Source organism: Phascolarctos cinereus, unplaced genomic scaffold, assembly GCF_003287225.1.
Source record: "Phascolarctos cinereus isolate Bilbo 61053 unplaced genomic scaffold, phaCin_HiC Scaffold_5;HRSCAF=322, whole genome shotgun sequence".
NCBI classification, from domain to species: Eukaryota; Metazoa; Chordata; class Mammalia; order Diprotodontia; family Phascolarctidae; genus Phascolarctos; species Phascolarctos cinereus.
Window position 1 is genome coordinate 176,614,920 of NW_027555958.1, and position 576,716 is coordinate 177,191,635.

The 576,716-nt window shown below is 36.7% G+C and overlaps 1 protein-coding gene, 2 long non-coding RNA genes and 1 pseudogene across 3 annotated transcripts; 1 reads left to right on the forward strand and 3 right to left on the reverse strand.

Annotated features, from left to right (window-relative positions):
* Positions 1–56,079: 56,079 nt before the first annotated feature.
* On the reverse strand, positions 56,080–59,177 carry LOC144457916 (uncharacterized). Its single transcript, XR_013487519.1, has 2 exons — positions 56,768–59,177; positions 56,080–56,326 (listed from the first exon to the last, which is right to left on the reverse strand). It is a non-coding gene; the product is annotated as an uncharacterized LOC144457916 (long non-coding RNA).
* Positions 59,178–60,153: 976 nt separating this feature from the next.
* Positions 60,154–62,890, reverse strand: LOC110192036 (uncharacterized). The gene is made up of 2 exons (XR_002320064.1): positions 62,826–62,890; positions 60,154–61,577 (listed from the first exon to the last, which is right to left on the reverse strand). It is a non-coding gene; the product is annotated as an uncharacterized LOC110192036 (long non-coding RNA).
* On the forward strand, positions 62,683–410,895 carry RNGTT (RNA guanylyltransferase and 5'-phosphatase). The gene is made up of 16 exons (XM_020963066.2): positions 62,683–63,311; positions 66,532–66,641; positions 68,597–68,700; positions 68,805–68,893; positions 82,415–82,490; positions 85,686–85,926; positions 95,159–95,268; positions 96,444–96,545; positions 142,978–143,113; positions 159,401–159,472; positions 172,723–172,887; positions 209,514–209,582; positions 253,969–254,069; positions 346,577–346,643; positions 403,483–403,606; positions 408,225–410,895. The coding sequence occupies exons 1-16, from the start codon at positions 63,248–63,250 to the stop codon at positions 408,386–408,388; spliced, it is 1,794 nt and encodes a 597-aa protein (XP_020818725.1). The 5' UTR covers positions 62,683–63,247; the 3' UTR covers positions 408,389–410,895.
* On the reverse strand, positions 304,661–305,027 carry LOC144457917 (E3 ubiquitin-protein ligase RNF166 pseudogene; annotated as a pseudogene).
* Positions 410,896–576,716: the final 165,821 nt, after the last annotated feature.

Below are 576,716 nucleotides of genomic sequence, written 5' to 3' on the forward strand. Positions count from 1 at the left end.
GAGAGGCTGAAGGAAAATAGATACAGTAATGCACTGTCGGGGAAGGGCCAGCCACTCTGGAAAGCAATTTGGAACTATGCCTCAAAAGTTACTAAACAGTGTACACCCTTTGACTTATGGACAGTGCTACTAGGTCTACACCCCAAAGAGATCCAAGAAAGAGGAAAAAGACCCATATATACAAAAATACTATAGCAACTTTTTTTTTGTGGTGGCAAAGAACTGGAAATCAAAGGGGTTATCCATGATTTGGGGAATGGATGAACCAGTTGTAATATATGAATGTAATGGAATGGTGTTATGCTGTCAGAAATGACAAAAGGGATGGTTTAAAAAAAAAACCTGAGAAGAATTGCATGAATCAATGAAGAGTAAAATGAACAAAACTAGGAGAAAAATATGTACAATAATAATATTTTAAAGACAAACAGCTTTGAGACTCTTAAAAACTTTGATCGGTGCAATGATTAAGCAAGATTCCAGGGGATTGGTAATGCTACCTACTCAGAAGCATGCTACCTACTTTCTGACAGAGAAATGATAGACTCAGAGTGAAAAAGGAGATGTATATTTTTGGACATGACTACTGTGGGAATTTGTTTTGCTTGATTATGCGTTGTCAAATGGTTTTTTTTCTTTTCTTCTTTCAATGGGGAGATGTCATGGGAGTGAGAGAATTTACTTTAAAAATTGAATTTAAAAAATATAGTGGATGTGTAAATATGAACCATTTAGGCTTATATGCTGGTCACTTTCTACTCGTTGTTTTCCATGAGAATTTAACATTGTTCAGAGGGGAAACAGAGCTTGCTGTATTTCCCCTTTTACTCATTTTTTGACTGCTTTATTGCTCTTTATGTTTTTGAATCTAATTATATTTGCTTCCTTTCTGACTATAAGGTAGCCACATAAAAATGTTCAGATAATAGCTATTTGACTGATGAATATGTGATCCCACTGATATGGCTGATTCCTTCAGTGATACAGATCAAACCATCAGTGCCCTCTTTTCCTTATCTTTCCATAAATTCTCTGCTCAGAAAAACTTTGATAAAAATAAGTGACTGTATGATGCTACAGTTAACTGTCAAGATACTTACTTAGATGCTAGAGTTCTGTTAAGAAATCCTAGTGTTCTGGGAACACTCAACATATTGGATTGTTGGTAAACTGTCCCATGCAAAGTAGTTGAAAAATTAGACATCTTGCTAGTCTACAAAGAGACCTTGGGCAAGTTGCTTAACCTCTCTTCTTTTCTTCTCTTGTCGCTAATTTTGTGTGTTTGCTTTAGCCTTAGTCTAGAGAGGGAGTTTCCTCATTTGGGTATTCCCTCTGTACCAATGAAATCCCAGGTCCAGTGTGAGCCCTTATCCTTTACTCTAATAGGAATATAAATATTACACATGATGGCAGTGGTTACAAAAGGCTCACATATAGTGTTCTGACATTTAGCAGCTTTGAGTAATGACTGCTTAAATCAACTTTTGGACTCGTCTATAGATGCCATTCATCAACATAAAAACACTTAACATGCCTTTTGTTTGACGTTTCCTTTTGAAAAACATTTTTTAAAAGGTTGTCACAGACTTAAAATTTTTAGAGCAGACCATGTTCAGTAACATAATTCTTGATTTTTAAACATGTTTTCCCATGGTGATGACTTGTGTTGAAATTTTAAAGTCACTCTTATCCTTCAAAAGAGGACTTGGTGTCTTTTCTTAAAATGAACCATTTTACAGAGCACAGCTTGAACTAGAAACAAATCCACTGGAAAAGAAGTAGGTCACTGCCTGTATATTTCCGGTATGAGTTAACACACCCCAGAATCGAAACTGCACAGCTTGCCCAAGATTCCTGAAATTTGCACAACACTCCAGAAATCCCTAACTTGCAACACTTCTTTTGGAGAGACTACATTTTGGGGTTACCTGTTGAAATACAGCACACGCTTAGTCTGTGCTACTCTTTCTCATTTTATTTCTCTTTGCTAGTGAATTTCTTGGCTCGGTTCAAAAGTAGAGAAGGAAGGAGCACTTTTAATCAGGAAATAGTGAGAGGCTACTTAGTTTTGCTGACTTGGGAGGCTGAGTAAGAACTTGGCTATAAATCAGCCTGCTCTTGTGTTCACAAATGGATTGGCACATCCTGCACTGTGACGTCAGCCCTCATTTAAATGCTTCAGTGTCCTGGCTTCTGTGGACTTTGGAAAGTCCTAAAACTAGACATGACAATATTAGAATCAGTAAGGCGTGTATTCTCACTGAGTTAAGACCTTTTGCTGCATTGTTTTGCAATTGTCCTTTATTGAAAGGAGTAGTCATTGCTCATAACTAGAGAGTATTTTGTTTTAGTTAATCTTTTCTTAACAGGAACGCTTCTGTAAATTCTTTGTTTTTTGAAAGCAACATCATTGAGGGCTTTTACCATAGTCCCTGCCATATCTTGGGAGACAGCATGGTGTAAGAGCCCTGGAATTTTGGAAGAACTGAGGTTGGAGGCAGCTCTAATGCCAGCACTTTCTTAGGTCAGGTTCTACTTGGGGGCAAAACCTAGTTTGCAGATAGGTTTGAATAGTTTGCAGAAAGGTTACTTCATGGGGCAGCTAGGTGGCACAGTGGTTAGAGCACCAGCTCTGGATTCAGGAGGACCTGAGTTCAAATTCGGCCTCAGACACATAACACTTACTAGCTATGTGACCCTGGGCAAGTCATTTAACTCCATTGCCTAGCCGCCCCCCCCAAAAAAAAAGGTTACTTCACTCTAACATTGAATAGTTTGCATAAAGGTTACTTTGCCTTAACACAGCAAGGATCAGCAGCAAGGGTACAATGGCACTTAGTATCAGCTTCAGTTGACATGCCTCCTTGGTCTCACAGAAACACATCTAATCATCAGGTTATTAGGGTATGGCAATTCTTACGGTCTCAGGTACTCATGAAATTTGAGAAGCTTAGTATGATAGGGACTTTTAAATGCCCTTTGATGCTTGGGAAGCTACATTACTTATTCCATTTTTTTTTTTTTAGGGAAAACCAGTCCCCAAAGATGCAAGGGGGAAGGGTCTAGGCTGCCTCACATTGTGTTTGGGAGAGGGAAGGGGAAGAGCTACATTAAGGAAACTGGTCCTATCACACTCGGCTTCCAATTCTGCCTTGGATTCTTACTAGTTGTATGTCCCCAAGACCTCTCTGTATCTCAGATTCCTTATTTATTAGTAACAATAATAATAACTAGCATTTTGTGCCAGGTACTCTGTTGAGTGCTTTAAAAATATTATCTTATTTGATCCTCACAATAATCCTGGGAGGTAGGTGCTGTGTTATCCCCATTTTACAGCTGAGGAATCTGAGACTTGTAGAGGTCATATAACTTGCCCAGGGCCCATAGGTAGGAATTGTCTGAGGCCAAATTTGAATTCAGGTCTCTCTGATGCCAGGCCCAGAACTCTATCCACTGCACTACCTCACTGTTAATAGCACCTATCTCACAGTCGTGAGGATAAAATGAAGTAAAGCATTGTGTTAATGTCAAGTCTTAATATGATCTCATTCTTCTCATCTTTTTCAATGGAACTCTATGGCAAGTTGCTAAACTGCTGCTATTCTTTTATATTTAATGTTCTGTAGGAGGTGGATAAAAATGATTGCTTTTTGTGATTTGTAATGTAAGTTCATCTTCAGTAGGTTCACTGAAAGTATATTTGGGATATCTCCAGTAGAAGTAAAGATCTGGATGATAAGAATGATATGTATTTTATCCTCTTCCCCTATGATTTTGACTTCTTTCTCTACATCTGTATTTTGAAAGCTTTTCACTCTATATAGTTTGGAGGTTATGAGTACGGTAACATCTAGTAAAAATGTCCTTAAATTTTTATGAATCAATGTTATCCATGAAATTGTGAACAACAGTTATGTTTATGATAATGATCCAGGTACAATATTGTTTATTTGTTGAATGGATTCTCAAGGATATTTTAGGATCTATGATTATAAATATGGGGATTTGTCAATAGTTTATTTGTGAAAGAGTATAATTGTCTTTTCTAGGTAAGCAGTAGGTGCTAATTTTTTGCAACCTGCAGTGATATATTACACAGTTTCTACCATTTCATTTCATAATATGCATTGATCAATAAGTCTGAGCTCCTTAAAAATGATCTTGTAGCAATAATGCAGTTCTATATCACTATCATAAAACTATTTCTGTAAACAAATCAGTATGATTCAATAATTTGTTTTTGTCAACATGTTTTTGGTTGAGTTCATGTAGATGTCATCCAGGGAAAGTTTCCTGATTCCACTCTGAGATCTTAGCATTTCATAGGCTTGCTTTGGAGGGAGAGGGGGAGAGGGGAGAGGGAGGGGGAGGGAGAGAGACTGCATAAGTTTTTGGAGGGACTGACAGACAGAGGAGGTAAAACCACCTCTGGTTACATTTGATACATCCAGTGGTGTATATCCATAATTAGCCCTTACTATTTGCTGTGAGACCTGTTGTCTCTTTATTCCAGAAGTATTTATGTAAGTTTTAAACCTGTTTACCATGTGCTCTGAGAACATCAATCACCTTCTGCCTTTTTGATGAGCAAGTGTTAATCTTTCTATCACAGCTTTGGAATGATGGGCTCTTTAGTTTCTTATCAGATCAGTCTATGATGATTATGGTGGTGGTGGTGATCTTGATCACTTGGGAATGGTCTGGAAAAGGTTATCAATTGAGATAAGGGTGGGTAGGAACCTGTGTTTGGGAGTGGGGGGAGAATACAGAGTAAGAGCTCTTGAATCAGCAAGGTGACGCAAAAGCATAAGTGGAATAGAACGTCAAATTTCAGGACCAAATAGTCTGTGAGTCAAGAGAAGTAAGGGCACTTCCTTATTTGTTGGTTGCACACCTATACATATATTATATCTCAGAAAAGAGGTCACAGACTAATCAGTGATTAATAGCGCCATAACTAGCATGGGAGGTAGCAGGACTTTGCTCCAGAGTTTTAAACTCCTGAGGAGAAATCATTACCTGAGCACTGGATTCCCCATGTCTTGACTCATATCTTCCATGAAATATACCTCAACTCCTGCATGTACCCCAGATTCTCATTGCTGTGATTCCCCACTTTGGGATCATCTATCCTTTCCTCTCAAGGTGAATGTATCCATTTTTAGATTGTCCCTATTGCCTATCTCCTCAACTCAATCTTTATCCTCTGCCCCCTGACTGGGCTTCTTGGCTCTGGGCCAGATTCTTTTTAATACCATCCTCACTGATTGAATGATCAACCACAATTCCAGAGGACTCATGATGAGACATGCTAACCACTTCTTGATAGAGAGGTGATAGATTCAGGGTGCTGATTGAGACATTGTTTTGGGTTGTTGTTTTTTTTTCAATATGGTTAATGTGGAAATTTATTTTGCCTATGTATATTTGTTACAAGGGTTTTGTTTTTGTTTCTTTTTTTTTTTGATAGAGAGGGAGGTGGGAGGAAGAGAAAAATATTTTTGCTAGTTAAAAAAATAAAATTAAATTGAAAAAAATGTTGAATTTCCATTAAAAGTACTCTGATGCCTCATCAAAGTGTGGTGTTTTGTTGTTTTTTTAAGATTTTTTTTTGGGCTAGGCAATGGGGTTAAGTGACTTCCCCAGGGTCACACAGCTAGTAAGCGTTATGTGTCTGAGGCCAGATTTGAACTCAGGATCTCTTGAATCCAGGGCCAGTGCTCTATCCACTGCACCACCTACCTGCCCCAAAGTATGGAGTTTAATCACAGTCTCAAAGTTGGAAAAGACTTCAGAGGTCATTTCATTCAACCCAGTTTGAACCAGAACCCCCAACATCCTCCAGTCTTTGCTTGAAGACGTTCAATGAAGAGGAACCCACTGTCTGCCAAGATAGCCCATTTCACTTTGAGACAGTTTTTACTATCATGGAGTTTTCCCTTAACTCAAGCCTAAATCCATGACTCTCACCTATTGTTCTTAGTTTTCTGCCTTACTGGGGCAAGTAGAACTAGACTAAGGCATCTATAATCCTGCCTCTGTCACATAGTAGCTGAGTGACCCTGGGTAAATTACTTCAACACCCTAAGCCACAATTTCCATACCCACAAAATAAAGCAAAGTGGTACAATTGAGAGACCACTGGATTTGCAGTCAGAGAACTGGAGATTAGCTGTGTGACCTTGGGCAAGTCACTCATTCCCTGTTCCAAAATATTCCCAGTGATAGCACTGGGTGGGAGATGGAGAGGGTCTAGTCTCCTTCTCCCAATCTGGTCAAGGTCAGCTCTTTATTGATTCACAGGAAGACACTAAGTCTACATGTAATAACTCTGGGAAAAGCAAGGTGAGTCCTAGCCCCTGGGACCTGAAACTGAGAGGCTCAGTTTCTTCAGGGATATTTTACACTCGTGGATAAGGAAACCTGTCTCTCAGTAAGGTGGGTGGTGAAGTTCCTGAGTCTTCCACTCATTTGAAACTTTCTATGGTAGAGCCCATCATATTTCCCTCAGCAATTAAATTCACCAAGAGAACTGGATGAGGGTCACATCAGATTATCAGCCGAGTAGTTGTATGAATTGCTACTGGCTAGGGCTTTGTGACTCTGCCTTCCCTTCCCCTCTTCCCTCCTTTCCTTGGCTACCTTCCAGCTCAGTGCTTGACAACCACCTTTCTGTGTACTCTTTGCCTGATAGTTCACAGACATGAGTCATATGATTCAACTTGAAGAGACTTCAGATATTATCTCTCTAGCTCAAGGGTTCTTAACCTTTTTTTGTGTGTGTGTTATGGCCTGCTCTGGTAGTCTGGTGAAGTGTATGGACTCTTTCTTAGAATAATGTATTTAAATACATAAATTATAGCACATGGGATTACAAAGGAAACCAATCACATTCAAATGCATTTATCAAAATATTTTTTAAAAAGCCAAGCTTATGAACCTCCATTAAAACCCCTGATCTAGTCCAACCTGTTTATTTTCTTTTCTTTTAAAAGTTTTCATTCTATTTTTATTTAAATTTTTTGCTGATTTTTATTTTTATACCACTCTCACTCCCCAATAACTACCTCCTCTCATAGAAATCTCTCTTGAAACAAAGAAAAACACTTAAGTCAAACAAATCATTACAGCAGCCAAACCTGACATCTACAACATTCTGCACCTGCAGTCAACCACCTCTCTACCAAGAAGGGAGTATGTTTCTTCATTGGTCTCCTGGAATGAACATTGGTGATCATTAATTTTTGCTAGTTTGTAAGCTCCATGAAAAGACTGGATTTGATAGGGCCAGTAAATTAAGAGATTACTGGCATGAATGAACTGGGATTGCCAAACTTTCAGTACTATACGTTATATTCCATTACATCCCTCTTATCAGGGCTCTATTTCTTTTTTTTGAAGGGGAGGAATTTTCTCACGGGAATACATGATTAGAAAGGGGTAAAATAAAAGACACTGCCAAGTTCAGCTCATCTCCCACAGAAGTCAGGATTCCATCAACATATAAGTTCTGCTTCCTGAAAGCAAAGTGGTCATGGGTCATTTTAACTGAGCATAAATGTAGCCCCAAACCATACATGGGATACCAAACAGGTGAAGAAAAATCCTTCTATATCTAATGCTTCATACTTATCGTGTCTTTGTAGGTTTTTAGAGCAAGAAAGGGACTTAGAAGTCATCTGGTCAAACCTTATCATTTTAGAGATGAAGATGGTCAGAAAGCTGTTTGCCTAGGGGAGGGTGATCATTAACATTAGGCAGATCAGGAAAGGCCTTACAAGAGGTGGAACCTGAGATGAATTTTATCCTAAGAGGTGGAGGAGTCAATCTCCCTGGAACTCGGTTTCTCCTGCGTAAAATGAGGGTGTTGGACTAAATGATCTTTGGGCTCCCTTCCAATTTTAGATCTATGATCTTATATTGTAATCTATGCTCCAGGCATAGGGGATAGACAGCCTGTGCAAGGGCTAATCTGTGCAATATAGGAGATGGAATGCTGTGTCAAGGGAAGAGCAAAGTGGGCTAGGTTAGTGGGAGGTAAAGTGCAGAAGAATAATGTGCTTGCACTAGGCAGGAAAATAGACTATAAAAGACTTTAAATGTCAGAAGAAATTTTGATGTGAGAAAATATTCTTTTACAATGGATATCAGTTAGAAAGCCTGAAAATACTCTTTTACAGTGGATATCAGTTAGCAAGCCCATTACAACAGGCATTTAATAAATGCTTGTTGAATTGAATTTCCTTGTAGCAGATCTGTGGATTCTTCTCCCTTCTGATCCTTAAAGAGACAGTGCTGTTAGCAAGCAGACTCTTCACTGTCTCCCATAAAACATTTGTTGGTGCCAACTATAGAGATAATATGTTAGGGTAAGAAGAATATTGATCTAATCCAATTATAAATATAGTACTTCTCAATGTTATTATATAGAAGTAAATATGAAAGTATTAAGAGAGAGATGCATAGAGAAAATCAAGAAGAGATGCCTGAACAGTCTGACTGAATAGCAAACTTTCTAAAGAAGACAGAAAATTTTCATGACTGGAGATTTTCTCACTGTAGAGAAACAGAACAATGTTCAGAGAAGTGATTTGGCAATTAACAACTCCCCACTGCAACTCAATATTTCAAATTGACTTAAAATTTGGTAGTATTTAGGATTTTCCTCTCCAGCAAAAACAATAAAAACTAATGAACAAGTAATTCCTTTTGGTATAAAGAAAAATAATGAATGAAATCAGTGATGTTAGGACTAGAGCAAAGAGTTGGTCTAATAAAATCCACGTCTCAATGGAACAGGGTTCCATAGCCCTTTCAGTGAAAGGAACTAATCTTCCAGCCTTGAAAATTCTATCTTTATTTCTCTGACCCTTAAAAGTCCCTTTATTTTCTTCCTTTTTTAAAAGAAACCAGTTTGGCATTTGTCCAAATTTATATGTTACTTAGAGGTCATCACTATCAACTAAAGGTAATACTCTTTTCTATTTAATTTCCAGCAAATTTATCTGGTAAATTTTGGTGCCAATTTTTTTTCATTAATTTTTAATGTTTTTTCCATGTAATCACAGAGCTCTTCAAACATTGAATCAATCTCTCTCTCTCTCTCTCTCTCTCTCTCTCTCTCTCTCTCTCTCTCTCTCTTTCTCCCTCTTTCTCTCCCTTTTCCCCCCTCTCTCTGGATGATCTTTTAGGTTTAGATATGATTCTGCAATTTAAAAAAAACGTTTGCTTATGAAATGACCTTTTCATCAACCCTTTGAAAATACCCTTCCATCTGAGGAAAATCTGTGAGCTGTCTTTCCATTTAGCTGGAAACTCTTTAAGTTTTTTGGTTTTATTTATGATGAAAATGTCAATATGGATGTGGTTCATTAATTCTAATGGTGTGCCAACTTGTTGGTCTTAGACAAAAATCTCACATAATTAAATTACTTATAGCCAACAGTTAAATTATTGTATGTATATAGACTAAGAACTCTGATTCTGAGTGCTTTTCCCCCTTTTTTACTTCTACACTGTTAAAGCAGAAGGGGGCCATGTAGGACTAAGAGTCATTTAATATATAATGAGATAAGTACTTCTGCGCTGGTCATAACGATAAACAACAATCTATGCATTTTGTTGCTGGCAGTTATGCATAACAAATTTATGACTGTAATGCTACAGCTAAAATATAGCCCTTTCAGCTTCACCTAGCCCTTTTCCCTCTTGCTCTTAAATTTATTTACATAACAACCAAGAGAATTATGGGAGGGATGGAATTGGGAGAAACCCCTCACTTCAGTTCTGTACAGCTTTGGGGTTTTTTTTTTTGGTGAGGCAATCAGGGTTAAGTGACTTGCCCAGGGTCAGACAGCTAGTAAGTGTCAAGTGTCTGAGGTTGGATTTTAACCCAGATTCTCCTAACTCCAAGGCTGGAGCTCTACCCACCCAGCTGCCCAACTTTGTGGTTTTGTTGAATGGAGTTTCTAAAATGTTTTGAGGAGATGAATTTTGATAATAAGGATTTGACAATTCAACAGAATTTTGTAGCCCCAGGTAAAATAGTTGGTCCCAGGTACTTATAGTTAATTCAGGAAGAAAACAAGTAAAAGATAAAAGAATAAATGTAATCTTAGCTTGAGTATTCTGCTGGCTGAGTTTCATAACTCATCATCCTAGGTTATGCACTAAAAGAACTTTTAGTCCTCTCTTGCCTGAGAGAACTTTAGTAGCCGCGTTATCCCAGCAGATGGTAGCATAGAGCAGCAGACAGCCCAGAAGAGGCTGAGTAGCTGAAAAGCAACAGAGTACAACAGAGATGACCTCATTAAGGGACACTGGTGTCCCTGTAGCATTGGCTTTGTCTTTATAGGGCCAATAAAGGCACAGTCCTTAGAGCGTACATAATATGCTCGGCCTGGTACCAACCCATGTGGATGTTTCTAAGCATGCATATTGGAGGAACAGCTCTGATTCAGAGCATGCACAGGTATTCTGTGATTCTTTCCTTTTGGTTTAAGTGTGTGGCTAAAAGAAGAAATTCTCTCCTGCAGCTTTCAAGTAAGGAGGAAGAAATATTGTGTTACTCCAGATGGAGAGGAAGCTAGTCTTAACAGAAACATCAGGCACTGCTGCAGCTTCTTTATTTCCCCACTGGATCACTATATGACTATGAATGCATGGTGTCTATATTTCTTCTATCTTTGTTTTGTCTATTGTTTTCTGATCTTAGGTTAATGATAACTGGAGAGGGATGGAAACAGTTATGACCTTATGAGCTTCAAAAGGTCATAATAGCAACCAGAGGTCCAGCAACTGGAATAAATAGCAGTCTTCCAGTAGCCATAGTAGCCAGTAGCCCAATGAGGAACCAGCTCTGAGGTCCAGCCCAGCAATAGAGCAATCTGGAAGCCAACATACCCTGTACTGAAAGCAAGGCAGTGACTTGTCCACGGGCTATACCACAATCAGAAGTGAACATGGTGGGAGAAGTGTTGGTAATCATTACTTTGAGTGTGGCATAGTGGGTAGAGGGCTGGTCCCGGAGTCAGAAAGACATCTTCACAAGTTCAAATCTGGCCTCAGATACTTTCTAGCAATGTGGCCCTGGACAAGTCACTTAACCCTGTTTGCCTTAATTCCTCATCTGTAAAATGAGGTGGAGAAGGAAATGGCAAGCTTTTTCAATATCTTTGCCAAGAAAAATCCCAAATGGGGTGGTGAAGAGTTGGACATGACTGAGCAATAACTATTCTTCTTAGAAACTGAAGGGGTAGAGGAGAGTGGGCTCCTAGTTTGGGAGGTTTTTGTGCTTCCTAGTCTTACTATATCTTCTTAGTAAGTATCTCTTTGTAAAAGTTAATTGATATTAATTGATTAATTGACATTTGGAAAATGTTAACCAGCCAATTAATTACTTGATATAGGGGATATATAAAATGATTAATTGATATTGGGGACAAAATACTGGAAAGGGGCTTATGAGTGATTATATTAGAGGAAGATACTCCCATATTTCTCAGGGTTATCTGAGGATAGAGCCAGCCTTGCTCTGGGGACACAACTTGTTAGAGTATGAGTTAGGAGAGAGATCTAGAGGAAAGCATACTTTGCTTTTTACTCAGGTTATGGAAATAATATTTTTTTTGAAAATTAAAAAAACTAAAAAATCTAAGTAAATACAAAAAATAACAAATGAAATAAATATCCCACTAGAACCATAAAGCCCAAACTATTTATATTTTCAGAAGGATAAGGCCTAAACCTTTGATTTCACTGCCATTGAGAACACCTGGATAAAGAGACTCCCTTTACTAATGCAGATCAGCACCTTCTCTGCAACTTGCAGTCTTAGATAACTGCTTGAAACATTGAGAGGTCAAATGACTTGACCAGAGTCACACAACCAGACTTGAACCCAAGTCTTCCAGGTTCTGAGACAGGCTCTCTTTCCACTGTTCTCTGCTATCTCTAATAGCTGTGGACGCCTAACTTTAAAAATAGACTTAAGGAACATCTTCTCTCATCTTCAACCTTCCCTAGCCCTTTATTGGCTACAAAGAATATTCCTTCATAAACCTGATCAGGATAGTTCTAGGCATATGACCTTGTTTCTTTTTATCCCTCGGTATAATGGTTATTTCACTAAGAAATTGTACTAAATGTAAGAAGTAACATGAATGAGAGAACCTAATAATTATTTTCCTTTGTTTTCTTTTTTACCTTTTCCATTAATTTTTGCAAACCCCCAAAAGTAATGCTGACTCATTTATTAAAAAAAGAAATAAGACTTTAAAACAGTGCTATGTACATATTTTTCTTTGTCATCTGTCTCAGGGGTTTCTATCCTCTCCTCCCCATTTGTTATCTGATGACCATCTCCAAGGCTGGCCCTTGGGCAGCACACACAGACTGTTGTTGCCAGGGTAGTACTTGGAAGACTTTCCAGGCTCATGGAAGCTACTAGAGTTTGCTCTCCCTGGCACAGCCTTTGAGAAAGAGCCCAGGGTCACCTCCATATCATGACGCAGTACTGAATTAGTGCTTCGGTAGAAGTCCCTTTCCTATGGGTTGCTGAGAATGTTAGCAACCAAATTTTGACAAGGCTATTTTAAGGAAATGCTCATTTTAATGAATAGGACTTATTAATACTTATGAACTATTGGAGAGAGCACAAACTGGATTTTAAAAGGCTTAATTATAACATTTAGGTGTACATAACAAGTTCTTTTAAATTATTCTTTGGGGAATAACTCATTGACCAACTTTGGCACTCTATCAGGACTGTGCCTTCCAATTCTGAAGGATTTTGCTGGTGAGTCATTAAGTAGGAAATCCATATCTGTAATAAATCTTAGTAGGACCCAATGTTCCCTTTAAAATGGATTGTTTCTAGGTGGCTACATCAGGGAACATTATCAAAACAATAGATTTTGTTGTGGGCTAAGGCTGGTGGTTTTGGAGGGAGAAAAATGTTCCCAGTCATGCTGAAAATAAAAAAAAATTGATATTGAGAATGTTGGCAGATTTGCTCTGAAGGATACTTCCATTTTACCAGACCTATTTGGTAATTTCTTCTGTGTTATTCTTGTTTAATATTTATGTAGTACACACATGGTACCACACCAACAATGCTAGCCCTTATATACCTATAGCCTGAGCTCTATAGTTTAGAACTCAACCTTCTTTCTTTGTGGTTCTAATGTTCAAGGTCTGGTTTGAGTAGAAGAACAACTGTGGGTCCCCTAGGACTGTAGTATATGCAAAATGGGAAGAATATCACCAGAGTAGGTCATCAGAGGGCAGAGGGCAGCAAAACTGGAGACAAGCAGATGTCAGAGTCAGTGACCAGAAGGTGAAAAAAAATTGGGAGAACAGAGACAATATGTACTAGAAAGTAAAGCAGATGTGCTTTTTCTTTAAGTACATAGTAATGAAAAGGTCAGAAACTAAATGCTTATGGGAATATTTTATGAAAGTTGTTAATTTAATGAGTAGTCATTCAAGTTTGAGACCTCAGAGGCAGAGGCTATCTGAATGTTTATTTTTTTTTCTCCTTCATCTGCCATTACCAATTAGTTGCCAAGTGTGGGCGATTCTACCTCCCCCTCTCTCATATGCAACCCCTCTTGTAGGCGCTCTTCACTTTTTTACCTGGACTATTATAATAGCATGGTAATTTGTCTCCCCACCTTTAGTGTCTCCCTTTTCTTTCTATTCCTTTCTTCGTACAGGCAGCAAAATAATCTTAAAGTATAGGTTCAATCTTATAATTTTCCTGCTCCAAAGCCTTTAGTGGTTTCCTATTACCTCTGATAAAATGCAAACTCTTTTAACCTGGTATTCAGGGCTCTCCACAGTCTTGTCCAACCTCTGCATTTGGATAGGGTATCCATTAAATGTAGGATGTACTTCCTCCTTGTCTTTGCCTGTTAGAATACTTAGTTCCCTTAAAGGGTCTGTGAAGTCATTACCTTCTCTCTAGAGTCTCTGATCCTTTCAGCTTAAAATTTCCTATTTTGCTGGATCTCTTCTTTACTCTCAGCACTTCCTTCCCTGTATTATATTCATCTATGCACATGCTGTATTTTCACCCTCCTGGTAGATATATGCTTCTTGAGGGCAGGGAGAGAAATGATTTTTTTCCTCTACCCACAGAATTTTCCATGTTACTTTGTATAATATCTCGCATATACTGGATGTTTCATTGAATTGAATTAAATCATTGGTTATGTTTATTGAACCGGATTGAGTTAATGTGGTAGATATGTTTGAGAAGTAAGTTAGTCATTTCGGAGAGGTAAATTGTTTTGCAAACTTTAAAACACTATATAAATGTTAACAGTGGCTATCCATTCAGGGGAGTATGCTTAGACCTAGGCCCTTTTCTGGTAGTTTCCTTCACAAAAGGCATGCTCAGGTGGGTCAGTGTCCCAAATGAGTACTGGCCACTAAGCAGAAAGAGCTACCCATTCAACAGAGTTTAAAGGGAGAAAAGAACATCCTTTGCTCTTTTCTTCCTGTTTTCTAAATGTGGCCTGGGATTTGGACAGCTCGTCACTGCTAGGGGATAAGATCAGAACATGCCCTGGTTTGCCAGAAGGTATATAACTTAAAGGTACAATACCAGTCCAGTGGTTCCACTGGATGTTTCATACTTTGATATTTTAAGTATCAGTATCCTAGGAGAGAATAGTAAGAGTCATAGGTTGCTATTTTGTCTTTTAATCTTTGTCAATGCATGCTTGAGTCTTTTGTGTCTTAAGTATTTCTTTTATAGTGGAGGAAATAAATGACTTCCTTATTACCTGATCTACATTATATATCTGCTACCTTTCTAAAAGGTACTCTGACAATCCCTTTTGGGAATATATAAGCCGTATATAAGCTTTAAGTGATTTCCTCCAGAGTTCTGGGATAGGAGGTATAATGGGGCTGAGCAACAAGGAACAAAAGCCCAGACTCTCTCTTTAGAAGCCAGGCTCTGACAAGACTGATTCAGGTCTTTGTGAGTTCAGAACTAGGGTCCCTTAGCAAAAAGAGTATCCTTTAGCCACTCCCCACACCAAGCCGATCTTTACATAAATGTCAGGGACAAAAAGGGGGAATTTAGCAAGGTCATACCCATTCATAGTAACTAGCCTGGTTCCAAATCAAATTCCAAATCAAACTCAGGTCCTCCACTCCAAATCCTGTCTCTTTGTGGAAAGAAGAAGCAAGATCTTAGAAAGAGGAATGAAATAGCCACGTTGCCATTGGTTGTTCACTTATCTAAATTCAAATGCTAAATATACCTACCAGATTTTTCCTTTGGTCTTAGTTCTTTGCTCATGAATTTTCTTAAAGGAGGGAACAAAAGTTCAGCCAAGTATCCTGCAGTCTGCTAAATTCAACAAATATGTTTTCAACAGCCACTATGTGCAAGACTTCGTGCTAGTCGGTATTCAAGGAAAAGAAAGAGAAGTGGCCCTATACTAAGTGAAAGGGGAATTACACTGCTTCTGCTTGGTCTTGGGAAAGGGTGTGAGGAGAAATGAGGAGAAAAAGGTTGACGTGGCAGAGAGTACCTTTGGGTTGTGTTGTGAAGGAAAAATTTCCCAAGAGTTAGAATGATGCCAAAGCAGAATGCTGAGTTTTCCTAGAGATCTTTAAGTAGAAGCTAAATGTATATTTGAGGATACCCTAAGGGAGATTCCTGTTTAGGTGCTAGTTGAACTAGGTCACCTCTGAAATCCCTTCTAGCTCCGGATTCTATGATTCGAAGTTTCCCATTGGTAGAGGTTAGGAGGAGTTATAAGCAATATCAGGTTGACTGGGTTCCAAATTGTAATTATAATGTCTGTGGATTAATGCTTGTGAATAATGAGTGTGTGGTGATTATTATTAGAATTACCAAATTAGAATGCTGTTTTTTGGGGTGGAGGGAGGTAGTAGCAAGAGGAAGTCCTGGGTCTTGGGAGACATTAAACTGCTCAGCATTCAGAAAACTGAACAAATAATTTATAGTTCCTGTGAGATTTCAGGGGTCCTGGATAAATTTTAAGGCCATTTTCCATACCAACTACCTTTCCATCCCAAAGGAGGTATGGCTTCTAGTTTTATGATATGAAATACCCAGTTCATGTTAGAGTGCGTAACATAAAAATATGAACAAAATATGGATTTCAGTATTAAAGTGTGGATTGGCTCATATTGAGATTTGCTAAGAAAAGAAAAAAAGATGATATCCCTGGTGAGCAAAAATGACCTTTGCTTCATATTTTTAATTAGCTTATTCTAATTTTATATTTCAGAACAATGAAGACTACAATAGACCTGCAGGCTTTTATTTAGAAAGCAATTATCAGAACATTTTATTTCATTTCTCAGGTTCATTAAGATATATTGATTGGATACTTATTCTTTTGCTATGTGGAAAACTGTACCAGCATAGGATGAGATATATAAAAAAAACAGAGCAGTTCCTGTCTGTGTAGAGCTTATAATCTAGTTAGAGAAACCAAATACATAACATATGAAATATCATCAGAATAATCACAAAGCAAACATAATCACAAGATAATACAGTACACAATGAATTGATAGATGCCGAGTGAACACAGTGTCCTTGCTACTCTGGGGATACAGGCCACAGGTGAAGGTCACAACATGCGTAATTCGTGATGATGCTGGTTTTGGTTTGCAAGGAAACAGTGACAGGTGCTAGAAGAGCTGATACCCAGAAAGCAGCTGATTGGTCAGAGGGTTGTTTCTAGGCAGCCTATAGCAAGGAGATTGCCTTGCTTGCCTTGGTTACAGCAGTCTACCAAAGTGAGCATTTAATCACAGGGCTTACAGGCTTGACCAGAATTGCAATTTCCCCCCCTCCATTAAAAAAGCTTCCTGAAGAAAGTACCAGTATTTTAATAACAAATAATAGACATGTTAAAACGTTCAGTTGAGCCATCCATTCTCATGAAAATCTCCCTATTATTACTGTGCGACTTTTTCTACAAAATGCTATTGTTTATCCTGTTGATGATTTTTCAGATTTTATCATCTTATTTCAATACTTCAGTAAATCTATGGTATTATCAATGTGCAACCCTCTTCCCATGGTGCAGATTCCCCCCACCCCCAACACACATTTTTGCTTCATTGATTTTTCAAATTTTTACTGAGAACCTAACAGACTTAAACAAACACAAATGTTTCAAAACACAGAGGAAAGCTGATTAGACAAGAAACTGTGTACTCATGTATAGTTTTTTAAAAGAGAAATTACATATGGATTGCTTCACGATGTTAAACAAATCGCTCCATCTATGTCTCTTTCTATGCCTTTTTTTTCTTCTGTGCATTTAAAAAAGCTTTTATCGATGTTCTTTTTTTCATATCTATTATGATACCTACCACAACACTGTTCTTCCCCTAAATGGGGGAATTCCTATTAAATGGTAGAAGCCCTCCCCTATAACAAATGTGTGTGTGTGTAAATATATGTAGTCAAACAAAATAAATGAACACTTTTCTTGTGTCTGAGAATATAGGTCTCATTCTACACTTCTTGTCTATCACTTCTCTGCCAAGAAAAGGGAGCTATGTGGCATCATTGGTCTTCTGAAATCACAGTTGATAGCTACTTTGTTTAGAGTTCTGAGATTTTTCCAAGTTCTTTCCCTGTTATTGTGGGCAACATTAATATAGTTCTCCTGGTTCTGTTCATTTTGCTCTATATCAGTTCAGAAAAGTTTTTCCATATTTTTTCTGTATCTGTCATATTCATAATTTCTTACAGTACAATACAATTCCATTATTTTCAAAATATCACAATTTGTTCACCTATTTCCCCAACTGATGAACATCTATTTTCTTTACTTTTTTTTTTTGCTACCACAGAAAATGCTGTTATAAATATTTTGTACATATGGGTCCTTTCCTTCTGTGTCTGACTTATTTGGCATTCATAGCCAATAGAAATATTGCTGGGTGAAAGAATATTTACAGTTCAGTAACTTTTTTGGGTATAGTTCTAATTGTTTTTCAGAAGTATTAGATGACTTCACAGCTCAACCAAAAGTGCATTAGTGTGCCTATTTTCCCACAATCCTTCCAATGATTGTTTTTTCCCCTCTTTTACCATCTTTGCCAAATGAGAGGCATGCTGTAGTATCTCAGGGTTATTTTAGTTTGCATTCCTCTTATGGTTAGTGACATAACATTTTTCTTATTGTGTTATTTCATTTCTTCATTTAATGACTGCTTGGTCATATCCTTTTACCACTTATCTGTTGGAAAATTACTCTTATTCACATATGTTTGCGTCAGTTCTCTATATATCTTGGATAATAGGCCTTTATTGGATAGCCTAGCTGTGAAGATTTTTTTCCCAATTATTTCCCTTCTGATTCTAACTGGATTGGTTTTGTTTGTGCAGAAACTTTTCAATTTCATATAATCAAAATTGTACATTGGATTTTTTAACAATCATCTGTTAAGAACATTTCCCTTATCCATAGTTGTTGTAAAAGGTATCTCCTTTCTTTGTCCTATATTTAAGAAAATAATATTATCTTTTATATTTAAGCCATGTATCTGGAGTTTATTGTGATATGTGGTGCAAAATGTTTGAATATATCTAATTTCCTTCAGATTGATTTCCAGTTTGTCCAACAGTTTTTGCCAAATAGGGTCCTATGGTGCAGTTCTCAATTCATCCACATGTTCTCATTTATTGTGATTCTTATCCAGGTCCTTCTGTACTCAATGAGCTGAACGCCATCTAGGAATCTAGGTTCTTTATAATTTTTTAGGTACCAGTATAGCATGCAGATAGACCTTACCTTGTCCTAACTGTATGACTGCTCCACCTTTTCTGATCCTACATTTCATAGATATCTCTTATGTTACTTGTCTCTAAGTTATGATTGGTAATATACTATAGCTTATTTAGGCCTACTATGCATGGACATCTTTCTATTGTCCTTGGGTAACCCACAAGTTTGATTCTTTAGATATTATGGTGTTCCATGACTTACATCTACATAGCATCACTAGAAAAAATTCTAATATTAAAAAAAAATCAATGTTTGTGTCTGAAAGGAGCTTGGGATAACTCAAAACTTTATTCAGTTTCTGAAATGTAATCCAGCACATTCTCTTCCTGCTATTCACTTCTGGGCCTAACTCACTATTCATCTGTAACATCTGTCCAAGATAGGTGTATTGATGGACTAACCCATCCAGCTGTATGTTACAAATGAGTTTTAATGAGATTTGTTGTTTTTGTTTCCATTATAGATTGTTAGGATTAATCTCTTTTCAGTGGTAATACATATCACTGAGAAAGTACTGTGTAATGTCCATAAGAGGATCTAGAGTCCCTTACCATTTCTAGAGAATCCTCTTCCATTTGGATTAAAAATATAAATGTTTATTTTAATTTAATTAAATATTTCCCAATTACATTAAAATTTTTCTTAACATTCATTTTTTAAAATTTGAGTTTCAAATATCCCTTGAGAAGGAAAGCAATATGATATCAATTATACATGTGAAGTCATGTAAAACATATTTCCATATTAGCCATGTTGCAGAAGAAAATATAAAAAAGAGTAAGAAAAACAAAGTGAAAACAAGAATACTTCAATCTGTCCTCAGAGTTCATCATTCTCTCTCTGGAGGTGGACAGGATTTTTCATCATAGGTCCTTGGAATTGTCTTGGATCATTGTCTTGATCAGAGTAGCTAAGTCTTTCACAGTTTATCATTATAATATTGCTGTTACTGTATACAATGTTCTCCTGGTTCTTCTCATTTTACTTTGTAGCAGGTCATATAAGACTTTCCAGGATTTTCTGAACCCATCCTGCTTGTCATTTCTTATAGCACAATGGTATTTCATCACAATCACACAAATTGTTCAGCCATCCCCAATTGATGGCTAGAGAATTTCCAATTCTCTGCCATCACAAAAACAGCTGCTATAAATATCTTTGTACAAATAGGTCCTTTTCCCCTTTCTTTGCACTATGTGGGAATGTACACCTAGTAGTTATTTGGACTCTTCACAGGGCATCAATGAAAAGTGTAAACATGATTGGCAAATATACAACTCCCTGTTTTATGTAGTATATATGTATGTATATGTATATATATATAAACAAACACACATATATTTAATTTTTACAAGAAGATTTACTTCAAAGAGACAGCAAGAAAAACGTACAAATATTTTCCCTAGTACACAAAGGGCATACTCTACTAATGACAGACTTATAATCACTGGGAGAGAAGACTCAAAACTTAGCTCAAAATTATTATCCCTAAGCAGAGGTCTGATCATGTCATTCTCTTGCTCAAAATTTCAATTACTCCTTGCTGCCTTGTAGGATAAAATGCATACTTCTTTGTTTGCTATTAAAGTTCTGTACAACCTATCTTTCCAGACTTATTTAACATCACGCCCCTGTATGTACTCTATATTCCAATGGAACTTGCCAAATATATGTTCCCCAAACCTGGCATTTCATCTTCCATAGAAGTCCCTTTGCACACATGGTTACCCCTGTCTGAATTGCCCTCCCTTCTCACTTCTATCTCTTGTAATACTTAGCTTCCTTTAATGCTCAAATCGTGTACTGCCTCCTCCAAGAAATCCTTTTTTGAGCCCCAGTGGTTCAGGTACTCTCCTTATTAATTGCTTTCAAGGGAGGTATTGGTAGCTGCCCAGACTGTATTATTACTATCCCTATGCACATGTACTCTCTGTTTTGCTTCCTGTAATTTTATCTCTGCTGAATGGAATAGCAGTTGCTTTGTGTTTACTTATCTATTTGCTTATTGTATCCCCTTTTCCTTTAGGTAAGGGATTTCATGTTTTTTAAAGTCTTTGCATCCCTCGGCTCTTAGTACAGAGCCTTCCACAAAGAAGGAGCTTTATAGTAGCTAACATTCATGTAGTACTTCAAGATCTGCAAACCACTTTACATATATCATCTCATTTGACTCTCACAGCAACTCTACACTTAATACTTATTTATCACTTCTGGTGCCAAGATGGCAGAGTGAGGACAGAACCCTCCGAAACCCTCCCAAATTCCCCTCCAAACAACTAGAAAACTGCCTCAGAACTGGTCTAGGAGCAGGGAAGCAGCTTACCAGCCTGGCAGGAAAGGTCTCTCACTGGGGTAAGAGGGGAGCGAGGTTCAATAGCAGCAGTAGCAACCAACCTCACAGCAGGGGAACTGCAGCAAGGGCTCCAAGCCTGGGACAATCCACCAGTGAGGCCCCACCCTCTTGCATACCAGCAGACCCCTAGGCAAGTAAGCAGTCTGTGAAACAAAGTAAGGTCCCACCTCAGTCACCCACCCCTAGCACAAGCCACCAGCAAGTTCTTTACCCCACTGCCGACCAGTAGTGAAGCCCTGCCCTGGCCAACAGCAAGACCCCACCCCTGGGGCTTACCAGCTGAGAGACCTTGTTTCCAGAGCAACCCAGTGGCAGGCCCCATCCTTGCGGCAGACCAGCAAAAGATCTTTCCTCCACGGCCAGCCACTAGAAAGACTCTGTTACCATAGCAATCCAGCAGCAAGGCCCCACCCCTAGAGCAGGCCAACAGCTAAACTCTGCACCCAGGGGAGGCCAATGGGGAGGCCCCATCCCCCAGTACCAGCTAGAAGAGAAAGCAAGCAGCTAAGCCCTGAAAGCCTAGTGAAAGCTAGCAGTAAGACCCAGAGTCCCAGCAAAAAAAAGTTGGGACAGTGCAGCACTTCATATAAAAAAAAACACACAAAACCCATCACAAAAAAGGAAGAAAAAAATTAGCAAAAAACAACAACAACAACAACAAAAGAGCTTGACTATAGAAAGTTACTATGGTGATAGGGAGGATCAAGGCATAAACTTAGAAGAGGATGATAGTGTAAAAATGTCTCATGTGAACCTCAAAGAAAAATGTAATTTGGCCTCAGGCCCCAAAAGAATTCCTGGAAGAGCTTGAAAAGGATTTTTAAAAGCAAATTAGAGGAGAAAAATTGGGAAAAGAAATGAGAGTAATGCAAGAGAATCATGAAAAAAGAGTCAATAGCATGGATATACAAAACCTTGGATGTAGAAAAGACATACAAAAATTTACTGAGGAAAAAAACTCCCTAAAAAAAAGAACTGGCCAAATGGAAAGGGAAGTCCAAAAGACCACTCAAGAAAATAATTCCTTGGGGCAGCTAGGTGGCACAGTGGATAGAGCACCAGCCCTGAAGTCAGGAGTACCTGAGTTCAAATCTGGCCTCAGACTAAACACTTGACACTTACTAGCTGTGTGACCCTGGGCAAGTCACTTAACCCCAATTACTTTAAAAAAATTCCTTAAAAATTAGAAATGAACAAGTGGAAATTAATGACTCTGTGAGACATCAAGATATGATAAAAGTAAAACAAAAATAGAAAAAAATATGAAATTTCTCATTAGAAAAACAACTGATCTTGAAAATAGGTCCAGGAGAGATAATGTAAGAATTATTGGACTACCTGAAAGACATAATTGAAAAAAAAAAGCCTGGACAACATTTTTCAAGAAATTATCAAAGAAAACTCCCCTGATATATTGGAACCACAAGGCAAAATAGAAATTGAAAGAATCTACCCATCACTGCCTAAAGGAAATTCCAAAATGAAAATTTCCAGGAGCATCATAGCCAAATTCCAGAGCTCACAGATCAAAGAAAAAGTATTATAAGCAGCCAAAAAGAAACAATTCAAATATTGTGGAGTTACAGTCAGGATTACACAGGATTTGTCAGCTTCCACATTAAAGAACCAAAGGGCTTGGAGTATGATATACCAGAAGGCAAAGGAGTTAGGATTACAACCAAGAATCACCTGCCCAGCAAAACTGAGTATAATCTTTCAGGGGAAAAATGGATATTTGCTGAAATAGAAGACTTTCAAGTATTTCTAATTAAAAGACCAGAGCTGAATAAAAAAATCTGACCTCCAAATACAAGACTTAAGGAAAACAATAAAAAGTAAAAAAGAAACAAGAAAGAGAAAACATAAGAAATTCAATAAGGTTAAACTATTTATATTTCTATCTTCAAGATAATATTTGTAACTCTTAACAACTTTATTTCTACAAGAGCAATTAGAAGAAGTATATGTAGACAGAGGGTGTGGATATAAGGTACCTTTGATGGGATGATATCCCCAAAACAAAATAAAGGGTAAGAAAGAAAATTACACTGGAAGAAGGAGGAGGGGGGAGATTGAATGGAGTATATTATCCCACATAAAAGAGGCGTGACAAAACTATTACAAAGGAGGGGAAGATTGGGCGGTAGTGGCAGCAGGCAAAACTTAAACCTTACTCCCATCAAAATTGGCTCAAAGAAGGAATAACATACACACTCAGTTGGATATAGAAACTTATCTTACCCTGTAAAGAAATAAAAAGGGATAGAGATAATAAAAGGGAGAGGGAGGACTGATAAAAGGGAGGGTAGTTGGGGGAAGGCAGTAATTTGAAGTAAAACCCTTGTGAGGAGGGAACTGGTGGGTGGTGAGAGAGAGAGAGAGAGGGGGGTGGGGATAAACAAGCAAAATATAGCATGGAGGGAAATACACAATTAGTTACCATACCTATAAATGTGAATGGGATGAAGTCACCCATAAAATGAAGGTGGATAGCAGAATGTATTAAAAATCCAAATCCTACAAAATATTGTTTACAAGAAACACATTTGAGGCAGAGAGATACACACAGGGTAAAGGTAAGGAGCTGGAACAGAATCTATCATGCTTTAGCTGAAGCCAAGAAAACCAGGGTAGTGATCATGATCTTAGACAAAGCAAAAGCAAATGCAGACATAATTAAAAGAGATAAGGAAGGAAACTACATCTTGCTGAAAAGGTACCATAGACAATGAAGTCATTTCAATACTAAACACATATGCACCAAATGATATAGCGTCTAAATTTTTCAAGGAGAAGTTGAATGAATTGCAGGACAAAATAGATAATAAAACTATACTAGTGGGGGACCTCGACTTTTCCCTCTCAGAACTAGATAAATCTAACCAAAAAATAAACCAGAAAGAAGTTAAAGAAGTAAATAAAATTCTGGAAAAGTTAGATATGATACATATCTGGAGAAAAATGAATGAGAATAGAAAGGAAAATACCTTTTTTTCCTCAGCAGTACATGGCACCTACACAAAAATTGACCATGTATTAGGACATAAAAATCTCACAATTAAATGCAGAAAAGCAGAAATTGTAAACACATCCTTTTCAGATCATAATGCAATAAATGTTATGCTTAATAATGGACAATGGAAAGAGAGATAAAAATTAATTTTAGAAATTAAATAATTTAATCCTAAAAACAAGTGGGTCACAAAATAAATCATAAAATAATAGATAATTTCATTAAAGAAAATGACAACAATGAGACAACATACCAAAATTTAGGAGATACAGCCAAAGTGATACTTATGGGGAAAATTATATCTCTAATTGCTTACATCAGTAAAATACAGAAAAAAGCAGATCAATGAATTGAGCATGCAACTAAAAAAACTAGAAAAAGAGCAAATTAAAAATCCCCAATTAAATACCAAATTAGAAATCTTGAAAATCAAAGGAGATATTAATAAAATGAAAGTAAGAAAACCATTGAACTAATAAATAAAACTGGAAGCTGATTTTATGACAAAACCCCCCCAATAAAATACATAAAACATTGCTTAATTTGATTAAAAAAGTAAAGAAGAAAACCAAATTAATAATATCAGAAATGAAAGGGATGAATACACCATCAATGGAGAGGAAATTAAGACAATTGTAGGAGCTATTTTGCCCCATTATATGCCAATAAATTTGACAATTCAAATGAAATGAATGAGTATCTACAAAAACATTTACCCAGATTAACAGATGAAGAAATAAAATACTTAAACAACCCAATCTTACAAAAAGAAATTGGACAAGCCATCAGTGAAGTTCCTAAGAAGAAATCCCCAGGACCAGATGGATTCACAAGCAAATTATACCACAAATTTGAAGAATGATTAATTCCAATACTATATAAACTATTTGGAAAAATAGGTGGAGTCCTACCAAATTCCTTTTATGACACAAATGTGGTGCTGATACCCAAACCAGAAGAGCTAAAATAAAGAAAGAAAATGATAGACCAATTTCCCCAATGAAAATCGATGCAAAAATTTTAAATACAATATTAGCAAAGAGATTACAGCAATAAATCACAAGGGTCATACACTGTGACCTGGTGGGATTTATACTAGGAATTCAAGGCTGGTTCAATATTAGGAAAATCATTAGCATAATTGACCATATCAATAACAAAACCAATAGAAATCATATGATTATCTCAATAGATGCAGAAAAAGCCTTTGACAAAATACAGTACCCATTCCTATTAAAAACACTAGAGAGCATAGGAAAAAATGGAGCTTACCTTAAAATGATAAGTAATATTTATCTAAAACCATCAGCAAGCATTATCTATAATGGGGACAAGCTAGAAGCCTTCCCAATACAACCAGGGGAGGAAGAAGGATGCCTATTATCACTTCTATCATTTAATATTATACTACAAATGTTAGTTATAGCAATAAGAGAAGAAAAAGAAATTAAATGAATTAGAATAGGCAATGAAGAAACAAAACTATCACTCTTTTCAGATGATATAATGTTATATTTAGAAAATCCTAGAGAATCAACTAAAAAAACTACTTGAAATTATTAACAACTTTAGCAAAGTTTCAGGAAACAAAATAAACCCACATAAATCATCAGCATTTCTATATTTTACCAACAAAGTCCAGAAGCATTTCATTTAAAATAACTGGAGACAATATAAAATATATGTGAGTCTACCTGCCAAGACAAACCCAGGAACTATATGAACACAACTATAGAACACTTTTTCACACTAAATATAGTCAGATCTAAACAACTGGAAAAATAGTAATTGTTCAAGGCTGAGCCAATATAATAAAAATGACAATTCTATCTAAATTAATCTATTTTATTCAGTGCCATACCAATCAAACTATCAAAAAATTATTTTATAGTGCTAGAAAAAATAAAAATAAAATTCACTTGGAAGAACAAAACTCATGGATATCAAGGGAATTGATGAAAAAAAAAGTGAAAGAAGGTAATCTAGCTGTACCAGATCTTAAACTGTAGTATAAAGTGGTAATTATCAAAACAATCTGGTACTGGTTAAGAAATGGAGTGGTAGGTCACTGGAATAGATTAGGTACACAATGCATTATAATAAATGACTATAGTAATACAATATATGATAAATCCAAAGATCCAAGCTTTTGGAACAAAAACTCTGGGAAAACTGGAAAACAGTATGGCAGAAACGGGGTATAGTTCGACATCTTATACCATATAACAAGATAAGGTCAAAATGGGTACATGATTTACACATAAAGGGTGATACCATAAGCAAATTAAGAGAGCATAGAATAGTTTATCTGTTAAATTTATGGATATGAGAAGAATTTCAGACCAAAGAAGGTATAGAGAGCATTACAAAATGTAAAATAGATAACTTTGATTATATAAAATTTAAAAAGCTTTTGCACAAACAAAACCAGTGCCACCAAAATGATAAGGAAAACAACAAATATCTCTGAAAAAGGCCTCAATTTCTCAAATATATAGAGAACTGAGTCAAAATTATAAAAATACAAATCATTCCCCAGTTGATAAATGGTCAAAGGATATGAACAAGCAGTTTTCAGACAAACAAATCAAAGCTATATAGTCATGTGAAAAAATGCTCTAAATCACTATTGATCAGAGAAATGCAAATTAAAACAATTCTAAGGTACCACCTCATACCTATCAGAGTGGCTAATATGATAAAAAAGGAAAATGTTGATCATTGGAGTTGTGGGAAAACTGAGACAATAATGCATTGTTGGTGAAGTCATGAACTGATCCAACCATTCTGGAAGAGCAATTTGGAAGTATGCCCAAAGGGTATAAAACTGTGCATACACCTTGATCTAGCTATGCCACTGCTAGGTCTCTATCCCAAAGAGATTTTGAAAAAGGGAAAAGGACCAACTTGTACAAATATGTCTATAGCAGCTCTTTTTGTGGTGGCTAAGACTTGGAAATCAAAGAGATGCCCATCAATTGGGGAATGGCTAAACAAGCTGTGGTATATGATTGTAATGGAATATTATTGTAAGAAATATTATGGCAAGAAATTATAAGCAGGGTGATTTCAGAAAAACCTGGAAAGACTTACATGAACTGATGCATACTGAAGTGAACAGAACCAGAAGGTTGTACACAGTAACATCAATATTGTATGATGAGCAACTGTGAATGATTTAGCTATTCTCAGCAATACAAGGATTCAAGACATTCCCAAAGGACTAATGGTGAAACATACTATCTGCCTCCAGAGAAAGAACTGACATTTATTAAATATAGACTGAATCATGCTATTTTTCTTTTACTTTTTTCTTTTATTCAGGTCTTCTTGTACAAAATTACTAATATGAAAATGTTTTACATAATTTTACATGTGTAATCCATATCTGATTGCTTACTGTCTATGGGAAGGGGAAGGGAAGGGCAGGGAGAGAATTTGGAACTCGAAACTTTAAATAAAAATGTGAAAAAATAAAAAAAATATTTGTTGAACTCAATTGAGTTTATGGTTTAGGCTGCTTTTGTCTTTGGTTTCTATTGACCTCTGCTTGGCAAAGAAATGAACTATTTGCTTGGAGAGACTATTTCTGGCCTCTTTTAGTGATAATTAGGGTAAATATCTTTTCCTTTACCTATTTTCCATTATTAGTGTGAATAGCTTATTTGAATGGTCAGATTGAAAGTTATAATTGTACACAGCATCTTTTTCTCATTTTTCTTCTATTTTAGTTTTGATTTTGACCTTTGCTCTAACGATTCAATGACTTGAGTGCAGAGATGACTGACTCCAAAATAACTCCCATATTGTTCAAATTAGTCATTTATTGTTCATCAGGACATAGTCAATTTCAGTTAGTTTAAAAAATGTTGTTTGGTGCTTGCCATCTCTGGTACCTTCCTATTCTCTTTTGGAAGAAAGTATATATATTATATGAACAGCATGATTCTATATACACCAGAAGCCTTTGACCTCATTTATTTCTTAACCTTAAACCATATTTCTCAAAATAGTTTTCACCTGCTGCTATGTGACCAACTTGCTAAATACAGGGAAGTTCAATACCACTAGTGTGAATAATAAGTAATGGATTATTTGGCCGTAGCAACCCATCAAATAAAGAGAACTACAAAATAATTCTGGTTTTTTTTGCCTCCTGCTTCTGTAGTAACAGTCATGGTAGAGTGAACAAATTGGGGGTAGAGAGTGACAAGAAATGCAAACAATCCTACTGCTGTTACTTGATATATGAGATTCTTTTCCAAAAACTGTTGATCTGACAGACTACTGGGGGAAATAAACCATAACAGTATTGGCATTCTTGTTACAAATGAAATATAACAGTTGCAGCTTACTGGTTCTTTAAGTGGCAAATGAAAAAGTTGGCGGAGTTACTTTCATTATGCAACCAAAGATTACAAGAAACATCTTCTCAAGGGATACTTGGTGACCTTGCCTTCAATGCTAACAATGAATATTAACCAAAACCCTATTAGGAAGATAAGTGAAGCTCATGTACACACACATACACACACACACACACACACCCACCCCACTCTGTGTGTATGTATACTTCAGAGGATGAAGAGGCAAAGAAAATTCTATGAAAAGATTCTATGGAAAGATGGATTGACATATACTTTAATACCCAGTGACCACAATGCAAAGGTGAGAACAATGAAATATATATAGGAAAATAAAAATTTTGGGGGAAATCAATATAGTAGAGTGAAAGGAAATATTTTTGTCTAGCTCTCCCAACAGATCTCCTCTACAACAACCTAGAAAAAATACTAGACTGAACCCTTATTGAGAAAACCAAGAAAAAGTCACAATGAGCCATTTTTTTTCCAGCCCAGAGCAGTTTAAGAAGACAAAGAGGTCTGTGGATATTGGTGTGGGGACTGGCCAGGACTGCAACCCAGTGGTAGTGAAAGAGCATGTTGGATCAGGAGCATTCCAGCACCCAAGAACAGAAAGGGAACCAAGATAAAGCACCAGGTAGAAATCACAGATGTGGAGATCCCAGAGTACCAAACTAGTGTTGGGAGTAGGAATGGGTGCCATTTGACATCTCTGTCACCCATTACTCAATTCTAGGTCACAGATACAGGGTGGAAAGGAGCAGCCATAACGCCAGTTGTGGGGTCTAGCTGAATACTGAGTATAAAACAAATTCCAAAAACTTAGCATTGTGGCTCTGAATCCAGGAGCAGGGGTTCCTGACTTAGTTCGAACCTTTAGCCCAGCACATAAGCCTTCAGTGGAAAAATCAGTCCAGGAGACCAAGACCAAAAGGGAACCAGCAGTTCAGTCACCCTGAACCTGCAGAATTTTCCAGTGACTGAGTCCAGTAACAATCGACTGAAACTCAATTACATGTAAAGAATAGACCCAAACCTGGGTCAGGAACTTGCAGAGTCCAGAACAAGAAGACAGTAACAGACCTCTCCTCAGATTATGTCACTTTGGAAACAGTGGAAACTTGAAGGTCTTCATACTGACCTGTGAAAGGAGCAGAAGTTCAGGCTAGACGTCCTTCCCCTCCCCCCTCTGTGAAGTTTTCAGAGCCTAACACTAATATACAGTCCAAAGTCAAGAAGTAGGCTGGAAGGATGAGCAAACAACAAAAAGAACCCAACTATAAAGAATACTATGGTGAGAGAGAAGCACAAGATACAAACATAGATGACAATGACTTGAAAATACCAACAAGCAAAGCCTTAAAGAAAAATGCAGATTAGACTCAAGGACAACAAGAATTCCTAGAAAAGTTAAAGAAAGGGTGAAAAAAAAAGATTAAGAAAACCAAATTAGAGCAGTGGAGGAAAAAATGGGAAATAAAATAAGCTGTCTAAGAAAGTTATAAAAAGAGAACAAACACTTGGTAAAGGAGGAGCAAAACTTTAATGAATAACTCCTTAAAATTTAGAATTGGGCAAATTAAAGCTAATGAGTCCACGAGACATTAATAAATAATACAATAGGGGCAGCTAGGTGGTGCAGTAGATAGAACACCAGCCCTGGAGTCAGGAGGAACTGAGTTCAAATGCAGTCTCAGACCAGACACTTGACATGCTAGCTGTGTGACCCTGGGCAAGTCACTTAACTCCAACTACCTCACCAAAAAAAAAAAGATAAATAATTTAGCAAAGTCAAAAGGCTGAAAAAATAGAAGGAAATGTGAAATGTTTCATAGAAAAAAACCAACTAGGTAAATATATTGGGAGAGATAATTTAAGAATCATTGGTTTACCTGAAGGCCATGAACAAAAAAAGGGCCTAGACATATTTCAAGAAATTATAAAGGAAATCTTCTCAGATATCTTAGAACCAGAGAGCAAAGTAGAGAGTGAAAAAGTACACTGGTCATTACCTAAAAGAAGCCTCCAAATGAAAACTCCCAGGATTATTGTAGCCAAAATCCAGAACTCCCAGGTCAAGAAGAAAATACTGCAAGCAGCCAGAAAGAAAGAATTCAGGTACTATGGAATCATAGTCAGGCCCACACAAGATTTAGCAGCCACCACTGTAAAGAAATGGAGGACTTGGAATATGATATCCTAGAAAGTAAAGCATCTAGGATTATAACCATAAATAACCTACTGAGCAAAACTTAGTGTAATCTTATGAGGAAAAAAATGAACATTTAATGAGATGAAGACTTTCAAGCACTCCTTGAAAAGGCCAGAACTGTATAGAAAATTTAACATTCAAAAATAGGACTCAAGAGAAGTATAAATAGGTAAATATGAGTAAGAAATCATAAGGGACTAAAAATGTTTAAATTCTTTACATTATTATATGGGGAGATAAACATGTAATCCCTCAGAACTTTATCATAACCATAGATTATGATAGATTATAGGGGCCCTTTCTGGGTAAAGAAGAGAGTGCAGACCAGAAAAGCAGTGATCACACCTCTCCATTGAAAACTTGTAGACTCCCAGAGCTAGCTCTGAAAATAGCAGCATGAAAAAACATGAAACTGGGGATAGTCCCTTCCCACCTCCAGGTGAGTAGATCCTAACTTTACCATAAAGTTCAAAGTGAAGAAATAGGCTGTGAAAATTAGCAAACAATAACAACAAAAAAAGAAACTTGACCATAAAAAGTTACTATAGTGGTAGGGAAAACCAAGAAGACATAAACTTAGAAGAAGATAACAATGTGAAACAACTACAAGCAAAACCTCAAAGAAAAATGCTAATTGGACCCAAGGCCAGCAACAATTCCTGGAAGAGTTAAAGAGATGAGTGATAGAAGAAAAATTGGGAAAAAAGTGATAATGATGCAAGAAAATTGTGAAAAGAGAATTAACAGTGTGATAAAAATGGCACAAAAAATACTGAAGAAAATAACATTTTAAAAAACAGAATTGATCCAATGATTAAAAAAAGGCACAAAAATTTGCTGAAGAACAGAACTCCTTTAAAAGCAGAATAGGCCAAATGGAAAAAAGAGGTACAAAAGCTCACTGAAGAAAATAATTCTTTAAAGATTAGAATTGGGCAAATAGAAACTAATGACTCTGAGATTTCAAGAAACAGTAAAACAAAGTCAAAAGAATTAAAAAAAGAAGAAAATGTGAAATGTTTCATTGGAAAAATAGCTGACTGTGGAAACAGATTGAGGAGAGATAATTTAAGAATTATTGGACTACTTGAAAGCCATGCTAAAAAAAGAGTCTAGATACAATATGTCAAGAAATTATGAAGGAAAACTGCCCTGATACCTTAGATCCAGAGGGTAAAATAGAAATTGAAACAGACTTTTGAGGAGGGACAAGATTAAAAGAAAGAAAAGGATGGAGAGAAATAGTTAGTAATCATAATTGTGAATGTGAATGGGATGACCTAACCCACAAAATGGATGTGGACAGCAGAATTGATTAGAAACCAAAATCCAACAGTATGTTTCTCTTCAAAGAGAAAGACACATACAGAATTAAAATAAAAAAGTAGAGCAGAATCTATTATGCTTCAGCTGAAGTAAAACAGGCAGGGGTAGAAATCATGATCTCAGACCAAGTAAAAGCAAAACCAGAACTAATTAAAATAAATAAGCACAATTTTATAGCCCTTTGGGTATAGTTTCAGATTGTTCTCCAGAATGGTTGGACCAGTTCACTACACCAACAATTTGTTAATGTGCCTATATTCCCTCATCCCCTCCAGCATTTGTCATTTCTGATAGGTGTGAGATGATACCTCAGAAATGTTTTAATTTGCCTTAGTCTAATCAATAGTGATTTAGATAATATTTTTTCTTGTGACTATAGATAGCTTTGATTTGTTCTGAAAACTGCCTGTTCATATTCTTTGGCCATTTATCAATTGAGGAATAGTTCTAATTTTATAAATTTGACTCAGTTTCCTATATATTTGAGAAATGAGGCCTTTATCAGAGAAACTTGCTGTGGACTGGTTATATGTTTATAGCTCAAAGGGCTATAAAACTGTGCATACCCTTTGATCCAGCAATACCACTAGTAGAGGATCAAAGAAAAAGGAAAAGAAACTATATAAAAATATTCATAGCAGTTCTTTTTATGGTAGCAAAAAATTAGAAATTGAGGGGATGCTCATCCATTGGGGAATCACTGAACAAGTTGTGGCATATGATTGCAATAATACTATTGTATTCTAAGAAATGATGAGGGGAATGGTTTCAGAAAAAAAAATAGTAAGATCTATATGAACTGATGCAAAGTGAAGTGAGAAGAACTGGGAGATCATTGTGTACAGCAACGGAATATGCTCTCCACCTCCAGAAAGAGAATGAATGAACTCTGAGTGCAAATGGAAATACAATTTTCTCACTTTTTTTTTGCTTTTTTGTGATATGGCTAATATGGAAATATGTTTTGCATGATTTCACATGTATAATTGATATATGGTTTGCTTTCACAGTGAGTGAAGGGGAGATGGAAGGGAGGGAGAGAATATGGAAGTCAAAATTTAAAAAGAAAAGAATGTTAAAAATAAATAATAATGAAAAAAGATAATCAACTTTGAAAAACTAAATAACTCTGATCAACATAATAACCAACCACAATTCCGAAGAACTCAGTGTGAAACATGCTAGACACATCTAGAAAGAGAATCGATGGATTCAGAGTGCAGATTGAAGCATATTTTCTTCTATTTCTTTTTTTTTCTTGTTTTTTTTTTCGGGGTCCAGAGGGAGGTTATTGCTGATGTGGAAATTTGTTTTACATGTCTCTACATATTTGTAATGGGTTTTTTCTTTCCTTCTCAATGAGTGGGGGAAGAGAGGGGGAGGAAAAGAATTTGAATAAAATAAAATTGAATTAAAAAATAAAAGCAATGCAAACAAAAAAAGCATAATTTGGGATTAATATATTAAGAACTCAAAAGTCTTTTCAATCCTTGAATAGTTTCTTTTTTAAAAATGAAAATATGAAGTATGAATTATCAACACCACAGAAATCTATTGAATACTTTTAATGTGCATGGTATTTTTTTAGGTATTTGAATTGACACTACTCTGATAAAATAAATATTCCCTGACTACCAGGAGATTACATTCTAAAAAAATGCATTGATTTAGATACTCTCAAGGGCTTCCATTCTATTCAACAGGAACATAGCCTCAGGCAACAAAAGTATCTGTCAACAAAGAAATTGATAGAGATTGCAAATACACAGTAGTAGTAGTAGTAATAATAATATAGGCTGTGCATTTGGGGTCATTTTCATTTACCACTGCCTCCCTCAAAACCAATTAATGAACAGTGTATAAAACTAGGGGCAGAGACTTCTCAGACCCTAGTGATCTGTTGATCTCAGCAACTTTTTTTGGCATACCTGGACAAAGTTCTCAGAGCACAATTTTAAGTACAAATTGTAGGCTGAATACCTAATAAAAGGAGCAACTTCTATGGAGTAGGGGCCTGCCATCTTAGTTACCACCATCACCAATTCTGACCAATATAGCCACTTATGAGCAGGTAAACCCAAGAGTTGGGAACAGCACCCTGCCCTTCCTTGTTCCACCATCTCTGCTTCTAGCCCACCACCTGAAGTGATCTTCCAGGGCAGCAATTCTTGTGACGATTAAACTTGTCAATTGTCTCTGCTGGTGCTGTAGGCCCAGCAGCTACTACACCTACTAAAGAAACAAGAAACAATAGTTCTCACTAACACAGTCCTTGGCACCATCAAATAGTTCAATGGATATGGTTTTATCAATGGAAATGATACTTAGATATTACTAAATTCCTTGCTACTGCTCTTTAAAGACCACTGGACTGGTCCATCTGACTTACTGTCTGTGTTGTCTTGCTATATGTGTTGTTTCCTTATTTTAGAATGTGAGCTCTTTGAGAGCAGAGACTGGCTTACTTTTTTTGTAAAATAGTATTTCTGATGTTTAGCACAGTGCTTTGCTCATAGAAAGAACTTAAATGCTTTTTCAGTCATTTGCTAAACAGGGTCATGCTTTCTTCTCCCATAAATGGTTTCCAGGATTCTAGAATAATAGTTAACATTTATGCAGTACTTCAGTGTTTGCATATTGCTTGTCTTGATTTATTTCACGTAAGCCTCACGGTTCCTTATTCAATTTTATTTTACTTTCAGTTCCAAATTCTCTTCTTTCTTCCTAACCCCTTTGCCACCCTTTGAAAATGGCAAGAAAAACAAAATCTATTTTAAATACACATAAGCCTGCAAAAGAAATTCTCATATTATCCATGTTTAAAAAAAAAAAGGAGGAAGAAAGAAAAGGAATTATGCCTCACTCTGTACTTTGAGTTTGTCGGCTATCTGGGGGTGGATTGAATGTTTTTTCAAGGGTGGTAGGTGCTATTATTGTCCTTATTTTGCACATGAAAGAACTGAGGCCCAATGATATTAAATAATTTGATTAGGGTCATACAACTAATAACAGCATAACATTATCTCTTCTCATACAACTGTGTGAGTTTGTGTATCTCTGTGATATTCTTGCTGCTGGGTGGGGCCCCAGAGAGGATTGTTATGCTCTTTCCTGGAAGAACAGAGACCCCTGATTCAGTAGTCTTGCTTGTCTGTGTTTGTCTTTTGGGAAGGAACAAAGAACCATCTTAGGCTGGTCAGATCACAAAAGGTAGACAACTCGTGATGAAATCAGACTCTTTTATAATAGTCTAGACTGATAACATGTATGTGAAGCTCCCCCTGTCTCCATTCTCAAGAAAAACATGGGGGAAGAAAGAAAGGAACAATTCTCTTACAGATACTACATAAGGCAGGAGAGGATGAGGTAGATGTCTTGCATACCCCATCTCCCTGACTATTTCTTTCTCAAAACAGAACTAGGAGGACTCAGAAAACCTCACATTACAGATATTCTATAAGAAACATCCTGATTTTCCAGCTTTTCATCACAGCTCATTCCTTGTTGGTATACTGATTCATGTGGCAGGGAGGGAAAAGACTAAGACCTAGCCATTGAGCACATTCATCCACAAACCAGAAACTTTTTTGACTAGGCAATACATACCTAGGGCTCTACCTTTGAACTTACCCCAGCAATGGACTATTTACTTCACTTATTCTCCAGAGTACAATACACTGAAGCAATCTCATTACAGACTCATTCATTCATCTAGTATCTAATCTTATTCAACAGATGGCCAGCATATTCTTTTACCACAAACACTAGTTCTCTTTCTCTGCTCCCAAGTCTCTCCTCTCAGCCTGGTCTCTAACCTCTTCCAATATTATCAGCAGTGAGGTTGCCTTTCTTACCCACCCTACTTCCCTACCTCCTAGCATTCACAGCTCCTGATGATTGCTTTCCTTTATTATCAACAGGACCTGAAACCATTCCCCTAGTGGGCACATAACAGGCAAGTAGTCAAAAGATATGAACAAAAAGTTTTCAGAAGAAATGAAAATGTAGGCAGTCTATAATAGGTGCCTCAACTTTCTCTCTTTTTACTCTCTTCTTAACCCTTGACAATCTGACTTCCAACCTTATCATTTCATTGAAGCTACTCTTTACAATGTTATCAATGCTTTTTTTGTTGTCAAATCCAATGGCCTTTCCTCAATCTTCATTCTCCTTGACCTCTCTGCAGCCTTTGACACTGTTGATCACTCACTCTTCCTTGATGCTGTCTTCTTTGTAGGTTTTCAGGACACTACTCTCTCCTGTTCTCCTACCTGTCTGACTGCTCCTTCTCTGTCTCCTTTGCTGGATATCCTTCCAGATCATACCCTATAGCCACAGATATCTGTTAAAATTCTGTCTAGGTGCCTCTTCTCCCTTTATGCTATCAATCTATACATAGATCTTCATTTGGTGATCTTATCAGCTCCTGTGGATTTACTTACAATCTATATGCAGATGATGCTCATATTTGCTCTCTTACCCCAAACATTCTGCCAATCTCTAATCTTGGAAATCCCACTGCCTTTCATTCATCTGGAACCAGATGTCTACTAGAAATTTTAAACTTAACATGCCCAAAACTGAATTCATTATCTTTGTTCCTAAATCTTCACCCTTAACTCACCTTCTATATTACTGTAGAGGGCAACACTATCCTTCCAGTCCTTCAGGCTCACAACCTAGGAATCATCCTGGATTCCTCACTATCTCTTACTCCCCGTATCCAATTCTTTGTCAACTCTCTGCTTTCTTAATAACTAACTATAAGTTCTTGGAGGACTATTACAAGAACCCTCAAGCTTTAATTTATTTATTTACAAAATCAAAGTTGAACAAGGTTCTCTCCATGTTCTCTTTCAAATCTAAAATTTAATTTCTTCCCATGTAATTTCAGGCATAAAATCAACATGCAGAAGATATCATAGATTTAGAACTGGAAAGGATCTTAAAGGTTATCTACTCCAAGACTTTCATAAAGGTTCAGAAAAAGAAACTGAGCACAGAGCATTTAGGTGAATCTCCCAAGGTCACGCAGTAAGTAAATGGCAGGGCTGGGATGCAAATTCAGGCCATCTGACTCCAAATATAGCAACTTTCCACTGTAAATCAGTCAGTTAACAAGTAGTTATTAACAAGTTAACAGTTAACAAGTACCTACTATATGATGGGCACTGGGGATACAAAGAAAGGCAAAAAACAGTCTGCTTTCAGGGAGCTCACAGTCTAATGTGGGAGACAACATGTAAACTACTACATACAAACAAAAAATATACAGGACAAATTGGGGATAATCAATAGGCTCTGGCATAAAGCAGAATCAGAAAGGTGTCTTGGAAAAGATGGAATTTTAGCTCAGAGTTGAAGGAAGCCAGGAAATCCAGGAGGGAAAGACTTTCAGATGCAGGGATAGCCACTGAAAATGCATGGAGTTAGGAGATGATGTGTCTTGTCTGAGGAACAGTAAGCAGACTAGTGTTATTGGAGAGCACTGTCTGTGAGGGTGAGCAAAGTGTAAGAAGCCTGGAAAGGAAGGAGGAGACCAGTTTGTGAAGGGCTTTGAATGCCAAAAAGGATTTTATAGTTGATCTTCGAGATAATAGGCTGCCACTGGAGTTTATTGAATGGAGGTGGGTTGGGTTGACATGGTCAGATCTCTGACTTGGGAAGATCAGTTGGGCAGCTGAGTGGAGGATGGCCTGGGGTGGGGAGAGAATAGAAACAGGGAATGATAGCCTGTAACAGCCTGTGTTGGATATTCTAATCTTTCGGATTTTGGACTGAGTATACTTTATGACAGCCAGGAAGTAGACATTCATGGAGCAGTTTAATTTGTAACTGTGGATGAACCATCCCATTATGTTAGGTTGAGCCATTCCTTGGACTTAAGAGAATCAGAAGTCACAGGCTCTAAAAAGAGAGATTAGTACCTAGTTGAAATGGTCTCCCTAAACAATCCAGGACTTTCTGATGTAAAGACATTGTCTAATCAGTTTTGGAAGTACTATGTTGAAATAGGGTAACTTAATAGGGAAATTGGAGGAAGAGTCTCTTGTATCTAATAAAGAACTACCCAAATCGGTCAACACGAGTTCAAGTAAGGACAGGCTTATTCTTATAACATCTAGCTCTGTTTCTGCATACATTCACCAAGTAGCAAAATACAAAGATGGTGTCATCATTTCTTTCTTTCTCATAGTAGAGATGTCTATAGAAATCTTTTTTTTTGTTATTGCTTATCTCTTTCTAGTTTGGTCTGCTTGGCCTTGAAAACAGTTGTTATTTCTCTGTGCATAACAACTTACAGAAAGCACTCCAGTATCTTCTTCAAGGACCATTCTAATTTACTTTGAAACTTAGTGGGGAGAGAGGAACACCTGCAGGGACATTCTGCAGACTTTGTGCTGCCAAGTTTTGATCTAGGAATTACACACTGACCTTGCATAGTTTTTCTGGGCCTGGTTTCTTTTAACACTGTTACAATCTTGGGAAAAATTTGGTTCTAGAATGGTCAGTTCATGCAGTGGTTCTTTATGCTACCCAAGGGGCATAATATTCATTCCTGTGGTCAGCTAAAGGAGAGGAGATATCCCTTTCATAGGAGGAAAACAATGGGGTCTTCACAAAAGTCTAGCTGCCTGATACTCTAGCATGTTCCATTGCTCCCATGTGTTGAGCTGGGACAAATTCAGATGTGGTGAACTGAGCCAAAGCAATGCTTCATTATGTCTTTTAAGAACACTACAAGAAGCACCCTGCTAACAATTGTCATCACTGGACAGTTCTTTCAGTGATATAAACTGGAATCAAACCCTAGAGCTGCACAATGGCAGACATACAAATGCAATTAATATCTATTCAGTCCTGCAGTATGCAGGGTACTGTTAGCTGTTAGCTACGGAGATTAGATAATAATGATAATAGGACTTGCTATTCAATAAAACCTGCTGGGAAATATGGAAAGTATTAGTTTTAGAAAAACATTTCATACCACATATCACAATAAGTTCAAGATGGATATAATAGCTGTAAAGATGATACCTAGGTATAAAAAGGTAATATTACAAATTAGAGGAGCAGGGAAAGTGATACCTTTCAAAATCATAGGAAGGGGAAGAGTTCTTGACTAAACAAGAGTTCTTAACCAAACAAGGTGTTGAATAGCTAGTCCTGTTCAAGGATCCCAGGAGACAAAATAGATGATTCTGATAACATAAAACTGAAAAAGTCTTGTTCAAACAAAATAAAATGCAGGTAGTATTAGAAAAAGATGACTACATCAGAAACTGTTAAGCTCCATTGATATAGTTTTTTAAATTGTTGTTGAATAATTCAAATTTAATAATTTAGAAACATCATTTCCCAATGTACTTGATTTTAATTTTATTGTCTTTTAGCGTTGTCTTCCATTACGTTGTAATTGTAATGGAGGACTGGCCCATGAGCTTGGTCTTTATGAATATACATACTGTTCTCTGCTGGTGTAATCCCCACAAGCTATCATTCCCTGTCTCTATTCTCTCCCCACCCCATCATTATATAACTTATTTTGGTCCACTAACTATTTGGGAAACAGATGGACTTCTGATTGGCTGCTTAGCTGGAACTAGGGACTTCCAAAAGGCACTAAACAACCAAGGAGAACCTCTTTTCCTTTCCTGCCTGTCTAGGGTTTTGAGCAAATAAGATCTCTGAGAGAAGAGCTTCTAGCTCACTCAGAGCTAGTATGAGGCTGAGAACATATGGTTTTGCTATTTCTGAAAGTCCTGGAGATGTAATCAACTAGGTTGTGACATTAGGAGTTTCAATAGGTCAGGAGAATGAACTGCCAGAGGTCTGGAAACCAGAGTCTAGGCCACAATTTGTGGTCTATAAGCATAGTCCTAAGATCCTATAGCCAAGATGCTGGGTCCTACCGTAAGTGAATGTCTTTGTCCATTAGCTTTTTCAAATTTGGAAATGAACTTGTTAGAGTAAGTACTTTGTAGAAACTACTTTAAATTTGAGCTCACTTTCTACAGGGACTGAGATAGTATAAGGGATAATACATCCCTAGGGACCTGGGGGGAGGATAATATTTTTTACTTCTGTTTTTCCTATATATATATAGTAAATATTTATTTGTAAAAGGTAATTGATGTTAATTGTTTAAATGAAAATGGAATATTAATCACTTGTGATTGATATTATGGAGAACATGCTGGAATGGGGCATGTATGAGAACAGTATGAGAAAAGATACCCCATTCCCTCAGGGGTACCCTTAGTTGGAGATAGAGCCTTGCTTCAGTCAACCCATTTCATCAGTATGAGTATGTAAGTTGGGATAAGGATGTCTCAGAACTTACAAAGACAATGTAATCATTCCTTATATTGTTTCTTTAGTGATGGATATATAATTTCATTTCAGCTTTACGCTATGACAAATTGTGCTGGTAGGAATATTTATATATATATATGAGACCTTACTGTCATTGATCTCCTTTGGGTATAAAATTTAGTAGTGAATGCTGAATTAAAGGATATGAAAAATGAAACATATCATTTCAAATGAGCATTTCTATTTTTTAAAAAAAATTATTAGCCATAAGGGAAGGCAAATCATAGAGGAAGATAAACAATTCTATTCACCACACCCACTTCACTGCCAAAAGTTGTGATACCTACCTTCAGAACCTCTCCTCTCTTCTCACTCAATTACCATTCTCCTACAGGCCTTCGTCCCCTCTTGCCCAGACTATTTCCATAGCCTTTTAATTGGTCTTCCTGCCTCTTTCCAGCAAAACACAAAATAATTTGTTATCCCTTTTCAAAAGTCTTCTATTTCACTCTTCTCTACTTCACAATCCAGCTACACCAGACACTTGTTCCTCACACATCACACTGTTACACGCCTCACTCTTACACTAGCATATCCTTAGTTCAGGCTTGATTTGAGGGTGAAAGGAACAATGAGGACAATGGGGAGATGAACCAATAGGGATTCATTGAACAAAGGAGGTTTACTTTGCTCGAACAGAGCAGGTATGTACAGCAAGACACAGTGGAACTCAGCTTCAATTTGGGCAAACTAGGCTTCTCTCATCTCCTCACCTACATGCATCTGATCAGCACGTATATAGGACATGCGACTTGAGGGGTCTTAGGCAATCACCAAGTCTGAAAGGCTCTGACTGCACATGGCTAGGACCTTTTATCCCTCACTAGGATTTTATTCCCCCGTGGGGAAGGGGGGTGGGTTGCAGCCAATAAAGTTTCATGGGAGGAAGTGGCATCAGGGAAGTTAGGGAAGCAGAAAAATGCTTGTCTTATCACACACACCATTTCCAAATTCCATGCCTTTGCATTGGTCATCCCCTCATTCCATATCTTTCCCTCCTTCCCCCCTGCTATCCCTTCTCACCTCACTTCCACCTCCACAATTCCCTGAATTCTATTAAGATTCAGGTAAAATTCTGGGGCAGCTAGGTGGCGCAGTGGATAGAGCACTGGCCCTGGATTCAGGAGGACCTGAGTTCAAATCCAGCCTGAGACACATAACACTTACTAGCTGTGTGACCCTGGGCAAGTCACTTAACCCCATTGCCTACCCCCCCAAAAAAAAAACCAAAAACAAAACAAAAGATTCAGGTAAAATTCCATCTTCTTCAGGAGGCCTTTACTGGTCTGCCTCTTTTCCCCTCCTCCCATTTCCTCTGATATTGCTTTTCATTTACTGTGTGTATGTGTATGTGTGTGTGTGTGTGTGTGTGTGTGTGTGTGTAGTTGATAACAGGTAACATTTTTGGGTGGTAGGTGTTATCATATATATGCATATATATTATATATATATGTATATATATGTATATATATATATATATTTTTTTTTTTGCTAGGCAATGGGGTTAAGTGAGGTCACAGAGCTAGTAAGTGTTATGTGTCTGAGGCTGTATTGGAACTCAGGTCTTCCTGAATTCAGGGCTGGTGCACTATCTACTGTGCCACCTAGCTGCCCCTATTGTATTTTTATTATGCTCATTTCACAGGTGAGGAAACTGAGGCAGACAGATGTTAAGTGACTTGCTCAGGGGCACACTCTGGGTCCAATGCTGTATCCACTATCTCACTTAGCTGCTCTATTTCCCCCATTAGAATGTCAGCTTCTTGAAGTTGGAGATTGTTTTTGCCTTTCTTTGTTTCCCTAGCAAGGTGTTAGGCCCGTACTAAACAATTAATAAAAGTTGGTGACTAATTGACTTTCTATCAACAAACAGATTTGGCTGGCCTTTGTGAGTCTGAACAGAAATTCTACATTTTGGTAAAGGCTCTGGGATCCTTCTTCTCTTATCCTAGCCACTTCGAATAAGTAAAGAATGAATGATGTCTGCTTCAGGGAATAGGTACCTGAAGACACTTGAGGAGAGGTTTTTCTTCAACCCCTCTCCAAACACACCCATTATTTAGATTGGATTTGTAATTAGCAGGATTTTTGATGCCTTGGGTGATTTGAATAATCTCACCCCAGTTAGTTGGCCAATTATAGGTCCTAACACAAAACTCACTTGGTCATTGTTTGGGTTTTGATGATTCAGAGTGAGTATAAATAGCAATTGTTTCTGAACTGGCTAGAAACCCGAGACTCTTCCCCTCCCAGATCGGATTTTTTTTTTTTTTAGTAGGCAACTAGGTCATCCTTTGCCTCATTTCTTACCTAACCTTAAATCACTGAATGAGTGTTGCCTCAGACAAATGAGACCTGGGAAAGATGTTAGCTTAAAAAGGCTAAGGTCTCCATTGCATCTGGGGCCAGTTGTCCTGACCTATGTCTTGCCATCAGACACAGATGACTCTAGAGGAAAAAGTGAGGCTGAGGACATTGAACAGCCCTGCTTCACTTCAATCCAATTCACTTGCAAGTCAAGACATCACCTCCTGATGTCATTGGTTCTCTTCAAGAGTGAAAGATAAACAATACCCCAGTGGTTTAAGAGAACTAATCAAAGAGCAATCAGAGTTTTTGTGGCCATCAAGGAACAAATGGGGGAATATTCCCTGGAATGGGTGAAACAAAGAATTGTAAAAGAAACAGAAAGTGTTTAATAAATTATTGCTAAATAGAAAAAACTCTATTGGAGTCACTCCTGAGAGCAAAACATAGGTGCATCTTTCGGGGAAAATGTAAAGCTACATAGGCAAGAGCATCCTGTGACTGGTCTAGTAGAGAGAGGGCAACAAACATGCAGTAAGAAAGTCGGTAAGAGCAGCATGCCAAACCATCTGTGGGCCTCCATATCAAGAGAGGAATCTGTGTTTGTGGGATTGTAAGTGCTTGGATTGAATTGTTAGGAAAAGATTGCTCATTTGGAGGGATTATTTAAGAAAAAGTATATATGTATGCATATATATATATATGTACATACACATACACAATCACACACATATATATGTACATGTACACATTCCTTTTTTTTTAACAGACATTTATTACTTCTTCTTAGCCCCCTCTCTTTGGAAAATTAAGGCAAATGTGTATAGTTCAGCAAAAAAAAAATTCACATTAGTCATGTCCAAAAATATATGTCTCATTCTAATTTTTAGCCCATCACTCTTCTAGAATGAGGTCATTGGTATGTTTCCTATTTCATCCTCTGTACTTTTGGTTTATCAATGCATTGACCAGAGTTCTAAAGTCTTGCAAAGCTGTCATTCTTTATAATGTTGGTGTCCCTGTATAAATTGTTCTCCTAGTTCTGTTCAGTTCATTGTGCCTCAGTTCATAAAGGTCTTCCAGTTAATCAATAAGCATTTCTTAAACTCTTATTATGTACCAGGCACTGCGGTAATACAAAGAAAGGTGGAAGTTAGTTTCTGTTCTCAAGGTGCTCATAGTCTGGTAGAGGAGACAACAAGCAAACAATCATGACAAAATATATGCAGAATAAATTGGAGGTAATCAATAGAGGGAAAGCACTAGCATTAAGGGGGATCTGGAAAGGTTCCTTGCAGAAGGTAGAATTTTAGTTGGAACTTGAAGGAAGCCAGGGGAGCCAGGATGTGGAGATGAGGAGAGTATTCTAGGAATGGGGGATAGCCAGTGAAAATGCATGGATTTGGGTGATAGAGTGTGGCGTTCAAGGAAGAGCAAGGAGACCAGGGTTACTGGATCCCAGAGAATGTGGTAATGGTGGGTGGGAGTAAGGCTTAAGAAGACTGGAAAGGTAGGTGGAGGCCAGGTTTGTGAATGACAAACAGGATTTTATATTTGATCTTAGATATGATAGGGAGACACCACCAGAACTGACTGAATGAGGGGATGTGTGACTTAGTCAGAAGGAGAATGGACTGAAATGAAGAGAGACTTGAGGCAGGGATCATTTTGTCATGGAGGATTTATTTTTAAAATTTGTTGATTTTTTTTCGTATGTCATTCTTAAAAATCATTGCTATCTTTTGTCTTCACATGTCTATATTTTCCAATATATTCTCCTGCCCCCATCTTCCAGAGGGCTATCTATGTAACAAAGAATTTAAAAGCAGAAAACAGTTAAGCAAAACTAATCAACACATCAACCAAACAACTTTATATGTAGGTACTTTTCTCAGCTTTTCTTGAGGACTTATTGGTTGGCTTTGATTCGTTTCCAAAGGCTTATATTTTGGATTTCGTTTTGTAGTGTCCTATAGTCACAATCTTCCAGCTCTGCAAAGAAGGAAGAGAAGTGAATTCTTCTATTTCTTCTTCTTCTTTTTGTTTCTTTTTTTTGGCTAGGCAATGGGGTTAAGTGACTTGTCCAGGGTTACTCAGCTAGCAAGCGTCAAGTGTCTAAGGCCAGATTTGAATTCACGTCCTCCTGACTTCAGGGCTGGTACTCTATCCACTGCGCCACCTAGCTGCCCCCCCTTTAAAATTTTTTAAATTTTTTTATTTTTTTTCTCTTGCAGTATGTAATTTTAATTTTTTTAATTTTTTTTCCATATGCTTTTGAGTTGAAAATTTTTTCTCCCTTTTTTCTCCCCCCCCACCCTCCCCAAGACGGCGCACAATCTGACATAGGCTTTGCATTTACATACCCATTAAACATATTTTCATGTTAGTGAAGTTGTAAGTAAAAATTAAAACCAATAGGAGGAAGCATCAGAAAGATGAAACAAAACTCAACAGAAGGTAAAAATAAGTGAGAGCGATTCGACTTCCATAGTTCTTTCTTTGGATATGGACAGCATTTTCCATCCTGAGGCCTCTGGAGATGTCTTAGATCCTTGTAATGCTGAGAAGGGTTCAGTTTAACATTCTTAGTCATTGCATAACGTGGCTGTTATTGTGTACAAAGTCCTCTTGGTTCTGCTCACTTCACTCAGCATCAGACCATATAAGTCTTTCCAGGTTTTTCTGAAGTCAGCCTGTTCATCATTTCTTATATCACAATAGTATTCCATTACATTCATATACCACAACTTGCTCAGTCATTCCCCAACTGATGGGCATCCTCTTAATTTCCAATTCTTTGCCACCACAAAAAGAGCTGCTATGAATATTTTTGTACATGTGGGTCCTTTTCCCATTTGTTTGATCTCTTTGGGATATAGCCCTAGAAGTGCTATTGCTGGATCACAGGGTATGCACATTTTTGTAGCCCTTTGCTGTCCCCTCTTCTTTGGGGCTAAGTTTGGTCATCACAATTTCACAGGTTGCAGTTTCAATTGTTTTGTTGTTCTTTCCATTTCCATTGTTGTAGTCAATGTGTATATTGTTTTTGTCCTTCTGTTTGCTTCACTTTGGATCAGTTTATCTAAATCTTCCTATGCTTCTTGGAGTTCTTCTTATTCATCTTTGCCAATAGTGCAGTCATATCATATTCTATTACATTTATGTACCACAATTTGTTTAGCCATTCCTCAATCTACAGGCATCCCCTTTGTTTCCAGGTCTTTGCTACTACAAAAGGTGTTACTATAAATATTTTGGTGCATATGATGCCTTTGTTTTTATCATTGACCTCATTGGGAGATAAATCTGATGGCTAGATCTCTAGGTCAAAGGATTTAGACCAAATCTATATCCCTTTTCTCACTTTCTTAGTATAATTCCAAATTATTTTTCCAGATGGTTAGAGTAATCCACAGTTTTACCAGCTGTGCCTAATTTTTCTACAACACCATCAACATTGACTCTGACCATCTTCAAGCCATGCTGTTTCATTTCATTTTCTTAGCCCCTTTACCTTATCTTTTGTCTCTCAGACTGGGGCCCTGTACTTCTAGTTGGTGAGAGTAGGCCACATGTAGATTTATTCCAGGACTCAGCACAGTGTATTCCTGACTTCTTCATGCAATGCCTGTGAGAGGATATCTTATTGCCCCCTCCTGCTTTCTATTTCTTGTTCTGGAAATGGTAACCAAATCAACATGACCGTTTTATTTTTTTTACACTTAATTTTTCTTTTCTTTTTTTCTCAGTTACATGAAAACAAAAATTAATTAATTCATTTTCACATTAAAATAATTTATGTATTTTGAGTTTTCAACATTCACTTCCATAAGATTGTGAATTTTAAATTTTCTCCCCCTTTCTCTCCTCTCCCCTCTCCAAGATGGCATGTAATCTGATATAGACTCTGCTTATACATTCATATTAAACATATTTTCACATTAGTCATGATGTATGGAAGAATTCGAACTAACGGGAGGAACCAAGAGAAAGAAGAAATAAAACAACAAAAGAAAAGGAGAGCAAATAGCATGCTTCCATCTGCATTGAGACTCCATGATTCTTTTTCTGGATGTGGATAGCATTTTCCCTCACTAGTCTTTTGGAGTTGTCTTAGATACTTGCTTTGCTGAGAAGAGCCAAGTCTATCCAAGTTAGTCATTGCACAATGTGGCTGTTACTGTGTACCATATTCTCCTGGTTCTGCTCATTTCACTCAGCATCAGTTTATATAAGTCTTTCCAGGTTTTTCTGAAGTCTTCCTGCTCATCATTTCTTATAGCACAATAATATTCCATTACATTCACATACCACAACTTGTTCAGCCATTCCCCAATTGATGGGCATCCTCTCAATTTCCAATTCTTTGCTACCACAAAAAGAGCTGCTATAAATATTTTTGTACATATGGGTCTTTTTCCTATTTTCATGATCTCTTTGAGATACAGACCTAGAAGTGGTATTGCTGGGTCAAAAGGTATGAATAATTTTATAGCCCTTTGGGCATAGTTCCAAATTGCTTTCCAGAATGGCTGAATTAGTTCACAACTCCACCAACAATGCATTAGTGTTCCAATTTTCCCACATCTTCTCCAACATTTATCATTTTCATGTTAGTCAATTGATAGGTGTGATGTGGTACCTCGGAGTCGTTTTGATCTGCATGTCTCTAATCAATAGTGATTTAGTGCATTTTTTCATGTGACTATAGATAGCTTTAATTTCTTCTGAAAACTGCCTATTCAAATCCTTTGACCATTTATCAATTGGGGAATGACTTGTATTCTTATAAATTTGACTCAATTCTCTATACAATATTTTAGAAATGAGGCCTTTATCAGAGACAGTGGCTGTAAAAATTGTTTCCCAGCTTTCTGCTTCCCTCTTAATCTTGGTTGCACTGGCTTTGTTTGTGTAAAACCTTTTTAATTTAATGTAATCAAAATTATCCATTTTGCATTACATAATGTTCTGTGTCTCTTGTTTGGTCATAAATTATCCCCTTCATAGATCTGACAGGTAAACTATTCCTTGCTCTCCTAGTTTGCTTATAGTATCAGCCTTTATATCTAAATTGTGTGCCCATTTTGGCTTTATTTTGGTATATGGTATAAGATGTTGCTCTATGTCTAGTTTCTGCCATATTATTTTCCAGCTTTTCCCAGCAATTTTTGTCAAATAGTGAGTTCTTATTCCAGAAGCTGGGGTCTTTGGGTTTATCAAACAGTAGATCACTATAGTCATTGACTATTATGTCTTGTGTACCTAAACTATTCTACCACTTTATTTCTTAGCCAGTACCAAGTAGTTTGATGATTGCTGCTTTATAATACAGACAAAATCTGGAATGGCTAGGCCACCTTCCCTAGAATTTCTTTTCATTAGTTCCCTTGATATTCTGGATCTTTTGTTCTTCCAGATGAACCTTATTATTATTTTTTCTAACTCTATAAAATAATTTTTTGACAGTTTGATTGGTATGGCACTGAATAAGTAAATTAATTTAGATAGAATTGTCATTTTTGTTATATTATCTTGGCCCACCCATGAGCAACTGATATTTTTCCAGTTACTTAGATCTGATTTTATTTGTGTGAATAACATTTTATAATTGTGTTCACATAATTCTTGAGTTTGTTTTGGCAGGTAGACTCTCAAATATTTTATAATGTTTATAGTAACTTTAAATGGAATTTCTCTTTCTATCTCTTGCTGTTGGACTTTATTTGTAATATACAGAAATGCCGATGATTTATGTGGGTTTATTTTATATCCTTCAACTTTGCTAAATGTTTATTATTTCAAGTAATTTTTTATTTTATTCTCCAGGATTCTCTAAGTATATCATCATATCATCTGCAAAGAGTGATCCTTTGCTTCTTCTTTGCCTATTCTATTCATTCAGTTTCTTTTTCTTCTTTTATTGCTAGAGCTAATGTTTCTAGTACAACATTGAATAACAGGGGTCTTAATGGACATCCTTGTTTCTCTCCTGTTTTTATGGGAAATGCTTCTAGCTTATCCCCATACACATAATGCTTGCTGATGGTTTCAGATAGATGCTACCTATTATTTTAAGGAAGACCCTATTTATTCCTATGCTCTCTAGTGTTTTTAATGGGAATGGGTGTCATATTTTGTCACACGATTTCTGTTACTCTTGTTGTTGATATAGTAAATTATGCTGATAGTTTTCCTGACATTGAACCAGCCCTGCATTCCTGGTATAATTCTACCTGGTCATAGCGTATTATTCTCAAGATTAGTTGCCTCTTCATGCTATCTTCATGCAATACCTGTGGGAGGGTATCTTATTGCTCCTCTCTTGCTTTCTATCTCTTGTTCTGGAAATAGTAACCAAATTAACATTACCATTCTGGTTTTTTTTACATTCAATTTTTCTTTTATTTTTTCTTAATTACATGGAAACAAAATTTTTACCGTTTAAAAATTTTTTTGAGTTCCATATTCTTTCTCTCCCACATTACTATTCTTGGAAAGGATGTGACAATCAAATGACTATTCATTATTCCTGTGACTTCTCAGATGAAAACACCCTTCCCTGGCTATCATTCTCTTTTATGTGTGGTATCTGCCTTTTTGAATGTAAAATTCTTGAAGGTAGGGACTATTGTATTTTTTTGAATTTGTATCCTCAGTGCATTGTCACAGTGTCTGGCACATAGTAAATGCTTTTTCATTCATTCCTTCATTTATTGCACATACTTCATTGTGCACATTCATTGAATAAACATTCATTTATTTCCATCTTTTGTCAACTTTGCCAGTTTTACTGAGTGTGAGGTGAAACCTGACTCTTTCTGATCTGCATTTATTTTTAGGGATTTGGATCAATTTTTCATATGGTTGTTTATAGTTTGCGAATTTTTCTTTGAAGAACTGTTCATATCCTTTGACCACTTATCTACTGAGAATTGGCCTTTAGTCTTATATATTTGTTAGTTCACCAATTACCTTAGATATCAGGCCCTTATTACAGGTATTTAAAGCAAAGATTTGTTTTTCAATCAATAGATTTTCAAAAGAAATTGAATCAATTAGTTATAGATAGCAAAATAGCAGGGTACAAAATAAACTTACAAAAATCAATAGCATGTTTATATAGTAATAATGAAATCCAGGAGGAAATAGTAGGCAAGTCTTATTCAAAATATCTACAAAATGTATAAATATCTGTAAGTCAATCTACCAACGCACACTCAAGATCTGAACAGAAATAAAGAACAACTTACGTAATTAGAGGGATAGTCAGTGCTGAACACTGGGCCATAACAATATAATGAAAAAGATAATACTACCTAAATTAACGTACAGATTGAGTGCTACTCCAGTTAAATTACCAGAGCTAACAACAAAAATCATCTTGAAAAAAAAAGACTTCAAATATTAAAAGAAAAAGGTAGGAATGAAGAGGAAATAAGAGTTCACTATAAAGCAGTAATCATTAAAACTATATCACTTCCGGGGCAGCTAGGTGGCTCAGTGGATAGAGCACCGGCCCTGGATTCAGGAGGACCTGAGTTCAAATCCAGCCTCAGACACATAAAACTAGCTGTGTGACCCTAGGCAAGTCACTTAACCCCACTGCCTAGCAAAAAAACCAAAAAAACAAAAAAACTATATCACTTTCATTTCCAAATATATCTTTCTCCTCCCATACCTAGCCAGCTACTCCTTGTAATAAAGAATTTTAAAAAAGAGAGGGGAAAAAAAAGCAGTTCAGCAAAATCAACTGAGTGTGATAGTGTGTACAATAACCTACATCCACAGATCCCTAGTGTAATGGCAGGAGAGTGATACATTTTCTCACTTCTTTTTGAGGGCTCATTGAAGGATTTAAATTTATTTTTAAATGGTTTTGTTTTGGATATTATTTTTCCAAGGATTAATTTTTCCTCATAAAATTTACTTTCTTTAATATTGTGAACTCTGTGTTAGCAGGGGGAATTGGTGCTGTTATATGAGCTGGTTTTTCTCTTTGGAGTCTAAGAAGATTTTCCAGATATAAGCTGTAAGATAAAGAAGCAAAAAAAAACAAACCCCAAAGTATATGTGATCCTTCTTTTTTGAATGGTGCTGACATGAGAGCTACCTTCCTAGGCATGTTTGTACATGTAAATACTTAATTTGACCAGTTTTCTTAAATCGCAGCTGTAGACTGAGCCAGGATAATCCTGATTCTCTACCACCATCTAGTGGCCAATAGTATACTTTTCAACAGCTGAGAAAAAAGAATTTTGATTTTACATTTTTATTGTAAATATTCCAATTTCCTACTTAATTAAAGGGAAATGATTTGGTTTGTGGATTGTTATCTTATCTTTGTATATATTTTTTTAGCTTTCAGATCTTTAGGGGAAGAAGATTAGGGAAGTTGCTGATCAAATTGTCGAGTTTACTCAATCAACCTGATGAAATTATAAGGCTTGGGCCATTTTTTAGTCCCTGATCAAACTACAGTCTCCAGATTTATGGGATCCAGGGAACTCCTAGTGACTGGCTGATTGAAAAATCAATTCCTCCTCCTTATGACCTATGAAAGTAAGCTTATCTTACTCTGGTGCTGTCAGCTACTGAGGACTTACTTTGTGCCATTTTCCTGGCATTATCTCCTCAAATTCAGGGGAAGATGAAGGGAAGAATTTCTCTCTCTCAACTTTCCCCTACAACCCCTCACCAAGAAAAGCAATGACAATTTAAAGCAGAAGACATGACAATGCGAGACATGTTCTTGTAAGCCACCTGAGAAGGGGGTTCAAGGACATCAAACTATACATACTTCTGTTTATTAGTTCTTTCTCTGGAGATGGATGGCATCTTCCCTCATTGGTCTTTTATAGTTGATTTGAGTATTTACAATACTCAAAATGGCTTAATTGTTCAAAGTTGTTCTTAGAACAATATTGCTGTTACTGTGTATAATGTCCTCTTCATTTTACTTTTCATTAGTTCACGCAAGCCTTTCCATGTTTTTCTAAAATCATCCAGCACATATCTTATAGCACAGTAGTACTCTGTCACAATCACATACCAGAACTTGTTCAGCCACTGCCCAATTGATGAGCATCTCCTCAATTTCTAGTTCTTTGTCACCATAAAGAGAGCTGCTATAAGTATTTTATAACATATAAGTTCTCTTCCTTTTTCCCTAATCATCTTGGGAAACAGACCTATTAGTGGTATTTTTGGATCAGAGTATACCCAGTTTTATAATTCTTTGGCACAATTCCAGAATACTTTCCAAAATGTTTGGATCAGTTTACAGTTATACCAACAATGAATTAGTATCAAAATTTTTCCACATCCCCTCCAACATTTGTCATTTTGCCCTTCTATCATCTTAGCCAATCTGATGGTAACTCAAAGTTGTTTTAATTTGTATTTCTCTAATCAATAATGACAGAGCATTTTTTCATGTAACTATGTATAGCTTTGATTTCTTCATTGAAAAATTGCTCTTGAGGGGCGGAGCCAAGATGGCGAGTGAAAGCAGTGACTTGCTTGAGCTGTCCCCCAAATCCCTTCAAATACTCATAAAAAATGGCTCTAAACAAATTCTGAAGCAGCAGAACCCACAAAAAGACGGAGTGAAACAAATTTCCAGCCCAAGACAACCTGGATGATTGATCAGAAAGGTGTATCACGCCAGGCTGGGAGCACAGCGCATCGCGGCACCGGGGGGCAGGCCGCAGTGAACCTGGAGCAGGCCTTAGAGGACTGAATCTTGGGCAGCTGTGGCAGTTTCCAGACTCCTCAATCCACGAATGCCAAAGACAACTTAGAAGGTGAGTGGGAAAAGTCTGTTTCTGTCGGTGGTTGGAGAGGAAGGCGGCGTTTCAGCTCCATTCCCCAAGAGTGGGGCCCTGGGGGGTGCAGCTGCTTCCCGAGCTTCCGGCCCACCGACTGAGGGGGAATCCCGTGGCTGATCAGAGAGGGATTGCAGGGATCTCTTTGCCAGTGCTGAGGCAGGAATCTCTTGCTTTGCCCGTATGTGGATCTGGGTCACAGTTCTGGGTGGAGGTGCCGGGGTGAGGAAGAGCGCTGGCTGTGGAGGAGCTTGGAGTGGCTGTGGAGAGAAACCCCTCCTCACAGTTACAGGACAGAAAGGAGTACTTGTGGTCACAGGCCAGGAAAGGAGTAAACACCTCACCCTTTATCATACCACCTTGGAAAAACTGAAAATTTACAGGTCCCTACAAGTATCTCTGAAAACAGCTACACAAACCCCTGAAGCTTGGGACAGTACACTCTCCACATTGGAAGCAGACTCTTACCTTAACAAAGAGTTTAAAACTCAAGTAATTGGCTGGGATCATGAGCAAGCAGTGCAAAAAGAGTCAGACTATATTGTCTTACTTTGGTGAAAAAGAAGATCAAAATATACAACCAGAAGAAGACAACAAAATCAAAGCTCCTACATCCAAAGCCTCCAAGAAAAATATGAATCAGTCCCAGGCCTTGGAAGAGCTCAAAAGGGATATTCAGAAGCAAGTAAGGGAAGTAGAGGAAAAACTGGGAAGAGAAATGAGAGTGATGCAAGAAAATCATGAAAAACAAGTCAACAGCTTGCTAACGGAGACCCCAAAAAATACTGAAGAAAATAACACCTTAAAAAACAGCCTAACCCAAATGGCAAAAGAGGTCCAAAAAGCTAATGAAGAGAAAAATGCCCTAAAAAAAAATTGGCCAAATGGAAAAGGAAGTCCAAAAGATTACTGAAGAAAATACTTCCTTAAAAATTAGAATAGAGCAATTGGAAGACAGTGACTTTATGAGAAATGAAGACACTGTAAAACAAATCCAAAAGAATGAAAAATTAGAAAACAATGTGAAATATCTCATTGGAAAAACAACTGACCTGGAAAATAGATCCAGGAGAGAGAATTTAAAAAATATTGGACTATCTGAAAGCCATATCAAAAAAAGAGCCTAGACATCATCTTTCAAGAAATTATCAAGGAAAACTGCCCTGATATTTGAACCAGAGGGCAAAATAGAAATTGAAAGAATCCACAATCTCCTCCTGAAAGAGATCCCCAAAGGAAAACTCCTAGGAATATTGTAGCCAAATTCCAGAGTTCCCAGGTCAAGGAGAAAATATTACAAGCTGCCAGAAGGAAACAATTCAAGTACTGTGGAAACACAATCAGGATAACACAAGATTTAGCAGCTTCTACATTAAAGGACTGCAGGGCATGGAATATAATATTCCAGAGGGCAAAGGAGATAGGATTACAACCAAGAATCACCTACCCAGCAAAACTGAGTATAATCCTTCAGGGGAAAAAATGGTCATTCAGTGAAATAGAGGACTTTCAAGCATTCCTGATGAAAAGACCAGAGCTAAACAGAAAATTTGACTTTCAAATACAGGACTCCAGTGGAACATGAAGAGGTAAACAGGAAAGAGAAATCATAAGAGACTTATTAAGATTGAACTGTTTACATTCCTGCATGGAAAGATGATATTTGTAACTCATGAGAACTTTGTCAGTATTAGGGTAGTTGGAGGAAAAAAATTGTATGTATGTATGTATATATAGATAGATAGATAGAGGGCACAGGGTGAGTTGAAGATTAAGGGGTCATATCTGGAGAATAAAATTAAGGGATGAGAGAGGATGATACTTGGAGAAGAAAGGGAGAGGTAGAATGGGGTAAATTATCTCACAAAAAAAACAGAAAAGAGTCTCTCACGTGGAGGGGAAACAGGGGAAGGTGAGAGGGAATGAGGGAATCTTATTCTCATAGGATTTGGCTTAAGGAGAGAATAACATACACATTCAATTGGGTATGGAAATCTGTGTTACCCTACAGGAAAATAGGGGGAGAAGGGGACAAGAGAGCAGGGGGGTAATAGAGAGGAGGGCAGATTGGGAAAGGGGTAATCAGAAGCAAATACTTCTGAGGAGGGACAGGGTCAAAAGAAAGAATAGAATAAATGGGAGGGCAGGATAGGATTAAGGGAAATAGAGTTAGTTTTTCACAACATGACTACTATGGAAGTGTTTTGCATAACTACACATGTATAACCTATATTGAGTTGCTTGCCTTTTCAATGAGGGTGGGTGGGGAGGGAGGAAGGGAGAAAATTTGAACTCAAAGTTTTAAAAAACAGTTTTAAAAAAATGTTTTCACATGCAACTGGGAAATAAGAAATACAGGAAATGGGGTACAGAAGTCTATCCTGCTCTACAGGAAAATAGAAGGGGTAGGGGATAAGAGAAGGGAGAGGGGAGAGATAGAAGAGAAGGCAGACCAGGGGAAGGGGTATTCAGAATGCATGCCATCTTGGGGTGGAGGGAGGGGTGAGAAATTTGGAACTCAAAAACTTGTGGAAGTGAATATTGAAAACTAAAAATAAATAAATTTATATTAAAAAAATAGAAAAAAAAGAAAAAAAAAGAAAAATTGCTCTTATCCTTTGACCAGTTATCTCAATTGAGGAGATAATTTTATTCTCAAGATTTTCTGAGTTCCAGAGTTCCCTGCACTGGGCCAAATATATAGAGATTTCCTGATGAGTTCCTCCCCTTGGAGAAGGAAGAAGAAAGTTGATGTGGTTCTGGAGTAGGGTCTAACTTGTGGAACAAAGCCAATGAGTGTCTTAGATGGCACAAGGATGAGGAGAAGGGGTTTGCTTATTCAGCAAACTCCAAAGGATGTTTATATTTTGGGGAACAGACTAATCACAGGGGAAATTTTGGGGAGGCAGGTAGGGCTCTGAGAGGAAAAGGGATTCATCAGAATAACAGAGGAGTTGCCCTAATAGTAACTCCAAGTTCATTTCTCTTGTTGGGAGGTAGGTAGCAGAGCTGATAGGTTATTTGGGGGCTTTGTGCTTCAATGTTTATTTGGGTGCTTTTGTAAGTCCTTTTGTAAGTATGTTACATATTTTCAGTGAGGTGAAACAAAGGCTATTCCCTATCATAACTATATTGTATGTTGACTGCCTGTGCATGATTTGGACCCTAAACATGATTATGCCTAAGATTTCTCTTAGTGATTTATCTAGATTAATCTAGGTGGGGGAGGAGGGAGAATGAGCAAAAGGAAGAGAGATTGACCCTTTGTGGTCAAGTTGCCTGGATGTGATCTGGTCTATGTGAGCCCATAGTCACTGGGGAGCTCTGGGCCATAAGTTACTGATGCATTACTGATTGTTAGTACTTACAGAATAAGAATGGGAGATTATGGTCAAGAAAAGGAATTCTCTAGTACAGTGCTTTGGGTATCATGAGAGAAGTATCAGACATATCATGTTTTCTTGGAGAGGTGCAAAAAATGTGACAATTGAGAAACTGAGGCAATAAAGTTTTGAGCATGTTCCATTTATTAGCAAGGCTAGCAATTGCCAATAAGTGAGGTCCAAGGTTCCTTAGTAACCAAGGACCCTGTGGAGAGTTTACAGAGCTTTCTTATAGTCAACAAAGAACTGAGGCAAATTATGAAAATCTCAAGTAATATGATGTTATCGATTCCTGGTTGGTTGGTGCAGAGGGTGCTTATCACAAGTTGTATCAGTTTGCCACAAGGCAGGCTAACATCCTGGGGTATCTTCAACAAGGACAAGAATAGGGAAATTATTGTTGGAAATAGGTTAGAAACAGAGAACCTATTTTTGGGGAATGGGGAAATGGAAAATTGTACAATCTCTTAGTAGTAAACATTCCTTTTCTCTAATTGGGTAGGTATTACAAAAGCTTATTGATTAATTGCCTATTGATAACATCAATATCTTAGTTTAACATCATGCAGAAGATTTGTAATTTTCTATGAGTCCAAATGAAGAACTGACTAATAAAAATAGGGAAGTTTGACTCACAAGGAAAAGAGGAAATCTTACAAAACAAAGACTTAGGCTCACAAGAGTGGGGAAGTTAAACTTTAACAAACTACTAATACAAGCTAGTCAAGTTTAATGATTCATAGCAGGCCTCAGCTAAAAATCAAGTCTGAACACGATTCCCAATTGATTGAATACAATTCCCAACTCACATTTCACACAAAAGAGGTGCCATGTCTTCTTGGAGGAGTCAAGAGAGCTACCATGTCTTCTTGGAGAAGCTAGGTTTCCTTGAGTGCAAGATGGGAAGAATGTAACATGAAAGTTTAAAAGGAATTTGTCAACAGTGGGTGGGTGGGGGGTGCGCTGTATATGTTCCAGAGGGCCCACTGGAATGGGAAGGCAGAAGAGAATACCGAGTATAAAAGTGTAAGGCTAAGGTGTTCAGGGATGAGAGGAAGGGGAGAGATAGAAATCAGACAGGATTTTCAACTCATTAGATGTTGACTTTGAATCACAGAGACATAGGAGAACTTGATCAGGGAATTTGCTTGGGGAGTTGATAGAGGTTCCCATCTTGTGGGTATCTGAAATGAATTAGTTCAGAGTCACTGCAGGTACATATTGCTTCTGATACCTACAGGTCTAGGATTTCTTACAGTTTTTAAATATTAAGGGCAGAAGAAGACTAAGGTAATGATTAAATCCTTAGGATTAAATTCATCATCCATATCTATCCATTGCATCCTTGCAGTATGTGAGTGTGTGTGTATATACATCTGTGTAAATAAAAAAGGAATGGGAGAAAAAAGAGGGACACCTATGAGACAGCTTGCTTCACAAAGTGACCTTCAGAAGCAAATACTCCTGGTACCTCTGGTGTCTTGAGGCTTAGGATCTGTGATAGCTTCTGTTCCTCTTTTGAGGTTTAAAAAGCAGTGTAGTATACTGGAAAGTGGAGTCAGAGGATCTGAGTTTGAATCTCAGCTTTGCCACTTATTATCCATATGACTTGTTACAAGTTATTTATCATCTTTGGAACTCAAGTTTTCTGGTCTGTAGGACTGGCCATATAGGCCAGTCATCACACATGTGAATGGTTTGTGAGCCTGAATAAGAGCATGCTCTCTCTTCTACTACCTTAGTGCCTGGGTAGAATGGGCTCAATTAAAAGTTGTTGTTTGTTATTATTCAGTTGTTCCTGACTCTTCATTGATCCCATTTGGGGTTTTCTGGGCAAAGATGCTGGAGTGGTTTGCCTTTTCCTTCTCCAGCTCATTTTATAAATGAAGAAACTAAGGCAAATAGCCTTAAGTAACTTGCTGACGGTCACATAGCTGGTAAGATTTGAACTCTGGAAGATGAGTCTTCCTGATTCGAGGCCCAGCACTTTCTCCCCTGCAGCACTAGACATTCATGTCACCAGCTTCTCTTCTGGATGCCTATGCTGAGATGAGGCTGCTAGCTAGATTGAATGTATAGCTAGATTGAATCTCACTTTGACATTCAGGGCTATGCTCTTTCACAGGGCTCAGCCCACAAACTGGTATGGATTGCTCTCAAACTTGTCTCTCACACTTATTCATGTAAGAGAAGGAAAGCATGAAACATCACAGAAACAGAAAACCAACAGCACCATAGCAGCCTAAGTGGGGAATAAAAGACCTTATCTCTCTCTCTCCCCACTTAGAGATTTACAATATTTTTCACACATGATTCAGCCTGTTATATCTTTAGCAAATTAAAAGGCTTTTCTTCACTGTGTAGTACCTGGACAGGAAACCATCACAGAATGACAGCATGTACTCTGAATCAGGACAGGGCCCTCCATTATATGTCATTGTTCACTTCCAGAAGCAGGCTCACAAACTCCCCATAGGTGACAGCTGTGCTTGCTTTGGGGAGCAGACTGCTAGTGCGTGTAGAAGTCAGGAGAGTAGGCCCAAATCTCTGCATATAAAATGAGGGGGTTAGATGTGATGGTTTCCAGGGTCCCTTCCAGCTCAAAGTCTGTGATCCTATGATTAAGCTGACGATATTGGACTTTGGGGGAGAGGGGGGTTAGTGGGAGGGGATTTTTTTCCTCTCATCATCTCCTGCTGCAATAGAGGCTTACAGCACAAATGGGTCTTCAGGAGATGTGCTTGATTAAGCTGTCCCTTGGCTACCTTTTGCCTTTGTCTACCTGTTGTCTTACTTAAACGTCAGTGATTATTGATTCTGAGAATGGACATTTTTAGCCTTGATATCTACCTCATGAATACAAGAATTCTTGAATTGGGTGCTGGCAAGTCAAATAAGGTGACTGTGAAATATCTGTTCAGCAGTCCCACAAAGAATCTCTATCTTTTGTGGGGGTATACAATGTAAATAATGAGCCATTTGGGATGTTTTCTGTATTCTTGTACCCTTGAGTCTTTTGCATCTTAGGCATTTTCTGTAGTGAAGGAAATAAAGAGCTGCTCTGGACTTTATTGTACATTGAATACCTTTTCTAGAAAGAGCTCTGTCATCACATTTTGTGGAGACCTAGACAGAAACCACACCTAAACTTTGTTTCAAAGAGTTTCATTGGGTATGGTCAGAGCCAGAGAAAGAAACTTCAACTCTCTCATATTTTCTTTCCCACCTCCTCTAGCACATGAATCCAGGTTCATGGGAGTCCAGAGGTCCTCTCCTTGCTGAGAAAACCTGAACTGTGGATGATATCTGTATTTCCTTGACTACCTTTGGCCTTTGTCTACCTGTTGTCTTCCCTGGGCACAGGTCAGTGATTAGTGATCCTGAGAACGGACATTTTTTTAGCCTTGATTACCAATGATTTCTTAATTGCTAAGATCAGTATTCTTTTCTCAGTTTTCATCTTTCCTGACTTTTCTTTAGCTCTTCCCCTATATTTCCCCAGGGCATATTTTCTCTTCCCTTGGCTTTCTTGATCCTATTCTCTCTCTTTTTTTCCCCCTACCTGTCTGAATACTTCTCAGTTTCCTTTTTGATGTCCTCTCCTTCAGCCCACTGATTGTAAGTGTCCCCCACCCCCCCAAGGGTCTATTCTGGGCCCTCATATCTTCTCTTTTATATCCTCTTCCCCTAGTGATCTCATTAGCTTCCATGACTCTAATTATTATCTCCAGGTAGATGGCTCCCAAATCTACATCTTTACCTCTTATCTCTCCACCGAGCTCAATCTGGATCTTCACCTGGGTGTCTCAGCATTTCAAAATCAACATGTCAAAAACAATTCATTATATTTTCCCCTTTTACCCACCTCCTCCAAACTCTCCCCTTTCTCATGACAGCATTTTCATGTTCCTAGTCACCTAGATTCACACTTCAGAGTCATAAGCTACTTTTCCTGTTCCCTTACCTACCACATCCAATTAGTTGCCAAATCTTATAAATTCTATCTCTTGGCATCCACTCTCTTCTTTCCACTCATTCCACAACCAACCTGGTGCAGAGCCTCCTCGCCTCTTTCCAGTACTATTGTCATTGCCTCCTAATTAATTTTTATCTCAAGTCTCTTCTCTCTCCAATCCATCTTTTACACAACTGCCAAAATGACATTCCTAAAGCACAGATCCAACTACATTACTACTCGATTTCAAAGGTTTATTGGCTCCATATTACCTCCAGTATCAAAGACAAGTTCTTCAGTTTCTCCAGGAAAAAGGGATCCCTTGATTGGCAGCAGCTTAGCAAAGTGAGTGGGGAATTCAGAGGTCTGCATCCTTACACTCAACTTGTTTCAGAGTGGAAGGACTAAAGGGAAAAAAAAATCATTATTATGACATTGTGAGAGGCAGGGTTGAAAGATGGGCTTCTCCATGCTTATTTCGTTCCAGGGAGTGGAGGTACAGCCTTTGGTATCTCTCTAGATCAGGCCTTCACAACCTACTGCCTGCAGGTCGCCAAAGGATGTCAGAAAGCCTTCAGAAAAATGCACCAGAAATCCTTTGGAGTGCAGCAAGTGACCTGGGATCGTAAGCTGTCGCAGGTTGTGTAGGTCTGCTCCAGACAGACCCTGTTAGGACTCAGAGTTAATTGCTGCAGCTGTAGTTGTTCCATTTGCAGCTTCTCTCTTTTAAAGACAATATGAAGAACCAGGATCGTGAAGGAGTTGGTTATAATCTGCTAGCCTGCTCTTGAGAATATATGCATTTTCTGTGCCACAGAGAGAGACAAGTCAAAGGTGGCTTCACCTGCAGATTGCATACTTTCTTTCTTTCTTTTTTTTTTTTTTTGCTAGGCAATAGGGTCACACAGCTAGTAAGTGTTATTGGCCAGTGCTCTATCCACTGTGCCACTTAGCTGCCCTGATTGGACACTTTCAGCGAATATTTGTGTCAGGCTCCACAATATCTCTTCCAGGGCCTCATCTAGCTTGACATTTAAGTCCTTCTTCAGCTCCTGTTTGGTCTTCCAGATCTGCCCCCTGTGAGCAGCTCATCCACAGCTACCAAGTCTCACCCAGAGGCAGATTCCTGGTCCTGAAGAGTTCTTTTTTCACAGATGAAAAACTAGGTGAAGTGACTTGCTCAAGGTTGAACACATAAAGTCAAGGTTTATACTCAAAGACTTTTGCCTCAAAACCAAACCAAACCCAAAACAAGTAACAGTCCTCCCCTCCACCCCCTACCCCATTTAGTACTCTAGTTCAGGCATCAACTCTCACCTAGACTACTACAACAGTTTTGTAACTCTACAGGTCTTCCAGCACCCTGATTCAATTGCCTCCTCTTCATCATCCATGTTTTGCCAAATGACATTCCTAAAGCATGGATCTTCTTAAAAACCTTCAATGGATTATTGACTTCAAGATACAATGCACATTTCTCTTAGGCAGAGCCCTTCACATTCTGGCTCTAATCCACCCTTGATAGGCTTATTGCATATTACTTCCCCTCAGATAACTCAAATTCCAACTAAATTAGTCTGCTCGATGTTTTCCCAACACAACACTCCATTTTAGCATGGGCTGTCCTCATTCTTCTCTTCCTTCCATCCCAACTATAGTAATCCCTAGGAAATAAGAAAGGAAGGGAGAAAAGGAAGGAAACACAAACACATATTTATTAAACTCCAACTATGTACATTGGACAAAGATTACTTGTTCCTCACAACAACCCTCTGGAGAAGGTGCTAACTTCAAGGCTAAATTCAAGTCCTGACATCTCCTACAAGGACTTTCCGGACTCCTCAAAGTGTTAAGAGTCCCAGCATGTGTACTGATGGTACTGCCACCACTCTAATGCAGGCCCTCAACATCCCATGACTTGATTATTACAACAGCCTGCTGGTGGGTCTGCCTGCCTCTAGTCTCTCCCCACTCCAATCCATTCTCATTCAGCCGCCAAAATGATTTCCCTAAAAAACACAGGTCTGATCATGTCACACCTCCCCCCCCAAACACCAGTAGCTTCCTATTGCCAACATAAGCAAATAAAAATGCTGTTTAGCATTCAAAGCCTTCAAAACCTAACTCCCTCCTACCCTTTTCTGTCTTCTTACTTCTACTCCCCAACACATACTCTTTGATCCTGGCTGTTTCAGAAACAAGACATCTCTAGGCACTGGCTGTTTTCCAAGCCTGGAATGATCTCCTTCCTCCACTCTGACTGCTGACCTCCCTAAAATACCAATTGAAGGGCTTTCCTTCTTATTTTTTCCCTATTTATCCGAGATATAGTTTGCTTCGTATATATCTGTTTGTATAGCGTCTTCCCTATTAGACTGTAAGCTCCTCGAGGGCAAAGACTCTTTGGCCCCTTTCTGTAGTCCCAGCACTTAGCTAGAGTAACCAATTAAAAGTGGATCCACTGATTCGCTCGTGTACTTTATCCCCTAAGAATATTCCAAAGCTTCGCGAAGGCGGGGTCTGTCATTGTATCCCCAGTGCACAGACAGGGTCTGGCCCATAGGAGGCGCTTGACAAGTGCTTGCTGAATGAGCCCAGCGCCCAGGGCTTCTCTTTCGGTTCTATTTGAGTCAGCCCTGAATCACGTGGCGGGCCAGCTTACTGAGTTGGGCAAAGAGGGAGGGGCGAGGAGGAGGAGGGATGAGGGAAGGGGGAAGACGGAAGGGGTAGGGAGTAGGGCAAGCGGGGGGAGAGATGAGGGAGGAGGAGGAACGAGGATGGAAGGAGGTCCAATTGGAGCAGGGGTTAGAACATTAAGAAACGAAGCTCAGATTCTGTCGCCGCCCCCCTCCCCGTCCCGAGGACCTCCAGGCCGGTCCCCTACACTCCCTCCTCCCCGCCCCCGTGCCCACCCCGTCTCTCTCTTTAACTCTTCCTTCCCCACAGCAATCCGTCTTTCTTCTCTGACCTCGGAAAGGAAAGCCTGCTGGCCGGAAGGGGACTAAGGAGAGGGGGCGGGGCGGAGGGTCGGCGGAAGTTGCGGTGCATTGTGGTTGCGCCGGCTGTTGTGGAGAGCTGTCTGAATGAAAGTGGCGCCGGGAAGCGGCTGGACGTTGGGCTGAGGGAGCAGCGCGTTGGCGGCGGCAGCCGTCGGAGCAGCAGCCCTCTCGGCAGCAGCGGCGGCGGCGGGCACAGTTGGGGACCTGCCCCCCTCCTCTCTTGCTGGCGGAGCGGAGAGGCTGTTCAGGGCGGAGGGGCCGGCGGGGGAAAGGCTCCGGGCCCGGGGGGGGGGGTGTGCAGCGGCCCCGGCCGTCCCGCCGCCGCGTCCGGGGCCATGGCGCACAACAAGATCCCACCGCGGTGGCTGCACTGCCCGCGGCGAGGCCAGCCCGTGGCAGGTAACGAACGTGCCGCACCCGGCGGGGGGCGCGGGCGGCCGGGGACGGTCCTCGTTCGGGCTGGGAGCCGGCATCGGCTGCCGGGGCCGAAGCCACGGCTTCTTGAGGCCCCTTGGCCCGGGGAGGTTTCCGAGTGGTGTCAACGAGGGGAGCAGGTGCGCTTCTGTCTCTGAGCGCCTTGGCTGGGTGATGGGGGTGGTTTGTACTTGTACTGGGTTTTATTTTTTGAACCAGATAGATTCTTGCTATTTGGCTTCCCACCCCGGCGCTCTCCTGAAGCCGTTTAAGGGGGTTTCACGTACTAAACGGGACGTCCTTAAGTCCCTTGGAGCTTGCGACAGTCTGTCGCACGCACCCTTCCCCCTTCCCCCAAGTGTGTGCTGTCTTCTTTCTGGGTTTTCGTAGCACTGCTGTTTCTCGGAGAGTCACTTATCTAGTGCCAGAGATGAGATTTGAACCCTGGTCTTTCTGAGTCTGTAGCCCAGCACTTTATCCATAACATCATTGTCATTTCCTCTCCCGCCCCCATTCCTCCTTTCTCGTCTCCTTAGAATCGTCTCTTTACAAAGTCTGGCAGAACGCATCATTGCTTCAGTTATGTAGAAAATGTAAGCCTCGTTCTGTACCTAGTTTGCCACCTCAGTGCTGAGATATAGGAGGCATTCTGCATCATCATCATCAGCCCTCTGAAGTCATCCTTGATCTCTGTATTAGAGACTCTTTTGTGTTGTTTTACATTATATTATTGTGCTCATAGGGTAATTTATTCTACCGATTCAGACTAATTTGCTCCAAATGAGTCCATACAAACAAGTCTTAATAATTTCTTAAAGCACAGTAAATATTCCATTTGGTTCCTCTACCATACTTGTTCAAGTATAACCATGAACACCTGTTTTATTTCCCATTCTTTGCTTCTAAAAAAAAATACTGCTATAAAAATTTGTGTGTGTATGAGATCTTTCCTTGCCTTTGACCTTCTTAGGGGTTAGGGGTAGTGTCACTGGATTAAAGGATATATTCAGTTTACTGATTTTTTTTTAAAGTATAATTTTTAAAAGTTTTCCAGAATGGTTGGACCATTTCACCCTCACTGTACACCTTTCATCACAACCTCTCTGAAATTTGGCATTTTCCTCTTTTATCTTTGACTATCTGAAGGGTGAAACAACAGTTATTTTAATTTGGCACTTCTCTTGTTATTTGGAACATTCTTACATTGCTTGTAGCTTTCTTTTCAAAACTGCCTATTTATATCCTTTGACCACTTATCTGTTGAGGAATGGCTCTTGATTTTTGTATGTTTATCAATTCCACATATACACATGTATATATGTAACATTTCTTTCTTCAATTACTTACTCTATTTCTCCCTGAACTCATCCATTCTTCAAACTAACTTATGGCTGTAGTCACTCAGGCTCACAATCTTGGAGTAATACTTACTGTCTCTGTCCTTCAAACTTTCTCAAACAAGTTGCCAAATCTTATCTACCTCTAAAGCGTCTCACATTTATTCTCTTTTTTCTACTATGTTGCTTCTATAACTGTTGAGGCTCTCATCACCTCTCACTTGAACTAGTACAGTAACTGTTCTCTCTGCCTCTAGTCTCTTACTTATCCTATCCATCTTCCACACGACTGTCAAATTGACATTTCTAAAAGACAGATTTTACTGTGTCACTCAGAAAATATTATGGCCCCCTGTTTCCTCCAAGATGAAATATAAAAGCCACAGCTTGACACTGGCTTCTAACTACCTTTTCACTATTATTTTCTTTACTATTTTTCATTCTGTTTCATTCAAACAGGCCTACTAACTAGCCATTCTCTGTATGCAAGATTACATCTTTTGCCTGTTTGTGGGATCATAAATCTATTGTTTGGAATGTACTCCCTCCTCATCTTAGAATACCTGGCTGCCTTCATAGCTCAGCCCAGGTGTGCTTCATTGCGCTTTTTTTGATCCCCTGCCTCATTAGTACTCTCTTCTCGTAATTTCTTTGTATTAGTTTATATAAACATTGTATTTATTTCCTTTCATATCTATATCTATATCTATTATCCGTTAGTAGTACAAACTCTGATATATACTATGTATTTACCTACTTATATACATATTGTATCTTCCTAATAGAATGTAATTAGAGTGTGAAAGGGTAGATACTGTTTCACTTACTTTCTTTGCATCCCTAGGGCTTAGCATAATGCCTTGCAGTAGAGGGTACCTAATGAGAAAGTTTGTTGATTGAATAGAATCTAAAAGTTGGAGAGAGGCAGTGTTGCATTCTTAATATTTGAGCATTGAGAAGTCAAATGAAGGAGCGTTTATTAAGTATCTTCTATGTGCCAGGTACTGTGTGAAGCCCTGGAAGAGAATAAAAATTTATATAGTTCTTACTATGTTCCAGGCACTGTGCTAAGTGCTTTACAAATGCTAGCTTATTTCAATGCTAATTTATGGACTATCTAAACATTCTAAGATAGCATCTTTTATTTCACTTAGCTACTTTTAAAAACCCCTTTTTATGGATTTCTTTTGATTTTGTATCGGATTTACCTCTGAATGTATCCTTACCTTCTCCCCTATGAGTGAACCATTCTCTGTAACAATGACTTTCTCATAAGAGGGGAGGTTGGGAAAGTAAGGCAGCTGAAATAAAGCAGTTCAGCGAAACTAGTACATCAGTCTGACAGCACGTGCAATATTTCATGCCCATAGTTTCCCTCTTCTGTGATGGAGAGAAGTTCATTTTCTCAACTTTTCTCTGGGACCAAGTTTGATCATTGTAATGATACAGAATTTAGTTTTGTTTTTATTATTATTTATTATTTGTATTCTTAAAGAGGCATTATTGAAAGTGCTTCATGAAAAGTTTTGTTAAAATGCCTTTTCCCTTATGGGTTTTAGAACAGTGACCTCAAACTCAAATACAAATGGAGTCACTAAACAGAAAATAAAGATTCCTGTAGGACATATATTGACTTAGAAAACCACATATTAACATTATTAATGTTCTATTGTATTTTTATTTTAATTATTTTCCAATTACATTTTAATCTGGTTCAGCTGCCCTTGAGAGTGTTATGGACCACATTTGGCAGTGTTTGACACCTCTGTTTTAGAAGATATTTGGAGACTACAAGGCTAATTTGGGATCTTTTAACATTCAATTAATAAGCATTTATTAAGCAATGTCACCTATTTTACTTTGTTTAGGGAAGTTCTTACCTCTGAAGACTATGTTAGGACCAAGATATGATAGTCAAGTTGCTGAAGAGAATCGATTCCACCCTAGTATGCTCTCCAACTATCTGAAGAGCCTAAAGGTAAAAGAAAATTTCTGATATAAATACAGGTAACAGTTTGTAACACTTCTCTGTTCTTTATATTAGTTTTAAGAATGGAATGAAGCTTTATTAGATACAATTTTTTAGGTACACTGATTTTGAAATAACTTTAGTATCCTTTCATTAGGGTAGGAGCTGAACCTAAGGTTTTATTTGTATAGGGAACTGCTGGGTGAGGAAACTCCCTTTACTAATGTAGGTCAAGGCTTTCTCTGCAACTTATAGTCTTATTTGCTTGGGCAATTGAGAGGCTAAGTGACTTACCTTGTTTCATATGACCTAGCCAGCATGTGTCAGAAGCAGGATTAGAACCCAGTTCATCTTTAAGGCCAGCTTTCTTGCCCCTATTCCACACTGCCTATTTTCTTTAAATGACTAGATTTAATTTATACTTAAGGTATTTTAAAATTGTGTGTCTCACTAGCTTGTGTAATGTGGAATTACCTACGTGAGTAGCCTGCAGCTCTTATTTTGCTGTACTTGGGTCCTTTGTGTTGTTTTTTGTGCCCAATTTATGAGACAGCTACGTGGAATAGTACAGAAAGTGTTAGACTGGGATTCAGAAAGACCTGAGTTTGAATCCTGCCTTAGACTAGCTGTTTGACCCTAAGCAAGTCACTTAACCTCTCTATCCTCAGTTTCTTCATCTGTAAAATGGGAATAATAATAATAGCACTTACCTCATAGAGTTGTGGTAAAGTGAGATCACATATAAAACATTTTCCCAACCTTAACGAACTGTATACGTTGTAATTATTATATCACTTCTACTATTATAATTACTCCTGTTGATCATTATATGAAAGAGGTAACCTGTCTCAATTTTTACTCTACAAATATTAATTAAATGTATTATTTATTATTGTTAAATGCATTTATTTGTTAAATGCATTTTATATGCTAAGTGATTTCAAAATGAGGAGAGAAGTGGAATATTTTTATCCAGGTTACATGAGATATTTTAGCTAAGAATGGAGCCTGACATTGTATGTTTGTGAGTATATTGTGAAAAATTATTAGAATACGTTGTGGCCAAAAAGTATGATAGAGAAAGAATTTTTTTTCCATGTTAACGTCCAGCTTTGTCATATCTAGCACCATAATAGTAGTTTTTTTTATTTGTTACTCGTTTCTATTAAACATTTTTATAATTGTTCCTGTTTTCTAAGAATATTAACTGTAGGATTTTGTGAGGGTTTATTATATTTCCAGAAAGTGCAGAGTAATTATAAGTAGGCAAATTTACTGAAGAAGGAAAGTACTCATGTTTTTCCTGTGTTGGTGACAGACTGGACTGCTCTTAACAGCCAGATGGTGGTGGTATTAACCCCTTATTAATTCCACCCTCGTAGGCTTGTTTAAATGTCAAGATGAGTGATAAATACATAAAGAATGATAATGTTATTCTATTTTGATCCTAAATATAATCAGTCAGCTAATCAGCTAGTTGCTTATGACACTATGTCTGTCTATCCATGCTTTCTGCTTCTGTCCTTAACCTTTCACTCCTCAGATACTTGTGAATAATTTTTTTTCCTAATAGTGCAGTAACATGGTGAGTCTAGGATTTTTTCCAGGTGTAAGATGAGTCAAAGGTTGTGTTTTCATTTAAAGGCATAGTTGGTCAGTTGTGTCTGACTCCATAGCATGCCAATTCTGTCCATGGGCTTTTCTTGTTAAAGATCCTGAAGTGGTTTGCCATTTCCTTCTCCAATGGATTAGGACAAACGGGATTAAATGACTTCTCTAGGGTTATACAGCTCAGATACAACAAGTATCTGAGGCTGGATTTGAATTCCTGACTCAAAGCTCAGCGCTGTAATCCACTGAGCCACCTAGCTGCCTCTTATAGGCATATAGTATGCTGCAAATCTTGGAACAAATGAAAAACAACTGTTTAATGACTTGTCACAATATGGTTTTTCCTTTTTTAGGTTAAAATGGGACTTTTGGTGGATTTGACGAATACTACAAGATTTTATGACAGAAATGACATTGAAAAAGAAGGGATCAAGTATATAAAGCTTCAGTGTAAAGGGTAGGTTAATGTTAATGTATCCATTTTTTTCCAAGTTGAAAAGGTTGTAATGAATTTTTTAATCTTTTCTTTTTTTTCAAACTTTTTTTCTTTTGTGTTACTAGTCATGGGGAATGCCCTACAGCTGAGAACACAGATACATTCATTCGTCTATGTGAACGTTTTAATGAGAAGAATCCTCCTGAACTTATAGGTATGATTGAAAAACTTGTTTATTCTTCTCTGTTCTATAATTTTGCATTATATGATAATGTTTCTTTCTTCATCTGTCTTTTTCTACAAGGGAGTTTGTTGACTTGCCTGTGTGATTTGGGTGGAGGGGCACCTTACAGAGTAATAACTGTATGAAATCTGCCTTTTAAAAAAATCTACCTAGATCACTTTAGGAATATGTTATGTAAGAGCATTTATTTGTCACTTTTAAGCTTTCTTCATATATGATTATAAGTTAGTGTTTTAAGTTTGGTGTTTCTATTTTAGCTACTCTTACTGTGATTAAGAGTTTTACTGAGGTTTTACCAGTGTAGCTCTTTAACCTCACGTCAGAAACGATTAACATTTGAAGAAAAATTAGTTTCTCTTAGCTGAGAATTGCCCAGTCTCCATATACATGACCATTTGAGTAAGAATTCAAATGTTTGGTGAAAATAACAAGCTAAATAACAAGTTGGATAAATATTGGCATTTATAGGACTTAGTACTGTATTACAATCATATTCAGTAAATGAAATCCATTTTATATTTGTACAACATAACCAACAAATGATGATGCATCCTTTGCTTGATGGTCTGGGGTGAGGTAGAACCCACTGTTAGTTTTACCCTTTGGGAAAAGGCAGAACAAATCTAATCTCTTTTCCATATGATAGCCCTTCAGATATTTCAGGACAATTGTCATTTTCCCTTAAGTCTGCTCCAGAATAAATAACCCCAATTCCTTTAAGTGATCATTACATCTCATGAAGCTGAGTCTTTCAAACCCTTTTCTTAAGGTCAAACTTACCAATATCTTTCCTAGAATATGATGCTCAGAACTGAACACAGTATTCTAGATGAGGGCTAACCAGTGGTACTATCACTTTCTTAGTCCTAGACAGCTGTATCACACTGACACATGCTGAGCTTGCAAAACCACTAAAACCTCCATCCAAGCTGCTATGTAGCTACACCTCTCCCATATTATCATTAGGAAGTTGATTTTTTGAACTCACATGCAAGACTTTACACTTATCTGTAATAAATTTCACCTTATTCAGTTTTGCCTTACATGCTAGCCTAACAGTGCCTTTTTGAGTGCAGGATTCTGTCGTGTACTGGGTCAGCTATTTCTCTGTGCTTTGTGTCTTTAGCAAGTTAGGTAAGCAGTCTGTCTCTGTGCCTGATAGGTTGAAAGGTTAAGCAAGGACCCACGAGGGACAGACTGGAGGGAACCATGTGCTAGATGAACCACCACCTTAGCCACCACTTCCCCTGACATTCTGATTGAGACAGTATAGGACCTTGAACCTAAGAACCTTGGGAATAGAAGTACCTCTCATACTCTAAATCCATTTTCCAGCCAGGGTCCTGTAGCCAAGTAATCACTGGGGAAAAAGGGCCCACCTCCCTTATCACATCCAACACCAATTATGACCAATTGCCACAAATTGGCATGTAAGCCTAAGAGCTCTAGGAATGACAGTACTCCTTAAACCACCAGTCCTACTTCAAGTTCAGCTCCTGCCACCAGTATCCTTGAAAGGAGCCTCTGTGGAAATGTGACCTGGCAAGTATTTCTTCAGGTGCTAGAACATCACTTTCTCAGAAGCCACAGTTTTTGAAAAGCTGGAAAAGAAAGTTCTTATTACCATAGGCCTTGACTTTTGAATGCTTTTCATTACTTGACCTTGCTTCTCTCTGCTGTAATTTTCTTTTGTTTTTGTTGGACCTGTGATTTTTTTCTGTAAAGGGAGCTTCTGGTGAGGAAACTCCCTCTCTCCTACTACTGTCAAATAGTTCAACATCAGAAAGAGATATGATTTTATCAGTGTGAATAACATTAAAGAATATGCACTATCATCTGCCTTGCCATTGCACCCTAAGGATTTATTATCTGACTTGATTCTGAAATCACATATAAATCTCTTCCATTAGAAAGTGAGTTCATTGTGGGCAGGGGCTATCTCTGCTTTTCTGTTTGTACTCCTAGGACTTATTGCTATGTTTTGCACATAACAAATACTTAATCAATGCTCATTCATTCACTTATCTATCTAATCATTGATAAAAATCTTAAGTAGCATAGGGCAAACAAAGGCTCCCTAGAGCATTCTTCTGGATATTTCCTTCCAAGTTTACATGGAATTATTATTGACTACTCTTTGGGTTTATCCACCCAACCAGTTTCAAATCTATCTAATTTTCTGTTTTATAACTCCATTTCTCCCTCACACTTTATCAGATGTTTTGCTAAAATCTAGATAGCTTGATGATCTTAGAAAAACATGAATAGACTTGCACAAAATAATGAAAACAAAATGAATAGAACCAAGAGAGTGTTCTATATAGTAACAGCAATATTAAAGACTAAGTCATTTTGACAGTTATACGTGCCCAAATTAACTACAAAGGACATGTGAAGGAAGATACTATTTGCATACAGAGAAAGAACTGATAAATATTTAGAAGTATGTATAGAATGATTTTACATACATATATATATTTGTGCCTAATGGTAGTCATCTCTAGAACAGGGAGGACAGTAGGGAAGAAAAAAAAAGGGAAAAGAAATTTACATGATAATTATTATGTATTTAAAAGGAATAGCAAGTTATACATAATAGATTTGTAGTTTCATGTGCAACTATCTTTTTAAAAATTATAGTATGTTATGAAAATGCTCACATTATTCCATAAATTAAAACAAATAAAAATTTAAAAATTTAGGCAGAATACATTTAGGGAGAACATGATAACATTTCCCTCATCTGCCAGTTTTGTAACTATCAAAAAAGGAACTCAGGTTAATCTGAGACAACTTGTTCCTGATGAAGCCAGGCTGACTCCTTGTGATCATCATTTCCTTATCTAAGTGTTCACAAAGCATAATATTCTCTAGAATTTTGTTAGAAATTGAAGTTAAGCTCACTGATATATTACTGTTTATGGATTCTGTTCCTTTTCCTTTTTTGAAAATTGACAAAATTTGTCCTTCTTTGGTCATTGGGCATTTTTTTTCCATTTCCCACATCTTTCAAATATTACTGATAATGCATTTTATTCATATCTGCTGCTTCAGGAGTTCTTAACCTGGAGTCTGTGTTTTTTTTTTTTAAAGAATGTTTTGTCAACTGTATTTCAACATAATTGGTTTTCTTTGTAATCCTCTCCATTTTATGTGCCAAAGAAATCCATGACACCAAAAAAGTTAAAAATCTTTACCTGATGTCTTTGAGTAACCAAGGATATAATTCATCTAGGGCAGGTGGCTTGAACTCATCCAGGATAGCTAGGTGTTCTCTTACTTTCTTCACTTATCTTGGGTATCAAGTCCCTATATAAGTCATTTTTGTTTTCCAGTCCACAGATCATTGTCCTAGACAGAAAGAAAAGGAAACAGTACTTGAGTAACTTTTTCTCCTCTCTGTTTTCATTTGTCATCCTTTCCTTCTGGAGCAGTGATCCTATCCCTCATCCTTTTTTCTTTAGTATAGCCAAAATAAACTCTTTTTATTATCCTTAACTTTCCTTAATTGCTTCAGCTTATTCTGAGCTTTAACATTCCAACACCATTCTAACAGAACCATATGTGGTTTTTGTATACACTGTTAACTACTCCATCTTGTTTCACCTACTGTATTTTTTTTGGGGAGGGGTGGTAATAGGAGGAGGAGGATGGATCTATGATTTTTTTATGCATAGGTAGCTCCTGTTTAGGAAAACTCCTGTCATTGCAGATTTGAAAATTCTACAACCAAGAAACAGAGAATTATTTGTGTCACTGAGATGGTAAGGGACTTGTCTAGGATCACATAATTAGTATGTGTCAGGTAGTAGATGAATCCAGTTTGTTTTGATCCAAAGGCCTGTCAATATGTCATGCTGTTTTTCCTATTAAATATGTCTTTTAAAAATCCATTAGTTGGGGCACCTAGGTGGCGCAGTGGATAGAGCACTGGCCCTGAAGTCAGGAGGACCTGAGTTCAAATTCGGACTCAGACCAAACACTTGACACTTACTAGCTGTGTGACCCTGGGCAAGTCACTTAACCCATTTGCCTTAAAAAAAAAATCCATTAGTAGTTAGACACCTAACCCTTTTCTTCCTCCTTACAGTAGATACCTTTTTTCCCCTTCAGAGATTTCTTTTTGTGTCCCCAGAATTTCATATTTGAAGGTTTCTTATTTATTTTGGGCTAATTTTCCTTTTGGAAATTTAGTCTTTGGGATCCTACCTAATTTTTTTCTGGACTTTGAAATCCACGCTCCTCAAATCTGTGGTGTATGTTAATCTGTGCTTGGTTTTCTTCTTCTTCTTGGTCATAAATTGTAAGCTGAATTTCTTATAATTTACACCCTAGCAATAAGTTCCTCCTTGTTGAGAATCAGATCTGTAATAGACCGTGTTGTTTCCTTTCTTTTAAAGAATGAAATTATTATTATTATTTTTTTCATGAGTCGGCATTTATTACTTAAGTTGAAGAACAGGTTTTGAAGGGAATGGGGGACATATTCATAACAGAGTCCAAGGTGGAGCTCTAGGGGAGAAGGGAAGAAGGGAGGAGACAGGGAGCCGAGAGCCTCTCATCTGTATCTGCTCCAGATGGGGTTGATTCTGATTTCTGAGCCTTGGTCCAGGGCACACAATGAAGCACACGATAAGATGAGGTTCCAGGGGCTACATGTTTAGGGAACCTCAAGGGGTGGCCAAAGTTACACCTCCAACCAGAGATGAGGGCTGGGATTTTCCTTGGATCAGCAGCACTGCTTCCTTTTGGGAACTGAAGCATAGTGATAAGCTCTATCCCATTTATTTCAGCTCTTATAAAACATTCTTGTAGTTAAAGTCTTTGTGCCAATAAATTCTTTTATCTTGTACTTTGCTTCTAGTTTCTTTGAATATGCATCCAACTTGTAAGCTGCCTGCTCAAGAGCTGCTACTTGCTCCTCTGTTAACGTGATCTGACCCAGATAAGGCTGAATTCTGTATATTTCTGGTTTAAGTCCTTTAGGTTTCTACTTACGTTTACGGCAGTATCTTTCATTTCTAGATTCTTTAAGCTAGTCAGTTTGTTCATATTTTCCAGAAGTTTATAGTCTTCACTGGTGGCTGTCAGCTTGCCTGTTAGGTATGTGGCCATTTTGGAGAACATGTCCTGGCACAGCCCTATGATGTCCGCCTTGGCAGGCTCTGTGGCCTCCTGGCCGTGTTCACCATGGCATTGTCTCCTCCCAGACACCCCCTCCCCCCATGGACTGCAGGGATGCCCTCGGCCATGGCTGCCATGCCTGAGCCTTCAGGATGAAATTATTATTAAGATAAATCAATAAATTATCGGTTCTACTTTTTGATGGAAAGGACTATATAGATGTCCAGATAATTGAAGTACCCTATTACTAAATGCTGTGATGTGCCTCTCTGTTTGAATTTTAAGCTCTTTCCTAAACTGCTAATCTCTCTCTTTTGTTTTTCAGGTGGTACATAGTTTTTTGATGATAAGATGGCAGTTTTGCTTTTATTTCTGCTTTTGTTAATCTTCAGCCAAATGCTTTCCATCACTTTTTTTCTCTGGTACCTGGGTTTCTTCACATGAGTATGTCATCTTAACACCAATCTCTTCTCTCCCTCCCTGTCATTTTAATCCTCTCCTATTTCTTTGGAATATGGTATGTCCATCCAGAGCAGTATTTCAGTAATCAGTCTCATCCTGCTTTGTCTCAATCATACTTATGAAGTTAAATTGCTTCCCTGAGTTATCTTGTTTGTTACCCATTCTTTTTATATTTGTTTATAAATACTTGAGGCCTTGGGTTTTGTTTCTAACTTCCTTCTTGTTTTTTTTTCTTTCCCCTATTATGAACTTCTGGGTGTCTGTACTACTGTTCATTGTATGTTGTAGCTTTATTTGTGTTATTGCAGTTGGTATTCATTCTCCTATCCTTTTTAGTTTAGAGCTCTTTTGATTAGATTTACAGGGCTCTAATGATCCCTTGTTAAGTATAATCCATCTCTAGATAGGAGCCTGTCATTCCTATACTTTTGGCTGAGCTCTAGTTAGTAAGCATTTATTAAATACCCACTTTCTGCCAAATGCTATGCTAAACTGTGGGGATGCAAAAAGAGGCAAAGGGCAGGCTCTGTCTTCAGTGAGCTCACTCTAATTGGAGAGACAGCAAACAAAATAAACTGTAAATAAACTATTTATAGGATAAATAGGAAATAATTAAGAGAGAGAAGGCACTAGGATTAAGAGGGTTTAAGATGCAACTTTGAGACTTGAAGGAATCTGGAGAAGTTAGGAGGTAGAGATGAGGAGGGAAAGGATTCCAGGCATGGGGACAACCAGAGAAAACCTAGAATAAGCAGAATGAAGTGTCTTGTTCATGGAACAGCAACAAGGTCAGTGTCACTAGATCAAAGAGTATGTGGTAGGGAGCAAGGGATAAGAATACTGGAAAAGAGGAGGTGGCGTGGGGAAACTGGGTTAGGAAAGGCTTTGAATGCCAGACAGAGGTTTTTATATTTGATTCTGGAAAGATAGAGGAACCACTGGAGTTTATTGAGTAGGTGAATGACATTCCTCTTTTTATATGTAAGTGGTATTTTATTTTTTCCAATTACATGTAAAGATAATTTTCAACATTCATTTTTTAATGAGATTTTGAGTTTGAGATTTTTCTCCCTCCTCCCTAAGATGGCTAGCAATCTGATATAGATTATACATGTGCAGTCATGTAAAACATATTTCCATGTTAGGGAATGACATTCCTAAAAAGCTTGGATATCTCTCATTCTAGGAATAATTGGAACAACAATGATTACAAATTAGACAAGGTTATTTTTTTCCCCCAAGGGTAACATTATTTCAGAAACTTCTGAATTGTTTCAGTACTAGCTCACAAAAGTCATAGTACTTTACCAATATCTCTTATCTATAATGGATGATGAATTCTACTGACAAATTCAGTCTGTGTAAGCCTGTGTCCCTGTAAAAATAATTTTGATTTATCAAAGTTGTGAACTAGAGTCATTTTGGCAATTGTATATTGTAAAAAATGCATTGAAGTTACAAATATAATTTTTTTTTTGTGGAGCTGACTGATTATAGTGTTTTCAGTGAATATTCATTCACTCTTCACTATATGAAGTGTTAAATTCATTCAATGTGAAGTGTTCTACGATTCATATACATTTTAGCACTTGGAACAATATCTTGTCCATATTTTATTGAATTGAATGACATAAAATCTAAATAAGGTTGAAACTTTAATGTGTTGTGTTTTGTAACAGGTTTCAGTTGTTTTCCATCAACTGAGATGAGTTTGTGCTTTTTTTACCTTTCTCTCAACTTCATTCACCAGTTGTCATTTGGTTGAACAAGTGATCCAAGTTGGGATAGCAAAATCCACAGTCTTAAGGAAGTGATCTGTGACTTTTTTTTCTCTTCCTTAAATAATATTTTTCTACTTGCCCACATAAGATCCCTCAATTTTGACATAGTGCCATACTTTACCGAAATGAGATAAAATAAATGTTGAACTAATAAATAAACAAGTGATCCAACAGATGGGTTAGAAACCTATAATTTTTGAAGCATTAAGCTACAAGCCTGAGATAAAAGTAAAGCATTTGTTTTGCATCCTCTTCTTAGAAGAAAAGCATCTGTTTCGTATCTGTAGACTTTTTGGGGTTGGAGGTGGGGAGAAGTGTGGTGTAGCATGTGAGGAGGTATAGATAATAAGTGCTCTTTTGCTTTTAGGAGTTTTATGGGTTGAATTAAATTGCTAATCTAGTTAGGGTTAAAAAATGTATCATAAACAATATAGGTTTACCCATAAAGGGAAGGAGGAGTTAGTAGGAATTTAGCATTACTGATGCCTCTTAGTATTTTTAGAGATTATTATGTGTTGAATATATTATATGATGGATTTAGGAAATTAGTACAAATATGATATGGCCTTCTGATTTGAATGGGAAATACATTTTTTCTTAGATTAGCTAAAGTTTTTCCCCTCAGGACAAATTTATGTAAATAGTAAAGTAGCCAGAAAATTCTTTCTGAATTTTCCTTCCTCCCTCCCTCCCTTCCTCCCTCCCTCCATTTCTTTCTTCCTTCCTCCCTCCCTCCCTGTCTCTGATAGGGGTTCTTACAGGTTAGCTAGGCAAAGGACATCACATATGTCCAGGCAAGGCTTTCCTACCTAGATTTTCTGCCTCACTGAGGGGAAGCAAAACTTTTAATGTTGGTAAGCCATGGTTGGACAAGGCTGGCCACTGGGGAAGTTGTCTGCTATTGGTCGTTTCCTTTTCTTCTTTCTGTCCTTCCCAGTGCACTTTCATTTTTTAAATTTGATTTTTTAGCTAACAAGTATTTTTTTCTTCTTTCCACCCCCTCTCATGAAAAAAAAAAAGAAAAACAAAACTGTTGTAATAAATATGCATAGTCAAGCACAGTTGCTACATTTACCATGTTCCAAAAATATTTATTGCATTGATTCCATCCCCTATGTTGAGAGGTGGGTAGTATACATGTTCAGTGATCCTCTGGAAACATGGCTGATCATTGTATTGATATCAGAGTTGTTAACTCTCTCAAAGTTCTTTATATTTACAGTGTTGTTATCTCGTATAAATTGTTCTGCTTTTCCTCACTTTTGTCTATATTAGTTCATACGAATTTTGCAAAGTTTTTTGAACCTTCATTTTTTATTTTTTCTTTCTTTGTTTCTTATAGCACAGTAGTATTCCATTATATCTATGTGCCATAATTTGTTCAGCTATTCCCCAGCTAATAGATACTTCCTTAATTTCCAGTTCTTTGTCACTGCCAAAAGAGCTGCTGTAAATATTTTTATTTCTTTTTTGCGCATAATTTCCAATTGCTTTCTAGATAATTGCACCAATTCACAGCTCCACCAGTGATACATAAGTGTGCCAGTTTTCCTGCAGCCTCTCCATTTGCCATTTTCCTTGTGTGTGTGTGTGTATGTGTATATGTGTGTTCCTTGCTAACTTGATGTATGGATGCTCCTCAGAGTTCCTTTATGTTGCTTTTTTCTGATTAGTGATTTGGAAATTTTTCCTGTGCTTGTTGATAGATTGGATTTCTTCCTTTGAAAACTGCCTCTTGATGTACTTTGACCATTTGTTAATTGCAGAATATCTCTTATAAATTTGTATCAGTGCCTTATATATCTTGGAAATGAGGCCTTTATGAGAGAAATTTACTGCAGTGGTATTTTTCTCTCTCCCAGTTATCTGCTTCCTTTATGATTTTAGCTGTGTTGATTCTGTTTATGCAAACTTCTTTTAATTTTATGTAATTAAAATTGTCTGTTTTATTTTCTGTGATAATTTCTGTTCCTTCTTTGATCATGACCTTTTCCTCTATCCATAGACCTCTGAGGTAATTTTTTTCTTTGTTCCTCTAATTTGTTTATGAAGTGACCTTTTATATCTAAACAATGAATACATTTGGAGTTTATCTTGGATTGTGGTGTAAGGTGTTGGTCTAAACTCCATTTTTTGGAGACTGCTTCTCAGTTTTCATAAAATTTTTTTTTGTCAGATTTTTTGAATCGTTACCTTGATAGGTAGATAATTTTTTCCCAGCTTGTTTTGTTTTTGAATTGTCTTTTAAAAAACTTTTGCAGCCATATGCTTATCCCATCAGTGTGTGGTGGGTTTGCATTATCAGTTGCTATGATCCTTGCATGTTTTGTGTTTAAATATTATGTGTAGACTTGTTTCTTTACAAGTAAAGTCAATCCTGGCATAAGAAGTTTCTAAAATGTGAATTTGTTCCAATGTCATCAATACTTTAGGGAGTATTTTGAGCATAACTTGAATTCTGAGGCTGCTTCAGCATGATTTCTTCCATGCGAAATTGTGATTGAACTAAAAAAAAACTGCACCACCTCACAATTATTCACAAGCTGCAACCCTTCTGAAGCTCAGTTCCATAAGCAAACTTCAAGGTAATGTGCCATATTGTGTATCTTCTGGTGCAGTGGAAACAGGAGGGTTGGTCCTTATCCCACCTCCTTCTGCCCTGGCCTCCAACCCCAAGCCAGAGGCCCTGGAAATCCCTGATTATTGAAGTAGTCATATATTTCTAGAATTGTGCTACCATTTTTATTAGTTCTTATCTTTTTAAAAAATGTGTCACTGATGAAGTTTTTGAGTCTTGTGCCTCTAATCCTGCAATTTTCCATAATATGTGTTTTTTGGGATCCCATGTAGGATCTCAGCACAACTGTCTGTATATAATATACATTGTAATGTCACCTTTATTTACAACCAGAGTAGATGTGATAATATTTAGCTCCATATTTTTCCTATGAGATTATTTCTAATAGGGGAGGTGAAAGCAGATTGCATACTATATTTCACAAAGATTATGGGAGAGACCATGGGACTGTAGTCAGTGGTGGCCACCAGTGGCACAGAGATAGCTATAGCTGAGTTTGAGGGAACTGCTTGTGTGAGCTGGAATCATTGTTTTTTTTTATATTATATTTAATTTAACCCTGGCAAACGAAGACAAAATTTTAATGAATTTGAACTCCTGCATTTGAAATATTTGCAAAAATAGGGTGATTGTTAGTTTTGATTCACGATTTATTGATCTCTAGATGAAGTTCTTGTAGTTAAAGGGAAAATTTAGATTAAAAAAAACTGGAGAAAGAATTGAACTATACTTTAAATGTGGGAAAAAATGAACTTTTTTTGTGGACAGTGATTTGATTTCATCCTTAAAAAAACCCCTCCTTAACCCTGCCATCTTCTCAAGATCTTGTACTGTATCTTTTTTCCTTCAGTCTCTCCAACATTTGTCATTTTCCTTTTTGTCATCTTTGCAAATCTGATGAATATCAGGTAGATTCTCAGTGTTGCTTTATGTTGCATGTCTCTAATTATTAGTGATTTGGAAATTTTTCCAAAAAAAATTCCCTCTCAGCTCCAAATTCTTAGAATTGTGTATGCTTGCTGATTTCACTTTATCACCACCCATTCTACTTCTTAGTACCTTCCAGTTTGCTTTGTGGCCCAGTACCTCACCAAATTTGCTTTCTCCAAGATTAGCAATTATTTCTTAATTGCCAAATCTAATGGGCTTCTTAATGCTCATAGTTTTGAACATTTCTCTGTAGCTTTAAACTCTGCTGGCCATCCCTTCACCTTGATCCTCTTTCTTCCTTTGTCTCCTATGACTTGCAAATCTATATATCTATCCCTAATTTCTGTCCTGAGCTTATCACACTTAATAGTGTGAAGCCTGTTATATAACTCCTCTAGAATTTTCCACTGGTATCTCAGGTTCAACATTTCGAAATGAACTTATTGTAGTGTATTGCTGCTTTAAACTTGCTCCATTTCAGTGAAGGGCCCTTCCCTTCTCCCCATCACCCAGATTCATAATCTTGGGAGTCATCCTTGCCTTTTTTCTATCTTCTGTATTCAGTAGGTTGCCCAGCCTTGTAGACTTTAACTCCACATCTCTTTATACTTTTTACCTTTTTCTAACTGACATAACCTCTACCATGGCTCAGGCCCTCATAACCTCTTGCCTAGAGTACTGTAGTAATCTTCCTGTTTTTTCTTCCTACTTCTATTCCATTTCCTCTCTAATGTTCTTTATTGCCACCTGAAATAGTTTTAGTAAGGTACAAGTCTGACCATGTCACTCCTTTGCTCAAAAACTCTCACTGGTTCCTTGTTGCCTCCCACATTAAATTCAAATGCCTCAGCTTATATTTAAGGTTTTCTACACTCTGTCTCCTGTCTGCCTTTCCAAGCTGCTTTCATGTTATTCCCTTTCATGAATTCCTTATTCAACCAAGTGGTACTACTGTCTGTTTACCACATTTATTGCTCTCTCTTGGTCTGTGCTCCCACAGCACACATTGCTCCCTGCAGTTTGTTATACTGTCCTGGAATTTACAGTATCTTCATCTTTGCCTTTCAGAATTCTTGTGTTCTGTCCAAGGTCAACTCTTATGTCTTCTTTGAAATCTACCTTAAGCCTCTTCTCTTTGTTGTTCATTTTATTTGCCTTCATTTTTCTTTTACTCTCCTTTTTTTGTGTGTATGTATGGTATGCTTGGGCTGAGTTTAAGTTTCTTGGGAAGAGACATTCTTTTATTTTTGTCTCTTATCCCCTAAGTCTAGCATTCTCATTGCCTTGATTTTAATAAATATTTGTTTAATTTACTAACACTGATTAAAGCCTCTAGAATTGTAGGAGAAACTATATTCACCCCACTTACTATTTATTATTCAGTCGTTTCATGTTTCAGTGAGTCATGTTTAACTCTTCATGACCCTATTTGGGGTTTTCTTGGCAAATAAAATGGAATGGTTTGCCATTTCATTCTTCAGGTCATTTTACAGATGAGGAAACTGAGGCAAACAGGGTTAAGTGCCCAGGGTCACACATTAAGTGCCTGAGGTCAGATCTGAATTCTGGAAGTCTTCCTAACTCTAGGCACAGCACTGTATCCACTTAGCCACCTAGCTGCCCTTACCATTTATTTGTTTATTTTTGTAATTGTAAAAACCAGTCAAGAGGCGAGTGTTATGGTAGAAAAAGTACTAAGAGAGACTTGGGTCTGCATTCTCTTATCTACACTACATACCAGCTGAATGACAATGGGCAAATCACCTAACTTCTCTGAACCTTCATTTAAGTGACTAACTTAAAAGGCAGTGAGATATGGTATGTAAGATACTTTGCAGACCTTCCCTTCCTCCCTCACCTCCCACCCCAAGATTTAATTTGTATTGAGAACTCTTGGTGAGGAAATTCCCTTTACCAATGCAGATCAGCACCTGCCCTACACAGTGTGAAAAATAGAGAATAATACATCAGTTAATTGGAAACAAACTAAATAGAACTCAAAATTTACATGAAAACATTTTTTTTTGCTGTAATACTTTTAGAAGAAGCAAGTAAGTTTTTAGAAGAAACATTTGGCTTCAGATTATAGCCTTATGTCTATCTTATAAAAGTATGCTGTTGGTCTTTAGGAGGAGTAGGAGAGGCTGTGAATGGTTATATGAATTGTTTGACCCCTACCTGAAAAAGTAAGTCAGAGCTCTTACTCTACTGACAGTGCACCTTTCCTAAGGATAGATCATTTGCTATAGATAATTTGTCTTTATTCATAGTACTTAGAGATCCTTCAGTAATATGAGTTTTTATATGATGGCCAAAGAGTAACACATGAACTGATATTAAAAATAAGTCTTATAAAATTGCAGGGTACATGCTTATGCTTAATAAATATTTCATTTGAATTATTCTTGCCGATGACATAAATTATGATTCTAAGGTATATTGAAAAATGACAAATCATTAATAGTTATGAGAATGGATCAGGTATCATATATTTTATTTTTTTTGTCTGAAATTATTGAACTTACATTTATTATGGGCTGAGATTTTTAACTGGAAAATTTGCAATCTAAATCAACTTGCTAATTTTTTAAAACCAGAGCTGTTTTTGTTTTCTAGGTGTTCACTGCACTCATGGTTTCAATAGAACTGGTTTCCTCATCTGTGCCTTCTTGGTTGAGAAGATGGATTGGAGGTAATTTTTCACATTCTAAAAGGGAAAGAGATGTTTAGTAATAGAGATACAAAATTTTTAATGATGTATTTTTATATTTATTTTGCCAAGGTCTTCAATTCTTGGTAAAATATGAATGAAACTGTTTTAGTTTCAGTTTTTAGGATATGTGATGTGGTATATTAATTAAAAATTTAGTTGAATGCTAATGTTTCTGATATGCTATGTGTTTCACTTGCTTTTAATACTTCAAAATATCTTTGATTTCATTAGTTTGGGCAGTGCAGAGGATAACCTGTCTATACTTGAATCATCTTTATGAATTGCTGTGACTGAAAAAATTAATCACCTTGTACTCATTCTTCTTGTGATTAACATCTCTGAACTTAATTAGGCTTGTCCTTAAAGGATAGACACTGTTGCCAGGCCTGTAAGTTAAAACCTAATTTGGTAGGAATTACCAGAATTTGAACTTCTCTCTAAAGTTCATCTTGAATTTGTGTATCTTTGAAGAACGTACATCATTAGCATTCTACTTTGAGGCATCAGAATACTTCATTGGAGATTTATTACCTAAACTTTTTTTAACTTCTCATAAAAATAGTGGAGGCAGATTCTTTTAGTATATTTTATAAATTTAAATTGATCTTGAAAGATTATAATCACTTCTTCATAACAATTGGATGTCATTTAATATAAGAATAATAATGATTGCTCACATTTGTATAGTATTTTATATTTATAAATTGTTTCCCCCACAACCATCCTGTTAGCTAGGTTGTACAAGTATTATTATGCCCATTTTATAGAAGAAGCTGAGTTTCAAAACTTGACACTGTCACACAGCTGTGAGTGGTAGATCTGCAATTTGCATGCAGGCATCTGACTGGCTCAGTGATCTTTCCATAATACCATGTTGCCTCTTTGTTGAAGCATTTAGAACTGAATGGAGGGGAGAATGCTAGGCCAGGAGTTATTTAACAAAAATTTATAGAATACCTACTGTGCTAGAGCTTGGCATAGTAAAATCTCAGTTAATTGTAATTCTTGGATAATTTGGTATCATCATAAATGAATTTTTCTGTTAAACTGAGAATTCACCTACTTCTTAAGCCTTTAGTTGCAGTACAGATACCTTTGATATATGACTGTTCAACTTACAAATGATCAGTGTACTCAGTCATTTGGACACGGGTTTTGAGTGGGTTAAGGAGGAAGTGAGAGAGTTTGGGTCCTTCACTTTAGAGATTAAGATATAATATTGATAATAAACAACACATGAAGATATGTTTTCCTATGCCATTATGCTCCCTTATTACTGGATTACTAGCCATCATTGTAGACCTAGGTGTAGCATTTGTGTATTACTCTTTGCTTTGCACGTATATATTTTCATAACATGTCAGTCACCTCTGCAAACAACTGCTTGTATATGGGGTTGATTCTAAGCAGAATTCAAGTAGGCAAAGGCTTTGTTGTCCACAGGTGCCTTCTGTTGCTTTCTCCCCTTTCCACATTTCCACTTCTCCTTAGAGGTGGAAATAAACTTACGGTTCTTTCTGCACTTGGTCCTTGATAGTGGATCAGTAGAGTTGGGGAGGATTGCATAAAGGAGAATTCCAGAGAGGAATGATAAGGCATAAGCAGATGTTTAGAAGGGGCATAATGGTAGAGGAGAAGAGAGTACATGTGTATGTATGTATAAATTTATAGAGAGAGGGTCAGAAAATATCTTATTTATTCAGGGTATATCCTTCTGCACATTGAAAGAGTGGTAAGACTTAAAGGATACTGTGGTCAAGGATGCCTTCAACTGTTTTCTGAGCTGTAGGAGAACATGTGGAACTTCAAGGTGTAGGAGGTAACATTGGCCAGTTCATATGAGCCTTAGAGAAAGTAAGGCATTGAATTCAGTGAATAGAAGAGCAGGATGTTTAGAATAAAAAAATCGATAATGATAGCTCTTATTTCCACAGTGCTTTATAGTTTATGGCATGATATTTTTCATAGTAATCCTGTGAAGTAGGCACTATTAAATTTTATTCATTGTTATTATAACATGGTATTATGGAAAGATCACTGAGCCAGTCTGGTGGCTTGCATGCAAGTTGTAGACCTCCCACTCATAGCTGTGTGACGGTGGCAAGTTTTGAAATAATGAATCATTATTCATTATTGTTATTATTTATTCATTATTGTTCATTTTAATCATTATTATAGCTCAATAGTCACTCAGGGGCACATAGCTAGTAACTGGGACCTGAACCTAAGCTTTTTGATTCCAAGTTGTTTTCAGAACTACTAACCTGATGGAAAACCTTTAATGTATTATTCATTGGAGTGCTTCATACTTGAGATCCTAGACAAGCTTAGTCATAGAATGAGAAATCTTTTTATGATCCCTGTCAGCTTTTGAGAAACCTAGAGAAAATTTCCTGTCTTCAGCATCTGCTTCCTGAAAAGACTCAAATTCAAGGAATCAGGGCACTGTGTAAACCACAGTGGAATGGGCTTTGATGTGAATATACCATTTAAGATACTTTGCTTGCATCCCTGGGCTCTGCTCTGCTCAGGTAGATGGGGTTCTTTTCTTTCCTCTTTCTACAGAATCAGTGGCTGAGTTGATATTATTTATTTATCACTTAGTTTAATTAGTTCAGACTTATGCTGGACAGGATTGCTAAAGTACTATTCCTAGAAACTGCTGGGGTAAGGGTCTCTGCTTCTGTACTTGCTGTAAGAGTAAGAGGAGTTAGCTAATTGCCACAAATGTGCTGATAGTGAGACTATATCAAGGAGTTTTAAACATTTTAAAAATGCCTTACCTACCAGGTTAAAATGATCTCCATACCCTTAAATTTGTTATGGAACTTTTTCCAGGATCTCTCTTTTTCACTTATCTTACCTCTTGTTGAAATTATTTTTGTTTATACATTTATTCTTCTTCCTCATTAGAGCAGTGCCTGTGTCATATCTTTGTATACCTAGAATTCTGAACAATGCCTTGTACTTAGATACGTAATAAAAGTATGTTATTGATAATACTAAATTATTGTTGCTAGAGAGAGATCATTTAGGAACAATTTGTAATTCAGTGAAGGGTTATTTTGAAGAAATAATTGATCTTGCCTTTTTTTCCCCCTTCTACTTCCTAAGTTTATTGAAATTTTAGGGAATCATTTCCCAGAAACAATTTGGTTTCATATTTTCTTTTAGTATTGAAGCAGCAGTTGCTACCTTTGCCCAAGCCAGACCACCAGGAATCTATAAGGGTGATTATTTGAAAGAACTTTTTCGACGTTATGGGGATGTAGAAGAAGCACCTCCCCCTCCTTTATTGCCAGAGTGGTGTTTTGAGGAAGAAGAAGAGGAAGATGAGGAAGAGGATGGAAAAAAAGAATCTGAGCCTGGATCAAGTACTTCCTTTGTCAAAAGGAGAAAAGAACGTTTAAAATTGGTAATGTTTTCTAGAAATATTTTGGTTACTTTTTGCTTTTTATTCCCTACAACTTTCTTAGGAGTTGAGAAAATGGTAAATTGATAGGTTTCTTTAAAACTAATGGTAAGTTCATAGAGAATCATTAGGCAGGTTGTAATTTCGCTTGTCTAGTCCTTGTTCTTTCTGCCTCATAGAATTTTGGAGAATATTGCTAGATAAACGAGTTTCCTAATTGAAAGCGGCCTTTACTGGAAGTAGGTAGCTTTGAAAGGGACTTTAGAAATCATCCAACCTCTTACCTTATTCAGAAATCTTTTGCAATGGGAGTGAATTTTAGTAGTGTTAATTCATTTTGACTTTTAATTCTTTGATTTAAAAAAAATCGATTCTTAGATATCTGGTGTAAAGTAATGTAATGTAATTTCATTAATCCTTTTCTGCATAGCCATAGTTAAATTTTTGTACTGGACTTGTGATTTTCTCAGTATAGAGAACTCCTAGAGAAGAAAGTCTCTCTCCACCAATGCATATTGATACCTGCTGTATAACTTAGTCATAGAGGGTTGTCTGGACCACTGAGAGGTTAAATGACCCAGGTCTTCTTGATTCCAAGGCCAGCTCTCTAATCTGTTGTATCTCTCTATCTCTCATAGACTAGGGAAAAATTTTGAGTTCTAAGGCAACACTTCCTTCAAGATTTTATTAATTAGATCCATGGAGAAAAGTGAACAATGATTTCTGTATATTCTCATTTTCTGTAGATGGTCTTTCTTCACTCCCTCTTGTAGTTTCTCCCTAATAACCTACAAATCTTCAGCATTAGCAGGAACTACCACCTAAGGAGAATCACATTAAGAAAGCAGTAATGAGACTGAAGGCAGCTAGATGGTTCAGTGGATAAGTGCTTCCCATTAAAAAGCACCCCAAAAAAGTAAGAAGTGCTACATTTCAGTGCTGTTGAGATGGGAAAATTGCTGATTATATTATTTATATATGTATATATTGTGTGTATATATATCTATATCTATATATACATGTTTTCTTGTTTATATTGATATAGTCAGGGTGGATTTTTAGAAATGTTAAAATGATAATGAAATTAATTAGTCGGGATGATAAAAGTGGGGGATCAGTTAGTGATAACTTGCTTACTAATGTAATAAGAATAGTTTTTATAGCCATACCAAATTGCTTTTTTGATTCTTTCCTGTTGTCTTTTTAGAAACATTATTCTAAGATCATTAACTTTAAATTTAGTTATAACTGGAAGCCTACTGAGAATTTAAAATGGTTTTGAGTTATAGTGATTTTATTAGTATAGGAGAATCCCATTTTAATATGGTTGTCTTTCCTTGGAATTACACATATGATTGACCGTCATATTTTCCCTAAAATAGGAATTGTAGTGTATACCTTAAAAGCATGACAAAAATGAGTAGTCTAAATTCCATGTTGTCCATATCCCTTGACAACAATATTGTAAAAGAGCTCCAGCGTGGTAAATATAAAAATAATTTTAGCAATGAAGATGTTTTTTTAAAAAAAAGTTATTACTGGTATTTTTTATGGGAATAAATGACTTTCTTTACTCTTTTACCTTTTGAAAAGGAATTTCTAAATCCTCTGCCAACCAGAATGCCTTTAATATATTAAGATGTCTACTAAAGTCTGTAATTCCATTATCCTAAGTTTATTTATACTTTAAAAAAAAATGATCTCTAATGGCAATATCCTAAAAATCCACGAGATGGAGATAGTGCCCAAGGAAAATATTATTAGCTTCCACTAATGTCTTAAAGAAATCTTTCATCATCCAGAGTAGTGTTAAGTTTTCTTTTTCATTGTTAAAAATGAGGAAAAGGTATCATTTTGAGAATGTGCTTAAAATCAAAAGATGATGCTTGTTCTTATCATTATGTACTTGGTAACAAATTATGACAATATTTGCTCATTTTTATGATGTAGTGGATTCTGTTCTTGATTTGCTGCGTTTGCATCATTTCAAACAAATCTATATTCTCCCAATTCCTTATTCTCTCAATGCAATAATATTCCATTGTATTAATATACCAGAGCTTGCTAATTTATTCTCCAGTTGATAGATGAGTACCTGTTGTGCTTTCAGTTTTTTGCTCCCGTAAAAGGTGCTTCTGTGTACATTTTTTATATTTGTGGAGCTCTTCTTTGTATTTGACCTTCTTGGGTATAGGATAGAGGAATTACTAGGTCAAAAGAAATGAATAGCGACTTTTCTCAAAGAATTCTGTTTTTTTTTTCTAGAATGGTTAGACAATTTGCTGTCAATATTTGATTTAATCTCAGTTAATGAGATTGTTTTTGCATGGCTCCTTTGACATTAACTGTTTCTGTCTTGTATTGTCATTATCAGCTTCCAGGATTTGAGGTGAAATATCAGAGTTTTAAAAATTTGCTTTTCTTTTATTATGAATAGCTTGGTTAGATTTTGATAATTTACAGTTTTCTTTTTTTGGAAAACTTCACATCCTTTGGATCAATTCTCTTTTTCTATCTTGAAAATCAGAGATATTTGATGCAAAGATTTTTTTCTCCTTACTCAGCAATTTATCATATTATGTACCTTCAATGATTTTGTTTGTACAAGGCTTTTAAATTATATATAATAGAAACATCTTATCCTTTATAAGTTCTCTTATTCCATGCTTCCTTAGGAAATTTCCTAGCCATAGTTGTGAAAGGTATTTCTTACTGTTCTCCATTCCGTAATTTAAAAAAAAAGAAAATGACCTTTTAGTTTTAGGTCGTGTATTCATTTAGAACTTATTGTTGTATGTAGTATAAGATGTTGGTCCAAGCCTAAATTCTGCAAAATACCTTCAATTTTCCTTGTAATTCTTGCAGAATTGGGAGGAAGTTCCTGTTTCTGGGTTTATAGAACTTATTAGAGTATTATGTTAAATTGTTGTAGGGTCTTGCTTATCTAATCTGTTTCTCTGACTAGGTATTATTATCCACCCTTTTTCCTATTAAGAGTATAAAGACCTGGTTTCAAATTCTGGTTTTGCTACTTACTATTAGTATGGCTGTAAACAAGTTGTTTGACTTCTCTAGGACTTAGTTCCTCAACCATAAAATGAAGGGATTGGTAGATGGCTTCTTAGATCCCTTCCAACTCTAAATCTATGATCCTGTGATCTTAAAATAAGGAAATTGGGGCTTTGTGAGGTTAAATAAGCAACCCAAGGTTACTCTCTGATTGTTTGAGGTAGAATTTGACCTCTGGTCTCATGATTACAAGATCTAATACTTCTACTGTGCCACACTTCCTCTCAAATATAATATAAAGTTCTATTATAATTTGGGTCCTACTCTTATTTTAGTGATATTTAGAATAGACACAAAAAGAGTGTTTCTAAAAAAATTAGATATTTCATTTTCAGATGGATTATTTATCCAGAAATTAAGTGTTGCATTTGGAGAGAACCAGTAATGTAAACATGTTTGTTCATTTTCCCAGCCTATTACTTGAGTTTTTAACTCTTTGTTAAGGTAGGTAGGGCTCTGCTTCCAGGGTGGAGGGTGCACTGTCCTAAGTTTCAGGGTGTTGTGTAGTTATTTTCAGAGATGCTTCTAGAAACCTGTAAGTTTTCAGTTCTTCCAAGCTGGTATGATCTAAGTTTACTACTCTCATGGTCTGTGAGTGACCACAAGCATTTTTTTCTGCCCTGGAACTGTGCGGAGTGTTCCCTCCACTGCTGCCACAAGCTTTGTTATGCTAGTGCTCCTCCTTGCCCCAGGACTGCCACCTAGGACTGGGACCCAGATACAAGTATGGGCAAAGCAACAGAGTCCTGCCTCAGTGCTAGCAAAGAGACCCCTGTAATTTCCTTTTGACCAGTTGTTCGATCCCCTTACTGTCTGTGGGCTGAGAGCTCCAGAAGCTGCTGCTGCTGATTCAGTTACTTCCAAGGCCTTCTCCTGGTTTTTTGGGGCTTTTCTGGCATGGCCTGTGCTGAACTGTGTTCCTATCTCACCCACGTCTGACAGACCTTTCTTGCTGACCTTTTAAGTTGTGTTTGGCATCTGTGGGCTGAGAAGTCTGCAAACTGCCGGTGCTGCCAGTGATTCGGTCCCCTGAGGCCTGCTCTGGGTTTGCTGGGGCCTGGTTTGCACTGGCTTGGCCTGCACTACACTGTGATCCTCTGTTAGCCAGGTGCAACAGACCTTTCCTGTTCCTCTTCCAGATTGTCTTAGGCTGGAAATTTGTTTCATTCTGTCTTTTTGTGGGTTTTGCTGCTCTAGAATTTGTTCAGAGTCATTTTATAAAGGTATTTGGAGGGGTTTGGGGGAAAGCTAGGGTGAGTCCCTGCGTTGACTCCCCTCGCCCCCTTGCCCCACCCCTCCAGGGTGTTAAGTCTTTCAAAGTTGTTTATCTTTATAGTATTGCTGTATAAATTGTTCTGGGTTGAGTTCACTTTGCTCTGAATCAGCTCATACAAGCCTTTTCAGGTTTCTCTGACTCCATCTATTAGTATTTCATTATATTCATATACTATAATTTCTTCAACCATTCTGCCAGTTGATGGAGTTTTTTACCTTAGTTTTTTGTTTTTTTGTCACCACAAAAATTGCTGATACAAATTTTTGTACATATGGCTCCTTTTCCTCTTTCTGGCACAGTTTGGTAACTTTTGGGGACTAGTTCCAAACTGCTTTCCTGAGTGGCTGTGCTAATTTAGAACTCTACCAACATTGCATCAATATATATTCTTTCTTGCAGTCCCTGCAACATCTGTCATTTTCCTTTTTTTCGTCTTTTCTGTTCTGTTGGTTGTGAGGTAGAGCCTCAGAGTTGTATTAATTTGCATTTCTTTATTAGTGCTTAGTACGATTTTTTCTTACAGTTGTTAATAGCTTGGATTTCTTTCTTGGCGAATTGCTTGTTCATATCTTTTGACATTTATTATTTGGGGAATAAAGGCCATTGCATCCTAACTCCTTTTTTTTGAACTTATCTTGTTTAAGTTTAGTGCATTATACTGTGTATAATCTTCGCTTCCTTATCAGATATACATTAAGAAGGCATGGCTATAGCCCAGCAAGATTCTTGTCAATTTTGCTTTAAGAGCTAGTTCTTTGTTATTGATTAGAATCAAGTCCCGAATAGCTGTGCCCCGTGTACGTTGATCCTCTGCAATATCAAAGTCAGTAGTATTCCCTGTTCTCTTTCTTTTCTTTCCTCTTTTTTTTTAAGTAGAGACTTATAGCAGCTGTTCAGAGAGTTGATGCCTCTTTCAGAACTATATCTTCTTTGCCAGATTTGTGTATTGTATTGGTAACTCAGATTTTTTTTACCTGGCTTGGTGGCTTGTAGCATATTTTTAACACTATATTCTATTTCTCCCTCCTTTGATCCCAGTCTAAATGCCCATCATCATATCTTTTCCCTTAGGTTTGTGGATTTTCAGATAGGTTAGTTTCTTGATGTATGTTACCTCTACCTCTTCTATTCCTTTGAGTTAGCTATGCCTTCCATTTCTTTATTTCAGTCATGATATTTATCATTTCACATTAAAATCTCTAGTTCAGTTAAGGATTTAAGCCTTTCTAGACACTTTATATAGTTCACTGGTTATTACCCATAATCTATGTGTTGTTGTAGATATATATGAACACATTGAATCATTTCTATCTCTTTTATTGCTCCTTGTGGATTACTGAGTATTTCTACTCCTGTTTTTCTTCTTTTATCATAGTTCTGATATATAGTTTAGTATTTGTGTCTGGACATTTTTTTCTTCATATTCCTTTTCTTTTTTTAGTTTAAAATACCCTCTTGATTAGATCAGTCAGTCCCCAAACAAATGTAATTTTTCTAGCCTTTGTTAGCTATACATAATCCTTGACCAAAAGCCCTTAATTTCTTTTCTCTTAGACTATAGTTCAAAAAGTCAAATTCTGGTGTTCAACACCATCTTTTTAGCCAGCTGTTCACTTCCAATGTCCTTCCCTTTAATTGGCATCAGTGAAGAGAATACCATCTGTGTTCCTAAATCCTACAGTTTCCTTCCCAGAACTTCATAGTTCTTTAGTGGTTCTTGCCAGATTTCTACTCATTTGTTCTTTCAAGAATCACCAGTAGTAGCTAGAAGTAGTCATCATGTTTGAAAAGTCTTGACTTTCTGTTATACCCTGCAAATAGACCTTCGAAACATAACAGGGAAAACTAAAAGGTAATTTCAATAGTGGCTCAAGAAAAGAAGCTAGATATGATACAAAACACATGAAATTTGATATTAAAAAATTAGGTAAATGAGGGAGGACCTGGTATCAACAAAGAAAGCCCTATCAGGAAAAATGCTACAAAATTAATTGGTAACAAAAGTCAACATTGACAGTTTGAAGGAAGGTTTGAATTAAGAAATGGAATAAGTTGGCAACATTCTGAAGCTGAAAGTCTGATCAGTAGAAGAAGCCAAAAAAAAAAAGTATCAAGGGGAAATTCATTTGAAAAATGCCTTGAAAAGTTCATAAGCAAAGACTAGAAGAAATAAATTAACAGACACTTATTAAGCACCTAACATGTGCCAAGCTGCTATGCTTAAGTGCTAGAGATACAAACACAAAAACAAGCTATTCTCTGCCCTCAAAGAGTTTACATTCTAATGGGTAAAACAACATACACATATATAGATACGTACAAGAAACACACGGAGTAGAAACCAGATAAACTTAGAGAGGGGAAAGTTGTAACAGTTGTTAGAGGTAGGGGAGGGTAGGTGGACCAGGAATGGCTTCATCTGGAAGACATAGGAGAGGTAATCTAATGATCTTTGAATTCCCTAAAAAATGAAAAGATCATTTCTAATCATTTTTCAGGAAATCACTTAAAATTTCTTGGAATTAGTAATATCAAAGGACTGTCTATAGATTGATAAAATTCACTGGGCACTCTTAGAGTTCAGCACACCCAGGTTCAATGTACCCAAAAGATTGTTATTAAATTTCAAAACTTCATTGATAATGAGATCTTAGAAGTGCCTAAGAAGAAAAAACATCACTTATCAAATGATAACTGATGTCCAATTTGGAATGCCCTGATTATTCACTGGTCAGGAGAAAATAGAGAAATAAACTAGGTATTTTTAAAGTTGGGGAAAGTATAGAAAAGTAGTGTAATGAAATACTAATTGTGCTACATAAGAAATGATGAAATTTAAAGAATTCAAAAAACTACATGAAGACACATGAAATAATAAAGAATGAAGAAAAGCAGAACCAAAAGAACAATATACACATTGACTACAACTAAGTGGTTAAAACGCATCAGTAACAGTAAAAAAAAACATTATATGAATACTAGAGGAACAAAAAAAGTTTAATGAAATCAAGAAAGATGTGAGTAAAAACTTATATACACATCTTTTGAGATAGTCTAAAAAATCAATAAATGTCAGAAGTTTATAAACCTAGTGTAATCATTTAAATTTTCTTTTTTTGGTTTTGTTTTATCTTTTATGTATATTTATTTTCTTAATTGTGTTTTTGTTTCAATATTTGAATATACATCAGTAACAATAAAAAAAATAGACATTATGAATACTAGAGAAACAAAAAAAGGATAATGAACTCAAGAAAGATGTGAGTTAAAACTTATATACACATCTTTTGAGATAGTCTAAAGAATCAGTAAATGTCAGAAGTTTATAAACCCCAGTGTAATCATTTAAAGTTTCTTTTTTTGGTTTTATTTTATCTTTCATGTGTATTTTCTTAATTGTGTTTTTAAATATTTAAATCTATATCAATAACAGTAAAAAATACACATTATATGAATACTGGAGGAACAAAAAAAAGGATAATGAAATACAGGAAAATGAATTAAGCCTTATATATACATCTTTTGAGATAATCTAAAGAATCAGTAAACACCAGAAGTTTATAAACTTCAGTGTAATCATTTAAAATTTCTTTTTTTGGTTTTATCTTTCATGTGTATTTATTTTCTTACTTTAAATATTTGAATATCTGTACATGTATAAGGAAATTATAATAAAATATATGTTAAAAAAAGTTGCAACTTCATCTTATTTGTCTAAGATACCAACATCAGTATGAAGGTATAAGGGAGAGGGCTTTTTTTTTTTTTTGCTATGGTACTCTTTTGATCTTTTCTCTCATGAACTCTCTGAAGTACACTTATTTTATTTTAGGCAAAGGAGTTGAGAAGGTCTAGTTTGTATAAACAGTGATTGAGAATTAGGGAGTGATGGCCAAAGCATGCAGAGAGGACTCCCTCTGTTAGCCTTTGGCGGGGAGGAATGTAGATAGTATTTATGAGTATATTTTCATCTCAGTTTCTTAATTTGCCAAAGCATTGATAATGATGTCAACATTGCAGAGAGGTTGATTATTGCTCTTATGAACTTCCATTTTTATTTAGATTACGTTTAAAGCTAGTTTTGTTTCATAGATTTTTTTTATTTTTACTAATGCCAGCTTGCTTATTGGATTACGGTAGCTTAACTGCAGCATAAACGTGGACTTTCCTTTCAATTTCTAGATTCCAGGAACATTCAGTATTTGTATGATATTAGAGGATTCTCTGTCTACTTTATTGTCATGACATGTCCAAGATACTCTTGGTATGGAATATATTAACATTTTATTCACATCTTAGTTGATAAACTGCTTTAAAATGTTCAGAGGACCAAAAGTCTAGTTCTGATTTCTCTGCTATTACATCAAGTGACCTTGGCTTTAACTGCTTAATGTGCCATTCATTGGCCCTGTTCCACTCTACAGATATGTATTATAGTGCTCCAAGAGTACTTTGAATACATCCAGGTCCTGATTATGGCCAAATAATCCACAGAAGTGACCACATTGTTTGAATTCAAATTAAATTATTTGATTTCAAACTACATATTTTCATTGGGCTGGAACCAGTTACTATATTTTACATAATCATAACTTTGAATAGTACAAAATCAAATACAAGTAGCCATTTCAAGGGGATTCATTCTTTCTACTAATTACCTAGCTGTACTTATAGAAAGGTACAAGACAAAAATAAGAATACACATCTTCTTTATAGTTCACATGTAAGAGTTAAAGGATATGAAAGTACAATTCTAAAGAAAAAAGTAGAACAATCCAGATCAGGTCCAGGGGAGTGGTCAAAATTTGGACAAAATTACCTATCAGTCTTTTTTTGTCTTATGAATCTATGTTTTAAATTTTAATAATTTTTTTTCTCTTTTAATTAAAGGGTGCCATTTTCTTGGAAGGTGTGACAGTTAAAGGTGTAACCCAAGTAACAACTCAACCAAAGTTAGGAGAGATACAGCAAAAGTGTCATCATTTCTGTGGCTGGGAAGGGTAATGGACATTTTAAAGTATTTTACCCCTCTTATTTCTGCAGTACTTATTAGTGGAAGTATTGGAATAATTTTTTTTTTACAATTGAAGTTTACATTTTTATTTAGAGCAATTAAAAATAAATTAAATGAGAATGTTATCATATTATTTGATATCCAAAGTTTGTCTCTAAGGCAAAATGAAAAGGATAACCTGACACCTAAAGCAAAATTTCATCACCCACAGGGCAAAATCAAAGACGTTAATTGTAGCTCAGTGCTTAGTACTAATAGTTTATTTCCTTTTCCAACCCTATTGTGTTGGTCAAGTGGAAGAGCCAGATTCATCAATTTCTTACATGGGAAGAGGGGAATTAATGGACATACATCCTTCTATATAGTCAGACATCTGTGATAGTCATCTTCAAGTATGTTCCAGCCACCCACCTTTAAAATTATTGTAGGTTTAAATTGATTACATCTGAAAAGGGAATCATTACCCGTTTTTGTATTTCACTGCTATCAGTGACATATGATTGTAGTAGTAATTGTTAATGGTGAAGTGGATTTGCTCTTTGTTAAAACTTAAGCACATGGTTCCTGAGTTTATTTTAAGAACTCTTGTCATTGCCTTGTAGAAGTCAAATAGATTAACTAAAAATACTTGTAACTAAAAAATGAAAATGGTAACAATAAATAGCATTGGTTCTCTTACTGTGTACAGTCTTGCTAGTGTGTACAGTCTTGCTAGTACTACCTTTATCTTCACTTTCAGTATTCCTGTTGCACTACTTCTGGGTATCTTTTGAATAGAGACTTTCAAAACCCGTTGATTTTGTCAGATTGTCTAAATGTGATTTAAACATATGGGGTCTGAATAAAATTCATTATTATTTCTAATGTAAGCCAGTATTTGAGTTTTTTTTAAGGTAGAAGACTCATAAACAAACCTGTTTTAATATTTAGTCCTCAAATATTAGTTGTTTATAATTACTCCTTTAATTTTGGAAACACCAGTTTGGAACTCTTGATAATTTGTACTCTAAAGTCCTAAATATGATAAATTCTTGTCATGTTATTCTTGTAGCATAGTTAAGACATTGAGAAGAAAAGGACTCATGCAAGGTTGATCTAAGAAATCCATTGTTTTGTACAGATAACCTGCCATGAAATAATAATAGTTTTCTCTTCTTGTAGATCTGGATTTCCTGGAGCACAGCCTGTTTCCATGGACAAGCAAAATATTAAATTGCTTGAGCAGAATCCATATAAAGTAAGCTGGAAAGCAGATGGTACTCGGTAAGTTTGCCTTCTAAAATAGTTTATACAAATCACCCTAATGCTCAAAGAAAATTATGTTGTTGTTTGGGAAAGTTTTCACTCTTGAGAGTGTGAATTTTTGCCTTTGTATACCAGAAACATATTTCAGGTCTCTTAAAAATATTTAATTTCTGTTGTGATAGTTTATTCTGGCATTATGCGATCATGCCTTCAAAATTTTTTGTTTGTAGTATTCATCAGTTTAGTATAATCCTACATGTTATGTTAATTTTGTTAATCTTCTGTATTTACTACACTTTTAATGTGTTTAAGACTTTCCATTTAATTTTAGATAATTTTTCACCATACCTAAAAGTTAAATAATTTCCTGTTAAGGTTAAGTTAACTTCAGTAGGTAATTACTGAGTATGAGTAAAGGTTAAGTCATGTGTTGTCAGTTTTATTATCCAAAAAATAATCACCTTTCTTGAATGGTGGCTCTTTTTTTCTTCCTTTTTACCTTTGCATACTGTACTTTTAATCCTTTGCAAGGTTGTATCTCCTCATATAAATATTCTCTGAGGAGTGTTATTTTGTCCTCACTGCTAAAAATTGGCTCCAATGGAACTTAATGCCTCTTCTTCTACTATTCTTTACACATTTTGCATTTTTTATATTGTTAATTTTTAGTCCATTTTTCTATGTGAATTAGAATTATTCTAATGATAGAGGGTGAAAAGATTTTCATTTTTAGGTATTGCATAACTTTTTCTCCTTGCTTCTCCTCTCCCCCTTCCCCCTCCCCCCAAATAAGAGAAAAGTTACCTTTAAAAATGTGGAGGGTATATTTTTTTTGTCTCCATGAGTGCTTATTTTGAATGATTGCATGGAGTGTTGCTATTTGATTCCTTATTTTGTTGCCATTTTATTTCTTTAAAATATTTTGAGTGTTTTAGTAGGTGATAAGTAAACACATCACTTATTATATAGTCTAGTTAACTTATGATAACTTTAGATGGTAGGTATGGAAAAATAGAGTGGGAGGATGTGGATTTTTCAGTTTGGCATCATAAAGATAAACATTTTATTTAAGTGTACCTTTCTGTCTCCTTTTAAGTGAGCTTTATTTTTGATCATGATAGATGATTTTTTTTATTCTAGGGCTTAATTAATTGAGCTCCTTTGGGGAAATGTTAAGTATAACTCTTTTCTTGCTACTCTTTTAGAATGGGTTTGTAAATTGTAAAAAGAAGCCACTTGCTTTTGCCCCCAGGTCCTTGACACATAGGTAGAAATAGGTAGTATCTGGAGTTAGGGATAGGATGGAAACATTCTGTTTCATTATTGTGAATTAATATAACCCCTCTGTGGGGCAAAATTGAAGAAGATGAGGGGGAGGAGAGGAAGCAAAATGCACTTATGAGTAAAATAGATGTTTGTGTGAAAGATTTGGTGGTTTTAGGCTGTTACTCTGTGTGTATCCCTTTGCTTGAAATGTATTTCTTGTAAGCAACATATTGTAGGATTATGGTTCTTAATCCACTCTGCTATCCCTTTCTGTTTTATGGGAGAGTTCATCCCATTCACATTCACAGTTATGATTTCTATCTGTGTTTTTCTCTCTGTCGTATCTCCCCCACCATTTATGCTTTTCTCTCTCTTTTCTCCCTTTCCTTCCTCGGTAGAGTTTTGCTTTTGACCACTGCCTTCCCTCAATCTGCACTCCCTTCTATTAGCCCCCTCCCTTTTCTTCCTCTTTACCCTTTCTACTTCTTCCCTCCCTTCAATTCACCCTCTTCCCTTTCTTTTCCTCTTCACCTCCTACTTTCTATAGGGTAAGTTAGATTTCTATACCTAACTGATTATGTTGTTCCCTCTTTGAACCAAATCTGATGAGAGTAAGGTTCAGACAATGTTCATCTATCTCCCTTCTTTCCCTCTACTGTATTAGATGTTTGTGCCTTTTCATGTGATGTAATTTATCCTTGTCTGCCTTCCTTTCCTCTTCTCTCGGTACAGTCCCTTTTCATCACTTAGATTTTTTACCATCACATCAAAGTCAACTTAAACCCATGCCCTCTAAGTATACCTCCTTTTTTTTTTTTAAATATGAGGCAGTTGGGGTAAGTGACTTGCCCAGTCACACAGCTAGTTAGTGTTATGTGTCTGAGGCTGGATTTGAACTCAGGTCTTCCTGACTCCGGGATTGGCACTTTATCTACTGCACCACCTGGCTGCTGCAAGTATACCTCCTTTTAAATGTCGTAATATCATTACAGTTCTTAAGAGTTACGAGTGTCATCTTCCCTTGTAGGGATGTAAACAGTTTGCCCTTATTAATAATGTTTTTTTTCCTTTCTGTTTACCTTTTTATGCCTCTCTTGAGTCTTGTATTTGAAGGTCAAATTTTCTGTTGAGCTCTGGTCTTTTCATCAGGAAGGTTTGGAAGTCCCCTATTTTGTTGAATTTCCATCTCCTCCTGTGAAAGATTATGCTTAGTTTCACTGGGTAGTTGATCCTTGGTTGTAATCCAAGCTCCTTTGCCTTACGGGATATGGTATTCCATACCCTCCAATCGATCTTTTAATATAGAAGCTGTAAGATCCTGTGTAATCCTGACTGTGGTTCCATGATATTTAAAATGTTTCCTTCTGGCTGTTTGTAGTATTTTCTTTTTGATATGGTAATTTTAGAATTTGGCTACAATATTCCTTGACATTTTCAATTTGGGACCTCTTTCAGGAAGTGATCAATGGATTTTTTTGATGGCTAGAACCCTCTGGTTCTAGGACCTCAGGGGAGTTTTCTTTGATGATTTCCTGAAGGATGTTGTCTAGGTTCTTTTTTTCATCATGGTTTTCAAGTAGACCAGTAATTTTTAAATTGTCTCTCCTGGATATGTTTTCCATGTCAGTTGTATTACCAATGAGGTATTTTACATTTTCTTCTATTTTTTTATTCTTTTGTTTCTGTTTGACTGATTCTTGTTCTCTCATAGAGTCATTAGCTTCCACTTGTCCCATCTAATTTTTAATGAGTTGTTTTCTTCTATTAGATTTTGTACCTCCTTTTCTGTTTGGCCCATTTTACTTTTTAAGGAGTTCTCTTCAGTGAGTTTTTGTGCCTCCTTTTCTATTTGGCCAATTCTACTTTTTAAGGATTTGTTTTTTACAGTTAATTTTTTTCCTTCCTTTTCCAAGCTATTGACCCTCTCGAATACCTTTCATTTCTTTTCCCAGTTTTTCTTCTACCTCTCTTATTTGACTTTTAAAATCCTTCTTGCGCTCTTCCAAGAAGGCTTTTTGGGCTTGAGACCAGTTCATATTCCCCTTTGAGGTTTCTGTTGTGGGTATATTGACAATATTGGCCTCTTCTGAATTTGTGCCTTGATTTTCCCTTTCCCCAAAATAAGAATCTATAGTCATTTTCTGTTTTTGCTTTTTGTTCATGGTGTTCATCTATTTCCTGACTTTAAAAAAAAATGTTGAGTTCTCCTGCTAGAGCAAAGGGGACACTTGCCCAAGCTTCTTTTCCTGTTTTCCGGGGCCTTGCACTTGAATGTTTGGCTCCTGTTCGTCCAGGCCTTGCACAAGGATGTTTCGATGCTGGTAGATGTCTGTCTCAGCCTGGAGCTTTGCTTTCTGGAGTTATGCTGAAGGTACAGGGTGATTTTGCTGTTGGAGAGCGCCATAGCCCCTGGTGGTTTTCTGAGCTGGTGTCTACTGGTTCCCCTGCCTATATTGAGGCTCTCAGGGGGTCCTGGTGTTGGCATTTGCCTATCAGCTTGGGTCGTAGGATTTCCCCCTGGTATGCTGAAGTAGGACTTGCCATTGGTTTGCTGAGATGCCTCCAGTCCTGTACTGCTTCCCCTCCCCCAGAGCTAGAGGGGGCTTTCCTGTTAATCCCCCAAGCTTCCTGGGCTACAAGACTGCAGCTCTGTTATTTTGCTGGCTTAAGGTTTTTCCTGGGTTTTCAGAGGTCAATAAGGGAGGATGAGAGCAACTTACTTCTTACTCCACCACTTGGCTCCTGGAAGCAGAATGGCCTTGGCCTTTTTAAGCTAAGGTCTATCTCAGGTCTCATTGACCGAAGCAAAACCCATTCAGTGATTAAGGGTAGGTCTATACAGGGTAATTGGAGGCAATCAACAGAGCTAAGGCACTAGAATTCAGGGAGCTTAGGAATGGCTTTCTGTAGAAGGTAACATTTTAGCTGGAACATAAAGGAAGTTAGGGAAGCAAGGAGGAAGAAAGGAGGAGAAGACAATTCCAGGATGGAAAACAGCCAGTGAAAATGCCTAGAGTTGGGAGATGGAGTATTTGTAGAATAATAAGGATGCTCAGTGTCAGTGAATTGGAAGATTATGTGATGGGAGGTGTGTGAAGAAGACTGAAAAGGTAGGAGAGCTTTGTATATTAAACAGGATTTTATATTTGATCTTTCAGATAATAGGGAAGCAGTGGAGTTTATTGAATGGGAGAGGGTCTTATGGTCAGATCTGCACTTTAGGATGATCAGCTGAGCAGAAGATGGCCTGGAATGGGGAGCGACTTGTGGCAGGGAAACCAATTAGAAGACTGTTAACAGTATTCCATGTGAGGGGTGGTCAGGATGGTGACTATATGAATGTAGAGAAGAGGACATAGAAGAGATATTGTGAAGGTAGAAATGATGAGATTTGACTGCTGATTGGTGTGTGTAGTGAGACATCTTGGGGAGTCTAGAATGTCATGAGCTTGGGGGACTGGGCATATGGTGATACTCTTGACAGTAATAGGAAAGTTAGGAGGAGGGGAGGATTTAGGCAGAAAGAGGATGAGTTCAATTTTGGACATGTTGAATTCCAAATTTCTACAGGATGTGAAGTTCAAGATGTTTAATAGGCAGTTGGAGATAGAAGAATGGAAGTCAGCAGAGAGCTTAGGGATGGATAAGTAGATTTGAGAATCGTCAAGTATAGAGATGGTCCATGGGAGCTGGTGACATTACCAATTAAAATAGTATAGAGGGAAAAGAGAAGAGGACCCAGGACAGAGCCCTGGGGACACTCAAAGTGGGTGTAGCCTGGATGAAGATCTGGCAAAGGAGGCTGTGAAGGAGCAAGTCAGATAGGTAGGAGAACTAGGAGAGACTAGTGTCAGGGAGACCTAGAGGGAAGAGAATATCAAGGAAAAGAGGGTGATCAACAATGTCAAAGGCTAAAGAGAGATCAAGAAGGATGATCATTGAGAAAAAACCCCATAGATTTGGCCATTAAGAGATTATTAGTAACTTTGGAGAGAGTAGTTTTGACTGAATTGAAGTAGGAAGCTAGACTGTAGAGAGTTAACAGCGTGAGAGGAAAGGTAGTGGAGGTGTCTATTGCAGATGGCCTTCTCAAAGAGTTTAGTCATAAATGAAAAGAGACTTGGGACAAAGCTAGTGAAAATAGTTTAAGCGAAGGTTTTTTGGAGGATGACAAATGTGAGCTAGGGAAGCAGCCATTAGATGGAGAAATCGAAGATAAGTGAAAGAGTAGGGATGATAGGAGGGGGTGATCTACTGAGAAGAAGGGATGGAATGGGATTGGTTGTTGATGTAGGGATTTATTTATCTTGGCAAGGGGAAGGGCTGCCTTGTTACATAAGAAACGGTAAAGATGGAGTTAGTGATAGAAGGCATCGGGGAGATGTAAGTTGAGGAGGAGGGGAGAAGAAGAAGATCTTGTTGACGGACCATAATTTTTTCAGTGAAACATGAGGCAAGGTTCTTAGCTGAGAGGGTGGGGGAAGGAGAAATATAGGAAGTTTTGAGGAGATATGAAAAAGTTTGGAAAATCTGCTGTGGTGAATGGGATAGCGAGGCAGTTATGGAGTTGTAAAAAGATTGCTTTGCTGCAAAGAGGGTCAAATTGAGATTATGTAACATAAGTTTGTAGTGGATCTAATCAGTGTTTTTGTGATTTGCTCTTGCTTCACTCAGCAGCACATGAGTAGAAATAATGGCAACAGATACTGGGAGTAATCTAGGGCTGAGGCAGAGAATGATTAGTAATAGGGTAAGAGGAGAGATTTCAAGAGTTGAACTGGGTCACTAAGGAGTCAAGATGGGGTTGGCCTGGGAAGTAACTGAGAGGTTAAGGTATTTGGATGTCACAGTGAGAAGGAAGAATAGGGTTTGTATTTTACAAGGCATAAATGTGGTGGAATGGTAACAGATTGTGATCAAATAAGGGAATTTCAGTTTATAAACATGGGAATGGAGCATTTGTGGGTGATAACAAGATCAAGAGTGTAATGATCTCTGTATAGTTGAGATGAGTTGGGGAGTAGGTCATGGAAAATGACCAATTTGTGAAATTGGGAGGTAAGGGTGTTTGGAGGAGTATTAATATGTGTTTTAGTCCACTGAATTTAGGGGCAGGAATTGAGGAAGAAAGACTGTGAGTTGGGCACTGAACTCATTAAGGAAAGAAGATGAGTGTCTTGGAGTTCAGTAGAGAACAGCTACTAGAATTTTGACTGGGTGATAGATAGAGATTGAATGAACGTCAAAGAGGAAGTTATTGAATGATGGAGATAAAGGGAGGGTCTGGCAGTGGCAACTTCCCCAACTCCACAATAGAGTGTGCAGTTCCTTGATTATTTGTTTCTTTCTGGATATATATGATTTTTATAGTAGATATCTGGAATCCCTTAAGAAAAGTTAAAGTTTGAAGTTTAAAAAAAGCCCCCTAATTTGTAATTAATTATCTTCATATTTTTCTTGGACTTTGTAGTGTGTATGTGTGTGCGTGCGTGCAAAGAAGAGAGAGAAAAAGAGAGATCACAGAATGACAGAATTTTAGAGTTGGAAGGGATCCCAGCCCCTATGTAGTCCAAACCATAATCCAAAAAGAATTCAGTTCCTATTACATGAAACCTGGAAAGTGTCATCTAACCTGTGCTTGAAGACTTCCAAAGTGAGAGAACCTACTCCGTCCTGAGGCAGCCCATTCCATTATGGATAGCTTGAATTGTTAGGAAGTTTTTAATAACATCAAGGCTAAATTTGCTACTGTTTTAGGTCTGTTCTTCTGTTTCTTTTGTGAAGGCTGAAGACTTCTAGAGATAAGAAAGGTTTCATTTATGAAGGCTTTGGTAGAATTCTATATTTCCCTGGCAGGTAGATATCGTGGTATAGTAGAAAGCATGTTGCATTTGGAGTTAGAGCTGGGTTCAAATTTCAGTTCTTCCACTTACTACCTTGGTCAAGTGAGTTTACTTCCAAGCCTCAGTCTCTTTATTTGTAAGATCATAAGATTTGTTAGATGACCCCTATGCTCTAAATCAGTATTTCTTAACCTTTTTTTGTGTCATAGACCCCTTTGTCAGTCTAGTGAAACTTTTGGGACCCCTTTTCAGAATAATGTTTTTCAGTACATAAAATACATAGGATTAGAAAGGAGACCAAATATTATATGATAGAGTTATTAAAATATTTTTTAAAAGTTAAAAGTTCATGGACCACTAAGTCTAGTTTCTATGAGCCCTGTTTATCTTTTCTACTTCTCAGAGGATTTTAACACAGTACTCAACTCTGCTCCATCTTTATAAGTTCCCAGATGAGACTGGTCATTGCCAGTATTAAGCAAATAATTACTATTTGCATCAATACAACACACACACACACACACACACACACACACACACACACACACAGAGTGTGTATGTTGTGTGTATATATATATATATGTATATATACACACACATATGTATACACACACATATATATAAAACATCTGTATACATAATAACTATTCAAGTATAACTATGTATTTTTCAAATAATTCAGAGAGCTGGGATTTCATTGGTGTTTGTACTCCCTCTAATGGAATAGATCACAATTTCCCAAGTGATAGTTATACAGAATTGTTGTGGCTGAAAAATTTATCATCTTGTGGCTAAGCTCATGATGAGCCTCTCTGAACAGAACCAGACTGATTCTTGGACAACAGATGTGAAGCTCATTGAACAGTTTTATATTTAAAGCCTTTGCACCTTGGTGTAGGACCTACTGAAGCTTATACCACATACTAGTATAGCCTTGAAGAGCTCATGATGAGACATTGAAGTATTGTACTGGAAGAGAAGAATGTATGTAATATGATACACTATTTTATATGATATATATGTGAACATATACATATATGAGTATAGCACATATGGATTATATTGCAAAATAATAAACAAAAATGATGAATAAATTTTAGTTCCAATTAATAAGGTCTTGTGCTATTTTTCATAGATTCTTTTACAGGTTTAGTTGAAACATACAAATCTTTAAACTTAGTTTATGTTATGATATTTTTGCATTTTCATAATTCTGAAAAGATAAGCTTGACTGTGGAATATTTGTTATTTTCATATTAAGTTTATAAAATGTAAGCCGGTCTGCACAAATTTTCCTTAGCATACAAAACAATCAGAAGATTATAGGGTCATGGGATCTTATGCCACCAGCTTTCTTTCCTGGTAGATATTAACTTTATCTCTTTTAACAAATTAAAATGTCCTAGATTGAATCAAGCAGAAGGCATAATAGCCTAACCATTTATATAAAAGTGAATACTGAATGGAATTGTACCACCAGAGTAGTAGATGATGTAAATTTTAGTTGGTAAATCAATAATAAAGAAAATATCTCAGACCATTTTATGTTTTTTTTGGTAGCCTATGGCATTCAAATCAATATTTTAATGAAATAATAAAAACAGTATTCTGAAGAATTGAGAAAAGGGAGACTAAGTATATCAAGAAAGGAAGAATTAAGAAACTGAAATTTGGTTATCAAAGAAGTAGATTTTTAGAAGTCTAGTATTAAATGAAGAAAATAAAATTAGTATCTTGAATGCTACCTAGTATGTGTGCTGTTAGATTCCAAAAAGTTAGATGAATTCTCAGGCTGTTAATGGGCCCAGTTAGATCTGGTAGAATGTTTAACTGGTGGAGTTTAAAATTGTTAAAAATATATATATTTTTTTGCTTCACATTTACAGCACGGAATAAACTTTTTTTGGGGTGTAATAGACAAATAGGAACGTCTTATTAAAAGTGAGGGCTACAATAGTCAGCACAAATAAATAATTCAATAAGTGGATATTATTGTACAGTTACTGTGGGAAATTTTTTGCTTAGTTTGTTACTATTTTATGCCCTAAAGATTGATTTCATCCTATTCTAGACAGAAAATGGACAAGTATCAGAGCTGTATTAATCAAAATAATGGCAGTTGTTTGGATTTCTAAACTACTCTCATTCCTCCTAAAAGGTTTCTTGATACATTTACAAAATGAGAAAACATTCTGTTTTTTAAAAGTTTTTTTTGTGTGTAGAGTTCTTTTCATCTCAGAGTTGAAGAAGATTTTTTCCTCAATAACTTTGCCCTATATAAAGTAAGGGTGGAAATTAAAGGTAGAAAGTCTTCCTAGAAAGTGTCTGGCAATCTAGTACTTCAAGGACTTTGACAAGTGACCTTATTTTGATTTTTCATCATGTAAGTATAGATATGACACAGAGTTCTAAGATACCAAAGAAAGACTACAGTGCCTGTTATTCTAACTTTAATGTTTATTGTTTTTGCAAAAATTAAAGTAGAAGCAGTAGACATACAGGGATTGTCTACTGACATCTGCTTTTAATAAGTTTTATACCAAAATTGATTAAAGTGATAAAATACTTATTTAAAAATGTATTTACTGTTAGAAAAAGGAACAAATGATACAGTGGGATGCCTACCACACCTATATCCTTCATAAAAAGAATACTAATGAATTCAGTATATTTGGTATCTTTCATTTCCAGTTTTAATATTCTGTAATTTACAGAAGGTTTTGGGTTGAACATTGACCACTTTCATATCCAGTGAGTATAATTAAATACATTTGATTTAAAGAATGACAACTGGAGTTGGGAAATTAAAATCAAGGGTGACTAATTTTCTAAGGAAAAAACCTGAAGGTTCAGTATAAATGCTCAGTTGGGATTACAAAGGCTCCCATAACTTGGGAGCTTCACTGACTCTTTATTAGTCTGAGTATCAGTAATATTTTTGTACTGAAGCTTCTTTCTATACCAGGATTCCTTTCCTTTTTATCCTTATTTTATTGATTAGGAAGGGAAGAAAAGCTGTATTGTTAGAGAAAGGAGCCTCACTCCCTTGCCCTTAATTGGAACTCTTGTTTTTGTGCTTACTGCATTCCTTAAAAATGCACTCACCCCCTGCAAAAAAAAAAAAACTTTTGGAGACTAGATTATTCAACAATTTTCATTCAGAATTCTAGATAGCCTACTGTACTGGATTCAGGAAAAACAGCGAATTTAAAAGTTACAGATATATATTGTGTGTGTTGAAGTTAAGAGTGAGGCAGAATTAATGGTAGGGAAGTGTCATTGTTGGCTAGATGAGTTTGATGAGGTTGGACTTTATGTTCATAAATATCTTAATGGGGAAGGAAGTAACAAGAAGAATATGAACAATTAATGAATAGAAACTATGTCACTATAGTTGATAGTGTGTGAGAGATGATTTGTAAAGTATGAATATGTACATATATTTTGGAATTTTTAGGACTTAATGATATATGTACATTTTAAATGTGCATATAAATGTAACCAATGCATTATAAATTTTAAATGCAGATAAGCAGATTTGAACATTGTGTATCTAAACCTTGAGAAATGTAGCTAACAAATTGAATAATTAGGAAGTTCAGTGACATAATAAAAATTATAAAGTATAACTTAAAAGATTGCAGTTCTGTAGATTATTACCTAATAGAGTGGACTTTAAAATATTTAATAGGATGGTCAGTAGTAATTAAAGTTAGTAAATTAGACTATCATAAATATGTTAATAGTGAGGGGAGGGATATTTTAAACATGTTAGGGTCTTGTAGTCTTTCACTTAATTGTATCAGTGATAAAGATGGGGAATATTGCGTGCTAAAACCTGCATGTTCCCTTCTAATACCCTTATCAAAGATGATACATTCAATGTATGTGTAACTTATTTTCGTAAAAATCTTGTGTAGTTGCGAAAGTTGGCCTATAGGTCAATAATTGTTGTTCTTTCATTTACCTCTTTGGGGTTGTAATAATAATAATAATACCTGTATTTGTTTTTTCAATGCCTTTAATATCTTACTTTCTTTCAGATACTTGCCTAACAATTGTGTTACCTCTAGCATGAACCTCCTCTTTTTACATTGGGTCTAGTCCAGCCATATTTCCCATATTATTTCCCTTTGGTGCCATTTTTACCTCCTCTACAAGTATATCCAGTTCTTTTACATTTCTTTAACAATATTATGTATTGCCAAATGTGTATATCACTGTCAGGAGATGTAGCTCTTGAGTCCAAATGAAAAAGGTAAGCATATCTGTCATATGATCCAATTTGCAGGTGAAACCACATGCAAAGTACTATTCTAAGTGCTGGGGATACAAACAGAAAAGTCAGACAGTACCTGTTATGAGAGGGCTCACATTTTAATTGGAGGAGACAGATATAGGAGAATTCAGCTTTAGATGGCTGGATAGAAGGGCCTGGTGGCTGTTACAGGGTAGTGGCTGGGCAAAAGGCCGTGGCTGGGCAAAAGGCCATGTCTGGGGGAGTCTAGGAGCACAGCAACAGAGTGGATAACAAGGCCTGGTAGCAAGACCTGGTAATGTTCCATTTTACTGGAAGAAATGTAATTGGTGACTGACTCTGTGTTCATCTAAGCAATATGAGTGTATATGTTTGCCTCCCAGGCAGGAACCTCAGAGGGCTTTGAGGGGCTTGGGCCAGTTATCTTTGAGAAAGGAAGATCCTGCTGGGATCTGAACAAGATGCAGGTTGGGTCTTTGGAGAAGCACCTCTATAGCAGCCTTGTTCTGTTCTCTGCTACCTGGACCCAGGCAGATGGAGGACAGGCTGGGGCCATAGTAAGGAAGGGGTCCTGTGCTAGACTGATTGATTCTGCCCACTAGTGTTTGGTGGTGGGATCTGGGTGGGTGAGGGTTGGACTGGGGCAGTTGGGGGAGAGGGACCCAGGTCTGGTTGGTTCTACCCTCCAGGACCCAGTGGTGGAATATGGGGTATTCAACTCAAAACCTATTTCTTTCTGTTTCTTTCTATCTTTATAGCTTTCTGTTTGTGTCTGTCTCTTTTTCTTTCTCTAGGGTTTTCCAAAAGGCTTAGTGTAGTTTAAGCTTAAACTGTGGGTAACACAGTTGCTTAAGGTTAAACTGTACTAGAATTTTGTGATACTCTCTGCATTATTTATACACACACACACACACTCTCTCTCTCTCACTCATCTACTCATCGATCCCTTGGAGTAACAGTACAAATGTAAAATGAGTTGGACCCAGAATTGAGAAAGTAGATGAGAATGGACTGGATTCTTTGGAAAATTTCACAGTACTTTCAGTGATTTGAAACTCTTTCCCAAAACAAGTTAAGTGGCAGATTATTTATTAAGTACTTATTATATGTTGATATTGTGCTTAGTGCTGGGAATTCAAATGCAAGCAAAAAGAAAGACATCCCTTGTCCTTAAGGATCTTACATTCTAGGGAGTGGAAGATAACACATAAAAAGGAAGCTATAAAGGGATGGGCAAGGGGAGAGATGAAAGTACTCATGCTCAGGTTCAAAGGCCTTTCTTTTTTATGTCAATATACTATACTTGTGGTTACGTAGTGGCTGTGAGTCATGGAACAGTGCAATCTCTGAAGAATTAAAAATGAGTATCACTCAGAGGTCAGTGGAGAGGTTCACAATGATTGTGAGTAATCTACACCTCCTCATGAACAAGGAAATATGAGGATGATTTATGAAGTAAGGATGTCAACAAAGAAATGTATGAGCAAAAATAGAAGATGGTTTGGTCACATAGATAAAAGTGAGGGATACTGGATAGACATCTTATGTGTTTCAGGCTCATGATGTTGAGAGAACAAGACCCCATTATACTGAGTGAACCCTATGGTGAGTTTAGGGATTGCATGGATAGGAATTGTACTGGATAGGCAGGAATGGACCAATTGCCATCAGTATCAATAGAAAAAATACATCAGTAACACTATGGATCTGTTTGAATATTTGAGAACTGAAAAGAAATGAAGTGATAGTAGTCTAGGTCAAGGGTTCTTAACCTGGTCCTTGCAATTATCGGGGGGAAAATATCTTTATTTTCACTAAACCCTAATGGAAATTTACCATTTCTTTCACTTAAAAACATAGGCAACAAACATTTTTCTGAGAAAGGGTCCGTTGGGTTCACCAGACAGCCAACAGACCTGGTTCATGATGCAAACATGGTTAAGAAACTGGTGATTTTAGATAATGTTTGGAAGTACAGACAGTGTGGCAAAATGAATAGAATTCTGGGTTTGGTTTCTGGATGGATGACCTTACTCATACTTAATAGCTATGAGACTCATAGCAAGTCATCATTTCTGATCTGCCCCTTTTGTATGAGAATACTCCAGGGCTCTGTCCTGGGCCATCTTCTCTCCTTTTCCTGAGAAGAACCCAATTCCCATGGGTTCAATATGCATAGAATGCAGATGACTCCCAAATCCACATTTTCCAACCCTATTTCCTAAGCCCAGTCCTTCCTCACCAGCTGCCTGTTGGACATCTCCTCCTGGATTTCCCAGTTATCTCACTTTCAGTGTATCTAAGTGGAACTTACTATTCCTATTTCTCTTCCAGACTTCATATTTCTGTTGAGGATACTATCATCTTTTCTGAATCATCTTTAATTCCTCACTTGCCCTCAATATATCCAGTCAGTTCTCAAGTATTGTTGTTTCTGCCTCCACAACATCTCTCTGATATAGGATGATCCCTTCTCCACTTAGGCCTACCACCCTAGTTTATGCCTTCATCATCTCTTTTCTGAACTATTACAATAGTCTGCTAATTAGTCTCCCTGTCTCATTGTCTCTCCTTTACAATCTATCTTCCACATGGCTGTCAAATTGATTTTCATTGAGGAAGGCTGAACATATTGATATATTTTCTTGCTTGAGAGCTTCAGTGACTACTTATTGCTACCAGAATAAAACTCCATTACTTGCCATTTGAAGCTTTTCACAATCTGTCTCTTATCTTTTTATATTGATTTCATTCTATGCTTTCTCATGTATTCTACATTCCGGTAAAGTAGTTTGCTTGATGTTTTTCCTATGCAACATTTCCAGGTGTCATTTCTTTTCATCTCATTACTTTGTACAGGCTGTTCCCCCTACCTGGAATGCTTTCCCTCTACGCCTTTGCCTCTTGGAAGTCATAGTTTCCTACAAGAGTTAGCTCTAGTACCTCTTTCTATATCTTTGCTAATCTGGTTTTTAGTGTACTGCTCCCCCATATCCAAATTATCTTGACTTTATTCTGTATATATTTTGTATTTACTTATGTATATATTGTTTTCCATTAGTGGAATATAAGTTCCTTGAGAGCAGGAACTGTTTTATTTTTGTCTTTGTATCTCTGACTTTACATAGTACCTAGCACAGAAGAAGGAACTGTGTAGTTTTTAGAGATGAAATTCTATTTTACTGTTAATATTTTTTCTAGAATTTTATGCAAGATTCTTTGGTATTCTGTTGGCCTGTGTTTATGCTTTATTCTTGTTTCTTCAAATTGCATATTGAAAATTTCTAAGAACATTAGAAGTAGAAACAAACATTTCTATTATGTTCTTATTAAATTCTTTTACGAATTGCTCATATAGTACTTTTCTTGGAAGTTACTTGAGTGTGGAAGTTTTTTGTACATTTGACCTACCAGGCCCATGTTAGAGCATACTCAGATCCTTCAGATAGGCCAAATATCTAGGAATAGAAAAATGATGTATGTAAGCCAAATTATTGGGTACCCTTCTTGTTGGAGAAATACAAGGAGTATGGCACCCCTCTGTCATCAGTCCTAGGACCAATTTTACTTGATGTCTTTATGAGTGACCCAGAGGAGGAAGATATTTGTATTTTATTAATCTGTTTTGTATGTGAATGAAAACAGATGAAAAAGCATTAAGTGCTTACTGTGTCCTATTCTGTGCCAGGCACTGTGCTAAGTATTCAGGATATGAACACAAAAAGCTAGACAGTTTGCTCTTTAGAAACTCATATTCTAATAGAAAAAGCACATGAAGAGGAGCTGGAAAACCAAGGAGGGTTTTCATCAGCTGTTGGACACTTGTTTGCATTTTCTGGTGTCTGGTGATTATCCCCTAGCAAGTATCCCAAGAAAGAATTTCTCATTAAGCTTAATGATGATTTCCTTGTTCTAACACTTTTCTGATAATACATGTTGATGCTTATTATCTTGATCCTGTGTCTGCTGGCATATTATTTTTTGTGTATTATTTTATCAGAAAGCTTTTGAAATTTATTTTATTATATCTTAGGGCCAACATTTTCCCCATGGAAAAATTTTTATTTTTTATAGTGGGACTTCAGGTAGAGAAAAATAGGACTTAATAGGTAGATTATTACATTTATAATTCTTCAAGAGTATGTTTAGTAAATAAGTTGAGGAAGGTTCCAATATAGTCTGGAGAAAGAAATAAGAAATCTCCTTACCCAGCTATACCACTTTTAGGGCTGAATCCTAAAGAGATCAGAAAAATGAGAAAAAGACTCACATGTACAGAAACATTTATAGCAGCTCTTTTTTTGTGGTGGCCTAGAATTGGAAATTGAGGGGATGCCCATCAATTGGGGAATGTCTGAACAAGTTGTGGTATATCAATGTAGTGGAATAATATTGTGCTATAAGAAATAATGAGCAGGTGGACTTCAGAAAAACCTGGAAGGTTATATATGAACTGATGCTGAGTGAAGTGAGAAGAACCAGGAGAACTTTGTACATAGTAACAGCCACGTTGTGTGATGGCTGGCTTTGATAGATTTAGTTCTTGTCAGCAATACAAGGATCTAAGACAACTCCAAAAGGCTCAAAATGGAAAATGCTATCCACATCCAGAGAAAGAACTATGGAGTATGAATGCAGATCCAAGCATACTCTTTTTTTGTTTTGTTTCTTCTTTCTCATGGTTCCTCCCATTCATTCTAATAGCTCAAGTTGGGCTAATTACTAACTGTAACTTAGATAGAAAGAATTTAGCCAACTTTCTAATTGCCTAAGTAAGATATTCTGATACTAAGCCAAGCTTTTGTAGTAATATAATATATACATGTATGCATATATATGTATATATGTATGTATAAATTTGATTAATGAAGAGGTATGCCTAGCATCCCCCAATTAGATAAATGGTCAAAGGATATGAACAAGCAGTTCTTAAAGGAAATTTCTTGCCCACAGCAAAAAATACTCCTATGAGCCCTAGTTAGCTTCTCTGCTGCACATACTCCAAATCACTAATAAGTTGTGAAATGAAAATTAAAACAATTTTGAGGAAAAAGACAAATTTTAGAGGAGCTACAGGAAATCAGGGACACTTATGCACTGTTAATGTTGGGAGAGCTATGATTTAGTCTGCTATCCGCTATACAAAACATTTGGGGATTGTGCTCTGCAAGTTACTAAACCACGCATGCTACACTAGGTCTATATCCCCAAAAGAGGAAATGGACCCATATGTACAAAAACATGGTACTCTTTTTGTCGTGGCAAAGAGTTGAAAGCTAAGGAGCTGCTCATTAATTAGGGATTAGCTGAATAAATTATGGTATATTATTATGCTGTAAGAAATGCTGAAAAGTACACATGAAATGATGCAGAGTAAAGAGAACCGGAACAATTTATACAATAAAAAAATTGGAAAGACAAACAACTTTAAAAGACTTAAGAATTCTGATCCATGAAATGAATAGCATGATTCCTGAGGATTGAAAATGAAGCATGCTTCCCAGCTCCTGAACTTTGTAATGAATTCAAGATATAGAATGAGACATATGTTCTTTGTTTTTGTTCTGGACCTGTGATTTCATAAATTAGCTACAGGTCAGTAATTAAGCACTGAGAGTTTAAGTAACTTGCCCAGGGTCATACTTCTGTGTAGTATTTGAGGTAAGATTTGAATCTAGATTTTCTAACTCATACTTCCTCTCATCCTTACACACACACACACACACACACACACACACACACACACACACACGCATATGCATACACATTTAAAACTCTGTTCTTTGTTTTGGGCATTAGAGATTTTTGTGTTGGTAGTCCCTACCAACCAACTGAAAATCACTTGGTAATGAAGATTAAGGGACTTTAAAATTATTACATTAATAGGCAAATAAGATTTAAAAAAATTTTTAAACAGATTGGATATTTGTTAAGTACTCAGTATGTTACGTAAGATGAAGCACACACGTGTGGTGTATTTTCTCTCTTTAACTGTATGCATTGCATCCTAGGAACACAGCAAGGAAGAACTGAAGTTTTTTTCAGTTTAGCCACCAGGCAACCTGCAATTACTCTTTTTAACCAGTAGATGTCATTCCTGTGTTAGTTTAAGAAAGTGATTCTTGAGCCGTTCTTAGGTTTGACTACTAAGTGATATTAGAAGTTCCTATTTAAAATACTCTGCTTAGTTTTTTGAAACATTTTTCTTTATGTAGAAGTTGTGACAATGAAGTAAAGAAGTTGATTTTAAACAAGGTGCTAGAATTTATATATCCAATTGAGTTACCCTTCAGTAATCATTTTGGGAAGCTACTCTTACTTTTCTGAAGACATTGCACCTCTTAATTTAGGATTGTTTCAAAAGTTTATAAATAATACAAGAGGGTTTATAAAAAGTCATATTGGAGAAAAGAGGATAAAAGTAAGGATAGAAATGCTACTCAATGTGAATGGAATGAAAACTGATAACGGAGAAAAGGCTCTCTATTTGTATTTTGCTTCTATTTTCTCTAGCAAGGAGAATACTCTGTGTAATGGAAAGGACAAAACAAAAATGGCTAAAAATCAGTAACATTAAGTGCCTATTATATGCTATACTGTGCTAAGTGCTGAGGAAGTTGAGAACCAATATACATAAAGAGAGGAAGAAATTACCTAGCTGACATTTTTGGATACTGAAATACTAATTTTCTCCTTAGCTCTTCTCTCTCTCTCTCTCCCCACTTCTCCCCCTCCCTCCCTCTGTCCCTTCTTCCCTCCCTTCCTTTCCTTTCCTCGATAGTATTCTTTCAGTACTGTGTCATGCTTTTGAATTCATCCTCTTTTATCTTCCTGTGCTTCCATATTCTTTCTATATCCTTTCTTGGATTTTGTTTCCTGTGAACTTACAAGTTCTCAACTGTTAGTCATCTTACATTGCAACAACTTTCTATGGTTTGGTGGATTTAGTTGGACACTTTTTTCTCTTCCTTGTCCTTTTTTTTTTTAGCTTATAGACTTCTGTTAGATTTTCAGGACATGAGGCAATGCATTCTCATTGATCGTTGTTAGATGTACTCTATCCTTGCTGAGGGGCCTGATGTTCTATTTTATTTAATCCATTGTCCAGAAATTCAAATACTATTCTTTCATGTCATCTTAGCTAGCTATTCACTTCCCAAATCTGCCTTTTTCTTCTGCTTCTCTTGCCTTCAGTGGGAAACAGTAGCAAACAGCTTATCACCTGGATCCATTTCTAACTTTCTCCTAAAAGTATTGTTGTGTTCACCTGGATCGTTACAACTGGACAGTCTTGGGAATTTTTTTGTTATGTCATCCATGTTATATCATGGATATACTATAAGCCCTGTGAAGACAACATACCTCTCTGTTGTTGTTATTCTATGGATTGCTACCTTAGTACCATTAAAACTTCTCAGTAGCCTCCTAATTGGTCTGACTAGTCTCTTCCCTCAATCCATCCTACCTCAAAATTGTGTTTTAGCCCCAAATGTATGGTGGTTCTTAGGATTACAGAATTATGGATTTAGAGCAGGAAGGGACCTGAGAGCCTATCTAGTTCAACTCCCTTATTCAACTGATGAGGAAACTGAGACTCAGAAGGCAAATGACTTGTAAATGTCAAAGGCAAAATTTGAACCTAGATACTCTGACTCCAGAACTACTACTCTTTCCACTGTCCCAAAAATTCTTGGTCTTCTCTTCTTCTTTGTAATATTCTTTTAATATTCCATCACCTAGAGATTTATTCTCTGCCCACTGTTAAAAAAATGAAATTCCATTTCTTTTTAAAGAATAACACTTTATTATCTCAGATAACTTGGAGTATGAGGAGGAATTCCTTAAGTTTCTTCTCCTTTTCTAGAAGGCACACAAAATTCTACTGGCTCTGGTAGAAAAACAAACCTGCAAATTTCATTCAGGTGACTGCAAAATTTCTCTACTGTATGCAATTGAGACACTCTGCTTCCCCTTTGTGTATTTACTACTCACCTCCTAAGTACCTTTTTAATAGCTTTTTCACCGTCTCATCATTTCTTTATTCCTTTACCTTTTTAGTCCTATCCTCAGATAACTTGATAGCCACTTCCAATTTCCCATTCCTTCAATTACTAACTTCTTAGTTTGTTATACCAATCATATTACTGATTTTTTTTTCCTTACCTTGCTTAACAAGCTACCTTTTTACTTTCTTTGTGGTCATCTCTTCAGATCCTTTCTTAATACTTTTTCTTCCTTCAGATTGAGTCATCTTCTTAAACTTTTCCTTATATTCTTCCAGGTTTTCCACCCTGATTTCAGTTTCTGGTCTTCTCCCTGGATTCAGTCTCTGATCTTCTTCCCCAGATTTTTATTTTTTAGTTAAAATCAGATTCACACTAAAAGAATGGGTAAACATTAAGGATTTTCTACAGAATGTGTTGTAGTCTCTAAAAGTAGTTCCCCCTATTAGACCATGAGGTCCCTGAGAGCAGGAACTATTTGTTTTTTGCCTTTCATTGTATACCCAATGCTTAGCATAGTGCCTGGAGCATTGTAGGCCTTTAATAAATTCTAGTTGACTTACTAACAAAGACATTTCATGTGAAGACAACATTTTGGAAGCAAATTATTTAGTATGTTCTTACATTCCAGGAATTATCTTATTTATAGAAGGTAGAATAACCATATCATGCTGTTTATATGCCTATTGATTATGAGGAGATCCTGGACAGAAAATTTTGTTACAGGGAATATGACAATTTGAGTATAGAAGTAAACTGTTAGAAACTTTGAAATTCAAATCAAATCATGACTTTTGGACACTTTTTCATATAGGGAAAATGCATGTATTGAAAGTTGTCTGCAGGTAATTTAGGATTTTCATTATGTTTCAGTTGAACTGATTAAACCTAGTAAAAGATATGTTGTTTTCATAATTAACTCAATTTCAGTTTATTTATCACTAGATTGGAAAAACTGTTTTTCCCTTAAAGCAAATTAATTTTATATTGTAAAATGTAAATGAAAAATCAATGTGTAAAATTTTATTTTCACACAAAAAATGTTAACTTTTTACTGAATTTTTTTATTTTTATTTTTTTTAGCTAGGCAGTTGGGTTAAGGGACTTGCCCAGGGTCACACAGCTAGTAAGTGTTATGTGTCTGAGGTTGGATTTGAACTCAGGTCCTCCTGAATCCAAGGCCGGTGCTCTATCCATTGTGCCACCTAGCTACCTGTGATGTTAACTATTTTTTTTTAAAGGCAATTGGGGTTAAGTGACTTGCCTAGGGTCACACAGCTAGTAAGTGTCAAGTGTTTGGTCTGAGGCTGAATTTGAACTCAGGTCCTCCTGACCTCAGGGCTGGTGCTCTATCCACTGTGCCACCTAGCTGCCCTGATGTTAACTTTTTAAACAAAGTAACTAGATACTAGTTTCATTTTATAGTAAAATTACTGATAGAGTCTGAATCCGGGTACATTAGAGAAATCAGTATTGTACTTTGGTTTTGTTTCATGTATGTATATATAAAATATATATATCTGTGTACTTATATGCATATTATATATGTATCTTTTTAATAATCTCATAAATGGAAACCTATATTTATAAAGCAGATAAATGAAGATATGAGAGATGGTAGCTATCTTCAAATATTTGAAGAACTGTCACATTAAAGAGGGATTAGTCCTTTTCTGCCTGGTCCCAGATTGGATACCCAGGAGCAGTTAAGTTGCAAAAGGGTAAATTTAGGCTTAGTATAAAGAAAAAAAGAGCTTTTTTTAACGAAACATATTCCAAGGTAGAATTAAGTGGTTTGTAAAGGCAGTAGGGTCTCTCTCTCTGGAGGTCTTCAGAAAAAAGATGAATGACTACTTGTTGGGTATATTGTATAGGGGGTTGTTTTTTCAGCTGTAAGTTCGTTTAGATAGTTACTGTGTTCTCTTATAATTCTGAAATTGTTATTCTGTCATTCTGAATAGCTGGTTGAGTCTATAGACCAAAAAAAATTTTTTTTTAAACTTAAAGTCAGTATACTACTGTTCTACTTGACAGGGATTCATGTGAAAGTCCTACTGAGAGTATGGAAATCAGAGAGCAGAACCCTTCATGTACTCATTAAATGGGAATAGTAAAACTTTGACTTCTTTGAATAATGCGGTCTAGCCTACATTTTCTTTTAAAGGGCTATTAATTGTTATCCTTAAGGAGATTACATGAGACATGAGGGCTTTTTAGGATCTCTGAAAAGAATGTAGGAGATCTTATGTCTAATTTCAAATGCCTTCCTACACAAAGCCTAAGGCATGGAATGGTTAAAAGGATTTTACTAGGATCACACTTGCTCATATGTGTCAGAATATAAATTATCTTGTTCAATACTTAAATGCCATGTCCAGAGTCTTTTGCTATAATTTGAGGTAACATTTGCTTTGCAAGATGTATTTTTGCTCATTAAAACGAAATGGCGATTTGTATTTGGTTTCATCCCTTCATGTAGAACTGGAAAAAAAAATACCCACCTGAACAGATCCTACTGAAAGTAGTATAATACACACTTGTCTTAATTGCTCACAAATTTGAGTTACTTGTTGTGTTCCTAGTTTCTAGTGTACCTAATTTGCTTTTTGTTTGTACTTGACTGAAAATTATTTTGGAGACATCTAAAACCTATTTAATATTCCTCTCAGTAGGTGAACTTTTTCTAGTCTGGTGTCTCGTTACCTTAGCCACACTATTCCTGTCTGAACATTCAGCTCCACTCATTAGAATAAACATCTGCTACAAATGTTATTAATGAGATACATATCGAGGGATCCAGGCAAACCACTAACCACCTGGGTTGATTGCACTGCTCAGTACCAAAACCAAAGAACAGCAAATATAGAAGCTCCTTGAACATATTATAATAATTATTTTATTCATATGGCAACTGCATTCCTACAGCATAACCTTTCACAAGTCACTGAGTGCATTTGTTAAAGTATATATATCTTTTTTCTGTTACTTTGAACATACATTGCTTGCTCTTTTATAACAAAGCCATAGGGCATAATTTTTCATAATGGGAAAATTTTCAATTTGCCTTTCAGATTTGTACTACACATCTACCATTATTTGCATAAAAACGCTTCCAAAGTACCAGGGGCTTGGCAACAACTGTTAAAATTAAATGCAAAAAACCCATGGATTTTATAGTTCAGAACTGTTGAACTTTTAAGACTCACTCAAGCAGTTAAAACAACAAACTATATAAATGAGAATTGCCTGTTTGAGGTAAATAAGCAATATGTTTTTCTCAGTTTGAAAATAAGAACTTATAGTTTAAACAACCTTACAAAGCCTAGGAAAATACTTGAGGAGTGTTTTAAAGGCATAGACCATGTCTTATATTTTGTATGCCCCACAGTAGCTTACATGTAGTGTGTTGAATAAATGCTCAACAACAACAACAACAACAACAACAACATGGTTAGCACTTATATAGCATTTAAAGGTTTGTGCGTGCTTTTCAAATATTATCTTGTTTTATCCTCACAACCCTGGGAGGTAGATGCTATTATTACCACCCTCCTTTTACAGAATGAAGCAGACAGAAGTGACTTGGCCAGTCACACATCTAAAAAGTATCTGAAGTAGGATTTGAGTATTCCCGACTCCAGGTCCAGCAATCTGTGCCACCTACCTACCTAATTGGGCCAACATGTGCCCATTTACTACACTCCACCCCTGGAAAATCACTTGATGAAACAGATGTGTACCTAAAAACTTGTCCCTAACCAACTTTCAGTAAGCAGACTATTTTTTAATGATGATTTCTAGTGCCTGGTACTGGAACTGCCACAAAACAGGTACATAATAAATGCTGATCAATTACTTGATTGCCAGGTTGCCATCAGGGTGATGAGTTTTTCAGCTATAGCAACTCTACAGGACCATCTACTATGTCAGAGTATATTCAAATCCAATATTAAAACAACAGTGCTAATTTAAATACATTAGTGGAATTTAAGAGAGGTCATATAGTTAGTAGTGCTCATGGAGTTAGGAGACCTGGCTTCTAATCTTGTGTCAGAAGCTTACGAGCTGTGCAGCCATGGCCAAAGCAATTAACTCAGTCTAAGTTTTCTCCTCTGTAAAATGAGAATACTAGTACTACCTATTCCGCAGGATTGTTGTAAGTATCCAATGAGATAAATGTTTGTAAACTCTTTTTAAGCCTTTAAGTACTAAACATCTACAGTAATTATTATTCTTATTTTAAAAGCAGTATGAGAATTTAGTTAAAATGACTGTGTAGGATGTTCTTTTATAAAGAGGACAAACATTTGTAATGCTAACGATCACATCCTTATTTAGCTCCCTTATAAGTTGAGGTTGACTTTACTCCTCCCTCTTCAACTTACTCAGATATTCCACCATAACTTAATAAATGATCTTTGACAATTGGTGTAACCATAAAATTCATCAACCATCAGTCAACTTAGTGATAAGTCTCTCTGTAAACCTTAGACAATGTCATATGTCATATGATCTGTCACAAGACCTATATTAGAATTTTTTCAAACTTGGTAGGATATACAGAGTTTGTGCTTCCTTGATGTAGTGGGACAACTGAAAGTTTCTCATATGAAATGGAAGCTATGCCCCAAAATTTAGTTAAGGCTTTAGCATTAGCCGGACCTAAGTTTCGTTTTCCTGTAAATCATGTGATCAGGTCATAAACCTGTTGCCCACCCCCTCCCTTGTTTTGTAACCACCACCCCAGCCTTATCTTTGCCAAATTAGGCAATCTTCTAGCTTCCAAGCTTGTTTTTGGTAAAATGTATCTCTTAGTTTCTGGGTAGAATGTAAGGTCTCTTACCTCAACCAAAAGGTGGGGAGGATGGGGTTTTCTTAGAATTGTTTGTCTAGGGGTATATAACTGCTTGCTTGCTGCTTGTATCCTGCCTCCGTACTCCAGTCCACCTTGGGTAGGTGATACCCAATTCTCAAGAGAGACTTCTAGAATAAAACTTCTGTTTCTACTGAGAGAAACCACTGAATTTTATTTTGGGTAGATGGTCTCTATCCCACACAGTATGATGTTGGCCTCAGAGGAGAACTTAATTGTATGTGTGGAGGAGGGCCAGGGTTTGAAATGGGGATCATTTGGAAGTTAACACGTATACGCTTGACCTTCGAATTAGCCTACAAGGTCCAGAACTTCTACAGACTGTGTATCTTCTATATTGTAGGCATATATTTCATTTCATAAGCTCTACTCTTATGCTTAGATTTCTGTTTCTTAGAAACTTGTCCTCTCTAATGAAGAAAGGGAGGCTGTACGATTGTCCTTAGCTCCTACCTTTTTACTTTCTCTTTAGAAGGTCTTCTTTAGGAGCACTAAATCACATAATCAGATTGGGATAGATTTTTTGGTCATTCATGCCTGGTTTTAAATTGCTCAGTATACTCCTGTTTAAGATGATGAATGATGGGATATTCATTGCTTCTGTTTCTTACTAGAGCTTACATGCTGTTAATTAGTAGTGGCAAAATTTGTTGATTTACGTGCCCATCTGGCTGCCCAGAACAAATGGGGGAAGGAGACTAGATCTCATCATCATCATAGGGATTGTTGCATGTGCTGGACATTAGCCTAATGCCAGGCACTGCCCTTGTGGATACTGCTTGCCCCAGTGAGACTCTAAGTGCACTGGGTAACAACGGGAAGCAGGTTGAATCCCTGGAGAGTAGTATACTGCATGTCACTGTATGCTGTTCTCAGCAGAATATGCTGCAGACCTCAGAATACAGGAGGCTGAGCCCTGGGTACAACTTTGCTGAACAGGGCTGCTGTTATCAGTGATAGTGGGGCCATACTTGGGAACTTCTAATTCTATCTGATCCTGTGTAGTAATGGATAATATGTCTAATCTTGCAATGAAATAGTTTCATGCACCTCATAATTCAAACCTGAGTACTATTGCTTGGTCTGTCAGGTAAACAGAGAACAAGTAAAATATGTTGCTTATTATCTCAAATTCATCAGCAGGTGGTTTTATTAAAGATAGGCAAAACATTTACTGTAATATAATGAGGCATGGATAAAGAATCCCAATATAGACCTTATGGTAGAAATGTCTATTACAGTTGTAGTTATCATTTGAAACATCATGAAGTTTGAAATTTACTTTCTTTCCCATTATGATTTTCTACCAGTGTTTTCTTTGTTGCTGAAATGGTGAATGTTCAAGTTAGAGACTGAAGTGGCATTTTTTTTAATGATTCTTGCACTGTTTTTTCATACCTTGTATGTATGTATCCTGACCATGGTTTAAAACAGGGGTACCAGGGCTATTTCTTATTCATGGGAAAAGGGAGGAAGGAAGAATTCAAAAAGAAGAAATTGTCAAATTCAGCATTTCTGATGAATCTTGGTAAAAACAGATTTGAAATTATAGTATTGTTTAAGGTTTTCATAATCTATATGGATATTACTCAGTTCAAAATTAATTCAGTGAAATTATCTGTAAAGTTATATCTAAAGTTTTTTTGAAATTTAATACTTTGAATAAGTGGTGTGTTTCTTACTGTGATACCTAATATTGAATCTGTTCTATACTGTGAGTTGAGGAACTTCTGGCTAAGGGCCAATATATTATTAGTTGAAATAAAATAAATAAGGCCATCAAAATATTCTTGTTAAAGATCTCTTGTGAACTTTTTTTTTGTGATACACACCTGTCCTTGTACCCTATTCAAATTCCAAAATTGCTAAAAATTGTAAAAAGAACAGTTCTACTTTTTGCATATTGTGTTAATGATTATCCTAAAGAATAATCATGGCTGCTTCTATAGAATGTGGTGTTACATCTGGTTTTACATAGATTAATATAAAATTATACATAAAATAATTTACTATGTCAAAGAAAAGTATAAAATAAAATAAATCTCTATAGTATTTCCCTAGATATGGAATGCTTTCTTCTCATAGACTGAATTTCTTTAAAGTTTAGAATTTTCTGCTAATTTTTTTGGTTTGTGTCATTAATACAAACCATCTTAATGGCTACCATATTTCATTCTAGACAGAGATGAATATAAGTAGGGAAGGAAATAATTTTCTGTATAACACTGGCATTACTGTTTGGAAGCCCTTTTATGAATGTAGATTATACAAATTTTATAATTTTAATATATGTGCTTGTATACTTAAAGAAATCTGATAATCTGTTGCATTCATGTCATTTGTGTAAATGAGTGTATGCTACCGTATTATGCTTGGAGGGTTGATGAAGGCAGAAGATAATCCTATTATGAGGATAACCAATTAAAATAACATAACATTCTTCTTATGTGTAGAACTAGTTAATTTATATGGTTGTTTATAAGCATTAAAAAACTGATTATCTAGTTTGTGCTGTGAATAATAACCAAGTTTTTAGGTATTCTGAAAGCTTTTAATTGAACAAATTAGATTAAGTTAAGTGATATGCTTTACATGTGTATCTATATCTCACTTTTGGAGCATGTCCTGTTTACTTTTACTAGTAGTTATAATTGTTTTTTCTTATATTTAAATATGCTATATAAAAATTAATATTCTTGTAATATGAGCATTTAGTGTTATAATGATGTGAAAGTATGAACGATCACATCATCACTTTTCATTTTAAGATGAAAAATGGCAGTTTGTCAGCTTTTTTTAATATATGCTGAAGACCTGAGCAAAAGAAAATTTGTTTCAAAAAAATTTCATAAGGAAATCATATAGTATTCTGCTAATTTTTCTGTATGAGATCTTTCATGTGGTAACTTTTTAAATCCTCTTTCCTACCACAGTGCTTGCACATGGGTGCTTAACAAATATTTGTTGAATGTGAATTGAATTACGTAATTCATTAAATGGGTGAACTGAATATTCATTGAAGAAAATAATGTTCATTGAGAGTCAACCGAAATACTAATTGTACGTGTCTGATATTATTACAGAAGTTCACTAGGTGGTAGCAGAGTGCCATTTCTAATTCAGGTTACTTTTGTTAAGAGTAATAAAAGTCTTAGCAGTGCCCCACCCATCATACATCTAAAATTCCAGACAAGTATTTATTATTGCATGTATTGGTAAATAACTTGGTAAGGATTAAAAGGGAGGTATACAACAATAATAAAATATTGAAACCCATGGCAGATTTGATAATGACGTTGAATATCGTGGGTGAATTAATGAAATGTCTTTTTAAAAGCATTCTTCTCTCCTAAAGACCCTGACATTGAAGTGTTTGTTTTGTTTGCTTGAGGAAATTGAGATTTTCCTATATTGTATCCCAGACAGCTAAAATATCTACTGCAGAGTAATGAGAGTCTCTTTTGTGGAGCCTGAGGATTTTTTTATTGCCTATTTTTCAGTATTGAGAAGCAAAGAATCCTAATAGAAATACTTGATTCAGAATTAGACCTTTCCTTTTTTGGTATATGTGTATGTAGAAGAGAGAAGTTATATTTTTTGTGCTCTAAAATTTTCACATAGTTGCCTATGTATTAATATTTTTGACAGAACTCAGGAAAATAAAATCAATGACTGATATTCCATTACATTCATTTACCTCAATTTGTGTAACTCCTTAGTGAAGGACATCACTTTGTTTCTAGATCTTTTCTGCTGTAAAAAATGCTGCTGTAAATTCTTTGGTACATGTGAGACTTTCATTTTGTCTTTGATTTCCTTGGGATATATGCCTAGCAGTGGAATCCCTGGATCAAAGGATATGGGTATCAAACACTTCCTTCACATAATTTCAGATTATTTTCTAGAGTGGTTGGACCAATTCGCAGCTCCACCATCAATGCATTAGTGTTCCTGTCTTTCTACCAAAGTAATTACAGTGTATATACAGTTTAAGCTTTGCCTTACTTCATTTGCCAGAGAGTCTTTCTGTATTTCCCTTTATGATTCATATTTATCATTGTATATTGCTATAATATTACCGAGGAAAACTTGTGTAGGAGAAGCAGTATAAAGGATATCTTCAGAGAGGTGTTGTGACAGTTTTGTTGGTAAAGTTGGGAAAGGGATAGAAAATGGACAGCCTGCCTATCCCATTGTTGTTTACCCAGAGCTGTAGGAAGGCTCCTAGGATGTAGGGTGAACTGATATAGAGGATTTTTAGGAAGACATGAAAAAGAATTGCTCAGGTCTTGCTTGGTAAGTTTAGTCCAGATACAGAAACCTAATAAACTGAGTCTCAGTCACATCTCCAGTATTTGACAGTCTTTTTCACTAGCTGAAAATGTTTTATGTGTGACATTACATTCTTTTGTTGCATGCTACAAAAAACTAGGAAATTACAGGATTGATTTTTCAGATCTGTCAACTTTCAGTGATTATGAGAGTGATTGAAGTAGTGTTTTAATAGTATATTTGACACTTAGGTGTTTTTTTTTATCATTCTGTAATTTTTTAAAGCCTAACAACAATCTAATTCTGATTATTTTTGGAAGGGTCAGGGAGTCTTCCTGCATTTGATAATAGTTTTATGACATGGTGCTGGGAAGAGAATAACAATATAGTTTCTGTATTATATACATATAGATGTGTTGTGTATTCATATTTTCCCTTATTGTTGCCAAATCTCATAAAGCTGTTTCAGAACATGGAAATATTTTAGGCCATGGATTGTTTTTAGTGTTCTTGTGTTTAGAAAACAAGTTCCTAGACAGATTGAGAGATACACCTGTTTTAATTTCTTCGATTTTGATTTTGAATTATTGTTCACCCTTCTAATTTTTGCTACTTCTGAATCTTACCAAAGTTATTTAGGTAATTAAATAGCTATCTAGTCTCTGTTGTCATTAATGATTGGTGTCAAGTGTGTGTATAAGCTTGAGACAAATGAGTAAAGATTGTATAACCTATGTACAAGAATGACCAAAGAAACTTTGAACTAAGTTCATAGGATTGATAACTGAAAGAGACCTTTGAGGCCTTTGAGTTCAACTCCCTTATTTTACAGATGAAGAAACTGAGGCACAAGGAGGTTAATTGACTTGCTCAAGGATACACATGCAGATATCTGAGGCAGGATTAAAATTCAAGTCTTCCTGACTTCAAGTTCAGTGCTCCATCCACTATGCCACCTTTCCATTTCCTCTTTTGCTTTAAACATGGAAAGCATTGCTTTTTTTTTAAAAAACAGATTTATTGATTATCTTATAAAGGACACCTGCTTAACAGAAAACGGGGAAGATTGCCTTTGGAAATTAAATGTATTTGTGTATGTGTTTGTATATGTTGTATCTTTTTTTGTGAACTCTACATCAACAAATATGAACATTTCCATATATAAAGAAGAACAGAAAAAGAGGATTGTATATAACAATAATTACAATAGTAATAATAGCTAGAATTTATGTAGTACTTACAATATTACAGGCACTGTGCTGAGCACTTTACAAATATCTCCTTTGTTCCTCACAATAACCCTGGGAGGTAGTTAGGTGCTATTATTATCCCCATTTTACAGTTAGTGACTTGCTTGGGGTCACACAGACAGTAAGTGTCTGAGGCAGTATTTGAATTCAGATCTTCATTACTCTGGATCACAACCTGGATTAAACCTACTTTGCCAACTTATTGTACATTATTCCCTTCTGTGCACCTTACATTCTAGCCAGTTGGCTTTCTTCTTGTTCCTCACACACGATATTCTGTCTCCAATCTCCCTTCTTCCTTTGCTCTGTCTGTCTTTCATACCTGGAATGCATTCTCCCTCCTCACCTGCATGTATCTATAGCGATTAAAATGGAAAAGTGAAGAAGGGTCCTTCTAAAGGACACACCTTTGCCCAAGTCATCTGCCTTAACTCTTCCTCTATAGTCAGTAATAACTTCTTCCTATCCCCTAGTCCCTAGCAGAATGCTTAGGGCATAGTAGAACTAAATAAATGGTTATTAAATTGATTATAGCTGTTTGTGTATATTTTAACACTTTACTTACCACCATTCCCCCCTTCCCCCACTAGAATGTCAGTTTCTTAAGGACAGAGTTCATGTTTTATAATTATTTTTATAAATTGTTATCAGTGTTAGTTACATAGTAGATTCTTAAATACTGATTTATGTTTTTGCGTGTCAATGGATATTGCTAATAAAAACATGCAGTACCTTTTTGTTATAGCAGTTAGTCAAGTCCTTCACTTAAAAATACTTTGGTAGACTTTAATTACCAAATACTCAGTATTTGAATGGATCTCATTTTGTTAATTCAGAAATTTTCTTCAGTGATACAGATCTAAACTTATCCATGCCTACCTGTCCTGTGTAATTCTTGTCTGTATCCTCGCAAAAGGTTACTATGGGAGTCTAATCGGAGTACTAGGGACATTTTTTTGCTTTCCCCTGATATCATAGGGTACTAGTTTGCCACCTGTATCATCCTCAGATTTTGCTGTTATGTATAGCCCATCTTTTCTTCATATCATACAATTCCGTGATCACTTTCTTGACTTCTCATTTTTGGGGTTCTGCATTGGTTTTATGTTGTAGCCTGCTTACATTCTCCTGTGCGTGACATGGGAGACACTGGCACAGGACTGCCCAGCATGGTGTGCCCTCATTAGAGAAGGTGCTGTATGCGATGAGCAAAGGAGAACTGAAGTAGCTCAAAAGAAAGAGTGTGCAAATTTAGAGAATACGCCCCAAATGTTCACATGGACTATTTGTGCCTGACCTGTGGTAGAGCATTCCAAGCTTGTATTGGTCTGATCAGCCAGTCGGATGCATTGTAACTTGATTCTAACATACTGATGTCATTTTGGTCCTCTTCAAGAACGAAGGACAACAACCAACTAACATTCTCATGTGTTTTTCCATTGTCATTTGTGTGATCATTTTTTATTTTTTTGGAAGCAATAATATCATCATGTAGAAATGTTGGCATAATTTTAGTATTGAAAAGATGGGCCTTTGTTTCATGGGAAGCTTGGGGGTTAGTAAAAGAGCTTTGTAATCTCCTGAAAGCATTCTGTCCCATTCTCCTTCTCCCATTCAACTTTGGGCTCAACTCATCTATCCTTACTGTTTTTCCTAGATATACATAATATTGGACAAGCTCTGTAGAGTATTTAGATATAATGCTTCTTGAAATCTGGGCAGTAGACATTCTGTATCCACTTGGATTTTTTTGTGTTAGAACAAAGGAGTTTGTACTGACCAAATTCCTTTGAGAGCTTACAGATCTCTTCCAGAAGACTATAATATTTTGAAGCTTGATGCAATATGAATAAACATGAACATTTGGAGGAACTTGCCATCCACAGGAAATTTCTCTTTAATCTAATCTATTCTCTGGGTCTCCTCTATCACAGTGGCTAAAAGCTTTGGGGAACATGCATCTTATAGTTATACTTTCCTTGCTTAATTATTATCAGAGGGTCTTTGAACAGGGTTTTTTTCTGTTATATCTTCCAAGGAATTTTGAATAATCTTGCAGTATGCGTGGAGGAAGAGCCTTGTTGAAGAAGAGTCTTTAAGGTGCTGTTTTGTTCTATGAATTTAAATGCTTTTTAAAAAATTAACAAACAGTAAGCATACTAGGAAATTATATTCTTTGCATCTTTTAGTTGTGAAATGGCAAAGATGTTGTCAGCTGTTGCATGTTGCTTGTGAAAGCCTGTTTGTTCTGTATTATTCCCCTCATTGAGAATGACTGTGGTTCATGTATAGATGATTTATAAAGATTTTGTATAAATGGGAGAATAGCTTGATAGTGATGTTTTCTTGGTTACCTTATTTTTTCTTGATATTTTTTCTTGATATTTTTTCTCAATTTTTCTAAACATTTCAAGGGTACTAGTGGAACACTTTGATTGTCCAACTGTTATCACTCGACCCTGTTATGTAGCCAATCACATCTTGTCTTTTGATCTTATATTTCCCTGATATTTTTAATTTTTTTTTTCATGGGTTGCCATGACCATGATTCATCACCAGGTGGCCAACTTAGTGGTAATGTGTCTCTACTTAAGTTAGCTACATTGGTACTCAGAAAATAGACATAGTCTGTTGCCAGGACTGCATTTGAAGTTTTTCCAGTATGATAGTTTCTGCCACATCTTACCTTTATTAGAGTACCCAAGGTTACTTCTATGCCATGATGAACCATTTCTTTTTTTTTTTAATTTTATTAATTTATTTTGATTTATCAGCAATCACTTCCATATGCTTTTGAGTTTAAAATTTTTTTCTGTCTTCCTACCCACCACCCTCCCCAAGATGGCACACAATCTGATATAGGCTATACATTTACATTCCTATTAAACATATTTTCACATTAGTGAAGTCGTAAGCAAAAATTAAAACCAATAGGAGGAACCATCAGAAAGAGGAAACAAAACTCAACAGAAGAGAAAAAAAAAGATAGTGATTCAACTTTCACAGTTATGAGTACTATCTGTGTCTTTTTCTCTCTCCTTCCCCCCCCCCCGTTTATGCTTTTCTTTCTCCTTTCCCACCTCACTAGTGTTTTGCTTTTGACCATGGCCTCCTTCAGTCTCTCCTCCCTTCTATTATCCCTTTCCGTTTTCTTCCCCTTTGCCCTTACTGTTTTTTCCCTCCCTTCTATTCCCTCTCTCCTTTCTTTCCCCTTTTCCCTCCTACTGCCTATAAGGCAAGTTAGATTTCTGTACCTAACTGATTATATTATTCCCTTCTTGAGCCAAATCTCATGAGAGTAAGGTTCAAACAATGCTCACCCCCTTCCTTCTTTCCGTCTGCTGTAATAGGATTTTTGGTCTTTTCCTGTAATGTGATTTGCCCTTGTCTACCTCCTCCTTTCTCAGTACATTTTCCATTTAACCCACTTTATTAGATTTTTTAAATCATTACATCAAAGTCAACTAATATCCACCCCCTTTATGTATACTCCTTTAACATGGTGTAATAACAATTCAGTTCTCAAGAGTTGCAAGTGTCATCTTCCCTTGTAGGGATGTAAACAGTCCACCCTTATTAACAACATTTTGTATCTTTCTGTCCCATTTACCTTTTTATGTCTTTCTTGAATCTTGTACTTGAAGACAAATTTTTTTGTTGAGCTCTGAGGGTCTTTTTATCAGGAAGATTTGGAAGTCCCCTATTTCGTTGAATATCCATCTCCTCCCTTGAAAAATCATGCTCATTTTTGCAGGGTAGTTGATCCTTGGCTGCAATCCAAGCTCCTTTGCCTTATGGAATATCATGTTCCATGCCCTGCGGTCTTTTAATGTAGAAGCTGCAAGGTCCTGTGTAATGTTGACTGTGGTTCCATGATATGTAAATTGTTTCTTTCTGGCTGCTTGCAGCACCTTCTCTTTCATCTGGTAATTTTGGAATTTTGCTATTATATTCCTTGGTGTTGTCAAAAGGGATCTCTTTTAGGTGGTGAGCAGTGTATTCTTTCTATCGTTACTTTACCTTCTTGTTCTAGGACTTCTGGGCAGTTTTCCTTTATGATTTCCTGAAAGATACTGTCCAGGCTCTTTTTTTCATCATGATTTTCAGGTAGTCCAATGATTTTTAAATTGTCTCTCCTGGATCGATTTTCCAGGTCGGTTGTTTTCCCATGAGTTATTTTATGTTTTCATCTATTTTTTCATTTTTTTGTTTCTGTTTGACTGATTCTTGCTCTCTCATAGAGTCATTAGTTTCCATTTGTCCATTTCTAGTTTTTAACAGATTGTTTTCTTCTGTTTTTGTACTTCCTTCTTCAATTGGCCAATTGTATTTTTAAGGGATTTGTTTTCTTCGTTGTACTTTTTTTCCAGTTTACCAATTATGTTTTTTAGGGACTTGTTTTCTTCAGTGTACTTTTTTTCCAATTGCCAATTGTATTTTTTAAGGACTTTTCTGCCTCTCTCATTAGACTTTTAAAATCCTTCTTGAGCTCTCCTAAGAAGGCTATTTTGGGCTTCAGACCAGTTCACATTCCCTTTTGATGCTGCAGAATTTCTGTCTTGATCTTCACTCTTCTCATAATATGAATCTATGGTACGTTTCTTTTTCCTCATGGTTTCTTTATTCCCTGGCCTTTAAAGAGATTGAGCTCCCCTACTGGGGAACAGAGGGCACTGACCCAAGCTTCTTGTGTTGGGTCTTGGTCACTGGCTTTGTGTGCTGGGGCCTCTTATGTTGGCAATTGGAGGCTGTAGGGTTTTGGCCACTTACCTCATGTTGGGCTGGGATCAGCAAGGCTGGAACTTTCAGGCAATTCTTGGTTGCCTGCTTTTCCTTTCCTTTAGCTTTTTTCAGCTCCTTTTAGATGGGTGCTGCAGGGTAAATATCTGTCTGGGGCCCATTGCAATGCTGCCTCCCTTGTTTCTGCTAATGCACTGGGAGATTCCTTTGCAGTAGAGTGCCGAGGCCCTGGTGGTTTTCTGAGCTGGTTTCCACTGGTTCCCCTACCCTCACTGAGGCACAGGTGTTGGTGTTTGCCTGCTCTACCACCTGGGCTTCAGGATCTCCTCCTGGTTGACAGTTGGAGGCTGTAGGGTTCTGACAGCTTACCTGGTGTTTGGTTGGAATCAGCAAGGCTGGGACTTTAGGAAGACTCTATGTTGCTTTCTTCAGCTCCTTTCAGATGAATGCTGCAGGGTGCTTATCCACCTGGGGCCCTTTGTAGTGCTGTTTCCCTTATTTTTGCTGGAGCACTGGGAAACCTGTTTGCTGGGCTGCTGCACAGCTGTTCCCCATCTTTCTTTTCGTTCAGCTATTCCAGGGTTTTTTTTTTCCTGGGGTGATATTTTCTGGGTTTTCAGAGTTTGATAGAGGAGGGTGAGAGTGACTACCTTTTTACTCCACCATCTTGGTTCCTGGAAGCGGAAGTTCTGAACCATTTCTTCTTTCTTTTATTTTTTAAAAAATTTATTTTTATTCCCTTCTACCCCTCCTTTCAAGTTTTTTTCAGGCAACCCTCTCGTTTATCAGTTTTTTCTTAGACTTATTTGGCTGGTTCCAATCACTCAGCAATTGATTCATGTTTATTAAGCCCCTCCTGTATGCAGAGTTCTGGCACAGGTCCTAAGTGAGTTATAAAGTGAGCTAAGTCATGGTCCTTGCCCCCATGGAGCATAGTCTTCTGGAAGAAAAGACACAAACTTAACTGTTGCTAAATGTGTCTTTATATATACATATATATGTATTTATTTATATATATACATTTTGTTGTTTATGTTTGTTTGCAATTTTTGGTCTCCTGGGTCTTTTGTTGGACGGCAGGCTCCTTTTGAACATCTCTCTGGGGCACTTTGTGCAGTTCTACACATAGCAGGTGTCCTGTAAAATGTGTTGGCTGACTGACAGACTGACCGTAGTATTTCCCTGCTGGGAATGTGGAGAACTCTTCCAACAGGATGATGGAATTTTAGGATTGGCAAGAATGTATCCCTGACAGATGGCCACCCAGCCTCTACTTAAATACCGACAATAGGACCCTTGCCCACAGCTCCATAGACCAAAATGAAACCATTTGAAGGGTTAGTTACATTTCATCACTTTTCTACTGCATTGTCCAAAAAGCAGTCTTTAAACACACCTTTTTTATCCTATTACCAAAGATGGCTGTCATATTTAGCCCACGGTATGCTGAATCTTTGTGATGCTGCTATCATCCAGCATAGAACCTTAGGGCACAGGGTTATTAACTTTTTGTTGAATTGAATACTTGAAGTGGGATGGAAATAGGATGCCATTCCAAGTCTTTTAAGGGGGAGCATCTCATTTCCTTTATTCTGTCTGGGCTCCAATACTGCCTCTCCTAATTGCTTTCTTCTCCCTACTCCAAGCTGCTAGTGCCTTCCCCTCTACATTTGCCTTCCATCTAGTCAGTATATAACATGTACTCACTGAGTTACTTGTATACTGTCTCTTCTATTAGAATGTGGGCTCTTTGAGGGCAGGGACTATTGGTATTCCTAGCTTTTAGGATGATTCTATAATGAGTTTCAAATCCTGCTGCCGCCATGTTAGTTCAAGACATTACTAATTCGGTTCTATTTAACTGAACTGGCTTTGAAATTAGCCTCCCTCTTTTTCCTCTCCACTCTGCCCATGAATACCAAACTGATCTTCCTTTAATACCGTTTTCATCATGAACCTCCCCTACTCATAAATTTCCAGGCTTCTTCTTTCCTATATCAAGTGTAACCTCTACTGCTTGACTCTCTGGACCTTCTTCTTCTTCTTTTTTTTTAATTTACATGATAACTTTATTATATATTTAAAAGAAATCACAAGATATACATAACAGATTTTAAAAATTTTCTTTAATATAAATTTATGTATTTTTTAGTTTTCAACATTTACTTCCACAAGATTTTGAGTTATAAATTTTCCACCCCATCTCACCTCTCCCCCCACCCTAAGATGGCATGCATTCTGAATACCCCTTCCCCTAGTCTGCCCTCTCTTCTCTCCCCTTCTGTTTTCTTGTAGGGCAGGATAGACTTCTGTACCCCATTTCCTGTATTTCTCATGCATGTGCACTGAAACAGTATTTTTGACTTATTTGAGGAAAATTGAATTGAATTAGTAAATTTAACTTATGTCAGAGTTCAAATTTCTTTTGTCTATTAGTAGTGTTGTGTCATTGTTGATAAATTATTGTGTCATGTTTATTAATGTGTCAGTGAAAATATACTATTGCAGAAATGATGCTGTCATCAGGGTTAGTTCATGGAGTCTACTAGGTGGAATAAAACACAAGTACAACACTTTACTGTGCTCCAAACTTTGTTATAATTAATGAGTACTTTTGTTACTTTTGTGAAACTTCCTTTGGTAGGGTCCAAGAGTAATCCACTTTATATTGAATTCTTTTAAGTAGCAAATTCTGTAGTGAGGCTCCTAGCATAATTTATTTCAAGTATTTCTGTCATTGTGCTTATTTGGTAATTTTCACTGATGATATTGATACTTGCTTTAAGAATGATTAGAATTAACGAAATTTGTAAGCATAAGCCAAATTATGATTTTATTGGTCTTCATTTTGTAAGGATTTTGTCTTTTAGTCTGTATAATTAGAAATTTTTGGACGAAAAAGCATTAATTTATATTTTGTGTATGTTCAAGAAACTTTCTGATTTTATATTTCATTTAGACTATATACCTGTTCTCAGGTATCAAATTGCATGATGAGTTTTATCAGGGTTAATTTAATGCTGTATCATGGTTTTGTTACTTCTGTGAAAGACCAGGTTTTGAAGCAGGTTTAAATTATCTGAAGGCTTAATATTTTAATTAAAGTTTAATTTTAATGTTGTACCTTACTGTCAGTAAATTAGATCTTTTATATTTGGTAGAAGTATAAAATCATAAAAAGATAAAAACCAATTTGCAGAACCAAAATTTAATTTGATAGTATATGTAAGCCTCATGAAAGTGAGGGACTTGAGTATAGCTACAGTGAAATCATGTGCCATTTGTGTTTTCTCCATGTTGTGCTGCTAAATATCATAGAAATTAAGAGTGAGGGATGGAGTCAAGATGGCAAAGTGAAAGTAGTGACTTGCTTGAGCTCTCCCCCAAACCCCTCCAAATGCCTGTAAAAATGGCTTTAAACAAATTCTAGAGCAGCAGAACCCAGAAAAAGACAGAGTGAAACAAATTTCCAGCCCAAGACAACCTGGACGGTTGATTGCAAAGGTCTATCATGTTGGGCTGGGAGGGGAATGTAGTTCAGCATTGGCACACAGGCAAAGACCAGGACTCAGCGAACTTGGAACAGGCCTCAAGGCACTGAATCATGAGTAATTATGGTGGTTTCCAGACTTCTGAGCCCAAAAATGCCAAAGACAACTTGGAAGGTCAGTAGGAAAAGTCTGTGACTGTGGTGAGAGAGAAGTTAGGTCCTAGTCTCAGATGGTGTTGCTTCCAGAGCTTGCGGCCGATGGACTTGGGGGGAATCTAGTGATTGTTCAGAGGGGGTTTGCATGGATTTCTTTGTTGGTGCTGAGGCAGGGGTCTCTTGCTTTGCCCATGCTTGGATATGGGTTACAGCTCTGGGTGGCAATCCTGGGATGAGGAGGAGGCTGTCGTGATAGAGCTTATAGTGGCAGGGTAGAGAAAACCCTCCTCACAGTTCCAAGGCAGAAAACAGTACTTGTGGTCACTCGTAGACCAGAGCACATTCCAGGAAAGGAGTAAACACCTCGCCCTTGATCATACCACCTTGGAAGAACTGAAAATTTATAGGTCCCTAGAACAATCTCTGAAAACAGCTGCACAGCACCCTTAAAACTTGGGACAGTACATTTTTCCACACTGGAAGCACATCCCTACCTTAAGAAAGAGTTTAAAACTCAAGTAGTTGGCTGGGAACGTGAGCAAACTGTGCAGAACAAGTCAGACCATTAGAAACTTTCTTTGGTGACAAAGAAGATCAAAACATACAACCAGAAGAAGACAGCAAAGTCAAAGCTGCGACATCCAAAGCCTCCAAGAAATATATGAATCAGTCCCAGGCCATGGAAGAGTTCAAAAAGAATTTTGAGAAGCAAGTAAAAGAAGTAGAGGAACAACTAACTGGGAAGAGAGATGAGAGTGATGCAAGAAAATCACAAAAAACAAGTCAGCATCTTGGTAAAGGAGACCAAAAAAAATACTGAAAAAAGTAACACCTTAAAAAATAGCCTATCTCAAGTAGCAAAACAGGTCCAAAAAAGTCAATGAGGAGAAGAATGCCTTAAAAAGCAGAATAGTCCAAATAGAAAAGGAAGTCCAAAAGCTCACTGAAGAAAATACTTCCTTAAAAATTAGAATGGAGAAAATGGAAGCTAGTGACTTTATGAGAAATCAAGACATTGTAAAACAAAACCAAAAGAATGAAAAACTAGAAGAGAATGTGAAATATCTCATTGGAAAATACATCCAGGAGAGAGAATTTAAAAATTATTGGACTGTCTGAAAGCCATGATCAAAAAAAGAGCCTAAACATCATCTTTCAAGAAATTATCAAGGAAAATGGCTCTGATATTCTGGAACCTGAGGACAAAGTAGAAATGGAAAGAATCCACTGATCACCTCCTGAAAGAGATCCTCAAAGGAAAACTCCTAGGAATATTGTAACCAAATTCCAGAATTCCCAGGTCTAGGAGAAAATATTGCAAGCATCCAGAAAGAAATAATTCAAGTATTGTGGAAACACAATCAGGATAACACAAGATTTAGCAGTTTCTACATTAAGGGACCAGAGGACTTGGAATATGATATTCTGGAGGTCAAAGGAGATAGGATTATAGCCAAGAATCCCCTACCCAGCAAAACTGAGTATGATCCTCAAGGGGAAAAATGGATATTTAGTGAAATAGAGGACTTCCAGTAATTTTTGATGAAAACACCACAGGTGAATAGAAGATTCAACTTTCAAATACAAGACTCAAGAGAAGCATGGAGAGGTAAACAGGAAAGAGAAATAATAAGGGACTTATTAAGGTTGGACTGTTTCCATTCCTGCACGGAAAGATGATATTTGTAACTTGTGAGACCTTTTTTCAGTATTAGGGTAGTTGGAGGGAGAAAAATTATATGTATAGCTAGCTAGCTAGCTAGAGGGCACAGGGTAAGTTGAAGATGAAGGGGTCATATCTGGAGAATAAAATTGAGGTATGAGAGAGGATTATACTGGGAGGAGAAAGGGAAAGGTAGAAAGGGGTAAATTATCTCACATAAAACAACAAAAAAAGACTTTTAGAGTGGAGGGGAAGTAGGGGAAGGTGAGAGGGAATGAGTGAATCTTATTCTCATCGGATTTGGCTTAAGGCAGTAACATACACATTTAATTGGGAATGGAAATCTATCTTACCCTACAGGAAAATAGGGGGAGAAGGGGATGAGAGAACAGGGGAATGATAGAGAGGAGGGAAGATTGGGGGAGGGTGTAATCAGAGGCAAACACTTCTCAGGAGGGCCAGAGTCAAAATAGAGAATAGAATAAATGATAGGGTGGGATAGGATGAAGGAAAATATACATATTTTTCTACAGCATGACTGCTATGGAAGTGTTTTGCCTGACTACACAAATATAACCTGTATTGAATTGCTTGCCTTCTCAATGAGGGTGAGTGGGGAGGAAGGAAGGGAGAAAATTTGGAAGCCAAAGTTTTGAGAACAAATGTTAAAAATTGTTTTTACATGTAACTGGGAAATAAGATATATAGGCAGGGGGGTATAGAAATCTATCCTGCCCTATAGAAAAATGGAAGAGGAAAAATAGAAGAAGGAGAAAATAGAAGAGGGGGGAGATAGAATGGAGAGCAGATTAGGGGAAGAGATGTTCAGAATGCATGCTGTCTTAGGGTAGGGAGAGGGATGAGATGGAGAGAAAAATTTGGAAATTCAAAATCTTGTGAATGTTGAAAACTAAAAATAAATAAATCAATGAATCTTAAAAAATAATTAAGAATGACAAAATTTTTGACACTTAGAGTGATGTACCGTGGCTGTATTCTTGTGCTGATAGGGCAACAGATAGGTAAACGTTAACATAATTAATGTCTTCAGGAGGCACAGTTGTTCAGTTGTTCACAGTCTCAGTTGTCTCATGAACTGCTTTAATTATGATTTTGCAACCCTTGCTATACTAATAATTGTGACCTAAATTTCTATCATAACAAAAATAGAGGAACAGTACAATGAGCAGTGAATTAGATTTTGAGCAGACATCACACATTTACCAATTTTTGTTATTTAGTTGTTGTTGATACCTGATTTTTGACCCCTAAAAGTCAGTGTTGGAAAAGAGATGCTGTTAAGTAGGTAAAGTTAAGAAGTAAACCAATTTGGGACAGTGTAGTGTTTCCAAGTTGAAAGGCCAAAGGGTTGTCATGGTCCAAAACAAATTTTTAACCAGTCTGCTAAATATTTTATTACCAAAGGACCTTACTTCTTAAAAACCCTATAAACAAACTCAGAACCCCCCCCCCATAGTGATTTGTCTTTCTCTTCCCTTCTTCTTTTGTCTTCCTGTGTTGACCCCTGGGCTAAGGATGTTGAGTCTGTGGAGAAAGGTGTAGACCAAGGTAGAGATTTTAGTATAGTTTGGGTAGGGAAACACTGCTGTGGAATGAACATTTGATAGAGAATGATTTCATTTAACACATACATTTTTTCAGTGAAGTTCACTGAATACAGTTCATGGCACTGTGCAAGCATAATGTGTAGACAGGACACAGTCTTTGTTCTTGCTCTCATGGAATTCATGTAGTGTACTAGGTGGAATAAAACACAAGCACAGCTATCTGTAATATACAGCACTGCAAACCAATGTGCTGTTTGAGGGCTGTGGGATAAGGTCCCTTCCATCATGGAAGATCAGATGAGAGTGAGAATATTGCATTTAATTTGGACTTTAAAGGATGGATGGGAATTTTTTTCTTATTTCTTTGTTTTTTCTCCAGTCAAGCAATAGCTTTATTAATGTTATTGTATTCTTTATATAATTTAAAATGGGCACAGAATGATTCTATAAGTTTTCAGTGGAATAACTTGAGACAGTTTGGAATAATACTGTATAGCATTTATACTGGAGTAATATAAATAAGCTTTGGTATATACATTTTCAGAATATACTATAGCTTACAAATACTTAACAGGATACCAGTTTTTAATGTAATAGGACTTTTTGGCCAAGTGAGTTCCTTCTGAGCGAACAAACAAATTCCTTCTCAGCTGCGTCTTCTTGGGTTGCTGAGGCTCAAGGTATTAGGTCACTTCTCATTTTCTTCTAAGAATATGTCAACACAGGAGACTGGAATAGTCAGTAGTCAGTAAACATTTAATGATCTACTCTCTGCCAGTTGCTGGGCTAAGTGGTGAGGATACAAATCCTAAACCCCCTCCTGCCCCCCCCAAAAAAAAAAGAAAAGAAAAGAAAGGCACTCTCTTTCCTCAAGAGGCTTACAAGACAACACAGGCAAGGGTGGGGAAGTTGAGGTATCAGATAGACAGAAACATGGTGGAGAAAGAAGTAGAGGTGTCCAGAGTAGTGTAACCAGGTGAGAAGTAATGAGAATCTGAGCTGGGATCCTTACTTAAATGGAGGTTTTGGTGTTCATGGCTCTACCCTTAATCAGAAGGACAAAAGATAGTTATGAGTTAAAGTACTGAGACTAAAGATGAGGTTTTCCCAATAAAGAGCTTCTTGTAACATGGTAGAATAGTCAGAGATGTCCCAGAGTACTGCAGTCAGGTGAGAAATCAGAAGTTCTCAGCTGGGCTCACTCCTTAAATGGAGATTTTGGAGGACTGGGCTCTAGCCTTCCATGAGAACAGAAGGTTCCTCTCTTTTCAATTCTCTTTCTTCACTCTTTAGTCTCTGCACTTTGGTTGCAGTAAAAGACAGCAAAGGGGAAATGTGATGTTTTAAAATGTCAGGGTGCCTTTTGTTTCAAGGAAATTTCTGACAGTTTTTACTAATGACAGTTCTTAAATACTGTGTCCTCCTTGGCTGTTATGTTTTTTAAATCGACTCTGTCACCTCATCTAACAGAAGGATTGATTCTGTACATGAGTATTAAAATTAGCACAATTTAATGCCTTCCAAGGTTGTAGTTGATAATTCTTTGTCCATGTGTATCTAAGCTTTTATGTCTTTAAAAAAAAATTTGTTAATTGCTAAATAACATTATTTTGTGTTTAGGAGTATTAGTATTACTCTTCAGCAATAACTTTTAGCTATGATATAAAACAAGTTATTGTCATCAATTTAACATGCCATAGAAGGACTTTGATGTTAAGGGATATAACAAAAATTCCAGAACTCATTAAAAAAAAATCCTTTCTAGGCAATGTTAAGGAAAGATTGTGTTTGACAGTTACATTATGTTACTGAAAAACACTGTCTTTCCCATGTTTTCGATAGAGAGGATATCATTTGTAGGTTTACAATTTTATATATTACTTTAACCTGCCCATGTTAAAAATTCAGTCTTGTTAAATCTGGTGGTTTAACCTAAGCAACTTTTATTTTCAAAATTTATTGTTATTATTAATTATTATAAATTTGACAAATGTCAACAATTGCAAGTATTTTGTTTATGAAGAACAGAAAAAGGATTATTTCTCAGCCACCAAAGTTATTATGTACAACTTGTTTTTCAAAAACACATATTAAGTTTAATGGACACTTCCACTAATGAACCATTCAGTGTTTCCTTCTGAACTTCCTTCTGCTTTCTTCTGTGTTTTTGATGTTCTTTTCCCTCTTTTTTAGAAAAAATATTTATTTAAAAAAGCATTTCTCCAGTTACTTGTAAAAATAAATTTTAACATTCATTTTTAAAACTTTGAGGATCTCTTTCACGAGGTGATAAGTGGACTCTTTCCATTTCTCTTTTGCCCTCTGGTTCTAGAATATCAGGGCAATTTTCCTTGATAATTTCTTGAAAGATGATGTCTAGGCTCCTTTTTTGATCGTGGCTTTCAGATCAACAATTTTAAAATTGTCTCTCCTGGATCTGTTTTCCAGGTTAGTTGTTTTTCCAGTGAGATATTTCATGGCGTTTTCTAGTTTTTCATTCTTTAGTTTTATTTTACAATGTCTTGATTTCCATTTCCTCCATTCTACTTTTTAAGGAAATATTTTCTTCAGTGAGCTTTTGGACTTCCTTTACCATTTGGCCAGTTCTGCCTTTTAAGGCATTCTTTTCCTCATTGGCTTTTTGGACCTCTTTTGCATTTGGGTTAGGCTATTTTTAAGGTGTTATTTTTTTCAGTATTTTTTTTTTTGGTCTCCTTTAGCAAGCTGTTGACTAGTTTTTCATGATTTTTTTGCATCACTCTCATCTCTCTTTCCAGTTTTTCCTCTACTTCTCCTATTTGATTTTCAAAATCCTTTTTGAGCTTTTCTGTGGCCTGAGACCAATTCATATATTTCTTGGAGGCTTTGGAAGTAGGAGCTTTGACTTTGTTTTCTTCTTCTGAATGTATGTTTTGACCTTCCTTGTCACCATAGTACCTTTCTGTAGTCAGTTTTTTTCCCCATTGTTTGCTCAATTCCCAGCCTATTGCTTGACTTTTAAGTCTTTGTTGAAGTAGGGCTCTGTTTCCAGGTGGAGGGCCCACTGTACCAAGCTTCAGGGTGTTGTGCAGCTGTTTTCAGAGATACTTTTAGAGACCTGTAAGTTTTCAGTTTTTCCAAGGTGGTATGACTTAAGGAGAGGTGTTTAACTACTCTTCTGGCTTGTACTCTGGTCTATGAGTGACCATAAGCACTCTTTTCTGCCCTGGAGTTGTGAAAGGAGTCCTCCCTTCCACTGTGGCTGTAAGCTTTGGTGTGCTGGTGCTCCTCCTCGCCCTGGGACTGCCACCCAGGACTGTGACCTGGATCTGAGTATAGGCAAAGGAGCAGAGTATTGCCTCAACATTAGCAAAAAGACCTCTGTAATCTTCTGACCAGTTGTTCGACCCCCTTACTGTCTGTGGGCTAAGAGCTCCAGAAGCAGCTGCTTTTTCTGTTGATATGGTCACTCCAAAGGCCTGTTCCTGGTTTCCTGGAGCCAGTTTGCAGTGACCCAGCCTGTGCTGGACTGCACTTTTTTCTCACCCTGATGCAACAGACCTTTCCTGCCAATCTTCCAAATTGTCTTGGGCGGGGAATTTGTTTCACCCCATATTTTTGTGGGTTCTGCTGTTTTTTAAGGTTTTTGGAGGGTTTGGGGTGAGAGCTCAGGCAAGGCCCTGCCCTTACTTTGCCATCTTGGCTCTGCCTCTCTCTTTTCCCTCTTTTTAAAAATTATTCTCCTCATAAATCTCATTCTCAAACAAAAAATTAAAGCTATTGCTTATAACCTGAGTAAGCAATTACAAATCCACCTATTAGCTGGCAGGACCAAGATGCTTCTGAAAATGCATGTCTCATTCAGCACCTCTAGTTGATCACACTCTGCCAAGAGGTGCCAAGCATGATTCATGGTCAGTTTTCTGGGGTTGTGGTTCGGTCTTGCATAGATTAGAGTTCTCAAGTCTTTCAAACTTACTTTCCTTTACAGTGTTACTGTTGTCTCTTAAATTGTTCTTTGTCCTCGTTCTGCTCATTTCACTCTGTATTAGTTGATATAAGTTCTCAGATTTCTCTGAATCTGTCTCTTTTATAATTTTTTTTGGTAATGCAATGATATTCCGTTTATATTCATGTACCATAATTTGTTCAGTTCTTCCCAAATTATTAGGTGCCCACTTATTTTCAGTTCTTTGCACTGAAAATGTTGCTATAAATATTATATACTTATGGGGCCTTTCCCATTGCATTTGATCTCTTTGGAAGCATATGCTTAGTAGTGGTATTACTGGGTCAAAGAATATACACATCTTAAAGACTTTTTGGGTACACTTTGAAAACTTTTTTTTCAGAATGATTGCATTAATTTGCAGCTCCACAACATTGTATTAATCTCTTTGTCCTTCCTCAATCTCTTTAACAGTTATCATTTTCTTTTTATTTTTTGATCTTTTTATTTTTTTTTCTGAGGCGATCAGGGTTAAGTGACTTGCCCAAAGTCACACAACTAGAAAGTGTTAAGTGTCTGAGTCTGGATTTGAACTCAGGTTCTCCTGACTCCAAGGCCAGAGCTCTATTCACTGCGCCACCTAGCTGCTCCTATTTTTTGATTTTCTTTAAGAGTGAGTGAGAGAGAGAGAGAGAGAGAGAGAGAGAGAGAGAGAGAGAGAGAGTGTGTGTGTGTGTGTGTGTGTGTCTGTGTGTGTGTGTGTGTGTGTGTGTGTGTCTGTGTGCCATGTCTGTCTATCTGTCTATATCTATCTGTCGAACTCCTCTGACCAGTTGTCTATTGAGGAATGGCCCTTGTCCTTCTATATTTATACAAATTCCCTAAAAATACTGGATAATAGATCGTTATCAGGGGAATTTGTTGTAAAGAGTTTTTAAATCTGTTTATTTCCTTTTAATTCTAATTATATTCATTACTAAACATCTGTTTGAGAACTAAGCCAACAAAGAACATCTTTGCAATCTTGGTTGTCGTGAGTCCAGATATAATAGATTGTCATTAATAGTAATAACATCTTGTAGAGTGTTTTTTTAGGGTGTTATAACACTCCTCAAATAATTTGTACTACTTCATTTTCAGGTATATGATGTTGATTGATGGCACAAATGAAGTTTTTATGATAGATAGAGACAATTCAGTCTTTCATGTGTCAAATTTGGAATTCCCGTTCCGTAAAGATCTTCGTATTCATTTGTCAAACACACTTTTGGATGGGGTAAGTCATACTTAACATTTCTTTTGCAATACTGCTATTTTTCTTAATTTTTGTTTTAATAGCCAATGGTATTCATGATAATGTGTAATAATTAAAAAGATGATTTTCAGAGAAACTCAAGGTTTACTAAAACCATTTGTAGGGTACACATACCTTGAGCATTAGTGATGGTTGTTTAAGAGGGAACTATTGACTTAATATTTGAAAATATAGGTATTGAATTAGGGTTTGGTACCTGAGCTATGTAAACAATATACATACAGAGACTTACATTAGCCATTCCCCAGTAGATAAGTGGTCAAGTGATAGGAACAAACAGTTCCCAAAAGAATTGCAAATTCCTAACCATATGAAAGAAGGCTGAAGGCTCCAAAATCACCAACAAGGGAAATGCTAATTAAGGCAGTCTTGAAGTTTCACCTTATACTCAGCAAACTGCCAAAGATGATTAAGATGGGAATAATCAGTGTTGGAGAGTTTGTGGGGAAATAGGGTCACTAGTGTGGTGGTGTTAAATTCAAATAGAAGTGGATCCCTGAAGCCTCGACATTGATGCAGAAAACTACAAATTAACATTATATATGTTGTATTTTCATTCCTTTTGTTAAATATTTCCCAATTACCTCTAGTTCAGACTGTACTCTTGCTTAGTGCATTGTTGTTGGAACAGTGAATTAGAAAGTTAGATATAACATTGTCATAAAATGTTTTCTTAGTTTCCTAATACTACTAAGATATGATAGTTAACTGTGACTTAAAACTCTGTAATTTTGAAATTAAGCTTAATCTTGCCTGCTTGGGGAAATAAATTTAAACAGCTAAGCCTACTGATTGAAAAAAAATTTATTCATAGAATAGAAAATTAGCTCCCCCCCTTTAACTGTAAAGAGAAAATTGTGCATTGTAAAATTAATGTTTGAACTATATTACAGTAAGGTGAAAGTAAAGCTATTCTGGATTATGAATTCTTTTTCATAATTTAAAAGTAGTACAAAGAATTCAAAGTATGTCCAGTTAAAAGTAATGTGAGGTCATGGAATTATTCTGCTTCTTCAGTAAATTCTTTTCTTTGTGTATGAGAATGAAAAATTCAGATTTAAAATAGTTCATAATTATGGTGCAAGTCTCTTTACCGATATGTCTGGATGAACATTTCCCTAATATTTTCCATTATCTGGAATATACAACTAGTTAGCTTTCCTTTACACATGGAATAAAAGTTACTATTACCTAATTTTTAATATATTGCTAATTATTACTGAAGAAGGGTTTTGGAAATTTGATGAATAGTTGCTAAACTAATTTTATTTAGTAGATTTATTGTCAACAATTGTGATGGATAACAAAGACAAATGTGTGCTAGAAATATGGTTTTAAATGAATAATATAAGTTATATAGCTCAATAAATGAATGGAAATTGAATTGTTGGACATATGAAGTAGTTCTGGTATAAATTAGTTTGAATTTAAGATTACCCAACCATCCTATTTTGAAATAAATGCTGCAAGTTGATTATCTGCTTTAGAGTTGTGGAAATAGGGGTAATTGACTTCTATTGATAATTAAAGATTAAATTTAGTCATTAATTTCAAACTGTTCCTCCAACTTCCCTCCCAAATATGAACAAATCATCTTTTTATCAGAGTTGCTAAGAGATATTGGGCAATTAAGAAATATTTTTCTGAGCTAGACCTGTGCTAGGCATTGGGGATTCAAAGACTGAATTGACCAATGTGAGTTGCATATTCAAATGCAATCCTTGCATGTTTTTTCTTGGAAACACTAGAACTCAGGGGGTCTACCTAAATATTAGTGAGGATTTGGAAATGAAGTACAGAAGTGTTTTTAACAGGATTACCAGGTATAAAGAAATAGGATGCCAGTCACAGTGGTTTGGGGGTAGACCTGGGGCAAATGATGTTTGAAGGAAGCATTGATGCCAAACCCCAGTTTTCTCAATGGAATCTTTGTGGTGTTGTTCATCCTTCGTTTTCAGAGGACCAGTGACATCATGGGTGATATCTTGACTTGCCCATGAATTGGATTTAGGTGAGACAGAATTTCTCAAAGTCATCAGTCTCACTTTCTCTCCCTAAGTCATTGAAATCCAGTATACTACCTTTCTGCTCTCCTAAGTGATGTGATTTTTCAGTAGATTACTATGGAAATTTATGCACAGAGAGTCTGTGTGGTGGGAGAGAAGAACCCTTCAGTTGGACTGTTAACCAAAATATTATTTCCTTGTTTGGTTGTCCTTTAGGTTCCAGTCCTTGCACTCTATGAGTACCTGTTCTTCAGATTCCTCTATCCTTTTCTTTTAATAAGAAGGGCACATTCAGGGGAAAAGAGGAAGGAGGACCTACCAAAATAACTGGTAGTCATTCAAATGCCAAATTTTATGAGGGAGGGAATCATCTTCATTTTAAATGGGTTTATGAATTTTCTGGGTTATGGGCAGCAGGCAGTTTACAAGGAACATCATTTGGTACTTGGAGAGTGGGGACAAAAGAAGATGGAAAATGGATGCAAAAAGGGAGGTGGAGGTGCTTAGTTATTGTAACTTTACTGTCCTACTCCCTTCCTAAAAACCAGAGAGGAAATGGCTTCTTTGAAAAATGGAGTGTGTGGCCCTTGCCAGAGCAAAGGAATGAGGTCAGAAATATTCAGGAGGCAGGGGAACTTTCTATAACATGATCTTCTCACTAGAAATCCATTTAAAATTGTCATTCTTATTTTAAAATGCAAATGTATCAGTTAACTTTATTGATCACCCATATTTTTCTCTGAATTAATTTCAGTAGACTGGCCCAAGTCTGAGATTTGTGGCAATAGGAATTTTGATTTAAGATGTATGATAGATGTGAGAGAGAACTAATTTTGAAATGTGGGATGCTTCTGGAGAGGCTAGAGCTGTGGTAGTATGCTAAAGTGTTGCAAGGCTTTGGGCAGTTTACAGGCACTGGATAATAACTGAGAAGAAGGGAGCCAGGATGTATAAGGGTTAAGAAAAGGAGATAAAATAGTAAAGGGGCATCAAAGACACAGTTCTCCTGCTTTGAAATTTTACATCAGGTGCTAATAGTAGTCTCAAATGTACTACTGAAAATCAACTTTTGTTACCCAAATTGTAGGTTGTCAAATGGTTAACATACTGTGTAAGGGTATAGCTTGTGAGTTGAAACATTGGTTACATTCCACAAATCCAGTAGATTTTAATCACTTGTAACTAGCAGCAGTATAAAGGTCATTTTATATGTGTGTGTATGTGTATGTATGTATGTGTATATATGTATGTATGTATTACATCTGTGTATATACACATATGTAGACACAGATGTACACATGTGTGTGTATATATACATATAACCATATATGTGTGTGTGTGTGTATATAATATATATAAAATGTATAAAAATACACCTGTCTGGCAGTAAGCATTATTGTGGAAAGACACCAATTGTTTCTTGGTGGTATAGACTGATTTGAGAGAATGTCATAAGTATCTAGCATTTCCCATGTAAAGCTTTAGATGCTGGTGTTGTCTTATAACAGATGTCACTGAAATAAAAAATAAAGTAAAAAAAACTCCTACACACTCAAATTTTAGGGATTTAGAGAAAAAACATCAGCAGATGTCAATTATATATTTTTGATTTATTACTCATGCAATAAGTATTCACATTGACAAGTAGGAGAAAGACAGTAAGGTGTAAAGGATAGAGAGCTGGTTTTTGGGGTTTCAAGTCTTGCCTCTAACATATATTTTCTCTGTGATGGGGCAAATCATTTAATGCATCAATGCTCTTGGCCAGAGTTTTGTGAAAACCAGATTAGAATATAATTGGGAAATACTTAACAAAATGAATAAAAATACAATAGAACACAGATAATGTTAACTGTGATCTCCTAAGTCAGTTTGTTGGGTGCAAGGGAATACGATTTGATGGTAGGGGGTGCTCCTTCTTTTTGAGTTTGATACCAATGCTCTAGGCAATTCTTTAAGAACATAAGTTTTGGAGAAGGGGATGAACCTTCACTGGTAGAGAAAGTTCCTTCTCTTCCATATACTAACAGAATCATAGGAAACATCAGATTTTCCCCCAGTCACTCTTCCCATTTTGTTCTTTCACCCTTTTCTTCTTTTGTTTCTTAATGATCTAACTTGCTTTGGCTTCAGTGATTTATTTTGTGTGGTTTGGTATAGCTGTGAAAGTTTACCATAGAACTCCCATTGTTCCCAGCTTAGCTTACTGTTTCTGCTGTTCTGGTGGGTGGCTATAGCTGAGGACTCATTTAATTGTCCTTTTGAGAATAACACAGCTAACTTTTCATAATTTGAAAGGGACTTATTTATTGTTGACCATGAGGGAATGCATTTTTTTCAGTAAGTGAATCCAAGGTCCATTTTTACATTTTTAATTTTTGCTGCCTTATATTAGCCAGCACTTATTAGCATATCTGCTAATATATGCTATATTTGCTAACAAAAGAAGAGATTGGTTCTTTATGTATTTTAGAAATGAAGCCCTTATCAGAGATACTGGTTGTAAAAATTCTTTCCCAGTTTTCTACTTCCTTCCTAATCTTGGTTGCGTTGGCTTTGTTTGTGCAAAAACTTTTCAATGGAATGTAATAAAAATTATCCATTTTGTATTTCATAATGTTCTCTATCTCTTGTTAGTTATAAATTCTTCCCTTCTCCATAGATCTGAAAGGTAAACTATTCCTTGCTCTCCCAGTTTGCTTATAGTATCAGCCTTTATTATATCTAAATTGTGTACTTATTTTGACTTTATTTTGGTATAGGGTGTAAGATTTTGGTCTATACCTAGTTTCTGCCAAACTTTTCCAGTTTTCCTACCTGTTTTTGTCAAATAGTGAGTTCTTATCCCAGAAGCTGGGGTGTTTGGATTTATCACACAGTAGATTACTATAGTCATTGACTACTGTGTCTTGTGTACCCAACCTATTCCACTGATCCACCACTTTCTTTCTTAAGCCCGTACCAAGTAGTTTTGATGATTGCTGCTTTATAAAACAATTTAAGATCTGGTATGGCTAGACCACCTTCCCTAGCATTTCTTTTTATTAGTTCCCTTGATGTTCTGGACAGAAGAGATTGGGATTCAAATGGGTAAATAGTCCTACAAAGATTCCATAAATAGAAATTGTATTCTTGAATCATCTTTAGATTTAGTCTAAAGCACTGGGTATACAAAGAAAGGCAAAAGACTGTGTCTTTGCAATCGGGATTAAGTGAGTTGCCTAGTAAGCTAATAAGTGTCTGAAGCAGGATTTGAACTTAGGTCCTTCTGACTCCAGGGCCAGTGCTCTATCTACTGCACCGTCTAGCTGCCCCTGTCTGTGTTTTTAAGAAGCTCACAGTCTAATTGGAGAAGACACACACATAAAAAAGCTGAAAAGTGGAGGGTAGAGGGAAGGAGGATGCTTAGGTGGGGGTATGATTAAGTCCTACATGGGCTGTCTCCTTTAATAAAGGATCTAGGAGGAGCTCTCCAAATGTTCACCCTTTACAATTAGAAGGGAAGGAGGGTTCCCAGGGGCAAGGGATACTGAGGAGGTATAAGTTTCAGAATTAATATGATCTTATAGAAAGATGAGTTTCTTGAGACAGTGATGAAGTCGAGGAGAGCAGCCAGGTGGGAAATAATGAGATTACTGCCCTCAGCACCTCCTCCCCTTCAAGGAGGATCTGGAAAGAGTATCCATGCTTCCCTCTTCTCTTCCTTCCCACTCATACCACCCTCTCTTCTCAAGTCAGGGGGAGGGAGGGCTGTAGGGGCAAGGGACTAAGGAGATGTGAGTTTTAGAATTGTTGTGATCTTATAAGAAGATTAGTTTCTGGAAACAGTAATAAGTCTAGGAGAACAGCCAGGTTGGAATGATACTGGGACATTTCTCTGTTCTAAACCATGGGTAAATTGAGAGTTGTCTGGTTTCATGAGGGAATTAGTCAATAAATAAGTACTTATTAAAGACCTACGGTGTGCCAGCCACTGTGCTAGTTGTTAGGGTTACAAAGACAAAAATGAAGCAATTCTTGCCTAAAGGAGCTTGTTCTGTTGTGAGAGAATAGATGTGTATGTACCATACCTGTACAAAATATATATAAGGTAATGTTTTTCAGGGAAGGTACTAGCACGCAGCCTTCCACATATACATTGTGACCCCCTTTTATCCTGTCTTTTCTAGCAGATTGACCATACTATTATTCCCACTCTCTCACTAGTCTCTCACTGTCTCCTGGCGGAATCCCTACTACATACAAACATACCTATGTCCTTCTCAGCCCTCACTAGATCTGTCCACCTCCTCTGCTATCCAATATCTCTTTTGCTTTTTCTCTTCCTTTCCTTTGTATCCATGCTTTCAAAATAATCTATGATTTCCATTTACTTTTCCACTACTCTCTTCTTAACACTTTGCAGTCTGGCTTCTGACCTTATCATTCAACTAAAATTTCTCTCTCCAAAGGTACCAGTGATCTCCTAATTGCCAAATCTAAAGGCCCTTTCTCAATCTTCATTCTTCTTGACCTCTCTTTAAACACCGCTGGTTACTTTCTTCTTGATACTCTTCTCTTTAGGATTTTGGAAATTACTCTTTCCTGATTCTTCCTCTGCCTATCTGATCACTTTTCAGTCTCTTTTGTTGGATCTTAATCTAGGATATTATCTGGAAAACCACAGCTGTTCCCTAAGGCTTTGGGGAAGGTTCTCTTTTCTTTTCTCTCTCTCCTATTAACTTCCTGGTTTCATTAGCAACCATGGATTCATTTCAACTGACATTACTATGCATATGATTCCTAGATATCTTTAACTCTAACTTTTCCCTTTCTACCTAGTTTCCTTTTTCCAACTACCTCTTGGACATATCCAATTGGATGTTGAGTTGACATCTTACACTCAAGCTGTCCAGTGTAGAACTCATTGTCTTTTCCCTCAGTTTTTTCTTTCTTCTCAAGTTTTCCTATTTCTTTTGAGAATACTGTCACTTCCCCAGACAGCCAGGCTCACGAAGGAGGTACCATCCTTGACTCCTCTACTCTTACCCTCATATTACCCTGTCTATTGCCAAGTGCTGTCAGTTCTACCTTTGCAATACCTCTCATATATTTCCTCTTCTCTCCTCTGACGTTGCCACCACTCTGGTCTAGCCTTCATCACCTCATTCCTGAACTATTACAATAGCCTGGTTGTTTTCCCTGCCTCATATATCTCCCACCTTTACTTCATCCTCAATTCAGCTTTCAAAAAGTTCTTTGTAAATTAGAGGCCTGACCTTGTCACTCCCCTATTCAGTAAACTCCAGTGGTTTCCTATTCAGTTTAACTTTTAAAGCCCTTCATATCCTGGCCCCCTTCCTACCTTTCGAGTCTTTTTACAATTTACTCCCCTCCACGTATTCTACAATTCAGTGGCACTGGCTTTTTTGCTGCTTCTTGTATAGTACTCTATTGATGACTCCCTGCATTTTTACTGGCTCTCCCCTATACTTGGAATTTTTTCCTCCTTCTTCTTTCAAGGAGATTTCTTTAAGGTTTCTTCAAATCCCAGTTGAAATTCTAACTTCTTCCAGAATCCTTTCCTGATCCCCCTTAATTCTAGTGCATTCCCTGTGACATTACTTGTAGTTTATTCTGTATGCTCTTAATAGCCCTACTTAACTGAGGTAGTATAAAGTTAGATCTTCATGACTCCAAATTCCACATTTTCCTTCCCTGCACATGATTTGTCCACTATGACATCCTGCTTTCTTATAAATACTTCCCTTCCAATTCCCTTTAAAAATGGTCCTATCTTATCTCAATAGTTTCTTTAAGTTTTATTTATTTCTTGGAGCCTATTCATTTGATGCTCACTTTTCTGTAGTCACACGATGTCCTGTCTCCCCTGTCCATCATTCTTTCCATTTCATGACTAAACAATTTTACTTATGCTTATAAAGCTGTAATAAAAGTAGAAAAACTAATCAAGGAAAACAGTATGTGCTTTAGCATAAGTGTTTGTGATTTCTAGACCAAACTGCTAAGTCAAGTGTGTGATATTCACATCTGTACAACATTGATAGTGTCCAACCTTAAAGAGTATTGTGAGACTTGAGCTTACCATAAATCTTACATTGGAATTTTTGAGCATTTTCTTCAACATTGTATAAGAAGTGTAATTAAAAGATAGAACCACATCATTAAAAATTAGATTTAAAAAAGCTATAAAGCCCATTAGTATTGAATGCTGTTTGTGTTACCTTAACTGAGTATGTCTCACAGTGGGGCAGCTAGGTGTTGCAGTGGATAGAGTGCTGGTCCTGGGATTAGGAAAAATCATCTTTGAGAGCTCAAATCTGGCCTCTCTGTGTGACCCTAGGCAAGTCATTTAACCCTGTTTGCCCTCATCTGTAAAATGAGCTAGAGAAGGAAATAACAAACCACTCCAATATCTTTGCCAAGAAAACTCCAAATGGGGTCATGAAGAGTCAGATATGAGTGAAAGCAAGTAAATAGCAACAACAACAGTCTCCTAGCAGCATCCCAGTCACTCTATTTTTTAAAATTAAAAAAAATGCTATCTATCTATTTATTTGTTTGTTTGTTTATTTATTTATTTGTTGTTTTTAGCATATGTTTTTAAAACTTTGGGATACGAATTTTCTCCCTTCCTCTCTCCCCACCCATTCTCATTGAAAAGGCAAGCATCTCGATATAGATTATAGATGTGTAGTCATGCAAAACACTTCCATAGTAGTCCTGTTGTGAAAAACTAAGTATATTTCTCTTCATTCTATCTTACCCCCCATTTATTCTATTCTCTCTTTTGACCCTGTTCCTCCTCAGAAGTGTTTGCTTTTGATTATCCCCTCCCCCAGTCTGCCCTCCCCTCTATCAATCCCCTGCTCTCTTGTCTCCTTCCCCCCATATTTTCCTGTAGGGTAAGATAGATTTCCATACCCCATTGTGTATGTTATTCCTCTTTAAGCCAAATCCTATGAGAATAAGATTCACTCATTCCCTCTCACCATCCCCCATTTTCCCTCCACTGTAAAAGCCTTTTCTTGTCTGTTTCATGTGAGATAATTTACCCCATTCTACTTCTCCCTTTCTCCTTCTCCCAGTATAATTCTCTCTCACCCCTTAATTTTATTTTCCTGATATCACCCCTTCATCTTCAACACCCTGTGCCCTCTACCTGTGTATACATATGTATAATTTTTTTCCCTCCCACTACCCTAATACTAACAAAGGACTCATGAGTTACAAATATCATCTTTCGCTGCAGGAATGTAAACAGTTCAACCTTAATAAGTCTCTTATGATATCTCTTTCCTGTTTACCTCTTCCATGTTTCACTTGAGTCTTGTATTTGAAAGTCAGATTTTATATTCAACTCTGGTCTTTTCTTCAGGAATGCTTGAAAGTCCTCTGTTTCATTGAGTGACCATTTTTTTACCCTGAAAGTTTTGCTGAGTAGGTGATTCTTGGTTGTAGTCCTATCTCCTTTGCCCTCTGGAATATCATACTCCATGCCCTCGGACCCTTAATGTAGAAGCTGCTAAATCTTGTGTTATCCTGATTGTGTTTCCACAATACTTGAATTGTTTCTTTCTGGCTGCTTACAATATTTTCTCCTTGACCTGGGAATTCTGGAATTTGGTTACAATATTCCTAGGAGTTTTCCTTTGAGGATCTCGTTCAGGAGGTGATCAGTGGATTCTTTCGATTTCTACTTTGTCCTCAGGTTCTAGAATATCAGGGCCATTTTCCTTGATAATTTCTTGAAAGGTGATGTCTGGGCTCTTTTTTTGATCATGGCTTTTGGATAGTCCAATACTTTTTAAGTTCTCTCTCCTGGATGTATTTTCCAGGTCAGTTGTTTTTCCAGTGAGATATTTCTCATTCTCTTCTATTTTTTCATTCTTTTGGATTAGTGTTACGGTGCCTTTATTTCTCAAATTGCCACTCGCTTCCAATTTCTCCATTCTAATTTTTATGGAAGTGTTTTCTTCAGTAAGCTTTTGGACTTCCTTTTCCATTTGGCCAATTTTTCTTTTTAGGGCATTCTTCTCCTCATTGGCTTTTTGGACCTCTTTTGCCATTTGGGTTAGGTTATTTTTTAAGGTGTTATTTTCTTCAGTATTTTTTTGGGTCCCCTATAGCATCACTCTCAGTTTTTCCTCTACTTCTCTTACTTGCTTCTCAAAATCCCTTTTGAGCTCTTCCATAGCCTGGGACCAGTTCATATTTTTCTTGGAGGCTTTTTGGATGTAGGAGCTTTGGCTTAGTTGTCTTCTTCTGGTTGTGCATTTTGATCTTCTTTGTCACCAAAGTAAGGTAATATAGTCTGACTCTTTTTGCGCTGCTTGCTCATGATCCCAGCCAATTACTTGAGTTATAAACTCTTTGTTAAGGTAGGAGTCTCTTTCCAGTGTGGAGAATGTACTTTCCCAAGCTCCAGGGTTTTGTGCAGCTCTTTTCAGAGATACTTGTAGGGACCTGTAAATTTTCAGTTCTTCCAAGGTGCTATGATCAAGGGCAAGGTGTTTACTCCTTTCCTGGCCTGTGCTGTGATCTGAGTGACCTCAGGCACTCTTTTCTGTCTTGGAATTGTGAGAAGGATTTCCTGTCACAGCCACAAAGCTCCACCAGGCCAATGCACCTCCTCACCCCAGGACCTCCACCCCGAACTGTGACCCAGATCTAAGCACTGGCAAAGCAAGAGAATCCTGTACCAGCAGGGAGATCCCTGCAATCCCCCTCTGATCAGCCACTAGATTCCCCCTCAGTCTGTGGGCCGGAAGCTCATTAGGCAGCTGCCGCCTGGGGCTGAGCTTGGGATCTGGAGCTGAGACCCGGAGTTCCTCTCTCACCGCAGCAGAAACAGAGTTTTCCCACTGACCTTCTAAGTTGTCTTTGGTGTTAGTGGATTGAAAAGTCCATCCCAGCCACACTGGAAACTGACATATGAAACCATGAGTGACCTGAATTTTCAAGAAAATGAACTTAACAGGAGGCTCATGCTATGCAAAAAAGGTCTCTGGTTCCTAGTGGGCACAAGCCTTTGTCTGAAGGGTTCAAGAATTAGGGCAATGAAGATTCTCTTTGGTACTCAGCTAAAAACAGACTTATTATCTGAAATGGAAGATGGTAAAGGTCAAGAAAAAGTACAGGTGCAAGTTCCTGGGTGCGGTTACTGTTGTTTAAGAGCCAAAGATCTGTTTGAGTGTGTTCTCAGATGCCATTCACCAAAAGCCCATCAAGATATATATATGCACCAGGTAAAGCAATGAACAGTATGTCTTCTTGGAAAAGAAAGAAATGAAAAGCAACTTCAGTGAATTTTTATTTAAATAAATTATTTTTCTTAACTAAAAACAAAAAGAAAACTGGGTATGTGTGGGGAATGTTATACACCAAAACCTGAAGGAGAAAATAGCATATTCTCCTAGAAATCGCTGAAAAAACTGTTGGTTCTGCATCTTTCTCACATCCTTTTCTTTCTATGAACATCATCACTACTATAGTTCCCACCCTCATCACCTCGTCTGGACTATTGCAGTAGCCTTCTACTTTGTTTTCCTGCCTGAAGGCTCCAATCCATCCTTCACATAATTGCCAAAGTAATTTGCTAAAGTGGTCAGACCATACCATTTCCCTATTAAATAAACTTCTGTGGCTACCTAATGCTTCTGAAATCACATATAAACTCTTTAGTTTGGCATTTAAAACCCATCACAACCTGCTTCTACCTACTTTTCCAACTTTATTGTATATTATTCCCTTTCCCACACTCTACAGTCCTTTAAAATAAGTCTTCTTCCCTTTCCTCACACATAGCATTCTGTCTTTTGTCTTTATCTCTTATCTTCATGACATTGTACAGTCTCCCTTGACTGAACTGTATTTCTTTCTCACCTTTGTCTCTTAGAATCCCTTGTTTCCTTCAAAGCAAAGCTTAAGTTCCATCTTCAGTAGGAAGCCTTTCCTGACACCCTGCCTCTCCTCTGTTGTTTAGACTCCCCCACTCCCCATTACTTTGTATTTGTTTTCTGTATACTTATATAAGTACACCTCTGTCCCCTGATAGGATATAAGGCTTTTGATTTGGCATGGATAGTTTCATTTTTGTCTTTGTATTCTTGGCTCTTAAGCAACTTGAAACATAGTAGGTATTTAATAAATGCATGTTGATTAGCTGTCCCCTGTATATGTAGATAGCTGTGGCTGTCTAGAATGTTACACTGTAAATATAAGTATTTATATTTACACGTACACAAAAGGGTGTATGTGTGGATTTGGAATCCAGAGACTTGGTTTTAAATCATGGCCTTGCTGTTTGCTAGCCTTATGGCGATGAGTAAGACACCGCTGTATACCTAATATCTGTTTGCCGACTTGCGGCACAATACCCAGGAGGAAGTAAAAGCTTATGGAATATTAGTTAATAAACATGAACTTTTAAAGTGATGGTACATGTCAAACACTGGTTTGTGTGTTTTTAGGTATTTGTGTTTGCTTGTTTCTACGATTGGATTATATGTTTCCTGAAGGCAAAGAAAATGTCTTCTCTTTGGTCTTAGTTGCATTTTTGTTTGTGGGTGAAAATGCTTAATATTCTTTTCAAGTCTGTCAACTTTATTTGAATAAAAGATAAATAAGCTCCATGTGCTAATGTTTTCAAAACTTAATAACTTCAAGCAAATAAGCCTTGAAGACGTATGATGTTTAAATGAGAAAATGTAGGTAAAGCACTTTGCAGACTTTAAATTTCTCTGTAAATATGAGCTGTTACCTTTATTGAAAGCAATGTATTTCAGGCAGTTGACACTTGGGACATTGTCTCAGTTCATTAATTTATTCTGATATTGGAAAAATAAAGGGACATCACTTCCCAAGAGTATCTATTTAAGGAACTTGGAAAGGTATCTATCCTTATGTCTCACTAACTTAATTATACAAGTCTGTACAGACTCACAGTTTATATCTTTATATCACATATTTTATATCACTTGGTTTGTGTTGGAAGGCTATTAGTACGACAGTGATACACATGTAAAGGAAAAAGAATGTAATGATTGCTGATTAATAATTTGCTGCTTCCAATTTTACCTCTTTTGTGAATCTTGGCCTCTTAAAAGCTATTTTATTTGACTCTTTAATAACAGTTCACTTCTGGCTTCTCCACTTGAAGTTTAGTGCAAAGTCACCATTTTATCCTGTGATGTTGGGCCCATACTTTTACTTAGGCAGCTGGGTAGCATGATGATTAGAGAACTGGGTCTGGAGTCAGGAAGACCTGAATTTGAATTTGGGCATAGGCACTTACTAACTGTGTGATTCTGGGCAAATCATTTAACATCTGCTTGCCTCAGTTTCCTCAGTTGTAAAACAGAGATAATAATACCTTCCTCAGAGTTGTAATGAGATAAGATAATATTTGTAAAATACAACAACTTAACACATAGTAAGTGCTATACAAACACCCTTCCTTTCCTACTTCCTTAGTGCTAAAATGGGATCTCTGATAAGAAGATATAGGGTATCGAATTTCATGGTCCTTTCTTCCACTCAAGTTATCCTGTCCTGCTTTTTCCTTTTCATAACTAAACTCCCAGAAAAGGTCATCTATACTTCTTGCTTTCATAAAAAAAAAGGCTCCTTCAAGGCAAGGGCTGTTTCACTTTTGTATTTTGTACATAGCACTTGGTTGTTCCTGCCATTAGTTTGAGGCGGAGTAATGTAAAGCCAAATCATCCCCTTCATGATAGAAGAGACCCCATATAGTTAGTCTGCTACAAAGTAGCAAACTGGCCCTACTCAGTCCTGGAATGGCCCTTAAATAGAGAGAATCTGTCCGCTTTCCTTTTTAATATCTCTATCAGCATATGCAGAATATGAACTCCCCCCCCTTGCCTTAGTCTGCTTTTGTCATGCTTCTAATAATGCTTTCATATTTGCCTTTAATCCTCATCTCCTAACATGGTCTTACTTGTACTTCCTTGTTAGTTAGCTTAGAACAGTGAGCAGTAGCCAGTCCACTCCACAATCTGGTCTTTTACTTGAGTATTTCAGTGATGGCCTTATTGCTTTAATGAGTCTTAATTGCCTTACTGTTGTTTTTTCCATTTATATTTTTCGAATGAGTGGGAGAAACCCTGTGTGTTCAGAGTAACACATGCATATTTAGTTCTCTTTTAGGCATGTTAAGTTTAAAAAATTGGTAGGATAGCCATATGGAGATGACCAGTAGGCAGCTGGCACACACACATATGGATGGATAGATAGATTTGGGTTTATTTAAATAGAGATGATAATTGACTTGATAGGAATTGATGAGTAGACAGAGAAGAGAAGGTCCAGAACAAAGCCTTGTTGGATGTCTACTCATACTGGGAAAATTGATGATCCTGCAAAGGAGACTTGGAAGTTTTTAGATAGACAGAAAACTGAGAGAGAATATTGTCATAGAAACCAAGAGAGGAGAAAGCATCCTGCAGGAAGTGTGTGGTTAACAGTACTAGAAAGTGTGGAGAGGTGAAATTGAATGAAGACTTTAATAGAGGTCTTTGGATTTAGTAGGCAAGAGATTGTCTGTCACCTTGCGGAAAGCAGTTTTTGTGGAGTGGTGATAGTAGGAAGCTATATTTACAAGAGTCACCCCTTTGTAAAAAGCTAGTTGGAGCTGAGAAAATGGTGGCAACAAATGAAACACACCCTTTTGGGGAGTTGAGTTGTGGAAAAGGAGCAATATAGGATAACTTGAGGAGTTGAAAGGGTCAAGACTTGGGCAAGTTTGTAGGTAGGAGTAATCTAGGTGATAAGGAGGATTTAAGATGAGAAAAAGAGGGGTTATTTAAAGGGGCAGACTTGTAGAGAGATGGGAAGGGATGAGATCACAGCAGAAATTGGTGGTTTGTTTTGGCAAGGAAAAGGGCCACTTCTTTCTTAGGACCTAGAAAAAAGGAGAGAATGGATGAAGATTTTAATATATGGAGTAGCTTAGGAAATGTATTTCTCATTAAACTAGAAGAGAAGAAAGAAGTGGCATAGGAGATAGAAACAATAGAGAGGCTTGGAAAGAATTGAGGTTACAATGAGAACAAAGAATAGTTTTATGAGGAGGTAGTCTTAGATAAGTTAGGTAATAGAAAGGAAAGATAGAAAGGAATTTCAGGTTTCTGGATCACTAAGGCATCACAGTTATCATTGATGATGGGATTAGGGATATGATCTTTCCTATGTGTGGCTGAGATAAAGTGAAAATTTTGGTCGTGGGAACTGAGAAGACTGATGAACTAGCCTGCCTCTGTATTCAGGATGAGATATGCATATTAAAATTACAAATATGAGAGCAGGGGTTTGGATAGAGAGGGAAGATCATGAGTAAGATAATGAACACCTTGACAAAAGAAGGAAAATGACTAGGAAGCTGTTTGAACATAGCAATGAAAATTTGAATATGGTCGGTGTGAACTTCAAAAGAGAAGTTCCTGAATGATGGTGATAAAGGAAAAGTGGTAGTCTAGAGGAAGAAGTATACCTTATGCTTCCTTCTTGCCCTGTGTGTTTGAGATGAGGACATGAGAGAAGGCTCAACCATTACTGAAGAGAGTGGACATTGGTGTGTTATCTTCTGGAGAGAGTGAGGTTTTTGATAACAAAGGAAGTTGGAAAAAAATTGAAGTGAAGATATCAAAGATAAAGGGGAGTTAACAGTAGATTGGAAGATTCTAGCGGCACATGAAACTGGGAGATGGCAGAAGGGGCTATGGGCTATGGAGGTGTGAACAAGGATGACAATTTGGGGAGAATTAGGATGAGGAAAAAAAAGATTTTCATTTAGAGCATGTGAACTGAATCACTAGTATAAAGGCAAGCAGAACTGGGAATTTACCTGCTATTGAATGGATTAAGAAATGTTTGATCAGGGTCCTGTGATGTCTGCTGAGTCAGGGCTTTGAAAAAGAATAATATAAAATTTGACAAGTCAGGTATTGAACCTTTGATCAAGATCTCATTAGGACTGCTCTTTAACCATTTGACCTTATTCATGGATTTAAGACCTAACTAATTATATCTATAACAAAAAAAGTTATGATAGAGTTAAATTTCTTAGAAATGTTTTTTTGAAATTCAAATGTTTTTTCTTTTATCTAATGATAATAGAAGTTTAGTGAACTTAATATGTGATGAGAAACTGTTATCATTCTAATACACTAAAAAATAGACATGAAATTATTTTTATAAAAAGTTTTTTTTTTCTTCTTTAAAGGAAATGATTGTTGACAAAGTAAATGGACAGGTCGTTCCTCGGTACTTGATATACGACATAATTAAATTTAATGTAAGTACCTCTAAAAACTTATGTACTGTTTTTGTTTTAAAAGTTAAGATGTTCTAAAATAATCAGTATTTAAGTTGGAAAATATTTCTTGCAGATAATTGAGCTGAGAAAGCTGTTAGCATTTCTGAGAAGTTGTATTAGATGAAACTTCAAGTCTTGAGTTCTTCTTTTTAAAACAGTGTTCTTGAACAAATGCAGAGGTCTTATATTTTTCCAATAGTTTAAAATAATCTTCTTTTCTAGTAAATGTATGACTTTCACGGGAATTTAATGTTCTGGGTTTCATATTAGATAAAATCAGAATGCAGGAATGAAAATGCTTAATTTCTATATGCCTTTCCAGGATATTGCACCCCTGTAAGATTGTAACTTAAATGTTAAATATGTTATTATTTTGAGTAGACCTTTGATTTCAATACTACATGGAAGTTCCAATGAGGAAACACCTTCTGCCAATAAACATTGGCAGCTGTTCTGCAGCATAAAGTCTTAAAAAGTATTCTGGGGCATTGAGAGGTTAAGTGACTTTTTTTATAGTCTCATAGGCAGTATGAGTCAGATACTGATCTTGAGGCCAGCTCTTCCTGATTAAAATGCTGGCTCTCCATTATCACATTGTTTCTCAATCCTAGGAAAAGTAAGGAGCTGACTTAAAGAATTCTCCCAAATTTCATTTTTTATAATTTATAAATAGAAACATAACTAGTTAATAGAAGTAATTAATACACAAGTGTCTTTGCTACAAGAGGGGAAAAAAACAACACAAGAATTGGTCTGCTTTTGATTATTATTCGTTATCTGAATTTCTTTTTTCTTGCATGTGATTTAATTTTTTGAGATATTAGCACCTTTATCATCACATTTAATAGGTGAGAAAATTATGAAATTCAAACCAGAATATGCTGTTTAGCAGCACCAGTAGTAAAGCTTTGATTAAATGAGTAAATGCAACCAAAAGTTAAATAAAAGCTTTTGAATTAATCAAATGTGATTCAATTCAATGAAAAAAATTATTGGGTGCCTATACTAGTCAAGGCCATGTCCTAGTTATTGAATGGCCTTTGGTGAGCTTAGTGCTATGTGCTTGATACTTGTACAATAAGTATTTTCATTTAGATTGAGTAAGAAACAGGCTACAGCACCCACCATGAGCTTACTTAAAAAAAATGAAGCATTTTTTACTTTTAGTTCCAAATTCTATCCTTCCCCTAAACCCTGTACCCACTATACATATGAAATCATGCAAAACCTATTTCTTAATTAGCTATGTTGACAAAAAAGGCAATTTTAAAAAGTGGAAAAATATGCTTCATTTTTCACTCATAGAGTTCATCAGTTTTCTCTCTGGAGGTGAATAGCATTTTTCATTATAAGCTCTTTGGAATTGTTGTGGATCACTGTATTGATCAGAGTAGCCAAGTCTTTCACAGTTGATTATTGTATAGTAATTCTGTTACTGTGTATAATGTTCTCCTAGTTCTGCTTATTTAATTTTGAATCGGCTTATATAAATCTTCCCAGGTTTTTCTAAAACCATGCCCTTTATCATTTCTTATAGCATAACTGTATTCCATCGCAGTTATGTTCCCCAACTTGTTTAAACATTCCCCAGTTTCCAGTTTTTTTGTCACAACAAAAAGAACTGCTATAAATATTTTTGGACATACAGGTCCTTTTCCTTTTTCTTTGATCTCCTTAGGATATAAATCTAGTAGTGGTATTGCTGGGTCAAAGAGTATGCACAGTTTTATTGCCCTTTGGGCATTGTAACAAATTGCTCTCCAGAATGGTTGAACTAGTTCACAGCTCTATGAATAGTACTTTTACACATCCTCTCCCACATTTGTAATTTTCCTTTTTTGTCATCTTAGCCAACCTGTTGGGTGTGAAGTGGTACCTTAGAGTTATTATTTTTATATCTAATTATTAGTGATTTAGAACATTTTTTCTTATGAGTTATTGATAGCTTTGATTTCTTCCTCTGAAAACTGCCTTTCGTATCCTTTGACCATTTACAAAATGTGGAATGGGTCTTATTTTGTAAGTTTGGCTCATTTCTTTTTACGTATACACACACACACACACACACACACACACACACACACACACACAAATTTGAAAATTGAGACTTTTATCAGAGATACTTGCTGTAAATTCACTTCCCTCTCCCCTTTTCGCTTTTCTTCTAATTGTGGCTGTATTGATTTTGCTTGTGTGAAGAGTTTAATAAGTAATCAAAATTATCTATTTTGCATACCATGAACATATCTATCTCTTGTTTGGTCATTAACTCTTCCCCATCCATCAATCTAACAGGTAACTTTTTCCATGCTCCCTGAATTTCCTTATGATATCACTCTTTATCTCTAAATCATATACCAATTTTGAGCTTATCTTGGTATACACTCTGAGATGTTGGTCTGTGCCTACTTTCTATCAGATTACTTTCCAGTTTTCCTAGTAGCTTTTGTCAGATCATGAGTTCATGCCGCAATAGCAAGGATCTTTGGATACATCAAACATTAAGCAGTTGTGCTCATTTGCTCTGTATATTGTATACCTACTCTATTCCAATTGATCAACCAGTTTCTTATGCAGTATCAAATTATTTTGATGATTGCTACTTTGTAATATAGTTTGAGATCTGGTACTGCCAAGCCCCCTTACTTAAAATTTTTTTCCCCTTTGATTCCTTTGATAGTCAACCTTTTTTTCTTCCTGATGAATTTTATTATTTTCCTTAGCTCTATAAAGTAATTCTTTAGTAGAATGATTGTTATGGCACTGAATAAGTAAATTACTTTAGATAGTGTTATCATTTTTATTATTTTGGCTCCACCTAACCATATGCAATTAATATTTCTCTAGTTATTTAGCTCTGTCTTTATTTGTGAGAGGAGTGTTTTGTAATTGTGTTCATATAATTCCAGTATGTCTCTTGACAAGTAAACTCTCAAATATTTTATATTGTCAGTAGCTATTTTAAGCAGAATTTTTCCTTATATCTCATTCTACTGTGTTTTGTTGGAAATTTCTAGAAATGCAGAGGATTTGTATGGGTTTTCTAATTGATTCTCTAGGATTCCATAAGTAAGCTATATTATCTGCAGAAAGCAATATTTTTATTTCCTTTTTGCCTATTATTCTTTTGATTTCTTTTTCTTGTCTTTTTGCTGTCACCATCGTTTCTAGTACATTATTGAATAAAAGTGGTGATAATGGTTCCTTGCTTTACCTCTGATCTTATTTGGAAGACTCCTAGTTTATCCCCATTACAGATAATGCTTGCTCTTGGCTTTAGATAGCTACTTTTATCATTTTAAGAAAAGCTCAATTTACTCCTCTGCTTTCTAGTGCTTTTAATAGGAATGAATGATGTATTTGTCAACAGCCTTTTCTGCATCTATTGAGATAATCATATAATTTTTCTTGTTTTTGTTATTGACATGTTCAGTTAGGCTGACAGTTTTTCTAATATTAAACCAGCTCTGCCTTCCTGGTATAAATCCCACCTGGTCATAATGTATGATCTTTGTGATATATTTCTGCAATCTCCTTGTAAGTATTTTATTTAAAATTTTGGATCGGTATTCATTAGGGATATTGGTCTCTATTTTTCTTTGTATGTGCTCTTCCTGGTTTAGGTTATCAGTGCCATCTTTGCGTCATGAAAGGAATTTGTTAGGACTACTTTGCTTATTTTCCCAAAGAGTTTATATAGTATCAGAATTGATTGTTCTTTAAATATTTGGTAGAATTCACTATTGGATCCATCTGCTCCTGGGTTTCTTAGGGAGCTCATTTATGGCTTGTTCAATTTCTTTTACTAGGATAGGATTATTTAAGTATTCTGTATCATCTTCTGTTATTCTGTGTAATTTATGTTTTTTTAAACATTTCATTTAAATTGTCAGTTTAATTAGCATAGAGTTCTTAATAATTGCTTTAATTTCATCTTTGATTGTGTATTCACCCATTTCATTTATAATACTGATAATTTGTTTTTTTCTTCCTTTAAAAAATAAAATTAGCCACTGATTTATTATTTTATCACCTCTGGAAAGAGATCCCAAAGTGAAAAGTCCCAGGAATTTTGTAGCCAAATTCCAGAGCCCACAGGTAAAAAGAAAATACTTCAGGTAGCCAGAAAGAAATCATTCAGATACCGTGGAGCCACAGTCAGGATCACACAAAATTTAGCAGTTACCACATTAAAGGATCAGAGGAGGGCTTGGAATATGATATTTCAGGCTGCAAAAGATCTGGGATTACAAGCAAGAATAACCTACCATGCAAAAGTGAGTGTAATTTTCCCCCATTCAAGGGTAAAAAAAAAATCAATATTTAACAAAATAGAGGATTGTAAAGCATTCCTGAAGAAAAGCCAGAACTGAATAGGAAATTTAACTTTCAGTTACAAGACTCAAGACAAGCATCAAAAGGTAAATATGAAAAAGTAATTGTAATGGACTTAATAAGGTTAAACTATTTACATTTCTATTTGGGAAAGTGATACATGTAACTTCTATCATTATTAGGGCAGTTAGAAAGATTCTACATAGAAAGAGGGCATGAGAGTGAGTTGATTATGTTCAGGTGATGTTTTAAAAAAAATGTGTAGGTGAGAAAGAGGAATGCCCTTGGAAAAGGGAAAGAAAGAGGCAGAATGGGAAAAATAATCTCACGCAAAAATAGCATGGAAGGAAGAGCTTTTACAGTGGAAGGGAAAATAATGTGTTTGTGTGTAGGGGAGGGGGCAGGCAATGCTTGAATCTCAACCATCTAAATTGGTTCAAAGATGGAAAACACATAGGTATGTACACATACACACTCACACACTCTCTCTCTCTCTCTCAGTTGGGTGAGGAAATCTGTTTTATCCCATAGGGAAGTAGGAGGCAAGGGGGATTAGGTTAAGGAGGGGGTGATAAAAGGGAGAGTCAGTAAAAGAAGGCAATGGTCAGAAGCAGATTTTAGTGAAGGAGAGGAGGAGGGAGGGGGAGAGAGAGAGAGAGAGAGAGAAGAGAGAGAGAGAGAGAGAGAGAGAGAGAGAGAGAGAGAGAGAGAATAAGAATAAATAGAAGAAAATAGGTTGAAGGGAAATGCAGTTAGTAATCAAAGCTGCAGCATAAATGGGATGAACTCACATATGCAGTGGAAACAGATAGCACTTAATAGATTAGAAACCAGAATCCAACAATATGTTGTTTACAAGAAATACACTTCAACCAAAGAGACACACACAGAATAAAAATAAGTGGCTGGAGCAGAATCTGTCATGCTGCATCTAATGTGAAAAAGGCAGGGGTAGAAATCATAATCTCATACAAATCAAAAGCAAAAATAAGCCCAGTTGAAAGAGATAAGCAGAGAAATAACATTGTGCTAAAAAGCAGCATAGACAACAAAGTAATATCAATAGTAAGTATATATGCACCAAATGGCATAGCATCTCAGTTCTTCAAGGAAAAGTTAAATGAATTTCAGGAAGAAAAAGAAAGTAAAATGTACCAGTTGATGACCTCAGCTTTCCCCCCTCAGCTAGATAAATCTAACCACGAAATAAGAAAGAACTTAAAGAGTCAAATAAAATGTGGGAAATATTAGATATGATAGGCTTCTGGAGAAAATTGAATGAGAATAGATAGGAATATATTCTTTTCTCAACTGTACATAATACCTTCACAAAAAATGACCATATGTTACAACTAAGTGCAGAAAAGCAGAAATATTAAATGCATCCTCTTTAGACCATAATACATTTAAAATTGCATTCAATCAAGGGTCATGGAAGCATAAATGAAATAATTGGAATTGGAAAGAATGAGTGGGTACAATAACAAATCATAGGAACAATCAGTTATTTCATTAAAGGGAATAACAACCATGAGATAACATACTAAAATTTATGGAATGTAGCCAAAGCAGTAATTGGGGAAAACTTATATCTCTAAAAACATACATCAATAAAAGTGAAAGAGTAGATCAATGAATTGGGCATATAAAAAACAAAACAAAGCTACAAAAAGAACAAATTACAAATCCTTAATTAAGCACCAAGTTGGAAATACTAAAAATCTAAGGAGAGACTAATAAAATTGAAAGTAAGAAAACCATTGAACTAATAAATAAAACTAAGAGCTGGTTTTATGAAAAACCAATAAAATAGATAAACCTTTGGTTAATTTAATTAAAAAAGAAAGACAAAAACCAAATTACCAGTATCAAAAATGAAAAGGGTAAATCCACCACCAAGGAAGAGGAAATTAAAACAATAATTAGGAATTATGTTGCCCAACTGTATGCCAATAAATTTGGCAGTCTTAGTGAAATGGGTGAATATTTACAAAAATATAAATGGCTGAGATTAACAGAAGAAGAAGTAAAATACTTTAATCCCATTTCAGAAAAAGGAATTGGACAAGCTATTGATGAACTCCCTAGGAAAAAATCTTGGGCCAGATAGATTTACGAAAGAATTCTATCAAGCGTTTAAAGAACAATTAATTCCAATACTACATAGACTATTTGGGAAAATAGCCGAAGAAGGAGTTTTACCAAATTTTTTCTGTGATACAAATATAGTGCTGATACCTAAACTGGGAAGAGTCAAAACAGAAAAAGAAAGTTGTAGACCAATTTCCCTAATGAATTTAAATGCAAAAATTTTAAATAAAATATTAGCAAATAGATTACAACAGTTTATCACAAGAATAATACACTATGACCAGGTAGGATTTATACCAGGAATGCAGGACTGGTTCAATATTAGGAAAACTATTAGCATGATTGATCATATCAACAACAAAACTAATAGAAACCACCTAATTATCTTCAATAGATGCAGAAAAAGCTTTTTACAAAATACAACATCCATTTCTATGAAAAATACTAGAGAGCATAGGAATAAATAGAGTCTTCCTTCACTAATGTGAAAATATGTTTAATGGAGGCACATATGTATAGCCTATATCAGATTGTGTGCCATCTTGGGGAGGGAGGTGGAGAGGAAGAGGGAGAAAAATTTAAAATTCAAAATCTTATGGAAGTGATTGTTGATAAATAAAAATAAATTAATAAAAAATAAATCAGAAAAAAATAAAATTAGAAACTGGTTTTATGGGGGAAAATCCAATAAAATAGATTGATTAATTCGATTTTAAAAAAAAGAAAAAAACGAATTTCTAGTATCAAAAATGAAAAAAGATGAATGCACCACCAAAGAAGATGAAATTTAAGCAATTATTAGGAGTTATTTAACCCAATTATATGCCAGTGAAACTCACAATCTAAGTAAAATGAATGAATTTTTACAAAAGCATAAACTGCCCAGATTAACAGAAGTAAAAATAGAAAACTTTAACCTTATCTTAGAAAAGCCATCAGTGAGCTCCCTAAGAAAAAATTCCCAGGACCAGATGGATTTACAACTTAATTCTATCAAACATGTAAGGAACAATTGTCTCATTATTATATAAGCTATTTGAAAAAGTAGATTAAGAAGGAGTCCTACCTGCCAATATGTAAACCAGGAAGAACAAAAACAGAAAGAAAACTATATGCCAATTTCCTTAATGAATATTGATGCAAAAATTTTTAAATGAAATACCTAAAAGGAGATGACAGCAATATATCACAAAGATTATATACTATGACTAGGGGTTTATATCAGGAATGTAGGTCTGATTCATTATTAGGAAAAATATCAGCATAATTGACCATGTCAGTAACAAAAACAACAAAAATCATGTGATTATCTCAATAGATGCAGAGAAAGTCTTTGACAAAATATAAAGCCTATTTCTGTTAAAAACATGGGAAAGCATAGGAACAAATGGAACTTTTCCTAAAATGATAAGTAGTATCTGTCTAAAACTAGGAGCAATTATTATTTGTAATGGGGATAAACTTGAAGGCTTCATAGTAAGATCAGCGGAGAAGCAAGGATGACCATTATCACCGTTATTATTCACTGTTGTACCAAAAATGGTAGCTATTACAATAAGCCAAGAAAGAGAAATTGAAAGAATAAAAATAGGCAATAAGGAAACAAAACTGTCATTTTTTTTTTTTTGCAGATAACATGATGGTATATTTAGGGAATCCTACAGAATTCAGTAAAAAACTAATTTAAAGAATGAACACTTTTGGAAAATGTGCAGGATATAAAATAAACCCACATAAATCATCAGTATTTCTATATATTACCAACAGATCCTAACAGGAAGAGATAAAAAGAGAAATTCTATTTAAAATAATGGAAGACAACATACAATAACTTGGGAGTCTAACTGCCAAAACAAACCCAGGGACTATATGAACACAATTATAAAACATTTTCATACAAATAAAGACAGATCTAAATAATTGGAGAAATATTAATTGTTTATACATAGGCCAAGCCAATATGATAAAAATGACTTTTCTGCTTAGGTTAATTTACTTATTTAATGCCATACCAGTCAAACTACCAACAAATTTTGTAGAGCTCGAAAAAAATCATAACAAAATTCATCTGGAAGAACAAAAGGTCAAGAATATCAAGGGAATCCGTGAAAAAAAAATGTGAAGGTAGATGGCCTAGCAGTACTAGGTTTCAAAGTATGTTGCAAAACATTAAATATGAAAACAATCTGGTACTGGTTAAAAAATGCAGTGGTAGGTCAGTGGAATGGATTAGGTACACAATACAAAATAGCAAATCACCATAGTAAAATAGTGTTTGTTAAATCCTGCAGTCTAGACCAGGGGTGGGGAACCTGTGGCCTCAGGTTTAGCCCTTTGACTAAATGCAAACTTCACAGAAGAAATTCTCTTAATAAAAAGATTTGTTCTGTAAAACTTGGACTCAGTCAAAAAAACCACATCCATAGAACTAGAAGACCATGTACGACCTCGAGGCCATAGGTTCCCCACTCCTGGTATAGACTTTTGGGATAAGTACTCAAATATATGACAAAACTAGAAAGCAGTTTGGCAGAAAGTAGGTATAGACCAACATCTACCATATCAAGATAAGGGCAAAATAAAGGGAAGTAATTTAAATATAAAGGATGATATCATAAGTAAGTTACTGGAGTATGGAAAAAGGTACCTTACAGATCTGTGAATAAGAGGAGAGTTTTTGACTAAACAAGATATAGAGAGGATCACAGGAAGTAAAATGGATGATTTTGATTACATGAAATTAAAAAAAAAAACTTTTGTATAAAAAAAACAAATTCAGGCAAAATTATGAAAAAAATTTACTGCAAGTTTCTATGATAAAGACCTAATTTCTCAAATATATATGGAACTGAACCAGATTTATAAAAATAAGAGCCATTCTCCGGTTGATAAATGGTCCGAGGATGTGAACAAGGAGCTTTCAGAAAAAGAAATCGAAGCTGTCAATAGTCATATGAAAAAAAATGCTGTAAATCACTACTGATTAGAAAATGCAAATTAAAACAACTTTGAGATACCACCTCACACCTATCAGATTGACTAACATGACAGGAAAGGAAAATGATAAGAGTGAATTTATTGTGGAAAAATAGGGACACTAATGCACTATTGGTGGAGTTGTGAACTAGTTCAGCCATTCCGAGGAATAATTTGGAACTGTGCCCAAAGAATATAAAACTATGTATATCCTTTGACCCAGCAATACCATCACTTGGTTTGTATCCCAAAGAAATGGGAGCAAGACCTATTTGTACAGTAATATTTATAGCAGCCCTTCTTGTATTGGCAAGATACTGGAAATTGAGGGGATGCTCATCATTTGGGGAATGGCTAAACAAGCTACGGTATCTAATTTTTATAGAATACTCTTGTGCTAAAAGAAGTGATGAACAGGATAGTTTCAGAAAAACGTGGAAAGACTTATGTGAACTCATGCAAAATGAAGTGAGCAAAACCAGGAGAACATTGTACAAAGTAACAACAGCATTGTAAGACTGATCAATTGTGAAAGACTTAGATACTCTGATGAAAACAATGATCCAAGACAACTCCAAAGGATGCATGATGAAAAATACTGTCCACTTCTAGAGAAAGAACTGATGAACTCTGGATGCAGATCAAAACATATTTTTTAAACTTTCTTTTTCATTTTTGTCTGTGTTTCCTTTTACAACATGGCTAATATGAAAATATATTTTGCATTTCACACGTGTATTTCATTTCAAATTGCTTGCCTTCTCAAGTTGGTAAGAAGGATGAGAAATGGAAAAAAATCTGGAACTCAAAATTAAAAAAAAAAGAATGTTAAAAAATTTGTATATAATTTGGAAATATTTAATAAAATAAAATGTATTAAAAGAAAAACCATTTTAACTGTTTTTGAAAACAATCTTGCTCGAAATTCTAGAAATTCTGCATTTTTCCTTGCGGCTTTGCTTGTACCTGTTTTTGAGTCAATCTTTTCATCTATGTTTGGGTATTGAGCTTCCCTGTTGCTGTAATAAGTTTTTATAGCGGGAGTCTTTTTGTTTGTTTGTTTGCTTGCTCATTCTTGTAGACTAACTCTTGACTTCAGAAGTTATGTTGGTGTTAGGCTTTGCACACTTTTAGAGAGGATCTCTGGCCTGAGCTTCTGTTTTTTCATGTCCTGCTGCTGCTGCTTTTATTGCTCAGTCTGGGGGAGTCTCCAAGTTTTCAGTGCTCCCAGTGTGGTATGATCCAGGAATAAGTCTGTTCATTGCCCTCCTGGTCTTGGTTTTGCAAGTACCAGACCCAGATTGAGGTCTGTTAGCTTGTCTTTACTTGGGAGTTTTAGTAAACTGCTGTTGGACTTAGTGCCTGTTAAGCTTCATAGGTGCAGAATGACTAAACTGCTTACTTTGCTTTGGTCTCGGACTTCTGTCTTGATTATCCCACTGCAGGCTTAGATGTTGGCCTGAAGACTCAATGAGATTTCCCTCTTTGGTCTTGGTATCTGGGCAGCACATTTTTGTATCTGGAACTTATTTTTGCTCAATACCCAGCTAGGATCACTACTCTCCATCCTGGATCTGTCACCTGGAAACGAGTAGTGGGTGACAGAGCTGTCAGATGGCACCTGTTCCTACAGGCAAGTTCAGGGATTCCTTGATATCTCTTTCTTCCCTCTTGCTTGGCCTAAGCCTTCTTTTAGTCACGAAGGACTGGAATGTTCCCTGCCAAAAATGCTCTGGCCAGACTCTGACCCCAGTGCCCTTAGACTTCTCTGTCGGTTTAAGCTTCCCCAGGCTACAAAAATGACTCACTGTGACTTTTTCTTGGCTTTCCTGATCACTATCCATTCTGGTGCCTTTTTTGGATTATTGTGTAGAGAAGGGATAGGGAGGAGCCAAGCTTTGCTTCTTCTCTCTTGGCAATATTAACTTCTTCCCTCATGCATCTCATTTTATAGATAAGGAACTTGAGGTCCAGAGAGATAAAATTACTTGCTGTCAGAATTCATTCTAGATCTCCTGACATGAAATCAGGATGATTTGAGTTCAAATCCTGCCGCAGACATTAACTAGATGTTTGACATTGACAATGTTTCTTAATTGCTCTATGCCTCACTTTCCTTGTCTGTAAAATAGTGCTATAATGTGACCTACCTCACAGATTTATTGTGAAGGTCAAATGGGATAACATACATAAAACACTTAACAAAACTTAAAGTCCCATATAAATAGTAGCTATTATTATGAGGCAGTGAGGTGGCAAAGTTGAGAGAGCCATAGGACCTGGAATTAGTAATACTTGAGTTCAAATCCAGCCTCAAACACTTACTAGCTGTGTGATCCTGGGCAAGTCATTTAGCTTTTCTATTCCTCCGTATCCTCATCTGTAAAATGGTGATAATAATAGCATCTGCCTCCCAAGTTTATTGTGAAGATCAAAGGAGCTATTTTTTGTAGAACACTTTAAACCCTAAAGTGCTATTTAAATGTTGTTGTTGTTATGCATTATGCTTATATGTTACAATTTATTTAACCATTCCCTAAATCAGGCTTCTTTGTTTCCAGTTCTTTGCTACTACAAAATAGTGTTGCTTTAAATATTAGGGTTTATAAGGAACTTTTCTTTCTTGATGATGATGCATTTGTGATTTTAGTACAGCAGACAGGGAAAAGCAGAACCATGCATCATCAGTGCATATAAAGCAACTCTTTTTAATAAAATGCTTACTCTTTATCTATCTCTGAACCACATGGAGCCTTAGCATAGGACTGCATTTTTTTAGTCTGGATCTAAGATTTCATTGATATAGAGATCTTCCTATAAGTAAGTTCCTTCTTCTAATGCTAGCTGTCAGTTGTTCTGTAATTTATAGTCTTGGGCAATTGCTTGTGGTCATTGAGATGTTAGCTTGTTTAGGATCACACAAACAACTGTAGATCACAGAGCCAATGTATTTCACAGGGCCACTTGACTTAAGTTAAGGCTCAACCCAGTATGCTGGATGTGAATGGAGTTATTTTAACTTGCATTTCCTTTTTAGTGATTTGGAACATTCGTTCTCATTGTTGCTAATAGTTTATAATTCTTTTGTTAATGGTTTGTCCATATCCTTTGGCCGCTTATCTGTTAGGGAATGCTGTTTGGTCTTATATATTTCTGTTAGCTCCTTACATGTTGGTTATCAGGGTCTTATTATTTGATATGTGGATTCCTCTCCTCTTCTCTCCCTCCCCTGTTAACCTAGCAGTGTTAATTTTGTTCATTAAGATGTTTTAAAATTGCATGTAATCAAACTTATCTATTTTATCATTTTTAATCTTCTCTATCCCTAGTGTAAGAGCTTACTCTTTAGTCGTTGCTGTGAAATGTACTTTATCTTCTAATTTTTATGGCATATCTGTGACCATTTAAGCCTGTGACTTCTAACATTCAAGTGACATGATCATTTTCTGTGTGATAGCACTATCTCTTTTTTTATTCCAAAACATTTTCGAGCTTTCTTAAAAATTAATTTCTCAGTCATTTACAATTATTGCCTGTAATGTGGATTTCTTCTGTGTATATATTTTTTTGTTTAATTATTCTAAGTATATTTCACTTGTTAATATTGTACTTGGGCACTGATGTGATGGTTTCACTATTATCCATTAAAAGACTAGACCAGTGTAGCATCCCTGGTGAATGTTTCATTATTTGTGTGTTTGCTTTCTTTTCAATTTCATATATTTGGTTTTTTGATAATTTTAGAAATCATTTTTGATAATTATTGTGGTAACATATTTGGAAACATTGAAATTTAAGTCATTGTTTCATTTGATTCTCTTTGTCAGGCACAGCCAGTTGGAAATTGTGATTTCAACACTCGATTGCAGTGTATTGAAAAAGAAATAATAAATCCTCGGCATGAAAAAATGAAGAATGGACTCATTGACAAAACACAAGAACCATTTAGTGTTAGGCACAAGCCATTTTTTGACATCTCTATTTCAAGAAAGGTAAATGTGATTGTGAAAAATCTTTTGTTTTATTGAGTAGCATATGAGACAGGGTTTTCTTTCTATTTATTATGTTGATTAATCAATTTGAAAGGAGCTAGAATTGACCTGAAAAGGCAAGTATATCTTTTTTTTTTTTAATGTACTTCTTAGTCTTTCTGGACAGCTGCTTTCTTCATTTCAGAGCCCTTTCCTCTGGCTTTTCTCACATTATGATAAGAGAGCATTTGTGCTAGAAAGAACTGATAGTATGAATTTTCTTTTATTAGGTCATTCTCCTGCTCAAGAACCTAGAGTTTTTGCATATTCTATCATTCTGAACCTATTGTTTAGGAATCTATTTCAATTATCTTCTTGTTTGTTATACTATTTAACATTACTTTAGGACTTTTTGTTGAAGTCAAAGTAATCAGTTTGCTGTATTTTTCAAATGGCTTTGTTTTTCCTTCGTGTGTTGATCAACAATATTTACTATAGCTATAATATCCTTTTCTCCATTCATTCCACTAACCCATTTCCCTTCTAGACACCACCTAAAAACTAACTTCTCTAGGAAGCAGTTTATGATTGACTTTCCCTGACATTTCTTTCTTAACTTGACTTCTTATGCACTTTTGTCACAAACTCATTTAGAACTACGGTCAAATTTTTACTTTTCAACAAATCTGTAATCTCATTTTATGAATACTTCTTGCTGTGGTCTAAATTGTAGCATATTTACTATTCATCCTGGGTTACTCAAAACCATATTATTTCATAAATTCTTCAGGGCAGGGTCTACCCACCCTTTATGCTGTACCATTTCCAACTATGCAGGGTTGTAAAGGCCATCATTTGTGAAGTCTTCTTTCTCTCCTCATGTTTTCATCAATAATGTCCTTGATAAATATGTAGATCCTTCTCATAATGGTTGGGCAGGAGAAGGAAAGAGACACATGGGTTGATTATTCTCTATCACCTGTTCTGAGTAGAAATAAAGTCCTTGATTTTTTCCCCTTATCTTTCGTTATCTTTCCCTTTTTCAGATATCCTTTTGTGAGCTTTAATGACTCCGTATTCGTAGAATCAGCACATCACCACTTCAGGATTCATGTGATCATAGCTTGCCTCTGGTTCACAGGCTATAGCTTCCATACAGTATAGCACTAAACTCCTGGCTTGACATTTTTCTGACTGGATCCCTTGTGTGGTGCTCACAGACTTCTGCATGTCTCTTTGTGTGGAGTTGTGGTATCTGAAAGTCCTTACTCCAGGTTCTCGTTAGATTGTTGCTCAATCTGAGGCTTTTTTTGAATCCTTGCTGGCCTGCTTGCTTATAGCTGCTACTGTGTACTCCACCATCTTGGCCAAAACCAAATCTGCTACTGTCTGTGGGTATTTAGTGGGTGGATATATATACGAAGTCTTCTTCTTCCCTCACCTTTTAAAATTTAAGGCCCTTTTGATTAAATTTGCCAGCCAACTGACAATTATAGTCTTAGCAACTTCTTAAGGCATATTCCATGCCTGGGCAGGAACCTATCATCTTTGTATGCTGCCTAATAGTCAAGAAATCCAAATCCCTTGGTCAGATTTCACTATCTCCAACTGTTCACTTGCCCAGTCACTTTTTCTGTTTTGCATCTCTTGCCTTCCGTGGATGGTAGTGAGGAAAACAGCCTGTGCATCAATGAGCCTATAATCTTTGGCAGTACAGTTTAGGTTTCTTCTGGAAATATTGCTGGTGCTCACACAAATCACCACACTGAGGGGAAAAAAAATCCCAAAGGATTAGATCCAAAGAGCTTGCCAAGAGGCAGTTCAATACACTTGAGTAGGTCAAATGTTCCATCTTATGTAGTGCAGTTGAGTTACATGTATGTATCTTGAAAATACAGAATTTAATGTCAGAAAGGCTAGTCCCTATACATTTTGTTTTTTAGGCAATTGGGGTTTTTTAGGCAATTGGGGTTAAGTGACAGCTAGTAAGTGTCAAGTGTTTTGGTCTAAGGCCGGATTTGAACTCAAGTCCTCCTGACTTCAAGGCTGGTGCTCTATCCACTGTGCCACCTAGCTGCCCCCCTATACATTTTTTTGAAAGAATTCTACTTCACTATGTCTTTCCTCTTAGCAGTAAATTTGAATATTGTATATTGGTTTCAAAAATCACACAGACACAATGGATAAAGCACCGGCCTTGGAATCAGGAGGACCTGCGTTCAAATCTGGCCTCAGACGCATAAAACTTATTAGCTATGTGACCCTGGGCAAATCACTGCCTAGCCAAAAAACAAACAACCCCCCCCCCCCCCCCCTCCCCGCCCTCCCAAATCACAAGGAGTGATTATGTATGCATATGCATATATACCATTGTTTTTATTTGGTTATGTTGTGTACTGTACAAAACTTAAAAAGCATGTTGTAACCACTAGGCTCTTTGCTCTTAAAATTCTATCAGTTTTTATATGTCTTTTTGAATATAAAAAACATTTAAGTTACTTTCCAGTTGCCCGCTTCATTTTCATTGTGATTGCAGTGATATGTAAAGGAGTTAACCTTATTGAGACATATATTTTCCCCTAATGAGGAGAAACACAATAGTGATTATTTGAATTATGGCATTGGGCATTCCATTGAACATTGGGGGGGGGCGGGAGTTTGTTGTATAATGGTAGATGGCCCCTTGGGTGGCATTAAATTCTGTACCTTTTTTTTTTAATTTTAAGTTTCTTCCCAATCCCTCCCTGTGCTTTTGTAACAAATTGATGCAGTGGTGGGATGTGGAAGCATATGACTAATTCTATACCTATAGTCTACCACCTTTAAGCATAGAGGAATTCCATTCCTCCATTTTGGGCCAGAATTAAGGAAGTGTATATCACTTATGAAATAATAGACCACATTGTTAGGGAAACATGATAAGTATCAGAAAACAAATATCAATCACATAGGAGCCTATCTTTTGTTAATCATATCTCATGTTAAGTATTGACAAATTACAAAGCTATTTTTTTTTAATAAAAAGCGAGGCTATATTCATACTTTCACAGAGAACTCTGAATTGTGAGTCAGATCTACAAGGAGGTAATGTGTATAGTTTTATGGAGAGAATGGGAGTAGCACTAGACTACTGAGTGGAAAGTATCTTTAAAAAGGGAGGGACATGAAATGTGAAACTGAGATGAAAACGATTTGAATGTGGGGAGCAATAAGAAGACTTTTAATTGACAAAGAGTTCTTGTGTTCGGGAGCAGTGAGCTAAAAACATTTTGAAAAAATCTTTTTCTCTTATTGGTACAAAACTCCTCTCAGGACTGTCATATGAATATCATTTAGATGTCATTCTCTGTAATTTTATAGTTTAGCAGTAATAAATCATTGGGAGGCTCCTCTGAATCAGCCGCTTCAGATTCTTTGTAGCATGGTCCTTAAATATACTGTTTGTGGTTTTATTGACCTTTTGCTTCTGTTACCTTTTCCACCAAATTTTAAAGCCTTTGGGAATTTGATTTACTATTGTAGTGTATTCACATAAGTTAACTGCCACCACTATGCATGTGTGTGTACATATATTATGTGCTATGAATTATATACGTGTGGTGTGTGTGTGTATATATGTGTGTGTGTATATAATATATACATGTAATATATATACACAAACATATGAGATTAGACATTAACAGTGTGAATACAAAGAGATAAAAATTTTCTTATTTGTTTATTTAGTATGGTTTAATGTAACTACTGGCAGGTAAAATTTGTATAAAATAATAGACATGTTGAGATTACCATAACGTATCTTACAACCTAATTGAACAGATACTTATGAAAGGGAAATAATAATATAGAAGTGTCAGTACAATACCAGAGGTATTATATTAGGTATAAGGTAGTGTGGTGCAGCTAGGTGGTGCAGTGGATAAGAGTGCTGGGCTTGGAGTCAGGAAGGGCTGTGTGACCCTGGGCAAGTCACTTAATCCTGTTTTCCTCAGTTCTCTCATCTGTAAAATGAGCTGGAGAAGGAGACGTCAAACCACTCTAGTATCTTTGCCAAGAAAAGCCCAAATGGGGTCACGAAGAGTCAGACACGACTGAAATGACTAAACAACAACAAATTTGTATATTCCATTTACTCCCTCTTGAATAACCTGGGATGCAGTACAACTGCTTTGTATGTGGTTAATTAAGAATTATTAACCTTTGGATTAATGTAATGGTATTTTAAAATTTTAGCCTGACTTCTCTATCCAACATAATACTAGTTAACACTTCACTCCATTCTAAATAGTGTGGACTCAAACATTTCACAGATTTTCATTTTAGTCCAGGAAGTGTGAGATACAAATTTGTTGAAGATGTTCATGTTAAACGGTCTAATGCCGTGTGGAGACACTTTTCTTGTTTTATACAGATGATCATTTGCCAAGAACATTTACATTATGACTTTTCTCCAAGAATTTAAACCACTTTCACACTATTTTTGTTGTCTATCATTGTCAGTGTAGACTTAGGAAGGTAATGAATAAACATTTGGTGTGAGAAGGCAAAAGATAACAACTTTATTAAGAGGCGATACCTAGAATATGAAGAGACAGGGAAGATGGACTCAGGACAGTCTACTGGGGTGCTAGATGGAGTTAGTTGCCACACTTCAACCTTAGAAGGAATGGAGCACCCTTTGCCTAGACCAGCGAGGTCGATTAGATTTTTATAGGGTTCTTTTCTGGATCTATCAGGACCAAATGTGAGGGAGAGGGATAGAGGAGCCTAGACTCAGGGATTGGTGATATTTCATTCTAGTGGAGGGAGGAAAGACTCCTGGGGAATTGGTAGTGAGTTGATATTTCAGAAGGCCAAGAGGGTGCTTTGGCCTTTTACAGCTGCGTTTACTCTCCCTCAGGGGTTTTTGATTCTCCCTTCTCCCTTCTTTTTTCATTTAACAGGATAGGGAGGCTACTTGTACCATTACATTTAAACATTTGAGAAAACAGAAGCAGTTCTTCAGAACTGTGGAATAAAAGAAATTGGACATGTCATAAATGAGCTCCCTCAGAAAAAAAAAATTCCCAGGACCAGATGGATTCACAAGTGAATTCTACCAAATATTTAAAGAACAATGAATTTCAATACTATATAAACTCTTTGGAAAAATAGGCAAAGAAGGAGTCCTAACAAATTCCTTTCATGAGGCAGATATGGTGCTGATACCTAAACCAGGAAGAACACAAATAGAGAAAGAAAACTAAAGAGCAATTTCCCTAATGAATACTGATGCAAAAATTTTAAATAAAATACTTAGAAGGAGAAATATATAGAAATATATCACAAAGATTATACTTTATGACCAGGTGGGATTAATACCAGGAATGTAGAGGTGGTTCAGTATTAGAAAAACTGTCAGCATAATTGACCAACCAAAAGAAAATTATATTATTATCTCAACGGATGTAGAAAAAGCTTTTGACAAAATACAATACTTGTTCCTATTAAAAACACTAGAAAATATAGGAGTAAATTGAGCTTTTCTTAAAGTGATAAACATGAGCTATCCAAAGTCAAGAGCAGGTATTATCTGTAATGGAGATAAAACTAGTAGCCTTTCAAATAAGATCAGAAGTGAAGCAGTGAGTATCACCCCTATTATTCAGTGTTGTACTAGAAATTCTAATTATAGCAATAGGAGAAAAAAAAAGAAACTAGTAAGAACTTTAGCAAAGTTTCAGGGTATAAAATAAACTCACATAAATCATCAGCATTTCTATATACTACCAACAAATCCTAACACCAAGAGATAGAAAGAGAAATTCCATTTAAAATAACTACATACCATCAACTGGTATCCAGTGGCCGAACAAGTTGTGGTATCTGAATGTAATGGCGCACTGTTGTGCTATAAGAAATAATGAGCAGGCAAGATTTCAGAAAAGCCTGGAAAAACTTACATGAACTGATGCTGAGTGAAGTGAGCAGAATCAGAACACTGTACACAGTAACAGTGTTTATCATTTTCCTTTTCTGTCTCATTAGCCAATTTGATAGTGTAAGGTGGTGCCTCAGAATTGTTTTAATTTGCATTTGAAGGCATTTTTCATATGACTATAGATAGCTTTACTTTCCTCATCTGAAAACTGCCTAATTGGAGGGTGGAGAGGGAGAGCTCCTCCCAGAATTTCCATTTAGCGAGGGCCCTGGTCAGCTTCTCAATTTCTCAGCCAGTGATATGTACTCCTTTGGGCTTCTCCATCATGCTACCCATGGAGCTACCTTCCCATCCTGCTTTTGAAATTCCTTTTGAGTGTTGTCTTTCCCCATTAGATTATAAGCTGTTGGAGGGCAGCAACTGTCTCTCTTTTTCATATTTGTATCCCCAGGATATAGCACAATGCCTATCACATAGTAGGTACTTAACACATTTTTTAATGACTCACTGAAAACAAAATATATTGCTAAAAATAATTTTCAAAGGTGCTATAGCTGGGACCAGAAAAGAGCAGTAGCTCACAGAAGCTACAAATATAGACTTAACAAATTTGAAAACTGGAAGAATATTTAAATTTCAAAAATATATAAGGAAAAGATTTTTAACAGATTTCTCCAATAGTCAGAAGGACTACTTTGGGGATTTTGTTCCTTATCGCTGGAAGTCCTCAAGCTAAGAATAAATAGCCACAAGGAAATATTATAGAAAAGATTCTTTGTCGGATATGGGTTGGACTAATTCTCTCAGGTTGCTTTCAATTCTGAGATTTATGATTCTGTAATATATAAATATAATTGCTCTTTGAGTCTGTATTTTAAAGGTCAAATTGTTATGATATAAAGAGAGTGTTAAAAGTTATGTTATTAAGTCTTAAAATCCAGGCACATTTTTAAGCATTTATATGTAATGAGAAAAAGCAATACTTTGAAACAAATCCACACAAAAATTTGCAAGACTGCAGATTTTTGCAGTTCCTTTTATTTAATGCTCAACGCACACAAAAATGATATCCCTCATGGAAATGATTTGTACTGCTGTGAGAAACTGATTTATAATTTTATTACCTCTTACAAATATCACTATTTTACTAGACCCAGTGGCAAAGATAAGAATCATAACCATCCCCTCAGCAATACCCTGTCAACTAGACAGAGTTACTGGCCTATAATAATACATAATATTAAGATGTCACTCTCTGTTTTGCAAAATGGATTTTTCTGTATGTAATCTAATGAAAGGTATAGGGAAAAGAAATACCTAACGAAAAGGAACAGGGAAAGAATGAAAATCTAAAATTACACATAGCAGTGTGATCGCTACATAAAAGGGTATGGACATTTTAGTCACTTTTTTAGCTTGATCCCAAATTGCTTTCCAGTTTGGTCAGACTATTTCATGGTTTCACTAACAGCGTATTAATGTATTTTTCTTTTAATTTTCTTTTCAATTTTCCTTTATTTATATTTTTGTTACATTTTAAGTAATGGACTGTCTCCCTCCCTCCCCATCCCATGCTAGAGAGGGCCACCGTTTGACATAGATCTATCTGTGTGTCTATCGTTTTATCTATGTATAATTGTGCTGTGCATACTTCTATTAATCAGTTCTTTTGTCGAAGTGAATAGCATCTTCATAGGTCCTTTGTAATTGATTTGATTATCATTTTTATTATATTGTCTCAGCCCACCCATGAATAATAAATATTTCTCCAATTATTTAAATTTGACTTCATTTGTATAAGAAATATTTTATAATTATGTTCATGTAGTTCCTGGGTTTGTCTTGGCAGATATGCTCACAGTTATTTTATGGTGTCTTTGGTTATTTTAAATGGAATATTTCTTATTGTCTCTTGGAATGTTTTGTTAGTCATATGTAGAAATGCTGATGATTTTTGTGGGTTTTTTTTAATATCCTGATACTTTGTTAAAATTACTAATTGTTTTAACTAACCTTTTAGTTGAATCTCTGGAATTTTCCAAGTATATATGTCTGTTATATCGTCTGCAGAAAGGGATAGTTTTATTATCTCATCACCCATTCCGATTCCTTCAATTTCTTTATCTTCTTTTATATTATATAAATGCTATTGCTAGCATTTATAATACAATATTGAAAAATATTGGTAATAATGGGCATCCTTGTTTCATTCCTGATCTAATTGGGAAGGCTCCCAGCTTGTCTCTGTTACAAATAATGCTTGCTGATGCTTCTTATCATTTTATAGGAAAATCCATTTATTCCTGTCCTCTCAAGTGTGTTTTTTTAGGTTAACTAATTAATTTATTTTTAGTTTTCAATGTTTGCTTCCACAAGATTTTGAGTTCCATATTTTCTCCCCATCTTGTCCCTCTCCCAACCCTAAGACAGCATACATTCTGAATACTCTTTCCCCTAATCTGCCCTCCTTTCTATCCCCCCCCACCCCTTTTCTTATCCTCTTCCTCTTCTATTTTCCTGGAGGCCAGGATAGATTTCTGTACCCCATTGCCTATTCAAGTGTTTTTTTTTTTCAATAGGAATGAGTGTTCTATGTTGCCAAAAGCTTTTTTTGCAGCTATTGATATGCCCATGTGATTTTTGTTACTTTTGTTATTGATATAATTGTGTTGATAGTTTTCCTTATGTTAAATCATCCCTAATTCCTGTATAAATCCCATTTGGTCACAATGTATAATCTTTATGATATATTGTTGTAGTCTCCCGGCTAGTATTTTACTTGGGATTTTTGCATCCATATCCAATAGTGAAATTGGTCTATAATTTTCTTTCTCTGTTTTTTCAATTAGTAGTTTAGGTGTCAGCACCATATTTGTTTCATAAAAAAGAGTTTCGTAGGACCCCTTGTTTGCTTTTTATTCCAAATAATTTATTTAATCTTGGAATTATTTTATCTTTAAACATTTGACAGGATTCACTTGTAAATCCATCTAGTTTTGATGCTTTTTTCTTAGGAAGCTCATTTGTGATCTGTCATCTTCATTAGTGCTATATTTTACCCTTTTCATTTTTGATACTAGTGATTCGGTTTTCTCTCTTTTTAAAAATCATATTAGCCATTGGTTTTTCTATTTTTTTTTTATGAAACCACTGCTAGTTTTGCTATCTATTTCTACCGGTAATTCGTGTAGCTTTTCCTTTAAAATTTTGGATGCTATAGCATTTGGTGAATATAGGTTTAGTACTGGTATTACTTCATTATCTATGGTACCTTTTAGCATAGTGTAGTATCCCTGTATATCTCTTTTAATTATATGTGTGTGTGTGTGTGTGTGTGTGTGTATGTATATTTTAGTTTTAACTTTGTCTGAGATCATGATTGCTACCTCTGCCTTTTTGTGTCAGCTGAATTATACAGAATTCTATTCTAGCCCTTTGTTTTTACTCTGTGTATGTTTCATTTTTAAATGTTTTTGGTAAATATCATATTGTTGGATTCTGGTTTTTAATTCATTCTTCCATCCATTTCTGTTTTATGAGTGAGTTCATCCTATTCACATTCAAAGTTATAATTACTAGTTGTATATTTCCCTCCATCCTATTTTCCTTCACTTTTTATCCTCTCCCTCTCTTTTCAACTTATCACTCCTCATGTATCTAATTTATTTCTGATTACTTCATCCCTAATCTCCACCCCTTCTAAGATCCCCTCCCTTATCCTCACCATTTTTCCTCTTATTCCTAATTTACCAGCCCTTCCAAGAATCCCTCCCTTATCACCTTGCCCTTTTATTTCTCTTCTTTTTCTTTCTTTCCTCTTCTTCTTCTTCTTCTTCTTCTTCTTCTTCTTCTTCTTCTTCTTCTTCTTCTTCTCTTCTTCTTCTTCTTCTTCTTCTTCTTCTTTTTTTGCTAGGCAGTTGGGATTAAGTGACTTGTCTAGTAAGTATCAAGTATCTGAGGCCAGATCTGAACTCAGGTCCTCCTGACTCCAGGACCGGTGCTTTATTCACTGTGTCACCTAGCTGCCCTCTCTTATTTCTTAATCTGTATTAATGTCCTTTTCCTTCCACATTTCCTTCAATATTGACTATTCCTATCTTTTCCAATTTCCTGGGTGGTTTTGAGTGATCTGCCTTATAATTAACAGTTTGTAATTCTTTTGAGAATTCTTTGTTCATATCTTTTGATCACTTATCCATTGGGATATGAAGCTAGAGGTGGGGTAGAGTGGAGAGACAAGTTTGCATTCACTCAGTACACTCATGTACAAATATATAACAACATATCCCATTCAATCTTTCATTCTGGCCATCTAGCCATAATCAGTCACAGACTGTGCTATGCTTTACATCCTATCCAACCTTCCATTCTGACCAAATAGTTATCTAACCTTCCAGTATATATGATTCATACATTCATCTAGTTATCCATCCATCCTTCTCTTCATTTATACATGTATTATTTTCCTACATATCTTTGATGTCAGACCCATATCAGAGATATTTGATGCAAACATTTTTCCCCCAAATTTCTAGCTTCCCTTTTTCTAATTGGATACTTTTTGGGTATAATATACATACATACATATATACATATAAATGAAACTACATTTGTACACTACAAGATGGATAAAAATGAAATTCAGAAAGTGGTACATAACTATATACTCACATTTCTGATGGTCATATCATATCCCATTGTTGTTACCTATTGTTGTCTTACTGAAAATTGAGCTATTTCTTTTTTTGATAGTTTTTTTATTTTTTCCCCCAGTTATATGTGAAGAAAATTTTTAGTTTTTATTTTTATAAGATTTTGAGTTCCAAATTTTTCTCACTCCATCTCTCCTTTTCCCTCTCCTCTCTCCTCTTCTGAAAATGGTAGACAGTTTTGATATAGTTTATACAGGTGCTATTATGTAAAAAACATTTCCATAGTAGTCACAGTTATGAAAGAAGAAATAGATCAAAAGGGGGAAAAAAATATAAGAAAGAATAAAGTAAATGAAAAAAAGTGCTTTGAACTGCATCCAGAGTCCATCAGTTGTTTATTTGGATATGGATAGCATTTTCCTTGGTGATTCCTTTGTACTTGTCTTGGTTCATTATGTTGCTGGGAAGAGCTGAGTCATTCATAGTTGGTCATCACACAGTGTTGCTGATGCTGTGTACAATGTTTTCCTGGTTCTCCTTTTGCTTTGCACCAGTTCGTACAAGTCTTTCCAGGTTTTTCTGAAACGTACCTGTTCATCATTTATTATTGCACAATAGTATTCTATTGCATTCATAGACCACACCTTGTCCATATTGATGGGCATCCCCTAAATTTCCAATATTTTGCCACCACAAAAGGGGCTGCTACAAATATTTTCACACATGTAGGTCCTTTTCCCCTTTTAATGATCTCTTTGGGATACAGACCTAGTAGTGGTATTGCTAGATCAAAGGGTATACACAGTTTGATTGCCCTTTGGGCATAGTTCCAAATTGATATCCAGAATGGTTGGATTAGTTTACAACTTCACTAACAGTGCATTTGTGTTCAATTTTCCCACATCTTCTTCAGCATTTATCATTTTCCTTTTCTGTCATATTAGCCAATCTGATAGGTGTGAGTTGGTGCCTTAGAGTTTTAATTTGCATTTCTCTGACAAAGGTGATTTGGAGCACTTCTTCATATGCCTATAGATAGCTTTGTTTCTTCATCTGGAAACTTCCTGTTCATATCCTTTGGCCATTTATCAATTGGGGAATAGCTTATATTCTTGTAAATTTGACTCAGTTCTCTATATATTTGAGAAGTGAGGTCTTTATCAGAGACACTTGCTATAAAGATTGTTTCTAATCTTTCTGCTTTCCTTCTAATCTTGGTTGCATTGGTTTTGTTTGTACGAAAACCTTTTAATTTAATATAGGCAGAATTATCTGTTTTACATTTTGTAATGCTCTGTATCTGTTGTTTGGTCATGAATTCTCCTCCCTATAGATCTGACATAGGCAGATTATTCCTTGTTCTTATAATTTGCTTATGGTATCACTCACTGTTTATGTCTAAATCATGCTAACGATGGGATTTATTGAGCTCTGAGTGGGGACATTTGAGGTCCCCCAGTAGTATAGTTTTGCTGTCTGTTTCTTCCTGTAACTCATTTAACTTCTCCTTTAAGAATTTGGATGCTATGCCACTTGGTGCATATATGTTTAATATTGATATTGCTTCAGTGTCTATGGTCCCCTTTAGCAAGATGTAGTTTCCTTCCATATCTCTTTGAATTAGGTCTATTTTTGCTTTTGTTTTGTCTGAGATGAAGATTGCTATCCCTGGTTTGTTTTTTTTTTTTTACTTCAGCCGAAGCATTAGAGTCTACTCTAGCCCTTTACCTTTTACTCTGTGGTTGTCTCTCTGCTTCAAGTGTGTTTTTTTTTGAAACAGCATATTGTAAGATTCTGGTTTTTGATCCACTCTGTTGTCTGCTTCCATTTTATGGTAGAGTTCATCCCATTCACATTACATTTATGATTACTACCTGTGTATTTCCCTCCATTCTGTTTCCTGTCTGTCCTCTCCTTTCACTCTTTTTCTCCTTGCCAGTGTTTTGCTTCTGTATACCACCTCCCCTGATCTTCGCTTCTTTCTGTCAGTTACTTTCCCCCACCTTAGTCTCCTTCCCTCCTACTTCCCTGTCAGGTAAAATAGATTTCTAGATTCAACTGACTGTGTATATGATTCCCTCTTTGAGCCAGTACTGATGAGAGCAAGGTTCAAGCGATGCTCATGTTCACCATCCCATCTTCCTCTCCACTGTTATGTGTCTTTCATGCCTCTTCATGTGAAATAATTTACCCCATTCTTCCTCTCCCTTCCTTCTGCATCTGTTGTATTCTTTTTTCTCATCCCTTAATTTTAAAAAAATGTCATTCCCTCAAATTATATCCACCTCATTCTCTCACTTTACACCCATACCATCTATGTATATTCCTTCTAGCTATACTATTAGTGATACAGTTTTCAAGAATTACAGGTATCATCTTCTCATGTAGGTATATAAGTAGTTTAGCTCTGTTGAATCTCTTATGTTTTCTTTTCTCTTTTTACCTGTTTATGCTTCACTTGAGTCTTGATATTGGAGGTCAGATTTTTGGTTTAGTTCCGCTCTTCTTATGAAAGCTTTGAAATCCTTCTGTTTTCATTGAATGATCATTTTTTCCCTTGATGTGTTATGTTTAATTCTGCTAGGTAAGTGATTCTTGATTGTAGTCCTAGCTCCTTTGCCTTCTGGAATATCATGTTCCATGACTCCTGATCCTTCAATGTTGCAACTGTCATGTTGTATGTAATCCTGATTGTGACTCCCTGATATTTGAATTGTTTCTTTCTGGCCACTTGTTGTCTTTTTTCCTTAACCTGCTAGTTCCTTGGAGTTTTTATTTTGGCATCTCTTTCCTGAGGTGATTGGTGGATTCTTTCAGTGCCTATTTTGCCCTCTGGTTCCAGAACATCAGGGCAGTTTTCCTTGACATTTCTTAAAAGATGCTGTCCAGGTCCTCCTTTTGATTATGGCTTTCAGATAGTTTAGTGATTCTGATATTGTCTTTCCAGGATCTATTTTACAGGTCAGTTGTTTTTCCTATGAGGCATTTTACATTTCCTTCATTTTCTTCCTTTTTAAAAATTGTTTGATTGATTTATGATGACTCATAGAGTCTTTAGCTTCCACTTGCCCAGTTCTCACTTTTAAGTTGTTGTTTTCCTCAATTAGCTTTTGTACTTTCTTTTCTGTTTGGCAAATTACTCTTTAAAGAGTTGTTTTCTTCAGTGTATTTTCGTATGTTTTTTCCATTTGGCCAATTCTACTTTTAAAACAGTTTTCAAATTGAGCTATTCCTGAAGGAAAACTAAGAAAATCACTGGAATGCTTACTAAATAATTGTCTTTGCTTTGTAAGGTGAGTATTGAAATTTATTGTCCCAGTAAAATTCTATCACAATGACACATTTTATTTACTGAAATACAGTGTAATTGTGTATTTTGTCAAGTATATTATGAATATTTTTAATGAAAGATTCATGGTCATGTGGAGGAAATTTCCATATATTAAGTATTACAAGTTTTTCAATTAAAAATGAATGTTTCAGGAGTATAAATGGAGTTGTAAGCATAGGGTAAAGTGATTATTGAACTTTGAGATAATTAAGATGCAGTCATTTTGCATAGGTAATTGGATTAATTATTCTAGACCTCAGTGGTATTGAACTTTATGAGGAGGTTAATAAAGGCATAGAATTGATGTATCACATGACTTCTTTACTCACAAGATAAAATTTTCTTATGGAATGAAACTCTCAACAATGTAAATTCATAATGCAATCTAAATGTCCCTAGTATGTTATTTATTACAATATTAAAGTGAAAGGCTGCAATTAAGTAGCCACAGCTGCCCTTTTTAGTTGTAAAAAAAAAATTACGCGACTGAAATAGGAGTTCAGCTATTGTTCATGCTGGAGCAATGAATAGTTTTAGCTCACATAATTCATGAATTTAAAATTTAAGTTAAAAAAGGGATTTGTTTTTATAATATGCTGTAATAATTGGTACACACACACACACATATATATGTGTGCATATATGTATATAATTTTTTAACAAATTGTTTACTATTGTCAGTAGAATAATATGAGCTATTGGCCAGATCAATGGTTTTTTAAATACTACATTTTTATTTCCACTAAAATTTTCCAAAACAAAATGTTCTACCTTTTCCTGCCCTCTGTTTCTAGTCATGTATTGATTATGAAGAATCAAGGAATAAGTTTTCTCCATATTTGTAATTTTATATTTTAATTCTTTAATCATTACTATTAGCTAGGAGTTTTCTTTCTGCTATTACCTTCATTATACTACTCAGAGAGAATGGAGGTTGTGCCCACCACTAGTCAGTGAAATGTAAGTAGGTATTCTTTGGGAGATCTTTTGGAGAATTTGGTCAAGAATTATAATGGACTATAATGTATAGATAATAAGTCACATCTATATAAAATAATATATAATCTATGGGGCAACTGAGTGACACAGTAGATAGAGTGCTAGGCCTGGAGTTAGGAAGACTCAGCTTCCTGAGTTCAAATCTGGCCTCAGACACTTACTAGCTGTGTGATCCTGGGCAAGTCACTTCATCTTGGTATAGGGTATAAGGTGTTGGTCTATGCCTAGTTTCTGCCATACTGTTTTCCAGTTTTCCCTGCAGTTTTTGTCATATGGTGAGTTCTTATCCCAGAAGCTGGGGTCTTTGGGTTTGTCAAATAGTATTGACTACTGTTATCATTGAGTACTGTGTCTTGTGTACTTAATCTATTCCACTGATCCACCACTATATTTCTTAGTCAGGACCAAGTAGTTTTGATGATTGCTGTTTTATAATACAATTTAAGGTCTGGAATGGCTAGGCCTTCTTCCCCTGCATTTCTTTTCTTAGCTCCCTTGATATTCTTGACCTTTTGTTCTTCCAGATGAATTTTGTTATTGTTTTTTCTAGCTCTAAAAATAGTTTTTTGGTCTTTTGATTGGTGTGCTGTTGGGTAAGTAAATTAATTTAGGTAGAATTGTCATTTTTGTTATATTAGCTCAGTCCTACCCATGAGCAACTGATATTTTTCCATTTACTTAGATCTGACTATATTTGTGTGAAAAGTGTTTTGTAATTGTGTTCATATAGTTCCTGGCTTTGTTTTGGCAGGTAGACTCCCAAATATTTTATAATGTCTGTAGTAATTTTAAATGGAATTTCTAACCCCATACTTTCAACTGAGATTCAGTCCCACCTCATGAATTGTGTTTTGTACTTCTCAAGCTGAATGTTCTATCAGCAACTCAAATGCAGTATGTCCAGAACAGTTTATTATCTTTCTCCCCCAAACCCACCAGTGGCACCACTGTTGTTTTATTCACCCAGTTTTATAACCTCTGTGTCATTCTCAACTTAGTACTCTCTCTCGTGTTTACTGATGTCAAATCAGTTGCCAAATATATCATTTCCATCTACATTATCACTTGAATATGTCCTTTTCTCTCCACTCACATAGCAACCACCTGATTTTAGGTTCTCATTACCTGTCATCTGGATTATTGCAATAGTTTTAAATTCATCTTTTAGGCTCTCATTACCTTTTGCTTGGATTATTGTAATAGTTCTTTAATTCATCTCCATGCCTCATGTTACTTCCCTCTCCAATATCATCCTCTTCAGAGACTTCAAAGTAATTTTCCTAAAATACAGATCTGACTGTTTCATTGTCCTATGCAATAAATTCCAGTGTGTCCCTGTTATCTCTCATATCAAATATAAACTCCTTGTGGCATTCACAACTCTTCATGGCTTGGCTCATGCCCGCCTTTCCAATTTTGCACATACTCCCGGATCCTACTCCTTTCAGCTGTCTTAGCCTACTTGCTGTTCCTCACGCATAACACTTGCATTTCCTTTCTCCATGCCTATATACTAGCTGTGCTCCATATTTTGAATGCTCTTTCTCATTACCTGCTTCTTGTAATTCTTGGTTTTCTTCCAGACTCAGCTCATGTACAACCTTCTGCAGAAGGCTCTCATCCTTTACCCCAGTTTCCATGCCTTCCCCTTGAAGGTTACCTTGTATGTATCTTGTATATCGTGATATGTGAAAATGTTGTTTTCCTTGTTAGAATGTGAGCACCTTAAGAACTGTTTTACTTTTTTTGGCTAGGCAGTGAGGTTAAGTGATTTGCCCAGGGTTACACAGCTCGAAAGTGTTTTATACATCTGAGACCAGATTTGAACTCAGGCTCTCCTGAATCCAGGGCTGATGCTCTATCCATTGCGCCACCTAGCTGCCCCTGAACCATTTTACTTTTGCCTTTGTCTCCCCAGCACTTAGAAGAATGCTGGGTATGTCCAAAATACAGCAGGCACTTACTAGTTGTTCACCGTTGAGAAAATATTCTAATTTAGAGATAGAGGGAAGGAAAGAGAATAAGCATTTATACTGTGCCTATTATGTGCCAGGCACTGTACTAAGTAGCTTTTTTTTTTTAATACAAATGTCATTTTATTTGATCTTCACAACAACCCTGCAAGGTAGGTGCTGTTAGGTAGGTGTTGAGGAAACTGAAAGAAACAGAATATAAGTGACTTGCCCAAGGTCACAAAATGAGTAAGTGGCTGAAGCTAGATTCGAATACAAAAGTCTTCTTGATTCCAGGCCCAGCATTCTATCTATTGTGTCACCACCTGGTTCTTGAGACTGGACCAATGATTTCATTAGTGTAGGATACCTCAGGGTGAGGAAATTAACTCTACCAATACAGAGTGCCACCTTCTATGCAGCTTATGGTTTTGAGAGTTGATTAAAGCACTGAGAGTGATTTGCCCAAGGTCACACAGCCAGGATGTGTCAAAGGCAAGATTTGAACCTAGCTAGTATTGACTTTGAGCTGACTTTCAGTCTTTGCCTATTTACTTCTTAAATCTTTTTTTAAAAATGTGTACTTGTTTTCTAACCTAATCCAACACCTAAAATTTATTATTTATTTTTAACATTCTTTTCTTTTTAAATTTTGAGTTCCAAATTCTACTTCCCTCCTTCCCAAACTCTCTCACTTACTGATAAAGCAAACAAAAAGGTGTCAGTTATACATATAAAATCATGTAAGGCACATTTCCATATTAGCCATATTACAGAAAAGCGAGTATAGACAGATAGATAGATAGAAAGAAAGAAAGAAAGAAAGAAACAAACAAACAAACAGAGAGAAAAAAAATTATACTTCAGTTTGTACTCAGAGTTCATCATTTCTCTCTCTGGAGGTAGATAGAGTTTTTTTCAACATGAGTCCTTTGGATTTGTCTTGGATTCAATCCTTTGGATTTTTCTTGAATTACGTTGGTTAGAATAGCCAACTCTTTAATAGTTGATCATCATTATAACATTGCTATTACTGTGCAGGATGATCTCCTGGTTCTTCTCAGTTCATATCGATCTTGGCATGTTTGTTTTTTTTTTTCCTGAAACCACATCCCTCATAATTTCTTATAGCACAGTAGTACTCCATTACAATCATATGACACAACTTGTTTGGCCATTCCCCAATTGATGAGTATCCCCTCAGTTTTCAATTCTTTGCTACCACAAAAAAAGTTGCTATAAATATTTTTGTACTTCTAAGTCCTTTTCTTTTTCCTTTGATCTCTTTGGGGAACAGATCTAGTGGCGATGTTGCTGAGTCAAAGGGTATGCACAGTTTTAAAGCCCTTTGGGCATGTTCCAAATTGTTCTCCAGAGTGGTTGGATCAGTTCACAACTCTACCAACAGTTCATTAGTGTACCTATTTTCCTTCATCCCCTCTAGCATTTGTTATTTTTGATAGGTATGAAGTGGTACCTCAGAATTGTTTTAATTTGCATTTCTCTAATCAATTGTGATTTAAAACTTTTTTTTTATATGACTATAGGTAACTGATTTCTTCTTCTGAAAATTGCTTGTTCCTATCCCTTGACCGTTTATCAATTGGAGAAAGGCTCTTATTTTTATAAATTTAATTCAGTTTGCTATATATTTGAGGAATGAGGCCTTTATCACAGAAACTTGCTGTAATTATTATTTTTTTTTTTGTATTATTCCATTATCTGTGGTACTTTTCTTCCCTTCAAAATGTAGTTTCCTTGATTATGTCTCTTAATTAGGTCTGTTTTTTGCTTTTGTTTTGTGTGAGATCATGGTTTTTTAAAAAAAATTTCTATTTTACTATCTGGTTCTACGATACCAGGCAGTTTTTTGATTATTTCTTGAAATATGATGTCTTGGCTCTTTTTTTGATCGTGGCTTTGATGTAGTCCAATAATTCTTAAATTATCTCTCCTTGAACTATTCTCTAGATCAGTTATTTTTCTAGTGAGAACACATTTTCTTCTGTTTTGCATTCTTTTGACTCTATTTTATTGTTTCTTGCTCTTTCATGGAGTTATTAGCTTTGACTTGGCCAATTCTAATTTTTAAGGAATTGTTTTTTTTCAGTTAGCTTTTGTGCCTCTTTTTCCAGTTGGCCAGTTCTACTTTTTAAGGACTTCTTTTATTCTGTGAATTTTTGCACCTCCTTTTCCATTTGGCCTCTTCTGCTTTTTAAGAAGTTCTTTCCTTTGGTGCTGCTTTCACCATTAGGCCAGTTCTATTTTTTAAGATGTTGTTTTCTTCAGGTTTTTTTTTTTGAGGGGGGGGTATGCCTCTTTTACCAAGCTGTTAATTTTCTTTACATAATCTTCTTGTATCATTCTCATTTGTTTTCCCACCACTCTTATCTCTTTATTTAATTTAATAGGAATTCTTGTTGGACATGGGTCCAATTAGCATTTTTCTTTAAGGCTTTGCTTGTAGATGTTTTCACATTGTCTTTTGAGAATGTATCTTGGTCTTCCCTGCCAGCACAGTAGCTTTTAATGATCAAATTCTTTTTTCTTTTTAGTATTTGCTTATTTTTTCTAGACTATGTTTTTACTTTTAACTTTATGTTGAAATTGGACTCTTCTCCCCTAGGTTGAGGAGGCACTGTTATACACCAGGGTTTTTTTGGCTATTATTTTCAGAGCTAGTTCTGGGGCTGTGTAGATTTTTGGTGCTTCGAAGATAGTATGATTAGAGGTGAGTGCCCTCTTGATCTGTGCTTAGGTCTTCCCAAGAAAAGCCCCCTGCTCTCCTATAGCCGCAAGTGCTAGTGCACCTCTTGGTTCAGGAACTGTGACCAGGTTCCCTGTTCTTCTGCAGCCACAAGCACTGGTGGTCCTCTCTCTCTTGTAATTGTGACCAGGGCTCCTACTCCCTTGTGACCGACCACAGGCACTCCTCTCTACCCTGGAACTGTAATCCAGAACTGCTTATGGGCAATAGAATTGCCAGTCAGTGACAGCTGCAGCTAGGCCTGGCAGAGGGTACCCTGTAATCACTTTCTGACCAGTGTCAAATTTCCTTATTGTGAGTTGCCAAAGCTGCTGCTGCTGTCCCAGCTGCTTCCAACGCCCACTGCTGGTGTTGCCACTACTGTGTTTGTGTCCACCTCAGTGTCACAGATTTGTCTTGCTGACCTCTCAAGTTTTCTTGGGCTAGAAAAATGTCTTACTCTGACTCTTTACCAATATTGTTATGCCTTTAATTTCTTTCTTTTGATTTATGTTGGTATTGTTAGAATTTTCAGAATTATATCAAACAGTAGTGGAGGGAGTAGATATCCTGCTTTACCCCTGTATTTGTTGGAAAAGCTTCCAGTATGTCTGTATTGTACATCATGCTCTCTTTTGGTTTTAGATAGGTACTATTTGTGATATTACAACATAATCCTTATCTGCCTATCACTTATATTTTTCTTTCTGAACATAAAGGAATGTTGTACTTTGTTGAAGCCTTTTTATGCACCTCTAGAGTTAATCATGTGGCTTTAGACATTTTTGTTTTTAATATGATTAATGATTAATATGTTGATTATTTTTGTAATGTTGAAATATCTTTGTCTCTATTATAAATTCAGTTTTGTCATAATGAGTGATATTTTTTGATGAATTGCTACATATAGTCTCTTTGACAGGATTTTGTTTAAAACTTTTGAATCCATGTTCTTTATATTTTCCTATCACTTTCTGACTACTTTCCCTTTTGATAACCATTTTCTTGAGAGCTGATCTCAAAACTATCTCATTTTCCAGCAATACTTGGCAGTTAGCATGGTATCTGTATTGGTCTCTGGCCCCAATTGACATTTAGGGAACAAATTGGACCTATCTGGATGCCAGTCTCCCCTTTGCTTCAAGGCAGGCCTGGTGGATACACACACTTGCTACTTGCTGATACCCAGACCCTGTCTCATCTATTCTTCAATTTTCTGACTGCGCAGTGTTACAACACAGTATGCTACCACAATACAGTTCTAGTCAGAGAATGCTTCTGGTTTTCTGAGGTATGGAGAGTGGTGGGATCAGGGTTAAGTTCTTCTCTAATCTGTTATTTGGCTTGTATAAGCCTTCTAGAACATGGTGGCTGGTGAGAGAGGAGGCTGCAGAGTAAGTTAAGGACAAGAATTAGTCATCTCTGCTAACAAGTTGTTATCCCATTGGGCTTTTTGATGTTTTAGGCCCTGGAGACAGATGAAATGCTTTATCCCTTGTGCATAATTTCTATCTGAAGCAGTTCAAGAAGTTATCAGGATTGGAAAATATATCTACTCTTCCATGTTGTTGGTTGTGTGCCAATCTCATATTAATTTAAAAATTTTACTTAATAACATTTTAGACTTATTTTAGTCTTCATTTTATCTTAAACCATTATTTTCCAAACATTTTGTGTGCCTTTATTGTCAATGTTTTGTCATATTTCTTACTTTCTATCAATTTACATTATCCTTTTGTGGTCAATAGCTTTTATTTCTTGTTTCATATAATTATATAAAGTACTGGTCGCTAAAGTACTAAGTCACCAAAGAAAATGCTGTGTAAGTGGCATTACATCCTATATTACATCTAGTGTTTACTTTGACAGATCCACCAGTCTTTAGTTGTAGTAATTTATCAGGCCTTCCGTGAGATCTTTCAGAAAGCTTTTAAATGATAAGTTCATATCCCAATCAATTTAACTATGACAAGTGAAACTTTCATGAAACCCTATTGAATATATTATTAAAATCCAGGTGATTGGATGTCTGCTGTTTTTACCTTTATCTGCTAATCTTGTAATTGTATCTGGAAAAAAAGTAATCAAGAAAATTGTGATTCTGAAGGAGAATGCCTCCTAGTTCAAAGAGATTTTCCTGCTCATCCCACTTTAAAACTCCTTCGAAGCCTTGCAATTGAATGTTTTCAAGTTAAGGTGTCTTTCTCTCACTTGTGAAAAACGTTTGAAAACATCTTAGATAATTTAGGTAGAACTGACTTCTTAAAAAAAAAAAGACCGACAATGAGAAATACCTAATTACTTCCTTGATTTAGTAATGTAGACTTATTGTCAAATTAAGACAGCACAGTGGTTTTTATTTTGACACATTGACTTTGATACAACAGTTCTAATTTTCCCATGCACATTTCGTCCAGTATATTCTTAAATTGTTCAGTATTGCATACATTATGATAATTGTAAGATTAGGTTTAGTGAAGGTGTTATAGTAGAAGAGTAAACTAGAGCACTTTGAAATAGTAAATTTTAGGTTGGAGGATAGAATCAAAACCAAAATACTTTGGAAAATTGTAACTAATTTAGAATGTATGTTAAAAAATCAGAGTGAAAAAGTAAAAGAAAAGGATCTAAAATAATTATACATCATGTTGGAGTAATAACAAAATATCAACATAAAAACTAATATTCTGACTAATAATACAATAGACTATTTAAGAATCACACATCTCCTCCCCAAGTGGATCAGTGTATTCTGTCTAGTCATTTGCAGCAGGTATGTAGTTAGGAATATTAAGACTGGAGGGAGGCCTAGAAAGAATCAGGGTTTTAGAACACTGTTATAACAGTTCTTTTTCTGAGCGATTTTGCATTCAAGAGGTTTTTACATTTCAATTCAACAAACATTTATTTATTAAGTGCTTACTCTATGTAAGGTGTTATGGTAGTTACTTAAGACACATGAAAATAGTCCCTCCCCTTAACATTGCTTTTGGGGAAATCGGTGGTGGTGATAAAACATGTGTACAGATGAGTATAATACACCATCAGTTTAGGGGAGAAAGGGCAGATGTAACTTATGAGCACAGTGATGGGACTCCATCACAGGAAGAGAAAAATTCTGAGCAAAAAAAAAGAAGTCCTTTTGGGAATTGACTTGAAATATTTAGGAGAACATAGCTCCATTTGTCTGGAATATAGAGATTGTGAAAGGGAATGTGAAATAAGACTGGAGAAATAGATATTGATGGTGGAAGATCTTAAATGTCAGACTGAGGATTTTTATGTTTTATCCTATAGAAAATGGGAAACCATCAGAAGTTTTTGAGAAGAGGCTGATATAGTTAAACCTATTCCTTAAAATAACTTTTAAAAAGACTGTATGGAGAGTGGATTGGAGAAGGAAGAAATTGAAAGCAGGAATATTTAAGCTATAACAATAGTCCAAGAGATGTTGAGGTTCTTTTAAGATGGTGGCTATATGAACATTATTCAGTATTATGATCTTTGGAATAAAAGTTTGTCGGAAATAAATTTATTAATTTAAGTGAAAATATCTGCTTAGAGAAATCTAAAGAGACAGAATTATACCTAGTTTTTGAAAAATCTGATCCAAGTCGTTTTCTACTTACAATTTATAGGTTCAAAACAAAGACAAAGTTCCATATTCAAGATTAGACAAGGATACAGAGTATAGGCAGCCATTTTTGACTCATCAAAAAAGAAAAACAAAATACTAATACTAAACTTTTCACTCCCTTTTAAACCACTTTTTCTATGGATTTCACCTGGTCAGAGGTAAACTGAAGGTGAACTAGAGGCAATTCTATTAATTGAGTTAGTCAAATACATTCTTGCTTTTGGTCTTATTGTTATAACTAATTTCAGGGAATGTTTTTTCCTGAGCTGATGATAGCATACTTTTGAAACTTGCTAAATGTTAGATAATAATGGAGCAAAAAGATTTCAGCAATGAAGATTGTTTCAGAATTGATAAAGATTAATAAGATTTCTTGTTAACTTTATTTTTTTAATTTATGTTTAAATTATTTATATATGTGTGTGTATACACACACACACACACACACACACACACACACACACACACACAATTTTTCCTAGCTAATAAAAATCTGCCTTTTCTCTCTCATTTATAAGCCACAGTTAAAAAAGAAAGAACAAAGCTCCTATTACAAACATGTATAGTGATGCAAATAAAATTACCACTTTGGCTGTGTCCAAAAAATGTGTCTCAGCATTATGAATCTGTCCTCTCTGCATCAGGAAATATGTGACATTCTTCATCTTTGGTGTTTTGGAATCGTGGTTGGTTGTTGCATTTATTCAAGTTCCCAAGACTTTCAGAATTGTTTTTCTTTACAGTATTGTTTCTATATAATTTTTCTCTTGGTTCTGCTTACTTCATTTAGCATCAATTCTTACAAGTCTTCTAGGTTTCTCTGAAACCATCCCCTTCATCATTTCTCAGCAAGTGCTCATTTTTGCTACCACAAAACAAGCTACTATAAATATTTTTGTATGTCCTTTCTGTTTGTTTGCTTAGGACTATTCCCTCCCTTAATCTACCTTTCTTTTTCTTTTGTCTTTTTTCTTGTTTCCTTGTTGAGTGAAATGCATTTCTGTATCCAACTGTGTCTGTTTGAATTGATAATTTATGAAATTATGAAATGGGGATAAGCATGCCTGGTTCTTTGGGTACTCGCCAGAAAAGACCATGATTGGCAGTGGGAAGTAGGTAGCAATCACACTTTAATAACTACTGAGGGTACAGAGACAAGTGATGACAAGTACAGAGGGAGATGGCATAGGAACAGAGGGTGGAATGGTTAAGGAAAGCAGGCAGCATGGGGAAGTGGGTTGGGAGGAGGACAGAGAATATCTTATGTAACTGTGGTTTAGAATTGGGAGCAGTAGGTAGCATGGACCCAATAAAGATGAAAGAGTGTTAGGGGGTAGGGGGCGCACAGGGGTCAGGATGGAGCAGGAGTTTGAGGTCTCCTATTTGTGCCACTTTGGAGTTTAGTTCATTAGTATATCCAGGTCATCTCAAAGATATTGGTAAAACTTCAACATTATTAGCACCTTTTTTATGTTCTGGGACTATGGAGGTCTGGAATTTGCTGGGATTTAGATTTAATAGCACCAAAAAGCCCTGATAACAGCACCCACATCTACATGGTTCCTGTTCATCGTATATTACTAGAAGTGAGTTTCATTTAATGTATGATAGAATTTGTAAATTATGTTCTTTTGATCTTTGGGACAGTTTGTAGATGACTTCCAGGTGCCCTTTTGCAATCTTATTAGCTGCTATTGCCCTATTATACTGGTACTTATAAACTTGCTATACTGACTAGAAGGGATGTGTTGTTGGTCAGGGGACCAGAACATGATACATTTTTAACTCAATATTTATATTTTTCCCTCCTTTGTCTATTTCAGTTGAGAGAGAGGGTCAGGTGTTAGTCACTTCTTCCACCCTTCTTGTTTGTGTAGGCTTTTACTTGTGTAACCCAATTATGTGAGATGATTTTCTCTATCCTTCCTTTCCCCTTTCTGTTCCCTCTAGTATATTTCTTTTCCCCTCCAATGTATTCTTCTTCCCTTCCCTTAACTTTCCTCTTTTAAGATCATCAGAACTTAACAGAACCACACCTAGACCTTCTGCCTAATTAGACTCCTTCAGTGACTCCTGATATAATAGAGCCCTGAGGGGACACATATATAATCTCATATTAGAATGTAAACAGTTTAGTCCCTAATGATTGTTTGCTTATATTTGTCTTTTTATGTTTCTCTTGACTCCTGTGTTTGCACTTTAAAGTTTCTATGCAGCTTTGTTTGTTTTTGTATCAGAAATCCTTAGACGTCCTGCTTTTCCTAATAGTGCCCCCCCACCCATAGAATTATGCCCATTTTTGCTGGGTAAGTAATTCTTGGCTATAAGCCTGTGCCTTTTGCCTTCAGGAATATTGTATTCAAATTCTTCTCTCTTTGATATTGGTGGCTCCCAAATAGATTGGAGCTGTTTCCAGTCGGTATTGGCAGTCAGAGATGTTCTGTACCACAGACAGTTCTTGCTTTATATGAATTTGCATTACGCAAATTTGACATCTTTTGAATGCTGGTGGTTCTAAATTTGTCTTTTTTTTTTTAAAGAGGGAATTTTGTTGTTCGTATAGTATGGTAAGGCTGTGCTAAAATGTTATAAGAGCCTATTTCATGATTTGACCTAATGTCAACATGAAAGAGAAGTCTGTTTTACAAGATTAAAAAAAAAGTCCTGTTATTACTATAGTATTTCTAAGTGATTTTCATTCAGTTACATGAAGTTCTTTTATGCTCAAATTATATTTTATCCAAAATTTGTATGTATTTGTGTTAAAAGCTTTATTTATGGATTTTCTTTTTAATGTAATAAAGAAATTTTTTATATATCTTTTCTTCTTAATTTAAATGTTATAATTAAAAATAAGATTTCAAATAATCAGGGTTAAAGGAAAAAAATGAACACTTTAGTGTGTAGCCTTGTAGATTTCCTAAAATTGTTCAATGAATTACCACTTAAGGATAATTTCCAGTTTTTATAAAAGCTAAAATGTTGTAAAGAATTGATGAGTTTTTGTAAAATACTAAGTATTTTTCAATAGTATACCCATTTTAATATAGTAAAAGAAAAACTGAATGACTTGGCTGATTGGTAATGAGAAGTGCAACCTTTTTCCTCAAGATTACTGGTTCAAGTCTTTTCTAGGTGTGTAGAAATCAGAAAATCATTGACCACTTGACAGCTGTTTAGTGACCATACTTTATGAAATAAATTGTTTGCTTTGGTTCAGTTTCTCATGGGCAGATGTTCTTTTCTCCATATCCTAATTATAAAAAGACCATATATACAGAGATAGATGGGTTCAGAGAAGCTTCTAAGGTCCCGTTTGGCTTTATTTCTAGGATCTTATAATCAGAAATGCTTTTACGCCAGGAGGAAGTCAGTTTAGACCAGGATTAAAATGTACCCAAGGGTCTTTGTAGAGGAACTCCAATTTTTTTTTTCTTGTGTAAAGTTACTTATAGACAAATTGAGATTTTGTTTTTCTTACTGAGAAAGCGTGTGGACATTTCTGTATATTTAGATTTACTTTATAAGAAATAAATATTTATTATTAGAATTTTGATTTAGGAAAAATGTTTTGGGCAAAATAGAGTAATATATTTGTCATTTTCCCCTCCTAACTTCCTTTAGTTGCACCACTGAAGGTACTGTTAACACCTGCACATTTAAACCAAGGGGAAAAAAATGGGCTTAAAAATCTCTCAAATTAATTTTTGTCACCATTTAAAATTTTCCAAATATTTTAAAGAAGTTGTTAAGCCTCAAAATCTAATGGAGTGACAAAGGCAACGTGTAGTGCAGAGTGCTGCCCTCATCATAGATTTATCTTCTTCTTGCTAAGCATTTGCATTCAACAAAAGTACCTGTCCTGACTACCAGAAGACTCGATGTCAACAGGTTAGAGTATTTCTTGGAATGGGACTAGTTCGTTGCTAACTTGAAGGGAAAGATGAACCAACACATGGTTGGTAACAGTGGAGCAGAAAAGGAGTGAGCAACTTTCGGAGAACACAGCATTTATTTATCTGGGCCAGAACATTTGCAAACATCAAGATTGGGTAGACAAAAATGATGGAGAGGGGCAGCTAGGTGGCACAGTGGATAGAGCTCCAGCCTTGGAGTCAGGAGGTCCTGAGTTCAAATCTGGCCTTAGACAATTGACACTTACTAGCTGTGTGACCCTGAGCAAGTCACTTAACTCTGATTGTGCCCCCCCCAAAAGACAGAAAAATTCAGAAGCTGCTTAAAAAAAAAAAGAGAACTCCACAGGGTTTACCAACAAGATAGTTCATCCATATTTAAGAAGGCAGAATTAAACTCCATTAAAAGTAAAGTGCAAGTAAAGCTTAGAGAGATGAAGGATTCTTGGCTCAATAAAAAAGCAGATGAAATTCAGTTTTATGCTGATAATAACAATCCAAAGTGCTTTTATGATTCCCTGAAGGCTATTTATGGGCCAGTGACTATGGTGAATCTCAACTACTCCGTATTGATGGAGCTACAGCTGATTAGTCATAAGATCATGATCTTGGAGAGATGGGCTGGACACTTCCATAATGTTCTCAACGGATCATCATCAATCAGTGCTGAAGCCATTAACTGTATACCTTAGGTAGTCTTCAGGTAGTAGTCTTTCCACTGAAGAAGAGGTTTTTGAATGTCATTAGGCTCCTCTTATGTATTGAAGCACCTGGTACTGATTCTATTCCAGCTGCAATTTTCAAGGTAGAGGGTCCATTGCTCATACAAAAGCTGACAGAAATTTTCCACATTATATGGCAAGAAGAGGTTATCCCCCCAGGTGTTCAAGGATGCTTGCATTGTCCTTTTTCATAATGGTAAAGAAAATAGATTGTCCTGTGACAATCACAGAGGGGTCTCTCTCGTAGTCATTGCTGGCAAGATTCTTGCCAGAGTCTTCCTTAATAGTCTGATCCTTCACCTGGAAGGTGATCATCTACCTGAGAGCCAATGTGGCTTCAGAAAGGGCTGAGGAATGGTTGATATGGTGTTTGCTGCCTGACAACTGCAGGAGAAATGCCAGGAGCGGACAGAGGTCTGTACACAATGTTTGTAAATCTGACCATGGCCTTTGATACTGTCAGTCATGAGGGCTTATGGAGAATTGTGTCAAAATTTGGTTGCCCAGAGAAGTTCATCAACATTGTACATCAATTTCATAATGTCATGCTTGCCTGGGTTCTGGATAATAGATGATACTCTCATGCTTTCCGAGTATAATCGAAAGGATTACAGACTGTGTGGTAATTTCAGTTTAGGTTCGGATCTCAAGATATAATGACATGTGCTCAGTGTAAACTTAAATTATCACATTTATTTTACAATGATTAATAATGATTAAGGCAAAACACACACATAAAGATGAGAAAAACATTCAATATAATAACTAATAATCAAAATAAAGAAAAGGGGGAGTAAGAAAAGAAAGGAAACACACTCACTGACCAGGCAAATTCATACCTACTAGACTGGGGAGACTGAAGAACCACCAAGAGGTCTGGTCAGGGAGGCAATAGGGCGGCATCCTGCTCTGACTCAACAGAAGTCGGGCACACGATCTGCTTCTGACCAACAGAAATTTGGCGTCACTATCTCTGACATCAAAGTACTCCAAAAATACCCTTCCAAATGACCCCTTTTATGTCTACGTAAACCAGGGAAATACAATCTTAATATTTTGTTTTATGTATGTATGCTTGGTGAGCATTCAGGTTCAGGGCACATAAGCATTCTGGCAAAGGTTGGGGCTTGATTAGAGCCCCAAATACCTGTTTGTTGTGTAAATCTCCAAGGAGTAATCAGTTGCTTGGACAGTTATACTCTTTTCTCAAGAAAAACGTTCCTTGAGATGAATTGCTTTCCCGGGTAACATAGTTTGTTACTTAATGTTCCAGTCTTCCTGGTACACAGTCCTGCATGATAACTGCAATTTATCTTTATGTCGGGTTATGAGGCAGTTACACCGTCAGTTCGTGAGACGGTTAGGGGACTGGGGAGGATCTCCTCAGTTTTCCCTACACAGAGTCATCAATGGAGAGAAATAGGACTGTGTGCTTTTTATTAGCGTGATGTTTTCGGCAACGTAGTCAGAAGCCTTCAACAGGGGTGAAAATGAGATCAAGATCAGCTACTGCACTGATGGCAAACCTTTAACTTGAAAAGTCTGCAAGCCAAGACTAAAGTGGAAGGAAAGTTGGTGCATGATATTTTTGTTAATAGATGATTGTGTACTCACTGCAACCTCTGAAGCTAAGATGCAATAAAGGATGGATTGATTCTCTGCTGCTTGTGCTAATTTTGGCCTAACAGTTAACACCAAGAAAACACAAATTCTCTACCAGCCAGCACCATACCATCCATATCATTGGTTATAACAAGTGGAGAAAATTTTAAAACTATGAATAAATTCACTTATCTTGGCAGTATCCCTTCCAGGGATGTAGACATAGATGATGAGGTTGACGTATGTATTGCCAGAGCTTTTAGTGTTTGGGAGGCTCTGAAGGAAAGTGTGAGAAAGAAGATGGTAGGCTGCAGATATACAGAGCTGTTGTACTGACTTCATTGTTGTATGCCTGTGAAACCTGGATAGTATATCAGTGCCATCTCAGGAAACTGAATCGCTTCCATCTGAATTGTCTTAGGAAGATTCTGAAGATCACCTGGCAAGATTCTCGAGCTTAAATGCTAAGCATTCAAATTCTGTTACAGAGAGCACAACTTTGATGAGTTGACCATGTTGTTTGAATGCCAAATGTATGTTTGCCTAAAAGACTATTTTATGGAGAACTCATACAAGGCAGGTGCTCACATTGTGGTGGTCAGAAGCAGTGATACCAAGACACTTTTAAGGTCTCTCTGAAGAACTTTAGAATTGATTGTGAGACGTGGGAGATGCTGGCTAAGGACTGCCCAGCATGGTATGCCTGCATGAAAGAAGGCGCTGTGCTCTATGTGTGAAGCAGAATTGTAGTGGCTCAAAAGAAACATGAGATGCACAAATTTAGACATCTCCACTGCAAATGTTCACATAGACTATTTGTGCCTGACCTATGGTGGACCTTCCGAGCCCATATTAGTCTGGTCAGCCACAGTCGGACACACTGTACCTTGACTCTAACATAGTGGTATCATTTTGCTCCTCTTGAAAAACAAAAGAACAACCAACCAACATAGATCAGTTATTGGGTCAGCTGTAGTATAAAACTGAGGCTTTGGTTCTGTTTTTATGACTTGGGAGGCCTACTTTGAACCTATAATCACTTTCCCACTTCAATATCTTTTGCTAGGAAATCTCTAGACAGTGATTGACTTAGATTCTCCAATCCATACTGACTGATACATGTCTTTGCTATGCAGTTTCCGTGGTTTGGGGTTATATTATTTGCCTTCTGAGCCAAGGCTTTAAGAGTTCTACAGTCTGGTTTGATAATCTCTTATCTCTTTCACTTAACTTTTCTGAGGAGGGGAGTTGTGGCTGTGGAACAAAAAGGTAGCAAAGGCAAAAGAAGTATTATTGAAGCATTTACAGCTGTATCTAGATATGTGTATAAAGAGTTGTACCTCTACAAACAGGCTGCCTTAATATAGACATTTCTTTTCACTTGAAATTGTCTCATACAAAAATTTGGTAACACAGTAACAATGTTGGAAATCATTAAACCATGCTTATTGAGTCCAGCACTACATATTTATGTTATAAAATCTCAACTGACCCTCTACTGTAGCAAGACAATTCTTTTATTGTGTGTGCACTCTCTCTCTCTCTGTGTCTGCTCTCCTCTCCTTCCCTCCCTCACTCTCTCTCTGTTTCTCCCTCTTTCTCTTTCTTTCCTCCCTCTCTTTCCTAATTGATTCACTAGAGTGGCTTTTCCAAACTTTTTCACCCTTTGTTCATATTTCTCCTCCTCTCAGCCAAGAACCCTGCATCATATTTCTTTTTTTCTTTAAGTTTATTTTCATTCACTAGTTTTCTGACTTTTCTAATTCCTCTCCTCTAACTGACAAAGAAACAGAAGCTAAAACCCTGTTACAAACATATAATCAAACAAAACGAATTTCCAAATTGGCCATAAATAGTAAGTCTTATTCTGCATTCTAAATCTTTCACCTCTATCAGGTTAGTAGCATGTTCATCATTAGCTCTCTGGAATTATGGTTGGTCATTATGCCAATCATAGTGCCTAAGTCTGTGAAAGTTATATGTCTTTTTAATATTGTTATCAACATCGGTTCATATAAATTTTTCCAGGTTTTTCTGAAACCATCTTCTTCATCATTTCTTACAATGCAATAGTATTCCATCGTATTTATATACATAACTTGATAAACCATTCCCCATTTGATGGCCACTTCCCCCAGTTTCCAATTCTTTGCCACCTCAGAAAGATCTATAAAAATTTTTTACATTCTTACAGTTTGATTTTCTTAGGACTAATCACTCCCTTATCCTACCTTCCTTCTAGTCAGTCTTCTGTTTCCTTCTTATTGTCCTATTGAGTGAAGTCAATTTTGTACTTAATTGTGTATTTATATTTTTCTGTCATTTGACCAGTTCAGATGAGAACGAATGAGATTCAGGTGTCTGCTGTTTCCCACACCCCTTCCTTCTTGTACATATAGACATCCCCTTGTGAGATAATTTCCCCTAACTTTCCTCCCCTTTCCACCTCAGTGTGTTTTTTTTATTAACTTTCTTTCTGATCATCCACATAATAGAACCACACTTAGGCCTTCTGTCTAATTAAACTATGAACCCTGATAATAGGTGTCTGAGGGAATACCTGGTATAATCCATCTCCCCATGTTAGAATGTAAACATTTTATTCTTATTTCATCCTCTGTGATTGTGTTTATCTTTTGATAAATTTTCTCTTGGCTCCTGTGTTTGCAGTTCAAATTTTTTACATAGCTCAGTTTTCTGTTCAGGAAGTCCTCTTTTTCACTTAAAGATCCTGACTATATATAGCTGTATCTATATCTCTTAACTATATCTTCTTGATACTTGAATTCTTTCTCTTTGGCTTCTTATAGTATTTGTTCTTTGACGTGAAAGCTCTGGATTTTAGCTTTTATATTTCTGGGCATTTTCATTTTGAGATTTCTTTAAGGAAATGATCAGTGGATTCTTTCTGTTTCTACTTTGTCCTTTGAATCTAAGAGACCTGGGCAGTTTTCTTTAAAGATTTCTTGAAATGATGTCTAGCCTATTTTCTGGTTGTGCCTTTCAGGTTCGCCTTTTCGGTGCCTTTTCAATAATTCTTACTTTTTTTATCTCCTTGATCTCTTTTCCAGGTTGTTTAAAATAGTTTTTTTGGCTTTACTTCTATTTTTTTCATCTGTTTATTTGTTTTAATATTTCTTTTTGCTTCTCATTAAAGGCTTTGGCTTCTATTTGGTCCATTTTGATTTTCAGGAGTTTATTGCTTCGGCAATAAACTTGTGCCAAGTTTTTAATTCACCTTTGAATTTTTCTTCAATAGCTCATTGCCTTTCCATTTTCCCTCTCAAACTGTATCATTTCTTTCATAAAAACAATTTTAACTCTTAAAAAAACCTTTTGCTTAACCCAGAATTCTAGCTGAATCTGTTCCCAAGCTGTTTTCCTTTGAGGTTTTTAGTTTATAGATGTTTTGGAGTCATTCTCTTCTTCTGGGTATGTATCTTGAGGGTCTTTGTCAGTATAAAAGCTTTTTATGGTTGGAGTCTTCTTTTTGTTGCCTCATTCTGCCAGACTTTGTACACTTCTGGAGGAAGCATCTTGGCTGACTCTGTGTCTTTCAGGTTCATGCAGCTATTTTCTTGGGTATTGAGTGTTATATTATTCAAGGATCTCAGGGATAATTCAGGACTTAAAACTTTCAGCACTTGCCCTGATCAGGACAAATCTGAGTTGTTGTTCCCCTTGTCTGAGCTATAAAAGTTCCTCACCTTACTTTGAATTTGAGCAACAGGCCTGTGAGCTTGTATCCTTTGGAATTTCAGTAGAGTGCTGTTGGCCTCAATCACTATCAGCCAGTTGAAAAGCCCTGCTGGTTCAGAGTGACATTTTTTTGGACTTGAATTGTCCTGGCTTTTCATATGCAGAATTAAGATTACTCCTAGAAATTGAAACTAAGATCTTACCCTTCTCTTGGAGTTTGAGGCACATAGTTGCTGCTTGCTCCTGAAATTTTCTTTGGTCGGTTCACAATCTAAGGCCTGCTAATCTGGAATATTACCACTCAGCAGAGATTTCCTCTTCTCCTGTTTCATCCTAGAACTGGGTAGTAAGTGACAAAGATGCCAGTTGGCACCAATTTCTGCATGTTGTATGAGGCTGCAGTGCACAGATATGGATCTTAGACCTTATCTTGCCCCAGATATATGGCCTTATTCCTTTAGTCCCTTGGTGCTAGAATGCTTCATATGACATGCTCCTACTTGGACTGTCTCTTCAGTGTCTATAGATTTCTCCTTCTGTTTATGTTAGCCTAATCTGGAAAAATGACTCATTGTGCCTTTTTCTTTAATTTTATGATCAGTATTTGGTTTAGTACATTTTCTACATCTGTTTGGAGCAATTGTAGGTTGGGGAGGTGAGCTTACTATATTTTCTGCTATTTTGCCATTTTGGCCATTGTCTCATATGTGATGAAAAAATTGAGTCCATTCATCAAGAGCTCCTTTTTCCCTCCTCATTTCATATCACTGAGATGCTTTCTGCTGCCGTCTCCTTCACATTTGTCTCTCATGAAGAGATGGCCTTTTCCTTGCCAAGATAAATCCCTTTTCATGCACAAGTGATCCCTTTCTGTTCTGTCATCTATAGAAGATTGCCCCCTCTATTATTCCCACTTTCTCACTTATATTATTTTCCTATGTACTGGCTCTTTCCCAGCTTCCTACATACATAACCTTGTCTCCCTTATTGTCAGAAACATCCACTTGATCCATTTATCCCTACTATTTTCCTATGTTTTTCCTACCATTTTTACTTCTTTCACCATCTTCTTAACTCTGTAGTCTGATTCTGACCTTATCAGTTAACCAAAACTGCTTTCTCCAAAATTACTAGTTATGTCTTAATTGCCAAATCGAACAACATTTTCTCAGTTCTTATACTTCTTGACCTCCCCGTAGACTTTGACGGTGTCCATCACCCTCTTCTCCTTGATATTCTTGTCTCTCTTGATTTTTCTGACTCTGTTCTCTCTTGGTTCTTCTCCTATCTGCCCTTCCTTAGCCTCCTGTGCTAGATCTCATCCAAGCTACCCTCATTAACCTTGTATATCCTATAAAGTTCCATCTTGCACTCACTTCTCTTTTCTTTCTATAGTCTTTCACTTGGTGATTGCGTTTTATATTTCTAGCCTTAGGGTTTAACTGTTCCTGGGACAAGAGTAGGTACTTAATAAATGTTTATTGATGACTTGCATTTTTTATTAGCTGTCTCCCGAGGTCTTGAACTTTCTCCCTCCTTATCTCAGCTTCCTGCCTTCCGTGGCTTCTTTCACATCTTTGCTGAAGTCCCACCTTTTTAGCAAGAAGCTTTTTCTAGTTCTCCTTTATCTTAGTATCTTCCCTCTGAGATTATAATTCATATGTCTTCTCTGCGTCATTCTTATGTCTTCCCCTGTTTCTCAAGCTCTTAATATTCATCATTCCTTATGATCATATCAGTAGCATTTCACTATATTCAGAATTTGTTTAGCCTTTGTCCTTTATTTCAAGTTATTTGTTTATTTAAAAAAAGTTCTACAATGAGTTTTTTAACTTAGGTTTCTGCTAAAGTCCCACTTTCTGCAAGAATCCCTCCTTCATTTTAGTGCCTTCTCTCTGAGATTCTCTCTAATTTATCTCGTATACGTTTTATTTGTGCATAGTTTTTTGCATTTTGTATCCGCCATTAGACTGTGAAGTTGAGAGTGGGGACTTTTTTTTTGTCCTTTCTTTGTGCACTTAACTCAGTGCACTTAACTTGGTATATGCTATTTGACTTGTTGACTTCACAGTTACTGAGTGTTTGAGGTCTTCGTAACTCCCAAGTTCAGTTTTTTATACCACAGTTCTCCTCTTTTAGTGGTATCTTTCAGTTAGAGAATCAGCACTAATGATTGATTTAGCATTCATTTCACTATAATTCATTCTTAGTATTCAAGAGAAAAATGCACATTCTCTCACTGGGCATCCAAAACTCTTCACAGTCTTCATTTTGTTTGGCTTACCTATTCACTCTTGCTCCTTTCTTTCTGTTCACTACCAGATGCCTTTGTACATGTATTTCTAGAAGCATCACAGTGTAGTGGAAAGAGGGCTAGACCTGGGTCAGGAAAATCTGAGAAAAAAAAATCCTGCTGCAGATACTAGTTGAGTGACCATAGTTGAGTCACGTGACTTAAGGTGCCTCAGTCTCCTCTTGTATAAAATGAGGAGGCTGAGCTTTATGACTTCCAAGGTTCCTTCTAGTTATAAATTTCTGGTATTTCATGCAAATATATATATTTGTATATTTTTTGCCAGCTAGTGGCTTCCCTTCTTATAGTTTCTACATTGATTTTTTTTGTAATAAAACTTTTTTATTATGTTTGTTTATGATTGCCTTTATACATTTTTTGGTTAAAAAATTTCCTCCTTGTAATTTTGAAGGTTTTTGATTTCTGTGAAACAGTGAACTACTGCTTTTGGTTGTTCTTGATTTTCACTTATATAGTCTCTTTCCCTGATATACTTTTTTTTGGGTCTTTTAATCAGTTATCAAATAATTTTCTTCTTTTGGTATGGACCTGAATTTATTTTTAGGGGATGAGGAGGACTGCCAATGATGAAACTTCCATTATTTAAATCATTGCCTGCTTTGCTACTTAAAGTGACTTGCTCAGTATCACATTGCCATTCAGAGGCTGGACTTGAATTTAAGTCTTCCTAATGTTGAAGCCTACTCTTTATCCATTACTCCACATGTCCTCTTAACCAAATTATCGCTTGATGAAATAATTTGTTGTCTAGTAATGTATCCTTTGTTCCTACTTCTTTTTTCCATTAATTTGCTTGAAGTGTTTGACCTTTTCTTCCTTCAAGTGAGTTTGTTATTTTGTGTGGTTATATATTATTCCCAGCTAATTTGATATACACTAAATATCTCGTCATTTTTATCGTATTTTCTGTTGATTTTCTCAATCTACCTGTAGTATTTCTCCAAAAAAATTTTCAACCTTAATTATTATGGATCCTATTTTATAAGTAAATTATATTAGATTTTCTGGAACCTTAACTATTAACTACATTAAGAAGGAACAATATGATCTAATCTAATATAGTTGGCTATTTTCTTAGGATTAACAAAGCTAAATAATGTCATCAAATTTGTTTTTTAATTTTGTGTTTCTCAGGAATATTTGCTTTTTTTTTTTACAGCTTCTTGAAGGAAGTTTTGCTAGAGAAGTCAGTCATGAAGTAGATGGACTTATTTTTCAGCCTATTGGAGTAAGTTGAAACATGTATTATTAAAATGTGTGCTTTTCTCATAATTTTTAAAGGCTAATTCCATTTAATGGTTTTTGTTGTATGTAAATAGTCCTATGAGTAGTAATTAATCTGTAAAGAATTATTTGCAGGTACTTTGACTTTCATGGCTTGTTTTTTAATTGAAGAAGTATCCTTACATACCATGACAAAGTCATAAGATTAGGGTGATTTGTTTTCTGCTAATATATTGTGTTCCATTTGGCGCTAATCCTATCATTCATTTATTCTCTACTTTCCCTCTCTTCTCCATGCCATGAACCTATTTGGTTCTTGTATGGGGTAAGGTGTATTAAACTGCATATCTGGTTTTATTCTAGACCAGGGGTTCTTAACCTTTGTGTGTGTGTGTGTGTGTGTGTGTGTGTGTTAATGGACAGACAATCTATGGATCCCTTATCAGAATAATGTTTTTAAAAGGCATTAAATAAAATACATGGGATTACAAGTGGAACCAATTATACTGAAATACAGTTATCAAAATATTAAAAGAAAAAAAGCTTACAGACATTAGCGATAGACTGAAGTGACTTTGGAGCCTGATCTTGAAACTTCTTAGCCTGGTTCATTGCTCTTGATGTGCCATTTGTGTGGTATTCAAGTGTATTTCAAATGTGTATTTATCTATTGTAGAAGAAATAAGACTAGCCATAATCTGTATAATATGATGTGATATGTAGATATTAGCTGGGTTAAGTATTTACTATTTTAACATTTTAAGGATATATGACTTATAAGTGTAAATATTGTTATCGGTATAGATTTCAGCTTCACGGCTGGTCTTCATGAATGTCTGTGGCCACAAAAATTCTTTATCTAGTGGTTAGATTTCTAATGATGGTCCTCTCTAAAGTTAAGTAACAATTCTCAATGCAAAACAAATATTACTGCGGCGATACTGGAAGTTTAAACAGCCTGCACTGTACCTATACTAAGGGTTACATTTACAGCACCAAAAGATTAATTAGAGTGAGGCGAAATCCCCTTAGAAATGGAGTAGACAACTTGTCTGTGTTTCAGAGATAAGTCCCAGGAGTTTCAGCACACAGATGTTAATTGACTTACTCATGATCACAGTGTTAATAAATGTTTGAGGCTAGATTTGAAACAATTTGAATGCCTATTCCTGACTCAAAGCCCATCTTTTCATTATGCTTTAGCTACCTTTGCTTTCTTTACTAAACATGAAAGAGGTTCTTGTATTTCCAAATCAGGAAAGGTTTTTGTGGATTAAAAATAATCGATTATCAAAATGGCTTTTGCAACTTTCCTCTGTCATGAAATTTTTTTAAAATTAAATATTAATATAGCTACCCAAATTTTCCATTTGTAATGCTGCAATTTTACAAGGAAGCACAATATTCATAAATTTGTCAGAGCAGCAGAACACCTCCCATTTTCTCCCATTTCCACTTCTCTAGTGGTTGGTACTTTAATGTGAAGGATTCATTTGCATAAATTTATGACTCTTATGTTTTTTTTTCTTCCAATTTTCCTGTGTTCCCTTTAGATGAAATTTAGCAAGCCTCCTGAGGAGAACTTGTTTTATAATTCTTGTCTCAATCTGGGTTTACACTTCCATGGTTTAGAAGCTGCATCAAATACTCCATATTGTCTTGAGTAAGGACTAAGTTGTGAACTCCAGGATTCATGATTACCTTAGTGGTTACCTTCACTGTCTCATTAGTGTGCTCCTTTACCTTCTCCTTAAATCCTCTCAGAGGTGCACAGTGATTGGAAAGAGAAGAATCTGTGTGAAATATGGTCACTTGAAAGGTGCTATCATTTTCAGACACTGATAGTCCTATCTCCTTATTGGCAGATGAACTTAAATGTGTATTGGCTCCAAATTGAATTTTCTTTTGCAAGTAGCATCTTCCTTTTAAATTTGCATAAAAACCCCATATATATGTATGCATACCCAGCTATATGTGTATATGTATATATAAATATGTATAGCTGATAGAAGGAAAAGAATAACTAGTTGGTCCCTTACTTTCATGAGATGCTCATTTTAGGTGATTCATTTTTGCATTATGGATCTTGATGTAAATGTTTTCAGTGAAGCAATTTATTATTTATTTAGATATAGCATTGCTAAAGGAAGGTCTTCTTTAGAATCCTTTGTTATTAATTTTTATATTTTGGAGAATCAGCATTATAACATGAGAAAGGATGAGGTATTTCACTTCATAAATCAGTGCATCCTCAGTAGATTTCTACTGAATGTTGGTGTATGATGTAGAGATTCAGTAAGCAAGATTCAATGATAGTTATATTTCCTCCAAATATTGAATGGATATTTAACTAAATAAATTGGGAACATTAATAGACTTCTGTTCAACTTAAAAAAAAATAGAAAGTTTAGGGGTGGTGCTACAGATTTGGAATATTGTGTATACCTTCACATGAGTCATTGTATTGTTAGTTTTGCTTAATTGTTTTTCTTTGTTGCAAGAGACCTTTCATGTCATTAGGGTAATTTTAAAATATTTGTTATGTAAAAACAATGTACATTGATAAAACTTTAATTAAAAAAAATAGAAAAAAAGAGTTGAGGGCCAGGCTTGAGCATCTTAGTTATATATGTTTGAGTCTCCTCGGGATCTAGATTGCCATGAGAAAAGAAGAATTAAATCCTGATAGTTGGATAGAAATTAACATAGTTCCTTCTTAACATCATGTTTTCATGAGGTTGATGATAATATTTAGAGCTGTACTGCACAGATATTCATTACATGGTAATTCTCAGGCATGGATAGCTAAAGTGATGAGATAAAGAACAGATTTTTTTTTATTTTTTTATTTTATTTTTTGGCTAGGCAATGGGGTTAAGTGACTTGCCCAGGGTCACACAGCTAGTAAGTGTTATGTGTCTGAGACCAGATTTGAACTCAGGTCCTCCTGAATGCAGGGCCTGTGCTCTATGCACTGCACCACCTAGCTGCCCCCAGATATTTTTTTTTCCCTTTAAATATATGATGTTTTAGAAACAAAAGTCTTTTGTCTGAGCTGTGGGAAGATCTCAGGTGAGCTAGCAGCAGAAGGGGCAGGTTCTGCTAACACTAATTTCCTATATCTGTATATCAACTTCAAGAGAAATTACTATTTGTCAGTCATTAAATATTTATTAAACATCCGCATTGTTCCTAGCACTGTTCTAAGTGCTAGGGTTACAAAGGAATGTAAAAGATAGTCCCTGTTCCCAAGGAGCTCACAGGGGAGCAAAATGTAAACAACCACATACAAACAAGTTATATGCAGAATAAATTGGGAATTATCAACAGAGGGAAGGCACCAGAATTAAGAGGGGTCAAGAAAAGACTGCCTGCATAAGATGAGATTTTAATTAAAACTTGAGGGAAGCCAGAGGCAGAGATGAGGAGGGAGAAAATTCCAGGTATGTGATAGCCAGTGAAAATACTTGGCATTGAGAGGTAGAGCAAGGAGGCTAGTGTAACTGGATGGAAGAGTAAGTGCTAGGTTCTTAACTGAGTGGGTCCAAATGAGCCATAGGAAACATGAGGTTTTAAAAGAGCCACTGTTGTGAATGGGACAGTGAGTTAATTTCAAAGGTGTAAAAGGATTGCCTTGCAGCAGTGAGGGCCAGTTGAGGTTATATAGAATAAATTTGTAGTGATCTAATAATGGTTTTGTTGTTCTCCTTGTCTCCAGCATCATTCAGCAGCATGTGTATAGGAGGGAACACAACACTGAAGGACACTATGAGATAGCTTCACATGAAATTTACCAGATTTCTTTACTTAACTGTGTTTTTACCTTCCGTTTTCTGAATAATCTTTATTTCATGGCTTTATGACTCTCATATCCATATCCTGTTGGGGTGATGCTACTTCTCCCTGACCATTTTTTTACTGGATAGGAAGCAGATGTTAATTGCTTTCTTAACTTTTCAATTTTCATGGAGCTGTTATACTCATTTCTAAAGGGATTCTTGCTTGCCTTGAACCTTTTGTATTTTATTTTCTACTGTTTAAATAAAGACTACAAACCATGATGTCATTTAATAAACATTATCTTCATACACTGTATGAAATCAGGAGAAAAATTCTTCCTAGTCATTTCCACACCATGCCACCTTGCTTATATAATATCCCTCCCTATATTTCCAGTTCTCCTTTATGCATCATCTTCTCCCATTAGAATGTCACTTCCTTTTAGGTGAGAATCTGTTTTGCTTGCATGTATTTGTATTTCGTCCTCTTAGTACAGTGCCTAGCATGTATATACTAAGCACTTATTAGAAACTCTTTTCATGAGATCTTAAATATAGATTTAGAAAGTGCCTCAAAGGCCATTTAGTCTATTCCCCTCATTTTCTGGATGAGCCAACAGAATTAACTGCAGTTTATTGAGTAGAGAGCCTAGGAGAACAACTTAAAAGTCATTCCAATTATGAGGGTATCCCATGGGATGAATGTTACAGAAGTAGAAATGATAAGACTTGACAACTGATTGGATATGTAGGGTGATACATACTGAAGAATCAGGGTAAAATTCTGAGGCTGTGAACTTTATGATTCAAAGAACTGTGGTACCTTCAACAGTGGGGAGTTTGCAGTAGGGATGGATTTGGACAAAAATATTCATTTTTTAATGTGTTGCTTTTGAGATATCTATGGGAAATCCATTTTGAAATGGCTAATAGATGATTCTCTCATACAGACCAGTATTAGGGCCATGATGGAAACCTTTTCAGGTTGACACGTTCTTCAGAGTTAGTACTTTAATTCCATATCCTTCATGATGTCATGAGGCATTAAGGTACTTAATTTTAGTCAAGAATTTGGTAGGTACTTAATAGGTTCTTGTTGACTTGAAAGATAATTTCAGCAAACATAGATAAAGTTAAATACACATTTTGACTACAGGTTTTCTTTTATTATCATTAGAAATAATCTAACTGGAATTATTTTTATCTTTCAAGACTATAAGTATTTTTTCATTTTTTGGTTATTCTGTATTTGACAAATACTTACATGAATATTTCCATAAACAAAGAACAGGAAGAGGATCATATATGAAACAGTATCTGTTATATTCAGCTTTTAAAAATTTTATAATAAATTTAACACATTTCAAAACTATTTTGCCCTATGGCTCCCTCTGAACTCTCTTCTGCTCTCTTCTGTGCATTTTAACCAAAGAATCATTGATGTCTTTTCTTTCTTTAACTTCTTTTTTTTATCACTATCACTAGCTTAACTCTCTCCCCAAGTTCTCTTTTATGCTCAAAATAAAGCAAACACAACTTCTCTCATAATAAATATGCCTAATCAAGCAAAAATAAATCCATATGATAGCCCACAATGTTTCATTCTGCACATTGAATCCATTACAACTCACATGAGTTGGGATATATGCTTTATCATAGGTCCTCTGGAAATGTAGTTGACCAGAATTCTTATTTCTTTCAAAGTTTTTTTCTTTATATTTTATGTATTGTATACATTTTTCTTCTTGCATTGCTTGCTGCACTCTACATCATTTTATAAGACCATATATATTATTAAAGTAATTTTGGAATAGTGACAGAAAATTTGTTAAAGCTTTGACTCATCACCATTGGCAATGGATTATGATGGCAGCTTTGTATGATTTTTAATGGAAATGAAATGACAGACATGGAATTGCATTAAATTCCTGGAATAATTTTCCTACTTAATATTTAAGTTTTTCTTGATAAGTATTTTAAACATATCAAACAAAATAGCTATACTTATGTCATCCAACTTAAGAGATATTCCCAATATTTATAGCTTTTCTCCTTCTGATAGGATAGGAAGGAATGAAGGGAGGGAGGGAGGGAGGAAGGAATAGAAGGAGGGAAGAAAGAAAAAAAAGGAGTGAGCATGAATTAGGAGCTTCTGTGCCCAGCACTGTCCTAAGTGCTAGAGATACAAGTTTCATGGGGGGAAAAAAAAAAGACAGTTCATGCCCTCAAGGAGTTTACAGTGTAATTGGGAAAGAAAGATAACACATAAAAGAAAGCTGAAAAGTGGTGGCCAAGTGAAGGTATTAAGTGTGGGTGCCTGAATTTGAAGTCCAGAGAAAGTGAAGAACAGAGCCTGGAGGAAAAAGGAAGGCAAGCCACCTTGGGCTGCTAAAAAAAACTGGGGACTCCTAAGAGGAACTTTTCAGAAAAAGGGAGGGTTGACCTTTGCAGAGGGATATCCTGGGGTAAGGCCGTGGGAGTGAGAGGCTGTTCCAAGATGTAGTAGCTTCAGGAACTGAGGGAAATACAAGGTGGAGCCTGAGAGTAGAGGGGACATGGTTTTGAAGTCAAGAGAAAAAAAGAAGTCTAGAATGCAAAGAAAAAAAAAGTACTTTTTTTTTTGGACTGATACAAAGGATTCTCTTAAATTTAATTCTTTAGTTCTATTGAATTTCTGGTTGATTCTTTCTCTTGATTGGATAAAATTGATGAAATGTGTTGATTTCAGTGAATTCCTGCTGGCCTCCGAGGTATGTGTATAAACTAAACATAGGGTAGTGTGAGTAAACTCAGTAAATCTTCCTTGGCTTAGAAGGGGCCACATCCTGAAGTTGCTATTGCCTGCTTGCCCTTTGCTCTTTTTCACCCATAGTTTTAGAGTGCATGTGCAATAACCTTACACAAAAAGGCCAAGGAAATGCTTTCTTCGTATTTTGTTATCTCTGACTTCTGTTTATTGGTCTTTTTCTTTGGGGAAAGTTGTATTTTTATTGTGACAGGAGGCTTTAGTAACATTTCTGCCTTTTTTATTATTTAAAATAGACAAAAATTAGCTGTTGTTTAACCTGAAAACAGTAGATAAAATTCATAGTATTTTTTTTTCAGATCTGCACCATTCTTGGTATTCCCAAATGGCATGCTGTTCTACCTAGGTAGTTGATATAGTAGAGTAGCAGAGTGAATGCCCCATACTGATCCCTCCCCTCTTCTGCAGGCTATGGAATACTTGCTTTATGGTGACAGTGATGTATGTAAGGTAGACTTGTGGGTTATTTTAGGTTTGAAGTCAGAAATAATTGCTAACAGTTTTTGTTCCAAAGTGGAAGGGTGGCTTTGGTGGGTATTGAGTTCTCCTGCACCAGAGGCTTTCAGATAATAGCTATATGAAATCTTGTTGGCAGTGTTGCATTAGAGATTTGGTCAGGTGTGGTTTGGACCTTATATCCCTTTTACTTCCTAGATTTTGTGATTTATTTGTTTAAAAAAATAAGAATAATTGTACCTCAAATTTAACCATGTCATTACTGAGAAATTTTAAAAATTGTGGAGTATAAAACTCTGTTCTGTAAACATATTAAAAAATAACATGTGCTTCACTGTATTATTGTCAGTTAAAGGAACAAAAGATAAGGAGAGAGAGATGAACCTGGGTGTGTAAAGGTAGATTAAAAGAGATGGGGAGGGGCAGGTAGGTGGTGCAGTGGATAGAGCATCAGCCATGTAGTCAGAAGGACCTGAGTTCAGATGTGACCTCCGACACATTACACTCACTAGTTGTGTGACTCTCGGCAAGTCACTGAACTCCAATTGCCTCCCCCCCCAAAAAAAAAGATGGAGAGAAGAAGAGGCTCATGATATTTTATCATAAATATGCTATTCAATTAATTGATTACGATCCCCATTAATGATCATTTTTTTCAGCTGATGCAGCAATTTAAAGTAATTTTTCTTTTGGAAATTGTAGCAAAGATGTTCACTTTAAAATATATCTCTAATAAAATATGTATTTTTATTGAATTATAAGTTTTTCTGTTTATGAAGGTTTTTTTTAGCATCATTGCTTTATGACCTTTGCAAAAATTGAAGGATGCTGCGTAAGTCTATGAGCCATTTTATATTTTCTTTGCTTCACATGATGTTATTATCAAACAATTACCTAACAATGCAATTAGCCTACTGGTGATGAACAGCCAGGCTAGTTACTGGGAAAGTGGACATAGTCTGTTACATGGACCATTCTTGAAGCTTTCCTGGCCTGGTAGAACTTGTGAGAGCTTGTGTTTTATTAGCACTGCCTCTTAGATCCCAGAATTACTTCTAGTCCATGTTGAATCAGAGTAGGAGGGGTGTGTGTGTGTGTGTGTGTGTGTGGGTATCTTAGTCTCCCTGTTTCACTTGGACTAGAAGTGTAGCAGCTTCTCGTGGGTCTGATCTCAATACTGTTTGTTATGGAAGCTCTAACTTACTCCATTTTTTCAGACCTGGACCCCATTAAGCCATTTGTTCCCAGGGGCTTACCATATTAGTGTGAGACTTACTGTGGACATTGAATCAACTTTAGCCCCACTGCAGTCAGAACTGCTGAACTTTATCTACCAGCCTCAGCCTCTTCTGTTTATAGAGGTTATAGGCATGTGCCACCATGTTTGGCCATTATGATTTTTCTTTCTTTTTTTAATTTTCTTTTTGATTTATGGAATAAAACACGCATTTCCATAACGTAGTACAACAAAAAAGATGAATGACATGAAACTGCGAATCTACTATGAACAATTTGCTATTCTTTTCAACTATAACAAAATTATCATTAAGTTATTTTTTCTTTTTTTTCCTTCCCTCCCTCCACCACCTTAGAAATGACTACTATTAGACACAAATAGGGGTGTGTGTGTGTGTGTGTGTGTATAAAATTATTCTATACATCTATTTAATAGTTCTTTCTGTGGATGCAGATAGTATCTTTCTTCGTATGACATTTTTAGTTAATTTAGGTATTTATAGTGGACAAAATAACTCATTCTCTCAAAGTTGTTTTTAAAACAATATTGCTGTTACTGATACAATATTCTCTTGGTTCTGCTCATTTCATGAAAAAAAATCCTAGAATGATATTATCAAAAAAAGAATTTGATTGAAAAAATACCATTATCTACTTAGCAATGTGCTTACTTTTCCATCTCTCCACAAGCTTTGAGATTAGTCTACATACATATCAAGGACTTCTTTTATTGAAAGTATGAGAAGGTGACAAACTAGCTTTCGCAAATATGTATTCTGTAGAAGTGCGCATCTGTGTAAATGGTGAATGGGAAAAGTAAAAACAAATAAGCATTGTATTCTGCTTTAGGTCAGGCATTATCCAGTAGGGCAAATAATGCATGTTCTCATCTTTAATAAAAGAAATAGAACATAATAATTGCATTAGAGTGATGTGAGGAGGGGGCAGCTAGGTGGTGCAGTGGATAGAGCACCGGCCCTAAAGTCAGGAGGTTCTGAATTCAAATCCAGCCTCAGACCAAACACTTGACACTTACTAGCTGTGTGACCCTGGGCAAGTCATTTAACCCCAGTTGCCCCCCTACCCCCCAAAAAAAAGAGTGATGTGAAGAGACCATCAGATGAGTTTATAGGAGAAAGAAGTATCTCTTCCACTTTTTGGGAAGCATGAGTAGTGATGAGGCAAAGCATTTAATGTGGACCTTGAAGAAGGCAATTGCTGATATTAATAATCCTAAATGGTTTCAGTTTGCTGTGATTTGTCTTTAAATGTCCTATAAAGTACACAATTCACTTATCTCAGTAGAATATGAACTCTTTGTGGTCAGGGACTCATTTTTTATCTTTATATCCTTATCACTTTTTGCACATTGTAGATACTTAATTTGTTTATTGAATTGAATCTCACCATTATTATTGATTTCAATGAGGCATGCTAGGATGCATATATGAGACATTTTCTTTAAATACATCCTTGTAGTTTTGAACATGCTTCCTTTTTGATTAATTAGTTTCTTGGCACTTAAGCCTGTTGTGTGTAGAATTGATGCCATATTCACAGATGGCCATGATTGTATATAGTCAAAAGGCTGTGTATGTAAAAAACCAATGTTGAGACATAAATTGCAGAAAGAAGTGCAAAAAAAAAATTAAACTGATTAAATACACCTAGGATTAATGAAGAAACTTCTGTGAAGTGCAGAAATGTGTAGTCATTTGAAGCAAAAGGTTTGTGTAGAATTTAGGCAATAATGTGATTTATTTAATGAATGTTCCTCTTGATGAAATCTTTAAAACCAACATTTGCAATGGAGTCTCATTACAATTGTGTGCTGTTATGAACCTATATATTATGTTAATTTGCAAGCTACTATTTTGCAAGAAAGTTTATGGCTCTTGATGTAGATATTCAGTGAAATTACTGATTTTTTTAAAATTAAAAAAAACACGTCTCCGCTAACTGTGAATTAGTATAGGTGATTTCACAGTTGATCTAGGAACTTTATTTCTACAGATTGTTTTAACTTTTTACATAGATGATGGAAAAGTCCTTTAAAAAACAAATTACTGAGTTTTCACTGAATATCTTCATCAAGAGCCACAAACTTTCTTGCAAAATAGTAGCTTACAAATAAATACAATATATGAGTTTATAATGGTACACAGTTGTAGTAAAAGACTTCATTGCATACCTACTAGTTATACATTTTGGTAATTTTTTAAAGTGAGGGCTTTTCTATCATCTATGTAAAAAGTTGAAATAATATGCAGAAATAAGTTTCTAGATCGACTGTGAAATCACCTATACTAATTCACAGTTGGCAGTAACAAGTTTTTTTAAATTTAAAAAAAGTATAATTAGTAGGTTACGTAATATTGGAGGACAGAGAGAAGGGTGAGCTTTGCTGAGAGTTCTGTCTTCTCATTTCCTCATCATCTCACTTCCCTCAGATAACTTCTGCCACTATTTTCTTCTTTACTCCAAAGTAATTTTCTAAAATATCAGTTCTACCATATCACACCCATACTCTGTAAACTCCATGGCTTCATATCACCTTCAGGATCAAATGCAAAGCCCTCTGTTTGGTCTTCAGTGACTTTCTTAACCTAGTGCCCCATCTTTCTAGTCTTCTTAAAACTTACACCTCCCTCCCCCCCATACTCTGTTATCCAGTGACACTGGCCTCATTGTAGTCCCACAAACAAGATACTCCTCTGGGCTCTGGGCATTTTTTTAAGCTGTCTCTTGTATTTGCCATGTTCTTCCTCCTCATCTCTTCCTCCTGACTTCCCTAGATTCCTTCAAGTCCCAGCTAAGATTCCATCCTTTACAGTAAGGCTTTCCCAAACACTCTTAATACTAGTGCCCTCTCTCTGTTATTTATTTCCTATTTACCTGTATATAGCTTAGTTGTACATATTTGTGTGCTTGTCTCCCCTGTTAGATTGTGAGCCTCCTGTGAGGGAGAGAGGAGGATAGGACTGTCTGGTGCCTTTCTTTGTATCCCCAGCACATAGCAGAGGGCCTGGCACCTAATAAATGCTTATTGACTGACTGATCCCTACTTCACATGAAGTGACTCTTTTTTGCCCAGGGAAACTCTTCTACATTTACCAGTGATCTCATTAAGGCCCATTTCCCTATCTGCTAGCTGCTCCCTAGTGCCTCAAACATGCCCTATATTCCCCATCATCAAAAAATCCTCACTTGATCTGTCTGTCCCTACTATCTAATCCCTCATGTCTCCTTTTTGTGGCCAAACTCCTTGAGAAGGCAATCCATGATAATGACTTGCTCTCTTCTTAGCTCTCTACAGTCTGGCTTCCAATCTCATTGTTCAATCAAAACTACTCTCTTTGAAGTTACTAATGATCTCTTAATTGCCAAATCATTCAGCCTTTTCTCAGTCTGCATCCTTCTTTACCTCTCTCCAACCTTCAACACTATCACCCTCTTTTACTTGATATTCTCTTCTCTGTTTTTAGTCACTACTCTGATCAGATGGCTCCTTCTCAACTTTCTTTTCTGGATGTTCATCCAGGTCACATCCACTAATCCTGGTCCCTTTTTTCTTTTTCTGTATTATTTTATGTGGAGATCTCATTAGCTTCCTTGGATTCAATTATCATCTCTGTGTTCCCTGTCACCTCTAGGATCAAATATAAAATCCTCTGTCTTTCAAAGCTCTTCATAACTCCATAGCACCTCCCATTTTCTATCCTTCTTACACCTCACCTTCCTTCCACATACTCTGTGATCCAGTGACACTGGCTGGCTTCCTTGGTATTCCTGTCACAAGATACTGCATCTCTTGATGCTGGGTCTTTTAATTGTCTGTCCCCTGTGCCTGAAATTGTCTACCTCTTTGTCTCTGCCTTATGGCTTCTCTGGCTTCCTTCAAGTCCCAGATAAAATCCTATCTTCTACACTAAACCTTTTTGATCCCCCTTAATTCTAGGGCCTTCCCTTTGCTGATTATCTCCAATTTATCCTATGTATAGCTTGCCTTTTTTTTGTTTTTACATTTTTTTGTGTGTGTATTGTTTCCCTATTAGACTTTGAGTGCTCCTTGAAAAGATGTACTTTTTACATTTCTTTGAATGGAGAACTTAGTTTAATTGCTGTTACATTGGATGTGCTTAATAAGTGTTTATTAGCTGGCTGATTATGGCATTCATCTGATCTGCTTGTGTAGTAATCCTATCAAAAAAAGGAAATGTTAAATTGTGTATCTAGAGCCATCTAAAGCCTATTAGATTCTAGGCTTTTAAAATCAGGATGTGCCTTTTAAAAATATAGCTCAGTAACTCATATATGCTTAATAAATGTAATTGAATTCTGGATGCTTAATTATCTCATCCTAACTGCTGGTGATTGTTACTTACATTTCCAAGGTCTTAAAAACCTGTCTGTGGTCCCCTCCTGCAAGTTAGGCTAATTTTTCCTTAAAATTCATTGACATCATCTACTACTCTTGGTTGCCTCAGTGTATTAAAGCTTCCAGCTGTTCATATCACTTCCTGGTTCCCTGAAAACTAAGCAGGTAGGAGGAACTTCAGGGACACTTGGATACTGTGAATTAAAATGGCCAAATCAGGCAAAGAGGCTTTGCTCAGCTGAAACCACTGGAGGTGTCCTCAGTGCTTATCCTTGTTGAATATCCTCTTGCTATGGCTAAATAATTCTCTTTTTGGTAAACTGTACAATGACCTACAGGTATCTCATTTTGTTTTGATATTGAACTGAAACTACCAGTTGAGTCAGGTCCAGCCTAGATCACCTAAGTTTTTCATTTCCTGACTTCACTTTACAGTATCAGAACAGTTGTCTGTGTCTGTTCTTTTGCAGTCCATCCAGTTTGACATTTCTCAAAATCAATCACTTCACAACCATTTATTAAATCCTTACTATGTATGTGTTGGATGCTGTGCTCAATGCTGAAAATACAGATATTAGAACCTACTTTAAGTATGTAAGACTTTTAATATGTTAAAATCCTTAATGTTGCCCAAATATTAAAAATTCTGTGAAAATATTATATTCTCTACTTAGCAAATGCAATTATTTTGAATTTCAGTTCTTATTCCCTCTGACACTATCCTTTGGAAATGCTTTTAGTGAATTCTCTAAAAGGAAGAGAAGAAAACCTGAGGACCTGCATGAACCACAAGCTAAATAATGAGCTTTTGAGCAATTAGTTCACTCTAATTTTTCGTAGTAGGATTCCTGCTGCTCTTCATGCTTGTGAAAATTGGTGTTGGTAGTCAGTAATCAGCTCTGTTATATTTAGTCTATTTATTTTCGCTGTCCTTTAGATATTTTAGGTAGCCTTTGCATTTTCATGGATTACATTACTTGGGAAGATTTTGAGTCTCACAATTTTATTACCATACTATTAGAGCTATATTTACAGCCAAGAGATGCCTAACTTTTTGTATAAATTATCAACTACCATATTTTATTCAACTGTTTAATCAAGTATAATTGATAAATTTGGATACACTATAGTTTAAATTTATCTATTGAAAGTTCAAACTAAGCAGAACAGCCAGTAATTCATCCAACAAAACCTTATTTCCACTAAAAGCAGATTAAGAATATACCTTGAGCTTCATCATCAACTGCTCTACATCTAAGATTTCAAACTTAATAATTTTCCTTTACCAAAAGCTCCAGTGCCTTCCATATGTCTCCTGTTGCTGAATCTGCTCTTTAAATATATTGGTATTTATAGTTCCTTGATCCCTGCCTAGTCTGCTATTCATAGGATCCAAGAGACCTGTGAATGATCAAGTCTGTTCCTTTCATTTTACAGTTGAGGATACTGAGGCCCAGAAAGGTTGGGTGATTTGCCTTGAGGCAGTACTTACAGGTAGTATTCATTAGATCCGGGACTTGAATTCAGATTCTCTGACTACAAATCTAGGACTCTCCCCAGCTCCCTTTTGGCTTCATAGGTACTAGTCAGCATAGATCTCCTTCCTTTTCATAGCCATCAACTTATACCCTAAAATCTTCCACTCAAGGCCATAGTTTCCTTGCCAATCCTGAACCAAACTTGGCTAAAGCCCATCACTCATTTTCTTTTTTTTCCCACTGTCTCTGGGCTGTCAAGTGTTACTGGGCACATTTCATGTTACTGTGTAATTGATGTTCTGCTGCAAATTCATGCCGTATAAATTTAGCTGGACCCTTACTGCTGCTTGTCAAATATTTTATTTGTTTCTATTTAATCCTTATACTATTCCTCAAAGCCGCTGTTGCAAACCCTTCCTTGAATCCCAGATCGCTCATCTGTTGGAGTTATTCTTTGCAGAAGACCTCATTGCCTACCTTATCAACAACAGTGCAATTAGATAACCTCAAAATTTCTCTATTTTGTACCTACCTTGTCCTTTCTCAAAGGAATAACTGCCCTACCTCTTTTTCAAGGGTACCCTTTCTACTTTATGCCTTTGTTCCTATCTGGATACTCCCTTCTTCAGACCTTGCTTCATTAAAGAAACTAAATAGTTTTTTTCATTTCCTTCCCAACTCCTCTTTAACCTTAAGATATTTTTCTGATTCTCTCTGTCCTTTAAAAGAAAAAACAAACCACCCCCACAACAAACTTCATTAGTCCTGGTGATCCTTTCTTTTACCGCCAAATTTCTTGAAAGAGTAGTCTATTCCTGGTTGTTTTTTTTTTTTTTAAATTTGTCGTTGTCCTTCAAAACCATGTCTTCTATCACTGCCTGGGGCCTCATCTTAAACTAATATTCCTTCCTCTTGTTAATTTTTTCCTATTTATCTTGTCTGTAGCTTGTTTATATATAATTGTTTGCGTATTGTCTCCCCCATTAGACTATGAAGTCCTTGAGAACAGGGACTGTCTTTTGTTTTTGTTTGTGTTCCTAGTGCTTAGCACAGTACCTAGCACATAGTAAGCATTGACTGACTATGTAAATCATGCTTATTTGTCTCCATAGGGATCCCTGAAACACACCTGATCAGATAGTGGAAATTACATTTTTTTCCAATGGCAGTTGTCTTCATCAAAACTTTAGATTGAACGTTGATTTAAAGTATTTTGTTTTCATTTTCAAGGGCTTTCTTTTGTTGATAGTAATGGTTGTTAATGTTTTATTTAATACATTTATAATTTTAATACTGTATTTCTCTGAGAGTTCAGTTTCTTAGAGACTTATAGAGGTTTAAATAATATGACAAAATAAATCAGGATAAAATTGCATTTAGCTACTTATTTTATACCATGTCTTTTTGAGAACATTTCATAATAATTAAAATGCCTTTTTCAAAACAGAATACTCATTAATATGCAAAAATGAATTTTAAAATAATTTGCGATGTAAAAACCTTGCGTTTTCATGCTTTAGAAATTGGTATTACCATTTTAATTTATTTGGTCAATTGTTGGGGAACCAACACAAACTAAGAATTATTGGTCATTTCATTGTCTTTGAGTTTACTTAAACTCTTGCTGTGGGATTACTTTAAACTCTTCTATTTTCACATTGTGTGTTTGATAAATATGTCTTTAGGTTTTATGGTCATAATTTACTTGTTAGACCTTAGTCTTGAAGTGAGAAATCATAACATGAAATCCAATAATGCTTTTCTATCCATATGTAGCCAGTTAAATTTTTCCATGTCATTAATTTAGATGGAAATATTTACCTATTTCTCTAAATATTGTATCCATTTTGAAAATTATTTCTCTTAGGTTGTTTGACTTTTTTTTTTGTGAGTATAGCTGATAAGACCAGTGTTATATCATCATCATTTGTGCCTTCTGTTTTGGGTGCAGAAACAAAATCTGTTCTTTGATCTGGAGCTGTAGCCTTATGTGCAGAGTATGTATTTTTGTAGCCCTTTGCTCTTAAATTCACAGTCAGCTGGACATCTTTGTTCAAAATGAGCTAGTATTCCTAATAGCTAAATGGCAAGATGGTCTTCACTGCTGTTTTCTGGGTGTCCACAGCTGTTGTCCTTTTGAAGGTATTTTATTGGTGCTAAAGCCATTGATTCTGACCTTCCTGATATGGATGCTTCACAAGTGCTTTCAGAATCACAACTTTATACATTCTGTTTTTATGTGTTGTCTGCACATGTTCAACCCATTGGTGTTCTGATGAGATGAATATTATTTCAGTGCTAGTTGATTAATCATGTTTCATGATTTTCTGAGTTATTCTGCATTGACATTCAGTATTCATTATGACTCTGAATAATGCTTATTACACTGAGAATCTGGTTATGTGGCATCCATGTAATGTCATCAGGCATTCACAACTATATAAAAATTTAGTTACTACACCTGTATAATTGACCTTTATTTGATCTGAAGTGTGGTGTTGTAGTCGTTCATCAAATGTATTTATTTATTGAATAAGTAAGGAACCTTTCAGACTGACAGTTTTGTTGAGGCTATAAGATATGAAGAAATGATTACAATTCTAAGTGTTTGCAATAAAACCAATTGAATGGTATAGATAATAAATTTAGTGAGGGAATTTAGGGTACAAAGAGTTCATTTCCTTGGAATGATCATGGAAGGTTTCAGGATTGAGCATTTGAGCTGGCTTTTAAGCTATCTATTTATCTGTCTGTCTGTCTGTCTATCTGTATTTTAATCCTTGTTTTCTACATAGCTGTTATTTACCAGTAAACCTTCTCCCTTCATAGAATCCTCTCTTTTAAACAAAAACAAACAAACCAGCTAAGGATAACCAAATGGTACAGTGACCTGGTTTGATAGTACTTAGTTCTCCACTTCTCTACCAAGAGAAAGGAAATAGATTTCATTATCTGTTTTCTAAGACCAAGATTGGCAATTGCATTTATTTTGAGATTTACTTAACTTCACTCACTAGCCTTGTTACTAGCAACCATGCTGCCTTGGATACCCCTTCCTCCATCCCACTCTTCTCCACTAGCACCCATCCTCAAACAGAATAAAATCAGCTCTGTCATTGCTCCAGGAAAAATATCAGTCTTCTCCCCTATGGCTCCACTCACAATTCTCATCACTTTTCAAACAAAAATATATCTAGATCTTTGACCACCAGTCTCCAATATATATTGCTTTTTCCAACTCCCCTGAATATTAGTTTTTTTTAAATTTCAAGGGCTACTTCCCCCCCCACATGTGTGTGTGTGTGTATGTGTGTGTGTGTGTATTGTTAGACTTTATTTGTGTTACATCAATTCATAGAATTCTTTCTATGTTTTTTCTGAAACTCTCATTCATAATTTCTTAAGTTTCGTAATATTATTCATACTGTTACATTCATAAATCAGTTTGTTCTGCCACTCCCTAGTCTGTTGGTACTGATTTTGTTTTTTATTTTTTGCTACTAGAAAAAGTACTACTAAGACAGTTTTGGTTTAGAGGGAACTTTTTTTCTGCCTTTTGCTTTTGTGACTTTGATGGCCCTTTCTATGATATTCTTCACTTGAATCTCCCATTCATGGACAATTATATGTTCTTTCTTTAACATGAAGACTTGTGGATATCATGATCAGAAGGTTTTTTCCCCTCTATTTTATTTTAATCACAACAGTTAGATCTTTTTTCTACATTTTGAAAAAATGCTGGCAATTAAATCCTTTTAAAATATTTTTAAGGGGTAAATATAAATATAAAAAGACATTTCTACTTGTAGTAGTACTGGACTTGTACTTTGTTAATGTTTGTACTTTAAAGAAACTTTAAAAGTCTGCTTTATTCAGCAAAAGCTATGTTTAGTGTTTCTGAACTCTGTAAGGAATCTTGATGTGGTTAAGTGTTCAAGAGTATAAGAGGACCTCCCCCGCCCCGGTTACTATTACTGAATTGGTGGCAGTGGAGGTTATAGAAGGTAGTCAAAACAGATGTACTTTGAATTGTGTATATGAGATCATAGGTGAAACAAAAGTCTTAGGAGTTGTTTTTTGAAATTTGAAAAATACAGCATCTATTTTATATTACTAGATAGGAAAATGAAATAAATAATTATTTAATGACTAGAGGATCTGCTGTCAAACAAACAGTTGTATCTTTTTTATGTTTACATCAGTCTCATGCTTTTCTCTAAACTTGATTTTCTATCTCTGTTATTAATCAGTTTGTCTTGAAATTTAGAGGCAGCTTTGGTTTGAATATTGCATACTTGTAAAATATTAATTTTTTAATTAAATCTTTACTACTACCAGTTATATTGAATATTATAGGTAGATTATAAATGAAAATTGGAATTAGGTTAATACTTGTCTTCAAGTACGTGAAGAATTAGAGAGATTTAATGCTATTGCAGGGATGTTGTTACCATGGTGAAAGTTTCAGTTTCCATGACATTTGCTTGCATATTTTGATAGGTCTTCAACTGAAGTAGGATTCTATTTCCTGGCAGACTGGAAAAAGTGTTATTCCATCCTTTCCCAAAATGTGTTTGGTTTTTCATTACAAAAATATATTAATTTCCAAAAGTGTTTGTAGTGACCTGCCAAGAAAAAAATGTGGCATATTTTTAATACCTTACTATTTTACTTACTTTTACTTTGGACCTTACCAGGCTGATAGATTTTAAGCTTGCTTTTGTTTGTTTGTTTGTTTGTTTACCTTTTTTCTTTTTCTTATCCTTTTTATACACAGATATAAACCCAAAGGTATTTCATTTGCGAATGAGTTTTGTTGACAAAATGACAACTAAACCATACAAATGTCTAATTTGTTACCAACTATCCATATGTATAATAGTATAGTACAACTGAAAACAGTTGCTAATAATGGGATAGATATTGACAGGGAGAGAGAAAAGAAAATAATTTTAAACAGTGATTTGAAGAAAATGAAATAATCAGTTGTTGTAGTGAAAGCACAAAGTATAAAAAGCTTTCTTTTCTCAGAAGTGAAACAGATACATTCTTTATCTGAAAATCATAATACTTCATAAATATTCCCCTTTTCTTGTTGGCAGTTTTTCTATATAATCAGGGCTATAGCAACAGTTTTTATGTGCAGTTAAGAATGTTTTAAATGTTTATTATTTAGTAGTTTATGTACATTTATTTATATATTTTTGTGAAAGAAAGATAAGGATTATTGTTATGACTTATATTTTAATCGATTATATATAAATACAGTTTTTTCCTATCTTCTGTTTTTCTTTGACCCATTTCTTTCTCCCTCAGTGCATCCCATGTCAATCCATACTCACTGCAATTCAGCATTTTAAAAGGAAATAGAACATGGGGCAGCTAGGGGCACAGTGGATAGAATCCTAAGCCTGGAGTCATGAAGACTTATCTTCCTGCATTCAAATGTGGCCTCAGATATGTATTAGCTGTGTGACCCTGGGCAAGTCATTTAACTCTGTTTGCCTTAGTTTCCTCATTTGTAAAATGAGCTGGAGAGGGAAATGGCAAGCCATTCCAGTATTTTTTTGCCAAGAAAACCCCAAATAGAGTCATGAAGAGTCAGATTTGACTGAAAAGAGAGACTGAAAAGTGATTGAACAACTCTGCCATTGAATAATAGCAGTTCTGAAACTTTGAAGAGGGATATTTTGTTTTCTTTCTTTTTTTGAAATGGAATGATGACTATAATAGTTCTAGCCATTGGTAAAACTTTCATTTTGTTAGATATATACATATTAAAATATTGTATTATGATTGGGGAGTTACTCATTAAATTTGAGAGACACTTTCCCCCTCACATTCTAAGCCTTTTCATCAAGGTTTTTTTTTTTAATATTCCTATTGCCATTGATCTAGTCCAGGCCCTTATTATCTGCCTCATCCTAAGCTATTTTAATTTTCACCTGATTTCCTTTTCTCCAGTGTACCACTTTTTCCATCTTTTGTACTATAGACACATTACTTCCATGAATTAAAAAAATATATATATATATATATATATCAGAATCTCTCCCCACCCCCTGGGTAAAGCAGATTATGACCAGCCATATGGTAGGAGGACTATCTAATAGAGTTCCCCACCCTGTGGCCTGGGCTAGTTCTTTTACTTAAAAGGTATTGCTTACTCACATTGTGAAAAAACAGTAGGAGCTTTAACTTTCTCCCTGACATGGACTTGTGGACTACCATAAGCACTAAGGCTGGAGAGTTGTGCTCAACTGAATCAGGTGTCCTTGCTAAATATCCTTAATAACCTTCACTTGCTATGGCCAAGTAAGTCTTCCTTTGTTTGATTTCATTCCAAACTCAAACCTAAACTGCCAAGAGACAGCCCTAGCCTGCAACAGCATCTATACACTCATCCTGAAAACCTTTTCACAGAATCACATGATTTGACAGTTGGTAGTTACTTCAATGGCCATATAGTCCATGCTATATACATAGAATTCCCCACTATAACATATTCAGTAAGTATTTTGTTCATCTCCTTCCATGAGTTATCCATAGGAGACCCACATGATACTCTGAAAACTTCTTTATTTCTCTTCACATTATGTGACTACCAATGGAACCTGCAGGCTAGACATTGATTGGTTATCTCTTACTTTCATCAGTTGACTAGCCCTCCATTTCTGGTTACATACTTTTTTTGTGATGAAATCCTTACATAATGATTTTGCGTAATTCTTGGTTGGTAAGTTTTTGGAGCCTGCTGACATCTATAGTCCTCTTCTCCATTGCCCTGTGTGTACCCTTCTACTTTAATTCTCCGAAGACTGTAGTTATTTCATGACTCAAAATCATACAGCATCGAATTGTAACCAGATTTAATTTCCTTAAAACCCTGTAATGTCAAGTCTCTACCTGAGCGTAGGTAAAGATTTTTGAAGTTCATAAGAAGTTATGGTTATTTAAAAATTAACTGGGAGTAGAAGAATAAGAAACTAGAAGTTGGTTCTGAGAAATACTAGGATAGTTGATAATGTAGAAAAAGCATTTATTAAGCAGTCAAGGGCTGATGATACAAATACAAGTAAGCAAGACAGTCCCTTTCTAATTGGGGAAGATAACATAAAAGGGACCTGGAAAGTGGGTGGGGGGACCTCAGGGTGGAGCATTCTTTTTGGTATGTAAGTGGCTAGAAAGAGGCTATGTTGAATGCTGATATAGGAGAAGGTAAAGTAAAAGATTACCCTGGCAGATCCCAGGATGATCTAAGGGCAGTAGTCTAAGTGTCTAATGAGTAGGTAAGAATGATGGTCAAGTGGAGACTTCTTGATCAGTAGATTATAATATACTTACTTAGGTGGAAAGCACCATAATAAAAATGCAAACCTGAAATTCTTTACAGCTCACTTAGCTATTCAGAATAACATACTGTAGGACCCATATTCTAGTCATGAAACCTTGCTATAAATCAGCTTGCCTCATTGCTGTTACCTCTCATTGTCAGGGCTATAGCTCACTGTGTAGCCCATTCCTACATGTATTGCGATTTGGCTTCATTAAAGTAGATCTCATCCTAGAGGAGGCCCTGGCACATGTATCTAATTTCCCTTCTCCAGTGGAATAAAGAAAGCTTTTTGCTTATGACCATTGCTAGCTTTTTGCTTTTATTTCTTAGAGTTAATTGTGGTTGTGGTAACCCTGTGTGAACTCTTTGGTGTTTTCAGAGTTAACAGGGTTGCATAACCTCTGTGACTTTTTGGTCACTTATTTTCAGAGATGACAGCTCCTTGTTTCCCTAACTTCCTTTCAGTCCTTGCTAAAACCCCACATTCCACAAAAAGCCTTTCAGGACCCTGCGTAATGCTTAGTACCTTTTCTCTTTTGATTATCTCCAATTTTTCCTGTATATATCCTTATTGTACATAGTTGTTTTCAAGTTTTGTGTGTGTGTGTGTGTGTGTGTGTGTGTGTGTGTGTGTGTGTGTCCCCTGGCTTTAAGCTGTGAACTCCTTGAGAGCAGGGACTGTCTTTTGCCTTTCTTTGTATTCCAAGTGCCTGTCATATAGTAGGCACTTAATAAATGCTTAGTGATGACTACCTTCACCTTAGTTTCTTGACATCTAAAATGAGGAGGTTATACTGGATGAAAAGTTCTTCCAACTCCAAATCCTTTGATCCTGTAAGAAACTAAACTGAGGTAGAGCAATGTTAAGAGACTTGCTCCAGTTCATAGAGGTAATGGCAGAGGGATTATTAAAATTCTGAACTCTTGCTTCCAAATATAGTAGTGTTGATTTCGTACCACTAACACTGCCACTGGCTTTCAGAAGAAAAGTAAATGTAGTAGGTTTTTTAAAAGTGTCTTTATTGTATTTTTTTCTCAATTACATGTTAAACATTCATTTTTTAAAAGTTGAGTTACAGGGGCAGCTGCTTGGCACAGTGGATATAGCAAGGGCCCTGAAGTCAGGAGGACCTGAGTTCAGATCTGGCCTCAGACCAAACACTTAACACTTATTAGTTGTGTGACCAGGCAAGTCACTTAACCCCAATTGCCTTAAGAAAAAAAAAGTTGAGTTACAGATTCTCTCCCTTACTCTTCCTCTTCCCCCTCATTGAGAAGGCAAGCAATTTGATATAGACTATACATGTGCAGTCATGCAAAACATTTCCATATTAGCCATGCTGAAAAAGGAAACCAAAAAACCCTTAAAACTCAACCTGAAAAATAAAGTAAAAATAAAAGTATACTTCAAACTGCATTCAAACTGCATTAGTTCTTGCATTAGAAGAGGATATCATTTTTCATTATAATCCCTTCAGAATTATTTTGGATCATTGTATTGTGGGAAATAGCTAAGGCATTCACAGTTGATCCTTATACTGTATTGCTGTTACTATGTGCAATATTCTTCTGGTTCTGCTCACTTTGCTTTGCATCAGTTGATATAAGTTTTTCTAGATTTTTCTGAAAGCATCCTGCTTGTCATTTATTATAGCACAATAATATTTTGTCACTATCATATATCACAACTTGTTCAGACATTCTCTAGTAGATGAGCATCCCCTCAATTTCTAATTTTTTGCCACTGCAAAAGAGCTGCTGTAAATATTTTTGTACATATAGATCCCTTTTCTTTTCCTTTGGTCTCTTTGGGATACAGAACTAGTAGTGCTATTGCTGGGTCAAAGGGCATGCACAATTTTATAGCCTTTTGGGCATAGTTCCAAATTGTTCTATAGAATGGTTGGTTGGATCAGTTCACAATTCCACCAGCAGTGCAAGATGTCCCGATTTTTCCATATCCCCTCCAACATTTATCATTTCCCTTTTCTGTCATATTAGCCAATCTCTGATACATGTGAGGTGGTACCTCAGGGTTGTTTTATTTTGCATTTTTCTAATCATTAGTGACTTAGGGCAAATTACAGAGCAACAGGTTTAGAATCAGGAAGACTCAACTTCATGAATGTCACTTAAGCCTGTTTGCCTCAGTTCCTCCTCTGTAAAATGAGATGGAGAAGGAAATGGCAAACTACTCCAGTATCTTTACCAGGAAAACCCTAAATGGGGTTACGAAGAGTCAGACACAACTGAAACAACTGAACAGCCTCCTAATAATTGCTTTAATTTTCTCTTCATTGGTGGTGCATTCCTTTTTTTCATTTTGGGTATTGGCAATTTTGTTTTCTTTTTTCTTTCTTTTAATCAGATTAACCAATTGTTTATTTTATTGTTCCTCTCCCCCCATTAAACAAGTTCCTAGTTTTATTTATTAGTTCAATGATTTTTTTTTACTTTCAGTTTTACTAATTTCTCCTGTGAATTTTAGGATTTTCAATTTTGTGTTTAGTTGGGGATTTTTAAATTTGTTTTTTTCTAGTTTTTTTTTAATCGCATGCGTAATTTATTGATCTACTCTTTTTCTGTATTCTTGAGGTAACCATTTATATAGATTTTCCCCTATGTGCTGCGTTGGTTGCATGCCATAAATTTTGGTGCATTGTCTTTTCTTTAGTAAGATTATTGATTGCTTCTGTGATTTGTTCTTTAGCCCACACATTCTTTAGGCTTAGATTATTTAGTTTCCAATTAATTTTTAATCTATGTTTCCATGACCCTTTATTGAATGTAATTTTTGTTGCATTATGATCTGAACAGGATTCATTTAGTCTTTCTGCTTTTCTACATTTGGTTGTGAGGTTTTCATGCCTTAATACATGGTCAGTTTTTGTGAAGTGCTATGTACACCTTTGAAAAAGTTATATTCTTTTGTATTACCATCCAGTTTTCTCCAGAGATGTGTCATATCTAACTTTTCTAAAATTTTGTTCAACTCCTTAACTTCCTTTTTGTTTATTTTATGGTTAGATTTATCTTGTTCCGAGAGGGTAAAGTTCAGTTTTCCTGGTAGTATAATTTTACTGTATATATCCTCTTGTAACTCATTTAACTTTTCTTTAAAGAATTTGGAAGCTATGCCATTTGGTGCATATATGTTTAGTATTGATATTTATCTGATACTGTGGCTACCCCTGCTTTTTTTTTTTAACTTAGCTGTAGTGTAATAGATTCCATTCCAGCCCCTTATTTTTACCGCTATATGTCTCTCTGTTTCAAGTGTGTTTCTTATATACAGTGTATTGTTAGATTCTAGTTTTTAATCCATTCTGGTATCCACTTCTGTTTTATGGATGAGTTCATCACATTCATAGTTATGCTTACTGTATATTTCCCCCCGCCCTTGTTTATCCTCTCTCTCTTTTTACACCCCCTCCCCCCAAAAGTTTATTTTGCTTCTGACTGCTGTCTCCCTTAATCTGCCTTCTCTTCTGTCAAAGGCTCCTTCCTTCTTCTCTTTTCTCCTTTTCCTCCTTTCCAGAAGGGTCAGATATGTTTACGTTCTGAACTAAGTATATATGTTATTTCCTCTGAGCCAATTCCAGTGAGAGTAAGGTTCAAGTGTTCTGTCACCCTCTTATTTTCCCCTCTACTTTTAAAAGCTCTTCTTTTTTGTGAGATGATTTTCCCTGTTCTTTCTTTCCCTTCCCCTTCTCCTAGTGAATCCCTCTTTCTCACCCCTTAATTTTATCTGTTTGAAATGATTCCATCATAGCTCACATTCATGTCCTCTATGTATTCTTCTTCTAACTGTCCTAGTAATCATAAAGTTCTTAGGAATTACAATTATTATCTTTCCCTATTGGAATGTAAACAGTTTAACCTTATTGAGTCCCTTTTTATTACTTTTTCATGTTTACCTTTTCATACTTCTCTTGAGCCTTGTATTTGAAAGTCAGATTTTTTATTTAGCTCTGGTCTTTTCATCAAGAATGCTTTAAAGTCCTCTATTTTATTAAATGTCTATTTTTCCTCCTGAAGGATTATACTCAAGTTTTGCTGAGTAGGTTATTATTGGTTGTAATTCTGCTCCTTTCCCTTCTAGACAACCATATTGCAAGGTTTCTATTCATTTAAGATGGAAGTTGCCAAATTTTGTGTGACCCTGACTGTGGCTCTAAAATATTTAAATTGTTTCTTTCTTGTAGTATTTTCTCTTTGACCTTGAAGCTCTTGAATTTGACTATATTCTGGAAATTTTCATTTTGAGGTCTCTTTCAGCAGGTGATTGGAGGATTTTTTTCAATTTCTATTTTACCCTCTGGATCTAAGATATCGGGGCAGTTTTCCTTGATAATTTCTTGAAATAAGATGTTGAGGCTCTTTTTTTGATCATGACTTCAGGAAGTTCAATAAATCTTAAATGATCCCTCCTCTATTTTCCAGGTCAATTGTTTTTTCAATGAGATATTTAACATTTTCTTCCATGTTTCCATTCTTTTGACTTTTTAAAAAATTATTTCTTGATGTCTCATTCATTCATTAGCTTCCAGTTACCCAATTCTAATTTTTAAGGAATTATTTTCTTCAGTCAGATTTTGTACTTCCACCATTTCAATGTTTTAATTTATTTTCTTCAATCTTTTGACTCTTTTCAAAATTTTCTTGCATCTCATTCTACCCTTTCCCCAATTTTTCTTCTACCTGCCTTATTTGAGTTTTAAAATCCATTTTAAGCTCTCCCAGGAATTTCTGGTTTTGTATCCAATTTAATTTTTTTTTCTTCTGAGTCTTTGCTTGTAGCTGTTTTGACATTGTTGTCTTCTTCTTGAGTTTGTGTATTGATCTTCACTGTCACCATAGTAGCTTAATGGTCAAGTTTTATTTGGTCATTTATCCAGCCTATTTCTTGACTTTGAACTTTATGTTAAAGTTGGGCTGTGCTTCCAGGGTGTAATTGTTCCAAGCTTCAGATTTTTTTGTGTTTCTCTTTTCAGAGCTAATTCTTGGGGCGTGTTGTTTATCTGTGCTTTTAAGGTGGTGTAATGTAAGGAGAGGCACAGCACTGCTTTCTTGAACTGTGCTCTGGTCTTTATCCAAGAACAGGTCTTGGTTTCCTGTAGCCACAAGTTCTAGCATTCTTCTTGGCTGCAGAATGTGACCAGGTCCCCTGCTGTCCTGCAGCTGCAATTGCTAGTGGTTTTTTCTGCCTTAGAATTGAGACTAAGATTCCTACTCTCTTGTAAGTGACAACAAATACTCTTCTCTGCCCTGTGATCAGGACCCCTCTTCCCTTACTGTGGCATAGTGTTTCTCTTTGTCTTGGGACTGTGATGTGCTACTGGGCATGAGCATTTAGACTGGATCCTGAATCCAGTTTGAGGCTAGAGGCCCCTGTAACCTCTTTCTGACCAGTTTTCCAACCCCTTTGCTATCTATAGGATAAGAGCTCCTGAAGCTATTGTCTCCTTTGATACAGCCACCTACAAGGCCTACTGCTGGTACTGCAGGGCAGCCTTAAACTTTGCTCTAGGCTATATAGGGTTGAGACATACTTATGTTGTTGACCTCCTAAGTTTTCTTTGTTTGGAAAATTGTTTCACCTGACCTTTTTGTTGGAGGGGAATTTGGGAGAGTTCTGGTGAGTTCCTGCACCTACTCTGCCATCTTGGCTCTGTCCCCTTCATGTCATAGATTTTTTGACTTCTTATTTGTTCTTCATTCTTAGCAGGGTGTCCTTGGAATCATTCTTATTTGGATATTATTACCACATACACATTCTCAGTTCTTTTAAAAGCCTATGCTTTGTATTTATTCTTTCCAGGATACCTCCATTTCCAAGGTGAACTGAAACATAATTTGTAAAACATTGATCAATCTTATTGCAATTTCTCTGGTTCTTTCCTCTTTGTCACCTGACTTCTTCATTAAATTATCAGCTAGGAATCGATACCTTATATGATAATGCATTGATAGTTGTTGTCAATCATTTCTCCCTCCCTCCACCAAAGTTTTGAAATTGACACCTCACCTGGTAAAACCAGACTAATTCTGAAAGGACTAAGTATTGTGTATATGTCAGTTAAATATAGCTTTGGCAATTATTTTAATCTTAGTACGTGCTGGTGAATTTAATGTAATTAAAACTCATTACTCTATAATTAGACATTGGAACATGTAGCTTAAAAGGATGTTTTTGTCCTTTTGTTTGTAGTTTAGCTAGAGTCTATATTTCAGATCTGAAGACTCATAAATATTTAGTTTTAAAAGGCTTAAGGTATTAATACTCTGTGATGTGCTAAATCTCTTTATTGGTGGTACTATATTTTATAGAAATTCATAAAATTCATTTGAATGAATAAAAAGTTACAAATATCAATATAGATTTCCTTATTTTGAGAACCACATAACACAAATAATACTGATTCAGTCACCTTTCAGGAATCTTCAATTTCAAAGACTTGTTGGCCTCATTTGTATGTCATTTATGTTTAATTGCATATTAAAGGTAAATTTGAATACAGCTAACACCAATATTATGAATTACCTTCAGGTTAAATTCCTTCACAGAATTAAAATGAAATAAGTATTTTTTAATTATTGAAAATAACCAAATAGATTTAATATCATGTATTTGCCACACAAGAATTTTTAAACCACCCACTAAATGGATTTTTAAATTACATCTACTTAGCAATATTTCATTTGTTATAATAAAAATTGTTTGAAAAAATATTATTTTTATTGTCATATTAATTCTTTGGAGCATACAATTACAGACACCTTGTATTAAAGAATAATCTTAATTATCTCTCTATATCTAGAGAAAAAGAGATCTAAAAACCATTTGCCCTGCTTGGACTAGGTTTTATAAAATGAAACAAACCCCTTCCAAAACTAAAAGCAGGTATAGCTTCACTGTCCCTTTGATACCTTTTCTTGGTTTCATAGTACATGTGAGTTCACTTACAGTGTAAAATATCAAGATACCTACAATTTTATCATTTTACCACCATTTTGTTGCAATAAATATTATTAAGCAGAAGCAACCTTACAAAGAGATCTACCTTTGGCCACATAAGAATGAGAAAACCTTGATTTGAATCCTTCTTCTGACACTCTGGCCATATGACCCATACCAATTCTTGAAGTCTTTCAGCATTCCCGGCAACTCTCAAAGACTATATTTTGAAGAACATTTACTGATCTGCATTATTAAAGAGAGTTTCCACCATGGGGAGCCATCATAGATCACAACCAATCAAAACATTCCTAGAGCTAGATTACTCTCATATATCCATTTTATTATTTCCTGGGTTATGAAATGACAATGTATGCTTTGAGTATCCACTGTTGAAAGTACAGGGTCTCTCTGAAAAACTACTGCCATGAAAATATGAGTTAATCTAAAAGTATCTGTGTACAGTTAGTCCTTTCCTACAGTCTATTTTCCTTTCTAAAATTCCATCACTCCCCTCTTGTGCGTGTCTCCTATAGAACAATGTTTCTTAACTTTTTTTCTTTTTCTATCATAAACTCTTTGACAATGTTATGAAACCTGTGAATTCCTCAGAATAATGTTTTTAAATGCATAAAAGAAAATACACAGGATTACAAAGGAAACCAATTAGATTGAAATACATTTATCAATATTAAAAAAAAAAAGTTCATGGACCCCAGGTTAAAGAAGGAAATGGAAGTATTAGTACCTTGCAGTTATATATGTATATGTGTTGTGTATGTGTGTGTGTGTGTGTGTGTGTGTGTCAAAATAGTAGTGATTGTTTTTACCCTCTGTTATATAGATCACTGATTATGACAACTCCACACTGTGTAATCTTGTATAAGTTTTATTCATGTCTTTCCCTAAACCCTCTACCAAAAATCTGTCTAACTTGCTCTGTCTTAACTGTGGTTCTCTTAATATTTTGTGGATACCAGGGCAACACTAATTTTCAATCTCACTACATGATAAAACCACATTCTCTTTTGGTGAATTATATGTAATATAGTACAATGGAAATGTTTTGTTTGAAGTTAGAAAACCTAGGCTTAAAGCCCAACTCCACCACTGCCAAACTCTGACATTCTGTGTGGTCGTTTAACCTCTCTAGGCCTTATTTTCTCATATGTAGAACAAGGAGATTAAACTTAGATGGTCCTTCCAGTTTCTTCTTTCCCACTGTAGATGAGTGATCCTTTGGTTAGAAGTTCTCCAGTATACCTCCTAGCTCCAATAATGATATTTTATATATTTTTTTGCCTCTTTTTCCATATAAATTATCCTAGTAATATGCGCAACTTGTTTATACCAACTGTGCATTTTTCTATCGTTCTATACAGTGCTGCATATAAAAATTTTGACTACATATGTAAGAGGGAAGTTCTAAAATATCATTATCATTGTTATAGCCACGTTTGGTTAAAATAATGTGTTTTTCTTTCTTGTATTACTTTGTTTAGACTAGATGAAATGTGGTAATTGCAGTGGTAGTTGTTTCTTTCTGCCCAGCTAGTCCTTTTCTTGATGGTTTGGGGCAGTTTTGCCTGTTATCCTCTTATCTTAAACTTTCAGGGCATTGTGATTTGTATGTTGATGAGCCTTTTTTTGAATGTCTTGTTCCACCTCAAAGAATAACCATTACCAATAATTATAGATGACAGAAATACTTTTAGTCTGTGGTTGGCAGTGATCTTTATAATTATTTCTGCATGCCAATAGTTGATGGACTGAAATTTTCTTCTTTAAATATGTTTTATAAGGGAATTTCATGACATAAATGAAATCTTCTAAAGCTGTGTTTTACTTTCTGAGAATTATCATTTTCTATGAGATTTTTAACATTGTGTTGAGATGGTGGATCACCTATTATGGTAGAAATGCTTCTTAGACAAATATCTTAACAAAAAGAATACTCTAACTTGTCAGTGTCATTTTAGGGAATGACATTCTTTTTGTTGTACACCCAGTTCTGTTTTTCTTGCCTCAGTTTGGCAAATTCTCTTTAGAATATGCACTGTGTAGAGGTAGTGTTGAAATTTTTTGCTGCGTATTTTTCCTAGTAGAATTCATAGTTTTTCTGATTTAATTTTTTCCTCTTCTAAAGAAAACTGCCTGTGTTTATTTCTTCCATTGTTAACCACTGATAAAAGAGACATTTCTTGGCAACACTTGAAAGTGTTCTGTGTTGTATACATTAAAAAAAATTATTATTGTTAATTACTAATATATGAACAGAGACAGAAGAAAGTAGAACAGTGTCTTAGAAAATTTTTATACAAAGTCATCTAAGCCCTCTTACTATGACTTTGGGCTTAAGTTTAGACATTTTTAGTTACACAATAGTGAACGTTTTCTTGTAGTATTTATTGTAATGGAATTTAGTCTAATATTTTACAATATTACTCTCTTAAAGTGGGCGGTTGTTTTCAGCTTTTCATTTGTCTCAGGAGATCACCTTGATTCAAATAAAGGAGAAAATTAAATTAAAAGAATAAAATAAAACCTCAAATAGGCTCCCTCAATGTATTAAGTAATTCTTTTACTTTTTACTTTTAAGTCATGTAGATTTCTGAAATGTTGAATAATTACATTTTTTTATCAAATCATGTAAATCATCTGTGTGTACATATTATTATCATGCACATTATAGTGTCATTTACCTTTGAATTTCTTTGGTTTTTGAGTCCTTGGGATTAAGTTATACAAAAATCATCTCAGAAAACAGCTTGAAATCTTTCTTCTTATACTTTTAGCCTAAGACTGGGTGACACAAATGTGGGGCCTTGGCAAGCTTTAACATATGAATTAAAGTATTCTTGAAAGATCAAATTTAATACAAGAAATACATTAATTTTAACTTTTTCTTCAGTATTCTAATAGTGACTAAAAATATTTACATAGGATTTGTCAAGAAATCTTTGTTCACTTAAGACCTTTTTGTTTTCTATCAGTCATATCTGAATTCCTTAAACATGTTATTCAGCTGTGTTATTCAACACAAACAAAGTAAATATGGTTTCTTTTTGATTCTTTCCCTCAGACATAGGTGTAGATCCAAAAAAAAATGATTTTTTAAAACAAGTTTTATATTCATTAATTATATTTCACAGATCTTAGTTTCCTTCTCTGGTTATGACCAAAATTTGCATCTGACTTGTTTCCAGGGTTCTTCAGAAGACACTTTTTTTCGGCATAATTTTTGCAAATTAGATAATCTATTTCTCTCAAGGAGTATATATTTTAATTGAGGAAGAAGACTCATCAAGAAGAGTTCGAAAACCAGGGGTTGGGGAGAAATGTGGTGTCTGGGAAGGGAGGTAGAGACTTGGTTGACTTCAAGGTAAGATGAAAGCTCACCTATCAAAGCCCAGGGTGGTTGATTGTAATCAGCAAAAATATTCATCAGCAGCATTGTTTAATCTTTATCTTGCAGGTGTCAAATCTGATTCATGTCAGGTTATTTTTAGAAGAGCTATATTTAGGTGTAAATAGCATATGTGCTAGTGTTTACTTTGACTTCATAGCTTTATGCATTTTAATCTGTTCTAGGTCATTCATCTAGAAATATTCAGATGTATTATTGACAAGAGTCAACCTAGTTGAACAGGTTAATCATTGAAACAGCTTTCTTTCTGCCCTTCCTCCAGATTAATAGAGGATAGAAAGGGACCTTTAGGTATTATCTATTACATTTCACTGCCACTGTATTTTTAGTACAATCACTTCTGCTGTAATGACTATTTCGAAAAGACAAATTTGTTCCTGCAGGATTGATCTATTAGGGAACAGTTTAAGCATAATATGATTTTGCATTTTTTGTTGATGCTTGATCATTGAGGGAAACTGCACCGTGGTAGTGGAGCTTGCACTGGGGAGGGTTGACCCTTACAGACAAGTTGGAAGGAGCACCGCCAGCATTTGATAAGGCCTGTAGGAAGAGTGAGAGTGGGAGCTTGGAGAAGCAAATGTGGAAGAGAAGTGAAGAGAAGACAGGGAGATCTCCAGTACTTCTATCCTCAACCAACGTGACTGTGACTCAACCCCTTTGAACCTCATGACTACTGCCTAAGTAGGAAAAAGCCTCCATGTAAATGGACCTGGCACCATGGGGTTGGGGGTAGTGATGGTGCCTTGGACTACCTCATGGAAGAGACCTCACCATGTATGTCTCCCTTTCTAGGAATATTAAGATCCCACCTATGTACCTCACAGGTCAGTAGCTTGTATTGTCAATTACTGGGATCCCATGGTGGTATCCTGATGAGTTCTCTTGTCAGGGCTACAGAGTCTTCACATGGGAGTGAGTTCAAATGCCCACTTTGGTCTTCAGACCTTTGTCAAGATAAAGTACTTTATTTTTTGTCTTATCTTCTAACACAGTAGGAGCTGTGGGTGGAGGAGGGCTGATCTGTACCTGCACTCATGTATACTCTCCTCCCTTCTCCCTTCCCAGGGCTGAGCAGCAGCCTGAGGCTGAGAACGTTACCATTATTGTAGTATTTATGTATTTCTTAACAATTTACTATGTGCCACCATTTTTACTAGGTTCCTGTCTTTTAAAATTTGTCACTGACAAACTTTTTGAGTGTTGTAACTAACCTCTAACCTCATTTTCCCCATAAGCCCTGTGGTTTTGCAGAATTTTGCGTAGCATAGTGATTTTTAGGAATGTACATGTTGACTTATAGCAGAACTGACTGTACTTCCAAAAGGAGCAACCCTATTCTCTGTCATGGTTATCGTTGTAGTGTTGGCTTTAAGGAAATCCATTCTAAAAATATAATCACAGCTTACTTGCATTCAGACTTAGTTTTGAGTTAGACTAAAAACAAAAATAAGAAACTTGATTTTGTCTAAGGGAGGAGGTCAGAGGCAAAACTTTTTAAATTTGTTTTATAAAAATTAAATGTAAAGGATTAAAAGAGCAATATTACTTTATAATGAAAAAGCTAATACTCTGTTAGTTCATTAAAGGAAGTACATACAGGGTGGTGTGATGGGAGTCCAGTAACACCATAGGTGGCTGGGTTCTGAATACTAACTCTGCCAGTTAGTACTAAGGTGAAAAATTTTGGAATGAAGACACTGAAGGATTTCATATCTGCCCTTAACCTATTTAAGTTTGAGGAGTCCAGTAATCAGACAGTTGGCTAGGAATTGATGAAGACTTGGCCTTAAGTCTAGCTCCAACCCTCACTGTCTTTTGTGACCATTGACAAGTGATTCAGTCTCACTGAGCTTCAATTTTCCTCAGTAAAAGGCAGGTAAGTGACATGGTGGATAGAGTTCTAGACTTGGAGTCAGGAAGAACTGAGTTCAAATTCAGCCTCAGACACTTAATAGATGTATGATCCTGGGCAAATCACTTAACAGCTGTCTTGCCTCAGTTTCCTCAACTGTAAAATGAGGATCATGATAAGAACTACCTCACTAGGTTGTTGTGAGTATCAAAAGAAATTATTTGTAAAATGCTTAGCACAATTTCTGGCACATAGTAGGTACTTAATAAATGCATGTTCCTTTCCCTTTTCTTTAAAATGATATTAGAGGGATTTTCCATATAGCAATAGATATGGAACCTCCCCCCCAAAAGACACCCCCCGCCCCCCTCCACAAAACTAACAACAACAAAACACAAACCAACATATTTACACAGTTCATATTGTCTTATGGAAGAAAGTATTTTGTGAATTACATGTAAGATCCAAAGAAGGGTTTTTTTTTTCTTGATTTCCCCTTTAACCTAAGGAGAGTTGTTAAAGTTAGTTAATTACTCTGAAGAAGAGGTCTGATTCTCAAGGAATGACTCTGTTAGGTCAGATGTAGGATGATTGTTCTATATATTGTGTGTCGTTTTCTTGGTTTGTATTAAATGAGTTCTCGGGGTGGAAGTATGCAGGAGCATGTGAAGCAAAAATATTCATTAAATACCCAAACCATATCAGCTTTCATTTTAATGATACTCTTGAGCAGAGATGTCAAATTTATGCCTGGCTGCTTGGGGTACAAAATTCCAGAGTGCGCCTCAAACCTGATTAAAATGTAATTGGGGAATGTTTTAACAGAGGAAACAAAATAAAGTAAAACAGATGATGCTAATTTGTGGTTTTCTACATCAGTATGCTGCTGGCTGAGACCGTTTCTATTTGAATTTGACACCACTGCTCTAGAGTTTATAATATCCTTTTACTTTTGTTAGGGAAGCTTCTCACACCTCCATGAAATAAGCAGGGCATTGCTTTATTCTCTCATTTTGTAGATGAGGAAATGGAGGTATATGAAGTTTAAGTGACTTGTCCAAGGTTTCATGGTTGGTGAATGACAGTTTTTTTCTAGACACCAAGCTCCAGATATATATTACCCCTCTGGGCTATTTGATAACTAGTAAGGGGAAGATCATCTTAGGGACTAACCCTAGTTGTGTTGTTATTGCTCCTGTGTTTATTATTCATCTAATTTATCACACTTTTTTTGTAGTTCACTCTCAGAATGCATTAACATATTTTGAAATAGTAAAAAAGTTTAGAATTTAAAAACCAAAACTGAGTGAAGGCATCTGAGCCAAATATTGCATATTTGTGATAAGTACAGTTGTCCCTTCCACATACGTGGAGATTTGGTACATGGCATGCCTACAGTCTGGAAAAGCTGTATAAAATTTTTTTGGCCCTTCATACCAGAGAAGAAATCTCAATTTTTTCTTTTTCTCTTATAGGTGTTTACAGTATTAAAAGATAAAATCTGTTGATATTATATAGTCCTATACATATATTTAGTGCATTTTTGAATTTCTAAACTTTGTGCCTTCTGCTAACCTTCACGTGTTCTCTACAGGTTCCGCAAAACTCCCCCCAAATTCCCATTTAATGTCTTATGCTGACCCAGGATATATTGAAACTGTGATGGGGAAAGTTGTGATGCGGAAGGGATGACTATAAAATTGATCTTTTGTAATTCATCTACTTCTGTGTGCATTTTGACAGCCCAGAGTTTGGATCACTTGTGGCCTTTGTCTTCAAGGAGTTTATGCTATAGTTTATACTAGTCTATAGTATCACATATCTGTTATATACTAGACAGTAAGCAATAGTTTGCCTTTTTGTATATGTAACTTTTTTTAATTAATAAATTTATATATTTATTTTTAGTTTTTAGTAATCACTTCCATAAGATTTTGAGTTCCAGATTCTCTCCCCCCTCCTCCTACCCCAAGACAGCATGTAAATTGATATAGTCTCAACATATACATTCATATTAAACCATTTTCACATTAGTCATGTTGTAAAGAATAATTAGAACCAATGGGAGAAACAACGAGAAAGAAGAAACAAAAACAAAAAGAGAGAAAGCAGATTGTATGCTTAAATCTGCATTCAGACTCCATAGTTTTTTTTTTTTCCTGGATGTAGATAGCGTTTTCCATGATGAGTCTTTTGGGGTTGTCTTAGATCCATGCATGCTGAGAAGAGCTAAATCTATCAAAGTTAGTCATTGCACAATGTGACTATTACTGTGTAGAATGTTCTCCTGGTTCTTCACTCAGCATCAGTTTATATAAGTCTTTCCAGATTTTTCTGAAGTCTGCTTGCTCATCATTTCTTATAGCATAATAGTATTCCATTATATTCATATACCACAACTTATTCAGCTATTCTCCAACTGATGGGCATCCCCTCAATTTTGTGTATGTAACTTTAAAGGCTAATGTTACTTTGTTGGGTTAATGAATTAAGCTGAAGTATTTCCATAGAAAACTATTTAAGGCACTTACATATTATTAAATGTAAATTTATGAAACTCATGAAAATGAGATATGTTCATGCATAGAAAATAGAATAAGGGTCCTGTAATTTCCTTGTTACATGGAACTCTCAGGTGAGCAAACTCCCTCTGACAGTGCAGATGGTTATCTTCTCTCTGAGTTAACAGTTTTATAGAGTTGCCTAGAGCATTGAGAAGTTAAATGACTTGCCCAAGGTAACATAGTCACTATCAGAAGTAGAAACTGAATCCAAGTTTTCCTGACTTTGAAGCCAACTCTCTGTCCACTGCTATGCATTGCCTCTCATGAAAATATTTTATTTTATTAATACTTAACAGTAGCTTGAACTCTAATTGTAACAGTTGAGAAAAACATACTTTTAGCTTCTTTGATATATAAATTTGATATAATTGGAGAATCGATCATTATTTTTTCCTTAGGCTGCTTCTCTAGCAGTTATGCCTTTTCTATAATGCAGAAATTTCACCGAATTCAATAACTTATCAACAAGAAAATTAGATTTAAAATTTTTTCTCTGTTTTAATTTTTTTTAAATGGCCAGCTTCATGCAGAAATACAGTAAAGGCATTTGTGAGACATTTTTGTTGGTATAATGGCCAGCCAGAAACTTGTGTAACAGTTCTACGATTTCTTCAGAAGCCTGGAGGAAAATAAAAACATCATAAAAAAGCTGTGTAACATAAGTCCTTTTGGAGTGTACATTTTGCCTCTCACTGTGTTAGTAATCCAGTAGATAAACCATGGTTTGTACTTCAGTGAGACAGAAGAAATGAGGTTCTGCTGTTCTAGTATGAATTTTACAGTGATACCATCATTGCTTAAGGGGTTAAGTTAATTTCAAATTTGAAGCCTTTTTCTTTTTAAGGAATTTGTCTGCCTATCTGTCTGTCTGTCTGTCTGTCTATCCATCCATTCATCCATCCTCTAACTTCCCCCTTTCCTGTCTTGAGCAAATAAAAAAAGAATAAAGCCTTCAATACATAGCTGACTTCCCACATTGACCGTGTCTGAAAATATGTCTTTTTCTGCTTTTTAAGTTCATCACTTTTCTGTCAAGAGGTGACATGTTTCATCTTCATCCTTTCAAACTCATAGTTTATCTTTGTGTTGATCAGAGTTTTAGATTCTTTTAAAGTTGTTTTTCTCTGTAAAGCTGTTATTAATGACTAAATTTTTCTCCTAGTTCAGATTACTTTGCTCTGCATCAGTTCATTAAAATCTCAGTTTCCATTGAAACTATTTATCTCATCATTTTTTATGGCACAATAAATAATATTTGTGACATTTATATACTGCAGTTGTTTAGCTACTCTGTAATAGGACATCCTCTTAATTTCTAATTTTTGCCTACCTTGAGAAAAGCTGCTATAAATATTTTTGTACATATGGATCCTTTTCCTCTTTCTTTGATTTCTTTGGGGATTTGAGCTTACTAGTGGTATAATTGAGTCAAAAGGTTTGCACATTTTGGTAACCTTTTGGGAATAGTTCCAGTTTGCTTTCCAGAATGGCTGTACTGATTCACAGCTTTACTAACAGTGCCTTAATGTACCTATTTTCTTTCTCATATCTCCTCCATCACTTGCCATTTCTCTTTTCTATCATCTTTTGCTGTCTGATAGGTTGGAGATGGAACCTCAAAGTTGCATTAATTTCCATTTCTCTAATAATTACATTTAACACTCCTGTGCTTCTAGCTTTTCTTTCCTAGATAGATTTATATAAAGAAAGAAGAGAAAGTTACATAATACATCTATAAGTTATGTCGCTAGACTTCTGAATTTTGAATCCACACTACTCTTTGAAAGCAGAAATTAGTCTTTTTCTTATTTTCTTTAACCATTTTCTTGTGGTACTAAGGATATGTTTTTAATGGACAACAGCTGTTGTTAGTTTACAGTTGATTAGATCCAAAATTTTCCCTGGCATAAATAGAAGTTACAAAAATCTCAGGTATAATTTAATATAACTTTGAAATTAAATTTGGTTTATTTTGTTAATTGATTTCTACCAAGCAACTTCATCGTGACATTTTTGAGAAATTTACTTAATTTCAGTACAAATTGTTAAAAATTTAAAAATTTGAAATTTTCAGAATGAACTTGAAGACTTTTCAGAAAAATGTTCTCGTTCCTCAATTATTTCAGATTTTTCTTATGCAAATACAAGATGGATCTACAATATTTTCACTGTAGGGAACTCCTAATGTGCACGACTTCCACCAAAATTTATGGCAACCTAGCTGAATATTAATAACAGAATTCTATAGACTTGTCTGAAGCACATAACTTGCCCAGGGTCAGTCAGCAAGCAAATAGTGGCAAAGCAGGATTTGTACTCAGGATTTCTTGACTATTGTTCATTAAAGAGTCAAACCAACGCTATTCATTATGCCACATTGCCACTTTTGTAACACTTTCTTGATGTTTACAAGCGTCTGCCATAATACCTGGCATTATTAGATGGTAAGCATTGGTTGATGTCAAATATATTGAAGTCTACTAATTGGGCTCTGTTATGTGCGTCTTTCTGGTTTTTAAGGAAAAAAAACCAAACAAACCACAGAACCATTAGTTCCTTGAGGCTTTTAACACATTCGAAATCCAGAGAAAAAACAACTGTGAAAACTACCTTCTTTAGGAATGATACCAAAAAAATGCTGTTGACCTACTAGCAACAGGAGAAGGAGATAATTTATATAGAGCTCACAGGGGGAAGGTTGATAATGAACTTTCTGATTAAAAAAGATTATGCCTTGAGTTGTTTTTCCACTAGTACTGATATCATGTACTTCATCTGTGCTTCTTGATAGTAAATGTATTCATTTAGGGATAATGGTACTGGCAGTGGGCCTGAAATAGAAATTCCTCTAATAGAAAATATTGTATAAGTAAGTGTTAAATTTTGTTGAATAGAAGAGAAAGGATATCAACACTTGAAACTGTGTGCCCCATACTGACACTTTGTGCATGATGAGCCCATAAAAATGCCAGAACAGCATGATTTCATATCACCCTAAAACCATGAACATAAGTATTCTATGCACTTTTAAACAACTCTACTCCACAACAGATCTGTATAATTAATTTCATGTAGGTGACTTTATTACACTTTTTTGGTAAGTGAAAATCAAGGCATTTCTGTTATTTTTGATAAAATTGCACTTTTTCATAGTGATAGTGAAGCATCATTTTACTTTTACTTTTTATTATTTATCAAAAATGTAACCTTACTCTTTACAAATAAGGTGGAAAATACATTTCCATTCTTGCTTAGAGGCTTACTTTATCTTAATTGTTAAATGACTTAATAATAATATTGTTATAAATTCATTCTTTAGGTTTAAATTAATTGTTAAGAAATAAGGATTGGAGCTATAAATGCATGACAAAGTGCCGAGATTTTCTCATAGGATTATAGATTTGGAGCTAGAAGGGATCATAGAAGATCATCTACTCCAACTCTTTGTTTTAGAGAAAACAGACTTGGTTTTAGGGACTAATTCAAGGTCACATAGGTGTAGTAAAGTTGCTGACCTGGATTTGAACTAATTAGGTTTTCTAATACCAAGTCCGCTGTGCCATGTCCAAATGTTAATTTAAAAAAAGAAGCAAAGCAAGCCTTTTAAAGGCAAACATGTTTAATTTGCCTTCTGTCTCCTCATAAATGCAGGTATTCCATCATGTACATGCCTAGGTAGCAATATCTTTAACATAGGTTAAAAAATGCAAAGTTAATTTAGTATTATAATTATTGTAATGTTTCTGCATGAAAATCTTTGTTACTGACCTACTTGTATTTCACTTTTTGCTTTCATTTTTTTTAAGTGAAGTACCTTATATATTTGTGTTTGGGCAGAAAAAAAAATTCTGGTTGCAATTTTAATAGAGAGGCAGTAGAAATAGTTCTGGAAGAAGAATCAGAAGACTTAGATTCAAATGCTGGCTCTGTCACTGAATCTGTCACTGTGAACAGATCACAATCTCTCAGTCTCTACTTCATCATCTGTAAATGGAGGTTATAATACACTGATTATCTCAGTGTAAAGAAAGCCTTTTCCATTACAAAGTATTATATAAATGGGAAATCATGGTGTATAAAGACCATATGATCTAATGGAAAAAGTACCGAGCCTGGAGAGAAGCAGAAAACTTCAGTGAATCTTGGATTTCATTCATGATGCTTTGAATGAATGACTTAAAATCTCTTCACCTTTCCTTATCTGTAAAATAGAAATAATATGTGTGCTACCTACTTTACAGGACTATTGTAAAAAAGTGCTTTATGAACATTAAAACACCAAAAATATAACTGAGTTAGTGAAATTGTTTAATGCCTAGCACACAGCTTCTTGCCATAGAATACATGCTGAATGTGTGAATGCATCATGATCAAATGAATAAATGTATGAATGAATACATATATGATGAAATTAAATGGTAGATTAAATTTTTTTAGTTTTAGCAGGATGAAGTATTTTAATTAATGTGTCTTATTGAAATTTAATCTGCCTTTATTAATTTGAGTAATGATGCTTATTTGGTAGCTCTTTGAATGGTAATAATGATGGTCATAATTTTTAAAGTTAGGGCTATGTCTTATAGAAAAATTTTCTCACATTTTCTGAGTTTTCAAGAGGAATTATGGTGATATTGTGAAATGACTTCATAATAAGGATTTAAAAATTATTTTCATTAAACATTTATAACATAATGAAATGTCAGAGGAAATAACAGTATAATGTGTTCAGGTAATTATTGTGAAATATGTGAAAACCCCTATCCTGCTTCACTGTTTAACAAGTGGTAAGGATAATGCCAAGAAATGTGCAAATTTATTTCTAAGATTCAATTGGAGAGTATAAAAATCAACAGTAACAAATAATATTGAAACTACTTTTGATAAACATTTTCTTGTGTTCTGCTTATCCACTTATTCTTCCTTTCCTCATTGATTTTTTTTAAATGACGTCCTGTAAATGACTTATATAGTGACATTATGTTGGCAAGTAATAACACCAGAATCAAAATTTATTCCTTGATAGGCTTTGATAGGTATCATCAATAGCAACCCCTTTTAGACCAGAACCTCTGATAGGAAAAGGAAAGGTATGTAAACAAGAACTTTCAACAAGCAGATTTAAACACAGTTCACATTTCTAAAAAAAATCTGTTCTTAACAAGCCTATAGGAGTTAAGATCTGTTAATAATCAGATGTCCAAATGGGAAAATTAAATGTGTAAGCATTCATGCCTCTACACATACCCAGACATTGTTTACTGCTCAAAAGTAGGCATATATTTGGGAAATTAAGAGGACATATAAGGAATATAAGGACATATAAGACATAAAAGGAAATGTGGTATCTATTTAGAAATTGTTATTCACTCTATATTTGAAGCAAAAATGTCAAAAGAAATAGAGCATAGTTAATATGTGTAGTTTGTGGAGTTATACCTGCATGTTATGTATTAGAATATTAATAGTTCATTCATTTTGTTTTAAGTGCCCTCAATAGAAAATGTATTTTTTAAAGGATGTTGTGATAACATTTATCTAATTGTTTCTGTTCATAAGATTGAAAATTTAAATTCTAAACAGAATATTACCAAGGCAAACATGTATTAAATTATTCTTTCAGCTTCGTAACATAATAAAAAATGACAACATCCCAAATCTATTGTATTTTTAAAATACTATAATCATCAAGAAAAATAAACATATTCTCCCAAAAATAATTTGATTATAACAGCTCAGGAAATTATTCTAATTTATTGAACCCATGAAAAAATACACTTTTATTTTGGTTTTGGAAAATGGAAGTCAACATATCTAAATGATTTATTTAATTAATTTTTAAGCATTTGGTGATTCTATGCTTAGTATTGAGGGATAGGTTGGATTTGTACGAGTGTCTAACTGCAAAATTATAGGGTCTATTCTGTATAAAGTATTTGAGGCATTATGAGAAAAAAGCATGAACAAATATAGGAAGGTTGGATGAGCAAGATGCCACACACACACATACATACATACATAGGTACATATATGCATGCATACATACATACATACATACATGAAATATAACCTTGTAACTTGTTTGTACCTAGTTGTTTGCGTGCTGTTTCCCTTGTTAGATTGTGAGCTTCTCAAGGTTAGATACTGTCTTTTGTCTTTGTATCCCCAGTGTTTATTTAGCAAAGTGTATGTCTCTTAGAAACATTTAATAAATGCTTATTGACTGGTTCACATGGGCCTCCCTGCTGTTCCTCTCATAAAATAGTTCATCCTCAGGCATTTTCACTAGCTATCTCCCATGTCTGAAATCCTTTTTTTCATCTTGGCCTTCTGGCTACACCTTTCCTGATCCCCCCTTAATTCTAGTTCCCCATCCCCTCAGTTGATTATTTCCAATCCTGTATATAGTTTGTTTTTATATAGTTTTTTTGCATGTAGTCTCCCCTCATTAGATTGTAAGCTCTTTGAGAACAGGGATTGTCTTTTATGTTTCTTTATATTTCCAGTGCTTAACACAGTTCCTGGCACATTGGACTTGCTAAATAAATTTATTATTAATAAATTGTTGGCCAATCGACACATCTATATGATATGTGTATGTGACTAGATATACGTATATGCAAATTGAGTATATATCTGTGTCTTAGATCTCACAAGGGAGATGACTTTGGGGATATATATATTAGACCATAATTTAGCCCCTAGGAAATATTGGGAAATTAACTGATGCTGAAATCCTTCATGTTCTAATGGATTTCCTCCCTTAAGTCAGACATGCTAAAGATTCTAGTCTTAACTCACTGGAGGACTGTCCACAATTCTAACTCTTGAGTGGAAAGAGAGCTGGAGGCGAAGTCAAAGAATCCAGTTTTGCTCCTTGATATGTGTGTGTGTATGTGTGTGTGTGTGTGTGTGTGTGTGAGGTAGAGAGAGAGAGGGAGAGAGCTTGAGTAAATCACTTATGTTTGCTGTTTCCTCATTAGTATTTATAAGTTGAGTTAGATGGCACTAAAGTCTCTTCTGGCTCTAAATTCATGATCCTGTGATACTAAAGTCTTTAAGTATAAAGCCTATGACGTTGTCTTCTCATACTGTAAGACTTGGCCATTATGAAATGAAGCTTTCTTAAATTTCTGCATTCTACTTTTGTATCATATGTTATTCTGCAGTCTTTGCTGCATACTATACTATAATTTCCACGAGCTACTCAGATTCCCATTCTTAAGGAGGGTGACCTTGTCCATAGATTTCTTATTTAAGTATTCAGCAATACTTTGGATATTAAGAAGTGGAGAATTCATGGTTGGAGGAAAAAGGTGAGACCAGACTCTATAGAGGGCTTGGAATGCCATATTCAGGAGATTGTACTTCATCCTATAGGCAGTAGTTTTTCCTTATACATTTTTGAGCTTGAAAATTATATTACCAGAGTATTATTTTAGAAAAAAAATAGTCTGGCAAGAGGGGTAATTTGAGTAATTCAGGCAGTTGACGATGAGGACAGAACCTAGGATAATGGCATTGTGAATAGTCAGGGACAGCTATGAGAGAGAGATGAAAGAGAAGCAGCAGCTCTTGGTGTATGGATGAATTCATCGGACAATGCAAAGGAAAATTTAGAAGATTGTTTCGAAGTTTTAAATGTAGTTGAATAGTGGTGCCATTAACAGAAATAGAAGCAGATTAAGGGAGTCATTTTGGAGTCAGAGATATCCATCAGTAGCAGAGAGGTGAGTAAAGAACTCCACCTGCAGATTATCTGACAGATTTTTCTGCTTCCTTTCTTTCATTCCTGCATTTTACAATTTGAGCTTCTTTTGATCACAGTGTGAATGATTATATAAGAAAAATCATTTTCATTCTTAATCTGAGCCCTACCAAGTGGTAATGCCAATGATTTGGAATTGAGTTTGGGATACAGAATTATTAGAAGTAGTTTTGGTTACAGAGATTCTTTGTTGGTTGAGTAATATATGATAAACAGTATTGAGGGAAGAAATTGTAGCAGTATTTTTCTAGGTATTTGAAAATAGTTGATGGGTACCTTTGAGTTGATTTTTTTTATCACCTCAAAATATTTAATCCAATCATAACCATTCATTTTTAAAAATTTGCTTTAGAAATACAAACCTGGTCGGTGTGATGATATTTTGAAATGGAAACCTCCCAGTCTGAATTCTGTAGATTTTCGCCTAAAAATAACAAGAATGGGAGGAGAAGGGTAAGTACATTCTCTTCTCTGTTTTCATAGTAAATAAAGTATGTCTTTAGTTAGCCAATGTCAATCTACCAGTCACAGTCTCTTTTAAAAGGCTACCTATGTAGTCTCTTCCACATCTTTTTATTTTGTCTTATTACAGATATCTTTATTAAGGAAAAAATAATACACATAGTATACATTAAAAAATTATACCAGATATTGCCCCATTTCAAGTTTCATATGAGGCGTATTGGAGAAAAAAACAGGTCTTTTAATGAGATCAATAAAGTATTTGAAGTCTATTTAGTTTTTATTGGCAAATCCCCTTTCCCCAACTCACTGATACTTATTTTTTTCCTAAAAATGAGCGTGATTTATCAGAATCATCCAAAGGATAAATATTTTATAACCTATTTCTGCCTAGGCAATCTTTGCTTTTATAATAATTGTGTTAGGATTTATTGACTGGTGTTTTAAAATAATTGTTCTCTAGATATAATCTTCTTTTGCCTTTTCAAAGGTTTATTCAGAAATTAAGGATTTAATAACTGAAGTAAAACTTGTTAAATTGAATCAGAAGTGGCTTTTGTCTTATACAACACTTCAGGTTTTTAAACATTTTGTGTATAATTTAGTTAATTGATTTGTAAGGGACCTTAAAGTCATGTTCTTTGTATATAATATTCTTTACTATTTGTTTCTTTGCCCTAATTTGTCATGGATTAAAAAAGAGACTACCCATTTCTCTTAGAGTATGAGACGTAGCCCTCCACCTTTCTTACCCTTGCAATTTTTCACTGAATTGTACCTAGTATAATACCACTCATTTCTCCACTTTTCTCATTCTGATCGCTTTCTTATCCTTCCTTATATGTTATCACTAATTTTGATATTTTAAATCTATACAAATCAATTATTTGCATTAAAAATGAAACCAGTGCCTTAGCTACTTAATCTGTTACAGCTATGAACATAGAATAGCACCAGAATTTTAAATATTTGATGTACAGTTTTAAGAAATAGAATATGGAAGTTACACACATGTAGGGGTGCATAATTTATAGTGACAATATAGATGGCAGTTTTTGTTTGTGTCTTTAATATGAATTATGTCTTGGTAGCAGACAAAACAAATGATGTTTCAGCATAAATTATTCATTTAGCATGAGCAGTCTGCTTTTTCAGGTAAAACATGTTATACAGGTAAAGAATGTTATATATGATATAGTGGTTTTCATTAAATGAGTAGATTTTTGCTATAAATATGAACCTAGTGCCTAATAACAATTTAAAATATGTTGGAGATATCGATCTATAACAGTCTGAAAGAAGAACATCTGTGCTTTATGGTCACACAAAAACCATGTCATGTGACCCAATTAACTAGGAATAGCTATATTAAAAACCAGAAAATTTGTTGATTTGTTTACTTAATTACATTTCCAAAGGCTTCTACTAAACAAAGAACAGACCAGGGTTTCAGGAAAGGTATAATATAAAAACTATTCTTTGAAAATGTAGGTGGGAATTTCTGATAAGTATATTGGTTTGGCCTTTCAGTAGTTTTGAGTTTCACTGAACTACTGTGATAAAATGGTTATGAATCAGATTCCTGTTAAATTGAAATCTAATACTAGTGGAAAATCATTTATATTGACTTGAATGCTTAGCATGCTACTGGCGATTCAAAAGCTGATGTTTGGACTTTGTTTTTCTTTCCTTTAAAGATATAATTCCTGAAAAATTAAACATTGACAGTAGAGTGATAATTTAGCTTAGCATGCAGTACCTGTGTTTTTTGCAATTTATATAATTTTGAATTTATAGAAAAGTTGCACAGTCTCAGAGAGTAAAGCTTAAACTTTTAAAACATAAGATCAGTTTGTGTTTTCTATTTTATCTATTTCTGATAGTCATATCAATCATTAGAAACTAAGGTCATGTAAGTTTTGTGTCCTCAGGAAGTTATAGACTGTTGATTACAATGGGACAAAGTAAACAATACAATTAATTAATTTTAAATAGACCACCAGTCAAACAACTCCTTAACAAAAACTTTCTAAATTCATACTGTGATATTTAATTAGCTTTGTCAAAAATTTCCAAAATGTTTCCCTTTAAGTATTCATTCAACCAGTCAACAAGCATTTATTAAACAATTACCATACACTAGTCACTGTCCTAAGTGCTAGTTGCAAAGAAAGGCAAAACAGGCTCAGTCCTTAAGGAGCTCAAAAATCTGATGGGGAAGACTACATGCAGAAAACTATGCACATACGAGAGAGAGAGAGAGAGAGAGAGTGTGTGCGTGCGCGTGCACATATGTACTTACAGGAAGGAAGCTAGGGAAGCTAAGAAACAGAGGGGAGGAAGGAGAACATTCCAGGTTTGAGGAACAGCCATTGAAAAGGCACACAGTGGAGAGGTGGGAGTGCTGTGTGTGAGGAGGAACAGTGTCATTGAAATGTAATGACATGATGGGGAATAAAGTATAAGAAGACTGGAAACGTAGGAAGAAGCCAGGTTGTGAAAAGCTTTAAAAGCCAAACAATGGATTTTCCATTTGATCCTGGAGGAAATAGGGAGCCATTGGAATTTATTGAGTGGTGTTCAGCCTCTTACTGAAGGTAGATGGTGGCATGGTCACACTTAGGCTTTATGAAGCTCAATCTGGAAGCTGATAGAGGATAGGCTGGAATGGGAGAGAGGAAGACCAACCAGTAGGGATATGCATTAACAGTTAACCTTTTTTTAGCTTTCATCATACTTTCAAATATGTGATTAATCAACCAACAAGATGTACATAATATATGGCAAGAAGTATAAATTTGATATCTAAAGTTCAAATTCAGTTTGTCAAGTGCCTATTATGTTCAAGGCACAATGCTAGGCCCTTGAGATGTAAAGGCAGTAATGAACTAGTAGCTTATATGGAATAATAGGATTACGTATTTAAACTGGAAGGAATCTTAAGATGCCATCTACTCTAACCCTCTTGTTTTATAGATGAGGAAACTAAAACCCAGAGAGTTATGTGATTTACCCAAGGTCACAGAGATGATAAGTGATTGAGGCAGGATTTGAGCCTTGGTACTCTTATTTCAAATCCACTGCTACTTCCTTGTACCGCAGTGTTTCCCAGTTGGGGTGCCTGGAACTCTCTCCATACTTATCTCTGCCACCTGGCTTCCCTGGCTTCTTTCAGGTCCCGCCTAAAACAGTCCCTTCTGTAAGATGTCATTCCCAGCCCTCCTTAATCTTAGTGCTTCCCTCTGATATTATCTCCCGTGTATTTTGTACATATCTTGTTTGTTCATTTGTCTTATTTATCTCAGTTAGATTGAATTCCTTGAGAGCAGGGACTGTTTTTGCCTTTATTTTTGTATCCTTTTTGGGGGGGGGGCGGAGATATCCTTGCACATTGCCTGGCACTTACAAAGTACTTAATAAATGCTTTTTGACTTGTTTTTACCTGATACAACAGGTAGACAGACAAATAAATATGAAATATATACAAAATTATTAAGAGATGTAGAAAGCGCAAATTTTTGATAGGAAGGTATGGTAGTGATCAGGAAGTAGCATCAGAATGAGGCTTCAAGGGAGCTAGGGTTTCCAAGATGTGGAGGTTAGAAGAAGAGCATTCTAGAAATGAGGAATAGCCTATGCAAAAGAATAGAGGCAAGAAATGGTAAATCATGCATGGGGAACAAAAAATAAGCTAGATAGTCTGGAATATAGAATGCATGTGAGGGCAGGGGCAAGGCTGGGAAATAATGTAAAATCAGTCTAGAAAGATAGGTTGGAGTTATATTGTGAAGTGTTTTAAATGCCAGACAGAGGAGTTTGTATTTTATACTAAGGATAAATATGTCTTCATTGGAGCTTATTGAGCAGCATCTGACAATTTCATAGCTATATTTTAAAAATAGCAATTTTGGGTTTTTTTGGAGTACAGATTGGGAATAAAAAAACCAATTCAGAAGTTATTGCAGTAGTCCTGAATTATTGTAGTTCACTTCTACTTGGGTGTTAACTCTATGAGTGAACAAGATAATTGACGTATTCAGGTAGAACTGACATGATATCTTGTCATTGGATGTGGGATTGGATATGGGAGAGGCAGAGAAGGAGAATGAAGAGTCATGGTTGTAATGGTAGTGGCCTTGACAGAAAGAGGGAATTTCAGAATAGTGTTGGGTTTAGTGGGAAGATTAATGAATTCGGTTTTGGATGTTAAGTTTGAGATTCCTGTTACATATCCAGGAGATTTAAAGTTGAACTTTAAAGTACCATTGTTTTGAAAATGAACACACATACATACATACATACATACACATAACCATTTCTCTTTTATTTTTCACCTTTTCAAATACTTCTTGTCCTGCAGTTCCTTGTTTGAGTCATATAATAGGATTTAGAGCTTAAAGGAAATTTGACATTCATCTAATCCAACCGCTACTTGTACCCATGAGGAGTAATGGTTAAATGGCTTGCCCAAGTTAAGAAGAGCCAGTATTTGGAGTCAAATTTTCTAACTTTAAATCTAGTGTTCTTCTCCACTATACTATGTTGTTCCACTTGAGGAAATCTTTATTGATCATATTAGCCTACATTGTTTCCATAGCATTTGGTATGCCTATAACTAACAAAAACATTTGATCATGTTTTCTTATTATTACCCTGTTGTGTATGTGCTGCTTTCCTCAACTAGGTTGTAAGCTCTAAAAGTGGGGTGTTGGGGGGGTTATGTCTTAGACAAATTTTTGACATGCACAATTTCTGTATATTTTTATATAAAGGTTTGAGTGAGGTAAGACATTAGTCTATGTTAATTCCTAAATAGCTGTAATAAATATTTGCATAAATGTGTTCTGCCTATGAAAAAGTTTTTGAGAGCTATAAAATTGTAATCTGGTATAACATCCAACTATGGCATTTTATTGTATCCTTACAAATAGTAGTTGTAATAGAATCTACTATGTAGTACTCCTTTATTCTACTGTTGATTTGAGTGAACAAGAAGAAAATGGTATATAAATTATTTGAAGAAAGTCATATTACTTTGCTAACCATAGCATCATCATTTCTTACTCTGAGTTTTCTCTAATTTGCAATGATTAATTCTGTTCATACTCTCCATTTGGAAATCAATGCCTTTTTTCCTTTAAAAAAATATAGAGATAAAAGGCCCATATAATAAATATCACAATAGAATTTTCAGAATCATTCATCTTTAAGCCAGAATTATCTGTTTTTTTTCCCCTCATGTCATGGGATCTCCTTATCTTTGCTTATAATTCATAGTGACATTACTCTTTTATACACATGATAAAAAAATTCCATGTGCGTGTGTTTTTTATTCTTATTGTTATAATAGTTCCAACATTACAAATGTGTGATTATCTGCTATTCTTTTCATAAACAGGAAGAAAGGCAAGCTGTAATTGAGCTCTTTATTGTTGTTGTTGTAATTGTTTTGCCCAGCTTTCAAGTGGCAGTTACCTTTCAAAGCCTATTAACTTTTCACCTTCCATGTCAGGCAATACACTACTGAATATACCTCCTACATCACAAAACCACCACTCTCAGAAATGTACATTAAGATCCAGAAGTGAATAGGAAAAATGTGCTAGGAATGATGTATTGTACCTGGAGGGGTGTGTGTGTGTTGCGTGTGTATTCATGTGTGTATTGCTAGATTCAGAGTACTTTCTTTTACTTGTTAATTCACTACAGAAAAAGCCTAAGTTCAGTTCTTTTTCTCTCTGTTATATTACAGACCAGAAATATAATTCTAGTGTATGCATTCATTTCTGACAGAATTGTATTACAGCAAAATTATTTATATGTCCTCTGAAGTTTAATGCAGTGTTCTTGGGTTTTTTGGGGTGTTTTTTTTTTTGTCCTAAATAGTATATGCTTGTACATTTCTCTCAAGTGCCAGTTATTTGTTGTGGAACTTGTAGTCAAACTGACAGCCCTGTAGATAGATTAAATAATAAAGAAAAGCAGTATAAATTAGATTCAATTTAAATAACTCACTTTGAAAGGTCATAGTTTCCACAAGATGTCACTGTCTTTCAAGAAATTCCTGGTACTATTTAAATTTTTTTGTTTGTAATTTTAATATGCTGCAGATGTTCTCATCTGACCTTTGCAGGGAGTGGTAAGCTTGTGTGAAGAAAAATAAAGTTGAAAACCATGGTATTAACAGACCTTACCAAGTGAACCTGTACCTATTCATACGGATTTTTGTTTTTGTATAACCTTGGCAAAGTATGTGCTGTTCTTGTGGCTGATATAAAAGGTAATGGATAGCTTAGATGCTTATTTGTTGTAATACTTTCAGTGATATAGTCTAACCCTTAGTATTAAAAAGTTATTATACTAAATGATGTTTGCCTTCATTTCTGTGTTTAGGTACAGAAATAAATACTTAATTTCCTTCCAACCCCTAACATTACCATATTTCTGGTTGCAACTACTGTGGTTAGTTAAAATTTTTATAGAGACTCCCAGTAAGCCACAACAGCAAATTTTTGATAAGCTTTCTGACAGTTTTCTTTCCTCTTACCAATGAATCAGCACAAATTTATCGAAGACCTAATATGATGATAACAAGACCTGACATTTATGTAGTGTTTCAAGCTTTCCAAAGGGCTTTGTATCATATTATCTCATTTGATCCTTTCGTCAGCTTTGTGAGGTAGAGATCATAGGTATTATACCCATTTTAAAGATAATGAAATTGAGTCATAGAGATATTAAGTGATTTAAGAAGTTATTAAGGTTATCCAGATTGTAACCATGATAGTAAACCCTCTTGTAGAGAGAGGATTCCAATCTAGGTCTTTCCTGAATCCATGTCCTGGACTATTTCCTACTATACTGTGGTGTCACCTTTTATTTGCAAGTCACTTTGAGATACTTCAGAGGAGAGACAAAGTAGAAGTTGTAGATCCTAATTTCAAGAAGGAACTTAAAATGTTATTGGGCTTTTTTTTTAATAGAGTTTTATCTGCTTATACCAGACTATAAACTTTTTAGATAAGAAACTTAGAGAAAGTTTTTGAACAGATTTAAAATGGTACCTTGACAATTACAGATCAGTTAAGAGCAGGCACAGTGTTAAGATAGAAGGATGTGGTTGTGGGAATTCTGGGATTATTTAGAATCAATTTTTTTTGCCTTGTCAGTAAAATGATAGGTTTTTTGTTTTATATATTTTTTTTGAGACTAGGTGTCCCTAGCTAACATAGGCTGAGAAGTACAGCAGCCACTTGTGATTCCAGTTTCAAAACTGATCAGTGTGGAACCTGCTCTATTTTTCTCATCTAGGCCACTTTATCCCTCTTTAGGCTGTCCGGTGGCTATCTGCTTCTGGGGTGTCACACAATATGGATACTGTCTGACAATATGGATCCTTTTATCCCTGTTACAGCTCAGATTTGCCAAACTCAAATGATATATCAACCTGCGGCTCACCAGCAGTAGTGACTATAGATGTGCACCATCATGTCCAGGTCAGGAAAGTTTTGAACAGAAGTTTGAATATCAATTTTGAAATCCCATTCTGAGTATAGTAGGAGAGATATACATAAAGTAGGTTAAGGGACCTCCTTGTTCAACTTGACGAGTTTACAGGATTGTGAGCTTGAAGCTTAATGTTAAAAAAAAAAAAGCTAAGATCACAGCAACTGGTTCCATCACTTCTTGGCAAACAGGGGGAGAAAAAATGGAAGCAAGGGGCAGCTAGGTGGCACAGTGGTTAGGGCTCTGGCTTGGAGTCAGGAGGACCTGAGTTCAAATCTGGCCTCAGACACTTGACACTTACTACCTGTGTGACCCTGGGCAAGGCACTTAACCCCGATTGCCTCACCAAAAAAAAAAAAATGGAAGCAGTGTCAGATGATTTTATATTCTTGGGCTTAAAAATCACTGCAGATGGCAATTGCATCTATGAAATTAAAAGGTGCTTGCTCCTTGGAACAAAAGGTATGGTGAATCTGGACAGCATACTGAAAAGCAGAGGCATAACCTTACTGATAGAGATCTGTATAGTCAAAGCTCTGGTTTTTCCAGTACTAATATATGGCTGAGAGTTGAGCTAAAAGGAAAGTGGTATGCTGCAGAATCAAGGCTTTTGAATTGTGGTGCTGGACATGACTTTTGAGAATACCTTGATCAAATCAATACTTAAAGAAAATCCAGACTGCTCATTGGAAGGACATATTCTGAAGCTGAAACTTAAATACTTTGGCCACATGGTAAGAATACTGGACTCACTGGAAAAGAGCTTGATATTGGGAAAGATTGAAAGTAAAAAGGGAAGGTGATGGCAGAGGATGAGATGGATAGATAGTGTTATAGATGCTATTAACATGAGCTCGGACAGACTTTGGGATAGTGGAGGCTAGAAAGGACCTTTTATGGTCATTCTATAGTCCATGGGGTCACAAAAAGTTGGACACCACTGAATGAATGAACAACAATGTCTTCCTATGAAGGATGTGGACATACTCTTTGAGACATCCTTGAAGTCTGGTTTCACTGATGGGGTGGCTTCTGGTATGAATTGGTGAAATATGGACTGTTTTGAAAGAAACTACCACTTTGGCCTATAAAAACCCTTTTGGTTTATTCCCCCTTTTATTCTGGAGAGATTCTGAGAGCACAGCAGGCATGTGTGTGGGAGATAATCTAGCAGTTCTTTAGTGGTGGTCTTGGTAAAAAACAAAAACAAAACACAGAGATCCTACAAGTATTTGCCCATGTGGCACAAGAGGAGAATTCCAGGGAAATGTTGTTTCTGGACAGCGTTGAGTTCCTGGCCTCTGTTGTCAGGGTGAGGGCATAATCTCTCAAATGTAAGATTGTTGAAGGGAGAGCCACACAGCTAAGTGGTTGGAATCCTGAAGTGTTGATTCCCTAGCAGCCCCATACCTCCCTAGGGGACAAAGTGCATAAGTGTTAGGATGGGAGAGTGGTTGTGGGATTTATCGATTTGCTGAGAAATATAGAATTGCAAATGTTTTGTCTGATCAGTAATTTGTTGATACCTACATTCAAATCACCTTACAGTGTATAGTGGGGGAAAGATATGAGGGAATTCCTAACGTTAATGTATTTTACTTGAAACAGACCTTGGTGAAAAATGTGTTGTGTTCAAAAGGCTGCCCTTTTTTAATCTCCCTCCCTATGCTCTATTTCAAGACTGACAAATGACTTAAGGAAACTGTTGTGATACTGGCACCAATTCCATTTTTCCCCTATTGAGTCACTGTGCTATAACTTGATCAACTGGTTATTTAATATTTTAAAGAGCTATAAAAATAAGCACATTATACTAGAATATAGCATTGTAGCTGGAAATTGGATTTCTTGGGCAGTAGCAGCCTAGAGATTTGCCTTGCCAGCATAATTGGCTTTTAAAGATGGATTTCTGCAAGCAGAGGAAGTTTTCAGAGCCTAGCTGTGGTGGTTTCTGGGAGGTGTAGTTCTGAACAGGTAACATTTTTCTTCCTGCTTGGGGAGAAATTTAGATAGTCAAGGACCGTGAACCAGGTGCATCTGAAGGAGTAGGAATAGAGTTCTGTGCTGGGAGTTTTTGGATTGAGTGCTTTGGTGGCAGAAGGGGCAGTGCGGAGTGACTGTGGCAAATGCAATGGTGGTGGAGATTATATATGTTTTGAATGAATGAGGAGATAGAAAGGCAACTAGAATGGCAAACTAGGGAAGGGCAGGGAATAAGCATTAATTGCACACCCACTATGTGCCAAGTACTCTGCTAAAGGCTTACACAAATATTCCCTCATTTGATCCTCACAATAACTTTGGGAGATAGGTGCTATTATTATTCCCATTTTACAGTTGAGAAAACTGGGACAAACAAAGGTTAATTGACTAACCCAAGATCAAATAGCTGTTAAGTGTCAAAGGTTGGATTTGTACTCAGATTTTCCTGATTACAGATCCTGCCTTCTATCCACTGTTCAACCAGCTGCTTCCCCAAATTAGAGACTTGGAAACTGAAGGTTGAGGTGTAGGAGCCTGTGGGACATCCATGAGCCCGGAGACCTATAGCCTATGAGGTTACTTCCAGAACCCTTAATGTTGTAGCTGATTATACTTTCAGAGGCCAGAATGGGATAAGGATTGCTGATTTTTAGCCTGGAAGAATAGGAACCAGACTATGAAATATCCCCATTGCCTCTTCACTCCCTTCACCTGGACCTCCTCCCCTGCCTTTAGGCAGGGCAGAAACTGATTTCTTATTCTGTTGTTTAAATTTACTTTTTAAAATTTTAAGTAGTTTGGATTCTTTTGCCAGCTAGAGAAATCTTATTGATCTAATTGTTGATCTGTGTGTTCATTTAATTTGTGAATAAGGGAATCACTGCAGACAGGAACAGTGTTTGAGTATTAGTATAGAGATACCAAAAGGACTAAGGTTTGAGCCTTATTCAGCAAAAGTTCTTGAGGGTTGTGCAAATTGAGAACTAATCTTATTGTTTTAATGATTATTTTTTTGATCAGCTTGCCAAAAGGCAGAGGTAAACTGGGTGCCAGGGTTTTTTTTCCTTTCTTTGTCCTATGTAAAAAAACAAGTCAGAATGGTGTCATTCTCCCCCCCCCCCCCCCCCCGCAAGGATTGACATATAGCCTCCTTCATTCCCTTCTCTTTCTTCCTACATGTACATAAAGTTTTCAAAAGGAGTTAGGAGAGAGGACAGGAACAAGTGTTTGTTAAGTACCTGCTATGTGGCAGGCACTGTGCTAAGCACTTCACAAATATTATTTCATTTGATTTTCACAGCTACCGTTGTAGATAGGTGCTATTATATTCCCCATATTACATTTGAAGTAACCTAGGCAGCCAGATGGTAAATAACTTGCCTAGGGTCACACAGCTATTAAAGGCTGTATTTGAACTTGTCTTCCTGACTTCAGGCCCTTTATCTTTATCTACTTTATCTACTTTATCTACTTTAGACTTTATCTACTGCAAGACCTAGCTGCCTCAAGGTGATTATTAGGGAATAGGATTTGCTTGGTGTTAATGGCTATATCTTTATACCTTCTCTATGTGACTCTTCTGGCTAGGCCTGGCTAGCAATAGCCACATTCCAAAAGTATCAGAGTATTGGAGGAGAGAGTGAGTACTTTTGGGGCTTCACTTTCTACCTTAAGAGGCAGGGGCCATCTCTGGTCATCCTGATCTGTATCTGTCTTGTCATTGGACCCAGATGGCTCAAGAAGAGAAAGTGAGGCTGGTGACCTTGCACAGTCCTCCCTCACTTAAATCCAATTGACTTGCAAGTCATGGCATCATTTTCTTGATGTCATGGTCCTCTTCAACAAAGAAGGACCAACAACAACAACAACAATTATTAGAGAGGCCCAGAATGCTACAATAATAAACCCAAGCTTGAGAGTTGGGGAATCTGGTCTTGTATTAAGAAAAAGGGAGTTTCCTGAGCCGCTTGTAGCAAGACCATTTTGCACTTTTCTTCTTCCAGAATTGAGCTAAGCAAGGACCGCAGACTTTGTACTCTATTTCACTGAGCTATTTGGACAACATGGGAAAAGTGGGTTGCCCCTCTAGCAGTCCTTTCTGTTTCGCTTCCAGGGGGAGTCCAAATAATAGGGTGATGCTATTTGTTTGGAGAGAACATGGTAAATAGAGTGCCGGGCCTGGAATCAGGAAAGACTTGAGTTCAAGTTTGGCCTCAGACACTAGCTGTGTGACCTAGGCAAATCATTTAACCCTGTTTGCCTTAGTTTCCTTATCTGTAAAATGAGCTAGAGAAGGAAATGGCAAACCACTTTAGTGTCTTTGTCAAGAAACCCCGAAATGGGGTCATGAAGAATCAGATGTAACTGAAATGACTGCAGAATAACAAAAAATATGTTTGGAACACTGTGGAAACTGGAAACGTTTGGAGGAGAATTTCATTGATTGTTATTGGCTATTGTAAGTCTTTATTTTCTGAATTATTACATGTTCCTGAGCATCATTTGTTTTTTCAATACATAAAACTAATGTGATCTTGGGCTACATTAAGAGAAGCATATTGTCCATGACTACACAGATGACAATTCTCCTGTACCCTGGTCAGACTGTAAGTGGAACATTGTATTCAATTTTGGAAGATATATTGAAAAAAGGATTATACAGACACACACACACACACACACACACATGCACACGCACACACATGCACACACACACGCATACGTGTGTGTGTGTGTGAGAGAGAGAGAAATCTATATATGTATATATATATGTAAAATCTAATGAATATTTATATGAGAGCAAATAGGGTGATGAAAGGCCTGGAGATTATGACTTACATGATTGGGCTTAAGGAACTGAAGAACTGAAGGAACTGAACTTCTTTGCCAAGGAGAAGACTTGGTGGGAAGAAGTAGAAATGTGGATGCAATAGCTGTCTTTAGATATTTGAAGGGCTGTGATGTGAAAGGAGAATGAAGTTTGTTCTTGTTTTCTGAGGACAGATCTAAGAGTAATGAGTGAATATTTTAAAGAAGCAAGTTCAGCTTGATGCAAAGAAAAACCTCCTAACAAGTACAGCCATCTGAAAGTGGAATGGGCCTCCTCCATAGAGCGGGTTCCTTTTCATTGAAGGTCTTTCAGCAAAGACTTGCTTCCAAATGGTTATAAAGTAGCAGGGATTCTTGTTCTGTATAAGTTGAACTGTTTATCTTTTAAGGACTCTTCCAACTGTGAGATCTTGATTTTCACTAAAAACAAAACCAGGATACACGAGGACATTACAGTTAAATGTAACTGTAACAATAATAATAATAAAACCGACAGTTACATAGCCCTGTAAGGTTTGCCATGCATATATTATCTCATTTAAATCTTGCAAAGAACCCTGTGAGTTAGATTCTGCAGAATTATCCTTTATTTATAGGTAAGGAAACTTAAGCTCAAAGAAATTGTGATTTGAAATTGTGATGGCCAAAAAGCTAGGTCTTCTGATTCCTAGTCCATCATTCTATATATTACATTTTGCTTCCTTTCCATTAGGGTTCACATATAGTCCTTTCAGAAGCAAATAAAGGAATTGATGGAAGCATCTAAACACAGCAAGAACCATTATTTCTTGGACTATCTTGTATTTCTAATGAACATTTACAGAAACGCTCACATGGAAATAATTACAGGTTATGCAGCAACATCTGTTGCAGAAGATTAGGATGTAGTCAAATAATTTGAAGACCTCATAAAATCCTACATATACAGTCCACTTGATGACTTCATTGCTAATATGGATATAGAAGAGAGCAATGAAAAATATGTTGGGAAATTTGGTTCAGTGATTAAAAAAAGAAGAGGTCAAAGATTTTTTCAAAACGTTATGCTTATATTTTATGAACACTTTTTTCAAGAAGAGAATTTGGAGGTTCCAGACATTGCAAACTCCAAGTAGTAAACACACACACACACACACACACACGCACACACACACACACACACACTTATATGTGTGTATGTATAAAATGAAATTAATCGTATTTCAAAAGACAGGTCACATTTACTGTAATACATTGCGAACATCAAGCTCTGTGTGTGTATGTGTGTAAAAATTGTTCACATTCCAAAAGACAAGTATTGATTATCAGCGTGAGAGTCATTTCTGAATCACCTGTCTGTGTATTGCCAAAGTACTCACTTTTTAAAACAAAGATAAAAATTAAAACAAAGTTATAAGAAAGAATAAAAATGAGAGGTAATGGTGCCCAGTTGGGCCAACTCCAACTTGACCTATCTAAATCAGTGTTTAACATTAAAAATTTTGAAATAGATAACAGACATATACTCAGATTATTACCATTTACTAAGAACTTTATTTTGATTAGCACAATGTTAAATCTAGATATTAATTTGAAAAAATATCGTCGTCTTTACCATGTCAGCTCAGGCTGAGGTGAACATTTAATACTATGCCATTGTTTAATTCTTCTATTTTTTTTTTGAGGGGGGAGGTTGTTTAGGGTTAATTGTTAACTATGTAAACCCCTACCTATATGTTGGTAGTTTAATTCCCAAATATTTAATACAATTTGTCACTATTTAAATTTTTTTTCTGTCATTTCCCCCTGATATTTATTATTGGCACAGAAATGACAATGAATTTTTTTTGGTTTATCATATATTATAAGATTTTATTGAAGTTTAGTTTTTCAATTAATGGTTTTGTTAACTCTCTTGGTTTTACTTTGAAATTTTTATGACAGCCTTTAAGATCATTAGAATGAACAGGTTGGGGAATCATTGACCTAGTTTCCTATACAATATTCATTTTTCTGCTTAATTTTGTTACATTTAGAGATTGATATCGTAGTCTGTTCTCTGCCTCCCTTACTCTCTGACTATGGTAATATTACTTGATCTCTCTGGGCCACTTATTTTTTTCTTCATTGGTAACATGAAAGGGTTGGGCTAGGTTATGTGGAATCTTTCAATTTTGCCATTCAAGGATTCTGTATGTATATGTATTTGAGGAGAATAACTGTCTCCCTAGAAAAGGATCTTATCTCATTAGAAAATTCTTTAATATGAGATGAAACAAAAATATCCACCAAAAATTAACGCAATACTCAAATTTCATTTTAAAAATTGCATAATTATTGTATATGATGTTAAATGCAGTAAAATTTCAGTTGGGATTTTTAAATTGGGTAGCTCCTTTAACTTGGTATTTGTACCATTTAATCACATGTTATATTAAGTGGCTACTTGCTTATTTGCAAGCACCTCAAATTGAAATGGTGATTTTTAACAAAGAATCAGAGATCAAAAAAGATTTAGATCTTAGCTGCTGCATTTCTCAGTGAAAATGAGTAATGTCATAAATTTACTTGGAGGTAAAGAGACCTATATTCATTAAGAAATAGCAATAATTATTTCTCTTTCACTTCGATAGTCTGTTTTGACATCAGTCATTTAAAATTTCATTTAAAAAACTGTGGGTGAGATGCAGAGATGTGATTATTTAACATCCTCAAATATTTGATGGACTCAAGGTGCAAATATGGTAATTTATTGATTGTGTAAAAGAAAAAAGAGATAGGTCATATCATTGTCAGTGCTTTCCTTTTATCTCTGGAAAATGGAACTCTCATTCAACATTGGATCTCAAGAGAAAACAATATAAAACTCTCATTTACTTATGTTTGCAAATCAGAAAATTATTTCCCTATTTCCCAATTCAGCACAACAGGGAAGGCCAGAAAGAGTGAGAATAACCTAAATCTAAGGTAGGGTCATGACACAATTAGTATGGATTTGTTTTGTTTGTTTTTTAAAAATAGTATCTCATTTTTTTTAATGTTGGTACCTGCAATTTGCCTTTGCTTCTGCAAGCATTACGTTTCATTACGTTCCTCATATCTGAGTGTGCAGTAGCAATTGAGTTTATTCCTTTATGTTGTTAAAGATCTAAAATGTGTAATAATGATATTCGCTTTTATTAAATTTCTAGAGTTTATAAGATGTACAATTAACTGTTTTCTAGTTTTTATCCACTAGAATTGTTAATAATCACTTTGCCATTTTTACTGGCCAGTGGTACTTGATAACCATGAACCATTGCAAAGTGCTGAAATGTCATCTGAATTATCAAAGTAAATTAATTTGGGGGCAGCTAGGTGGCGCAGTAGATAGAGCACTGGCCCCGGAGTCAGGAGAACCTGAGTTCAAATGCGGCTGCAGACTCATAACACTCACTGGCTGTGTGACTCTGGGCAAGTCACTTAACACCAATTACCTCACAAAACAAACAAAAAAGTAAACTGATTTGCATACAATGTGCTTTAATTTTGTTACATTCTTATCCTTTGATAATGGACAATCAGTTTGTGTGTCTTTGTACAAGCAAAAAACTCAATCTCCATTACCTTTAATTGACAGGCATGGTATTGTTTCTTGACCAAGCCTGATAACATGATTTATTTTCTTTTGGTGTAATTATCTTTTAGAGCATATAAGAAAATTTTGATGGACAAAATATTGGCCATGTTATGATATAGGATTTAATGGTCATCAAGTGAATATAAAATAAATTATCTGTAAATTCCATGAATGAAAACTGAGTTATCCAGTAAAGCCAAGGATCTGTATGTACTCTTTTTTTTATGAGTTTACTCTCTGTTTTTTTAAAAATGGATAACTTTGATATTAAAGAATTTTTATTAATTTTTTATGCAATTCAAAGTCACATTCATAAGTACTATATTGCGAACTTATAAGAGAATTAAGAAAAATTACTTTTTATTTTTATCTTTTTTATGTTACTTTCATTTCTGAATGTATCTCTTCTCTACCAAGGGAACTATTTGTCTCATAACAAAAATTTTAAAAGGAAGAAAAAAGGCTGTTCAGAAAAAGCAATACATCCTCCATTTGATAAATGATTAAGGCGTAATGAATAAGAAATTTTCAGAGGAGGAAATCAAAGCTATCAGTAGTCTTATAAAAATGCTCTGTATCACTAATAACTAGAGTATGCATGTTAGAACAACTTTGAGTTACTACCTGAGTTATCAGATTGGCTAAAATGACAGAATAGGAAAATAAATTTTGGAAGGGGTGTGGAAAAATAGATACACATTAATGCACTCTTGGTGGAGCTATGAACTAATCCAGCTATACAGAAAAGAAATTTGGAACTCTGCCATTACTAGGTCTATTCCCCCAAAGAGATCAAAAGGAAAGGAAAAGGACCCATATGTTCAAAAACATTTTTAGGAGTGTTTTTTGTGGTGGCAAAGAATTACAAACAGAGGAGGTGTTTATCATTTGGGGAATGGCTTAAAAAATTATGGTTATATGAATGTGGTGGAATATTATTGCACTGTAAGAAATGATGAAGAGAATGGTTTCAGAAAAAACCTGGAAATACTTGTATGAAATTAATAAAAAGTGATATGAGCAGAACCTGGAAAACAATTTATACAATAACAACAATATTGTAGAGAAAATTAACCATGAACGATTTGGTAACTCTGATCAACACAATGATCCATCACAATTCCAAAGGATTCGTGATGAAAAATACTGTCTACTTTCACACAGAGAATTGCTGGACTCAGATTGAAGCATTTTTTTTCTTTTTTCATTTTCATGTGTATGTGTATGGGGGACATATCCAGTGAGGAAATTTGTTTTGCATTACTTCATATTTGTAATGGGTTTTGTATTTCTTTCCTTCTCAGTTGGGGGAGAGAAAGAATTTGGAAATTAAAGTAAAAGTGAATTAAAAAAATAAAAAACTAGCACATCAGCCATTTCTAGGAAATATAATATTTCACATTCATTGACTCCCACTTTTACAAAGAAAGAGGGGGAAGGTATATTTTCTTAAATCATCTCCAGTGCCAAGTTTGATCAATGTAACTGTAGCGCCTTCAATTTCAAGTTTTTCTTTTTTCTTTTTTTTAATTCTCTCCAGTTGCTATTATATTTTATTTTCTAGTTCCACTTCACTTGGCATCATTTTGTTTTCCTATCCTAATTTGCTTAGTTATTCCACAGTCAAAGGGTGTCTATTTTGCTTCTAATACTTTGCTGTCACAAGCAAGAATTGTGCCTATGATGTTTTTTTTTTTTCTATCTTTGACCTCTTTGCAGTCCATACCTAGCAGTGAGATTCTCTGGGACAAAGGATATTGATGTGTTAGTCACTTTTTGGAGGTTTAATTCCACATTGCTTTCCCAAATATTTGGATCAATTTACAGTGTATTAGTGTGCTTTACCAACAGTATATTAGTGTGCTTATCTTTCTGCAGATCTTCCTACATTAAATATTCCTACATTTTGTCATCTTTACCAACTTTCTGAAAGTGAAGTAAAAATTCAGCATTGTTTTGCTTTGTATTTCTCTTATTATTATTCATTTGGAACAATCTGAAAAAAAATTTTTTTAAGGTATCTATTAAAACTATCTCTTCTGGACTGAGCCTGAAACAAAATGAGACACTTGTTGAACATTTCACAATTAACAATAAGAAGTTTACTTAGGCATAACAAGAGGAGGATGTTAAAAAAAGATAAGCATTGAGGACACCTCAATTGGATTCAAACCCTTTGCCTGAGTTGGCCATTGTGAAACACTAGCAAGGAGTCAGTGCCACCTGGAGGTCTCTGTGACTGTCTTGTAATTCAGGAAGCCAGGAAGTGATGTCAGCAGTCTAAATTACCACGTGGTGGGCTCATAATCTTTCTAAGAAAAATAAGACTGCCTTGCATGAGGGGAGATATTAGGATATGGCTCTAACCTCACTATATCAATCAATCAATTAATAGGCATGTATTAAACACCTACTGTGTGCCAAGAACTATGCTAGGTTTGGAGGAAACAATTATAAAAACAAAATGGTTGCTGATTTGAAGGAGCTTAAGTTCTATCAGGAACTTTTTAATCAATCTTATAAGCAGTTTCCAGGTATTTTTGTAGCATATGGTCTTTTTAAAATGTGGAACTGATATTGTTGGATAATGAATGTTCTCCCAAAGAAGCTTAATGATGAGTCCTATAATTCTGAACACCTTTAAATTTGGATATAAGTATTGTATATCAGAATGAAGTAGATTTTTCTCCTTTTAGATATTGGTAATTTGTGGCCTATTGATTTAAGAACTATTTCAAAGGTCATTTTACAGAATTAACCAAAATTTCTGGCAAAACATTTTTTTAGTTACTGAAGTAGTAGATTTCACTCTTTTTGTTAGAGAAGTTTTATAACTAAAGATAAAACTACTTTAAAACATTTTCAGTATATCTTAATTTTGATATTTTGCTTCAAAATAGTTTCCTTCTGAGTATTTTCCAACAACAACAAAAAAAGATAATTCCAGCACAGTGTCATTTCCATTTATTGTTATGCAAGTTTATTAATTAATTTTAGGTTACCATTTGTTTTCTTTTGTCTTTGATTAATAGAATAGATGAAGCTTCGAACCCAGTAGCATCAAGGAAATGATCATTGCATTTTTTGAGTTTTCCTTCAACTTATAGATAGAACTAGGTCTCCTGACTCCTAGTGAAATAAAGATATGCATTACCTGGATAGAACCTGTAGTTCAACTACAGTACAATATTATTGTACTATAAGGAATGATGAAGAGAATGGTTTCAGAAAAAAACCTGGATTAAGGTAGATAATTTATGCTAACATAATTTCATTGTAATATTTTTACTGTCTGATTGTCATTGTTCTATCTTCAGTTGCCTTTTTATTCACTTATCTACATTCAGAAATAATACATTCATTTATTTTCAATATATTTCTTTTTTGCTTGCAATTTTTGTTTGAATTTTGATCTTGTTCTTATTGGCCCATAAATGATTTCTCTCCCTTAGTTTCAGAGAGAAAAATTGTTTGCTTTCTTTGGATTTATGTTCATATTAATGGAATATTCTGACATGGTTTCTGTACCTCATGGGGAAGAATTTCTCACTTTAAAGAGGTTCTCTCTAGTTTGCTTTTCTCATGCCTTTCATAACTCTAATAATAACTGATAGTAGTAATAGTAATAATAATAATATAGTGCTTTACATAGCACTTTTATGTTTACAAAATGATTTCCTCATGGCAACCCTGTGAGAGAATGCAAGTAGTATTATACTTTCACCTTATGAGGAAGCTCAGACATGGAACAGGAAATGACTTGATTAAGTTCACAGAAGTAATAGCAGAATGAACTCAGATCACAAATCTCGTTTTCTTTCTGTGGCGCAATTCTAATCCTAAATCCTTAATTTTTGTTTTATAGGTCTTATTTATTAATTTGAGGGCAGCTAGGTGGTATAGTAGATAGAACAATGGGTCTGGAGGCAGGAAACCTCATCTTCCTGAGTTCAAATCTGGCCTCAGACACATGCTAGCTTTGTGACCTGGGGCAAGTCATTTAACCCTGTTTGCCTCAGTTTCCTCATCTGTAAAATGAGCTGGAGAAGGAAACGGCAAACCATTCCAGTATCTTTGCCAAGAAAGCCCCAAATGGGGTCACAAAAGTTGGACACAGTTGAAAATGACTGAATATTTGTTAATTTATTTAATCCCTCCTCCAGCTACCATATAAGCAACTTTCACTTTACTCATTTTTCAGATATTAACAAGACTCCTTTTTTTCTTTTTTCATCATGTATATTTTTTAACCATTTCTTTGTTATTTAGAATTTCTCTCCAATAACATTTTAGAAAAGAAATTAAAAAATTAAATTGATTAGTTAGCTTTGATTTTTCATGAATAACAAAAAATATTGTTGACTATAGTAATTGAAATGATGCTTTGGATGAATGAAATTACACAAACCTGCCAGACAGTACCTACCTCTGCATAATATAATGGTCTAGCCAAACTGAGCTCCCTTTGGAAAACCAAATTATGGGTTTCTCAATGAGACACTCTCCCTCCAAAAAAAAAATCCCCTAAGTATGGAGATAGAAATTGCAATGGAAGGGAAATGAAATGTTCTCCCTTGCTAAGGTCATCAGAGTAAGGCAGTTCTCTACCTAGTTCTCAGGACAGTTTCAACAAAGTCTATAGATTTAGGGACAGGAGAATAGAAGAAAGGAATGTGGAGATGGTTATCATGGGAAGGTAAAATCTTTCAATGGAGAAAGAGAGGATGGTAACTAGAAAAATAAAACTAAGCAGAAGCTTTGGGGATCTTTCTCTTTGAAAGATAATTGGAAATTCACCGTGTGTATTGTGATTTACAAGACACTTAAAAGGTGTTATCCAGGTAAATTCATATCTTTATTTCACTAAGAGTCAGGAGACATAGTTCTAATTCATGCCTCTTCTAACATGTAGCTGTTTGACTTATGTCATTTCATCTCTCTGGGTCTTGGTGTCCTCATCTTAAAAATGAGAATATTGTACTAGATATCCCTTAAGTTACATTACCTGTGAAAAACCGGGGTTTTTTTATGCTATATTTCCCCCCAAAAGCATCAAAGTTAGAATTTGTTATCTAGGAGATGAAGCAGAGGAATATTTATAGCTACATCACTTTTGAATTTTATTTTTCAGACATTATAAACAAAAGAGATTTACTTAGACATATTCAATATTTGTGTTATTGTTTTTGTTTTTGTTAAATTTAATTTTTTATTTAGTATTTTATTTTTCCCCAGTTGCATGCAAAAACAACTTTAAACATTCCTTCTCAAAACTTTGAGTTCCAAATTCTCCCCCTACCTCCTTACCCACCCCCTCTCGTTGAGATGGCAAGCAATTTGGTATAGATTATACGTGTATAGTCATGTAAAACATATTCGTAATAGTCATGTTGTGAAAGAACACAGACAAGAAAAAACTCAAGAAAAAATAAAGTTTTTTTAAAAAAGTATGCTTCAGTCTGTATTCAGACACCATCAGTTCTTTCTCAGGGGATGGACAGCATTTTTCATCATAAGTCCTTCAAAGTTGTCTTGGATCTTTGTATTGCTGAGAATATCTAAGTCATTCACAGCTGATCATCTTACAGTATTCTTGTTACTTTGTACACAGTACATTTCACTTTGCAAGTCTTTTCAGTTTTTTCTGAGGGCATCCTGCTCATCATTTCTCATAATACAATAATATTCCATCATAATCACATACCACAACTTGTTCAACAATTCCCCAATTGGTGTATATCCCCTCAACTTCAAATTCTTTACCCCTAGAAAAGAGCTGCTATAAATATTTTTCGTATATATAGATCATTTTCCTTTTTGTTTTTTGTCTCTTTTGGGATACAGACCTAGTAGTGGTATTGCTAGGTCAAAGGGTATGCATGGTTTTATAGCTCTTGCTCTACAGAATGGCTGAATCAGTTCACAACTCCACCAGCAATGCATTAAAGTCTCATTTTTTCCACATCCCCTCCAACATTTGTCATTTGCCTTTTCTGTCCTATTAGCCAATCTAATAGGTATGAGGTAGTTCCTCAGAATTGTTTTAGTTTGCATTTTTCCAATCAGTATTGAGTTAAGAGTATTTTTATATGCCTGTAGATTTGATTACTTCATCTGAAAACTGATCATATCTTTTGATCATTTATGAATTGAGGAATGACTTATTTTTATATATTTGATGCTATATGTTTGAGAAATAAAGCCTTTGTCAGAGGAACTTGCTTCAAAATTTTTTTCACAGTTACTATTGCTAACCCGATTTCCCTCCATCCTATCCCCAACCTTGTTTATTCTGTTCTCTCTCCTTTCACCCTGTCCCTCCTCAAAAATATTTTGCTTATGACTTTTCACTCCCCTAAATCATCTCCCCTTCTATAAATTCCTTAGTGTCCACAGAGTCATCTTTTAAAGGTGTTTGGGGGAGAGCTCAAGCTAGTCCCTACCTTTACTTTGCCATCTTGGCTTAGGTAGTTATGGAAGTGATGTTTATTATTCTCTAAGCCACATTAGTCTCTTTAATGTCCCAGAATGTTACAAAGATTCTGTAAATAGGAGGGTGTCATTCTGAAGATAAGATAGATCCTGAACACTTGTGGTAATCAAAAGTCCTAAGGCATTTTTAAAAAATAGGGTCACTCTCAGTGTCCTGTCTAAATGCACTATGAGAATTTTTCTTACCAAAATTCCCATTGGCCAAATTCTCTGTTAGGTAAGTTGCTCTCAACACAGTGCATATCATGTGACCTGATGTGAAAAAGCATGAAGGAGATAGAGATGGAGAGAGAAATCTTTTGACTCACATTCTGCTTATTCTGTAGCTGTGAAGAGCTGTAATTTTTTTAATGTTAATGTCAAGAATCTTAGTATTTCACTTCATGTGAACATATATATATATATTTACTAAAACACCTGCTATATGTAAAGCATTGTGCTAGTAACTCGGTAAGATATAGAGTTTAGGGTAGGAACACTTGTTGGAATGTATTTTAGAGGCTGGGGGATATTAATGAATGCTTAAATTAATTCCATTTCTGCAAGTATTTATTAAACAGGTACTGTGTGTCAGATACTGACATCTTAATTGAGGTGCAAAACAAAAATGAAAACAGCCCTTGTCTTTAAGGAGCTTATATTTTCCTGGAGAAAAATAACATACACAGTTACATTAATATAAAATACACACACACACACACACACACTCTGACTTTGTGGAGGGCTAGAGTGGAACACTAACAGCCAGAAGACCAAGGAAAGTCCGTTTGAAGTAGGTGGCATTTGAGCTAAGTCTTAAAGGGGACTAGAATTCTAAGAGGAGGAAATGAGAAAGAAAGGGTATGGTGAGAAGAAAGTAGATCATTTTGGCTACAGTTGGGAGTAGAACAGCTTAGCCATTCACAGTTATTCTTCCCGCAGTATTGCTATTACTGTATACAGTGCTCTCTTGGTTCTGCTCATTTCACTCTGCATTTATTTCATGCAAATCTTTCCATGGTTTTCTAAAACCAATCTGCTCATTATTTCTTACAGCCACAATAGTTTTCAATCCCAATTATATTTCACAACTTATTCACCCATTTTCCAATTGATGAGCGTCCCCTTAATTTTTAATTCTTTGCCATCACAAATAGAGTTGCTATGAATGTTTTAGAACACATAGAATTTTTTTCCTGTTTCCCTGATCACCTTGGGAAACAGAGTTAAGAGTGGTATTGCTAAGTTAAAGGTTTTACACATTTTTATTACTTTTTGTGCATAATTCCAAATCATTCTCCAAAATGATTGGTTTAGTTCATTGTTTAACCAGTATTGGTGTCCCAATTTTCCCACATGCCTTCTAGCATTGGTCATTTTCCCCTTCTATCGTTTTAGGCAATCTGATAGGTCTGAGATGGTGCCTCAGAGTTGTTTTAATTTGCATTTCTTTAATGAATAGTGATTTAGAGCATTTTTTTATATGACTGATTTCTTCATAAAAAAAACTACCTGTTCATGTCCTTTGACCATTTATCAATTGGAGAATGACTCATTCTTATAAATTTGACTCAGTTCTCTATATATTTGAGATATGAGACCTTTATCCAAGAAACTGACTATAAAATTTCCCATTTCTGCTTTCCTTCTAATCTTGACTATATTGTTTTTATTTGTACAAAACCTTTTAAATTTAATGTAATCAGAATTATCAATTTCACATCCCATAATGCTCTTTCTCTCCTGTTTATTCATAAATTCTTCTCTTACGTATAAATCTGATAGTTAATGTATTCTGTGCTCCTTACTTATGGTGTCTCCTTTTATGTCTAGGTCATGTATCCCTTTTGACCTTATCTTGGGTAAATGGTGTAAAATATTTGTCTATACCTAATTTCTGCCAGACTTGCTTTCCAGTTTTTCCAGTAATTTTTACCAAATAGTGAGTTCTTATTCCAAAAGCTTAGATCTTTATATTAATCAAACATGAAGTTACTGTGGTCGTTTACTACTGTGTACTTTATTCTACTGATCCACCATTCTATTTTTTTAGTCAGTGTCAGATAGTTTTGATAATTACCACTTTAGAGTACAGTTTAAGATCTGGTACTGTTAAACCTCGTTCCTTTACATTTTTTTCATTGATTCCTGTAATATTCTTGACTTTTTGTTCATCCAAATGAATTTTGTTATTATTTTTTCTTACTCAGTAAAATAATTTTTTGGTAATTTAATTGGAGTAGCTCTGAATAAGTAGATTAGGTAGAATGTTATTTTTATTATGTTAGTTTGGCCCACCCCTGTGAACAATTAACATTTTTCTGATTACCTAAATCTGACTTTATTTGTATAAGAAGTGTTTTATAATTATGTTCTTATAGGTCCTGGGTTTGTCTTGGCAGGTATACACCCAGCCCAGGTATTTTATATTGTCTATGGTTATTTTAAATGAAGTATCTCTTACTATCTCTTCTTGCAGGGTTTCGTTGGTAATATACAGAAATACTGATGATTTATATGTTTTTTATATCCTGCTAATTTGCTAAAATTATTGTTTCAATTAATTTTTTAGTTGAATCTCTAGGATTTTCCAAGTGTATCATCACATCATCTGCAAAAAAAGTCCTAAATATTTTCCTTCAATTTCTTTTTCTTTTACTTCTCTTATTGCAATTGCTAGCATTTCTGTTACGGTATTGAATAATAGTGGTGATAATGGACATCCTTGCTTCATTTCTGATCTTATTGGGAAGGCTTCTAGCTTATCCTTGTTACAAATAATACTTACTGATGGTTTTAGGTAGAAGCTTCTTATCATTCTAAGGAAAAATCTATCTATACACATATTTTCAAGTGTTTTTCAATAGGAATGAGTATTTTATTTTGTCAAAAGCTTTTTCTGCATCCATTAATATAATAATATGATTTTTGTTAATTTTGTTATTGTCATAATTAATTATGTTAATACTTTTCCTTGTATTAAATCAGCTCTGCATTTCTGGTATAAATCCTATCTGGTCACAGTGGCAGAGCCAAGATGGCAGAATAAAAGCAATGACTTGCTTGAGCGCTCCCCCAGACCCCTCCAAATACCTACAAAAATTGGCTCTAAACAAATTCTAGAGAGTAGCAGAACCCACAAAAAGACAGAATGAAACAAATTTCCAGCCCAAGATGATCTGAATGGTTGATTAGAAAGGTCTGTTGCGCTGGACTGGGAGAGAAGCACAATGAATGCATCTATTTATTCATTAATGAAATCGGTCTGTATTTTTCTTTCTCTGTTTTTGCTCTTCTGGTTTAGGCATCGGCACCATATTTGTTTCATGAAAGGAGTTTGGTAGCACTCCTTCTTTGCCTATTATTCCAAGTAATTTATTTAATATTGGAATTAGTTGATCTTTAAATGTTTGGTAGAATTCACTTGTAAATCCATCTGGTCTTGATGCTTTTTTCTTAGGAAGCTCATTTATGGCCTGTTCAATTTCTTTTTCTAGAAATAAGTTTAAAAATTATTAAAGTAATTTTAGCAATTTGCTTTACTATAAAATATTTCTTAAAAAGCAGAATAGTGTCTTTAAAATAAATTATTACTCTTGACACAACTACAGTCATAATTAATGTTTTCTGTTCTTACTCTTGACAGTAATTGTGTTTACTCTTTGTGAGAGGTGTGGTGTAGAGCATGGATGCAGAACCTGCAGCCTTGAGGCCACATGTGGCCCTCTAGGTCCTCAAGTGAGGCCCTTTGACTGAATCCAAACTTGGCAGAACAAATCCTAAGGGATTTCTTTGGATTCAGTTAAAGGACTGCACTTGAGGACCTAAAGGGCCACTTGTGACCTTGAGACCACAGGTTCCTTTCCACTGGAATGGAGATTTAGCTTCTTGATTCAGAAAGATAGGAGATGGAGAGTCTTGTGTGAGGAACAGAGAGAAGGCCAGTTTACCTGGATCACCGAATGAGGGAAGGTGAGTAATATATGAAGATTATGGAATGATAGATTAGGGCAGTGTGGTAAAGGACTTTAAAAGCTAAACAGAGCAGTCTCTATTTGACCAGTAGTTCTTTATAGAAGTGAAATCACAGACCTAGTCCAGAAAAGTCTTTAGCTGTGATACATAGTATTTAATGACAGTTCCCTATAAAGTATTCACCACAGTAAAAACCTAATTGTATATACTGAATTGTGAGCAAAGGGCATATTGCAGTTCTGGTAAGACAATTGACAGTATATCCTAATACCAATTTTAAAGAAATAGCTTCTAGGCATTCACTCGCTGATTTATCCAACGTGTAATATTTGAAAGAATGCTAACAAAGAGATTTTCCATAGTATTCTGGGAAGAAGTGAAAGAGCAAGTGCGCTGTTTGATAGTTAATAGTTAACGAATAATGATGCTATCAAAAGGCCAGACCAAGAGTGTTTATATTATCCTGACCAAACATAGTATACTGGTCAGGGTCCTAAACAACTAACTGATTATGAGAGGTTGTTTATAAAACTTTTTTAAAAATTACTAAAATTGCTTTTTTTTTTCAATTAATACATATCATAAAAATACTTATAGTGTTTTAACCTGTATATTTTAATTATTTATATCATATTTTCCAAAACAATTTCTATGTGAATCTTAAATTTAGTGGTCAGATACCAGTATTATTAATATTAGGCACTTTAGGGCGGAGCCAAGATGGCAGAGTGAAAGCAGTGACTTGCTTGAGCTCTCCTGCAAACCCCTCCAAATACTCATAAAAAATGGCTCTAAACAAATTCTGAAGCAGCAGAACCCACAAAAAGGCAGAGTGAAACAAATCTTCAGCCCAAGACAACCTAGATGATTGATCAGAAAGGTGTGTGGCGCCGGGCTGGGAGTGCAACACAGCGCGATGTGGGCACACAGGCCACAGTGAACCTGGAGCAGGCCTCACAGGACTGAATCGTGGGCAGCTGTGAAGGTTTCCAGACTCCTCAATCCATGAATGCCAAAGACAACTTAGAAGGTCAGTGGGAAAAAGTCTGTTTCTGCAGTGCTGAGCCAGGAAGGCGGGGTTTCAGCTCCATTCCCCAAAAGCGTGGCCCTGGGGGGGGGGGGCAGCTGCTTCCCGAGCTTCCAGCCCACAGACTGAGGGGAAATCGAGTGGCTGATCAGAGAGGGATTGCAGGGATCTCTTTGCCAGTGCTGAGGCAGGAATCTCTTGCTTTGCCCGTGTTTGGATCTGGGTCACAGTTCTGGGTGGCGGTGCTGGGGTGAGGAGGAACACTGGTGCAGTGGAGCTTGTAGTGGCTGTGGAGAGAAACCCTCCTCACAAATCCAGGACAGAAAGGAGCACTTGTAGTCACAGGCCAGGAAAAGAGTAAACACCTCGCCCCTTATCATACCACCTTGGAAGAACTGAAAATTTACAGGTCCCTGCAAGTATCTCTGAAAACAGCTATACAAACCCCTGAAGCTTGGGACAGTACATTCTCCACATTGGAAGCAGACTCTTACCTTAACAAAGAGTTTAAAACTCAAGTAATTGGCTGGGATCATGAGCAAGCAGTGCAGAAAGAGTCAGACTGTATTATCTTACTTTGGTGAAAAAGAAGATCAAATTATGCAACCAGAAGACAACAAAATCAAAGCTCCTACATCCAAAGCCTCCAAGAAAAATATGAATCAGTCCCAGGCCTTGGAAGAGCTCAAAAGGGATTTTGAGAAGCAAGTAAGGGAAGTAGAGGAAAAACTGGGAAGAGAAATGAGAGTGATGCAAGAAAATCACGAAAAACAAGTCAACAGCTTGCTAAAGGAGACCCAAAAAATACTGAAGAAAATAACACCTTAAAAAATAGCCTAACCCAAATGGCAAAAGAGGTCCAAAAAGCCAATGAGGAGAAAATGCCCTAAAAAGAAAAATTGGCCAAATGGAAAAGGAAGTCCAAAAGATTACTGAAGAAAATACTTCCTTAAAAATTAGAATAGAGCAATTGGAAGCTAGTGACTTTATGAGAAATCAAGACACTGTAAAACAAATCCAAAAGAATGAAAAATTAGAAAACAATGTGAAATATCTCATTGGAAAAAAACTGACCTGGAAAATAGATCCAGGAGAGAGAATTTAAAAATTATTGGACTATCTGAAAGCCATGATCAAAAAAAGAGCCTAGACATCATCTTTCAAGAAATTATCAAGGAAAACTGCCCTGATATTTAGAACCAGAGGGCAAAATAGAAATTGAAAGAATCCACAGATCTCCTCCTGAAAGAGATCCCCAAAGGAAAACTCCTAGGAATATTGTAGCCAAATTCCAGAGTTCCCAGGTCAAGGAGAAAATATTACAAGCTGCCAGAAGGAAACAATTCAAGTACTGTGGAAACACAATCAGGATAACACAAGATTTAGCAGCTTCTACATTAAAGGACCAGGGCATGGAATATAATATTCCGGAGCAAAGGAGATAGGATTACAACCAAGAATCACCTACCCAGCAAAACTGAGTATAATCCTTCAGGGGAAAAAATGGTCATTCAGTGAAATAGAGGACTTTCAAGCATTCCTGATGAAAAGACCAGAGCTGAATAGAAAATTTGACTTTCAAATACAGGACTCCAGTGGAACATGAAGAGGTAAACAGGAAAGAGAAATCATAAGAGACTTATTAAGGCTGAACTGTTTACATTCCTGCATGGAAAGATGATGTTTATAACTCATGAGACCTTTGTCAGGTATTAGGGTAGTTGGAGGAAAAAAATTAATGTATATATATGTAGATAGATAGATAGAGGGCACAGGGTGAGTTGAAGATTAAGGGGTCATATTTGGAGAATAAAATTAAGGGATGAGAGAGGATTATATTTGGAGAAGAAGAAAGGGAGAGGTAGAATGGGGTAAATTATCTCACAAAAATAAAAACAAAAAAAGAAATGTCTCTTACAGTGAAGGGGAAATGGGGGAAGGTGAGAGGAATGAGGAATCTTATTCTCATAGGATTTGGCTTAAGGAGGGAATAACATACACATTCAATTGGGTATGGAAATCTGTCTTACCCTACAGGAAAGTAGGGGGAGAGGGGGATGATAGAGAGGAGGGCAGATTGGAGAAGGGGGTAATCAGAAGTAAATACTTCTGAGGAGGGACAGGGTCAAAAGAAAGAATAGAATAAATGGGAGGGCGGGATAGGATTAAGGGAAATAGAGTTAGTTTTTCACAACACGTCTACTGTGGAAATGTTTTACATAACTACACATGTACAACCTATATTGAGTTGCTTGCCTTTTCAATGAGGGTGTGTGAGGAGGGAGGAAGAGGGAAAATTTGAAACCTAAAGTTTTAAAAACCTATGTTGTAAAAAAAAAGTTTTCACATGCTACTGGGATATAAGAAATATAGGAAATGGGGTACAGAAGTCTATCCTGCCCTACAGGAAAATAGAAGGGGAAGGGGATAAGAGAAGGGGGGAGAGATAGAAGAGAGGACAGACTGGGGGAAGGGATATTCAGAATGCATGCCATCTTGGGGTGAGGGGAGGGGTGAGATGGAGTGAAAATTTGGAACTCAAAAACTTGTGGAAGTAAATGTTGAAAACTAAAAATAAATAAATTTCTACAAAAAAAGAATATTAGGCACTTTGATACATATTTATATATATAATTTTATGATAAAATTTGAATGTTTAAATTTTTTTTCAAACTCATTTTAATCTCAACTTTTATTTCACTAGTCTGGCGTATAAAATATACTTATTTGATTCATATTTAGTAATATTTGGAATTAGACTTAATTGTTTTGGCATACCAAGACTAACATTTTTAAAGCAGTATATTACTAAGTATTTACATTAATTATAATAAAACTTAATGTTAACCTGTTTCAGAAATATAAAGGTGGGCTGCATTAAAAGGAGAAAAAAAATCCATCTCTACTGCTATAATCATAACAACCCCTGTTACCTAAAGGAATGTTATAGCTAATAAACCTATCTTCGCTAATGTAATTTGTTCTTTGAATTGTAGAAGTTAATTAAAATAACAGCATTCTTTTTTCTGTGATGTAATAGATGTAAGAGAAAACATTTTGAAATATATAGTAAAAGCTTAGTTAAATTCGTTGAGCAAGTTTATGGATTTTATATCTTATGGGTTTGTTGGGAAGAAATCATTTTATAAAATGAAGTACTTATGTGAATTATTATAATTATTATATTTTATAATAGCCTTATTCAATCCTTACCCAAAGTTTTCATTTGACTCATCAGTTTATGCCTATTAAATGGGGTATATTTGTTAGTGTTGACAGAGAGACCTCGCAATAGATATAATTCTGTTTTATGAAAGCTTTTAATTTTGTGTATGGTAATTTCTCAATTATCATATTTTAAATTTTCAATTAATAAGCATTTATTTTTTCTTTATCTCAACTCCCCCCACCTACTGCGAAATGGAGAAAAACAAAACAATTGTAACAAATATTTAGTGAAGCAAAACAAATTTTATTTTTTGCTTGGGCTATAAATTATCCATTTTTAATTGTTATCAGTATTCAGGTTTATATGAGTAAATAAAACCTTTTTTGTGCTGTTTGAAGTGACACAAAGGCTGTTATATGTCATAGTCTGTGACCAGGATAGAAAGATTTTTCGGTTTGATTAATATAAGTGAAATCTTTTTTTTTCCCTCAAACTTATAACAAACCTATGAAAAAGTTAATGAGAAACAGTTTTGTCAAAAATATATTGAGGATTATAATACACAGGAATAATTAAAATGCATTTACTTAACAAAAATAGGACCATACATTTAAGACTTGTTACATTTTGAAACCAAAAGATGTGTCAGTTGCTGTGTGCCTTTGAATTATTATTTATAGTTTTTATCATATTTGTAGAAATCTTCCTTATTTTCCTAAATACTTTAACTTTGTTTCTTCCTAATAAATGACATCATTTCCCTCAAACTGATTGCCATTTCATGATAAAGACATCTTTATTCATAAATTAACACTTTTAAATTTTTACAGTCATGGGAGACTGCATTGTTTTCTCCAAGTTGCTGCTTTTTAAAAATAATGGCAATAGCAAATTCTTTAAAATTCTTTCTTTAAGAGAATGATCAACAGTCTGCCTTGCATCCTTACACAAACTGCTTAGTTTTAGTGTGGATATTTGATTCTCACCAAAAAAGAAAGAACCAAGGTAACAGTCATTTATCAGTTTTCTAGAGATTTTTTGAACCATAGTCCCTGTATGATATGAGACAGTTGTCCAGGAGTCAGCTCAGCTAAGTATGGAGAAAATCATCACTGGCAGATTCATCATTGGTGAATTCTTCAATCATGGCAGATTATAAAACAGGAAAAATTTTTTTTTAAAAATGGCTCTCAATCTCATGAAAGTTAAGAGGACTAGAACAGAGGCCAGAAGTTGATAATAATCATGGTCTTTAAAAAAAATCTAAAACCATGTGAAATGTAGTGGCCCCTGCCTGTAACTTCTTCTGTCAGAGAGGCTGAGGCTGGTGGATCATTGGAATTCTGAGCTGCAGTAGGAATAATGCTGATTTGGTGTCTTTGCCAAGTCTGGCTGAGCCTCTGGAAGCAGGGGGGCCACCAGGCTGCCTGAGAGGCAAACAGCGAAGATCAGAAATGAGCAGGTCAAAGCTTCTGTGCAAGTTAGTAGAGGGATCTGCTCCTTGAGTGGCTGTTTCATTTCCATTGAGTGGAAACCCTCAATAAGACTTTTGCCTAGTGAAAAAATGACTTGACGTGCTATTGGATGAGCTAAAATACATTGATTTGATAGTATATGCGAATGCAGATCAAGAGCAATAGAGCCACACAGGGATAACAGTTAGCAAAACTTTATTACTCTTCTCACAAGAGCAAAACAATGTCAATGTGTAGTTCCCACTGTGGTGTTGAAGGTAGCACATAGTGGGTTTCTTGCGGAGGTGGAACCATGCAACAACTTTTGCCTCCCAGTTGAAGGACTGGAGACCTTCAGGGCTTAATCTCAGATTAAAAGCTGCCTAACATTAATGAAATACTATCTTGTCATCCTTGGGGTAAGATAAGAGTCTATAGATAGGACCAGTGAAATGAGGGCATTTTCTAAAGTGCTTAAGAAGGGGTGGAGAATGAGGGACAGGGACATAAGGAACTTAATATCTCACTTCTTCATTCTAGATTAGAGGCTGGCAGTGGGGGATAAGGGGAATAGGGGATGGAATGATGATAATGTCTAGTCTCTGGTTTTATTAGCCTTAGAATACATACATCCAAAGGGGAGGTGGATCCAGAGGTTGGGTATATACTAGTCAACCCAATATTGTTTCATGAGTTCACACTCTAAATTAATGAAACCCAAAGACAAAAGGAAATTGCACTTAAATGTACAATAATTAATTAGTTCTTGGAAAAGCAAAGAAGATTATTTAATTGATTTCATGTTTCATTCAAAGACAACAATAAACAACATTTCATAGGTAGTTGGTCATCTCCCTTGCCATATTCATGATAAGCATGGCACAAAAGAGTGCCATGAAAATAATTGCTGCTTATGTGCCAACAAGTTTTGTAGATGATGACCTTTTTAAAAAAAAAAGCCTACAAAGAGCTAGGCATAATCATCCAAATCAGTTTAGCATATCCTTTGATCTTTAATAATTTTGATGTAAAATGGACTTTTAGGAGAAGATGGTCAAAAATAAATTGGAAAATATACCTTAGGTTTGAAAAGTGAAAGAGGCCAAAGACTTGGAGACAACACAGAAGTCTCAAGCCCATATATCATAAATTTTTCATTCTATAAGAAAGCCAAAAAGCGCTAGACGTAAATATCTAATGACACAAAAGTGAAGATATCTATATCTTAACAAATAGGATACGTCTTATTGCTGAAGCAGAATCATCAGAATCAGCTGTCTGTGAGGAATCTGATCATAAGTAAAAGTTAAAAATCAACATTAATTTCAGAGAGGATAAATATTAAGAGAAAATATTCTGTAAAACAAAACAAAACAGAACACCTAGCTTCAGTTTGATCTATTCAAAAAATCATTGATCTTTTAAAAAATGGCAAATAAAAGCCAAAGAGATTTAATTTGATTGTCAACATTTACTGCAAAGGGGTTGCTAGAAAAGGGCAGAAATTGCCTTAACAAGCAAACATTGGTCTCCTTGCCAAGCAGAGACACATACAAGCCAAGGGCAGCACCAATTTAGAAAACAGATTCATTCATAAAACATTATGGAGGAGTTTGGTTGAGAATTGTAAACAGTATCACCTCTGAAAACAGTAAAATGCAATGGAAGTAAAAGCAAGTTTTCAAGAGATTGGCATGAAAAGCAATTGAATCACACGATAGCAAGATAATTCATAGATAAAATTAGCAAGGTGCAGAACAAATGGAACAAATTTTTTAATTTATCTATAATAATCTATTTCCATTATCAGTGACACTACCATATTGGCATCCTTTGGACTCAGTCCTTGATGTTAAGAGGAAGGTGAAATAGCTCCGAAGAAATGAAGTGAGAAAGTTTAGTTGGAATGGGCCAACTCTACATCAAGGAAGCTATAATCCTGGAGGTAATGCATTCTTGAAAGTCTTCCAAAATCATATTACAAAAAAACCTCAGGCAGGATAGATATCAAAAAGAATGGAGAAAAAATAGTTAATGTTGATTTCACTCCCCATACCCCCAGACAACAAAGAACATCTTTGAGCCATAAGGCAAGAACAAAAAATTGTGAAAGACTTAAGAACTCTTTTAATAAAATGACCAAGAATATCCGCAGAGGATCTAAAATGAAGCACTACTTTTTCATTTTCAAAAAATCTTAAGAGCAGGTTTTACTTGATGAAAATGTGAGATGGAAGTATGTAGGCTTTTCCAAAAAATTTTTTACTGGGCCTACCACATGTTTTATGGTCATATAATTAGCTGAATGGTCTAGAGAAAATTTGTTTGACTTTGTAGAACAAACTAGAGCTTTAGAGACCTTCCTACAGAAAGGAGACATTTATCCTGCCTCTTCTACTAACTACCTGAATGACCCTGGACAAGTCTCTTTACCTCCCTCAGATTCAGCTTATTCATCTGTACAAGGAGAACTTGGAGTAGATAAAATCTGAAGTCCCTTTCTGCCCTCAATTTATGATCCTGTGATTCCCTGCAAATGTTAAAGTCATACCAGATTTCTTGACAGATAGAACTACCAAGTTCACTCTGTCCACTGACTTACAAATTGATGTCAATTAAAAAATTGAATTGGGAGATTGTGTTTGCCATCCTTGTGGAGACAGCTAGGCTGACTGGCTAAGTGCTGGACTTGGAGTCAGGAAGACCTGAGTTCAGATGTACCCTCAGACATTCACTGTGTGACCCAGGGCAAGTCACTTAACCCTGTTTGCCTCGGTTTCCTCATCTGTAAAATGAGCTGGAGAAGAAAATGACAAACTGCTCCAGTATCTTTGTCAAGAAAATCCCAAATAGGGTCACAAAGGGTTGGACACAACTGAAAAATGACTGAACAACAGTAACACTATCCTTATGGAAGATTTCTTATATAAGGTCCTTATGGAAGAGAGATTTCCTGTAGCTGACAAAGTTTGAATTGCTCATATTTTCAGAACATCATAGATATTCCTCAAAGTGTTCTTAATTTTTTTTCTTATATGAAGTATATATAATAAATTCTATGCATTAGTTTCAAAACTATGTTATTTTCTCAATTTCCTTCTGAACTTTCTTCTCTTATTTTCTGTGCATTTAAAAAAGTGTCACAATGGTCTTCTTTCATCACTTTTTCTAAACCACTCCCCCTTCCCTGCTCATGCCTTCCTTCCAAATTAAAAGCTAAGAGAAAGGGAGTGGGGTGGGAGGAGGTGATAAATAAGCACAGGTAAGCAAAATATACTGTGTCAAAAAATGTATCTCTTGTCCTGGTCATGTATATATCCTTATGTCTGTCACCTCTGTGAGGAGATGTATAATGTGATTCATTTTAGGTAATCTGGTCATTGTTTTTCTTTATAGTTCTGCTATCTCTGTATATAATTTGATCCCCTGGCTCTGTTCACTTTACTCTGCATCAATTCATACTGCCCAGGATTCTGTAAAATTCACTCAGATAATTTCTTACTGAACAGTAATATACCATTACCAAAATGTGTTCAGCCATTCTCTAGTTGCCTAAGAAGCAATCCCAAGCACCCACTTAGATAAGTTATTTGCTCCCCTCTTCCCATTCTTCAGGATGAGGAAATTTGTCACATGCAGCTTACTATTCCCTTTATGATATTATCTTTCCTCTTAATCCCCTTCCCCCATTTCTATTTATTTCCCCATGTGTTTGATGTATTTCTATGCTAAACTGTGTGTGTTCAATCTTTTTTTGTCCATTTTGTGTAAGAGTGAGGATCATCTGATACACACTCTTCCCACTTCTTTCATTATGTTCATATATTCTCATGCACTCTGGATATGAAAAATAGTAATTCGCACCCCTTTCTTTCTCTGTTCTACACTAGTATATATGCCTGTCTTCTCTTTCTTCAACCCCTTGGATCAGAATCTGTCTACCCCTAGGACCTTTGTTTTTCTTATCTCCCTCAGTACCCTTTGAAGACTTTAAGATTATGAAGGGATACTTGTTTCTTCTCCCTCTGTTAGAATGTTAGCACTACATCATTATTCAGTTACTTCCAATTCCTTACATAAAATTTGTCTTTCCAGGTTTGTCTAGATTCTTGTGATTATATGTTATGGTTCTATTCAAGTCTGATGTTTTCCTCAGAAAGGCTAGAAATTTCTCTATTCCATTAAAGACCCATCCCCCTTCCACCCTCTCTTGCTTATATTCAGCTTTTGAGGGTAGGTTATTATTGATTATAAGCTTATCTGTTTAGCCTTGTGAAATATTACATTCCATTATTTCTCAATTTTAATATAGGCTGCAAGGTCTTCATGATACTGACTATAGTTCTTTGATACATGAACTTCTTTTTGGATTCTTGAACTGTCTTTTCTTTGACAGTGAGAGAACTCTGGATCTTGGCAAAGACATTTTTTTGGACATCTTTTGGATTCCTCTAAGTTCTAATAGATGTGAACAGTTTCTTTTATGATATCTTGAAATATAATGTCCAAGGTTTTTTTTTCTTTAAAATCATGATTTTCAGAAAGTCCAATGACACACACACACACACACACATACATACATACATATATATGTATGTATATGGTTTTTTGGGTTTTTTTTGTTAAGCAGTGGGGTTCAGTGACTTGCCCAGGGTCAAATGTCTGAGGTCGGATTTGAACTCAGGTCCCCCTGACTCCATGGCCCGTGCTTTATCCAGTGCACCACCTAGTTACCCCCAATGATATTTAAATTATGTCTCATAGATCCTTTTCCCAGGTCAGTTCTATTTGCTTTCAGATAATTTACATTTCTCTGTCTCTTTTTTTCTGTCTTTTGATTTTGTACTGATGTTTCTTGTCATCTCATATAATTGTTGATTTCCATTTGGTTTATTTTAGTTTTCAGGAGCTCCATTATTTAGATAAGATTTACTACTTTTTCTTTTAATCTCTTTATTTTTTCTTTTAGTTCTTTCAGGGTTTTTTTTTAAGTTCTTGCTTCATTTTTCTAAGCATTTGTATAGTCTTTGTGGGAAATCTATTTTTTTTTCTTGTGAGTCTCTCCTTGCATTTGTTATATAGTTACTCCTTTTTAGGAATCTATAGATTTGTGATAATTTTTGCTACTGGTGATTTTTCTTTGGTTTATTGGTTTCTTCAGCTTTAGTTCTTGAATTGTTAATGAATTTTGCCCTTTTAGATGAAGTTTTTGGCCTTGCTTGGTTTTACCTTGGGTCCCCTGAGTTTCTGCACTGACCTCAACCTCCTGGCATTAGAATTTTCAGTATACTGGTTCTTCAGGACTCTTTCTGGCATCTCGGGACAGAATCTTAGCCTCAGATCCACTGGGTATGAGTTCTTCAGGTCTGAGTACTGTGCCACCACACTACTCATTGGTTGTTGACTTCTGCTGCTCCCTGTGGCTTCCAAGGTCCCCTGTTCTGGAACTTTCTGATCACTCTAAGTATTTCCAATTGTCTTTGGTTCTTCTCAGGTGAGTCTTTTGTTCTTGCTGTCTGTAGACCCAGAGCCTTGCAGACTATAAGTTTCCCATCTCTGGTCCAGCAGGGAGACTGCTTTGTACTAGTGAGTTTGTCTCATCTATTTATCATTCACTCAGTTTATTAACAAAAAGCATTCAGCTTTTTAAAAAGTATTTCTTCCTTCCCCATGCCACCCCCACTCCCAACACTTGATCGGTATTAGAAGTCAAAGTAGAGGTGCCTGGATTCAATGGTAGACTTAGTGTTTTTATGCCTCAGAAATTCTAGGTGATTAGAATTTTGAGATTTTTTTTTTGAGATCTTGCACACACTCACATACATATATGTGTATATATATATGACATTGTTTTCTTTTTTTAAAATCTCTTTTGTCTTGTTATTTATCTTTATTGTATTCTTCTCTACTGCTATGGTACCTACCATATGATAACTGTTCAATACCTCATTATTTTGAGTTGAACACTTCCATTTCTTGATAACTAAGTGCTCATTTTTAAGTTTACTCCTCACATGATGACCTAAAGATATGAAATCTTTAAAGGTCACATCCTAAAGTTCTTTCATCCAGTTTAAACTTGAGTGATATGAGAAGCAACAATTAGCTTTAAGGTAGGGGTGTGTGTGTGTGTGTGTGTGTGTGTGTGTGTGTGTGTGTGTGTGTGTTTACCATAACCATTGGTCCCAAGCCAAGCTATTAATGTTTTGTTGGATATTTGTAAATAATGAGTGTTACATATATTTTATAATTTTTAGGGCATGCTGTGTAGCTTAGAAGATTGAATTAGTTAACAATTTTTAATTGACACTTTTTTTGTTCATTGCTTATACTTCAATATTTCCGTGAGTCTTTAATTTCATTAATGTGAATAATTGCAGGGATACAGATAGCAGACTTTCTGTGCCTTAGGTGTTATTTGTTAGTTGACTTAGCTGAAAATTCATCATGATTGTCATACGGTGAGCAGCCCTCTGCAAATTAAATTCAGAGCACAAATTTAGGCTGATCCTCAACCAGAAGATATATGACCTATCACCATACTTGAAGCCTTGTCAGGCTGGGGTAAAAATTGTCTGATTTATACTTCATTGGTATGGACTTAAAGAATCCACAGTCACTTTCATACCATGATGGCTTTATTTTGTGAAAATCAAAGCTACATTATAAAACATTTTAAGGTAAATTTAAAACTAGTTCCCAAATAAATAAATGAACATTTTATTGATCTTCATTTCTTAGTGATTTTCTACTCATTCTTAAATAACGTCCATAGTTAAATTTTGACAGATGCTATCAGATAGATAGCAATTCCAGGGTTGTTTTTTAGAATAAAATAATTTATGCCAAACTTAAATTCTGTTAGCTTAGCTACATAGAGCATGTGTTGGTTAACCAGCACATGCTGTATTTTTCACACCAGTTGCATAGGGAAAATATATCCTTATCCTAAGGTGCGAAATTTGAACTGCCAGAATCTTGAACATCTTTAACATTTTAAACGTCTACTTCAGTCTGTTCTGTATGAGATCAGATAAAAATCTGTTCCCATTTATGCATTGAAAATAGATCCTAAAAGTAAGTTACCATGTCTGTTTGATTATGTTCATATATTCACACTTAAATATAATAATCTTTAGTTATTAAATTATAATTAAGTACCATATATTTAATTTCAAGTAGTCAAGATCTTCCTATTTTTGATCACATTAAACTCAGACTGTCTTCTATCCAGCCACACTTGTCTTTCTTATGTTTCACTGACCCATGCATAATACAACTTCTTCTCAGCCTGCAGGGTTTCCTTTAATAGAACAGTGATGTCATTTTTGCCAGATGCTTTATTGGTCCTTCATCAGTATTCTTTTTGCACCATAATTTAATGAGCAAATGGTGTGTTTTTATTGAGGGGAAAATGTTAAAACATTTATTCATCAAAAGCAGGATTATCATGGAATGAAGCAGTTATAGTCGTTGTTATAGTGTGGTGGCTGAGTCAGCTTCTACAGCTTCCCCATCACTGTACAACAGATACCTCATTTGACCTCACAATGACCCTACTTATTGAGAGCAAGTACTGTATTTTAACACATTGTTTAACTCTAAAAAACCCATCACAACTTTTGCTTCATCTCTTAAAGGAATTCTATTTGAATTTGTTTCCCTGCTGTGCTTTTCTTTGAAGTTTTTCTTATAGATGTTTTGGAATTATTTTTTTCTATTGTATTTGTGTTATGAACATCCCAGTCACCTCAATGGCTTTTCATAGTGGGATTCTTCTCCCCCCCCCCCCAATTCTTCCAGCTTACTTTCTGACCTCATACTTTATGTTAGAGCCAAACTTTGTTTATTTCTCTGATTCCCATGACCATTCAGACATCTCCAAAACAGAAGTTATACGCCAAGGACAAAGTAACTTCACCTGTCTCCATGAATTACAACACCCAGGATCTGAAAAGGTTAAAAAAAAAAAAGCAAAACAACCCATGAACTGGTACTCATTGAGCCTGAACTCACTCAGCACTTTGCCTCACCTCTCATACCTGGTGAGTCTGCACTTGGAGGCCCAGGATTTGACATAGGCTTAGAACAAAACCTAACCCTCCACCCCAGAACCTCCTCCCTTTTTCCAGGGCCACTGAGAGTTCTGTTCCTGGGCCTTGAAATTTTCCTCATTTGTCTTTAATGTTGTTTTGTTTTGTTTTGTTTTGAAATTAGAGTTTTAATCCTCTTCCTCTGTAAACACTGTACTATGTCTTTTCATTTATTTTAACTTAATATATGTTGAAGCAACCCTATTCCCACCAGCTCTGTTCCACTCACCCTCAAGCTCTCTACCTCCTTACATTTTTTTCTCTGCTCTCCCTAGTTTGGGAGGTTTTCTTATTAATTCCTTTTTCTTTCTTGCTTTTATCTAGTTATTTATTTCTTCCACTTTTTTTCCTCCCAATTAAGTAGTCAAGTAGAATCCTCCTTCCTCTTCTCCCCTTCAACTTGTTTTGTTTGTTAGTAATTAAAATTTCTTTTTCTACATCTTTTTCTAAAAAGAATTTTTTGTCTTCATCTTCTTCATTATTTTTTCTTTGATTTTTTTTCTTTTCTAGACTTTATTCTTTGCTTCATGGCATTTAAACTAATTTAGTTCTTAGTCTTTCCTTATCCTCTGTATTCCTTGTGGAATTAAAACTTTTCAGGTGTTTATTTCGGGTTCCCTCTTTCAAAGAGTTTATTATTGCCTGGTAGAACTTGCCCTCTGGCTCTTTTTTTCCCTCTTGTGCCTCTCAGAAAGGCCAGTTATTGGAGGCAGAGACAAGATGGCAGAGTAAAAGCAGTGACTTGCTTGAGCTCTCCCACAAACCCCTCCAAATACCTGTAAAATTCTAAACAAATTCCAAAGCAGCAGAACTCCCAAAAAGACAGAGTGAAACAAATTTCCAGCCCAAGCAACCTGGATGGTTGATTTGAAAGGTCTGTCATGCCAGACTGGGAGAGGAACACAGTTCACTGTGGGTGCACAGGCAGAACAGGCCTCAGTGAACCTGGAGCAGGCCTCAGAGGACTGAATCACGGGCAGCTGTGGCAGTTTCCAGACTTCTCAACCCGCAAACACCAAAGACAACTTAGAAGATGAGTAGGAAAAGTCTGTGACCATGGTGAGAGAGAAGCTTGGTCCCAGCCCCAGTGCTTCCTGAGCTTGGCCCACAGATAGAGGGGACATTGAGTGGCTGCTCAGAGGGCAATTGCAGGGATCTCTTTGCTGGTGCAGAGGCAGGATTCTCTTGCTTTGTCCGTGCTTGGATCTGGGTCTCAGTTCTGGGTGGTGGTCCTGGGGTGAGGAGGAGTGCTGGGTATAGTGGAGCTCATAGTGGCAGTTGAGAGGGAATCTTTCTCACAATTCCAAGGCAGAAAAGAGTGCTTGTGGTCACTCATAGACCAGAGCATAGGCCAGGAAAGGAGTAAACACCTCTCCTTTGATCATACCACCTTGGAAGAATTGAAAATTTACAGGTCCCAGAAGTATCTCTGAAAAGAAGCTGCACAAAACCACCAAAGTGGGGAAGCTAGGTGGCACAGTGGATAGAGCACTGGCCCTGAAGTCAGGAGGACCTGAGTTTGAATCCAGCCTCAGACCAAACACTTAACAATTACTAGCTGCGTGACCCTGGGCAAGTCACTTATTCCCAATTGCCTAAAAAGAAAGAAAATGAATGAATGAATGAATGAATGAATGAATAAATAAATGAGTGAATAAATGAATAAGCAAGCAAGCAAATAAACAAACAAACAAACAAACAAACAAATAAATGGACCGGAATCAAAAAAATAAAAGTAACAACCCACCAAAGTGTGGGACATTCTCCGCACTGGAAGCAGACCCCTACCTTAACAAAGACTCTGTAACTTAAGTGATTGGCTGGGATCATAAGCAAACTGCTCAAAAGTCAGACCATAGAATCTTACTTTGGTGACAAAGAAGATCAAAACATATAACCAGAAGAAAACAAAGTCAAAGCTCTTACATCCAAAGCCTCCAAAAAAAATATGAATCAGTCCCAGACCATGGAAGAGCCCAAAAGGGATTTTGAGAAGCAAGTAAGAGAAGTAGAGGAAAAACTGAGAAGAGAAATGAGAGTGATGCCAGAAAATCATGAAAAACAAGTCAACAGCTTGCTAAAGGAAACCCAAAAAATACTGAAGAAAATAGCACCTTAAAAAATAGCCTGACCCAAATGGCAAAACAGGTCCAAAAAGCCAGTGAGGAGAAGAATGCCTTAAAAAGCTGAATTGGCCAAATGGAAAAGGAAGTCCAAAAGCTCAGTGAAGAAAATACTTCCTTAAAAATTAGAACGGAGCAATTGGAAGCTAGTGATTTTATGAGAAATCACGACACAGTAGAACAAATCCAAAAGAATGAAAAAATAGAAGAGAATGTGAAATATCTCATTGGAAAAACAACTGACCTGGAAAATAGATCCAGGAGAGAGAATTTAAAAATTATTGGACTGTCTGAAAGCCATGATCAAAAAAAGAACCTAGACATCATCTTTCAAGAAATTATCAAGGAAAACTGCCCTGGTATTCTAGAACCAAGGGGCAAAATAGAAATTAAATGAATTCACTGATCACCTCCTGAAAGAAATCCCCAAAGGAAAACTCCTAGGAATATTGTAGCCAAATTCCAGAGTTCCCAGGTCAAGGAGAAAATAGTACAAGTAGCCAGAGAGAAACAATTCAAGTATTGTGAGAAAAACAATCAGGATAACACAAGATTTAGCAGCTTCTACATTAAGGGACCAGAGGGCTTGGAGTATAATATTTTGGAGGGCAAAGAAGATAGGATTACCTACTGAGTAGAACTGTGTATAATCCTTCAGGGGGAAAAATGGACATTCAGTGAAATAGAGGACTTTCAAGCATTCTTGATGAAAAGACCAGAGCTAAATAGAAAATTTGACTTTAAAATCCAAAACTCAAGAGAAGCCTTAAGACATAAACAAGAAAGAGAAATCATAAGGGACTTACTAAGGTTGAACTGTTTACATTGCTGCATGGAAAGATATTTGTAACTCATGAAACATTTGTCAATATTAGGGTTGTTGGAGTGAAAAAAAATTATATGTATAGATAGATGGATAGATAGAGGGCACAGGGTGAATTGAAGATGAAGGGATGATATCTGGAGCATAAAATTAAGGGGTGAGAGAGGATTATTATACTGGGAGAAGGAGAAATGGAGAGGTAAAATGGGTAAATTATCTCACATAAAACAAACAAGAAAAGGCTTTTACAGTAGAAGGGAAATGAGGGAAGTTGAGAGGGAATGAATGAATCTTATTCTCATCAGACTTGGCTTAAGGAGGGAATTACATACATACTCAATTGGGTATAGAAATCTGTCTTACCCTACAGGAAAATTGAGGGGAAGAAGATAAGAGATTGGGGGATGATAGAGGGGAAGGAGTAATCAGAAGCAAACACTTCTGAGGAGGGATAGGGTCAAAAGAGAGAATAGAATAAATGGGGGGCAGGATACAATGAAGGAAAATATAGTTAGTTTTCCACAACATGATTACAGTGGGAGTGTTTTGAATGACTACACGTGTATAACCTGTATCTAGTTGCTTGCCTTCTCAATGAGGGTGTTTGGGGAGGGAGAAAGGGATAAAATTTGGAACCCAAATTTTTAAAAACAAATATTAAAAATTGTTTTTACATGCAACTGGGAAATAAGATATACAGGCTGTGGGGTATAGAAATCTATCCTGCCCCACAGGAAAGTAGAAGGGAGGGGGAATAGAAGGGAGGGCAGATTAGGGGAAGGGGTATTCAGAATGCAAGCCATCTTGGGGTGGGGGGAGGAACAAGATGGGGAGAAAATTTGGAACTCAAAATCTTGTGGAAGTAAATGTTGAAAACTAAAAATCTGGAATAAATAAATAAATTAATTAAATTAATTAAATTAATTAAATCTGGAAGAAAAAAAAAGAAAGGTCAACTACTAAATTTAATAAATAGAGAGGATGTTGTCCTTTGGTAGGAATTATCTTAGTTACAACTAAATGGCACAATGGATAGAGCAATGGGTCTGGAGTCAGGAAGATCTGAGTTCAACTCTAGCTCAGACACTCAACTAGCTTTATGAGCCTGAATAAGTTATTTAACTTTCTCAGTTTCCTCAACTATAAAGTGAGGGTCTTAGTAACACTTATCTTATGGGGTTTTTGTCGGGTTCAAATGAGAAAATATTTGTAAAATGCTTAGCACAATTTTTGACACATAGGAGACATTTAATAAAGTGTGTTTGCTTCCCTTACCCCTGATTGTGAAGTTCATTATTGACCCTTGCCCTTTCCTTGGTCATTTTTCCCATTTGTTTCAATCTCTTCCCTGAATCGAAGACCTCTACTCTTCTGGGTGCCATCACCAGTTCTCCTCCTGAAGTAGGATGAAGAGTCTCTTGAAGAACCAAATCCATGCTGATAATATCTATATTATGGTCTCCATCTCTCTTTATAAAATTTCTCTCTTCTCTTTTGGATACATTCTTCAGTATTGTCTGCTTCCATTATTGAAATAAAGATTTGCCCTTTCCTTTTTCAGTCTCTGCTTTTCCCTCCTCATCCCTTCTTTTGTAGGCTTTCTTCTTCCTTAAAAGACTACGGTAGTTATTTTCCCTTCATTGTTAGCCTTTGGATAGATTAAGTTATATCACTCTGTTTTCTTCTATCCTTACCGACTTCTATTTCCCCTCCATTTTGTAATTTAGTCTTACAAAAAAACATTGATTTACCTGCAGTCAGGGTGTTGTGAGAATCAGTTCATGATGTTTCAGCATGTTTCTCTACCATTACTTCTATTTGTCTTCTGCTTTCATCCTTATCTCGCCATGTACACTTAGAAAGAAATCTCTTAGTGGTCACTTTATTCTTTTTCTTTTTCTTCTTGTTTTCCTTGGTTGTTGTACTTGTTTATCCTTCTTTTATGTCTGTTGTTTGGGGTGTTTGATAAACAGTTTCTTCAGTTGTGGTGTCCTTTCCGGGAATTTTTTGTGTGTCTTTTTAATTTAACATCTCTTCCCCCCCCCCCCCCCATTTATGCTTAGGTTCGTTTTTGCAAGTTAGGTCACCTTGGTCTACATCTTGAGATCCTTTGTTCTTTGGAACACATTCCATTCAGTCCTGCTCTTTCTGGTGGGTTTAGACTAGTCTTATATAATTCAAATTTCCTTTCCTTTATATTTGAAGGTCTTTTCCCCAGTCTCTTGCAGAATTTGTTCAGTTTGTCAGTGAAACTGTTAAATTTAGCCTCTCTGTGTTTTGGAGTTTATAGCCTAAGGTTATTTTCTGGAGGCAATCTCTGGATTTTTTGGATTAGTATTTCTTGTATTATTTCTTCTGTTATGGTTTTCTGTTATGTTCTTTTGGGAAACCTATAATCTTTAAGTTGTCTCTACTCATCCTATCTATGAGATCATTATGTTTTGCTTGTATGGAAATCATGCTTTTTAAAAATATTGCTTTATTCTGCTCTCCTTCCAGATTGTTCTTCATTTCCATTGTATTTGTATTCCCGGTTATTTTTCCTGTCTTTTGTTTCTTTGGTGAGACTTACCATTCTGGATTCAAATTTCCTGTTCTGCCAAATATTTCTGCTGTGCAAGACATAAATTCTTTCACAATGTATTTCTTTATATTTATGTACTAAACAACATGCTAGAAATTGTGAAAGTGATAAGAAAGCATGAAAAATAGTACCACTTAGAGACAGAGGAGTGAATTCTACTTTAGTCTCCATAATTTTTAGTTCTAAGATGCATGGTATAAGGGAAGGTATGCTGAACTTGTATGTGGGTATGTAGACTTGAACCTTTGTTCTCTGACACTCACTGCCTAAACCTGGGCAGATCTCTTAGCCTCTTTGAGCCTCAACTACATCTATAAGCTAGAAAATTATACTTATACTGTTTGTCTTACTAGGTCATTGTGAGGAATACATTTTATAAATTGTAAAGTGTTATATAAATGTAAACTATTACTATTGTTGTTGTTGTTATATAATATGGAAATTGTGGGTCTTGATTTCCGAAAGGATTTATTGTAGATTTCCAATATAGTGTTCCATTAAGATGTAAATAAATCTTTTTTTTGGTTCTGTAACTAATGATTTGCTACATTTTTGACTTATATTTTCCAAAGTTTAGTTACTCTATATTTTTATGACAGTTTTTCAAATTGAATTATTCCAAACAGGATCCTTGTGAAGGAGTTCAAATTTTATCTCCATTTTACAGATGAGAAAACTGAGAAAAATTATTTATCTTATGATTTATCTGAGCACATTTTGTGAATTGAGATTAGAAAAGGAACAATAACATTGTGATTAGAACTCTGAACTTTTCACTACAATCCTGTGCTTAGTCCAGTGTACCATGCTGATAACCAAATTAAATTTATAAATCTTTTACAATGAGAGCAGAGGGGAAAAAGCAGGTTATCCAGATGCCAATTAGTACCTTAGTATCAGGCATGGTCTGTGAATATCTAATTTTTCAGTCTGATGCATCAAGAATATTTCATCATTATGATCTTTTTCCATATCCAGCATAACAAAAGTTTGTAATTCTAGTCAGTTGATTGAGAAGCATTTTTGTCTTTAATATAAATATATCTTAATTTTGAATCTTTGCACAATTGAAGTTCTAGATAGCAAAACAAGGACCACAAGACCTGTTTCTTAATTTGCAATGTAGTGTTTCTTCCCTTCTCCCAACTATGCCATATGATCAGAAAAGTCCATTAACAAGAAAATTTTAATAACATAAATGTAGTATTTTAGATTAACATACATATTTTATAGACAAACAAGAAATGTTGGGAGGGAATGATCTCTCACAAAAATCTTAGATTTTCCAATATGTCAGCTACAAAATATTTTTCAATTATATATAAATGTGAATTGTTGAAGAAGCATTGACAATATCATAGCATCGTTGGTTTTAGACCTGGAAGACAGGCACCAGCCCTCTCATTTTACAGAATAAGAAACTTGAGTGTTAGATCAGTGAAGTAACTTTGTCAAACTTCAATTTGGCAAATTTTTTTAAAGCACATATTAGGAGTTAAGGTACAGTGCTAGCCTTGATTAATTACAAAGATGAAAATAAAGCAATGTCTGCTCTCTAAGAGATTATATTCTACTTAGGGAATACAATATATACACAGAGAAGCAAAATGGGAGGTAATGGGGAGTAGGGTGATCTCATCAGCAAATCTTACAGAATAGTGCCATTGCATAGTTACTCACTAAATAGCTTGTGATTTTTTAACTTTTATTCTCTATTAGCTTTGTGAATTAGATGCAAATATTTACATCAAAAATAGATTCATCTCATTTTAGAATACCTATGTTCTGAATAGTTGGCTATAAACTATTTTCTATAAACTTTTCTATATTTGATATACTTTTCTCTTTCCTTACATTATTGGAGGTATATTCCAATGGAAATATTTTTGGTTCCAATTTCATTTCAATTCAGCAGTCACTTTTTAGGTGCCTACTATAAGCCAGGTCCTATATTTCTAGTACTACAAAAAGAAAAATGAAATAGTTCCTCTGGTTAAGCAGCTTATGTTCTTGAAAGGGAAACAACTTGTGGACATGTAAGTGTGTACAAAATGCATAAAAATTAAACAAAAGGCAATTTATTTTGGTTGGAAGAACATTAACAGTGGAGAGTATATGGAGAGGCCATATGTTCCTATATAAGGTGCTTGACCTGAGATTTAAAGGAAACTAGGGTTTCTAAGAAGCATTGGTGGGAAGAAAGTATATCTTAGGTATGGAGGAGAAGTTCAAAGGTGTATAGAGAATTGAATATTGAATGTGAAAAACAACAGGGAATCCAGTTTGCCCAGCTCTTAATAGTGTATGATGAGGAATAATATATAATAAACCTGAAAAGATAGAGTGAAGCACATTGTGATGGTCTTGAAATGCCAAGCAAAGGAATTTTTATTTTATGGTTCTTTCAGTAGGGAGCCCCTGGTGCTGTTATACAGGTGAGTGATTCAGTCAGATGATGCTTTAGTAATATTATTTCAGCAGCTGTGTAGAGGATGGATTGAATAAGAGAGAGATGAGGCAGTTTAATTAGGAAGTTGTTGCAATAGTCAAATGAAGAGGTAATGAGGATCTGAACCAAAGTAATGGCATTGTGAGTGAAGAGAAGGGGACAGTTGGGAGAGATATTGTGGATATAGAGTCAACAAGATTTGTCAACTGAATGAATATGTAGGGTAAAGGAGAGTGGAAATTAGAGGATAACTCTAATTATCTAATTAGAGGATAACTGAAGGTTATCAACCTGATCAACTGGGAGGGTGGTGGTCTTCTTGAGAAAGTTGGAAGTTCATGATAGGGGTGGATTTTGGGGAAAAGATAGCGAATTCTGTTTTGGACATGTTGAGTTCAAGGTGCCTATTGAATATGCAGTTTGATATTTTCTTTTTTTAAAAAAATTAATTTATTTTTAGTTTTTAACATTTGCTTCCATAAGCTTTTGAGTTTTAAATTTTCTCCCCCTCTCTCCTTTTCATCCTCCCTTTCCCAAGTGGAGTGCAATCTGATATAGGCTCTACATATACATTCCTATTAAACATATTTTCACATTAGTCATGTTATAAAGAAGAATTTCAACCAATGGGAAGAACCACAAGAAGGAAGAAACAAAATAAAATGGAAGAGAAAAAAAGAGTGAATAGTATGTTTCGATCTGCATTCAAAGTTCTCTGAATAGTTCTTTCTCTGGATGTGGATAGCATTTTCCATCATGAGACTGTTAGAGATGTCTTAGATCCTTGCATTGCTGAAAAGAGCTAAGTCTATCGAAGTTAGTCATTGTACAATGTAGCTATTACTGTGTATAACGTCCTCCTGGTTCTGCTCACTTCGGTCAGCATCAGTCCATACAAGTTTTTCCAGGTTTTTCTGAAGTCTGCTTGCTCTTCTTTTCTTTTTAATGTTATTTATTTATTTGTTTGTTTGTTTGTTTGTTTGTTTGTTTATTTATTTAGTGTTCTGAAACTTTTTATTTTATTTTTTAAAAAAGACAATAATTTATATCATTAAATAAACTAGAAAGCTGAACAAGCTTCTTCCCAACCCCAGTGCTGAGCACAAGTACTGACCAGAAAGACCGTCCATGGCTCCATACTGCTCCCCTTGCCTGGCTCTGTGGGTTACTGCAGACTCCGAGACCTTGTCCTTCAGCCTCTACCTGAGGAGTGAATTCCAGTCATCTCTTTGGAAAGGTGATAAAAAGGGCCCTTCTGGTCTGGTCTTCTCCTAAGGCTGGGAGCAACTCTGCTATTTCCACTGTGTAAAGCTCTATCTGGGCCCACAACCCCTGACACCACAGCAACATCACTGCTTGCACAAGGGGCTGGGAGTGTTTTTTATTAGCAAAAGGTAAACTGAACGAAAACCTTAAAAATATAGAAATAATCTAATGAATGTGACCATCTCAGAGTCACACAAGCACGAGTGGAAAAACCCCTCTTAATTCCAGTTTGGGTTCTGGCTTCGTTCCCCAGGCTCTCTGTCATTCCCCCTATGCTGATCCTATACTAGGTTTATTTTTTATTTTTTTTTAAATATAATTTTTTAAATGTTCCATTAAAATACTGTTGTTCCTAGTCAAACACAGATATTGCAATATGAAGAAGAGTAACTGCTTTTTCTCTTTATAAAATGTGAAAAGGTTATCACGCTGGTTAATATAGAAAAATACCAGAATCTCTAAGTGTCGCAAAAGCTGGTACCAAATGAGCAAAGTGGAAACTTTACTGAATGCCCAATATTAGGATTGGGCTTAGGAAAACATTCCTCCCATTCAGGTCTTCAGCTAAGTTTCTCTTCTAGTCTCTGCCACCTCTCCATTCCCCCCAAGTCTAACCTGTCTGGATCAGCAATAGTTGAGTATTCTTTTTTTTCTTTCTTTTTTTTAAAAGGCAGTTGGGGTAAAGTGACTTGCCCAGGGTCACACAGCTAGTAAGTATCAAGTGTTTGATCTGAGCCCAAATTTGAACTCAGGTCTTCCTGACTTCAGGGCCATTGCTCTATCCACTGTGCCACCTAGCTGCCCCATAATTGAGTATTCTTAAGAAGCATAAAAGCCAACCCATTGCTTCAAAAAAGACAGCTCCATGCTCTGATTTTGAGGCTACTCAGCAGCCCTGTAGTGATCATCTGGATCTCCAAACACCAAACAAATTAACTTTACACAGAAAAGAGGTGAAAGTCCTCACTTAGACTGAAACTTTGAATGGGCAAAAGGTGCATTCTTTTCCCACTCACAGAAAGACACTGAGGATTGGTCCCTGGGGTTGGTCTGCTCACCTTGTTCAAGGAATAGAGATTCCACTTTATTAAAAAAAGGTGCAATTCAAATAAAGGTGACGGGAGGGCTGACTGCTAGGCATTGCTGAAGAATGAGCAAGCCTCTTTGTTCCTCCATGTGGAAAAGGTGACTTTTGATCTCAGATTTGGGTTCAGGCCCAGCCAGGGCTGCCTTCAGTTCTCAGAGAGGGACAGTGCCAGGACGGCCTGACATACAGCTTCTTTGTGGCTCTTGTAGTCTACAAAGGTATCATAGGAGAATTGTTTTGATGGAGAGGGTGCTGCAGGAAGTTGACACTCTTGAATCTAGGGTTGCCCCAGGGCATGGCTGAACAGATGGGGCAGAGGGTCATTGCAGTGATTTGTAGTGCTTCACCAGCTCCTGTTGGTCCAGATTGTGGATTCTACAGTATGGACACACAAAGGTAGATCTGTTTGGGATATTTCTGGGAATGGGCTGGGATGTTGGCACTTCTGGGACAAACTTGGGACAAGCCATCTGCTCCTGCCCCTTCAGGCAGGAAGAAATGTGTGACCTCATCTTTGCAAGAGTCACCTTCTTGTTGCAGGCCCAGCATGTAGCCTTGTAGGATGACAGCTGCTTTTCCATATTGGAGGCTTTGTCCACTTTCTTTGGGTCAAACGGCATTTGGCAGAGTGGGCAGAGTGGAGATGGCACCTGGAGACATGGCTGCAAACACTCCCCGGAGAATGTGTCACAGGCCAGTGGTAGACCTCCAGGCAGATGGGGCAGCTGTACAGGCAGCTCTCTCTCTGCTGGTGCTGGGCTGGCCAGGGGCTGTGGGGTGCTGGGGAGGGGGTGCTGCTGCTGCTGCACTGAGGCTACCAGGCTGAAGAACCTCGCCATTGCAGGGCCTTGCTCACTGCCAGTCTGCCACTCCGGCTCGGGCTTGGGCTTAGGCTTGGGCTCGGGTTCTTGCTCTGGCTCCTTCTCCCTCTTCTGGCCCAGGTCTCTGCCTCTTGCTCATCATTTCTTATAGCACAAAATACATTCATTACCACAACTTGTTCAGCCATTCCCCAACTGATGGGAATCACCTCAATTTCCAATCCTTTGCCGCCACAGAAAGAGCTGCTATAAATAATTTTTTACATGTGGGTCCTTTTCCCATTTGTATATTCTCTTTAGGATACAGCCCTAGAAGTGGTATTATTGGGTCAAAGGGTATACAAAGCTTTATAGCCCTTTGTGCATAGTTCCAAATTGTTCTCCAGAATGGTTGGATCATTTCACAACTCCATAAACAATGCATTAGTGTTCCAATTTTCCCACATCTCCAGCAGGTATCATTTTCCTGTTTTGTCATGTTAGCCAATCTGATAGGTGTGATGTGGTACCTCAGAGCTGTTTTGATTTGCATTTCTCTAATCCATAGTGATTTAGAGCATTTTTTCATATGACTATAGATAGCTTTACTTTCTTCATCTGAAAACTGCCTGTTCATATCCTTTGACCACTTATCAGTTGGGGAATGACTTGTATTCTTCTAAATTTGACTCAGTTCTCTATATATTTGAGAAATGAGGCCTTTATCAGAGATGCTGGTTGCAAAAATTCTTTCCCAGTTTTCTGCTTCCCTCCTAAACTTAGTTACATTGGCTTGGTGCAAAAACTTTTCAATTGAATGTAATCAGAATTATGCATTTTGAATTTCATAACGTTCTCTATCTCTTGTTTGGTCATAAATTCTACATCATGTACCCATTTTGTTGGTCTATGCCTAGTTTCTGCCATACTATATTCCAGTTTTCCCAGCAGTTTTTGTCAAATAGCGAGTTCTTATCCCAGAAGGTGGAGTCTTTGGATTTATCAAACAGTCGTTTACTATAGTAATTGAGTACTGTGTCTTGTGTACCTAATCTATTCCACTGATCCACCACTCTATTTCTTAGCCAGTACCAAGTAGTTTTGATGATTGCTGTTTTATAACACAATTTAAGATCTGGTATGGCTAAGCCACCTTCCCTTAAATTTCTTTTCATTAATTCCCTTGATATTCTGGACCTTTTGTTCAACCCTAGTATTTTTTATGGGCACTTGATCAGAATCCATGGGGTATTTAACAAATACAAAGTTGGCCTTTATTTTTATGAAATTGTAAAATGTTTTAAAAGTATAATATTCATTCAAGGAAAGTATTTCTGAATGAGATTGTATTTTTAATCCCTTGCCTCTAAAATACATTCCTTCTTCTTACTCTGTAACAGGTCAATTCTTCCCAAATCCAGTTGACAGCCCTACCAGAAAGTGCATGTTCTATGTGTTGCTACTTGAAAATGGAAAAGTTATGGTTTCTGTTTTTCTGCAATGTATCATTATTTCAGAATTTTCACTTTTACTTTTTAACATGGAAAACTAACTACAGATAATTGTCCTGTGTTATAATCTGCCTTATAATTATTGATTCAGCCAACACAAATTTATTTACCTACTCTTAGCACACCACTATATTTCTTACATAGTTTAGATATGATAGATTAGACTAGTAAACCCAATTAGAGAAAAATCATATTACTTTTATCTTTCATCATCCCTAGCATTTAGCATTGTGTTCTATATTAGTTGCTTAATACATTTTTCTTGACTTCCATGGGAGCTTGTTTCTAAATATATAAATGCTGTAAATAAGAAGCAAAGTCTTTATAATTCCATTGTTCAAACATCTAAGAAGCTGACTATAAAAAAATTTTCTATACTAAAAGAGGTTCTTTACCTAAAAGCTAGAAAGAATGAAAGAAATATTTGGAATGGCTTATTTTTGGGCTATCATTTAAAAGGAAAAAAACCTAATCTGATGCAAATAGTATTAAGACATAATAATGATAATTAAAATATTAATTTTAAACCACCCTAATTAGCTAATATATTTAACAATCCGAATGGAATAATTCTTAATCATACTGTTGACCTGACTCCTTGATAGTCCAAGAGTTATTATTTTTACCTTGACTGTCAGAGAGAAAATATTGCTATATTTTCCTTTACCATTTTAGTTCTACAGCTGTTGTTTTTGTTCAGCTTAGAGTTTTCATGTCATGATAGTACAGTGCAATGGACTTATTATTCCATAGAAGTATATCCTTTCAGGGATCAATTACTTCCTAGAACTCTGTTTACTAGCAGCAATGAACAGATTGTACTTTACTTTTGAGATTCATGTAGTTAGAAAGCAGCCTTTAAGCAAAAGAAGGCTATTAAATATCATGCATAGAAAAGACCTTTAGGACCATTAGAACCCAGTGTTTATCCTGCCTTCTTAATGGATTATGCTTTCTGTTGATAACTTCAAGTATCTATAATTTTTCTTTTATTTTCTCTGTTTAGAAAAATATATCTGTTGAGGATGCTTATTTTTATTTCAGAACTCTCTTATGATTTTAGATTCCTAGTAGCTTTCTTTATAACCTTAGTTGATTTATATTTTGTATTTATACAGATAAAGTAAGACCTTATTACTTTGCACCTCAGCAATTTGAAATTCATTTGGGCAAGGGCAGAGGCTAAAGCTCACCTTTGCCTTATCCAAAAAAAAAAAAAGACTAGCAAATTGGGAACCATGATTTCACGCGCACGGTGCGCGCGTGTGTGTGTGTGTGTGTGTGTGTGTTTGTGTGTGTGTGTGTGTGTGTGTGTCCCTGCTATAATACTTCATCTACTGTCTTTGACCTCCTTAGCATATACACCTTGAGAGTGGTATTGTTGGTCGGATTATATGTATAGTATGTAGTAAAATTCCATATCTGTACCAGAATGGTTCAACCAATTTATTTTTATTTCCACCAGCAGTGTGTTAATTTTCATCACCAAAGCTCCTCCAATATTTGCCATTTTCTTCCTTTGTCACTTCTACCAGTATGATAGATATGAGATGAGAATTAAGAATTATTTAATTCATATTTCTCTTCATTTTAGTAATTTGGAACAGACTTTAATATGGTTGTTAACTTATATTTCATCTTTTGAAAACTGCCTTTGTCTGCTTACCTGTTGTGTTGTAAACTTCTAAAGAGCAGGAACTATTTTTTGAGTTTTTTATTTCCTCCCTGCTTAGTACAGAGTGCTCAATAAATACTTGTTGACTGATAATTTAATGTTGAATAGATTTTGTTCTTATATATTTGCATCTATCACCTCTTTCCCACCCATCCCCTTGCACTAGCATAGTCACCACCCTACTTCAAGCTTTCATCACGTCTCACCTGCGCTCTTGTACCAGTCTCAAAATTATCTCCCTGCCTGAAATCTCTCCTGTCCATTCCGTGTTCCACGCAGCTACCAAATTGGTATTCCTAAAGCACTGATCTGATCATATCATTTCCCTGCTATATAAACTGGTGGTAGCCTATTACCTCTAGTATAAGATACAGATGTGTCTGTTTGCCATTTAAAGCCTTTTACCACTTGGATCCAATCACCTTTTCAGCCTTATTATCTGTTATTCTGTTTACACATTCCTAAATCAAATGAAATTGGTCTGCTTTCTATTTGTCACACAACATTTTGTCTCCTGTCCAATGTACCATTGCATAGGTTGTTCCCCATACTTGGAATGTAATCCCTTCTTATCTCTTCCTCTTAGAATCCCTAGCTTCCTTTAGAGCTTAGCTCACATGTCACCCTCAGCATGAGGCCTTTCCTCATCCCCTCTGCTGTTAGTCCTACTCCCTCTCCTGTTCCCCAAAATTACTTTGTAATTTGTATGTGTATTAATGCACATTAATATGTATATGTTGTCTCCCCCTGTAGCATATAAACTCTTTGAGAGTGGGAACTGCTTCATTTTTGGCTTAGCATCCCAAGGCTTACCATGGTGTTTAGGTCATAGCAGGCTCTTAATAAATACATGCTGACCATTATATTTGAGATGTTTGCATCCTTTATCAGAGATATTTGGTGCATTTTTCCTAATTATCTACTCATCTTCCAATTCTAGAATCTCAATATTGTTCATGAAGAATTTTTTATTTTATGGAATTGAATTTATGTAATTATTCATTTTATCTTTTCTGATTATCTTTATTCCTTGTTTAGTTAAGAAATCTCTCCTAGCAATAACGATGCGAGCTATCTCTTTCCATTTTCTTCTGATTTTTTAAATGATGTGATCTTTTATAGTTAGATCACTTGCCTATCTAACCCTTATTACATTACAACTATTAGTCTAAACCCAGTTTCTGCCATTCTACTTTCCAGTCTTGTCAAATAGGCAGTCTTTATCTCAGTAATTGGCTGTTCTGTTTGATTGCTTTGGGCTTGCTTCCTCAGTGTCCCATTGAGCAATTCCACTATTTTAAAATCAGTACTAAATAACTATGATGATTAAAATTATATGTATTATTATTTGAGATTTGGTAGTGTTAGTCTCTTTTGATCCCTACATTTGTTTTCATTATTTTTCTTGTCATTCTTGACCTTTTGTTCCTCCAGATAATTTTTTTAAAATTATTTATGATCTGTATTTTTAATGTTAGGAAATATATGGCATTGCAGGATATGATTTTTTTGGAGTACAAGTAGATTTCCTTTTCTTATTAGTAATGTCTTGCTGAAAGTAGAGTTCATTACTATCCTACTGGCATCCTGAAAAATGAAATTAAAATTTTGAAATTAAAGCTCTTAAACTTGGTAACAACATTTCTGTGTGAGGTATAATTGAAATTCTTCACTGGCAGTGGTCTGTGTATTCTCTTGATCTGTAATTTACCCTCTTTTCTTAATGCTTTTAAGCAATTTTCTTATATGGTTTCCTGAAATATGAAACTAAATTCTTTGTTTCATTGTGTTTTTCTGAAAGGCCTGTATTTCTCACATTATCTTTCCATTGTCTTCTCTTGTGTACAGGTTCATTGCCTTGGTTCATAGAAAATTCAAATTTTATTAATTGTGCTTTTTCTTATTTTTATTTTGTCCTGATAATTGCTGTTAATTCTTACACTTTTGTCTTTTCTTTTTTCATTGCCCACTACTTTAATAAGCTATGCCACTTTCTAGTCTAAAGGTGTCATGGTGTCTAGAGTGTCAGACCTGGAGTCGGGGAGGACCTGAGTTCAAATGTAAACTCAGACACGTAATAGCTTTGTGACCCTGGGCAAGTCACTTAACTCTGTTTGCCTCAGTAGTTTGCCATTTCCTTTTCCAGCTCATTTTACAGATGAGGAAACTGAAAGAAACTTGAAAGTTCTAGATTCCTTCCACATGTAAAATTTTGGGTTTCTATAATACTAAAACTGTGTTTGAAGTGTAATCAGAAGGAATGAGAGGTCATCTAATCCTTCCTTCTATCTCCAGGCAAAACATAACTGAATCATTTCAAAAGGACTATCTTAGGATCATAGATTTAGGTTTAGAAGGGACCTATGAGATCATTTGTGATGCCTTCTTCATTTTATAGATGAAAGTTTAGACCTAAAGAGGAAGTGACTAGTCCAAGTCACACAGCTTATGAATTAGAGTTGGAATTCAAACTCATATCCTCTTATACCAAATTCAGTGTTCTTCCTCCTTTTATCAGCAGCTAAGCAGCTAAGTAGCACAGTACATAAGACTTAGACCCAGAAAGAGCTGAGTTAAAATCCTGTCTCAGATTCTTAATAACTTTGCCTGTATAGCTAATCCTCTCCCAACATCAGTTTCCCTAGCTGCAAAATGGGAGTAATAAAAGCACCTACCTCATAGGATTGTTATGAGGATCAAATGATATATAAAAAGGACTTTGCAAACATTAAAGCATCATATAGATGCTAGCTATTATGTATTATGTTACATAATATATAATCTGTGTTGCACATTTCTTATTGTTGTTGTTATTACCATCAACTGCATGTTTCTTCTTGAATTTCCCATAGCCATCTCAAATTCAACCTGTATGGAGCAGAACTCATATTTCCCCCTAAATTAATTTTTAATTCAATCTTTCCCAATCCTGTTGAGGACACCGTTATCTTCCAAGTTGCCTAAATGTATAAGTTTGACTCTTCCCTGTCATTCACCTTTACCATGCCACCCTCCCTCCGACCTTCAGTCCAACACTGGTTGACAAGTGTTGTTGATTCTTCTTTCAGAGAATGAAGTGACATAATTTCCTTGTGTTCATCATTCTAGTATTTAACAACCATCACAGTTAAGGAAGTTGTTTTTCTGTCCAACATAAATGATTCAATTCTTGTTTAATTTTGTTTTCTTATGTCATTACTTCTGTGGACATGACTAATCTCTTTCATATGTGCATTTGTATAATATGCAATGATTTTCTATTCAATAATCCCCTCATGTAAGAAGTGCCTTGTTTTAGGCATTTATTTATTTGCAAAGGCTTATATAAATCTAATTAATCTAATTTTCATAAATGACAGTGAGAGCAATTCCACTAAAAGTGGATAAAATAGACTTATAGTCGGGAGAACTTGTGTTTAAAACTTGTCTCTAGCATTTTCAAATTGTGATTATAGGAAAGTCACTTAACTTCTCTGAACCTCTGTTTTGTTATTTATAAAATGGAGCTAATAATACCTGGGGTACCTACCTACTTCAAGATTTTGTTGTGAGAATCAAATATGATTTGTATGCTGAATGTTCCTAAAGTCTTAATGTAGTTTTAAGCTATTAAACCTCAGAACTGCTCTAAGACTTTTAGAATACCCTGTATATAAAGCACTTTGCAAACTCAAAAGCGCTATAGAAACATCAGCTATTATTATTTTCCTTTGTAACTGCATCATAATTTCAAAACTGCTTTTATGTAGATTCCTGCTTAGTTCCTTAAATTCTTGTTCATCTTTAATTGATCCAAACTAACTTAATGTTTTAAAGAAAGACTCCCTTCTTTTTCTCAGATAGTTACTTGCAAATAAACAGTGACTTAAATGTGTTGGAGTACATTTCAAGGAATTCAAATGAAAGCTTTATTTGAAAGTGAAGGATTTATTTGTAATAATTACTGTCTTTCGCAACGTATCTGTTTAGTGTTTCTGGATTTTCATAAATTTAGTTCAGGTATGGCTATTATTGAGTCATTCCTTCTTCAAACTCATTAATACACTGCTATGGTCATATTTCTTTGTAGGCCTTAGTTTCCACCTGTTTGGTTCTTTAATCATCTTTATTTCATTTCTGTCCACCTTAAGTTTTTTTTTCTTTCCAGGTTTTTATTTATTTGTTTATTTTTTATCAACAATCACTTCCATAAGCTTTTGAGTTTTAAATTTTTCTCCCCCTCCCTCCTTCCCTCCTTCCCCAAGATGGCATGAAATCTGATATAGGCTATACATATACATTCCTAATGTTTTCACATTAGTGATGTTGTAAGCAAGAATTAGAACCAATAGGAGGAACCACCAGAAAGAGGAAACAAAATATAACAAAAGAAAAAAAATAGCAAATAGTATACTTCAATCTACATTCAAACTCCTTAGTCCTTTCTTTGGATGTGAATAGCATTTTGCATCATGAGGCCTTTGGAGATGCCTTAGATCCTTGTATTGCTGAGAAGGGTTAAGTCTATCAATATTAGTACCTAATTGATTATGTTATTCCCTTCTTGAGCCAAATCTGATGAGAGTAAGCTACCTTAAGTTCTTAACATGCTCTATGTGTAGTAGGAGCTAAGGACTGAAGACAAGACTGCAATGAAGCTCTGACCAGAGGTCAGTAGACATTTATTAAGCTCCAACTATATGTCAGGCACTGTGCTAAGCACTAAAGTTACAAAAAGAGGCAAAAGACACTCCCTGTCTTCAAGGAGCTCACAGTCTGATGGTGGTGACAAGCAAACAAATAGGTACAAATAAGCTATATACAGGATAAACAAGAGAGGAAAGGCACTAAGGTAAAGAGGAATTGTAGAAAATGGGATTTTCCTTTGGACTTTAAGGATGATAGAGAAGGCAAAGATGAAGAGGGTGAACCTTCTAGGCACGGGGGAAAGCCAGAGAAAATGATGGGAACTGAGAAATAGTGTGTCGTGTTCACCATGGAAAAGCAAGGAGGCCAATGTCACTGGATCAACAAGTATGTGATAAGGTGTAATTAAACTAGAAAGGCAGGAGGGGGCTAGGTTATAAAGGGCTTTGAATGCCACACAAAACATTTTTCATTTGATCTTGGAGGCAATAGGGAGCCACTGGAGTTGCTGGGTGGGGGTAGGGTGTGCATATGTGATAGGGTCATACTTGTGTTTTAGGAAAATTACTTTGGTCACTTAATGTAGGGTGAATTGGAGTGGGGAAGGCCTTGAGGAAGGCAGACCCATCAATAGACTATTGTAGTAGTCCAAGTGTGAGCTGATACGGGCCTGCACCAGAGTGATGTCAATGTCAGAAAAGAGAAGGACATGGATTCAAGATATGTTGCAAAGGTAAAATCAATAGACCTTGGCAACAAATTGGTTAAAGCAGGTGAAAGATAATGAGGAGTTGATGATGACAGCCATCAAGTTGCAAGCCTAAAGAACTGGGAAAATGGTGTTACCCTCTACAGAAATAGAGCAGGTATGGGCAGAGGGGTAGAGTTTTGGGGAAAGATGAGTTCAATTTTGGATATGTAAAGAGTTTAAAGTGTCTACTGGCCACCCATTTCTAGATCTCTGAAAGGCATTTAGAGATGTGAGATTGAAACTAGCAGAAAGGTTAGGGCAGGACAGTTAGATTTGAGAATCATCAGCGTAGAGATGAAATCCACAGTTGCTGATGAGATCACAAAATGAATTGAGAGAGAGAAGGGAAGAGGGCCCAGGATAATACCCTGTGGTACCTTGTGTTTAGAGGGCATTCTTTAGATGAGGATACAGCAAAGGAGACAGAAGAAGCAGTCAGATTGGTAGGAAGGGAACCAGGAAAGAGGACAATATAAATCAAGAGAGTGTGATCAGCAATGTCAGATGCTACAAAGAGGTCAACAAGAATGCAGAAGGGGCCATTGGATTTGGCTTTTAAAAGATCTTTGGTAACTTTGGAGAGAACAGTTTCAGTGGAATGATGAGGTAGGAAGCTGGATTGTAAGGAGTTAAGAAAAGATCAAGAAGAAAGTGGAGGTACCTATTGTAATTGCCTCTTTTGAAGTGTTTTACTAAAAAGGGCAGAAGAGATATAGGATAATAGTTAACAGGAATAGAAGGATAAGAGTTCTTTTGAGGATAGGGAGACTTGGACATGTTTGTAGGCAGTAGGGAAGGAGTTAATAGACAAGGTGAGACTGAAAATAAGTGAGTGGTAGTTTAGAGAAGAAAGAGAGGGCAGTCTGTTGGAGGATTGCCTGAGCAGGTAGAGGGAGTAAGGCCACTGTATCATGTGAGACAGGGGTGAAGAAGGAGATAGTGGTAGAAGATATATGATTGATATGAAATGGAGAAGAGGGAGCTCAAAGCAAATGGCTTCAGTTTGTTTTTTCTGTAAAATATGAGTCAGAGTTCTCAGCTTAGAGGGTGGGGGAAAGGCAGGAAATGGGGGATTTGAGGAAAGATGAAATAGTTTGGAAGAGCCTCTGTGGAAAGGGGAATAGCAAGTTAATGAGGAAGATATAGTAGGATTGCCTAGCAGCTGTGAGGGCTCAATTGAGGTTGTGTAACAAATGTATAGTGGACCCAAAGCAATTTTGTGATTTTCCCCACCTTTGATCAGCAGCTGGAAGACAGCAGGTGGTAGGAATCATCCAAGGCTGAGTCTTGGCATGGTGCAGTTAGTGATATTATGGGGATTAAGGCCTGGAAAAGGACCATGCAGAGTTGAATTGGTTCACCAAGGGGGTCAAGATCAGGAAAGAGAGGAGCTAGTGCAGGGGAAATGACCTAGGAGGGACTTGAGGGGTCAAGGGATTGGAGGTCAGAGTGTAGATGAAGAGTAGAATTAGATAAGGGAAGGTAGAGGGAGAGGGCAGAGGGGTGGACAGTCATTAGATCGTGGTTGGAGAAGGGGACTTCAGAATTCTTGAGCATGGAGGTAGTACATTTGTGAATGATGGCAAGATAAAGTGTTTGACCATCTTTGTATGTGTTTGAGGTGAAGTGAAGGAGTAGATCATGGAAAGTGAGTACATTGAGGAATGAAGACAGGAGTTGGGAAGGAGAGAAAAATTGTGAGCTATGTACTGAACTCGTTGAGGAAGGAAAAGGAGTAAACTGGAGGTCAGTAAATAACAGCTTACCAGGATTTTGATTGGGTGGTAGAGTTCAATAGTGTGATTCTCACTGGAGGAGAGGTTACTAAGTAATGGAGATAAGGAGAGAACCTAGAAGTGGCAGTGGGGAGCAAAGAATATTCCACTGCCCCTCCTTGACCAGTGTGCTAAGGAGAATGAATGAAGGTGCAGCCAGCACTGGAAAGGGTGGCCAGTGAGGCTGTGTTATCAAGGGGGAGTCAGGTTTTTGTAATAGCTAAAAGATAGAAGGAATGGGAAGGGAGAACATTTAGGATGAAGGGAAGTTTGTTGCTTTTGGAATTACATTCTAGGAGGCACATTGGAAAGGGAGGGAGAAGGTTGTATTTGGTTGGAACTTTGGTGTGGAAGGCTAGGGTGAGGTGTGAATAAGGAATCAAGTGGTGAGGGAATGGTTTAAATAATGACCTATATGAGTTCAGAATCACTGGGATGTGTAGGGTATGACTGGGTATAAGAATTTTCATCTTTGAATGGAAGTCTCCACTCCTATTCCCAAGGGAAGCTAAATTTTGGGCTGGAGACAAATGTAACATGAGTTGCATTTGTCAGCTGATCAGAAAGTCAACTCTGTTTCACTACTCTTCCCACTGAAGACTGGAGATTAGGCAGGAAACAATGTAGCAAAAGATGGAATTTGAATATGCATAGCAATAGAAGCTCCTCACTGACTTTCTTTGTAGTCTCCTTCAAGAGCTAGGAGTTGGAAAGCATAAGATTAAAGGGAAGATTACTGTTCTTTGCACCAGAGATTATATACTTTGTGGTTAGGAGATCAGGATGGCACCAGGAGGTGGGATTTGCCTTATGCTGGTACTGATGGAGGTCAGCCTGGCTCAACCCTTTGCCACCTTCCCCTCAGGAACATGTGGAGTAGGAGATTAAAGGTCTAGCTTTTCTTCTTCCAGATTTGAATATGCTAAGATGATTTCCTGAGGTACATCCTGACCTTATATACTCTTACAGAGAGAGCTGTCAAAACTGGTTTCTGTTGCTCTCATTCATACAACACATATTTTTGAAAAAGAAGACAGAATCTTTTCTCAGCTCAGTGTTCCTGGTTCCATCACTTGATCCTTATATGGCTTGAACTTGAGCCCACTCATCATCCTAGTTTCATTCTTTTGAATGTTCTCCAGTTTATTAATGTTCTTCCTAAAATGTTGTACTCAAGAGTAGAACACAGTATGCTGTATGTGATCTGACAAAGGCAGGATGCAATATCAACACCTCCCTATTTTTGTTGTACCTTCCTCTTAATTCCCATCCTCAGTTGACTCTGAGCATCCATGAGTTGTATCTAGTTCTTAAAATTTTATTTTTATTCTGTTCTTACCACAGATCATATAAAATGGTCATTTCGATATACGTAATAAAACAGGAAAAATGCATTGTACTTGAAACTGCATTATGTATAGCTATCCATTTTAAATCTAATAAATTCAACATGTAACTTTCAAAGCTGTCCTACTTGTCTATTTCTGACCTGTTCTCTTCTGTACATTTTTTAGACACTTTAACAGATATCTTTTCCTTTTCTTTCTGGTCCCTCTCTTCCCTTCAAAGTGCCTTCCTGTTGAAAAACAAACATACAAAAGAAAACCAGAGCCCTAGCAACAAATATATATCATTAAGCAAAAACAAAATCCCACATTGGTAGTATCTGCAAATGTGTCATATTCTGCATCTTGAGTCCATTATCTTTCAGTCAGGATAGTGGGTACCATCGTTTCATTATCAGTCTGTACACAGTTCTTACTGTACTGTGTTTTTCTTTTTTGTTCAACCTCAGCTACTCATTCTTGTTTTCATTTTCTATATATGTCTTTTTAAAAATTTGAATTTGTCAGTATGTTCCCTCTATAAACTTACCCTTATCTTTAGGCAGTTGTCCTTTTCTTCATTGTAAGAGTGTTTTCTGCTTCTAACTTCAGAATCCTTTTCTTCAGAGTTTCATATCTATAAAATATTGGGCCATCATAGTCTACTTTTCCTTTTTCTGAACTCTTTATAATCTGTTCTTCCAAAATCTTGGGTGCACATTACACTATGCCTGTTTGTGTTTTTTTAATCTTTCCCTGTCAGAAACTATTACTGAACAGTCACTTGTCCCCACGGTTCTTGTCATTTTTAGTAAAGCATCCTTATTTGTCAGAATCAGGTCAGTGAGATGATGTGAAACACTTTACAAATCCTAAAGCACTATATAAATATTAGCTATTATTGTTGTCAATTCTTTTTGTCTTTTATTTGACCTTTTGATTGTAATCATTAATGCAAATCTCAGATTTATTAGTCACTTTGTTTTTTGAGGAAAAGAATACTACATTTGGATAGTTGAAGTCTCCCAAGTTTACAGTTTTAGGTGTTTATGCCAGTTTGTGATCTTTTTCACAGGCTCCTCATTTAATTCTCCTTTCAGTTTAGCTGAACTTTAGTGAACCACAACAACAAAAATCACTTCTTTTTCTAACTACTGACCCACATTCTTTTCACCATTTTTCCCCCCTTTAAGATTCTAAAATCCCTCACAGGAGTGTGTGTGTGGGGGGGGGTATGTTGCTAATTACCATGTATTAGTATTTTTATTCTGTTTCTAATAAATATTTAGTCTAGTGTTGAAATATCTTTCCAAAATCACATTCTAGGTATGTGATCCATTCCACTAAGCCCAGCTAACATCCCCAGAAAGATTAAGAATTATATTTTATTCTTAAATGAAAATAATAAAATCTCAACAAAAATAACAATCATTAATTCCTCAATGTAAATATTCCACTTACAGCCTATCTGTGCCCTCTAATTTTTGTCCATGTCCTCCTAGAAAACCTCCATAGAGCATCTATCCATGAATGAATGAAAAAGCATTTAAAGATATTTCTATACTCTAATAACTATGTTAAATGTCAGGGATACAAATAGAAAAATAGACAGTCCCTGCCCTCAAGGAACCTACATTCTCATGAAAGAGAAAGTAGTAAAGCGAAAAGTATCCAGATAGGAGCATTTTGTTTTGGAAATTTGTAGAAATGGTGAGTTAAAACATAAAAAAATTAGATTGGCATATCCTTTCCATTGTATTGATTTGATTACTGTTCCAGGACTGGAAAGAGACAAGGCAACTGTAGAGAAGATGGTGGGGAAGTAAAGTGAAGCATGGCAAGAACCACCCTGGCCTGATAGTGGGCCAAATGAGGCACTCACCAATTAGGACTGTGAAATTAAGACAAGGATGAAAGAATTAAATCTTCCCAAGACATGGCCACTGGTCCAGATAATAAGGGATCAGACAGGGAGATCAAGGGGGAAGAAAATGAACTAAAACTTAGTGGTACCTTGGAGGTAGATCTTACCTTAGAGGTTGATCTTTTAAAAATTTTATGGGAATTTGTGAGTGCTTCACCTGCATCTGTTACCTCACTGCTCTCTACTTCAGCTGCCCATATTTTCTTTAAATGACCCTCACCCATCCCTACTACTACTTTTCATTCTCTTATCTCCAGCCACCTCAGCCTGTACCTTTCCTATGCTGCAATCCAGCTCTACCCAACCCTGCAGTCAGGCCGTTATAGTCTATGTTCAAACTCACTTACTTTTAGACTCTTTCTCTTGCCCTTTTTACCTTCTGGTGTCCACTGAGACCTGGAGCTCTCTTTTTCCTTAAAAAAAAATGCTGCATCCCTGCTCATCTATTTTAGTCCTGGTTATATCTTCTTTCATTCCTCTGATGTACTGGTTGAGGGGGGAGGGGCAGGGAGAGTTGGCATGTTCCATGTTCTCCATTGCCATTTCTAGACCTTCCCTCTGCTACCATCACTCAGCAACCTTTTCTCCTTTAAGTTTCATTCTAATCACTTAATCACTCAGTCTAGGTCCTGGTGGTAGTTATTTATCCATTCTCAGGTTTTTTTCCCCCCTCCTTTCTCAAGAATTTCAGTACTTGATTCGTAGTCTATTTCAGTTCCTTTCCAGTTTTTTCCCCTTGATTATTTCTGTCTCTTCCCTCTTAAATTTAGGTACCTTCTTAGGCTTTTCTGGCTCCTATTCTCTCTCAACATTTTTTGGCAACTGCATCAATTCCCTCACATTCAAATATTATCTCTATGATTCCCAAAATCTTTATTCAGCCCTGATGTCTCTCCTTTCCTATAATTACCTCTGGACATCTCTCCACTTGAGTGTCCTATCAGTATTTATAATTCCAAATGTCTTAGAACTCTTCTTGCCCTCTAGATTTTCTTCTCTAAATGGTTCCTTTCCTCCAAACTTTCATATTTGTGTTGAGAGTATCACAATGTTCACTATTATTTCCATGGTATCTCTTTCATTTGCTCCCATTCCACTCATAAAGCTCCTACCATAATTCAGGTCCTCATATATTGTGTTAGTAATAGACTCCTGATTGGTTTCTCTGTTTCCAGTCTCTTTTCAATCCAATCCATCTTCATAGAGTGGCCAAAATATCTTCTTAAATACAGGTCCAATCATATTACTCCCCTGTTTAAAATTCTTAGGTAGCTTTCACCTATGATAGAGTCCAAACCCCTCAGTCTGGCATTTAAGTCTCTGGTCCAGTAGACTCCAGCCTATCTTTTCTTTCCCTCTTTTGTGTTACTCCCTTTCAGGTACAATGCTTTTTACCCAGACTGGCCCACTAGCTATCCTTGGCTATATGTATTTGGCCCTCATGGCTGAAATCTGCTCTCCTCACTTCTACCTTTCCAATGTCTTATTTTCCCTTCATTCTTTTCCCTTTTCTTCCTTCTTACCTTGTACTTATTTCCTTTGAACATGTTTTATCCCAGTAGAATGTAAGCTATTTGAAGCCAAAAACTATATAAGTTTTAGTTTTATGTCCCTAGTGCCAAGTACTTTCCGATATAGTGGGACTTTATAAATACTTATTGAATTGATTTGACTTGAACCAACCAAGCCCCAGTCAGTAAAATAGTAGTCTTTTTTTTCTACCCAGCCATACTGACTGTTGGCTGAATATTTTTGCAAGGACAGATTAACCCTTCCGTTCTCTGTGAGGAATGTATACTTATTTCAGTATGCATCTGTGAGTTCATCAGAAATGTGTAATCATGCCCACTGCTCAAGCTATTCCCCCATGCCTTAGAAGATGGACTTTAACCGCTGATTGATTGAAAAAATATGTCACCCTGTGGCTAACCTAGTGATTAAATTAGCAGTAATTTCTTGAGTGCTTGCTTTGTTTAAGACACTGTGCTAGGCCCTGGAAATAGGCAAAAATGAAGCAGTCTCTGCCCTCAAGAACCTACTGGGGCTGGGATGGAGGGACAGTGTAGAAGAGCAGCATGAACACAGATGAGTAAATACAAAATGATAATAGGTGGTAGTAGGCTGAGCATTAACACCTACAGGGACCAGCAAAGACCTCATGTAAGGTAGGGCACTTACACTAAAGGGTTCCAATAGTCAGAAATAAAAAGGGAGAACATCTCATGCAGAGGCTTAGGTTAGGCCTTAAGAGGACAACCCAAGAGAAAGTAAGTACAACCTCCCAAGATGGGATAGATCCAGGTTGTTACATGCCACACAGGGATATTTATTTAGCACTGGTAGGCAAATATCCTCTTCCACCTACCCCCTAGGAGAAATTGAGATGTATTTTAAGAGGTTACCACAGAGATGACTACATGCAACCTAGAAATAGGAATGGAATCTATGATTTCATTCGTCATATTGGAGCAGGGGTCAGCAGACTAGTGCCCATGGGCTAAATGTGGCAATCTGTTTTTTGTACATCTCACAATCCAATAATGGTTTTTAAATTTTAAAAAATGCAATAAAGTTTTATTGTATATTAAAAAAATGTGAAAAAAATATTCTTAGACCTTTGGCTATAGTTTGCTGACCTCTAGTATGGGGAGCTCCCAAATGGAGAAACTCTGGCAAAGCAGATCTGTCCCCATATCTGTAATTTACAGTCTAAGACAGTTGCCTAGAGCAGTGGTATCAAATTCAAATGGAAACAGATCCCTGTAGGCTTCATATTCACTTAGAAAACCCATAAACTAACTTTTTTAAATGTTGTGTTATGTTTTATTTATTTTGTTAAAGGTTTCCCAATTTCATTTTAATTTGGTTCTGGCACTCAGGAATTTTGCTGGAATTTTGGAGGGTTGGGAGTTAAACATTGAAATGTTAAATGACTTGTCTAGGGTCACACAGTCATTATTTGTCAGAGGCAGGACTTGAACACAGGTTGATTTACTGTCCTTCAAGGCCTCTTCTTTAACCACTACAACATGTTGCCTTTCATGACCAACACATTGCAAATTATTCACCCGAATGGGTGTTCTTAAAAGTGGGAGCCAATGTACTTAATTCAACTCTTGACATTACACAAAACATTTTTGGACTTCTCTTTTGGAATCTCTCTCAGAGCTAGCTTACAAGTCACATTCTAAAATCAGCTTCACAATTTCAGTCACCCCTCATTTTGGACTAAAATAATATCACCCAACTAGATGACCAATTTTATTCATAGCACTTGCCTCAGAAGTTGACTCACTTGTTTCTAAAAACCAGATTCATCCTTGAAAAATAAAAAAGTTGCTACTATTCAGAATATCCAAAGGACATGTTTTAGCCTCCAAAGAGTGGTACTTTGAAGAGCCAGCACTCATTTGAATACATAAATTTTTGTGTTTGCTAAATTGTTAATCACATTGCAATTTAGTCATACCACATATTTCCCATTCCTATCTGGTGACAGATTCTTTACAAAAAAAGTGTTTATAGTAACTAAGGTCTCAAAAACCACAGATTTCTCTATACTTAAGCATTAGTTAATATTTCTTTTTTGGAGAGTGGTTCAAAGGTGGTAACGATTTAAAAAGACATTCTAAATAATTTGGTGAAATAGTACCAAAAAACCACAAAGCTGTTTAATCATTATGTTGCCATAGCTATATTCCTTGATTTGAAATTATTAGAACTCCTGGAACCAAATCAGCTGTATGAGCCAATAGGAATGGGGCTTTGTCTTGTTCATAACCTAGTAGTATAGGGCCATTATACTAGGCCTATGCCAATCCCTATCCACATCCCCTAACTCATATCTAGAGGACTCTTTTTTTCTTTTAAAATTGTTACATCGTAATTCAGTGATAGCTTATGGTAATGAGTGGCCCCAAATTATGTGCTTTACTCTTCCTTGGTCATGCCACATCTGAAGTAGTGTTTTCAGTTCTGAGAGCCACATTTTAGGAAAGATATTGGACAGTTGAGTGTTATAACTATCACACTTTTGGGGTGTCTTTATCAATAACCAATAACTTAAACTGCTATTTTTATTGCCATATTTCATTTAAAATGTTACAAAGACTGTAAAGTCCATCAAACACAAGTTTGGGACTTATTTTATAAACAACATTACATGTTAAGAGAGAAGTTAGTATGATTTAAATGGTTTGAACCCTAGCAGTAATGAAAAAATAGAATCTAATCTAGCATTTCTCTTTAGGCTATCTCTTCCAGAGATACCACACTTAGAATCTCTAGAGTGTCCCTTGTAATGAATGGCAAGCTGTTGAAATTTTACTAAGTACTTAGGAGACAGTGAGATTTCCCTTAGTACTAATGCACCTTTTGGGGGCCTTACTTTTCTTTTTTGCCTTTTAGACATAAAGAATTGTTTTCCTTGTCATTTTAAGGTATCCTGAGAATTACTTTTATAAACCATCCACATCATATCTTTTTAAAATAGTATAAGGAAACAGTGGTCTTCTCCACTTTAGGGTGTAATAACAAGTTTTCATGAAAAACTGGATGACTGCATTTGTCAGTTTCTATCTCACTATCTATACATCAGCACATACACTTCAATAGTAGTAACTTCTGTCTACCTTATATATGTTGTGAAATAGCGCCATTTTGCCTTTGCCAGCATGGGGATTTCTGTAGCACTGACTCTAAATTATGTATATTGATAGGTAATTTCCTGCTGTTTCATCCTTCTCATTAAATCTAGTATTTTGATCTGGTAGTAAAAATGTATACCTGCTTCTGTCTTGAAAAGTATACTTTAAATATCTGCTTTCTTACAATGATTAAGGAATTATTCTGTCATCAGAGAAAAGCATGTAGATTTTCTTGCTTTCATTTTATGTAGTTTAATTACTATATCCATGTGAATTGCCAACTTTATATCTTGGGATGCACAGATTTATGTTTTTCTTCCTTAATATGTAGAGAAAACAAGTGGCAGAGATATTAAAGTACTTAGTACTCATATTGGAACTTATTTATTACTCCACATGTAAATCATACCCATTAAAGAGATTTCTTTAACAGGAAATACACTGCTGTGCATGCTTGTGTGCCTGTGTGTGTGTGTGTGTATCCATCCATGTATCATTGTATCCTCTCCATGTCAGTGTCTTCTACTAAAAAATAGCATCAAAGAGTGCTACATTTAGGCTTTTATATAGTCAAGGTATTAGGGGAAAAAAGGAAGAAAATGTGCCATGTGAAATAAAAGATACATGGAAAAAGTGGATGAAAAAAACAAACAACAAACTGGAAAGACAAAACAATAGACCAGCTACTAGATGGGATCACCACAGGCCCTGGCCAGTACCAGGGAGGAAAATACCTGTGTCAAAGAAGGAATAGGTATTATGGGTAGATGAGATAATGATAATGAATGATGGAGAAAAGGCAGAACTATCTCAATCTTATGCTTCTGTTTTCTTTGCCAAGGAGAATTATTCTTGAGCTGGAAGGCATAGAATAAAAATGTCTTAAAAGAAATTGAAAGCTCAAGTGAGGAGGGTGATGGTAAGAGAGCACTTACCTGGCTTGATGATTTCAAGTCACTGGGCCTAGAAGCCCTATATTCTTGGTTCCTGAAAGTCTGTCAGATGTGGCTGATGAGTCAGTGTTAATGATCTTTTAAAGACTGGGGAGAGAGAAAAAGAGAAGGGGGAGAGGGAGCAGAGTTAGAGAAATACAAATGTCCTAATTTTCAAAAAAGGGAAGTAAATGGAGTCTACAAACTATAGGCCAACTTGACTTCATCAAGAACAAGCCAAGCCAGTTTAACCTCTTATTTCTTTTTTTGACAAGGGTCACTACTCTAGACTGTTAAATTAGGGAAATATTCTAGATATAATTTACCTTGATTTTAGCAGAAGACATGGCATTTTCTCATCCTGTCCTTTTGGACAGGATGGATAAATGTAGGCTAGATAATAGTATAGTTAAGTGAATTTAGAATTCACTAATGGCTAGACCTAAAGGGAAGTCTTTAAAAGAGTACTTCAAGAGTAAGTCCTTGGCTCTGTGTTGTTCATTATTTTTATCAGTGACTACACAAATCTTGTCATGATAAAGAAGGCAGCTAACAAGTTTGATGAGAGAGGCTACAAAAATTTTTGACAAGCTGTAGCATTGGATTGATTCTAATAAAATTAAATTCAGAAGGGAAAAATGTTAACTCCTACACGTGGCAGTCAAAAATTGAAACCCACAAAACAAAATTGAGTAAGACATGACTAGACAACTTGTGTGAAAGGATCGGGGATCTTTTGTTCATTATGAGGGAACAGTAAAACCTAACAACCAAAACAGTTAATGTGAACTTAGACTGAATTAAGAGAGATCCATGATGCAGGGGTTGTTAGAGCAAGTTCCCTAGTCAAAACACATCTGTAATATTGGCTTTTCTTCTAGGAGTCAATTTTAGGAAGGCTTTTTTGTAGAGGAAGGCAATCAAAATAATGAGGGATTAAGAAATTATTCTATTCAGCAAATGATTAGAAGAATTAATCTTTCGGTTAGCCTGATGAAAAGATTTGGGGTTGGTGGACATGGTGGTTGTCTTTAGGTCATATGAAAGAGGGATTTGACTTGTTCAGTTTGTCCCTAAAAAAAGGCCAGACATAGGAGCAATGTATAGAAGTTGTAGAGAGACATATTTCAGCTTCTTGTGATATAAAACTTCCTAACAGTTAATGTTATCCAAAGTAGAATAAACTTCTTTGGGAAGTGATCTTCACATTTCTCACAAGAAATCTTCAGATAAAGGCTCTGTGACCGATTCTTGGGCATATATCATAAAGGGCTTTTTTTTGGTCAAGTCCTTTTTAGACTAAATTATCAGGTTTTTGCCCACTCTCTTATTTCATCATATATATATAACCAGGTATTTAGTGACTGCCAATACTATATTATATTTAGCAACTCTTCAGAATTTCTTGTCATCTTAGGTTTTTCTTTTTTTCCAACTATATTCTGTAAGAGTGATAGATGCCAATTAAGGTTTCCCTTTATTTTCAGAACATCCCAGAATCTTGACTTTTTCAGTTGCAGAAGTTATCTTTTGATCTATTCTAAATGATGTTTCAATAACACTGGTTGGCATATTTGTTCAAAACCATTTATTCATGTTCTTTTTACAATGAAGTAGTGAATACTGGGAATATGTCAGCTCTACTGCCAAGCATTTCATTTGCAGAACTGCTACTTTAAATTTCATTAAGACTGGGTAGGAATTAATGTTACCTGGAATATCATAATATTTCAGGTGTCAGTTCTGTTTTAGATTTGCATTTCAGAATATTTCACCCTAAAGGAATACCCATGCACACTTGTTTCTGTTTTCCTCTCGTGGATTTAGAATTAGTATATTTCTCAAATAATACATTTTTATTATGCTCTGACTTTATGCCAGTGGTTTAATTCAAGTCAATGAACATCTATTAAGCAGCTATTATGTGAAGAACATTCTGCAAGACTGTGGATCTGTTCTCCTTTTGGGAGTGTCTTTTTCTTTATTCTTTTCTAGCCTATCTTTAAAATCATAGTATTGGGAGGTATAATCAAGATGGCAAAATAACAGGAAGAAGTACAGCCTATCTTCCCCACCAAAACTCTTCCACAAAGATCAAGAAAATGAGCCCAGAACAAATTCTGATTGGGAAATGCAAGAAAGGTTACAGTGAACCATTTTTTTCCAGCACACAGTAGCTTAGGGAGACAGACAAAGGTCTGCAGACACTGGAGACAGGGTAACCAGGAATACACTTTATGTGGAAAACTACAATGCTCAGGGACTGAAAGGGCCTAGACTGGGCACCAGGGCAAGAACAAATCCCAGAGGATCCCTGAACTAGCACAGGATGTTGCTTACTATTCAAGTCCAGATCAGAGGGGTTCCTGAGTAGGGGGGGATTTACACAAAGCAGGTCGGTTGTGGAGAGGAGCAGCCACTAGCAATTCATGTCTGTGTACTGAGCAAGGAACAAGTTCAGAAGCAAAGAGTAGCTATGTGACTGATCCAGGAGCAGAGCAGGGCTTTAGTTATAGCCTCCAGCCCAGGGTGGAAAACTATAGTAGAATAACCAGGACAGGAATCTGAGACCAAAGGGGAACATACAGTTCAGTAACTCAAAACCTGTAGAGCCTCACAACAAGATGATATTGGCTAAGTCCAGGAGTAATATACTGAAACGTCCAGTGAGGGACAAGCTGACAGACCCAAACCTGGATCAAGAATTTGCAGAGCACAAGCCAAGACAGTGAGTGTACTTTACCCTGGATTAAATCACTTTGGGAGCACTGAAAGTTGTAGGCCCACAACTTGATCTGTGAAAGTAGCAGAAGAATACAAAAGGACAAACTCAGGTCAGACATTTCCCCTCAGAAGTACACAGAACCCAGTACTAACATAAAGTCCAAAGTTAAGAAGTAGGCTAGAAGTGTGATCAAAAACAAAAAAAAAAGAAAAGAATAGAAAAAGGATCCCACCATAAAGAACTATTGTTGCAACAGGGGAACTCAGGCTAGAAACCCATAAGAATAACTAGAAAGAATCTCCAAGCAATGCTTCGGAGGAAAAATGAAGATTGGACACAAGTCCAAGTAGAATTCCTGGAAAAATTAAAGCAAGAATTTTTAATAAATAGCTAAAATGATTTTCAAAAACAAGATGAGAGCAATAAAAGAAAAAATAGGAAAAGGAATGAGAGCTATGGAAGAAAGATGGAAAGAGAATCAACAGCTTGGAACAAGAAATATAAAACTTTTACCCAAGAAAATAACTCCTTGAATACTAAATACTAAAGTCAAAAGGCTGAAAAAAGAGTATGAGATATCTTATAATAAAACCAACTTATTTGGAAAACAGATCAGAGACATAATTTAAGAATCATTGGACTATCTGAAATAAATTGCTCCCCCGCCCCTGCAAAAAAAGAACCTGGAAATATTTCAAGAAATCATACAGGAAAACTACCCAGATCTCTTAGAATGAGAAGGCAAAGTAGACATTGAAAGAATCCACCAATCACCTCCTGAAAGAGACCCCAAAATAAAAACTCCCAAGAATATTATAGCCAAAATACAGATCTCCCATTTTAAAGAGAAAAAAAAATGGCCAGAACGAATTCAAGTATTGAAGAGTGACAGGATCACACAAGATTTAGCAACCACTATAAGGGAGCAGAGAGTTTGGAATATGGTATTTCAGAAAACAAAAAATCTAAGTTTACAATCAATGATAACTTATCCAACAAAAATGAGTCTGATCCTACAGAGGAAATAAATAGACCATTAATGAAATAAAGGACTTCCAGCCATTCCTGATAAAAAAGACCAGAGCTATATAGAAACTTTGACATATAAACAGACATATAAAAAAGAAGTATTAAAAGGTAACCATAAGTGAGCAATCACAAAGGACTAAACAACGCTAAACTATTTACATTTTATATAATAACAAAAATATTGTTAGAGGGTAAAAGTTGTTTTATTGCACTAAATGTCAAAACATAGTGTAATCAAATTAAACACCAAAGAAACCAGATTATCCAAGTACCCCTAAACGGATAGTAATCCTTAACATTTGAATGACATGTATTCTAAATGTTATGTTGAGTTAGGAAGTTCATGATTATCCATAATAAAAACTGTAACATGGGAGGAATTATGCAAATTAGGGTCACATGAAAGTAGAAGTCTGATAATTTTTCTCCCTTACATTTGTAAATACCTATTCTTTTTTTTTTCCTTCTCTTTCCTTTTGCACTCTTTCTTAGGAAATTTAAAAACCATGATAGGGAAGGAATCTTTGAGGTGGTAATGAATGGGAAAACACTGGGCTTATACCTGAAGAAACTAGACTAATCCCAGCTTAGAAGATTTATATAAATTGAGTGATTGAACTTTGAAACCTTTTTCTTTTAAAGTTCTAAATCCCTGAGACAATGGTAATTCATAGCACAGTACAGTAGATAGCTAAATAGATAGACACATTATGTGTGTGTGTGTGTGTGTGTGTGTGTGTGTGTGTGTGTACATGGACATATATATATCCCATATTTATGTAGTGATTTAAAATGTACAAGGTTTTTATGAGCTATGTAGTCCTAGTAGTAGTAGTAGTTCACATTTATAATGTGTTTTAAGGTTTATGAAACACTTTCTTTATAACAATCTTATGAGGCAGTTAAGGAAAATATTATCCTAAATTCATAGATGAGGAAGCCAAGGCTCAAAGACATTGACTTGTCTCAGATCACATGGCAGCTGTTAGTGCCAAGCTCAAATCCAAATTTCTTCTGACTTCAAGTCTAGCATTCTTTCCATTAAATCACACTGCCTTGGCTCATGTTTTCATTGTCATACCAACTCTCTTCATAGCATACGTAAAACATTTGATACTATTTTCAAGAATCTGACATAAGCACAAAGCAGATGCATAGAGAATTGTTTGTATAATCAGGTTCACGTATACAAGAAAAGGGAGCCATGGTTAGAAATATATCTTCTAAGAAAGATATGAGGGCTTTTAATGGGTTTCAAACTCAGCATAAGTATGATATAGTAAAAAAGCTAATGAAGTCTTGGGTTATAAGTATATGAGACATGATTTGAACCCAGGTTTTCCTGGCTCCTAGTTTAATACTGTAAACACTACATTGTGTTGCCTTTCATACTAGCAAGATATGATGTTGTCTGTTGAGAATGAGATGTTGGGTATGTGGGCTTGAGATGAGAGGCCTTGAACAACCATAATGGGGTATTTTTCTAGAAGAAATATTTGGAAAAATCACCAACATAGATTGAAACCTATGCATAACATATATTTAGTTACCTGAGGCTCAAAGAGATTAAGTGACTTACTATAGTTATATGAATATTAAGTGTCAGAAGGGGGATTTTGAACCCAGTTTTAGAGGATCTTTGGATTATAGATCTAAAGCTGGAGGAGACCTCAGAGGCCATATAGTTCAACTCCTTCATTTGACAGATGAAGAAAATATTGTTAGAGGGTAAAAGTTGTTTTATTGCACTAATAAATTTGTGCTATTTCCCAGTCCAACATTTGGTCCACTGCTCCTTCTTCCTCACAGAAGTCAATAAGAGACAAATATAAAATTTTTCTATAGGGAAATGAGACTCTAGAATGGGTTTTTGATTTTATTTTTTGAAGTTTATTGAATTGTTAATTTTTATTAGAAAGGAAAGTATTTGTTATTCTTATTTATTTTTTCATTTAATTCTATTTTCTATACTGCTTGACTTTATCTAAAAGTTAAGTTAAATTGTATGGAAAAGAAACAAACATAATATGACTGGTTTTTTTCATGTTTTTACTGAAAAAGACCCTTTCAAAGATAACATTGTCTGCAGCCTGCTTCCAGAATTCACATTAATCACTTAATAAAATTAATCAGTTGAAGAATACTTTGTGTTTATTCACTAAACATAATCCCATTCATTAGAAATAATTAAATTTTATTTCACATTGAGGAATATGAAGCCTTTACCTTTACATATAATCCTCTAGAAAATGCAAATTTAGAACTGCTACTTAAATTCCATTTGTAATTTCCTATCATAGATGTTGAGGCAATTTGAGTATCTTACATAGCTATTCCTAATGTCATCAGGAGAAGGCTCCTCACTTGTAGGTACCTCATGCCTCCTTATTACTACTCATTTGCTTTAGGTGAAATTAGGTTTTTAATGTTTGGAACAAATTATAGTTGTTTAATTACTGAATGTAAATCATTTTATATTATGTGTCAATTTTAAATGAATTTGTCTAGACAGAAATCAAGATAAAGAATTTAATTAGTAATAAAAATAATTAAAGCAAGCTAACATGCTGGTCAGTTTGTTTTAGATTTAAGGTAATTATTAGTATTTTATAATTAGTCACAAATTCTTTCACACTCAACCTCTCAAATGAAAGCATGAAATGGGTTAAGATATCAGTTCTGATTTTTTAGTAGAATCTAATCAACTGAGTTTAATGTTTCTGCAAAATCTTTAAAGATGTGGCCAATTAATGTTCCATTCTCCTTGAACACAAGAATATCTTGAATGACTTATAACAGCAGACTTTTGTTGAATTGTTTCTAAATAGTCTGAATCTAAATTATGGTATTATGAATAGAGATATAAAGTCAATAAGGAGTGACTTTTTTTTTGAGGTAAGAAAGCTAGTATTTACTTGGCAGTAAAAAACAAAACAAAACAAAAAAACAACCCTAAAATTCAATAGCTGAGATATTTTGTGCATTAAGGAAAAGATTACATATGGAGTTTATACCGCAGAAGTGATGTTCAGACTTATATTAATTGTAAGGAGCAGGCTAATGTAATGAAAATTACATGAACAAGACACTTTGGCCATTGATTTCATTTTGGTTTTTATAACCCATGTGTCAATCACAGCTTCATTCTATAGAGTTCTGTTGCTATACACAATAGGTCTGGTTTAAATTGCTCTGAAAAAAAAATCCAGATATGAAGTAATTCTACATTTCTTTTTAATAAAGGATATAGGAATTTCTAATGCATTTTTCTTTTTGATTGATCATAGCTATTATTGAAACAGCAAGTAATGTGACTTAGTGCCATAATTTAGTCTGAAAAAAATGAGTTCTGAATTATATCCAGGCTGCATATGTTTCTCTGTCTCCAGTCTCTAGAGTATCTTTTGTGCTTCTTTTTCTGTAGTGAACTAGTTCTTAACATAATGTTACTACATTTTCCCTCTGGAAAAGGAAGTGTAAAATTCTGACCCATCTGAAAACTGAAGGGTAATTTTTGTCCAAAAAAAAAAAAGGGAAACAAAACCTATGATATAGAATGTTATAAAGATTCATTTATCACAGGAAAGTATTTATTTGTCTGATTTTTAAGCTATTATTTCCTGATTCTTGATGTTACATACAGGAGACTTTTTCTATAGAATAAAATCATAGGAACAAGAGTAATAAAAAGCATATTTTAAATCGTTCTACCTGAGAATGTGCCACACAGAAGAGTGTCAGGACTGGGTCATGCCCAAAGGGATGAGAATTCATGAATATGATGATTATGATTATTTCAGATTAGATATTAATACTAACATGTCTTCCCCACTGTCTAGTTTGCTAGAAGTAAAGGAAAAAATAATTCATTGGATCATTAGGTAGAATTCTACCCATTGATTTTTATGTGCTTAATGATATTACAGTTAAAAATCCATTTTTTAGCCTACCCTGCTTCATGTTTAAAACCATAAGGAGCAGAACCAGTAATAAATCAGTTTTCCATTTTGAATAACTATAGCTCCATTTCAGAATGATTTCTGTGTAGATTCCAGGTAATTGTATTTCCTGTGGCTATTAGTTATAGATGTAATTAGTGGTTTTTCAAAATTTGGGACATTAGATATATCTATTATTAATGTACTGCAATTTCCTTTCTCAGTTTTTTATATAAACCATTGTGTCCTTCTCCTTTAATTCTATATGTTTACTGTTACGTTTATTCCAAAGAATGTATTCTTTAACAACTTTGACTTCTCTGAAGATAATAGTGTATTTAATTATACCAAGAAATAAATATTCTGCCAATAATTTAATGGAAAAGAGATGAAAGTCTTTGGAAATTACATATCTATTCATTCTTCTTCAAATATCTGGTTTATGACTATACATGAAGGATTATGTCAGTCTCCACAATACTGTTTCTGCATATTGACAGATTATTTCCCTGCCTAAAAAAGAGCATTGCATTTTAATTTAAAGCTATTTAATTATGATGTAAGAATATTCTGCCCTAAATTTATAAAAATATCTAATTGGTATCATCACCATTAACAGTTAACAACACATACTTAATAGACTTAGAGCATATAAAAGTCATGGTGATAGTTCTTTTAATATTTTAAAATAGGAATATTACAACTAGAAATATCTTACAATGTTCATGGCATACTTTTTGATAGCCATGTGTCTTGTGTCATATAAATGCTACCTTTACCTGGCCATAGTAAGTCCTGAAATAATTCTGAGGCTCATTACCTTTTTAATGCATGCTATGAAAAAATGAACAAAGTCATTTTAAAAGACAAAGTTACAGTAATACCTCAGAAATGTTTTCTCTAATGTCTGCCTAGAAGGCAGTCTTTAATGGAATGCTATATGTATCTTGCTCCTTGTCATCTCAACATTGTAATGAATTACTTGAATGGACTTAATACTGCATTTCAACAAATCTATGATCTCATCAATGTGAGTATTCCAGGGGTGCAGATTTCAGTGCATCCACATTTTCTCACTCATACATGATACCTTCTTCTGGGTCTTTTTGCATTTTATGGATTTTAGCATAGTTCTCTGGTTGTCCAGCTATTATTCTGGCTCTCAATACCTGATCAGATCACTACTTTTTTCAGTTACACATTTCCTGAATAACATTCTATCACTTCTTGTGTATAGGTCATCTTCCTCCATTATCCTTTTAGTTACCTACAGCTTTGATTCTTCACAGATTGTGGTGTTCTGAAATCTAAAATCATACAGTATCACTGGGAGAATATTTTTATTTAAAAATATTCTTTTTAATTTAATTTTTAAAAATGTTGCACCACTCCCCAAATGCAACCTAACTCTTTCCTTTCTTCCCATCAACTCTGGTCCTAACTTATTGTAAAGTTGCAGTATTGGCCCAAGCATGCATACCAACTACATGCCGTTGTTTGGACAATAGGCATTTTTCATCCATTTAGTTTTCCTGTATGGATCATTAGACTAATCTCTTTTTCAGTAATCATGAATTGCATTGAAGAAGCAGTATTCAAAAGATTGATAATAATAATAATAATAATAGCTAACATTTATACCACATGTTAAGGTTTGCAAAATGCTGTATAGATGTTAACTCATTCAATCTTCACTACGATTAACTCCATTTTTGAGACAGGATACTTAGACATGGAGAGGTTAATCGACTTGCCTAAGGTTAAACAGCTGCTAAGTGTCTAAAGCAGAATTTGTATTTGGGTCTTCTTGACTCCAACTTCTACACTCTATCCCACTGAACCACATAACTTCTTCTAACACTCAGTAGATATCCACAAATGATTTACTGATGCAGTCAGCAAATATCCACAAGTAGGATCATATGAAAAATCTCACCTTTTATACTAAACAGTTTTCTGTAGTAGATCCTGTCTTTACAGTTATCTGGAACGTACATCAAATGCAAGCTCTTGCTATATTTTTTAATTAATATTTTTCTTGTTTATTGACTTTTTAAAAAAAACATTTGCTTCTGTAGAACAAAAATGCACAAATGGCATGTTTATTTGTAGATAATATAAAGCTAAAAGGAATAACTAGCATATATAGCAGAATTAGTATCTAAAAGTTCCTTAAGGCTGAAATAGTGACCTGAAACTAACAACATGAAATTGAAGAAGGACAAATGTGAATCTTGTCCTTCAGTTTAAAAAGAAAAAAATCTATGACCCAAAGCAATTTATTTGAAAAAGACTTAGGGATTTTGGCGGTCTACAAGCTTAAGACCATGATGTAACAGCCAAAAAGCTAATATGTTCTTATTCTGAAATAATAGAAATGTAATGTACGAGCTTTATAATGTCTTGCTCATTACACACTTGTAATACCATGTCCATTTTGGGTGCCACATTTTCGAAGACAAAGTAGAGCGGGTCGAGAAGAAGGGCAGCTTGGATGATGATAGGATTTGAAACCAGAATGTATGAGGGAAAGTTGAAAGAATTGGGAATATTTAACCTGCAGTAAAGAAAATTTACATGTATATAATAGCCTAAAAGTATTTGACAAGCTATCATTTGTAAAGATATTAGACTCATTGTGTGTGGTTGGTGCCAGAAGGTTGTGCTAGGAGCTGCAATGTGAGACAAATTTAGGTTCTGTATAAATAAGAACTTCTTGACGAGGAAAATGAAATAGGAGGTCTGAGAGGAAGTTATGTTTCCCTTCACTGGAAATCTTTACACAAAGGCTAATTTTACACAAAGGATCACTTGTCAGGAGTATCGTAAATGGGTTGACTAGATGAATTTTAAGGTTCCTGCTAACTGTATACTTCTATGATTCTATGTATTTTCTCTTGAAAGTTTGAACTCTTCAGAATTGAAGTAACCATTTATTTGTATCCAAATTCCAAAATCTTTCATCAAACTGTAGAGAAGTTAGGATGGAAATGAGGAGACAGTTTTGGAGCAACATGAAGAAGTGTGACCTAGAAGATAGCATAATTGGATAGGCTTAGACTGATCAAGTGGCCATACCCAAAGGAAGAGTAGTCATTAATGGTTCAATGCCAGCATGAAATTACAACCACAACTCACGTTTCTGTGGCACTTTAAGGTTTGTGAAGTGCTTTACAAAGGTCTCATTTTATCCTCTCAACAATCCAGGGGAGTAGATGCTATTATTACCCCCATTTTTACAGATGAGAAAACTGAAGCAGGTGGAAGCTAGTTGACTTGCCCAGGGTCATACATCTGGTAATTTTTGGAAGCTAGATTTGACTCACATCTTCCTGACTCTTGGTCCCACATTTTATACACTGTGCCGTTTAGTTACTTTGTAACTAGGGTGGGTCCAATAGAGTGGCCCGGGTAATCTGTACTTGGCCCTATGCTTAATCCTGTGCCCTTTAACATTTTTATGAGTGACTTGGATGAAGGCATAGATGGAGTGCTTTTCAGATTTGCTGGTGCCACAAAACTAGGAGAGATTACTTATACACCAAATAATAATAATGATGATGATAGCAGTAACAACATTTATATAGCACTTCAAGGTTTAGAAAATGCTTCACACGTATTACCTCATTTGCTCCCCACAATAACCCTGTGAGCTAGGTGTTATTATCCCCATTTTACAGATGAGGAAGATGAGGTACAGAGATGTTATGATTTTCCCAGGGTCAGTTGTGAGTCTTAGAGATAGGATTTGAACCCAGATTTTCCTGATTCCAAGGCCAATAGTAACAACTATGTCACCTAGCTTTTTTTGGATCATAATTCCAAAAATAATTTGGTGTGAAATTGGGGGCTAAATCTGTTAAGGTGAAAATCAGCTTCACAAGCACAAAATGTGGGGAGGAATAGTTTATTTGATCTGAGGACTTTAGCAAATTGCAAGCTCAATTTGAGGGATTAGGTAGAAATGGCAGCTAAGAAAGTTAATATGATTATGAGCTACATGAAGAGAGGCAAAGCTTCCAGGAATAAGAAGGTGTTAGTCCCACTGTATCTTGCCTTGTTCAGACCAAATGTGGAGAATCACTTTCAGTTCTGAACCTCAGAATTTAATAATATGATTGATTGATAAGCTAGAGAATGTCCAGAAGAAGAAAAGAAATTGAAGGATCTTAAGTTCATGCTCTGTGATGATCAGTTGAAGGAAACTGGGAATGAGCTTTGACAAAAGAAGATTCAGGCAGAGAGTGAATGCTATGTTACCTTGAGTCACCATCACTAAGAAGAAGGATTAGATTTAATTTTGTTTGGACCCAGAAGGCAGGTAAATTCCTAATACTTAGATCTATTCCAAAATGAAATTGGTTTCCTTAGGAAATAGTAGATTTTCTCCTACCACTCCTATTGACAGTTTTCAAGCAAAGGCTGGGTGACTATTAATCTGGTGTGTTGTTGTGGCATTTTCTTTTTAGTTATAGGCTGGACTACATGACTGCTGAGGTCCCTTCTAATTCCCAAATTCTGTAATTCTGTACTCCTACATGACTCTGCCTCTCCTTCGAGAACTTTGCAAAAATCATTAGATCTACAGAAAGAGGTCCTACCAAGTATACAGTGACATAGGGACAGCTAGGCGGCACAGTGGATAGAGCACCAGTTCTGGAATCAGGAGGACCTGAGTTCAAATCCGGCCTCAGACACATGATACTTACTAGCTGTGTGACCCTCGGCAAGTTATTTAACCCTGATTGCCTCACCAGGAAAAAAAAGAAAAAAGTATACAGTGACATAGACCACATTTGCTAGTCCCATTATCCCTCTCTATCTTATTAATCTTTTCCATTTTCAGCTACTGTTGAAATTTAATTACTGATGTTGGTTTGTAACCTAGTCTCAAATAAAATGGTCCTTATTTTCTACTGGAGGACATCTTTAAAGACAAATTGACTATATATTTTTTTCTTGGTGAAAAGCCGTCCTGATTTTTTTTAGGTTTTGAGTTCCAAATACTATACCTCCCTTTTTTTCTTCCCTTACATCTTCCTGAGAGAGTAAGCAGTCTAATTATAGGTTATACATGTGCAATCATGTAAAACGTTTCCATATTTGTCATTTGGTACAAGAAGACAAAGAAAGGAAGGAAGGAAGGAAGGAAGGAAGGAAGGAAGGAAGGAAGGAAGGAAGGAAGGAAGGAAGGAAGGAAGGAAGGAAGGAAGGAAGGAAAGAAAAAGAGCTTGCTTCAGTCTGTTCAGACAATATCAGTTCTTTCTCTAGAAGTGGATAGCGTGCTTCACCGTGAGTCCTTTGGGATTGTCTTAGATCATTGTATTGCTGAGAATAGCTAAGTCATTCACAGTTCTTCATTGTACAACATTGCTATTCCTGTGTACTGCTGGTTCTGGTTCTGCTCACTTCACTTTGCATCAGTTCACGTAAATCTTTCCAGGTTTTTCTGAAATAATTATGCTTGCCATTTCTTATTGCATGATAACATTCCATTACAATCACATATCACTTGTTCAGCCATTCCCCAATTGGTGGGTATCCCCTTGGTTTCCAGTGTTTAGTCACAAAAGCTGCTTTAAATATTTTTGTACAAATAGGTTGTTTTCCTTTTTTTTAAAAAAAGAATTTCTTTGGGATGGAGACTTAGTGGTATTGCTGGATCAAAGGATATACAGAATTTTATAGGCCTTTGGGCATAATTCCTAATTGCTCTCCAGAATGGTTGCATCAGTTCACAACTCTACTAATAGTGCATTAGTATCCCAGTTTTCCCACACACCCTCCAACATTTATCATTTTCTTTTTTTGTAATATTAGCCAAGTGTGTATGAGGTGTGAGGTGGTACCTCAAAGTTGTTTTAATTTGCATTTCTCTAATCAGTAGTGATTTAGAGCACTTTTTTGTGACTATAGATAGCTTTGATTCTTTGTCTGAAAACTGCCTGTTCACGTCCTTTGACCATTTGTCAAGTGGGGAATGACTTGTATTTTTATATGGATTCTTGTTTTTGTAAATATTCATGTGTAATTTCATATTGCATTTATGGCAACAATTTATTACCATAATCCCCTTTTCTGCTATTATTTTCTTTTCTCACCTTATTCCTCTTACCTCTTTTCAATCTTACTCATTCTATTCTAATACTTGTATTTGTTTCACCTAATTATCTGCCTGTCTCCAGAAATTTACTGTTATTTGTGCTTGAGTTCTTTGTTTTTGAAAACCTTTTACACCATGTGCCGTATAGAAATGTGAAAAGTTGTATTATGCTGACAACTTGGATTTTTAAAAAAAGAATTAAAAAAACCCCAGAAAAGAGAGACGTAGTCTGTTAATTCTAGATGACTGGTTGGCTTATTTGGCTCATCTTGTTTTGTTTTTGTTTTAAGCCCATGATATGTATTTCTCTTGAAAACTCATTTGTTTACATTCTTCTTGAATTCTTAATGAAAAATCCTCAAGATTCTGTGAGGAATGTGGCTGCTCTAAAAATAATATGCTTTCTTCATATATGGAGATGGCATTGCTGGCTCATTGTCAAAGTATTTGCCTTCATTTTTTCCCCTAGTATGGTGATGGATTTGTTCTAACCTTCTTTCTTATTCCCCTTTTGACAACTGGCTTGCTTTTGTGAAATAGTCCAGAATCAATCGAACTAACAAGAAATATTGCACATTTATGTGTTTTTAGCACTATTTAGTTTACAATTTGGTCTGGGTTTTGACTTTATTATCAACTGGAGTTTAAGCTTGCAAAGACAGCAGTATGGAGGTTGCTTTACTGGGTTTTTCTCTCAGGTTTAAGTAGAGTACTTTTTTCTTACTCTCCTTCAATTATCTTAAGAGTAAAAGATTTTCTAGTTGCATGATCACAACCAGTATTTCAGGACTTGAGTGCTTTGTAGTTTTCTCATTCACCCAACTGTTTTGTAGCCCCACGAACTGTTTTCCTCTATTGCCTCTCTAATTCTCTAATTAAAGAAGAGGTTTTGACATTCCCTCTGGCTCCTCTGTCTTAATCTACTTTATTCTGTATTAAAATTCCGGGATTTGGTTTTATCTGGAATTACAGACTCCATCTTATACCTCTTTTAAAGCTGTAGATTGACTTCTCTATGATTGCTGTCTTTCGCAAGAAAGGCCTTTAGTTTCTTGATCAGCTAACTCTTTGTGCTTCTGTATCCTATATCTTTCTTCTCCAGCAAAAGTTTAAAGAGTGAAATGACAGATTTAATGTATCTAATCATCAGCAACATGATCTACTGTGACTATCTTTTCCTTAGTCAGAAAGGAATAGTTATCCATTTAGGACCTTGAAGTTGATGTACTCTTAACTCAGTTTTTGCCATATTTTTATAGTGTTGTTATAGGATGGAGTATTATTCTATGTTAACGATAAGGACACCTGCATTACCTTTTTGATGATGGGAATGTAGCTAGTAAATTTTATGGTTTATTAGCTGTTCCTTTTTTTTCTTTCATTTTGCTTTGATTTTTTAACAGCTCTTTTTTTGTTTTGTTTTTAAATATTTTATTTCTGTCATAATTTATCAGTGTATTTTGGGATGAATGGGTTTATTTTGATTCAAGTTCTCTCTTATTCTTAACTTGATTTTTCCTATCTGTTATAAATTTTTCCAGGTACTACTCTGGAGTTTTTTTTCTTTTTTTTCTTTTTAAAGTTAATTTATTTATTTTTAGTTTTCAACATTCACTTCCACAAGATTTTTTGTTCCAGATTTTCTCCCCATCTCTCCCTTCCCCCCCAACCCCAAGACAGCATGAATTCTGATGTGCCCTCCCTTCTATCACCCCTCCCCCTTTCTTATCCCTTTCCCCTTCTATTTTCCTATAGGGCAGGATAGATTTCTATACCCCATTACCTGTATATCTTATTTCCCAGTTGCATGTAAAAACAGTTTTTAACATTTGTTTTTAAAACTTTGTGTTCTAAATTCTCTCCTTCCTCCCTGCCCACCCTCAATACAGGTTATATATGTGTAGTCATGCAAAACACTTCCATAATAGCCATGTTGTGAAAAACTAACTATATTTCCCTTCATCCTATCCCACCCCTGATTTATTGTATTCTCTCCTTTGACCCTGTCCCTCCTGAGAAGTGTTTGCTTCTGATTACCCCCTCCCCCAATCCCTCCCTTCTATTATCCTTCCCTCTCTTATACCCTTCCCCCCTATTTTCCTGTAGGGTAAGATAGATTTCCATACCGTACTGAGTGTGTATGTTATTCCTCCTCAAGCCAAATCTGATGAGAGTAAGATTCATTCATTCCCTCTCACCTCCCCCTCTTCCTCTCCAAGATAAAAGCTTTTTCTTCCCTCTCTTGTGTGAGTTAATTTAGCCCATTCTACCTCTCTCTTTCTCCTTCTCCCAGTACAATCCTCTCACCCCTTAATTTTATTTTTGGTATCATCCCTTCATCTTCAACACACCCTGTGCCCTTGGTCTGTATATATTCCATCCAACTACCCTAATACTGAGAAAGGTCTCATGAGTTACAAATATCATCTTTCCGTGTAGGAATATAAATAGTTGAACTTTAATAAGTCCCTTATGATTTCTCTTTCCTGTTTACCTTTTCATGCTTCTCTTGAGTCTTGTATTTGAAGGTCAAATTTTCTATTCACCTCTGGTCTTTTCATCAAGAATGCTTGACAGTCCTCTATTTCACTGAATGACCATTTTTTCCCCTGAAGGATTATACTCAGTTTTGCTGGGTAGGTGATTCTTGGTTTTAATCCAAGCTCCTTTGATCTCTGGAATATCATATTCTAAGCCCTCCAATTCCTTAATATAGAAGCTGTGAAATTTTGTGTTATCCTGATTGTGTTTCCACAATACTTGAATTATTTCTTTCTGGCTGCTTGCAGTATTTTCTCCTTGACCTGGGAACTCTGGAATTTGGCTATAATATTCCTAGGAGTTTTCCTTTGGGGATCTCTTTTAGGAAGTGATCAGTGAATTCTTTCAATTTCTATTTTACCCTCTGATTCTAGAGTATCAGGGCAGTTTTCCTTGATAATTTCATGAGGGATGATGTCTAGGCTCTTTTTTTGATCATGGCTTTCAGATAGTCCAATAATTTTAAAATTCTTTCTCCTGGATCTATTTTCCAGATCAGTTGTTTTTCCAGTGAGATATTTCCCATTGCCTTTTAGTTTTTTATTCTGTTGGTTTTGTATTATAGTTTCTTGATTTCTCATAAAGTCGTTTGCTTCCATTTCCTCCATTCTAATTTTTAAGGACTTATTTTCTTCAGTGAGCTTTTGGACTTCCTTTTCCATTTGGCCAATTCAGCTTTTTAAGGCATTCTTCTCCTCATTGGCTTTTTGGCCTTTTTTTGACATTTAGGTTAGTCTATTATTTAAGGTGTTATTTTCTTCAGTATTTTTTTGGGTCTCCCTTAGCAAGCTGTTGACTTGTTTTTCATGATTTTCTTGCATCACTCTCATTTCTCTTCCCAGTTTTTCCTCTACTTCTCTTACTTGCTTCTCAAAATCCTTTTTGAGCTCTTCCATGGGACTAATTCATATTTTTCTTGGAGGCTTTGGATGTAGGAGCTTTGACTTTGTTGTCTTCTTCTGGTTGTATGTTTTGATCTTTGTCACCAAAGTAAGATTTTATGGTCTGACTCTTTTTGTGCTGTTTGTTCATGTTCCTAGCCAATTACTTGACTATCAAACTCTTTGTTAAGGTAGAGGTCTGCTTACAGTGTGGAGAATGTACTGTCACAAGCTTGGTGGTTTTGTGCAGCAGCTTTCAGAGATACTTCTAGGGATCTATACATTTTCAATTCTTGCAGGGTGGTATGATCAAAGGTGAGGTGTTCACTCCTTTTCTGGCCTGTGCTGTGATCTATGATTGACCACAAGCACTCTTTTCATGAGGAAGATTCCCTCTTCACTGCTGCCACAAACTCTGCCATGCCAGTGCTCCTCTCACCCCAGGTCCACCAGCCACCCAGAACTGTGACCTAGATCCAAGCATGGGCAAAGCAAGAGAGTCCTGCCTCAACACCAGCAAAGAGATCCCTGCAATCCCCCTCTGATCATCTGCTCAATCCTTCCTCCATCTGTGGGCCCAGAGCTCTGGAAGCAGCCGCTGCCCTGGGGCTGCGCTTGGACTGGGGCCAGACTGAGCTCCTCTCTCACCAAAATCTGAAAGACCTTTCTTACTGACCTTCTAAGTTGTCTTTAACATTTGTGGGTTGAGAAGTCTGGAAACCACCATAGCTCCCCTTGATTCAGTCCTCGGAGGCCTGCTCCAAGTTCGCTGAGGTCTGGTCTTTCCCTGTGCAGCCCACACTGAACTGCTTTTCTGTCCCAGCCTGGTGCAACAGACTTCTCCTATCAACCATGTAGGTTGTCTTGGGCTGGAAATTTTTTTCACTGTGTCTTTTTGTGGGTTCTACTACTCTAGAATTTGTTTAGAGTCATTTTTTACAGGTATTTGGAGGGATTTGTGAGAGAGCTCAAGCAAGTCATTGGTTTTACTCTGCCATCTTGGCTGTACTCCCTGGAATTTTCTTGTTTCCACAAGATGTAATATTTGTTCCTTTGGTGTTTAAAGTAATCCAGGCAAAATGTTTTCCTGTTAATTTATTTTCTTAAAATGTAATGGATGCTATTGTTTTTCACAGTGTCTAATATCTGGATTTATATCTTTTTTTTTTTAATGAAAAGAACTAATTATTGAAGTGCCTGGCCATATTTAGTACCTACACAATAACTTTTCAACCTAAGACATACCATTTTGAGTATATTGCATTTTTTTAAATAGGAAAATATTTCAGAAACAGGTTTCATTTTCAAAAATGGAAATATATAGACTGGAAACACTAATTTTCTAAAGAGTTAATAAGTTTTCAAATTATATTACATATGAAAGCCCAATCAGATGTCAGATGGTAATTCACTATGGAGTCAAGGAACAAGAGTGACATGAATGAAAAGGTAAAACATTTAAAAAGTCAAGCATACATAGTTATTTTTTCAAGAGGCAAAAACCATAGTTCTAAGGTTTGTAACTTAGATGGGAAAACATGATAAAAACAGACCATTGACATATTTTCTACAAGATTATGATAGTAATTAGGATATATCTGTCAAATTTTCAATCTTGATTCTCTACTTTTTGGAGGTTTCTAAGTATATGAACAATAACTAACTTTACCGTAAAAAGAGATTGTAAAGCATTCTGTATACTTTTTTAAAGGAAAAAAATAAGCAGCCTAAGTGTCTAACATTAAATTTACATTTTTAATCAATGAGTAAGACATTTAAAGTTTTTCTAGACTATTTTTAATTTGTTGCCCCATATTTCATAGCTTAGGCATTTTCCATTTTACTGTTGGAAAGAGCAAAATGGTCAAAAGTATCGAAAGCTACAGAGGTGAAAAAAAGGATGGATACTGAGGAAGAGCCTTTGAATTAGTCATAGTCACCAGTCATAGATGACTCTGATAAAACAATTTCAGTATTTTGGGGATATAAATTAGACTGCAAATGGTTTGAAGGGTTTGAAGGATAGAGGGAGTAGAGGCATAAGAAATTTGGCAGTGAAAAGAAGTAGCAATATGAGCTTATTAGGGGAAAAGATGAAAGTAAATCTGAGAAGGTTTGCTAGCAGATGAGGAGGACTCATGGTATAGGAATGATTGTAGATCTATCCATGAGGGAAAGGGGATGATTGCAGCAGCAGTGGCCTGGAGAAGTGACGTCAAGGATGCAGAAATATTAGCCTTCACTTGGCAAAGGAACAAGTGTTCCTTTGAGACAGAAAAGGGAGCAGGGAAAAATAGGTAAAATTGCTTTTAAAAGTGGGGGAGGGTTGTAGAAGAGGAGAGTTGAGGGAATGTATACCAAATGATCTCTGTCTTTTCAGTGCATAGTATTGTACTCATTTATTGACATCAGTAACTTAGGAAAGAATTGTGAGAATTGGAGTTGCAACAAGAGCAAGTACAGAAATGGTTTTTTGATATTTAAGTCAAATAAACTCTGGTTGTAGAGTCTTAAATTTAGATTGTCTAGGTTAAAATTATTTTAACAAAAAAAGGTTTGCTTATAAATTTGAATACATGTACTCTATAGTAGGGATTTTGGCTTCCTTCTCTATTTTCTGTGATTTCGTTATTCTTTTCAGATTCTTCATTACATAATATATGGGTTTTACCTAAATTCAGCATTTAAAATGTATTGCTTGGGGCTAGGTGGCGCGGTAGACAGAGCACTGGCCCTAGAGTCAGGAGGACCTGAGTTCAAATTTGCCCTCGGACACTTGGCATTTACTAGCTGTGTGACCCTGGGCAAGTCACTTAACTCCATTGCCTAACCGCCTCCTCCCAAGAAAGAAAGAAAGGTATTTCACAAAAATGTATTGCTTGCTATGTAATTTTAGGGGATTTCTGGTTACTATGATCCAGTGACACTGGCCTCCTTGCACAAGACATTTTATCTCTTAACCCTGCTCGTTTTCACTGGCTTCCTTCAAGTCCCAGCTAAAATGCCAAGGCTTCTAAGAGAAGCTTTTACTAATCCCATTTAATGCTAGTACCTTTTCTCTGTTATTTATCTCCAGTTTACCCTGCATATTTTGTTTGTACGTAATTGTTTTTGTATTGTCTCCTCCTTTAGGTTGTGAGCTCCTTAAGAATAGCGACTGCCTTTTGTCTTTGTATGCCCATCAGTTAGTAGAGTGCTTGGTACATAGTAGGCATTTAATAAATGCTTAAACTTCCTTGTAGTTCTCCATTGCTGTTTGGTTTATCTACAGTTTGCATTCTTCAGAGGTTGTGGCATTCTAGTATATGTAACAATATAGTATCACTGGAAGAATTTTGGTGTTACAAAGATAAGTTTTTGTGTCAGGGATCATTGAAAATATAAGGTATTTTCTCATATGCAGTGCAGCCCTTTTTCTTCATCTTTTCAATTATGGGTCCAGTTTATTGTCCATCTGTAGTGTTTGTCCCAGATATATCTACTAATGCAGTTCACTAGCCTGCCATCCAGCTGCATCTCATAACCTTTGCAGTATGCCCTCTTCAACTTATCTGAGTTTCCCCGCCTTCACTATGTGGATTACTAGGCTAATCTCTTTAGAATTCCCATGGTTCTCATTGGTGAGACCTTTAATGTTTTGGGGCTTCATACAAAGTCAAAGACAAAAGGAACATCTAGAAGAACTCTATAGGGAATTAATCTTCTCATATTGATGTTATAAACCCTATTACTTTGATTAAATTCAAAAACTGTTTGTTGAATACCTTATGTTAAGTGTAGTCCTTTTGTGTATTCAAGAAAAATGTCAGACATGATTCCTGCCATTGAAAAATGTCCACTGTCGTTAGAAAGAGATAAGATATGTGCAAAGAGAGCACAATATGAGACACCTATGATCAGTTACCAAAATTTGTGATTTGGAAAATAATGCATAGACAAATACTATCATAAGTTGGCATGAGTGGAGATCTTAGTACTATAGTACTAAGGGTAGTATAGACTAATGAAACTGGAAGAAATAAGGGTCTTGAAAGACTAAGGATTGATTAGTCATTGCTGAGGGAGTAGAACTTTTTATCTGTTGAAACAATATGAGCAAAAGGGTAGAAGTGAACACAAAGGAAATTTACCAAGCATTTATTAAGTGCTTACTGTGTGCTAGACAATCTGCTAAGAGCTGAGGCAAAATCGAAACCATCCTTACCCTCGAGGAATTTATATTTGCTGAAGATCTAATATATGCAAATTCAATAAATATAAGATAATTTAAGAATGGAGAGGAGAAAGTATAAGAATTGGGGTTGGGAAAGGGATCAGCTTAATTACTGCAGAGGATTCTTATAGGGTAGTATTACCACAAAAGGTGGAATAGTTAATTGGGACTAGATTATAGAAATTCTTGACTACCGAGGTGAGGTAATTGAATTTGATCCTAAAAGTAGAGGGGAGCTATTTTAAGTTTTTAGGCAGTAGGGGATCAAAGAAAGGGAGGAATCAAAGAAGACAAATATTTAACAGCATTAACAGTATTTTAACAAATTGCCTGTATTAGGATTGTACATACTGACAAAATCTTGCTTTAATATTAGTAATGTTTCAGAAAATACTGTATTAAAAAACATATAAATTCTTTTTATCTTTCTCCCTTTCCATAGATAGAGTAGTGACTTTACTAGAATTACTTATTTTTAGGTTAAAATGCTCTAGTTAGGTTTTATTTCTAGCAGATGTCTTCTTTAACTTACTATAACTTGAAATCCCAGAATGGTTCTTTTGCTAGTTTTATCATTACATAAAAGTAGCATAGATATTAGTTTTATTACAGTACTTGTCCTTTGCAGAAATGTTGATAAGAAAATGATTATTTTTTAAATTGTAGGCTGCTTCCCCAGAATGTTGGCCTTCTTTATGTTGGAGGTTATGAAAGACCATTTGCACAAATTAAGGTATGATTACTTATTTTTCTTATGGTTTTTAAAAAATGTAATTTAACCTTTCCCCAATCTGACAAATATGTAAAAGTACAACAGTATCATGTTCTATAACAGTTGTGAAGAATGGTGAATCTTTTGCTTAACCAAAAAGGTTTGTATATTTTAACAAAATAGTAACTTTTAGTGCTTTGAGCATCTGATATACAATTAAAAACACATTATTATTGTTATTTAGATCATGGTTTTTAAAATACTAGGTAATATTCTTAATTTCTCTGGCACTGAAATGATAACATGATTCTATTTTAATTCCTTTGATGAAATAAGTAAATTTATATCTAATAAAGTAATATAATAGCCAAATAACAATAAATAACAAAATAGCACTAGAAGCAGCAAAAAGATAGTATACCATTTGATACTGATAGTGTCACCAGTAGAATATTGTTATGAAAAACATGACATTTTTCCCAGAGGAAGCTTCATATCATTAAAGAAATGCAATCCAGCAAACTTTCTTCCTCCTGTCAGTTCCCAACCTCAAGTTATTTCCATTTTCAGTATCAGTTCAGTGTGTGTGTGTGTGTGTGCATGCATGTGTACGTATTTACATATGGATACATAAGCTCTGTAAACATTCATCATTTTTTTTTAATGTGGTTAGAGTTCTAAGTGATTAGAGTCCTCATTAAGCAGCTCCATGTTATTCTGGAGTTTGGAGCCAGTAAAATATTATCATCTGCGAACTGGGACAGCTATAGGACCTCATTACCCCTCTTTGACTTGTCTTTTACACTGAATCTCATTCATATTAATAGAAAAAATCTTTGGTGAGCATACCTCTCTTTTATGCTTCACTTGATATTAGAGATTAGAGGTCCAAGAATCTTGTATTATTTTGATACATACATGAGAGCTAGCTTAGTAAAAGATTTTGAATCTTTCAGGCAGTGTTTTGCTTGACCACACGAAATGTGCTTTTAAAAAAATCATCAAAAAGAAGCACAGTGAGATTTTGTATTTTTTGAATCTTTCAGCTAATTTTTTTGTGGCTAAGTTGTGGTTTACCAAATAATATTTGAAAAATCCTTCCTATTCCCTTCTAACATCTTCCTTAAGAATGCCTTTGATGAATGTGTTGATGAAAAACTATGAAGACTTGAAAGGAAGACTCACCTGAAACTGAAAAAAAAAAAGACATAATAAACTTGAAGAGGAGAAATGACATTAAAGTATCCTATCAAAGAAATATTTGATCAAAAAGGATGGACTCTAGCTTATGGGTTCCATTAATTTTCTTGTCATATCAGAATTTGAACACCCTTAGCACATTGGGAATGCTCCTTGAACTGAACGTATGCATTTAAAGACACAGATAAGAGTGTCACATAATGGACTGGCAAAATCTGCATCACTGGAGAGAATGCCCATATCAGTGAAAACACTGGTCCATTAAAGTATTAAATACTATTTAACATTTACATTAAAAAGTGGAGGATATTAACATGGCTTTTGACCCAGTACAATTTTTGGTTCTTTTAAAAAATGTCCCATGGTATTGAAAGTCAGTCTGTTAAGAAACATTTATTATGTGCCTTCTATGTGCAAGGGTCTGGGGTTACAATGGCAAAAATACCCCTGCTCTACAAGAGCTTAAATTACATAGGGGTAAAAATACATGTACATACAAGTATATCTTGGATAAATGATATCCAAGGTAATGAGGAGAAAACACTAGCAAATAGGGGGATCAGGAGAAGCTTCACGTAAGAGTTACTGCTTGAGTTGAGCATTGAAGGAAAGTAGGAATGCCAAGGCTGTGATAAGAGAATATATTGTATCCATGGAAGATAGCCTATACAAAAGTTTAGAGAAAAGAGGTGGTCTTATGTAAAGAACAGCAAGAAGACTAGGTTTGCTGAACCATGGAATGCATAAAAAGTTATATTTAAAGTAAACTTTAAATGCCAAACTAAGGATTGTATTTGACCCTGGAGGCAATAAATCACTGGAATGTACTGAATAGGGAAGTAATGTGATTAGGTTAAGGTTTTCAGAATATCACATGGAGGATTGATTTGGGAGGGCAGACACTTGAACTAGGGAGACTATCTTAGTTGACTATTATAGTAATCCAGGGAAGGTGTCATAAGGCCTTTACTAAGGTAGTGGCTGAAAGAGATGTAATGGGAAGATTTGGGGGGGGGAGCACAGTAGATAAGACTTGGCAACTTACTTAATATGTAGAGTAAGGGAGAGGAATAGAAAAAAACTCCAAGCTTGTGAACTTGGGTGACTAGAAAAATCTGATGCCTCTTCGTCTCCTGTCTCTGTACCTTTGTATGGGGCAATTTATGAGATGGATGGGTTTTATGGCAAAGATAATGATTAAAAATGATGATACTACCCATATTAATTTACTTAATCAGTGCCAAATGACTACCAATCAGACTACCAAATGATTATTTATAGAGATAGAAAAAATAATAAAATTCCTATAGGTGAATAAATTTCTTATAGGTATTGAAATAAAATTCCATATAGATCAAGAATCTAAAAGAATGATGGAGGGGACTGGTCTTAGCTACCTTATATAGAACTAGACATGGCATGTCCACTCCCTGCAAGAGTCAAAGAGCAGACCCTGACCCAAACACAGGACTCTTCTATCCCTTCAACTTGGGCATTTAGATTGCTAAGATGAGCAAACCAGGAAAACACCTAAAACTAAAAGAACATACCTTGGACTGAGAGATGCCCAGAAAGTACACTCTGAGGAAGAGAGTAACCTTACAGCAAGTCCAGTTAAAACTTAGGAGAAAAAAAAATGTCCTGGCCACAAGGGCTATGAGAGTACCTGGAAGAAATGAAATAAGAGACACAAAATGGAATGATGAGGGAGAAAATAAATGACACATATTGACACCTTAAGATAGAAGGTGGAAAACTTCCCCCAAGAACTGCAAACCCTAAAAATTAGTATGAGCCAAACAGAAATCAGCGATTCAATGTGACAAGAAATATTAAAACAAAATCACAAAATTGAAAAACTGAAAGAACATATAAGAAATATATTACAAAAAAAACCCCAAATGACCTTGAAAACAAGCCAAGGAGAAATAATTTAAGAATTATTGAACTATCTGAAAATCATAACCAAAAAAGAAAGCCTTGATAATCATGTCAAGAAATTATAAATGAAAACTGTCTAGAACCCTTAAAACTTGAATGCAAATTAAAAATAAAAAGAATACCTTTCATCACCTCCAGAAAGAAACCCTAAAATGAAAACACCGAGTAACATCATATCCAAAATCCAGAGCTTCTGGGTCAAAGAAAAAGAAATACTATCAGCAGCCAGAAAGGAAGAATTCAAGTACCAAGGAGTTACAGTGAGGATCACTTAAGATTTAGCAGCTACTACCATAAAGGGAGAGGAGCTGTCAGAAAGAGAAATCAAAAGAAAAGGATGAAAATAAAAACCTACAATCAAAGATAGCACAAGGGGAATGTTAAGAGATGCTATGGAACCTCAACAAGGTGTTTTATTTATTAATCACAAATGTCAAGTAGAATAAAGAGAAAAAAAACCACAAAGGGACTGGAGGCAAATACACAATTAGCAATCATAACTGTAGATATGAATAAAATTGGATCTCCCATATTTTAAATCATAAAGCATTTATTAATCACTTATTATGTGCCAGGCACTATGCTAAGTGCTGAGAAAACAAATTTTTAAAAAAATACCTCCCCTTGAGGTGTTTATGTTCCAATGGGAAAAGAAAACACATTGGGGGAAAAAAGAGAAGGAGAAGGATCCCAACAGGACCATGATGGCAAAGCTTAGAGAGACAAGAGAGTACCTGCGAGAAGAATGAAGGATGGGCGACCTGAACACTTCCTGAAAGTGGAGGTTCCTAGAGGAACTCATCAATAGAAGGAGGGGCAAGTAGGAGCAGAAAGATCTCTCAGGATAAAAAAGCCCCAGGGGACCAGGAGAAAGGGATCTTCTAGGGTAAGAAAATAGCCAAAATAGGGTGGCAAAGTTTAGAGAGTCAGAAACAGTGCTGGGAGAAGACCCATAAAATGGAAGGGGTTAAAGTGGATTAGAAAACAGAATGCAACAATAAGTTATTTATGGAATATAAAGGTTCACATAGAGATAAAACAGAAGACTAGAACAAAATATGTTTTTCTTCAGCCGAACTAAAAAAATCAGGGCTACCAATCATGATTTCAGATAAAGCTATTGTAAATATAGACACAATAATAAGAGATAAGCAGAGAAATTATATTATGCTTAAAGATAGATAACATATCAATGCACAATATGTGTATACCAAATAGCATAACTTCTGAATATTTGCAGGAAAAATTAATCTAGTTTGAGGAGAGAAGACAGAGAAATACATCATAAAACTATAAGTGGGAGGGGGTACCTCTTTCAGACTTAGAGAAATCTAACCAAAAGACAAAGAGTTAAGGGTCTGGAAAATTTTAGAAAAAATAATTTGTGAATGGCAATAGAAAGGAATTTAGCTGTACATAAAAATTGAGCCTATATTGGGGCATAAAAACTCAATAAAAATGTGGAAAAGCAGAAATAATAAATACTTCATTTACTGATCAAAATATAATTAAAATTAGATTCAGTAAAGATTCAGTAAATGAGGAGAGAAAGTACTGGAAAGCCAAATAAGTAATAGCTGGGTCAAAGAATAAGTTATAGAAACAACTGAAAATTTCTTCAAAAATGACAGTGAGACGATATATCAAAATTTGTGAGGTGTAGCTAAATTAGCTTTTAAAGAAAAAGAATGAAACAGTGAATTGATGCACAAGTAAAATAACCCCCAACTAAACAACAAAGAAGAAATTCTGAAAATTAAAGAAGACATTAACAACACTGAAAGTAAAACCACGGAACTGCTAAATATTGGAAGTTTTTTGGAAAAAACTAACAAAATAAATAGATATCATGATTTTTAAAAAAGGAAAAACAAATGTTTTGTATCAAATATGAAAAAGGAGAGAAAATAAAGGAAATATTAAGTATACTACTAAGCTCTATCTTGAAATGTTCTAAATGACATAAAACAGGTAAGTTTGCGATATAATCATAAATCATATTAACTTAAGAGAAAACATTATCATCACCTAAATATCTAGCATACAGAGCCATTGACATTATATAACCATTAATAATCTGAAGTGAGGTAGTTACTGTTACAGTTTTATATAAATGAGGATTAATTAAATTCAAAGGAAAATTGTGCTTTTATGGAAATTCTTTAATAGGTTTAAAATGGTTCATAATACTATTTTAATTTTTTTTCTCATATATATGTCAGAACTGCTGAAGTTCATTATTCTGTGAAATAATTTTTGAATAAGGGGGTTTCAAGTACGTTATGAAATGATTATAAAATATTGTCAGTGAAGGACCAAGATCAGAAGGGTAGTTAGCACAACACATTTATTAGGTTCAAGATTTTACATTTCAATCTTCACTTGCTTCTGGGAAGAAAAAAACTGTCAGAATACTGGGTTTCTCCGTTACAAAGTGATAATGAATCTTAGTGGGGGTAGTGGGTAGAAGTCTTTCATTTTCTGTTAATGACAAATTTTACTTTGTCTTTTACTCCATAAATAGGCAGCTTAATAAAGATTAATTATTTATGTTATAAAACAATTTATATTTTAATAAGTTAATTAATATTCATCCTATATGAGAGGTGCCAGCCATCTATCACAGAATTTCATGAGGCATTCTCATGAACCATTGATTTCCATGATAGGAAAATTTCTCTTTATCCCCAAATCTGGTGAAAGCATATCACTATGTGATGTTGTGGTGTCATTGACACTAGACAATAGAACCTCAAAAGTATATGGGTCTGTATTATGAAATATAAGCCACTTTTCTTCTGGTTAGGAGACTTAGGTAACCAAGGTATTTTGTGGGTAAAAATACATCAATGTAAGGAAATTTTCAGAACTATGAATTTTCAGAGTGAAAATTCCCTATTTCTCACAGTCCCACAAAATGTCCCTCAATGAATAAGAACTGTGCTAAGCACGAGGGATAAAATACAAAAATAAAATCACCTCCTCTGAAGAACTTTACATTTTGTTAAGGGTAGGAGGAAAACATGTACGTATGTAAATATATACAAAATAAATATAAGGCAGTTTTGATCAGGAGGACATTAGCAGCTTGGGGGCATCAGGAGTGGATTCACGTACAAAGTGACTCTTGAGCTGAGGGAAACAAAGAGTTCTAAAAGGAGGAGATGAAGAGGGAGACAATCCAGGCAGGGGCAAGTGCAAAGAAACAAAGATGAGAGATGGAGTATTGTGTGTGAAGATAAGCAATAAGACTAAAGGTGGATTGGTGCTAGGTTGTAAAGGGCTTTCAAAACCAAAATGACATGTTTGTATTTGATCCTAAGCCAGTACAGTATCACTGGAGTTTATTGAGCAGAGGAGAGACATGGTCACCCTTACATTTTAGGAAAACCTATTTGGCAGCTGTGTGGAGGGGGTGGATAAGAGAGAGGAATTTGAGGCAGGGGAACTGATTGAGGAAACTCTTATAGTCATCCAGGGGAGAGGTGATAAGGGCCTGAGCTAGGGTAGTGGCCTTGTGATCAGAAAGAGTAGTATGTTGTGGAGATAGAATGGACATAGAATATGTGGAGTTGAGGGTAATGCCAAGGTTATGAATCACTCTTTGATACTCACTAATTCTTTTTTTTTTTTCCATGACATGCACACACTTTTCTTATGACTACGAGACAACTAGGTGACTCAGTAGAGAAAGAATTGAACCTGGTGTCAGGAAGACCTGAGTTCAAATATGGCCTCAGACACTCACTAGCTCTGTGACTCTGAGCAAGTCACTTAACCTTTGTTTGCCTTAATTTACTGAGGAAGGAAATGGCCAACCATTCCAGTATCTTTGCCAAGAAAAACCCAAATGGAGTCACAAAGAGCTGGACATGAATGAGCAACAATAAATGTTTACTATGTGCCAGGCATAGGGCTAAGCACAGATTCCTGGGGCACTTCAGTGTAAACATCTTTCCAAGTCATGATAGAATCATTAATGTTTACTCTTTGAGTCCAGCCATTTGATAGTTCTGAATTCCGTCTAACTGTATTATTATCAAGATCATATCACTTTATTCAGTATAGCAAGTGATACTTTATAAAACGCTTAAACTATATCTGCAACATTTCCATGAGCTACCAATTTAGTAAACTTGTCAAAAACAGAAATGAGGTAAATCTGGCATGACCATTTTTTTTTATGAAACATGCTATTTGTTTTAGCTAATCTTCTTTTCCCTTTCTGGATGCTTACAAATTATCTGTTTAATTGTCCATTCTCGACTCATCACAGGGATCAAAATCAAGTTGTTTCATGTAGTTTTTTGACTACTCCCTTACTTTTTTGACATTTGTCCTCTCCCATTCTCTTCGATTAAAATATCACTAACAATTACTCAGCAGTTTTAACTTTTAAAGCCGTTCATGATTGGGCCCCTTCTTACATTTCCAGTGTTTTTAAATCTTACTTCCCTCCAAATACTCTGATCTGATGACAATGGCCTCTTTGCTGTTCCTTGCACACAAGACTCCGTCTCCTGATTCTAGTCATTTTCACTGGCTCTCTCCCAGACCGAAACATACTCTCTCCTCATCTCTGCCTTCTGGCTTCCTGAATTCCTTCAGATCTCAGCTAAAGTCACAGCTTCTGCAGAATCCTTTCGCAATTCTGTTTATTCTTAGTGCCTTCCCTCTGAGACTTGCCCTCATTCATCCCAGATATATTGTGTTTGTATATAAGTATTTGCATATTGTCTGTCTACATTCTAGCTTCCTTTATGATTCAGCTCTAGTACCACCTCCTACTGGAAGCCTTTCACTATCCTTTTAATTGTTACTCTTTTTTCCTTCCTCAAATGATCACTTTTACTTATCTTTTTACCTTTTTTGTTCCCTATATCTCCCAGTAGACTACAAAGTCCTTGAGAGCAAAGATTTGATTTCATTTTTGTCTTTGCCTTTCCAGTCCCTAGCATAATACCTCAAACATAGCACAAGCTTATTAAATGCTTTTTTTAATTAGATTCTTTTTGTTTGATGTTACTTAGAAGCCTAAAACACTACAAATCCCAGTTATGTGGAAATACTTGATAAAAGATTTAAAAATATTATTTAAATGTAAATAAAATTTATATTAGTTTTTAGTGTTTCATCTGCTTCATGTATGCCTAGACCTCTTGTATGTAAACAGTTTTAATTAATTCTTAACATATAACATGCACTGTCTATCCTATGTTAGTTTTATTTTCTTAGACCCTTTACATTTTTAGTCAAAAAAAATCTTAAGGCTGTTCCCATACTGCCTAATCCTTGAGGCTCTGCATGGCAGCCTGAATCCATCTGACCAAGGGAGATTGAAACTTGTCAACTCTACTTTTTAATAAGTCAGAGGTTGTTTTGGAAAGACACAGGCATTCCTTTCCTACAGTGTTGTGTATTAGTTTACCTCTTCCAACTCTGACAGACCAAAAAGCATTCTAAGTCTGAATCAGATACAAGTTCTGACTTTGGCATTGCAGATCAGCTTAAAAAATTCTATATTTTTCAAAGGCTCTGTAATGGTTATATGAGAAAAGTAAGGAATATTACAATTTTAAAATCTTTTGTACTATATTGATTATGTTAAGATTAGAGAGCCAAATCTATAACCCTGAGCCTGATGTTGTCCATTCTGACTGCCATTTATAAGGAAACATTAGTCATAGTCACATACCCATGATTGCCATGTGCATTCATAACACTTATGTAATAAAGTCAAGGAAATACTTATCATTTAAAGTGATTTTTGAAAATTCACTAAATCAGTCCTCTCAGGTTTTTATTTTTTTCAAATTCCAAAATACAAACATTGAACATGTTTTCCCTTTAAGGTAGGCTTCTAAGGTGTACCAAGAACAAATTGTCATTCATCATTAAAAAAAATTTCTTGAGCTAGAAAACTATGTAATCAATATAAATTATAAGGATTAATGTTTTAGTTGGGAGCTTTCTATTTGAAGAAAACTTGTAATACAATAGTTTCTCAGAATCACTCATACTAATGATATTTCTATGGTAAATGAAAACCTTTTTTAAAAAACCTTTTAAAAATTCCTTATCAAAGAAATAATCCCTGATATTTGTTGTTGTTCCATTGTTTCCATTGTTTCTAATTCTTCATGACCCCAGTTGAGGTTTTCTTAGCAAAGGTATTCAAGTTGTTTGCCATTTCCTTCTCCAGCTCATTTTACAAATGAAGAAACTGAGGCAAACAGGATTAAATAACTTGCCCAGAATCACACAGCTTAGTAATTTTTTTTCAGCCAAGCTGGACTCTTTGTGACCCCATTTGGAATTTTCTTGACAAAGATACTGGAGTGATTTGCCATTTCCTTTTCCAGCTCATTTTACAAATGTAGAAACTGAGGCAAACAAGATTAAGTGACTTGCCTAGGGTCACATAGCTTGTAAGTGTCTGAGGCCAGATTTGAACTCCAGAAGATGGTCTTCCTGACTCTACGCCTCACACTATATCCACTATGTGACCTAGCTGCCCCTTCTTCATTCTTTGCTACCATCATAAAGATGCCATTATAAATATTCTAGTATGTGTGGAACCTTTAAAAAAACTTTTTTAAAAATTAAGTCCTTGTGATTGGTATGTGACTCGCAGTAGAATCACTGGGTCAAAAGGCATGGACATTTTAGCCACTTGGTTTGCATAATTTCAAATTACTTTCCAGAATGATGTGCCAAGTCGCAGCTCCACCAATACATTAGTATGCCTACCTTTTTACGGCTCTTTCAATATAGAATATTACCATCTTGTGTCATCTTGGCCAATTTTCTGAGTGTGATGTGAAACTTCAGAGTTTTTTGATTGACATTTCTTTTATTAATGATTTGAAAGTTTCTTTTGCGCTGTTGTTAATGTTTTGCATTTCTTCTTTTGTCAGCTATTCATATCATTTGACCACTTATCTGTTGGGAGTATTTTGATATTTTGCTGGGCAATTTGCGTGACATCAAATAGGAATAATTTGGCTGTCATTCATATAGAATTCCCTGGGGGGAAGGGGTAATATGGTCATCATTGCCAAATATTCTAGTCTAGAGCTGTCAAAGTTGGCCACAGACTGCTCACACCTTAATTTTTGGTTCTCTAAGTTGATATGCAGCCTTCAGAGATCTGTTTCTATTTCAATCTGACACCACTGCTCTAGTTCATTGTCAAGAATTCAAGGAGAAGTACATATATTAGTACCATTAGATATAAATAACTTGGGTAGAAAATTGAAAAAACTGAAGAATAGAGGTAATATATAGAGGCTGATGCTTCTCAGAAACCAGCATCAGGAATAGACACAGGCTCTTAACGACATTTAATCTGCCCTTATTGTAAGATATCTGACTGAGAATATAATAGGAACTTCACTCACCATATATAACACAACTGATATACAGGGATACATAACTGAGTTTCTTATACTGTCTTAATATAGGTTTATAGGGATTAAGGAGGAGGGTATAGGAAGGCACAGTGGGGTATAAGGTACAGTGGAAAGAAGGATGACTGGCAAAAGAAGGATAAAAAATAAAATAAAGGAGAGAGAACTTGAGAGGATAGTAGAGACACTGAGCCTTAAAAGCTATAGAGTGAACTGACTTTATATATGTGCCCTAGGAAACATCTTTCTACTTAACTTTCTTTTATCATATATTGGAATAACTTTATATTTATTTAAGTATAATTTCTTTTCTTTGGAGTTTTATTTTTCCTGCTTGAAAGTTCATTTAATTTCAGTCTCCTTGTATGTTTTATTTATCATGCAATAAGGAGAGAGAAAGAAAGGGGATGGTTGTGTTTCATTTAGGAGTTGGACTAGATTAATTCTAAAGTCCTTTATAATTTTGAAATTCTATGATACTTGGAACAGAGTGAAGGAAATAGAGTGGAAGAAAAGAACTGGTGAGAAGGACTAAAGAGATAAGAATGGAATTTGACTTAGTAGATTACCTTTGAGGCAGCTTGGTGGTATAGGGGATACCTGGAGTGAAGAAGACATGTTTGAATTCTGTCTGACACACTTAATAGCTGTGTGGGCAAGTCATTTGACTTCTCAGGATTAGTTTCCTCATCTGCAAAATGGAAAAAATAATCATAGATACTATTATCACAGGGTCAAATAAAATAATATGAGCTCTTTATAAACTTCAAAGTGCTATATAAAGGCTAGCTATATGTGTCCAGTAAATAATTATTATGTTAATATGCAGATGACTTCCAGATCTATATGTCAGGCTCTGTTTCTACATTGAACTTGGTCCCACCTCACCAGCTGCCTACTGGGCAATCTCTACCTGGATTTCTAGTAAATATATAAAAAACTGAACTCATCATCTCTCTCTCTAAATTCATGTATTCCCCCAGCTTCTCTATTTCTGTTGATGATGCCACTACCATCCTCCCAGGCATCTGGGTTTGAAACTTCAGAATAGTCTTTTTATGTAATTGAGGTTGGGATGAGATTCTTTTCAATTTCTCTTATCCCCTATAGCTAATCAATTACCAAGGCCTATCAATTCTATCCCCACAGAATCTATGACATCCTTCCCCTTCACTACACTCAGACTACTTAAAAAAAAATTTTTTTAAGGCAGTTGGAGTTAAGTGACTTGCCCAGGGTCACACAGCTAGTGTCAAGTGTTTGCTCTGAGGCAGGATTTGAACTCAGGTTCTCCTGACTTCAGGGCCGGTGCTCTACCCACTGCAACACCTACCTGCCCCTTATTTTATTTTACTTTGGTTTTTTTTTTTCTACTCAGACTACTACTACCATTGTTTAGACCAGAGGTTAGAACCTAGGTTCCCTGAACTTTTTTTTTGGGGGGGTAAGGCAGTCGGGGTTAAGTGACTTGCTCAGGGTCACACAGGTAGTAAGTGTCAAGTGTCTGAGGCCAGATTTGAACTCAGGTCCTCCTGATTCTAAGGCTGGAGCCCTATCCACTGCTCCACTTAGCTGCCCCTCCAGGAACTTTTGAAACATATTTTCTTAAGTGTATTTCAGTATAAGTGGTTTCATTTTTAATTCTAGGTATTCTTTTTTGTGCATTTAAGGACATTATTTTAACGAGTCCGTAGGCTTTACCATACTGTCAAAGGGTCCATCCATCACATGGATACACACACACATGTACGCACATGCACATTAAGAACCCTAGTTTAAACCCTCATTAATTTTCACCTACAACTATTTTAATAGTTTCCTAATTGGTTTTCTTGAGTCCCCTCTATCCTCTACCTCATTCATCCTTCACACAGATGAAAAAAAATAATAATGTTCTGAAGATGCAGGTCAGGCCATATCATTCCCTTCCCTGCCTCTGCCCCTAACTGCAAAAAACTTTCACCTTTCAGTCAAAAGAACCTTTTCAGCCTTATTTCATACTCTGTTTCTGTAGGCACTCATAATCCAGCCAAACCTGACTACTAGCTGTTTCTGAAATTTGATGTTTTATTTCTCACCTTTATGTAGTCATGCCCATTGTCTCTTATGTCTGAAATGTACTCTGTCCTCATTGCTTCATTTCAGAATCCTTTCTTCAGAGTTTAGTTCAGGTGTTTCTTTACAGTGTAGCTTTCTCTGATTGTGCCAATCAAAAGTGTAAAAGTGTTCTTTCCTTCTGGTTGTCCTATGTCTCTTGCCTCCATTACTCCCCACCTTGTATTATAATTACTGATGTGCATATTCATCCAACTCACAGAAGATAAGTTCCTTGAGAGCAAGGACTTGCCATGTGTATCTTAGTATCCCTAACAGAAGGCACAGTGTCTTGCCCTCATGTGATTATGATATTGTGAGGGAAAAAAAAGTGACTTCTATGTAGGGAACCCCTTTAGGTAATTCAGATTGCTAGGCTGCAACTTGCCAATTAAGTCCTAGGTCCTTCCCAGAAACACAAAAATTGTAAGTTATTAATCATTTACATCAAGGCCTAGATGGCATGCTTACAAAATTTGCATAATTTTAGCTTTGAAGGATAGCTAACATGCTGGATGACACAACACAAAGAGCATTAAGTAGAATCTAATAAAGTGAAATTTACTAGGAATAAATGTAAAGCCTTAAAATTACATTGGCTTCACTAATGTGAAGACTGGCTTTGTAGCAATTTATCAGAAAAGATCTTGAGACTTTGATCTTGAGGCAAGCTTAGTATGAGTCAGCAGAAAAAGCTAAAGCTCGTGTAATTTTGGGCTACATTAAGAGAATCGTAAATTCTAGAATTAGGAGGCAATAATCCTGCAGTATTCTGCCTGTATTAGACCACATCTGGAGTGTTCAGCTCTGGATGCCATGGTGTAGGAAGAACCCTGGTAAGGTAGAAAATGCCCAGGGTATTCGACGAAGGATTTTGAGCCCATGCCATGTGAGAATCAGTTGAAAGATCGGAGGATGTTTAGCATTCTTGTGGAAGAGGATTAGACTTGTTCTCTGGCTCCAAAGGGCAATTATGAGTGGAAGTTAGAGAGGCAAATGTAGGCTTTTCAGGAAAAACTTCTTTTAACAATTAGAGCTATCTGAAAGCAGCATAGGCTGCCTGTCTTAGGAAATATATAAGGAGAGCGTAAATGACCATTGGTCAGATGTGTCATAATGGAGATTCCTTTTCAAGTGTAGATAGCAATAGATGGTTCTTGAAATCCCTTCCAACATTAAAATCCTTTGATTTGGTGAATGTCTTCTCCACGGTCACTCACTGTTAGAAGCAGTATTTGATTCTATGACCAGGATATTCATTAAATCTGAGTCTTTTGGTCCCTGCATGTACTCAAATGCTCAAATGATCTAAGATCTCATCAGTTTGGAAGTTTCCTCCAAGATGCAGATTGGAACTTGTGAGTGCTACCCAAAGTGTTACTTGCCTATATCTTCCTCTCAGCTTGCTGCTGGGGTCTTCCTCACATTTCTCCTCATGTTCCAAAGGTGCTAGTGGAAGGACTCATGCATATAATAGATACTTGCATATAATAGATACTTAATCAGTATGTATTGAATTATATTAAAATAATTATTAGGAGAAAAGATATTATAATTTATTATATATGACATGTTATATGATAACATTTATCATATGTTATATATCATAAATATATTTATTACATATTATTAGGAGAAAGGGAAAATTCCCCATCTTTTAGGTAGTTGCTTTCCTTTAAGAAACAAACATTAAAAAAAAAAAGAAAAACCAGAAACAGTTTATAGAATTACATTGCAATCTTCATCCTCTTACCAACAAGTTTGACTTGCTGACATCTTATTATCTTCCATTGTTGCTGACAAAGTGCTTTAGGGTGCTTACTGACTTCTTAAATGAGTCCACACTGGAAGCCAACCTGGAAGTTGGAGTGGGGATTTAAACAAACAAGCAAAAATACCCACCAAAGCGTTGTGGTATTTGCTAATAAATCATATAGCAGTAAAAAGGATACTGATAGGCATACTCTGTTACTGTCACCTTCCATTTTTACAGTAGGGCTTTTTAAAGCAGAATTATTGCCACTCCAATGTGACAGATATATATCCCCAACCATTATATTCTTGCTAATCTTCATGTGGTAAAGTACTACATTAAGAAGAACACCTATAAACTAACTCAGTTTCTTAGTTAATATCTGACTTTATCCATTTTTTAAAGATCTGACTTAATAACATACTCAGTTAAAAGCATTTTTCAATGTAAATTTCTCATCTAATTATGTGTTTAGATATCTTTGGTTTGTTTAAATATAATTCAGTACTTTTTTTTTCTGATCCAGATTTTTGATTGCAAATAATCTTGTTAATAATGTATTATTAGAATTTTATCTGCTTTGAGGGCACTAAACTCTGGGGACTTTTTCTAATATATTACTAAAGTACAATATTTCTTGCTCAAAAGAGACTAGAAATCTGATTTAGTTGAAACTTTACTGATTGTTGTTGTAAAAGCCCTTGAAAGTGGTCTCTTATAGTAGATTAAATGATAGTGTGTGTGATCCAGTATTTTTATAAGGTCATTTTAATCAGGACTAGTTTATGGCCTAGGAGAATAAATTTAAAAGTGTACTAACAATAAATATTTGCTTAACAATCAATCAGAATACAAATTTGCCCATCTCTCAATCTCTCCTGCTCCTATTCTCCCTATTATCTCTTTTCTTTTTTCTCCCTTTCTCCTCCCATTCCATGGGTGTATTCGACACACTGATACACTGAAGTATAAATACAGCATTTGTTTAGGAGATGAAAACCATGCATTTATGGATGCCATTTCTCCTTTTCCACCAATGTTTTACTTTTTTAAAAGAGAAGAGGGCAATTATGTAATGCTATTGCTAGGAAAGCATTAACCTGTTAGTTGGTGAGAATACTATTTCTGATTTGATAAACTGCTTGGATGTCATCAGCTCCCTAGATAATGAGAATTCCAGAGGGGACTACTAATTATTTAAATACAGTAAGATCATCTGTGAAGCTGCTTTGGCCTAAGTAGTTGTTTAATGGTCCTAGTGTAATGTGTCTAGCCCTGACTAAGCATCTAGGATTTGTATGTATTTTCATTCCTATGTAGAAGAGAAATAACTATTCCTTTTTGGATTGTGACAAGAACAGAAAAGAATGCCTCAGTTGTCCCACTTATCCGGATCTGGTCTCAAAAAAAGCCTTCAGAAACATAGAGAAAACACATTTCAAATATACTATTACCATGGTTTCAGGCAGTGTTAGGCAAACCATCAGAACAGTGTCCTTCCCTCTGTGCTGCCAGTTGTGAAAATCACACAATAATTATTTGGGAAAGTCCCAAGAGGGAGATGTCTAATTTTTGTTTTTCTCCAAAGCAATAGGAGTGGTAAATAAGTACTCTCTGGGTAATTCAAGTCAGTAAACACTGCCAGAATTTATTGTATAAAATAGATGGCAGTTCCTTGAGTGCCTTCACAGTTCAGATTGCTACCTTAGTAATGACAGCCTTGGGGGGGAAGGGAGATAAAGTCTTAGAATATTAAAATTAGAAAGAACTTTAGGAAATATTCCATCAAAGGCCCTCATTTTACAGATGAGAACACTGAGGGCCAGAGAAGATAGACTATAGGTTCCAGGGTCACATATTCATTGGCAGAAATAGGGTCAGTAATGGAAAAGGAGGGTGATAAATCTGACATTTCTTCTTCAGAATTGTAGTGAAGGAAATATTTTAAAGTAAATAATAGCTCAAAATACTAAGATAGCACATTAATATTTTAATACCTATTTAAACAACATTGAGGTAGCTGTACGCAGTTTCCTTCAAATTAAAAAATTCCATTCCTGTACATTGCTAATAAACCAATATGGCACAGTGGAAAAAGCACTGGCTAGGAGTAAGGTTAAAATAGTGCCTCTAACACTACTTTTGTGTTGTTTGGCAAATCACTTTAACTTCCCTTAACCTCTTTATATTCCCTTGGCCCTTCTTTGTATTTAAAATAATGAGTTTGGACTTTATGGCCTCTGAGATTCTTTCCAACAGAGGTCAGTGATCGCTGTGATCCTAAAAATTACATATAGAATGCATCACATTTTGAAAAATATTAGACTTTGAGGTAACTTTATGATAACATTTAACAATAGAGTCTCTGTTTCTGCCATGAAACTAACATTGACCAAGTCCTAAATTCATCATTATTTTATAGGTTATTAAATTCTGAAGGGTATATATCTTCCCTTACTAGTCATCTTTATGTCATTAACTCCACCTTTTTTAGGTTCCAAGTTCTGTTCATGACTATTTTTATATCTGGCACAATTGACTAAGTTTATCATATAGTTATTTAGATGCTTGTTTAATTTCTTAAAGAGTCAATATTATGACAACATTTATGCATTTCTAGCAGTATTAGTGTGCTTAAAATATTTAGTCGGAATTTCTGTTATTTGAACTGAATATTGTTGGCAAGAGGCCAAAAAATTACCTATTTTTGATGAATGCTATACTACCCAGAAAGTGCATCCCCAGATTTTAGTTTAACTACCAAAATAATTGCACATAATTTTAGATTTTACAGTATCTTCAGCAAATTTTATTTGCCTTATATGTTAATAATAATAGAAAAATAAGTTATTTTTAATAGATGAATACATGGCTTAATAAGCTTTCTCTTAGTTAAGATTAAAGTCCAATAACTGCCAAAATATTTTCAATGTTTCAATGATTAAGAAAAATTAAGCACCTACTATATAAAGAAAATGGTCCCATGTACTGGGGGAGATATAAAATTTAAATAGAACATAGTCAGTCTAAAGGGATAAGACATAGACAAAAGGTAATTATAACACACAAAATTACATGATATGTTTATTAGGGAATTATAAAATGTCATGTGAGCTCCTGGAAAGGTAAGGTGAGGGGTTTTTTACCCAACAGTGAGACGTTCACATAGAGGGTGGCATTTGAATTGGGCCTGGAGGTGAGGGGAAAATAGTATAAAATAGTATAAAAGTTAAAAAGATCATTTAGCTATTGTAATATTTCAAATTCCAGACCCCATTTACTTTTGAAGTCTAGACTATACTAGCAAGTTAGGCAATGGTAAATTAGCATAATGTAAAAAGCATTTTTTGTCAAAGAAAAGAGACTTTGAGAAACATCAAATGAGACAGAAGAATTTTTAAATTTAGTGTATCTATAAGCTGCACCTTGACTTTTCAACAAGTCTGTTATCATGTTATTTATTATGTATCTCTGGAAATAACATCTTTCCCTTCTGTATTTTGACTTAAATGATCTTTTTACATGAAGTACAAAAATGATTGTTTCCTAACCTTTTGATTAAGATAAAATTATGAAAATTCCCACACAAAATTACTTATTTTCAGCATTAGAAATCAGAATTAATGCCAAACATAGTCATTCAGCACATACCAGTTAAAACTATTTAATTTCACTTTCTTATATTGTTCACACCTGTATCTGAAAGCCCTTTCTGGTAAAGTGGGTCAGTATAGTTCCACTATTTACATAATTGAAATGAAGTTACTAAGACATGTAAAAATGCTTCAGCTAAAATATATATGGGAATTTGGTTGAAGAGGAGGCATTAGAACCCACAAGTAGTAATATCTGTTGAACTAAAACAAGGAAAGGGGGGTTAAAAATTTCAAAATTATTATCCGACATCTCTTAATTAGTTATTTATTTACATTTGTTAATTGTTAACAAAAGGAAATCTTAAGTGTTTTTGTACTATGAGTGTAAATCTCACATAAAAAAGGCACCTGATTTCAGTGTGTCACTAGCCATTTATGTATACGTATATATGTGTGTGTGTGTGTGTGTGTGTGTGTGTGTATATATATATATGTATGTATATATATATATATATATATATATATATATAAATACATTACCTTTTCATATGATTATGAAATATTTTCATTTATATTCTCCAGGGTCTCAGTTTCAAGATTTCTGTATTAGAATATGCCCTCATTTTTATTTGCCAACTGCTTCTGCTTTAGTAAGTCTGAAAGGATCATTATTATTTATTTTCTTTTTATTAAGATCATTTTCATAAGATCATAGACCTGGATATGTTAAGAAGGTCATCTAGTCCAAATTTTTCTTATGTATAAAACATCTTGAATCTTTATCAAACAATTACTTTTCAGCATCCAAGAGACTGTGGAGAAAGAAAGATGGTGTCATTCATTTCTTGAATCATTCATCAGAGCTAACCTTTACTTATTCCAAAAAGGGCAAGCTATCAGGAATCAGTTACATACAGCAATCACCTGTGCATTTTCCTCAAAGGAAGATCTGATTGATTCAGAAAAATGAAATAGGAGTTTACTTTCTTTGTTACTATTATTTCCCCCTGAAAATATGAGAGACGTTTCTTGTTGGATATAATGACAAATTAAAATCCTTGTATTTTTGAGCTCTGAGGTTATGTTATGAACATGGTTGGAATGAACAAAAGTTGGGTGTTTTCAGGGTCAGCGTATATGAGAGGCATTCTAATGACTCAGAGCTGATTTTAGCTGCAAAAAATAATAATAATAATAATGGCAGAGTTGCAGAGGGGAAGAACAGATGTTTAAGTTTCAGGATGAGTGGGTTAGTTGCAAAGCACAAGAGTAATAGGGGGATGTAAGGCAGTGACTGAGTATCAGCAGGGAGATATTTAGATGAAGTCTGTTGTTTAGCAAAGAGATGAATGGAAGTGATTTGCACGGGATGCAGGTACTTGATGTCACTGAATGGTGATTCTTAGAATGAAGTGATGTCACACAGAGGAATAAGAAAATCTGATAAAAAAACTGGGAGCAATATATACAGACACACATATATATGCATATGTAGTTTATATAGAGAGACATATATATGTTTGTATACACACATCCATACACACATATATTTTCTGTGCTGATTACGTCCCATTTAGGAAGTGATCTGTGCCTATATTTTCCATTATGAATATTTGGTCATTCTTCTCTGTGGGAGCTACTGCTTGGTAAAGCCTTCTGTTGATGATTTGCAAGTTAGTTTACTATATTGAATGATGCTTCAGTAAATGCTGCTGTCACACTATCACATTTGTGAGAAAGTCATTGATTATGGATAGAATTTGGCTTTCTCTGCAGAAGCCTGGCTTGACCCAAATGATCCTATAATATTATCTGAACTTTTTACCCTGAATTTTGCTTCTATTAATAACACAGTGATGCTTTATTCTTTATTTTGTATTGTATTTCTGCATACATTTAGTAATCTTTTTCTTGTTGATTTCTATTCTTCACAGGAAACAAATCAAAATTGCTCTGTGAGCACCATGTATATTGATTACATTTAGTTAATAAAAGAGAACATAATGGAAATGATTGGAAGGAAGAAAGCCAAAGTGCTACTGTTCTGCATTCCTATGTTTTTCATTCTAAGTAGAGTCCATATACCCCACTTTTGAGTGCCCTTATTACCAGCCTTCCCACATGAATCCAGTTTCCCCTCCAGTCAGTTCCAAATGCCACGATAATTGTCATTTTCTGTGCTTGCCTTTAGGACTATATTACTTCCTTCTTGAAAACTACATATTCTCCACCATTGATTCAAACTTCTGTCAATGGCTTTCAAGGCCCTTTATTACTTCACTCCCTCCTTTTATTTTGCTTTTTTATCTCTTGTTCTATAATGGCTACCTGTTAATTACTGTGTCCAATCTAATTTCCTGCCTGGTACACAAGGCCATCAAGTTACTACCTCTTTTCTATCTCCTTTTGCTAATTTCTCAAATTTCTACTCCTCATTTGCCAAGTAATATGTTGTCCAAAAGCCAAATCATACCAGTGAAAAATCCAAGTGTTTTTAATGAACTATTTTGATTTCCTTAATTAAACCTTACTCAGGAAAGAAAAGAATAAGGTGGATTTAATGACTTAAATATCACATTAGACATTGAAAACTTAAATTTTGATCTTGCCACTGATAATTTTTTTTTTTTAGTTTTGAACACAGCATTTATCTTCTCACCTCAGTCCCTCTATCTAGGGGGGGAAATGTTATAATCCATGTATGAATATTTGCTCAATCATCAGTACCCTTCTGGGAATTATAAGATAATGACGAAGAACTTTCTCTCCTTAATGTTAATTATGCCTTTTTTACCAATTTTGCTCCAAAAAAAGAATGTTAAGCTAAGAGTAGAAGACGTGACTTTGTGACTCAGCTCTGCTACTTATTAGCTGTGTAATCTTGGGCATATGACTTTACCTCTGTGTAAATCTCTTTCCTCATTTGTAAAAGGCGATACTGTTTACACCACATATCTCATCAGGTCTATATGATGATAGTGCTTTTGTATACTATAAAGAAGTTTTTAGATTTGAGAAATTTATTGTTGATTTAGAATAAGAAGCCCACAGTAAAAAATTCCTGCTACCAAGACAGATTAGTAACCGTTCTCTAATTTATAGTATTAGAGAGTAGCTTGGGACACTGAAAGGATAAGGTTAACATAGCCAGGATGTGTCAGAGGTGGCCCTTGAAGTCAAGTCTTCCTGGTGCTATGGCTTACTCCTTATCCACTTTGTCATTCTACCTCTTCAAAAAATGTGGTAATGATGTTATTGGTAATTTCATGGGTATAGAGAACGCCGAGTTCAGAAACTCCCCATACTGATGCAGATCACTAAGTTTTATTTAACTTATAGAGTTGCCTGTGGCACTGAGAGATTAAATGACTTTTTCTCATTGTCATACTGTCAGCATTTGTCAGAGTGGTGCTTTTGCCTATGACTTTCTGACTCTGGGGGCATGTCTCTATTCACTGATATGCTGCCCGTCATCATCAAGATTCCTGGGAGAGACCTAGAGAGCTGGATTTAAATGTTTGGAAATCATACCCTTTGGTAGTTAGTCAGTGATTGGTGATGATGGTGGTAAGGATGGTGGATCACTTCTCCACAAGGTTTGCTAATCTCAGTGATGGCTTAAAAGTCCAAAATGGAAAGCAGAGGTGGTGGCCTAGAGTACACTGCTGTTCTTGGGCTGTTGAGTTGTCTTCACCAATATCTGAGTGTTCATGGGGATCTAGGACTCAGGGATAGGGAACCTGTGGCCTAAGGCTGCATGTGGCCCTCTAGGTCCTCGAGTGTGGCTCTTTGACTGAATCCAAACGTCACAAAACAAATCCCCTTAATTAAAGAATTAGTTCTGTAAAACTTGGACTTAATCAAAAGGCTGCGCCCAAGGACCTAGAAGGCCAAATGTGGCCTCGAGGCTACAGGTTTCCCATTCCTAGTTTAACCCTCTGTGTTCTCTCTCCATCAGGGTGCCTTGCTGCTCTGTTATTTTGGCTTGCCTGTCCCATGGAGTCATTTGGTATTATTGTTTATAGTGGAGATGACAGTGCCCCTTTTTCATAAAGGCTATTCCCTTCCATGATTGGTACAAGATCTGGATTGAAAGAAGAGCCAATGGTCTGAGCGACATATTGATATCATTGCTTGAAACAGTGAAAAAAATGGGTTTTGGGCTCTTGTTTTAATATAGAATTTTATCATGCATCTTGTAATTCATGTCAGTGGTGATTTTATATTATCTTTGGTCTTATCCAAAGTAATTATTCCAATTCCATTTTATATTTTCTTCTTTCATTAGTAAAGTTAAGCCTGAGTCTGTTAGACTCATTTTTCAAAGGATAATTTTCTACCAAGAAACAAGATGAAACAGATTGATATTAGTGTGATCAATGCAAACTTTTGTTAAGAGAAAGAGAATCTGCTTTAGGAGGTGATTTAACTTGGAAATTGTGATTATTTATATAGCATAAAGGGCTTTAAAAATAATGATGATTACATTGATGGAAGCTTCCAATGTCATAACCTTATAAAAGCTTGCGTCAGTGAAGTATTATTGTCACTAAATATTTCCTTCTTTTATTTTTATAAAATAATATGGAAACAAATTGGAATTGTAAATGCCCAGTGGTCCCTACTACATGATCTAAGATTCATTAAATATCCTATAGAAGTGGTATTTTTTATTCTAATTAGCAATTTCATAATGGAACTTACTTTGTCAAGAGTTTATTTTTAATTATAATTAAAATGCTTAAATCTTGAACCTCCCATTCTGTTCTCAGCTCTAGAAGGCTGACAGTTTCTTGTATATTTTTCTTTATCATGAAATCAGAATTTTAATTCTTTAATTATACTAGGAAGCTAAATTCTTGTAATTAAATTATACTGTATAATTAACTAGACTTGGTTAAAGAAAATAATTCACTTATAGAGAGTATGACTATAAACATGGGAGACTAATTGACCTGTAGCTTATGGAAATCAGAATTATATTATAGTTATAACTTTTATGTGCCGTATTTTTTGTTGTTATTCAGTTGTTTCAGTTGCGTCCAACTCTTTGTGACCCCATTTAGGGTTTTCTTGGCAGAGATACTGGAGTGGTTTGTCATTTCCTTCTCCAGCTCATCTTACAGATGAGGAACTGAGGCAGACAGGGTTAAGTGACTTGCCCAGGATCACATAGCTATTAAGTGTCTGAGGACAAATTTGAACTCAGGAAGATGAGTCTTCCTTGACTTAAGGCTTGGCATTCTATCCACTGTACCACTTAGCTGCCCATTACATTATATACCATATTCACTAGGCAAATAGATGGTTCAGTGAATAAAGTGCTAGACCTGGAATCAGGAAGATGAACATTATTAGCTATGTCATGTCCACCTGGGCAAGTCATTCTACCTATATCTGTTTCAATTGATTCATCCCAGGTTTGTTGTGAAGATAAAATGAAATAATATTTGTAAAATGCTTTGCGAATCTTGAAATGCTATATAAATGCCAGCTATCATTATTATTATTGTTATTATTATTACTGAGATAAAAATAATTTCCTTTTAGGAAAAAAAATAATTGATTTCCCAGACATTCACTTCTTATAACCAATATAACACTTGCCTGCTTTCAGAAGAAAGATTTGAATGTGCACTCTATCTGCTGAAATTTTTATGTCTTACTAAACTTACTAAGCTATGGAATAATGAAGGATTTTTCTGCCAAAAACTTAAAAATTGCAATTTTGTACTAAACCCTATCTAGAAATCAGAATCTTTCTACCCATTCCCCTTCTTAATTAGGTAGAGCATTGAGTTTGTCACAGCAAATACATCCATTGATTTGTACGTTATATTTCCAAAATAAAAAAAGATTAATGGATTTCTCAGTTAATGGTAGACTAATGGGAAAAGATTTCAGAAATTTCGTGGTAATGGATCTTTGCCATAGCTTTTAATCTTCGCAAACATGAGGCTTACATGTGATGAGGCATGAATTAATTTTCCAGCTTTGAAAAAATTGGATCCTAAAACCATCACATACATATGACAATCACTTTACAAAGTAATTAGCTTGCTATATATATGAGGAGATTTCCTGTGAGAAAATTGCTCATGCTACATAACCAGTAGAAAAATTTGGCAGACTAACAAATTAAAAGCATATCATGTCCAAGAATCATGGAACTCTTCAATTTATTTAGCTCTTTTTAGTCCCTGTACTTAAAATATAAAATTTCATTTGGATCTGACTCTGAGTAAAGTGGTAGATTTTTGTGTGAGGTATTATGCTCATCTTGTTATATATAGGATTTTTTTCTACAATTAGTACATTTTTGCTTTTTTTTTAACAATTAATACAATTTTGCTTTTTTTGCTTTTTACAATTTTGCTTTTTTTGCTTTTTACAATGAATGCATTTTTGCTTTTTTATTTTTAAAATATTTATGCCTATTAAATTTAGTTTAAAATTCCTTTATAAGTAGATCTATTATGTTATATCATGATTAGTTGAGAATCATGTTTTCATTGTAGAGGTCAAAGAACTAGCAGAAATCTGATCAAGTCCAGTCATTTAAGATTTACTAAATGTTTACTATAGAAGATTTATTAAATGCTCACTTAATATGTATTAAGCACTGGATAGAAAAAGAAAGATAAAAACAGACCCTGCCCTCAAGGAGCTTATTATAATGAGGGAATCTAATGATAATCTAATCATCCTACTTGCCACTCTGGAGTTATTCTAGATAGTGCCTTATAATTTCTTCAGTAAATTATTTTATATAATGCCCTAGAATTCATGTCTTTATGCTCTTCAGATTTGTTCCTTTTTCTTTTTGTATGAGAAATATGAAAGGATAAATCTACCATAAGTACCTCAAACCACTAAGCATGTTTTCTTTTTAAAAAAAATTATCTTTCTATATGTATTTGAGAAGTATCTACCTTTACTCACTGTAACTTGCTGTCTGTCTCCTATATAATTTCTGTGACTCGGTTTAAGAGTTTAAAGAGATTGTAATCCTTAATAATATTAGACTTTAAGCCAAATCTCATTTCAGCTTTATTACCTGAAGAGTAGTATTGAATAGCCACATTCTCCTAACTGAGATTGATTGAAGATAGAATGAATATAACCAGGGCAGCTAGGTGGTGCAGTGGATAGAGTACTGGCCCTGGATTCAGGAGGACCTAAGTTCAAATCTGGCCTCAGACACGTAACACTTACTAACTGTGTGACCCTGGGCAAGTCGCTTAACCCCATTGCCTAGCCAAAAAAAGAATGAATATAACCAAACCAGTAATGTCCTGCAAGCACTATAGTATTTGCCTTTATGGTACTGACTAAACACTAGAGTTCAGCAGAGTAACAAAGAAATGTGTGGTGTACAAAAAGTAGTCAGTCAGTCAACTGGCAAGCATTTATCAAGTGCTATGTTTTAGGCACTGTGCTAGAATGGGATGCAGTTGTAAAAATGCAACACCCCCTGCTAGCAAGGAGCTTACATTTTTATTGGTTTGGGGTGGGAGGTTGGAGGAAATGTAATGTGTTCATATATAAATAAATATAGAACATATTTAAAAGAAATAGGCAGTGATTGAGGTTGATACTAACAGCAAGAGTTGGGGCAGGATATCAAGAAAGGCCTTGAATGGGAGGTGACAGGTGAACAGCACCTTGAAGGGAGGGACCAAAGGGTTCTAATATGTATTATTATTATAAGTGAGGAGGAAGAAGAATGTTCCAGAAAGTGAGTGGGGGAAACAGGATAGCGGGGAATGGCCTGTGCAAAAGCATGGAGGTGGGAGATAGAATGTCATGTGTATATGTTAGTACGTGGGCCAATTTGACTGGACCATAGGATTCATGAAGGGTAACAGTATGTAATCAGCCTAGAAAGGCAGATTGATTGGAACTGGATTATAAAGTACTTTAAAAACCAGAGAAATTTGTATTTTATTCTAAAGGCAAGGGAACCACTGAAACATTAAATCTATACTTCAGGAATATTGCTTTGACAGTTGTGTGGAGAAGTGACTAAATGAAGGAAGACCCATTTAGAGGCTATTGTAGTAGTCCAGGAAAGTTGAGATAAACTATTAGACAATACTTCCTTTTTTTGTTAATTTTAAGAACCAAGATTGCAGGAAGTTGTGCTGAAACAAACAATATTTGTGCATACATATGTACTTAAATGGAATCAGAAATGTGTATGTACACGTAATACATTTCTATTCAGTTCAGTTCAAAATTCATTTATTGTGAAATACCTGTTGTTTGTTAGAGATATTGATGGGCCTGGGGAGATAGATAATTTATATAGAACACTATCATAGAACATATTATCTAGTATGGAGACATCCTTCGAAATATTCTGTAGGAGATACAGGGCATATCTTTTCTTCTAAAATATTTTATGAAAATAGAATTATTTTCTCCTAAGTTATCAATTTGTTTACCATTTGAAATTTAAACTTCTTTTTTAGTATCCCGTGTCACAATTATGGTGCCATGACAAAAATTTTTGGCTTAAAATCAGGATTAGAATAAAAATCAGAAAATATACATTCTTTTTATTAATAAACTGTGCAAGTAAACACTGAGAAAAGTAACATCTAAAATTTTTCTTAACCCTTTTTTAAGCCAGATATTTTTCAGTTTCTCATGTGAAGACCACTTCATGTAGTAGAGAAGCCTGAGATCTTGCTCAAATGCTGCCACTAACTGTGACCTTAGCAAAGTACTTAATATCCCTTGGCCTTAGTTTTCCTTTTCTGTAAAAAGCTTAGTAAATGAACTGCTAATCAAGAACATGGTATCTGAGAATGTATACAATCTGGGGAAAAGCGCTTAACCTCTCTGAGACTCATATTCTTTATTTTTAAAAGGCCAGAAGTGAACTTCTAATTAAGAAAGTAGTATCTGAGAATAGGAGTTAAATTTTTGGAATATGGCTTAAAATATAGACATGAAAGCCTCTTGGCTATGGATGAAATGCACCTCTCAAAAGCCTGCTAAGATTGTATTTGCCTTGCAAATCTAATCAGAAGGATTTTAAATGGAAAAGAGAGGGGGAAGAATCTAGATACCCTAGAGAGTAGCTACTGTGTAAGAAGAATAGCATTTGAAATTTTCAGAAGTCTGTTGGGAACAAAATCTAAGAAAAAGCACTATAATAACATTCATATCCTCATAAGTCTATAGACATTCACAAATTCTGGATAGCAAAATAGATGAACTGGAGATCTTAATGTGAGGAAGTAAATTTGACGTCATAAGTATCACTGAGACTTGGGAGGATAAGAGCCATATCTAGAATATGACTCTGAAATGGATACTTTGTTTTTAAGAAGATAAAAGATTAGGTAATGGCAGGTGGTGAGGAGGAAGGATTGAGGGAGTAATATATATAATGAAAACCAAAAAACAGCATTATAGAGAACATTTGCGTAAAGGTCAGTGTAGGCAGAAACAGAAGTGATATGGTCATTGTAATACCTGGTTCCCAATACTGTTTCTGATGCTTACTCTGTGTGTAACTTAAGGCAAATCACTTAACCTCCCTGGGCTTCAGTTATAGATGCATAAATCCATAAAATGAAGGGGTTGGACCCTCTGAAATTCTTCCAGCTCAAGATTTATGATTCTCTAGAGGTAGAGACCAGATTTCTGTGATTTTATTGGTATGGGGAACTCCTATTAGTCAATCATAAACATTTAGTAAGTGCCTGCTGTGTTCCAGACATAATGCTAAGTGCTGGGAATGCAAAGAAAAGTAAAAGTCCTTGCTCTCAAAGGAATTCCTGTTCTAATATAATGGAGGAAACAACATGCAGACAACTATGTACAAACAAGATACATACAGGATAAATGGATAATAATCAATAGAGAGAAGGAACTAATATTAAGAATAATCAGGAAAGGTTTCGTTATAGAAGGTGTGATTTTAGCTGAGGCTTGAAGCCAGGAGGCAAAAATGAGGAGGGGAAGTGTTCCAGGCATTGAGGACAAACAGAGAAAATGCCTAGATTGGAGAGGTGGGGTGTCTTGTTCAAGGAGTAGCCAGAAGGTCAGTATATTGCAGAGTGTGTGTGGTGGTATAAGGTATAAGAAGACAGGAAAGGTATGGAAGGGCTCTGAATGTTAAACTAAGGATTTTATATTTGATCTTAGAGGTAATAGAGAATCACTTGAGTTTATTAAATAAGATGGGGGTGACACAATCAGAACTGTCCTTTAGAAACATCACTTTTACAACTGACTGGAGGGTGGTTTGGAGTGGGGAAATGCTTGTGATGAAGATACCAACCAACAGACTATTTCAGTAGTCTAGGAATGAAGTGATGAGGGCCTCCATCAAGGTAGTGGTAGTGTCAGAGGAGAAAAGGGAGCATATAGGAGAGATGTTATGCAAGTAAAATTGACAGACCTGGGCAACAGATTAGATATAGGAAGTGACAGAGAGTGAGGAGTAGATGAGATTTACATTATAAGCCTGGGTAACTGGGAAGATAGTGGTGCCCTGGACAGTAAGCAGTAAGGAAATTTGGAAGAATGGAGGGAATTGGGGGGATGTTAATGAGTTCAGTTTTGGACATGTTGAATTTAAGCCTTTTATAAGATATCCAGTTAGAGAGATGTTCAATAAGCAATTGGAGATGTAAGACTGGAGGTTAACTGAGAGATTAAGGCTAGATAAGCAGATTTTTAGAATTAGTAGCAAAGATGATAAATTGAATCATTGGGAGCTGATGAGTTTACCAAGGGAAACAGTACAGAGGGAAAAGAGAAGAGTACCCAAGATACAACCTTTGGGATACCACAGTTAGCAGGTATGACCTGTTGGACATTTCTTTCTGTCTTTGACCTTGTTGGTGTATATGCCTAATGGTGAGATTTGGATGTAGACATTTTAGTCACTTTTTTAACATAATTCCAAACTGTTTCCCACAACTGAGTGAATTCAAATCTCTTCTATTAATCTATAAACATTTACTCAGTGCCATGTGGCAGACACTCGCTAAGTGCTAGGGATACAAAAAGAGGCAAAAGACAATCCCTGTCCTCAAGGACCTCACAATCTAATGGGGGAGACAATAAACAAAGAAATATGTACAAACAAGCTATTTCCAGGATAAATAGGAAATAAGGAAGGCACTAGGATTAAGAGAGATTGAGACAGGCTTCTTGTAGAGGATGAGATTTTAGTAACGGTGTATTAGCCTCAATTCACAACACCTCCAACATTCACTATTCCCATGTTTTGTCATTTTTGCGAGCTTTCTGGGTGTGAGATAATATGATTGTCACACTGCTGGCTTCCCCTCCCCCTCAAAGAGCAAATTTTATGTTTGTTAATAAACTCAAAAATGAATTTTTTTTGTGATTACCTAGAAATTAGCTCTTCCACATAATTGACTATTCCATGTATTAGAAGCTTATCCTTTTAAGCATGCTTTAACAAAAAATTTTATAATGTCTAATTTTTAAAATCTTAAATATATTACATACTCTCCTGACTTCTTAGATAATACTGAACATAAATTATTTTTTCCTTGGTAACTCAGGGTCATTTAGTATATCATTAAGAACTTTTAATTGTTATATACTTCGAGTTCCTCAGTACAGTATCTGAAAGGTACTGGATCTGGAATCAAAGGACCTAGATTCAAAACCAAGCTGTGAATGCTTACTATTTATATGACCTTGGGCAATTCAGTTAACTTCTATGGAACTTAGTTTCTTTATCTATAAAGTGAGGTGGTTGGACCAAGATAGTCCTTTAAAATCCATTCTAACACTAAATCTGTGATCCTTAATACACTGAGCCATTTAGGGTTGTTGTATACTGAACTTTCCTACACTGCAATTCCTTTCTAGTTCTTATTTCTGCCCTTTCTGTGTCCTTCCTTACTGTCATGTCACCTCTTCTTATAACTGGAAGTGTCTCCCCTTTTAGTCTCTTCCTGCCTCCCACCACACTATTTCTGATTTTTCTTTCCAGAGAAATGAGGAAATCAATATTCTGTATAAAATAAGAGTAAGTATACTCTCAAGAGGGATCTGAGGGGACTCTTTTATAAAGCAAAGTACATGGGCTTTGTGACTTCAGTTTGAGCCTCTCCTATGACTTCTCACTATGGGTTTTTGGCTTTTTTCTAGATGGTTAAAATTGTTAAATGCCTGAGTTCCAGATGAGTATGGCATTTACTCTGTTAATCAATATATAATTATCTGAATGGGCAGAGAGACCTGGAAAGTTATATTTCTTTTTTTTTTTTAAGTGAAACCTGTCAACTAACCCTTGCACTATAACCTAATCCTTTGTGCATAGTTCCACAACCTTTAGAATCCACTTGCTCCAGCAATGGGACACTCTTTCATCTTTGCTTTTTCTTGTACATAGCAATATGAATCTGTCTGGTAAAGACCTATGCACTGTGGTACTAATTTATTATATAAATGAGTAATGGAATTTCTTATTTTAAATCCATGTCTGTCTACCATCATTTTTCTGTCTCCACAGTGATTACTGCTTTTCCATTTTCTCTTACCTATTAAATATTTACCAAGGCTTCATCTTTTATATTTATTTGTATTTTTTTAAGTTGAATCTGATTTTATTTCCTGCACATATTATGTTATAGATGGATTCAGTACAAGCTCCTATGATAGATTTCTTTTTATTAGCTGATATTTCCAAGACCTCTCAGATTTGAATTAGAATGCATTAGTGTACTATATTTTTTTTTGTAGTTTCTGTTAAATCATTAAAAGGAATGTAAATCATTAAAAGGAATGTAAGAATGTTGGGCTAACTCTTTGTGTACACAGGGCAGATACTAGGTACTATAAAATTTATCATCTCCCTTATGTGGCCTATCAGCCCTTTGGACTCTTTGTAGGTATTCTTATCAAAGCCAGTTTGAACTAATTTTATGAGTTAGATTTCTTTTTTAAAAAATTAATGTTTTATTTTTTATACCATGCCCATATCCCAGTAATCCTTTCCTTCCTTGTAACAAAAAAAAAATTCATCAAAACCAAGGAACACAGTGATCTTATCTGAGCATCTATAGTCTACAGTTTGAATGTGTATCACAGTACTATAGTATTTCTCTGTATTGTTCTCTACTTTTCATCATTTTGTTCAGAATTTCTTGCTCTTCTTTATATAGGTAGTTCAGTGGTTAGAACACTCGCCTAGAATCAGGAAAACCTGAGTTCAAATCCAGGCTTAGACACATTTGCTTTGTGGCTCTGGGCACAGACCGTTTGTCTGCCTCAGTTTTCTCTACTGCAAAATGGAATAGTAATAGCACCTATTTCCCAGGATTGTTATGAGGATAAAATGTGCTAATATTGTAAAGTGCTTAGCACAGTTGCTGACCCATAATGGGTTTGGTTTGGGGTTTGGTTTTTTTTTTTGGCTTTTTTTGGTGAGGCAGTTGGGGTTAAGTGACTTGCCCAAGGTCACACAGCTGGTAAGTGTCAAGTGTCTGAGTTTGGATTTGAACTCAGGCCCTCCTGACTCCAAGGCTGGAGCGCCATCCAGTGTACCACCTAGCTGTCCCTATATAATGGGTTCTTAATAAATGCTTGTTGACTCCAACCCCTCATCAGAATGTAAGCTTGTTTGAGGGAAGGGAATGTCTTATTTGATTGTATTTTGTATCCCCAGTACTTAGTGCAGCACCTGGCACATAGTGCTTAATAAATGTTTTTTAAAATTAATTTTTTCATTTCTCATGAGTTTCTCATGCCCATTATTTCTTATAGTATAATACTATTCCATTACGCAAGGAGCCCCAAAAATCTCAGTGCAGTTTTAAATTTTGATTGCTTAAATGGCTTTAAGAGCACAATTTGTTCAGCTTTTCACCAATTGATGGATTCCCATTTTGTTTCCAATTTATTGCTATTTCAAAAATGCTACCAGGAATAAATATATATATATATATATATATATATATATATATGAATTTCTTATCATTTATGTCCTTGATCACTGTATCAAATGGTATAAACAATTTAATAACTTTCTTATGAGCTAGAGGAACATACTTTTCTGGTATTGCTATGTTGCTTCATCTACAGATTTAGCTATAAAATTAAAGAAAGAATGTCTTTAAATTTCTTTTTTCACATACTATATGAGAAATTCGAAAGAAAGATAAGCTAGTGTTCAGAGGAAGATAGAAATCCTAGAGGCTAATCCAAATTTGTAAGCTGTAACCCCCTTTCCCTATTCAAAAGAATGGCTTTAAGTAATTAATAGAAATGTGAATAGTTAATGTTTGTGAAGACCTTTGAATTCATACCAGTGGGGCTATGAAAGCATTTCTTATTAAAATTTGTATATTTACAATGTATATTATCTAGTGCTCCTTCTCATAATTGGATAGCTGCTAGAAAAGAAAATGGCATACATTTTTTTTTCTTCTATGAGCAGTGTTGGTACATTCTGGGTAGATGAGTAATTATCTTTCATACTTTGACTAGCAGGAAATTCTTGTTTAATAGTGACTATAGTAGGGGCAGCTAGGTGGCACAATGAATAGAGCACCAGCCCTTGAGTCAAAAGAAGCTGAGTTTAAATATAGCCTTCGGCACTTGACACTTACTAGCTATGTGACCCTGAGCAAGTCACTTAACCCCAATTGCCTCACAAAAAAATAAAATAAAATATGAATATGGTACAGTAAGTTGCCTTAATTCATTTTCCATTGTTTACCATCTGCTGGAGATTTGTTGGGTTTGGGGATTTTTTTTTTGAGGTGCAAAAAAGGAATGACTCATCCACATTCTATACTGCCTGATTTAGAATATTAATTCCCCAAGTCCTTTTCTACTTTTTAATAGCGTACCAAATATATGCAAATGCTTGATAATCTTTTGCCAAACCTTTGTGAAGTAAACTGGGGGGATTTGGATCACAGACCCTGCTTTACCCTTAGAGACTTTTTATCTTATTCCTCATAGTTCGTGTTCCAAAACTTTTCTTCTTAGCCTTAACAGTACCTTTAATCCCTCCCACTGCCACATATACAGCAGATCATTTTTCCTCAGATGATTGAGACGATCACATAGGTACACACTGAAATCTTGTCTTTCATTCCTAAACTCAACGTCCTTGTATACTCTCTTCCTTCTTAGTAACCTCAGAAAACTAATTCCTCAGTTTTCTCATTTATAAATTTAGGATCATAATGTCTAATGTATCTAGAGGGATTTTGTGAGAAACAGATATAATCATGTAGGTACCATAATTTGTAAGCCTTAAAGCATTTTATAAATTATTAGTTATTTTTAAAAGTTAATTATACACTTGATCCATCCCCTCCTTCATGGCCTTGCTTCAGAAGTCATTATGTGCATCTTCAATTCAATAAAATAATGTCAATATCAGTATTTAATCCATGATAATAATAAGTTATTGGTTAATATTAATATATAAGCTCTGGTTTCCCTAACTCCATCATGAGTCTCTCTCACTTGAGTTACCTCCAGTTTTGATGCTACAGACAATGTTCTATAATTCACAGCCACATAGAATCACCAGAAGCTATTTCATTACTCTGATGAATCTGTAATTTCATCCCTGTAGATTTTTCCCTGTATTGATTGATGGGCCTAGAGTCTGGAAGACCTGAATTCAAATCTACCCATAGGTACTTATTATCTTTGTGAATATAACAAATTACTTAGGCTCTGTTTGCCTCACTTTCCTTAGCTGTGAAGTGGGGGTAATAATAGCATGTACCTTATAGGTATATTGTTATGGATATCAAATGAGATATTTTGTAAAAAGTACTTAGTACAGAGCTTGGCACATAGCAGATGCTATATAAATACTTATTCTCCCCCCTGCTCCCCATAGGTTTTCACTTTGTATAATTCTGCTCTTTTTACTAGAGCAATGTCTTTTTATGTCACAGAGCACTAAAAAGGCTGCATAATTTCCTAAATGCATTTTAGTTAACCCACTTTCCTCCCTGTATTTGGTTCTGGATCCAACTCATTATCCATCTGCACTATAATATCCTTTCCACTGATTAAATAGTTGTTTCTGATTTCACTGTCTTCATCAGTTTCTGAGGGGAAATAGTAGCAGTGGTTTTACTTACCTGGTACATGTCATCTTGTGTCTCTACCTCAGGGGGGCCTTGTTTCTTTAGCTGCTTAATCAAAGTTTATGGATAGTGGTTCCAGATGTATTCTTGGTCTTGTTGTTGTTGTTGTTATCTGTGTTAGGCTTTTTTTCCCAATGTCTTCGTTACCTGTGTACCCTTAAAATTATGACACTTCTGCCACTAATAGTGTACTGTATTGTACGAGTTCAATTGCTCTTCATGATTTCATCTTTAAGTATTATTCTGTATGGCACTTCAGGATCTAACATATATGTTAGATTCCAAACATGAACTCCACTTTTGACACTGGTGATAATAGATTGCCCAGGAACTCCAGTAAAGCTGTTTGGCTTTGTTTTTGGCTGGTATCTGTTGTCCTTCACATTTCTTCTATTAATATTCTTTGGACAACAGGACTAGTTTGTTCTCATGCCAAATAGTCTGTGGAATTGCTTTCCCTTAGTAGATTTCTGATTGGGGTGAAATGTGGGAGTTGGGGGGGCAATAGTATTATTTTTTTTGTATTTTCTTCAGTGTCTTCAGATAAGATTTACATTATCAAATTTATTACCTCAGGCTGTCATGTCTCTCCACTTGGCATGGAGATTACGTGTTGGCTGAAATGCTTTCTTAGCTTTTTTGGCTATCGTAGAACTTTTTTTTAAACAACTTTAAAGCTTCTAGGAAATAGTAACAAATCAGAATAAATGGTATTACCTTTATCCATTTCCCATTTTCCAGGGTCAACATATTATATTAGTAACAAATTTTTATAGACAATGTGTGATTCTTAGCACCATCTGCCACTTTTTCAAGCCATTTCACCAGTCTTCCCACAAAAATAGAAGATGGGACTCATAGAACTGAGGACCATTTTGTATTTTGTTGTTGTTGTATAGCTTACTATAGTCAAAAATATCATCACCTAGTTAGTCCAGTCTCCTGATGATGATATTCTATGACGTTAGCTAGACTAATCCTTAGATAGTAGGTTCAGTCTGTCTCTAAGACTTGACTTGAAGCTTTTCCAGCTTGATAGACTCACAATTTGTGTTCCACAGGCACAACTCTGTATGACCTTCATGTCATGGTAAATTTTCACTTTTGTGAAGTTTCAGTTGAATTATTTGGGGTTTTCAAGAATATTAGTGATGAAGGAAATAATTGTAAGTAAAAACGAATCTTTTTCAGTGACAAACTAGGCAATGAGGGCTACTGGGGACTTTTCTTTTCTTTTTTTTTTTTAAAAAGCACAGAGCCTTTTTTATTCCTTTTATTTATTTATTTACTTATTTATTTATTTGTTTGTTTGTTTGTTTGTTTGTTTATTTGCTTTTTGTGAGGCAATTGGGGTTAAGTGACTTGCCCAGGGTCACACAAGCTAGTAAGTGTCAAGTGTCTGAGGCTGGATTTGGACTCAGGTTCTCCTGACTCCAAGACGGGAGCTCTATTCACTGTGCCACCTAGTTGCCCCTCTTTTTTTTTTTAAAGTTCAAAATTCTCTTCCTTCTCCTTTCCCCTTCCCCGCCTAATAAGAAGACAAGAAAAAAGAAACCTATTACAGATTTGTGTAATCATGCAAAACAAATGTCCACATTAGCCATCCTCCCAGCCTCCACAAAAGGCAAGACGAAGAAAGATTTAAAAAATGTTTCAATTTATACTCTTGAGTCCATCAGTTCATTATCTGGAGGTGGATAGCATATTTCAAAATGAGTCTTGGAATTACAGTGGAATTGTGGTAGAGTTGCTAAGTTGCTATTACTATGTAGATTGTTCTGCCGACTCTGCTCAGTTCACTTTTCATCATTTCATAAACATCTTCTCAGGTGTTTTTCTGGAACCGTAGATATTTTTCAAATTATGGCTCTTGCCACAACTACCATAGCTACCCAAGTTAAGATAGAGATGAGGAAAGAAAATAACACTAACAATGAAGTAGTGAAGCTTGCCATAGTGCTGCAGATACTTTGGGTTGTCTGCCACTGTTTAGGAGCCGTAGAGATCAGAAGATCATAAATTACTGCTTGAATATGTCTTTAATTGATCCTTGCCAGTTTATTGAAATTAAATCTCTAATTTTATTTAAATGGTTTTGTGCATCCTCTGTATCTAGTTTGGTTCCCCTATGAGCTATAATAAGCATATGTTCTATAGATGTAGCTATATGATCTTAAGTTACTTAACTGCTTTCAGTCTCAGTTTATTTCTAAGAGGATATAGATATAGATATAGATAGATATAGATATATGTGCGTGTGTGTGTGTGTATAAAAGATTTTTGTTTTAAAACATTAAGTAAATCACATTATGCCTTTGACTTATAGTACCATAGATGTGTTCCTGGGGAGGGGGTGAAATGTTACCCTAAATGAAGAATGTTAAATATTCCAGACAAGTGGTATGTCACACATATAAAAGGAAAAATATTCTCTTCATCAAGGAAATAGTGCTTCAGATGCACACCCCAATTCCAGATGATTTTCCATTGGTGTCACTCCATATCCAGTTGAATGAATGAATGAAAAAAACACTTACGGCTATGGACAAAGCACTGTGCTCAGTGCTCAGGATAGAAACGTAAAAGCAAGACCATCCCTACCCAAAGTACTTAGATTCTAATAGGAGTTTGGAAAATCACTAGACTAGCAAGTGGAGCCATAAGAGAATTGATTTACATCCATGTTCTAGTAGCCATGACAGTATTGATTTGATTACAGTTTCCAGAGGAAGAGGTATAAAGGGGACAAGGGACAGAGAACCAGATACACAAATGGCAAAAATACAGTGTCTGGGGTGGAATGTGAAGCATGGCTTGGATCAGCTAGAAAGAGGGACCGTATGAGTTTTCGTTCTCACATTCATCATTGACCCTACATGGGAGTTCTGAAGCAAAATGGGTAGTTCTCTAAGAGAATCACTGGATGTATGTCTCTGGAGGATACAGATGTAGGACAGGTGTTCCCTTCATTTAATCCCACTACCTTTTTGAAAGACAGTCCTTTTGGCACCTTGGGAGAAATAGCACCAAGATCCTTTCCAGGAAAATATATCCACAGGTTTGCATACAGCATAAGCTTTCCCTTTCCTAGTAAATTGTCAGTATCAGTGCTCTGGCAGGGTCCCAGGCTATATTTCCCAAGTGAGGTGCCACAGCATTTAGCAGATTTCCCCCAGTACTTAGGCAATAAACAACAAAAAGTTGTTGGATCATGGTAAAGATTCCCTAGTCTTAAACTCTTTCCAGTACTAAAGACTTTCATAATAACCAGATCTTAACCCCGTTAATTGACTGATGATGGTTTTGGCTCATAAGTTTGGATCTTCATAAATTAGATTTTGCTATGGGAAAGAAGGAAACATACATTTTTAAAAATACCTACTATATGCCAGGCATTATGCTGAGTACTTTACAAATCTCTCATTTGATCCTTACAACCCTTTAAGGTAGGGCAGGCAGAGGTCAAATGACTTGGCCAGAGTCACACAGCTAGTAAATATCTGCAGCCAAATTCAAACATAGATTCTTTTTTACTGCAGGCCCAATGCTGTATCCACCATGCCACCTAGCTACTCACCTATATAAATGTTGGCCTAGAACCTGCTAATGTGTTTGGCTACACTGAACTAAATGCTCTTCAGACCATCACACCTGAGTTAATAGAAGCATAGATCTAGAGCAGGAAAGAACCTAATAGATCATCTAATTCAAGACCCTCATTTTACAGATGAAAAAAGTGAGCCCCAGAGATATTAAGTGACTTTGCCCAAGATCACACATATAGAAAGTGGCAGAACTTGCATTTGAACCTAGTAGTATACTCTGACTCCAAATTCAGGACTCTTAACCATTCTGATATACTTCCTCTAAATTAATGTTCTCTAACAAGAAAATCTCCCAACATTTAGCTGTTTCCTAATATGCAGAACCAGAAAATGTGGGGCCATCAGGAAGATAGGGTTGCTAATAGATCGATTTGGGGCTGTTGTTAAGCAGTTCTGTTGACACATGAATACATTTCATATGATTATCATGAAATTGTGGCCTGGAAATTGGACAGCCACGGTGCTGCATTTTGGGCTTCACATTTATAATAAGCTGTAATAAAGTAAACATTTTAAATGAATATAAGAATAGGCATTACTTACAATCACAAATGTATGTTCAATTGAAATGCTTTTGAAGCTCAATTTAACAAAGCAAACAAATTTCCTGGCAGTATTAACATAATTGTTCTCACTATTGGATTTGATTTCTAAAAAGTTCTTTAAGCAAAAAACAAGCTATTAGGAAACAGAATAGCAAAAAGAAATGTATATAAGAATGAACTGCTTTCAGATATTTCAGACATTAGGTACAAAGTGGTCCTAAAGTCTCACTGTGCCATTTCCCCAGGTTTGGCAAACCACTTCCAGCCCTAATAATGTAGAACTTGTATTTCATGGGTTATTTTCTGTAAAATATAGCTCTTTACACTCTGTGGTACAAAGGCTCAAGGCTGAGGACTACCTGTAATTCTCTGCCAGTGAAACTAAAAGTTCCATGCTATGGGTCAGTAAAATAGCTATTTTTCTTTTCTGGAGACAGACACTGACTAAAACGTCCTGTTTATACTAGGTTGGAGACACAGATCTTTATGTAAATAAAGTGGCAATTGGAGCTGAGTAAGTAAATTAATGAAAGGATTTGGAGAACCTATTGTTCATTTAATATTCACGAAACAAAAATGGAAATTGTAGAAAGAACATGAACTACAGTGGCAAGATAAAACTAGTAATTTGTGCACTCAGTGCAGAAAGGTATCACTAGGTGATCCACCAGTGTTTTCCACAGCAACTAATATGTAGTAGAGGAGCAGATGATATAGTGTTCCTTGTACATTCCAGCAATCTGCACTTCCTTCCACTTATTGAAGAAACCAATACAAGTATCTATTATATATTATTATCCTAATGTGTTGTAGCCATGAGTAGCAGGTTTGATGATGGCATAACAGTAAGCAGCAGCCAGAACAGTGGGGGTTCAGGGTAGCAGGTGCACTTAGCTAAAAGTTGTGAGAGGCACAGCATGGCATTGGTGGGAAGAACATTATGCTGAAAAATACACATTGATTTCAAATAGTCATGGAACATAGCTGACAGTTCAAATAAGAGTAAAGCACAGAAACATATCTTATTAGAAGACTGACAATTTAAAGCATTGCTTCTTGCCTAGCATACCACTAACCTGATACATCATTAATTATAGTAAACACTAACAGGTGCTCTAGATGACTTTGTTGGAGATGGTACTATGCAAATTGTACAAAGCCTCCAAATATTACAGGACATCCTTAATGAGATCTACAGTTACTTAACTCCAACAATCCAAATAAGTAAAACCAAGTGGATGAATGCTGTCATAAAGTTGGATGGTCATCCCATTCAGGTAGTTCATCAGGATATATATCTTAGACTGTGAACTGTGTTCATGATCAATTAATTATAAACAAATTTTTAAGCACTGGGTTCTCTACTAAAGATAAAAAGGCAAAAATTAAAGTTAAACAGACCCTTCCCTCATTGAATTTTTATTCCAGTAGGGAGACAACACATTTATATAAATATATGCAAAAATTGTTACGAAATAAATACAATATATTGTGCAGATATACCATGTGAGCCCAAAGAGTTCATGTGTGGACTGTCATCAGCATTCTCTGCAGTTGGCATGGGGAGGGCCTCAGGGAAGGCTATTTTGATATATCTAGAAAGTTAGCATTGGGTCATGGGACTCAATTCCAAACTGTGGTGATAGAGGGTAGGATATTAAATCTCTAAGCTTTTCAACCTAAATGCCTCATTGTGAGTCTAACATTACTTCTCCCCCCCTTTTGACTTTATTAAAGATTTTATTTATTTATTTTTTAAATTTTATTAATTTATTTTGATTTATCAACAATCACTTCCATATGCTTTTGAGTTTAAAATTTTTCTCCCCCTTCCTCTCCACCACCCTCCCCAATATGGCACACAATCTCATATAGGCTATGCATTTACATTCCTATTAAATATATTTTCACATTAGTGAAGTTGTAAGTAAAAATTAAAACCAATAGGAGGAAACATTAGAAAGAGGAAACAAAACTCAATAGAAGAGGGAAAAAAATGATAGCAATTCAACTTCTATAGCTCTTTCTTTGGATGTGGATAGCATTTTCCATCACGATGCCTCTGGGGATGTCTTAGATCCTGTATTGCTGAGAAGGGTTAAGTTTATCAATATTTGTCATTGCACAGTGTGGCTGTTATTGTGTACAAAGATCTCTTGGTTCTGCTCACTTCACTCAGCATCAGACCATATAAGTCTTTCCAGGTTTTTCTGACGTCAGCCTGTTCATCATTTCTTATAGCATGATAGTATTCCATTACATTCATATACCACAACTTGCTCAGCCATTCCCCAATTGATGGGCATCCTCTCAATTTCCAATTCTTTGCCACCACAAAAAGAGCTGCTATAAATATTTTTGTACATGTGGGTCCTTTTCCCATTTGTATGATCTCTTTGGGATATAGCCCTAGAAGTACTATTGCTGGATCAAAGGGTATGCACATTTTTATAGCCATTTGGGCATAGTTCCCAATTGTCCTCCAAAATGGTTGGATCATTTCACAACTCCACCAACAATGCATTAGTGTTCCAGTTTTCCCACATCTTCTCCAACATTTATCATTTTCCTGTTTTGTCATGTTGGCCAATCTGATAGGTGTGAGGTGGTACCTCAGAGTTGTTTTGATTTGCATTTCACCAATCAATAATGATTTAGAGCAGTTTTTCATATGACTATGGATGGCTTTAATTTCTTCATCTGAGAACTGTCTGTTCATATCCTTTGACCATTTATCAATTGGGGAATGGCTTGTAGTCTTATAAAGTTGACTTAATTCTCTATATATTTTAGAAATGAGGCATTTATCAGAGAGACTGGTTGTAAAAATTCTTTCCCAATTTTCGACCTTCCTTCTAATCTTAGTTGCATTGGCTTTGTTTGTGCAAAAACTTCTCAATTTAATGTAATCAAAATTATCCATTTTGCGTCTCCTGTTTGGTCATCAATTCTTCTGTTCTCCATAGATCTTATAGGTAAACTATTCCTTGTTCTCCCAGTTTGCTTATAGTATCAGCCTTTATATCTAAATCATGAACCCATTTTGACTTTATTTTGGTATATGGTGTGAGATTTGGTCTATGCCTAGTTTCTGCCATACTCTTTTCCAGTTTTCCCAGCAGTTTTTTTCAAAGAGTGGGTTCTTATCCCAGAAGCTGGGGTCTTTGGGTTTATCAAATAATAGATTACTATAGTCATTGACTACTGTGTCTTGCATATTTAACCTATTCCACTGATCCACCACTCTATTTCTTAGCCAGTACCAAGCAGTTTTGATGATTGCTGCTTTATAATACAATTTAAGATCTGGAATTGCTAGGCCACCTTCCCCTGCATTTCTTTTCATTAGTTCCTTTGATATTCTGGACCTTTTGTTCTTCCAAATGAATCTTGTTATTATTTTTCTAACTCTATAAAATAATTTTTGGTAGTTTGATTGGTATGGCACTGAATAAGTAAATTAGCTTAGGTAGGATTGTCATTTTTATTATATTAGCTCGGCCTACCCATGAGCAGCTGACATTTGCCCAGTTATTTAGATTTGATTTTATTTGTGTGAAAAGTGTTTTGTAATTGTGTTCATAGAGTTCCTGGGTTTGTTTCAGGAGGTAGACTCCTAAATATTTATAATGTCTACAGTAAGTTTAAATGGAATTTCTCTTTCTATCTCTTGCTGTTGGGCTTTGTTGGTAATATATAGAAATGCTGATGATTTATGTGGGTTTATTTTATAGCCTGCAACTTTGCTAAAGTTGTTTATTATTTCAAGTAGTTTTTTACTTGATTCTCTACAATTCTCTAAGTATATCATCATGTCATCTGCAAAGAGTGATAGCTTTGTTTCTCCTTTGCCTATTCTAATACCTTCAATTTCTTTTTCTTCTCTTATTGCTAAAGCTAACGTTTCCAGTACAATATTGAATAACAGTGGTGATAATGGACATCATTGTTTCACCCCTGATCTTATTGGAAATGCTTCTAGCTTGTCCCCATTACATATAATGCTTGCTGAAGGTTTTAGATAGATGCTATTTATTATTTTAAGGAAGAGTGAGTCTAACATTCCTGTCTAACATCTTGTGTGACCACTCCCTGACCCCAGTTACTGCTGTTAGCACTTAAGTGTCATCTGCTTCCTTTCACCAGAGAGCTCAGTTGCCAAGAGCTCTGGATGGATGAATGGCTATTCATTGTTTAAAAAAAACAATTATAAAATAAAGTACTTTGGGGGTGGTAAGGGAGACGTTTGCAGCTGGGCAGATTTGAAAAGGCCTCATGAGAATTTTTTATTCCTAACTCCTAGCACAATCCCTGGCATGTAGTAGACACTTAATAAATGCTTGTTGGTTGACTGATTAATTGATTTAGAAAGCTGGTGTTTAAACTGAGCTTTTAAGGAAAATATGGGTTCTAAGAGGTAGAGGTCAGGAGATAGGTTATTTTATGCATGGAGAACAGCCTGTGTGCCTGTCTAAAGGCCCAGAAATTGTAGATGCAATGTTATATGTGAGAAAAGGCAAGAAAATCAGTTTTCAAGAACTAATATTTCCATAGAAGAAAGAAAACAGGTTGGAGTATGTTAGGAAAATTTGAAGGGATTTCAAGAATCCTAGACTTTTGCCATTTTTTTTAAAACACAGCCATCATCCTTGGTTTTGAGACATAGAATACTATAACTTCTCTTCTTTCTTTCCTTCTCTCTCTCTCTCTCTCTCTCTCTCTCTCTCTGTCTCTCTCTTTTTTTCTTTCTTTCCTTCTTTCTTTCTGCGATGGGGTTAAGTGAATTGCCCAGGGTCACACAGCTAGTAAGTTTTATGTGTCTGAGGTCAGATTTGAACTCAGGTCCTTCTGAATCCAGGGCCCGTGCTCTGTCCACTGCGCCACCTAGCTGCCCCCGAATACTATAACTTCTGGTGAACTACAGAATCACAGAATTTCAAAATTGGGAGGGATCACAGTTGACTTCTGATCATGCCCATATGCTAAAAAATAATTCTTTCTACAGTATAAATGACAAGTGGTTATGCAGCCTTTGTTTGAAAACTACCTTTAAACATGTCTAATTATTAGGATTTTTTTCTTTCCATTAAGCCTAAATTTGCCTCTTCCAACTTCCAATCACTGCTTACTGGAGTTGAAAATAGATAACATGCCTTTTCTGAATTTTCTCCAAGCTAAATTGCTTTAACTGATTGTCATGCACTGTGAACTTGAGGCCCATTGTCATGCTAATTACCCTTCTATATTATATTCTACTTACTAGTCATTATGCTTCCTAAAATGTGGTGCCCAGAAGTGAGCACAGTAATATAGATGTGGTCTGACTTCCTTATTTCAGGAAGTTATGATTCTTTTTTAATAGAGTTGAAGAGTAGTTATATTGGCCCCCACTTAAGACTATTAGCTCATGCACAGCTTATAGTCCCCCAGGCTTTTAATCTAGAAAAATAAGGGGCTAGGTTGGGAAGGGTTTTAAAAACCAAAGAGAGGATTTTGTATTGATCCAGAAAGCTGTAGAGAGCTATTGGAGTTTATTGAATAGGGGAGGTAAGATGGTCAGACCTGCGCTTTAGGAAGATAACTGAATGGAGGATGGACTGGAGTATGGAAAGACTTGAGGCAGGGATATCAACCTGTAGGCTATTGCAGAAGTCTAGGCATAAGTGTGGGAAGAAAGAAGGGAATACATGCAAAAGTGGAATCAACAGACTTGGCTATAAATTGGATATGGGAAAAGTGAGAGAGGATAAGGAGTTGACAGTGTCATCTAGGATTCCAGCCTGATTGCTTAGGAGGATAGTGGTACCTTGGCAGTAATTGGAAAGTTATGAAGTGGGGAAGGTTTAGGGAAAAGAAGGGTTTAGTTTTAGACATGTTGAGTTTAAAATGTCTGTGGCATATTCAGTTTGAGATGATGAGTAGGCAGCTGGAGATAAGAGACTAGAGATCAAGAGAGAAGTTAGGGCTAGAGAAATAGACCTAAGAATCATCCAAATGAAGTAGTATAGGGGAAAAAGAGAAGAGGGCCCAGGACACAGCCTTGGGGACATCTGTGAGGATCTAACAAAGGAGATTCAGATGGATTGGTCAGTCAGGTAGAAGGAGAATGAGTAGAGAGCAGTGTCATGAAAACCTAGAAAGAAAAGAGAATCAAAGAGAAGATGATGATTGTCAGTGTCAGCCTATAGATATCTTAATGAATTGCCAGTAGGAAAAAAGTTAAACTTAATGCCATAGTGATTTTTTTTTAAAGATAGATACTTGATGCCTACAAAGAATAATTTTAGTTAAGTATTGGTTACTGTCAGAGGTGGGTGGACCATTTATCAAATGCAACATGACAAATATCCTGCCTGAATTCATTTGCATTGAGTGTGATGGATAACATCATAAAACATGCCAAATGCCAGATGAGTCTTCATCTTATTTAGAACTATTTAAAAGGAATAAATTGCTCTGTTGGATATGCATATTGAAATTTTTCCCTGCTTTCCATGTTAATGTTAGATTGTACAACTTCCCCCTTGTTCACATTATCCCAAACAATGCAGAGAATCTGTGATCTATTTATCATTCCTCTCATGCTGAGGATTGAACAGTGAGTCAATGTGTTTGTACTTCAAAGTTTGCTTTTCAGTTTAGAAAACTCCTAAGTTACCTTACCGGCAGGGCAGCCCTTTTTCCCAAGTGGTTTTTTAAAGTAGTGATATCCACAAGAAGGTGGTTTGTTAACTTCAAGTCAGTTTCCCATTTGGTTTTGAAATAAGACAAAGGCTTTGCAGCTGTGAAATGCAGATAGGCCTGTTCAGCCTATTTTAAAATTAACCTATTGTAAGTCCTTAATGATTGAGAAGTTCTGCAATTTGGAATAATTGGTAGTTTGTACTCAAGGGAAGCCTGCTACTAGAATAGCAAATAGCAGCAATATTGCAGGTCAGAATGAGCTGAGATATGTGAAGAAACTTGCTTTGAATTTGCCTATACAATGTTCAGCTAATTCAGGATTATATACTCCTCTGACTTGCACTACTAATATATTCAATCCTACAGTACATAACAGTTCTCAGTAATAGCTGTATAAGTTGTTGTTTACCTGTCCATGGAGTAAGATTACTCACATTGTAGACCACTTCAATCTTGTAATACTTTTAAAACTGGATTCCAATCTCCTGAGAGAAGAAAGTAAACTGGAGATCATCCTACCAAAAAGGGAGAACTATAATGAAGGACCCCTTAGACTTCATCTTATGGACAAGCATCCCAGTGTTAGGACATAAAATGGGCAAGGTGAGAAAACCTGGTTATAACTGGGATGGGGGTGGCTTAAGCCCCAGAGACCACAAAGTTGACTAAGATGAGTGGCAGTGTGACCACCTCCTAGTTGGTTGTAGTAGAAGCTACTAAATATTTGTTCATTTAGTTGCTACTAATTTAGAATTTGTAATAATTGGACTAGAGGTGGCTTATATTTTCATTATCTAAAAAGAGAAGTTTGTCATGCAAATTAATAATGTGCTTAGGATTTTTGTAGTCTGCTTTGCGGTTTTGCAGTAATGTTGCCCTCAGTGTCCATGATTATGTTTTTAATTTATAAATGATACTGAATTATGAGGATCTTTTGTAGCTAATTTATATGGTCCAAGACAGTCACACAGGTTCATAATTAAATTGCTTGGTAGCAAATAATGTTCTAGTGAAATTTTGAAGTATTTTAGCATAGTCACATGCAAATGCATGCATAAGTTATTTGTATTTGGTTTGTTTTTGAAATTTCTTTTTAGAAAGTTATTAAATGATATTGCTTTAAAGCTGTTCTCTAATTTAAGTGAATGTTCCCCCACATTAGCAAAAATTAGTGAAGTTTTACAGTATTCAGGACCAGAAGCTAGCATGTAGCATTTATCTTTGTAACTGTCTTTGGACAGGTAATTCCTAATCTAGCCCTAATCTCTCTCCTGAGTATCATTGTCGCCACTGCCTGGTGGACTTCTCTTGCACTTCCTGTCAGCCTGTCACACTCAAAATGTATGAAACCCAGCATATAATTCCTTTCCTAAATCCCCTTTCCCCTAAATTTCCCTATTTTATGTAACATTTATATATTATAGGAATCAAGCAAAAAAAAAACCACAGCTAAACCCATCATTATTTCTCACTTTCTGTTGCTGTGCAGACTATAAACTTCAGGGGTCAGTGTTAAGGGTGAATAAAAAGGAGCTTGGCATTAGTTGATTTTGTTCTATTTACCATAATTCTTAACCTGGGATTAAGAATTTAAAAGTATTTTGATAATTGTATTTTAATATAATTAATTTCCTTTGCAATTCTATTATTTTATTTTATGCATTTAAAAACATTCTGAGAAAGGGGTCATAGCTTTCAACAGGCTACGAAAGGAGTCCACTACACAAAAAAGGTTAAGAATCTCTAAATGTTGATATCTCCTTTATCTTTATATCTCTAGACATTAGAAGCTAATCTATGCCTTTGTACTCTGACTAATAACTAATGTGAACTCTACTTTTCAAATGGATAAAAATCACAGTGCCTTTTTTGAAGGAGTTATGACTTTTCTCTACTTAGTATTGTGGTAGACAAGGCCAAATTTTTGCTGCTTTTGTTTTACTTGGCTACACAAATGGATGAGATTAGGATTGAGAAACTTATAGACCTTTCATGGAGGAGAGGCTTCCTGTTGGTGTGTTTCACATTTAGAGATGTGTGTTTACACATTACTGCTTCATGAAGGTGACACAAATATAAGGAAACTGCCAGACACAGCCTGATGAGTGTACTTGAAAGCAATGGCTCATATATTTATCATATCAGACAAAAAAGTGAATTGATGTGGCTTTTACTGGCTATAATAATATTATAGACTCTGCTATAGTATAAGCAATGTTGTTGAATGATTATTGATCCAATAATTCAACACTATTTAAAATTAATATTTAGACCTGGGAAATTAGAATTACATAGGAAGAGCTTTTCATTGGGAGTTCAAGGGCTTAGTTTTTAGTCCTGCTGGTGCAATTGACTAATTGTGTGACCTTAATGAAGTGACTTAACTGCTCAAGGCTTCTGTTTCATCACCTTTAGAATGAAAAGGATGGGCTAGGTGACTTCTAAGGTCTCTCAACTCTAAATCTGTTATCCTGTGTTCTTGGTTTCTTTCTATCTTCTGTTCCTTCTCTAGGGTCGCTTCAACTCTGGAATTCTTCTAAAGAGTAATGAAAAATAACACTATTGGAATATTCCAAGCAGGTGATTACAAGGTTGTATACTAGTGTGGTGCCATTGTGGCTAGAAAGAATGAAATAGATAGAAATGATCTATCCTTAATATTCTAAAATAATCTTTAGCATTCCTATTACCTTTCAAGGAAGGCACAGGCAAATTTGCCTGGCATTTAAAGCCCTTCACATCTGGCACCACCCTATGTTTTCAGCTTTATTCAGTATAACTATTTCCATGCACCCTGTGCTCCAACCATATTAGCTGCTGCCTATTTTCCTCATTCCCCCACCATCCACTTCCCCCACCATTGGTCGCCCCCATTCCATGTGTTCATAATGTTTCTTATGTTCCTTGTTTCCTATTGCTTATATGCTCTCCCTTCCACCTTTTTACCTATTGAATCAGTGTTCATCCTTTAAATCCCAACTTAAATGTCACCTCCTCAGTTGTCTTCTTTGATTCTCCCTTTGTTTTACAACTTTCCAAAGTACTTATAATGCTGAATGTTATATTTCTTAGCTCTTTATGAGACTATAAGCTACGAGAAGATATGGGCTATATGTTTTATTTAAGGTTTGTGTCTCCTCCAATGTTCTACAAATTGTAGGCACTGAATAAATATTTGTAAAATGAATGAATGTTGAATGACAAAATTAGGGAAGTCAGAAGGAGAGAGAGTATGCATGGTAAACTTTGTAGATTCTGTTAATTTATTGCATTATTTCCTCTTCCTTCATTCCTGTTTGCTAGAAAAAATAATATATATTTGCATGAAAACAAGATTTTTATTTAAGTTAATCTATTCTTGATATCTTTTCCTTTACTCTTAATTCTTCTTTGCTACACTACAAAGGCAGAAAATTGCATTATCAAAAATAGAATTTAACTTCAGTTCAAACATACCATAGGTCAATTCCAGATTTAACCTTCACATTGTAAGAATGTATTTAGGAACAGGAAAAAAAAACAACCCAAAAAACCAGAGCCATATTAATTGTAAACAATATCAACTAATGAAATCTGACTCTTTTAAAAGCTAATGACTCTTTAAAGTAAATTACATAATCTTTAACAAATATTGCTTTAATTAAAAATTTTGTTATTGGCTAATTCATTCTCTTAAAAATGTATTAAGTGTTTTTCATGTGTAAAGCTTGCTAGGCACAGGTTTTATTCCAGTTACTAGATAAGGCTAGAGTCATAGAACTTAAAAAAAAAAAAAGACACTTTCCTTTCAGAATGTATCTTAACCTTCCCCTACTTAGTGAGCCTTCCTTTGTAGTATAGGGGTGTGTGTGTGTACATGTGTACATACATACATACATATATATATATATATATATATATATATATATACACACATACATACATATATATATACACATACATACATACATACATATATATATATACATTATATATATACACACATACATACATATATATATACACATACATACATATATATATATACATACATACATACATATATATATATATATATATATATATATATATATATATATATATATATATATATATATATATATATATATATATATAGGAAAACCAAACAGCTCAGCAAAACAACCAACACCTCAACCAATTCTGATGAAATATTCCACACTTATAACACTCCACCTCTACAAGGAAGAAAGGGAAATGAATTTTTATGGTCTTAGAAATTTTGTGCAGCAAGATCTGCTTTTTGAAAATCATCAGGATTTTAAAGATTAACCCAAACTATTTATGTAAGTCTTCAGATCTATAATGCTTTCTTAGCATAACTTTAAATTAAAAAAAGAATTCAATGCATAGTTCTACCAGGTAATCCATCTCATAATCACTTCAGCCTGTGTAGGATTCATACATCTTCAGTCATCCCTGAAGTGTTTATCTGGGGAAATCTCCCTTCCTTAAGCCATTACTTCAACCCTCAAAACATTAAAAGTTCCATCTTGCTAATAAATATTAAAACTGATACTATTATGGGATAAAAATACTATATAAGGGAGGCCTCTGTCTTCCTTATTCTTTAAACAGAGATTATAGAGTGGAAGTGATTTTACAGTTGAGATTCTGCCTGTCTCTGCTGTTTGCTTTTCCTCATGATGTTATCTGAGTAACTGCTAAATTAAAAATTTCAACTTATTGGTTATAGAACTGTAAGAGACCTTAGAGATTAAATCTATTTCCCTCATTTCACCACTGAGGAAATTGAGGCCCAATTAAGTTAAGTGACTTGCCCAAGATCCCACAGAAAGTAAGCAGCAGAAACAAGTCCTTAGCTTCCAATCCTCTTCTCTTTACGCTTCACCCTGCACCAATCTCTTCTGTTCCTTCCTGAGCCAGTGTTGAGAATCTTCCGTAGTATCAATGTGTATGCTATTGATCAAGAATAAGATCTTTCCTGAAATTTTATATTCCTTCAAACTTCAACTATTTTTAAATTTACCAAAACCTCACTAACCCTGGGAATTAAGGAAACAGACTATCTAAACTGTAGAATGGTTTTTAAGAAATTCAGTTTTGTGCATTCAAGTAATTAGTTTTAGGAGACTTAGGGATTCAGTTGTAGGATTGTTTTAATAAATAGGTAAAAAAAAAAAGAGTTTGGGGTTTAACATGTTAAATATTTGTCTTTTTAGCTTCTCTTGACCACACCTGCCCATAGTAATCTCTCCCTCCTGATTCATAGAGCTTACTGTCTCTACCATTCTTCCAATAATTATTTATTTCCTTCAGTTTCAGTAAATATTTAGGGGCCATCATAGCCATGGATTTAGAGCCAAAAGAGAGATTAGAGATCATTTAGTCCAACCCCTTCATTACACAAAGGAGAAAACTAAGGCCCAGAGAAATAATTTGTCCAAAGGTAGTAAATTACAGTGTCAAGATTTGAACTCAAGTCCTCTAACTCCAAATTCATTTTCTTAAAGTTAAGTCTGATTATGCCACTCCCTTCCTCCCCAAATAAACTCTAGTGACTCCCTACTTCCTCCAGGATCAAATACACAATTTTCTGTTTGGTGTTTAAAGCCTTTCATAACCTAGCTCCCTTCTACGTTTCCAGACATGTACTATTTGATTCAATGCTACTGGCCTTATTGATGGTCCAGGAATAAGACACTCCATTTCTTGGCTCTACAGAACTATATAGAACTAGATTTTCTCATCCTCTATGCCTAGAATGCTCTCCCCTTTCAATTTTGCCTACTTGCTTCCCTGGCTTCTTTCTCATCTTTCACAGGAAACCCTAAATTTGAGTGCTTTCCCTCCCTTAATTATTTCCTTTTTGTCTTGTATATAGCTTACTCTGTACACAGTTGCTTGTGAGGTCCTTGAGGTCAGGATCTATCTTTTGCCTCTTTTTGTGTCCCTAGCATTTAGCACATTGCCGTTATGTTTGTTGACTGACTGGCATTGTTTTTTCCATCTATCTATTTATCTGTCTGTCTATCTATACACACATATGTAAACATTATATGTATTATATATGCATACATAATTTTGAAATAAGCTTACCAATGCACTTGCTGAAGTGTTTAATAAATTCTAGCTCAAAAGGAGATTGTAGACATACCATACTATACTTGTAGATGGGACAGAGAGATATACCTTAGATGAGAGTACTGTTACGTGGAATTGGAACTGAGCAAATGACTTGGTGGAGTGAATAATCATTAAAGCATCAATATCAACTTGGCTGGAAGTCTCTAGTGAAATGTCCCAGGTATCTCTCCTTTTCCTCTTTTTACCAGCATTTCATGAAGACATAAATGGTATGTTTGTCAAATTTACAAATGACACAAAGCTTAGAAAAATGGCTAATATATTATTTGATAGTCCTGATCCAAAAACATCTCATCAGGTCAGATATAATGAGAAGAAATTTAAAAGTACAATATAAATGTTAACTATTATTAATGTTATTATTATTAACAAGGACAAATGTAAAGTTCTGTTTGGGTTTAAAATATCATCATAACAGCATGATCTATTACTGTCCAAAACAAATGCAGAATTACACTGAATTAAGAGAAGCAGAACAAGGGAGTTGGGTTTTGCTATTTGCTGGTCTGATCAAGACACATTTGAAGTACTGTGTTCACTTCTGGATACCACATTTTAGGAAAGACATAAGATGCATAGCATCCAAAAGAGTTCACTTAAGATGGTAAGGCATTGTGCTAAGCATTGTGGATACAAATACAGTCAATCAATAAACATTTATTAAGCACTCTCTATGTGCTAGTCAGTATGCTAAACTGGAGATTTTAAAAAGAAGCAAAAGAAAATTCCCGGTTCTCGAGTAGTTTACAATTTAATGGGGGAGACAGCATGCAAACAGATACAAAGGAAGCTACATACAGGATAAATGGGAGATAATTAACAGAGGGAAGGCATGGGATTAAGAAGGTTGGGGAAAGTTTCCTGTAGAAGGTGGGATTTTAGTTGAGATTTAAAGGAGGTCAGTAGTTAGGGTGGAGGAGGGAAAGTATTCCAGGTATAGGGGACTGCCAGAGAAAATGCCTGCAGCTGAGAGATGGAATGTCTTGTTAATGGAATAGCCAGGAGTTAAGTATCACTAGATAGAAGAGTAAGTGTTGGTAAATAAGAAGGAAGAGGAAGCAGACACAGGTAGGAGAGGCTTTGAATGCCAAATGGAGAGTTTTGTATTTGCTCCTGGAAACAATAAGAAGCCATTAGAGTTTGTTGGGGGGCAGTGTGTGTGTGACATGATCAGACATGCATTTTAGGAAAATGACTTTAGTGGATAAATGGAGAATAGATTGGAATAGGGAGATACTTGAGGCAAGCGCACCCCATCAGCAGTCATTTGCAGTACTCCAGGTGTGAGGTGATGAGATCCTGCACCAGAGTGGTAGCAGTGTCAGAGGAGAGAAGGGGGCATATACAAGAGATGTTGCAAAAGTGAAATCAACAAGCTTTGGCAACAGTTTGTATATAGTGGGTAAGAGATAGTGAGGAGTCTAGGATGATTTGTGGCTTGCAATGCTGAGGGAGTGGGCGGATGTTGTTGCTCTCTATAGTCATAGAAAAGATAGGAGGGGAGGAGGGTTTGGAGGAAAGATAACGAGTTCTGTTTTGGACATATTTAGTATAAGATGTTTGAAATGGCTGAAAAGCAGTTGGAGATGTGAGATTGGAGGTCAGCAGAGAGTTTGGGGCAGGATAGGTAGAATTGAAAAAGACAAAAGCAAGGCAGTCCCTGCCATCAAGGAGCTTACATTTTAATAGAAGGAAAACAGCACAGATAGGGGATGAGGTGGCCTGTAAAGGGTATTTGGTCTGAGAATTCATAAGGATGATGAATTGAACAGTTCTACATTTAATTGATATGCCCTTTCTGTAAGTAACAATAGTATTGATCTGAAAGCAAGAGGTGAGGGGGATTGGAGTATATTTGTGGACGCAGAGTGGAAAGTGTCCCATGTGAAAAAGCATGGTTGGATCTGAACTATTTAGATATAGCAGACTTCTGTCATTCAGGAAAGCACAGGCCCAAAGTGGGAGTTCAGTGGTATCATCAATACAATAGCTGAAAATGGTGATATGAATAAGTATTCTATAGGAAGATAGCTAAAGGAATTGGGGATGTGTGGCCTGATGGAAAGAAGCCCACAGGTGGAGTTTCTATCATTGTCTTCAAGTATTTAAAGCTCTCATGTAGAAGAGGAAATTGACTTTTTCTGGTTGGCCTCAGAGGGTTGATCTAGAAGCATCAGATGGAAGTAGCAAGAGGCACATTTAAGCTTAATATAAAGAAAAACTTCTTACAAGTAGAGCTACATAACAGTGGAATGGTAGGTTGTTGTCCTTTGTTCCTGAAGAGGACCAAAATGAAATCACTATGTTGGAGTCAAAGTACAGTGTATCTGACTGTGGCTGATCAGACCAATATAACGTGGCCAACCCATCAGAGTTGTGCTCTCTGTAGTAAAGTTTGAATGCTTGGCAATTTAGCTCCAGAAGGGACCTCAGTGTCCGGTACATTACTTTGCCAGGTGACTTACTAGAAGTGTAGTGTGTTCTCCCTCACTGAAGGGTGTAAAGACAGCTTTTAGGAAATGTTGTAGAACAAGAATTATACATACCCTGGAAGGAGTATGAGAAGCTTGTTTAGTGGATGTGAAAAATAGTTACTAAATAACTATACTATTAAGTTGAACTATTAGTGAAAAATAATTGTGGACTGGGGTTGTAAAATTTTGGGGGATACTTTCAGAAGCATATCTCACTAAAAATGTTCATTGTTGTTCAGTCATGTCCAATTCTTTGTGACCCCTATTTAGGGTTTTCTTGGCATAGATATTGGAGTGGTTTGCCATTTCCTTCTCCAGTCCATTTTACAGATTAGGAAATGGAGGTAAACAGGATTAAGTGACTTGCCCAGGGTCACAAAGCTAGTGAGTGTCTGAAGCCAGATTTGAACTCAGAAAGACGAGTCATCCTGACTCCAGGCCCGGTGCTCTATCCACTGCACCACCTAGCTGTCCCTTAAACATGTTCCCAAGCTTCTAATTCTACTTCTAATGAATTATCTCTGAATCAGAAATCTCAGTCCTATTCTTAAATCCAAAGCAAGAAACAAGCTGGAAGCTGAAAATGATATATAAGGTATCTCTTTCAAAAAACTATATTGAGAATAAAACAGTTTGACAAAAATTAAATCAAGGGTCTCACTAATTTATTTGGCTATATTCTGATAAACATTTAACATTTTTATGATACTAAAAATGGTATTTAAGAAATAAATTTTTCTTTATGGAAAATGAATCCATTAATTTTATTTTTATATGCACATGTTTGTAAACTATAGAATTTATTTCCTTTCGTATTGAATAGTGGGCATGAGAAGTTTTAATAAAAGCTAAATAGTACAGGAACAGAAAAAGCAGTATCTCTTGTTGTAGGAAATGTTTTTGATTACATGGATTACACTCAAAGTGGCTCTAAGTTTGCTTCCAAAGCTTTGATTTGTGATCTATGGTATTTTGGGAACTTTGTTCTCAAGTAATTTAAACATATCAGGTTTAACACAAGGAAATGTGGTCCCAGCCCCTGCCTAGATTAGAGTTTAAATTAGTAGAGTAATAGAAAAGTTTTGCTGCCTGTGGTTACATTATGTCTTCATATAGTCCCAAGAATTAGAGAAGAGCAAATATCATGGTGGTGGTTGTTCTTATTGATATATTTGTGTATTTCCTTTTTTGATTATAATATTTATATCACTTTCCTCACCTTACATTTATCGACATCATGATGAAACAGCTCAAAGTAATTACAGTGACAAACAAGAGAGTGTTTTGAAACTAAAATTAAGTTTATACTGTGATACTCACCATTTTCTTAATTTGGTCCTTGTAAACTTTCCTCAGTTTCTATCAAATGAGGAATATTATTTCATCTGTTAAGGTCATTTAAACTGCCTAACTCAGTGGGTATCATACCCCACTGGATTGCCTTCTGGTAAGAATAATGAGCATTAATTAGGATCTATGAAAGGGAATAATCTGCTCTTATTGGACATAAAAATGTATCTGGGTCAGTGTAGTGGCAGGTGTTTGCATTCTGGAAAGCTCTGTCTCCTAGATTGCTAATGCATGGCCAAGTGAGTACATAGAGAGTTAATAATGCTGCTTAATTGCAGCAGTCAGATAGAGCAACACATAATTTATAGCTATTCTGAGACTGGGAACACAAGAGCGATAAACTATATGATAAAAACTTGTAGAGATTGATAGTAAAAGTACAAAAGAAGTAGATATCTTTTTCACTAGCTATTGATTTTTGTAAAAAGCATATGATATAATTCTCTTGATCTCTTATGAAAGCATCCTACCTTTCCAAGTTTTTTTTTTTTTGCTTTTACTGAAAAATATTTGTGATGTCTTTAGAAAGACACACAAATGAAAATTTTTGCCTCATTTTCTCAGCCTGGTATAATAGTTTTCATCTGGACTCCAAAGGTCTGGGGTCCAAATCTTGCATCCCCCTACTGTCTTTATGGTTTGGGGTGAATCTTTGGGACAAAAGCTTTTTGGCCTTAGTTTCCTCATCTAAGAATTTTTCTGTCTTTAAATTCTATGGTCCCATTAATGTAGATTTCTGGAAAAAAATGAATTCATGTTCCTATGTTGCCTTATACTCATTGTTTAATCTAAAGAAATAGTAAATTGCAAAGTAAATAGAAGGATAAATATATCAAAGAATGGATTTATTGAGTGGGTAGAAGAGAAATGCTTGACTTAGCTGACAAACTCTAATCTTTGTTTTCTCTTTGAAGTAAATGAGAATGTGAGTCAATCCAATATGACCTTTCTTAAAGGGAAACTAAATTATAGGGTTTTCATGTACATATGCAATTAATAAATCCATGGATTGAGAGTCTTTAAAAAGTTTCTGCCTTACATATTCCTAGGTGTTAATTAAAGCCCTGAATTGCTATAGGCACAGAGATGAGAACATTTCAAAGAATGTTTATAATGCTAAATGATTTCAGTCTACCAAATTGTGAGGGAAAAGTGTTACCCATGCAAGATAAAAATAGAATTAAAATATTACCACGAGTGGCATTCGATTTGAAAATTGAGAAGTAAGCTCAGGTTTCTGTTTATGAGAAGCTTCCTAGGAGTTCAGTGAAATATCTTTTAAAAGGTTCATAAGTCTCCATGGATACTTGGTGACTTTCATATAGTACATGATGTGATCCATAGTAAATCATCTATGATGGAAAGCCAAAATGGTAGCAAAATTAAAGTTAGCTTAATTTAAAAATTAATGCAGATTCTTAAATGGAATGGTCAGCTTAGGAAATAGCTTCTTGGTTAATTGTCTTTTAGGCAAAAGATTAAGAACCACATTCATTATTTCTTTGGCAAGTTTTTCTTTTTTTTTTTTAATTGGAAAAGGGAATTCCTTAGTCTTTGAAATGTGACTTTGAGGGTGGAGACCTTTCTAAAAGGTGTTGAAAGTCAGAAAGTGTCTTCCTTTCTTAAACTACCAGTGACGAAGACACAATGGAAAGGGTTTGTCCCCATGGTAACATATTTGCATTTGGCAAACCAGAAGTGGCTGGTTTTTGCTTGGTGGTATAATTGCTATATATTGACAGCAGATTTCAAAACTATTTATAAAACGTCGGGTAGATGAGCATATGTACAAGGAGGGTGCGCATACCACATCACTAAGCTTGATTAGACATTTATGATGACAGAGAACTAGGCATAGATTACTGAGGTGTTTTTGGCATTTCATAATATGTCTGTCACACTGAAGGCACAAAGGTTTTCAAGTGATTTAAAACATTTCTCTCAATTCTCTTTTTAAACCAGGTGACAAAAGAACTAAAACAATATGACAATAAAATTATAGAATGCAAATTTGAGAACAACAGCTGGGTCTTCATGAGACAGAGAACAGACAAAAGCTTTCCAAATGCTTATAACACTGCCATGGGTAAGTAAAGTATGGTAACCTTCTGACCGCTGTTAGCTTATTGAGAAGAACATAGTTATGGTTTGAGAACCAAGAATGTAACTGTTTCTTTGTCCGTATTTATTAGGACTGAGAGATTATCAGATTTAATGCCTGATTTGACTGGGGACATCTCACTATAGACCTGTTTAGCCTTTATTGTAATTTGTCCTCATCCTTCCCAGGACTACATTAACTTGAGCTGATGCACCAAGGAAAGATGCTTTGGCAGGATAACAAACTATACAAGTTGAATTTGTTGAACAAAAAAAGCCATGGTAATTTCAGCTCTATTCAAAACAGCAAAAATTATTGTTTGCCAGATGGAAAAGGACAAAATTAGTAGGGGAAAATGTAATTTCAAGCTCCTAAAATAGTTTTACAAACAATGGAGAACAAAGTAAATGAAAGCCATAAAAAATGCCGTCCTTTTACTATTGTTAGGGCTTTAAATTCTTCAGATAAAACTGGATTGTTTTTGGAATTCAGAAAACTGTATGTCTTTTAAATGGACAGACAGGGATTAATTGAAGTTTATAAAGTAAATTTCTGTTCCTAAGAGTTGTTATTTTCAACTTAATTTAAAAGTGTTAACTTTCCATCCTCATCTGGCAACCATTTTGTTGAGTTATAGGCCCACAATGAAAGATGATGAAGGTGATGATGATGGTGATTATAATTAGCTTGTGAGGAAAAGTGAGCAAAGTAGCTTATATGGTTTGTAGAACCAGATAATATACTATTCTGTCTGTCTTTTTAAAAGATGCTTTAGTAAGTCAAAGTTGCGAAAAGAATGTTTTTACTCATTTTCACCCATTGAACTGCTGATGTCACTGTCCAGTGTCAATGAATCTAAAGTACATTTACTGTTTTTAAAAAATGACTTTATATTATGCTACATTAAGACTGATACAGCAAAAAAAGAGGGTTTCTTATGTCTTTGGGAAACAAAGTATTCCTTGAGAAATAAATAAATGCCTTCAGGAAACAGGGAGCCATATTGGAGAGCCCAGGACACTAAATAACCCCTTCCCTTCCTCCTATTCCCAAGGTTACTGGGGAAAATCTTTTCACTTGAATGAACTGGTGCTCCGTAGAAGTCCTATATGAGACTTGACTCTTCCTAGAGAGCAATATTTCCATTTGTGCAAGGGAGACGCCTTCCTTCCAAAATACCAAAATAAGGCAGAATTAGGGGGGAGGGGGCATAAAAAACTAATTATTAACAAATGTTTCCCTTTTAAAAATAAACTATTTAAGATTAGTCAAAATCAGACCACTTAAAAGGATAACTGGATAGTTGCATTATAAATGACTACATTTGCTGTAAAAGAGAATGTAAGCTTCTTGAGGATAAGGGCTTTTTCTATTTTTTTCTCTCTGTCTCACAGCTTACAATAGTGCAGGGGGGTGGGGAGCCTGTGGCCTTCAGGCCACATGTAGCTTTCTAGATCCCTGGGGGTGGCTTTTTGACTGAGTCCAAGTTTTACACAGTAAATAAAATCCCCTTTTATTAAGGGGATTTGTTCTGTAAAGTTTAGACTTAAAGGGCCACACTTGAGGCCGCAGGTTCCCCACCCCTGGAATAGTGCCTTGTACATATTATAAATTCTTATTAATACCTACTTGTACTTAAAAATACTTGTTGAATTAAATCCATGTATTAAAAAGATGAACTTTTTCTAAAGTATTACTATTAGAACTTAGTTGATGTGATCTCTGGCTAGGATCAGAGTTGAGTTGGAAAATAGGGATATATTAAGCCAGCTGCTTTCTTATTTTGAAGAGGGAAATGTGAATGCTAGTTTATGTAATGTATATCATAGTTTTATAGTCTTTCCAAAACTAAAATCATAAATTTCTTTTTTATCTTTTTTTTATTAATTTATTTTGATTTGTCAACAATCACTTCCATATGCTTTTGATTTTAAAATTTTTCTCCCTCTTCCTCCCCACCACCCTCCCCATGATGGCACACAATCTGATACAGGCTATACATATACATTCCTATTAAACATGTTTTCACATTAGTGATGTTGTAAGTAAAAATTAGAACAAATAGGAGGAACCACCAGAAAGAGGAAACAAAACTCAACAGAAGAGAAAAAAAATAGCAGTTCAAATTCCATAGTTCTTTCTTTGGATGTGGATAGCATTTTCTGTCATGAGGCCTTTGGAGATGTCTTCTTAGATCCTTGTATTGCTGGGAAGTGTTAAGTTTATCAGTATTAGTCATCGTGCAACGTGGCTGTTATTGTGTACAATGTTCTCTTGGTTCTGCTCACTTCACTTAGCATCAGACCATGTAAGTCTTTCCAGGTTTTTCTGAAGTAAGCCTGTTCATCATTTCTTATAGCAGATGGTATTTCATTACATTCATATACCACAACTTGCTCAGCCATTCCCCAATTGATGGGCATCCTCTCAATTTCCAATTCTTTGCCACCACAAAAAAGAGCTGCTGTGAATATTTTTGTACATATGAGTCCTTTTCCAATTTGTATGATCACTTTAGGATATAGCCCTAGAAGTGCTATTGCTGGGTCAAAGGGTATATGCAATTTTATAACCCTTTGGGCATTCCAAATTGCTCTCCAAAATGGTTGGATCTATAAATTTCTTTTAAAAATTAAGAGCAGTACTGCCGAATTTGTATACCAAGAAAGAAATGTTTATTCCTTTAGCAATTTAGTTTTTAGTTTATTCAATAGGATTATTAAAGTGATTATAATCTATATGGCTAGATGTCACAAACAACCAAATAGGGTGTGTGTATGTGTGTGTGTGTGTCTGTTTGTGTCTGTGTGTGTGTGTGTGTGTCTGTGAGTGTGTTTAGGGGAGGGTAGCTCACCATAGAGAGCAACTGTGCTGATTTTTATTACTTTTGTAGCCATGGGTAAGTCCCTTGGCCTAGTTTCCTCTGAGGTCCCTTTCAGCTCTAGATCTATAATCATTTGATTCTTTGTACTTCTTCAGTGTACCCCTTTATGTAAAATAGTTTGTTATTATTCAGTCACATCCTATTCTTTGTGACCCCATGTACCCAAGCACGCAAAATACTGCCCATGGGATTTTGATGGCAGAGATATTGGAGTGATTTGCCATTTCCCTCTTCAGGGGATTAAGGCAAACAGAAGTTAAGAGACTTGCCCAGGGTCACACAGGTAATATGTGTCTGAAATAGGATTTGAACTCAGGTCTTTCTGACTCCAAACCCTGCACTCTTTCCACTGAGCAACCTAACAGTAATTTGCATTGTAATTCTGTTTTATTTTAAAACAAAATTATTGAAGCCTTTTGTTGTTGTAACACATTCTTTTCCAAATATATCCCTGCCTCCCACCCAGCAAGTCATCCTTTTTAACTAAGATTTTTAAAAGCAAAAAACAAGCAGTTTAGGAAAACCAATGAACACATCAGTTGTGTGTGACAGTATATGGTATATTTCACATGAATTGTCCGACCCTCTCCTCTGAAAAGAAGGGAGAAGAATCCATTTTTCTTAACTCTTCTCTGGGGCCAGACCTATTTATCATAATCATACAGCATTCAGTTTTGTTTTATTGTTCTTTACATTTGCATTGTTGTCATTGTGTGTATTGTTTTTCTGGTTCGCTTATTTCACTCTGTATCAGTAGTATGAGTCTTTTCATGCTTCACTGAATTCTTCGTATTAATCTTTTTCTATGATATTCCAGTGTCTGGCACATAGTAAGTGCTGTGTAAATGTTAGCAGCCAGTACTGTTACTGCTACTACTGCTGCTACTGCTAGTACTACTACTACCACCACCACCACCACCACTACTAAATTAATATTCTATAATTTAACTATTTCCCAACTGATAAGCATCTCCTCTTCACTAGTTCTTTGCTATCACAAAAAAGTGTTATACATATTTTGGTGTATATTGACTTCCTTGGAGTACATGCCTAATAATGGTATCTCTGAGTCAAAGAATATGGATGTTTTAGTTACTTTTTAAAAAAGCTTAATTCCAGGGGCAGCTAGGTGGTGCAGTGGATAGAGCTCTAGCCTTGGAGTCATGAGGACCTGAGTTCAAATCCGTCCTCAGACACTTAACACTTACTAGCTGTGTGACCCTGGGCAAATCACTTAACCCCATTGCTTAGCAAGAAAAAAAAAAGCTTAATTCCAAATTACTATCCAGAATGATTGGACAGTTTCACAACTCCACTAATTCTGTCTTATTATGCCTGTTGTCCTGTATTTTCAATGACATTTCTATGTCCCATACAGTATCCAAAGTACTTTCTATGAGATTGTCACCTAGCACCTAGTAAGTGTTTGTCAGATGAATGAATGGTTACTCCTGAGCACAAACAAGAGAGTGGTAATTTTTCAATTTAATATTAATCTTCAAATTAAGAATTGTTTGCATCACTTCATTTCAGTGCAACAAAACTTACTAAAACAAGGTAACAAGGAAGATGGGGAAACAATTGGAATGTGTTGTCCATGTCTTCTGAAATATAAGTTCCCCGGCCCTTTGTGTTACTCTTTACCACTAACATTCCATTATGCAGAATTGGCTTTATTAGCCCTAAAATGAGCTGTTATTCTTTTCTTTTTGTCCCTAGCTGTATGTAACAGCATTTCAAACCCAGTCACCAAGGAGATCCTCTTTGAATTCATTGACAGATGCATGACAGCTTCTCAAGGACAAGCACGGAAGCATCATTTGGACCCAGACGCAGAGCTCATGCCTCCTCCACCTCCCAAAAAGCCACGTCCTGGCATCTAATTTCAGGGTTTAGAAACAAATAAGTGGAAAAAGCCTGATATTGCTTTACAGTTTTATAGCCAGAGGAACTGAAAAAAAAATGATGGGCTATACATTTGAGAGGAGGGAGGAAGAATAACAAAAACCAGTATTGTAGCTGTCCTGTAAATATTTGATGCATTTTCTCCAGTGCATCATGGACTTGAACATTCTCTTTTTACTTGATAAACACAAGCTTACCTTGTAAAATCTGAAGTTTAAACTATCCAAAGGTTTAGATAAGATTAGAATCAATGGAAAGAGGCCTTGTTTATATATGGATAACTTTCACCTTTAATTTATAATGTTACTAATCTGGAACTGTGAGTACAGGAAACACTGTATTTTTAGGGACTGTCTTTCAAAAATAGTAAAGTTGCAAACTTTTTCTTTTTGTAAGCAATGGAGTTTGTCTCATTTATCACAGATTTCCTACATTTCAGAGATTGATGTGTTTAAAAAAAATAGAATTGTTTGAGTATAATACTAGTAAAATGAGTTTTACTCATTTTAATGCTTTTTGTGGGAGGGAAATATTAAAAAAAAGTGAAACTATATTGTTGTAATTAACCTCCTTTCTAAAGGAAACCTGTTAGGTATTTTTATCTGTTTCTGTTATTTGAACTCTTGTATCTAATGTATAGTGTGCCAGTTTTAGCTTTGCTTTTTAAGCTTTTCCATAAAAAGTGAGCACACACCAAATCTCTATATGTAGCTCTCTCATACAAGACTATTTCTAATAGCAGGGCTACTTCAGCTTAACCCTCCACAGTGACAACACATTGTAAATGACATTAAACACACAACTCACTGTGATATGCAAGAGTGATAACCAATACAAATGATCTTGTGTTAGTTCCCCTGAACAAAACAGCAAAGGAAATGCCAGGTGACTTCTCTGATTAGGCAGTAATGTCAATGGAATAGAATACTATCATGGGAAAATGGTGTCCCACTCCTAAATAAATGCAGAGTCAAACACTAGACATTCATTGGAACTAAACATCAAGAAAACCAAGCCATTTATTTTCTTAACCAATGTTGGCTGTTCTATATCAGTGACATTATTCTTGTGATACCAAATGAATAAATAAATTGATTGACATTTGTACTTGGGACAATCATCGAACCCTCTTCCATATTCTGATTGAAGAGCTTTATTTTGATTGGTGTGTAGAGAAATTATTCTAAGGCTAACCCAATTAATAACCAGTGTATTTTAAGAAGTTTAGATTTTAAAGGTTTACTGTACATGTATTGAAAAAGAATTTTCATGGACTACATTTTATATATGCATTACTGTTCAGGGGGTAATGTATGTTTTTCAAGATATACCTACACATGAAAAATCCAAATGGGTTATCTGGTCTGATTACCTGGCAGGATTTCATCTGTCAGGATTCAGTTGGTTATTACCAAAAATATGTTTCTATTCACATGGATTTTAATGTTTCTAAACAAAATTTTCTCTTGTATTGATTTTTCTATACGAAACACTAGGTTCATGCTTCGTGAAAGTGTTTTTATTTGTTCTACTGTGCTGTATAATATGTATTGTGGGTTCATCCTAATTGCCATTTTCGTGTTTCTTTGTGTCTGTCAGGATACTGAAAGGGTTAAATTAGCTGCTTACTGAAGTGATAGGTGAGAAGGGGAAAATGCTCATGTTTCCATAATACGTTTTATACAAAGTAAAATATAGGGAATTGCCTATGCAAGGTTACAAAATTGATTCTTTCCCACACTAATAAGCCTTACACAAATTTGAAGCAAAATTCCTATGCAACCCTGAAAGCTACTCCATGCATCATTGGGAGCAGTGATTTCCTTTCATCTAGCATATAGGTTTCTTACCAGACTACATAAAAATACAGCCCTTTTATGAAGAGAATTTACAATTTACTTTTGTCAATTATCTTTAGTATAGCTAAAATGTCTATGGTAATTGTAACCTTTTAAATGAGTTAAGTGAGAAGAATGTCTCTTTAATACTTCCAGATATTTTTTTCTCCTTGTCTATATGCATTTCACCAGAACTTTTCTTAATTTATCCTGTCTGGGTTTTTTTTTTTTAACTGCAGTGCAGTATAACAGTCTGTCTTCCAACTCTATCCTCTTTGGTTCCTGAGTGCATTCACTACTGTCCTCTACATCTTTAAAAGCAATCTAGAAGTAAACTAGAAATTAAATTTCCAGTACAAACCTAAAGCCAGACTTTAGGACAGCCGAAAGGAAGAGTTGAATCTTCTCTTCCCATCTCATCTCACTTAATACCATGTAAATTCTGGGACTTATCTTGTGGATGAGATAAAGAAAATTCTCAGCTTTTAAAACAGAGAATGTGAAGCCCTCAGATTTGTGGTTTGGAAAAGGTGTGAAATAACTGTCAATTTTTGCATAGATCATTTACTTTCAATTAAGTGCTCAGAAAATGGCTCCTAAAATTGTGTATCAAAGAGTATTTTAATAAAGCTACTGGTTTAAAATGATGGAAGCTCACTTGCTTTGTCGTACTGGTGAGCATTTGTTAGCACCTTGATGTCTGGAGGTGATTTTTTCCTCCCACTCATCCCCATTGCTGGCAATGGGTTGCTGCTACCAGCCACACTCCGGCTTTTCAGGTGCCAGAGATTTGCCATGTAGGCTAGAGAGCCCACACATGCCCTCCTTAAGAACCACAGCCTTTGATGTAAAAAAAAAAAATTATGAAGGTTGCTCTTGCTACTGTTGGAAAGGAATGGAGCGGGGAAAAACAGACAATTTTTATGATGCATTAGCGTTTATGTCTATTTGTTGTCATCTTAGCATTCTACTGTATTAAAAAGAACTCTGTTACATGTTATTTTTTTAAATGCATTTGAATTTTGACAAAATACTTAGCAATAAATGTTCTGGAATGACAAAATTATGGAGTATCAAAAAAACCCATCTGTGTTGGCTGCATTTTTGTATCGTTTTCCACCTTTAAGCTCCTATTATCATGAACTACATGAAGCTCCAAAAGTAAACTTTTCCCTAAACCAAAAGAATCCATACTGACTTGAAGAAACAAAGGTCCCCAGGAGCTGATGGTATGGGAAGAGGTTATACACCAGAGACTGCTTCTGGTTCCCATGAGTGATTCACCTTTGATAATGAGGATTAGATTATAGAATTATATCCCTTTAAGCAAGGAGGGGGCAGTGATCTGGATCTTTGATTTCATCAATATTCTAAGGAACTCCCAGCTTGGAGATTCCCTTTAACAACACAAATCAGCAATTTCTACTCTTCAAGACCTGCCTCTGCACTGAGAGATTGCGTGACTCGCTCAGAGTGACATAAACCATTACGTGTCAAAGTTGGGACTTGAACTCAGGTAATCCTGACTTATAGACTTATAGATGGAAACATCTACTATTCTATTTTACCAGCCTCTTATTTGTGAAGAAAATATCTTGATGCCACATAGTTACTTTGTAGCTTTTTGTGTATTCATGAAAAAGGTGAAAGATTGTCAGTTCTCTGAATGTCTGGAAACACTTTTAGGAACTAGGGCTGGCGGTTTAAGGGAGTTTCTTGTTGGCCAGCTCTTGGAATTCAATGTAGAGTTGCTAATGTCGTTATCAATTTGGCCTCACATCCATATCATCACTTTTATACTAGGTAGCCTCATAGTACTTACGGCATCCACCATTGCTTATATGGTGGCCCTGGTCTCTTTCCTATTTCAGTACACTCCAGGAAGGGATAGAAGCAGGGAATTAGCCTCCAATTTGTGGGGTGTTTTTTTTTTATCTTAACTCCAGTTTCTCAGGGTGGTTCCTTTGAGCATATCATATCTCAGCCAAGAAAGCTACTTCAATCCTGCTCTCATCCCTGCACACAAATTCTAAACTTTTTTTTTAAAAAAAATTTTTAGTAGCTTCTTATAACTTTCCAATCAGTTTTTTTTTTAATTCCAGGTACTTGACACTTAGTATGAGTTGGTGCCTCTATCATTTTTATAGTATTAAAGACATGTGAACAGTATTCTTGTTACTACTACTGAATGCTATCTTAGCAGGATGTAAAGAAAAAATTAGTTTTATAGTTTTATAGGAAGACTATCAGGGGAATAGGATGTGTTTTTCTTCCATTGGGTAAACACAAGATATGTCCTGATACATTGGGGAGCTGAAAGCTACACAAAGCATAGACCAAAATGACCAGCACCAGTGAACCTTTATAGAAAGCTTCCTAGGTAAGCTGACAGAAAATTGCCCCTGTCTACACTGCTGCCAACTTTGTAGCTCCATTAAAGTCAATCATCTGTCTTAGTGAAGTTGGTCTTTTTCAGATTTTCTTTGTTGCAGAGGAAAAGAAGTGACCACCTCTACTGGTATGCAAGCATAGGATAACATGGAAGACCTCCTTTAGTCCAAAATGTGGTCTGTAGACCCTTAAGTGTCTCAAAGACCCTTTCAGTGGGGTCCTCAATGTCAACACTATTCATATTAATACTAAGCCATTATTTACCTATTCAAAGACCATATTTTCTTTTCCAACTATCTGTGTGATGCCAGATTTTCTCATAGACTTCAACCCAAACAATATATCACAACTGATTGAATGCCTAAGAAGATGAGAATCCTTTTCAGTCTTTTCTAGTCATGTCCAACTATCTGTGACCACATTTGGGGTTTTCTTAACTAAGATACTAAAGTGGTTTGCCATTTCCTTCTCTAGCTTATTTTGCAGATGAGGAAACTGAGGCAAATAGGGTTAAGTGACAATGCCCAGGATCACACAGCTAGTAAGTGTTTGAGGCCAGATTTGAATTCAGGAAGATGTCTTCCTGACTCCAGGCCCAGCACTCTATCTACTCTGCTACTTAGCTGCCCATGAAAATCCTGTTACCTTATATTAAGCCAGATGTTAGAGATTTTCAAAAATATGTAAATAATGACATTATTTTCACTAAATCTTTTTGTTTTGGGAAAAGATATTTTTTCATAAAAATGTATTAACATGTAATGTTAATTATATGTTAATGTTGATAAACATTTTAAATGAATAAATATTTTTAATTTTACCAGTTTCATTTTTTAATATGGTAAATTGGTAGATATAACCCATGTTTTAAAAAGCTCTTTGTTTTCCATTTTTAAGAATATAAAGCAATGCTGATAACCAAAAAGCAAGAGAACTACTATTCTAGGGTACTAAATGTCTAGTAAATGGAAGGTGTTAAATAGAGCATCTCTCAAAGTAGCTCACTTGACAGAGCTGGTCTTTATTATATGTTCTTTTGGTATATTATTTAAAAAAAACCCAGATATAAAACAATTATAACTGTACAGTAGTCCTTATGGCATTGCTAGCTGTTGCATTACTAGTTTGCACTTTAACCTAACTGTTCAATTTGTGTCAGTGAAGTATAATGATGATGATGATGATAGCATTTATGTAATGCTTCTATCACATTTTATCTTCAAAACAACCCTGGGAGGTAGGCTCTATTAATTAGCTCCGTTTTATAGACAAAGAAACTAAGGCAAAGGTTAAGTGACATACCCAGAATCACATAGCCTAAGTAGTCTAAGGCCAAGTTTGAACTCAGGTCTTCCTGACTCCAAATCAATCACTCTGTCTATTGCACCACCTAGCACAGTACAATTTGAGGCCACAAGGATACCATAAATGTTAATAAAACACAGCTGAACAAGCATTTATTATGCCTATGTGATGTGCAGAGCACTGTGACGCAGTATTTAGAAGTCTCATGCTCAAGAAACAGTGTAATGTGGGTGGTCACTATAATGTATGGAGATTTACAGTCCTTGCTTTTCGAAGACCAGGAGACAGCATTACTTGATTGGAAAATATAAGCTCCTTAAAGGTAGAGTCCACTGCTTCCTCTTCATTGTTGTAGCCCCACAATTCAACAAATAGCATGTGCTTACTATGTGGAAGGAGCTGTTCTAAGTGGTCAGCTAGAATGACCAAAAGAGTTTTCAGTCTTGCTAGGGAGAATACAACCTGAAAATAAATAAATGCCAATGGTCATCTCCAATGCAATTTGAAGAGACAGGTAATGTTTTAGTAGGGCTGGGGATCAGATCTAGCAAGACTTCACAGAAGGGGCACCTGAACTTAGCCTTAGAAGAAAAGAAAGTGTTTTTGTTTTTGTTTTTGTTTTTAACAAGGCGAACATGTGTTTCAGGCATTAGAGATAGCCTGCATGGAATGCAGAGGTGAAAAATTGTCGGTCCAATGCACATAACAATAGTCCAGTAGGTGGAATCCCGATGTATGAAAGAAAGTAATGTGAACTAGGACCAAAAGGGGAATTTGGAGCCAAATTACAGAAGGCACTGAGTGTTAAGCTAGTTGAGTCTGTGCTTCATCCTAGAGGTAGTAGGCAGCCATTGAAAAGTTTTTAGCAGAGGAATGGTATGGTCAGGCTTGTGTCTTAAAAATAAGCTATGTGGAGGACAGATTAAAGAGAGGAGAGACTAATGGCAGAGAATACTTTGGAAGCTACTGCCCAGACAAGAAGTAGTGGAAGGCCTGAACTAGGGTGGTGGTAATGTGAGTAGAAAGGAGGAGATAATAATAACTCATATTTCTACAGTTCTTTAAGATTTGCAAAACATTTAACCTACATTATCTCCCTTTAGCCTCCCAGCAACCCTGTGAAATAGGTATTATTAGTGTCTCCACATTACAGAGGAAGAAACTTAAGCTCTGAAAGGACTTCATTTGCAAGACCAGTTGTATTATCCACTACATCACCTGGAAGAAATTAAATTCAATTTAGTAAGCCTTTACTAAGCACCTACTGTATACCAACACTCTTCTAGGCCCTGGGAATACAAAGACAAAATGAAAAAGTCTGTTCCTTTGAGGATCTTACATTCTGCTGGAAGGAAATAACATTTATAAATAAGCAAATGCAAGACAATTTGCAGAAAGAACACTTAACAAGATATGAGGAAAAGCCATATGAGAGGTGACACCCGAAATGAATCTTAGAGGATTCTAATAGGGAAAGAGAGTGGTCCCCCAGGTATGGGGGAAACCCTGTGGAGACATAGGTTGGAAAGGAAATGCTGAGTCCCTGGAATAGAAAATTCCCATTATAAAATAAATCCAGAAGAGTCTAAAAGGATTAAAATGGCAAGCTGAGTAGGTTATGTTTGTTTCCTACAGGTATCAGTGAGCCACTGAAGATTCTTCAGCAAGGGAGTGGTGTGGTTGGTAGTACTTCGCAATTGATTGTGTGTTGTTAAAGAGAGAGAGAGAGAGAGAGAGAGAGAGAGAAGAGAGAGAGAGAGAGAGAGAGAGAGAGAGAGAGAAAGAAAAAGAAAACTCAAAGTTAAGTTTGGGTCTGAATGCCTGAGAGAATATAGAAACCATCAAGAAAAATAGCAAAGCTAGGAGGAGGGACATCTTTAGGAGAGATGATGAGTTTAATTTTGGACGTGGAATTTGATATACCAGTCAGTGTAACGGCCAAGTGGAAATGTCATACGAGCAATTTGATGTTCAGAACTGAATTTCAGAATCTTCCCATAGGAGATCAATTAATCATCAAGCATTTATGAAGTACCTACTATGTTTTCACCAAGGGACTGTCATGAGAGAAGAGAAAGTCCAAGAGAGAGCCTTGCAGGGGGAGGAGCCAAATTGAACTGAGCTGAATTGAATTGAACTAAAGGAGTCCATGAGGGAACAGGCAGATAGACAGGAGTAAAACTAGGTTGGAACAGAATCACTACAGCCAGAAGGTGGAGAGAGTCTCCAGAAGGAGGAGGTGGTCAACAGGAGCAGTGTCACATTTTGCAGAAATGTCAAGGAACCAATCAACAAGCATTTATTAAGCACCTACTCGGTTCCTCATCTGTAAAATGAGCTGGCAGACCATGAGAAATGGCAAACAACTCCAGTATCTTGGCCAAGAAAACCCCAAATGGGGTAACGAAGAGTCAGACATGACTGAAACTACAGAACAACAACAAAAGTGTTAGGTACCGTGTGAGATGCTGGGAAATGAATACTGAGGAAAAACTATCTAATTTAGTAATTAAAGTAATTGGTGACTTTGAAGAGTAGTTTCTCTGAAGTTGTAAGGTAGGAAATTAGATTGTAGGAGTTGAGAAGTAAATAAGTAGGAAGTGGAGGCTACTGTTTCTGGGAATTCAGCAGTGGAAGGATGGGAAGGATGATAGCTTGAGGAGGATAGCAGGGTCAAGTGAGGAGTTTTTTAAATATGGGAGATTTGAGTATCCTCATAGACATCAAGGAAAGGCTCTAATCATTAGGAAGACATGGAAAAGGAATAATGAAGGGATAAAGGAAATGATCAACTGGACAAACTCTCTAGGAGACCAGATAGGATTAAGGCCACAAATGCCTTGACAAGAAGAATCACCTGAGCCTGGAGCAATGAAGACCAGTGAAGATATACAGAGATTTCTGAGGTGTGATTTGAAACGGATGTGCCAGAGCCCAATCTCAAGGAAATGAGCACCACCATTAAAGTTTCATTGTGAATATTTACACCTCAGAATCAGATAACACTACAAATCAGGACTTGACTTAATTTATTATTTTGTTGATCAGATTTAAAGTGGTGGAGAAAATGTTACTAATTCAGATTAAACTTAAAGGTGTGTCTTTTATACTAAGAGAACCGATTATAAACATTTAGTAGCACACCCATGGTTGTGGAGAAAGAGGGATAGTGAGCTTCCGTCAGATGGCCTCAGTCTTTTTAATCAAGAAGGAGGCAAGTACATCTGCTAAGAGAACTGGTAAATCTCTGGTCTATGCTTCCCCCTGAGAAGTGTGGTATCTGGGCATAGTCCAAAGAGTATTTGATGATACACCCAAATTCTTAGCCTTCCAGACTAGGGACAAAAGCAAGTGGGGTGTGGATGGGACAGTGTGTTCATTTGAAAGATAATTGCAAATTATGTAACTATTATTTTAAAAAAGTGCTTCATTTTACAGGTTAAGGAAACAAGCCTAGAGACATCATGACTGACCCAACATCACACGATTGGCAGAACAAAAGCTAGATATTGGGTCCTCTGATTTCCAGGCTAGTGTTCTTTCTATATGACACTATTTCTTTACACAGAATATATGTTAATCAATGTTGACTTAGAAGGATCAGTACTTGCTGGAGAGTTGTGGGTACAATTAGGAGACTTCTGATATAAATGCTGATGTAATCTGAAGGGGTAACTAGAAGAGCAACCTGGGCAGTGTGTGGAAGTATGGAAGAAAAAGGGTGCCCACACCAGCCAGCAGGAAGCAAGCCTGGATGGACTGTGCAGGCGTGGTACTGTAGGTACCTTTCTGATACTCATGCTATACACTTGCTAAGCAGCCTTTGGATTTTACTCTGGCTTCACAAGGTGACTTACTTATTAGGACAAGAGCATACTGACCAGTAAGCATCAATACTCTTTTGGTCATTATTTCTTCTAATCAATTAATTAGATTTTCATATGTAGATTAATTTAATGTACATTTGCTTAGTGTAGGCTAGTTTTTCCGTGAGCCCGATCACTGCGGATAACCTGACCTTTGAGGCTGCAGACCTTTAGAGCTCTGAATTCCCGGGAGTCCAGAGAAGGAACAGCAAGCTTAAGGCTGTTCTGCCTGTCAAGATATCTTTCTATGCTACAAGACTCAGAGGTGGCTAACCTGAAAACGTCCAGCCCCAAACATTCCTTTAGCTTTGGAATTCATTATGTGATTCTGGGGGCAGCATAGTCACCTTACTCATTAAGTTGAACTTAAACAGGCTAGGTAATAAAGTGAGCAAGTGCTGGATCCTAGGTCTGGAAGTACTGGGTTTAAATCCAGCTTCAGACACTTACTAGCTATGTGATCCTTGGCAAATCACTTAACATCTCTCACGCTTAATTTTTCCATCTGTAAAATGTGGGTTGTAATAGCACCTACATCACAAAGTTACTGTGTGGATCGAATGAAATAATAGGCACAGTGCTTTGCAAACCTTAAAATGGTAAATGTTAATATTATTATTAGGGGACCCATTGTCTATAATCAATCCCCACTCAGTGCAATTATAATATTGAGAGGCAAGGCTAGGAGTATTTTGTGGAACATCTTAAGAATGCAAACACAGCTGTAGGATCAAAAAAACCCCATAACAACACATGTCTGATTAATCAACCAATAGACATTTATTAAGAACCTACTGTGTGCCAAGGAAAGGGTATACAGAGACAAAAGTGAAAGTTCCTCCCCTCAAGGAGCTTACCTTTCAATTCAGAAATCTACAGGTTGTACAAGTAAATGCAGGTAGATGGCACAGTGTATACAGTCAGGAAGACCTGAGTTCAAATCCTAATTCAGACACTTACTAGTTGTATGACTCTGGGCAAGTCACTTAACCCTGTTTGCTTCTGTTTCCTTATCTGTAAATTGAGCTGGAGACTGAAACGGTGAGCAACTCCAGTATCTTTGCCAAGAAAGCCTTAAATGGGATCACTAAGAGTAAGACACTATTGAAAAGACTGAACAACAACAAAATGCAGAATATATGTAAAAGTGCAATATGTGCAAAGGACCATAGTGGGTACTTAGAAATAAAAGACATGGTTAATACCCTTAAAACGTTGTACATAATAGATTTGCAGTTTCATGTGCAATCATCTTTTTTAAAATTATACTATGTTATGGAAATGCTTGTTTTATTCCATAAATTAAAAATAAAGAAATGTGAAAAAAGTTTACAATGTGGGGAAACAATATATACACATAGAAAGATATCTTTGTCTCCTCTAACACTGGTGCATTGTGCATAATGGGTACTTGATAAATATTTAGTCGAATGAATAAACATACGAAGCAGCATAAGTACAGTATGGACAGTGCAGACTGTAGAGAGTTGAGAGGAGGACAGGTCACAGTATTTAATTTTCAAACTCTGGTTTCCACTTTGCTTTGTTGACCTAAAATCTACTTCTTTGTGACCAAATGGAAGTCATGTCTCTCAACTCGACCTCTTTGCACTCATCTGTTCAAAGTAACTTTCAAAGGAGGCAAGGAATTGAATCTTGGTATACTGCTAAAAATGCCACCTAAGTTTGATTTGTGGTTTGTGCTCCCATCCTAAAATGAGTTTATAAATTTCCAGAATGATGTTTGGCATTTAAAAATTACTCCTGTTTAAAAAATATAAATTACAGCAAGTTCTCCTTTTTAAATGATCAAACCTACTAGTTCTAACTTTGCCATTCTCCCTTATATAATATTCATCTCAGTAATGCAGACAGAGAATCAACATGTTTTGGTATTTTAAGAGTTGTCCTCGGAGTCAGGAAGACCTGAGTTCAAGTCCTGTCTCTGATACATCCTAGCTATATGTTAGCCAGCATTACTTAATTTCCCAATGCCCCAAGTGATTCTTTAAGAAGTTAAGATGAATTGCTGGTCTGCCTCAGTGGAGTGCGTTTTCATACTGTGACTGCTCTACGCCAGTGAAAGTATAAGATCAGTCAAAAAAAAATGTAGGCCATTTACCACTTCTGTTTATAATAACAGAAAATATTTTCATTGGAAACTTTTTTCTGTTGTCATCTGGTTTCATGTTAAGGGAACTGGAGTATCAAGGTATATTTTAGTAGCTAACAGTTTTGTAAAAAGCATTTGGATTTTTCAAGTTGAGTGCTTATCATGAAGGAAACATGTCAGCGTGAAATGCCCAGTGGTCAAGATCAAACAGAGATTTTACTTTGGTTGCAAATGCATTGTATTATTGAATACATGTAAATTGGCAAATCGGGGTAGAATCTTCACATTGTCAGCATTAGATGAAACATCAGAGACCACCTAACTCATATCCCTTATTCTCCACCCACATGCACCCAGAAGGAAACAGGTCCAGGAAGGTTAAATGTACCAAGTCACACAGCTGGTTAAAGAGTAAAGCTAGGCCTAGAACCCAGGTCTCCTGTTTCTTAGCTTAATGTTATTTATGCTACGTAGTCCTACCCTGTAGGGGACAGCCAAGCTGTGAGTTTGTGTTTTTTTTTTTTAATTACTGTATTTCCACAAAGTGGATGGAAAGATCCTGCTGCCTTTAAGTTATTATGTGACCTTGCACAAGTCACTTCCCTTCATTAGGCCTCAGTTTCCTCATATGTAAAATAGTAGGGACTAGAAAAGAGAGTTTTAAAAAAGGATCAACAGGTAATTCACAATCAAGTAAGCCAGTGTTTAATTTATTCTCACCTCACCGTGAAATTCAGACCCATGGCCCAGGAGGGATTCCACATACAGTGCGATGGATTACTCAGGCCTGAGTGTTAAGATAAACAGTTCCTTTAATAAAAACATATTGATTGACCCCCAGGTAAAAACAGCCTTAAGGCAGCTAAGTGGTGAGGGCAGCTAGGTGGCAATGTGGATAGAATGCCGGGCCTGGAGCCAGGAGGACTTGAGTTCAAATCCGACCTCAGATACTTACTAGCTTTGTGACCCTGGGCAAGTCACTGAACCCTGTTTACCTCAGTGTCCTCATCTGTAAAATGAGCTGGAGAAGGAAACTAAACTACTCCAGTATCTTTGATAAGAAATCCCCCCAAAGGGGGTCACAGTCAGACAGGACTGGAGATCACTAAATAGCAACAGCAACAAGGAAAACAGTCTGCAAAGAGGCAAGAGCAACTCCTGAGGGCTTCGGAAGCCCCTTGCTCGATCCATGAAATCTACATGTACTCTTCCTTGCTCAAAGGGCCTGCAGCTGGTTTCAGGCCAATCCCCCAGAGGCCAGAGTGATGGCACATAGGATCTTGGCCCACGAAAGGATTCTCAGAACTCTGCCAAGCAAAACTTTGTTCTCATAGAAGGCTGCACTGAACCCAAAATGGCACTGAGCAGCGTTTGGGTTGTGTGCCAAAACTGCCTTTAGGGACAGCACATCAAAAAGGATGTGTGATTTTTTCCACAGTCCCATAACTCAGAAGAAAAAAAAAATTAACAGATTTGAGTGCAGCTTTCTTTTTTAAAAAAGGGGAAAAAAAGGAGAAGGAAAAGAAATCAGCTGTGGATCTGAAATCAAGTTTAGAAAGCTTCATGTCAAAAGGGGGATGGTGGTTGATTAAAGAGAGAATCTCTTTTTGCTGAAATGGTGTAAAAACAGGGTTATAATGGGAGCACTGCCTTAACTCTACATTTCCTCATGTGAATAATATGGTTATTCTATGGTATAGAATGGGGTTGGTTTTATGAATGATCTTTATGCATTTTCACCATGTTATAAAGATCCATTGCTCTGAAGAGCTTTTTTGAATGGGGTGGAGATGGTTTTTGTACTGGGTCTGTGCTTTCATTACTGTAAGAAACTCCAGGTGAGAGAATTCCCACTTTTAATGCAAATCTATGCTTGCTCTATAAATAGTAGTTTAGAGAGAAAGGAAGATCATAAGCATTTATTAAGCACTTACTATATACCAGGCACTGTGCTAATTGCTTTACAAGTATTATCTCATTTGATCTTCACAACACCAACCTTGGAGGAAGGTACTGTTAGTATTCCTATTTTACAGTAGAAGAAACTGAGGCAGACAGAGGTTAAGTAACTTGTCCAGGGTCACACAGCCAGTAGTTATCAGAGATAGGATTTCAATCATAAGTCACAGGTCCGCAGCTGGAAGGAACTGGGAGGCCATCTAGTCTAATTCCTTCATTTCACAGACAAGGAAATGGAAGCCCAGAGACATTTAGTGACTTGTCCCAGGGCATGTAAATAGTAAGCTTAAGATAGAATTTGAACCCAGTTCTTCAGATTTCATAATTAGTGTTCTTTTCATTATCCCATGATGCCTCCTACTGTCTGCTTTACCATCTCACCTCTCTTGTACACTTTGACATGTCAGAAATATATCAGGGAAGGGATTTTTTTCTTCCAAGTTGAAAACAACAATAAGCATCAGTAGGGGTTTTAAAATCTGTGAATTTAATAGCATATCCAGGAGATGCGTTGCGTAAGTCATAGTAGAAAAGTTTGAGTTTTGATATCTTTAATTACATGCTTATGTTAGCCCTCCTTCATGCTGATTCTGTCATTTGTAAAAATTGGGCAAGGCCCAAGAAGGGCACCCATTCTGGCCTTGGCCTCAAGGGTAAGAAGAGAATGAAAGAAGAACTATAACTCCAAGGGTGAGAGGGTAGAGCACTGATTTTAGAAAGTAGGAGTCATGGCTCCCTGGGGATGCTATGACATAACTCCAAAGGATTTGTGATTAGAGATCCTTCTGTCCACAACAGCCAGTTATAGGGCTTGTCTCCACCATAAGCACACTTACCTTTCTCCCATTATTGGCCTCACATTTTCCTCCTCTGCCTCCTTCCATTGCTGTGAAAGCTCTGGACCACCTCCATTTTGGATCTATCATCAGTTCCTCAGGACAGCTATAAACTTAATGCAACCTAGATATTCACAGTAGCAGCTGCACATGTTCCATAACAACAATGCAGTCCCCCACCACCACCACAGCATACTCACCCTCTAACCTGACACCACCCTCCCATCACCTAGTAATGTCAAGATGTTCCTCGAAGGACAGGCCCTATACACCAGTCACCAGTGACTGGTGAGTAAGAGTTCAACTTCCATCCTCCTTTTTCACTTTGGGTGGGACAAAATAAGTTATATGCACAGGATGAGTAGACGCGGATGGGTTGTGACATGCATTGCAGATCTTATTACATTATTTTTTTAAATTTGATTTTTCCATTCTAAACTTAAACACTAATTTTTTTTAAAAAAGAGCATTTCCATTTACACAGTAGAACACCAAAAGAGGATTCTATATGAAATTGTAAATCATTTCATCCTGCTTGCTTTTACAAATACACACACACACACACACGCGCACACACGCTCCACACTTTTCTTTCAAAATGCCGTCGTTGTCTGTGGTTCCCTCTGAAATTCCTCCTGCTGTTCTCATTTGTGCATTTTTCAAAATGTTTCAAGGGGTCAAAGGGTGGGGGCTGCTTATTTCAAAGGATAATGTGCTTGTGATGATATAAGAATGTATATAAACATAGAAGGCAAGAAATTGTGGGGATCAGGGCTGAGGATCTGCACACAGCAGACCCTTTTGTGTAACACTTACAGGATCTTAAGAGTTAGAAGGGACCTCAGAGATCATCTAGTCTAAACCCCTCCCAAATCATGAATCTCTTCTATCCATTCTCCATGCTAAGATTCTGAGTGATGTAGATATCACCCACTCCCCGAATTCAAGGAGGCTTGTTCCATTTTTTTGAGAATTCTTAGGTACTTTTTCTTTAGGTTGAGTCAAAATCTGCCTTCTTAACTTCTACCCATTCCTCCTTGTTCTGGCCTCAAGTCTTAATTCCTCTTTCACATAACAAACCTTCAAATATTAAATACAGCCATCAAGTTCCCTGTCCTCAACCCCACCCCACCCCCAAGCCTTCTCCAGGATTTAGCCTAGAGAATTAACTTGGGCTCATTGTGTTATTCATATCATCTTTGAACTTTCCTTTCTGGGTTCCTGGGATATTATCAGCCCTAGAGTTTCCAGCCTGATGGTGACATGTCACAAGTTACATTGGAGAGAATTCCATGCAATCCTAGTATAAACATAGTCATCCTCTAAACACAGGTGTTGGATCTTTTCCTTCTCACCAGACCAAAACAGTAGTTTTATTCCACCTACTCAATAAGGCATAGATAAAACAAAGGTGTTACTAAGGTACACAGTAGTTTCTCTAGACAACATATGACTTCTCAAACTTTGAGGACAGATTAGCAGGATAAACTCCCAGTCCTTTCTACTTATTCATTACACAAGTTCTTCAATGCTCAGTTTGGGTTTTACTTATATAATTAGGTTTGCTGAAAAATGTCTTTCACGGATCATCTGGTATAAAAACAGTCAACTTATTAAAATAATTTCTTTGTGAGTTCCTCCCCCTCCAAGTGTAAGTTTATTCTTTTTCCTCTCTCTTTTGTCTTTTTTAGAAGACAGATTTAATGTGTTACTGTGGTGCAGAAAATCAATGCTGGAAATCAATGGTAATTTTTCAGGCTGTTTAAACTTATTCACATGGATGACTAAGCCTGCTGCTGCTATTAGAAAAAGAATATACTTTGTCTACAGAGGAAATATTCCAGTTTGCAGCACCTCCACTGGATGCAACTGGATAACCTTTCTGTGAAAAATGTGGCAGTTGGGGTTCAGGACACTCATAAATGTTTATTAGGCACTCCTATACTATGGGAGACATTAATCAAGAAGAGGACATTGTAGCTGGGGAGGCAGTATGTATACACAGAAAACAATTACAGAATATGCCAAGGCTAGACATAAGCAAGTGTGGTATTTTATGGGATTGGTTCTCAGTGCCACGTGAAGAAGCTCTCTATACCTCCCTCACCATCTCTTCTTACTATGGATGCTCTCCAAAGTTCCCTCTTCCCACTCTTACTCTGAAGTCATCCAATCCTTCTTTCATCCCTTCCAATTCTCCATTATGAAAACTCTCCAATCCTCTCTATCCCCATCTCCTCCGTGGGGGCTGCCCAAGCCTCATTGTCCTATTCCTACAATGGGAGCTGTCCAACTTTCCTTCTTTTTTCCCTGTACTGTAGAAGCTATCTGACCCAGTATCTACCCCCTCCCTCTTCCCACTGAGGGAGCTGTCCTTTTTAAAAGGTGGTGGCCTTTTTAAAATGGAGAAGCTGCCTCTCTGTTGAGAATGAGAGTTATATCTTAAAAGTTCACAAATGCCAATCCCAAACAGTGTCATTTTTTCCTTTGGTTGAATTCGACAGTCAATTCCTTTAATAATAACCTGCACACTTCCTTTCTTTGTTCCACACTCCATCTCTTATGCATGCTCCCTCGCATTTCCAGTCCTTAAAATGGGGAGCTCTGAGCTAGAAAATGTTTCTTGTGGTCAAATACCATAGCATCATAGGGTTTCGAGCTGGAAAGGACCTTAGAGATCATACAGTCCAACCCCTTATTTACAGAAAAAGAAACAGAGGTCCAGTGAGGCAAAGCGGCTTGCTTAAAGTCATCTAAGACTTACAGAGTCAGGATTCAAGCACTGGTTCTCTGACTCTAAATACAAAGCTCCTTCCACTATGATTCATGGTCTCCTGTCCTGGCCAGATAGTTTGGGAACCACAGCCATACTAGAAAACTACTCAACATTCTGTGGTTCTACAGATATTTTCTCTCAAATTCACTCTCCATAGCCACCATTGCTCTCAGTTCTGAACTACTGAATGACTTCTCATTGAGATTTCCATCTAATCATGGAATACAATTAGAACATTAGCAGCATTAGATGCTCATTCTGGCCCTGATTATCCAGAGTCTAATGTTAGCTGATAACTGCAGTGCTAACTATTTCTTCCACAAAACAGCAACTTCTACTAATAGCTTGGGAAGAAAATTCAGCACCAAAACCAGCGTCTGAATCATTATAGAGGAGTGTCAGGCAATCACTAATATACCCAGTTATTATTATCATTCCAGACATTGCATTCACAGTGCTTTGGGGGAGGAGGCTGCAACTATCAATTCTTAAATTACAGTTTTAAAACAAATAGACTTGAGCCAGAGCCCAGCACCCCCAAAGCAATGCGTCAGCTCAGAAGTGATGCATGCTTTAGCTGTTACACCAAATGAAAGCTTGGCTAGACACCAATAAATCACCAGAGAGTTAAAGAACCTGTGCGAGATTCATCACTAATGTTTTCATTCTACACACCCAATATGAACATCATGCTCATCAATTATGAGAAGCTGATGAGACACCCAAGATAAAAAACCTGTGATACAGTTCATCACACCAGGTACCACTTCTTAAAGGAAACCGGGATGGCAGGTTGACATGAGACAGAGAAAACCACTCATTCCTTTGCTTTCCCCTTGAGAACCACCTCTTGTTTCACAGATGCACAATGCAGATGCTTCTCATTTTACCAAAAGACACATCCTGGGAAGTTGTACATAAATGGAATTTTTTGTGAATCAGATTATTTAAAATGCCCTGGAGGAATATCGCATGACTTCATAAAACCCTGAGGGTGATTTCTTTGGTAAATGGAAAAAGTCTTTTGTAATGAAAATTAACACCTCTCAAACTCTGCTTACCCCTTATCCTTGGCTTTATAAGTTTAGATACTGCATACTTAGTTTTTTCTTAAAGGGAACATAACTGTGTATGTTATTAAGCTGTGGATGCAGTACAAAGAGTCTATAGACAGAAAATTCTTACTTTCTAAAGATTTAGGCAAGTCACAGAACCACTTTATGCCCCCAGTTCATTGGCCAAGGTAATTAGACAATGGTAAATCTCTATGTCTCAGTTTTCCTTTCCATCAAATGATAGGGTTGGATTTCTGTGTCTCACCTCATATGTAAGGAGTCTAGGTTAGCTAAACTGCAGGTTCCTTTCCAATCCTAAATCATAAAGACACTGATCTAGGACACTACAACTGAGACTTTGACTAAGTAAAATACCCAGGAAGAATCCAGACTCCGGGAGGCAGGGGAAGATCTGGAGAAAGTGCTGTAAAACAACTAGAGTTAACTTACTTTGTCAGTCTTTTCACTAAAAGTTGCCATTGGTGCCTCTGGACTATAGTGTTATGTTTTGGAAAGAGTAAAGTACTGTGAGTTACCGCAGACTTGTCAAACATGTGCATTGCAGCCAGCAATGCTTTGAGAACCAGATTAAAATGTAATTTAACAAAATAAACACAAAGACAATCAAATTTAGATAATGTTAATTTATACCACTGAGATAGGTGATCTGGTTTTGAATATGGTTTCATTTTTATCTTTATGTCCTTTTTTATGTGTGAAATCATGCAAAACATTTTATATTAGTAATATATTTTTTAAAAGCAAGAAAAATAAAGTGAGAATATTATACTTAAATCTGTGCTCAGAGTTCATCAGTTCTCTGAGCATAGATATCATTTTTTCATCATGAGTCCTTTGGAATTGTCTTGGATCATTGTATTGATCAGAGTAGCCAAGTCTGTCACAGTTGATCACCATTATAAAACTGCTGTTACTATGCACAATGATCTCCTGGTTCATCTCACTTCACTTTTCATCAGTTCATAAAGGTTTTATCATATTTTTCTTCTAGCACAATAGTACTCCATCACAATCATATGCCACAACTTATTCAGCCATTTCCCAATTGTTGAGCAGCTCCTCAATTTCCAATTCTTTTTTTTCCTTTTTTAATATAAATTTATTTATTTTTAGTTTTCAACATTCACTTCCACAAGTTTTCGAGTTCCAAATTTTCACCCCATCTCCCCCCTCCCCTCACCCCAAGATGGCATGCATTCTGAATATCCTTTCCTCTAGTCTGTCCTCTCTTCTCTCTGTCTCTCCCCTTCTCTTATCCCCTTCCCCTTCTATTTTCCTGTAGGGCAGGATAGACTTCTGTACCCCATTTCCTGTATTTCTTATTTCCCAGTAGCATGTGAAAACAATTTTTTAAAACATATATATTTTTAAAACTTTAGGTTTCAAATTTTTTCTCTTCCTCCCTCCCCACCCACCTTCATTGAAAAGGCAAGCAACTCAATATAGGTTATACATGTGCAGTTATGCAAAACACTTCCATAGTAGACATGTTGTGAAAAACTAACTCTATTTCCCTTAATCCTATCCTGCCCTCCCATTTATTCTATTCTTTCTTTTGACCCTGTCCCTCCTCAGAAGTATTTACTTCTGATTACCCCCTTTCCCAATCTGCCCTCCTCTCTATCATCCCCCTGCTCCCTTGTCCCCTTCTCCCCCTATTTTCCTGTAGGGTAAGACAGATTTCCATACCCAATTGAATGTGTATGTTATTCCCTCCTTAAGCCAAATCCTATGAGAATAAGATTCACTCATTCCCTCTCACCTTCCCCTTTCCCCTCCACTGTAGAGACTTTTCTTTTCTGTTTTTTTTTGTGAGATAATTTACCCCATTCTACCTCTCCCTTTCTTCTTCTCCAAATATAATCCTCTCTCATCCGTTAATTTTATTCTCTAGATCAACTCACCCCGTGCCCTCTATCTATCTATCTACATATACATACATATAATTTTTTTCCTCCAACTACCCTAATACTGACAAAGGTCTCATGAGTTATAAATATCATCTTTCCATGCAGGAATGTAAATAGTTCAATCTTAATAAGTCTCTTATGATTTCTCTTTCCTGTTTACCTCTTCATGTTCCACTTGAGTCCTGTATTTGAAAGTCAAATTTTCTATTCAGCTCTGGTCTTTTCATCAAGAATGCTTGAAAGTCCTCTATTTCACTGAATGACCATTTTCTCCCCTGAAGGATTATACTCATTTTTGCTGGGTAGGTGATTCTTGGTTGTAATCCTATCTCCTTTGCCCTGGAATATTATATTCCATGCCCTGGGTCCTTTAATGTAGAAGCTGCTAAATCTTGTGTTATCCTGATTGTGTTTCCACAGTACTTGAATTGTTTCCTTCTGGCAGCTTGTAATATTTTCTCCTTGACCTGGGAACTCTGGAATTTGGCTACAATATTCCTAGGAGTTTTCCTTTGGGGATCTCTTTCAGGAGGAGATCTGTGGATTCTTTCAATTTCTATTTTGCCCTCTGGTTCTAATATATCAGGGCAGTTTTCCTTGATAATTTCTTGAAAGATGATGTCTAGGCTCTTTTTTTGATCATGGCTTTCAGATAGTCCAATAATTTTTAAATTCTCTCTCCTGGATCTATTTTCCAGGTCAGTTGTTTTTCCAATGAGATATTTCACATTGTTTTCTAATTTTTCATTCTTTTGGATTTGTTTTACTGTGTTTGATTTCTCATAAAGTCACTATCTTCCAATTGCTCTATTCTAATTTTTAAGGAAAGTAATTTTGGCCATTTTTTTGCTTTTTAGGGCATTCTTCTCCTCATTGGCTTTTTGGACCTCTTTTGCCATTTGGGTTAGGCTATTTTTTAAGGTGTTATTTTCTTCAGTATTTTTTTGGGTCTCCTTTAGCAAGCTGTTGACTTGTTTTTCATGATTTTCTTGCATCACTCTCAGTTTTTCCTCTACTTCCCTTACTTGCTTCTCAAAATCCCTTTTGAGCTCTTCCAAGGCCTGGGACTGATTCATATTTTTCTTGGAGGCTTTGGATGTAGGAGCTTTGACTTTGTTGTCTTCTTCTGGTTGTATATTTTGATCTTCTTTTTCACCAAAGTAAGATAATATAGTCTGACTCTTTTTGCGCTGCTTGCTCATGATCCCGGCCAATTACTTGAGTTTTAAACTCTTTGTTAAGGTAAGAGTCTGCTTCCAATGTGGAGAATGTACTGTCCCAAGCTTTGGGGGTTTGTACAGCTGTTTTCAGAGATACTTGTAGGGACATGTAAATTTTCAGTTCTTCCAAGGTGGTATGATAAGGGGTGAGGTGTTTACTCTTTTCCTGGCCTGTGACTACAAGTGCTTCTTTCTGTCCTGGAACTGTGAGGAGGGTTTTCTCTTCACAGCCACTACAAGCTCCACCCACCAGTGTTCCTCCTCACCCCAGCACCGCCACCCAGAACTGTGACCCAGATCCAAACACGGGCAAAGCAAGAGATTCCTGCCTCAGCACTGGCAAAGAGATCCCTGCAATCCCTCTCTGATCAGCCACTGGATTCCCCCTCAGTCTGTGGGCCGGAAGCTCGGGAAGTAGCTGCCACCTTTCCCCCCTCCCCCCAGGGCCACGTTCTTGGGGAATGGAGCTGAAAGCCTGCCTTCCTTTCTCAGCACCCACAGAAACAGACTTTTCCCACTGACCTTCTAAGTTGTCTTTGGCATTGGTGGATTGAGGAATATAGAAACCTCCACAGCTGCCCGTGATTCAGTCTTCTGAGGCCTGCTCCAGGTTCGCTGCGGCCTGCGTGCCCACACGTGCTGCGCTGCACTCCCAGCCCGGCCCGATACACCTTTCTGATCAATCATCCAGGTTGTCTTGGGCTGGAAATTTGTTTCACTCCGTCTTTTTGTGGGTTCTGCTGCTTCAGAATTTTAGAGCCATTTTTTATGAGTATTTGGAGGGGTTTGGAGGAGAGCTCAAGCAAGTCGCTGTTTTCACTGCCGTCTTGGCTCCGCCACCCCATCTTTATGTCCTTAGTCCCTACCACAGTTCCTAGTACAGATTAGATGCTTAACAATTTTTTTATTAATTGATTGATTGGGTCATTGATTTACTACGTGATCTCAGAGATTCCTTCTAACTTGAAAATGCTATGGCTTTCATGCAACTTTTTAATGCATTTTTTAATGCAACTGAGATTCTTGAGGCAGATTATTTTAATTAATTGGGGGGGAAGAGAAGGATATGATGAGCTATCTCAATGGAAATCTGAAGCTGACAATGAATATATGTATGTATATATATGTACATATGTATATGTGTGTGTGTGTGTATACGTTTTTGAAAGAGACTAGTGGCTGTTTGATGGAAGGAAGTTCATTCAATATTTCCCTCCCATATTTCTGGTTTGTGCAGCATTGCTTTTTGCAAACCCCTCATTCTTGGCTCCATACTTTGGCCATTAACTTAAAGTCTAATATGGTGGGGAAAAAAGAATCATAGGACCACGGATTTAGAGCTAGAAAATACCTTTAATAAGGTAATATAGTACAACTCCCTTATTTTATAGTTGAGGAATTGGAAACACAAATTCAGGATTGTCCATAGAGAAAACTATGCAATGTGACAAGTTTCCTTGAATACTCAAAAAGTGACTACATGGAATGGACCCTGAAGCTACTTCCTGGTTGTTGTTGTTTTTCTAAGATTCGCATAGTGAGCTCTGGCAAGATGATGCTTTAGCATTAGCAACCAATCAAACAATCCACAAATATTTATTAAGCACTTATTGTGTGCCAAGCATTGTTCTAAGCTCTGGGAATACAAAGAAAAGGCAAAAATGGTCTCTGTGCTCAAAGAACTTACATTCTAATAGGGAAGATAGCATATAAATGGATTTTTTTTTTAATCTCTGATAAAAAGATACTACAGACTAGATGAAATGTTACCTTAGGGGAAAGAGTGCCAACATTTATATAGCAGTTTTTAAAGTTTGGAAAGAACTCATTTGATCCTCATGCATCCCTGGAATATAGGTGCTATTAATATTCCTATTTTACAGATAAAGAAACAGAGGATGAGAGAGATTGTGACTTGCCCAGTTAGCAAATGTCTAAGGCAGGATTTGAACCTAGCTATTATGACAAGAATATATTTTCTGACTTGGGCCAGTCTCATGAGAGATCCTTAATTTTCTTTGGCTATCCCCTAACCTTCATCTCTTCCCCAAGTAAGCCATGAGTAATGCATATTAAATGATGTAAAAGAATCATAAATTTAGAGCCAGAAAGGACGGAGATCATTTAGTCAAAGATCCTTATTCTACTGATGAGGAAACTAAGACCCAGAGACATCCATAATGACATAGGTATTACATAGCAGAACAAGCCTGCTCTTCACACTCTTCCTCACTAGGACAGCCACAAGCTATAATAATCCCATGTTCATTCGTTGGACAATCATTTATTAGGCATCTACTAAGTCCCAGGAACATTGAGAAGTGCTGGGAGATCTAAAGCCAAAACACAAAACAATCCTTGCCCTCAATGGAGATTATATTCAGTTGGGGAGGGGGAGGAGCATAAAACAACACCGCAGGTAGAATAGTAAAAACAAAATGCATGCAGAATAGATACAAAGCAAATTCTCCAGGTGAAGGTACTAGCAACTGGGGGGAGGGGTTGGAATTCAAGATAAGCTTCTTGTAAGAGAAGCTGAGCCTTGAAAGAAGACAAGGATCTTGTGAGGCAGAGGTGAGGAGGAAGTGGTATTTCACACATGGCAGGTAGCCTGGGCAAAAATACAGAGACAGCAGTTGGATTGTCATGTTATTCAATTGTTTTCAATCATGTCTTACTCTTTGTGACCCCATTTAGGGGTTTCTTGGCAAAGGTACTGGAATGGTTTGCCATTTCCTTCTCCGGCTCATTTGACAGATGAAGAAACTGAAGCAAACTGAGTTAAGTGACTTGTCCAGGGTCATATATAGCTAGTAAGTGGTTAAGGCCAGATTTGAACTAAGAAAGATGAGTCTTCTTGACTCCAGGCCTGCCACTTTATTTTCTGCACCACCTAACTGCCCCAGAAGGTCAAATAGGAAACAGCAAATGATTCAGTTTGGTTAGAACATACTGTGCCATGAGGAATAGGATACTTAGATCTGGAAGGGACCTTAGACAACATTGAGTCCATCTCCCTCCTTTTACAAATGAGGAAACTGAGGCTGAGAGAGTTTAAGTAACTGCTGAGCCAGATTGTGCAGGGCTTTCAAGACCAAATAGAGGAATTTGTCTTTTGTCGTAAAGGTAAGAGAGTCTCTAAAGCAAAGGATCTTGAGCAGTGTTACCTGGTCACACCTATGATTAATGAATATAAATTAGGTAGCTGTAAGGAAAATAGATTGGAGAGGGGGAGAGATTTGAGAAAGGGAGACCAATCAGGAAGCTATTGAAAAAGATCAGAGGAGAGGCGATGATGGCCCGGGAGGAAAGGAGTCAGAGTAACATATTGTGGAGGTAGAACAGAAAAGCCTGGTTATGATATGAGGAGTGAGGAAGAAGGAAGAATCAGGAATGATTATGAGGTTGTGAACCTGGATGAATAGGAAAATGGTCGTGCCCTTAATAGAAATCAGGAAATTAGTGTGGATTTTGAATGATACTGAGTTTTGTTATGGATATGTTAGAAATGTCCAATAGGAGATGTGGAACTAGAGCTCAAGAGAAAGACAGGCTGAATATATAGATATAGGAATCATCTGCTAAGATGTGACAGTTAAACTACTATCTAGGAGCTGGTGAGATAATCAGCCTAGAGAGAAGACAGCCCAGGGATACCCACGTACAGGAGGTGGGGCATGGACTGCTGTTGTTGATCCTTCATTCTGGAAGAGGGCCAATGACATCACAGAGGGATGTCTTGGCTATCGTGGTCTTACACAGGAGAGTAACTCTCGGAGGAAGAGAGCCCTGAAAAACCAGGGAGGTGAGAGGATCCTGGAAGAAGGCGGTCAATAGTATCAGATGCTGAAGAGAAGGCAAGAAATATGTGAGGGAAAAAGCCCATGCTATGCTGCCTGTATATGTACCTATGAATGCTCCAGTGAAATGTGACTTTTTAAATAAGTAACTAATCCTCTCTTGAGAAATAAACTTTGCCCTGAGAATTCAGAGTGATTTTCTAAATTGCCCTAAGATGGAAGAGGAATTTTGACCAACCTAAAAATGCTGCAGGGCTGCTGGGTTCTTAAACAAATCCTAAGACAGAAAACAGTCGCACAACCTCAACAGGGCATAGGATATAATTTGTATTTTTGATGACTTCACGGATTTATGAATTTCAATGAAATGTTGGCAGCAAATGTGATGTCATTTCTTTCAGGTGGCGGTGGGGGGAGGAGGGCCAGAGAAATAAAGCAGTAGCAAAGTCTCCTTCTTCAGTCTAATCCAAGCTGCTCAATTTTTTTCCCCTCTTTTCACAATCCCTTCCTACCACTCCCCCATCTTATTCATATTCTGATCTTCAATACACTTGAAAAGATGTTATTTCAAATGTTCCTACAAAAAAAAATCATTCTCAGGCTCTTAGAGTCTGCTGTCAAAGGACTTAATCTGCATTTGTAGCTAACTGGGTGGCTACAGATGGGGCTGTGCTCCAGGCAGGAGGTCTGACTTGGCATTCTAAGTATACCTGGCACTAGCAAAGAGACTGTTTACTAAAGGCCATTCTTACTAAGAATTCCTGACCATTTGGCTATTACTGGGCTGAAGTTTACTTTTTAAATTTTACCTTCTTTATGGAAAAAAAAAGTGTGTATTGGGAGTCAAGAAGAAATCATTAGTAATGGGGTTGCAAGAGAAATATCTCACTTGAGAGAACCAACTTTTATGAAGCACTTTAATAGTATCTTTTCTACATACTGGGAAACCAGGTAGTATAGTGGATAGAGTACTGGGCTTGGAAACAGGAAGAGTCATCTTCCTGAGTTCATATTAGGCCTTAGACACTTAAGAGCTATGTGACCCTGGGCAAGTCACTTAATCCTGTTTGCCTCAGTTTCCTCATCTATAAAATGAGTATCTTTGCCAAGAAAATCCCAAATGAGGTAATGAAGAGTTGGTACAGTACCCTTTGGGGCCTGAAGCAGTTATTAGATGAGGAATCTGAAGACCAGGCATAATATCACACAGAGTATCCTCAGCCTGTCTTTCTCTAGGTCTTCTGGATATTGCTTTAGTGCTGTTTCCACTACACCAAGGGACTTCTGAGCTATTTGATATTTGAGCACTTTAAAGGGGACTTTGGGTGTCTTTTTCTCGATCTCTAAAGGTTGCCCCATTCTAGGTCAAACAATGAACAGGCATGTTAAAATTAACAGCAGTTGTGCTAACAACCAATATACTAATTTCAAAGGAGCTCTATCTAGCAAGCCTAGGAGGGTACTTATTTGACAGTGCTCCAAGATGGCAATTAGTTGAATCCCTTTCTTTGGTATTTGATTGGAATTAGACGAATGGGCATGAGTATTTCATCCACCAGCACAGATCATAACTCCTCTCAAAAAACTCATCAATAGATGAGTGGCCAAAAAGTTCACCTACAGAATATGCTGGTGATGAACATTTCTACACTTAGCTGATGAGTTCTCAGAAAACCTGCACACAGTCTTTACGCTCATATTGGAAGCCTTTGCAGCTTGGTAGAACCTGTCAAAGCTAGCAATAGCTATCTGGAACCCAAGATAGTTTCCATTCCATGATTCATTCCAGAGCAGTAGTGGAAAGGGTGTGTCTGAAATAAGAAAAACTACATTTGTTTGAAAAATGTTTTATAATTCAAATTGCTTAATATTTAAGACCAACCCAAAGAGGATGTATTACCTCCATAGTATCTCTGGCATCTGTCTTGTTCTTTCTGTTCACACAGCCACCACTCTAGGTCAAACCCCTCATCACATCTTGCTTGTATTATTGCAACAGTCTCTCAATTGGATCTTATTAAAACACAAGTCTCAAAATGTCACTCCCTTGTTTAAGAACCTTCAATGACTCCCTACTGTCTCTAGGATAAAATATAAAATATAAATTCCTTGGCATTACAAGTCTATCACAACTCCAAAGCACTTTTCTAGGCAATTGTATGATATGATATGATATGATATGATGTGATATTATGTTATATTAATTTCCAGACTTATTATAATTGCTTTATGTACTTTTGCCAAACCTGTCTACTTGCTGTTTCCTGAATTCAGCACTAAATCTCCTGCTTGTATGACTTTGTACAGGCGGTCTCTCATGCCTGGAATGCTCTCCCTCTCATCTGCATCTATCACAATCATCAGTTTCCTAGGTGCCATTGCCTACAGAAAGCCTTTCCTAATCACCTCAGCCATTGGTACTTCCTTCCTGTCCCTCAAGTTATCATGTATATATTTCTTTTTTTATTTTTCATTTATTTTATTCTGAATTCAAGAAATAAAACAAGCATTTACATAACAGTAGAGTAGGGGAAAAAAAGATGATGGCAGAAGAAACTGCCAATCTATTGTGTACATTGATAAATGTGTATACTTCTATTTTCATGTTGTATTTTACTCCTTAACAGGAAGAATTTAAACTCTCTAAAAGAAGGGCATATTTTGGGTTTTGTCTTTATATCCTGACTGCCTAATACAGTAACTTGCACATAGCAGGCATTCCATAAATTTCTGTTAAATTGGATTGGAAACATAGTTTTCCATTATCACAGAATGACAGAATTATCTAGAATAATATAAATTAGTGTTGACGTAAGCAAATGAGGAGTGTAATCAGAATGAAAATCCAAAGGAATGATGACTTTACAAGCTTTACATTGTCACAGATAGGATATCTGCAAACCTTCCCTAACTACCTTAGAGTGAGAACACTGCAGTCCAGTTGCTTATGTTGCTTTGACTATGGAGTTTTTAAGGAAGTTTTTAAACAAACAAACAAACAAAGAATAGAGGCATAGTTTTCCCGAGTGTCTTTTTATAGCTCTGGAGTTGTAGGTTCAGATCCATATGTTCATCACAGACCTACCTTTACGTTAATCTTCCCTAGAATGCATTTCAATAACAAAGACAATATTGATGGATCCTGCCTGTCAGATGAAGAAAATGCCTTCTCCCCATTTGCCATCTCCTCCTGCACCCCAATAACACTGTCAGTCAGCAAGCATTTCAATGCTTTTTTGTTTTTTGTACCAAGAGATACTGCTAGTGTCTCTATACAACCCCAAATGCTTTTTATCCATTTTGAATTTGCTTTAATAGGTATGTGTTTGTTTCCTCTGATTAAAAGTAGGCTCCTGTGGTCTGGCACGTTTTTGTTTTTCCTTTCCTCAATACCTAGCATAGTGCCTGGCATATAGTTGGCATTTAATAAATGCTGATTGATTGATTAATTGATAGGCTCTTAATAAATGATTATTGATGAATAAATGCTTGTTGAGGCCAATCAACTAATCAATCAATAGACATTTATTAAGCTCCTACTATGTGCCAGGCATCACTGTGTTAAGCACTGGGGATAGGAAAAAAAAAAGGCAAAAGACAATCCCTGACCTTAAGGAGCTTGCATCCACCCCAAGAACACTCAGACACATTTCCTGCTTTCCACTCCCCCTCCCTTGATAGACAAGTCACCTTCCAAAAAGCACCTCTTGGAATTAGAAACATGTAGCCCAAAGCAGGACCCGATTCCGAACTGGGCAACTGTGAGATTGAAAGTGAGAGTAAAAGTGAGAGTGAAAGAATTGGGCTTTTTTTCCCCCCACTGTCTCTTTTCAGATCATTCAATGCCTGACATCTAAAAGGAGAGGTTTTTGATGGGATGGAAATGCTTTTCCCAGCTCTGTGTGGTCCCTAATTAAACGGCTCACTCAGATTCCCTGAGCAAAAAAGACCTCTTAGCAGTTTTGGCAATAGCTACCACATCTTCCTTACCTCTAATCAACCCAGAAATTTTCCAGTGTCAACTCAATGTGTACTGGGGCTCGGTCACAAGTTGGGCAATCTGAAATCTGGGAGTAACCCCCTGAATCCCATGCTTCTGAGTTCTTGGCCTCCTTTGCTCAGGAGAGAGCCATTGACAAAGCTGTCAATTGGCAAAAAATAGACTGGGACCTCAAGGAGGTTGTTAAAGCCATCTGCCCCACCATCCAGGAAGCTTTGTTCTCCTCACCCTCTGATGATTCCCCAAGTTAGAGCGAGATCAAAAGTCCCTAAATCCAATACTTCTTATGGCAATAATAATAAGGTTTGGCCAGGCATCAGAGTTACCTGCAAATGGAGGCCTTTGAAGGGAAGCCAAAGTGACTGAGGGGAGGGAGGCAATACATCTCTCTCCAGCTAACGGATTTTGTGACCATATGACTGTAATATATCAAAAAATGACAGTTGTTGAAGGAACGCCCCACTGGAACAGGTTAGACATGATGTTCACATGAGGATCACAGGTGGAATCATAGATTTAGAGCTGGAAGGGACCTTGAAGGTCATGTAGTTTAATCCCTCTTATTTTGAGGTTGAAACTGAAGCACACACATCGTCACCCAAGATCACACAAGAAGTAAGTTACGAAGTCGGGATTTGAACTCATGTCCTTGGGACTCTAAACCCAGCATTTTTTCAGGCTACTGAGTAAGGTCTAGCAAACCCAGAGTTTCACATTTCCTTAGCCTGAAGGTTCTTGCTTCCTTCCAGATCATTCTTTCCCTCCTTAGCTGGAAAAGTTGGCCTTTGTAAACAAGCCAACACTTTCAATAATGTTCCCTGAGGTGAATCCCCTGAGGTGAGTCCTTAATCTGCATCTTGTCTAGACTTTCTAATGCTCCTCCCGAATCCCGCCAATCTTATCATTGTCTGCATTTTTGACAAGCAAATAAGCTCACACTTATCTCGCCTGATGTCTCAGTGTGCCTTCTGCAGCTAGTTAGTAATTTCAGATGTTGTGGGAGGGAGTTCTCAGTGGTAGAATCACGCTTTCAATCTGAAATTAAAGCTCAATTTAGTTTAATTGTCCTTGATTTTATCAGCCATATGAAATGCCTGATTCCATATGCAAAAAATAAGTAGTAGCGACACTTCTAGAAGATAGATACCATAGATTCCTTTGCATTCTACCATGGTATTTTCATTCACTAAATGGTGGCAGATTCTCTCTCTCTCTCTCTCTCTCTCTCTCTCTCTCTCTCTCTCTCTCTCTCTCTCTCTCTCTCTCTCTCTCTCTTTCTATTTTCTTCTTTCTTTTCACTCCCCCAGCCCTCACCAAAAACAGAAAAAAAACCCATAAAATTTCTGCTAGTGTCTGTCTCCTGTCTGTGTCTTGAATAATTTTAGAATGAAGTTCCTTAAGAGCTAGAACAGTCAACTCAGAAGATGCCCAAAGAACATTAAATACAAATAAGGGAAGACTAATAAAGATTACTAGGAGAATGTGAAAACAGTTTGCATTTTATTTCTCCATTAACATTCTCCTTACAACATCTGAAAAAGGCAACCAGATGATTTGGTTGCTGGAATGGCCTTGTTGACTGTTTTCATCTGTTGGGGAAGAACTCCAGAATATGCAGGAAGTAGGCAGTTTTTAGAGACTGAGAAAAAGACACCCAAGGTCCCCCTTAAAGTACTCAAGTATCTAATATCTCAGAAGTCCCTTGGTGTAGTGGAAACAGCACAAAAGCAATATCCAGAAGACCTAGAGAAAGATAGGCTGAGGACAATCTGTGTGATATCATGACTGGTCCTCAGAATCCTCATCTAATAAGTGCTACAGGCCCCAAGGCACACTGCACCTACTCCTAAGGGTCACGTACTAATTCTGGCCCCATGCATGGAGTCCAGACTGGTTTCAGTCCTGAGGAATCTGCTCTGCAATCAGAGAAGTTAGGCTTCATTTTCTCACACTTTGCTTCCTTAAATCAGCCATCCTAGTATCCCTGATGGAAAACCTGCTAATAGCTTAGATGTCTGCTCTAGGATCTCCCTCAAAGGGGTGGGAGAGTAGTGCGGTACTCACTGTACAACATGAAGCAGGTATGGGACAGGTATTTATTTGCTACATATACAAGGAATTTTAAAAGGCACAAAAGGCTCATAGTGTGCATTGACAAGACTTGAGCAAACAGTAGTGTAATTTAGAACTACAATTATATTTTGTTGAGATGGAGAGTTACAGCATTAGAACTTCAAACAGTTTGGGGGAACTCCTTTTTTTTTTCTTTTCCTTTTGGTTAGGCAATGGGGTTAAGTGACTTGCCCAGGGTCACACAGCTAGTATGTGTTATGTGTCTGAGGCCGGATTTGAACTCAGGTCCTCCTGAATCCAGGGCCAGTGCTCTATCCACTGCATCATCTAGCTGCCCCTTGGGGGAACTTCTGAATAGGCATAGCCACATTTCACCTTGTTTTAGCACTCCAGATAACACTTTGAATAACTTGTGGTCATCATCCTGGCAGTAATAATCTTCTCCAAAGAAGAAACTCTCCTTGTCACCAATTAGCCCCAGAAAAATAAATGTAGGGCCTCTCAAACTCACAAGGTCGCTTTCAAGACTGAACCCATCCATCTCAAGAGCTACTTTTAGGCATTTCACTTTGCCTTTCTGATACTCTGATTCCTCATCTGTAAAATGGGGATACTAATATTTGCTCTTATCTTCTTCATGGGATTCTTGTGAAGATTAAATGAGAGAAGGTATACAAATATACAAAGTGCTAGAGCATTTTTTTTAAACCAGATTTTGGATTTCACTGATAAAGAGAACTCCCAGGAGTGAAATTCTCTCTACTAATTCAGGTCTCACCTGGTTTGCAATTTATGACCTTAGACTTTCCTGGGAACCTGAGAAGTTAAGTGATTTAGGGTCGCAGAGACTGTGTCAGCAGAGATACTTAAACTTAGACCAACTCTCTATCCATAATGCCACGATATATCTCAATAGATAAATACAGGGTGTCCCAAAAGTCTCAGAGCACTTTTAAGCTTAAAACTATATTAACCACCATCATTTCTAGTATGTGTTTTCCTTTCTTCTGGCTTCTCAATTTGCCAAAGGCATGAAAAAGATGTGAGAGTTTGTGAGACAGATTTCCTGTTATTCCTCACTATTGGGAGTCAGGCATAATTAGGGTTCTTCTACAGAGACCTGCTAATCCTAAGGGCAAAAGGTGATGACCTTCCCTAAGCAAAGCAGGTCTGGCAAATTCCCATGATGCTAAAGCCATTATGTTGTGTTTTCAGCTTTTCAGAAACAGCTGAAGACTGGCTGCTTCCCCACCCCAATTCTACCCTCCCCTAATGGAGTCATGACAAGGGAAAATCTTATGGTCAACAGTTCTGTAGGGCCCTCTGGCCCCAGCTGCAGAAAGAAAAGAGCCAGCTCTTCTAGAACCTAATAATAACAATAGTTCATATATATGTATGTATATATATGTATATCTATATATGCATACATAATACACACACACACACACACACACACATACACACACACATTGCTTAATATGTGCCAAGCACTGTGCTAAGTGCTTTACAATTATTATCTTATTTTGATCTTCAAAACAACTCTGGGAGGCAGGTACAATTGTTACCTTCATTTTACAGATGGGGAAACTGAGGCAAACAGAGGTTAAGTGACTTGCCCAGAATTACACAGCTAATAGGTATGGCTAGATTTGAACTCAGATCTTCCTGACTTCAGGCCCAGCACTCTATCCCCTATGCCACTTAGGGGCCTTTCTAAACATTTTCAATAAGAACCTTGGTCCTCACCACTTCATTGCTTGACAATAGGACCTTTTCTGGCTTAGGTGAATGTTTGGCCAAGTAATTCATTGATATCCCAAGTTAGCTCTCTTCCCTAATTTGGCCACGGTCATACCAAAATGGCAGTTTTTGGAATTTGCTTTGAAGCCAGCTTTAGGTGAGGGATATTTCTAATACTGTTAGGGCTATTAGCTCTCTTAATCACCCTTCTTTGAAACACTCAAAAGATCATGGAGGGAAGATGAGTAGGAGAGAATGAATGAATGGATGAGTGAATGGAAACATTTATTTTATGCCTACTTATAGGAATGCTAATGTTAACTATTATCTTATTATAGTTTTTACTATTATTATTTATTACTATTACTATTACTATTACTATGTGCTAGGCACTGAGAAAACAAATACAAAGAAGAGATATTCCTGGCTTTTAAGGAGCTTACATTTTAATAAGGGGATATAATATATAATCCTATATATACTATATACTATATATAGTATACATATACCCTATATACATAGTATATAGGATAGTGGTGACCAGTGAAGAAAGATTTGTTGTGAGGAATCACAGGAATTGGGTGGGGAGCCAAAGGGCAGTCATATCATCATGATCTTTCAAGGAGAAAGGGTAGTTATAATTTGATGATTATTCCCAGAGCAAGTACAGTAAAGGAGAGGAAAGTAAAGTGGGCATATGTGCAGCAGTAGGGTGAATAGCAAGGTGCCTGAGAGGGGCTATGTTTTCATGGTGGTTATCTGGTTAGGATATGAAGCATGATCTGCGGCTAGAGAGAAATGGGTTACTTGACTTTTCACTTAATCACTCACGTCTCAGGAGACAGAAGGAGCATATCCAAGATTTATTTCCCTGTGGAAATATTCACAAGATGTTTCATACTACAGATAACTTACCCAGATTTCTTACATAGTTGAAAAACAACAACACAAAACAAAGCCAATTTAGGCTGAGCATGAAACAGCTCTTGGAGAGAGCAAAGGAAAGGCTGTCCTTGTCAGTGGCCAGGTGCTGGAGAGCATCCTTAGAAAAGATCTGACATCCCTGTACTGCAGATGATTGAAGATCCTGTTTGATCTGACCAGGGCATAGGAACTGAAACTAGTTGTTATTTTCTCTCCTTTTACTATCACCAGGGCAGCATTTGGAGCCCATAGATTAGAACTGGAAGGGACTTTAAAGGGCATCTACTCTATTGCCCTTGTTTTACAGATGAGGAAACTGAGGCCCAGACAATTGAAGTGATTTGCCTAAAGTGATAACTTCTTAATTGGCAAGGCTGGGATCTGAACCCAGCTCTTGTGAGTCCAAATCCAGCACTCCTTTGTACCATGCAAGTCCCTTTCTTAAAATCAGTTTTGCCAGTTATTTGGGGTCTTACCTTTGGAGAGGCCCATCACTGTGTTGTTTTAAATAACAAAACAGATGAATTGCAACGTGGTCTCAGAGGAAATGCCTCATCCTAAAAAAAAATTCCCGCTGCCAACTGTGGGATGATCGTTTCCACTCCAAAAGCCACACAGAAAGTGTTGGCTTTTCAAAAACATAAACAGTAGGAATGTGATAAACTGCCTCATCACACCCAATTCACTCTGACTTAAGAGAGAAAGCATTTTCTTAGGGGAGATGGCAAGGAGAAGGAGGCTCAGCTCCTGTCTTCTTGTTTTCCCAATACAGTTTACAATTGTTATTTTAAAATGAAGCTTCCCACTTGCCTTTTCTGTTTTCCCACCCAAAGTAGGTGCCTAAAGCTTCTGTAGGTTAAACACCTTTCCCAAGGTCACCCGAAGGGAGGGATCTAAAGCTGGAATCAGATCAGTGATAGGAAAGAAAGCACAGGATCCGAGGTGGAAAAGCCACCTTTAAACCCCCAGCTCTGTTCCTTACTATTCATGTGACATTAGCAAGACACCTTTCCCATGAAGAGTGCTGGATTTGAAGTCAAAGAAAGGAGCTGGGTTCCAACTCCACTGTTGCCACTAACTTGTGATCTTGAGCAAGAATTCCACTCTCTGGGCATCAGTTCCCTCATCTGTAAAATACATAGGCTGGGCTAGGTAACCTCTGAGGGCCCTTTCAACTTTAAATCTAGCATTCCATGAATCTTTCTGAGCCCTCAGTTTCCTTATTTGTAAAACTGAAGGGTTAGATTAGGTAACTGCTAAGGTCCCTTCCAGTAGTAAGTCTTGGTGACTTACCCCTGCCTCCAGGAGTATAGACCATATTACCACATTGTTTCTTAAAGGAAAAAAAAAAGATGACAGCTCCCTCTTTATTCTGTATCCATGTTACTGGGGCTAATGTCTCCTATTGTTGGTGCTGTGGCTTTCAGCCCTTACAAGATAGACAAACTTTGATTTGTATTCAATAACAAAGCTGAGCTGGCCTTGGTCTGGACTACACATACCTGTAGGAATGTATGCATTCCATTTGTGATATTGTCACAGCAGATGATCTCTGCAGAGACAGGCTGGGTGCGCACAGGCAAGAGCCAAGGCCACTGCTGCTGCTGTCGTCAAAAGCGTCTGAGCTATTCTCCTGAAGTCTGGTTGGTTTCATGTTTTCATGTTTAACGAAATGTCTCTCTAAGTATGGATCTATGTTGTCAAGTGGGAACTGACTCCTTGGGGCTGTGTGGTGAAAGGGAACAGTGGGTGGCTGGGTGGCCTCTTCTCTCCCTTTGCTTTATTCAGACCTTGAATACAAAGTCTTGGTGCAGATTCTGTATCATCAGAGACATAGAGAGCTCAAAGTTCACATAGCCCAACATCTTCATTTTATGCTCAGGAGAATCAGGAACCTCACTTGCTGAACTCTTTTGTACTATTCAATCCCTTTCTGAAAATAAGTTTTACCAGGACTCAAGGATGGTAAGTGGCAGAGTCAGGATTCAAACCCAGGTCCTATTTCCAGATCCAGCCCTCTTCCACTATCTGGTTTTCTGTTGTTCTCTCTTGCAGATTGCTTCATCCCCTAACGTTCCTCAGATGCTCTGTCCTGGATGCCTCATGGCATAGGGACTTCATTTTCACCAAAACTGCCCTACATCCCCACAATTGACCCCCAAAACGGACAAAAACTTAGTTCTCTTTTTCTATCTTCCCTTTGCGTGTATAGGGTAAAAACAAATGCTGGCTTACTAAAATGCAAACCTGACTCCTAATCTCTGTAATATGGACTGCTCCACAGAGGACTGGCTAAGGATGGAGGGCTGCCAGAAAACCCAAGGCCTTGGCATAAAGATTTGCCAGTTAAGAAACAGCCTCCTTGTTGGCTTCCTGTCTCCAATATTCTGTGGTAGATCAAGAAGTCAGACCATAACATTGTCCCCAAGAATGGCTCCACACCAATGGCTGAATTGCACTGCGCAGAAATAGTCTCTGTTCTGTGGTTTGGGAGCATGACTCACCCGGCTAATTTTCCTGTGCTGGCTCTTGGAGATGAACACCCCCTCTTGACTGCTAGGCAGCCCCCGGGGAGCTGAGGGCTGCTCACTCCCCGGAGTGATCAAGTTTACCTGATTTGCCCGAGAACATCTTGATGGCAAGTCAAACAAACGCTGTTCAGGCTGAAAATAACTCTGACAGCAAGGCATGCTAAGGACTCCTTTTCCAGATGGCACAGGAATTTCTAACCCTGCTGTACTTGGTTGTTCCCACCTATTTTCCTAAAAACCAAAGTTGTCAAGCTTCCCAGCTGCTTCTCACTTTTGATCCATCAAAGTCCTTGTTGAGTACCTGCTATGTGGTGGTCCCTGTAAGGTACATAGAATTATAGGAGCAGGGGGCTGGGAACGTGTCCTCAAGAGTTTGGATCCATCCCACTTTCAACTCTTGTCATAGCTCAGTCAGTCAATAAGCATGTATTAAGTGCCTACTATGTGCCAGACACCAGGCTAAGTGTTGGGGATACAAAAAAAGGCAAAAGATAAATATATACAAAGAAGTTGCATATTGTATAAAGGGGAAATAATTAACAGAGGGTAGGCATTAGATTTGAGAGAGATTGGGAAAGACTTCCTGTAGAAAATGGGATTTTAGCTGGGACTTCAAAGAAGGCAGGAGGTAGAGATGAAAAGGGAGAGAATTCTAGGTATGGAAGACAACCAGTGAAAATGCCCAGAGTGAGGAGTTGGAATGTCTTCCTTGAGGAGCCAAGGGGGCCAATGTCTCTTTATTGAAGAGTATATGGTGAGCAGTAAGATGTAAGAAGACTGAAAAAAGGGTGTGTGTGTGTGTGTGTGTGTGTGTGTGTGTGTGTATTTATGAAGGGTTTTGAATGCCAAACAGAGGATTTTGTATTTGATCCTGGAGGTGATAGGAAGCCATGGGAGTTTATTGAGTAGGGTGGGGACATGGTCAGTCCTGTGCTTTGGTGGCTGAATAGAGGCATTGGAGTAGAGAGAGACTTGAGGCAGGCAGACCCACCAGCAGGCTACTGCAATAGAATAAGCATGAGATGATGAGGACCTGGACCAGGGCAGTATCAAAGAGAAGAGGGCATATTTGAAAGATGTTATAAAGGAGAAATTGACAAGCTTAGGCCATAGTTTGGATATGGGTTGTATGAAAGATGGTGAGGAATCAAGGACAATTCTTAGATTTTTGAGCCTGGGGGACTGGGAGGATGGCGGTACCCTCCAGATTAATAGGGAAGTTAGGAAGAGGGAGGGTTTGGGGAAAAGATAATGAGTTCAGTTTTGGACATGTTAAGTTTAAGATGTCTAATGGGCATACAGTTTGAGATGTCTGAAAGGCAGTTGGAGATAGAAGACCAGAAGTCAGCAGAATAGTTAGGATTGGATAGGGATTTTTTGAAAATCATTAGCATAGATGATAATTAAATCTATGGGAGCTAATGAGATCACCAAGTGGGGTAGTACAGAGGGAGAAGAGGGCCCAGGATAGAGGCCTGTGGGCCTCTATGGTTAGAGGGCGTGACCTGGACAAGGATCCAGCAAAGGAGACTTAGAAAGAGTGGTCTGATAGGAGGGTAATCAGGAGTCCCAAAAACCTAGAGAGAAGACAGTATCAAGGGAAAGAGGGGATTAAACATGTCAGCAGCTGTAGAGAAGTCAAGAAAGATGAGGATTAAGAAAAGGCCCTTTGATTTGGCAACTAATGCTCTGTTGGTGGAACTGTGAACTGATCCAACTCTTTTGGAGAACAACCTGGAATTATGCCCAGAGGGCTGTAAAATTGTGTGTACCCTTTGACCCAGCAATACCACTGCTAGGTCCGTTTCCCAAAGTGATCAGGGAGAAAGGAAAAGAACTTTTTTGTTCTAAAATGATTCTAGCAGGGACAGCTAGGTGGTGAAGTGGACAGAGCACCAGCCCTGAAGTCAGGAGGACCTGAGTTCAGATCTGGCCTCAGACCAAACACTTGACACTTACTGTGTGACCCTGGGCAAGTCACTTAACTCCAATTGCCTAAAATAAATAAATAAATAAATAAACAAACAAACAAACAAATAAATAAATAAATAGTTTATAGCAGCTCCTTTTTTTGTGGTGGAAATTGAGGAGATCCCCATCAATCAGGGAATGGCTTAACAAGTTGTGGTATATGATTGTGATGGAATACTATTGTGCTATAAGAAATGTAGAGCAGGTTGATTTTAGAAAAATATGAGAAGATTTGCATAAAATAATGAAGAGTAAAACGAGCAGAACCAAGAAAATGTTGCATACAGTGACAACAGTATTGTTTGAAGAATAACTGTGAATGACTAAGTTATTCTGTGTATTATAAATACTCAAGTCAGCAGCAAGGGACTTAAGAAGGAAGATGCTATCTACCTCCAGAGAAAGAACTGATAAATAGAAATGTGCATAGTGTGGTTTTACATATATATACATACATACATACATATATCTATATTATACATCTGTGTTGAATAGTGGCCTTCTCTAGTGCTGGGTAGGGAGGGAGGGAGGGAGACAGTTCAGAACTTAAAATGTAAGAAAAGAAACCAAAAAACCCGTTTCCATCCATCATGTCACTCCTTCATGGTTTTCTATGATCCTTTGATTATGGAATCATGCTGAAAGAGACTAGCCACCCTCCTCATTTTACAGAGAAAGAAACCTGGACCTAGAGAGGTTGTGACTTTTCCCAAGGCCATATAGGTAATGGGTAGAAGGTAGTAGAGTTAATGAGCAGCTAAGTGGTGTAGAGGATAGAATGCTGGGCCTGGAGCTGGGAAGATCTGAATTCAAGTCCAGGCTCAGACACTTACTAGTTGTGTGACCCTGGGCAAGTCTACTTTGCCAAGAAAACACCAAATGGGGTCATGAAAAGTCAGACATGACTGAAATGACCAAATAACAGTAGATAGAGCCAATGTTCAAATCCACTTCTTCTGACTCACATCCAGTACTCCTTTCTCTGCACCACACTGAAATTCAAAGCTTCCTGGAACATACAGAGGTAGAAATAGAGATGATTTTTTTTTCCATGACTTTGGGGGGGAAGAAAGCCCTCTCAGTCAGTATTTGGGCTAGGAAGGGTTAGGTAGGTGGCAAAGTGGACAAAGTAGTGGACCTGGAGTCAGGAGGAATAGATTTCAAATCCTACCTCAGACATTTACTGCCTGAGTGATGCTGGACAAATCACGTAACCGCTCTCAGCCTCAGTTTCCTCATCTGTAAAATGGAGTAACAATGGCACCTTCCTCACAGGGTTGTGAGGATCAAGTGAGATAACATGTGAAGCACTTGGCATACTTTAATGTGCTTTATAAATCCTACATGTTAAACTTAATTATTATTAGTATCATCATTACTATAATTATTGGATGTCTTTGTGTGCAGCTAAGGGAGGATGAGCCCTTTCTATCCCTGTGACTGAAGAGATTTACATGTAACAAATCCTTTTGCTTGTCTTGGTCACCTGTGCTGTCCTTGGAGAGCTGGCTCATGCCTCCCCACCAAGGGGAGTATGCAGGCTGAGGAGCCCCTAAGGAAATGGGCATCACCTTGATATCTTGCATTGTTTTCATATACATTGGAGATTTTCTTGGTGGGCAAGGATGACAGTCCTCTCTTTACTTCTTTCTTCCTTTCCCTCTCCGCCTCCTAAGTCCCATGGTGTAACCCTGTCTGGGTATGCTCTTTTCCTTAGCAGCCTGGTGCTGATGGTCGGAAATGTCCTGTCTAAGCTGATGCCGAGTGGTGGCAGGCCTTGCTCAGGCTAATACAATGTGAAAGAGCAATGAAACCCTCAGCTGTCAGGTCGGGATATGAATTTAAATCAAACCTCATTTAGCTGGGTGCTTCCTTTTGATTTATTGGCAGATGCCTCTTACTGTTTGAGCCTTGTTAAATTGCTAGCAAACACTTCACTGACCAGCTGTTCCTATTAAGCCCAAAGAGCACCACAGAGTAGGGTCAATCCTCTTGCATTTTTGATGGCTCTTATATGTCATCCCTGTGGAGTTTCTGCAGTGGGGGTATTATGCCTATGGCCCTGGGAGATGGCTGGTTAATGTGAATAAGGGATTCTTCTGCCTTGGTTGTGGGTGGGGAATGGGAAGGAGAGGAGGGAGGCTCTTGGGATCACGGCCCCTGTTCCCTATGCTTCATGCTGGTTTGTTTCTAAGCCCTATTGTGGGGGAGAAGGGGAGCTCACTTCTCAGTTCTCAGGTTCATCTCAAGTTACAAACAAAAGCTAGAACTAGGGTAGGGGAATCAGAGCTCTGCCTCATGGAGCTGACTTTAGAGGGTACCAATTTTAGAAATAGCACTTTTATAGCACAGATAACACTTGCTTCAGTAGTGATGAAAACAGCAAAGCTTAGCGTCTAGATAGTAAAAATAATTATTTAAAGTAGGAAGCTACCAGATGATAGGCTGGGGAAAGCTTGGCCTTTCTCAGCTCCCTTCTACCTCAACTGAGGTCATGCTTTTTGTAAGCCTGTAGTACTTAAGTTGTGGTACTAGCCCCAGACACAAAAATTCCCAGTTACCTCTCTGGGTAGAAAGTACTTTCTTGCCGCAGAGCTGTTTATTTATTTATTTTTTAAAATAATGTTTTATTTTTTCCCAACTTAATGTAAAGACAATTTTTAACATTTGTTTTTTAAAAGTTGAGTTCCAAATTCTCCCCTTCCTCCTCTTCTCCCTTCTTCCTGAGACATTAACCAACTTGATATAGGTTATACATGTGCAATCATGCAAAACATATTTCCATATTAGTCATGTTGTAAAAGAAAACACAGGCCAAAAAAAAAACCATGAAAAAAGATAAAGAAAGTGAAAAATAGTATGCTTCAATCTGGATAGCATTTTTCATCATGAGGACTTTGGAATTGTCTCGGATCATTATATCAGAGCTATATATTTATGTAGTCACTCAATCAAAAAGCAAACAATTAAGCTTCATACACTTACTATGTGCCTGGCACTGTGCTAAACGCTAGGGATATTAGGACAAAAGCAAAACAATTCCTGCCCTCAAGAAGCTTACATTCTGCGTACTGATACCTGTGGGCCAAATATTTTACTTCACATGATCAGACAGCAAGTTAAAGGCGGGTTTAAGGATGAGACCAGATACAGGTGCACCAGATGTCATGCAACTGATATATTCTCTTAAAAGTTGTTGCTGTAAATTGAATCACATTTAAATACACTGGGAGAATTTACTGTATAAAAAATCCTACAAGGAATCATTTTGTAAAATGGAAAACTTTTGGTGACAGATAATCACTCTCTGGGTTTATCTTAAGTAAATTGGAATATTTGTATATTAGTTTTTCTTAAAGCAGGACACAAATGTATCTTGATCTGTTCTAGACCCTAAACTTCTTTGCCCCAGATACCCTTGGCATGAGGTGAAATCTAGTTTTTCTTTTGTCTCTTGATCTAATTTTACCTCCCTCTTGTTCCAAATAGCAAATGGCTCATCTTCAGGGCCCTCCCCTTTTTCCTTCACCTTTTCTGTCACCTCATCAAATAGCTGCTAGTACCTGCCTTTTCTTTCTCAGAATATCCCCTCCAGTGGCCTTTTTACTCCCCAATTTCCAGTCTTCCTTCCTATACTCACTTAACTTCCATTTGCCTCTGTAAAATGGGGATAATAATAGCATCTACCTTGCAGGGTCATTGTGAGGGTCAAATGAGATAATATTTACAAAGCACTTAGCACAATGCCTGGCACATAGTAAATGCTGTACAAATCTTGACTATTATTTTCATTTTTATTATTATTACCTCTCTTTCTGAATGAAGTCTGCCTTTAGCCTGTCTGACCCTGAGAATCTTAGTGGATTCTCACATATCCTATTTTAGAGAGCATATCCCCATAAAAAGGCTCTTGGTCTCAAGGTCTCCTAATAGTAAACCCTATACTAGTTTCTAGAGTATTCTTCCCCTTTCTTTCCTGCCCCTTCCCCCATTTCATTACCAGTGCCTTTTTTGTTGATACCTATATTTCTATTAGCCTTTTCAGATTCATCGATACCTTGGGTGGTTATAGGTTCTCAGGATTTTGATACTGCCCCTTAGGTTGTTGTTGTTATTCAATCATGCCCAACTCTTTGTGACCCTATTTGGGGTTTTCTTGGCCAAGATACTAGAGTGGTTTGTTATTTCCTCTTCTAGCTCATTTTACAGATGTGGAAACTGAGGCAAACAGGAGTAAGTAATTTGCCCAGGGTTACACAGCTAGTGAGTGTCTGAGGCCAGATTTGAACTCAGAGAGATGAATCTTCCTTGACTCCAGGCCCTGCACTCTATCTACTATGCCACCTGCCTGCCTCAGCGCCCAGGTAGGGGCCTCCCTAGTACCCCTGAGCTTATCATGGCAAAAAGGTAAATGAGCTTTGGGCTCTCTTTTTTTTTTTTCCATATCCACAAGTCATTTAACAGGAAAAGGTCTTAGAAACTTGCAGTTAGGATTTGGGATGACTTCATTTTTCAGTTATTTTCTTTCAGTTATTCAGTTCTTGAAACAAATACCAAAACTATAAAATGTTCACCATAGAGACTTTTTCCCATCTCTTTTAAAACTGCCTAAAGTTGAGGATGAGAAGCTGAAGGGTAGAGGGAGGGCCAGAGTACTCATAGATTCAGGGATGGAAGATGTGAAAATATAAATGAAGAGGCAGAGGGAGTGTGGACAGAAGATAATACAAAAATGGCACCAGGAAGAAGAGTGGGTGAGGAATTTCAGGGAAGAGAGGCCTGAAAAAAAATAGGAATAAGAATAGAATGAAGACAGAGCTTAACTCCATCCATTAATTCAATAAATATTTATTGGACAGAAAAGGTTTCAAATTCTATACTAAAAAAAGAAAAACAGTCTGGCAGAGTGCCTTTAGCTGACAACATGGTATCAGAGATAGAGCTTTTGAGACTTTATTGGCTGAGTAGAAGATGCCTGAGAAAGCTTTGTCAAGAGATCCTGAGGATGGGGAAAGGAAGTCCTTAGTTTCATAGGAATAGAAATTAATGTGATGGTGTCTTGCAATGGGGTGTGTGTGTGTGTGTGTGTGTGTGTGTGTGTGTTGGTGGAGACACTGAGTGGATGGGAAGGACAGACGGGGTGGCCAGGGAGCATGCTCAGCTTTCCCCACCTGTCTTCATATGTCATTTACTACAGGATCACAGAACTGGAGAGCCAAGGAAGAGTCATAAGGCACTGGGGTGGGACGGTGGGAAGGGGAAGAAGGAAAGGGACCAGTAATTAGCAGGGAGAGAAAATGGATCAAATTCCTATAGAAAACTGTGCTAAAAAGAAGATGAGAGCCCTTGAAGACTGGACTCCTTTCCCTCCTCCCCGTTAAGAAGACCTTCATCTGTAGTACATGACAATGGCCAAAAACTTCTGTGTTCCTTGTCGACCTGGCATCAGAACTGGATTCCAAAGGGAAGGAAGGGAGGAGGAAAATTTCCACACTCCCCCATAAGACAAAGGAATTTTGGAATCATGCCCTTATCTTTAAGGTTTGTTGAAGAATAACAATACAGCAATAATGCTGCTGCTGCTGCTGCTGCTAACTAACATTTATATGGCACTTAATGGTTTGCAAAGAGTTTTACATATTTTATCTCATTTGATCTTCACTATAACACTGTGAAGTAGATGTTTTTATCCCCATTTTTACCGATGAGGAAACTGAGATGATAAAGGTTAAGTGATTGTCTACTATCACCCGGATAGTAAATGTCTGAGTCAATATTTAAACTCAAATATTCCTGACTGCAAGGCCAGCACTCTTACCAATAGTACCACCTTGTTGAATCAAATTCAAGCTGAACATCTGGGGAGGTTGCCAACTGCAGGGTGTCTTTTTTTTCCTCCTAGTAAGAAAGGAAATGATATGTTAAAAACTCAAAAATGGAAAATACTGTGAAAAGTCATGGAGTCTAGCCTCCACCTCAACAAAGGATCATTCATTCACTGTCTCATTCCAAAGCTTTTCCTCTCCTCAGGTCAACTGCAGAGTGACTGCCCTGGGATGCAAGTATGAAGAACCAGAGAAGCCAAGATGGGTGTTTTGTTTTCACTGACCGGAAAATAAAAATTAAATCTTTGTTCATTTTTTGAGCTTTGTGAATTCTGTCATGCTTTGTAAGTAGAAGTAGAGATAATATGCAAGATGGCATCAGATAAAGGAAATTCCAAATGATCTGAGTTGGGATAGTGATCCAGAAATGTCCCTCAGAATATACCTAGGTGCTTTGTGTCAGGAGAAAACCTCTGGCACAAAGTTATATTCTTGAAAGAAAACAGCCATTTGATGTCCTCCTTTTTTTACCCTCCCCCTCCATCCCAATGCTGCATAGGGACTAGGAATCTGACAGCAGTGTTTAAATTAAATGTCAACCCTTCTCTGGGGTTGAAGGCAGTTAGGTAGTATAGAACATAGTGTTTGTTGGATTTGGAGTTAGGAAGACCAGACTTTGAATCCTGTCTCAGACATTTACTAGCTGTGTGATCCTAGGCAAAGTAATTTAACCAGTCTCAGTCTTGTTTTCCCCATCTATAAAATGGGCATAGTAATAAGGTTGTCGAAGGGACTGAATGAGATGACACATATGAAGCATTTAGCAAATCTTAAAATGATTCATAAAAATGAATTGCACCAAGTGCTATGATTATTGTTACAACTAGATGATTGACCACCATGTGATGAATCTTTTGGCCATGGTGAATCATGACACAGCTTACTAACCAGAGGATGCTATTGCATTTACATTATATTCAGGGAGAGAATAAAATGCATTTGATTGACCAGTGATTTTTGAAAGATGGAGGAAACATGAGCACCAATAAAATCACAGATTACATCTGGCACTGTAAAACATGATGCCAATAAATACGTTGGTGCCAATGGTGTAACTCAAAGCTAGCCTATTTCTTCTTGTGAAAATTGCTATGTCAATGGCTCCAGGATAACTTGGGGGACATATGGAGTGTCGTGGGGGAAAGTAGAAAGTATTAGAGGAACTGGTCATAATTTTCTCCAAGAGATTTAGTTGAGACAGTCAGGAAAATAGACATTCCAGAGTGAAAGACCAAATATTATAACTAGCAGTAAAGTGAGTAAATTTCTTCTGTTGGAGAAGTTTAACAGATAGGCTTAAACAGTTATCTGTTTTGACTAGCCTGGAAGTTCTTTTGTTTATATCACAAATATTTATTAAGCATCGAATGCCTATAGAAAACTGTGCTAAGCATAGGGGGAGAAACAAAGTTTAGCTAAGGCATGATCTCTATAAGATACACACGTGAATAATTAATTCTTTTCTTTTTCATTTGTTTTATTTTTAATTCATGGAATAAAGCAAGCATTTTCATAATCAAATCTGAAATCCACACCTCCTCAGTAACCCCTACCTCTTGGGCCCTCCCTGATCTGAATGGAAAAGGTGGAGGATGGACATTGGAGAGCTCCCTCCAGATCCTTTTTTAATGAGGGGGCCCGGGACAGACACTTCATAATTTTCTACCTGGCTGTAAGACTTCTTTCATATCCCCTCACAGACTACCCCTTCAATTAATTTTTATGGAGATGACAGTTGAAGGATTGACTCTTGGTTATCATTTCTCCCATTAGATTGTAAGCTCCTTGAAGGCAGGGACTATCTTTTGCCTTGCTTTGTATGCTCAGCATTTAGCACTTTGACTGGCAGAAAGTAGTAAATGTTTATTGACTGACCCAACTTCAAAAGACCTTAGAAGCCATTTAATAATAATACCAGCTAGCTAGCATTTATATAACACTTTAAGCAGAAGTGCTGTATATATGTTATCTCATTTGATCCTCACAACAGCCATTCTAGTCCAATTCCCTCATTTTACAAATGGGGAAACTGAGGCCCAAGGAGGCCAAATGACCTGCCCATAGTCACAGAGAGAGAGTGAACATTAGAGGTAGGCTTTGAACACAGATGCTGTGACTCTAAAGCCAGGTAGATTGTGATAGAGTCATAAAACAAAATTCTGGGTGAGGTCAGAGGATGAAAATTTTTATTTAGGGAGCTAGGACAGGTAAGACTTCAAAGAGGAGATGACATTTTCATTGGCCTTTAAAGGAGGGAGTAGGAATTCAACAAGAAATGTATGAAGGAATATGTTTATAGGTAGAGAGGGACCTGGCAAAAAGGGAGAGATTAAAAATGCATGGGAAGAGGCTGGCTCTTCAGGCAAATGTCTGGAGGGAGGGAGAAAGGATGGGATAGAGGGAACAGGTAAAGAGACTGGTTATAGTAAAAGTAAAAGAAAGAATAAAGGCATCTCTTCTTCTGTAACTAGAGGGGAAGAGGAGAGAGTTACAAATGATGCTAAGAAGGTTTGCTGAATGGAAGAGGGGAGCTGGCAGAGCTCTCATTGTATTATGGTCTTTTTGGTGGAGTAGGGGACTTGGTACTTGGGGACTTGAGGAGAGGAAAATCTTTGGAATGAGCCAGGGAATGATCAAGTCCTTTCTTGAGGTGGGGACAAGACTCCATGACTTTTCACAGTATCTTCCATTTTTGAATTTCTAACATTTTATTTCCTTTCTTACTAGAAAGAAAAAAATCCATCTACTCATTGTAATGTTGGCAAGGAACTGTATTCTGGAACCACCCTAATGCACCCTACCCCTACTGTAGATTAAAAAAAATTAACATTGGTATTGTCAAGGCTTTGTCACAGAAATCTCTTTAGAAAGAGATATTACAAGAACAAGATGAATTATTTATTCTTCATCGTCAAAAGATTTCAGAACATGACTTGAAAGTTACATTTATGGCAGTGAGACATCAGGCTTGATTCCCAGCCCTGTCAGCCCTCATTAGGGTTCAAATCTGTTCCTCCCGCACTGTTTAAATAGCCAAATTAGCTGCTTGAAATTAAACCTACATGGCAGAGTAAAGAAAGTGCAGGTCTTAGAAGTAGTGACACAGATCTTTTTGCCACTCCTGGTGCCCTCCCTGGAGATGACAGTTGAAGGATTGACTCTTGGTTATAATTTCTTGTAAAGTATTTTTTTTAAAAACCTTAGTTATTACCTCACTTGAATGAAAGATTGGTTGAGGGTGACTTTTGCTAGAACTTAAAGCTTTCCCATGCCTCTCTGTGTCAAGGAGAGGTCAAAGGAAGACTGGTCTTCTGAGCAAAGTGAAGGCCAGGCCCAGGCCAGTGACATAAACTTTGGCCCATCATTCTGTCAAGCCCTAGGAAACCTTCCCATCCTACTGTCTGCGTATGTTTTTTTTCCAAATTCTCTGAGGTTGCACCCATAGATCAAGGTTGTGAACTTTTAGCTGACATCCTAAATAGATACACTTATTATTGGAAACATTACATGGTTCAAATCAGGCCCTAAATGTCGTCTGTTGACGTTTATGTTCTAATGCAATTTATAATTCTTCATAGAAAGGTTAACACTTAATTAAAGTACTGCTGGAAATTGCTTTTTTGATAAACCTGAGCTCTGTGCTTGCATTTGCTTGGAGTGGGGAGAAAATAATCTTGCATAATCTGTAGCTTTCTCATTAAGAAGGGGAAGCTAGAATCTGGCCAAGATGAAAAGAAAGGCACAAGGGAGACAGAGAGAGAGAGAGAGAGAGAGAGAGAGAGAGAGAGAGAGAGAGAGAGAGAGAGAGAGAGAGAGCATTTGGACTACCCTTATCTAAATACAGTCCACTTTGGAATATAGGTCACACCTCTAAAATGTCTTCGTCCAATAACATCCCTTATTGCAATGGATTTTTGGAAGGCAGTTGTAAGATTTCTTTCCTTGCATTACTTTAAAAAAACAGGATAGCTATCTCATCTGTATGGGGCACTACTTAAAAAGCTCTGTGGTTCTTGCCTTTTATAACCTTACAGGGAAAGAGATTTATCTTTTTCTGGAAGGGTTGATAACCACCCAGTAATGATTAGCACTTTCCCAAAATGAAAGGTCTTGTCCTGAGAGGTGGTAGAACCTCTCCTAGGAGGTCTTCTAGCAGAGACTTGATGGTGACTTGTTGGGTTATGTCATAGCTCCTTTTTGTGTATGGGTTGGATGAGATAGCTGGGGAGGTCCCTTTCAACTCTTAAATTCTGAAATTCTGTTTTAGAGAATTGTTTGGAACACTGAAAGTTTAAGTGATTTGTCTAAGATCACACAGCTAGTATGAGTCTAAGACAAAACTATAATTTGAGTTTTCCTGACTCCAAACCCAATTCCTCTATGTCCTATCCTCTCCCAAAGTAGGCGATACTGCCCCCTGGGGGCTCTGGAACGATCGGGGGAGGGGTGTGGTAGTAGGTTTGGGTGCAGTTGAAGAGCGTTGAATAAAAATAAGGGGATGGTGGAAGCACAAGGAAAAAAGAAAAAATACGAAAATAACGATTCATACATGTTTCATATGTTGTGAAACAGAGTTAAAATCATGGTGATTACATTATTTTCCAAATAAACAGACAAAATGCAAGTTAAAACGGATCAGTGGTTAAGTCTACTGATAGGTCTCAAGCAAATGTTGGCAGGTGTAACTCCTTGTCGGGGAGTCCAGCGTGCGTCCACAGGAATATGTGCGTGTAATGACTTGTTTACAATACAGTACTATATGGTTACATGACAATATTATGCCACCAAAATTTCAATGCAGGAAAACACCCCACAAATTTACAATAAATTATTAAATTTAAGATGTGTCATTTAAAAATATTTTATGTTTTTTTGGAATGATGCAATTTAAAAAACCATTAAAGGGTTAAAAAAAGTAGATTTTTATGGGGGCACTGAGTAATTTTTTTAAAAGGTGCAGTAGGCTAAAGAAGTATGGGAACCTCTGTCCTATATGATATTACCTTTAATAGCACTAATATTATTACATTAACCAGATCCAAGAAAACCTGATTCTCACTATACAATATGAATGAACTAAAACAGAAGAGCTTTGGGGAAAGGTGTCTACTTCTCCTTGGAGATGACATAGCTGAGGGCTGGATTGATGAATTCAATGTACATATATAGTATGATAAAATCCTATATAACTGGAGCTGAAAGGAGCCTCAGAAGCTATCCCCACCAGTGTTACAGGTAGGAGAACTGAGGCCCAGGGAAGTTACATTAATTGACTCATTTAATAAAGAGACAGTATAATGAGGACAGCAACCAGTTTTCCAACTGAAGATATGACAAGAGAAAAAGAGTTTAAATTCAATAAGAGGAATTTGGATTATACGTTGGGAAGAATTTTCTAGGAGAAGTGGAATGGGTTAAATTGTTTTTCAGTGGCTTTTCAGTCATGCCCAACTTTTCATGACCCCATTTGAGGTTTTCTTGGCAAAAATACTGGAGTGGTTTGCCATTTTCTTTTCTAGCTCATTTGACAGATAAGGAAACTGAGGCAAACAAGGTTAAGTGACTTACCCAGGGTCATACAGCTAGTAAGTGTCTGAGGCCAGATTTGAATCGAGGAAGGTGAGTCTTCTTTACCCCAGGCTTGGCATTCTATCCACTGTGCCACCTAGCTGCCCCTAATAGGTTAAGAGGGAGTGTCAAATAGTGGCTTGGAATCAGAAGATATGGATTCCTATTTTGCCTCTGTTGCTTACTAAGATCACACTTACCTTGTGTGATCTTAGCAAGTAATTTGATTTCTGTGTGCCTCCTGTGACTTCCTGGAATTTATCTACTAAATCACAAATAGTTGATGGAGAGAGTTCCCACACAGATCCTGATGGTTCCCATCTCTCTTCATCAGATAAAATCCCATATTGGAAAACGTTTTTGGAAGGAGGTTGTAAGATTTCTCTCTTTGGATTATTTCAATAAACAAGATAGCTATATCTTATGTGTATGGGGTCCTACTTAAAAAGACCACTCAACCACATGATTTTTGCCTTTTATAGCCTTATAGGGAAAGAAATTTGTCTTTTGTCACTAGAAGAGTTGATAATTTCCCAGAATTGACTAAAAGAGTTTTTAGTAGACTCTAGTGTCATCCAAGATGAAAGACTTAAAAGAAACAACAGAATAAGGACATAGAAGGTGAAGTAATAGCTTGCTTTGTAATCAAGGATCTACATTTTTCTTTTCTCTTTTTTTCTTCTCTTTTCTGTTCTGTTCTCTTCTTCTTCTTCTTCTTTTTGAGTCTCCCTTAGACACTATTTGAACATAGAGTTTAATAGGATAAAGACCTTCCCACTCCTTTTTCTTCTCTTTATTTCACGTTGAGCTGTGGGGTGATGGGATGAGAAAGGCTGGATAGCTTTCACTGTCTCATTGACCTCAGGAAAGGCAGAGAAAAGCAGCAACAGCAGGACACTAGACAAAGGTCTTCAACTGGGCAAGCATCTGCAAAAATAGCTGGAAATTCTAGCAGAACAGATTTGGATTCCTTGGTTAATTGGTTTGGAACTGCTTATCAAACCAATTTTGTGAGGAAAAGGTTACCAGCTTTAACTACTTAATCTCTATATGTTCACCTGGTAGGAGATTGAATTTGTGATTTCTTTGATACAGAGAACTCTTAGGGAAACTTCTGCTGCCAATGCAAATGAGCACCTTCTCTCCAACTTTAGTCTTAGAGAATTGCTTAGAGCCCTGAGAAGTGACTTGCCTAGGGTCATGCAGCCAGTGTGTTTAGAAGTAGGACTAAAACTTAGGTCTCCCTGGTTCTGAGACCATTTCTCTATTCTTTTTGCCTCACTATTTTGTATGGTGAAGTGTTTATAAGTCATGTTATCACCTGACCTCTATAGCATTTGTATGTATCACAGCTAAAGAGGGTATTGAAGGGAGAGTTTGAGGATCTTCCAGAGAGTTGACCTGAAAAGATTTGGTCTAGAACAGGGGTCCTTATCTTTTTTTGAGTCATGGACTCCTTTAGCAGTCTGGTGACTTATAAGAACAACATTTTAAAATACACAAAATATATAGGCTTACAAAGGAAAAGAAAAATATTGAAGTCTTTTTAAAAAATTTGTGATGTGGTAATATAGCTATTGTTGAGTCTATACTATAACAAAAATTACTAAAGTAATTTTGAAATAGTGATGAGCATAAATGATATTGCAAGATATTTGCAACGACTATAATGTGAAAATATCTATGATTTCAATTGGTGACAAAATTACAGGTCCTGTCAACAATACTATGGTAGATGACCCCTTTGGGATCTGGCAAAGCTTAATAATACAGTACTGTGGTTTGTTGCCTTCATTTGTAATGGAAGGAAATGTTAAATTTCATTTAGAGGTTAAATGAAAATGTAATTCCCGCCCCCCCCCCATATACAAGTTCATGAACCTCTTGAAATATATCACTAGGCAGATTAAGAACTCTCGGTCTGCCTCCAGTCATTTTTCAGTCATGTCTGATTTCTTGTGTCCCCATTTGGGGTTTTCTTGGCAAGGATACAGGAGTGGTTTGCCATTTCCTACTTCAGCTCATTTGACAGATGAGGAATTGAGACAAACAGGGTTAAGTGACTTGCCCAGGGTCACACAGCTAGTAAGTGTGTAAGGCCAGATTTGAACTCAGGAACATGAGTCTTCCTGACTCCAGGCCTGGTGCTCTATTCACTTCCATCTAGGTGGCCTTAAATACTCTTGGTCTAGAAACTCTCAAAATGTAGGAGATAAACATTTTAATCAAAATGTGTGTGTGTGTGTGTGTGTGTGTGTGTGTGCGTATGTGTGCTTAAAGCACGTCATATTGGTGCAGGGATTAATTCCATCTCAGAAACTATGCTGTGTGAAAAGGTCTAAATCATAGTGGATTGGAGAAGTAAATGTAACCAACTGTCACCCACAGCCACTGTCATCTGTGATAGCATCTTATGGTTCACTGACGATTCCCTGTGATCACTGATACTGGGCTGATGCTATTACTGCAGCTGGATGATTACAAATCTGGCGTGACTGGCTTTTGCATGTTGATTATTACTCCTCTCCAACAACAGAATCGGAGAGTTAATAAGCCTGTCTGACACATGTTCCCTATTACTAAGCGATTCAAAGAATTTAGAATGAATCTGGAGAGCTAGTCTTGAGCCTTGGCCCAGCTTTTGGAGTGGACATGATTAGAAAGTCAGAAATCCATCGGAGCAGCAACTGACCAGGGAAGGCTTGAGGCTGGACAGGGAAGAAGCTGGTGACCTTTGTCACGGTCTTCTACTTAACAGAATACTGTCTTGTTTGGAGCTCATTTGCCTTGGCAAAGGACACTTAAAGTCTGAGGACAAGCTGAGCTTACAAGGGCATACCTTATCCTCACACCATCTCAAAAACGTGCCACATATGGATAGAACGTTGGGAAATGGGGTGCTTGAAGTCTGGGGATGGGAGTTCCCAATTAAACTTAGAGGGAATCTTCTAGATCTTTGGATTGAGTAGAGTACAGGGGTAGAGGTTAACTAATTTAGCCTTTTAGAAAAAGCAGCTCTTATGTGAAATGCCAATTTTGGCAAGTGAACGAGGAACAGATAAATATACTCAACGTTTTCCGTCACATTCTCTATTATTAGAAAGGAGCACATTTCCTTTTGGGGGTGAACATTAGGGACGAAAATAAGGCTCTTCAGATTACCACCCCCTTGATTAGCTCTGTCAAAGCAAATGTGTTTGCCTCTAGAGGGACTGACAAGTACCTTTTCCCACATACAAATGTGATATATTAGGGTCCTGCTCACTTTGGGTAGAAAAGGGGGCTCTTAGGGCCTGGCAAAGCAATGCATTAGCTCAATCATCAGTTTTTTCCCTTTTTTCAGTGAGAATTCAGGTCACAGGCCTTTAGGAGCCAAAGGTGGGGAAAAGCTATCCATTATTTTGGCACCACCTGAAAGCTGTGTGTTAGCATGTGGGCTCAGCCTCACTGTCTATGTATGAGCAGACTTCTCTCTAATGACCAATGATTTTGCCAAAGCCTATTTTCCCATTCAGCAGGTAGGTATTGTATCTTTCAGAGGGTTTTGCTTTCATTTGGAACCAATGAAAAGACTGCAAAAATCAAGGCATTCCCTAATAGCGCTATGTCCTCAAAATCCTTTCAATCATTTCTGCCTCTTCCAACCTCACAGAAGCCTGGAAACTTGTATTCTGAGAAGTCATAAGACCAAAAGAATTTTCCAGAACCTTCAGGATCTGCATTTGAAAGGACACCTGGCCAATGTATCTGCCCAGCAATTGCCAAGCTCCCAGAACAAGGGAATGGGCTGCTATTATTTGGATATGAAGAGTCCTAAAGCAGAACCGTTTTGCACCATTGTGATAGCTTTACAATCCCCTGGTCTCATTTCCTCTGTGCATTTGTTTGTTTCTATTACTCCTGTAAGACTGTGGGATACAGAAAAGGAAAACTAAGGAAAAGGATTTTGGCTTGACACATCAGAAGAAGCAATAAGTTCCTCAAAAAGTAGCTCTTGAAAGGCTTCATATCTGGAGGCTATGGAGACTGGTTGTACTCTTTGCCCCCAGGTTATCTTGCTTTCTTCCTCAAGGAGTTTAGGACTTGGCTTACAAAGTCTTCCTTTCTTCGGCAAACTCTTGCCCTTAAGCTTTTGTTGTTATAGCTGAGTTATCAGCAGTGCCTGACTCTTTGTAACCCCATTTGAGTTTTTCTTGGAAAAGATACTGGAGTGTTTTTCCATTTTCTTTTCCAGCTCATTTTACAAATGAAGAAACAGAGGCAAATGGGGTTAAGTGACTTGCCCAGGGCCACACAGCTAGTAAGCATCTGAGGCCAGATTTGAACTCATGATGATGAGTTTTCCTGATTCCAAGCCTAATGTTCTATCCACTGCACCACCTAATTGCCCAAGCTCGTACGCTAAGGGACATCAACACACAATGACATTGCCTCAAACATACTTGCCTCCCAGTTCATTAATCTACATCTTCACTCCACTTCTCCTCTTGGTATCATAGTATCACAGAGAAGTCTCCAACTCCCTCATTTTACAGATGAGGAAAATTGAGACACAGAGAGGTTAAACAATTTGTCCAGGGAAATACAGCTGGTTAGTGCCTTAGGATTTGAATCTAAGCCTTCCTTACAACAAGCCAGTGCCCTATCCACTAAGCCACACTGCCTCTCTCACGCAGAAATGATCACACAGTTTTTCTCACCACCATCCATGAGCAGATTCTGTGATCAAGTGGATTCCAACTCTTGTGATCAAGCACTTTGTAATATCTTACAATTAATAGCTACCATTTATATAGTGATTTAAAGGCTGCAAAACATTTTACAAATTTCTCATTTAATCTTCACAGCAACCCTGAAAGGTAGGTGCTAATATTATTCCCATTTTAAAGATGAGGAAATTGAGGATGAAAGGTAAAGCAGCTTAACTAGTTAGTGTCTGAGATGTTCCAGCTCAAGTCTTTCTGACTCCGAGCTCCACCACTTTATCCACTAAGGCACAGCCTCTTTTCCTTCTTTCTCTTCTGTTGCCTCCTTCTTCCTTTATCCCTCAATACTCTCTCAGTCTATCACCCTCGATTTAATCTTACTTTATTCCTTACCTTATCTTGACTTTATAGCTAACCAGTTCACCTTTAACTGCTCTTTACTCTCAAAACATTGTCCCCATCTTATTGCCACTCATCCCTTGCCAAACCTCAACCCTGGATTACTTTCATAATCTGCCTTCTTTGTGGTGACTCACATACTGCTCAACAGCGCGGGAAATTTCAAACCATCAATCAACAAGTATTTACTGAGCACCTACTTTGTGCCGGGCACCTTAAGCCCTGGGGATACAAAGAAAGACACAAAATAGTCCTGGCCTTCAAGAAGCTTACATTCTAGTGAAAGAGACAGCACTCGATACATGTAAGGCATATACAGAGTAGAGGTAGAGGGTAGCCTCAGAGGGGAAGGCATAGACTGATTGGCTAATGCAGATTAATGATGTATAATCTCAACTAGCCCATCCCTACAGAAAGGCTATCTTTCTGCTCTTCCCTAATTGCTTCTCTGTTGTGCTCCTCATAGCAGTTACTTCAATCCTTTTTGTCTCTGCTCAAACTTCTCACACTGTATTCTCCCCTCCAAGAGACTACCTTACTTCACATTTTATGAGGAAAGAGGCTTTTTGCTATGTTCTCTCTCTGCTCTATTTTAAATCATACCCGTTCTCTTCCTTTGCTCCACTCTCTTATGAAGAGGTGTCTTGTCTCCTCACCAAGGTTGCTCCCTCTACATTTGCCCTTGATCCCATTCCCCTGTATCTCCTCTGGCATCTTGCCCTTCCTGTCTCCATCCTACCCTCTCTCGCTTTTCTCCAATTCTTCATTTCTATCAATTATCTCCTTGTCTCCCCATAAACATGCCCAGCTTTCTCCCTTTCTCTCTTTAAAACTTTCTCTCTTAAAAAAACTTCTCTTTACCCTACTATTTTATCAAGTTATTATCCTTTATCTTTCTTCCATTTCACAGCAAACTCCCAGAAAAAGTTGTCTACACTCACTCTACTTCCCCTCTTCTTACATACTTTTCAACCTCTTGAGGTCTAGCTTCTATCCTTTTTTTCCCCTTTTTTAAAATTTTTAGGCAGTTGGGATTAAGTGACTTGCCTAGGGTCACATAGCTAGTAAGTGTCAAGTGTTTGGTCTGAGGCTGGATTTGAACTCAGGTCCTCCTGATTTTAGGGCCCATGCTCTATCCCCTGCACCATCTAGCTGCCCCTAGCTTCTGTCCTCATAACTCAGCTGAACTCTGTTGTCCAAGGCTAACAATGATCAGTTGCCAAATTTTATTGATCCTTTTGGACTTGCCTACAAGATTTGACGTTGCTGACCACTCCTTCCTCCTAAATACTCTCTAGATTTTTGCAATGTTGTGTTTGTTTGGCTCTTCTTTCTCAGCCTTCGTTGCTGGATCATCATTGAATAGAAATTCCCCTGGCATTTGACCTAAGATCTCTTCTCTTTCTGCACTCTCTTGGCAATCTCAATAGTTCCTATGGATTTAGCTCTCAGTTCTTTGTACAAGTTTCCCAGATCTGTTTTCGTATTTTCTTTGTGTCCCCAGTGCTTAGCACAGTGCATGGCAAACAGTAGAAGCTCAATAAATGCCTTTTGGTTGAGTGATTCACTGATATCCAGCCACAGTGTCTTTCCTTTATTATGATGCCTGAATCACCAATTGCCTTTCAGACATTTTCAACTGGATGTCCCATTTTAAAGTTAACATGTCCGAAGCAGAACTCGTTATCTTTCCCCCAAACCCACCTCTTTTTCTAACTTCCGTGTTTCTGTTGAGGGTGATACCATCTTTCCAGTGACCCAAGTCCACAACCTCAGAGTTATCTCTGCTCCTTGCCTTCCTATTCATCTCTTGTATCCAGGAATATCTGTTCTACCTCCACAATGCCTTATAGCTATTTGCTTTTTTCTGCTCACATAGCCACCCCTCTGGTCCAGGCCCTCTTCACCTCTCACCCAGACTGTTGGTGTAGCCTACTACTTGGTTTCCTTGCCTTTCTCCATTCCAGCCTTTGCACAGCTACCAAATAGATATTGCTAAAGCATGATTCTGGTCCTATCATGCTGTTACTCAAGAAACTCCAGTGGTTCTTGATTGCCTCTAGGATCAAATGCAGATTCTCATGTTTGGTTCTTAAAACCCTTCAAGACTGGGTTCTAGCCTATCTTTCCAGTACTAGTGCATTGTATTGCTCTATGTTTTAGCCAAATGGCCTTATATTCTCTTCCCCATATATGACATCCCGTCTGCCATCTTCACGGCTTTTCACAGGATGCCCCCCATCTAGGTCTAAAATATATTCTCTCCTCAACTCCATTTTCTAGAATTCCTATTTTTTTTCAATACTCATTTCAAATGCTCCCTTTTGTGTGAGGCCTTTCCTGACATCTTTGGTTGCTAGAGCTATTTTCTCTGGAAATTACTTTGTATTTGTTTTGTATATTTTTGCATTAATTTGTCTGGGTACATACCATTTCTACCCGGTCAAATGTAAATTTCTTGAAAACAAGACCTGTTTAATTTTAGCTTTTGTTTGTCAAATGTATCACATTATGTCCTGTCACATAGTAGGCACTTAATATGTGCTTGTTAGATTGAATCAACTTACAAATCATACATTTGTTGTTCAGTCATTTCACTCTTGTCTAACTCTTCAGCATTGGCATTTCCTTCAGCCAGCTGAGTTAAGTGACTTGCCCAGGGTCATACAGCTAGTAAATGTCTGAGGCTGAATATGAACTCAGGTCTTCCTGAGTTGAGGCCAGGTGTTCTCTTCACTATACCACGTAATTGCCCTAAAAAGCCATGCACACAAGACCCCAGTGAATTTGAAATCACAACCCCTGTTTTACAAGTCCAGTTTTGCTAACACCTGAGCTATGGAGCCAGCCCTAACGAATAACTTTCTAACAAAAAATATAGCAGTCAGACGTTACCTAAAGATAAACTAGTCTGTTCTCTTCATCTTACATGTGAAGAGACTGAGGCCTTGAATAGTAGCTTGCCCAAGTCTGTATAGGCAAATAAGCAGCTCAGTCAGGATTTAAACCCTAGTCCCCTGGTGCCAAATCCAGCTCTTCCTATTGTGCCAACTCTGTCTTTCTTTTTCTTGGATGATCCCCAGACCCACAGCATACCTGGGCATATATGCATCAGGTATCTCATTGGAACGGATTACCAATAAGAAATGATGAAATCCCCTTTCCTGGAGACTCTGAGAACAAGGTACACTGTTGTGATCCAAGAGTACTTTCTAACCTTATTCTAGTTGACAGTGCCATAAACATCTACCATATATTTGCCCCTATAAAAGTCGTTGAGCTTCATTTCACATTGAGCAAGGAAATGAATTCAGTTCTGAAACTGTTCTGGAAAAAGTTTTTTTTTCCCCTCTAAACTGCCATTGACTTAATATTTCACAAAGCAAAGAAGGATAATCATGGAAAAACAACCAACTGTGACAAATACAAGGGGGAAAAAACTTAGCACAACAATGCAGAGCCTTATGGGCTAAATTATGAGAAGACAGCCTCTCCTTCTGCAGACATCATTATTTATGGATGAAAAATTACATGGGCTAATAATTACACCAGCAATTGTCCACTTGCAGGAACAATTAGCCCCTTGCTCCTTGTTCTCAAAAAGTGACTAAATGTCCTTCCAGTGAGCCAAATGGTGGGGTAGCTATTTTGGATTGTAATTCTATGCCTGCTCAAAAATAACACAATAGAAATGTGAGACCCAGTAATCTACAAGAAATAAGCTTTTTAATTATTTAAAATAATGTATAATAAGCTAAATTTTGGAAATATCCATTTAATTACTGTCCCAAAACAAGTAGGTTTATGTTCAGGGCGTAGCATAGTATTAGAAGAACTGGATTTGGAGTTGGAGGACATGATTTTGAATTCCAGGTCTGCCACTTTCCAACTAAATGTATGTCCTTAGGCAAGTCACTTAACCTCTGTAAATCTTAGGTTCATCTATAAAATGGGTAGAATAAAACTTGTTCTGTCTCTCTCACATGGCTACAGGTAAAACACTTTGAAAACCATAAAGCAGTACTATATGAACAAGACTTATTTGTGATTATGCTATTTTTCTTTCTCCCATTGAATGCCATATTCCTCTAAAGAGTCGTCTATATTTGCTGCCTACACTTCTTTACCACTCACTAAGTCATCAATCTCTTGCAATATGGCCTCTATTCCTACTACATGATGGAAACATTTCTCTTCAAGGTCATTTATGGCCATTTTATGTCAAAGGATCATGAGGTTTTAGAATTAAAAGACATATCAGAGATCATCTTGTTGAATAGTTTCTGTTAAGAAAGGAGGAGATGAAAACTCAGAGAAATTAACTTACCTAATATAATATAATTAGTAATCAAAGGCAGGATTTGAACTCAGGACCTTTGACTCAGAATCCAGTGCTCTTTCCACTATATCATGCTATCTCTGCTGTTTCTATTCTTGCAAAATCTTTCACATATAAAGCTTGCATTTTATTTCCACTACAACCATCCTGGTTCTGGTCCTCATCTTGTCTTAACTCCTAACTTGTCTTTCTGCCTCCAGTTTATTCCTTTTCCAATTCATCTCCTGCCACGTTGCCTGAACAATCTTCTCAAAGCACTACTGTAATTATGTTATGACTTATCTTAAAAGCTTTCACTGGCTCCCTGTTACCTCCTGAATAAAATATAAAATCTGGATTCTGCCATTGAAGGCCTTGTCATAATCTATCTCCAACCTATTTCCATCATGGAGCTCATGCTAAAGAAAGAGAAGAAAACTAGGCATCGTTGACCTGTATTCTAGATTTGGAGAGAGTAGCTCTCAAAGGGTAAGGAGAAAGAATAGTTAGGCTCCAGTGATCTAGCATTCAGAAAAGGGAGCATGACTATGATTTTGGCCCAAATTGAATGGAAGTTCTCTGGAATGAAATTCTGATGACAAGATATAAATGATTCCATTGAGGAGGGAAAAGGATAGCTGTGAAAAGGGAGCAATGTATCTCTACAAGGAACTCAATCACCATGAACTCTTCAGATTTAAAAAAAACACATATGGAAGACATGAACGAGGGTAAGTAACTGAGTTGAAATCCAAAAGAGTAGCATAGTCCACATGAATAGTTTCAAGAATGCTAAACAACGCAGAATGAACTGAAGCCAATGATGAATGACAACAAAAAGTTAAAAGTCTTATATTGGGAACTAGGTTGGGAACAAATGGGAGAACGAGGAAGGTTGTTGCTTGAGTTGGGTGGGATGATGATTATGATGAGAGTGGAAAAGCAGAACTACTGGACTTTTACTTTGCTTCTGTTTTCTCTACCAAGGAGACTGATCTTTGTCTTGGGAAAGACAACAAAAACTATCAAAAGAGAGTTAAAAGCAAAGGTAAGTGATAGGATGGTAGGCTAGCCCTTAGCTCCCCTTAATGAGTTCAAACCATTGATTAACTGTCCTGAAAGAAGAGGCAAATGTGATTGTTGAGTCACTATTAGTGATGGGGGAGAGAGGGAGAGGAATGATTCTAGACTAGGGAAGGACAAATGTTATAATGATATTTAAAAAACAGAAGAATGTGGAGTCTGTAGGTTACTGACCAGGAAAGGACTTCTGTTCCTGGGAAAACTCTGAAATACATTATTAAAGGGGTGATTTTTGAATAGTTAGAAAATGAAGTCGTGAGTGTTAGAAAGTGGTATGGTTCATTGAGAATAGGTCATGGTGCACTAACCTTATTTCTTTTTTTGACTAATTTGAATGGTAAATTAGGGAAATAGTATAGATTTCAGAAAAGCATTTGACAATGTCCTTCAGGCTATCCTTATGGACAAGATAGAGATATATGGGATAAATCATATAGTTATATGGGTTTGGTACTTGTTCAGTGACAGGATGCAATGATTTGATATTAATTTTTTAGGGAGGTTCAGTGTTTTTAGCAATAATATGGTCATAACAATAGCTAGAATTTATATAGTGCTTTATAATTTGCAAAGCACTTTACAAATATTTCATTTGATAGTCACAACAACTGTGAGGTAGATGCTTTTCTTGCATCTATTTTACAAATGAGGAAACTGAGGTAGATAGCACATAGCTGATAAGTATCTATGATCATATTTCAACTCAGGTCTTCCTGACTCTAGGCCCAGCACTCTATCCACTGTTCCATCTTACTACTTTGCCGTGGAATTCTTGCTGGTCAGATTTGCAGGTAATGTGAAACTGGGATAGGTAGTTAACACATTAGATGAAGGAGTATCCAAAAAGGTTATAGCAGGCTAGGACCAAAAAGATGGCAATTAGTAGCAATAAATAGGAACCCTTACACATGAGTTCAAAAACATCATGTCACAAGTACAGGATGGACACAATGTGACTAGATAACGATTTCTAGAGGTTTTGGTGTATTGTGCTAAATGTGTGTGATATGAGGGTAAGAAAAAAAATTCTATTGTAAACGGCATTTAAAGAGGTTTAGAGTACAGAATGGGGCAGAATAAAGGCCACTAGGTGGCGCAGTGGATAGAGCCCCAGGCCTGGAGTCAGGAAGCCTCAGCTTCCTGAGGTCAAATCTGGCTTCAGATACTTACTGGCTTTGTGACCCTGGGCAAGTCACTTACCCCTGTTTGTCTCAGCTTCTCTTTGTACAAATGAACTGGAGAAGGAAGTGGCAAACCACTCCTGTATCTTTGCCAAGAAAAGCCCAAGTGGAGTCCTGAAGAGTTCGACATGACTGAAATGGCTGAACAACAACAAATAATACAGAATGAGGGATAGTTCCACTATAGCCAGGCCTTACTTGGAGTAATATGTTCAGTTCTGGACATCACATTTTATTTTACTTTATTATTTTTTTTTTTGGTTAGGCAATTGGGGTTAAATGACTTGCCCAAAGTCACACAGCTAGTGAGTGTTATGTGTCTGAGGCCGCATTTGAATTCAGGTCCTCCTGACTCCAGGGCCAGTGCTCTATCCACTGCGCCATCTAGCTGCCCCAGGACATCACCTTTTAGGAAGTCCATATGCAAGCTGTTGTGAATTCAGAAGAGAGTGACCAGTATGATGAGAGGCCTGGAGACAATGCTGTATGAGAAGGAATTTGGACTGTTGAGTCTGAATAAGAGAAGGCTTTAGGTCAAGAGTTTTTAATCTGGGGTCTCCACAGATTCCCAAGAGACCTGTGGATAGTTTTCAAGATGTCTATACATCTTTATTTTTACTAATCTCTATGACATTTGGCATTTCCTTCCATTAGGAATGTAGGCTGTAGAAGTGGTCCATAGGCCAAAGGAGTCCGTGATTCAAGTTTGTCCTTAGACACTAGCTGTTTTTGCTTTTTTTTTCCCCTAGTGGTAGAGGTGGAGAGGGGAGAAAAACATACTTTTATTCATTGAAAAAAATCAAATTAGTTGAAAAAAGATCAAAAGCTTCTGGACGGCAAGGATTTTGTTGCACCTGTCTTTGCACCCTGGCACCTAGCACAGTGCCTTTCACATGGTAAGCATGTAATAAAGTGTTGTTAAGTTGAATCATTCCAGGAGTTTAAAACACTGATGCCTGAGCTCCTTCTGTAGACTTATGATTGTGCTGTGCATGTGAAAAATAAGAAAGATAAATATAGAATATAGGCAATAATACTAATTACACTTAATTACCACCTTTCATCTGAAGATCTCAAAGCATTTCATAAATGGCTTCTTGTTCAACTTCATAAGACACAATGATGTATACAGGTAGTACCTATTATAAGCTAATCTTTATTTTTTTTTTAAGATGAAGAACCTAAAATACTCTAGGCAAATATTAATACAGTAAGTCTGAAGTGGATGTGCAATAATGACTAGAAATTTTTGTTTCCTAGGCTTCTTGTACCAAAGAATGTAGTCTTTTCTGTTTTAATTAGCATATGAATTGTTTTCAGGATTTTTTTTTTACTTTGTCATGGCTTCTACTTGAGAATCTTCAATGGTTCTCCTCAGCCGGTAGAATCAGGACTCAGACTCAGAGAATGAGGTGGGAGGGGTCTTAGGATCATCTAGTCCAGTCCTGTCATTTTATAGATGAGGAGAAAGAGGCCTAGCTTCAGGGGAAGAGCTGCCTTTCATTTTTCTTTGTATCCTCAGAGCTGAGTATAGCGCCTGGCACATAGTAGGCATTTAATAAATGCTTATCAACTGTCTGATTCCACAATCATTAGCGGCTATTTAAAGTTTTCTATGACCTAATGTTCCCAGCCAACCTTGTCTCTTGCAACTGAATATCACAAACACTTAGATTTAAACAGACTTTTCTCTTTCCATACATACTGTGCTCACTATTGCCCCCATTTGTGGCTTGGTTCTGGCTGTGCCTCCTAGGATGCTTACCCAACTCATTTCTTTCAGGTAGAATTTTCCTCATTGTATTCTACCCAGTCCTATTTCTTTCGTAAACCCTTCCCCAATCAATTGAATCTACAATGATTTTTATTCTAGATTCCTGTTGCATTAAGAATCCTTTTTGTTCTGCACCACAATGAAAGTTTAAGCTCCTTAAAAGTAGGGATTGTTTAGTTCTTTCATTTGTGTAGTCCACCATCTTGTATAGTGTCTGGAATATAGCAAGCATTTCATAAGCACTTGTTGGTGGAAAGATTGTTTGACTTGTTATTACAACAGTGCTTTGTGCTTAGAGTATGGAAGTTCCTGGGGCATACTGAGAAATTTCAGTGACTTGCCCTAGGTCATACAATAGCATGACTATGGGAAACAGCCTGCTATTGTAGATAAAGTCCTGGACTTAGAATCCAGGAAGATTTGGGTTTGAATCCTGCTTTAGAGTTACTAGGAGAGTGGACCTGGGTGAATCACTTCATCTCTTTCAGCCTTAGTTTCCTAATCTGTAAAGTAAGGAATAATAATAGTACATTGAAATAAATTATTTTTATGTTATATTAATAACCAATTATTAAGTTAAGATTCAGGCTTTTTCTCCTCTGTTTCTTCATTGAGACCCAGCTTCTGTGGAAGGTCAGCTTCTGAAGGACATGGCTGCTTGAGATTAACCTTCATCCTCTGGGAATATGCTCTTTGATCTTAGGCTAGACCCTACCCAACTAGGAGACCTTATTTCTGTTTAGAGTTAAACCAAATCCAGTGTAGGCAAGTTCTTGCACCAAGGAAATGATCCCCTGTCCTTGTAGCCCTCCATTAGAATTTAGGGTCACCCAGCTCATGAAGGAGAAAACCAACCAGAGTGGTATGGATGGAGATGGAATCCCCTGTCCAGATTGCTAGAGGTGACTGAGTCCCATAATCAAGCTACATTCTCAGCAAGAGTAGCTGAAGGCTTCTAGCCCACCTCCTCATTAAATTTGTTCCAATCAAGGTTAATTATCAATTATCTTTTTTTTTAATTTAAAAAATGGTTTTTTTGCTTTCTGGTGAGTCAGTCAGGGTTAAGTGACTTGCTCAGGGTCATACAGCTAGTAAATTATCAATTATTAAGGGAATTTTCTTTCAGGGATTATTTAAAACTTTCAGGCTCTCCATGTCTTGTCTTTGGTTATCTGATCACTGATAATTTATTGATTATTAGCTAACTCAATTAATAAATTGATTATTTATTACCCAGGAACTCCATCTCTTGGGTTTTTTCATCCATCATAGCATATTTTGCAGGGTTATTGTAAGGATCAAATGAAATAATGTGTGTGTGTGTGTGTGTGTGTGTGTGTGTGTAATGTTTGAGAACCTTAAAGTATCTCCTCCTCCTTCTTTTCCTTCCTCCTTTCTTCTTCTTCTTCTTCTTCTTCTTCTTCTTCTTCTTCTTCTTCTTCTTCTCTTCTTCTTCTTCTTCCTCTTCCTCTTCCTCCTCTTCCTCTCCTCCTTCTCCTTGTCAGAAGAAGAACTTGAACCTAATACAGCCCAACTCTTTGGCCAGTTTCTTGTCCACCATTCAGACTCCATACAATACAATTTAGCATTCGATTGTATATTGTATTTGTAGTTCTGTAGGATCATTGATTCAGAGCTAGAAGGGCCATTAGTGGTAATTGAGCTCAACCCCCTCAATTTACAAATGAGGAAAATGAGTCCCAGAGAGGCTAAATGACTTGCCCAATATCACATAGTATTTGAGTCAGGATTTGAACTATGCCTTCCTCACTCTTGAGTGTAGTATTCTAACCACTCCGCCATGTTGACACTTACGTATATGATTCCTACGTCTCCTACTGAACTATTTGACTACTCAAGGTCAGACATGATGCTTTATATTCCCCTACAATACTTATCACTGTTGCTCACATTACATTTGCTCAATACATTATTAACTTGATCTACATCATTAATAGAATAATGAAGTACATTTTTAATGACAGATTTTCCATAATTAAAAATGGGCTCCATGTTTATTCTGCACAGCAGTAAAAGCCTAAAAGAACTGGAGGAAATGAGATATGAGGTATGAGATCCCATAGTTTGGCTCCAACCCCTCATCTTCATTTGATGTTAGAAGTGCTTTTCTTATTTTCTAGACTACCAGCTTCACTCCTACAGGGGCACAGCTTGTTTTTCATGCCTAAGAAATTCCCTTCAGTAGCTCTAATTTCCCCAGGCATTTTGTCTTAGCCTCTTAGTAAACCCAAAAATTGTTCAAAGAGTTGTCATTTTTGAGTTTTGTTTTTCCTGTATCTAAGTGCCGGGGAGTTCCTTGTCTGATATCATTCACTGGTTGCTTTAGTCTGACACATATTGGATGATGATAGGAAGTGGAATTATCCCAGACATTTCTGTCCCTCTAGAATATTAGGAAAGAGCCATCCCCTCTCCCTCACCCTCCACCATGAGTAGCTAGCATCAATCTTGCAGGAATCCCCCAATGAGGCATTTGACTTGTCCTTCATATCACATACATAATGGATGTTCTTACCTGGTTTATTTGCTTCTAAAGGTATTCTCAACTATATAACTGACATCTTCTTGGAAGGCTACTGACTATTTTTCTTCTCTATCTCAAGTTCAAATCCTGGCATTGATGCTGACTTTGTGATCTCAGGAAAATAGCTTGAACTTGGAGTATAGTTCAGAATTTTTTATTTGCCTGTCAGGATCTGCAATTTTATCAGTGTAGGAAACCCTGTGTGGAATTTAGGTGGTATGGTGGAGAAAGGCAGCCAGAAGTCAGGAAAACCTGAATTTAAATCCACTCTAAGATACTTAGTAGCTGTGAGGTGGTGGGCATGTCACTTCGCTCTTGTCTGCCTCAGTTTACTCAACTGTAAAATGAGAATAATAATAGCACTTTATAGGGTTGTAGTGAAGATCAAATGAACTTGTATTAGTAAAGCACTTAGCACAGTTCCTGGTACATAGTAGGTGCTTAATAAATGCTTATTCCTTTCCTTTCCCTTTTCTAGGTGACATGGTTGATGGAGTTCTGGGCTTGGAGTCAAGAAGACTCAAGTTCAAATCTGGACTCAGAGATTTACTGGTTGTATTACCATGGGCAAATTACTTAACCTGCTGCCTGAAATTTCCTTATCTATAAAATAGGGATAGTAATAGCAACTACCTCTAGGATTGTTGTGAGGATCAAATGAAATAATATCTATAAAGCATTTTGCAAATCTTAAAATGCTATATTAATGCCAGCTATTATTTTTTACCCTTATTTAGAGTCAGGAAGACTTGAGTTCAAATTCTACCTCAGGCACTTATCAGCCAACTGTAAAATAAGGAGATGAACTTGATGATCACTAAGACCCTTTTGAGATTGTAATCTGTGATCTATAAATTATCTCCACTGACGCACATTGAAAACGTATCTGCAACTTTTAGTCTTAGAGAGCTGCTTGGGATACAGAGAGATGAAGTGCCATGTAGTTGGCATGTGATGACAGAAGTGAATCCAGGTTTTCTTGATTCCAAAGCCAGTCCTCTATCCACTAAGCCATATCCCCACTTATTATTATCATTGTTATTATTTGTTCTTTGTATTTCCCCAAGTATCTAGTGTAGTGCTCTGTGAATTATAGGCATTTAAAAGATAGGGATCGGGATGAGGATTGGGTGTATGATTTTACTAGTATAGGAAACACCTAGGAGAAGAAACTCTCTCTACTAATGCAGGTGGCTAGGGAGTTATCCAGAGCTTTTGTTGTGCTGCAGTCATATCCAACTCTTGGTGACCCCATTTGGGATTTTCTTGGCAAAGATACTGGAGTGGTTTGCCATTTCTTTCTCCAGCTCATTGTAGAGATGAGGAAACTAAGGCAAACAGAATTAAATGACTTACCCAGGGTCACATAGTTAGTAAGTGTCTGAGGCCAGATTTGAACTCAGGAAGAGACTTCCTGACTATAGGCCTACTACTCTATCCACTGTGCCACCTAGCTGCCACTCCCATAAATTCTAGTTCATTGCTTCTGTTTTCTCTTTTAATCTTCCCTTTGGGATCAGAAAGTTTGTTTTATTCATGACTATTCCCTCTTTTTTTGTTTTCTTAACTCCATTTCCTATCCCCACTTGTTTCCCTACTTACTTTAATGTATTTCTATACCAAACTCTGTCTTCAGTGCCTTGGAATAGTAGTCCTTCACAAAGAGACTTCCTCTAATCTCCATGGCTTAGTAGCCATTGCTTAGGATTCAGCTTTATCCCATTGACTATGGTCATTATAAAGAAAGCAAAAAGACTTGAACTCAGGCATTTATTTTTTTAAAAAATTGAATCAAATTGCTTTTCTAACTTTTTTTCTCCCTTTTCCCAAAAGTAGATAAAGAGAAGCAGTATGATATTAGAAAAAAAAATAGCTGACATTTACATAGCACTCCCTTTAACGTTTGTGAAAGGCTTTACATACATTTTCCCATTGAATCCTAACAACCTATGAGATAGATGCTATTATCATTTTTATTTTGTAGATGAAGAAATTGAGGTTCAGAGGTTAAGAGAGTTTTTCAGAGTCACATAGCTAGTAAGCAAAGAACACTGGATTTGGAGTGGGAAGCCCTGGGCAAATCATCTAGGGTAGAGAATCTGCAGCCTCAAGGCCACATGTGGCCCTCTAGGTCCTCAAATGTGGCCCTTTGAGTTGCCAGTCAGTTTTTTTTTCAGAAAGAGAAAAGCCAGCTTATTGTTTCTGTAAAGACACAGAAAAATGTATACATTAGATGTACTCACATTTAAAGTTGATGGCCTAGTCACAAATCTTGAGCTATACCCTTAGAGACATGGCCTGTCATTTATTCCAATGAATCCTCTTTTTCAGATTTTGGGGTCAAGAACTGTGTGTAGGCTGAGAATGCTAATATCCAGGAATTTTAAATTTCAGTAAAATCCTGAATACTAGAGAGGGAAGACTGTAAACCAAGCCAGTGAAAAGTTCAAAACCAACCAATTCTCCTTAAGGAGACTCCCAACGTACGAAATTCAGATCTCGTACCCTGGGCTGATTCAATAGTTAAAGAAAATCACATTGATTAAATCCAAGAAATCTTATAGCAGGCCAAATCTTGAGTTGACACAGATGAAGAAAAGGAATCTCCATCATGCTGGATCTATTTCAGGGAAGGTAAGCAGGAGTACAAGTAGCTGGGTCTACGTTGGAACCAGGAGAAGAGATCCCCAGCCTCCATTTGGCTGCTCTGTGCCCAGCTCTCCCCTCTAACAACCACCTCACCCACCCAGGAGTCTAAGTCAAAGGGCCACGCTCGAGGACTGAGAGGGCCACATGTGGCCTTGAGGCCGCAGGTTCCCCATCCCTGAGCTTTCTGAGCTTCAGTTTCCTCATCTTTGAAATGTGAGGATAGTCTTATTCCTATCACCAGCTACATAGAATTGTTGTGAGGAATTGAATGGCTGGCAAATTGTAATGTGCTATCTCACTACAGATCTTTGAAAGATAGCCATTTGGATAAAAGAGCCATGTCCATATCATCATAGGATCATAAATCTAGGGCAGTAAGGGACCTGAGAAGTCCTCCACCCTAGTTCAATCTCCTTATTTTACACATGACTAACTTAGGTCCAGAGAAGGTTAAGAGGCTTGCCTGAGATTACACAGACCATAAATAACAGAGCTGGAATTCAAACTCAGGTCCTCTGACTTCAAATCCAGTATGTTTCCATGGTCCTACACAAGTACATTTGATTTGATCATCAACACAAAAAAAGAAAATTCACGATAAGAGGCAATGTATGATCATTGCCAAATGAGTGGTATGGAGAGTAGGAGGTATATAGCCAGCTGTATTCTAGACTGGTTTGCTTTATCTGGCTTGGCAATGTCTATATCATTAAAATAACTTTCTTAGGCATCAATTTCTTTATCTGTAAAATAAGTATGTTAGAACAGATGGCTCCTGAGGTCTCTTTTGGCTAGATATTTATGACCCCATAATCCTATTGATACTAGTAAGATTAGAGATTATCTGTAAAATTTCATTGACATAGGAAACTCCCGGATGAATGAACTCTCTCTACCAGTGCAGGTTACCACCTTCTCTGTAACTGATCATCTTAGAGAGTTACCTAGAACACTGAGGGTTTAATTGACTTGTCCAAGGTCACACTGTCGGTTTGTGTCAGAGGTGGATCTTTAAATCCAGGTCTTCTTAGCTCCATGGCCCTCCCTCTATCCACTACCCTATGCTGCCTCTCCCACTGTTACTATTACATAGGTTAAAAACTAAATGAAATAATCATTTTTTTCCCTACTCATTTAATATGATTTTCCCCTTACTTGGGGCTCATGAGTTAATGGCTATTCCCAAGGCTGATTGAGAAGGACCACACAATATTATATTCCATTACTGTTACTCTTTTTAGGTGGAATATAAGCTACCTGAGGGTAGGGGATATTTTAGGTATGCCTTTGTATCCTCAGAGCCTGGCACAGTCAGTCCCGGGCACACAGTAGTTGCTTAACAAATGTTTGTTGGATTTTTGAAGTAGAAAATTTGATAAATAGAAGTATGTATAGAATAATTTTACATACATATATACATATACTTACACACAGCTATTTGTGTCTAATGCTAGCCATCTGGGGGGAGGAAAGAAAAAAGAAATCTACATCTTAATTTTGTTATATATTTGAAAGGAATAGCAAGTTATACATAGATTTAGAGTTTCATATGCAATCATCTTTTTTATTGTACTATGTTATGGAAAAGCTTGTTTTAGTCTGTAAATTAAAAATAAGATAAAATAAAAGAAATAAGTAGAACATATTCTGACCCTCAATGAGCCAATGCTTTTGATCCTTGACAGGGCAGAGTAAACAATCAAATAAAGACTGTTTACAAATCAGAGCTAAAGGAGAACAGTAGCAGCAGCAGTAGCAGCAGCACCAGCAATAATAAGAATAATGAATAATAATAATGCTACTTCATTATCTTTTCTATAAATCCTCCGTCTTCCACCCATCTTCCCCCACTCTGGTGTCACGAGCTTAACAGATGGTTTCTCGAATTGCTAAATTCTTGCTCTTTTGAATGACTTAAAAGGGACATCTACAAAAGACCTCATCTCATTTGCTTCATTATCACATCTCTGTGCACATCAGCGTTATTATTTGTAAAATGCACAAAACCTCATTCTCCCCTGCATGTTTGAAAATTGCTTTGTCCTGCTGGTCTTCATGTGCGATTTTCCAGAGGAAGTAGTCATTATCACTCACACCAATTTGGGGTCCACAGGGACTAAATAGCTAGCAGTCATTCTGCTTTAGGTAAGAGTATGTTTGTTTAGCTCCTTGCAATGTACTGAGTACTTTCTCAGAGGATCAGATACAGAGCTAGAAAGGATCTTAGAGGCCAGCTAGTTCAGCCCCCTCATTTTACAGCTGAAGACACTGAAGAAGCCCAGGGAGGTTATGGGACGTAAGTGTTTAAGTGATAGGTAGCAAGTGCCAGAGGTGTAAGTATTATTGTACTCATTTTAGAGGCAGGAAAATGGATGCTAAGAGAGATTTAGTGAATTGTTCATAGTCACAGAGGTCTCCTGCCTCCATCTAGGACTCTTTCTAGTACATCTGAATCTAGTGCATCTGATTCATGTTCACTAAATCTTCCTAATAGTGACATGTCAGGCTATGGAACCAGAGGGAGTGAAGGAGACTCTTCACTTGAGATTTTTAAAGCAGACTGGGCAAACAGTCAAACAGTCTCTAATCAAAAAGATTATTTCCCTTTGCTCTTGACTTTGCCATCTATACCATGCTCTCCCTATCTTTGGCACTTTCATCCACTGATGCCCTAGCAACCTTTCCACCTTCCTCACTGACTTTGGCATCTCACTCATCGTCTTCCTTGAGACTTCAGTATCAATATTAATGACTATTAACAGCCTGTCTTTGCAGTTTTTTGAACTCCAGAACTCTATCCACTACATGTTAGCAGCCCAGCAAAGTGGTTCTACCTTAGACATCACTGTCACTCAAAACCCTATATTCCCAAGTCTGGAACTTTGAAATTCTCTCTTCCTGAGCATCACTTCTTAGCTTTTTCCCTCTTCTGAAAATATTTGCCTTTTCCCAAACCTATTCTTTACCTTCATCTATGATCTTCAGTCCCATGATTCCTCACTGTTTCCCAAATCCTTTCTTGTCTTATTTCCTCCCTCCTTTTGATCTTTTCAATGCTTTCTCTGCTACCTTGAATCTCTTGCCTCCTTTGCCTTTTTTGTTTCTTGGTCTTAGTTCCCCATCTGGGTGACTCTGCTATCTCTCTCATCTGCTTATACTCCCCAGTAGCCAACCGTGGCCAGGGGAAATCACAACAGAATGTTGATTAGATCTGCTATAAAATCGTACTAGTGAATCTCAGTTGGAGGAGAGGTAGTCCTGGCAAAGTGGCTAGACAGCTGGCCTTGGTGCCATAAAGAGCCAGGTTCAAATGCTACCTCTGACTGTTTGAAGTAGACAGGAATCATTTAACCTCTCAGTTACATATGACTCTCTAAGATCATAAATCTCAGAGCCTGTGCTGATTACTAGATAGTTACTGTATCTGAAAGGTCCCTAGACTAAGAAAATCCAAGTAAGTCCAAGAGAAAAAAATCGCAATTGAGGTGTCTATGTTATCTGGCAATCCTTCATTCTCCCCCTACTTTTTCTCCCTTCCCCTGACAAACTTCTCTGCCTGTTTTAAATTTTCTCTTCATTCAAGGTCCAGCTCAGGAACTACCTCTTGAAGCTTTCTGTGCTCTCTCCACAATCTGAAAATTATCTCTTTCCTCAAATTTCTCCATATCTAGTACTCTTCCTTACACTTAGCACATTTTGTCTTAGAGTTAATTATGTCTAAATTCCACTATCGGACTGTAAACTCTGCGTAGACAGGCTCTGTGTCTTATTTTATCTTTCTCTTTTCTAGGGCCCTGCACAACCTCTTATACCTAGCACCTGCTTAATAAATGTTTGTTGAACTAAATTGGTTTGGAGCTAATGTCCTAAAAGATCTCTCCCGTATGTGCCTTTAATTCTGTGATTCCTTTTTTCCCAGTTTAACTCATTAATGCATCAAATGCATAAAGATACAATAATGTACCAAGTGAGAGGAGGCCTTTTTAGGTGTCTTGGTAAGGGAGAAGCCTTTTAAATCATTCAAAAGAGTGAGGATTTCAGCTGTCTGGGAAACCATCTGTTAAGCTTGTGAGCCGAGGAAGGGAGATTTAGGAGAAGAACATTTTACTTGCAGTGGTTAATATTTTGAATTCAGCATCTGTCAATTAAGTGCTCAACTGCAATTCCCCAGGCTGTGATTCTCAAAGGATTGCTGGCAGCCCTAGGGGCCATCAAACTCAGTCTCTGTCTTAGGCTCAGTGTTGTTTAACACGTTCATCTCTGACCTGGGAGGCAACAGAGAAAATCTCATTAAATTTGCAGATGAACCCAGCTGGGGAAGAGGTGGAGGGGCTGACCGACATCTTAGGGGACAGGATCAATTTTCAAAATGACCTTGATAAATCACAGGAGTGGTGGAAAGCAAACAGTGGAGTTGAAAAGGAATGAACATTAGGTAAAGAAGAGAATTTCAACTATGTAGAAATAAATTGGAGAGGAAGGAAAGAAGATGGTTATGGGCGTGAACGGTAGAAGAGGACCTAGGGATCAAGGAAGAAAACAATAAAATAGAATAATCGGAAATGTAAAGCTGTAGCTAAGTAAGGAAAACTAAGAGGTGACCCTCCCTCCATATTTAGCACCTTTATTAGAGTAATGTATCCGGTTCTGGTCTCTACTATTAAGAAATTATGTGAAGAACATAGAGAAAGGGTTTCAGTGGAGAGCCATAAACGTGATTAAAAAGGTAGAAAGTAAACTCTGTAAGGAGAGATTAGAGGAATTGGAATCATTTAGCCTGATAAAGAGAAGAATGAGCAGGAATCTAATAATAGATTAACTACAAAGGAAGGTCATTCCACTGAGGATGGTGGCCAGCTGTTCTCCCCTTGAGGCAGAATGAGAGAAAATGGCCTTACATAGTAGCAAGAAAAGTTTGGTTTAAGTGTAAGATGTAATTTCCTAATATTTTGTGTTGGTAAAAATAAAGGTGAGTTTATTGTAAAAGGTCATGCAATCCCTTTCTCTGGACATCTTTAAAAATAAAATGGACTCTCATTTTGCCTGGAGGATTGAAATGTTGTTCTTTTTGACTATTCTTTGATCTACTCTTGTGAGTGACATAGTGGGTAGAATGTTAGACTCGAGGTCAGGAAGACCTATATTCACATTTTGCCCTTTATGCTTATCTAGCTGTGTGACTTTGGGTAAGTGCCATCTTCTCTGAACTGATTTCCTTATTGGGAAAATGAGGATAATAATAGTATTTCTCAAGTTATTGTGAGGATCAAATGAGATGAAGTATATAATGCTTTTTATAAATCTTAAAGAGCTATGTACATGTTGTATATTTGTTGATATGTGGTATTGCTTAGATGTGGTTAGCTCAGATTTCCAGGGGCTCCAAGATTCCTAGCACTCTGTCCTGAGATGTTGTAGAAGATCATGAAGATGCAGTGCTCTGAATCTCAAAGATCTAAGGAAATTTAGCCTGGGAGGTGGAGGTTAGTGCAGGAACCACAGTGACTAAGGGTCAGACTAAGCAGAACCAACCATCCCATCTAAAAGTGTAGCAAGGTATGGGCTCTGGGCCCTGGTGTAAAGCTTCAATTTAAGAACTAAAGCTGAAGAGATGAGTAAGCCAGAAATGACATTAGACAACATAAAAAAATAGATCTAAAGATATCCACAAAGGAGAGAGAATAACTTTATAACAACAGTAAGCAGAGACTCAAAAGAAAAAAAAGATTTTCCATAAGGATTACATGAATACCTAGAAGAAATGAAAGAAGAGATAAAAAATAAAATGAAAGCCCTGGAGGGTGAAAGGACCTGTAGGTACTTTCAAATACAATAATCAAGAAAGTCCTAGAAAGGTAAATTTATTCAAGCATTGGAAGGAACTGCATGATGGTGTAGTGCTAACATTCTATAAGGGGAAAAGAAGCTAAAGAACCTTTAGGAACTTATCTTCAAACTGCATTGAGAGAGTTAAATAAGAAAAAGAGAGGACCTGTTGGTGGCTTAGTTCTATTCTGAAAGTTTTGAAGAGGGCAAAGAGAAGGAAGAGTATGAGGAATGCATTGGTGTAGAAGTGAGAAAGGAGGCTGAATCTGTTATTTCTCATAATTATAGTATGTGAGAAGAGTATCAAAACAGCAATGAAATAGAGGAAAGTAGGCAGAAGATTAACCTCACTCATATCTGAAATTAGCTGAGGAAGTTTGATTTGTTGTCTGACTCTTTGTGACCCCATTTGGGGTTTTTTTGCAAAGATACTGGAGTGATTTGCCATTTCCTTCTCCAACTCATTTGACAGATGAGGAAATTGAGGCAAACAGGGTTAAGTGACTTGCCTAGGGCCACACAGCTTGTAAGTGTCTGAAACCAGATTTTAACTCAGGAAAATAAGTCTTCCTGACTCCAGGCCCTGTACTTTATCCACTGTGCCACCTAACTGCCCTGGAGAAAGGTTGAACAAAAACACAGTTTGATGTAGAAATACATTAAACTCAATAGATAAACAAGTGGGGATAGGAAGCAGATAGATGTAAAAGGTAGGGAATTAGTCATGATGAATAAAACAAACTTCCTGATCCTGGAGAGGAAGATTAAAAGAGAAACTAGAAAAGCAAAAACTAGGATCTATGGGAATGGCAGCTAAGTGGCATAGTGGATAGAACACAGAGCCTAGAGTCAGGAAGACTCATCCTCATGAGTTCAGATCTGACCTATGACACTTACTAGCTATGTAACCCAGGGCAAGTCATTTAACCCTGTTTGCCTCAGTTTCCTTCTCTATAAAATGAGCTGGAGAAGGAAATGGCAAACCAGTCCAGTGTCTTTGTCAAGGAAACCTCTCTTCCCGCTCGACCCCCTCACCCCATAATGGGGTCATGAAGAGTCAGACATGACTGAACAACAAGAACAACTTATTAATTAGGGGTGGCTGAAAAAATTGCGGTAGGTGAATGTGATGGATATTATTCCATCATAAAAAAGAGAACCAGAGCCAAATGGTATTTTATACAACACTGTAAAAGGACAACAACATTGTGAAATGAAACAACTTTTAATGACTTTTAATGACTTAATCTGACTGATGATCAGTGTAATGACCAACCATGTCTCCAGGGGACTGATTGTGAAGCATGTTATCTACCTCCTGACATAGAGGTGATGGGCTTAAGATGTGGAAAGAAACATATATTTTTGGGCATTGTTATAGTGTAGTTTCATTTTGCTTGACTTTATTTGTTAAAGAGTTGTGTTTTGGTTTTTTTTTTTTGCCTTCTTAGTTTTTAATGGAGATGAGGTAAAGGTGTAGGGCAAGGACTAGCAATAGTAGTGACACAAAAGAGGGCAATTGAAACTTTTTTTCTATATGAGGGAAAAAAGCAAGCAATACAATTCACATTTTCATTTATAGTCCTCCTATTGTGTTTTGTGCTATATGTGGAAATGCTTTTTTTTTAATTCAGGTTAAGAAAGTAAAATAAAAAGAAGATATTTGTTGATATGATTTATGGTCCAGTAAATGGATTAGATGACTATTTTAGGCTCCTTCTAAAAGTCACACGGACAGTGTTAGATGAGGAGAAAAATGACTGTCAGAAGCTGCTTACTCAATGCAAATGAAATTATATTAGAACATGACTTTTTATTGCTATATTTTTTATTTCCTAATATATCTTTCCCCTTTCTTGACCTGGAAATTCCATGGAACATGGAGTAAAAATGAGAGAAAATGCAGTTCAGTAAACTGACCAACATATTAAGTTCAACTAAATTATTTCTACATATATATGTATACCTATATGTATATAACTATTCTTTATTCAGCTACCTTGCATTTATTTATATTTATTCATCTTATGGTCTCTATACTTTTATCCATACTTGTTATTTCCTCCATTAGAATGGGTGCTTCTTGCAAGTTGGGATTGTTTCATTCTTTGCACTTTTGTCTACATGGTCTGGCACACAGTAGGTGCTTAATAAATGCTTGTAAATTGATTGGTATACAACATTGAATATCCATAGTGTCCTGCTTCTGCAAAAAAAGGGAAGGCAGATACATTCTCTCATTCCTTGGGGCGAAGCTTGGTCATTATTATTGTATGCATTCAGATTAATTTTTTCTTTCCATTTGCAATATTGTGGTGGTTGTATATATTATTTTACTGGTGCTACTTATTTTGCATCCATTCATATAAGTCCTTCTATACTTTTATGTATTAATCATATTCATTGTTCTCTATAGGCCCATTATTTCATTATGCTCACATACTACAATTTGTTTAATAATCTCTCAATTGATAGACATCTATTTTATTTCCAATTCTTTGTTACTACAAAAAATTGTAGAATGTGACTTTTGTATGAAAATATGCAAGTGTGGAGTGATCAGTGGAGAAATTAGAGACAGGGCTGGGACACAGGTAGTACCAATAGATTACAAGATCATAGGCTTAGAGCTAGAATAGACCTTTGAGTCATCTAGTCATAACTAGAGGAATTAAATGATTCCCCCCAAGGATACACAGAAAGTAAGGCACAGAGATGATATTTGAACTCACATCCTCTTATGGATCTACAGAGCTACTTATTGGAATAGCTGCTATGGAGACTGTTCTTAGGGCATGGTTTTGTCACCTGAAATATTACTCTCCAGCATTCCAGGTGGGTAAATGGTATGGGCAGTCCAGATTGCTGGTAACTCACTATTGACACTATTTACCTCTAGTTGCCACTACTATCCACTTTGTCAGGGTCTCTATAGGAATGTGCAAAGCAGGATATTTTACACTTTACGCATGTTTATGACCAGAGGGTGATATGCATAGAGAGGGCATATAAATGTAATTAGCATTGCTGACTGTCTAGCATATCAGTCAGTCAATAAGCATTTATTATGTGCCTGCTACGTGCCAGACACTGTGCCAATTACTGGGTATACAAAATGAGGCAAAAAGACAGTCCTTGCTCTCAAGAAACTTACAATCTACTGGACTTCTTGGCAGTGATTTATTTCTCCAAGAAGCCAGTTGTTTCTTACTGATGTGTCATGACCGGGTTTTTTGAATTTTGATTTGGACAATTCTTTCCATCAATGGCTACTCCTAACCCTGCTGAGAACATGAACGTCTTTCACTTGCAATGTTTAGCACTGAAATTTGGTGTGATGATGGACAGAAGAGCTAAGGAGGGAAATGTCAGGATGTCCTAGTTTCTTGTATCCAGCTGTTCAAAAGACTTGGAATGTAAATTGTCCCAGGCTTTGAAGCTGCAAATGAGCCTTGTGAAGTTCCAGGGTTATCAGGGATCTCAGAGTTATGAGTTCAGCAGGGGTAGGCAAGATCTTGACCTTCACCCTGGATTTCAAATAGCAAAACTGTTGCCAGTGTGAGGAACAAGATATGGAATATCCACTCTGAAGACTGCTTTTATGTATGGAAACTGCTTTGTTTAACAGAGAACATGGAAGTTAACTGTATTTTCCTTTGCATTTATGGAGGATTTCTCTGGAGCTCTTTAAAACCAAACAAATGCTGGCCATAACAATGGATTAAACATGAGGTAACATGGTCCTATGAAAGGACTGATATACCTGGGATCAGCAGACCTATGTTTGAATTTAGGCTTTTGCTATTCAAATTTAGTCAAATTATTTAACCTCTTTGGGCCTCAATTTCTTTATGCGTAAAAAATAAGGGAGTTTGATTATGTGACCTAACCAGTTCCTTCCAACTTCTATATCTATGATCCTAAAATCTGAAATGAAATGTGAATATTTTGGAGGACTTGGTTCCCTTTATCTCCTCTCTTTCCCAGTAACATTTGATATACAACACATGTCCAAGATCAGTAACGGAAGCCAGAACAGAAATGAAATCAACTTTAACAATGCACATTGTTATAAATTCTGGGCATTTATCCCTGAGGATCAGAGAGTTCCTAATAATGAAATAAAAGGTGCCAGGGAGTGTTAGCAAATGACAAAGCCACTAATTTGGTATTTTTTTTGTGAAAAGGAGGCTGGGAGTATTAGGGGGCTTGTTTAGGAAAGTACTTGTCTAAGTTGGTTAATTATGGAAGTTTTAAGAAGTAGAGATTATGTTCTCATCACTGTCAGAATACTAAGCAGAGTTAGGAAGTGTCATCTGTCTGGAATAGAAAGGAAGGAAATGAACATTTATTAAGCTCCTACTATGTTCCAGGCACTATGTAAGCACTTTACAAATATCTCATTTGATCATCACAACAACCCTGTGAGGGAGATGCTATTAGTACCCCATTTTATAGTTGATAAAACTGAGGCTGGGAGAAGTTAAATGACTTACCCAGGGTCGCAAAGCTAGTAAGTGTCTGAGATTAGATTTGAACTGAGGTCTTCCTGACTCTAGGCACTCTGCTCTATCCACTGAGCCATCTATCCTGTCTTGGTACTACGAACAATTATTCATCATGAGGAAGGAAGCCCATTCCTGTTATTGTTGATAATAGGTGAAGAAGTAACAATAAATATGAAACCCCTCTTCACACAGAAAAAAAGGCTTGAAGTTATAACATCAAATGTAAATAGAATAATAAAAGAAAATTTAAAATGCCAGGATTCTGTACTTGTACATACCTCCAGGAAAGTTTCTTGACAGAGTGATAAAGTTGAAAGGACACCAATACTGTTATCGGAGGACCTGAATTTGCAACCTGGCTCTGCCACTGACTGACCAAGCTATCCTGGACAAGTTCCTCCACCTTTTTCAGTCTCAGTTTCCCCAACTATTAAAAAAAAAAGAATGGGATTAGAAAGCCCTATTGCTATGATTCTTTGGTCCTATCCATAAAGGTTAAGTAAGGGAATAGAGAGTTCCCTAGAAGAGAAGAGGCTTGAATATTTTCTAGTCACTCAGAAGTTACTTTGAGTGAGCAGAATGAGAGAAAATGAGGCAGAGAGGAAGTATTAGAAAAACAAAAATAGCATCAAGGCTTTTTGGAGTTGGAAATTTTGATGGTGACAGAGGCATAGAGGTGCTTAGAGAGCCTTGAGACCAATTGCCATTGGCCCTTCCCCTTTTCATTCTCTGCTGGAGTTAGAGCTGGAAAGGACCCTCAGGTGAGGGACCCATGGTAGGGCTAGCCCCAGGGTGTGCTGGCACACCTGACCAATGCTCTGTGTAGGCCTATGGGTACAAATGGGATAGTATTTTTGAAAACAAGTACTTAGCACAGTGCTTGGCACATAGGTGCTGTATAAATGCCTATTTCCTCCCCTTCCTTACAACTTGAAGAAAAGAATTTTATGAAGCTCTCCAAAAGGGAAGAAACTGATATTCTGACTTCTGTCAGCACAGAAACTGGGGAGCTAGATAAGTTGGTTTCATCATTAAATGGCACCTAGTCAATTAAATTAGTTCCAGTGTAGTGGTTTGGATGCCTTACACTTTGTATGATTATTGTGGGAACAGGAACTTTCCTTTCATCCTATATCTTCTTCCCACAATCCCTTGTTAGCAGGGGTGAACAAGAGGATACTCCTGATTTGCTGGACTGGGCTGCTTCTCATTTAACTGGACATCTGCTCCGTTTCCTTGACAAGTGACAGGCAGCTTTCTAAAATGACAGGAAAATTTCACTTGGTTTCTAATGATCAGAACAATGCTGAAGGTCTTTGGCAGCTGAAAGTCAAGAGTTTGGGGTTCTTATTAGAATAAGCTATCTCATCTGTGATCTATAAGAGCTATAAAAATGGTTCTGCTCTTCTTCTCTGGGGACTCTTTCCCAACTCTCTCTCTCCCTCGGACTTCCAACAGAGGAGGAGAGAGGAAGGGATTTCTTTCTCTTCACCTCAACTCCAATGGCAATGATGGTTTGGGATTCCCTTTTAGGATTGACTCTGTGGTTGATGAAGAATATCTTGAAGCACATAAGGGGTTCCCTGAGTTTCCAGGGTATACACTTTCATTATGGATGACAGTGACATCGGTTTACTGTACACTGACCTTCCCTGTATGTCCCGCTGATGATCCCAAGGGATGATCAGCACCTAGGACAGTGCACCATGCCTAAACCGGGCCTTAGCTATTGTTTGCTGATTTGATTTGATACACAGTTGAGAGTCCCATCTTGTCTTGGTTGTATTGTAAAATGTATAAGGAGTTTGGTCGAGAGCTAGAAAAAAGCGAGCTAACTACAAAGGACTGCGTGATCCTTTTTCATGGATGGAAAAGAAAAGAGGCATTTTTTAGTGGCTAGATTTCATACATGTGATAATAATCAGGGAGGTCTTCTGATCTACGGGACGAGGACACTTCCCGTGGAGCTGAATTTGTGCTTTGGATCTTCTAGTGGGTCATTTGCTCTGACCTTTCAAAGACTTGCATGGCATAGCAGCTGGGGTTGGTCTCGGTCTCATATTGGAGAGAACTGGTTACTGAGACAGGAGGAGCAACCCACTCAGCATGCTTTAAAAGCAATCGAGGAGGAGATGGTCTTTTTTGAGTGAGTGACTTGAGACTCTTACAATTCTCCCTTGGACACCGGAAAGTGGGAAGGGAATTAGAGCATGTGGTCTACTGTGATAGCAAAGTGCATGCCCCAGTCCAGCAGATCGGGGAGCTTCCTTATTACTCTCATGATAGATGATTTAGAATATTTTATTCCCTCCTCCTGCTTCCTAACCTACTCTAGGACAATGAGTATAACCTAAAGTAGGCTAAGGGAAAATTATAACAATAGCTAGCATTTATATAATACTATAAGTTTGGCAAAGTATTTTACATATGTTATGTCATTTGATCCTCAGAACAACCCTATGAGGTAGGTGCTATTATTATCCCCACTTTACAGATGAGCAAACAAGGAGGCATAAGGAGGTTAAGTGACTTGCCCAAGGTCATACAGTTAGTGTCAGAGACAGAGTTGAAACTTGGATCTTCACATCTAGCACTCTAGCCACTGGGCCACCTAGTTTCCTCTATATTAGAAACCACCCATTCCCCCCTCTCTCTTTCCTTTCACGTATGGGATTCCAGAAGGAGTAGTCTATGCTAAGCACTTTAATATTTTCTTTTCTCCTGTACTTTCCAAGACCTTGTGATCTGGCTTCTATGCCTGCCACTCTCTACTGATTCAACTATCTTCAAGATTGCCAATGATCTCCAAATCACAAAATTCTCAATCTGAATCTTCCTTAACCTCTGGAAGCATTTGACACTGTTGACTCATAATCTTTCCTCTCTTGGCTTCTGTGATAGTGCGATCTCATAATTCTCCAATTTCTCTGAGCCCTCCTTCTTACTCTCCTTCACTGACTCCCCATTTTCTTCCTATTTCCCTTAAGGTAGGGGCTTCTCAGGGCTCTGTCTTTGGCTCACTATCCTTTCTGTTCTACACTATTCTAAGATTTCTGTACTCAATCACTGGCCTTAAGATGGCCAACAAGATTTGTTTCACTTTGGATCCAGCTCAGGACCTTTTTGAAATAGACTGGACACTCAAAGGAAGCCCATAGTACAACATGGCATCCTTGGGTCTCTCTGGATCAGCCCAGAAAGTAGTAATTGCCTAAAGCAAGTCCCCTGGAACCCTAACTGTCAAAATATGCATAAGATTTCATGTATGACTCAGGAGCTGTAATTAGATTAATTTGTGTTATACACAGATTTCTTCCTTCTTAGGGCAGTCTTAGATTTTGTGTTTATATTTCATTTATCTATTTACATTTTGTTTCCCCCAGTGCGGTAGAATGAGACATCCTTGAGGGTAGGGACTGTTTCAGTCTTGTCTGTGAATCCTCAGTCACTAGCACAGTACTTGCAACATTATCGTGTGGTAGGGGAGAAGGGGAGGGGCCTATGATGTCATCTATTTAGGGAATTCTATCTAAGGAAACTCCCTCCATTGGTGCAGATCAGCAAGTACTCTGGGAAGCAGCATGGGACAGTGAAAGGAGCTAGAATTTGTACTCAGAATACCCACAATCAAATGTTACCTCTGATGCTTACTGTGTGGCTTTTGGCAAGTTTGAATCTCAGTTTCCTCATATGTAAAACTAGGGATTGAACTAGATTACCCCTGAAGTCCATTCTCACTTTAGATCTATGATCCTATGCAATTTTTATTTTATTTTTAAAATTTTTTTATTTTTTTGACTAGGCAATAGGATTAAGTGACTTGCCCAGGGTCACACAGCTAGTAAGTGAGTGTTGTGTGTCTGAGGCTGGATTTAAAGTCAGGTCCTCCTGACTCCAAGGCTGGTGCTTTATCCACTGCGCCACCTAGTTACCCCACAACTTTTAATTTTAAAGAGTTACCTTGAACCACTGAAAGAATAAGTCACATTACAGTCACATAGCCAAGTAGTGTTGCAATCTGAAAATGTACCCAGATCTTCCTGAATCCTTCACAGCCTGGCTCTAGCCTATCTTTCTAGCATCATTATACATGTGCATTATTCTTTCTTCTGTATTCTGAGATTCAGCCAAAGTGACCTTTTTCTGTTCCTTATACATGACACAATTCCCCTCTTCATGTCTTTGCACTGGCCATCCCTCTTGCCTGGAATGCACTGCCTTCTTATCTCTGCCTTTTAGATTTCTTTTCTTTCTTCAAGATAAACTCAAGCAACACATGACATTTAAATGGTATAGTGGTAGAACCTTAGGCAAGGAGTCAAGAAGATCTAAGTTCAAATCTGACCATAGAGCCTTACTAGCTGTGTGACCCTGGGCAAGTTACTTAATCTCTTTTTGCTTCAGTTTTTCTCATCTGTAAAATGGGGATAACAGTAGTACCTAGGATTATCATGAAGTTTAAATGAGATAATAATTGCAAAATGCCTAGCACATAGTGCCATACAAATATTAGCTATTATTATTATGTGATATCTTTTCTGATCCTCTCAGTTGTTTTCACTACTTTGTATTTTTCTGAACATATGCATTTGTTACCTACCCCTCTTACCACCCCAGCTTTAAATGTAAGTTTTTGGCCAGTAGGTATCATTTTATTCTTTGTACTTGTATCCCTAGGCTAGAATTTTTGTTGCTGTTTAGTTGTTTCAGTCATGTCCAACTCTTTGTGACCCCATTTCTTGGCAAAGACACTAGAGTGGTTTGCCTTTCTCCATTTCCTTCTCTAGCTTGACAGATGAAGAAACTGAGGCAAACAGGGTTAAGTGACTTGCCCTGGGTCACACAGCTAGTAAGTGTCTGAGGCTAGATATGAACTCATGAAGATGAGTTTTCCTGACTCCAGGCCTGGCACTCTATCCACTATGTCACCTAGCTGCCCTGCCTGCCGTATATAGATGCTTAATATGTACTTGTTGATTTATTCCCAACTCTGAGGCCAGCTCTCTATCCACTAGAGTGACTAGACCACACCTCTCATTGCTTTTCTCTCAGTAAGCAATCAATGCTTGTTATATTGAATTGATTTAATGTTGGGACTCCAGATCTTAACTCTACTTAACCTTGCCTCCAAATTTCTGACCCATGACAAAGGAGGTAGAACCATTCCCTTGTTCCTTCCAACACCCACTCCACACCCTACCCCTATCACTATCAGCAGAAAAGAAACAATATCAAGGTGAGGATTGGATAAGCCAGAGTCCACTCAGAAAGCTGCTATCCCCACCCCTTCCTCCCTTGGGGTGGGAGAAAGTAGACAATAAAGGAAGTAGGAGGGATGTTATCCAACAAGTTGATTAGGTTGACTCATCTATGTGCTGAGGTCATTCCCAGAGGGAATACCCTTAATATCTCATCAGGGTCAGTAGCACTCCCAAGAAATATTGCAAGTGAGTCATACCCATAATTCCTGCAGGGTTGACCTGGGTACCTTGAAATATAAAAGCCCTAAGGCAGAGTAGACTAGAGAGCCTGACTACAGATACTTCTTGGAGCAGGTGAAAGATCTTAAAGTTGAGATGAAAAAGAATGGCTGGAATACATGTGAGCGACTGTCAAGTCACCAGCATGGGGAGGTCATCTCTCTACATTACATATCCAAGAAGAGCACCAAATGGGAAGAGTTTTTCCTGCGGCCAAGTCTGTTTTCTTAGCATTTCAACAAGAAATATCTGCCAGTTTCTATGACCCACTAGGACCTAAGTTAATGGTCAGTGTTTATGATGGAAGAGGAGGAAAAATATGGGGCTGTAAGTTATCAGCAAGATAGGCCAAAGCAAGGAGCTGCTCTTGAATATAAAATCTATCATGACATAAAAAGAATTTCCAATTTTGCAATACTGTTTTTCTTCCAAATTTTGCTTGTGAACAGGAAGCCAAATTAGGAAAATAGGTTAAAATGGTTAGAGCTGGAAGGCACCATAGGGGTCATTTAGCCCAGCCTCTTCATTTCAGATTGGTGGAAACTGTTGCCCAGAGAAGATGAGGAACTTGTAGAAGGCCACACAGGAATCAAGTGGCAGAGCTGGAATTAGAGCCAGTAGCCAGGTGGCTCAGTGAATGGAGTGCTGGGCCTGGAATCAGAAAGATCTGAGTTTAAATCTGGCCTTAAATACGCAGTAGCTGTTTGACCCTGGGCAAGTCACTTAACCTCTATTTGCCTTAATCCACTGGAGAAGGAAATAGCAAACCACTCCAGTATCTTTGCCAAGAAAACCCCATGGACAGTCTGATCTATGCCTCTATGGGGTCATGAAGAGTTGGACATGACTGAATAAGAACTTCTGACTCCAAATCCAATGTATTCAGTTCAGTTTAATAAAAAACGGTCTCTATACTTTTTCATTTCATTTTTTGTTTTCCCCTCCTGGCTATGCTTCTGACTCTCTAGACTTTGCCACTGTGGCTCAGCTGCCTTCTCATTCTGGAAATTCCCTCAGTGCCTCGGCCCTTCTCATTCAATGCTTCATCATACAGGCCCGCTTCTTCTGCTGGTGAGTTTCTTCCTGGATCTCATTTTTGAAGATGGGCTCAGGTTAACTATGCTTCATTACATTCATTCTTGGTTGTGCTTCGTTCTTTGGACTTGGCCACCGTGACCCCTAACCTCCATAGATATTTTCCCCTTTCTCTACCCTCCCCTATTTTTCTCCTGTTTGTGTGTTGTCTTTCCCCATTAGAATGTAAGCTCCTTGAGGGCAGGGTCTGTCTTTCTTTTTTTGCTTGTATATCTCCAGCACTTAGCACAGCGCTTAATAAATGTCAACTTCTATAGACAGAAGATTAAGTAGGAGTCTTGGACTAACTGCAAGTAACACATTAACTTAAATTTGCTGAGTGTACTGTATCCTTCAAAAGAATTTGCTTTCAATTGTTCTTCAAGGAAGGAACAAAGACCACTTTAATTGGAAGGCGAAGGAAGAGTCTTGCTTTTCCTCCTGAAACGGGGAACAAAATGAAACAAGGACAACATTGGTATAAATACCTACAGGGGAAAAATGCTTCAGAGAAAATCTTGTAAGGTGTTTTTGATATTTGTTTCAGTGCTTAGAAGAATACAAACAAAAGGGGGAGATAATAAGAGAAAAAGTACTTACGCTCACAAAAGTAAATAGCCAATACTTATGCTGTCATTAATTAATTTTTAGAGTTCTATAAAGGTGTCTGACACTGTACTAGGAGTGTAATATTTGTACAGAGCCTGTGCCTGGGGTCTGTGGGGAACAATAAAAGAACTTAAACAACATATCACAGATATAATCACAATAGACTACATCCCTAAACTATAGTAGCTCGGTTTGAAGAAAGAGAGGAAGCATCATGTGGCCCAGTATCATACTTAGACAAAGCGTTGAATTTGGCATGTGCCTGTGAGTTCAGATCCTGAATTTGCTATTCTGCCTGTATATATTTGGATAAACCATTTCTTCTTTCTGAGCCTTAGTTTCCTTATCTGTAATATGAGAAAGTTGGAATGGATTATTTCAGGTAACTTCTAACTCAAAACCCTAAGATCTATTGGGACTGTTGGGAGAATTGTACTTTTAGCCTCTCCCTTTCAAATGCCACTTCTCCCAGCATGGATACCCTCCTTTCTCCTTGCTAATCAATGTTCAGCCCTTTGCTGGGATGTAACTGGGGCATGGACAGTGGGTCTTTGTCCATGACTCTTGACAACTTAAGGGAGCATACTTCTTCTGTAGGGGCTTAACTTTATCTCCCTTGTAGTCAAGTTCTGCATTTCTGTGTCTCAGGGAGACCAAGGCTTTATTATTTCTCACTCCTATGCCAACCTTTCCCTTAAAAACCCTTTCCCAACCCCACTCCAGGGTGCTCCTCTCCATAGGATTTCTTGCCTACTCCAACGTTTTCTGAGATACAGGTGACATTCTCTTTCCCAGCACAACTGTGCCCATGTTTTGGTTGTCTTCATTGTCATCACTGCTGACCCTTCCTCCTATTCCTTAGCACGCAAGCCATGGCTGGCTGCACCCTGCCCTAGGTGAAATACTTCCTAGTTATGGCTCTCCCTCCAATTCCCAGCTTTCCTTTGTCTTGTTTTCCTCCCTCAGTGCAGAGCACTCTGCTTTCCCCACAACAATTATTTCAAGTCATTTTGAAAATGAACTCTGGTCTTTATGTGTTGAGATACTCTTCCTAGTACATAGCCCTGAACAGAGGATAAACTCCTGTTTAGGCAGGAGCTCTTAAGCTCTTCTGAGGTCTTTAGCACTCTTGTGTCTACTCTGCACTGCTCAAGCTTGGACTTAGCAGGCAAAGACAAACTCACCTCAGGGGCAGGAGGTTAAATAGCTTAACAGGCAGCGTCTGAGCACAGAAATGAGACTCTAATGGGGCAGCCCAGCAAAATGAAGGCTAATAAAACAGTTAGTCCTGGGAGAAGAAACACATAAATGCGAACAGGGACTGTTTCATTTCTGTCTTCGTACCCCAAGTGCCTGGCATATAGCAGGTGCTTAATAACTGCTTGTTGATTGATAGAACAGAGGCTTGGAGTTACATAAGCTTCCAGGAGATAACACTGCTGAAGAGAAGAACATAGCTGGACTCAGGGGACCTGAGTTCAAATCTTGCCACCAGCACTAAATACCTCTATAACCCTGGGTAAGTCATTTTAACCTCTAGGGCCCACATTCCTCAACTGCAAAATGTGGAAGTTGGATGGCATGTGAGATCCTTTCCAATTCTGGATCTATGATCCTGTGAAATTTGTATGATTTAGGAAGTCTGGTAATGATTTGAATAATGTACCAAGCCCTTAGAGTTGAAAGTGGTAGGTGCAAAGGTGGGTGGAGATCAGTAACATCCTTCACAATCTCCCTGAAAGGAGAAGCAATCCTTATGATAAAAAGTTACTTAGAATTGTCGAATTTGATTACTAAAGCATACCTTTACAAGTCACCTAGGCTAGAGGTATCAAACATGCAGCTGGCTGAATGGGATAAACCTCCTTAGTGTAGCCTGAACCAGATTGAAATGTAATTGGGAAATAGTTAATGAAATAAAAACACAATAAAGCATAGTTAACAGGCTACCCCCTCTGATTTCACAGATAAGGAAATGGACCCCAAGGTGCTAAAAGTGATGACTAAATTCACACAGCTAGGACTCACAGCCAGGTTACCTGACTTATGATCCAGTGTTCATTTTAATGAAAATGTGTCTCCCATTGCCTCTGAGGTTAATAGTATTAGAATGCTCTTCTTCCTTCTCACATGTCTCTCTTCAGGTACACAGATGCCCATATACACATGCTCAAAAGGATCTGCAGCTTCAAGAATTTGGGCATTTCCTTTAAAGAAACAGGTCATGACCCAAACATATCAGCCCATCCTGTGAGACTCTTGAAGTTACCAGTGGATGAGCCCATTTTCTCTTTTAGCGGCATGATTCCTTGATGACATCTTGTACTTTGGAGTCCTTTGCTTACATATTGCAGTTCATTCACACCCACCCAAACCTTTCCATTTCCCTCTGCTTGATTTTCTTCTTTTGTTCTTCCGAGGCAGTGGCATTCCAGTCCTACTTTCTGTCCAGCAGCACAGGTAAAATCACCAGCCTCACTCTCTCCTCTGAGTGTCTCCTTTAAATCCAATTCACTTGCGAGTCCTGATATCACCTTCCTGATGCCATGATACCTCTTTGATAATAAAGGACAAACAACAATCAACAATGTGGTAGTATTAATAGTTGTCCTACTGAGAACCCAACTGGCCAGTTACAGTTGAGCAATGGAGCTTCTTCCTTCCTTCCTTCCTTCCTTCCTTCCTTCCTTCCTTGCTCCCTCCCTTCTTTCCTCCTCCCTCTCTGTCCACATAGAGAATCATACCCTTACCTGTGGATGCTCTACCCAAAGGAATATAAATTTTGATCATTGAAACCTTGCAAGATATCTTGAGGTTTATAGGCTAGATTTCTTTTTTTAAGGACCATGCCTTAAACCCAAATTACTGTGGCTCTCATGGACTGGCCAACAATAGGTCCCAGGCTAACCATTTTGTTTATTGTTTGGGCTCTGATGGTTCAGAGTGAGTGTAAATAGTAATTGTTTCTGTTTTGGCAAGAAACCCTGAGGGTCTTCCCCTCTTAGATTGATTTTTTTTTTTGACTAGGTAAAAGAGGCCATTCTTTGCCGTGTCGTGATCCTCTTCAAGAATGAAGGACAAACAACAACAGGTAAAATGTTTGCATTGAAAAGATGGGCTTTTGCTGTTATGAGAAGCTTGGGGTCAGTTAAAGAGCTTTGAAATCTCTTCAAAGTAATCCAGCCCATTCTCTTCCTTCTTTTTCACCTGTGCCCAGCTCATTATTTTCTATATTGGGTGTTTCGGATATATATACTATTGGACAAGTTTTAAAGGTTCTCCATCCAAATGCATGTTGAAATCTGGGCAATAGATAATCTTTATCCATTTGGTTTTTCCAGTGCTGGTAAACCAGACACATTCCTCTGAGTGGTGATAGATCTCTTTCAGGATTCATTAGCTCAATTGGCTATAGGGTAGGGTATGTAAAGAAGAATAGTGTGACATAAGAGTGGAGAAGTAATTTAGGGTTACGTTGTGGAGGTATTTAAATATCCAGCTAAGGAGTTTGGACTTAGTACTGTAGGTGAAAGGGAGCAATTAAAACTTTTTGAGGTGAGGAGTGATTAGATTGGAGCTGTGCAAAATGAATGATTAATGTGACATCTATATGATGGATTTAAGGAAAGAGAAACTGGAGGCAGGACTATCTCCAATCCCCAATTATCAGACCTACAGCAAGAAATAATGAAGACCTTGACTAAGAGTGGTTGCAGTGGGAATGGAAAGAAGGGGGCTGTTTCAAGGTATATTGTGGAGGCAGAATTGACAGGAGTTGGTGAAGAATTATAGAGAGGGAGGAGTAGAAGATGACTGAGGTTCCTGGCTTTGATAACTAGATTAACAGAAATGGGGAAGTCAGGAGGATGAGCAGTTTTTGTGTAGAAGGTGGTGAGTTTAAATTTGGACACAGCAGGTTATGTCGGGTAATCTGTTTTCTACAGGACAGAGATGGAGTTGCCAAATGATAACCAACTTATACAATGTGACTGATAACCATGATGTGGGTGCCAAGAATAGAACAAATTGATTGACAGTCCCAAAGAACAGCTAGGAAGAAAAACTGTCATTTAGATATGAAGCATCTGATTATGACTTAAGGGAAAACTCCTTAATGGGTTTTTTTTTTTATACTGTGAGAGTACAGTGGAATCACATCTTATGTGGGGGTTGGATTCTAAAGTCAGTGGTAAGGTGAAAATCATTTCATAGTCAAAATTACCCTTGAAAATCCCTTAAATTGCTCATAAAGTATAGTGTAGTTATCTTCAAGCCATTGTAACTGGAAAGGTGTTTTAAAAGAAAGTGTCTGTATCAGACAGCAGATGGATCTGTTGAGATAATTGCTATGGACACAATTGAATGTAAATTTATTTTTCTCACTGCCTAGCTCAGCTATTGATTGGGAGATAGGTAGGGCCCAGGACTTAAAAAAACCCTAGAACACAAATGCTTAGCTGGCAGGAAAATTGGTGACCAGGGGAAAATAGACTCTTGAAAGGGTTTCACAAACAGATGCAGTTATTAGAGGGTGATTACATCAGCACTAACTCTTTCTTCCTTCTTAAGTAAAAAAGAACATAGCAGGAACCTTCCAACTGACCAGGAATGTTGGGATCACTAACTAAGGCTGTCTGTCTCATTAGCTCTACCAGTCTAAGTAAGATGAATAGACCATTGGTGAGTCCAGTGAGAGGAAATTCTACATATTTTATTTAGATTCCTCCCGGGTGAGATGCTTATGCTATAGGAGCGTCACATGGATACTGAGACTAACTGAGGGAACAATAGATTTAAATTTCTGATGTCATATTCATTTTGGGTCATACACTTCTTGTATGGGATAGTGGGTGGAATCCTCAGCATTATTTAAATTGTTATGTTTTTCTCTTTGAGTAAGTTAAAAGTATTTCTTATGCAACTCCATGATATTTCACTTCCTCAAGTGTTGGTTCCTTGAGGCTACATCACAGGACCTCATCAAAGAGAGACTGAGGACTATACCTTTTCATTTGCCCATAAATTTCCTCCGTAGAGACTTCACTTCACAAGCTTTGGTCAGACTTCAGTTTTGTTCCCTGGGTTCTTCGTTACGATGTTCCTCATGCCTTTGCACGTGGGAGCTTTTCATCCCCGGGAATGGAGGGACATTCCATTCTTTTGCTTTTTGGAATCCCTAGATCCCTTAAAGATTCAGCTTAAGTGCCACCTCTTACATGAGATCTTTTTGATCCCCATCACCCAGTTGTTAATATTCTTCCCTTGAAATTACTTTGGATTTATTTACTGGAGTTGCCTATGAACATATTGTTAGCTCCTTGAGGTCAGGAACTCTTTCATTTTTGCCCTTGGATCTCCATGTAGTAGGCACTTAATGTGTGTTGCATTGACTGAATTCCTTAGTCCTATTTGACTTGGTCTAATTCTCTTGGAATCTCTCTCTGATCAATGGGCTTCAAGTTGGATTTCTCTTTCTGTTGTCTCTTTTAGAATTTATGTATCCAGTTTTCCTGATTACTCTGTTTTATTTCCCCAGAAGGCCCAAGATTGCTGGAGGAACTCTAGGGCAGTCCTAACCTTGACCTTGACTGTTGGCCATTAGGCAGTCACCCCCTGCTCATTGGTGTTGTTCTAGGATCTTGTGTCTTGAAGTGAATATAGAGAATACGAACAGTTTTGCCAAAGAAGTTCTCCTCTAAAAAGGGACAAAGAATATAGAATAAGAGAGACTTTGATAAATCTTGGTAAGCTGAAAAGAATAAAAAATGAAGCCCTTTTTTTTTCCATTGAAAGAATCTTAGAGAATTAAAGGCTCACAAGTATTGAAAGCTGTAACTTACAGAGCAAGGTCATTCATTTTAAGATGCTGCCTAGGCATGACTAGTGATCATTGAGCAAAGCACACTGGTGCCAGTGACTAAGATCATTTATATTATAATCTTGAAAACAGAGTTACACTCCACAGATTCATGGCTTTAATCACATTGCCAACACTGAATAAGGCAGTTAGATAAAGTGTTTGCCCATGTATTAAGCTTACAGGTCAGCTGCTGGTACGTGCCACATAGTACAAAAGACAGCAGCATTCTCAGGGAGCAAAGGGAGAGACTTGAGATTATCTATGTGAAGGGAAGCTGCGATCAATCAAAATTCACCCATGCAGTTTTCCGAAAATGTTTTTGATAGGCCTGTAACTCCTTTGGCAAAAGATAAAGTGGTAGCATAAAAGATAATGTGATGGTGAGTGGTTAAAGCACAGTAATGCATGTATAAGAGAAAGAACATTATATCATATTATTATAGAAGTAAATGTTCAACCACTGTGCCAAAAATAATTAGGAGATAAATTGCCAAATGGGGGCCGAGTGGGGAGTGAAGAGTCGCATCATTCTCTTCTGTAATGAAATGCAAATGATTGGACTCCAGGACTGTCTGAATAGTTTGGTTACCTGTAACTGTTAGCTTCAGTAAAGAACAGTGAAAACTTGAATGAATGTAAGTAATTATCGCTCCTTCCTGCCCAGCTAAGACTAACTCATCCTGTCAAGCAAGATGGACTCAGCTGAGTCTATCTGTGAGAATTTTTTTCTAAAGAAGCAGACACGAAAATTTAACTTTTGTTGCTTACTTGTAGTTACAGGGATTATATTGCTGTACTCTGGATGCCACTGTTTAAAATTCAGGGCTTTTATTACCCAGAAGACTAAGTGCAGCTTGGGTACCTGGGACAGTGCCATGAACCTATATAACTCCTCCAGTTTGAGGCCAGAACCAGGGAGAAATGGGTAGGCAGATTTTAATGAATTAACATCATCCATAAACTTAAGACCATCCAAAAGAGCTAAGAGGACTCAGGAGTCAGGGTGCAATAAGGTCACATATTGGTTCCAGGATTCTCCTTTTCTTTTTCATCTAGAGGTTCTGAGTCATTATGCTGGTTAGCGGTGCTATATAAGAAGATTGTCTATTTGTAAGCCATGCTATAAAAAGGTCCTTGAAGAGAGGGCTATCTAGTTTTTCCTTTCTGTATTCCCATCACTTAACGCAGTCAGTACCTTTTTCATAGTAGGTCCTTAAAAAACATTTGTTAAATTGATATGATGTATCCTGGACTGTGTCATGTAAGGCATTGGGCAAATTGGCAAATATAATGCTATTTTTCAATAAATGTTAATGTAATATCCAAATGTGCTGTATTGTACTACAGTGAGGGTCAGGAAGCCATAATGGATAGAAAGATAGCTTCTGAGTCAGGATGACCTGGGTTCAAGTTCGGCCTTTGACATATATTACATGATCCTGAGCAACACAACCTCAGTGCCTGAGTCAACTGATAAATCATAAAACAGTTGCAGATTTGCAACCAACAGAGTTTCTTCACTGGGAGATTCCTAGGCTAATGAAATCACAGATACAGACAAAACAAACAAACAGACAGACAAATGATTGTCAGAATATTATAAAACTACCTGAACTGAGCTGGCATTTTGGCTCTAGACTGCCAGCTCTGCTCCTTTCATGACACAATCCAGGTCCATTATCACTTCTTATCTGTACCCTTGCAATAATCTCCTGTTCCTAACTGGTTTCTGTGCCTTCATTATCTCCTCTCTCTAATCCACCCTTCAAGTATCTGTCAAAATAATCTACTTAATGTGTAGGTCTCAATCTGTCACACTCTAGATGAAAAACTTTCAGTGGCTCCCTATTGCATTTCAGATAAAATGCATTTTTCCTTTGGGTCTGTATCTTCTTTCACAATATAACTAACATGGTAATATGTTTTGCATGATTGAACTGTATACCCTTTATCAAATTGCTTACTGTCTCAGGGAGGGGGGAGAACATTGGGAACTCAAAACTATTTAAAATGAGTATTAAAATTGTCTTTACATGAGACTGAGGAAAAATAAAAAACCAAATACTATTGAAACTGAAAAAAAGATAAAATATGTCATTTGTTGCCTAGTGTTCATAGCCCTCCACAATGTGATTGTGATCTACCCTTTCAGACGGGTGTACTGGAGCAAGCTTAAACTGCAGGCCAATTGTTACATTTTCAGTGTGAACATGTACATCTTAGAAATTGGCAAATGCTTAAAAAATCAGGACCTGATTTATCGTTTTGTTGATTATTTGGACTTAAGAAAGTGTTGGAGAAAATGTCAGTGATGCAGTGTGTCATGTGTCTATTCCCCCCACTCCCAGATTCAGTTATTAAACATTTACCAGCACACTTGAATCCAGCTGTATTTCACGCTGCTACCTTTCATACTCTGTGTTCCTCTCAAGCTTCATTTTCCCCCTATCTCACTCTGCCTCTTTGAATTTACTTCCTCTAAGAGATCTTCTTTGAACTGCCCTTCTGAGATTATTCTCCACCTTTTGGGAGAATAATGATATATAAAGGCAGTGACTTGGAAAGACTGTGAAGCATGTGTAGACATTCCATAAGTGATTCTGGTTGGCTAACCACATGGTGAATAGGAGGTTTTTGATTGAGTGTGCAGGCATTTGAAGCCTTCTGTCCGAACCTATTTTTTGACCCTAATGGCACTCTTATTTTATATTACTCTTATTTGTTATTTGTTTGTGCACAGTATATCCCTTACTAGACTATAAGCTCCTGGAGAATTTGCACTGTTGGTTTGAATTTTTAAGAAAATTTCCTCAGAGTTTAGCACAGTGCCTTGCACGTAGAGACAGAGGAGAGACATTGGGACTGGACCTGTGATTTCATTGGTGCAGGTAACTTCCACGTGAGGAACCTACCTCTCTGCCATTTATAGACTTAGAGAGTGAGTGGCCAAGGAGCAGCTAGGTGGCACAGTGGATAGAGCACTGGCCCTGAAGTCAGGAGGACCTGAGTTCAAATCCAGCCTCAGACCAAACACTTGACACTTACTAGCTGTGTGACCCTGGGCAAGTCACTAAACCCCAACTGCCTAAAAATTAAAAAAAAAAAAGAGAGAGTGTGAGTGGCCTAGTGCACTGGGAGGTTGAGCAATTTGCTTGGGGTCACACGGCCAGTATATGTGAGAAGTGGGACTTGAACTCAAATTTTCCTGGCTTTGACGTTAACTCTGTCTACAAGCTAGCTTGTCTCTCATAGCTGTTACTTGATACTATTCTGTCTTATACATAATAGGTCTTTTAATAAATGTTAAATTGAATTGAATTAGGATTTTCTCTGTTGGCCAAAAAAAAAAGATAGCCAGGGTGTTTTAAAGTAAGGTTTAGTGTCATGCAAAAGAAAGAAAGAAGCTAAACGTTGCTAAGATCCCTCCCCCAGATCAAGGGTTCTTAAGCATTTGGTTTGTATGTCATGGATATGCATGTCATGCCGGCTAGTGAAGCCTATGGCCCCCTTCTCAGAATAATGGGATTAAATGCATAAAATAAAATATATAGCATTACAAAGGAAGCCAGTAAAGAAGTATTTTTTCCCATCCAAATTGACAAGACTCCCTGACATCTAAGGGGTCCATGGACCTGAGGTTAAGAAATCCCATTTTCAAGGCAGCTAGGTGGTGCAGTAGATAGAGCACCAGCTCTGGAGTCAGGAGGATCTGAGTTCAAATCTGGCCTCAGAGCAAACACCCAACACTTACTAGCTGTGTGACCCTGGGCAAGTCACTTAACCTCAACTGCCTAAAAGTTTAAAAAAAAAAAGAAATCCCATTTTAGGTAGATGTGTTAGTCGCAGTCTCTCAGGCATAAAGGGAAAATTTGTTCCATTTTTTAGAAATATAAATTTTATTGATGTCTTTTCCTTTATATCACAAACATTTCTGGATAACTTGCCTCTCTTTGGAGAATTGCATTCTCCTTTGAAAATAAAAAAAAAACTGATACATTGAACGGTTCTGAAAATATTCTGCCTTATAGTCTACCACCATTCTGCTCTCTATTGCATGACATTCTGTTGAGAAGAGAAAATTTTATTTTGTTATTTATTTCCTGGAACTCATATAGGTTATTTTACTTATTCAGTTTGTTTTCATTTTAGTTGTCTTTTCATCCATATTATTGTAGTCACTGTGTACACTGTTTTTTTGGTTCTTCTCATTTCCTCCTCATCAGTTTATATATATCTTCCCATTTTCTCTGAATTCCCATAGTCATCATTTCTCATTTTACAATAATATTCCACGACATTCATATACATGCATATACATACATACGTATGTATGTATTTCATATCTGTAACTATATATCTATACCTATCTGTCTACATATCTATGTATCTAGTATTTCTGGCCATTTCCCAGTTGATGAACACCCACTTTCAAGTTCTTTGCTGCCATTATAAAGTATCGGTATAAATATTTTGGTGTATATGACCCAGTTCATTTTATTATCGATTTCCTTGGATTATATCTCCGGGTACAAGATTGCTGGGTCAAAAGGCAGGAACAATTTATTTACTTTTTTGCATATCATGTTGTGACATTGGACAAGTATTTTTTCTTCTGTAGATCTGAGTCTCCATCTGCAAATGAGGGGGTTGGACTTTATGACCTCTAAGTTTCTTTCCAGTTCTAAATCTATGATCCCAGGTAACTCAATATAAGTTGTTAACTTGTGACATTGTTAAGAATTAGCTGAGTAGGCAGGTTCTTGATGTGCCAGTGAATAATAGCTCACATAAAAATAACTCACATTCATCTGTCACTTTAAAGTTTGCTCTGCTCACACCAACTGGGTAGGGATGTGCTACATGTATTATTCCTGCCATTGTTCATAGGTGAGAACCCAAGTTACATGCCCAAGGTCACATAAGGAGTAAGCGTCAGAACTGAAAGTCAAACTCAAGTCTCTTCTGTCTCCAAGCACAGTTTTCTTGTCTGTTGCCTCTTCAAACTGTTGCGGCTGTAATGACAAAATATATCTTTTAGACCAGGGATTCTTAGCTATTTTTGTGTCATGCATCCCTTTGATTGTCTGGTGAGACCTATGGATGCTTTATCAGAATAATGCTTTTACATTCATAATTGCAGGAGAAAATGGAGAAAAACAACTAATTTGAAATTTGGTATCAAAATATTAGAAAAATAAGTTTATGGATCTATTTATCTGGTTTACATTTTATTAATTAATGATAATAGCTAGCATTTATGTGGTGCTTTAAGGTTTGCAAATCACTTTATGCTAACAATAGCCTTGTAAGGTATGTGTTATTATATTTCCATTTTACAGATGAGAAAATAGAAACAGACAGATGTTAAATGATATACCTAGGCTTATATAGCTAGTAAATGTCTGAGTCTGGATTTGAACTCAGGTCTTACTGACTCTAAATCCAGTGCTCTTTCTAGTGTACTATCCAGTGTGCCATTAGCTGTGCTAATGTTTGTACATAATTGTTTGAATTTTGTCCCCTATATTAAATTGTGAAAGTAGGAACTGTTTTTGTCTTTCCTTTGTATTTCCTGTGCTTAGCACAGTGCCTCGCATATAGTTTGTCGTTGTTGTTGTTTAGGTTTTTTTCAGTTATGTCCAATTCTTTGTGACCCCTTTCTGGGATTTTTTTGGCAAACATACTGGAGTGGTTTGCCATTTACTTGTCCAGCTCATTTGACAGATGAGGAAACTGAGGCAAACAGGGTTAAGTGACTTCCCAGGGTCACATAGCTAGTAAGTTCCTGAGGATGAATTTGAACTCAGGTCTTCCTGATTCCAGGCCAGGCACTCTTTCCACTGCTGCTCCTAACATATAGTGGTACTTAATAAATGCTTGTTGACCAGCTCACCTCAGGTTAAGAATTCCTGCTTTAGACAAACAATTTTTTCAAAGTTAAGAACTGATCACCCATGATTCTAGAGTACCAGTGATGAAGCATGCTACCCACCTAATGGACAGGTGATGGACTCAAGATACAGAAAGAGGAGATATATTTTTGGACATGACCAATGTAGGAACTTGTTTTCATTGACTATCCACATTATACCCATGGTCTTATTTTTCTTTGATTTCAGCTGGGGCAAGAGTAAGGCAAGAGAGGGGAGCTAGGGACAGGTTTCCAAAAGGAAAAGAAAAGTAGCATGAATAGGGCCATTGGAACACATTTTTGAATTTCATTAAAGAAAACAGAAGAAATACTGGGAAGTTATCACAAACAGGATAGCTTTGAAAATAACATGTCAAATTTATTATAAGCTTTAAAAAAGAGCGTGTTGTACATAATAGTGATCTGCAGTTTCACATGTATTCTTCTGTTTTACTGTATATTTGGATGTGCTCTTTTTTTGAGGATGTTTGTTAATTTAGAATTTTTTAAAGGAAAAAACCAACACTGTTAATATGAAAATGTCTTCTTGCATGACTTGATAATCTGTGTCAAATAGCTTGCCTTCTTAAGGAGAGGGGAAGGGAGGAAGAAAGGGAAAGAATACGGAATGAAAAAAAAAGGAATATTAAAATTTTTGTTTACATGTAATTAAGAACAAAATAAAATAAAAATTAAATGTAAAAAAAACCCACCCAAACATATCTTTAGGTTCAAACCACTGTGCTCACTCACCTCAGACAAACCACAATTTACAAAAATAATGCAGCTTTACATTATGACAACACACCGTTTCTCTGTCAGTCAATTGTTAGCTGTCAGCATTTCTCTTTAAAGGTCAGGTTTTTTTTCCTAGCAGCATTTGCATGGGGCTATTTGCCTCCTCACATAGGACTCACAGCTTCAATGGATAGCCCCACCAGATGAGTTCCCTTGGTGAATCACAAGCCCGCACACCCTCTCATATCCCCAAGGGTTTTTGTGTTTCTTAGTAAATCTTGGAGAGGCCTCACTTCATAGAGGCGGGAAGGAAACTGCGTTTCAGTTCCTGTAACTGGGAATTAATGATCCTCACTAAAGGAACTTGTGAAAATGAAGCATTAACAACAGTGCAGACAGAGGCTCAGCTAGCGCAGTGATAATTGGCAATGTGGCACCCTTCACCAGAGGGGCAAGAAATCACATTTACAAACCTTATCCATCAACAGTTGAGCTGGAAAATGATATTCTGGTTTCTGACAATGACCAATTTTCCAGGTGAAGGAAGAGTCAGCCTAATTAGAAGCATAGGGTTATGGCTTTTGGACCTGCAAGGGACTTTAGTGATCATAGACTCATGAGCCTGTGCTCATTGACCTACAACTGAAAAGGACCTCAGAGGACATGTACTCTAACTCCCTCAATGAGGCAACTGAGGCTCAGGGCAGCTCAGTGACTTGGGTAGGCCTTAAACATAGATCCTCTAATTCCTGAGTCAGGGCCCCTTCACTGTTTTTATTTAGTCATTTTCAATCCTGTCCAACTCTTCATGACCCCATTTAGGATTTTCTTGGAAAAGATACTAGAGTGGGTTGCCATTTCATTTTCTAGCTCGTCTCCCACTTATTGGAGGGAAACAGGGTTAAGGGACTTGCCCAAGGTCACTCAGCTGAGTCTAGATTTGAACTCAGGAAGATGAGTCTTCTTGACTTCAGGTCTAGCTGCCCCATTCACTGTACCAAGCTCTTTTCCTTATATTATCCAATATCAACAATTTACAGATTGTTCAGAGCACTGAAGTGACTTCTCCAAGGATAGTGAGGTCATGAATAGAAGAGCTAAAAATAAATTCTCTGACTCCAAATCTGATTATCTTTCCACTGTACCACACTATATCTCATGGTTAAAGTTCTGATGAAAGTAATACATTGGTTGTCACAGGACCAGAGTTTAAATCTTATTTCATCTACTTTCTTTGTGTGACCTTGGGTGATTCACTCTTTTCCTCTGTCTCTGAGCCTCACTTTCTACATTTATCAAATATAAGTTAAATTCAATGGCCTCTGTGGTTCCTTCTGGCTTTATATCTTATATAGGACAATCTACATCCTTTCGGTTTCATATTGGTAGACACATGGCAACTACTGAGTAAATGCTTTCTGTTCATTGATGGGTTGATAATATTCATTATGTAATCTCAGACTAGAAGGATTCTTTCAGGAGGATATCAGAACAAGAATATAGTAAACTTGTAGATAGTTCTAGGATAAAAGCACTGAACCTGTGTAGTTGTGTTCTGCCTAAAGAACCCTTATGGAAGATTCACCATTATTCATATTGTATGCAGAAGGATTTTTCTTATCAGTGGTAGAATGCCATAAAGGAAAGGCTTTGCACAGAGGAGCTTGGGTTTGAATCTCAGCTCTGTCACTTATGCCCATGTGACCTTGGGCAAATCACTTAACCTCTCTGTGCCTCCTTTCCCTCATCTATCAAATGAAGAGGTTAAACTAGATGGCCTCTGACAATTCTTCCAGTTTTAAATCTTTGATGCTATAACTGACAAGTCGATTCTCAGGACTCTCTCCCAGGACTTTCCTCTCTCACACTTCCCAGACCTGAGAGCTTTGAGTACTTAATAAATTAAGTACTTAATAAATGCTTATTGATTTCTTTTTAGTATAAGGTACTTATTACATTAAGAAAATAGTTAAAGCTTTAAGTATCCCAGTACTAAGAACCACTTGTTGCCCTGAGGACATTGGAGCCTCTAGCAACAGATCCATTTTCACATTAAGGCTCCAACTCTTCCAATGTTGCTACAGTGAACAAGGTGGTGGGACCATTCTTAGCACAGGCACGTGGGAATTTTTGGCTCATCCTACGTACAAAATGTTCTCCTTTCAAAAGGGATTAGAGCAGTTGCTCAGAGAGGCCATTTGCCCATTTTTACTCTTTAAAAAGAAGTTCTCCAATCAGGCATTGCCTCAACTTCATTTGTCTCCACTAGGTACAAGATTTTCCTACTTTTGGCTTTTAAAATTGGGAATAGGTTTCTTAGGATCATAAATTTAGAGTTAGATGGTATCATAGGTTGGCTAGTCCAAGCTCTCCATTTTACAGATGAAGAAACTGAGACCTAAAGAGGTTAAGTGACTTACCCAGGGTTATAAAACTAGTAAATGTCTGAGGGGGCATGCAAATTTAAGTTTTACTGCCTCCAAATTCATCACATATCCATAAGACCAACCTTTTTGGTATGTCTTTTTAAAAATCACCTAATTTTTTATTGGTGATTTTTCCTTATTGATATCACTCTCATTTACCAGTGAATCCTCCTCAGTCATAGAAGCCTTCTTTGTAACAAAGTATAGCTAATTGAAAAACTCAACACACATCCCTCTATGATAACATATGTTTCATTTGGCACCTATAATTCAGTATTTCTCTTTCAAGAGGCTAGAGGCACATGTCAGTCTTCTAAAAGTCATGTTTATTCACTGCATTGATCCAACCTCTGGCCTTGCCACATATGCCATCTTGGGCAAATCATTTAACCTCTGTCAGCCTCATTTTCCTCATCTATAAAATGAGGGGGTTGGACTGGGTGACCTCAAAAGTCCATCTTTCTTCTCTGGGATCCCTTCCAGACTCTGCCTCTTCATCCTGGAAGCTTACTCAAGGCCTGGAATTCACACACTGAAACCCTCCATTCTTTCAGCCTTTACCTCTGATTGGATGGTTCCTCCTAGATCCCACATTTAAGGAGGATGCATGTCTCTTTTCCAGTTTGCATGCCATAATTTCTCTCCCATGCCTCCCACCCAGTACTTTCATCATCCTCCTTCCATTTTCACTTTCCTTTATGTATGGTTCCTCTCCCTACCCCCATTAAGATGTAAACTCCTTGATGGCAGGAAGTCTTTTTTTCTAATTAATTATATTTGTTCTCCCACCACTTAATACAGTGCCTGGCACAGATTTAAGTACTTAATAAATGCTTATTGGACTTTTTTAGTACAAAGTATTTATTAGTTAAGAAACTAGTAAAAGCATTGCCCCTTTGTATTAAAATACCACTAACCAGATTGAACATATTATTTACTAACAGTGCATTTCCTTACTTCGGCTATACAATTAAAAAATTTATTTTCAGCTCCAAATTTTCTCTCTCCCTCCCACCCCTCTCCCACCCATTGAGAAGGCAAGCAATATGATACCCATCATCCATGTGAAGTCATGCAAAACTTATTTACATATTAGTCATGTTGCAAGAAAGAAGCAAGAAAAATAAAATGAAAAAACATGATTCAGTCAATGCTCACAGTACATCAGTTCTCTCTCTGGAGGTGGACAGTATTTTTCATCACGAGTCCTTTGGAATTGTTGTGGATGATTGCATTAATCAGGGTAGCTAAGTCTTTCACAGTTGATTATAGTATTGTTGTTATTGGGTACAATGTCATCCTTGTTCTGTTTGTTTCATGTTGCATCAGTTCATATAAGTCTCCCCAGGTTTTTCTGAAACCATCCCCTTTATCATTCCTTATAGCACAATAGAATTCATCACAATCATATACCACAATTTGTTCAACCATTCCTCAATTAATGGGTATACTCTCAATTTTCAATTCTTTGTTACCACAAAAAGAGCTGCTATAAATATTTTTGTATATATGGTTCCTTTAATTTTAAAATCCCATTGTTACACAGACCTAGCAGCAATATTGGTGGATCAAAGAATATGAACAGTTTTATAGCCCTTTGTGCATAGTTCTAAATTGTTCTCCATGATTGGATCAGCTTATTAACTGTTAATGAACTGATTGTCCTTCTGACTCAGAATTTATAATTCTATGAGCATATGATCAGAAGTCTGTTATCTTCCAATGATATTTTCTTTATATTATTATGGTCACTGTATAGATCATTCTCCTGGGGATGCTTACTTTGTTTTACATCAATTCATACAAGTCTTTCAAGTTTCTCTAGTTATTCATATGTGTAATTTTTTAATGGCACAATGCAATTCCATTAGATTCATACACAGTTTGTTCAGTCATACCCAATTGTTTGGCATCACAAGAAATGCTGCTACAAATATTTTTGTTTGTCTTTCTCATTGACCACTTGAGGTTTATGCTTAGTAGTGGTATTACTGGGTTAACAGACTGGTAGGTACAAACTAGTGGCTTTTCTAGTATGATTCCATATTGTGTTCTAGGGTAGTTGATCTAATCACAGCTCCACAAACAGTGCATTATTATACATGGGGTAGAGTAGTAGAGTACTGGACCCAGAATCAGGAAGAACTGAGTTCAAATGCAAGCACTGATACTTATTAGCTGTGTGACCCTGGGCAAGCCTCAGTTTCTTTTTCTGTAAAATGGGGATAATAATAGTACTTATCTCCCAAGTTTGTTGTGAGAATCAGAGATAATATTTTTAAATTCTTTGCCAACCTGAAAGCTTTATATAAACTCTAGCTATTACATCTTCTCATAGTCCCAGCAACATTAATGATTTTCATCTTTTTCAGTCTTTTGGGTGTAAGGTGAAACCAGATTTGATTTAATTTTCATTTCTCTTATTAATTATATGAAACATTCAGCAAAAACAGCTGACAAAATAATCACATTTGATAGCACATACAACATTCAGAACATATAATTCCCCCCTTCCAACCAAGATTAGGGAAATATGTTTCATAAACTGTCCTCTGAAACTACCAGTCATTATAATTACTCTGAGTTCTGCTATATTTTTCTAACATAAATCTTTTCATTTTTATTATTATAACTTTGTCCCTTGGGTTAAATTTTCTTCATTTTGCTTGCATCAGTTCGTACAAACCCTCCCCAAGTTCTCTGAATTCCTCATCTTTATCACTTCTTATGGTGTGATTATATGCCATTTTATTCATATATCACAGTTTGCTCAATCATTCCCCAATTTTCCATTTTCTTTCCAGTTTTTTTTATTATGGTTGCTAGGTTTTGGTAATTCTTATAAAGCCTACCTCTTGAAAAGTTCTGCAATAGGGAATAATTCTCTCTTAGTCCACTGTATCTTAAGGTTGTTTTTCTATTTGTTAATTTTATTCATACACAGAAACTTTGTCTCACATATTTGGGTCTGGTGGGATGAAAAACCACATTCACCTTGAATAGGCTCTTTCAGATAACAAGAATTTATTTTCTCTGACTCCATTATACCCTCAGTTATATCCCTGCTTCCAACAAAAAAGGCTTAGTCTTTGGCTCCAGAGAAACATTGTCAGAGGCCCTTCATGTCCCTAGAACACAGTTACCACGAGATTAGATGAATTAAAAATTGATGAATATGCTGTACTAGATGTCTTGCAGTCAAGGATATTTAAGTAGATAAAAGAGCAAAGGGGGGAGGGAAAGGACTGTTTTTCTTTATAATGATTATGTGGGGAAAATAGGAAAAGAAAATGGGGGAAGGGAAAGGACACCACAGATAAAATCAGGTGTGTGTGTTACAAAAGCAAGGCTGGCAGAGAAGACCTCGTGTAGGTAAGTGGAGTGTTTTTTTCCAACATACATTGTGAAGACTTGGAGCTCCTGAGTATAACGAACAAATGTTCTTACCCATTTACCTTGGCAGGAAAATTTTGCCAACTCCCAGCCTTAGTAATGAGGTAGTGTGGCCTCATCTAAGGCCAGAGACAGGGGCTTATGTAACATCAGACTTATTAGTGTTACTTAAACAAAACAGGTGGCCTCCCACAAATGACAGCTTACATTTTCTATACACAATATTATTATATATTTGTGGTTGATAGAGAATGTAACAGGAACAGGAAAGTAAGTCAAGTGCAAAAGATGCTGGGCTTGGAATTAGTATGGATGCCTTCATTTCAAATCCTTTTTTTGTGACTCTAGGCATGTTATTTAACCTCTCAGAGACTTAATTTCCTCACCTATTAAATGAGGGGGTTAGATTTTTTGGCCTAAAGATCTCTTCTAGCTCTAAATATAAGATCCAATACTAATTGTGTAACTTTGTGTGAGTTACTTAACATTTCTGAGCTTCACTTCCTTCATTCGTAAAATGGGAATAATAATGGGATTGTTTCTTATGAAGAGGAAATTAGGTGATGCAGCAGGCCTTAAGCAATATGTAAATCAATTCTTAGATTTATTGACATCGTCTTTTTTTTTATGGACTTCAGATAAAAATCACTTGGGAGAAGTCATGTATATACTATTACATTTTTACATTTAATGTTCCATGAACTATTGCACAGGTGGATAAAATTGCTGTTTTCTACATCTGAATAAATGTTTTTAGAATCCAAACTTATCCTCTGTAAACTCTCTGGAAGTATCCTTGGCACTGCTCCAGTGGAAGACAGGGTAGTAGGGATACTAAGCACCTTAACCCATTTCCACATGATTTTGATCTTCTCTGCTAGTTCTCGACATTTTAAAAGTTTTTCATTTGATGTAGCTTGGAGATTATGTCTTATTGTGATATCTAGTAAAAACTTTGTTTTAAAATTTTTGTGGACCAAGTTTCTGTCTAAGAGAATGTGTGCAAAATTTTTTTTGGTCTGTGATAATGGACTAGTTCCATTATAGTCTATTGGTTGGCATCTTGAGAATATTTTGATCTTATTATTATTAATTATTTGAGATTTCATTGCTATAGAGAACTTCCAGTGAGGAAACCCTCTCCACCAATGTAGATTAGTTCCTGATATGTAATTTAAAGTCTTAGAGAGTTTTCTGAGGACACTTGAGAGGTTACATTCTACGCTCAGGTATTGGCTACACAGCCAGCATGTGGGGTTGGCTTTCTATCTACTGGGACATCTCTAACTGCTACTATCATGAAACTCCTCAAAGAATGAATCACCAGAATTTGCTAAACATTGAAAATTTGCAAATTAAAAAACCATTTTTTTTTGCTGAGCCAAGTCTATTCTATGCCTCACTTCTACCACCCATCAAACATATAGTGAAGCAGTTTGAATTGTAACCAATCTTACATGTCTATATATTTTCTAAAACTTTTGAATTGTGACAAATCAAGAATGTTAGAATGTTCTCTGAGCTGAGTCCGAACTGAATAAATGTTCCATTTGTTCCGAGTCTCTGCTTACTAAAATGGATTCTTTGGTCATTTTAAGGACAGCACATACCTTTCTTGGAATTTGTGAGTCCTTCATAGAGTAGAATGTTCTCTCATTTATCAAATTAACTCATTCTGAAAAGAAGGAACCTCCTAACAAGTATTATTAGTAAAATGAATTTATGCTGGACACATGATCCCAGATTGTCAGACCTTAGTGTGACCAAGGTTGGGGTTTGCTCACTTTAGGGCCTAGTTTTCTTTGCTCCCTTCCATGGCTATGTCCTGAAATCCTCACCTCAACCAAACGTATTACAAATGTCTATTGCTTATCACACAGGAGACCAAGTGAGAGACAACAAATCCATAAGGCAACATGGTGTAGTGGTGTTTAGGATTTAGGAGACCTGGTCTTCCATTTTGGTGTTAGCATTTACTAGCTTTGTGACTATGAGCAAGTCACTTAACTACCCTAAGCCTCAGACTCTTCATTTATAAATTGGCATTAATAATGCCTATTTCACCAACTGGTGAAGAAAGTGATCTGAACACTTAGACAGTTAGGTGACATGGTAGATTGAGCACTGGATGTGGAATTGGAAGACCTAAGTTCAAACCTAGCCTCAGATTCTTACTAGCTTTGAGATCTTGGGCATGTCACTAATTTCTGTCTGCCTCAGTTTTCTCAATGTAAAATGGGGATAATAATAGCATTTACCTAACAGAGTTGTTATGAAAATGAGGTGAGATAGTTGTAAAGCCCTTAGAACAGTGTCTGGCATGTAGTAAGTGCTTAATAAATGCTTGGTCCCCCCCCAATCTCTACATAAATGCAAAATTTTATCTCTAAACATTAAAGCTTGACATAAGTGGAATTCATTATCCTTACCCATTGTTGCTATTGGTCCGTCATTCTCAAAAATGACCAATGAAATCATGAGCGTGATGTCTTAACTTACATGTTAATCAGATCTGTGTGAAGCAGAATTGCGTAAAGTTGTCAGCCTTGCTCTCTCCTCCAGTTATCAGAGTTCAGTGGCAAGATAAAGGTCAAGATGACTGACAATATCCCTACCCTGCCTTACCCATTAATGTAAGCGCTGTCCCTCAACCTATTCAAACTCAAACTCTGGGGAGGATATAGAACTAAGAGGTGGAAGACTGGATATCAAGACCCAGTAAAGCACTGCTAGGCATATACCCAAAAGAGAAAGAGGGAAAGGTCCTTTATATACAAATTTTTTTTATAGCAGCTCTTTTTGTGTTGGCAAAAAACTGGAAACTAAGGAGGTGCCCACAACTGTGAAACTGCTGAATAAGCAGTGGTATAGAAATACAATGGAGTACCATTATTCTCTAAGAAATGAGAAAAGATATGACTTTAAAAAGTCATGGAAAGAGTTATATGAATTGATGCAGAGTGAAGTAAGCAAAATCAGAAGAACAATTTATGCTATCACATCAATGTTATAAACATAATTTTGAAGATTTATAAATTGATGAAGAATGAAATCAGCAGAACCTGGAGAATAATTTACTCAATAACATCATTGCAAAAAAGAAATGACTTCAAAAGCTGTAAGAACTATGAGCAATGTAATCACCAGTCATGATTCCAGGGGACCAATGATGAATGAAGCATGTTATCCATTACAAAGAGACGTTGGATTTAGGTTACAGAATGAAAGATACTTTTGTTTTCAGACATTGAGGTAATTTATTTTGCTTTACTTACGTATTTGTTATAAGGAATTTGTTTTTCTTTTCTTCCCCCCTGCCCTTAAATGTGTATGGGGTGGGAGATAAAATAGATTTCTGGAAATTAAAAAAAGCAACAGAGTTGGAGAGGTGCTACAGGTGTGAAATGAGCATGCGATTTCAGTTGAGGTCGCTATATTAACAATAGTTTTGCTTTGCTACAAGAGATCTCTCAGGGAATGCAGGTAATTTGTAACTTTGTAACATAAAATCAAAACATCACAATAAAAGTAAAAAAAAAAGTTAGTACCCTGGAGAGCTCCCTCCTAACTAAATAACTACATCTGGACTAGTTCTGTGAATTGTTTTGATTTTGAAAATTGGATATTGGATAAAAAATAAAGAAAATTAGAAATTCTAAGTCATGGTCTTTTCAATTAAAGGCAACACATTTGAGCTTTGGTTATATGTTAGTTCCTTTTACAGGAATGATGACATTGGCATCAATGATGATAATTTTTATTCCTTTGTCCAGGCTTTTTCAAGCCTTCTGGGCCTCAGTTTTGTTTTCTGTAAAATGGGGATGTACTAGTTACAAGATATATGGACTTGATGAAATCACTTACTATCTCCAGGCTTCAATTTCTGCATCTGTAAAACAAGAGGATTAGACTAAATGATCTGTAAGGTCCCTTCAATTTCTAAGTCCCAAGAGATATTCCTATGAGAACTGTTGCATGAAGAAGAAACTCATATAGATAATTTAATTAAAAAGCCAAACCACCAGATGCAATTTAATTAAAAAAAATAGATATATAGCAAGCACTTTAATTTTAAAATAAATTCTACCAATTGTTTGTCTTCATATCACTGTCACTTCTGGAGGGATCTCTTTCAGATTGAACCCCCATTTGTGATAAAAAAAAAACCAATTAAACAAAAAAAAACCCATAGGTACTGCACTTGACAATATGAAAAACATTCTGTCTTCCTTATCTCTCACCTCTCTGTGGTGAAGAATGATGAATATTTTATTATATATTGAGAGTCTCCATTGATTTTTTAGTTGCTCAGAATTCAGCTTAGTAGTCTTTACATTTTGCAAAGCACTTTATCCAAAAGCAGCCTTGTGAAGTAGTTATCACCACCCCATTTTATAGATCATAGAGTCACACATCTAGGAAGAAACCTCAGAATCAATCTAGTTCAACCTCCTTGTTTTACTACTTGGGAATTTAGGCCCAGGAAGATTGTGGCTCATTTGATGCCACTTTGATAATACATGTCAGAGGCAAATTTTGAACTAGGTCCTGACTCTAGATCCAGTGTCTTTTCCTTTGTACCCACTATGCTGCCAAAGGCTCAGAGAGGTTAATTGGCTTGCTCAGGGTCACACAGTAAGTGTCAGAGCCAAAATTCAAACCCAGGTTTCTCACTATAGTTCCAGTGCTTTTTCCATTATATCATGCTCCTTTTTCCCTTGAAAAATAATGCTTACCCCTTGTAAAAAATACCTGATTTTCCTAAGAAGTTATAATGTTTATTTTGTGTGTACACATGGAGGGAGAGGAGAGTTTTCCCATTGAGATCACAATATACTCTTACCAGAGTAGAAAAAAGATGACCTTCTTTGTCAATTTGAAAGCCCATTTAATTCCTTTAAAAGTAAGAAGTAAATATGTATTTATTTTATATTACAATAATTTCTCTCCCTTCTCTCCCACTAACTGCCTCTCCTCTTGCCCTTTCCCCACCCACCACCAGGCTTTTGTTATTTTCGTGACTCCCTTGATCTGTCAGGTTTGCCAAAAGGGTAAAAAGTGAGAGTGCTGTGGGAAGTCTTCTAGGGAATTCAATAGCTAAAGTTCTGCTCTTTTTTTCTATGTCTAATCTGTTATTATTGTTCATTTGTTTCAGCCATGTCTTATTCTTTGTGGCCCATTTGGGGTTTTCTTAGCAAAGATACTGGAATGCTTTGCCATTTCCTTTTCCAGCTCATTTTACAGATGAGGAACTGAAGCAAACAGGGTTAAGTGACTTGCCCAGGGTCACACAGCTAGTAAGTGTCTGAGGCTAGATTTAAAATCAGGAAGATGAGTCTTCCTGACTCCAGGCCCAGCACTCTATCCACTGTACCACCTAGCATGTCAAAGTGAGCTTTTGTGAATTCTCATTTGGGGGTAGAGAGACTTAGTGGTTCTTGGCCAGTCTGGGCCTCAAAAAAATTGGCAATTAATCAGCCAATTAATAAACATTTATTAAGTGCTTATTAAGTTTCAAGCATTGTGCTAAGTACTGGAGATAGAAAGAAAAAAACAAAAACATTCTCTGCACTCAAGGTACTTACATTGTAATGGAGGAGGCAGTACATATTTCAGAACATACAGGATGGCTACAGACTAAATGTAAGATAACCTTAGAAGATGACAGTAGAAGCTGAGGGGACTAGGAAACACTTTGTTGTTGTTGTTGTTTAGGCGATTAGGGTTAAGTGACTAGCCCAGGGTCACACAGTTAGTGTTAAGTGTTTGGTCTGAGGCCAGATTTGTACTCAGGCCCGGTGCTCTATCCACTGCGCCACCTAGTTACCCCCAGGAAATACTTCTTCAAGGAATTGGTGCTTGAGCTGAGGAAGCCAGGGATTCCAAGAGTCCAAGGTTGGAAGAGAGAAAATTCTAGACATGAGCAACAGCTTAGCCAGGGGTGGGGAAGACCTGTGGCCTTCTAGGTCCTCAAGTGTGGCCTTTTGACTGAGTCCAAGTTTTACAGAACAAATCCTTTTATTATTTTGTTCTGTGAAGTTTGGATTCAGTCAAAGGACCTAGAGGTACAATGTGGCCTTGAGGTCACAGGTTCCCTACCCCTGGCCTAGGCAAAAAGCAAAGGCACAAAGATGGGGAATAGAGCATCATATATGGGATTCTATGCTACACGTAGTTGAATTTCAAGACTAAATGAAATTCACTTCATCTTGCAGAGTAATGCCATGCATTATGACATTTCATCCTCATCTCTTGGTACTAGAACTTAAAAGTCTTAAGAAAAATTTTCATTTTCCCCTCAAAGTCCCTATTGATGGCAGCAAAAGACTACTCTGAGCAAGAGATTTCCTTGAAAAAAATCAATTAAGATAGTGTTAATTGCATAAAAATATTATTTTAAAAGCCTTTTGCTGCTTGGCCTTCTGCTTTGCTTTCCAGGGGTTGCTTAGACAGTAAAGAGAGGAAACTAGCCCACTCAGTGCTTCCAAACACACTGATACATATTTATGGCAGAAAAGTTGGGGAGGCCATAGAGAATATAGAAAGAATATTGGTCATCAGGCTGACTTGAGAGAGAAACCAGGACAGTGATAACTGGGCAATTATCCTGTAGCTCTAATGTAGCCCTATGTAATTTCTTTTGCTTCACAAGGGACTAATCAGATAGGATGGTACAACCATCTTATTTGATAAATGAAAGAACTAAGGCACAGCTTTACTCAAAATATCATAGACTGTCTTTTGGAAGGAAGATCTGAATTTGCAACTGTGGGGTTCTTAGTTCATTTCTGAGTATGTACAACAATGCTTTACTGAGGGCCTTTGCCCCCATATAACAGCACCCTGTCTGTTCATGCTGTTTCATGATTTGAGTTAGACATGAAAAAATCCAAACCAATTGAGGCAATGTGTTTGTGTACATGTATGCATTTGTATGAGACAGCTAGTGACAAAGACAGACTCAGACAGATGGATAGACAATGTTATTGCTACATGTTATTTCTACATTTCTAGAAATCCTTTTTTAGTTTTTATAAAATTTGTTATAAAATGAGCTTCATGAACTACTCTTCCCACTTTTCCTTGCCCCTGGATGGATCCAAGGGTGGATTCAAGTGAGAGTCCATGACTAGTCAATCTTAAGTGTGGAAGTGATTGAATCGTGTGTGTGTGTGTGTGTGTGTGTGTGTGTGTGTGTGTATGTCCAAGGTGTTTCTATCAGCTGAGCTCTGTCAAATAGCGAAGCACTAGTTTGACTCATATAGTTCTTGGGAGCAAATCATTCTGCATGAAAAGTTATGTTAGAAGCATCATGGGAAAAATGAAGATTAACTGAATTACAGATTCATAAAATCAGTGAGGATCTCAGATATTATCTATGACAATTTACACACCTGAATGGGAATCCCTTCTAAAGTACCCTTGACCACACCTTGTCGGCTAACACGACAAAACAGGAAAATGACAAATGTTGGAGAAGATGTGGGAAAATTGGAACACTAATGCATTGTTGGTGGAATCATTTGGAACTATGCCCAAAGGGCTATAAAGCTGTGCATACCCTTTGATCCAGCAATACCTCTTCTAGGTCTGTACCCCAAAGAGAGCATAAAAATGGGAAAAGGACCCACATGTACAAAAATATTTATAGTACCTCTTTTTGTGATGGCGAAGAATTGGAAATTGAGTGGATACCTGTCAGTTGGGGAATAGCTGAACAAGTTGTAGTATATGAATTTAATAGAATACTATTGTGCTATAAGAAATGATGAGCAGGCAGACTTCAGAAAAACTTGGACATATATGAATTGATGCTAAGTGAAGTGAGCAGAACCAGGAGAACATTGTACACAGCAACTGCCACATCATGCAATGACTTAGCTTTGACAGACTTGGCTCTTCTCAGCAGTGCAAGGATCTAAGATAACTCCAAAAGACTCCAAAAGAAAATGCTCTCCACATCCAGAGAAAGGACTTTGGAGTCTAAATGCAGATGGAAAGATACTATTTATTGTCTCTTTTTTTGTTGTTTTGTTTCTTCTTTCTCATGGTTCCTCCTACTTATTCTTATTCTTCTTTACAACATGGCTGTGAAAATATGTTTAATGTGAATGTATATGTAGAGCCTATCAGATTGATGCTGTCTTGGGGAGGAGGGAGGGAAAGGAGGGGGAGAAAATTTAGAATTCAAAGTTTTATGGGAGTGAATGCTGAAAACTATAAACAAACAGACAGACAACTGACAGTACCCTTGACAACTGGCCAGCTAGCTTCTGCTTAAAGACTTCCACTGTTATGGAATCTATTCTTTCCAGTAATAGCACATTCCAGTTTTGGATGATTTTAGTTGTTAGTACCTTTTTCTTTACAATGAGCCTAAATCTCCTGAAATGTCCACCTTCTGCTCCTAGCTCTGTTCTCTTGGGCTAGGAAGAACAAGTTAGAGGTGCAGAAGTAGGTGGCACAATTCAGTTCCAGGAACACTGGTTTTGGAGACAGAGGTCCTAGGTTCAAATCCCCATTTGCCACTTGTTATCTGTGTGGATTTAGGTAAGTGAAAACATTTCTGGCCCTTAATATCTTCATGGATAAAATGAGAGAGCAGACTAGAATGATGTCTAAATTTTCTTAAGACTCTTGACCTAAGATCATATAAGTCTAATTCTTCTTTCCCATAATAGCCCTTCAAACATAAAAAGGTAGCTATTTACATTCACCCCAAGTCTTTTCTTCACCAGGCTAAACATACCCAGTTTCTTGCCTATCATCGTATGCATGGCTTAAGTGCACTTTTTTGGGGTTTCCCAGTTACACTGTTGACTCAGATTAAGCTTTCTGGTTACTAAATCCCCAGGTTGAGCAGTCCTGCCTTTTCTTTCTTCTATCATCATCATTCCGTCTATCCCAATCTGATCCCTTGTTTGATCCTCCTCTTGAGTCTTCTATGCCCCCCAAAAAGGTATTTTTTTTCTTCTTTTGTTCTGAGTATTCATCACCTAGCTTATCTACTTTGGAACTTTAATTCTCATGATAAAATTCTTACAATCATTTCTCTTTTCTATATTCATCTTCAGTTACCTGCCCTTGTTTCCAATATATATGTGTGTGTGTGTGTATATATATATGTGTGTGTGTGTGTGTGTGTGTGTGTGTGTTATATGTGTGTATATATTCACACACACATACAAACACATGCATACACACATATAAATTTATACATATGTATATGTATATATATGTATATGTGTATGTGTGTATATATATACATATATATACATATATATGTGTATATATATGTATATGTGTATGTGTGTATATATATATACATATATATACATATATATATGTGTGTGTGTATATATATATATATATACTTTTTGATATCTAAATTTCATTGGACAGCATCTAAGATAAGTATCCTGGAGGGTAAGTTAATGAAAACCTATATTTTAGGGTTTGAAACATAAGAAAGGTATAGGTGGAAAAGACAAAATCACAAACACCTATATCACCTGAAATTACCCACCCAATAGAAATGCTTCAGGTCACCATGAAAGACAGAGAATGTGATTTGATACAATTCCTAAGGGACTAGAGCACATAGACCGAGAGGCAATGTAGAGTAGTGTACTGAGTGTTCAACCTTGAATTAGGAAGATCTGGGTTTGAATACCATCTCATACACTTCCTAGCTTTATAACCCTAGGCAAGTCATTTAATTTCTCTAGGCCTCAGTTTAGTCACATGAAAGATGTGGAATTTGGACTTGATGACTTCTAAGGTCCCTTCCAGCTCTAAATCAATGTTTTTATCTCTCCATATGTGTGAGGAAGGGAGCTCCAGTGCAAGATAGCTTTAGGGCCTAGACTGAAGCGCTTTTCTTGTTAAGACAAGAACAGTCTTTCTAAACCTTTGATAATAACAAATTAATATTTATAAGAATGAATCATTTCCCCAATTTATGGTTGAATGATATGAAGAAGCAGTTTTCAAAGAAAGAAATCTAAGCTATCAATACCCATTTCAAAGGCTCCAAATCACTAATAGTGAAATAAAAAGTAAGCAACTCTGAGATTCTTCCTTACACCCTTTAGATCCACAAAGGTGGCAAAAAGGAAAATTATAAGTGTTGGAGGGGCTATAAGAAAACAGACACATTAATACACTGTTGGTAGAGATGTGAATTGGCCAGTAATTCTCAAAAGCAATTTGTCACTATGCTCCCAAAGTTACTAAACTGTATACATATACCCTTTGACATGGCAAATGACAGGTCTATGCCTCAAAGAGATCAAAGAAAGAAGAAAAGGATACACACGTAGAGGAAGCAAAGCAAGAGAGGTGGACAAGAGTTAGGAAGTTCAAATCTTGCCTCAGACACTAAGTAAATGTGACTGAAGGCAAGCCACTTAACCTCTCAGTCTGTTTCCTCAGATTTAAAATGGAGATAATAGTAGCATCTGTCTTACAAGTTTGTTGTGAGGACCAATGAAATAATGTCTTTAAAGCACTTTGCAAACTGCTATATAAATGCTAGTAAGTGTTATGTACAAACATATTTATAGCAGCTCTCTTTGGAATGTCAAAGAACTGGAAACTAAGTGGGGTGTCCATCACTTGGAGAATGGCTAAACAAATGATGGCATATGAATATAACAGAATACTTTTATGCCATAAGAAATGGTGATAGGGTTGGTTTTAGAGAAACCTGGGAAGACTTGTATGGGCCAAAGCAGAGGGAAGTGAGCAGAACCAGAACAATTTTATACAATAACAACAGTATTGTAAAGACAAACAACTTTGAAAGACTTAAAAATTCTGATCAATATAATGACCAAACATGAATCCAGAAGACCTATGATGAAGAATGCTGCACATCTCCTTTTAAAAAATATGTCTATTAATGTATTTTGTTTTTACGTTACAAATATTTGCAGATTACCTAAACTCCCTGAAAAGTCTCATATAACAAAGAAAAACTAAAAAACAGTGATTTCATCTGAATATGTATCCAACATTTTATACCTGTAGTACCTCTACTTGTCTTTTAAAAAAAATAGCAGAAATCTATTTTCTTATTGCTTACCCCATTGAGGAGAAAACAAAAGTAAGAAACATTCCTTGTAGCAAATTTTCATAGTTAAGCAAAACAAATTCCCTCAGTGGCTATTTACAAAGATAGAGCCATCTCATACTACACCCTAAATCCATCATCTCTGTCATGGATAGTATGTATGTTTCATCATTGATCCTTTGGGATCATGGATGGCCATTGTATTAATCATAATTCCTACAGTTTTCAAAGTCATTTATCTTTTTAGTGTTGTATTTATTGTATAAATTGTTTTCCTTTGTTCTGCTTATTTGATTCTTCACTAGTATACAAAACTCTCCAAAATTGTTCATTTCAATAATATTGATGTGATAGTGTAAGCTGTTCTTTTGCTTTCACTCACTTCATTCTGCATCAGTTCACATGTCTTTCCATATCTTTTAAAAATAATCTATGTTCCCCTTTCTTAGCACAATAGTATTCCATTATATTTATATACTGCAACTCATTCAGTCTTTTGTCAATTGATGGGCATCTCTTTAGTTTTTAAGCTATGCTGCCACCAAAGAGCCTCTACTGATATTTTTGCACACAAAGGATATTTCCTCTTTTTAAAAAAAATCTCTTTAGGATATAGGCCTAGCAGTGGCATAGTTGATAAAGAGGTGATAAATTCAGGATGGAGAATGAAACCTATATACAAGGCCAGTGTGTTATTTATTTATTTTTTGCTTGACTATTTCAAACACAAGTTTTGTTTTTCTTTTTTTTTCCCAATGAGGTAGGAAGATGAGGAGAGAGAGGAAAAAGAAATGTATGTTAATTTGAAAAAATAAGATTTAAAATTTAAAAAAAAGCTAAGGTAAAAAAACCAAAACAAAACCTTTGGTGGTGAATTTAGATGTAGAAATATCAAAAAGACTGACTGGGGTACCATATCAGGAAAATGCCTGCCTGAGCTTTCAGTTCTTTCATCCATAATTCAAAATTTGGTAAGCAGATTCTAGAGGAATGATATGGAGCATAGAGGTCATATTATAAAATCCTACACCTGCATAGGAATGTTCTCTAAAATATCAAAGAAACCTAGTTGATCAGCTTGAATATTTCCAGTGTTGGGAATGCTCCCTTCTCATCCTGGAATTTCTCTCAGTTCTAGGGCCTAATCATTCTGGAACATCCCTCTGCCATGCTGGTCTCCCCACATTAGTGAGTTCCTTCCAGGGATCTCCATTTTGGCAATGGGCCTAGGAGAGTTATGCTTCATACCTGTCCTGGCTATGCTTTTGCCTTTCTAGATTTCACTACCATGTTGCCATATGAGTAGCTTTTTCCCATCTCTGCTTTTCAGCTCTCTTTTATATTTTGTCTTCACTCATTAGGATATAAACTCCTTGAAGGCAGAAACTGCCTTTTTTTGTGTGTCCTTAGTGTCTACCACTGTGCCTGGCACATAGTAAGCACTTAATAAATACTTATTCCTATCTTATGGGGAATTTACTATTTAACTAGTTAACATGATTTATTATTGAGCAACTCTAACTGTAATAGAAAATTCTTTACCTTGAACCAACATCCACATTGCTATAATTTCATTCAATCTTCATTTTTCCCTGTAGAGATATCCAGGATAAGTCTGCCCCTCTTACACAGAACTTCTAAAAAACTTGAAGACAGAAACTGTGTTCCCTTTAAGTCAACCCTCTTAGAGGCTAAATATCCTCAATTCCTTCAAATGCTCATCATATGACAAGGTTTTGAGATCCCTAAGCATTCAATTGGCTATTTCCTGGAAGACATCTCAGAGGCCCAGAGCCAGAAGTAAATCTAGAGTTCATATAATCCAACCTGTATCTGAAAATAATCCCTTTTATGACTTTCCTGGAGCACGGAGGTGCCACAGTGGATAGAACACTGAGTTTGGAATCAGGAAGACTCATCTTCCTAAATTCAAATCTGGCCTCAGACACTTGCTAGCTGTGTGACCCTGGTCAAGACACTTAACCCTCTTTGCTTCAGTTTCCTTATTTATAAAATGAGCTGGAGAAAGAAATAGCAAACTACTCCAATATCTTTGTCAAGAAAACCCCAAATGAGGTCACAAAGAGTCAGATATGAATGCAACAACAGAACAACAAATGACTTTCTCAATGAGCTTCTGACTGAGCAACTTCAATAATTGGGAATCTGCTATCTTTCAACATTCCGTTATGCAACAGTTATAATTGTTAAGTAATTTTTTTATGTTGAGGCAATTTTTGCCTTTCTGAAATTTCCAACCATTGCACCCACTTCTGCCCTTTGGAGCCAATCAGAATAGTTTGAATCTCTCTTCCATGGGAAAAAAAATTACATTCTATAATTTTAAATGTGAAATACTTGAAGATAGCTATTATAATTTCCATTAAGTTTTCTCTTCAACCTGTAATTCATGCTGAAAAGAAACCTTGGGAAGTAGGTAATGCAAATATTATCACCCTAAGGGGCAGCTAGGTGGTGCAGTGAATAGAGCTCTGGCCTTGGAGTCAGGAGGACCTGAGTTCAAATCCAGCCTCAGATACTTAACACTTACTATCTGTGTGACCTTGGGCAAATCACTTAATCCCGGTCACTTCACCCAAAAAAAAGAAGGCAAAAAAACCTCCAAAAAACATTATCACCCCAGTTTTACAGATGAGGAAACAAGCTCAGTGAAATTAAATTACTTGCTCAGAGTCATAGTTACAAATGCCAGGGCCAGAATTTGAATCCAGTGTCTTTTCATGGAGGAGAAGATTGTATGGACAAAGATAAGAACTTGAGTTTAATAAGAGGGAGTAGGAAAATATGAAGGCAATTTGGAGGGTTTGGGATTCTTGAAGAAGGCCAGAGATTGAATGAAGAGGAGAAATTGGAAGAACTAGAGAAAAAAGTTGAAGAAAAGCAATTAGATCTTAAGGAGGAGAAGGGCTTAATTTAAAGGAGAAGCAGGACTGAAGCAAAGATAAAGTGGTTGATAAGGCAAGGCAAGTGTAACAGTTGTGTGGCATGGCCACCCAGAGCATAGCATCTTACATCTGTTATATAAGTGTGTGGTCACCTATTCACCTATTCCAACATGTCCAGGCCCTGACCAGTCTAGGTTCCTAGAGAATGTCTCCCATCAATGTATTCAGTATGTGTGGGCGTTACTGGATACTCACTTATGGAAATATACTAAGGTGGCACATAAGTAAGGAAAATCCATATGCTTGGAATGACTTAAAAATAAACTTCAGTGTCCTCTTTCTATGTCAGGAACTATCCATAAAAATTTCTTGATTGAGATAGTTTCTTTGTTGAACAGATGCTTTCGATGCTAATCTTAGTTGATCCAGACTGTGCTTGATTAATCCTCATTGGGCAAGACTCCTTAGACAAAGTAATTGATCCACTGAGTGATTTGTCTGGTTCTCTGCTTCCAAACTATTCCTCTGATCAGATGGACTTACTCCTAAAGAGTAATTACAATATATATATCACTTCCACCTTCAAATTTAGTTGATGAAATTCTAAAATCTGTCCTTTTACCTTTCTTATCTTTCTGGATTCAGACTTTGAGTTCTTTTTCTGGATGACTCCACCTTATTGTACAGCTAATAATAAAATTCTCATCTCCTATAATCAAATAAATTACATTTGTCCCACAATCAAAAACCAATATCATCTTTATGTCTTTATATATACATATACATACATACATACACACATGCATACATACATATATATCATACTATATAGCTCATCACGTTAGAGCTCTGAGTCAGGGAGAAAACAATACTTAGTGCTTTGAGCAAAGAAGACTTAATTCAGCAACAAATCCATATGTGTGATAGAGCTAACATTTTTCTGATGCAATTTTCTTCAGCCCATCTTCTCTGCTAGACCCAGCTTTCCTGTTGCAGCATCTTATCAAGAGGCCTGAGACAGTAGGAATCATCATACCTTGATGACTTACTGACCAGTTGTGTTTCCAGATGGAGCACCTGAATTCAGTGATGCTGAGGACCACTATATCTTTGTTGCATGTTCTTACTCTGTTAGAGCAAAGTAAGCCTCTTTTATTAAATGTTCAGTGATTTTTCAAATGGCTTATTTCATCCCATTATCAAACCTGGACAACACTGGTGTGAGAGCTGCACCTACAATAACATGAAAGGGCAGATTCTTAAATAGATAGTACCTTACTGTCAACAAAAAAAGGAGAAAATATAACAAATTGATGAGAGGTTGGAGAAAGAAGGAGAATGAATTAGGACATTGCCGTCAAGTTGTTGTTCATCTTTTGTTCTCAAGAGGACCAATGATAACAGGAGGGTGGTGTCTTGACTTGCAAGTGAATTGGATTTAAGTGAGATAGAGCTATGCAAAATCATCAGCCTCACTTTCTCCTCCAGAATCATTGGAGATCAGTGGCAAGACAGGTCAGGATGACTGGGTTGGCCCTGGATGTAGTGGGAGACCTTGGCCTTTTTAAGCTAAGGTCATTCCCAGGTTTCAGTTTTTCTGAGGCAGTATCCATTCAGTAGTTAAAGAGTAAGTAAGAATTGAGGCAAAAGATGGCCCAGTTTGTCTTCACAAAAGAATCAGTCTGGGAGGTGAAGACCCTCAGCTCACAGTTTCTGGTCAGTAAAGAAACAATTGCTATTTATACTCACTCTAAGCCATCAAAATTCAAGCAATGAGCAAGTGAGGCTTGGGATTGGTCCTACTATTGACCAATCAGTGAGAGTCAGAGTGATTTGGGTTTAGAGGAATAGTCAAGTAACTCTATTTGAATTCCAATGGGCTTTATCAAAGCCTGATTTTTCAGAGCTATCTTTCAAGAAATCATAAATGAAAAGCACATTGGACAAAAGAGTTAATTATCCCAGTTTTTTTCAGGAAGAAAAACAATGATAGATAAGTAAGTAGGGAAGAAAAAAAATCTAGCCCCCAAATCCCAAGAGAAAAGAAGTTGAGTGTTGCTATCAAGTAGTTAAGTAACAAAGGGCTTTAAGGTGTTAATAAGGTGATAATGAGGTGAATTATAATAACCTTTAGATAGTTTGAAAGGCAAGGACTAAGGATCTCATTGTCACTCAGGAAGGGGAATTGTGACAATTCCATAGTGATTTACATTAAGTGCACAGTATTTGTATTTCTACCAAGGCTAAATGAGTGTTATCTACTATATGTTTAAATTGCAGGCTTGTTTCTGGAGGGTTGCCTCTCCACACGATAAACCATAATGACATGTTCCTGAAAAAGCACCAAATAAATAAAAATGCAAGTGAAGCTTCAACATGGAAAAAAAATGTAGAATAAGAATCTGAAGAGCAAGGGAGAAATCTAATCTGTGTTAATGTTGTGGTCTAGTGGTCTTGGGAACCCAAAAATGCAAGGATGCAGGTCTACCTCAAAAGAATTCGACCACTTAAGCCATCTTTCAGTCCAAGTTTATTAAAACACTGAATAGGGTGGGCAAGATTCCTAGTGAGTCTGCACATTTGATAGGGACAAGGCTGATGTTTTCAAAAGGAAAATATGGGAAGATTTGGATGGGATTAAGAAGTAATGAATTGCCTGGGGTGGTCTGGAGGTAACAGAGAATGAAGGGTAGGGCTGGGTGGAAGGTAGCAGGGAATGGAGAGTTGGGTGTGGGGGGGTGCACAATGAAAGGGCAGTTGAAAGGATTTTAGCTTGACGCCTCAGGCAAATGTCAAGGATCTGGATTTAGGGGCTGGGTTCCTTAGATTGCTGGGAAAATTCAAGCACCTGGTGGCAGATCCCATACCCTGTCATTAAGAGGTTAGAAAGTGAAAGAATGTACAGGGCATGAAGGATGAAGGATGTCTTTCTGAAGAGGAGGGAACTATATGCTATAAGAAAAAAGTATCATCCAAGGAATTACAAAGTAGAGCCATGGATGATTTCAGGTGAGAGATCAATCAATTAGTGACCAAAGAAGAGTTGTGGTAGTTTTATTTGTTAACTTCCTGCTGATAGGTACTTAGGCACTTATTTGCCAACTTGATTATAATAGTGGGATTTTTGTTATCTTTCCAGGGAATATATTCAAGGTATAATGGATAAAGAACTTCTCAAGACTTGTCAATATACATGATATCTATGCTCTCCTTGCAGTTCAACTTGGGCACAAGTGATACTGCCATATGCCAAATATTATAAAGCTTCAGGCAAGAAACCAAAGGCCATGGGTCATAGATGGTGCTTTCATCACTGTTGTACATATGCTGAAGACAAAAGGAGATTTAGACATAAATAGCTAGTTAAGAAAATCATGTCCGAGAATGGGATTTGGATTTCTGGACCACAATATAGGAAGGACAGGGAACTGGCCAAATTGGAGTCTACCTAACAGGCTCATTATGAATGTCTTTGCCTGGTGCCATGCAAATTTAATCAAAAGAGATTTAACAACAGAAAGAAAATTACCTATACATACACACCAAGCTAGAGAACGAGCAAGGCCGCTTAATCAATAATCATTTTTAAAGTACCTTCTTTTTGCCAGGCACTATGCCAAGTGTACACAGAAAGGCAAAAAAAAATGGTTCTTGCTTTAGGAAGTGGTGGGGATACAACATGTAAACAGATATATACAAATAATATATTTACTAGAGAGATATTGTAGATAATTTCAGAAGGATATCACTAAGATTAAGGAAGATTGAGATTAGCTTCTTAAAGAAGGTAAGACTTTAGCTGATACTTGAAGAAAGTTAGGGAAGCCAGGCACCTGAGGCTTGGGGAAGAGTGTTCCAGCCAAGGGGAGGAGCTGATGAAAATATCTAAGTTGATAGATGGAATGCAAGATAGTAACATAGTCAGAGGCTACTGTTTATGTATCTGGGGTGGTGTCAGAAGACTAGAAAGTTAGGAAGAGACCAGTTTATAAAGGGCTTCAGAAGTCAAACAGAGAATTTCATATTTGATCCTGGAGCTATAGAGAGCCAGTAGAATTGATTGAATAGGAAGATGACGTAGTTAGACTTGTGCTTTAGGAAGATCAATTTGACAGCTGAATCAAAGATAGACAGACAAGTGTTGGGGAAAGATGAGAAAGGGAGACCAACTAGCAGGTTATTGTAATCGTCCAGGTGTAAGGTGATAAAAGCCCCTGCAAGGGTGGTAGCAGACAAAAGGGAGAAGGGGAAATATATAGGAGACATGTTATGAAGTTGAAAATAATAGGACTTGGCAACTGATTGGATATGTGAGAATAAGAGAATGAGGAGTCAAGTATAACGCCTAGGGCCAGCCTCAGTGACTAGGTGGACCTGATGGCCCCTGAAATTGCTTCCAACTCTCAAATTTGAGATGCTCCACGATGTTCTACCTGTTTTGCCCCTAAACACTTTTGAATCTGCTTTCAAAAATCTAGCTTGCATGTCAAACTATGCTCATGGCCTCAATTTTCTATATGTAAATTCACAAACTGTAGGCAATGAACATGATAAACTATTGGTCCAAAGCAAAGAGTCAGGATTGGCCTATTTGAATTAAAGTCTTTGAATCTTATTGAGATGAGATTCAGGTTCAAATAGGGCTTTTGATGGGTATTCCTTATTCAAAATAAACAATATGAGAAAAAAGGGTAGCATAACATAATATATTTAGAAGATACATTCATGTGAGGCTATCTAGAAACCATAAGGAAGGAGCTTGGTAGAAAGTATTTGGGTAAATATCAATAAAAGGAGAAACAGATACAATTTTGTTATCAGAATATCCTATGGACCATCTGGGAAAAAAAGGAAATAAATGAGGAGATTGGGAAACATATTATAAGCCTGGCCAAAAAAAGCACTATATACAGGCAATGAGTAACCTCTATTATCTAGACATCTGTTGGAGCTCTCTCTTCTAAAGCAGAGCTGCTAATAATTTCTTGACAGGCCTTAATGATAATTTAATCTTTTGAAAGGTGGAGGAACTGAGAAGAGGAAATTTTATTCTTGATCTGATTTTGTCCAGCATGAAGGAACTGGTTTGGAAATTATGGAAATCTTGGTGAGGGGGAGTTAACACTTCCTCCTAGAGTTTGTAATAGATGAGAAGAAAGTTGGACCTGATTCACCCTATATTTTGAGAGAGTAAATTTCAAAGAATTAAGACTCCAAATTTTAGAAGAAAGATAACCAGGATCTAAAATTTTATAGCATGTATTGAAATTCTGAAGATCAAAAAGAATGTATGAGGTAGTCAGTACAGAGACCAGTCTGTGGCTTACCAACCTGGATTCTTAAGAGACGGTAGAGTTTGGAAGCAAGTAGGTAACAAGAGAACGAATACAAAAGCATGGAAGAATAATGTAAGAATTATAAGGGGGGCAGCTAGTGGCATGGATAGAGCATTGGCCCTGGAGTCAGGAGGACTTACGTCCAACACTTGACACTTACTAGCTGTGTGACCCTGGGCAAGTTACTTAACCCCAATTGCCTTGCCAAAAAAAAAAAAAGAAAGAAAAGAAAAAAGAAAATTGTAAGGAGTACTAAAGTTCAAATCAACTAAGGCTGGTAAAGAAAACTAACAAAAAGAATTTTGTTTGGTTATTTTTGGGGAAAGGCTAGGATCAAAGAAGAAATAAGACCATTACTCAGGGTTAATGGGCTCCTGATTCTCCCAAGTACTAGTGGACTTGCTCCATAGTTTCAGGAGCATGCATGCATGTATTATGTATATAGTTAAGTAACACCTCCTCTGGACTTGCTGTCCCAACATTTCTTTGGAACTGAAGCCCTTTGAAGGTAGGGACTACATCCCTTATGCATTCAATTTCATAGTGCCTATCACATAGTAGATATTTAATAAATGCTTGTTGGTTGATTGATAACTGACTAAAAGGACAGCTTAATTCCTATTTTCTGTGCATTTTGACTAGAAATGACAAGATAAAATTAACATAGAATTCTTACCCAAAATAAATAAGAAGATGTAATAATTACTCCTTCCTGATTCAAAGCACATGGACTAGATGAATTATACCAGTTGGTATTAACAGAACTGGCAGATATGATTCCTGACCTACTCACTACCAGTGATATTTGAAATGTGGTATAGAATGAGAGAGATATTATTGCAGGCTGGAGGAGGGCAAGAGTTGTTCTAATTTTTTTTTTCTTTTTGGTGAGGCAATCAGGTTTAAGTGACTTGCCCAGGGTCACACAGCCAGTAAGTGTTAAGTGTCTGAGGCTGGATTTGAACTCAGGTCCTCCTGACTCCAAGGCCAGAGCTCTATTCACTGCACTGCCTAGCTGCCCCTGATTTTTTTTTTATAAAAGGAAAAGAATGGAATTTGCAGACTAAGTTAGTAAGCTTAATTTTGATTCTTGTAAACTTCTAGCATGGACTGTTTTTGAAAAAGTAATGTAAGCATAATTTCCTTTTCTCAATAAAAAAAAACCCTTTTATAATATGTTCTATAACTTATTCAGGAGTCGAAGTAAAGCTTAATAGCGTATAGTGTGAAGAATTCATCTTCTTTCATCTTTTAAATATTTGGATATTTGCCGATCACTAGTCTTCTCCCATTATCCAAGATTTTTAAAGGTCAGGAAAATAGCTGAGCAATCACATCCATAAGTACTTTCTCTGCCCTAGGATTTAGTTCATTTGAGAGTGATGGTTTCTAACTTATTTAGGACAGCTAGATGCTCTTAGTATCTCCTCATCTATCATGAATCTCAACTATCAGTTAACTATTTTTTGTCCTATTTTTCCTTGTCTGAAGATTTTCTCCTCACCAGAGAAAAAAGAGGCAATATGGGAGCTGAGTAGTGCTTCCTTCTTTCCATCATCTGTTATTTTTCCACCTACCTAGAAAATGGATTCTATCCTTTCTTTGTCCTTCCTCTTGTTTCCAACATAACTTTAAATTGTTTTGGCTGTTCTTAGTATCCATTGCCAAATTTAGCTATTCCTGAGTTTCAGTATTGCAGATATTATTTTTATAACATTATGCCACTCTTTTGTATTCATCCTCAGTTTCTTCCCTTTATTCCTTCTTCTATACATATCTTTAAAAAATTATTGGGCTTAGTAATTGAAATGACCAATTTTGGCTGCAGAAAAGAGATGAGAAAATGTACCTTCCTCCTTTTGGTAGAGAGGTAGAGGACTCTAGGTATGGATGCTGTTGTTTTGGTTGTTTGTTTGTTTCAGTTGTGTCCAGCTCTTATGACCCATTTGGGGTTTTTTGGCAAAGATCCTGGTGTGGTTTGCCATTTCCTTCTCCAGTTCATTTTACAGATGAGGAAACTGAGGCAAACAAGATAGAGTGACTCGCTCAGGGTCACATAACTAGTGTGTAAGGCTGGATTTGAACTCAGGAAGGTGTCTTCCTGATTCCAAGTGCAGTGCTCTATCCACCCCACCTAGCTGTCCATGTAGGTAGCTAGGTGGTACAATTCATAGAATACCAGGCCCAGAACTGGGAAATTCTGTGTTCAAATACAGTCTCAGACACTTGGAGAAGTCACTTAACCCCTCTTTGTCTCAGTTCCTGAACTGTTAAACAAGGTCAATTATAGCACCTACTCCTCATGGTTGCTGTGAGAGTCAAATGAAATGATGTTTGTAAAGCAGTTAGCATAGTGCCTGGCACAGAATAACTCTTACCCAAATGCTAGCTCTTATTATGGTCAGCTAGTTCTGTTATTTGTTTTTCTTTGGTACAAGGGATGGGTGATTAGGTGGGTGTTGGTTAAAGGAATGACTCTGGACTCTAGAAATGACTGTGATATTAAAAGAAGCACTATCAATAAAGCATTATTTTAAAAAATCTATGGTCAGTTGTGTTCGATGAATTCCCTGTATGTCCATAATTGGTTTTTATGTAAAACTGCTCCTTTTTTCTTCCTCATCAGAATTATTTGTCTTAAATCTGGTCTCAAACACTAGCTGTGTGACACTGGGCAAATCACTTAATTCTGTTTGCCTTAGTTTCCTCATGTATAAAATGAGCTAGAGTATGGGCAATAAACAAGTTGAACCAAGAACTCAATGTAAGGGGGTAAACTGATATATATCAATGAGACTTGGGGGCTGTGACTCTTAAAGTTAGACTAAAGTTATGAATGAACATACTTTATTAAGCAAGGAATGATTAGATTTTTTAAAAGGCAATATATAGCATTGTATATCAAGCAAATGTACTTACTCATCAGGAATTCCACAGACTAGAGAGTCTCTTGGCAAAGAAAAAAACAAAATGGAGTCATGAAGAGTTGATCACAATGGAAAAATGACTGAAATTACCATATTATCATATAATCTCATCCTTTTTCTTGCAGGCCAACTTTCTCAATAAAATAACTGTTCATGAGATCCTTTTTGTGAACATTTTGAAATCTACTCTGCAAAAATCTAAGGAGTATGCTAGACTATATCTGTCCTTTTACAGCTTATCTTTCATAATTTTTAAAAAAAAATCCAATTCTATTTTATTTTTTAGTTCCAAATTCTCTCCCTTTCATCTCTTATCTCCCTCCCATTGAAAAAGCAGGAAAAACAAACAAAAAACTTATGACAAATATATATAGTCATGCAAAACAAATTCCACATTAGCAATGTCCAAAAAAAAAAAAAAAGGAAAGAAAGAAAGAAAATTAAAGAAAGAGAAGAATATAAGTTTCAATCTGCACTCTGAGCCCATCAGTTCTCTTTCTGGAGGTGGATAGTTTGGTCCCTGTGTTAACAGTTCATAGTTGTTAAGTCTTTCGGAGCTGATTATTTTTATAATTAGCAGTTACTATTTATGTTACTAATACATTCTTCTGGTTCTGCTCACTCGTATGCATGGACTGCATCAGTTCATACAAACCTTTCCAACGTTTTTCTGAAACTATCCCCTTCATAATTTCTTTATAGCACAGTAGTATTCCATCATTTTCATATGCCATAACTTTTTCAGTCATTCCCTAATTGATGGGTAGCCTCTCAGTTTCCAGTTCTTTGCCACCACAAAAAGAGCTGCTAGGAATATTTCTGCAAATATGAATCCTTTTCCTTCTTTTATTTCTTTAGGGCATGAACTTAATGGTAGTATTGCTATTCAAAAGGGCATGCATCATTGAACAGATTTTGGAGCACAGTTCCAAATTGCTTTCTAGAATGATTATAACAACAGTGATATATAGCTATATCAATAGTGCATTAAAATACCTGTTTCCCCAAATCCTCTATGCAGCTTTGAAGCTTATTTTCTTGTCTTTCTTTCATTTTCTTTTTTTTTTGGTAACATGGCTAATATAGAATTTGTTTTTCACGAGTAAACATATTTGTAATAGTTTTTGTTTTTCTTGCCTTCTCAAGGGGAAGGGGAGGGAAGAATTTGTCATTTTCCTTTTCTGTCATCTTAACCAATCTGATGGGTAGGAGACAGTACCTTGAAATGTTTTAATTTTCATTTCTCTAATTATTAGTGATTTACAGCATTTTTTAATGTGGCTATTGATATCTTTTATTTCTTCCTCTGAAAATTGTCTATCCATATTCTTTGACCATACATCAGTTGGGGAATGGTTCTTATTCTTATAAATTTGACTTACTTTCCCTATTTACTTAGAAACAAAACTTTATCTGAGGAACTTGTGGCAAATATCTATCTTCCCCAGTTTTCTGCTTCTCTTCTAATTTTACCTGCATTGCTTTTATTTGTGGCTTATCTTTCATAAGATGGAGTGGTCATTTTCCTTTAAAATGAAGTAGTCATGTCAATTTCAGCAGACAGGTCTTTCTCATTGGTCAGTATCAAGTTCAGAATAATATAATACCTTGTTCTCTGCACATTTTGAAGAATTAAATTGTTATCAATGCAAGTCAGTTGCATAGTATCTATTTTGCTTTTAGCAGAATGACAGCTCCAGTAGATACTGAATAGTCAGACTCTTCTCTTACTACTTGTAATATGTCATGCTTCCATACCAAGTTTGTGATTTATTTCTTGATTTTGTCTATTTCTTCCTTTTGTCTGGGAATAGGGGGTGGAATCTGTATTCTTTAGATCACAATATGATTTTCAATCTCATTTATTCTAGCAGCTGGCACATAATAGGCACTTAATAAATGTCATTTGACTGACTCTCTAGCATGCGGAATTCCTGATGAGTATATTTGCTTGATGTACAATGCTATGTATTGCCTTTTAAAACATCTAATCATTCCTTGCCTAATAAAGTGTGTTTATTCATAGCTTTAATCTAACTTTATGAGTCACAGTCCCCAAGTCTCATTGACACACACACACACACACACACACACACACACACACACACACACACACACATATATATCTATATGTCAATTTACCCCCTTACATTGAGTTCTTTAGTTCAACTTGTTTATTACCCATACTCTAAACGTTTGAGGGTAACCCTGATGTCAGAGCATCCTTTCTGACATGAGGACCTCTGTACAGTTTTGGTGGTGATCTCACAAAATCTCTCAAGATCATGTCACCATTCAGGAAAACCTTGGGAACAATATTTTGTTCATTTCTTTCTCCTCCAAAGGGCTCTCAAGTACTCTAACAACACTTAGGCTGACAAAAAAGCACATCCCAAAAATCTTACTGCAGTTTTAAAATAGTTTGGAACTGCACTAAGACTTTTGGGACACATTGTATTAATTAGGTTTTTATTTAATGTGAGAAAAAATGTCAAAGGGACTCATAACTCAGCTTATTGATATTCAACAAAACTCTATTTCCTTTTTTAAATGGTGCCAGTCCTCTTCTTCTGTGATCCCCATCTTCCTTGGTGTGCTATATGGATCATATGATGCACAGTATCACCAAAGAAAAGGGTCCATGGAATTTCTCTTCCATGTTATAGCTCTGGGCCTTATCGTATCACAGTGGATGTGGTTTCCTATGGTTCTGCATGTGCTCTCTCTCCCCTGCTGTATTGCTGAATGCATGATATAGTGAATAGAGTACTGGATTTGGACTCCAAGAGAGCTAGTTTTAAAACTTAACTCAGATACTTGCTGGCTGTGTGATCCTAGGGACCTCAGTTTCTCTATTTATAAGGCAGGGATAATAGTATCTATCTCATAGGGTCATTGTGATGACCCCTAGGATCAAGATTGAATAAGATAGCATAAATCGCTTTGTAAAGCTTAAAGTGCTATATAAAATGAATTTTTTTTAACCTATGATTTCACTGGGTTAGGAAATTCCTGTTGAATAAACTCCTGCTACCAAATGATGATGATGACGCATGTGTTGTACCTCTTGACAGAGAAATAATGGTCTCAGATGAGGACTAAGATTTGCATTTTCCAATATAGCCAATAAGGGATTTGTTTTTACTTTGATTATGCTATTTGTTACAATGGCTTGATTTTTTCCCTCACAGTTGGAGAAGGGGTGGGATGGCAAGGATGATGGGATCCTATAGCAAAAAAAAGAAGAGAGAGAAAGAAAGAAGAGAAAAGGAAGAAAATAAAGTCATTGGAGCATTTTTTTTAAAAAATACAGAAAAGAGAACAGAAGGAAGGTCAAGAAAGAATAGAAAAGCTGGTCAATTTTGAAAGTGACAAGTTGAACTTATACACTTTTAAGAAAGCAATCTATGTATAATAGAGATCTGCAGTTTCATGTGTGATGCTCTTTTTCATTTGCTACTGGGTATATGGAAATATCCATTTTATTTGATATTTCTTAAGATTGGAATATATTAAAAAACAAACAAACCTCCCTCTACCAATTCAAGTTGGCACCTCTTCTTTAATTTTGTCTTGCCTTTAGAGTTGCCTGGGTCACAGAGAAGTCAAGAGACTTCACCAAGGTTACACTGACAGTAAGTGTCAGAGGTGGGATTTGAACCATGGGCCTTCCTGCCTTGGAGGTTATCTATTGCATCACACTGCTTTTCTGTGAGCTATTATGGATATGATTATTATTGATTCTTTCATTTATGGAAGGTCCATTTCCCTCCCTTCTTTCTCTCATTAAGACAAATCCTTTCTTCCACTGAGGGCAGAAATGTTGCCTGAGGGCAAGTGCACAAGAGATGAAGGAACCTTTCAGTTCAAAGGATACATAGCTGGGACATCTCATGGGAGGGGCACAGGTGCTCATGAGCAGCAGCCTGAGTGTTGCGAGTAATGGTCTCCTGTCCACCTCCTCTTGGCTTCCTTTGATAATGAGTTCAAATCCTATTTTCTGCAGTAGAGATTTCACTTCTCCCTCTGCCCACCGTCACTTTTCCACTGTTAATGCCTTCTGTTGGAGATTACCTTCCATCTACTCTGTTTCTATCTCGCATGTATGTTCATGGTTTTTTGCATGTTGTCTCTCCCACGTGAATTTTGACTTTCTTTGTATCTTCAGGACTTAGAACAGTGCCTGGCCCATAATAAATGCTTAATAAATACTTTTTGACTGACTGTATGTGCTGTGCTAAGAGATGAAGGTGCCAGAGCTAGGAAACCACTATAGACCAACCAATGAATCTTGGTAGATCTCCCAGGGCCAGAAGGAGACACTACAGTTCCACTTTCAAGGCGAGGACTTCACCAAGTGTTGCTGTGGGTTTGTGGGAACTTTGAGTTGTTGTTATTTTGTTGTTCAGTCATTTTCAGTCTAGTCCAACTCTTTATTACCCCATTTTGGGTTTTCTTGGTAAAGATACTGGAGTGGTTTGCCATATCCTTCTCTAGCTCATTTTACAGATGGGGAAATTGAGGCAAACAGGGGTAAGTGACTTGCCCAGGGTCACCCAGCTAGTAAATGTCTGAAATCATATTTGAACTCAGAAAGACAAGTCTTCCTAACTCCAGGCCCAGTGCTTTATCCACTGCACCCCCTAGCTGTGCCACTCTAGCTGTTACTGTGAGAACTAAACCATATTTCGTTTTTTTGTTTTTGGTTTTTTTTTGGGGAAGGCAATGGGGTCACACAGCTAGTAAGTGTTATGTGTCTGAGGCTGAATTTAAACTCAGGTCCTCCTGAATCCAAGGCCAGTGCTCTATCCACTGCACCATCTAGCTGCCCCATAAGCCATATTTCAATGGAGGGAAATGGAACTCAGTGGAAGCTACTGTCCATTGCATCAATGAGGACTCAGGTTCAGGTGCTTCTTTGATCCCCACTGTCTTAAATAAACCTGTTTTATACAGAATGCCTTGGCTACCTTGAGAGCTAACAGAGGCACCGTGGCCCCATGAGTGATACGAAGGAGCTATTCTGACGTTTCCAGGGGGACCTGAAAGTGGGGGGAGGATGAAACAGGAGCCATTGAGGAAGGTTCCTAAGATTGAATGTGGTTCTTGACGGTCTTAAAGATATAACTCAAGAGTCTGGCTTGAGTTACATCTTTAAGGTTGGAAGAAGAAAAAGACCAGTATCACGTGATCAATACCTTCACCATGGAATAATGGCAATTAACAAGATTTTTCTTTGGGAAATTAAAATAAAACTGTTTGTGGTGAAGGCTGCTCAAATTCTCTCCTGCCAGGTTCCCATCTCACCTTCCTAAGGATTTCTTATCCTGTACAAGATGGCACTCACTGGAGGCAGAGAGTTGGTTAGTGGATCTGCCTCCAGTGAGTGCCAACCCGAATATACTTTTTTGAAACTTTTTTTAACCTAGTGTTTTCATCTTTTTAGCATTTAAAAAAAAAGCAGCTAGGTTGCGAGTTGGCCCTGCAGACTTACCAGCTGTATGACTCTAGGCAAGTCACTTAACCTCTCTCTGTCAGTTTCCTCATCTGTAAAACAGGGATCATAATAGCACCTACCTCCCAGGATGGATAAAATGAAATAATATTTGTAAAGCCCTCTGCAAACCCTAAAGTGCTATATAAATACTAGCTATTATTAATAAACATAGAGACTTCCCTTTCAGTGACTGGAAAAGGGGGTGAGAGTTAGATAAGAGTCCCCAGAAGTACCTTCTTTTGCCAATGGAAGGGCTGGAGCAAGGGTGGTGAACCTGTGGCCTTGAGCCCATATGTGCCCTTCTAGGTCCTCGAGTGCAGATGATTGACCAAAACTGGATTCAGTTGAAGGACTGCCCTTAAGGACCTAAAGGGTCACAGGTTGCCTCAAGGCTTCAGGTTCCCCACCCCTGGCCTGGAGTCCCTGGAACACATAGGAACTTCATCTTTCCTCCTCAGAATTTGAATAGGGGTGAGGAGAGATTATTTCAACTCTTTCCCTAGGCACAATTCCCCTCTGGAAATATCAGGGGTGGGGTGCCCCTGGCAGGTGGAGAAGGAACTTTATTTCTATAAGAAACTTCCCTTTTGACTTTTCTGCTTCCACAGACTCATCTATGCATCTTTCACATATTTATATTATAAAATGTCTGAGCATAGAAGCTTCCTATAGATTCTGAATATAACAAAAACTGAACAGCTTGGCTTTGAATATATAAGCCAAATAACCCAAATTTCAATTTTCATTTCATTTTCAATTCTGTTGTTCTGAGAGTTTATATTGCCCATTTAATTTAACTGTTAGGTTTTTATGTGCATATTATCTCTGCATATTATAATGTTGTTGCTTTTTTTTCTATTAAATTGCATGAAATCTTTTGGGTCTAGACTCCTAAAATTTGAAATATTATCACCATATTATTTTTTCTGTCAATGAAAATAAACTATACAGTTCTCCTTTCCAAAGGCCTGAAATCATACTATTAGACCTAAAGAGCAGCAAGGAAAATGAGTGACAATGCATCAAATAGATAAGTAATTTCATTTAATGATCATCTCATAAAATTTATCAAATGGTTTTCTGCTGAACATTCCTCAAAGCAGGTTAAATAAATGGAGCATGACTTGATTAGCAGCTCGCTACAGTTGAAAACATGCTGAATTTGGAGGCAGTAGACCCAGGTTCAAATCCCAGCTCTGTCATTTACTACAAATCACTTCATTTCTCTGGATCTCAGTTTCCTAATCTATAAAATGACAAGATTGGACCAGATAATGTCTAAGGTTACCAGCTAATGTTCTCATTAGGGGAGAACAGTAAGAGAATAAATTAATAAACTTCCTTCTACAATGTTGCCTCTAACCAATTTTTGAGTAAAGTTATCTATGCTATACTCTATCCATTACCCATTATAACCAAACCCCATTGAGACATCGCAAATCCCTCAGATAACAACCTTTGGCCAATCACCCAACACACACAGCAGAGTGATGGGAATGATCCCAGATTGTACTTGGGTCCCAGTGGTGTTAACTCCCTTGAACACCAGTAGTCCTTGCCGTGGGCCTATTACTAATGTTTGTGTATAAACATTTTTCCCTATGGATTGGGCCCTTGTAATGTTGTCTTAAGGAGCACTGTGTTCTTAAGGCCAATTAATAATGTTAGTGGGATATGCCTATGGCTGATTTCTGTTGTCATATTTATTCTCAAGTCTAATCATTTGCTAGTTAAAATCTTATGCTTTGATCACAGGCATTAACACATGAAAATAGGTGAAGATACCCAAGCCTGACCTTAAACGGAAGACTCCTGAAATTCAGATGTGCTTATTAAGTGCAAGCATCTTTTAATTTACTTTCATTTTCTAATGAGCAGTAATGAAGGTGGGAAATAGAAGTATTTTTTTTTAAACCTTAATTCGTGACTTTTCCAATTTTTCTTATATGCTGAAGACATTAGTCTGTTGAATTACCTTCTTTCTTCACTGGGTTAAACTTGGGGTTCTTTGTCTAGATCTTTAATTTCATTAGGCTTTTCTGAGTTATTCAGGATTCAGCACTTTACTTTTCTAGTAAACGATCACATGTGATTAACTTATGAATCAATGAAAAAGCATTTATGTAGTCCATACTATATACCAAACATTGTGCTAGGTGTTGGTGGTACAAATACAAAAATGAGACAGTCTCTAACCCAAAGAGTTTACATTTTAATAAGGGGTAGACACCACACATAGGCGAGTAGTAGTGGCTAGGGAAGGGAGTTTTTGGCTTAGGCCAGGGGTGGGGAACCTGCAGCCTCAAGGCCACTTGTAGCCCTCTAGGTCCTCAAGTGACCTTTGACTGAATCCAAACTTCATAGAACAAATCCCCTTAATAAAAGGATTTGTTCTGTAAAACTGAGACTCAGTCAAAAGGCCATACCCAAGAACCTAGAAGGCCACATATGGCCTTGAAGTAGTCAGTTCCCCACCCCTGGCCTAGGGATTGTGAGCTGACCTATAGGACTATCTCACCCTTTCTAGGAGCAATGATAATATTGATTTGATTATTGTGAAGGTCAGGAAATAAATGAGGGAGGTAGAAAATGTGTGGCAGTGGACCTGATGACAAGATGCTTGGGCAAGTCCTGGTTCCTGGGTGGATAACTTGGGGGTAGGGGAGGGAGCAAAGACTGAGAGTAAACAAATTAAGACTAAATAGCCTATCGGAGAATAAACAACATTTGGCGTTCAAATTAAGCTTAATGGTAACATTTTCTTTTGAAGAGGGATAGTCCAAAGGTGAAGAGGAGAAAATTGAAAACCACATTGTACTTTGAAAGGTAACAGCTAATCTCAGTTCTCAGGCTCTGTTTACTCTCTCAGACAAAACCAGATGGGGGATACCTTTGGGTTACTGAGCTTCTTTCAGGAGTATGTAATGAAACAGAGAGTACTGAGGAGCAGATTGAATAAGGAGGAATGAGACGCTCTTAGATGGAAGACTCAGCTGGCCTGGAAATAATTGATTAGTCAAGGAAATTTTTCTTCTAAAACATTAAAAATAGCATGATGATAATGTTATCCATTAGCAAATGCAATGTGCTACATGGGTGCAGAAATAGATGGAAAATTTAGGCTTTTGACTCAAATTCTTTTTGGAAACAGGATAGGTGTAATCTCCTTCCCTACCCCTGCTCCCCAAGTGAAAAGGACATAAAGGGAAAAGGAAAAAAAAACCAATTCAGGTAAAGTCACTATCTCTGAGACTTATGGGAGTGAATGACCCTGATGGTTCTGGGTGAATTTTCATAGAAGGCTGAATAACCAAAGTTATCTTCGGAGATGCTATGGATAATAAAATCTTACCTTTGTCTATGTTACTAACTCATTGTGTGATGATGTTAGGCAAGTCACTTAACAGATAAAGAAAGTGAAACTCAGTGACCAGCCCAATGAATATGATGATTTAGTGACATAGAAAAAGGTGGGACCCACATTTTCTGATTCTCAATGCAATTGTTTCCACCATACCCTGGTAGCTCCCAGGAAATTTAGATAAGACACTATTTAGCCTTCATGAAGTTGCAGATTAATAGGGGAATATGACAGTAGTACAAATTATAAAATAATATTTATTAAGAACCCCATTGGGGTGGGGAACCTGTGACCTCAAGGCCACATGTGGCCTTCTAGGTCCTTGGGTGTGACTTTTTGACTGAATCCAAGTTTTACAGGACAAATCCTTGTATTAAAGGGATTTGTTCTGTGAAGTTTGGATTCAGTCAAAGAGCCGCACTTGAGGACCTAGAGGGTCACATGTAGCCTTGAGGCCTCAGGTTCCCCCTCCCTAGTCCCTCCCTACCCCCTCCCCACCACTGTGGATGGAAAGTTACGATGTGATACCTGAGTTGGGAAGATCATTACCAAGTAAAAGGATCATAGGAGGCTTCACAGAGGATATACCATTTAAAGAGTAGGAGGCAGTAGATAGAGCACCAGCCTTGGATTCAGGAGGACCTGAGTTCAAATGCGGCCTCACACACATAACACTTACTAGCTGTGTGACCCTGGGCAAGTCACTTAACCCCCATTGCCCAACCAAAAACAAACGAACAAAAAAAGTGTACTAAAAGACTAGGAGGACACAATACTCTTTTAGGTCCTTTCCTGTTAGAAAATTCTGTGTTTCTATGAAAACTAAATTCCAGTATGATGTTAGACTGCACCATTACCTTGGGCCTTAAGTGACTGGGTTTATCTTAGAGCCCCCTCTTTTGCTGGTTACTTCTGCTGGAGACTCTGCTAATTTTTTTTTTTGGTGAAGTTGAAGATTAAATAAAAGAAAGAGGCCTTATTTGCCTCTACCCTCATCTACTTCCTTTCCCCAACTGTCCCATCACTAGTATGCCTTTTCTTCTAGTGGTCCCTTGCCTGATCTTGGGAGCCCAGCTTCTGACCTGGGAAATTCCCTCCTTACAAGTCTCTTGTATCAAATCAGAGAACATATGAAAAAATGCTTTGTAATCTTTAAAGCACAGTATAAATATTAGCCATTGCTAATGTTGTTATGTCAGTTTCCCAAGCTTGCTTTCTCCATGCCACATGGACTTTGGGACAGCACTTCCCTTCATGCCAGCTCTTTTAATTTGAGGAGAAAGAGACAAAATGATTTCTCCCCTTTCCTGGACACTAAACTAGGGCTCTGGAGATGGGTAGAGAGGGTTCTTATTATCCCTAAGCTGAAGGTGCCTCTGTTCCTCCCTGATCTGTAATATCTCCTTGTTCCTCCCTGTTCTGTCAGCCCCCTTGAATTTGACCTGTGGTGGCTGGCCTGTGGACCTCTGCCCATCTGGTTAAACCCTAGTGCCTTGCATCTTTTTGACAATCATTCTACTGTTAGTTAATTCTAGAATGACAACCAGCAACCTTGGCACATTGCAAAATGGGTAAAGTTTACATCTGTTGCCTTCCCACCTTGTCTCATCTCCCCTGGTAAGATACTACCTTATTGGAGAAGCAATACCTTTATACTATCATCTGGACATCCAAAATCCTGGATTCTACCTAGGCCCATCTTTCTGCTCCAAATTTCCTCTTCTTTGCTGTAATCTAAATGACCATTTCCTGAGTGTTGCTATATCTCAGCCAACTTTAAAATAGTTTATACCAGGGTATATGTGAGAAGCAAATCCCTCTCCTACATATGTTTGCATCCTAAAAGGCTTTATTAATCCATGTAATTGTTGTTCAGTCATTTTGGTAGTGTCTGACTCATTGTGACCTCATTTGGAGTTTTCTTGGCAAAGATACTAGAGTGATTTGTCACTTCCTTCTCCAGCTCATTTTACAGATGAGAAAACTGAGGCAAACAGGGATAAGTGACTTGTCCAGGGTTATACAGCTTGTAAGTGTCTGAGGCCAGATTTGAACTCGAGAAGATGAGTCTTCCTGACTTGCAGGCCTGGCACTCAGATCTATCGGGCCACCTAGCGGCCCTTTATTAAATCCATATACATCCCTAATTATTGTAACATACAGAGAAGATTTTTTTTTTAAGTTGGGGTGGGCTTCCTGCTTCTCCATGCTTGCTTCATTTCCCTTATTCTTTTCCTAAACTTAGTCTCCAGTGAATAATAGATAAAATGATCAGAATTAACACTGTCGCCCCATAACATTTACCAAGTGACAAAGCATCCCATTAGGCCCTATCAATCAATCATTCAACAAACACCTATTGAACACCTACTAGTTTGCTATGTGCTAAGCACTGAAAATATAAAGGCAAAAACAGTCCCTGTACTCAAGAAATTCACATTTTAATGGGGAAAACATGTATATAAATAGGTACATGCATGATACACACAGAGTAGATGGAAGATGACCTTAGAGGTGATGGTATTAGAAGCTGGGGGGACTAGGAAAGTTTTACTTCATAAGGTATCCTTTGAGTTGAGTTATTGCTTGGGAAAGGAGTGATGTCAGCACAGTAATTCTAATAATAGTAATATGGATTGTTAATGTGTGTAGCACTTAAGAATTTGCAAAGCACTTTATATGCATTATCTTATGTGAGTCTCATAACCTTGTGAGGTAGCTGCAAATATTTGAAAACATGAATTTGGTAATGCAGACGGTCTCTTGTATAACATATATAGCACCAGTGCCATGTGACTCTGGATCCCTTTGCTTTCCAGATTCAGTGTGGAGTGTTTCGGATAAATACAATTTTGCACATATGGCTGAGTCCCCACCTAGTACATTCGCTATGAACAGAGCAGACAAGAAACAAACATCAATCAAATTCGGAGCATTTAATTGGGAACAACTCGTAAAAACAATGGTGAAAAAACAATCAATGGAATAATTCTCAGATCCCCTACCTGTCCATATATGAAGGGGTACAAGCTCCCATAGACTCCCATTCTGGTGAAGTAGGGAACATTCTCTGGAAAAACTCATGTTTATTTCATGAAGAGGTGTTTAGGGATGTCATGAAATAAGCAAGTTGGGATATGATGAAAGATGGAGGATGTGCTACAAGCCCAGATGGAGGCTGTGTTACTGTGTGGAACTACGCAGTTGTTGGGATGAGCTGCTGTTATTTTGTGTGAGGACTGAGTAAACACCAGGAGACTGCAGGAGGTATGGCTTAGTCCTTGGACTTTAGGGAGGCATTTTGGTATAATGGAAAAAGCTCTAGCTCTGAAGTCTGAGGACCTGGGTTCAAATCCCACCTTTAATTCTTATTACCTGCGTGACTTTGGACAAATCACTTAACCTCCATGGGCCTCAGTTTATTCAGTTACAAAATGAGGGGATTAGACCAGATGACTGCTGTGGTCCCTTCCAGCTTTAGATCTATGATCCCATGATCCTTTTCCTATAGTGTCATTACAGTTTGTAGAGCCTTGTTCACAGGACTGTCAGCAAATTGGATTCAGTAAAATAAAGCCTGAATCTACTGATTGCACACTTTTTGGTAGAAACTCCAGACTCTCATTTTTGCTTCTATTTGGGTGCGTCTCATATCCCTGTGCACCACCCATACACTTCATCTCTTTTAGGAGTATCATCATTGTATTGCATCCCTGTGGCTGACGGGATGATCATTTATATCTGTGTTAAGTCTTCTCTGATTAGGTGTATACACTGAACTCATAGCTAACTAGTGCTGTTACCCAACTCTAGAAGACAGTTCCTAGCTTGATACTGGCCAAAACATAGTTCAGTGGATTCTTGTCCATTCATACTGGAAACGCAACTGAAAATAATAATAGTCTTCTTCTTTCAGACCTGAACGGTGTGCAACTGGTTTCAGTGGTATGACCTTTCAGAGAATACCTCAATTACAGTTGACATATAAGCCCAGGAAAACACAACAACAACAACTTCAGAAAGGCTTCTTAACCTACTAAGCTTATTAGAGTTGCCACCCCATGCACACAGATAGCAAAGGATTGCAACTCTCCATTTGCTATTCAGAAACAGTTCTTATAATCCTTGACCTTTTGAGACTGTCAGAGACCAGGCTGTAGCTTCTAGGTCCATTTTTCTCATGCCTTCTACACTCCTGAACTCTCAATTTAACCTGCTGCACCTGCATCGAGAGGCAGCTTGACATGAAAAGAGATTTGTATTAGGAGGCCAGAGACCTGGGTTCTAGTTCTAAATGTCGCTTAGTGATAGTGTGAGAAATGAGCAAGTCATTTAACCTCTAGTCGACCCAGGAACATTCTCTAGGATTGACTTGATATTAGTAAAACTATAAACTTAATTAACCACATGAATACAAAAATCAACCAAAATCATATGATTGTATTAACAGATGCAGAAAAAGCTTTTGACAAAACACAACAGCCATTTCATTTAAAAAAAAACACCCTAGAAATCATAGGAGTAAATGGACCTTTCCTTAAAATTATGAATAGTAACATATCTAAAAGCTACTATTATTTATAACAAATATAAACTAAAATCATTTCCAATAAATATAGGGGTGAAACAAGTATGTCTATTGTCACCACTTACATTTGACATAGTACTAAAAATAATAGCAATAAGACAGGAAAAAGAAACTGAGGGAATAAACATAGGCAAAGAAAAAATAAAATGATTACTTTTTGAAGATGATATAAACTATAAACTTTAAAGAAACCTAAAAATTAATTGAAAGCACTTTAAAATTAATTGAAATAATTAATAACTTCAGTAAACATGCAGGATACAAAATAAATCTATACAAATCATCAGCATTTCTATATAAATATAACAGTAAACCTACCAGAAAGATAGAAAGAGAAATACATTTAAAATGAGTACAAAATATATAAAATACTTGAAAATCTACTTTCCAGGATACACACAAGAACTATATGAATACAATTACAAAAAAAGTTGTTTGCAGAAATAGACAGACCTAAATAATTGGAAAAATATTAATTGTTCATGGGTAGGGCAAGGCAATGTAATACAAATGAAAATACTATCAAAATTAATTTACTTATTCAATGCCATACCAATCAAAGTACTAGAGGATTAATTACTTTGTGGTAATGAAATCCATATAGAGGGGAAAAAAATGGTGAAGAATATCAAGGGAAATAAGAAAAAAGAAATGGGAATGAAGGGGATTTAATAGATCTCAAGCTATACTATTAAGCAGTGATTATTAAGATAATTTGGCACTAATTAAAAAATAGAGAGACTGATCAATGGAACAGATTAGGTATGCAACACACAGAGAAGTTAATGTATCTAGTAGCCCAGTATTCAATAAACATAGAGATCCCTGCTATGGGGATAAGGACTCAGGATTTGAGAAAAAAACTTCTGGGAAAATTGGAAAGCAGTATGGAAGAAATTAGATCTAGAACAAAACTTCACAGGTTATGCAAAGAAAAGCTCCAAATGGAAATATCCATTGACCTAGATATGAAAGGTAATATCATAAATAAATTAGAGGAATGTGGAAAAAAATACCTATCAAATATATGGATAGCAGGAAAGTCCATGCCCAAATATGAAATAGAAAGGACACCAAAAAATTAAATGGTTAATTTTGATTACCTAAAATTAAAAAAGCTTGTGCAAACAAATGCAATAAAGCTAAGATTGAAAGGGAAACAATTAACTGAGAAAACAAATCTTTGCAACCATTTTCTCTGATAAAGGCTTCTTTTCTGATATAAGTGAGGAACTGATTCAAATTTATAAGAAAAAGTTACATTCTTCAATTGATAAATGGTCTAAGGATATGAACAGACAGTTTTCAAGGAAAGAAACCAAGGCTATCTATAGCTGTATGAAAAAATGCTTCTAATCACTGATTAGAGAAATTCAAATTAAAGCAATTCTGAGATTCTACGTCATCCCACTGGAATGGCAAAGATGACAAAAAAAAAGGAAAATGATAAATGTGGGAGGGCCTATGGAAAAATAGACATATCAACGTACTGTTGGTGAACCTGTGAATGGGTACAACCATTCCGGTAAATAATTTGGAGTTATATACAAAAAGTTACCCAACAGTGAATATCCTTTGACCCAGCTATACCACTTACAAGTCTATACCCAAAAAAGATAAAAAAGGAAAAGGTCCTTTATATACACAAATATTTATAAGAGTTCTTTTTGTAGCGTCAAAATCCTAAAAACTAAGGAGATGCCCATCTACTGAGGAACGGCTAAATAAGTTCTGAGAAATGAATATGATAGGGTATGTATTGGGAAATCGAGGATTTCAGATGCATAGAAAGACTTATATAAATTGATGAAGATTGGATGAGAGAATGTTGGACACAATGCTACCATGATAGACTTATCTGAGTGGGTTCCAGAGATTCTTGAAATAAACTTATAGTATAAAGGCATCACCTAGAAGCTGGAAGAGAAAGGCTTTGAATAATAGATTGCAGCCCCCTAAGCTGTGGACATGTATGGGAGATGGCCCCATCATGTCCCTGATCTCTAGGGCTTGCAATTCTTGAGACTTTTGAGAGAGGACTTCCTGTGGTGCAGTGGCTATGTGGGCCTGGAATCAGGAAAACCTGAGTTCAAATCTGGCCTGAAACAAGTCACTTAACCTCTGTCAGCCTTAGTTTTTTCATTTGTAAAATGAGGATAATAATAGCACTTATGTCCCATAGTAATTATGAAGATCAAATGGGAAAACATTTGTAAAGTAGTTAGCACAGTACTTAGCACATAGTAGGTGCTTAATAAGTGATTGTTGCCTTTTCTTTCCCCTCCTCCTTCACTCTTACCTGAAGAATTCATGTACCCTTTTATATTTCCTAGCATATTTGAATCAGTAGAACTATAATATGTGTTTACAGTTTTGCTTAGATAAATGGGTTTACTTGCTGTTCCCTATTCATGATGTATTTTTTGGTTTTGTTTTGTTTTTGTTTTGTAACTTGAGTTTGATGGTGTGGGATTAAACTGGAAAGAAGAAGCCAGAGGCTAATCCCTCCCCCACCCCCACCCCCCACCCCCCAGAAAAGAGGAATCAGGGAAGTGGTTTTCCTTCTGAACTCATGCCCCTAGACTGGAGATATTTCAAGATCTAATTCTAGCGTCTTGGAGACTGGAAGAGAGATTGCCTAGTCTGTCCTTGAACTTGCCTACCCCTCTCTCTCAGTTATCATACTTTTGGTGCAGGCAAGGACCTTTTTCCACTCTCTGTAAAGGTGGGCAACATCTGAGATCCTATCTATGCACGCCACATGTGAGCCACGTTTGTAAATGTAGACAGCACAATACACATCTAACAATAATAATGATAGTTATAGCAATGTGGTAGAGAGAAAACATGGTATATTGGGTACAAAATTTATACAATAAGAATTTCAGAGTCAAGACTTCAATATAGCCTCTGAAACTTACTGACTTTATGACCCTGAGTAAACAAGACTTAACCTCACAGTATCCCCAGGTACTTTTCTAACTATTAGTTTTAGAAGCGAGTATGGTTTTCCTTCCTATTCCCCTCTTCAACATTATTAGGCACGCAAGGCTTCTGGAAGGCAGTACACAGACGGCTTTAAAAAATCAACCCCCTTTTCTTTTTATTCACAATCTATTCCACATCCTGTCATCAACTTCATGTTTCATATCGGTTGCTGGGGGAGATCACAATCCTAAATATTATAGGAACAGGTTCAAGAAAGGCTGTCAGCCCTTAAAGAATCTTTAGGGAAGTCATTGTAGTTTCAGCTTTAATGAGAAGCATGAAGACAGGTGAACTTTCAGCAGTTTTCCGTCTTTCACACAGGCTGCACTTGTCAGGGTCACAAATAAGCCTCTTCAGGGTTCAGAGATTAGGCTCGTTTTCTGATCCCTCAGCAGGATGGGGCTGTTGTTGTTTCCATGGCTGTGAGCATGATCTGAATGTTTTACACATTCAGTTAGGGAGCTGTTAGTGGTGGTTCACTAGGCTGTATCATTGCTGAAGAGTTTAAAGAGGAATGAATTTCATCGGCTCCCTCATCACTGAGATGATGCTTTGAAGTAGAATCACAGCACTTGAGAGCAGGGAGGACACTTTCAGAGAGCCGGACTCCCCTGCAGAGGGAGGTATGCAGAGTGTTGCTGGTTCAGTACATTTATGTTTACTTTATTATCAAGCTAGAAAAGAAATCCCAAATCTTTGTAGTGGGAGTTCAGGTCTTTCCAGATCTAGATATATGATTCTGGAAATAAATATTATAAATCAATGCTAGGAAATACCAAGCTTGACCAGAACAAAGAGATATGAAATGATACCTCCTTCCCTTCTTCATGTAATTAGAGTGGATAGGCTTATGAGGGTTAGCTCTTAAAAGGCTTAAATTATGTGATGGCCAGTGCCTGGCACCTAGTAGGCACTGAATAAATGCTTGTTGACTGTTGACTGACTGTGATGCTGAAGTCTGTAATTGACTGTGGAGCTGGAAAAACTGATGAATCAGGAGTTGATGAGCTAGAACTGAGTCAGTATACAAAAGAGATAGCCTACCCTTTCATCACTTCCTGACAGCGAGTGAGATAGGACTTGTTTAGTACAAGGAGACCCGCCATTTGGGGAGAATATTTTGTAACAACTGTTCTTAGTATATCTGCTTAATAAATACCTTTCTAAAAGTAAATTAAGTCTGGTTTACATGACTGTTAAGGGGGAACATAATGGTAAAAGCTCAGGAGCTCTCTTTTGGAAGAGTAGCCATTTGACCACTCCCCCAGCTCGCACTCATGGTTGGGGACTTTTTATTCTTTGTTATAAAAGAGATGGTTTTCTGGGTTGGGAAGAAGAGGATACATTAGGAAATGGTGATATAAAACAAAATATATCAATACAATTATTTTTTTAAAAAAGAATGGTTGCTTGGGAATTAAGAATGGGATGATTTCTCAGAAACCAAAAGAATAGGATGTGTTTGGGATAAAAAATTCAAAATGGGTGTGAATTTCGGGATGAACACCTTCCCTTTCAATCCCCCAAATAAGGCAGAGTTGACTGTCAAAATGTTACTATAAGCAAATGTGTTAATTATATGAAGGTAATGGAACATTACTGAGCAGTAGGGAATGGGGAATATGAGGAATTCAAAGAAATATGGGGAGATTTGAATTAACTGATGCTGAATGAGCTGAGCAGAACCAGGAGAAAAATACACATCGTGACTCCAATAAAGCTAATGAAACCATCACTGAAAAGAAACTAAACTCTGAGTGACTGGAAAAAACCCAATAACAATGATCCCAAAGAATAGATAATGAGAACTGCTTCCTTTCAGTAGGAAAGAAGACTGAAGGAGACGTGGAAGATTGTCAAGGCAGACTATTATATACTTTTTCATCTGAGGCCTCTGTATCAGGTATTTTTGCTTTTTTAAAAAAATTTAATTGAGAAGGGGAAGGAAGAGAGGCAGAGGAACATTTCCACAAGTGGCTATGAAGTAAAAAAAAAAGTATCAATGAAACTCATTTGAATTTTTTTAATGCAAGTGTGGGCTAAATATTTTAAAGTTGTAGTAGAAGACAGTAGGGTTTGTCTTTAACACATGAAAAATGTGTTATCAAATTCCTGAATTTGCAGAATTCAAGTCGGAAAAAAAGAATCTGACAGTTGTGGGGAGAAATAGGGAATTTTCACAGCACGCAATAGAACTATAAAGAACTAGAGTGTTTGATCAAAACAGAAACAAACAAAAAAGAAAAAAAGAAAAAGTGGATAGCAGAGTATAGAGAGCCATAAGAAGACAGCAACTAAGAATAGAAAAAGGAAAAGTAAGAGGATCAAACATAGTAGATATGAAGTGTAGGGAGGAGGAAAGAGTCTGCTATGCAGGAAAGAAGGCAAGAACAAAAAAGTGACGTGCTTTAAGTGTGAAAACATGACCTGTGTCACAGGCTAGGAAGTCAACATGGAAATAAAGTAAGACTCTTCTGAACGTCAACTGGGTTGGTCAAAGAAGCAGCCAGAAAAATCATCGTTATTTTAATCATCTCTTGCTGGCCCCAGACCTACCACATCGCATCCCAGCCATCTTCTTGCCATTTTGCCCGACTGCTGTTGTTGCTGCAGCAGCCCATCCTCTGCCCCTTTCCAATCTTCTACCTCCTACCTTGGGACCATATTCTATTACCAAGGATTTGCCAATGTAAGTGACTCCAGACCGACCACCTGTACTCTGGCCATCTTTCTGCCATGGTGCTGTGTGGATATTCTCTCCACCTTTACTTTCTACCTCTTGTTGTGGGAACAGTAATCAAATATGGAAACGTTTTACATGATTGCACATGTATCACCTACATCAGATTGCTTACCATCTCAGGAAGGAGCAAGGAGAGAGACAGATAGAATTTGGAACTAAAAACTTAAAAGAAAGAATGTTAAGTTGTTTCAACATGTAATTGGGGAAAAAATAAAATATTATAAAAAATGATGGTTCCTGTAAAAACGTGTCAATCTTTCCATTTCACTCTCTATCTTTGTTATTTCCTAGAACAAAATTCCCCTCTCTGATCACCACTCTCTTATAACTAATGTCTTTCCCTATTAGAAAGGCAAGAACCATCTTGCTTTTTTGTATTTGTTCCTAGCACACTTCCTGACCCATAGTAATGACTTGATAAATACTCTTTCATTCATTCATCCAACCAGAAGTTAAGATGGTTATCCAGTATACAAACAGAAAAGGCTCTTAATCATAATAATCAGCAAATATTAACTGGGTACTTATTCCATATAGGCTGCTATGCTAGGATCCAGAGACAAATTGAGGTACAATGCAGTCCCTACCCTTAAGGATAGGGTATGAGGACAGCTATGAGGACAAAACACAGACACAGACACACACACACACACATACCCCATCTACATAAGTATACACATATAATCTACTGAGTATTTTATGTCTAACAATTTAAATCACAGCTAGACCCAGGGAGCTGGAGCACTTCGCTCCATTTTTCTTTGCTAAATGGCCCTTCTCAATTCTGGTCTCATGCACATGGTTAGACCAGGTTCAGTCTTAGGTGAACTTGACCTCTAATGAGAAGGTTAGGCTCCTTTTCTCATCCTCTTTGGAAATTCACAACTACCACTCTGGAACCCTAAAATTACTTAAAGCTTGGCTCCTTATCTAGGATGTCCTCAGAGTGGGGAATAGAAAGGTACTTAATGTAATCAGGTATGGGACAAGTATTTCCTACACACAAAAGAAATGCTAAACATAAAATACAAGTGTGCATTGACTTAAAGACTTCAAAACAGCAGTAATTGTTACATAACCAGCAATACTAACTATTGTTTATACTTTGCTAGGAGGTTGTAACTTAAACCTTATCAGAACATAAAGCAGTTTGCTTTACTGCTGAATAAGCACTGTTAAATTTCACCTTGGCTCTGCACTGTCCCCTCAAGTCTATGTCTACTGGATATCAGGTGAGGGCTTGGGGTACTTCTCTTGTTAGTTATCTTCTCTAGGGCAAAACTTCCCCTGACACCAGTCAACATCACGTGATGAACTCAGGACCTTGAGGTCTCTTGAACTCACAAGGTTACATCTAATTGTAGATGTGCCCATCTCAAGATTAATGTTTGGTACCCTGTTCAGGAAAGGAAACACAAATTGTTTCCAATGGGTCCAAGTTCAAATTCACTTAGTTTAATCCCTTTCTCTAGTTGCCATTTGGAAATGATTACTATATGGCCTGGGGTTGGGGAAATCTTGCAAAAGAGACCTATTTGCCACATGGAGAAGAGAGTCAAGGAAAGAGTCATTCTCTTAAAAAGTTCACTTTCTGCCCACTGGTCCATAAAGAGATTGCTTTATCATCCCCCAAGTGCCCAAGTGCTAAAGGACACTGAATCATTTATGACTGGAAAATGCTAGGGCCTTCATCATGTCTAAAGCGCCCCAGCTCTGAATTAGCAGGAGCCAGGTCAGAGTCAGAAAGGGCAGCTTTGTATATACCCCTTTCAGCTCCTGATTGCATATATATATTTCACTATTGTAGATATTCTTCCACTGATATAGATTATAATCCATCTATGCCTTCACTTCCCTTGGGATTGCTCCCCATGTCTTCTACAGAGAATTCAACTCAACATATCAGAGGGCTTCCTTCTCTTTGAATACATTGGGAATACTCATCTTCCACTCAGACTGTCCACCTGGTGTTGCCCATTCTTTCTACATGACTAGCTTATCTGCTTTTTTGGTCACACATGTCCTTGACAATACCTTTGACAACAACTCATTTTTGACAACATGCTGCAGCCTGCTTTGGCCCACCGTATGTGTTTTCCTTACGATGTTGTTCTATGATTTGCAGCCACACAACTACCAAGAGAATAATAGTATCCTTCCTTGATGGCCTTCAGTAAAGGGAAACTCTACCCACCACCTTTTAGGCAATCCATGGTATTTTTGAACATCTCCAACTGTTACTAAGTTTCTCTTTATATTAAGCTTAAACCTAATTCACTGTACATTCTTCCATTGCTTCTCTTCTAATTCTATCCCTGGAGCCATGAAGAACTAACAAGTCTAATCCAGCCTTTCAAATTCTCTCTCTCTCTCTCTCTCTCTCTCTCTCTCTCTCTCTCTCTCTCTCTCTCTTTGGCTTTTTGGTAAGGCAGTGGGGGTTAAGTGACTTGCCCAGGGTCACACAGCTAGTTAAGTGTCAGTATCTGAGTCCAGATTTGAACTCAGGCCCTCCTGACTCTAAGGCTGGAGCTGTATGCACTGCACCGCCTAGCTGCCCCTTAAATTCTCAATAGCTGTTATCATTTCTCCATAAGTCTTATCTTCCCCAGGTCAAATATGTCTAGTTCCATCTAATACTAGATAGTTTGGTCTCCAGTCCCTTTGTTATGCAGAAACCCTCCTCTGGATGAGCTCTAATTTGTCAATGTCCTTTGTAAACTATGGCACCTAGAACTGAAGACAATAGCCTTCATTGATCTGATCATGACTAAAGATAGTGATACTATCTCTTCTCTTGTTTGGGACACCATTTCAATTGATTTTGGTCTAAGATCTACAATAGAACCCAATTAATTGGTGCAATAGATAAGTGTTGGATTTGGAGTGAAGAAAAACTGAGTTTGAACTCTGCTTCAGGCCCTTACCAGTTGTATAACCTGGGCAAGTCACTTAACTTCTCTCAGCCTTAATCTTCTCATCTATAAAATGGGGATGACAATAATAGCACATACTCAAATGAGATAACATATTAAAGTACTCTGTGAACTTTAAAATGCTCTATTAATACTAGCTATTATTATTGTTAGCAACAACAACGATAATTATGATAATAATAATGTCCTCCCTTTAACCTACCCTGCTGTTAACTTTAACTCATTGTCTTTCTGCAGCACATGTTGAAGAGACACACTGACAGACTAATTCAAGGAGTCGTCCATGCAGCTGAGCATCTGGCTAAGGTCCATTTAAAAAAAATTCAATTTGTTTTTCCATTGTGCATAGTTATACCAATCTCTTTCATATTGCTGTAGCTTTTCCTAAGGAGGCTTTGTAAAGTTCCAGGGCTTGATGCAATTAGTATGATGCCATCTGTGAATAAGAGTATCTGGAAAATTTTGCCGTCTCTAGGCAAGCTGTGCAAGATGTCCCCAAGACCCTCTGACTTTAGATAAACATATGCCATTGTAAGAAGTTATCTTCATAGTTATATTGGTCACAGAAGCTTATAAAACTAGTGTACATATGGGAAATATTTGTTTGAGGGGTCTTTAAGGCTACATTTTATTTTACCAAGTCAAATATTTTGTAAAAATCAATAAACAATAGTGAGACTGTATACGCTCGATGCTTCTTAGTCAGTGGTATGACAATAGCAATGTGTTCTGTTACTGAGAATTGTCTGAAAAACCCTGAAAGGCTGTGGATCAGTAGATGCTTATATAATCTTGTTCTCCTTATTTTGGTGAAAGTATGAGCCATGATTTCTCCCACTTAAAAAAAAATGTAACACTGACTATGTTGGGCTTCACTACCTGAAGGCCAGGTATGTTATATCTTGCTATTCCCCAAGGCTCTCCACTACCATTAAAGTAATTGGAGAGTGTCTAGAATCTCTGCAAAGGATTTAGTCTGCAAATGATAATGTTCCCCAGATTTGTCTCATGTACCCTAGTTCCATTGAACCACTAAGAGTTGGACCAGCTTTTACAAAGTAATATTTACTTCAAAAAGTATAATAACAAATATATAAACTTACTCCCCTACCATGTGGAACTAGATCCTCCCCACCTCCATACCACCTCAGTCTCTGGGGAACGGAAGGTAATTAGATTCATTGCATAGGTTGGTTTCTGTTGAGCCCATTTCAAAGTTCCAAGTCCAAAACCCCCTTGGGCTTGAGTTGCAGGTACCCCGGAATCTCTGGGCTACCCTGCTTAGATGTCTGGCTGCAACATCCTGCCTGAAATTCTGGTTCTAAGGTCACCATGGCTTGAATTCCTGGATCTATGACAGCACATGAAATGGAGAAGCATAAACAAAACAGAACAAGACAAACAACTCTAGCCATGGGATCTAAAAGGAGAGAAGGGAAAGATATTCTACCTCCTGGTTCAGTTCATAGTGCCTATGCTGTGGGTGAATGGTGATTCCTGCCCCTCCCCACCCCCAATGTAGCAAGAAAGAGCCCACAAGAATGGTCTGGTCAGTTTTAAAGATACAGCCTCTTCTAGCTATGCAACCAACGAAATGAAGCTGCTCCCGCCATGGTAGGTGAGTACTAGGAAGCCAGGTGCCTCCATGTTAGGTGATCTGAATTCTCTCCCTCTCCTATTCCCCTCCCCTACCTACTGAAAAGGCAAGAAAAACAAAACCCATTACAAATCTCTCTCTCTCTCTCTCTCTCTCTCTCTCTCTCTCTCTCTCTCTCTCTCTCTCTCTCTCTCTCTCTCTCTTTCTCTCTCTCCATTCATCAGTTCTATAATATTGCTGTTAATATATAATTGTTCTCTGTTGGTTCTGCTTGCTTCACTTTGTGTCAGTTCATACAAATCTTCCCAGATTTTTCTGAAACCATCCCCTTCATCATTTCACATAATGTATTCCATTGCATTCATATACCATAAATTGTTCAGCCAGTTCTCAATTGATAAGCACCCCCTCAGTTTCAAATTCCTTGCTACCACATAGAGCTATTATAAGTATTTTTGCATATGTGAGTCCTTTTCCTCTTTCTTTTTTATCTTTGGGGTACAGACTTAGTAGCCATATCACAGGGTCAAAAGGTATGTATAGTAAAATAGCCTTTTGGGCATATTTCCAAATTGCTTTCCAGAATGGTTGTACTCATTCACAGCTCCACCAATAGTCCATTAGTGTACCTGTTTTCCCATATCTCTTCCATTATATCATTGTTTTTTTCTGTCATTGTAGGTGGTATTTCATAGATGTTTTAATATGCATTTCTTTAATTATTAGTGAATTAGAGAGCTTTTTTATATGGCTATTGATAGCTTGGATTTCTTCTTCTGAAAACTATCTATTGATATCCTCTGACCATTTGTTAACTGAGGAATGGTTCTTATATGGATAATTTTCTTTTATGATTTCTAGACTCTTTTTATGTTCTGGCTTTCATGTAGTCCAATAATTCTTAAATTATTTCTCCTTGATCTATTTTCCAGGCCATTTGTTTTTCCTATGAGATATTTCATATTTTCTTTTATCCTTTTCTTAGTCCTTTGATTTTGTTTTTATTATTTCTTGATGTCTCATTGAGCCATTTGGTTAATTTTAATTTTTAAGAAATTATTTTCTTCAATTAGGTTTTATACCTTTTTTTTTACTAATTTGTTAATTATCTTTTCATATATTTATCTCATAGCTCTAATTTCTTTCCCCATTTCCTCAATCTACCACTCTCATTTTTTAAAAAATAAATGTTTGCTCTTTTTAAATTAAAAAAACCTTCTAACTCTTTTAGACATTCTTATGGGAATTGTGTCCAATATGTATTTTTCTTTGAGACTTTGGTTGTAGATATTTTCAATTCATTGTCTTGTTAATTTCTGTCTTGAGCTTCCCTGTATTCACAGTAGCTCTTTATGGTAGGAATTTTTTTTTTAAATAGCAGTATTATTTGCTTATTCTCCCTTTCTCCTCACTCCTTGACTTCTGATTTTATGTTAGTGCTGGGTTCTGCATATTTTTGGTAGGGCAGAGATGTTCAACCTGAATCTCTGACCTTTTACGTCCTTCTGCTGCTTTCACAGCTTAGCCTGGGGGCCTGAAAGTTTTCAGTATTCTCTAAGTGGCGCGACATGGGGAGATATTTATTCACTGCCCTCCTGGTCAGAACTCTGTAAGTTCCTGACCCAGGTTTCAATGTGTAGGCTTGTGCATAGTTTAATTTCAGTATGTGGTCACTGGATTTAGTCACTGTTAGCTAACTAGGAGGTTCTACAGGTTCAGAGCAAATGAACTGCTTGTTTCTCTTTGGTCTGAGACTCATGCTCTGGTTATTCCGTTATAAGATTACATATTGGGGTAAAGGCTATAACTGAGTTTCCTCTCTAGTCCTGGTCTCCGAATAATGTAGCTATGTTTATGGAACTTGTTCCTTGCTCAGTACTCAGCTAGGGCTCCACTTGTCTCTGCCCTAGATCTGTGACCAGAAATTGGGTAATGGGTGACACAACTGTCAGATGTCACACATTCCTACACCCAGAGCTAGTTCAGCAGTCCTTTGAGATCTCTTTCTGCCCTGGTGCTTCCTGTTCTGTTCCTCTGCTTTAGCCTCTTTTTTGTCTCTGTAGGGAGTGCCTTCTCCTTTATGTCTTCTGATTTTACTTATAAGAATGTCAACATAGCTTTGGTTTAGTTTCTCTAGGAATGTACTAATTTGTTGGTTGTTGGCCAAAGATTCCATGGTAAGAGTAACCACAGTTTTAAATTATTGCTTTCAGACAGCTTGCTCCTTCACCCTCTATTGTGGCTTTACAGTTGTGGCCCCATACCAATGTTCTAGGGTCTCTCTGAAATGCAACAGTACCTGCAGTAGTATCTTCCCACCAAATGAAGACACATTTCACTATGCTTACCATGGGTAGTATTTGCAGTACCTGCCCTGAGCATAGAAATTTCCAATTACATCTCTGCCTTTACTCGTCTGCAACCTTATGTTTCTACAGTGAAAATGGCAGAGGGTGCTACCAACAGGTCAATAAACTCCTGGTGTAAGATGCTAGTCTAAACTTAATTTCCACCAAAGGTAGCTTCCTACTTTAAACAATTGTCCTTGCTAACCAGGTGCTGTGCTCTACTGCTCCTGTACTGATGAAAATAATTTCAGGGTCTTCTAAATGAAATGTCTTCAAGATTAATTGCTATCTGAATTTGCTACCTTGGGGTAAAGTCCCCTTGCCTCGACATAGTAAAAGCTCTGACTCTGGTCATATTTTTGTCTTTTTCAGGGTCATGGTAACAGCAACAACAAAAAAGGTAGTGAATCTTTAAATACTGGCCATTTCTTAGTGAAGTTAAGACAACAGACAGAGTCTGCCATCATATCCATACTCATACGTTTATTACAGTCTGTATTCTAATGGTCTTTGAAAACACAAGGTAGTCTCTATATCATTATGAGACATTGGGGGACTTTTGTAGAAGATATAAATACACATGTATACTGAATATATATAACAATACAAAATAGAATATTGTATATGTCTTTAAATTCCATTCAAATGAATGGAATGGGGAATAACTATTATAAGAATTCAGAGAAGAAAGCAATCACTGAGAACTGGGGTGGTTAAAAAGACTTCACAGATGAAATGCAATAAACCAGATTTCAAAAGAAAAGTAGGAGTCATATGCAAGGTGTACCTGCAATGTAACAAAAGTAGTTTTCTTATTTAGCTTACAAAATGGCGTCGAAGGTTCCAAAAAGGGAATTAAATATATGTTGAACAATGGCAGCATATTTAGAATGAGTGTATATCCTGTAAATAGGCAATATATGCCCAGCTTTGAAGGATTATATTCACTTAGATCCCCAAATTCTGCTATGTTTTTGCTTTATGGTCAAATTTAATGGATACATTGATAAGAGGAATGTTCTAAATAAAAGCTTGGAGATGACAGTACATATACATGCATATAATACATGTATACATACATACACACATATACATATAATTGTGTGTGTGTGTATGTGTGTGTGTGTGTATAAAGAACAATTAGTAGACCAATTTGACTAGACTGAAAGGTTTACGTAGGAATTAATGGGAGATGTAGATGTGAGCCAGATTATATAGGGCCTTAAACTTCATTCTGTAGACAATGTGGAGCCATCAAAGGTTTTTGAGTAGTTGGGGACTTATGTGATGGAGAATGAGTGACATGTATAAAGAAATTGAAAAAAAGTGAAACTGGCTTGTACCCAGGCCCCCTGACCAGCAGGAAAATTATTCTTCTGACTTATATAGTATACCATGTGGCTTAAGATTGCTGGAAAACTCAACTTACTCCCCAAAACCCATGCCTGACCTACCCATTCCTTATGCCTCACTGCACCATAAAAGGTCAATATCTGTGCTGCATGTCAGTAGTACATGTGTTAGGGTAGGTCTGTGTGGCACTGCAGTACTTGTGTTATCTTGTTGTGCTAATCTATGTAGTAAGAGTAAGTACAAGGTTCACAGTTTTGCTCCTCCTTGTGATTCTGTCCTTCACAACTCCTCTCTTCAAATGGTTCCCAGCTTTGATTGTCCCCCTAGCATTAGGAAGAGCAGAGTTTGCAAATTTCTTCTTCCCCTTGGGAAAACTCCTTGTTTCATGATCTTTTTCTGGCACTGGCTGTTACGTGTATGAATTCATTTAGTGGGACTCTGTGAATGTGAGAGCCTTTCTCTGGATGCTATGTGCAGCTCATTATCTCCATCTTTTTCTTTCCATGGACCATGTGGCCCCACTTGGACCTGAAAAAATATCTATATTCCTTCTTGTGCATGTGCCCAGTGGATACTCTGAGAATAAAGGGAAGAATGAAAGGTGAGAAATGAAAGGTAAGAAAGCTGAGAATAAAGGCTTACCTGCATGCTTTGAGGCATGTGTTTATGAGACATATTCATTCAGTGAATGAGACATATTTGAGAATAAATATGAGATATATTTATTTAGAAAATATGTGCAACCGAGCAGATGTCATTATGAAGAATGATTTGGATAAACAGCATTCTCCCACCCCCCCTTCGAGGGAGTGGGTAGAAATGATTTTTCTTGATAACATCTGTCATACCTGTCTTCACACATTGGGACCAGGTCAGGGTATGACCTCTACTTGAGAGCCCCATCTGAGGCTCCAAGAAACTGTAGCTTGAGCAATGGTACACCCTGGTAAAACCATCTCAGGAGATGGGCTAAATGAAGTTGAGGGTAACTGACAGGCCTCAAACTCATCGGTGAGTTAGGGGGATATCTACCTCAAATATATGAAGATTTCCTGTAGTAGAATGGGTGGATGAGAACAATTTGTTCCAAAGGCCATAAAGGTTGCTGAAGCAGGCACCATGGAGCGCTTAGAGCTTGATCAGACATCAAAGACACCGAGATCTCCACTGCATCCCGGGCCATCGCCAATCATCTTGTCTTTTGTCTTGCCACTGGACTTTGATGACTCTGGAAAACAGAGTGAGGCTGATGCATCTCAGCCTCACTTAAATGCAATTCACATGCAAGTTGAGATAACCTGTGTTATCGTTGGTCCTCTTTGAAAAGGAAGGTTCAGTAGCAACAACAACACCACAAAAAAACAACCCCTCTTCTCGCCACCGTGGGAGACAGAGGAAGCCTGAAGGTCCTTTGTTTAAAATGCGCTGATGGCTAGGAGGTAAAGACAGAGCTCGTGAGGTTTTAGTCAAAGGCAAGGGGGTCCTGGTTCCATATGACTCCTTTTCTTTGCGAAGTTAGAAAGATAAAAATATGGACTATTAATAGAATTCATAAAAGCTTCAAAACTTCAGGTAATCTCTTGCTTGCTAGGCTTGAAATGAGGTATGGTAGTCAGTTAAACTTGGTGTACTCAATTATCCACTGATTTTCTGCTTTGTTCAAGCTCTCTATAGTAAAAATTAATTCAGAAAGTAATAAAAAAAAAGCATTATTTAGAAAGCCACCATAAAAACACATACAAAAAAACAAGCAAATTTTAAAATACAAACTAACAGTTAGTGGTAAACAGTGCAGTGGGCTGTATGTAGCAATAAATCAAAAAGGGGGAAGAAGGGGAGAGAACACATTTTTTTTCCACTAACTATTGAATTTTCTCAATATGTTAAGCAACAAGCCAGGGAAAGGAAATAGTTCCAGCCACCATAAGGCTTAGATCCAGTCTCCTAAAAAGTGTCCTCCTTCTATAGCTATTGTTTATAGCTTATAACTGCTGTCATTCTGTTTTCCCATCGTTGACTTTTTCCAACTTTCCCATATGTCTATCTCATAGAGAGATTTAAAAATTGCCATTCCAGTGGAATATTGGTCCCTCCAGTTTTAAGACTTTGATAACTCCATCTTTCCCTGGGCTGGGAAAACTGCAACTCCCAGGGTCTTTAGTTATTTAATCCCTCTCACAAAGCAGCTTTCTGAGTCTTATCTGAATGACTATTATATATTACATAATGTTTACTTATTTCTTATTCTTATGCATGTACCCAGGGGATACCCAGAGAATAAAGGTGAGGGGCTTAACTGCATTCTTTAGTGCATATATTTATGAAATACATTTATTCAGTTTACAGAAAATATGTGAAGCCAAGCAGATGTCATTGTGGAAGGTAATTTGGATGAACAGCATTTCTCTGTGTATTTCTATATACTTTATTAGAAATATATTTTTTATTAGAGTAATGTAATATTTTATTGGAGTAAAATAACTACCAAAGTAGTAATGCTTGGAATGCATATGATTCTGGGAATTTAGTGTAATAACTTCAGGAAACTCCAAGTGATCATTGATCCATAGATTGGAAAACCTTGGCTTAAGCCTTTCTCATAAAAATGTTTTATTCCTTTGATCTGGTATTTTGAATATCTTTTCTTCGACTGCTTATTTCTTTGGACTTAAAAACTAATTTAGTCTAATACCTCCTTGTTTGTTTTTTTTTTTTTTGGGGGGGTGAGTTTGGGAGGTAGACTGCTTCATGGAAAATGAAAAGATTTGCCCAGATGACCTCTAAGGTTCCTTCTGAGCTCTAAATCTGTGATCCTGTGATTGAACTTTCTACAGCACCCGACAGAGCAGCCAACCTCTTTCTCCACTCTCTGAATTTCGGTTGATCCTTGGCCCTTTTGACCTGTGGCTCTGAATAAGAGTCTATGGCTCCACTTCCCAGGCCTGGCTTCTGTTACACAATGATGATATGCTTAAGGCTTAATCACACCCAGTTCTAATTGGAACCACATCTCCCTTAAGCTTGCTAATATGGTACAGTAATAATTCAATCTTCCTCATCATGAGGTCTTCTATGCTTCTTATTCTGTAGTGAAGTTAGAATAGGCCTTCCTGGTTAATCTTCCTGGTTAATTCTCTTTGTTACTATTCCACGTTCCTTGACTCCGTCATGCTTCTGGTGATATATGGCAGCTGTGACAGCAGTCCCCTTTTCTGAAAAGCTTGTTTAAACCTAAGTCCCCATACTCTCCACTGCATATCCAGGCTACCACCCTGCTTACCACTGTTTGCTTGACTGAGTCACTGTCCATCTCTCTATATCTTCCTATGATGTGGTTGGCTGTGAGTATCAATGAACCTTTTTGACTCATCCTACCATCTTAATGTTGCTGCATGCCATTCACCTAAACTCCACTCCTAATTTGTGTGACAGGCTCCAAACTTTGATGTCTTTGTCTCTGATCCTATGGTACTATCATCAAATTTCTGTCCTTTTCTCTAACCCTTTTGAAGCTGACCTCCACCAGAGCAGACAATTAACTTCCCTGCCTGGAAGGTCCCAGTGATTATGTAAAGTGCTTGGAATTAGAGAAAAAACAAACAGAAGGAAGGGACAATAGTTAACAGACTACTGTATTAGTTCTGCCATAGTGGTTACAATGGAGATGGAAAGAAAAGAATGAATATGAGCAACAGTATGAAGAAAGAACTGATAGAAATCGGTTACTGAGTACATGATCAGGGACAGGTAGAGAAAGTACTCAAGCATAACTTCAAGGTTTTGAGCTTGTGTGACTGAGGTAATAGTGATAGAAATGGAAAAGTCTAGAGGGGAAATGTTTTTGGTTCATTTTTGTGAAGATGATGAGATTGATTTTAGCACATTCACTTAAACTGTGGTGTCCAGGGGCAGGACCAAAGTGTAGTAGAGAAGTCAGTAATGGAAATGTAGGCTTATGAAACATCTAAATAGAGCAATTTGGAACCATGCCAAAAGGGCTATAAAACTGTGTGTATCTTTTAATACAGCAATGCCACTGCTAGGTCTCTCTCCCAAAGAGATTTTTAAAAAAGGGGAAAGGACTGACTTGTACAAATATATTTATAGCAGCTCTTTCTGTGGTGGCTAAGAATTGGAAATCAAAGGATGCCCATCAATTGGGGAATGGCTGAACAAGTTGTGGTATATGATTGTGATGGAATATTATTGTGCTATAAGAAACGACAACCAGGATAATTTCAGGAAAGCCTGGAAAGACTTACATGAACTGATGCAAAGCGAAGTGAGCAGAACCAGGAGAATGTTGTACATAGTAAGAGCAATATTGTGTAATGATCAACTGTGAATGACTTAGCTATTCTCAGCAATACAATGATCTAAAACAATCCCAAAGGACTCATGATGAAGAATGCTATCTGCCACCAGAGAAAGAACTGATATCTGAATACAAACTAAAACACACTAGTTTTCTCTTCCTTCTTTTCTTTCTTTCTGCCTTCCTTCCTTCCTTCCTTCCTTCCTTCCTCTCTCTCTCTTTCTTTCTTTCTCCTTGTACAAAATGACTAATATGAAAATATTTTACATGATTGCACATCTATAACCTATATTAGATTGCTTACCGTCTTAGAGAGGGGGAAGGGGAGGGAGAAAGGGAGGGATAGAATTTGTACCTCAAAACTTTGAAAAAACAACAACTGTTAAAAACTGTTGTAAGTGTAATGGGGGGGGCAGCTAGGTGGTGCAGTGGATAGAGCACTGGCCCTGGATGCAGGAGGACCTGAGTTCAAATCTGGCCTTAGTCACATAACACTTACTAGCTGTGTGACCTTGGGCAAGTCACTTAACCCCATCGCCTAGCCAAATATATGTATATATATATATGTGTGTGTGTGTATGTGTATATATAGATATAGATATAGATATAGATATATGTGTGTGTGTATATGTGTATATATAGATATAGATATAGATATATAGATATATAGATATATATAGGGGCAGCTAGGTGGCACAGTGGATAGAGCACTGGCCCTTGATTCAGGAGGACCTGAGTTCAAATCCGGCCTCAGACATGTAACACTTACTAGCTGTGTGACCCTGGGCAAGTCACTTAACTCCATTGCCCAGCCCCCTCCCCCCCAAAAAGATGTAATTGGGGAAAAATAAAATACTGTTTAAAAAATAAACTATCCAAATAAGTCTGATAGTTGAAGCCATGGAAATAGACAAATTATCTGAGCACAAGTGCATGGAAAGAGAAGGGTAGAGAGCTGAGGACAAGGCCATGGAATATGTACACATTTATAGGTAGGAAGAAGAATAAGAGACAAAGAAAAAGAAAGAACAAGTGAAGTCAGAGAAGAAACAATACAATATAGTGTCATAGAACTCAAGAGAAAAGAGAGTTTCAAGGAGCAAACAAGGTCAAATGCTGAAGAATGAGGTTGAAAAAAAAGGTACTGAGTTTGGCAATTAAGAAATCATTGACGCTTGGAGGGAAAAGTTTCAGTAGACCATGGGGACAGAATGATAATAAAATAGATGGGATAACCATAGAATAATTTTTCTAGAAGTTTGGCAATGAAGGAAATGGAAAAAAATCATAGCAGCTTGTGTCGGGGGTGGGGGGAGGCAGGGAGTGAGCATGGATGAGGAACAATTTTTAAATCTTTAGGATAAGGGAAACCCAAACCTGTTGTCGACATGGTGCAGTCAGTAGAAATCTGGGAGTGCAGAGGGAAGGGATGAAAGTAGAACAGACTGGCCAGAAAGATAAACAAATATAACTCTATTATTATCTCCATTTTACAGATGAGGAAACTGAGGCTCAGGAAGATAAAATGAGTTACCCAGGATCCCACAGCTAGTAAGTACCTAAGGGAGGTTCAAACTGAGTTCTTTCTAAGGCAAAATCCAGCAAATTCCCCACTACCACCACATTGCTTCTTTCTGTCCCAAGGGAGCTTCTCAACAGAAAGGGCCAGAAGGCACAAGCTTCTTATTAGAGATTCCTGTAGGGATAATCTCCTGTTGACAGTCACTGCAGGATGTAGTATTTATGTATGCTAACCTTTTAACTATCGTCAATAAGCTTAATGAATCCAATTCTCTCCCCATTTAGAGAGGGAGAAAGGTTGAGCTTCCATAGATGTCCACCAACCTGAAAATGGTTCTTTCCACCCTGACACCATGGTGGAGGGCAACGGCACAGCTAATGAATGTGGATGGTTCATGTCCTGCAGAATGTGTTCTTGGCTCCCCTCCATTCATTTGTTGGCCCTTTGGAGAGTGACACTCATTGGGACGGTTAGTTGGTTTTCCCTTGGATGAAGTGGATAATTGAAGGAGAACTAGGGACCTCCCCTTAATGACATACCACAAAGAACTGAGAATTAGATTCTGTGAATCTCATATGTTGCCTATTTTACAGCAAGAACTTCAGGGCCTAATTAGAATCTTGCTATTCCATGAAGACTGACCCCACCACCATCTAGAACGGCTGTTCTAGATCTTAAATTGTTTTATAAAGCAGCAATCATCAAAACTATTTGGTAGTGGCTAAGAAATAGAGTGCTGGATCAGTGGAATAGGTTAGGTATGCAAGACACAGTAGTCAATGACTGTAGTAATCTACTATTTGATAAACCCAAAGTCCCCAGCTTCTGGGATAAGAACTCACTATTTGGCAAAAACTGCTGGGAAAACTAGGAAGAGTATGGCACAAACTAGGCATGGACCAAAATCTCACACCGTTCACCAAAATAAAATCAAAATGGGTTCATGATTTAAATATAAAGGCTGCTGATACTATAAGCAAACTGGGAGAGCAAGGAATAGTTTACCTATCAGATTTATGGAGAACAGAAAAATTCAAGACCAAACAGAAGATAGAGAATATTACGAAATGCAAAATGGATAATTTTGATCACATTAAATTAAAAAGTTTTTGCACAAACAAAGCCAATGCAACCAAGATTAGGAGGGAAGTAGAAAACTGGGAAAGAATTTTTACAACCAGTGTCTCTGATAACGGCCCCCATTTCTAAAATATATAGAGAACTAAGTCAAAATTATAAGAATATAAGTCATTCCCCAATTGAGAAATGGTCAAAGGATATGAACAGGCAGTTCTCAGATGAAGAAATTAAAGCCATCTATGGTCATATGAAAAAATGCTCTAAATCACTAGTGATTAAAGAAATGCAAATCAAAACAACTCTGAGGTACCACATCATGCCTATGGTTGGCCAACGTGACAAAACAGGAAAATGATGAATGTTGGAGAAGATGTGGGAAAATTGGAACACTAATGCATTGTTGGTGGAGTTGTGAAATGATCCAACCATTCTGGAGAGCAATTTGGAACTATGCCCACAGGGCTATAAAAATGTGCAGACCCTTTGACCCAGCAATAGCACTTCTAGGGCTGTATCCCAAAGAGATCATAAAAACAGGAAAATGGCCCACATGTACAAAAGTATTTATAGCAGCTCTTTTTGTGGTGGCCAAGAATTGGAAATTGAGGGGATGCCCATCAATTAGGGAATGGCTGAACAAGTTGTGGTATATTAATGTAATGGAATACTATTGTGCTATAAGAAATGATGAGCAGATAGACTTCAGAAAAACCTGGAAAGACTTGTATGAACTGATGCTGAATGAAGTGAACAGAACCAGGAGAACATTGTACACAGTAACAGCCATGTTGTGTGATGACTAACTTTGATAGACTTAGCCCTTCTCAGCAATGCAAAGATCTAAGACGCGTCCAAAAGTCTCATGATGGAAAATGCTATCCGCATCTGAAGAAAGAACTATGGAGTTTGAATGCAGATTGAAACATAGTATTTCCCATTTTTTTCTTCTGTTTTGTTTTGTCTTTCTTGTGGTTCCCCCTATTGGTTCTAATTCTTCTTTACAACATAACCAATGTGAAAATATGTCTAATTGGAACGTATAGGTAAAACTTATATTAGATTGTGCGCCATCTTGGGGAGGGAGGGGGAGAAAAATTTTAAACTCAAAAGCTTATGGAAGTGATTGTTGATAAGCCAAAATAAATTAATAATGATAATAAAAAAAGACTGACCCCATTAGGCCACATTATTCTCTCCTCTCCTGTAGTACTTATTATGTCTTCCACTCATTTTGACATTTAATCAGGTAGCCTTATATTGTTTTACTGTTTCATGTGTACAAGGGCTTTAATTTTTCAATTAGTTTGCAAACTCTTTGAAGGAAGGGACAATGTCTTTGTATCCCTTATTTCAGATGTGTCAAATATAGAGTCTATAGCCACATTGCAGCAGCAATACTACAAAGTGCAGCCAGAACCAAGTTAAATGTATTTGAGAAATAATTTTTAAAATAAGTCAAAATACAACAAATATAGATATGCTAATATGTGGTTTTCCAAGTTAATATGTGGCCTGCAGGGATCTGTGTATATGGTTTAGTGGCCCCTTTCTATTTGAGTTTAACAGCACTGCCCAATATCATCAAGTAATGGTTACTATTTCCTGAGTATCTATCAAGTAGGCATTGAACAAATTTAGAAAGTTACATGAAGGAAGAAGTTGCTAGAACATCTAATACTGCATAGACTTTGCAAATCAAATGTAACTCTTTCTTAAACCTTGGAAGTCCCTTCTAGTGAGTCTATAATTCTGTGATCTGTTTAGATCAATGCAATGCACCTAGTACCAAGGCCATGGGGCTTAGTTCTACAGTCAGTTTTTCCTTTGACTCTCTCTCTCTCTCTGCCTGCATGAATGTGTACAGTTATGTCATCTTTGTTCTTACATGTGGAAGATGACAACGTGTGAACCTTGTCCTTGATGGTTTTCAAAGAGCTCTGAAATTCCTGGATGAAAAGGTTTACACAAAATATGAGCCCGTTTATGTAGCAAGGACTATACAATCTTTTTCTTTGTCCAATGTGGCCACACTGTGGAAATGGTTTGTAGCTGGATATAGGGAAGTCAGGTATCTTCCATTAAGAAAAGGGAGCAGAATGTATCTCTTGTGCCAGCATCTCTCACATAACATGAAAGGTTCATGTAAACACTGGGGAAATTTCTCATGAATCCTCAGCATTAGTAGGGGCAGAGGGCTCACTGCGTAGACAATTTGGGATCTTCATTATCTGAAGCCCCCTCAGTGTGTTGTTACCAGTTCTCCTTGCAAGCACGTGGTATATAAGGTCCAAAGAAGGAATGGTGTTAGAAAAAAAAGGTAGGGTTCGTGACAGAGCTCATGAAAAACAATGACATATGACTATGAGGAACCCTGCACCAATGCCTGTAGAGATAGTTCCAATTAGCTACAACTGTGCTCTGGATAGGTGCCCTGGCAGATGACATTGTCTCATCGTCTCATATATGTCACTGACTGAGGTTCTCCGCAGGTCTGTTAGGGACTCTTCCTAATTGTTAGGAAGTTTTTTTCCCCCTTCATATTGAGCTAGAATCTGCCTCTTAGTAGCTCTTGGTATTATTGCTATCACAACTCTGTCTCAATGAGTCTAATATTGCCAGCTCCTCAAATACTAGACAACTATCATGCCCAACCTAAGCCTTATCCAGGATAAATATCCTGAATTCCTTCAATTAATCCTCCTATGACATTAGTTGGGGTGCCCTTGCTTTCTTTTAGCTGTGCTCCAGCTTTTTAGCATCCATCTTTCTTTTTTTGCTTTAAATAGTATTTTATTTTTTCCCACAATTACATATCAAGAAAATTTTTAGCATTCATTTTTACAAGATTTTGAGTTCCAAATTTTTCTCCTTCCTTCTCTCCCCTCCTCTTTTCTGAAAATGGCAGGCAGTTTGATATAGTTTATACATATTCTGCATCCTTCTTAAAATGTAGCACCCAGAACTGAACAAAATTCTCCAGTTGTGGTTTGATCAGGGAAGGGCATCATAGTACTATTACTTCCTTTGCTTTACATGATGCACAAAGGGGAAGGGGTGGGAAGCTTTTATCTGGAGCTCAAGTATCCCCAAAATGGGCAGTACTCACAAATGCCCCAATGTGGTTTCACCTCTGGAAAAGAGCTAATAAATGAATTCATACTAAAGTGTTAATTCTACCCACAACCCCTCCCCACCGCATCTTGGAAACACATAGTTAGCTCAGTTCCTTCCTAACACTAGTCTCACTAAATACACAGCCCAGATGAGGCCTGACTGCTGGATGAATTCTCATCTCAGCTACTGCTGGCTTGAGTCATAAATGTCATAACTGGCTTAATGGGTTATCCCCTTGATTTGCATTTCAACAGGGACCAATGCCTTAACTCAAAAGAATGTCTCTAATAGTTTATATATTAGCAGTAGACCTGAGCAGATGTTCTAGGAAAGGAGGAGACTTTCCTAGTATCCCTTAAATCATACCAGCTGTCTCATCCACCAACAATAAAGTTGGCCCTGCATAATACATGCATAGTAGCAAAACTGAGTTACATCAATAAAATGTTGCTTCACATCTGCCATTTTTAAAGATCATTCACAGAACTCAGATCGTTTAAATTGAATATCTCTGTGGAATAGAATATCTGGACCTTAGTGTTTGTGTTTCAGAGATATGTGATTTTTTTTTAGCTGAGGCCTCCTGGTATGAATACTCTCTCCACCTCTCCCTCCTTAGATATGACTTGAGAAGTGCTTGTGCAGTGGGAGTCTCATGTATATTGTATATAAACTTGCTTACCTGATGCAACTCCTTCATGTGGAAAGGTTGAGGAGCCTGCTTCCAGGAGTGGTTGTGATGATGTGGAATAGAAGTACCTTGGAGAGACTGAGGAGAATGTGTAGACATTCTGTACCTGGCTCTGGCTGCTACTTGCATGGTTCAACTCTGGCCTATGTTCTTCACCTCAGTGCTCTCTGGGAATCTTGGATGATTCCACTGCTGACTATGTTTGGGGAGCAACAGTGCTGTAAGGGGAGAAGCCTTAGGTTTCTTCTCTTCTGAAGTCATGTGGCCCCTGAGAAAGTGCCTTGGCCTTGACATTGGACCTTGGCCTTGATATTTGACCTCTTGGCCTTGACACTGTATTTATTTCTTCTCAAGGTGAAGGGAGTAGAGCCTCTGATCTTGGTAGCCACTAAAGATTAGGAGAGTGTCTCAGCATCCTAGAATTCCAGAGTCTGAATCTGTGGTTAGTATAGCTACAATACCTCAAAGAATGAGGAATGGCCTTGGGAGCGGCAACCATGACCGATGTCATCAGTAGATGAGATGGGAACTCAGGCTGCATTTGGGATGTGAACTTAGTGGGACCAATGTTATGAAGTAACTGAGCTAAAATGGTATTCTCAAGGTATTGGAGACACATGTTTATGTCTTTGTTCTTGCTCTATCTTTGAAGTAAATTTTGTTGTTGTTTCAGTCATGTTTTAGCCATGTCTGACTCTCCATGATCCCATTTGGAGTTTTCTTGGAAAGAGTCTGGAGTGGTTTGTCATTTCCTTCTCCAGTTTATTTTGCAGATGAGGAAACTGAGACAAATAGGATTGAATGACTTGTTCAAGGTCACATAGCCAGTGAGTGTTTGAGGCCAGATATGAACTGAGTCTTTTTGACTCTGTCGCCGGCATTCTATCCACTGTGCTACCTAGTAGCTGAAGTAAACATCTCTAGTAAAGCTAATTGATATTAAATGGTTAAAGGGAGCTAGAGTCTAGCTTAGTCAATGATGCCTAATATTGGAGGGGTGTGTGTGAGGAATACAGCTGGTAGAGCTTGAGCTGATAATATTAGAGAAGAGATTTTTAAAATTAATTTATTTTGATTTATCAACAATCACTTCCATAAGCTTTTGAGTTTAAAATTTTTCTCCCCCTCCCTCCCCACGATAGCGCACACTCTGATATAAGATTTACATATACATTTCAATTAAACGTATTTTCACATTGGTCATGTTGTAAAGAAGAATTAGAACCATATAGGAGGAACCACAAGAAAGAAGAAACAAAACAAAACAGAAGAAAAAAAGGCAAATAGTATGCTTCAATCTGCATTCAAACTCCATAGTTCTTTCTTTGAATATGGATAGCATTTTCCATCATGAGACTTTTGGAGATGTCCTAGATCCTTGCATTGCTGAGAAGTGCTAAGTCTATCAAAGTTAGTCATTGCACAACATGGCTGTTACTGTGTACAATGTTCTCCTGGTTCTGCTCACTTCACTCAGCATCAGTCCATACAAGTCTTTCCAGGTTTTTCTGAAGTCCATCTGCTTATCATTTCTTGTAGCACAGTAGTATTCCACAACATTCATATACCACAACTTGTTTAGCCATTCCGCAATTAATGGCATTCCCTCAATTTCCAATTCTTGGCCACCACAAAAAGAGCTGCTATAAATACTTTTGTATATGTGGATCCTTTTCCCATTTGTATGATCTCTTTGGGATACAGCCCTAGAAGTGCTATTGCTGGGTCAAAGGGTCTGCACATTTTTATAGCCCTGTGGGCATAGTTCCAAATTGTTCTCTAGAATGGTTGGATCTGTTCATAACTCCACCAATAATGCATTAGTGTTCCAATTTTCCCACATCTTCTCCAATATTTCTCATTTACTTGTTTTGTCATGTTGGCCAATCTGATAGGTGTGATGTGGTATCTCAGAGTTGTGCTGATTTGCATTACTCTAATCACTATTGATTTAGAGCATTTTTTCATGTGACTATAGATAGCTTTAATTTCTTCATCTGAGAACTGCCTGTTCATATCCTTTGACCATTTCTCAATTGGGGAATGACTTATATTCTTATAAATTTGACTTAGTTTTTTATATATTTTAGAAATGAGACACTGGTTGTAAACATTCTTTCCCAATTTTCTGCTTCCCTCCTAATTTTGGTTGCATTGGCTTTGTTTGTCCAAAAACTTTTCAATTTAATATAATCAAAATTATCCATTTTGCATTTCATTATGTTATCTAGAGAAGAGATATTTCTAAATTCCTAACAGTGCTCCAGAATAGTGGGATCAAACTCAAATAGAAATAGATCCCTGCCAGCCACATAGTGACTCAGAAAACCACAAATTAACATTGTCCATATACTATATTTTTATTCATTTTGTTTCCCAATTACATTTTAATCTGGTTCTGTCAGCTTGCTGTCCTCACAAGAATTTGACACCTCTGCTCTAGAATCCTGGGGGTAGATGTAGCTTATCTAGTTCAGGGAGAGAGAGCCAAATTGACAGTAAGAACATAATGCATATGTTTCTGTTCCATTTGCAAGATCTCCCAACTACTAAGTGTCAATGGCAGTGATTTTGCGCCTAGGTCTTCACAACACTCTATTATTCCAAGTTGCCTCATTTTCTGAGTTTTAATGACACTGAAAACAATGAACTAGATCCAGAATTGAACAGGAAGAGACTTGGCAGGATTGCCTTAGGGGAATTGAGAAATTCTTTGAGTGAACCTGAGCTCAGTCCTGAAACAAAGACTGATTTTCTTTTTAAACACAGGTATTCTTCCTGTATTGTGGTATGGCTACTAGGGATGAAACACTATGTCATCTGAAGATTTGGATTTGACCTTCACCAAAAGGACAAAGGGAGAGGTACCTGTTGGGCAAAAGAGTGAAGGTAAAGTAGTTCAAAACATTATCAAAGAAAAAATAAGGGAGAGGCTGCTTACCTAGTGAGAGCAAAAGACCATCTATGTGAGGACCAAAGAATGCATGGGAGGCCCCAAGCAAATTGATTGGACCCTCTGTGGCAAACTCATGGGCAGACATTGACAAGGGTCACATAGGCTGGTAAGACCCACATGGGTGTGTCTTGATGTTCATGTTTATAGGGAATATCTTCATGATGATATGAGCTCATAGGATCACATGAGGTTGTTCAACTGTTTTTTTTTTCTGTTGTATCTGACTTGAGGGGACCTTAGAAGCCATCTAGATCAACCCCATGACTTGTTGTTGTTCAGTTGTTTCAGTTGTATGGACTCTTTGTGACTCCAGTTGAAGTTTTCTTGGTAATGGAGTAGTTTGCTATTTCCTTTTCCAGCTCATTTTACAGATGAAGAAACTGAGGTAAACACGGTTAAGTGACTTGTCCAGGGTCACAGTAAGTGGCTGAGGTCAGGTTTGAGCTTTAGGAAGATGAGTCTTCCTGACTCCAGACCCAGCACTCTATCCGCTGTGCCACCTAGCTGCCCTCCATGATTTTACAGATGAAGAAACAGACTGAAAGTTAAAAGTGATGACCACAATCACATAACTAATAACAACTGAAGGCAGTATTTGAACCCAGGCCTTCCTTCTTGACTCCAAGTCTAGCATCCTTTGGAGTTGTGCAGTAATTCTCCTAGCTGATTCCTAAAAGAATTATGCCTATGGATCCTGGCAGCTGAAGTGTTTCTA

Coding starts and splice junctions, on each gene's coding strand:
- RNGTT (XM_020963066.2), top strand. CDS start 63,248: ATGGCGCACAACAAGATCCCACCGCGGTGGCTGCACTGCCCGCGGCGA. Junction 82,491..85,685: donor GTTGAGAAGATGGATTGGAG/GTAATTTTTCAC, acceptor ATTTTCTTTTAG/TATTGAAGCAGCAGTTGCTA. Junction 346,644..403,482: donor GACCATTTGCACAAATTAAG/GTATGATTACTT, acceptor TTTTTAAACCAG/GTGACAAAAGAACTAAAACA.